The sequence below is a fragment of the Strix uralensis genome, chromosome 15 (assembly GCF_047716275.1).
Source record: "Strix uralensis isolate ZFMK-TIS-50842 chromosome 15, bStrUra1, whole genome shotgun sequence".
NCBI classification, from domain to species: Eukaryota; Metazoa; Chordata; class Aves; order Strigiformes; family Strigidae; genus Strix; species Strix uralensis.
This window is the reverse complement of record NC_133986.1, coordinates 17,716,877-18,293,592: the sequence shown is the minus strand read 5'-3', so window position 1 is coordinate 18,293,592 and position 576,716 is coordinate 17,716,877. Positions and strand designations below refer to the sequence as shown.

At 42.4% G+C, this 576,716-nt stretch overlaps 6 protein-coding genes across 17 annotated transcripts; 4 read left to right on the top strand and 2 right to left on the bottom strand.

Moving 5' to 3' along the window:
• Nucleotides 1-47,619: 47,619 nt before the first annotated feature.
• Nucleotides 47,620-49,167, bottom strand: ASCL2 (achaete-scute family bHLH transcription factor 2). Its single transcript, XM_074884669.1, has 2 exons — nt 48,552-49,167; nt 47,620-48,438 (listed from the first exon to the last, which is right to left on the bottom strand). Exon 1 carries the CDS (start codon nt 49,076-49,078, stop codon nt 48,563-48,565), a length of 516 nt encoding a protein of 171 aa, XP_074740770.1. The 5' UTR covers nt 49,079-49,167; the 3' UTR covers nt 47,620-48,438; nt 48,552-48,562.
• Nucleotides 49,168-57,126: 7,959 nt separating this feature from the next.
• TSPAN32 (tetraspanin 32) lies at nt 57,127-90,663 on the top strand. 2 transcript variants are annotated; one of them, XM_074884691.1, is made up of 8 exons: nt 57,127-57,252; nt 59,284-59,398; nt 60,606-60,703; nt 67,860-67,934; nt 82,170-82,271; nt 83,734-83,826; nt 85,425-85,508; nt 87,750-90,663. In XM_074884691.1, the coding sequence occupies exons 1-8, from the start codon at nt 57,187-57,189 to the stop codon at nt 87,843-87,845; spliced, it is 729 nt and encodes a 242-aa protein (XP_074740792.1). In that variant the 5' UTR covers nt 57,127-57,186; the 3' UTR covers nt 87,846-90,663. The 2 variants fall into 2 exon arrangements, with proteins under 2 accessions (XP_074740792.1, XP_074740791.1); XM_074884690.1 differs by having other exon boundaries at nt 83,647-83,826.
• Nucleotides 90,664-98,280: 7,617 nt separating this feature from the next.
• On the top strand, nt 98,281-135,895 carry CD81 (CD81 molecule). The gene is made up of 8 exons (XM_074884333.1): nt 98,281-98,608; nt 110,168-110,282; nt 123,590-123,687; nt 126,576-126,650; nt 129,379-129,486; nt 130,406-130,507; nt 130,840-130,929; nt 131,631-135,895. Exons 1-8 carry the CDS (start codon nt 98,543-98,545, stop codon nt 131,691-131,693), a joined length of 717 nt encoding a protein of 238 aa, XP_074740434.1. The 5' UTR covers nt 98,281-98,542; the 3' UTR covers nt 131,694-135,895.
• Nucleotides 135,896-141,678: 5,783 nt separating this feature from the next.
• On the top strand, nt 141,679-146,455 carry TSSC4 (tumor suppressing subtransferable candidate 4). Of its 6 annotated transcripts, none has more exons than XM_074884585.1 (4): nt 141,679-141,767; nt 142,307-142,433; nt 143,272-143,344; nt 144,364-146,455. In XM_074884585.1, exon 4 carries the CDS (start codon nt 144,452-144,454, stop codon nt 145,490-145,492), a length of 1,041 nt encoding a protein of 346 aa, XP_074740686.1. In that variant the 5' UTR covers nt 141,679-141,767; nt 142,307-142,433; nt 143,272-143,344; nt 144,364-144,451; the 3' UTR covers nt 145,493-146,455. The 6 variants fall into 6 exon arrangements, with proteins under 6 accessions (XP_074740686.1, XP_074740689.1, XP_074740685.1 ...); XM_074884588.1 differs by having other exon boundaries at nt 142,307-142,457; XM_074884584.1 differs by lacking the exon at nt 143,272-143,344.
• Nucleotides 146,456-148,518: 2,063 nt separating this feature from the next.
• TRPM5 (transient receptor potential cation channel subfamily M member 5) lies at nt 148,519-200,347 on the bottom strand. The gene is made up of 27 exons (XM_074884590.1): nt 200,250-200,347; nt 198,530-198,631; nt 189,149-189,219; nt 187,626-187,797; nt 186,456-186,636; nt 184,743-184,909; nt 181,213-181,393; nt 178,701-178,765; nt 176,682-176,873; nt 175,267-175,369; nt 174,294-174,412; nt 173,323-173,670; nt 170,783-170,914; nt 169,541-169,664; nt 167,365-167,510; nt 166,481-166,593; nt 164,952-165,047; nt 162,308-162,566; nt 160,897-161,015; nt 160,252-160,384; nt 157,643-157,817; nt 155,046-155,214; nt 154,195-154,373; nt 153,340-153,472; nt 151,117-151,189; nt 149,995-150,085; nt 148,519-148,914 (listed from the first exon to the last, which is right to left on the bottom strand). The coding sequence occupies exons 4-27, from the start codon at nt 187,740-187,742 to the stop codon at nt 148,814-148,816; spliced, it is 3,516 nt and encodes a 1,171-aa protein (XP_074740691.1). The 5' UTR covers nt 187,743-187,797; nt 189,149-189,219; nt 198,530-198,631; nt 200,250-200,347; the 3' UTR covers nt 148,519-148,813.
• Nucleotides 200,348-211,268: 10,921 nt separating this feature from the next.
• Nucleotides 211,269-575,129, top strand: KCNQ1 (potassium voltage-gated channel subfamily Q member 1). Of its 6 annotated transcripts, none has more exons than XM_074884926.1 (18): nt 211,269-211,766; nt 262,103-262,193; nt 302,194-302,320; nt 304,055-304,133; nt 305,102-305,198; nt 305,817-305,957; nt 316,070-316,180; nt 318,609-318,704; nt 320,968-321,090; nt 322,072-322,213; nt 323,534-323,560; nt 325,931-325,996; nt 329,234-329,354; nt 461,899-461,974; nt 469,372-469,466; nt 470,113-470,159; nt 470,948-471,009; nt 573,012-575,129. In XM_074884926.1, exons 1-18 carry the CDS (start codon nt 211,369-211,371, stop codon nt 573,210-573,212), a joined length of 2,100 nt encoding a protein of 699 aa, XP_074741027.1. In that variant the 5' UTR covers nt 211,269-211,368; the 3' UTR covers nt 573,213-575,129. The 6 variants fall into 6 exon arrangements, with proteins under 6 accessions (XP_074741027.1, XP_074741026.1, XP_074741028.1 ...); XM_074884925.1 differs by having other exon boundaries at nt 320,968-321,096; XM_074884927.1 differs by lacking the exon at nt 323,534-323,560 and having other exon boundaries at nt 320,968-321,096.
• The last annotated feature ends 1,587 nt before the right edge of the window (nt 575,130-576,716 follow it).

Below are 576,716 nucleotides of genomic sequence, written 5' to 3'. Positions count from 1 at the left end.
CTCCCAGTGCCAGACCCTCCTCACACAGAAGCCCACGGTCTCAGGGACATCATTCAGGGCAGGGGTAAAACAGCTCATGCCAGACTTCAGATGGGCAGAAAACGTGGTCTCCATCTCCATCTTGTGGTACCCCCCAACTTGGGGCACCTGTTTCCACTTCTGGGGTGTCCCCATGGCAATTGAAGCTGCCAGGCAGCAGAGACCCGAGGCTGAAATCCAATACTGCTCACTGTTTTTCTCCTTCAGAATAAAGCTCTGGAGAAAGAGCATGCTCTTTTCTTCCAGCACAACTCAGGGAGCCGGCAGTGGGGTACAGCTGTGCACCAGCTGGGTGCAAGACCTCCTCTCCTGGCACTATTGTCTCTCCTAGAGAGCAGCAGGCAGGCACCAAAGTACAGCCAAAGCAGTGCACCTTAGGCTCAGAGTCATAGCAGTGGCTTGGGTGCAAGGTTGAGACCGGTTATGCTTAGAGAATCTTTCCTAGCTTCTTTCCTAGCTTCTTCTTTTCCCAAATTAACATCTCCCCCTGGTTCAGATCTATTTGAAAGGCGTTCTGTGCAAGCAGCTCTTACAGCATGTCTGGGGCTGGTCAGCTGAGAATGTGTTTTGAACTCCTCTGTCAGGGAAGTCCATGCCCCAAGATGGAAAACACCTTGGGTGTAGTTCCCACTGGTCTCCTTTTGAGCCTTAGTCACCTCTACAGCCCCAAAAAGGACCAAGGGGATTCCTCATGCACAGGAAGAGCTTAAAAGTTAGATTCAAATAGAGGTTAGCCTCCATTTCACAAACGGCCTGTGACACACTGAATGTCCAGATGGTCATGGTGCCCTTGAGAGGGACCTCAGCAGCCTGGAGAAGTGATCAGATGAGAACCTCAGCAAGTGACAGTGCAAAGTCCTGCCCCTGCAGGGGAATAACCCCACACACCAGCACATACTGGGGGCCAACTGGCCGGAAAGCAGCTTTGCATGGAAGGCCCTAGGGGTCCTGGTGGACCTGGCTGGACCCAGACCCATGCAGCTGCTCTGCCTGAGCAGGGGGCTGGACCAGGTGATCTCGAGATCCCTTCCAATCTCAACCACTCTGCCATTGTGGGATCGTCAATGGAGAGAATAGAAAAGTAAAAAAATATTAAAATAGTAGCTCTTGAAAAAGATCTTCTTGAAAAGCCCACCTCAAAAACCTCCAAAATGAAAAAAAAAGAAAGGAAAAAAGAGTCTCCCGCCCTCCAGCTGTTAACTGGACAATGTGCTTTCCAGTTTGCTGGGAAAAATTTTATATAAGGATCACTTCGTCTTCTTGTAAATAATATGTCACCTCGACGCCTTGTTCTGATTGCTATGACACATTGGAGTTGCTCTGGATCAACCGCAGGGCTCCTTGCCTGGTGCCATTGGATCCCTGATGCCTGCGGGGCAGCCATGAGCCGTGGGGACGGAGCCGTGGAGGGGCCAAGCGAGCATGATAATGGGCGACCGGCTGCCGCTTGTGACGTGCCTGGTGGCCTGTCACCTCTGCTGGCGGTGGCAGGAGTGACTCAGTGCTCCAGGCTGGCCCCACGCTGAGTCATGGCCCCCCCGATCCTTCAGCCGTTGCTGGCACAGGTGGACCAGGAGAAACGGTGGCTCACGTGGCTGATGCTATCTCCGGGGAAGGCTCCCCGTCCCCTTCCAGAGCCTCTCCAAAAGATGGCTGGTATTTTTTCATCTCTGCAAGGTGCTTTGGAGATCCTAGAACAGCAATATGCTGCCTTTCTGTTCAAGAGTAGCACGAAAAATCATAGTCATGTCCTTTCTAAGGCTATTCTGCAATTAGGACTCCATGTACTGCTCCCTTCCCTGTCTCCCATAATGGTTGCCTCATCAGGCCTCCAACATCAGTAAGCAAACCAGGTTGTGTTCCCACCAATGCCTCATCAGCTCTCATCATCTCTCCGTTATTGTCCTGTCTCACTGTAGGTGGTAGGATTGACCATGGGTAGATCAGTGTCTGGGCTTCCATTCTCGCTAGCAAGAACTGAAAAGCAGATCCCCTTCTCCCAGAGTCCAGAGCTGTGCAGGACATTAGAAGTGTTTTATTTCTGCCCACAGCCCCATGTGCGTGGCTGAAACAAACTCCATTCTGGTGTTTTCCTGAGAAGTGGTGGCCTGGAGATGTCTGCGAGATGGTCCTGAACCTGAAATCTCCTTCTGAGTGCCAACTTGCCCTAAAATAGGAGCTAAAGTTTGTCTAGAAACCTACTGTGCCTATTTTGTATGTAAAGCAGTTGTAAAGTCATAGCCATCTCCACCCTGCCTTTTGGTCAGTGATATCAAAACCCTGTTAGGTCTCAAAGAACTGTAATCAGAGACGCATCTGGGAAGAAGAGAAATCCAAACCATCCTCTCAGCTCCCTTCTCCACCGTGACTCACTGTACACAGAAGGAACTGTTCATAATGTGCCTGATGTTGCAAGTCTCTCCTTACCCTTCCTCCGGAGCCTTCCCTCTGCCCCAGCGCGGGTTGCTGGTGGTCAGCCAGGGGTTGAACTGGGAGGCAGAAAACCGGAGCTGCTCCCATGGGTCCTCACAGCAGGCAAGCTCTGCGTGGGGAGGGGGGACACACATCAACAGAGGATTGCAAAACCTCAGCAGCTCTCAGGTCTGTTCCTCTCCCCCCTCTCCGCTGACAAACGCTTCTACCAGGAGATGTCTGTAAGGAAGAAGTGGTTTCCTGAAACAAGAGGGGCTTGGAACAGCTCTCCCCTTTCAGTAAACACTCATTTGTTTAATGGGTGGAGATGGGCACGAGGGAGCTTGAAATCTCATTCCCTTGCCAAATTTCCAGGAAGCTGAGTGTGCTGACTCCAGCTGGGCGCACAGCCCCAGCCCGCAGAAGCCTTCTGTCCCTCGTCTGCTCTTGACAGCGTGTTCGCTTGCCCTCTTTCTCCCTTGTTTTTCCTCTTTTTTTCAGACTCTGCTTCGCTTCAGGGTGACTGTCTCTGCAGATGGGTGTCTGCCTCTCCCTCCCCACCTGCATCAGCCCCACCTGCAGCCCTGGGATATGTCACAGCGCAGACAGGGAACAGCCCCGAAGCCAAGAGTGCCCCATGGCGGGGCAGGGCTTGCAGCCTCTCTGCTCCTTCTCTCCACGCTCAAAACCCAGGCCACCCAAAAAGGCTTCAGTTCAGACACCTGTTTGAAATGACTGATCTGGGCCTGATGTTTTGAAAGGTTGGACATTTAGGTAACTTTCAAAAAATTATCTGTCTGCTGTGAAAAATGGGGTCACAGGCTTCACCTGAAGCTGCTTCTAAGAAGCCTTAAACCCCCTGTTCCTCTGAATGTTTTTTTTAAAACCTGCTTTTTCCTTTCTTCCCTGTTAACTGGAGGCATGGGGCAATTTCCCTTCACCACAGTCCTTTTCAGCGTTAAATAGTGACCTCTTGAAGTGGCTTAGGGATGTGCTGGCATTTTGCAGCCTTTTATTAGGCAGCAGTCCTCTTACAGATGCTGAAGAGGTCTTAACCGCTGCGGTTGTCAGGAGGCAGGGAGAGGTGAGGGAAGGGTAATTGAGGGTTTAGACAGCGCTTCGCTCTGCGAGACACTTACCATCAAAATCAGGCAGGTCTATTGATCGGCCTCTCAAGTGGTCTGCCTCTCCTATTAGCCCTTTCCTGGGCGATGCACAGGGTATTGAAGAAGTATAGATTTTTGGTCACACTTTGCAGTGACACCGGAGGCAGCTGGAATTGGGAGGCACAGGAAAATAGGAAGATGTGATCTCTTTATGGGAAAAAGACAGGGTTGCTGCCTCGGTGCAAGGGCAGGTCTTCATGGCACCATCACCTTGTGTGAGGCAGCGCACCCAAGCTGGTCTGGGAGAGTCTCATGGCAAATCCCTTCCAAATAACGTAGTCTTAATTTAAGGTACCCCAAATGACAGGCTGAAAGCTTTTCTGTTTAGGGAGGTGAGGAGTTAAAATACAAAGAAGGGTCAGTTGTGCAGTATAAAAACCATGGAGAACTAGCCCAAAGCAAAGCACGCTTAGTTAAAAAAGAGGACAGCGTCCCCTCTGGTCAGTGCTGTTTGATATCTTAACCAGTGGGCTGTTGGTGGCTGGTAAACTTTGCAGACAGGGAATGAACTGGTGGCGCAGTGAATGCTGAGAGATCTGTAGTTTCCTGTGCAGTGTGTTTTAAGATGGAAAATGGATTAAATGGATGACTCTTGCAAGACAGGGACATCTCTGCATGTCTGAGACTATCGGGAGGGCGTTGGCTGTGATGAACCCCTCACAGGGTGCACTGTGAGGGGCTGAGAGGTGCTGGGGAAGGGGCAGGGGTTGGAAGGTGCCAGCCCAGCAGCGAGGAGACCTTTGCCAAAATCCTCCCGCTCCTGTGGGCTACTTCCCTCGGTGGGTATCCCCAGCCTCCTGCGGGGCCGGGGCTGCTGTGCGAGCCGTCTGTGCTCTGCTTCAGGGGCTCCCCCGCCAGCACCTGGGGCTCACAGGCTTTGCCCAGCTGGAGCTGGACCAAGGCAGGGGAGCGTCTGTGACAGGCGGGAGGGACGTGCCGGGGCACAAAGGGGAGATGTCATCATCTTGTGGCCTCCCCGCCGCACCGCCTGTCGGTGCGCTGCAGTCGCATCCCTCGGGGCTGGCGAACTGTGGCCCCTGTGCCTCAGCGTCCCCACGGCAGAGAGATCCTGCTGCGGCAAGGGCTGCATCCCCCCGGGGAGGGCGAAGCGGGGGGGACCGCAGTTAGGGGACGGGAGGTCCCGGGGGCTTGCCTTGCTCGGCGGGGCCGGGCCGGGGGGTGCCCCGGGACGGAGGGGCCGGGGAGTGCCCCGGGAGTGGGGCGGGAGGTGCCCCTGGGTGAGGGGTGCCTCGGGAGCAGAGCGGAGGGCCCGGGGGGTGCCCCGGGAGCGGAGTGGAGGGGCCGGCGGGGGGTGCCCTGGGACGGGGGGTGCTCCGGGAGCGGAGCGGAGGGGCAGGGGGGTGCCTCTGGGCAGGGGGTGCCCTGGGCGGGGGGTGCCCCGGGAGCGGAGCGGAGGGGCAGGGGGGTGCCTCTGGGCAGGGGGTGCCCTGGGCGGGGGGTGCCCCGGGAGCGGAGCGGAGGGGCCGGGGGGTGCCCCGGGACGGGGGGTACCCCGGGAGCGGAGCGGAGGGGCCGGGGCGTGCCCCAGGATGGGGGGTGCCCCGGGAGCGGAGCGGAGGGGCCGGGGGGTGCCCCGGGACGGGGGGTGCCCCCCTCCCGGGAGCGGAGCGGATGGGCCAAGGGGTGCCCCAGGACGGGGGGTGCCCCCCCCCGGGAGCGGAGCGGGCCGCAGTACGGTGGGAGCGCAGCGGGCGGCGCTGCGGCTCCGCCGGCGGCCCCTGCATCCGCCCCCTCGGCCCCCCCCGCCGCTCGCCCAGGCTTTGGGGAGCTGCAGGCCGGGCTGGGGAGGAGGGAGGGCAGAGGCAGAGGCACTCCCGAGCGGCAGCGGTGCCGCCCTCCCCCGCTCCCAGCCCCGCTAACGGTGGCGGAGGAGGAGCCCCTCCGCTAAAAGCGCGATGGGCCGTGCAGGGGTTAGGGACGGCCCGGTGACACCACCCGGGTGTCCCTGTTTGGGGGCTGCAGCTATTCCTGCTGTCAGTGCACAGCTGCAGAGCCCCTCTCCAGACCCCACCAGCCTCCACCCAAAGCATTTCATGGTTTACTACAAGATATAAAGACAGCCCTTTTCTCCTTTGAATTTACATGCTGCAAATGCCCGAGGGCACCGCTTGCACTTGCAGAATTATTTTTGCAGGGAAAATAACCCAAGGAACGAGTCTGTCAGTTGAAGACTTGAAGAGTGACTGACTTCTGAAGTATAATACAAGTATTGGTAATCCTATGGCAGTCTCCTGAAGTTGACAGTGATCTCCAGTTTGTAACAATTGGCCTTAAAGGCTCTCAGGAATTTTTCTCTGATTTCAGTTTAACCAAAATCCCTACAAAATTCAGCCAGTTCTTCCTCATCTGCCCTCCCCAGGCACCCCATGGCATTGCTGGGCTCCCATTCTTTCTGCTCAGTGGGGACCTGCAGAGAGATGGCTGGCACACAGGTGACAAGTTGTTCAAGAAAGAGGTTGGGCAATGATTTACAGCAGTCCCTCCCCTGGATGCCCAGTGACCCCTCCCTTAGCTCTGAAATGGAAGATGGGCTTTTTGGCACCAAACTGATCCCGTCACAGCAGTCTGGGTCCCTCCCCTCCCTGGGGGTGGGTGGCTTTGAGGGACCCAGCCGTGCCAGTCAGCACTTCAGGCTCTTAGGAGGTGGGCGCCCATGTCAACGTCTCAGACACCCCTTAGGCCCCTCCTGTTGACTGTCACAGCAAAGCCCCCCGAGTAAGGCTGTCGCTACTGCTCTGACACTGGTTTAGCCCTGCCCGATGAGTCCAGCTACCTTACCCTGGACCAGCTGCAGGAGAGCAGTCCTGACCTGGGCACATTCCCGGAGGATACTGTGACAGCCACAAGCCATGCCCAGTGCTACCTCTCCTCTCTTGATGCTCCTGGCCCTTTACAACCCACTCTTCTACCCTCTGAACCCCAAGAAAAAGCAGCCTTTGCCTGGAACATAAAAGTTCCTGGTTTCTGCTCTCTTTAGGGCTATGTGGCCGCAGCAGCTCCCTCTGCCAACGCAGCGGGACTGGCCAGTGCTTTGTAAACACGCCGGGCAGATCCACCCGCCCAAGAGGGCACGTTTTCTGCCAGGACACTGGCAGAGGCACCAGGGCTACTTCTGGCTTCAAAGTTTTGGGGATTTTTTAAAGATGCTTCAAAGTTTCCAGGGCTGTCTTCAGAGTTTGGATTTCAATCCTAGCAGTCAGCTCTAACCATGTGCCCAGTCGGTCCCACGCTGTTGTCACCACTGCAGGATTTGAGCCCTTCTCACTCACCGATGTATTTCTCATGCTCTCCCTGCTACTGCACCACGCACCCCTGTTCCTTGCTGGCTGCAGCATTTCCCAGTCTCAGTCTAAGTGCTTGAAGGATTGTAGGAAACCCTGCCATCATTTTCAGCAGGCAGACAGACGGGCTCGCCGGGCTGTGGCAGCACAGGCTGCTTCTCCGTGTCTCTTTGCATTTCTTCTGCTGGAGCTATGGGGGGAGCGCAGCCCCTTCCCTGAGATGCGACTTGCAGCGAGGTCGGGCAGTAGGGAAGGAGGGGTATGAAGAAAGGGAAAACTATGTCAAGTTTGCTGCGAATGTGATGGTGTCACAATCTTTTCTACCGAGCAGAGGGCCTGCTGGGAAGCATGCAGCTCCCTTGTCACATGCCCAGGAGAGGGGACAAACGGTCACCCATTAGCATCAGCGCTGGCTGATGAATGTGCATCTCCTCACGGAGGGGTGGCTGGGGGTCCCCGCCACACCATCACCCCCCACTCCCCCTGCCCTCAGCATATGCTCCTTTATTTTACCTTCTCTACAGGAGAGCAAAGAGCTCAGGTGCTGAATCAGAAAAGGCTGGGATCCAAAGAGAGCCATTGTCCTCGCTCTGCTCTTGCACACAGAGTATCTCCATCCCAGCGGTGCTTTCTTTGGATGATCAGAACAAGACCAGAATAAACAGGTTTGGAAACTCTCAGGCAAGCATTGACAAGGTCTTCTTATCTGTGACTTGTTCAGGGAAGTGGGAAACAGAATCCGAAAGAAGGAACATGTTCATAAAGCTGTGTTCAACAACTGTGTTTTACCAGATTGGTACCCGTAATCAATCAGAAGCACGAGCAGCACATTTCCAAGTCAGGGAAGATGTACACCACTGGCTATCAAGTCTGCAGGGCAGAGCCTGTCCTATCCCGTGTGTTTAGCCATCGTCTCCTCAAATACATCCCTCGAAGGCAGATTCTAAGTAGTCCCATAATGAAAGTAATAGCATTAATTATTATAATGAAGAGTAAATAGGACCTGTTCACTCTAAAGTCAAAGGGGCAGGCAAAGTTTTCAGATTCACAGAGAAGCATGTGGGGCACAACTAAAAGAAGCGGGAAGGCAGCAGAGGCCGCAGCGATGCTGCACGGTGGGGGAGCACATGGTGGTTTGGGGGTGCAGGCTTGTGTCCCAGCCCTGCCACTGCTCTGAGCAAGGATGCAATCCAGCAACATTTTATGTAGCCAGATGCATGTGCATCTTGCAGAGCTAGAGGCTGGGATCTGCCACAGGGCAAATTCCTGTCCTGTGAGGGAGAACGTTATTAATCTAACTACCAACCCTGCAAACTCATCCTGGATCTCACAGGAGCTTTTTACAGGCAATTGCAGCCTGTAAAAAGGTCTCCCGCAGCACCAGTACACCACCTTTCTCATCACCTTCTGCTGCTGTTTATACCTGAGCAACACGCTCGTCCTCGCCATCTGCCCCTGCTTACAGTAATATAAGCCCACTGGTTGATCCACTTGATGGGTTGAAAGCCAAAGATGTCTTTGCAAGGCTGGGGAGAATTAAACATCATTGCTGCTACAGCCAGTGGACGGGACTTTGACAGGTAGGTGCAGCAAGACCTCTTGTTTCGGAGGTGCCCCTTTGCAGAGACAACTCTGCAGAGGAGAGCTGTAGCTGAAAGAAGGGGAAGGTGAGTTCTTCCAGCATTTAGAAATATCTCTTTGGTAGGCTCTCCCTGGCACTTGCAAATATGCCAGGGCATCTGAGTGCCACTTCTGGAGATTGATCAAGCAGATGCTGTGCGTAAAAGCATCTTCTGGGTTAAAATAGCATCCTGCCACCTTGCCCCTAGGCTTGTTTGGAAGGGCTCATGCTTCCAGGTGATCTGGCAGACCTCTGGCCTTCAAGAATTTCTGCTAGTAACGTACAGTTTACACCAGAGAAAACCCAGCTGAAGGTGCACAGGGATGCCAGGAGCTGGGTACCTCTTCTTGGGGCTTCTGGTAACTGCTGCCTGCCAAACAGAAACTGTGTGTTACAGAATCCATTTTAGCTTTCTCTTCCACATCACCATTTCACCCCTTTGTCCCCCTTCGGAGAGCTGCTGAGAACAGCAAAGATTTGAGTTTTTACTTCCCTTGGCCCTAGATCTGAGCTAAACCAGGAGTCACAAGGGGCTTTCCTGGAGAACTGCCCTTCTTTTCTTCTTCAAATGCTCCCCCTGCTCCCTCACAGGCATCTTGCTGCAAATAAGCTGAAACTGTAGCACCAGCTCCAGCAGTCTCTGAAAGAGAGGCAAAAGGGGGAAGAATCTGTCCTCCAGAAAGGAGAAAAACATCTCAGCATGCCTTTCAGGCTGTAAATGGTTAAGTGTTGAGAGAGCTTGGAAGCAGCTTGCAGACTTGCCTAGAGAGCAGCATAAGCACAGAATACAATTAAAAGAGCAAACCGACAGCTTAGCACTGGAGGGCTTCAGAAGTTAGAAGAAATTATTTTTTAAAAAATAAATATATAGATCCATGAGAAAGTTCCCACAATGTCTGGGAGTGAAAGCCTGATCAGCTTGGAGATGGGGGGGTTCTCAACCACTGTCATCTCCAAACCCCTGTGCCCGCTCTGCCCCTGTTTATCTCACTCCTTGCCACCGGGCACAGCGGCTGCGGTGGGTGGGTGCCCTCCAAAGCACCGTGGGGGACAGGGAACTTGGCGGCTTCTTGGCTGTGCTGAGAAGTGACACCTGGAGACAGAAGGAGAGGAGGAAATGTCAGGGTGTCACCCTCCCGGGGCCTGGGGACCCATCAGCAGGGGGACACGGGCCGCGGGGGGGGCTGAAGCAGGGTGGCTGCTCGCTCTCTGCTTGACCTTTCCACCGCCACGGTCCGAGAGCAGCTGGGGCACTCGGGATGCTCAGCCAGTGTGTGCACAGCATCCTGCACACAGAGGTGGCCGAGCCGAGCCAAGGGACACCCACACACAGCACTGCCCTCCCCCCACACCATCGCTTGGCTAAAAAATGCTGTTTTGTCACTGAGCATAGGAGGGGACCTCCTGGAGTTGTGTCAGAGCTGGAAGGGAGCCCAGCTCCATTGCCAGCCTCTGGGGCTCCTGTCAGGAATCCCTGGGAGTTTCCCACTCTACATCCTGTGCCCTGAGCACCAAACATCCCCGGGACCAGGCACACCAGTGACTTTCCTGATGCCATGCACCTTTGCACTGAAAACCAGTGGAAACATCATGTTCTCTTGTAAAATTGTACGTTAAATCCCACAGGAAGGGTCCTAGCAGTTTTAAGGAAGCAAAATACAGCGTGGGTGCTTCTGGAGTATAACGAGTACTTCTTGCAGCCTGCAAAATGCGTATGCTCAGTGGTTACTCTTGTCCCAAAAATCTGCTTTTCCCCCTCTCCCTTGCTCGCAGGCAGCACAGGCAGTTCCCGAGCCGCTGGCCCTGTGCTAACACCAGCTGGCTGCTTGGACGCTGCTATTCCCGGGGCGTCTCTTAGAGGGTGTTTTGGACCCCAAAAAGGTCCTTCCCATTACAGCAACTTTTAGGTATGTTGCCCAATCTGCAGTTCAGTTAATATCTTGCAAGCAACTTTTCCAAGTTCTCCAAGACTTTTCTCATCTTTTATCAAGAACGTGCTTCTTTCGCAGATTGCTCTGGGGCTGCTGGAGCGGGCGCAGCAATGCACCCTGCAGAGGGGGGCTTTGGCACCCAGCTCTTGCTTACTGGCCCCGCCAGGACAGCTCTGTACTATGGTGGAGGGTCCTGCCCTGAGGCCATGGGGACACCCTGAATTTGGGAGTGCCCCTCCCTGTGCTCCAGCCCCCACAGCAAGGAGGCAAGGGCACAAGCTGAGGGCTCCCCAGGCCGTGGGGCAGCCAAAAAGCAGTTTTCCTTCCTCTCACCCTCCATAAACTGCTGGTTGTGCAAGGAACTCGGAGCATGGTGGGGAAGAGATCTTATGCCCAGGGGCAAGAGCTTTCTTCCCTGCCTCCCAGGGCATGAGCTTTCCCCTCCATCCCATCAAAACCCCTCATCTCACAGCCCCATGGGTTGCCCACAGCCCTCCCACATCAACACATGGCTGGAGTAATAAAACCAAGACCCGCTTGTGCCCATTAGCTTCCAGCATCACTTCCACCGCGGTGGTGGGAATGGCACAGAGACCTGACCGGCAGCATCTCCACAGGCTCTGAGTTTAAGACTATCCATCTTTGGGTATGTTTAGGCTGTTTCAGATGGTGCTCAGCGAGGGGAGCGCAGTTTCCCCTCACAGCCGGTTGGAAGCTGGATGCTCAAGCGTTCCCCAGCCGAGTGCATGAAGCCTGGCCCCAGTCTGGAGGCGGCTGCCCTGGCCAGGGGCTGGGATCAGGGTGAGATAGAGCCTCGCCCGGGGTGATGTGTTTTTGAGCCTCCGCCTGCCAAGGTACAGCGCTTTGCAGAGCTGCCGGTGGAGAGTGGTGGGTGGGGAGAGCGGGTTTGGTTTTCTTCTGAGCCAGCTTGGATTTTGGAAAAGTTGTGCCTGCATTTCAAACCTGAAAGCATCCCCTCCCCTTCTCCAGGGGCCTGGAGTGCCCCTGCGTTAACCTCTCCCGTGCAAGGAACCCCCCCAGGTTTTGAAACTTTAATGTCATAACCTGTTTGTCCTGTTCAAAGCGCAGGGTAGGGCTGGGGAGCTGACAGATCCTGAGCAAACTACGCCTCCAGCTACCTCAAGTCCTCATGGCTCAGCAAGGGAGAAAGAGGAGGAAAAACAACCCTTAGAGCCTCACATTTTTCTGTCTCGGGGGTTTTTTGCCCCCTTTCAAAAATAGCAGCGAACCAGCTTTTGGATGCAGGTCTCAGCTCTGAGAAGACAACCCAGTGGTGTGTTCAGCAGCATGTTCATTGAAGGGTTTGCTCCCAGACCTGAGCCCATGTGTGAGAGCTGCTCACAGCAATCCCCGAGATGAAAAAGCTCCCTCCCTATCTCCAGAATCAGGCTGGCATCTCTTATCCTGACCTGTGTCAGCAACTTCTGCACGCAAAGCTGTGGGGTTGCAAGTGCTCCGGCATACCTGCAGCCTGGCTGCTCGGCACTGGCATGCCTGCCTGGGCAGAGGCACGGGCCAGCAGTTAGGGCTGGATACTGAAAATCCCCTCCTTGCTTCATCGTCCAGCTTTGCATGCCCCTGCCACCACTCATCCTTGGGCAGACCCCACTAAAGAGCTTAAAGAGCGTGAACTTTTGTGCTCGTGCAGGCTGCGATGCCCTCGATGGCAGCGCACCAGGAACATACACATGCTGCGTTGCTTTGCTGGGGGATGCTGAGCTTTGCTGCTCAGCCAAACGTACGCCTGGAAACATGCGATATTTCCCTATACCATGTTTCTACACTCCTTCAATGCAGTATGCTTAGTGAAGGGGTAGGCAGTACCTGGATGTGATGCTGTTGTTATCTAAAAGATGAACAGTCTAAAGAGAGAAAACCACATTTTTCATGTCACCAGCATCGTGTGTCCAGCACGTGTCTTCTCTGGGATTTCTATCATTCCAGATCTCTCAGATGTTTGATGCAACTTACCACTTGAAAAAAGGAGAGGACTTCAAAACTTTCTTAAAAAAAAAGAATTTTCATCTGCTTAAGGCATGACAGAATTGGTCAAGATTACTTTCAAATACTCAAGGTCCTACATATTTGTAATATATTTCTAGAAGTAAGGAATTTATGTTTTGTTCTGTTCTTTCACGATGAAGATAGTGCCAGAGTATTGGTTTGCTCCTGGATGTGATAAAGCCTGTGCCAGGCTCCAAGGCAAGTGCAGTCAGGAGTGGGCCAGCACTGAACCCCTGGACTGTGCCCGGGCTCCCAGACTGCAGGACGCGGTGAGCCCACAGCTGAGGTCGAGTGTAATCCTCTGCCCGTTTGCTGGTCAGGATCCAGCCTGAACCTGGTATGAGTAAGATGTCTGAGCAGTTGGCCAGAAAATATTTTAAAACCCACTTGAAGTGGCAGTGGGCAGTTACATGTTACCACACTTTGTTTTCTTCTGCAAGTCCCTATGACTCCTTTTGGAAAGGTGCTTCTAGCCCGAGTACAGATACGAAAGTCCTTTTGTGCGCACGCAGGCACGTAGAGAGGTGAAGCCGTAGGACCTGGCACCTCCCAGGGAGGTGGCGTGCAAGGCTCGGCGGCTCAACACGTGCCCGAAGCGGTGCCAAGCACCTTCGCCTGTTGGTAGTGGCAAACAGAAAGCTGAGCACCTCGGCCACCCGACAGGAAACATCTGCAATCAGTGAATCATAAAGCAAGCCGGTCGTGTTTTATCCCTTTTCTTTTTTTTTTTTTTTATGACAAAAATAAAACGATAAGTTCACTTTGAAACTCGTTCTTGACTTTAGCGCCTAGGAACTTAAAACAAACTGGTTTATGGCCCCCCCCTCTGATATCTCTGCTTGCAGGTGGCAGAGGCAGGCTCAGCCTGATAAGATTACTTGGGGGGGGGGGGGGGGGGGCAATGTAGTACTAAGAAAATGTGCTCATTAAGCAGGAATCTTAAGAAGTTGGGGATATTTGCCTAATGCCCTCCTCCTCCCCCGCATTGTCTCAGGGGCCAAGCAATGGCCGGTTGCACAGGGAGCAGAGGGGCCAGGGGCAGAGCAGGCACAAGGGGAGCAGGATTCAGCGGGTCCCTTATCATCGGGATTGCAGCCCAGGGTGGATGCAGGTCCCAAAAGCTCTTCAGATCTGGTGAGCCTAAGCGAAGCACCTGCATCAGGCTGGCTTTGGGACTGCGGGTCTGAAGACACCACTGCAGAGTACCTTCAGATTTAGGGTCATCGCTGCTCATGCAGAGCAATAGCTCGCTCTGGGGCTAGTGCATGATAAATGTCTTAGTCATCGGGAGCAAAGATAGGGGAGCAGGCCTGCAACAAGCACAGCTCTGTTCCACCTTTATTTGAAGTCCAGCTGTTAAGCAACCAATTTTTGTTGGCTTTTTTAGTGGCTTAAGTGGTTGCAGTAAGCATGTTTCATTCTTGCCTTTTTCTTTTCAGGAGGGGATAAAACTGTCACCATGAAAGGAAATTAGTTCCTCGAACTCATTTCTCTCTGTTTTCTGCTTTTTAGCCAAGCATTTTTATATGCCTGCATTCAGGACTTCCTTCTTCCTTATTTATTGTTAATTAAAATAATAGTAACTGCCAGTTGCCGGGGTAGAAACAAGAGAGGGGAGGCACAAAAGGACCGCCTGTCAGGGATGGGGTGTCCTCTTCCTCCTTGCTCCGCTCTGTCCCTCCCCTGTGGAACAGGTGAGACAGCCAGGGACCCTGCGGCTTGGGGGCGGCTCCACCTTCTTCAGTGTGGGGTTGGAGTTTTATATGTCATTGGTGACATACAACCCTAAAGAGCATAAATGTGGAAGGTTTCACCTGAGCTAAAAGGATCACAGGGAAAACAGCTCCAGGTCAGAGAGGCCACAGATTTGGGAAACTCAAAGTCCATCATGAAAGAGGATTTCTGGTGTCTACAGGAGTTTATTCATTACTCAGCAGCAGTAACACCACCAAGAAAGAAACACGTGGAATTTTAAAGTGGGACTGCTACAATTTGGTATATTTATAACTTGGTTTGATTATATTTCTATAAACTTCCTTTGGGAACTTACCGAAGGGTAAGGATAGGTCCCAATCTCCATGGCTACACCCCTCTTCATGCAGCGTGTCCTCTCTCCCGGGCAGCCTTCTCTCACCATGTCTTGTCTGTCAGGTCCCTTGCAATTACTTAGGGCAAAAGATACCATGCAAACACGGTACCGAAGCACCCTGCACTATCAGCTCGCGTAACCGCTATATAACAAAGCACAAAGACCGCAGATTACAGCCCGTGACACTGGCCATTGCCCAGCCCTGTGACTTGCCCGGGGAAGCGATACCAGATGTAAACATGAAGGCAGCACGATCTCTTTTGCATGTTAACTGAGCAGCCAGGGCAATCACGGACATGGGCATGCCAGCTCGGTTTCAGCAAGCCTCCTGATTTGCTCCCGTACTGGGAGATGTTTCACCTCTGTGTCCTCCAGACCTGGGTGACTTATCCTCACACCGGCTCAGGTACTTCTTCTCCTTCACCCGCACAATCAAAACTACCAAGATTTTCCCCATCACCAATCTCTCAGTGCAATGCACTGTTCGGTGCTCTGCAAAACTCACCTCCACCCGCAAGACATGGCTCGAGTGGACAGGGAGGACATCTTCACAGACCCCTTGCCAAAAAAAAGAGGGGCACCTCTTTACATGCCATGCTGAGGGTTGCACAGCTGAGTTGCAAGGTGACAAGGCCAAGTGTCATCTAACATGATAAAGCACAACCCCACAAAGATATGAGGCAAGTGAGGAAGGATGTACGGAAACAGAGAGTGCAAGTGAAGGATGGGAAAAGGGAGGGATGGAGGACTGGACTGAGGCGGGCAGGGGAGCACAGGGCAGGGCAGAGTAGGAAGTGCAGGGAGGAATGAATGGTGCAGATCGGCTCCTTCCCTTGCTAGAGCCTCAGTCGCTGCCTCCGCACACGCGGGCTGGTGAGGGAAGTGATGTACCTCCTGTGGTAGCGGAGAGCACTGTGGAAGCAGACCCCTTTTGCTCAAAAGAGCCCAGTGTGCTAGCCATAAACCGGGTATCAGTTAGGCCCTTCTAGCAAACAAACAAAAAACCACCCCAAGTGAAACTCTGACATTCCAGAAATAACAAATCTGCATCTCTCAGTGTCTAAATCACCCAGGCGGGAGCTCAAGCTGGAACACGCTGGCTGGTTTCTGCCCTGTGCCGCGTTTTAGCCAGCTCTCCAAAGCAAACCGAAAGCCCCAGCTCCTCCTCCCAGGGAGCTGAGCAGCCAGCAATAAAGAAAGACGCCCTAAATTACTGTGAGCAGAAGAAGTCTTGCTCAAGGCTGTGCGGTGCCTCGGCAGGGATCCATGTAAAGCAGCCGGCGTGAAAGGACGTGACACAACCTGCCGCAGGAATTGTACTGAAACTCGGAGCGTGTCAGAGCAGGAGAGCATCGGGGCAATGACTGATGAAGATTAGCCTAGATAGCGAGGAGGAATGGTATGTCAAAGAAGGAGGGGGGGAAGCGATATGGCTACGGGGAAGGGAAGGCAGGGTGGAGCCAGCGATTTGGGCTGGTGCCCTGCCAAGGTACATATATGTTAATTGAGCAATCCTGTTCCTCCACTTCCCTGGCAGGTAACAAAAGGCATGCACACCTCTATGGAAAGGGTGGATGAGGAATGCTCCACCGGCAGCGTGGAGCTGGTCCCCAGAAAAGCCCTTGCCAGATGAGAACCCCCACCCTCCAATGGGCCAGGGTTCACTGCAGATGTTGACAAACCATAAGGGAGCTGCCTAGAATAAAATAAAATAAAATAAAATAAAATAAAATAAAATAAAATAAAATAAAATAAAATAAAATAAAATAAAATAAAATAAAATAAAATAAAATAAAATAAAATAAAATAAAATAAAATAAAAGGCCAGTAAGCCAACAGCAGGTGTATAAGAGAAAGGCTCAGAGCCACTCGTGGAGGGATGGAGGTGGAAGGGCCCACAGGGGTTTCTGGATTGCTGAGGGTGAGGGAGCTGGCCAAGCACTCATGCTGCAGCAAGGAGAGGCTGGCCACTGCCTCGGCAAGGGCCACCACTTCACCCATACACCTTTGCACCCACAAGAGCAGAGCTGTGTTGCCACTGTCTCCATCACTGTTGCGCAGCAGGACCCTGCCATCCTCTTCCCGGGTGGCCTTCAGCCCCACAGCTGCTGCCTCCACATACTACCTTTGGCTCTCCAGCCCAACATCTGCACCAAACAATGAATATAATTGTGATTTGGTGGCACAGAAGAGGAACGCAGGAACTTCTGAATAGAAGTTGTGCTCTGCTGCACTGGCAGGCTCGACGCTGCGCTCTGGCATAAGCAGTATTACCCCTTCATCGCAGCGTGGTTCACCAGGCTGCAACTCTCGTCTTCTGTCACATACCTTTCTCTGTAGGTTGGCTGCTGCTGTGTAGGGGTAAAGAAAAGCTGCTTGAATATCCCTAGGAACTAAGGGAGAGGAGAGGAGAGGAGAGGAGAGGAGAGGAGAGGAGAGGAGAGGAGAGGAGAGGAGAGGAGAGGAGAGGAGAGGAGAGGAGAGGAGAGGAGAGGAGAGGAGAGGAGAGGAGAGGAGAGGAGAGGAGAGGAGAGGAGAGGAGAGGAGAGGAGAGGAGAGGAGAGGAGAGGAGAGGAGAGGAGAGGAGAGGAGAGGAGAGGAGAGGAGAGGAGAGGAGAGGAGAGGAGAGGAGAGGAGAGGAGAGGAGAGGAGAATGATCTGAAGTTAGGGTTTTATCAAGACCATCAGAGGCCATTGCAATCATTGATACTCACCCCCTACAAACCACCTGAACAGCCAACCCAGACTCATAAGCCAGTGCATAAGAGAGAGTGAGGGAACCCTTTCTTGACTTCATAACTTCTGTGTCTTCCCACATACTCAAATCTTCTTTTTAAAGTCTTTCTTCCTAATCATCATGGCTTGAGCAGGTCTTTGCATGGCCCCCAAAGGTGCCGAGTGCCTGGCAGGAGGGTTTCAGAGCAGCCCAACACCTCTTTATCACAAAGCTGCAGTACTTGTGCCCTTTGGGCCCCAGGCTGTCCTCCTAGAAGGAGGACGGTGAATGTCCCCAGGGGTGTCTGAGATCTAGGGGTGTCCTTGAAGGGGTCTCACATCCTACAATGGCACATGAGCCATGTTGTCAGTTCTGCTTTAGGGATGTACTGGGTTTTGTTCCTGTTGGTATTGTTAGGTTTGTTTTCTTATAGCAAATCCTGATGGATGCTAGGAAACACTCACCCCTCCGAGCCAGTGAAGAGAACGGTATTAATGTGCTGTGTTGCCTGCCCGCAGACCACACATCACAGCTGATCCTTTCTGATGGAAACCCAGGACTGGGGGCCATGGAGCAACAGGGGCAGGTCCTTCTGCCAGGCAGCAACCCTGCCTGCAGGAGTGGGGCTGGGGCCAGCCAGAGGGTTAGCGAGCACGGGATGGATCCGCGGGGCCACGGCTGCTCTGTCAGGGAACCATGCCACAAAGCACAAATTAATCCCAAGTAGCAGGGGTTTGGGTGGCAGCTCCCTTTCCATCCTCCCAGGGATTTCTGCGGGTGTCTGCAAGCTCTAATCAGCTCTTAAGAGCACTTACCAAAGAGGAAGCACTTGTACCTCTCCAAGTATATATATTCCTGACAAGAGGTGTGCAGGGCTCTGGCAGCCTTGCTGCCTTTCCATGCTGCGAGGAAGCACCAGGATGGCTTTCAAGAAGAGAGGCTGCATCAGGCTCAGTCTCCACTTTGTTGTTTTCCCATGTCTAAGGAGGTCTAAAATACAAATAAGACACCCAGAAATAAGGCATCTGCAGGTTTGCACTGCTCCATTCCTAGAAACAGTGTAAATCACTGGTTTGCTGGTGCCTGGCACAGGGAGGGTGAAGTGTATAACACACTGCTGTAGGGCTGCTCTAGGCCAAGGGATGTCCCGGGCTGGAAGCCCTCTGACTGCCGTGAGAGACCATTATTGTCCCTGGTCCCATCTCTCACCCTGTGTGAGTGTAGGCTACCAACTCACTTGCACCTACAGACTGCCAAAAATGTATCTCTTGGAGGAATGGGGAGATGGAGGTAGCAGCATGAGTTGCACTCAGAATAAGATATAACCAACCTGTATGTTACATTACTGGGTACCAAGCACAGGCTGCACAGGGCCAGTGGCATCTTCTCAGCTAGCCCAAGTCCACCCAGAGCAATGTCAGCCGTGACTCACCTCCAGGACCGCACGCAGGATTCCCACTGTCCTTTCACCGAAGCACTGTGGTCTGTGGCATCCAGGCAATGCAAAATGCACCTTTTGCACATGCATGCAATTCCTGAGGTTGCTGACGGGTCATCCATAGGTTAGAACGTACAGGTGCTGTTGCACATTTCATCAAACAGAGCCTTGTTCCTTTTATGAAACAGCCACCATTAGACACAGCTGACGCCCAGCATTTGCATGGATTTGATTATGTGGCAGAGTAGACTCGAGCTTTTCTGTCGAGAAGCCATAGAGAGAACATCTCATTTGCCTTCTCCTCTCATTCGCTTCCTGCCTTTGTGCAAACTAAGGTTCTGATGGTGCAACGAAAGACCCCCTTGGCAAAGCGTAGCCCAGAAGGATTGCAGACCGTAGGAAATCACAGGTTTCATTCATGCCATTTCCTCACCGCGGTGTGTTGTTCTCAGACTCCCTACTGGGGTGTGCAAGGCAGCCAGCAGCCCAGGCTCGAAGGGTCTCTGCCCAGTCACCAGCATTTCTACATTCTCCTGACCCAAAAGCAACATGGTAGCAATGACTTGCCAAGAAATAATTGCATGAATTTTCATGAGCCCGGTTTTCTTTCCATTCTTGCCCATCTCCACTATTTGACCCTTGGGGAAGAGGCATAAATGAAGATCCCTCAGATCGTTCTGTCATGCTGATGGATCTATTTTGAATGCAGAAGAGAACTGATGGTTTTGCATTAATGGGGTGAAATATGCTCTGTTCCTTGAAGACCGATGCAAGAGCAGAGCCTCTGAGCTTTCTGCTTTCAAAACGCCAAGACAAAGTGGGACTGACCCTCGATGCAAATTATGTGATACTGGTAAAACAGAAACACTTTTACAAGAAAGATTTTAGCTATAAGATGGAGAGAAGCTTGTTTTCTGGGTGGAATGCATGAATATAAGAAACCAAGTGCAGTGCTTGAGCACCATGGCTCTGCTTAGGTCCTCCTTTGGTTTGACACCAGCTCTGCTCTCCCTGCCTGAATCTCTGATTTCCCACACATACATCTTTTCTCTCTGTTTTGTTTCCAGCTGAGATGAACAACAGCAAACGGTCATAAATCAGCAAGATGGGAATGGAGAAGGAGAGAGGACGTGCACACTCGTGGGTGGCGAAACAATATTAGCATGAAGGAAGGTGCAAAAGGCACCACTACCAGGTCTGCAGTGGTGGGACCTGTTCAGGCTTAGAGCGTTGTTTTTAGCATCGGTGACATTATTAGCACCACATGTCCCATAAACAGAGAAACAGAGTGGAGCAAGATGTTAGCAGGTCACCATTAGTGGGGGAAAATGCAGCAAGATGAATTATGATCACCCTCATCCATGGACCGAAACGTGAAAGGCATCCATACAGCAAGTGCAACAGAGGCACAGAAGCAGTGAGAGAGACATTGGATTTCTTATTAAAGTAACACTCAGCAAAACTGTAAAAAGCTGGACTTTGAAGGGTAACTTTAAGTGACACCAGACTTCGGGCAGTTGAAACGTGTATTGTTCAAGCAACATGGGTAGTGTCTGCACAGGGCCCAGTGCTTGCTACACAGCTCTCTTTTGAGATGTGCATATTTTGTGACCGCATTTGAGGCACCTGTTTTTGAAAACATAGCCCCAGGGCTTTATTTTATAGCTGCCTTCAGTGACAAACACTACCTCCAACCAGCTGAAGAATGCAGCTACGAGCGTGGCCAGCTGTGAGCAGAGCAATAGCTCATGAAGTCTTTCATACTTTGCAAACAGAGATCAGCCCTAACATCTCTGCTGGTATAGAAAAAAACCAAGGCAGGGGAAGGTGAAGCCCCAAAGGTTGTGCAGTAAATTGGTGGTGTAGTGTGGCACCTTGGTTGCAGACTTTTGGTACACCAGTGACCTGTGCACAAAAGAGGGCTCAGAAGCCACCCTTAGGGCTGGATTTTTCACTGGGCACCAGTGCAAGTACAGGCATCTTCCTGAAACCTTCCCATTAGGAGGGCTTGAACGCATTTATAACACAGCTCCTCACCGCCGCCGTAGATGAGGTTTCACCCACCAAATTGCACCAGTTTAACCAAGCTGCTGGGGCCTTTCCTTACATGCCTCAACTCAGTGCAAGGAGGGAGCGGGACTGGAGCTGCGCCCAGGCGGGCAGCGCTGCCGCCCTCCAGCCTGCCTGCGCCGGGATGCGCCTGCCTCGCCCTTAGCCCAGCAAGACACGCGTGCAATGGGAAATTGCCTGGCTCTGGGGTTAATTGGAGGGAGATTGTTTTAAAGGACTTCTTAAAATCATAAAACTGAGTCATATAGGAAACTTTATATATATGCACAGACACACAACAAAGCTTTAGAAGCCTTTGGAGCATTCAAAAGAGGTTTAAGGGCTGAAGTTCTGACTTGGGTGCCTAAAGACATAGACAAGTCAGTACCTAAAAATGTAGATTATAATCTAGTAGGTTTCTGAAAAGTTTAGTAGGTGCTCAGCTGCCATACGGGCCTGAATCAGCTAGCAAACCCAGCCCTCGATCAACATTGCTAATACGTACTTAGCCAATATAACACGTCTGAAGAAACATTTTCATCCATGTTACACTCAGTAAAGTGTTATAGCATCAGTATAGCTCCTTTGAAGAGATCCTTTAAGCACACAGGTATCATGGGAAGCAGAAAACATATCTGTTATTGCAAGAAAGATTATTGCAGAAGGAAAAAATGACAGATTCTTGTTAGTGGTCCTCTGCTGTGACAATGAACTGTGGGTGGGGGTGACAAATTTCTCTTCTCTGAATCATTCCTGGGTCAGGTTCTCTGAGATCTCAAATCAGAGAAGCAGAAACTCAGCCCATGGTGAGGTTCCTCCTGTTGCTTTGATTTGCTTCACTCACACAACCTTTCACAATCAGAACTTCAACTCTGGCTCAACAATGCTCCAAAGAGCTGGCCTGGAAGAGCTGCATGCTCTGCTTTGAAGTGTTTCTTGTGAGTTAGCTTTATCCACTTCGGCAGTGGGGATGAAAAGCATGCTTATTCTGGTCTTGATGTAGTCTAAACTGAATAATAATGCCACAGATCAGTTATTATGGTAAATTTGTAAATGCGGTGGAAGGAGGTGTTTTCAATGAGTAGCCTATGGTATTCATATTGTCAATAGAGCTTTCCCATTCTGTTTCCAAAGAAAGCTCTCAAGATGGGTCAAGGTCTGGGCATTTTGGGGGTTCAGCCTTCATCCCTTCTCACAGAGGTTGGCACCAGGCTTGTAACAAACCACATTGCACAGGTGAAACAAATGACAAACGTCTTCGCTGATGATTGATGGGACCATGATGGTCCAGCATCCCTCCAGCAGGACATGACTGAAGGAAGGAAGACTGCTGGGATGGCGGGATGGGGTTTAGCCTTCCCACTACAAAGTGGAGTCCATCATCTGGCTCAGGGGTGACAAGTGGCATGACCCCAAGGGAGAGCTTATGCTACCAGGCACCAGCAGTGCAACCCATCCCATCTGAGATGGAGGGTACCTATGAAGCCTGGAGACACTGCAAAGTCAGGAGGGCGGTGAGGGATGTGGGGACACCAAAGACCACGTCCCCCTTGCCCAGGCCAGTGAGGATGAGTGGCTGGGAGGACCAGTGGTCGAGAGGGCCAGCCAAATAAGTTAAAAACACACTTACTCTCTCTGGTCTGACTCTTGTTTCCTGGAAGAAGTTTTATTGCCACTGAAATGCTTCAAGCTCTGTGAAGCCTTTGCCAGCTGGAATCGTCTCTTTGCACCTGTCTTTTTGTTTACACAAATCCCTTCTCTAATAGAGCTAATCACTCCGCTTTGATAAATCTGCCAGGCCCCCGATACGAGCTCCCTCAGCGTTAAACAAACAGACCATTGTCTCGGCAGGGCCAGCCAGCCTGTTAATGGTTAAACTGGGAGCGGGCAGGATGGGGGGGAAGAGGCATTGGCCACAGGCGGCCTGGTTTTTTTTTTTTTTCCTCTCCCCAAATCTGCAGGTTTCCCCATCCTTTGCAGGGGCTCTCAGGTCTGCATGGGTCCCTGCTGTTATCTGGGGGCCCTGAGCATGGTCTCTGGCTGCTTGGGGATGTGCAATTCATTGGGGAGCATCTAGTGCCAGGTGTGGGGTAGGACAGCCATCTCTGAAAGAGGAGAGATGGGGCAGGGAGAGACCATCTTAGTATGTACAGAGGAGGACATTAGGCAGGAGAGAAAAAATTTAAGGCAGACTGAAGAGCAAGCCAAGAAAGTGAGGTCTAAGAGTGTCCCAAGTAAGGATGGGTGACTATCAAGAGGAGAAAGTTGGAGATAGAATACTGAAAGCTTGTGCATAAAATGACAAAACCTAGTTTTGAAGAAAGGGACAGGAGACATTTGACTTCAGTAGTGCTTTCCTTCAGCAGCTCTCCTCCAGCTTTGGAGACCTGATCAATGCCAGCACCTCGGACTAATGCAACACCAACAGCGCACCATGCTGTGTCCAGCACTCTGCTGCGTCCACATAACTCTAGTTTAAGGTGGGTGATGTCACCACAAATACAATTTTGCTGCAGATTTCCCTTTCCTGACGAAGCTCTACAAGAACTGCTCCACACCACAGGGCCTTGGCTATTCTTTTTTCGGCTTGTGTTGCCAAACCAGACTCCTTGGACAGTTAGCCACCTCCATTGACACCAGCTACCCAGACTCTTCTATGTGCATAAGATGAGCAAATGTAACGGTTTTGATGTGCTGTTTCATGGCAATTGAGCAATGTCTGCAAAATTTGGTCATGTAGTGCAGCTCCAAGGTAGAGCAGCAAACAAGCATTAGCCGCCGGCCGTTCACTGGTATTAGCTGCATCTGTAGGAAGATCTTTGAATGTAACAGCCAGGAAAGCTCTTTAGTGAGTTATAATCAGCCCCATGGTGTTTGGATGAAACCAGTATACCCTTTACACCAGCTAACAAATCCATCAGCACCAGCAGATGATTTCTTGATTGCTTTGCTTGGGCCTGCTGTGTGCCTCGGGCAAGTGTTATTTGTTTAAGCAGGGAAACAGGAGGTGCCCTGGAGGCAGCTCCAGCAGCCACGGTTACACTCCAAGCACTGGACAAGGATTCAGCCTCGAGCCCCATCTGCATTTGCATCGTGTCCAGCCCACTCACATCCCCGCCGACATCACATAACCCTGTGTGCCTTGAAGTCCTTCATGGCTAAAAGGGAAGAAGCAGCTCCCAGATTATTGTTGCTTGGAGATGCTTTGCATAACTGGTGCCCTTAGGGTCTCAACCTAAAATGCATGCACTGGTGTGTCAATGCTTTAGTCCTTGGAGCCACGCTCACAAGAGGCAGAGAGCTCTTCAGCCGAGGTTGGCACAGGTTTCAGGCTGGAAACGGGGGAGGGAAATGGCACTGGAGCTGCCACAGCATCATCCACCCCCGAGCCCCTGCAAGCACTGGTGCTCCTTGCCAGAGGTGCCACGCATTTGAGAGCTGGAGAGTAACTCCCCGCCGGGAGGGGTGAGTTGGCTCGCCAGGAGATTGCCAAACCGTATGATTAGGGACTTGTTCATGCACGGTCTAATCCTTCTCCACTGCTTGTGTGGGTGCAGGAGCCTTTCAGCTCCTTTATACCCACCTCCAGAACAGGACAAAACTTGCGCCTGAGGAACTCGGCGATGCAGGAGAGCCGCGAGGTCAGGAGCCTGGCAGCGCCCGGCAAGGGATTACGCACGGTACACGGAGAGAAAACAATAGCAGGAACCAAGAGTGATACAAGACACTAAGAGGTTTAAACCACCAAGAGCTTTAGAAAGCATGCAGATCCTCATGCATCACCCAGGAACCAGGCAGCAGGGGAAGGCAGAGCGGATGTGGGGCTGGCACCCGGCAGATTTGGGTGCGAGGGCTGGCTTTGTGGCAGCACCCACGGGCTCGCTCGCACGCCCTGCACCCGGCATCACATCCCCTCCTGCCTCCGCCGGCGTGCAGCACCCACCACGATGCCTCCCCGCCTGCTTGGGGCACGGGCACACGGCCGCACACGCGGCAAGAGGAATTTTTTTTTTTTCTTCTCCTTCCCCAAACAATTAAAGTCAATGCAGAGAGGCAGGTGCTCCTGGCGCGATGCCCTCCGTTTTGTTTACAGAACACTCCTTGAAGATTATTTGTGTTGAAATCTTTCGGCTTTTCTGTCTCTCCCTCTTTTTTTTTCCCCTCCCATCTCCCTCCCCCCCATCTTGTAGCATTCTTACAGCCAGTTTTCATGCCCTGCGGGCCCTGGGCGACGAGGCTGGCTGCAGCCTGCGAAGCGGTGGGGAGCCCCAGCAAGGCTCTGCCTCAAGCCTGGGGAGAGCAGAGAGGGGCTCCTCCAGCAGCGTCCCCCCGTTTCTTTGTGGCAGCAGAGGAGCGGAGCGAAGGGGGCCATTGTCCAAGGGCTGCTGCTGACCCTGCCATTTCCATCTGAAAAGCCGCTTTCATGTGAAAGGGGCAGCTCCCCATCCCCTCTGTCCCCTCCGCTTCACCGTGGACCCCCTCCTTGCCTGCCGGACCCCTTCCCTTCTTCTCTCACTCAATGTGCACTCGGGCTGCCTGCCCCCTCCTTGTCCCTCCTGCCCTTCCTCCTCTCCTCTTCCTCCAGCCCCCCTTCCTCTGCACCAGCATCCTCCTCCTCCAGCTCAGGGAGCACCAGCACAGGTTGTCCCGGGTGAAAGAGAGGGGCAGGAGGTGAGAACAAGTGGGGCAGCTCCAACCAAAGCCCTCGGGGGGATGCAAGATGCTCGTCTCTCCCTGGAGCATGAAAAATCCCAGCTGTGGCTCTGCAGAGCTTTTCACTTGCCTTTGTTACCCATCTCGGCCATAGAAATCTTTCAGCAATGTTTATAAAGAGATAGCATGGGGTCAATGAAATAAGCACGGCCTCTTTTCTTCAAATCCTCTTAAAAGCATGCCTTTTTAATGGTAAAATGCATGAAAAATTGGATAGCTGGCTGTATCACCTTCCTGAGAGGTATGTATAGAAAAAACAGGGATTTGCCAAAAACAAAAATATCACCCAAGTTCCTGCATTAAAAGCCTTTATTGCCTTTCAAATCCACTCACTTGAGTGCACATTTCTGCCTAATGCTCCCACCAGGAGCCGGGCAGATGGGGGTGAAGCTTCGGGAGCACCCCTAGCTCCTGTCTGCCCCTGCCTGGTCCTCGCTCTGAGTCCCCCTTGGGGACCACGGAGCCACCTTCACAGGCCTGTGGCATTTCGGAGTGAGTCACCCAGGTGAGACAGACAGATTATAGAGAGCTTTATGGTCGTATTCTCACTGTTTCAAAACAGAAAGCAGCCAAAACAGGTTTGAGGCAGTGTTTGAAGCTTGCAAAAGATTGAGACAAAAGGCAACAGCACACTTGCTTTTTTTTAAAAAAAAAAAAAAAAAAAAAAGGAAAGAAGTTGGTGGCACTGAAATCTGTCGTAAAAATTCCTATCAACTTCACCTCCACTAAAATTTCGCCCCACGTGCTGGGGATGGCTCTGCTCAGCAGCAGCCCGTGCTCCTCCTTGCAGTGCAGAGGGGGGCTTCTGGCAGCTCCTCGTCTGAAGGAGTCAGTCACAAAATGCCAAGCGAGCATCCCTAACACTCCCTCAGAGGGAGAAGGTGACCTTGAATGGCATCTGCATCCACTCAGCTCCTCCTTTCAGCTCCCAAGCAGCGGTCGCCAGGCTGAACTCTTGTTCCACCCAGTCACTGAGTTCTGGTAAACAACAAAGGATGCTCTGGATAAACTGTTGCAGCAGTATAGCTCAGCCAAATATTTCTCTGCCTGTAAAATAAGCAAACAAAAAACTGTTGACTGGTAGCAAAAAATGGCAGATTGCAGAATAAAGTCCCAAGGCATTAAGAAACCACGTGAAGAAACTGCCCAGCACAAAATGAGACATTCAAGCTTTTATGCTTTGCAATGTATGGCCACCACATGAGCAGGACAGCTGGGTGTAGTGGCAGTGGAGAAGAGATTTGCACAGTTTGGCATAATATTTCCAGCTGGGTCTTTAGCAAGACAAATGTTTAAATTTTCATCTTGAAATGACAGGCCCAGTGACTTTCCATCAGTTTGTTATTGTCAGGTTGTTGTCTCTGCTGCTGCTGCTGTTGGTCCTAGCCCAGCACCCAGCATTTCTGCTGGTGAAAATAGGTCTAGCTGTATTGATTTTGGTAGTACTTTGTCTCATTTACCCTGCTGACCTGGGTTTGACATCTCTAGCAAGTTTATCATGGCAGAAATATTCCAACCAGCCAGGCAGTGAGGGCAAATGCCCCACGAGCCCCTGGGCAGCCACCCAGCAAAGAGCTGCCCAGCAAGCTGCAGGTGGCTCCTCCGCTTGGGCAAGGCTCTCGGCTGGGCTTGCAGGCAGGGAAGAAGCTCTCGAGCCACCAGCAGCTCCCTGAAGCCGCGGTTCCTCCCTGCCAACACCAGGCAGCACCTGAACATGAGCTTTCATGGGTCGGATTATTTTCTTTATTTTTAGCTCTAAATTTCATTTCTTAATCACCCCGGAGCATTGTGGCTGTGCCTTTGCAGGGGATTACTGCACGGCTCAGATGCTCACAGTCACCCCCTTCAGCTTGGTGCCTCCGAGCACCCCGCGGCAGAGCGAAGCCCCCAGCAGCAGCATTGCTGCTTGTCGGGTCGCATTGCTCATGCAAAGCGCACCCTGCTTCCCCCCCGCCACCACCAGATTTCCCCCGCCGAGAGCAGCCCTGCTCCAACACACCGCACACAGGCACAGCATCCCTCCTCACGCCGAAGCCCGTGCTGCCTGCCCATCATCTATGTAGCCTCACTCTTGCAATCCTCACTCTCTTTTTGCAGAGCTGGGTTTTGAATCAGGCCAGTTGCAATGCAGAAATACTTCTCGCTGAGCAGATAGGTCCATTTTCAGACCAAGATGCTGGTCCTTGTTGAGGAAGGCAGCTATAACACCTGGAAGAGAGACCAACAAGGCAGGCAGCTGCCATGTCGCAGCTCGCACCTCCTCAGCTGGTCACAGCAGGGGAGAGGAGCAGCAGTGCCAGCCCTGACAGTGCTGCCCACAAAACACACGGAGGGAACCAAACGAGACTCAGCCTCCTCCATAGCCCTGTGTGACAGTGCAAAGGGACAGGGACCGTGCCCACAACACGGGGTCTGCTTCTCTGCCCAGCAATGCCAGGAGAGGTGCATTGCATATATAGCGTGTGCATCCATCTGTTTGCACGTTTGGGTCTCAGGGGTAGGTGTTTTCTGGGAGGAGAAGCTGTCGATGTTGTGAGGTTTTCCAGGGAGCTCCCTCCACCTTTGGCAGGAGCATAGGGCTCCTCCAGGCTGCACCCCACACAGAGGCTTTAACCCTGGGTTGGACAGTTGGGGAGGTCGGATCTACGCTTTTGAGCAGCCGTCCTGCATCTTCTTTGGGCTCCAGGACAGGGCAAGAGAGGTGCCCATTGCAAGGCTCTTCCCAGCCAGGCAAGCAACTGAAGTATTTCAATAGCGGCTTCCTTTTGAAACCAGAAAAAAAGCCAGCAAGCAGTTTCAGCTAATCCCTCGGTGCGTATGTTGTTTGTGTACATGCATGGCTGGCTGGCTCTCCACGTGTGCACAGGGGAATGTTAAACCCCTCCTAAAAAAGAAGAAAGCATGGCAGAAAGCCAATCCCCCAAGGAGCAATGGAAATCAGTGGATGGGTTTTAGCTGTGCGTTTTTTTTACCCAAGCAAGGTGGCTTTGCAAAGGACTTCAACTCATCGTCTGGGCCCAAGACTTCCTTGTAAAAGGCTGTTGGGCTTGTTACAACATATTCCAGGTGTGTAAGTGATGCCCTGCCTTGCGCCTTTCACTGTGAAGAGCCCGGGGCCTCGAAGCGAGAGGGGAGGAGGAGGGAGGGAGAGGTGAGTGTGTTCAAATTAAATGAAGCAGAAAGAGAAAGCTGGAACCCGCAGCGCCTGGGGCACCACTAATTGAACAGGTTGAACCTGATAGCAGTGCAAAGGAGGCAGCAGGAGGGATCTTCCAGCTCCCAGCCAATGGTGTGGAGCCGGGCACAGTTCAAGAAGCCAAGCTCGAAAAGCTCAGGTGGTGGGAGAGGGGGGACAAGGTGAGAAGGTGGCTTATTTGGAGCTGGAGGAGGGAAACTTCAAAAGAAAAAATGAGTTCTTCATTAGCATGACAAAGGGCAGCAAATGAGAGAGAAGGCTTGCTCCTGAGGTCCCTAGCTTTTGCCCAGGACTGGGTGGGTGCTCCCCTTGCTGGGATCTGTCCCACTGGGGACCTGAGGATGCAGGAGGTGTGACGAACAAGCACAGAGCTGCTCAGCAGCCCCGTGCCCAGGGGACCTGGGGGCTCCTCCACGGCCTCCTCCTCCACCGATCCCAGCTAACGCTACACACAGCATCCACTCCCCTTCCTTCCCCAGCAGTGCCCCAGTTACAAGGATGTCATTCAAAAGCCAGGGCACTTGGACAGCTGTATCTCCTTGTCTTAAATGAAGTAAAAACCACAAAAAAAACCAGGAAAATTCCAATTTTCAGGCTTTTTTTTCAAAATAGCCTCACTAGATGGTTACCCGAGGCTTGCCAGCTATTTATCCTGGAGGGACTCAAGGTACAGGCTGATAACATTTTCCTCCCAGCTCTGATTTGAAGAGTCGGCTGAAGGAGGTGGAGGGAACCTGCTGAACAGAGAGGTCCTGGGACAGGAGGGCTCGCCCTGGGAGAGAGGAGGAAGGTGGGGAGCCCCAGGGAGGGCAGTGGCAGCAGGACTTGCAGGTGCCTGCACAGCCCCAGTGCTGAGAGTGGCCAGCGCCCTCCAGGTCCCTCTGCTGTCCTGGGGACACCACAAAGGCTGTTGCCTGCTTTTTAAATAGTGGCAGCTCATTGGGAAGCTGTGAGACAGGGGAGGAGGCAGGCAGAAACGCAGGAGATTTGCAGTTCGACAGAAATTCTCCATCACTGTTCAAAGGTTCCAGGCTTGCCTGCCTTTGCAGCAGTGATGGACGGTGGCTGGAGGAAACACCCCCTGTTTAATTAATGATGCCCAGGAAGTTAGAGAGCAGCAGGAGCTCTGGCCTCTGCCATCTCCCAAGCTCTGGGATTGCTATTGCAACCCCCGGAGTATGCAGGAGACATCACCTCTTGCCATTGCCCAGAGCTACAAGCCACAGACTGTGGGGCTTCACTCGCTCATCCCTGGCTGCCTCCTGCCCTGCAAGGGATCCCCATCGTCCCTCTCTCCTCACCTGCAAGGTGTCACCCTGTCTGCATGGGAACCACTGGTGATGGAGTGCTGCAGAGGACCGTGATGCCCTCCCATCCACGCCCACTTTCTGCTCCTGTCTCAGGACTGTCAGGCAGAGAAAAGGCTCCCTTGGTAGGAGGGAAATGGCTCCCAAACTTTGCAGTGCTTGCAGGTCACACCTCTTTGGTTTTTTCCTTTTTCTTTTTTTTTTTGTTTTTTCCTGCTTCTCCCTCTCTGTGGCCTTTGCATCACAACCCAGTGAAAAAATAGCCTGAGGGGCGAAAACATTGCATTGAGAAGACAAACCCTTTGCTACTAATGACTCTGACAAAAATAGGTGATGTGGTAACTCGCTGTCCTTTCTGGATCTGGTTCCCAGCCACTCCGTGAGCTCTGCGGGTCCCCGCTGGTGGCCCCATGGCAGAAGTGATCCAGCATGGTCTTCAGGACTAGATCCACAACACACATCTGTCCTCCACTGCTCAAAAGAGGGCATTTCAGGTGCATCCCAAGGTGCAAAGAATAGTTTTGTCAGGACCTGGACTGAAAACCTGGGTTGAGCTCATGGTGTTTTCATGTGTAAATTCTTCAGGGCAGGGACTCTGCCCGCCTGGGTGCTTGCTCACCGGACAGCACAGTGACTCCAGCTGCTAATTCAGACCTGTAGGCATTACTGCAATATAAACTGCAAATAGTCATAATAATAATTAATAAACATGCCGAAACAAAAACGTTCTCCTCATTTAATTAACATCAGTCTTCAGCAGCTTTATCTTGGGGTGAGTGGCTACTTTGTTGGTGCTCTGTCTTCACGCTGTGCCTTGCCCTCGGTGGCTGGGGTGGGCAAGTCTTTGCTCTGCAAATGGGAAAGTCTCTTTTTTTGCTCAAGCTCCTACCAAATGACTTTGAACCAGCATCTTGCAGATTGCTTCTGACCTGAGAGAAAGGCTACAGCAAGAGAAATAGCAGCCGGAGAAGCCCAGTAGCTATCTTTATCTTGCTGGGAATAGAGGTTGAGTACACCCAGGGACAAACATTAGACATGCGTTTGTCCCTAAGGAGCACAGCACTGCAGGGGAGGGCACTGCAGGTTCAGGAGCAGGGGGGTTACCTGTGGGCTGCACAGCCTCCCCAGTATAAATCAGGCACTGGCTGGTGACATCTGAAAAAGCATCAGGTATAGCTGGAGAGCCACAAGAATTAGGTGCCGAGCCCTCACCCCTCACCCTGAGGTGACAGCCGGGTTTCTGAGGGGTGCTGAGAAGCACTGGGGTAAAGTCTCCGAAGCAGGAGACGTGCCACCCAGCCTCCCCGTGTAAGCATGTTCCCGACCGGTGTCATGGCACTGGCCACACCGAATGCCAAGCTGAGGCGGCTGGAAGCAGGCGGTGAGCTCCAGCCTTGCTCCTGGCTCCCTCCCACCCCACTTATCGGGGAGGCTGAAGGCTCAGCCCTTGACCCCTCGCAAGCAGATGGGGAGAAAAGACGTCCCTGCGGGCTCCGTGGCCCCGGCGGGAGCAGGGTGGGCGTTCGCCTGCCCAGCGCTCCAATCTCTGCCGCTTTGAAGAAGATCATCTGTAATCTTTACGAGGCCTTGGAGATAGGAGCACTCCGGGTACATGCTAAACCTTGCCGGCCATCTGGTCCCCGCTCCCTCTGCTTTCCCCCAAATCCCTCCCTGCTGACCCAATCCAAGCTGCAGCTGTTGCTGTCGCAGTGAAGATTTATAGGGCCGTACCTGCCGACAGCGAGCCAGGTAAATTCAAGGTCCTGGGCTCCTTCCTAAGGCAATTGGGAAGGAGGTAATGAAGGGGAGGAGAGCGGAGGGACGGCCATGCTGGGAGTGCAGTCAGCATCCACAGCCAAAAGGGTGGCAGGACAAATAGATGAGCAAGACTGGCACGTGTGTGTGTCTCCTGTTTGGCCTCAATCTGTCATTGCTCTGATGCTTTGTGCCTCCAAGAACCAGCCTGCTCTGCTGCAGGGCTTATTGGGGACGTACAGACCAGAGCGGCCATCAGAGCTGGCACCAGGGTCTGGGCAAGTGTGTGATTCCCAGAGTCTTGTTGCTGCCTGTTCAAAAAGGGATGTAAAACATACATAGGGTGCAACATGGAGGGAAAATGGGGAATATAAGGGAAAATAGAGGGCTCTTGACCCCTGAGCTGCCTGGCTGGGTTGGGCTCTTGGTCCAAGCTGGATGCTGTCGTGGCCCCAGAGGCATTTCCCATCAGAGCTCACCTTGGGCAGCACGAAGGGTTTGGGCTTGCCAAAACGGGGCCAGGAGTGGGGTGCTGTGAACCGGCGTGGTGCGGGCAGGCTCCACCAGTCCACCGGCCGAGCCCTCTCCCTCCGTTGAGATGCAGGAGATAGGGCTGTGGCTCGCCCAGCAGCCTGCGTGCACCGGGGATGCAGGCGTACATGCAGGCTCTTGCAGGCTCAGGCTTCCTGATGGGGATCTGCTGTTCTCCTGGTTTTTTAATGAGAACTTCTTGCAATCGCCACTGTAAAACTCAGGGTGGGGAGCTGTTATTTATTAACATCCGTTGTCTCCAGGGAAAGTGAAACAGGGGATCTGCTGGCAAAATCAGCGTCAGATGGGCTGCAGCATGCCGTAGTATGGCAGAGAGAGTCCCACACCTGCACGTGCGTGTACCCACACACGCACACATGCTCATCCTCCGGCTGTCTGGTGTGAGATGCCATCGCCGGTCTGTCTCTGCCACCACGTCCTTGGGTCTTTGCAGGTCCTCGAAGTTCTTTGCAGCAGCCTGCAAAGCGGGAACGATAGCAGAGGTGGAAAAGTCCTTTCTGGTGATTAATACATCATGTGTACAAAGAAGGTCTGTGGTGAACAGAGGCTGGAGCCAGGATTAATTGCATACCTTGAAGTGGAGAGATTTATGTAAGGAAACAGACTTGGCGGGCTGCCCCGCTCCGGGCTGTGTTTACCTGCCTGCACCTCCACACCTGTCGTGCTGCAGCAACAAAATATTATTTAATAACATTTGAAGGGAGATCTTAATAGCTGTGCACCCTCCCCACCTTGCCCCACCTCCCCGGGTGCCGTGGCAAAATCTCGGCTTCACTTTTCCAGCCTTTTCGGTGGGTGAGCCTGCCCACTCCCCCTCAGTGCTCCCCTGCAAGGGGCAGCCCCGTGGCACCCTCCAAGCACCCACAATCTGGGGTGAGGAGGGATGGGGTGGCTGGAGAAGAAGTGCTGGGGGCCAGCCCCTGAACTGGTGCTAACCCAAGTGTCTCCCCAAAAATCCATGAGCAAAGCAAGCTTTCCTGAGCTTGAAAACACCGACGGGACACAAACATTTGCATGCATGCAGGACTGCAAGTATATATCTATCTATATATAAATGAACAACACAGTTCAAAACGTTCATAATGTCCATTCAAATAAGAGACAAATATTTGGTAAAACCCTGTTCAAAAATTCTCAAGCTTGAGGCTGTTTCTTGAAAGGGATTTGGCTATTAATTGCAGTTCGTTTGTTAATTTGCATACTTATCAGCAAGGGACAAGACCAAAAAGGGCCCCGTGGGCCTCTAATGGGAGCACGTGCAGCTTTATTTCTTCCCAACAAAGCCTCTTGGTGATTATAAGCAAATGAGGGAGCGCTAAGGGCTGTTGGAGGAGGGAAAGGAGAAGGGCATCCCACCTGCCGGAGCATGATCTCTCCCACCAGAGCTTCCCTCCTGGGATTACAAGCGCTGGGTTGGTCTCTACTGAAGGTGCTGGCTCTTTCCACACTCCCCTGCTGCCACAGACAGTGTGTGACCCATCGGATGCTCGCCCCAAACCGACAGCCTTGCCTGCCCGAGAAATGCCAATCCCATCAATGAGCCACCACCGTGCAGGCAGGCAGCCGAGCAAACCCTCACCCAGAGGTGTAAACTTTGGCCTTGAACACCTTCAAGTAGAAAATACCCGGCGTTAGCGCAGAGTGCAGCGGCGAAACACCGGGTGTTAAGTGCAGGTGTAGTTCAAACGGTCTCGTCGGCTTTTCCTCCTCAGCCTGCCGCAGCGTGCCAAACCGCAGCGCCTGGGAGCCCCACGCACCCTGCTGAGGATGGGCTGAGCTCAGGGCACCAGCTCCATTGTAACCAGGAACCTGAAACAAATCACATATTTCTCATATAGGTACGGTTTTCATATAGTTACGGTACTTCCATCCCCAGGGCACGCGTGACGTGCTGTACCACATCGGGGCAAGCCGTGCTGGTGTTTGCAAGGACGTTAGTCTGGGTTCATCTGAGCAACCCCCAATACATGCACTTGGCATTGGCAGAAATGGGAGCACCTTCCCTTTCCACCCCCTTCCAGTGGCAGGGATGAACAATGAAGCCATTAAATGACGTTGTAATAAACAAAGAAATCATTGCCATCACTTCTTGAAAGCAAGGACTATATTTCATCCTGTGTTGGTGCAGCACTGGCAGAGCCAGGGCCGCCTAATGCTACCCAGACAGGAGGGAAAACAGGGAGAGGTCAAGTGAAACTCTATCCCCTGCGATAATCACCCCACGGTTTGACACTTTCTCTTCTCCAAGGAAGGCGAGCCAATTCCTGTCAGCACCATCGTTGTCACCAACCCGGACTGTCCCACTCCTGGTTCCCTCCTGCATTATTGAAGAAAAGCACTAGGGTTTGGGGTTTTTTTATCCCTGCAGAACAAACTTCAAAGGAGCGATTGAGACCTCACCATTTCAATATGAAAAGACCAGGAGACCTGCTCTCCAGGGCCCCCCATACATACGCATCGCATCCCGCCTCATTTCACCCAATAATCTCAGCGGGGGGCTCCGGAGGGGGATGCCTGGGGGGGGGGAGCGGGGGGGGGGACAAGGTTCCCCAAGGTTAATCGCAAACTGCCTGCCGCATTCATCGAAGCAGTGCCTGATTGATGGGCACCATTAATCACTGCCCAGAGACGCTGGAGGTAAGGCAGGAGCACCGGGGCGGGGGGGGCTACGGGGACAGGGCAAGGGTGCCAGGATGGGAGCTGTGACACCCAGCCAGCATGGGTTGGGAGACACACAGCTGCCACATCTGCCCTACTACAGAAAATATACATGATAGGGCTTCTTTAAAGGCAGAGAAATGTATCTGTCCCTTCACTCGCTGTGCAATGCAAAGGCAGAAGCAGAGGCACAGAGGAGAAGGTCTCTCCAGCCCTCTGGAATTGCCTGTGACTTTCAGTGGAGGATAAGGATTTGGGATACTGGCAAGGAGGAGGGCTTAGGACAAGGCAGGGGTGGGCTTGTCTCTCAGCCATAAGGCAATTAATAGAGTTTCCATCTTTTTTATGGCCTGAAATCCATCTGAGGTTTTTATAGGAACAATGAAGGCAGTAAAAGCCACCCAAGTGAGGTCAGATGAGGAGCTTGTTTGGGCAAGTGACTCCATTTAGAGACAGGATACCAGCATGTGCATTTTCTATCATTTCTGACAATTTAATATACTTTTTCTTTCATAGTGGTCCTCGCAGATGCTTACACTTCTAGACTACAGGCTGAGGCTTTACCTGTAGTAATGAAACCTGCATCAGTGTTAACTACCTGGGTGCAAATGATAGCAAGGGCTTGCAGCAGGGCTTGATATGCTGCAACGGAACCTGCTGTGTTACAGAAGCAAGCCATGCTTTCCACTGCAGAGGTATGAGCCGTGCTCGGGCATCTCTGCCCAGAGCCTTGGGATGATTTGCTTGGGTTTTCTTGCAATTGCTTCTGACGTGGTCTGCAGAACAACTCCTGTTGCTAAATGGTCTCACATTTCTCAGTCGTCTTCTTCATCCCACCTTCTGATGTCCCTTGTCTTGCCCACGGGTGTTAGTGCCTCAAGAACATGTGCACACACCATTCCTTCTCCTAAGCCTCTTGTCCAAAGCAACAAGAAGGAAAGTGTGGCTTCTAATAGAAATATTCTGCCAGTTCACTTATATAATTGTTTCCCATTAAACAGCTGTGTGACATTTTCAGGTTTTGCTCTTGCAATGTCAAAGGCAGTAGCATCTGAATCCCATATGACTGCTAGGACATGAAAAACATATTACCTAGCTCTTGCTGGATGTATCTAAATACATTTAAAGATGAAGGCTTGATGGCCAGTGGATGAGGCTGTGGGCTTTTTCAGTCTGATCCGTGTTGTAGATCAGGTATGGTGACCACCAGCAATAAAGCAGGGTCCATTTCTGATACTGCCTGAGATAGTACAGACGCGACGCAAAGGCCACTGAAAGCTGGAGTTCGGTGAACTTTGGGCTGTTATTTCAGAGATGACTTCTTGGATGTGGGGGGAAGTGCTTGAGACGCCATGAGCACTCAGGTATATAGGGCAGGAGGCGACTCATCTACCCGTGACCACCTAAAGCTGGCTACAACCGATGCATCTACTCACCACAGACCCACCTACAGCCATCCGGAGGGACAGGCATCACCCAGGGGCAGTTGATCCCATGTCAAATAGTCATCCTTCAGCAAGCAGAATGAATTGCTCTCAGAAAATGCCTCTGTCTTCATGGGCTATTAAGTAGATGACTAGTCAAATGACTAACTTAAAGTAGACACCACACTCCTAGATGGCCAAAGTGAGATATTTGGGCTGGATTTTTATCCTCTCCCATTGCACCCAAGAGCGCCTCTTTCACCAGAGGCTGTTGACTTTCAAATGGAGTTTCTGCAACATCCACTGACAGAGAAGAAATCATCAGAAAATGTGGTTTTCTTTGATTTTATGATATTCTTTCTATGACTAAGGCTGTCAGGCTTGTGGACATGGTTGTTTTTTTAAGTGTATCCATCTCTGATCCACAGATAGGGCTCTGTAATTCAGGAATTATGCTGAATTAACGTACTCTGCATCAGTTATCTCCTCCCAGCAGCACTTCTCCCTTTCTCTTTGCTCCTGGCCATGACTGCATTTAGTTCTTTCACAAAGAGCATCTTTTAGCTTAAGAGATTTCCCCCAGAGAGTTAGTGATCAATAGCTACCTTACTTTAAACCCCTGTTTTAATCTGAATTACATTCCATGTGTAGACCAGCATTAAAAAAAGATAAGAGCTATAAATCCCCATTAAAGTGAGTGCCATCATTGCCCAGCTGCAGTGGGTCTGGGCACTTCCAGCATGGTCCACGGCTCTTGGGGGTCTACAGAAAAATTCAACTTCATTAGGAACCTGTGCTTAGGCTTGCTCACTGGCTTGGACAGTCTGGGTGAATCGACATCTTTTACCATCACCGCCTCACTTTTACTTCTGGATCTTACTCCTGCCTTACGAAATTTGCCTGTTGAACTACATCAACAGGGATGAGGGTGGGATGGGCATCTTGGAGCGGGCGGCTTCTTTGTGTGCAGGAAGGCATGGTCTTTGGGCCTGGAAACATCTCTAAGTCAGGGTTGTTTTGCCATCCTGGGTGCATGTTTCAACGGCAACATTATTGTAAAACAGCTTTGTGTTTACTTTGTGTACAGAAAAGATAAAATCAGCATTTATATGCAAACATGAACCAACAAGGAATTTCAAAATCCTGCCATTTCACTCCTCTGAGAAGGAGAGCCAGGGTTATTGTGTAACCAGAAACATCTGAAAGCTGGGGATTTTCTGTGTCTAAATTCAATTTAGATTTTAAGAGGCTTATTTAGGATCTGACTGTATCACCTTGGGCAGCCAAAATAGGATCTGAAACACATGGAGACAAGGACTTTGGGGTGGAGACTTCTCTGTTTGGACAACCTGGGGCACCGCATGGATCTGAGCTCTCCCTTCACAAATAAAGGCGGTGAAGTAACATGAGCCAGATGCTCAGCCAGAGTGAGCCACCCGAGCCCCCTCTGATGTCCCCATCTGCCCTGGGGGACAGGAGGTGTTCACGTGCCCACCCCAGCCCTGCCTTTCCAGGGCAGCCAGCGTGCACAGCTGGAGCAGAGCTCACCAGAGCTCACCATGGCTCCTTGAATGTCAAGGCCTGAAAGCATCAAACATGCAGAATAAGGGTTTTTACTGAGATTTCATAGCTTGAGTGCTGTATCATGCCTCTGCACATTTGTGATTGCTCAGGGACACATGCCAGGCTGGCGGTGGGGCTGGGAAATATGGAGTTCACAACAGAGAGCTGCTCATGGTTTTCTAAAAGAAAATGCCTAGCGTAAAAACTTCAGGGCACAGGTGTTATCTATCTCTTGGTGATATGGATGTCTGTTAAGTACCCTGGAGAAGAAGGCTGACTCCATTTGACTAGCTTTAGCCCTAGGCACGCAGCAGCCAGTGTGGCCCTGTGCATCTCGCTCCCAGCTACACCATGCCCAGGGCATCACTTCTAAATACCTTCACTGGCTTTAAAATTTATGTGCAAGGAGAGCCCAGCGTGCAGATGCTTGTTTTCAAGGAGAAAAATAACCCCATGGGAAACACTTGTGAACAAGACCACCTTCCTCATCACGGCCAATGCCATGCCACCAGTCCCAGTGGTGGGTTCAGCTTCCCAGATGCATCCCTGCCTGGAAAGCAAGGTGCCCTGAGCTGCCTCGCTGCCTGCCTGCCTGCCTGCCTGCAGGGAAGCAAGGGGCTGGCAGGACAGGGGGGTGTTTCTCAGTTGACCTGAGGAAGAACAAGAGGAGTAGTGGGACTGCTTGTGGCACTCGCTGAAGGGACCCCATTGCACCGCCATCCCCTAATAACTACCCCATGCTCACCTCTGGGCTAGTGGGGGTGCAAAAGGGAGAATCTGACCCAGGGCCAGCACTCGCCTTCCCAGCTTCCACCCTGCTCTCACCCCGGGGGTTTGTTTACCCAGGGGTGCAGGGATAAATGGGGATAGGGAGGTAGAAAAGGTCGCCTGGGTGGTGGCAACAAAAGGGGACATTGTGCCTCCAGGGAGGGGGCGGAAAGGCCCGGGGAGACGGGAGCACTTTGATGCAGTCTGGATGAAAATGGGAAGAGAGGAGGGGCAGCAAACAGAGGGAGGGAACAACACCAAAACCCGAAAGGCAACAAAATGTCTCCCAGCTGGGACATAAGTCAGGACGGTCCCTTTATTTAGATGGATAGAGCCAGACACAATGCAGGGCAGCCAGGGGCCACCCTGCCCCTGTCCCCTCCCACCCCTTTCAAGTCCTTCCTCCCTCCTCCTCCCCTCCCTCCTCAGCTTCTCACTTTCTTTTCCATTTTCTTTCTTTCCTTTGCTCCCCCTGCTCCACCTTCCACTTCCAGCTTTCTCCCATGGTGGAAGCATGAAGAAAGAAAGTGGGGTGATATATGATGCAAAGTTAATTTTAAGTAGAGGTTGGAGAGGGGAAGACCGAAGGCAGCGGTGAAAAAAAATGGGCTCGGAGACCCGATGAGGGAACCACCTCCATACACACGAGCCATGAGGTCTGTGTTTCAGCATGGGTTTTTTGTCTCTGGTGCAAGCTATGGGCTGCAAATCCTATGGCAGGGCTGAATCCTGGGCAGAGTGCTTGAGGCTGTTACGCCACACAGTGCGCTCTGAGATGCTTTAAGAGCATAAAGCTGGAGCATCAAAGCTACCCCCGTGGCTGGAGGAGCTTGGGGACAAACTGTCCCACACACCCGCGCTTCTACAGATGCCCCCAGCTGCTCTGACGGAGTTTTCTGGGGGCAGCTTCTTGCCACAGGGTTGGCTGCAGCCTGGGGCATTGCCCCTCACATGTCCGGGCTCATTTCTGGCCTGAACCTCCTCGATGTTTCTAGCCCCTCCATAAGGAAGGAGGTCCAAAGGCCTACTGCCTCAAGTCAAGACATAAGGCAAGCAAAAAAAACCAAAACCCCACCACACACATTATTTCTTCCAACCTGCCAATTTTCAGCCGGCCACCTGACTTTTTCTATCACAGACTTGCTACCACTTTGTTAAGACAGAGGCAGAGCCCAGGGTGTTTCTGGTAGCTCAGATGTTGTCGCTGTACTTTGACACTATAATTCAGAGGTGCTTCAAAATTTCCAGAAAACTGAAATTTTAAAATAAGTAAGTTGATGCAAAATGGAATCTTTGCTTCAGCAAACAGTCTGTTGTACATTTTCACCGTGCAGAACTTTGGAGATTTCAATAAAATGTTTACCATTTTGGAATTAAAAGTCGTTTCGTTAAACAATTCCTGAAATGGTTTGTAACCCAAATGCTGCACTTCTAAAGTTCTTCTTATTCACCGCATCAGCTTTTTCACTGAAGAATAAAAGCTAGATGGAAAAAAATCTCAATTCAGACAATAAATTATCAGGGGAAAGAAAGAAGCAACAAATTCTCCACTTAGTTTATTTTCAATAAATAACTTAATCAGCTCTGGTAAACTAATAGCTTCCATAATGCTCAGCTCAGAACTTGGCTGGAAGTTCATTACTTGCTTTGTCGCGCACTAACAAGCAATGCTTGCAGTGAATTATTTTGACTCTCCAACAGAAGTCTCAACTCACTTCCCTTATTAAAATAGAAGAATAGAAGTCTAAATGGGCACGAATAAATGAACACAAGAAAGTTACTTTGCATTTAGCTTAACTCTGCCGGCTTGCCACAATTTGCTAGAAAAAAGCTATACAGCTGTTCAGACTGCTTGTGTTCAAGCAGGCATGTGTCGCACCCACTGCCTGGCTACGCAGAAGCTCGCTGTGGCACCAGGGCTAATCCAGCCACATGGCAGGATGAAGTAGCCTACACTGAGCTCCTTCAGGGATGCCTAAGCTGCTCCTTGCTCTCTCTGTACCGAGTGCCCTCCGCAGTGGCTGAGGAGAGCCGCTGCAGGATCTGGTTATTGTACCCTGTACAAGGATGCAGCGATGCGCTGGTGCACTGAGGTGGTGACGATGCTACTTCATCGGGTCAAGGCTGACGGTGGTGAGAAGTTGGGATGGGAAGGCGGCAGCATGATGCGGGTGGCTGTTTTGTTCACTCACAAGGAATGGTCCCCAGTCCTGTCTCCCCAAACACTGCAGAAGCAAACAACTTGCAGGTAGCCTGTCTTGCGTCCTGCCCCAGCCTGTCCCCCCAGCAGCCTGAGAAGCCCTCTTCCTCTGCTCCTGTCTAGCTCTGCTCCTTCCCTGCATGATTTCTGCCACACACACACCAAGTGCAGCCCCTGTCCTATACCCCAGGCCCCACCAAGGGTCCTGTCCATGTAGCTCAGGCCCAACCGGCCATGGGATGTGCGAGATATGGACAGTGCCCTTGCTTTCTCCAGCAGGTTTTACTGCACTGAGGAGGTTGGTTATGATTTCTGAAAGAGTGCTCAGAGGTCCCTTTAACAAGTTCTGTGCCTCTCTTTAAATGGCAAGACTTGCCTGCCGGCAACCATTAGTTCTCTTCAGCATCATAAACAGAGTCAAATTCAGCTTACACCACGTCTGAACTTGGCTTAGGCACTAGTTTTTCTGCCAGTACATCACTGTTTTCAACTCCAGTCAGCACTGGTTTGAAGTTATTACTGTCTGGTGGTTGGGGTTTTTTTGGTGGTGTATGCATCCTAAATGAGCTTTGTGGTCTCCCCACTTCAAAAGCCTCTCTGCTCTCACCCCTCTTTACTGGCTGTCCTCTAGCAAGACCAAAGACCAAAGGGTATAAACTATCTCAGCAGCACCCCAGGTCCATGGAGCATGTGGGGATGCAGCGTGTGGGACAGTCATGCAGGCTGCTGGAGAGGGGGTTTGGGGGGAATCAGGCAAGGAGATGGTGCAGAGCTGTGCCAGGGTGCACCCAGACCTGGTCCCCATCCTTGCTTCCATTCAAATCTGACCCAAATACAGTGTGCGCTGCAAACTTCGAGCTGCTTAAGGCACATTTCACCCCCTCCGTTGCCCAGTTTGCGCTGGTGCCAGGCGTCCCCTGGGCCAGGAGAAGCAGTGGTGGGGCGGGCTGGCTGGCACAGAGCCCCCTCGGCGGGGAATGACATGAGGGTGCTTCACCAAGGGGAGCAGCCGCTTCCACTGACACCGGCTGGCCTCCCTTCGACATCACCAAGCCCATGCCGAAGGCAAGCTGGTGCCAGGGATGTGGGAGCCAGGAGGGATTTGCAGGTACTGTTCTGGTGAGAGGATGATGGTATTTACTAATACTTCTAAACTCGATTTTTATTTACCCAGTGGGTTTCACCTGCTCTTTCTGTGTATGGTTCTGCTAAAGGGACTGTGGCTTCTTTGTGGAGCCTTGAAGGAATTGTGTGTGTGAAAGTGGGAAACAGAGAGAAAGGGAAAGCCTGTTACAGTATTGCAACACTTCCTCCTAGTATTTAATAGCCTGACAAAATCCATCATTTAAAAAAAAAAAAAAATCTTGAAGTGCTTCACTCAAGGGATAGATATTTGCTGTGTTATAAAAGTGTCAACATTTCGCTTACGAATTGGTCATTCTTTTGGCAGTGACTTTAACAGAAAATTCCCCTTGGGGCTATCATGTCTCTCTCTGTTGGTTTTTCTTCCCCTTTAAAAAAACAAAAACAAACAACTTAAAAAGCAAGCACAATTTACTGGGTCTGGTGACTGGATAACTATTGTACTGCAGGCTTTAAGTGGTGGGGCTGAGGCCGGAGATGAAAGGAGATCAAGAAGGGAGAGAACTGAGGCTTCTCCAGCAGCAAGGTGGATGCTCATAGGTCAAAGCTTGAAGCGCTGCCCTGGTCCCTGCAGCCAAACCATTGCCTTACCAGAAGTTTCTCCTTTTCTGCTGTTTATACCTCTGATCTTACTAACATCTAACCCATAAACAGACGCATTTATAGAGTTGGGGGGGAGGGATGTCACAGCCTAATACCTGAAGACATTTCTCTGTGCTTCTTGCTCTGATTTAATGCATTATGCCTTCCACTGCCGACCACTGTCTCCCACTTGCTTCTCCTTTTCATTTCCATGTTCCTCTACATGACTGTTTATTTCTCCTCTATTGTAAAGCAACACTGATAATTTGAGCAGATATTAAACGTCTGTCTGGTCTTGGGTTTTTCCTGCCCATTGTGTGTGGATGCTGGTGTGGGAGCCTACCATCTCGCTGGGGTTTCTCCGAGGATCTCTCTCCTGCCCCACCTGTGTGCAGCACAGCCATGCTAGGACTTCAGTTCAGGATCACTTCAGTTATTCTTTTGCCACCTTGATATGCCCCGGGACAAAAGAGAGGTGACAACAGGAGTGAGGGGGCAGGCAGCACTCTGCAGGAAATGCGGATTTATTCATCCTGGTCTGAAGAATGATCTCTGTCTGATTGTAGGCTCTCAAGAACAGGGGAGAATCTCCATTTAAAATACAGCAGAAACCCCAGTCTCTGATGGTTTTGCCACACTTTCCTTAAGCTAGGGATGCTGATGATCCTCTTCAATTTTCCCCTCTTGATGATGGTGACAGCAGAGGTGCAAAGCAGCCCCTCCTACGGGGAAGTGCCTTAGGATGCCACTTCTCCCATTCTTGCACAGCTTTAGCCTCTTCCTCAGTAGATCTTTATTATGGGAAAAGACAGGATGGAAGAAATATATGGATATAATAAAAAGACTGAGCACTAGTAAGTGTAAAACCTCTCCATGTCCTCAGACTCAGCTACAGGAGCATCCACTCACTTCTCCAAAGAACAAACCCCAGGGATCAGCTTGAGACCTGTGGTGAGGTCCCAGGGGATGCTCTGAAAGCACCTGGCAGGGCTCCTCCGTTCACGTGTGCCAGGGCACGCACAGAGCTCAGAAGGAGACGGGGGTTCATGGTGTCCCCAGGATTTTAAGTCATTTGTTACACTGCCCGATAGCCTCTTAAGGGTGCAACATTAACTTGCGATTACAGCTGGTGCTGCTTCAATATTGTTAGTGCCATAACCCCCCGGTATACCTTTGGCTAACGCTTGGTTGATGGTAGTTTCTGGGAAGAAAACCAAACCCTTGTTGGCCGATGCCCAAACTGGGCAAAGCCCGGCCAGCTCTGCCTGCCGTTGACTGTGCAAGGGGCTGCCTTTCTCTCTTAACTACGCACACACCCAGGCTCCTGGCTCACATCCAATCCAGATAAGAAATGACTGAAAATTGTTACTGTTAGCTGGCTATTCTGTGACCTGCATGAAAAGAGTGAGATGACCCCGGGACTAGTCTTAGCACACAGCCGTCTGCCCACAAACCGTGGCAGGCGAGAAGCCTGGGTGCCCAGACCAAAGGCTGGCAGGACAAGTATTTTCCTGGCGGCTGCTCCCCACAGCCGGGAGGGGTGGCAGAAGCAAGTCGATAGGCAGGAGCTCTCCTCGCTGCCTGCTGTGCTTGGTGTGTAACAAGATCTTTACAAGGTGTTAATGCAAAAGTGAGTTGTTACACACTGAAACCAACCGTTGGCTGTTCTCTGCAGGAGGATCTGTGGTAAAGCTGGTATTTGCTGGTGATATCATGTGGTGGTAGGAATGGGAGAAAGCCTTCTTCCCTTGGACTCTCATCCCTTAATGTGCCCCGGGGCAGCGCTCTCCTGGAGACCCTGCAGTGCTGGGGCTCTGCCGCAGCAGCTTGCCCTGCAAGAAGGCCCAGCAATGCTCTCCTGCCGTGGAGATGCTGCAGGGCACCCCCCTGCCTGCTTCCTAGTGCTTCTCGTGGTGTGCAAGCCTTCAAGCCAGCTGTATAGTCCTTTCCTACAAAATTACTGTTTTAATAACAAGTGGAGAAATTTGGATGGAGTGCAGCCCTAGAGTTGAACCTGAGGTTGCCCATGAGGGGTGACAGCATCGTCTAAACACATGGTTCATTGCAGGGAACTATTTTCACCATGTTCTGGGCTTCATGTGCTTTGCGTTAACAAGAAAAACTTCAGCCTGAGCAACTCAAAATGCCCATGGAACTGTGGTTGAAAATTAGAGTGTTCTTCCAGCCTTGGGAAGGGGACAGCTAATCCTGACACCATCCTGCAACTTGTTTCTGCTCCATTAGACATGTGTGTGACCTGTGAAATGCTGGTCAGGAAAATGGGAACCCATGGGTGTATGTAGATATGAGAGGTCTGCCGAAGTGTGTTTTGTAGTTGCACATTGACAAGCCTGTGGCTCCTGCGCCCTTGGCTTGCTGCTGCCTTTTTTTTTCCCCTTTTGCTTAATTCTCAGAATTCCTCAGTGTATTTGTTCTGCCTGAATCTGACTCTCCTGCAGCCCTGTACCTTAGGGCTGGGTTTGTGTCTTCCTGGGGAGTTGGAGTTTCCATTTTAGGCACTGAATTTGTAGTTATACATCTAAAGAGAAATGATGTGCTCATCGGAGACATTCCCCTCCCTGCCCCAAGTGTTTCGGGTAGCAGTTTGGGCAGGCACCCAGACATCCTGGAAGTCCCCACAGCAGCCCTCAATGGCAGCTGACCCAAACACTGGAAGTCTCACCATCACGTGGAGGCAGCTCCTCCAGGCAGGGGAAGCACCTGGCTGTGAAGGCAGATCTGGGGTTACTCTTGCTGCTTACAGGTGACTCTCACAGTCAGAGGGCTTTCATCTCCAAGTCTTTGCTCCAGCACTATTTTGCATAAATGGAGCAGAAAGGTCTAGGTGTGAGCTTTTAGAGTCAGGAGTCTTCTCAACTTGGTCCAAGCAGTCTTCATGTGGCTGCTGAAGAGAACAGGAGCAAGCTGGGCTGGCTGAAGATACCTACTGTCTCTACAACTTCCCAAGAAACTACCTTGCATCCTCCCTAATGCTTTCTTAAAAAGGCAAAATGATTCACTACCCTTCTCTCTGGTGTAGCCTCTTTAGTAGCTTGGTCTCAGAATCTGCTAGTGACTTGTGGTCACCACAGATGGGGAAAGAAGTCCCTCTGTCCATCTTGTGTTTCTAAAACAGGCATACATCCTCCTCCCTGCACCCTCCTTCCCCTCAAGTGTTTGGAAGACTCATGACCACCTTGTTTTTCCCAAAGTAAATTGTACATTCCTGATTTCCCCCTATTTAGTTTCTGCTGAAACACTGGCTGACAGCATTAAGGTAACTAAGACACTAAGCTATTTTTTTTCCTATTATTAATAGTGCTTAAGTGAAAACGCTTCACAGCTAATTTCTTGCCAATACAGTTACAGTTGATGCTGCTTTAATGTTGCTGCAACAGAATCCTGGGTGATCTGATGAACCTAGTAACGATGCTGGGAGTTACTTGACTGAGAGCCAAATACTGCTTTTGAAAATACGAAAATGATCAGTGCTCCTAAGGAAGGAAAACAAACACCCTGCCAAGCAGTAGTACAACTCCAAACAAATGCATTCTGCCATAATGGGACAGTCGTGCAGCTGAACACAGCAGTCCTGATTTCTAAATTGCTTGGAAAAGATGGCATGCTGTTGTTTTAGGCTGAAAATAAGTATGTGGGAATCTGCATGGGTTTATTCCTGACTGAATTTTTGGAGGTTACCTGTGAGGATGAAGCCCCTAAACCCCCACCAGGGAAAGGTACCATGTCACCCCCCCAGCCCACCACAACCCCCAGGTCAGCTCACAGCTCTTACTCCTACCTGTGGGGCTGTTGAAGAGCCATACAGGGCAAAACCTTTGCAAGCAATTTATTAAGCACTTGAATTCCCAGTGCCTTTCAAAGGGACTGTTTATTAGAGCAACTTTGATTAGGGAATGAAATTGAAGCACAGTAAGTATTGCTCTTCCTTGCAGGCTTCTAAATGCCACTTGCTGTTAGAGCCTGCATTTTCCTATGGGGTTTCTTTTCTCTTCAAATGGAATCATGTTATGTGGAACACTCTTACAGATTTGTATTACAGAGCACCCACTGCAATTACTGACTTTGGGACTGCTGAGCGATGATGCTCGTGAAAACTTCTACCTTCCCAGTACTAATGCAGCGGAAAGATTACACACACAGTCCCTGTAAAGTAGGTCAATTTTAATAACCCTTTCTGCTTTGTGTTCACTCAGCATATTCTATAGGCCAGCCCATTTCGCTCCATTCAACTAGTATCATTCACTAGAGCTCTTGACGGGAAGGAACAGCCCCTGCTGTAGTTTTTCACGCCATCATCACTGCGTTTTGTTTCACAGCAATCTGTTTTACCCCTGGGCTCACCTCCACTGGCACAGGTCTTCAGCACGAGCCCAAAAGTAATGGACTGAAATGGGGCCTGACAATAGTTTCTAAGGAGCAATTCATGTTTGCTTATTGCCTTTAGATAAAGTTTATGTGCGTGCAGCTGAAGTTAAGAGTAGGTCAGAGTGAGACACTTGGTTATGTGTGGGTTTTGATTTACCATGCTGTTCTCAGAGATGCTGCTCCCCTGAATAAAGGCACCCCAACCTAGCTCCTGAGAGTAGCTGCCAGGACAAACTCCAGACACCCACTCCCTCCTTACCTTCCCGTGACTCTCCCACCACGGTAGGTAAGAGCAGCACAGCCTGCAGCACCTTCTGCATGTCCAGGGGAGTTATCAGCACCGAACCTGCCTTGCCTCCTATACCCAGCTGCCGCTCCCCACACGGCATCCCTGCAGTACCTGCACCAAGTGCCGAGTTCCTAAAACTTGAATGAGGGGGGAAAAAAAAAAAAAAAGCAAGCCTGGAGGTTATGCTCTGCTGCTCCTTATTCCCTTCTGCACATGAAACCTGGTGTTGTCCCCCACCCCAGGCACAAGTTACCACGGGCATTTCTGGCAAACACACGCATCTTACAGCCCCGAAGCCATTTATAAATAGATTTTTATTTATAAAGTCAATTTACATAAAATATGATACTCTTTTAAAAACTGCATATGTACAACTTAAGAAATCCTAGCAAGTGCATACAAAAATGCCTTCAATACATTTTTTTTTTAAAAAAAAAAAAACTTCAGTTTTCAGAGAAGTGGACCTTCACACCAGGCAAACTTGGACACCACGTTAAGACACAACATAACTTTACAGTCTTTTACTAAAGTGTTTGGAGAGAAAAAGACACCACTTTTTTTTTAATCTAAACCATGTATGTTCCCAAAACATTCTAGCTGGCAGTGTTCAAGAACAAGGGAATAGGACTTGCTAAAAATAGAACCATCTCCTCACCCCTTTTCTCTAAGGTTTCTTGTACAAAAATAAGTCTTCATACACCAGTGTTCCCATAGGCAGTTCAAGTTACATATAAAATAGAATCTGACATGATAAAAAATTCCCTCCCCCTCCAGAAACAAGGAAGCATCAAGTGGTTTTCTTTTTTTTTTTTTTTTCCCCACCCCTCCAAAGCAACACCAGACAGCAGCCGGGGGGAGCGTGGGGTCGCTCGGGCCTCCTCTCCGTCGGCAGCTCCCGGCGGGCAGGTGGAGCCGCTGCCCCGGAGCCGGTACCGGAGCCCCGCCGGTCATTTACACCATTGCACTTTCCACAGCCCGAAGACGACGGGTGAACCCGGCGAGAAGAGCGGCCAGCGGGGTCCCGCCGGGGTCGGGGCGGGGGGCAGTATTTTGGGGGGTGGGATGCTGGCTGCTGCGGAGAGCGAGGGCGCTGAGGTACTGCGGGCTGAACGGGCTGCGGAGAGATGTGCAGAGAGCCCCGATGGGTGCGTGTCCCGCTCCGCCGGGGGGAGCGGCCCCCCCCTTCCCCTCCGCTCCCCCCCCCGCCCCCTCCGGTCCCCCCCTCACCTCCCGCCGGGTCAGCAGCTCCCCAGCCAGCTGGTGAAGTCCAGCAGCTCCCGCTCCTCGGGGCTGAGCGTCGCGTCGTAGCCGCTCTCCTCGGAAGAGCAGGGCGAGCCGGGCACGGAGGAGGCGAAGGAGGGCGAAGCGGAGGAGTAGCCACCGCCCTCCCCGACGGTCGCCCGCCCGCGGCCGTCGGGGAAGGCGGCGGCGGCGGCGTCGTGCTCGTCGAGGAGCCGCTGCAAGGCGCGGATATACTCGACGGCGGAGCGGAGGGTCTCCACCTTGCTCATCTTCTTGCTGGCGGCGCCGTGCGGGACGTGCTGGCGGAGGGCGGCGAAGCCCAGGTTGACCAGGCGCACGCGGTTCCGCTCCCGCTCGTTCCGACGGGCCACGGCGGCCGCCGCCGCCGCCCCGGGGCCCGGCAGGGCGGGGAAGGCCAGGCGGCGCTTGCAGCGCAGCAGCTCGGGGGAGGCGGGCCGCCGGCGGCCGCGGGGGGCGGCGGGGGGCAGCGGCGGCAGGGCCCCGCCGTTCATCGCCGGGCGGCCACGGCGGCGGCTGGCGGAAGGCGCGCGAAGGGAGTGAGAAATGCGAGGAAGGGGGGGGAAAAGAAAAATAATTACAAGCTAAATTTAAAGGGAAAAAAAAAAAAAAAAAAAAAAAAGAAGAAGAAGAGGGCGGCGGGGGGCGCGCGGGTCCCGGTTCCCGCCGCCGCTCCGCGCCTCTGCGGCGCGCGCCGCCGCCGGCCGGCCCTTATCAACGCGCCGCCGCTCGCGAGCCCCCGCCGGCCGCACGCGCCGCGCACGCCGCGCCACGCGCGCCCCCCCCACCCCCGCCCGCCCCCCCCCGCGCGCGCCCCCGCCCCCCGCGCGCGCCCGGCGCGTGGCGCCGCCAGCCCCGGCAAACCCCCCCACCCCCCCCACCCCCTCACTTCACCCCGCCCGCCGGAACGGGGGTGCGCTCCCGTCCCTCCTTTTGCAACTTTTTTTCCCTTGAATCACCGCTTCTATTTTTATAATTTTAATATTTTAATTTTCATGATCATTCGGGGGCGGGGCTCCCCCTCCCGCCCCGCCCCCCCCCCCCCCCTTCTCCCCGCACACCTGGTACTCCCCCTGCCCCGGTGCGGCGCCAGCGCGGGGTCCTGCCCCTCCAAATCTGCCATTTTTCCCCCCAAAACCGGGCTCCTGATGGTGTCGGGGGAGGGGGCGCCGCGGGGACCCCCCCGCGGGGCGGTGGGTGGACGCGCCACCGCCCCCTCCATCCCCCAGAGGGGTCGGGGCCGTGCGGGCACCCGGTTGCTTTGCAAAGCGAGGGGCTGTGCTGCGTGTGCCAAAAAATAAAAATAACAATAAAAATAATAAAAATTGATGGCAGTTGCGTGACGGCAGTCGCCTCGCACGGGCCGTTCTCTGCGCGCCGGCTTCTGAAACCCTCAAACTCTCCCTAAAGGAGGGTTTCAAGGCTAAAGGCAGGGCGAGGGGAGGAAAAACGCGAAGCCTGGGTGGCTCGGGGGTCGACCCCGGGCTCGCCCCTGCCGGGGCCGGCGGGGCGGGGAGGGCAGAGCAGAGGAGCCGCTTCTCGGTGCCCCCGGGAGCCTGGGGGGAGCAGTGACTGGGGGGGTGTTTGGCTGAATAAACGGGGTGGCTGAGGGGGTGCTACACGCACCCACTGCCCGGGGGCCGCGCCCCGGCTCGGCTTCCGAGATGTGCTGTCCCGGGGGCTTTGGTCCTGCGCAGCCTTTAAAAAAATAACAAACCCAACAAAACTGCGATGCTAAAACAGCCCTGACAGACCTTTGCGCTGGCCCCTGGGCTAGCAGCCCCTCGGCCTGACCGGCTGCAGGAGGTGGAGGATGCTCAGCCAGGTTGAAGCTTTGCAGCAGCTGTTAATTAGAGAAGTGCTAATTGCCCTCTGCAGGGTCTCCCTGCGCCCAGAGGTGTGCAGGTGGGGAGGTTTGAGGCAGTTCGGTTCTGGGGCTTCATGTTTTGGCAGGGAACATATAACGCCTTCTCAGGAAGATGCCCAGAGCGGGTGGCAGGGACGCGCGCGCGCCCTCGGCAGAGCCATCACCGCGCAGACTGTGCCAGCGAGACTCTGCAGCACGATTCGGGGATCAGGGCAAGGATCGGCATCCCCCTGGCTACCCTGAACCGCTCGGGTGCTGCCCTAGGGTGTATTAAACCAAAAATATTCCTACAAAGAGCCATCCGTGCTTTCTAGATGTGACACGGAGGGGGCTCTCTACCTGCGTGGGGTATTTAGGGAGCAGCCAGGCTCCACCATGTTGGAAGAGAAATATTTTTCCCAGGGATCAGTTGCAACAGCAGCAGGTTGAAGGAGCGAGTCCCGCTGCAGCGTCGCAGGCAGCCGGGCTGAAATTCCTGGAAGTGACGGGAAGGAGTCTGTGAGCACTTTGCACTTCTGGTAATCCCACGCAAGCACGCGTCAGGCTTCGCGCCCAAATTCGGTGGCTTTTGAGACGTTCTTGGCCCCCGACGTGGAGGAGAAGCGGCTAGCAGCCGTGCGGCTCCTCGGAAGGGTTTGGCCCAAGAGGAGCAGCTCGTGGCCTGCGGCGCAGGCAGGCGCCTGCTGCCTGGTGGGGGGTTTCCTGGGAAGCACAGGGGAGCTGCTTGCGCCTCGAATTGTGCTTGTGTCACGGGAGGGTTTGCTCAGCTCAAGCCGTGGAACGCTGGCGCGTGTCTTCGGCATCTGCCAAGCTGCCTTGGCTGGCGCAGGGGCTGCCCGTGCCCTCCGCAGCGATAGCGGCTTAGGCAGAAAGGGCGTTACTGCAATGGAGTAATAGTGATGTTCTTTTATTACCTGTCTTTAATTTCTGATGCAAGCCTTTCTCACAGGAAAGAGGAAGCTGCTGGCTTTGAAGCTTTTCAAGAGAAAACCTTCTGTATCGAAGAGCCACGCTCAAGACTAATAACTGGATTTTTATCGTACAAAAATAACTACAGGAAAATTTTTTGTCATTAATAATGCACAGTTCAAACACCAGTAAAACCAGTCTCAAGGGACAGCGTGCGGCCTGCAGCCCCAGCGTTTCCACGCTCAGCTCAGGGACGAACTTGCCTTGTCCAAATCGGCTTCGGGGCTGCTGATCGCGACGCGAGTTCCCAGCCAGATGTGGCTGTTGGACCTGGGCCTGAGCACGGCACAAAGCAACTGCTTACGCTTTCTTAACAACACAGCTGTATTCCTGATAGTCTGAAGGAAGGTAGGCACATCTCCTACTCTGAGAAATGTAATCTTATTTGAAATCTCTTTATGAAGCTAATGACTATGTAAGATCCAGTAGAACAAGACATCATTAAACACTGTCTGTGTTCACAATCAACTTCCTGATCGTAATCTGGGGAGAGAGAGCATCCAGCGATGTGCTACCCATCCCCAGAGGGTGGGGAGAAGAATTTCTCCCCTCCTGGCACAGGTAAGGCAAAAGTGATAAATGCACAGTTGGTGTGGACGCCTCAAAGCCCTGCGTGGCTTCGGCCAGCGAGGTGCGAGGTGGGTGCACTCTGTTCGGAGGGAGGGTGGCTGCGGGGAAGGGCCCCCGAGCCCTGACACCACGTGTTATTTCTTGCATCTGCCAGAGGTGAGAGCAGAACTCTGCTGCCTGACTTGGCACGTGTGTCAGCGGGAACGTGGCAGACGAGGTGCTGGCTCAGTCCCGCCGTGACCCAGGCGTTACGGGCAGCTGACGTGAGCTTTTTAATTTTTTTGGCCAAAACTTTCTGGACCTCAGTGGAAAGCAGTCCCATTGCAATAAGGCTCGAGAGGGTGAATGCCAGAAATAAATGGTGATGGGCAGTCGAGAGCCCCGTTCTCGGTGAGCAGGTGAATCCCCGTTTGCCAGGCTGGGCTCTGCTCGCGCTGGTTTTGCTAGGAGCAGGGCTAGAGTCCTGTCTTCAGGTCTATCACTTGCACAGCTGCCTCCTGGGCAGTTATCGTATGCAATTAGTTACCATGTGGAAAAGAAAAAAAATTTAAGTAGGGAGGTGTGCTTTAGAGCTATGAGTGCAGTTGTTTCACTTTCGGGGGGGAAAGAAGCTTATTTGAGTTCATTCTGAAGGGGACTCCCTGTCTTCAGCTTATGCTCTTTTCAAATGTAATCTTTCTTGCGCTTGATGAACTTTTTTTTAATAACTCTTCTGACATTTTTTTTTGCTCATCTATAATTAATTTCAAAATACCTGGGAATCACTGAAGGATTTCTGAGACACACTTTGGAAATAATAATAAATAAAAAAGTCCTTTGGAGATTTTATGATTTCTCTCCGGTTTTGTTTCTTCCAAGGCAGCCTCTGGCCAGCCTTGTTTCCATTCACAGCGGAGTTGTATGGTGCATCTGAAGCTTGGCAAAGCCCAGCGCCTCCCCCTTTTCTTCTCTCCTTCCCTTCTTGAAAAGAGGCAGCCCCGGGTTTAAAAGTTGATTTTTAGCTTTGATTGTGCGTATGTGCTATATGAATGCTAAGCAGCCTTTACAATGCATCCTTGTGATGCGCCCGGGAAAGCAGACGAGGGCTGTGGGGTCTCTCTGGCTTCCCCTCATTCATACGGCCTCGGTGCGGTTTGATGTGAGCATGTTTTATTTACGAGCAAGCTGCAGGGTGAATATAGCTGTGTTACGGGCTGTAGCTGAGGGACCCAATGGGCTGAGCCAGTGACCCTTGTGAATCTGCCACGTTTGGAGCTCCTTTCCTCCCTGGAGGAGAGTTATTTTCCCTAATGGTGGTGCGGGCTGGTGAAGGAGGAGGCTCCCCAGAGGCGGCAGGGACCCGGCATGGATGTGTCCTGCCTGGACCATGGGTGTAGTTTTGCCTCCTGGGGCGACCTCCTCTCCCCTGCCTCCAGCCCATCCTGTCGCAGGAGCACAAGTAGCAGCACCCCAACCCCGAGGGGGAGGTTTCTCTTACCTGCTGCCCAGCTGGAGTTCAAGCAGCTGGGGCTGGGGTGCTGCTGTTGCATCACTTGTGACTGCACCGATGGGGCAAGAGTCAGAAAAGTGGATGGTGAAAAAGCACGAGCATGAATTCAGGCTCTTCCCCTCCATTTATGTTTAGTCTCCCAAGTTCACCCGGTGCAGCATTAACACATCAGATCCCCCAGCTCTCTTAGGACATCCATCTGACAGTGTGGGCAGCATTTCCCTCCGGCTCGGAAGAGGGTTGGAGGTTTTTAGCTCTGCAAAAAATGTGATCTGGCTTTGTTCCCTTTTTTAAATCAATCCTTTCCTTCTGGACGACGTGGCACGTCCTTCCGACCCCCGTGCAGCTGGGGATGCCAGGGTGTATTTTCACAGCCTAACAGAAGGCTGCAAGCTGCCCCAAGGCTAGAGGAAGAGGGCACCTGGGCTCCCCCGGGTATTTTCAGCCTCGCTACCTTCTTTCCACGCTCCGGCTGATAAGCAGAGATAAGGGACAAAGCCGCAGGTGGGAGCTGTGGTCACCTGTGGTTTTTGCACCACATTTGGGAGCGGTAAGTTGTGCTCTTGCAAAGGGGACCAACTGATAACAGCCGGCAGGCCGGGCAGGAGGCCGAGTCTTGCTGGAAAAGCCACGCTGCCATCCAGTCCTGCCTCTCTGCCTGCTGGGCTGGGGCTGGGGGGACACCCTGCTTCTGGCCAGGGCTCTCTGGGCTGCTGAGGCAGGCGTGTGCCCATGACATGGCACCCAGAGGAATTTTAATCCCAGAGAAAGGGAGGTTTTGTAAAGAGCCCCTTTCAGTGGCCACAGTTACAATGAGTGTGCATGCCCCCCCTGTGCTCACTTTGGTAGAGTGCTGAATGTGCCTCCCTCAATCAGAGCCCAACCTCTTAATGCCCCAGGTCTACTAATGCTCCTACTATCGACTTTCTTTTGGGCAGAGGGAGAAACTTCTTTTGCTCTATTATTTTTTGATGTGAGAAATTCACATATGTTCTGCCCCAAAGAGAAATCTTTCAAGCCATACCTATATGGGATAAAGTGTAAGACAAAGGAAAACAGCAGAAAATGCCTCTACCCCCAAATCCAGCACGGCGCCGGAGCAGGTTACCGAGGGAGCAGGCACGAAGGCAGAGCGCCGAGCGCTGGAGGTGGGAGAAACATCTGAAGCATCAGAGGACATGGGCAAGCTACCCAGGAATAGGCATTTGCAACCAAACCAGAGGAAACATCTGTTAAAACTCAGGTTTTTAAAGTTGCAGATCTGCTTTGAGAGCTTGGTGAGGCACTGAAGGTGCCTGTTTTTATGGCTGGGGACAAAAGCATCTTTTGTGGAGAGACTAGGAGCCCTTCCAAGGGTGTCGGTGATGATTTTGTGACGTCTCAGGTGGTCCGGCAGTGAGGTGCGAGGCTCCTGCACTGACAGAGGAGACCTTTGGGGAACTGGCAAGGGAACCGCCCATCTATTTCCTTCAGAAATCGCCCAGGCCTTCGGGAAAGGCTTCTGCTGGCCTGTGGGGACCTCTAGTGTGAGATCTGGCTTGGCACAGGTCTCGGGTGGTGTGCCTTTAGGGTTGGGAAGGAAACTGGGGTCTGGGGGGAAATGAAGATGGGCTGCATGGGTTTGCTCACTTCCCCGGCTGTGAAACAGGGGATGACCACGGCTGCCCTCGCTCCTAACCCGCCGTCGCTCTTGGTTGGGCTTCTGTACCCAGTGTTAGACCCAGAGCTGGGGTTAGACCCGGAGCTGTGCTTCAAACCTTCTTGCAACCCTTCCAGATTTAACCTGTAACTCTACCTATGGACCAACCCTGCTGCCTCTGTACCCGTGCCCATTTGGTGGTCAGTCCCCTTGAAAATGCGGGTGACAACCCAACCGTCTGCGTCCCATAGCGCCAGAAGGAATGACGGCTGCTATCAGCTCTGCCTTTGGATGCAGCCCTAACTCCACCACAGCTTTTCATAAGGCACCTTCCCCACCTGGCCCATCGTGGGGACCATGTGGATATCACAGAATCACAGAATCATCCAGGCTGGAAAAGCCCTTGAAGATCCTCCAGTCCAACCATGAACCTCACACTGACCGTTCTCAACTCCACCAGATCCCTCAGCGCTGGGTCAACCCGACTCTTCAGCCCCTCCAGGGATGGGGACTCCCCCCCTGCCCTGGGCAGCCCATTCCAATGCCTAACAACCCCTTCTGGAAAGAAGAACTTCCTAGGAGTCAGTCTAAATCCAGCTGCTCACCTTGCAGCTGTACTTCTGTCCCCAGGGGATCTGCACTGCTGTGGATGACGTCTGGTCCCTGCTCCCAGACCTGTGTGGCAGGGCATGAGCTGCCTCCCCAGCCTGTTGCCCTCTCTCTGTAGTGCTCTCCCCACTGGTCCCTGCTCTGCTGCCCATCTGTTGGCCTTTCTCAGGTGGTTTCCAGCTGTTGGCTGGGGTAGGAAGGTCTCTCTGTGCACATGGGTACATCAGTGGCTCCCGCTGGGCATCGGGGACCCCCCACGGCAGGGACCCACGACTCATGGGGAATGTGTTTGGAAACAGCTGCGACAGCTCTCCTTGGTGTCTCAGGAGGTTGCAACCAAGATGTTTTGCAATAAAACTTGCAGAAAAGCTAGTGATGTAGTCAGAAGATCATGACATGCTTTTTCCTGTGCACAGGGCTTTGTGCAACTCACTTTCTCTTGCTTCTCTTTGCTCTACAAAATGCATCTTCCTTGCTTTATTCACTCTCCTCCTCTTTCTTCTTAGTCATTTTCCTGTAGCTACAGTTACTGATGTGGGAGGGTTTTACCTTTTTCCGCCCGTTCTTTGCCACCTGGGGGGAGTGCAACTATTTTCCATTATTCTGTTTTACCTCTTTTCCATCAGTCTAGCTCCGAAACTAAAGTTGATTAAGGCACTCAGTCTCCCTTTGGACTGATCATTCTTGAGGCTTCTTTGGTATTTACTTTTGGGAAACACACATCCAGCAGGCAGCTGGTTTTGAAGACCAGAAGTCACCTGAGTCTTCTGTAGCCGTGGGTCCATGGGGTCTTCAGTGCTAGGAGAGAGGAAAGGACAGAGTCAAAACGTCCATGGACGGTGAGGGTTTCCCAAGCAGGGGTTTATATTTATGTATAGCCATTTTTCTGAATAAAATACTACCAAAGGGATTTTTTTCCCTTTGCCTGCAAATAAGTTTTAATAGAGTCTTGGAAGACTCATGCAGATCTGTTTGGGGGTTTTGATCTCTTCTTTAAACAACAGGTTATTTTTTTCAAAATAACATTTTCCTAAATTTTTTCCCAAGATACTATTTATGAAGATTTAAAGTAGTTAGTGACAGTGTTCATTAAGCAAAACTGCATCCCTGTGAGAGTGAAAAACAGGGTATTTTGATACTGAAACTTGATTGAACAGTTTCAAAAATTTTTTCAAGGAGCTTTGCTCCGAACCCTGTGAAAGGCTGTTTTTCTGTATGCCTTTCCTCCTTTCCCCGCTGGCTGTGTGTTGGAGCCGATGGCAGCCCACCGAGAGCCTGGGCAGAAAACAGCTGCTCTAAACAGGATTTAATAATCAGTCAGGAGGAGGTGCATCAGCACGTGGTGGGGACTACACTTCCCGAGAGGCCCCGCTGTGGCCATGCCTCCCTTTGGTGGAAACCCAGGCTTTATCAAGAGCTGGGGGGACCAACTGCCAGCTCTCTCTGGGGACAAGGAGCCATGGGACCGAGGTGCGGGATGAGGACCACCAAGTGCCAGCTGATGGTGACCAGCCTCTGTGTCATGGTGAGCAGGCAGGTTTGAGGGGATCTCTGCAGAATCGAGGTGAACTGTTGCCTTCCCTGTCCCCGCTCAGAGAGGGTCGGGTTTTCCCACGATCTGTTTTTTGCGGGTGGAGGACAAGCAAAGCCAACTGCCTGAGTTATCGTTGCACGCTGGGCAGTTATCGCTGGCCGCCAGCATCGCCCCCCCCTCTGCTGATAGACTTCTCCTTTCTCAGGGCTGTCACACCACTGCAGCTCTTTCACAACCCAGCAGCCCCCTCGAAGGAGAAAGGAAAGGTCGCTGCCAGCAGAATGGGTGGTTTTCAGCAAAAAGATATTTGCTCCTGTCTCCTCGGAGCAAAAGAGGGAGAATGGATCTTCTGCAGTCACACGTTGCTGGGAGGGTGGTCGGCTGCAGGTGGGATCAGTGAGGATATGAAACTGCAAGGCTTCGCTGGAAGTGTGTGTGAGAGACCTGCGGAACCGCACCGCAAAGTGAAAGCTATTCTAGGGATCCTTTTTATCAGCTTTTGAAGCAAATTCAAGGGGAGCTTCTTGACATTTTCTGTTAAAGCTGATGGGAAATGGTGGAAACCGGGGAATGCTTCTTCTGGGTGTTTTCGAGTTGTATGTGCTTGTTGCCTTTTCACTTCATCAAAACTTGCAAGCTTAAAAAAATAATAATAACCTGTGTTTAGTTCAAAGAGGGTTGATGGCTTGGAAAGAGTGTAATTAAAAGGTAGTACCTTATTTGGGGCCACACATGAAATTTATAGTTTGTCCAAATTTCAACATTTCAAGACTGTTGGCTGTAGTGGCTGTACTCTTCCAAACAACAAGATATGACATTTGGAGGCAGTCAAAGGAGGACTGGTAGCAAGCATGTTTAGAGATGTTAAGGCACAGCTGCTGTGGATGGCTAAAAGCATGTTACTGCTGTTGGGAAGATTTTAGACCGGTGTTTCTCAGAAACAATGATGCACTTAGCATTTTGCTGGGCGTGGGTCAAGATAGGCAGTAATGCACAGCATGCAGGATCAGTAGGTGCCACAAATTAGGTTATTTATGAGGAGAAAATGCTATGGTTTGGATGTATTGAGCATCTGAAACTATAAGTCTCCAGCAAAATGTATTAGAAAATGACATACAGTGGGGATTATGTTGACACCAGACTGTCACATTTGACACAGGGTTAACTCCCTTGTGTTTCTGTACCATAAAGGCAGAAAATGATGAAACCTTATCTTAGGAGCTTGGAGTGGCCTCACATCTTGTATTTCCCAGGTTCATTACACTAGAGCTGGAGCTGTTTTTAACCATCCTGCTGCCGGTGCCTCCGTCCCAGCTCTGCCACTGGCCATGCTGCAAGGAGCCCTGCCCTAGGGCCAGGTGCCACCAGAGATGTTCCCTCTCCGTTGCCTGGACTTGCTCTGGGCAACACAGAGGGTAACGTGCTGGCCGTCACCCCATGCCCTGGGCATACCAACACTCTCAGAGATGGGACAGAAACATGGACGGCCCAGCAGCATGTCTCAGAGACAGAAACCAGCACAGATTACTTAAGAATAGCACAAGACTCAGCTCTTTGCACTCTACAGTAGGAAATACAGCCAACATCAGGCAATGGGACTAGCATGGCAAAGAGCAAAGCAGAGAACATCATCCCTGCCTGAAACCACTGCTGAAGCTAGCAGCCCTCATAACTGCACGTGCGTACTCTGCGGAGCAGGGTGGGACCGCACGGGTGTGCTGCAAGAGCATTGATCCTCTGGGTTTTCTTTACGTGCTGGGAATTTCATCCATGGACACTGGCCAAGAGACTGTGGGCTGCGTGGCGTCGTGTGCACTCATTATGCAAGAGAGAAAAAGAGCTTTAGTATGTTGAAGTGTCTGGGGTTTGTCCTTCTACATGCATTTTGGAGTACACGCAGTGGTCTTTGGATCAGGCTGTCTGCATCTGCGTGGGGCTCAGCAGTATACACCTCTAAGCTTTGTGTGCCCTCAGCAGGAGCTGCTGCCTTGTCAATCCCTTCCTAAAATCCTTCTCTTCCAGCTGCTGGGGTTGTCCATTGCCACACTGAGCACAGTCACTCACTACGGGCTCCATTTCACCCTCATCAGCAACATCTCCCTGGAGAACAACTCCTACAGGGTCATCCACCACGCAGGTACGTCGGGGTTGCACCCCAGTGAGAGCGCAGGAGCTGCAAAATCCCCTAAAGCGATTGAAGGAAATGCTGAGGTATTGCGGGAGGAGGCAGGGGCTGGCTTTTGGAGGATGTATTAGGACTAACACAGTCCCACAGGCACTTTTTTCTGTATCAGCACCGAGGGGTGCTGTGGGGGCACAGGGTGCTCAGGTGCTGCTGCATTCGCTCCTGCCCCGTTATTCACCATCTCCCCGTCCTTCCCCCGTGCCATGCTGAAAGCTCCGGGGGAGCTCAGCCACCGATGGACCTAAAGGTGCAGTGGGGCTGGAAAGGCCCTGGGGGCGTGGGGAGAGGGACTGTTCCAGGAGTTGAAGCAGACCATAGAAAATTGAGGCTGGGAGGAGAAATGCGTGGAAACACCTGTTTTGGGAGGAAATGTGGGGTTTTTCCCCTACACAAGGGAGAAATATAAACTGAATCTCAGATACAAGGCTAAAGCAAAGAGATGAGAACAGCCCAGATACTAAAATACCCTGCTCTCTGCTGAGCTCACATCTGCTGCTTCTTCAGAGCTATACTCTGGGCTTAAACATGCTCATACACTCTTTAGATGCTGGTTCTCAATTTCAGTTTAACAAGGCACGTGTTAAACTATGTTAGTCCAAAGCTAAGGTACAGCCCTCCCCCTTTCCTACAGACACCAGGGGTTAGATAGGCTGGAACTTAACACAGTCTTGCAGGCTCTCCCTTCCCAGCCCCTGGGTCCCTGAGCCCTGTCCCAGGGTACCGGCTGTGACCCAGCCTTAGCCAGGAGGAAACCAGCGGGCGAGTGTTGCACCAGATTAGCCACGCACAACGTCCTGATCGGGCCACAGGACAGCCGCTGTGCATCTGCATCCCCTGTCTGGGGAGATCCTTATCAGAGTGCTGTAATAATTGACAGCTTGCGGTCTGTCGGGTGGACCGACACCCTTTCAGGGTGCTTTGCTCTGCTGGAGCTGTGGGAACCGCTCAGAGGTTTACAGCCCTGCCAGACAAGCAATACACAGATGAGGGGTATTGAATAAATTATAAAACAATTTCAGTTCTGCAACCTGGTCCTCTTGGACCAGCTCCCCAAAATGCACTTTTTGGTCCCTCTCTGGGCGAAAGCATCAGACCAGGCCTCTGTTAGCCCTAAAGTCTTGGTGTCTGACCGCAGCTCCCATGTCTGCCTTCCTTCCAGCTTTCTACTTTGGGATCTGCCTCAGCATGACCCTGATCCTCGCAGCCCTGCTGAGCTCCGCTGCCACGGTGCGGGAGTCGCCGTGCCTCACCGCCGTGGTGCGTATGGGGAGGGACCGGCCAGGAGGGGCTTTCTGTGACCTTGGGCTGGTACCCTTCAAATGTGGTGCTGGGGGGGGCTGGTTTGCCTTGTGCCCGGGAGCATGCACGCCTGGGGAAGGATGTCCTGTTGCTCCACCCTGTGCTGCAAGGGGACATTTTTGTAAAAGGCATGACCTTGCAGAGTTCTTCTAGCCGAGGACTGCATCCTTCTGCGCCTTGTTTCTTTTGCTGAGGTGCTGTGCATGCAGCTTTCAGAGCGGGGTCAAAGGGAGGTGCTTCTCTGTCAAAGTGTTTGCAGTGATGACGATTCCCAGCGTATTTTTTTTCTCTCGCCAAGTCAACATGTGGTTTGTGTGGGAAAACCTTAGCAGTGTGATTTTGAGTCCCACGTTGTTCCTCTGACTTGTGACAGCAAAGTTAGCTCCCCTCCTTCCCCCCTCGCTGCAAACATCCACCACAGTGGTGGGGCGAGGCTTACAAAGCATGGCAGCAGGCATGGGGGCTTTGGGCTGGACCCTCAGTTTCAGCCTCCAGGGAGAAGGTGGAGGGGTACCCCAGGAGCTGAAATGCCACCTCCCCATCATCCACAGTGAAGTGCCTGTTTGGGCCTGGACCATGCCTGCATTAGTAAACTGGCCTGTGAGCTCAGCTCCATTTAAAAGCAGAGCCTGCACACAGGGCTTAGTTTGAACAGAGCAGCTTCCAGCCTTGGGGCTGGAGGGAGGAGCAGAAAAGCACTGCTCCCTGCATGTTTGCCAGTGCTGTGTGAAGGGCAGGAGTTAACAGGTAGGTTGCTGTGCATGAACCTGTGCTTAATATAAAATAATTGCATTGCTGTTATACATAAACTAGCTTTCAAGAGATTTACCTAATCTATGTAATTGGGGAAAACGATGCTGATGGTGGAAATGAGAAGGGGACACCTTTAAAGCTTAGTGCAAAGCAGCTACTGAAGTTAATGTTTTCACCTCCTCAGTATGCAGTCTTCCCCTCTCTGAGATCCTCAAAGGGGCCTGAGTGACACAGTTCCCAGGAATACTGCTAGCAGAGTGTGTCTAATTCCCCTCTCTTTTGCTGACGTACACTTCAGTGTGTGTCTGCAGTTACCACGTCTAAAACAACAGATGGGTGTGTAGAGGCTGGGGGAGATTGTCAAGGCTGCCTGAAAATATAGTTGAACTTCTCTTTAATGTTTATTTGGTTGCCTTACTCTGTGTGCAGTATAGTTTGGGATGTGCCACTAGGTTGTTAAAATTATAGCTGTCTCCTGAAGGAATAGTTGAAGACAAATGTATCGAGTGAATGTTGCTGTCCCTCCTCCACAGCCCACTTGATGCTGCCCTTGCCGTGGGGGTGAGGACCAGCAGGTCCTTTCCTCCAGCCGCCCATTGTCCCCCCCAGCCCAGCCGGTTTGGTGTGACACAGCCAAGCTCTGGCCACCAAAGAAACCCCTGGCTGGCAGAACCCCCAAACTACCTCTGGACTTTTCTCTGTGGCTCCTGGGGCATCCTGTTCACTCTGCTTTAGCATTCACAGTGGGGGCCTCTGGGGGAGGTGGCCACGTTCATTTTGGGTCTTGGATGACGCCGTTTGGTGCAGACACGAGGCCGTGCCTCACGGGAAGGGGGGGACGGGTGCGAGGTGCGTTCCCTGCGGCGGCAGCCATGGGGCATCCCCCTCCGCGCTCACCAGGGGATAACGGGATGCCCCTTGGTTGCCTTGAAGCTCCGTTTCCACCATCTCGGGGCACGGGGAGGGTCCGGCCGGGCGTGTGCGGTGGCAGGGCGGGGTGCAGGCGGAGCAGGGGGGGGCTCGCCACTGGAGGGGGCCGCCGCCCCGACGGGATCTCCGTCCCCAATCCCCATCCCCACCCCGACGGGCTCTCCGATACCCGATCGCCACCCCAACAGACTCCCCATCCCCAATCCCCCATCCCCGCTGGGCTTCCCATCCCTGATTCCCGCCCGGACGGGATCCCCGTCCACGACCCCCGCTCCCCATCCCCACCCCGACGGGCTCCCCAATCCCCACTCCCTGCTCCCCGCCCCAATGGGCTCTCCATCCCCGATCCCTGCCCCACCGGGCTCCCCGATCCCGATCCTTGATCCCCGATCCCCGCCGGGCTCCTCATCCCTGATCCCGATCCCCAGTCCCCGCTGGGGTCCCCCTCCTGCTCCCCGCAGGGCCGTGGCACTCAGCACCGGGAGATGCAGGAAAAGGCCCTGGGTAAGGCAGCGGCTGCTGGAACCACTGCAGGGGTGGCCCCGTGGTCCCAACCCTTCAGAAATGAACTGGAAATACCCAAGAGCTGGTCACCAGCACCTTCTTCTCTGCTCTTCTTTGTTCAAGCAGCTCATCAGCATCTTAAATCACACAGGGCAGCTTTGCTTATTCCTACAAATTGCCCCCCCTCTGTTCTAGCTGTCAGCAAGGGCCAGCCTGCTGCTTGTTTTCCCACCAGTTCCTACCCCCTCCCAAGGCTCGTCTTTAATCTCTGATCTGCAAGCAAGAAATGCAGACAGGAGAGCCAGCCCTGCCGGCTGCGGTGAGGTGTCATCGCAGGCAGGCATGGGGCTCAGCCCCGTGGGGCTCTGAAACTTGGCGGTGTCACCTCCTGCCCTGCTGATCCCTGCGGGGCTGTAGCTCACAGAAGTGATCAGCCTCCCTGCTTGTAGCTTTTTTTCTGCTTGTTAATAGCGAGGATTTTTCACCTTCCCCCTGCTATTGATTTTAAAGGACTTTTCCTCTCCTGCAAATCATGTGTCTTGTTTAGAAGACCATTTAATTCACTCTTTAATCAAAGAGGGAAGACACCGGAGTATTGGTTCCTGACATCTGTGGCTGTAGAGGAAACCAAGCCACGCTCGGGGGATGTCTGCATCGATGTGGCTAATCCACCACAATGCCACTTGGTAAACCAGCTCCCCCGGGGGAATGCTAGCCAGGATGCAGGTGGGCTTAGAGGAGCATTGCCCTGGTCACTGAACTGCTGGGTGGATCCCATCTCCTTCTTGTGCCTCAGTTTCCCTACTGGCCTTTTTTTTCTTTTGTCTATTTAAATTATAAATGCTCACCCTGCTTGGCTCTCTGGAGGTTTGTGTGTATAGAGAAGGGATCTCAGTCTTTGCAGGCCTTACTGGTGCTGTCCTAATAACAGTAATGGGTGTGCAGTGGTTAGAAACCAGAGCAGGTCAAATTGGCTAAAGCACATGTATCTCAGGAGCTCGTCCTGCAGCATCACCAGACCAGCCAGGCTGTGCATCCACTGATGCTCGTGAGGAAGCTGGTTTCTAGAGAGTAACTGAGAACTTAAGGATAAAAAATTATGTTCTAAAATCCTAGACTATCATCTCCAAAGCTCCTCTTAAACAGGGAGAGTGGTGACAGGTTTACTGACTGTCCTCCAGTTCTCGCAAACCCCACTTTTTGGTGATCTGTGGTCCATCATGCCATCAGTCCTGAATGTAAACATGCTGCAGCTCTCAGGCCCATGAAGGCCATGTCACTATGGAAGGGGAGGAGAAGGAAGGAAAACTGCAGTTTTGCTAGTACTGCTTGTACAAAGGAAAGACTCTTTCTCCGATGGGGTTTAAGGCACTATGTGCTGTTATCTGGTCAGATGGAGAGAGGGGAGGAAAAAAAAAACCATGGAGCAACATGCCAACCAGAATATCCCAGCTGAAATTCTTACATCTAAACTTTCCAGCCTAAAAAACACTTGTATAGAGCAAAATTTGTGTTCAGGATGGAGCAGCTGTTCCAAGCACAGATTCCAAACAATTTCTGTGGTAAAAAAGCCTTAGTGAGTGGCTGATATAACCCATTTTTTCAGCGAGAGTGATGTGCCAGTAGGGCCAGCACACAGCACAGGCTGTTTGCTTTACTGTTCCCAGGTGCATCATTGCAGGCAAGTGTGTAAAGGGTCCTTAATAACACTGCAGCACACTTCAGCATCTTGGTTTGTCTCCCGTGCTCTCCCTCGTGGTGCAGCACTTCTGAGCGAGGCATCCGTGTGCAGGGGAGCAGGCGCAGGCAGAGCCGATGTGCTCAGCTGGAGCTGAGGACGGATTCCTTCTTCGGACTGAGATCACTGGCTCGCGTTTGCTATGGGGAAAGGCAAAAATGTTGTGTGCTCTTAGATGAACTGGGTCAGGGAGGGAGGGATGCGACCTGATGGATGCAATCTGAAATAAGCTCCCCCTGCCCTGGCCCTGGGCTGTGAAGTCTGGCAGGGAGCTGGCCCTTGCTGTGGCCACAGCAGCACCAAAAAGCAGCTGGAGCTGAGTAGGGCACAGGTCGGCCCCTTCCCTGGGAGTGCAGGGGTTTGGCAGAGCTACTGAACCCAGTCTGAGCTAAAGGATCCCTCCCTCGTCCGAAGCAGATCCCCTTAACCAAAGGGGAAACTTCAGAAAGGTGAATTAAAAGATACAGCAGCCAACAGACAAGACGCTGTTCCTGCGGATTCTGCCGAGTCTCTTGAAGACAAATTGTTCCTTGCAGCAAGGATGGAAACAAGGTCATTCATAAAAGAGTAATTGATGTCTGGCTGGTGACATCCCTCTGTGGGGCTGATGTGGCTGCCTCCTGCAAGGGCAGCAGGCAGCAGCCTGCGGCCAGCCCCGAGGAGCTCCGAGGGTCTGGGAGATGGTGAACCAGCCTCAACCCTTCCACATTTTGTATGCAAACTATCTGTTGCCTATTTCTTTTTTCCTCCAAATGTCTTCTAATGTAATTAGAAAGTTGCTCTTCCAAAAGCCTTTTGGCTGGGAAGGGAAAAAGCAGCCTATAATTAATTTATAAGATGTTCTCGGAGCCATGTAATTGCTGCGCACCGGCTGGACGCAGGGGGAGCTTCCCAAGGGGCCGTGTCTTGGTATTCCCAGAGAAGCTAGACAGAAATAAAGGGAGAGCTGATGCTGGAGGTGAAGTACTGAGATGTGAGGTGGAGCTGAGAAAGGGAAGATGAGAAGGAGGATTTTAATCTGCTGGGGTTTCTGGCCCCAGAGAGATGTAAGTGCTGGAGCTGGTGGGAGAAGGAAGGGAGAGCACAGGGAGGGGGGGAGAAATCTGGGTGGTCCCACTCACAACACTGTTCTCACTCTCCAGGTTCGTGGTGAGTCCTCTCAATTAATTCCTTACTGGAACAATGTGTGGAAGAGCTTTCACATTGCTGTCAGAGCTATTTTTTTCCTCTGCCATAATTTTCTCTTTTTTTTTCCTGTCTTTGAGCTTGATTTAGGTGAAAATGGACTTTGTTATGCTGTTTGTTTGGGGGGGAAGTTGTTGGAGGAGGTGCGAAATGCAGGGTCTGGTGGTAGTGAGGAGCAATGTGAAATGCCCTTGTAACTTCACCTCCTCCCCCCTCCAATTCGTGCTGTACCTGCAGGGGTTGAACCGCCAACCCCGGCTGGGTTCGTGCTTGGTCATGCCATGCTTTGGTCCATGGCATCTCACCCTGCATGCTCTTCCCCATCTTCTCTACTTGTAACCCCCTTGTCACGTCAGCATTTGATCAGACTTTCATCTCCTTTAGGGTCTTCTGTTATCCCATTTTAGGTCCTGGCAAGGCAGCGAGTGATCTCACCACCTATACGGCCAGGCAGCTGCCAAAAAAATAAAAGGAGAGGCTGGACATACATAATTTAAAGTTTTTCATAAGAACCATAACAGGGTTTTCCCCAGCGTCTGAAGCAGAGCCTGAAACAAGGCAGCCCTGAAAAAGTGGTGAAATGCCAACAGCAGTCCTGTTCCTGGAGCAAAGCCCTTGGGCAGGGCATTGTCCAGCCATGAGCAGAGAAACACAGCAGGCAGCAGATGGACAAGAACCAGCAAAAGGCAGTTTATTGGCATGTTCATGTTCATTTCCAGGATTTGAAGTATCACATTTTCCTTTCTTGCTACATACGGAGGCGTTTGGGGCTTTTTTTTTTTAAAAAAAAACCATACTTTTTAAGCAGAAGGTTTTTTTGTGAAGCAGAATTGGTAGCAGCAACACTCTTCTTCCTCTCCTTAAACTTGGATTTGTTAAACTTTCATGAAAGATTTAATCTTTTTAAAGTGATTTCAGGTATATCATACTATTAAAACACTCATAGAAAAAATTTAGAAACCAAAATAGGCTGCAGTCAGTTGGGTAGTTTTCCCCTGCTACATAACTCCATGTTGGAAGAGGGACAGTTTCACAGAAAAACTTGTAAGGGCAATATTTTTCAACTGGTGATTATTCATCATCTTTTGCCATTCCAAGACTAAGCTGTGGATTCATATTTGATGAGCCCATTTGGCCTTCAGACGCTTTTACAGGCACTTTTTTTCTTCCTTTTTAAATTTTTTTTTTTTTTAATGTGAACAAGATCCTTTGGTCCAGCTGTCACAACAGGCAAGCGCTGTTTACATCAGGATTCTTTTTTTTGGACCAGATTTGTTCAAATAAAGAGACAATGTGTGTAACTTCCAGCTCTGCAAGCCTAGGGAAGAAGACAAAAGTCAAGCTGCCTCCTGCGTCGTTGCCATTATTGTTTAGACACTTCAGGGTCAGTTGCTGGCCTTGATTATATTTCTGTCATCCTTTTGCCTAACTAGGATGATGCTGATTTAAGGAAGGCGGTTTGGCCGTGCAGCTGTCACCTTGCTAAAGGAGTAAAGCTCAGCTCAGTTTCAGGTTGCTTTCTGTCCTGATTACTTGCTTCTTTATGGACTATTTGTGGGGTTTTCCCCTGTTTGCAACCGATAGCTGAGTTCTAAACACAGAGGATTGAATCCCATGAGTAAGGAGATGCTATTCTGGGGCAAAGCACTGCTGCAGAAGAGGAGCATACTGTAAATATAATGGGTTTATCTCTCTTTTTTTTTTTTTTTTTTTTTCCCCCCAAGGGGAGTTTGGACAGGGTAGGTTAACTGCTCTTCAGGAAGCCAGGTGCTTTTTCGGTAAACCTCTTCAGATGGCCACAGTGTAATTAGAGGGTTCTTGATGAAGAATCACATTATTATCCATCTAATTAGTTTTAAGTAACCAGCATTATGAGGGATGTTTAGCTCTAACTTTAACTAAACTTGTTCAAATGAGCATATTAAATACATCCTGACGGTGTTTTCAAATGGATATTTTTCTCCCCATGCTGTAACTGATGGTGTTTTTCCTCTTTATCCTCAGGGATTTTTCTGTTTTGCTCTGGCCTTCTGCGGATTGATCCCAGCTGCCTGCTGGAGATACACACACAGCACGGAGGTAAGCCTTGGCTGCTAGGAAATACCACCAGCATCTCGTCAGATAGAGATATTTTTTGTAGCAACTATTTCTCCCATAAAAGGGACATCTGGTGGCAATTAAGCCGTCCATACTGAAGTCTATCAGATGCATGCTCTGTCGCATCCGTCCTTTGCAAGAACGGAGCCGCCTTCGTCAGCTGCCTCTCCGATGGGGTCATCTGAAGGGAGAAGCCATGGAAACCCCCACGCAGGGCAAACTCTTTGTCCTGAAGGCAAAACAAAATGCTAGTCTCATTTTAAATAGCTTTTGGATCTTTTTGCAAGGGATGTTTTGCTTTGTTTTGGTTTAAATGAGATGTTTGACTTTTGAAAAGTAATTTCCAGCCAGCTCTAATTCCTGCTAACGTCAATTGGGAGCCTCTGTTCCAAGGCGGTGGCAGGTTGTGACTGTTCAGGTTGTCTCTGGCAGTGGCCAGGATAAACACCCAGGAAATGTCTTTATTAACCGCCAGCAGTGGTACAGTAAAAACACTAGAGCGAAAAATGGTGTCTCGGGCTGTCAACTGTCACACTGGACCAGAAAGAGAAGATTGTGTGAGGTTGAATTTGCAAGAAATTTGGGGTTTGAATTGTTAACCCAGAGCTTGCTGGCACTGTGGTAGGTGGATGCTGTTGGAGATGCACGGTGCTGGGGAAGTCGAGCTGAGGCATGCAGCTTTGCTAAGGGACAGCATCACAGTGGGTGCCCTTACCCCGGGGCTGGGATGCCCCTGGCACCAGGGTAGCAGGCTGCTGGGAAAAGCAGAAATTGAACTTAATATTTAGTAGCCTAAAGAAGTTTAGACTTTTTTTTAACCCTTTTCTTATCTGATATAAACTTGGTTTTTGTATATTTATTCCTCTTCCCATTCAGAGGACTTCGTTGTTGCTTGGTCTTAACTCCCCTTCCTGCATCCCTGCACTCAAAAAAAAAGTAAATTAAGAGAAGTAGGAGTGCAAAAAAATCATAACTTCTTTTTTTTGAAAGCAGAACATTGATATTTTAGGCAAGTATCCAAAGTATCTAACAGTAATTCAGATAAGTGTTTGGGCCTTTGATAGATGTTTCATGCAGTGGGTCAATCCCTATCTCCGTTTTGCTCCTCCCCAGCCCCAGGCACATGCCACAGCCTGCAGTGTTCTGGCCATCAGTGAGATGATGAGTGATGTGAAACATCATGCCAGTGGATTAGGGTCATGTTGATGCTGCCAGCTCATCTCTTTAGGGTTACAGATGTTGGGGGGGATTGAAGACCAGTGTGTCAGAAGGCTGGCCATGAGATTTCATTCTGTGCTGGAGGAGCACAACTCCATCAAAACCGCAGAGAGTCAATCCATGCGAGGACTGTGGCAACTGCACTTCCTGGGGACAAGAAGCCCTGTCCCATAGTGGTTCAGTGTCCTATGCAAAAAATTAAAATCCAGTCCTTCTGGAAGCAGAAGTCTAAAGGGCAAAGTCAAGGTTGAGGGGTAAGGTCCTGCTTCTCTAGAAAGTTTGCCCAGAGCTGACCAGTGGCCACAGTAGTTGAAAGTCCTCTGAAATACGCAGATGGCTACGCTGGATCAAACCAAAGGTACCTCCTCTGAGACAGGCACACCCGCTGTTGGCCAAGGCAGGAGCATAAAAACCCAGTGAGCACAAAGCCATGCTTTTTCAGATGCCAACAGCTTGTGGCTCAGGTTCCTGCTGGTGGCACCTGGTGGTGCCTTTGCCTTTAATGCTCTCAGTGGATTTTTCTTCCGTGAATTTGTCCAGCTGCTTTGGAAACGTTAGGGTGAGTACCGATGGCACAGCAGCATCTTTTCTCTCTACACTCACCTGGCTGAAGCGGATTCAGTCAGAGCTGAAACATCCATGAAAAAGTCTTTCCACAACCTCTGTATATATTTTCCCTGGTTTCAGGCTAAAGTATCAACATTTATTATATTCACACTAACAATTTAATATGGAAATAATCTTGTTCTCATGACCAGCACAGAGCACTTTCCTCCTCCTTCTGCAGAAGTTTGTAATGAGAAATTGAAACAAACGCTGTGTTAGTAAAGGAGAAATGGCACCAGAAAGTGTGTCTGGTTGGTCTTGGGAAATTGCATTATCCAAACAGACTATTTAGTTATACTTTTTAATCCACAAGCATGGAATAGGTTGTACAAAGGCTGCAAGAAAACGTTGTATATTGGGTTAATATAGGGATGTGCCATTCAAAAAAATATTTTGCTGAAAATATTTAAAGGAGAATAATTACTTTCTCTGTATATCTTTTAATCACTACATCTGTTTTACTTCAAATTATTTTCCTGGGTTTTTTTGCTTTGAGTGCCCGGCCCATAATTGCACACATGTGTTATGGTTAGCTTTAGTAGTTGGTTCAGTTTCTTTAAGCAAAACAGCTTCCACTAGGCAAAATGAGGTTTTCTTGTAAAATGTTTACTTTCTGGGTAAAGAAAACCAGCAGTGTTTCTGACAACAGAAAAATTAAAATACTATTCGAGATCGTCTTGGGTTTCTCTGCTTCCTAAAATGCAAAGAGAAACAGGGAATGTAAATGAGGAAAGATTTAATTAGGAGTGTCACTTACAAAACATATGGAAATTCAGTTTAGTTTGAAAGGTAACCTGTGTCACCAGTGAGAGCAGTGCACATGTGAGAAAGCAATGCAGATGCGACTGCCCCTCCAGGACAGAAAAACAGGTAGTGCCACCGTACAGAAAACTGAATGGAGCCTCCTGGAGTCTCATTATGGAGCCATTTGTTTGTCTGACTTTCTCAAAGTAAAGAGCAAAATTAAAACAGGTGTCCTCCCCAGCCTACAGCGTGTCAGTACTGTCAGCAATAGTTAATTGGGTTAATACGAGGGGAAAAAATCAAACTCAGCCAAACTGACGGGTGTCTTTTAAGCCTGGTGTGATGTACACAGCTATCAAGAAAGGAAGAGAATTTGGTGATGTAAAACTGAATATGGATGAATATGCCCATCACGTGTGCCTGAATCAGTGCCCCTGAGAGCACTGAGGGCCTACTGCCCCCGCGTTCATTGCTGAAACAAAAATTTGCATTTTCCCCATGCAAAATACGTTGATTTTCCAGTGAAAAGCTAGACAGAAAACCAGCCTGTTCAGTTTGGAAATGCCAGCTGGGAGCTGGTGTCAGCAGATCCCATCCTCTCCCTCCCCATGGGTGAGGTGCTGAACGCAGGCAGCGCTGGGAGCAGAGCCCTCCCCTCCCTCTGCAAGCCAGGGCACGGGAGGTCCCTCCTGCACCAAACCACCGCAGGTGCTCTCAGTGGTTTACTGCTCTCGATCAAAAAAAAAACCCCAAAACACCACCTAAATTTTCTTCATAAAGCAGACCCCTCTTACAGAAAATCATCTGAAATGGAAAAGCCCAATATTCAGCTGAAAAATCATTTTGATGGTTGTTTTCAAGAGGCAGTAGATAGAACTGTTGTTTGAACATGATGAAAGCAAGATGCCCTTTTTGCCTTTGTGACTCTTCCAGAGCTGTGTTTACTTCTTACCAGACAGGGAAAAAAGAAGAGTTATTTGTAAATATTTGATATTACAGACCTGGGCACTGTAAAGAAAATATGAATCTTTTCATTTCCCATTCTTTTCTGGTTTTGTGACCTTCCATAGCTCCCGAATGAATTCTTTCAGACAGATGCCATGTGTTTTAATTTCAAGTTACCTGCATTCCAGATAGTCTTGGTGTCACCATAGTCTTTATTCTTAAAATAACATATACCAGACATGCAGAAATCATGAATCTGAGATTTATTGTGCTTTATCCTAAAAGGTTGATCCTTCTGTGTAGCATCGTAATTATTCCTGCTCTAGGGATGCATCCATGTGGCCAGTGAATGGGTTCTGTGAGGTCCAAGCTTCATCCATCTGTCTGTGTTAAAGTACTTTTAACAAGGAACTAATAACCTACACATTCCCAAAGTATGTTTGTCTGGTAGGTTCTGCAAAGAAAATGGTGCACAAAATGGGAAAGAACAAATAAGTCAGAGTAACATCCAGATCCTCTGCCTGTCTTGCATGCAGCCTTTCTGTTCGGGTCAAACCCCAGTTTACAAAGAAACCCTTTGCCTCTCAGCCAGTGGCACCAAGAGAAAAGGTGCTGCTGTCACTTGGAGAGGTGTCAAAACTTCTCTGGGAGGGTCAGCTGCTCGGAGGAAAATCTGAAATGAAAATATTTGTAATCTGGAGGTTTTTGAAGTACCTTTTCTCCTGTTAGCCGTAGGGCTGAGCTGTTCAGTATTTTCTAGCTCAGATTGTTCCTGAGCCCCATCCTCCCCTGCTGCCCCCAGCACTCCTCATTCACCTCTGTCCCATCAAGCTCTCAAGACCACAGCTCCAGACACACCCCAGCCCAGCCTCCAAGCCCCTACAAAACTCTAATGTGCTTTTCTGTCTGGCCCAAATCACTCAAGTGAGTCGATCCCTTCCCACGTCTGACCTAGTGCAGACGAGGGTCTCTGGAAGGGTGAGGAGCACGCTTGATTGTCCTCCCTATGGACCACCTGGCCAAACTGTGGTCTTGGTGGGAGATGTGGCCTTGTTAGGAAAATGTCACAAACCTGTCTGAGGAACAACAGTGGTGGTGCAATCAAAGCAAACCAGAGACCGACGTACAAGGGCGGGGGCAGAGAGGATGACCTCTGCATGAGCACCTTTGATGGAACAGCTGTGCAACCATGGAAATGATGATGTTTTAGGATGGTTTTTAGCCACATTAGGAAGTCCCGGTTCCTGAAGACAAAGAGCTGAGTCCTGTTTTCCAAAGTTATTTTTACGGCAGCTCCTTTCCCACAAACCGCGGCATGTTTAGGTGAGGTGTCTTAGTCATTCCCAGTGTGGCCCAGTGCAGCTGGGACCTGGCATGCAGAGAAGGACATGGGAGAGACTTATGCCACATCTGGCACAGTTGGTGGGGAAGGCTGCTGCTTCCTCCTCTTCCTCCTCCTCAGCATCCCTTCTCACCCCTTAACTGCTGCTTTTAAAGCCTGCCTGCAGAGGCTGGAGGAAAGGGCAGCCTTGCACCTGCAGTATACAAGACTTCTGGTACCCTTACTAACCAAAACAAAAATAGGTTTGGGGTTTCGTTCTGGGCCCCGCTCCGAAAGAGGCTGGAGGAGTTTCAATGCCGTGTCATCTTCTGCTGTTCCCCTTCTCTGCAGCAGTTTAGAGGATCCTTCCACCAGCCCCACAACACCGGCCCCATAAGCCGGTCAGGACGGCAGAGTGAATCGGTGAAAATAAAATCGCTGCAACATGAAAGGAGTTTTGCAACAGAACAAGCTTTTTAGTTACAGAGATTCATTCACAGGCAAATGTTAGCTTAAAGCCGATTAAATTATGATTTCCCAACTCAGGAAAATTTGAAATTGGTGCAAATAGTTGCCCATAATTCTGGAGTAAAAGCCCCGTTTCCCATGTCCTTTGGATGAAGAGGTCACTTGGATTTGCCCTGGCTGCAGTGATGTGGCAATCTCTTAACTATCAAATGGCTTCTCGGGTTGCTGGGTGATTTCAAAAGGAGGTTTCACCAGTGGTTTTTGGCTCCTCATGTAGAAAGGCGTTAGCCTCTGCATTGCACTGCTTGTACTTGGAGAACAAACCTGAGGATTTAGCTTTTCATGGGTGGGGAACACAAGCCACCTGTGCACACTCCAGTTCTCCTGCAGCCTTGCTCTGCTTGAAACTTTCTTCCGAGGAACCTGCTTGCTCCACCCTCCTCATGCTGGGAAGAGGAACCAGAGTTTTTTCATGCTTTGTTAGTGAGCAAGGTGGTATCTTTTGAGATGGTGATTTTCTAACAGGGCCTGGGATGCAAAGCTGGAATTAACAGTTGCAGCTGTTAAATAACAAACGTTGCTACACCTGTGGCCCATTCTTGAAAAGAGCAGCTTCCCTGCTCCCTCCCTGCACATGGGATCAGCCGTGCTCTTCTGGTCTTCCTCCCAACCAGCACCTTTGCAAAGCACTGCCAGGGTCTCCAGGAGGCAAATCCTGCCTTTGCATGCACAAAGCCAGCACTGCATGTGCTGTCTCTTGTTTCTGCAGGTTTACAAAGAGTGACCCAGCACTTCCCAGGTAATTTCTTAAATGGGGTTGCAGAGGTCCTTCTAGTGGCAAACCACGTCTGTGGTTTTTCCAGGGCGTGTTTATATCTGTCAGTATTGCACTGGTGTGTGTGGGGGCAAACTCTTACAGGGTCTGGTCCATCTCAGCTGAAGGCAGTGCTTAAATGCAGGCTTAAGTCCTGGAGATTTTAATGGGGCTTAAACACAAGCTTCAGGTGTTTTCTGAAACTAGACTCAAAGCATGCCGGTAGTTTCCTTTTGGTCGTTAATTCGTACAAGGAGCGGCTGAGGGAACTGGGGTTGTCTAGTCTGGAGAAGAGGAGGCTGAGGGGAGACCTCATCGCCCTCTACAACTCCCTGAAAGGAGGGTGCAGAGAACTGGGGATGAGCCTCTTTAACCAAGTAATGAGCGATAGGACAAGAGGGAATGGCCTCAAGTTGCGCCAGGGAAGGTTTAGACTAGATGTCAGGAAGTATTTCTTTACAGAACGGGTTATTAGGCAGTGGAATGGGTTGCCCAGGAAGGTGGTGGAGTCCCCATCCCTGGAGGTGTTTAAGAGTAGGGTCGACATAACGCTGAGAGATATGGTGTAGATGGGAACTGGCAGTGTTAGGTTAACGGTTGGACTAGATGATCTTCAAGGTCCTTTCCAACCTGGTTGATTCTGTAATTCAGTGGGGCTGGATCAGGATTGTAGACACTCATCGGAGTCTTTCAAGAGCATTTTCAAAAAGCAGAGATTTGGCTGTGAAAACACTGTGAATAATCTGACATCCTCCTTGCTCTTGCTGCTATTCTGCCAGGCATAATCACTTTAAGGTAAGCACTGAGCTTTTCTCAGTCTCTGAAGTGCACGGGAAAAACAAAAAAGGGGAAAACCCCTCCCCCTTCCTTAGTGTTTTTAAATAGGACTCTTTTCTAGTGTTTATGTTCTCATCACACAATAACAGCCCACTCCCCCCAGCGAGACACTGCTCTCCTTTGTCTGAGGCACCACACAGGCACTCGCACTCATGGGTTTTATAATTTATCGCTGCCCTGACGCTGAACCCACACAGCCTGTTTCTGCTGCTTTCCATGGCAGAGCGTTAGCTGGAGCTCCCGTCTCCAGCAGCATAAGCCGTGGTACCTGAGGCCACTCGGATGGTCGCTGTCACTGTGGCACATCCAGCCTTCACGCGGCTGTAGGCACTCACTGCAGCGAGGCAGCCACTGCCAGCTTGGATATGACAGTGTTGCCCTGGGACTAGCTCTGTTGCTGATACAACTTTTTTTAAGCTAAAACAGTTTTCAGTGCTTTCTGTTGGAAGCAGTCTTTCCTGGCCCTGGTTTCAAGTACTACGGGTGAGAGAGTGGGGATGACTGAGATAATTTGACCATGATGTTGGGAGGCTCATAAATTGCTGGGTTGTGTGTCTTGAATGATGGGAGCATAGAGGGTCAGTGTGGGCCCTTGGCAGCCTGCTGGTTTTGCAGTTCTGTAAAACGGACTGAAATACTTAAAGTTTGTTTAAAAAAAACAGCCAAACAAAAAGAAAACACACAAAAAAAAAAAACCACCATGAGGATTTTGATAGACTGAGACTGGTGTCACTCAGAAGGGGTGCTGCTCCATATCCGGAGAATTCAGGGAAAAAACTTGTTGGTGTTTTATTAACTGCCTGCCTGGGTTTTCTGTGCTTCCTTGTAAAGCATGTAGTGCTCTGCCCCAGTCACAGTGATGCTCCTGGCTGCATCCAGGTAGCACCAAGGTGGCCTTGGGTGTTTATGGCTTGGTGGAGCAGGAGGCTCTGATGTCCTCCTGCCTGCTGGCTGAGCAGGAGGTATAGCACCCATACATCTGGACTCTTGCTGTTGTTTTGGGATGTGGAGATGGGAAATGAGGAGAAGGTGAGCCGTTTAACACATCAGTACTTTCTCATGTTTTAAACGTTTTGGGGAAGGACCTAATGGAAACACTGGGACTGGGAGAGAAACAGCTTTGTAAGGCTTTGCTTTTCCTGAATTTTTGTTTCACAATGTTTTTTGTTCTCTCTCCTTCCGTGTATTCCCTCAGTGACAGACTAAAGCTGGTCAGAGTTTGCCTGGTCCTCTTGCAATACTAAAAATTGGGGGGAAGAGCATATATATTTTTTTAATATAGAGAGAGATATAAAATCTATATATAGATATCAGAGAGAAAAGATGAAAACCATTTAGCTAAAAGCCTCATTTGCATCTTCTCGCACCAGTGGTCTCCAGTGACCACTGGCAGTCAAAGGGGGAGCAGTACCTTCTTACCTTGTGTATTTTTCTGTGGGGGCCTCAAAGGCCACTCTGCTTTGCAGCACTGGCCGGATTTCTTCAGCTGGGATTGATTGGCTTGAGGAAGGCTGGAAAGGAGAGGAGCTGACATGTTCTGAAGGAAATATAAAGCTGCAGCAAGCAGTAATGACTGTTAGATATGGCCACGATGGCCTGGTCAAGCATGGGGCAGGGGGACTGCATCTTACCATGTGCTCAATCCATGCGGTAGAGCTGCTCTGCAGCCTGGCTGAGGAACCCAGAGCAGTTTTCCCTCTGTTTCATTGCAGTTGTATTGTTGCTTTATCCAAACTCAAGCAGTTGCATCTGTCCCTCCCCTTCCCTTTCTGACATGCTGTGAACACATGGATTTCTGCACACCGGGGAGGAAAGGGAAGGTGGAGATAGCAAAATGCAGAAGTGTTTTTCTTACTGGAGCAAGGAAGGATTTCCAGTGAGTTAACCACTTCATTTCAGTTTCACACCTTAACTAACTTGCAGTTTATAGCTAGGCAAGGGACTCTGCAGTAGCCACCACTGAAGGGATGCTAGTGAGTACATCCTTGGAGATGCTGAAAGAACATGAAGTGCTGAGGTTGCAGTTTCTTCGGAGGCTGCCATGCATGTGCTTGGTTTGATGCCTCGAAGGCACGAAGAGCCACAGGAGAGGAAGATCCTCCTTCTGCTTGCTGTGCTTCTCTTCTTCTTCTGCCATGTCAAGAGCATTCCTGTTAAGGAGAAAGGAGAAAGATGGGCTTGTCTTTGAGACAATCCTGACATCTCCTTTCACTATGTTCACCTTGACCTCCAGCTCTGCAGAGGGATTTTTGGCCAATGACTGTTGCAAAGGTGGTTCACTGAGTAAGTGTCAGACTGTTGTTCTTGGTACAAGCCTACATTAGCTTTCCAATGTATGTCTAAGCAACTAGCTCAGGTTGCCCAGGCATGGGTATTTGCTGACAGCGGGAGGGGATTTACTGACTTTTCTGGCTTGCAAAGGCATCAGGAACTGAAGGCTGACCTCCTTGTCTGATCTTTGTTACAAATCCAGTTACAGGTTGTGCTGGTTTTGGCTGGGATGGAGTTAATTTTCCTCCTAGTATCTAGTATGGGGTTGTGGTTTGGATCTGTGCTGAACACAGTGTTGATAACAGAGGGATGTTTTTGTTACCGCTGAGCAGGGCTTACACAGAGCCAAGGCCTTTTCTGCCTCTCCCCCCACCCCCCAGCGAGCAGGCTGGGGGTGCACAAGGACTCGGGAGGGGACACAGCCGGGACAGCTGACCCCAGCTGACCCCAGGGGTATCCCCCACCGCATGGCTCATGCTCAGCACATACAGCTGGGGGAGCAGGAGGAAGGGGGGACGTTCGCAGTGATGGCGTTTGTCTTCCCAAGTCACCGTCACGCGTGATGGAGCCCGGCTGTGCTGGAGATGGCTGAGCACCCGCCTGCCCATGGGGAGTGGGCAAGGAATCCCTTGTTTTGCTTTGCTTGTGCACCCGGCTTTTGCTTTACCTATTAAAGTGGTTTTATCTCAAGCCATGAGTTCTTTCACTTTTACCCTCCTGATTCTCTCTGGGGGGAGTGAGCGAGCAGCTGTGTGGGACTTAGTTGCTGGCTGGGGTTAAACCATGACACAGGTAAAAACTCTCCTTGATAAATAACCTAAGTCAAAAATGTCAATTTTCCTCTTGAAGGAGGTAAGACTGAAATTTGCTTTAGATTCTAATAGCCAAGGGCAAGAACACTAATGGCTTAGAGTAAATGCCTTCCTGCAGTCATAAATCCTGCTTCTTGGGGGATAAAGGACTTAGAGGATGATAAACAATCTCAAAATTCCTTCTTTCTTTTACTTTAAGTGAAAAATGCGACTCTATTGAGTCAGCTGGAGTCAGCCGCATCAATCTCAGCGGTGATTTTCCATTTGTTGCATCCAGCAACCCATTGATAGCATCCCTAAATGAATGTTTCATTGAGGAATGCAGACAGAAATGGGAGGCAGCAATTATTTGACCAATTTAAAGCTGGAACATTTCACTCAGCTTCTTCCAGGAAAAGAATTGCTGTAAGGTGTGTCCTCCATATCACTTAACCTGGAGATTTTTTTTTTAAGCCAAAGCCCAGCTGATGCTTCATCTTCAGCTCTTGGTGTTTTTTTACTGACAAGCATTGCAGGCACCATCTCTTTCCAAGGGACAGCTTCATCCAGAAATACCCCTCCAGCAGTGGGTCATAGCATGTCACTAGGAACAGGAAAATCCATGTGTCTGTAATGATGCATATATGTGGGGGGAGTGTAAGACCTTTCAAAAAGAAGCCCACACTCCCTTTCTCCAGCTGTGTCAGACCATTACGTGCTAACTACTGTCTGAGTTAAGGGATGGGGCACAGCTGTGGTTTTCTTAAAGCATGTTATTAACAGTATCAGCATAACCACTCAAACTCAAAAGGCATCCTGTTGCTTAAACGTGAGAGAAAGCACCCTGATTATTTTAATTTTTTTTCTCCAACACCTGGTGTAAGAAATGGAAAAAGAAAATTATTTTGAGGTGATGGACTCAAAGTTGCCCATCAGTGGAGTGTGCAATGGGAATCTGCTGAGGACAGCAGCTGAGCACAAAGCAGTGCTGCAGTCTAGCTCTTCACTCTCTTATCTCCCAGATCAAAGGAATATATAGGGATGAACTTGTGTCTGCTGGATAAAATACTGTTGCAAATAAGGACAGGTCATGAAACCACCTGGTGACTGTCTCATGCTTTCAGGTTTTATTTTTTACATCATTAGGCATGCATGAGTTAGCATGACATTTTGGGCTGGATAGATGCTGCTCCGTGTGACTGGTGCTTTAGAGCTTGGCTGCAGCTCTGAGTATAAACATAACCCCATCCCAGGCAGAAAAGTTGCAAAGATGATGCTTCGTCAGCGCAACCTTTTGCTCTTGTGTGTCTCCTCTTATTAAACCAGAACCTCTCATATGCTCTGTGTCACCGTCTCCTGCACAGAAGGAAGCAGCCAGCAATAAATAACTGAGATTTAGTACTTCATACCTACCTCTGAAATATTTAAATGAGAGAGCTCTCTGCAGTAATCTTTGAAAACACACCGCCGTGCTGTATGAAGACAGCAATTTTCCCCTCCAAAATCAAATGATTCTAGCAAAAATCAGAAAGATGATGTGGAGGAACTACAGTCAATTCACTCTTTAAAAAATGGTTTTGTAGTTTTATATTCCTTTACTAGGATCTGAATAGTGTATTCAGATAATAGCTGGATATAAATGCGAGATATAATTGCTAGATAGAAATGCTGAGAATGACTAATCAGCAAATTGTACTCGCAGGCTTGCCCAGACACACATTCTAAAGGAAATTATTGCTATAAAACATTTTCCATTTAATCCCTTGTGCTTTCAGCTCTTGGAGGCTGCTTGACAAAATGAAAAAATAAAAAAAACCCAAATCCAATCAGTAAATAACTGAGAAGCAAGCTCAGAAACAGGGTGCAATTGAGGTCTTTAATAGTCATTATGTACCTGGAGATTACCCTCATCATCATCACCGTCACTGTAGTCTGTAGCTGGCTGTGAAATGGTGACTGCTTGTGGTTTCTTCCCTAATTGTTTCCAACAGTTGGAATCATTTTCTGCCATAGCTTTGTTATGGGCACCTTGTTCCTTCAGTTCTTTTCTACCCACTCGTACCCTTCAAACAGCCTTAGTCTCAATGTTTAATGTCATTGCATGGCATGTAAAATAATTAGGAAGTTGCAAAGCTGCACCACTCCGTCAGGCAGGACCCCTGCTGATCAAATTGATCCTCTTGTGGTTTCATGCAGCCGGAGGAGCTCGCTAGTCTGGCAGCTGCTGCAGGCAGCTACGGGCAGCAGCCAGCAGCTGTCAACATCTGGGCAGCTCACTTGCCCTCCTTCCAGGTTGCTTAATGTACCACGACCACCGGGGAAGCTGCTGAGGAGGACATTAGGCTCAGCTGGGCCCTGGGGTTTGTTACCAGCACAGAATACCGATAAGCATGAACTTTCCTGCATAGCGAATTGGTTTTGGTGGTGTGGTCAGAGCTTTGCTGCTAGGGAGCCTGAGATGGTCTTTACAGAAGAAACATCACTGGGCAAAGTCTCATCTTACCTTGGTTTAAGTTGAATACAGTTGTAAAGTAATAATCTCTTGGGTTAAGAAGCTGGCTGCTCTGTTCTTCCTTCCTTCCTCAGCAGCACGAGGTCAAAAGATTATTCTTTTTTCATTATTCCTAATCCAATTCTTCAGTGGAAATGGACCCTCTTTTTATTGAATCCTTTTATTTAATCGCTGCTGCTGGAAAGCTATTTCATTGCCCACAAGAAGCTAGAAAAGCTTGGGTGTCTTCCTTTTTGTTGGGGTTTAAGGTTTGCTCAGAGGAAGGATGGTGCACAAGTCTGCTAGAGATCTTGTCTTACCGATGTGCTCTGATACATGGGGGTGACAAAATGAGCATCCTCCCTCCTCACCTGTGCTCAGCATCACGCACCTTGCTATGGAGGGTTTTTTCCTTGGCCCAGAATATCTGTGCCCCGTCCGTCATCGGACCTCTCTTGTTAAAGATGTGTTGCTCCTGCCTCACCTACTGATTGCTCCGTGGTGGGTGATGGAGCATCCAGGGGTGATGGCAGCTTTGTTGCAGATAAATACAGAGAAACCCCCAAGCCCTTCACTTCTATGCCATGTGGATAGCTGTGGAAAATCTTCAGATGTGAGCCTTTAAACTCTGTTCCTGGCAGCGTGGAGCCAAGTCGGGTACAAGTAATCTTCTCAACCTCCCTCTCTCCCCTCCTGGTTATCAGCCTCCGTTAGTTGCTTGCATTTTGGACAGCCAAGCAGGGTAGAGCAATAATACAATAGTGGCTGTAATCACCTTGAATGACCCTGGTTTCACCCCTGAGCAGACAGCGTTGGGGTTTTCTTCCCCTAGAGTAATTTCCAAGCACAGCCCCTTAAGACTGAGCTGAAAAGCCTCACTGAGAGATGGCTCTGTTCCTGGAGTGCCTGTCCCTCCCCGTGCAGCCGCCTGCTCCGTCTGTCTTACCACTTGATTTTTTTCCCCCAAAAAGCCAAGCGCTGCCTGCAGCCCCACTCAGATGGATGCCGCTGAGGAAGCGAGGGAAAGCGAAAGGAAGAAATAAGGGTTTGACTCCAGACACTGAAGGCAATTGTAATATTTTTTCCTTCAAAACCCAAGCAGGAGTTGGCTGGGATCTGTCAAGCTGTGAGTTCTCACACATTTGGTAAATATTTAGGGTCTGATTCACCACTGAATCACTCTGTTATTTTTTTGGCTCTATTCAGAGGATCTGCTCCATCACTGGGATAACACCAGCCCTCTGAGGTCCTCTTACCTTTGTATTTTAGCATCTCATGGTCATGTGTGCCTGTTCTCACAGTCCCCCATCAGGATGGGGAGATGGTGTCATCCCTGCCTGGCAGAGGGACTCAGAGGCACACTGCTCACAGGCACCTGAGTTCTTCTCTGACACTAAACCCAAAACAGCCCAAAAGCTCCAGCTGTCAGCTGGTGAGACTCCAGTGTGATGTGGAAGGGTCCACACCTAGCAGAAGGTGGTACATATGCACTATTGCAGCCTTTCTTCTGGGACTCACCATGTCATAGGCACCCCTTGGTGCGTGGTGGGTCATACACCAGCTCCTGCTGCTGTGGTAATCACTTAATAGCTGCACTTCTTGTCTTGCTGTACCTGGGAGAGCTTCTAGGGGGACGCCAGAGGAGCATATTTCCCTCCAGAGATGTCTGTGGTTGGTGTTTTGCACGTACAGATTTCTGCTTTCATCGCAGGTGGAAGACAGCATGATGGATGTGTACGATCTTGTGTACGAGGAGGTGAGGAGGAACACCTCCAGCTTCAGGAGGCACGAGCTGACTGCCATCCACGAAGCAGTAAGTTGTCTTTCAGCCTTAGCAGAAAACCTTGCCCTGGGGTATCTCCCCAATGGTTTTGGCAGGCTGAAGCTGATGCCTGTGCTCTGCCTCATGGATGTTGCAATGCCATTTTCCCTCAGAAGCGAGTCCTCCAGTCTGCTGTCAAGTCTGCTCCTGCCTTCCTACTCTTCCTTTTCTAGGTTTGACCAATCAGATTATCAACAGGAGGAAAGGGACACCTACCTGAGCATCACCCTGATGCAAGACCTTCAAAGTTTCTGTGCTGTGGCTGATATATATGTTGTCTGTCTCAGCAGGCCCTCTGCTGTGCTCCTTATCTGTGGTGTGAGAAAATGGGTATACACCTCTCTGGTGCCCCGTGTCAGGTAGAGGGAGGGTAGTTACACGTTTTCCAGCAGAATTATTTAGACTTGGTTGTTTCTGTTTACCCTTGAGCCTATGGCTGAGGAGTACTGGAGGCCACGTGGCCTCTCGCAGTGCTGGAGACTGCTAGCAAGCTCCACAAAACCACCACCCAGCTACTTCTCTGTAGCTCAGTAGGTGGTTAAGGGTGGTTGCCCAGAGCACAGGGAAGACGCTCACTCTCAAAGCCACAGGAGATGAGTGAGGATGTCCCCTGTTGTGAGAAACTCCCGAGTCCCCACTGAGTAAAGGAGATGCCATCTCCTCACGCAGCAGGGCCTGTTTGGGTAGTGAGTTCATGGCACGCAGCAGGGCTGGATGGGAAGGTCAGCTCTGCTCGCCTGTTTCCAGACACCTCCCACGCAACTCCCTTTATCCTTCTGTGTTTTCTTAAATCATGATAACAAGTAGTTTTCCAAAGCCGCTTTCATGCGTGCTTCTCAAAACGCAGAAAAGGACAAATGCTTCTCATTGCAACAATGGTGGTGACCCTCAGAGCCGTGACCACACGTGGTGCTGCTTGTTCTGCAGCGCTGTGGAGCAGCACACCCAGAGCCCAGCTCAGCAAGGAGAACCAGGCACAATACCCAGCTTCCTCAGTTGCTTGTTTTAGCCACTTTAATTGACGGAAAAACAGTCCTTCTATTCCTTTATGTTTTCCTTCTGCTAGAGCTCCAAGCTGGCCAGTTCACCCTGGCTATAGCAAACCAGCTCCACAGTGGGTGTTGCAGGGGACCACCTCAACCCATAACAAGTGCTGGAAACGTGAGTCTGTGCATTCCTGGGTTTTCCAGAGCAGCCACTGTGAGACCTGGTGTGGCTATGGAGGGAGGGCTTGGCCCTAGCCCCGGGCAGCACTCCTGGAGGAGCACGGGCAAGTTTGGGGCCAGACTCATTCCCTTCCTCTGAATTTAAGCAACTCCATTGCTGTGGTTGTCAATTGTATACCGATGTGCTTCGCTCCTCGCAGCCCTGGTTGTATAGCCCTGCCTGGGGTGACAGGGAGGAAGGGTGGCCCATCGCCGCAGCAGCTGGCAGACCTCTCCCTCTCTTCCAGTTCCTGTGCTGTGGGAAGCACTCTCCGTTTGGGGACACGGCCAACATTGAGAGCAAGACATGCCCACCTGGCCCGGCACACGATGCAGGACAGGTAAGGGAAAGGTTTCTTCCACCTCACAGTGGGGTTGTGCCGCTACTCGCTAGCTGTTAAAACCTCACTGGTGTTTAAGTGTTAATGAGACTTGTGGCTTTTTCATGATTTGGGGTTGCTATGGGTTGGGGTTTGTTGTTTTAATAAGGAGTTGTCTCACCGGCTGGAGGAGCCTCGGTGGATCAGCAGGTCTCAGACCTGCAGATGTGGTTTCTTTCGTGACTTTAGAAAGCCTTCAGAGAAAACCTGTTTGCAGCCTGTCGCTTCCCTCCACCTTCCTCTTGCATGTGCAGAGAGCATGAGATATCACAGGCATGTACCTAAGCTCAAAAACCCTGTTGGACTTTTCCATGTGACACTAGTTTCTGAGGCTTAAAAATGTCCCACTAACAGCAAATGTGGAATTTTCTGTACTCCCTTTTCCCCGTGGCATTAAATAGGTATTAAATTGAGAAATGAAGCAGGATGAGGATGCACAGCAGTAGCTTCATCAAGTACACTTCATTCCTCCTCTCTGCAGTATCTCAATGAAGTTGATGGAGAAGCCACCAGTATTAGACTGCCTTTGTGCTGAAGCCACAGCGTAGACTTCATACTTTCTGAGCAAATCTGTTGTATGATTATTTTTCCTCCACTGGAGTAGCCAAATCAGCTGAAGTAGCTAAAGCCACCAGCATCAATATGTATGTTGTCCCGAGGAAAAACAAAACCATGTTGCTACAGCTATACAAAAACATTGTTGTTAGGCGAAGACGTCAAGTGCTAACAGCATGCTGTGATGCACAGTCACGTGTCAGCCCACGGGGCAGCGTTTCAAGGCACTGCTTCTGGGAATGTTGCATCTCGAAGCAGGGTTGGACTTGGCTCAAAGAGCAGGAAGGGAGAGCAGAGCAAAACCAGGCACTGTAGGGGTGACTCTGTTCCCCCCAGCTAATGGTTTGTGATTCCTCTGGTTGTGAGCCCGGGCAGGTGGATGGGAGGATGCATTATGCAACCTGGGGAACCACAGAGTTTGGTAGCTGCACTACATCTGCTCCCGGCTTTGAGCACTCTTACCTCACTCTGCAAATCACTTCATCAAGGGCATGCTCTTGCATTTTTGAAATGGCTGTCTTGGCTAACACCTCCTGGATTTCCATGGGGCCACTGGCATGCTTAAGGCTGATGTATATTAATGCTTGAGACACCTTGCAAAATTCAGCTGTTCATTAGTATCTTTGGGGAATGTATTTAGCATTATGTGCTTTGCTTTTCCATCTTTATTTCCCTCTTTCCAATTTCCAGCGGGTGGAAAGAAAAAAGCTTCTGCATGACCACACTTACCAGTGCTCACACACATCCCCACAGTCCAAAAGTCATCATGCCAAGAAAATCATAGGTGTATTGTAGTAATAGAAAATATACTGCAGGTGTTTGTCTTCCCAAGTTGCAGCAAGCAGCAGAAAAAAGGAGAGCTGCCCATGGAGCAGCCCAGCTGTGCAATGCTGTGTCCCCCCCGTGCCTCTATTTGGGATTATGGTGGCGCTGTGGGGGGATGAAGCCCCCCCACCCTGCCCCAGGCTGCTGCTGTGCTGCAAGGGGTGTCTCTCTCCTCCCAGGACTGCCTGCAAGAGATCCAGGACTTCCTGAAGAAGCACATGGACTTCGTCTCCACGATTCTGGGTGTCACCATCGGCTTCACGGTAGCTATGTTTGTTCCTTTGCATTTTGGCCCCCAGAGGCAGGCTCCAACGGGGGAGGCGTATTCTAAATTAGCCCCCAGAAGCTGGGATTTCAGATGATTCTGGAGACTGGCAGCAGAGAAACAAGTGGTGGTAGAGGAAAATTAAGATGGGAAATTAAGACAGGGCCTGGACCTGTCTTGGCCAGGCTGATGGTCGGAGGGGTTTTCCTGCAGGAATAGGCTCACTGCATGGGTTTTCTGCCCAAACTAGGCACCGCAGCGGGCTGCAGCAGTGTTTACATTTCATCTGCCCAGGCTCGCCTGCGCATCTTCTCCTGCAAGCGAGACGCCTTGTCGCCTGGCGCACGGCTTGCGGATCAATTGGGAAGCCAGCAACAATTGTGGAAAAGGAGATGCAGTAAAAGTTCCATATTTTAGGAAACTTGCTGCCTCTCCTTGCCCAGTGCTCTCTGGCTGCCTTCCAGCTCAGCCTGGGAAGTCGCTTTGTGCGGCCAGAGCTGGAAGGTCTTGAAAGCTACTGAGCACCAGCAGTGAAGCTGGAGAGCTGTGCAGGAAGGGGAAGGAAAGTCTCATGACCCCTAACAAACCTGGTAAGGTGTATGTCGGGCAGTGGTGGGTGAAACGTGGGCTTGTGAGGCACAAGCTGAAAAGGAGAGGGGCAGAGCATGTTGCCTGGGCTCCCGGGTGCCGTCTGTCAAGGAGGATCTTGCAGAGTTAGGGGTAGGATCATCTTCAGAGGATGGCTTGGGTAGAATCGGTCTGTACTGAATTTGTGAGTCTTACTTGGGGAAGAACAAAAGGAAAAATTAAATGTTGTAAGAGGAGTGTGTCCTTCAGTGGTGAGGGGGCTCGGTAGCTGCATGGGGACAGTCCCTTTGGAGCTGGAGAATGCTGCTAATTAAAACAAGGCTGCTCATATGCCCACCCACTGCTTGGCAAAGGTTTATCACTGTAATTACCTCTATGTGAGGGCCCTGCATGTGTGGTGAGGCACGCCAGGAAAGAGTACACGCCAGCAGACTTACTACTTCACCATGAAGGGAGGTTTGGTCTGGTAACATCTCCATGCTGCTCCCCAGCTGGGGCAACCTTTCCTGACTGAATGTGTCTTTGGAGATTTTGTTTTTTATTACTTGTGTCCACCTTGGCACAGTTATGGGTGAGAAGACTCTTCTTCATCTAAACAAAATCCAGAGGAACAAACGCTTTTGTATTTTATACTGCTAGTAGTAAATTTGGAAAACCATCAGGCATTGCTATGTGGCTATAAATGTAAAGCCATGTGTGAATATTTGGTGTCGCTTTCTAATTTTTCTCAGGTATAGGAGGAATTTCACTGCAGCTATATTCAGACAAAAGAGGGAGCGTTTTTATTATATATCTTTTTTTCACAGCTTGATGCTATAGCCAGATAAGGCAGCTATCTTTGAAGTGTGTGTGAGAGGAAATCTCACTGCACGGTTCCCTATTGTGATGGCAGGATGCAAAGGAAATGCACGATGAGGGTTATAGCTGCTCTGATGTCACTGTCCCTCTGCCAACAATGCACACATGTCCCCAGATCAAGCCGCAAGCAAAGGCGCTTGCACGTTAAGGCAGACTTTTAGGAAGAAGCATGTTGTTGCAGCCCTCGTTATCCTTCCCACAGCAGCCTTACCTTTGATATGTTGCCTGTGTAAATCCTGGTGTGTGATATACGAGGCGGAATATCACAATGCAAAGGAAGTATACTGTCCTCTGCATTCCCAGCTGTGCACGTGTGTGGGGTGGGGTTTGGATCTTGTTAGGGCTTTTTGTTTTGTTGGGGTTTTTTACTCCAAACAATGCATGAGGTTTGGTGTTTTTTTTTTTTTTCTTCCCTATGTTATTTTTACAAAAGGCTGTTATGAGAGAGATATGTTTGTTTGCACAGAGGAATGTTTTGTGGCAGGAATTTGAAATTTGAATTTCCTGGTTTCGTCTCATTTCTTGGTATTTTTAGGACTGGGTTTGAGTTGCGCTGTGTTAATTTCAATCAGATGCTTTAACCATGTGTCGGGGGGGGGCGGAATTTTCTCCTATGTTGGAATTGGGGTTCACCATTTTACTGAAAAACAGCTCTCAAGAAAAATGTAACATCCTGATACATAAATTCAGAAGTGCCAAGTGGACTCACAGGCAACGTTTATGATCATGTATCTGCCCAGATGGAGCATCATAATCAGTTCAGCATTTAATTGTTTGTCTCATTTCTTTTTAGGTTTATGGGATGATCCTGACTTCATTCCTCTGGTTCTCCATCCACTTCAGCAACAACCTGGACCGGAAAGGCAAATACATCCTGCGAGAAAGGTAGAATCCCATCACCTGGGCGTCTCTACCAGGTAGACCCAGCTCTTGGTGCAGGAGGATGTCTGCAGTCACCCACAAAATCCCCCGGGAAGGTGTTGAGTGGGGCAGGCGGTGGGACGCGTGTCTCGTGTTTCCCCTTCCTGCACTACGAGCTGTTGTGCGTTTCCAAGCTGGTCAGAGCGGACGATGCTCTGCGGAGGAACGGTCCCACACCTTCACCGAAAACGGACAAGGACTGAGACATGCACCTGGGCTCGGACGTGCAGATCGCCTCGCCGGGGGACACGTGGGCTGTAGCTCTGCAGGCAGGCCACAAACAGAGCCTTATGGCAAAAACAGAGAGAAAAGCCCAGCAAAAATCAAATCACAGCATTAAACCAAACTTCTCTTGCACTGCCGTCCGAGCAGTTCCCTGTGACCCCCAAAGATGCAATGTGTCTAGGAAGATGGCTTTGGATCACAGCCCGGCACTGATCTGGTGCTATCAGCAAATACACGGACACAAAGTGTGTCACTGCTGATGGGAAATGTGCTCTCCTAGCCTGGACACTCCTAATGATTGACTTTGGGCACATGCTGGATCACACTCAAGTGTGTAGGCATCCAACGACCATCTACTGTTTTTTCCCTGTTTTCAAATATTGCCAGATTTACAGCGCTTTTGGTAGAGATCAGGGCAAAACTCAGAAAGCACTAGCTTTGAAACAAATAAGGACATATCCCTCTGTTATTCCTCCTTGCTAATGCAATACACCATTATTTTTTAATCCTGAGGATTTAGTCAACCTCCTAGAGCTTAATGCCACACTGATTTCACAGGGGCTTGTTCAACTTCCAGCCTTAGCCCCGTGTTTATCTAGCTTCACTAACCCACCGTGCTGCTGTGCAATACAAAAGGACTTTGATATTACACATAGATGCATGACTGAAGTTTAAATCTGTAAGAGAACAGGACTGATCTCCAGCCAGGTCAAACAATACAATGTCCAACTCCATGTCCTCTTTACATCACCTTATCAATAATAAACAGAAATTTTAAAAGCATCAATCAGCTGAAGAACTCAGCCCTCAGTCTAGTTCAAACCATAGGTCCCCGGCGTGCCTTGCCCTCATTGCAAGGAGGCAGAGCTGCTCCTGAGCTGAAACCCATCATTGCAATAGATTTAGCACCTGCTGGAAACTACCTGGCTATGTGAAATGTTTGTTGAACCAACAACAGCCTTCACCCCTCTCCTTTGTTGTGGCTTTTAGCCAGGAAAAGCAGTAAGTAGCAATTGTTTATTGAGATAAATGTGGAAACCCCCGTGCTGAAGTTCAGGACAGGTCCTGGCCCTCAGGCAGGGGCTGCTGCATGTACAAGAACAGCAGTACAGCACCTGGTTAGCATTTTAACATGGCTGCAAATATCTTATATTGGAAAGAATTACGTTGAGGGGGGTGGGAAATGTCTATCGCTCTTCATCCCACTCCCTTGGAACCAGCAGAGCTTCACCACTGACTTCACTCGAAGCAGGATCAAGTTCAAACTGCTTCGGAGTGTTACTCAAGCCACCTTCTGGCAGTCACCACCACGCCTCGGTCTAGCAGGGATTTAGTGCTGATATGCACTTGCCAACATACCTGCTTTCTAGAGAAGGATTCATTTACATGCATATGGGTATTCTTAAGTAAATCCCTCTCTGGAGAGAGACAATCTCCCTTGTGATCTCCAGCTGGTATTGTCCAGGCCACTGCTATTGTTATTCCCCAGGCCAGCTGGCAACTCATGTGACTCATGGTTGCTTCAATACAGATGAATTTCTTGCAAAAGGCTGTCGTTCCTTCTCTTTTTCTGCTGTGCATGAGGCTGCCTGCATTGCTCAGGGGTTTGCATCATGGGAGAGCCCTCAAGTAATTCTTTCAGTGCTGGGAAGAGATATTCCCTGGGCAGCTGGTGCTTGCCTGTCCCAGAACCCAAGAGGGAGAGGATGTCAATGGTCCTTTGGAGGAAAAGGAGCTGCTCATCAGACTCATCCTACCCTTGACCAGCTGCTGGGGCAGCAGGCGTGTACCTCACGCAGAGTAACACAAGCAGGGGCAGCAAAAAAAAAGCTTAAGGACACATTTAAGCAATAAAGACTGAAGTATCTGTATGAAAGAAATCTCTGCGGTTTCACTTTTTTAAACTCTAGGTAGTCAGGTCTTGCCCTACTGCTCTGTGTTGGTGGGACAACTGATGAAGTTCTGCCATGCCAAAAAACATGGGAGATTGAGCAAATCAGTGGCACGTATGTTATCAGTGTGGGTTACCTGCTTAAGCTGCATCAACTTGAAAGTCAAGTAGAAAAGATCTCCAGTAAAGCTTCACCACCAGGACTGCTAAAGCTTTAGGTGCTCTTCCTTGCCAGGTCAATTTCTGATGTAAAGGGATTATTAGGGATAGGACTACTATGATAAAGAAACCTGAGAGGCTATTGCATCCCTCTGCCCCAGCTCTCACATCCCTTTAATCACTTATGATGGCTGGAACTTCATCAGAAGCATCAGGTGCCCTTTCAGCACTGGCCATGTAGGTGTGCTCATGCGTAGCTGTGGTTTTCACACCTCTGTACTGGTTTCTGTGGTAGTGGCAGCAGGGATGAGAACATGACCTGCACCAAACCATCTCACGAGAGGATAATGCACCTAGAGAATCATTTCTTCTTCCCAATAAGCAGCAGACTGGAAGCATGCAATTTCTCATCCCAGGAAGCTGGAAGTCCCTTTTCTTCCTCCGATAGTTAATCATGGGGTTTAGGTAATTTTTTTGCTACAAAATACTCCAATAAACTAAAAAAACCAAACCCATTGTTCTGTATGTATGCACTGGCTGTCTCGTGATCTTTGTTCCCATTTCACCTGCTTCTGGAGTTCCCCTGCAAGGAGGAATTATCTCTAATGAGCAGGTGGGAGAGCAGTGCTTGGCTGGACATGCTCTTCTGCCAGAGCTCCTGCTGTCCTGCTGTGGCATCCCACCATTTCCAGCAGCAGGAAAGCAGATACCTTCAACTCCTCGGTTTTTAGAAACCTGTTGCAGAGAAGTGCAGCGTTACCATTTTGTTCACGGTTGCAGAAACGGCAGTGCCCAGGGAAGGCTGGATGGAAACTGCGAGGCAGGCGGCTGTTGAGTGGGTTTTTTTACACCTGTGCCAACGAAAAATCCCTGTCCTGCAGGTGCTTGCACTTGCTAGTCCCTAATTTGCTGCTTGCTATAGGCAAATTACAGCTCTTATGCAACCAGAACCAAACCCCAGGAACCTATTTGTAAGCACTGCCAAGATTTACCCGATGTTGAGAAGATCAGGAGAGAGATTTTGTTGGGATAAGAACATGGAGTTGAGCAGAGGGGATATAAAGCCAACAGCCAGGCTGGGAGACACCTGCAGAGCCAGTGAGCCTTCCCAGGGCTTGCACAAGTGGATGCTGGTTGTTATAAGCATGTCAACACTCAAACTCTGGTAGGAGAGAAATCTCTATTTATGTAGGCATATGCAAGAGGAAAAAAAAAAAAAAAGAGCCCAAAATGCAAAATTAAATATTTAACTGTGAATTGGCTCCAATTAATTGTCAATTATCAATTAGCTCCGCTAAGGTTACCTGGGCAATTGCAGTTTGGCCTCTCTATGGGTATGCATTAGCTTGTGCTCATGAGTTTCCTTTGGTTTTAGACAGACACCCAGCTCTGAGGACATGGGAAGAGGGAGCAACCTAAGGCCAGGCGATTACTTATGGGGCTGGGGAGCATCAGCCCCTGGCAGCAGCAAGAAGCCTTTTGTGCTGCTCTCCATCCTTCGCTGCCCACGCACGGCTCAGGCCTTGCTCATGAACATTAATTTCTCCTGCGGCTTTACGTGGGGCTCACCGCTTGCCTGTGGGTGGCCTGACCACAGCTTGTTCACGAGCCAGGGGAGCTTTCCCACGCCTGCTCCGACAGCTTTTTCAATATACTGCTCAGGCAGGATTGCATGTGAGCAGGGCACAGCTTTGCACAGCAGCAGAGGGCTTCTGCAAATCGAGCTTTTCACTACCCGGAAAAAATCTGAGGAGCTCAGAGAAGTTGTGAAAAGCACAGGTTAAGCAATTTACTGACCCTCTAGAGGGGTTTGGTGGCGAGGAGAGTGGGAATCTTTCAGCCTGCTGGTGTGCTGGCTTGGTTCCAAAATGTTTTGCTGTTTCCTGCCCTATTGACTGTGTGTCTGCTAGTTCCCACTGCCCTCGAATACAACTTCCTCATGCAACAGCCCCTGTGCTGTGCAACTCTGAGTCATACCTGCAGCAAGCTCCTAAAGGAGATGCTGCTGAGCAAGTCCTTCCAAAACCGTCTAAGTTGGCAACTTTGGGTGGACCTTTGCAGCACTGGGGTGGTAGGGAAGCCATCTCCTGCCAAGGTAAAGCTGCATTTCCAAGCTGCAGACATAGGAAATAATTTTTTGAATAAATAGTTCATAGATGTATTTTTTTTAACAAGACGCAGAAGCAATGCGTTTGCAAAAGCAGCTGGCTATAATTCTCTAGAAATGCAGCCAGAGGTGGTAGATGCTCCATGCAGGAGATCTCCACCAGCACCACTGAAGACAGGTAATATCAGAACCTGTTTTGAATACGTGGTCGGATCACACATGCCACACAGCTCTCACATGAGGTGTCTGCAGTTCTCTCTTTTAGTAAAATGCTATACTGGGGTAAGAAGAGATTTTTTTTTTCTTAACTGTGTAGTTCCTCTTCTGGGATGGTGAGCAACTGGCAGCGAGCATCAACCCTGCCTGCTGGGAGATGTAGCACTGGGTGGGATGGTGGAGGAGAGCACAGGAGCGACGAGGGGGAGCCCCAGAGCAGCCTCTGAGGCTGTTTTGGAAAAACACAGGCAGTGCGTATCTTGCAGCTTTGGACCATAGCTGCCAAACCCGTGACCGGTTGCAGGCCCGCTGGCGAGGCTGCTCCCCTCCCTGCCATGCTGGCCCTCTCAACCCCAGCACAAACCCAGTGCTGACTTTAGTCAAACAGTGTTTTGGGGGTCCATCAAACAACTTAATGCCTGGAGTCAATCTGCATATCTACCCCTGCCAGGAGGGCCTTGAGGAAAAAATACCCATCCCTTTATGTGGAAGAGACACAGGGCGGTCGCTCAGCTTGCAAGGAATCGGCACATCTTGGGAGAAATACTTTCAGCTAAGGTGCCCACCCACAGCTAATACCCTCCCGTCCACCAGATGCTGTTCCCTTAGACTGCAGCAAGCGAAAAGGAAAGGTCTTTCCCAGTATTTTTGCCAGGGAGATGCAGATCCCTGCGTCGCTCTCCCTGGAGCCACTGGCAGCGGCTAGCTGGGTTGTTTATGTTCTCCCAAGGCAAAATCCCCCCTCTCTCCCCTCAGCATCACTAAGTGCTATTGTTTAACCCCTGTGTGCACCAGCTTGCTCACGGACGTGCTCGCTTTCTTTTTAGCCCCGTTACATCAGCAATAAGCTATTCCAGTCTTTATTCACCTACTAATGAATTATACATTGATTATACAATAGAAGCTCTCTGCATCGATGGGCTGTGCTCTTGCTCTCCCACATGGCATCTCGCAAAGCTCAGCTAAGCCCAGCTGCAGCTTGGCCCTCTCCGATGCCCGGAGAAAAACGAACGTGCGCTTTTTGGTCTCATGAGCTGCAGAGCCTGAGCTGAGAAGAGGGAGCGTCTGGGCTGGACGAGGAAACCCACTCGGGTTTGCTCTCCCTCTGCCCTAGCTCCGGTGGGATCCGATGCTGTCCTTCCCCACCACCCCCCGCTTCCTCTTTTTCTTTATATAACCTGACCCATCACCATAGATACGTTGACATAAATATTTAAAGATGGCAAAGAGACAGACCACGCAGACGGGAACCATTTGTTGAGTTTATTAGAAACAGAAACTTCAGGCACAGCTACAGGTCTCTGCCTGTCGCATCCCCCAAAAAGGCTGCAAGGCAAACACAACCCCTGGGCTGTCAAGGGGCTTCGGCTGAATTTGCAGAACCGGGCACAGGGATTTTTGGATGAGCAGGCACCAGCCACTCCCTCCGGGGCACAGAAAAGATATTCTGGAGATGTCCCCTTAGATACATGAATGAGATTCTTAATGCTATTTTTTCTACTCAAAATGAAGACGTCAGCTGGCTTTCCAGGGGTACAGGTGGGCCTCTCCCGAGGCGATGGAGCCGCACCTTCCCACTGCCACAGGCCAGTCCGTGCCCTGCAGCTTGCCCTTGCTCAGCCCCTGCCTTGAAAATCAGTATTGCCGGGTGTTGGCTGCCTAGGAAGTTATTCTTATGCACTCTGGGACTATTAGCGTCCCACAGGATGAATTTCTGAACTTCTTTTCATGCATCTCCAAAATGTCCTATTTAAAGATTTTTGGTGATGCTGCTGTTGGTTTGGGGTTTTTTTAACACCACAGGTAAATTGGAAATCCAGGCTATTTTTGTCATATTTTCCACAGAAAATAAGATGTGGTGGTTAAAAGCTAACTAGGACCTCACCTGCAATATGATGTGCATTTTACTCCCATGGTTTGTCCATCATTTTTGTGCCGGTGTGAGGAGGGCAGGGGCATTGCCACACAAGCCCAAGCCATGCGGCTGGGGTACCACCTCAGCAGCCATCCCGTGGTCCCCAGTGGGCGAGGGACTGCCACCTGCTCTCCCAAATCCCCTGGGCACCCTGGGTGCTAGGTGTTTAGAGCCTGCCTAGATGCTAATCATTTCACACCCTGGTCGACAGCTCTCCAGGCACGCGTATGAGGTGGGGAGGGCGCAGATCCATTGCTTTTTATAAAACACAAGGGGTTTTAAGGTGGAGCTGCTGGAAAGCTGGTGGGCATCTCCCAGGAAGAATCAGGCTTGAAGTCCCAGGGACTGGGTTCACCGAGTCCTGCTGGTAGGGGCCTGTCTGCTAAACCCAGGCAGGGAGGGAGCTCAGCCACACCTGCTCTAACAGACCCTTGTGAGTCATACCCGTACAAGTCAGCTACATCAAAACCCACAGGCATGACACTGACTTTTATAAACAGGTTCACAAAAAACCCCCAACAACCCATGCTCAGCAGACAGAGGAAAAACACTGTAAGTGCTTCTCCTCTCTTCTGCTTCACTCTGTCTGCAAACCCAACTGCGAAAGCAAATTCAAAGCGGGGCAGGGAGATTTTTTTAATTTGGAGTTCCAGGGCTTTTCTTTTTCTTTGCTGTTGTAGAGTTTACTTTTTACTTTCAGTGATGCAAGGCTTGGGGGGTAGGCAGCTTCTTCACAGACCCGCCTGCAGCTGGCTGCTCGGGAAACGGCTCTGCATTAGCATGGTGCACTGCTGAGCACTCGAACCCAGCCCGTCCTCCTAAAGAGGGAAGTCATCAGCCCTATTCATAGCGCTTACACTCGATACCGGCATGTGACACCGATACATGAACTGAATTTGTGCAAATTAGTTTTACTTATTTATACCACAGCATTTTATAAAGAGCTGATAAAGCCACTGAGAGTCTTTGAAATGCAGTTCTGGCACTTTACGGACTGTACAGCAAGTAGTACAGAATGACAAATGAATATACAACATCTGAAATCACACATAATTTAGGAAACAGTATATGTTATCTTGACGCTGTGCCATGGTGGTGTTTTTTTACTTTCTGTACATTAAGGTCAAAGTTTTCAAATGTACCCAGTTGAGCTGCTTAAAAAGAGAAAAATCAAAATAAAACTAAACAAAAATTGGATAAAGCTTGAAATCCTTTTCCACTTCCAAGTTTTGGTGAGGACTTCGGTGGTACAGCCAGATGGGTGAACCCAGTTTAGACCCAGTAGGCTTTAGCTTGTAACTGGGAGCTTCTTGATGCAGGAGATGGTGGTGCTGTGCCCCTGCTCCTCCTGCCAGAGCCACGTCTGTACCTGGGCCCTGGGCAGCACGAGCTCCAACACAGCCTGGAGGAAGGTCCCAGAAACCTGACTGTCTCAGGTCCAAACTAAATTGTTTACTAAAACACTTTTTGGAGGGTATGAAAAGGTTTATTTCTCATATTTCATTTTCCTGCACTTCCCAACATAAGAAAAAAAAAAGGCAAAAAGAAAGAAAAGAAAAGCAGCAGTGACAAAAAAAAAAAAAAAAAAGGCAATCCTGAGCTCCCTAGAAGCAGTTTCAATGCCAACTTTGTGTCGGTGGTTGCAGCTGGGGTTGCCTGCTCTCCAGTGCACAAAAGTTGATTTGAGAGTCATTTTCCTTTGTCCCTGGCGGGGTTGCTGCTGCTGAAGGCCTTATCGGTTTGCAGCTGGTTCCTTCCTCTCCCTCGCACAGACTGTCCAAGCAGTGCCTCCAAAAGTTTCTCTGGAAACAGCCACCTAAGTGCACGAGAGGCTCCTTGGTTTGGATAGCCTCCTATCTTCAACCTCCCCTTTTGTTGGGGGGGGAGGAGGGTATTTTTCTTTTAATATTTATAGCTAGAAAGGATGAAGGTGCAGAATAAAAGATGTTGTGGGATGTTATGATGTAGCAAGTGAGCAGCTTCGAGATCCTGCCATTATCCTTTGGATTGATGAGCAGGAGCCACACAGGATTAAAGCTATTGCTGTAACCAGATGGGTCATACTGATAATTTGGGATAGTAGTTACATGCATAAATAACGCCATGAACCTCCAGCTTCGTTGGTAAGGCTGGATCAGTGACTGTGGCTTAGAGACAAAGGGTTTATGCATCCACGGCAAGCCCTCAATCAGGGATGTACTCAGCATAAGTAATTGGGGAATGGGGCCAACTTCTATTCATCCCCGGTCCCCACCACCACGGAGCACCGTGGGCTGTGACTGAGGGGCAAAGAAGGGTTGGATGAACACAAGGGAGCCCTGGACCAACTCATCCCCGAGGACAATGGATGATTTTGGAACAAGCTGACTGATTTTCAGCGTACATTTGTAGGAAATGTGTGCTTAGCTAACAGCACATTCCTGCTTACGGGATGCATGGCAGGGAAGACTCCAAGTGTGAAAAGGTTTGGCTGAGAAGCTGCTCCCTGGAATACTTTCACTAGAGGAAAGTGCCAAGGCAGAAGGAGGGCAGGTTTCCACGTACGACGCTGCAGGCGGGTGCTGAGATCATATCTATCATGGTAAGGTCCTGACCTTTGCTGGAGCTGTTAGCTGCTGCCTTTACCAGAAGTCCTCTTACGCTCTGCCCTGAGAAGAAGTGAATGAGCTTGCTGGAAGCATAAGGTGGGGTGAGAGCAATCTGTATTTCTAGGGATGAGCAAGTGGGCCCAAGGGGGTTTCCACCAAAAGATTGGGAAATGCCATCGTACTTCTGTTGCACAGCTTTAGGGTTTTTTTAACGAAAATTTAACTAAAATTTCTAAGCCGTAATGTGAGGCTTACTTGACCTGCTGACACGTGTGACCCAGATCTCTTTGGTGGGCAGCCCTGAAGCCCCCCAGATGCTCATACGACCCAGTAACTGAGGGAAAACATCCTGATGGTTCTGCTGAACTTGGTGCAATTGCTTGCAGTAATAAAGCCACAAGCTTAGGCAAAAAGTGTCTGGCAGATCAGAGCTTAGGCTAAAATAGGAGGGGGAAACGATTGAGGAAATGCTTCTCAGAATTTCAAACTGCAAGTTTTAATGTAAAAATCCTTTTCTCTTTTTCTTTGGGGGAGGAGGGGGGAACCCTCATGGATGCATCCTAAAACTTCTGTATATAGAAATACAAATTCTGCTGCATCCTGCGCCCGTTCACAGTGGCTTCTCCCTGCACCCCGGGCTGCCTGGTGAGTTTTAGGGGACAGCAGCGAGGTTTAAGGGGTGGTGGTCAGGTTTAGGAGCAGTTGGTGCTACAGCTCCCCAACACCTGACCCTGTGGCTGCCACTTGTGTGTAGGGAACTAGTTGTTGTGAGCTGCCCCTGGTGGGTGGGAAAAACAGGAGAAGAAGGGGAAAATAAACAAACAAAAGAAAACCACCCTGAAAAAGAAAAAGGAAAAAAAGGAATTAAAAAAAAGGAAAAAAAAATTTAAAAAAGGAAGAAAGAAAAAATTAAAAAAAATAGGAAAAAGAAAAAAGGAAGAAAGAAAAAAGGAAAACAGAAAAAAGAAAAAATGGGAAAAGGGGAAAGAGAAAAGAAAAAAGGAAAAAAGAAGAAAGGGGTAAGGTAACAGAAAAAAGATAAAGGGAGAAAAGGAAAAAGGGGGAAGGGAAAAAGATAAAAGGAAGAAAGAAAAAAGGAAAAAGTGGGAGAAGAAGAAAGGGGGAAGAGAAAAGAAAAAAAGAAAAAATAAAAAAGGAGGTAAGATAATAGAAAAAAGATAAAGGGGGAAAAGGAAAAAGGGGGAAGGGAAAAAGATAAAAGGAAGAAAGAAAAAAGGAAAAAGGGGGAGAAAAGAAAAAAGGGGGAAGAGAAAAGAAAAAAGAAAAAAGAAAAAAAAGGGGGGAGATAATAGAAAAAAAAAGAGAAAAAAGGAACGGGAAGGAGAAAAGAAAAAGGAAAAAGGAAAAAAGGAGGGGAAGAAAAAGGAAAAATGAAAGAAACGGGGAAAAAAGCAGGCGGGCGCAGGTGGGGGGGCGGGGTGTGCCGACCCCCTCGCGGGGCGGGCCGGGGGCGGGCGGGCGGCGGGGGGCGGGGCGTGTTTCCTCCGCCCGCGCCACCGCCCCAGCCCGGCCGCAGAGACTGGGGAGAGCCGGCGCCGCTGCCATGGGGGTGGAAGGCTGCACCAAGTGCATCAAATACCTCCTCTTCGTCTTCAACTTCATCTTCTGGGTGAGCCCCGGGCAGCGGGGGGGGGGGGGGGGCTGGGGGCTGCTCAGCCACCCCAGCGCTTGAAATATCGGGGCTCCAATATGGCTCGTCCGCTGCGCCTGGCTTTCACCTCTTCCCCCCCCTCCCCAGCATTCACACTGGCTGCCTTAGGGGTTGCTTTTTGGGGAGGGGAGCTGCTTATCCTTTGCTTTTTTTAATGCATGCATATATATATTTATTTATTTGCACATGTATGTGTGTTTTTTTAATATATAGATAGATATGTATAGAGAGAAATGTTTATCCGCCTCCTTTCCGAGCGGGAGGGCAGGGGGTGCCTTGTCCCTGCGCGGGGGGGCAGAGATGGGGTGGGGGGGCTGCCCCCAAGCCCCCTCTTGCCGTGGGTCTGTGCTGGGGAAAGCGGCGTTTCTCCGCCAGCCGAGGAGCGAGGGATGGAGGGAGGGATGGAGGGAGGGAGGGGGGGAGGGAGGGAGGGATGCTGCCAGGCAGAGGGAGAAGAGGTGCTGGCCCAGCCGTCTGCAGGAGAGGAGCCCGAGAGGAGAGGGTGTCCAAAAAATATGGGTGATGGGGGCTGGTTTTGCTGTCGCTGCCCCGGGAGCTGGCAGGGAGCGCTCGGGGCTCGACGGCTCCGGCGCCGTGTCGGGAGCTGGTCTCGACGCCTGCGTTTGGGTCGAGCCCAAACTGGGGGTCGCTGCCTCCTGGGAAGTTATTTTAGGATGTAAATTTTAGCCAGGCTGGAGAGGTTGCCTTCCCTGAGAAAGTTTCTCATGAAATAATCCCTCCAGACATGTGGCTAATTTAGGAAAAAGCGGCGTATCCTGGTTTTCCTGCAAACGGGATTTGTCCTGGCTAGAAACACCCTCCGGCAGCGAGGGGCTGGTGTGGCAAGAAACGCTCTCCCAGCTCCTGCACCCTGAAATGTGCCCAAGCAGGCTGCTTTTTTTATTCTTTAAATAGGCTACTTTCCATTCCCCAAAATGCTGTTTTTCCCACAAGCAAGCCCAGCCCCACCCCGCTGAGCAAGGCACCACTGGCTGCGTGGTCAGGATGTGCCCCTTGTCCGACCCCCCGCTTTGTTGACAAGGAATTTGGGGTTTCTCTCAATGTTTGCTTACGGTGGTGGGGAGGGGAGCGATGCCTTCCTGAGCAAACCCTGCCCCAGAGCTGCTCGGCCTGGCTGGAGCCTCGCCTGCCGCCTTCTCCCCAGTGAGGGGGGCACGGTGAAGCTTTTGGGGGGGTCCCCACCTCTGGGAGTGGACGGCTTAACCGCTGCGTGGGAGCGAGCGCTGTCAAAGCCGGCCTGATTTCAGGCCTCTTCGCCTTGTTTCTGGGTATACACTGACCAAGGGGGAGATGACGACAGCGGTGTTAATTGATACCTGATGCGTTGCCAGCTGCTAGATGAATGCGGGACAGTCCTGGGTTTGGTGTTGTTTTTTTTTTTTTTAACCTCTTCCTCCACCCTTAAAATGGCAGGACGGAGGCGGGGAGGCTGTTCTCTGAAGTGTTGTTCCTTCCGAGTTACCACGCTTATCCCGGGGCTTTTTCTTCCCTTCTGGTCCCAATTTCCTGCCATTCTTGTCGCTGAAGCCGCCGGGTGTGGATGCGAGGGAGGAAGGGTCTCCTGGGCGGCAGGAAGGATGCTGGGGGCTCTGCACAGCCGCCGCTCCTGAGCTCGCTCACCCCAATCTGCGTTTGCAAAACAGCCTATCTTTTAGAAACGGGCGTTTTGCTTCCAAGAGGAACAGCCAATCTATTTAATTTCCATGTTAGGACTTCTGGTGCCTTGTCCTACCCCTCGGAGGGAGCCTGATGCCCGCTCCCTGCGAGCGCTGGGGGGAGATGCTCCAGCTCCTCCCAAGGAGGGGTGTCTGTGAGCTGGGACCCACCGGCTCCCCAAAACATCTCCCAGTGCTGGGCTCGCCCGCAGCCAGTCCCCTCGGCCCACCTCCTGTGCACATGGGGAGCCTGGGCTTCGTTAGAATTAACGATGCTTTCTGCGAGGCTGGCCAGCTGAAGCATGGTTGAACACCAGGTCTCACGGTTTTTTCAAGCCCTTTTGTGTTGTTTTTCAAACCAGTAGTCGAGGGGAATTTTAGGTTTACCACCAAGCGAACACGGTTAGCAGCCAACCTGGCATCCCCAGCTGGGGAGGGATGCCTCGGTTGCCACTGAAGCATGAAGGTTCTTTTCACGGGGTGACATTTAAAGGCTGGACGTGGTGCTGAGCACCCTTGCTGCAGGGTGGCCTTGTCAGGACCCCAGGGAGGTGTGAGATGGGGCGCTCGCAGCCCTGTGGTCCTGCCAGCTGGTTAGCATGCAAAAGCAGCTGGGCTCCTCACGCTCATTTGCTTCTCATTTGCCTTGTGCCCAGCCGAGGTCAGGCGCTGGGGATGAAAACAAGCAGCAGGCAGAGCCCGAAGTTTGGCATCGTGCTGCACGGGAGCTTGCTCCAGTGCCTGAGAGGAAGAAAGGAAGCAATTCTCAACCTTAATGGTGTTAACAAATAAGAAAGAAACTCTGATAACTTCAAGTAGCCCTGCTGTCCTGCTGGAGTGTAAATAAGCTGACACCCCTCTAGCTTCCTCCACCTTCCTTCCCCTGGCAGCACAGGGGGAGTTTCACAAAGCTCCTGTGTTGAAAAGCAAAAGGAAAAGGCAGCCCTGCTGCCAGCTCCTCGGGGCGCCTCGGCAGCCCTCTCTGTCCAAGATGTTTCAGTTTTATTTTATTTTCTCGGGTTGTTTTTCCTTTGTGCGTGCATTTTTGAGAAGAAGATGCCAGGGTTACATGCTTGGTCCAGGGTGGCTCTCAGGGAGGGAGCAGCGGCTGCTGCACGGACCGTGTGTACAAATGGGTGCCTGTTCCAGGAGAGAAAGGGTCCCCGCGTGTGTCACAGCAGCATCCACCTACTGAAGCGGTGGAGGAAGCCAGGGACAGCACCTGGGGACCTCACCCGGTTAGCAAAACACAGGGCTGGTACGAGAAAAGCTTGTCTGTGCTGCAAACTTGTCCTGCAACCTTGGGGTGGCTGGTGGCAAGGGGATGCTCCGCTTCCCTGCCCTGCGAGAGGGCAGTGGGTAGCAGCACCCGTTACTGGGGGGTTTACTGGTGCAGTGGGCAGTCCCAGCTCACCCCACAGCCCAGAGCGGGGCTGCGCTGGGTGCGTGGTGGTGTGGAACTGCTTCTCCATCCCACTCACAGTAGATGACCGGACTTCAACTGCTCTCCTGAATTATCCAGATGCGATAGCAGGGCTCAGTGCGTGGGGCTGAACTGACCACCATTGCAAAGAGTCCCTGGAGAGGCCAAAGGAAGCCAGAGAGCTATTTTAAAATGTAATTAAAGATAACCAAGGAGAAATTGGCTTGCTCAGAGAAGAATAGCCCAGGTTATTAGCTAATACAGCCTGTGGCAGCCTTCCAGGTCTAGAGCACTGCTGACTGCCCTACCAGAGAGGTGTCTAATTAAAAGGAAGAGCTTGCTCCTAATGCTATTTTCCAGTCACCACATAACTCTTCTCTCTTACTTGTGTTGAGGGGATGTGGTGCAGTTGGGGTGCAAAGGGGAAGAAGGGCAAGAGCAAAGGGAAGGTGGAAGTGAAAGTCTGTCTCGACAGTGGTGATTGGAAGGGCAGAGGTGGAGGGGTTGAGTATTTGCTTGTGCAATGCTGGAAAGTCTGTCGGCTGTCCCTTGGAGTCCAAAAAGCGTGCACAGAGATATTTGGCTTTGGTAATGAGAGGTGATGGTGGAGGGAGGTGGCAGCTCTCTGTGGTGGTGGCCCCACAGTGACAACTCTGCTGAATGCCTTGTGACCCTCTCGATGTGATGATGAGGGTGGCTGGGTACCACTATTCACAGCTTAAACGGAGAATGGAAGAGCCGGTGGTTCATGCGGCACGCAGCTCTGAAGCACAGGTTTGAAATAACTCCCTGGACTCACAAAGCAGCTTGTGTTTTGTTTCGGGTGCAGGCTTGCACTGAGTGCTGCTGAAATGCTGTTAGTGGTAGTGGCTAGCAGGCTGCTCTGCTGCGGAGCGTGAGGCTCTGGTTACTGATCTCCCTGGGAATCGCAGAGCCTTGTGAGCAGCAAGGATGTGACACTGGCCCAGTATCTTCTTCCACCAACTTTGGGTTTGGTGTCCTGGGACAATGTACAGGCAAGCCTATTTCTGTGTGTGTTCCACCCTGCAGCTATTTAATGCCTGTCTTTGAAGGGCAAGGGAGAGGTTTTCTTAGCAGGCTCAGTACTTGGACCCAAGTTTTCCTGCTGATAGCCCTCTGGGCTGTGCTTCTGGACTCTCTGTCAAGTGAACACAGTCCTACCTATCACCTACAAACATTTTCTGAAGTCTCTGCTTGCAGAAGGTTATTTAAGTGGTCTTTCGAAGGGACGGGTGCTCTGCCCTATGGGGGTACCCGATTGCAGTTGATGGGCTGGGCTACAGTTGCAAGGCAGGAGCATCGGCTGGCTGGAGGGAGGATTTCTCCATTTTCCTGAGGTTATTCTATCAACCACTGTAATGCTTATCTCCTGCAAGAGCGTTAACCCATGTATGATGCCTTGAGAAACACTTTGATCCTGTACTGTGCGAGTGCCTTTCACTGTATTATTAAAAAGGGAAAGCGGTTGTATTACCCTTGTAGCTTAATGCTTATGTATGGGGCCAAATTAATTTTAAAGCAATATCTGAAATTATTTTCCTTTCTGCTGATTGAACCCTGCTGGTAGGTGTCAATGTACAGTGATACTTCCATCCGCAGCGGGGATCAGGCTGTGACGGGGGGAGCAGCCTGCAGGCTCCGTGCTCCCGTCAGAGGACCCCGCTCCTGGATTTTGGTGCCGGATTCCCACTCTCCTCCATCCATCAAGCTTTATTTGGCCTCTGGCGCGCTGCTCCTCCAGCAGTGTTCCTCTGGAGCTTGTTTTGAAAAGCTCCGCAGTGTTGTGGGGCTGGTAACTATAGGCACCAGCGGAGAATTTCACCCCGGCCAGCGGCTCTATTAATAGCTGCTGCTGGAAGGTGGCGGCGGCTGCGCTGCTGGGAGCGGAGCAGGGGCTGCAGGCTGCCTCCCGCCGCCTGCCTGCACAGCACCGGGCTCCTCGCAGACGCCCTTTCTGCAATTCCTGGGCAGGCCTTGCCTGCAAACTTTCAGCCTGACCTGTGTCAGCCATCGAGCACAATCGATGCGGAAGGCAGCAGAAAGGCCTCGCCTGCACTTTCCAAGAAGGGCCCTCCCTATCAATCGCTGCGGTTTGCCAGTGCCTGCGCCGAGCTCGGCAGAGAAGCTTTTCCATTGTGAGGCTGTCAAACCGCAACCACATTAGTCTGATTTAAGTCACTTCCCCTGCTTACACCCTCCCGAAAAGCCTTGCAGGGGTCCTGACGTGTTGGTGCTCCAGGGCATCAGTGCGGAGGCAATCTGTAGCGCTTCTCACCTCGAAGTTTTACAGGAATTCTTGGCATGAAGTCCCGTCATCATACCATGATAATATCCCGTCATCATAACATTTGGCCACACCTCGAATACTGGGTTCAGTTTTGGGCCCCTCACTCCAAAAAGGCCATTGAATGACTCGAGCGTGTCCAGAGAAGGGCAACAGAGCTGGTGCAGGGTCTGGAGCACAGGTCTGATGGGGAGCGGCTGAGGGAACTGGGGGGGTTTAGTCTGGAGAAGAGGAGGCTGAGGGGAGACCTCATCGCCCTCTACAACTCCCTGAAAGGAGGGTGCAGAGAGCTGGGGATGAGTCTCTTCAACCAAGTAATGAGCCATAAGACAAGAGGGAATGGCCTCAAGTTGCGCCAGGGAAGGTCTAGACTGGATATTAGGAAGCATTTCTTTCCAGAAGGGGTTGTTGGGTGTTGGAATGAGCTGCCCAGGGAGGTGGTGGAGTCCCCATCCCTGGAGGGGTTTAAGAGTAGGGTCGACATAACACTTAGGGATATGGTGTAGTTGGAAACTGTCAGTGCTAGGTTAACAGTTGGACTAGATGATCTTCAAGGTCCTTTCCAACCGAGATGATTCTGTGATTCTGTGAACATGAAAACTGTCGCAGCATCAAACCAAAGTTCCAGGTTCGTGGGCTGCCGTTCAGCTGCCAGCCCCTTGCTGCACCCCGAGCCCTTTCAGCACTTCTGCAGGACACATCTATTTGCAGTAGAAAAGAAATTCCACTTCTGCTTTCTAGAAAGCGAGGTGCTGCGCTCAGGCAGGCTCGGCACTGCCTGTACACGTGTCTGCCACCAACGGCCACATGCCCGCCTCGGTCCTCAAGGTGGTAGTGCAGAACCTGTAAGAAGGTCCTGGCACGCATCCTGTAAGGGCTGGTATTACCCTTTCAAAGGTAATTTCCATCAAGATATGAATCTCTAGCTCTTTGCTTTTTTCCCTCACTCACGCTAGGTGCGGTGATAAAATGATGTTTCATTATTTACGCTGCACATAACGTATCTGCTGCTCCACCCAGAGACCTACAGATGATGTGGGAGCAAAGCACTGAACCCCAAATTAGCAATTCATTCCTGGCTGCGTGAGGGGCTGCTTGCATGGCAAGATGCTTCAGCCTTGGCAAACCATTTTGTCCTTCTGTGCCCCGGTTCCCTGTGCCTAACAGGAGGGGCATTTGGTTCTACTCCATCCTGGCTGCTTTGCAGGTTGGGCTGGAGAGGAGCTGTGGGGAGCCCTGGCTGGGCTCCCCAGAGTGGGGTCTGGGTGCTGCCCCCACAAAGGGCACCGTTCCCAGGCGGTGCAAGGGAAGCTGCAAGCCTGTGCAGCATGAAAACCTGTTAAAAATCCCTAATCATCTACCTGAATCATAAACCAGCTAAAATCCATTAAGCTTTCTTGGCAGCATCCTGCTTCTTGCTAGTAACTGTGGTATTTCACAGGCGTCGAGGCGCGGGCTCTGCCGGCAGCATTTTTGCAGCAAGGTGGGAGCTTCTCCCGGGCCTGGCGCTCGGGCGGGTTGGGGAGCAGCATCCCGGCAGCGGGACCCGCCGTGGCAGCGGGAAGCGGCGCTGCTAAAAATACAACATTGTGAAACTGCTGGCACCTCCGCTTCCCTCCGCCGCTGGCTTGAGCCGCAGGATGTCTGCTTCACTTTGACATGCCCAGCAAGCTGCCCTATAGCCAGGACTACTTCCTCCTCCTCTTCCTCCTCCCTGCCAGGAAACCTATTTCAGAGAGGGGCAGGGGGAAGGGAGCAGGAGGAAAAGGGTTGGGGGTGGTGGAAGGGACGGGAGGTGATGCACGTCCTGGCGTACGCCGGTGTCTGGGGGGCAGCAGGCGAAGGTGGGGGCAGCTCGGATATGGGGTGTCCTGCATTAAAGGGGGGAACGGGGCCATTCCTTGCCCCTGTAAATTATGGGATTTTCTTACGGAGGGGAGGAGTGACTAAGCCAAGAAAGATGGGCTTGTTCCTGTGCCCCACAGCTGATCCTGGGAAATTTTAGGGTGAGCAGCATATCAGTCGGTGAGGCTCAATCTGGGGGGAGCCCTGCTATGTGCACGGTGGATGGGGCAGCAAACTAGGGCTGCACACCCACCAGCATCATGGTGCTCAGACAGTGATACCCCATCACATCGGGTACTGCCCTATCACCTCTCAGGGGGCTGGGGGGCTGCCTTTTTCCTCCCTGAGGCAGCATCCGAGGGGGGCTTCCCCCCACTGTGCCAAGTGGGAACAGCGTCCCTGTGAAAAGCAAGCCTTGGGCAGGCAGGATCCAGCTGGAAAAGTCTGGCTGTCTGTGGAAGAAGCAATAAATCTCTGGAAGCTGGAAAATAGCGGTAAAGAGGAAACTCCGGAGCCTGCTGCTCCACCTCTGCTGTGCTGACAGGATGCACAGGGTGCGATCCCCCCGTCCTGGGGAGCACTAGTGATGCACCTCTGCAAGTGCTGTCGTGCTGGCAGGGGAACGGCCGGCTTGTGGAAAGCAGATCTGAGAGTGATGCAGTGCTGGCGTTGCTGAAGTTGCAGCTTTTACATGACTGCTTTCATGAAAGCAGTCCCCAAAAATTTAAATGGAGACCTGTGCTGGGCACTCGGGGTATATCTGCAACGAGTGACGGCCCCAGTCTTTGAGATGTGTCCATCTGATGAGCTGGGCAGGCAGAGAGCAAGGGGGTAACCTGCATGAGATGGCAGATACCTACAGCCAGGGATATTTAATACATGCGGATATGCAGCCTAGAGATGAGCATGACACTGCCATCAGTGGTTGGAGCTCTTCTGGCTCTACTGTTGGCAAACAGCAGCGGTTGTAGGACGCGAGGGGAAGAGAATACAGAGTTTATATCTGGAACAAGCTATTGTATTAAAAATGAGATTATCCCAGGCAAGGTACAGTGGAAGTCGGGGTTACTGTTGCGAGCTGACAAGGTTTTCTCTCTCTTGTCTTCTTTCCTTTGGGATGAAAGATGCCTTAATTACATTCTGTGCTTCTTGGTGGTGGAAGGATGTATGGTTTTCATGGAAAAAGTTATTCATTGTAGCCTAAACCCTGTTTTCATTAGTAAGCGAATGTCATTTTCTCCTCAGAAATCCAGCTGCTATTGGATTAAAACTTCCATTCGGAGGTCCTCCGTGCTCTGTTAAAAGAGCAGATGGAGTCAGGCAGCGCGGGAGGGACATGGGGTGTTCCTGGGGTGCATTCAGGATGAAACTGGGACCATCTGGAGATGGTTCAGCTGGCTGCCGTAGGCAGAGCTCACCACTGGGGTGCATTTGATGAGTTGGAGGAGGCTCTATCCCTTCAGCTGATGCTCCCAAATGATTAAGAAAGATCTTGAGGATAGCTTGCAGCCTGCTTTTCGGTTCTGTCGGGTGTTTTAGTGCAAATTTGACTGGAAAGCAGCTGCCGCTCCTTGCACTGGTGTCACCCCAGCCTCGCCGCGGGTGGCAGGGGGTGCTGGGGTGGGTACTGCTGGGCACGGAGGATGGTGTGTGGGGCAGACCCCTCCTTGCAGGGAATAAAACAAACCAAAAAAGACTGCAGCCTTTTCTTCGCCTATCCCAGCCAGCACAGGAACCCAGATCTTCCTTGGGATCTCTTCCACTGAGAGACCTTTACTTTAAGAGTGGCACTGATTAATTTCGGGACATTCTCCTTCTCCTGAGAAGATAAACATGGGTTTCATTAGGCCTTCAGACAATGAACAAGCCATGCCAGGCTGGATTTGGGTAACTTTCTGCAAAGCCACGAGCTGCCTTATTTGGACCTGGATTTGAGCACAGATTGGCTTTTGTGACTTTTCTCCATAGGCAGTGTTCGGAGAACTTTGGGCTCTCCCAAGTGCGAGAGGGATGAGGGGCTGTGCTGGCAGGGAAGTTGCATTAGTTGCTGTGGGAGAAGTGTTAAAAGCTGATTATTCTGGTGGCAAATTGGAGAGAGACTTGTAAAATCTTCCCTCCCTCTCCAGGAAGCTGGTGGGGATTTTCTCCCTCCATTAAGTGGAAAAGCCCTGAGGTCAACTTGCCCTGTGGGTATTGCACAAATTGTGTGGTTTTGCCCCTCTGTAAAAATCTCTTGGCTGGGATTTGCAGAAATGAGCAAGGAGGAAAACCACCAGCCTGACCTCTCAAGGGGCAAAGCCAGACTCTCACCAACAGCCTGTCTTGCAGATCCCGGTCCTCGTGTGTTCGCTGAGGCTCTGCTGCACTTGCACAACTGGAGACTTTGCACTTTTACTGGACAAACTCTCTTTTTTTTAATGTGACCTTCATGGTGCCTCTCATGCCTGTGGCTGACCTGACCCTTTTGAAAAAAATAATGTTTCTGCTTCTGTACTCTTTGGTAGTTATCTTCCCTTTTTCAAGATGAGTGGCTTTGAGGATTTAGGATGCTCAAAATTAAATCAGCATTTGAATAGGTGCTTCCAGCCTTTCATAGAAGTGGTATTGAATTCTTAAGGGTTTTTTTTTTTTTACATGTGTGTTTATTTTTTTCCCCCTTCTCTCTCATGGTTTTAAATGGAAGGCGGGGGGTCATGGAGAACACAGCAAGTCCTGCTGGAAATTCTCCAACTCAAGTTCCTTTCAGTGACACCTTCCCCGCTGCAGTGCCCTCAATGTGTCCCCGTCCTCCACTGCCATTCCCAGCCCCTCCCTGAAAGAGAAAACAGTGAGGAAGTCAGTCATAAAACTTGCCATTATTTGGACATGAATATTCCAGTGGTGAGCTGGGATGATGCTCCATCCACAGAACATCTCCTTCCGTGTTTGAAGCGTGTTTTTATCCTTGCCCTGGGGTCTCTGTCACACGTGTGCACGTGTCTGCACGAAGGCTCTGCTCTTCTGCTGGACAACGGCGCGGGCTAGGCAGCAGTTTCAGCCTCGTTGACTCACAGAGCTGCTCAGCTCTGTTGAGCATCTTCATGGCAGCCTCCAAAAGCGTTTTGGTTGTGCCTTTGCTCTGCTTCAATCCCTGTGTTAGGACATTAAGGAAAGCTGTACGTGCTGCAGGAGCGGGAGAGTGAACCGAGCAGTGGCAGTGATGGCTGCAGGGGTTCCCGTGCTCATGGGACACCTTGCAAGAAGACTAGCTATTAATCAGAGCGATGCTGTGAGGGCAGCTGGTGTGAATCCTTGTCTGTCGCTCCTGATGTGGGACATCCCTGAGACCCACAGGGAGGGGAGTAATGGGATATAACACAAAGATGCTGCTGGAAATGTTACCAGGTCCTACTGACTGTGGTTTGTTAGTCATCTGCATGCTCTTTAAACACTGAGCTTGCTAAATGTCAAGATGTGGACATCATGAAGAGTGTGTTTTGGTGGGGCTGAAGGTGTTTTGGATCCCCTACAAGTGGGTGTGGCAGCAGTTCAAAGCCATGATGTTTCTGCTCTTGTTCTGCATGACTAGCAGTTCTACTGCCTTTTGGGGTTGTGTTGGCTGGACAAGTCTCCCCTGAGGCAGAGCAGCTTTGGGGGTGCAGAAAGCTCTGTCCTGCTAGGTCTGCTCAGACTGGAAGCCTGACCCTGGATGGGAAATAATGTGCATGTGAGGCTGGGGGCAGAGGGAAAAACTGATGGTCTCCCCACTTTCTGAGCTGCAGTCTCCCCATCCTTCCTAGCCAGTTCTCAGCAGATCAAAGAAAACCCAAAACCCTGTTTGTACATCACAGAGAAATGACATGGGGTCATAACAGCCTGTTGGGAAAAGGGAGTAATTGGGGCTGATCTTAACTTCTGTTGAAAAGCTCTCCTAAGAGCCTCGGTCGCACATCTTGTGCTTCTTGTGTAAGGCTGAGCCTTCCATTTTAATAGAGTAATAAAATAACTCTTAGGAAAGAAATCACCTGCAGGAACTGGAAAGGGCTTTGCACATCCCCGGAATGAGGGGTCCCCTCATAAAGCAGGGAAGATCGTGTAGTATGGGGCGCAAAGCCTGTTGAAGGGGTGGGACGATGGTTAGGAAGGATGTTCTTGTATGTGAAAGGAGTAAATCAGAATTTGCAGAAAGATGAAAAGCAAGCCTTCTGCTCCCACCTGAAAACTGCTGCCCTGGGTCTGGCACGGCCGGAGCAGTGGGTAACGCCTGCTTCCCTCTGCTTTCTCCCCAGCTGGCTGGAGGCATCATCCTGGGAGTGGCCCTGTGGCTCCGGCATGACTCGCAGACAACAAATATCCTCTACCTGCAGCTGGGGGACAAGCAGGCCCCCAACACCTTCTATGTCGGTAAGTAGCTCTGGGGATGCTGGCGTCGCTGCGCGGGGGTGTCGCGCCCCACGGTGGGCTGCAGCGTGCCCAAAAGCTGGGCGGAAAGCTCCAGGCGAGCAGCAAGGAGGTCAGACTAAAAATACCTCCCACTCCCCCTGTACTCCCCAGAATATCCCCTGCCGTGCCAATCAAAGCATTCATTAAACGTTGGCTGCGGCCCAGGTGCAGAATCCAAAGTCACGGCAGCTAAAAGTGCAAAAAGACGTGTCGCGGCGTAGCGGGTTTTCTCCAGCGCCGTTCTGCGCTGCGGGCTCCCCCGGAGCACATTTGGGAAGACGGGGGACTTCTGGGAAGCGTGTCTTGTTCCCTAGCCAAAGGGATGTTAAAAGTAGCCGACGGAGCGGCTGGCAGTGGAAAGTGAAGCTCGGCGAGCTCGTGACTCATGTTCTCCAGGAGGGGCAGGTGGAGCCTCTGTGTGTTATGGTTAAGCTTAGCATGATTTTTATTAATTTGACAGCACGCTGGCTTGCTGGAAGATGAAAACCCCTATTTTTTTCCCTATTCTCCAATGATCCCTCGCAGACAAGGGGGAGCAACTTGCAGGAGGGGCTGGCTTGGAGTGCAGGCTGCCAGGGCTGGGGTGAGGACCCGTCTGATCCGATGTCCTCTTCCCACCTGTAGCTGAAATTACCTTCTGGAAAGGGTTTTCCTTTGGTGTTCCCTGCTTGTCCATGGAACAGCATGCCTGAGCCCTCTCCCTGGCTGTGCCTGGTTACAGTAGATGCTCCTGCTGTACATAGTGGTGGGTTTTCCTCTCTTGCCTCATGCCCTGAGCTGTATTTACAGCATTTCCCCTTTGTAGATTTCAATTTTAAAAAGAGAGAATGGAACCCTTAAGAAGTTAAACTCTCCCCTTCCAGGAACCAGCCCAAACATGTCCTTCCTTCTGGGGCCAACAACCGATGTCTCCCAATTAACACATTTCTCCCAAAACCTGGAGGACCTGGAGCACAGGGGCTGAGTGCTCCCCTCCCACTTGCTGGGCATCTTTGGCTCTTCCACCCCTCTTTGTTTTGTCTTTGTCCTCAGCCTTTGCTATTTAGAAGGCGATGGGGAACAGACTGCAGGTCCCACCACTGCGCTGGCTTTCTGACGCCCATGAATGGCCCATGATTTGAGGCTGGCTGTCTTTTTAAAGTTATATTCAGCAACAGATCAGCCTGGATTCCTTCTGGTGGCTGTAATTTCCATGCAGTAATAATGGCAGAGCATTTCTTTCAGCTGCTGCCTCTCCCAGCCAGCCCTCTGGAGTCTGAAGGCTGGGATTTCTTTTTGCTCTTTCTTTTTTTTCCCTTTTTTTCCCCCCCCTACAACTGATACTCCCTCCTTTTTCTCCTCTGGCATCCAACATACACATGCACACAATGTTCCTGCTTCGGGAGCAGGAACCTCTCTGGAGTTGGCCTCCAGAGCTGTTTTTTGTTTTTTTTTTCCCCTTACAAACCACTTTTTGGTGTCTGGCATGGGGCGCTGGTCCTGGGATTTGTCAGGAGGCTTTTAAAAGCTGGCCAGGCTTTGCTGTGGTGCTGCAGGACAGGAGGAAGCAATAAAAGCTGTTGGGGGAGGAAAACTTGCACCGTGGGGTTTGTACTTAGTGAGGACGGGGAGTAGGAAAGCTTTGGTGTCTCTTGGTTTCCCTCCATGTCCTTTCCCCTGCCCCAAAGTTGGAGCTGTTTTGTTAAAGGCTGTTTTCCCAGGGTGTCTGTGTGTTGTGGGAGAGGAAAAATAATTAGCACAGCTGGTCATTGTGTGGGATTTGATAGCAATGGGGAAGTGGAAGGAGGATGTGGGAAGCCAGGCAGCTACCAAGGTACCAGGTGTGATGTTTATCTGCCTCCAGCCTGCTGCAGGAGCAGGAGGTGAGCAGAAGTCCCTGCTGGCAGCTTCCCCTGCAGCCAGACCGGACTGGACCACTGCAGCAGCCACTCCTGTAGCCCCCACGGGCGTGGGCAACTGTTTCCCTGCTCACCTTGCCAGCCCATGAGGAGGAAGCTCCTGGGGTTGGGGTTTCCTGAAAGCAGCGCCCCCCATCCCCATGCCCCTCCCGGCACTTTGGCACTGCATCCAGCGAATCGTCTTGTGGGCTGCCTGGGGAGGTTGTTAAACGAGCTCTTGTTCACAGGCTTTTCCTCAGCACAGCTCGCAAACCATCTGATCCCCTAACCACTTGTTGCAGTCTTGGCTTTTGTGCTTCCATTTTGGCTGTGGACCCAACGCTCCAGCAAATGGCAAGTTAACTGCTTCAGCACTGTAAAGGCCCCCCCCCCGCAGTGATGGGGACAGCTGGAGCACCATACTTTCATGTTTTTGTGACTATAAAGGAAAATACTTGCTCTTCATCTGAGCTAGGCTTATAGTCTAATATGCGTTTATTTGCTTTGTTTGTAGTTGAAAAACTAAAATCCTTCTTGCCTGCTGCCCTTGCATAACACTGCATCTGAAGTGCTCTGTGCGTCTGGAGGCTGAGCAAGGCGTTGGTGGCAGGTCAGAAAACATCCCTCAAGAGAGCTAGAGGCATTGATAACTTGGATGCTAACAACTGGTTAACCACTTCTTAAATGTTTATTGACCCTACACATAAAGTACCATTTTTTAAAAAAAAATCAACCTGTGATTAAATGAGTTATGAGAGCCCCTGGGAAAAGGCTGAGCTGGTCCAGCTCTGCAATACCAGTACAAACTGGAGCAGTCTGATCTCTCCACAATAAGTTGGTGCTGCGGTGTCACTGGTTTTAAGATCCCCTGGGGATCTTGAAGAGGCAAGTGCCACTGGACTTACTGCTTTTGCCCCATCTTGGAGGGGTGATAGTGAAGATGTGATAGGGGAAAGCCCAGTTCCCCATCCTTCAAGGATTTGGTTATGTGATGCCCAGAGACAGCCGCTGCGGGTGAAATGCTTTCAGCAGGGTGGGGACAAAAGCCTTGGCTCTTGTTGGCCTTAAATCCCCGCCCCCTGGATTTCACATTTACCCCCCTTGCTGGGCCACCTGGGTGCTGGGAGCATCGCCAGGCACTTGTCCCTGCTGCCCGCCCTTCCCGTGCTTTCCCCGAAGCTGCCCGGTGAGGAGTGGAATGTGGCAGCTGGATGGTCTCAGCTCCTCTCTCTCCTGCCGGATCCAAAATAGGAAATCTGCCTCTAGCTGCTCACGGCAAGTGACAGGGTGACACGACCCGTGGCTCTAATTAGCTCGGTGCTGGGAGCGGGGCCAGGCACGAGGAAGAGTGCAAAGGCATCCAGAGCTGGGGTGCGGTTTTCCGTGTAGCTTTGAGGATAAGGAGGGGGTTGGGTTTGCTTCTGTTTAGTTTTTTTGTGTCTTATTAGTAAATCCTCTGCTGGGCAGTGTCTCCTCCCCAGAGCACAGCAGCACCGGCGCTCCTTGGGAGGGGTGGAAGGTTTTGGACAGGCATACAGTGGTGGGTGAAACTTGGCCACCGAGCCTGCTGCCACTGCTCCCTTTCCCCGCCGTCCCGCTGGGTATCGCTGCCCCAACAGAAAGGGTTGAGGTTTTTTTTATTTTTTTATTTTTGGATTTTTGCCCTAGCAACCAGGCTGATGAATGTGGATCTAGCTCCCAAGCAGGTCAGGCAGCAAAGCCTGTGGGAGACAAGGCGGGGACAGCAATGGCTTTGGGCTGATTTTAAGGCCGTGAGCGCGCCTGGGCAGCGGCGTGCGGTGGTGGTGCTGGAGGGGAGCCTGGCTAACAGGAGCTCAGGCTTTCTAACAAGGTGAATCACAGACTCCCTTCGCCATCCTGCTCTGTACAAATACAGTCCAGGATGATGATTTCTGCTCTAGAAATGAGTTCAAGATGCTTTTCACACAGGCTGGGCTGGAAGAAATGGGCCAGAATGCACAAGGGTGCTTTGAAGTCTTTCTCACAAACGAGTATGCATCTGAGTCGAACCGCAATTGCATCTGCACGCTTCTCCTTGAAGCCAGCACAACATCCATCGCTGGCTGGCTTTCCTGGGTGTCCTCAGGATTTTTGGAAGTACTGTCATGAAGCTTCGCTGGCCTCAGGGGGTCTGACCCTTGCAGAGAGGAGGGACTGCCAAGAGGCAGTGCATATGTGGGTAGGGCTCGGGACGCCTGCCTGAGCTTCCCCAGGGCCCGCCTGCTGTCCCTAAGGCCTGGGAGGATGCTTCTGCTGCTCTTGCCGTGGGTCCCAGGTGGGGCCGGCAGTGCTGAGCATCCCAGCACATCATCCAAACGGACTCGGGTTGGCTAAGCAGTCGTGGAGGAGCTGTCCCTTCTATCCATAACAGCATCTTGCTTTCTTCATTAGCCTCTTCAGGACTACCTTGGCCAAAAAGCAGTGATTTCCAGGGTTTCAGAGAGGTTTTCATTGCAGAGGGGGTTGCGCTCAGCTCCAGTGTGTTGTTGCAAAGGCTCTGGAAGCCAGAAGTGCTACAGGGAGCGTGGTCCTGCTGTGAGCAGTGGGGTGTTCTTGGTTCCTCTTCGTGCTCCCATCCTTGTCCCCATCCCTCCAGAAATATTAAGCATCTTTTAAAGGTGGTGCCAACTTCTGTATATCGTGGGGTTAGACTCAACAGCAAATCTCTTGCTAAATTTGTTGTGAAAGGGCTAGAGAAGAGCCCAAGAGTTGTGGTCTCTAGGTCCTGTAATAAACACTAGCGAAAAAACACCTTCAGTTTTGGCATGAGGTGCTGCAGCAATCCCCGTGGGTACACACAGCTGGTTCAGCGTGGGGTTCTTCTCTCACCCGTTTCTGCTGTACTTTCTCAAGGCTCTGTGTATCGGTGGTTTGCCAGTGGAGACGTGAGCTGTGGCCAGGCTTGCATGCTTGGGAGTGGAAACCAAGGTTTGCATTTGGCCTTGAACCGCAGTGAGCAAAACAGATTCTTTAAAAAATATTGTATATATGGATTTTTTTTTAAAAAATAGAAGTACCTGCATTTTTCTCTCTTGGAAATAAACTTATTTACAGTTAAGGGCAATTTAATTATTTAGTCCCTTACAGAAAAAAAAAAAAAAAGCTGAGATTTACTAGATTTGCTGGTTCAAGATTTTCTTCTAATCAATGTCAGATCAACTCCTTCAATAATACTAGAATTCTTTTAAAAATAGTAGTTTTGAGGCAAAAGTCAGTACTTCCCTCTAAGTATCTGGCTTACACCATATATCTGACAATACAAACAATCGTTTTTTGTATTCTTATAGAATTAAATTTCTATTAAAAAAGGAACTTGTATTTAGCTGCAATTCGATCTACCTTCATCGTGACCAACTCCTGCAGTTCATTTACTCTGCAGACTAAAATTGATTATGACTTAAGGCCATAAATTGGTACCATCAATTTATTTTGGGTTCAGATCTATCCAACTACAAATAACGTAGCTGTCCTCCTCCTTTGTCCCCTCCCGTTGGCTCTGCCACCAGGGACCTGTGCCAAAGGTGGCTTCTTGCTCTTCAGAGCTGTTTAAACCCGTCGCTTTGACGGTTTTCCTCTGAAAACCTGCCGCGTGCTTAGGCGTGCAAAGCCCACAAGAAATCCTCCAGCGGGATTTGGGCTCTGTCAGTGGGGCAGACCCCAGGGCACATCAAGATGTCCAGAAGCGGTGTAGGCTGGGGCCGCAGAGGCTGGGCTGGCGTGTTCCAGCCTGTCTCTCCTGTGCTGCGCCACCATCATCCATCCCAGTCCTGCAGATGTGCAGCAAACCTCCTCCCAGCTCTCATGGGTGTGCTGATGTTACAAAACTCCAGTCTTCTTCCAGTGTTTTCTGTGTAGGTAGAAGAGAAGAAATCTGATTGTGGCATCTCTGTGGGGAGTCGTTTTGGGTACAGGTGTGTGCACACAAAGATGTTGTTTGGGGCCTTCTCCACCTCCCCTTTGCTTTCCTTACAGAGGTGTGTCCTTTGCTTCCTTCTTGCCTTGTTCTTGCAGACAAGGGCAGCACGTACAGCCTTTCATCTCCCCGTGTGAGCTACGCAGCCCCAGGAGAGCTCTCCGTGCTTTGTGACACTGTTGCTCCATCTGAAAGTCATTAGCAGCCACAGAGCAGCAATGTTTTTCTTGGAAAAGGGGGTGGAGGGGAACAGAGGGGCTTCCCAGTTATCGTCTTCCAGCAAGCCCTCTCTTTTTCCGCCCCCTCTCTCTCACCCCACTTCCAAGAAAGTGCTGTCGGCTCTGCTGGGCCAATTCCACCAGGCACCTGGACAAAAATACCCAGGAGACCCTCCCTTGCTGGCTGGCTGGTGCAGCCACCCCTTTCCTGCTCCTACCCCATCCTGGAGGGACTTTCCACTCCTTGCCTGTATCTTGCCCCCTTGCAAGGAAGTATGTCATGGTCATTTTTTTGGCTAGGGAGAGGGTGTTCTTCCAGGATCGGTGGTGTGGGTAGGACGGAGTCTCCTTCCCACCACCGTCTGCTGGTCCTACCCTTCCCTGCAGCAGGGCGGTGGTGAGCCCCGTGATGTTCAGCATCTCCAGGCCAGGAGCCACAGCTCCCCCGGAGGCTTCCAAAACTCTTGGATGTGAAGAGTCCCCCCACCAGGAGCCTGCCTGCCGGGAGAGTAAACACAAAAATCTCCCTTCCCTCCAGTCTCAGCCCCTTTTTAAAGCACATCCCGCGGGGAGAGCAGGCACGGTTTGGAGAGCTGCCCAGGCTTCCTGGGAAACATGGTGTGATGCTGGGGGGATTCTTTTTTTTTTCCTTTGTTGTCTTTTGGAAACATTGCCATGGTGACCTGGGGGAAAAGACTGGCTTCCATTAACTTAACGAGTTAAAGCTGCTGGGAGAGGATCAAAATGGGGGGGAGAGGTAGGGCACAGCCAGGAATGCCCATGCCTGGAGCTGCACAGCATCTCTGATGGGGATGGTGGGGCAGGGGAGGAGGGCTGGCCAGAGCTGGCCTGCTCTCTGCTTGTTTTAGAGGGACTCTGCTGTGCTTGTTCCTCCTTTTATTTGTTTTTCATCATGTCCCTTTTTAAAGTTTGTTTTTTCTACTTGTTTTTTTACTCCTCAGCAGGGGCAGGACATGGGTTTTACAACCCTGCAGGCACCAGCTATGCTATAATGCCAGAGCAAGACATTGGATACTGCCTTTTTCTCTCCCTTCCCTGCTTCCAGAACTGAGCATCCTACTTCCCACCTGGCCCAGAGGCACAGGGCCCTCCATGGAGGTATCATCTGCGTGAGCTGGGAGCTAAGCTGGCCTCTTGGCTGCCCTTTTTTATTTCCTATCTAGCACCATCCAGAGAGAAGTGCTCAATTACTATCAGTCCCCTGGGTCTGATGTTCGGGGACTTCCTGTGTGGCTAAAAGCTTTAGGAGGGCCCTGCAGCCCAAAGGATCACGTGCCCTAGTTGTAACAGGGAAGGGGGAATGATGTTTGGTCCTTTGCTGCTGTTTTTTCTGATGCATCACATCCTGATGCTCTTGAGCAAAGAGATCGTATCACAGTTGCTGTTCTTCTGCTTTGAATTCAGACAGGCCCTGAATCTCTCTGTAATGAATCAGAGAATCATTCAGGTTGGAAAAGACCCTTGAGATCATCGAGTCCAACCCTCAGCCCTACTCTACAAAGTTCTCCCCTACAGCACGTCCCCCAACGTCTCATCTAAACGACCCTTAAACACATCCAGGGATGGTGACTCCACCCCCTCCCTGGGCAGCATATTCCACTCTCTGACCACTCTTTCTGTCAAAAATTTTTTCCTAATGTCCAGTCTGAACCTCCCCTGTTGCAGTTTAAAGCTGTTCCCTCTTGTTCTGTCACTAATTCCCTGTGAGAAGAGACCAGCACCAACCTCTCTACAATGTCCTTTCAGGTAGTTGTAGAGAGTGATGAGGTCTCCCCTCAGCCTTCTCCTCCTCACACTGAACAGCCCCAGCTCCTTCAATCTCTCCTCACAGGATTTATTCTCCAGGCCCTTCACCAGCTTCGTTGCCCTCCTCTGCACTCGCTCCAGCACCTCAAGATCTCTCTTGTATTGAGGTGCCCAAAACTGGACACAATACTGAAGGTGTGGCATGAAGAGGTGAAGCTAAGACTGGTTGGCCCTTTTTCCTAAAGCTTTCTGTTTTAAGGCTCCATCTCAAAAGGAGATAGAGTACTCCAGGTAATATTGACACCGCTCGTCTCTGCGAGTCCTCCTGTGACTTCCCCAGCTCCAGGATACAGGTCCTGTGGCTCACAGCTTGCTTTCGTGGGTGGCTGGTTATGCGTGGCAGCTGTAGCACTCTTGCTTACTGCTGCCTCAACTGTGCCGTAGGGTTAGAAATCACACTGTAGCGTTGCTCAGGGATGTGGAGGCTGTACCTGTTGCTGCAGCTCTGGCTTTTCCCAGGATTATTTACTGCTGCTGTTGGAGGGAGCAGTATGACTGTAGGCACTGCAGCTTGTGTTTTATACCTCTCTTGTCTTTATTTTTTGTTTATGGCAAGCAGCGTTTCTTGTTTTAAAACCCCTGAGAGAGCTGCAATACAAATGAGCTGGGAAGTGGCATGTGAAAGGCAGATGGAGCCTTGCTGGTGCAGAATTGTGCCAGTTCGGGTGGAGCCCTGGAGCGAATACCCCTTTGGTGAAGAGTTTCTCACCCAGGACAGGCTAACAGGAGTTAATCCCATCTCTGATGCTTACATAGTGAGGAAACTTGTGCTGGGGGCAGTCTCCTCTGACTTTAAGGAGGATGATGTGCCATTCAGGACAGGGATGACAGGTGCCTTGCTCACTGACACGGAGCCCAAAACCACGCTGGCCGTCATCCTCGCTGTCTGCCAGGAATGCAAGCTAAGATGTGTCAGGCTGCTTTCTGGGAAGAGGGCTTGGTCATTCCCAGCTGGGCTGTGATTGCCATGAAATAGCCCCCCAGCTGCCTGGCACCCAGTCTAGAGGCAGAGACCCCCCCACCAGCCCCATGCCTTGAGGGGAAGGATGGGTGTGGGAAAACAAACACCATCCAAAGCGTGTGGTTGAGCGTTTTGGTTGCCTTCATTTTGCAGCTTTCAGCGTGGCATTTCCGTGGAGAAACACCGCTAGCACTCATTGTACAAGACACTATTGTTGCATTAAATATTTTGTTCTTGTTTTTAAATAAACTCTGGAGCAGAGTCCTGCTCTGTTGCCTCCCAGGAGGCTGTAGTGCTCTGGCCCTCAGTAACAAAAGGCAACTCCATAACGGCCATTTGTTTGTGCCTGGGAATGAAGCTGGCCTTTATCCCAAAAGCCTTCCAGGGTTTTTTGTGGTTTTCCGAGTTCAGGCCAGTCATTGCCACCCTCTCCCCCGCCTGGCTGCACGTTCCTGCTGCTCCCACCCCACCAGTCGCGTCCGCTGGGCTCCGGTCAGGAAGCCACACGTGGTGCGTGTCTTCTTCCCTTCCCTCCTTTACCTTTTGCTGTTTGCTTGCTTGGCAGAGGCGCTGGCTCTGACCAGGAGTTGGCAAAGTGCAAGTGGGGAGAGGAGTGGGAAGCGGCGACCTCGCTTGTCTGTCTCAGGTCTGCACATCCTGTCTGGGGTGGGAGTTCAGCAGGTCGGGTTTGGTTTTGTTTTTTTAAAGCTGCACAGATCCCAGCAAGAAGCAAGGACAGGGGCCTCCAGAAGACTTGTATAAAACTGCAAATGTCTCTGTTCCCTATTAGTCTCTTCCACCAGTTGAGGTTCTCGCTGGACTTTTATCTCCTGGTTTTCAGAGCAAAACTTTCCTAGCTGCCAGTGGCTCCTACGTTTTCCTGATGTTGTCAGTATAAGAAAAACTTTTACAGTGAGAACAAACATTCACTGTAACAATCTGTCCAGGGGCATGGTAGAGTCCCCATCACTGGAGGTTTTCAAGGTATAACTGGACAGGGTGCTGGATAGTCTCATCTAGGCTCCCTTTCTCACAGAATGTTGGACCAGATGATCTTTTGAGATCCTTTCCAACCTGGGCTGCTCTATGACTCTGTGATCACCTGGCTATATTTGTTCAGCCTAGAAGTTGCCTTCAGTGTTTATTTTGAACTACTTGAGAGTAAAATCTTCTGTCCATCCGTGGGACTGACCTGGTCATTGAGGTCCCTGCAACATCATGCTTCTTGGTCCCCAGATGTGCTGCCTCTGCCGGGGTGGTTAGCATGACTAGTGACTTCTCAGATGTTGAAATGAGTTGTCCCCAGCCCAGCTTTGTCTTGTCTCTGCCGAGCTAATGAGAGGAGAAGTCAGAAGCTGCTGCACTCAGGGATGAGCAAAGTTGGTTTTCCCAGAGTGATTAGTGATGAAGAGTCTCCAGTGGAACCACCCAAGTAAGATGGAAAAACTTGCCAGTTTGGCTTGAAAACCTAAACCAGCGACATCACTGGTACAGGCTGGAGTGGTGAGGGCTGGTTCTTGGGCATAAGCAGATTCTGGTGACAGTAAGCAGACCTTTTTCTGAGAGACCACTACTGCTATGTTGTTCTTCTTAACAGCAGTTATGTAGTATTTGAGAATCTCCATCAGTCTCTCTGGAGATTGGCAGGCAGCCAGCCAACAGCCTTCATTTTACAGGACACGTTCGTGCCTTCCCATCACCCCCAGCCCCTTCAGGGCCCCTCTGCCCCACTGCTCGCCACGCTGGCTCTCTGCCCGGCTGCTGCTGCTGCCAGGCCACCTCGCCTCATCCCCAGCCATTGGGATAAAAACACCTAATGCTGCTTCAGGCAGGCCCACAAAACTTGAGCTGCTGGCCTGTCCTTTCCAAGAAACTCTCCTGGGATCTTTTTTTTTGCTTGTTTTTCCCTTGTCTTTGCGCCTCCAAGTAAGGAGGTGTCTGCTCCCCACTTGGGGAGCTTCAACAGCCCAGTTGCCTGTTGGTTTTTTGCAGCTGCTGGGTGCTGCTGAAGCCTCTTCAGTACACATCAGGAGGTGCAATTTGCATCTTTTCCCCCTTTTGCTGGCCGCGTTGCCGCGAGGATGTTGGCGTCACCGGCCACAGATGCCGTCAGGTTCTGTGAAGAGGGGCTTCCTGTGGCGGGGTCATCGTGCTCCATTGTGCTGGCGCTTCCCCTGCCGCTGGCTCCCGCCCGCCTGCGGTGACTAAATATAGCGGGGAGGAACGGCGGCCGGAGGGTCCCAGCGCCGGGGCTGCCGGGAGGCCTTTCCCTTGCCACCCCTCGCCGAGTTGGCCCTTGCGTTGGTGCTGGCGTTGGCGTTGTTTGGGTGCTGCTGACTTTTCTTTTAACGAGTGAAGAAACAGGAACGAAAGTTCACCCTTTCCCGAGTTTGACGTATCCGCAAGGGGATTTTAAACAAGTTGAGGCTGTTATTATGTATCTGTTTTTTTTAGAGAATGGTTTCACTTGGCTTAGCTCTGCTCTTAGTGCATGCCCTTTAGACTTCGCACTTTAATTATCAGAAGACTGTTTAAAAGCTACAATGATAAGAAAAACCTTAAATATGAGGGGCACGTAGAGCAGTTTTAATGTTGAGCTCTGTTTATACTTTAGTGCTGTTCCTAAAGGGGAGTTGACAAACTGATTAGTAACTATAAAAACATTTTGGCTCAACGCAAAAGAAAACCTTTCGTTGAGGGGACGTATCTCCCAAGCACTAGGAGGATTCGCTGTACTGCTGTTACCTCTGGAATGACCCATGTATGCTTATTCTCATCCTGATTTTTTCTTTTTACTGTCAGTTAAAAATGGTGACTGCAGTCTTGCCTCATTTCTTTGATTATTTCTTGCGTGTTAAATTTCTTTTGAATGGAAGGTAGAATTCACTTACAAAGCAGTACGACCACAATACTTGAGAATATTAGTCAACCAAAAATGCACTAAATATATGGGACACACCAGAAGAAAGCTGGTTTTGGAAAAGGAAACAAATTTAACTGAGCTGTAGCATTTGGCTGAGTCATCACCAAGGTCTCGCCAGTCTCATGGTCAGTGAGACAATGGTGATTACTGGGAGCAGCAGACCTGAGCCTTGAGCTAAGCTCTTGTTTCCTGGATGAATAAACTTTCATTCATCTGGTTTCTGAGCCCCCCCTAATGCCTAATTTCCAAGCTTTGAACGTGTTATGGAGTAAGTTGACTGTGCCGATTTAATAAGTTGAAGTAAAAAATGTCTTCCTCTCTGTAGAAGAACCTATAACAAACAAAAGCCAGATTATATTAAATGAGATGCTTAAGCAGAGCTTTTCCCTTCATTTTGTGGCTCATCTGTCCTTAAAATGTTAGCCAGATAAATATTTGTATGATGTTTAATATAAATAAACCATATGCCTTATTGTTTATTTTAAAAGATATGCTGAGTAATCGTTTGCATCTCCTCTGCTTTGTGTAGTATGTACAAAGCATACTACAGCTTTGAGGAGAGCATAGAGCCTTTGCCTTGCCTGCTACATCCTCTGCCTATTACTGCTCCAGCTCTCTGCGTTTCCTCTGATTTTGGGGGTGGTGGGGTTTTTAAAGTTTTGGTGCTAGCAGCTTCAAACACTTTGAGATCTGACTCATGTACCTTGTGTTGTTCTGCTACATCTGCCGCCACCTCTACTCATATGTCCTCGGCCTTCACAGAATCACAGAATCATCTCGGTTGGAAAAGACCTTGAAGATCATCCAGTCCAACCATTAACCTAACATTGACAGTTCCCAACTACACCATATCCTTAAGCACTATGTCAACCCAACTCTTAAACACCTCCAGGAATAGAGACTCCACCACCTCCCTGGGCAGCTCATTCCAATGCCTGACAACCCGTTCTGTAAAGAAATGTTTCCTAATATCCAGTCTAAACCTTCCCTGGCACAGCTTGAGGCCATTACCTCTTGTCCTGTTGCTTGCTCCTTGGTTAAAGACACTCATCCCCCCTCTCTGCACCCTCCTCTCAGGTAGTTGTAGAGGGCCATGAGGTCTCCCCTCAGCCTCCTCTTCTCCAGACTAAACCCCCCCAGTTCCCTCAGCTGCTCCCCATCAGACCTGTGCTCCAGACCCTGCACCAGCTTTGTTGCCCTTCTCTGGACACGCCCAAGTCATTCAATGGCCTTTTTGTAGTGAGGGGCCCAAAACTGAACCCAGTCATCAAGGTGCGGCCTCACCAGTGCCAAGTACAGGGGCAAGATCCCTTCCCTGTCCCTGCTGGCCACGCTATTTCTGATACAAGCCAGGATACCGTTGGCCTTCTTGGCCACCTGGGCACACTGCTGGCTCATGTTCAGCCAGCCTTAGCCCTACACACCCATGATCAGCTGCCACAGGGACCTGGCCAGGCCAGGCCAGGCGCTGGGATGCTGCCATACGAAGCTCTGCAGTAACACGCTTGCCTCTCGCTCTCCCTTGCAGGAATCTACATCCTGATCGCCGTCGGAGCTGTCATGATGTTCGTGGGGTTCCTGGGATGCTATGGCGCTATTCAGGAGTCTCAGTGCCTCCTGGGAACGGTAAGAGGTGCAAAGCTTTGGACGTCCCTGCCTGGCGGCAGCCGGCCGTGCCTCTCTTGCTGGAGCCTTTTCTGACGAACGGGGCTGGGAGGACGTGTGAGCACGTAGGTGGGACCTGGCTGAGCTCTGTGGAGGAGCGAGGCCGCGCTGTTTGGCCGCAGGCTCTGCCCAGCCCGCTGGAGCCCTGGCTGAGCTGGCAGGCGTGCCGCCACCTCCCGCTTCTGCCTGGCTGCAGGACAGAGCCTGAAGCCAGCAGCATGGCAGAAGAGGTGCAAACAGCAGGATTTCTCTGTTACGTGTGAACACCCGCCATGCTTTTATCCCCCTCCATGGTCTGGTTGTCTCACCAAGTGCCCACTAAACCCTCTTTCTTACCTGATGTCCCCTACAGCTTTCCCTTTCACCCTGTTTCAAGGCTGCCTGTGGCGATTCCAGTTCTTTTAAGGAATCATCTGCTATTTTTATCTGTTTGGATGAGGAAACAGCAAAGATTTCCCACAATATCTTTGTGAGGATGTCTAGGTACATCCTGGAAAATCAATTACTGAAGTGCTACAGGCGTCCTTGATGTGAGGCAGCAGCTTGGGATTTCTGGCACAGGAGGAGCTTAATTGTATAAACTGTAGCCAACACCAAAAGCCTTTGCCTTGGGGGTAGGGGAGACCCATTGATTTAAAGCACGTTCTCACATGTGATTCAGCTTTAAACTCAATGCAAAAAATAAAAATAAAATAGGAGGGGCAAAACATTAAAAAGAAAAAAATTGGAAGTACTTTCCAGTACTTGGCTTCGTTGGGCTGGAAGATTCTCACTCATGGTGTAGTGACCCCTGGGTGTGGACAGAGGGAAATGGAGCTGCTTTCCCTTGCTCTCACAGATGGCTTCACCTCTAGTTGCTTCTGTTTCCCTGTAAGAAAGGGGTGCTTCTCACCAGCTTTTATCTGTATAAAACATATATATCTGAACGTCAGTGGATGAGAGCTGCTGTGGGAGTTTGCATTATCACTGCTGCCGAGAATAGGAGGAGCCCGCACACAAATCCGACAGGGGTGCTTGTAGCAAGGTCTGGCAGCTTTGGATTATTTTTTTTTTTTTTGTTAATGCAAGTGATTACAGAACCTGAATTACCCCTTACTCCTTCTTGAAGTTGGAAAGAGGATTAGAAGGGCAGATGGTACAAGGTACCTGAGGCCTGACAGGGAAGCCGGCTGCTTCAGCTGAAATTAGCAGCTCTAGCTGCTGTGTGCTGCCTGTGTTTGCTCACACCTTGGCTGCCAAGAGGAGGCTGGAGACGCCTTGTGATGACGCTTTTCCCTGGCCAAGGCTCCCACCATGCTCCAAGGACATTTCCAGGCAGCCTCCTCAGGGTGTTGCTGGGAAGCAGCTGCTCTCCCCTCTCCTGCAGCCAGCTGATGGAGTGACTATTGGCTTATTGCAAAAGGGGAAAGTACCAGGAGCCTCCACGCTATCATAATCCCGTCCAAAGGTGGCATGGAAGCTGAGCAGCAAGACTTGAGGAAAGCAGAAGGGAGCTGCTTGGCATGGAGCGGGTGCTGCTCCCCGGGAAGGGGCTGGGGCACATCCAAACGCCTGGCTGGGAACACCTCCCTGTTCCCGTAGCGTCCAGCTGTATCTCTGGCGTTCTGCCGTCAGCTTGCAGAACTCAGTCTGCAGGAAATTGTACCTCCAAATCTGAGATAAATGAGCCATCCTTCACTGGAGGGTAACCACTGCAAGAGTGAGCCCTAGTGCCTGACCAGAGAATTACAGTGACCTTGTGCCTGAAGGTTAGGGTGACGTGATTCCTTGAGGGCATGTGGGACCCAGTCCCCCAAAGATGTTCCCGGAGAACCAGGGATACATAGGTGTGTGAAAAACAGTTGGTTGTTCTGGGACGGGGCATGGATGTTGGAAGTCCTTTTCTGCTGTCACGTCAATAGTCCTGTTTCCATTTTGTTGATAACTCTGCTCTTGCACGCGAGAGCATCATTCTGGAAACTCCCGTTCCCTCTGTTGTTGAAGAAAATGTCCTGAATGTTGTCTGGAACAGAGACTGCCTAGGATCCAGGGGCTGTTGTCCAGCCATGATTTTATGTCATCCCCTGACTACATTCACCTCTTTGCTTCTTTACTTCCACAGCAAGTCTCCCAGTTTGGGGCTTTTCCCAGGAAGAAGTCGCTGAGGGTGATGTTGTCATGGAGGCCTGTCCATGCCTTCCCACTTGACTCTGATGTATGAGCTTTACAGCTTCCCGTTCCCAGTCTAACAGACTGACCATCACAACGTGTTCCTGGGATCTGAACAAAAAGATGGAGGGAGGCTTTGGGGGGATGGTGGGGAAGAGTGCTGGAACTGCACGAACAGGGTGGGACTGTGGGAAAACATCAGTGTTAGTATTTATGCAAAAAACTGCAGTAGCCTTGCAGGGCTGTGGATGCCAAGAGAGCTGGCCATAAATCACACCCTGACGCCCCGCAGCTCCTCAGCAGCTGAAATGTGCTTTTAACCCTGAACTAGCAATTCCCATCCTCGGAGTATCTGGGGCAGAGCAAGAAGCTTGTCTGGAAGGTGCATGAAGAGGAACAATGTGTCTTGTAGTGCCCAGGGCATACTCATCCCTGCCGGTCCCTGTGTGGGAAAGGCTCTGCTAAACCCCGCTCAGCCATCCCAGGGGAGGTCTGGATGTGGAGTGACATCCGATGGGTTTTAGGAAAATATGTTGGGGCTAAGTGTGTGTATGAGAGAGAAAATGGTTTGAAGTCAGGCAACACCTTGCTCTGATCTCTTCCGTCAGTAGGAGAGCCGCTCCACACCTCTACCCACCTAATTGCTGCTTTTGTCTGTAGCCAAATACATTAAGTGTCCCTCTCTTGATTTGTCTTTGCAGTTCTTCACTTGCTTGGTGATCCTGTTTGCCTGCGAAGTTGCGGCTGGAATTTGGGGATTTGTCAACAAAGACCAAGTAAGACAACTCTTAAACCTTCATTTGTGGAAGTGGGAGGCTGGGACAGAACTGCAGCAGATCCCAGCATGTTTTGCTTGCGAGCTGCTCCCAGACTAAGTCACGGGGGCTTGGATTAGCTGTGTGGCCTGGACAGGTCACCTAACTCCCCTTGGCTGGACTGATGAAGTTTAAATGTGAGCACTTGATAGTAGCAGCTGCCTCTTACGGTATATAGTGCAATGTCTGCAATAAAAATAGCCCCGTCTCATTGGGTCTCCTCCTTGCTCCCAAACAGTCACAGTGTGAGCTGATTCATGTATGAAGTCATGAAGAAAAGCCATCTGCATGGCCGAGGTGCCAAAGGGCAAGGGGCGAGCCCAGCCGCGGGGCCCTGAAGGGAGGGAATACCCTGTGGGGAGAGCCTGCGTCTGTGTTAACGGGATTGCTTCGTGCTGCCTGCTCTTTGCCAGTATCATATAACCCACCTCGGGCTGTTCGTCTGCCAGGACTGAGCTTGCTGCTGATCAATATGCTGTGCACACATAAGGGGCAGAAGTCGTGTCTGTCCCAGGGACCTGCTAGGGACTGCTGGGATGAGGTCCTTTGGCTGGAAGGGGTCAGATAAATGGTAGGACTGAAAATTGCAGCTTTTCACCTTCCCTTTCTGCTCATCTTCCCTTTGCTATGGTCACCTCTGCTCACACACATGCAGAGTTTGGTCTCAAAGAGCAAAGCTATGAGTGTATGGGAACCGTGGCCACGCTGCAGCAAGCAGTGGGCTGAGTGTTGATCACTCAGCCATCAAGGGTTTGGAGGAGAGAAGGGGACTGCTTGTGCTCAAAGCCAACGTTAGACTCTGGCGGAGTAGGAAATGTGTTTACTTTACTAAGAGACGTAAGCCAGCTGTGTAAGTAGGTGGTGGCCTCCTCAGCTTTCACATGCATGTAGGCCACAGATGACCAGCTCAGCCCTGAATGGGAACACCCTTGTAGTCACCCACCAGAGAGAGCATGACTTCACCAGAACAAACTCTTCCGTGGCTAAACATATTATTATACAGGCAGGGTGCTGTTTCCTAGCAACTTTGGTGAGCTAATTAACTTTTGCAGAGGGGCTGTGCCTCCTGTAGATGTTAGTTTGTGAATCCTAGAGTCCAAGATGTGTGACTGAACTGACAGCAAAAAAAGTGAAGCTTGAGTAAGGAGGGACCCCATGGCTGTTGCTTTCTGTGCTGGGGAGAAGGTGCTTGGCCATCAGAGCATAAAGATGAGAAATTTAGGATCTGCCAATACGAGAGCGATGACCTCATCCGCTAAAATTAATTTTGCCGTTTAAAATGAATGGTGGCAGTCTGTTGGCCTCAGCTGCTTTTGCAGCCTTGATGATGAGTAGGCTGTTTGGGAGTCCCAGTTTACAAGGCGGGCGGCTTGCTGCTCCCTGCCTTGGTCAGGAGCCACGCGGGCTGGGATGATCCCAGGCACCAAGAGCTGCTCCCCACGGGGATTCTGATCCCCCGGGGTTTGCAGACCCTTGCAGGGGCAGTCGTCTCCTATCACACAGGCACAGGATGCTCTTCCACAAAACTGGAGGCAGTCTCTCCCTCAGCTTGCCTTCTTGGAGATGCTTTAGTTACAGGATGGGGAGGCGAGAAGTAGGATTTTTTTTTTTTTCCATGTACCAGACTCAAATGGCTTGATCAGAGAACATCGCCCTCCAAAGCAAACTTTTTTGAGCAGTGACAGAAATGTTGGGATAATTGATTGAAATCACACTCCTTCTTGCTGCAGTTTCTTTTTTCGTGTGCTAATCCAGCCTGTGCTGCCAAGAGCAGATGTTCTGAAAAGCTTTTTCCCTTTCATACTTGCTCGTGGGTTTTTTTTGCTTCTCTTGCATGTCTTCCTTTCATCTATCTCTCACAAATTATTGAAGGGTGTTAGATGAGAAGCCACAAGGCCAGCTTCCCTGAAAATGAGGGTTTTTTCATTGTGGAGCAGACCCCCATGGGTGGCTGCAGTTTACCAGCCCAGGTGGCAGGGTTAGAGTACAGATAAGACTTTTCATAGAACCATTTTCAGGATGGGGGTGCCCCTCCAGGTGGGGACCCAGCCAGAGTTTGACATCCACCTAAAAGCACCTCAGCTTCCTGACCCAAACGAGCTGCCTCACTAGGCTTTAGTGTGCAATGTCTCCCTGATTCTTGCCATCTGCTCCAAGCCAGGCAGTGAGCCGAGGTGCCTGTACCTACAGATGGCCTTGCTTGAGCACCCCACCTCCTCCAGACTCCCCCAGCATGTCCTGCCCCTGCAGCCTCGGTGGGAAATGAGTTGCCTGTGTGCTTTGTCTCCATGTGTGGGGTGGTTCAGAACAAGCCGTTTCTGCATTCCTGAGCCCGACAGCAAATCCCCGTGGGTTGAAGGCTATCGCAGATCTTGAGTGCATCCTCCGAGCCCTGGCCATCTCTGCCTGCTACAGAGAGCTGGCGGAGCACTTGGGTAGCTTGGCTGGAACCTGCTGGCTGGTGGATGAAGTTCTTAATATTTGCTATGGCTGGAGGGACTTGAGCCCTATGAAAGCCAGGCCTTTTTTCACACACCTGTGCAAATAAACAGGGTCCAAATCTATTTAAAAACTGCTCATCTACCTGCAAGTGCCATTAGAGGGAACCTGTCCCCTTCAGGCACATCTGCTGGCCGGTTTTCCTCCTTCTCCTCTGGCTGAAAGGGAGTTTTTCCTTTGTCTTTCCTAGATAGCCAAAGATGTGAAGCAGTTCTATGATCAAGCATTTCAACAAGCGCTCATGGCAGATTCGGAGACGAACAACGGGAAAGCTGTAGTGAAGACCTTTCATGAAACGGTAAGACAGCAGCAGTCTCGCTGCACGCTCTGCTTAGGCTACGTGCAGTTGGCCAAAGCACCCGCTGGTGGATAGGATCCTGCGTGCTGCAGACTACACCCCGTTAACTTCTGCATGCGGTTTGTCAGGGGGGAAGTGGTGAGGAGCATAGATTGATCCTCCCCACCGAGGCAGAGGCAATAAGTTGAACTATAAGTCCTCAGGCAGGGACTGAAGGCAACGCTGAATTTTTTCATGTTTAGGAGTGAACTGGATCAAATGTGTTCTCAGCACTGGGATTTTGCTGCCTGCTTTCCAAGTTCTATGTAGAAATCTCCTCCCTATAGGAGTTTAGTGCAGCCAGAGGAAATGAGAATGTGGGAGTTAAGAGAATTAGAAGTGGGGGTCAGGAAAATGAATGGGAAAAGCAGGGTCTAAAGCAGATGGTGCTACATTCAGGTCTTAGCCTTTCAAGTTTGCTGTTGTTACACGCCAAGAAACAGAGTTGTACCCTCTTCAACATTCTGTCCTTCGCACTGTGCTGGGAAATCTGGCCCCAGCTCTAATGAAGTTGCTTTTCATTTACCTCAGCACCCCTGATTAAGTAAAATTCAGTGGAAGAAAAATGTTGCTCTGAGGAACTAATCCTGATACTTCCTCTGCTCGGCAGGAAACAAAATCTCTGGAGAGAGATGGGTTCACTCTCTTCCAGGATACCAGTGCCAGACCTGTCTGGGATTACTGTAGGAAGAAGCTGCATTGCATGGAAAGAAAATTTGAATTTGGAGAGTTACTCCCCTTCCCTTGTTTCCCCCTCCACGATGCCTCCTCGGTCTTGGGTGGCTTCAGGGATGTTTAATGATGGGGAGAGCCTTACATGAGTGTTTGCTGTCTGCTAACACTAGTTTTTTGTTGTTTTTTTTTTCTTCTCTCTGTGTAGCTGGACTGCTGTGGTCCCGATAATGCAATAGGAGCTATCACTCCCCTGTGGAGAGATGACCTCTGCCCAAAGAAGGACACCATCCTGAAAAACCTTATTGAGGTAGGCATGGCTGCTCTTTGCTCAGCGCAGCTCCTGCGAGGAAACTCGGCTGCCAGGGAAATTTGGGGATTTATTGGGAATTAGATATAGGGTGGATATTTCATTTATTTGGGGATGGTGTAAAGGGATGTCGGAGGTTCTCATCAGTTCTTCCATTGCTCTTACTGCTTGAGGGGGCTGGCAGGAGCAGAGGGGTGAAGTCTGGTGGGAAGTCCTAGAGGCGGGACCCAGGAAGGCCAGCAGGACTGGGGGGAAGCAGACCTGCCTTTCTGGGTGTCAGAGGCGGGCGAGGGGAAAGCAGGCTCTCTGACCGGTGTGCTTCTCTGCTTCAGTTCTCGAACTGCCACAAAAAAATCGATGAGCTGTTCTCTGGGAAGCTGTACCTGATCGGTATTGCTGCCATTGTGGTCGCTGTGATCATGGTAAGCGTGACTACACGGTGCCCTGCTCTTGTGGGATGGGGGAAAGCTGCCTCGAGGTGACCTGGTTCTGTTCCAGCTGGGCTGGATCCGTCCCTCTCCTCGGGATGCCCCTGGGGCTCAGCATGCAGTGCCAGTCCCCTGCACCCCAGCTGCTCTGGGATGTGGCGAGACCGAGGGCTTCGCCATCCCCCCAGGGGGTGGGATGTTAGGACAGGTGCCCGGCAAAGCAGGAGCTCCTGCAACCCCAGCCAGAAGAGCAGAGCACCATCGAGCCTCCTCGCTGCCTCCAAAACCGCTCGTTTCTTGGGCCGCCGTGTTTCGTTGCTGGGGTCTGCAGTGGGAAGGGATTTGCTTTCTTTGCCACAGTGGGTTTGCTCCCCACGAGCGGTGGGTGGTGTGGACCAGTAAGCCAGTGCCTGCGCGAAGGCTGGGCGTAGTGCCAGAGGGGTCTTGAAGTGTTTGCTGTGTAGCTGGCAGCCGGGAGGCCTGCAGCATGCACCACTGCTGCCAGCAGGAGAGGGGAGAACATCATCTTACCTCGAATTGGCCAACTCCTAATGAAAACAGCAGTGCAGACACAGCATCTCTGCCCTTATCTCTAGCATGAGAGTGTTTATGTGGAGCGGGGGACCTCGGGATGTGGGGGAGTTCCAGCATCGTGCTGGTCAGTGCCTCACTGGTGCCCCTGTGTCTCCTGACAGATCTTCGAAATGATCCTGAGCATGGTGCTGTGCTGTGGCATAAGGAACAGCTCCGTCTACTGAGCCGTGAGAGCCGGTGAGGGGAAGGGGGGGAGCAGGGCGGACGGCGCTAGAGGGAACCCCAAGTGCCACCAAGTGACCAGGAGACATTTCAACAAAAGACAAAGAAAACTATGTATATAAATACTTCCAATATTACCGTACAGTACTTATCATTTTTATTTTGAAGTACTTTTTTTTTTTAATAAATAAAACTTTCCCGTATCCTTGTGGCTGAGTTAGTTACACATCAGTTTTGTGTGATGGGGAAAGCTGCTGTAGCAGGAGATCGAGTCCTTCCTCCCCCTTCCCCACCCCCGTAACTCAGAAATAACGTTGGTGGAAGATGTACAGAGGAGAAGGCTGAAGCCTGTTAGCAGAAAACTTTGCCTTGGTTTTTACTCTCTTTTTCAACACTGACTTTTTTTATATATGTAATTGGATGCTGAAGCAGGATTTAGCATTTTTGTTCATTTGTACTCATCTTTTCCTACCACCACCCCAACTCCCTGGCGTTCCCAAGCTGTCCGTAGGGAAGCCTGGCTGACTGCCCGAAGCCTGGGAGAGGAGAGGAGAGGAAACGGCCCCCGTCGCCTGGGTGCGATGTGTCCCGCGGGAAACACAGGCACATTGTTCCTCTCTGACCTGTTTGCATCGCTAGGTCAATCTTTAACAGAAGTCATGCTTACATTTTTTTTTATTCTCTGAAGAGTGGGGATGTTTTGGGCTTTTTGAGGGTTTTTTCTTGGGGCTATAACTTTATAAATTCACTCATTTCCATTGATTCGTTACATTAAAGGGTCAGTGGCTGGGGGTTAATTTTAGTCCCAGTTTTTCAAATATAACGAGTTTTAAATTAAGTCACTTTCCTAACCTCCTTCAGTGTTTCTTTATAGACGTATGTTTTTGGGGGAGTCTAGTTCTGTACTAAATTTCCACTGTTAAGCTAATGCTTTCATACAAATGCTATTGGAAACAAGAAGAAAACTTTTAAAAAAAAAAATGTCCTTAACCTTAGAAATCCTGCATTTATGTATTGCAGGATGACACTTGGGGGTTCCCAGCCATACGCATACATGTTTAAAATTTCATCTTTGCATCACTCTCTTGTTCAATGAAATTTTCCTTACTTACAGCATATTGTCACACACTGTAACGTTGCTGGGAAATTGTCATAACCTGATTTTGAAAAAAACCCCAACGTAGTTTATTTTTAAGACCTTCCACTTCCAGTTATATCGACAGCAGGAGATCAGCTTATCAAAGCAAGGGAATTCAGGATTTTAGATCACACCAGTTGAAACACTTTCTTGTGACCTGGTAAGCTTTGATTGCTAATTTGATGTATGTGGCTTTTCTTGTATGCCACTCCGTTACCATGTAGATAGACGGGGAGAGTGACCCAGGAGCTATGTAATAAAATCAGAGTGTCTCTAAAAAGATGATCTATATGTATAGTTCTATAGATATATATTTTTAAGCAAAGCATTTTCCTTAGCCATACAGGCACTTGAGCTAAAAATTATAGTATCTCTCAGCTCTTTGCCACCTTGAAGCAGGTAAGGGGAGGAGTTGAAACTAGTGATCACCTTCCCCACTTCAGGAGTATTTTTGTTTCTTAAAGTATTTCACTTTCCCCCTTCATTGCAACGAAGAGCTTCAGATCAGATAGGGAGGGAGACACGTGATCATTTTAAACTAGCACCTTGTCCACTGCACATGGCTGCTGTGGCCTTTGCCACTACAGGGTGGGAGATTCCTGCACTGGGGCAAACTGATCCATTCGGAAGCTTTTCCTCCCTTCCACTCCCCCCTTTCCTCTTCCTGTCTTTTAGTATATAGGGCCTTTAAAAAGTATATAGGTAAATATATATATATCAAGTTGTGCTGGGTAAGAGGAGGAAGTGCTTCAACAGAACTTTGGATTGAGGGGTTGGACAAGAAAAGATTCAGCCTTAGAAATAGCCTTAAAGCAACACTGCCCTGAATGTCCACGTTGTGCACATGGAGAACGAGGCGAGGTTTTGCTGTAGGTAACCCCTTCCCCTGCTCCCCAGCATAGCTCCTTCAGGTCACCTACTCTGTTGTGTGGCTATATGTATATGCATCAACCAAGCATGTGTGTTTACATATATGTGCATCGGGATTGTTCGCATACAGAATGGATGTGTAACTTGCCGCCTTTTTTGTTGACTGTTGATAAATGTGTATAAATATGCCATTAAGCATTTCAATTCTGTTTTCTTTCCTTATACCGTATTTTTGATATTGTTCAGTATTCAGTTGATGCTGTGTATGTCGCTGGAGCTCTGTTTGAAGACGGACTGGGTCTCAGTGTGGGTCAGGGGTGTCCTTGGACATCATAGCTGTAGGGGTCTGGGTTGTCCCAGGCAGGAGCAATTGGGAGAAAGTGGTAGTTGGAGAGGGAGTCTGAGAGCTGTGGGAGGAAGGAGAGCAGGACGCTTGCTCAGGCCACGTCCCTCACGGGCTGCAATTTGCTCTCTGGCTCATTTCAGAGGTGGCTGGTCACTGTGGGGAGCTCCAGAGGCAGCTCCTTGGGCCACCTCCTGTCCCTGTGGCTGCTGCAGGAGGGGAACAGCCAGTGGCTGGGAGGGTCGTGGGAGGGAGCAGAAGGAATTTTGCAGGGAGAGGGTAATGCTTTCTTTAGAGTTACTAGGTGAGAGTCCCCATGTTCGATGGAATCAGCTGTAGCAGGGAGGGTCCGCCCTGGGAGAGGAGGTACAGAGGAACCATCATGCTTAAGGATGACGAAGTAGCTGAGAAACCCTCACAGAAAAAACTACCCACTTGGGTCTCCTCTAGTCCGGCCTCCTGTGAAGCTGGACCTGAGCTAAAACAACCTAGAGAGGGAGCTGTGAAGGGCTGAGGAGACTCGCCCTGTTGCAAACACTCAGGATCCAAAGGCGACAGGGCTCTCCTGCCAGCTGGTTGGACCCAGAGCTGGCTGAGGTGGAGGGGAAAAACCACTAGGCTGGACCCCTGCCCTGCCTCAGGCCTCTCCTGCATACCTGTGCGTTTGTGTGTGCAGCATGGGGCCTGTCCTGCTCCCCTCCGCACCCCAAAAAACAAACAAAGGTTGAAACTGTGGGCTGTAAACACAAACCCCTCCCTCTCCAGGGAAGCATCCTCCTGGAGCTAGTGACAGCTGAGAAAATGGCTGTGAGCTGAGGCAGGGGGGCAGAGGGAGGCTGGCGGGGAAGAGGGGAGTCAACCGTCCAGATCTAAGTTCTAAGACCACATCGAAAGGTCAAACAGAGCCGCTGACAGCTTAACTGAATGCTCAGGATTTTTTCATATTGTGGAGCATGCCACAAAGCAGTGTGTTTAACTTCTTTCTGCCTTTTTTTTTTAAAGAAATGAAACAAAAATCAATTTAATAAACGTTTCTCATAGTGTGCATAGTGTGATGAACTGCTGCAGTTTTACAACCAGTTAACCTTAACACCAGGATGCTTTGTGAACCAGGCTTCAACAGCATGGGTTCTTCCAGCCTCGGGGAGGGGGCTGGAGGCAGGCTGGGGACGCATCCAGAATGGTGCAGAGGGAAGGCACAAGGTTACTTGCCAGCAGTGGTGGCTGCTGCAGTTGTGCCCCCCCTCAACGGAAGGGGGGCACAGCTGTGAGGGAGCTGATGTGGATTGCAAATTAGGGTGACTGTGCAGAAATTCAGGGGGGCTGCGGTGACAGTACTGCGCACACCCAAAGGGGCTTCTCCTAAAGTGACCGAAAATGCCCCAGAATGCCCTCTGCTGCCATCTGGCCAGGGACTGATCTGATTTTTACGGATGGTCTGGTAATGCCACTGTTGCTGCCATCGCCTGCCCCTCCACACCATCTGGGGACAGCCTGGCTGAGAGTGAGGGGGGAGGCCAAGTGCTGTGATCCCACAACTGCCTGCCTTCCTCTGCCCTGTCTTGGATTTCTCACTGTGTTTGAGGCAGGAATGTCCCACGGCAGCCGCCAGCCATCGCCCGTGCCGGGACGGAGAGGGAGGGAACGCCGGGTGAGGGGGAGCCGTGTTCAGCTGCCGCAAAGAAAGGCAAGCCCTGTTCCCAGCGGCTGTGCCCGTGCTACGAGATCATGCCCATCTGTTGTTCTTTCACTTGTTTACCTGAATGTTAATGGAGTCGGACATAATGACTTCTGGAAAGAAAAAAAAAAGAAGTTATATTTAAAAACAATAAAAAAAAAAGAAACAAAGCAAACCCCCTTGTTAGTGGATTTTTAATGATGTGTTGTCAGATCTTGTTTCTTTCCATCGCATACAGATTTCTGCCACGTCTTCCAAGGGAACAAGCTTGTCTCGTTCTTGTATTCAAACAGAATTCAGGCTGCAAGGAATGCAGTCCTTAGCTGACCCTCTAGGTGGTTTCCCATGAATGTGATGCTCTTTGATTCATGCCTTAAAACATTTGGATTGTGGTGCTGTATTGTTGCTCCAGATGGGGATAAAATTATTCCTGCCTCTGGAGCTAGGATTAAGCTGATGTGAGTCACTCTCAGACTCAGGCTGGTGTTCAACAGCGGGAGAAATGATAGTGGAAACTCACTGGCAAAGCACAGTGTGTATTTGGCATCCAGGGTGTGTGCCTTGGGACCTCGGCCTGGAAGCACAGCCCGGATCTTAAACCCTCCCTGGCTAAATGCAGTCCCCTCTGCGCCTCGGGGCTGAGTATTAACACTGACGAGCTCAGAACAGATGAGTTGTATGTGATGCTGGGAGAGGACTGGGCAAACCAGGCCCCTTTAAGGGGCTGTTAACTGAAGATACAGGTTATTCTTGGAAAACAGCAGTCCTGCTGTGTAGGAGCATGTGAGGCCACATGGATAAACCACTGCGAGGGGAAGGGAGGGGTGGGTGGAACGCTTGCAGCCCGCTTGTTCTCATATTGCACCGACAACCCTGGCTTATGCTTCTCCAAAACGTTTTTCTCCAGAGGCTTGAAGGACTTGGAAAGTCACTGGAGACCTTACTGTGGACTTCTGATGCCTAGGAATATGGCTGTGGAATCTTTTTTTGGTGAAACAAGGATTCACAAAATAAAAATACAAGTGTGAATTTTTCTAAACTAGACCAAGCTGGGATTTTTTCCAGTGGAATTCTTTTCCTCCCCCCTCCCAAACTGTTTTTTTTTAAAAAAAACAAACACTCCAGACTGTTTCTAACAAGAAGTTTTGGAGGTATTTTTTTGCTCTATTTCGTAAGCCTCTTCTGAGCTGTTTGTGTTGTAAGTAGCCACGTGCCTAATTGTTTCCTACTAAGGCTAAGCTGTGACTAACATGTATAAATTGCTTTTGTCCATTCCCTGATAAGAGGTTGTCTAAGCTCTAACCAAGATTTGCAACATTCCCACAGGAGGGAAAAAACCCAGCCAGCTCTCCCATGCAAGAGCTGTTTATGGCAGAGGTTTGTATAGAGGAAAGCACCGGCGCTGCTGGCTCCCAGCCGCAGCCTCCCTCTGCTGCCAGCTCCGCCTGCCAGGCTCACTGATGAAGGATGTGTGAGATAGCGGCTGTGCTCACATTCCTGCTCCCAACCGCTGTTTCCTTTGCTGGACATGGCAGCCTGGCCCTTCCAGTTAGGGGAGAGGAGAGAGATTCGGCTCCAGGGCAAGCTGCTGACAACAGAGGAGACTGTTCTGAAAGAAAAGGTGAATGTTTCAACAGCCTCATTTACTGGCCAGGCCATGGTAGGGCCAGGAAGCTACGGCTGTGCCAGAGAGGAGGCGAGAGTGGAAATACAGCCCCCAGTGAGGGAACATCTGCCATCAGCGGGTGCCGAAGGGGAGAGGGAAACAACTACCTGACCAGCTCTTGGTGAAGTCATAAAGACACAGGCTAGAAACCCCAGATCCCGTACGTACCACGTTTGCGGCTGAACTAGCAGCTCAGTGTTAGTCGGTGTATTTGTGTCTGGCCACTCCTCTCTGTTTCAGCCTGGCGAGCATCAGATCACCTGGCACGGGGCATAACCTCAGCAGGAGGGCACAGAGCTCTGGCTGCTGACGCAGGCAGACTGGCGCTTTCACTGCAGAGCCCAGGGACCTGGAGGAAAGAGAAAACGCCTCCCAGCCACTAAAACTGCTGCGTAACTGAGCCTTTCTCACCGGTTTCGATGACCCAGCTCAAGTGCCAGTGGTTGCAAGTAACATTTCTAATTAGTGTTTAATCACACCTTTTCCTTTCAAAGAAAAAAACAAGGTGTTTCTTGGCCCCTCTTTGCTAGGGCATTCCCTCATGTTAGAAGAGGTGTTGGTGTTAGGCCAGGCGAGACGGGGCATACACAACACCCTGTCTGCCCACTGCGAGTAAACTAGTAAGATTTCATCAGGCAAGGGTTAGTGGTGTTAAACACAAAGCTCTGTGTTGGATACAAAGTTGTGTTGGTTAATGAAGCTCCTACAGGTCATGTTCTAAGAAGAGGTATGGGGACTTTCAGGGTTTTGTGGTTTGGGTTTTTTTTTCCTTAATGGTAACTTCAAGGCCCTCAGCTGGTTCCAATGACCTCTTTCAGCCCTTCACTGCTGCTGTTAGCATCAGGCACACTGGGGTCAATGATAGGAAAGAAAAAAAACAAAGCAAGAATTAGGAGAAGGGCTTTTTTAGTACAAGTATTCTGTAGCTAAATCAAAATGAACAGAGACCCCCTATTGGTTTTGTTTCTTTTTAAAATTTTAATTTCAGAGAGTATTAATTTTGCTCTTAAATGACTTCAGTTCCCTCCCACACCTGCAGTGTCTCTAACAGCAATAACATTACTGTGAAGAATCAAGTTGATAAAGACCTTCATAGCTCGCCTGCTTTAAAACTCACTCCAAAGGAACTAATTTTACGTAGTTACCTTGGGGAAAAAAAGCACCAACATGGGTAAACAGCACTGGAATAAATCAAACCTGCTTGCAGGTGAGCCAGGACCAAATGAAAGTATAAAGTAAAACAGGTAAGAGAAGCTCGGTGTAGAAGAGAGGCAGCGCCAAGCACTGAATCCTGGAAACACCCCACGGGGGATTTCAAGGTCATCTTCAGGTTTTTCTTCCTGCAAATGGGAGAGGGCAACTCAATTTGTTTCCTTCAGCCTGTACCCATTCTGGCTTGGTGTGACTGCCTCCTCCCAGCAGAGAAGGATGTGGCAGGCACTACCGTGGTTTTGCTTTTTGCCTGCAGGAAAATACTCTTTTTCCCTCCCCACCTCCCCTCAGGAGCTCCAGCATCAGCTGCGTGTGGCCATACCAGACTAACTTCCATGCTCCTTCCGGATGCAGGAGATGGTAAAAACGCATCCGAACACTCTGTCTGGCTTGCAGGATCTGGGTGGCTGCTAGGGAATCGCTTTCCTGTAGCCACGTGGAGAGGGGCCAGCAGGCGCAGAAGCCGCAGGAGCCTGCCAGTGAGCAGCAGAAACAGTCACCGGACGGGGGCCAAACGACAGATTTATTTGCAAGAAAGGAGCGTGAGGCGCCCAGCAACGGGGATGAGACTGGTATGCGTTTGCAAACCCTGCCCCCCCCACGTGGGGACGCACTGGCTTCCTGCAGACACATGGGGCCATCTCTGCGAAGCAGCTGGCCCCTCGCAGCCCGGATGCGGCCCGCTCCCTTGGACCACGTTCCGTGCTGCAGCTCAGATCTGCCTTCCAGCCCCCCACTCCTCCTCAAGCCATTTTAGTTCATGCCAGCGAGGGGAAAACGCTTTACCAGCTGTTCGTCTTCAAAGTCTGACTCATTATTTTTATTTCAGCTGTCGCCAAGCAATAGTGAAAATCCCAACACACCAGTACATCCACCGCTGCAAACTGTCTTGTCCTCAGCCACCAGAGAAAAAACAGCTCATCTCCAGTTCTCCGCAGTGTGCGATACATCTTCTGCAAAAGGACAGGAAGGAGGGAAAGGGTACAGTCGGCTTCTGAAGGTGACCTTGGTCATCAGCATACACGGCATCCAGGCAAAAAACCTTGTAGCCTCTGGAAATGGAGGAATGGGGCTTGAGCCTGAGGGTCCCCCCACCTACAGGTGATGGAGGTGGTGCTGCCCAGGCCCTCTTCTGCCCCTCTGAGCCCCCAATCTAGCACTGAATCAGGGTTCAGAGCCGTTGTTTGCACCAGTCTATGGCGTACCCTGCTTGTCTCCAGCCTTACGAAAACTGGACATGTCACCGTTCACTCCACATCCTTTTCTTGCCTGCTCCTTACCGCCCTCAGAGGCTCACTCCTGGTGCGTCCCCGACACCCTGGACAGTGTTACACAGCACTGGTAGCCTTCACCCATGGTTTACTCTTGGCTCCCTTTGCCTGTTTACTCCCCTCCTCCTCATACCCGTTCCTGCTCGCCTACCAGAAGACTCATGTTTTCCTTTCTTCCTCCCTCCAGCTGGGAACCCATTTGAACGCCTGTGACTGTACTGCTATATGTGTATACATTAAAAAACCAGGATCACCAAATGGGGAAACACCTCTAGAGCTGCTGTTTTAAAACTACAGCATGACTCCAGCCAGATGGAAGACATTTTGCACTAACCTCATCATTGCTACCAAATGTATTCCAAACGCAGCCCTTGTTGTATAAATTGCCGTAGTTAGCAACACTCCAGCAGGAGAAAGTATATATTTAAAAACTGACAATGCAAATGAAGTGGCTGCAGTTTATATTATGGGTGACTCACAGTGAGGCCCCGCTTGAAGGGATCCAGCGAAGTCTCCTCGGCCGCGGCCGCAGCCTTACCCCTGGCACACCCATCTGCAAAGCGACCGGTGATGCTGCAGGGTTGGGGTGCTGTGGGGGGAAAATTAAAGTGTCACTAAAATCAGACAAAGTGGGGCTACATGGTAATTTCTTTCTTTTTTTTTTTTTTTGCAGAACAATGGTATAGGTGAGCCTTGTTTATACTCGAGGGCTATAGCAAATCCCTCGGAGCAGGGTGATCCGGGAAAGGCGTGACCTGTAGAAGCTCAGGCCCTTTGCAGGCATTAATTTAATTTAAGGATGAAGTGCCAGGGCCAGGCAAGGCAGTAAGAGCCCGAGCCAGGGAAAGGGGGGAAACCAGCCCTGCAGATTGCTGGGCCACAGGCTGGCACAGCAAAATTTGCCTTTTCTTTTTTCCTTAAGGTAAACAAGCTAAATATTTAAGCCACTTGGGAAATGTATTTCCACTGAAAATTTTAACTTTTTTGCTGAAAGAAGGGGAAAAAAAGTAATCCAGCATCTTCGGCCAACACCAATAAAACATTTTCAGACAGAATTCTGCTTCTTGACACACACACAAAAAATGTTCTTCTGGGACAGAAAATGGAAACTTTTTTTTTTTATGGATTGTGGTTTTATGCCCCAAGTGACTTGGGGTTTTCTGCTTAGAAAATACATAAAAATTAAAGGCAAAAAAAAAAAGAACAAAACAAAAACAGGCTTCCTCTTAAGTTTTTATTGTGGCCAAACCCTGCTTTTCTGATGAGGATAAAAAAGCTCTGCTTGACATGTTTTTTTTCCAGACTGTTCAGGGAGGCAGCGCTGTGCCAGCCCCCTCAGGGCGCCAGGCAGCCCCAGGGGCGGCCGTCGTGCCTCAGCCACCCGCCGGCCGACCCTCCGCGGCCGCCAGCACCACAGGCTCCGCGGTGAGCACCCGCCTCGCCCCGGCGCAGGCGGCAGCGCCAGCGCCTCCTCATCTCCTCAGAGGCTGCAAAATGGCGGCCGAGCGGCCCTTGCGGCGCACCCTGGGAGCTGTAATCCCCCCTCACCGCCGCGGCGGCCAGAGCCCAGCCCCGTTTCGCGTCGGGGCCGTGACACCTTCCCCACGCCCCGGCTCTCAAAATGTCCCCCGCCGGGGGAAGGGCGGACAACTACAGCTCCCAGGACGCGACGGTGAGAGGCGGTGCGGGGAGGGGCAGAGGCCTCCCGCTTCCCGTCGGCCCCCTCGCCGCCCCCCCCCGCGCCGCGTTGCCTGCTGGGAGCTGTAGTCTCGCCGCCGCGCGCCGCTGCCCCCTGGCGGCGGGCGGGGACTCAGTGTCCCAGCGCGCCCCGCGCCGGGGCCGGCGGCGGGAAAGCGGTTGGGCGGCGTGAGGCGACGCTGGGCCCGCGCCGTGTTGGGGTATGGGGCGCTCCCCCCTCTCTTCCTCCTCCTCCTCCTTTTCCGCCTCCTTCCCCGTCGGTTCGCGCTGTGTGCCTGGAGGTGGCGGGGGGCTGGCGGCCTCCCTGCGCGGCGCGGCGGGCTCCAGGCGCGCCTGTGTCGTGAGGAGAAAGGTGTGGGGTAGAGGAGGGCGGCAGCCCCCGGGGCGCAGAGGCCTGCGGGGGGAGGCGGTGGGTATTTGTATCCACCAGGATCCCGGCCCGGGGAGGAGCTGGGCGCCCAGGAAGGGCGGCCGAGGCCGTGGGCTGCTCCCGTGATGCTGGGCAAGGCCGTGGGCCTGTCGGTTCCCCCTCCCCGGGGTGGGGTGCCCACGGGAGGCGTGAGTTGCGGCCCCGGGGCTGTTGCCCTCCCCCGTGGCGTGGCAGCCTGCGTGAGCACCGACCCGAGGGAGTGTGCTGTGGCCGGCACGGCAGCGCTGGCAGGCCGCAGCGCTGTCCCCGCGATGAGAGCGGACTCGCGGCCGTGGGTCGGGGTGACTGGGGTCTCCGTTTACCTCACAGGCTGCACGAAGACCCACAGAGCCTGTTTGAGTGACACCAGGATGGAAGAGTCCAACGGGGACCTTCCCACCCAGAGAGCTGCCATCCTATCCGAGCTGTGCTGTGATCACGTCACCATAACAAACCTGTGAGTCTGGTGTACAGCAAAAGGGTCAGTAAGGGTTTGGCTGCTAGCTGTTAAGGTCAAAACATCTCCTTAGGAGCAAAATTTCTCCTTTCTGTGTAAATTCCCTCAGACAAGAGATACCCTGATTTGCAGCCTGTGATGAACACACACTGCCATCTGAAAACAGCTGTTTTAGTTATGTGCCTTAATGTCTCTTTTGGGTTGTAGTTGTTAGTTTTTTTGTGTTATAGAACTAAACGGAAGAATGTATGATTTTCAGATGATTACTTCCCATTTAGGGGTTGCACTGAGGGCAGTGTTTTTGAAAGCAGCCATCAGATCCCTTTTGTCAAAGACAGACAGATTTACATGGAACATAGCACTTGGTGTGTTGAATTCTTCAGAAGGTTGTCTGTTTTAATGCCTCATGAAGATCTGGCCTGAACTGTGAATATGACCTTTCTTCGAAAACAGAACTCTGGTATCCATGGTCTTAGTCTTTAGCAGCACTTAGTACTTGCAATGGCTAACTATTATTTTTATATTTTCTTAGCTGCATTTAATACAGTTCATTTAGTAATGGTTTACTGCATATGCAAATTACAGTTTTATTTTTTTAAAACCTCTCTTCTACAGAATAAGATTGGCAATGTGAAGGTGGAGACTGAGTAAATATAGTGATGCCTGCTTGATTAGGCTGTGTGTTGTTCTTTTGCCAAAAACCCAGGAATATCTGCAGATTTTTATACCAACATGACTGTGTCAGATTTAGATGGATGATTCAGGGGAAAGGAATTATTTTTAAAGCGCATTTTAAAACTACATTTCCAGTATCTTGATGGAAATGTTTGTTTTCTAGGGTGGAAGTGCTGAGATCTTTGGTGGCTTTAAGTGACCCTCAGGAGGGGAAGCTGACTCAGTCTCAAGAGAAAGTGAGTGACTAACAGACTTTCCATGTCTGTTTACTGCATCATTTCAGAAGAACCTATAATTAGGTAGTTGAGCTTATTCTAATAATATATTAGAACTGCTTGTGTCATTCACGTTTTTGCAGGCTGAACGGAGGTGCGTGTTTGCCGACTCTGTTTCTGATTGCCTGGCAAGCGGTAGTGTGATCATCCACCACCTCAGTTCTGCGAGGGTCCCTTCAAGCAGGTGGCAGGGTGACTCGGGTATTCCAGCCGCTACTGGGAGTCAGGCTTCCAATCACACTGGCCTTTTACCAACTGAAGGGCCAGCTCCTGCAGGCCCTCAGCTGCACCCTCCCCTTGTTTCCGTGCATGCGTGATTAGTTTTCGTAATCCAGTGGGATTGATTTCTTGAGCTGGCTCGTTTTCTGATTCCAGAATCTAGTAATAACACGAGAGCAGGGAAGGAGCGGAGCTTGTACTTTATGTCACTTGAACACAATCCTGAAACTGTAGCCCTGATGCCTTGATCAGTGATAGTGCCCTTTAGAATAGGCAGAACGTTTGACTATTGGGACAGGAGGTCCAGTGGCTAATGCAATAAAGGATCGTAATGGCCACAAGAAAGCGTGAGAGATTAGGATGTGTTTCTGTGGATTTACACAGTGTGATAAATGCAGAGTGTAATTTGGAGAGGTCATTGCTGTCTCTTGGAAGATGTCTAAAACAGACAGGGGGTATTCAGATTTGCTCAAAAACGTTATGCTCATCTTTTAGTAACTGGACCTGCTGTAACCTCTAATGAAATTTGGTCTGCAATGCTATTTTTAATTACCTCATAATCTTGTATTGAGTCTTGTGTCAGTCTTTAATGTGCGTTCATTCCTTAAATAATGTTTTTGTTTCAAGCAAAATTGCTTAGGAACCCCTGAAGCACAGCTGCCTGTTGTATCGGAGTAATAATTATTTTGCACGGCACAGAATGATGGTCTCGTACTTGGTTCTCATTTCACAGTTAATTTTTATGCTGCTCTGTGTTGTAGGCACTGAACTGGCTGAGCATTGGGAACACCGTATTTGCAGCTGTTCCTGGGCCTACATCCAAGACCTCAGTGGAGTGATAGCTCAAAGATGGGAGATCAGGATGCAGGTGAACCCTTCCTGGGGATAGTGGCTGGTGGTGCCACCGACTATGAAGGAGCTCTGCCCTCAGACACAGTGTCGCTCAGCGATTCTGATTCCGATGATTTGGGGTTAGTGGATGAAGCAGAAGTTGATACGATATCTCCTGAGGAGCCGTCTGTAGATGATGGGGATTACAGGTCAGGGGAGACCCCCGACTCTTCAGACAGCAGTCACAGATCTCCCGCCCAGCCGTTCCACCTGAGGGGCATGAGTTCTACATTCTCTCTCCGTAGCCAGAGCATTTTTGATTGCCTGGAAGAGGCGGCCAAGTTGTCTGTGCCCTCGATGCCTGAAGATAATGTTGTTGATGGGAGGTTCAAGCGTCCGTTGCCTCCAACCCCTGTTTCCAGTAACATGGTTGCAGAAAGCCTGGGAAAGCAAGTCAGACCAGTGCAGGCTCCCAAAACCTCCGGGGCAGTGCCTGACTACGTGGCACACCCGGAGCGCTGGACCAAGTACAGCCTCGATGGCGTTTCAGAGTCTAGTGACAAGACTAACAGGGCCGTGGCCATGGAATTTCTAGAGGGTTTGAAGAAAAGAGGGGAGGAACAAAGCTCAGGTACCCAAGGAAGCTACACCCCATACTTCAACCAGGACCCTTCCAGCTGTGGAGCTGGGAGGATTGTCTTCACCAAACCAGTTAAAAGGAGTGTTGATGGACTGGAAAAGAAAACATCAGCAGGGGAGGATGATAAGAAACACAAGAAAACAGATGTGAAAGGAAAATCTCTGAAGAAGACTGATGACTTGAGGGAGGAAGATGAGGTAGAGCTGGGGCACTTAGATAGTGGAAGTGGAAAGGCAACAGAGGAGGAGGAGTGTGTGATGGCGGGGGACCTGAATGTAGGGGGTAAGCTTAGTGCAAGGCCTCGTGGCACAGGTGAAGAGCCATCGGTGGAAACAGTTGGGTTCCATTGCAGTAAGAAGAAGAGTAGGAAAAATTTCCGACCTAAAGTAGACGATGAAGGGGAGGAGGAAGAGTCCTGAAGGATGGAGCACATTGGAGACACCTAAGGACTTGTATTGTCTTTGGATATGTTTGTTCTTTTCTGACTTTTTTTTTTCTGGTCTGGAAACCATGGGATAGCTTTTTGTCTAACAGTTTGCATCATAGCCACCAAGAACATTTTATATGGTTGGAAATTTAGCTGCCTAAAATACACTTCTTGTTTGTGAGAAGTCTGCAAGCACAGGATAGTTGCACCCTATAGATGCAGGAGAGCATGAGGTGTGCTTTGTTTGCCTGGGCTTGCTCTGGAGCTGAAGTAGCCAAACAAAAAGATGTGTTAGCTAAAAGGCTTCAAGGCTTCCTACTAAGCCCCAGGTGTAGAGCTGTTCCGCAATCCTGTGGAATCCTGGAACAAAGATGATGAGCTCGTTATGTAGAGATTTTTAAACAATGAAAATAAAACCTAGTATTCCACTAGATGTGATTTCTCCTGGCCCACTCCCAGGGAACAAAACCTTTTTTTTTTTTTTTTTTTAAAAATTTTAATACATCCTTCCTCATTGCCATTGAGAGTGAAGGCACGACAGTGCGCAGTCATGAGTTTGGCGGGCCCAGGTGGAAACTAGCAAACCCAATATTTTTTTCAGGTTAGCTTAATATTTACCTTATTTAGTGTTACATGGTAAAGATTTTAAAAACCACAGTGTTTCCTGTGGAGAGATACAACTCTGGATACATCCTGGTGAAGACATGCTCAGGATGGCTTCAGCCAAGTCCCGCCCTGTTGTGTAGGTCAGAACTGGCAAGAGCTTCAGTGAAGTTGGGCAGCAGCTTTTCCTCTTGCTGGTGTGCTGCGATGTGATGGTTCTTGGCCTGCGTGTTTGTATGGCCTTTCCTGGTGGCACTGCTGTGTGTGGATTTGGTGGGAATGAGGTATTTATACCCAAACTGGGTACTTTTTTGTTCTTTGGGATTCAATAAACTTTCAGTTGTTGCTTCAATTTCTTCATCTCTTTGAATGATGCTCATTAATGCAGCTGTAGGAGTTTTAACAAATACTCACTTGATTTGAGAATGGTCTTGAAAATTTTCTAGAATGTTACTCTAAGCTTACTATCTTGTAACTTCTCCCTCAAGTCTTATATTTTAGATTCTAAAATTCACATTTTTAACATTTTCAATCATTTTACAATATATAATCACCTCATGGGATGAATCACCTCATACAATAAATCACATTGTAATGAATGTCAAATAATAGTAGTTTTTCACACAGAATGTTAATAAATTTTATAAATAAGATTAAAAGGTGAAATTCTTTGAATGGTTATATGATTTGAAACTCAAATTAGTTCAGGTCAGTTTGGACTGTCATTTTTTTGCCAGTATTCTAACTTAACCAACCCCAATGTTAGTATTTATAACCATGTAGTGAAAGATTCCTTCTTCAGAATTTGTGACTTTTCTTGCTCAAACAGGGATCGGTGAGGAGGTTACTTCCTCTGGGGGGGTGTCAGCATCTTACCAGTAATTGGCTGGTGGGCCCAAATCATTTGGGTCTTTTGTGTTTGAACAGATGTGTGATTGGGCAGCAGAGGCAGAAGACAATGTAAAATGAGTAATATTGCTCCATCTTTTGAAATTCACCTTTTAATTTTAAAAGCAGAATGTATTTTCTCATGTGTACAGTTTGATGCACGTTAATTAATGGGTCATTGCTAAATACATCAGTTGTTGTGGTACATGTGAGTGGGACGTAGCAGCAATTCCAAGTTTTTGGATATTTTGGGTTCCAATGGATAATTAATGTGCTGATCACCATTAAAATAGTAGCTGCTGCCGAGAGGAGGGCACGCTGGTTGTTAAGAGACACGTTATTTCCTAACAAAAAACGTGGCTCAGTACAAACTCACTGGTTTTCTGACTGCTGCTTGCTCAGGGTGAAGAGCAGGTCGGGCAGTACCGAAATCCCAATTAGCAGGGAGCACTGAGGGCGGGGGCACAGCTGAATAAACCCTACAGATCCCTATTTTATGAAGACATCGTAGCAAGATTAATATCTATTAATAAAAGACTCCAGTCAGAAAGGTATTTTTATCAGAACTGAGATTTTTTTTTTTCCTTTCAGCCTCTGGTAACAAAGCCTTTGTGCAACCTACATTTACGTTGCACAGAAGCAGTGTTGTATGCGTGAGGAAATTAAGTTCAGTTGAAGCTTAGCAGTGTAAGAAAGACCACAATCCAGTACTTCCCCCTTCTGCTGCTGTTTATATTATTCCAAAGAAATTTCCCTTTAAAGAATAGTAGTAATATTCATTTTATTGGTGTATCTTTTCATACAAAATTCTAATAAAGCCAGCTAGCTTTTGTATGCTAAAAGTGTGCATGCCAGTTTTAAGTAATGAAAAAAATGACAAACAGCCCAAATTCCTAGTTTGTAGGAGAATTCCTGCTACACATTCTTGCTTTAAAGTCTCTAAGTGATTTTTTTTTCTTTTTCCTGAGCTTTGAGAGAGAAAAGTGAAATGAAGTCAGAAAAGCACTTAGGCGTAGATGCGGCGTTCCACGCGGGGTGATACATAAAGGCAAAGGCTGAGAGCAGTGAGCTGAGAGCTTCTGGCATTGAAACAAAAATCGAGGAGCAGCGGCGGGGGGCCTGGCTGCGGGGGGGCACCTGCTTCGTGTTCAGGAAGTGACCACAAGCCACCGCACCGAGACTGCAGTCCCTGGGGATGAGAGAGGAGCCCTCGCTGAGGAACGCCGGTGAAAGAATACCTGGCGGGAGCCAGCGCGGGAAGAGGACGGTGAGTGCGATCCTTTGAGGGTTGTAAGAGCTCCAGGAACTGTATGGACTGTAATAGTTCAGTGTCCCAGACCCTTTCCTGTGGAAACTATTCCTTGATTTCCTTCCTAAGCAGCTCAGAAATACGAGCTTGCTTTCTTGGCCAAGGCAGCGCCTTGGTGTTTAGTGTGTAAACGATCACCCTTCAACAGGGAGACGCCCTTGAACAGAGAAACGTGGAAGTTAGCAATGATGGTGATGGGATGAGGGAGTGGTGTCTGGAGAACAGAAGACAGATTGTATTTAGAAAATAAGGTGGTAGAATCATCCTGGAGGGGAAAGTTTTTAGCGCTATTTGCAGAATGGAGTTTTGGAGAAAGGAGCAAGTGATACAGGAGCAGGAGGGGAGAAACTCCAAGAAATGGAAGGAGGAAGACCAAGAAATCCTCAGTAGTGTCAAAGGTTGACAGTGCTTGGCGTAAAGGCTTTGAGAACTGGGCCTTAGGCCTTCATAAGATTAGACTTTACAGTACTTCAGTAGGACAAAAGGTTTAATCTGAAGAAATGAGAATAAAACTTAATTATCAATGTATGTGATGTCAGTCTCGGACTGATCTGCACGTTCTTCTCTTTCACTTCTTTCTGGCAAAGGCACTCCTGTGTTGACATTCATCACACCTAATAGGATTGGAAAAGCCATGTACTTGTTTAAAAGCCTCAGGACAAGGGGCACATAATAGTAATTGCTTAAGAAACTTTAAAATCTTGAAAATAATCCACAGTAAAAAGATACTGTAGATTCTACTGTGCGTTTTCTCAGTAAATGATATAAACGGGCTGCTGCTTTATTTTTCAGCTATTTAAGTTTCTGATTTTTATGCAGTTACAGTATTAAAATGTCTGGAGATCATGCTACAGGATGTTTTTTCTTACTGGAATGTTGATAATGAAGCAATTTACATATGTGTTTTATAAGTTTCTAACAGAATTAAGTCAAGTTTGAGGTTAGTTTGAGTCTGAGAGACTGGAGGTTTTGTCATGTCACGACTTGCTGAGTTTCCAGCCACTTCTTTTTTCCCATGTAGTATGTATATGTTCAGTTTATGGGGTTTGGGGGGCTTTTTGTGTAATAGATAGTAATAGGTGGATACTGCAACAGATCATTAAGAAGAACATCCAAAAACTTTATTGTGTTGGACATCCTGTGGTGGCTGAGAAATTGTCTGTTTCTGTCTCTAATGTTTTAAACTCCAAAGAGTGGAGCCCTGGGACACAAGACAAGATTCTTAACTGACAGAAATAGTTGCAGCTCTGAAGGCAAATGAGCTGTGTTGATTAAAACAACGTAGGAGGCTTGCTCAATTTTAATTTTATTTTTAATGATTATTGTTATCCATGTTAAATGTTTTGGTAATACTTTGGTAGTACTGTCTCATTGACTCAGGAAATCCTCAAGACAATTCTGTCAAGAAACCCTGTGGCAAATAGATACTTATTTACATGCTTAAAGTTGGGTGAGATCATTCAAACTCACACTAAGCAACAGTCCTTTCCCCAAAGCTTTTAAATATATTTTGCAAAAGGTGATTTTTTCATTCTGAAGTATGAATATTCTGTTCCTTGTAGCTCTAGGTACCTCCTTATGTGGCTCTTTTCCAATATTTTTTTTTCCTCGCATTTTTTTAAACTAAACTAAAATTAAACTAAAATTGTTCAGCTGTATTAATTAGCTTTTCCATGATTGTTTTCAATACTTACATGTATAGTTTGGAGCTGGTTGGTTGCACAAGAGGTTGGTTTTGGTTAAAACCTCTGCCATTGAGGAGATAACAGCTGTACAGTAGCAAATCTACAAAATAGGTAGTGATTTCTGCATCAGCTAATTTTTGTAGTACTTTATCCATTGTTAAATTTGCAAGAAAGATAATCTAGGCAGCAGGCTGAAGCAGCATCAGAGATACCACTTTTTTTTTTTTTTTTAAGATATAGTTGAACTCTTAGAGGAAGATTTGTATTAAATACCTTCCTTTTTTGTGAGTATATTGCATTATCTCAAGCTGGCACAAACTTATTAAAGCATTTCTTGTGTGTTCCTGTTGGACCTGTATTTGGTGTCAACATTGTTCATTGACATGGTGTCAACATTGTTCATTGAATAGCAGGACTTTATTCAGGAAGCCATAAAATGGATAAGAAAGGGGAGAGAAACTGCAATGGGAGTATTAAGATAAGGAACTTCAGTGCAGCCAAAATTACACTGGAGAGTTCTAGGGACAAAGAAAATAACAGTTGTGCTACATAGCACGTGGTATGCTGAGCGTTTTCAGACTGTTTGAAAAAATGTTTGTTTATATTTCAAGGGTTTGTCAGCAAAAGCTCAAGATAGGGTTTCCTTCTATTATTTGTGTTTCACATTTGTATGTTAGACACTTCCCTTTGAGATGTTGGTATCTGGTATCTGAGAAAATTAGAAAAACTGATGTCCAAAAGGATCTAGAAGTCTGGGTCAGGTCAGACAGAATATGGGTATTTTCACAGTTGACAATTTAAAGAAAAGGTTGGGAGAAGGAAGAGAATGGAGAGGGGAAGAGGAAGCATTTGCTTCCAGAAGCATCCTTAATGAAAGAAATAGACACTTGTCAAGTAGACTAACACAGAGAGCAAAAAATGCTCTATTCCCCTTTCTCCCTTCTGGAGGTCTTTATGTTTCTTTACATATGTTTATCACCACAGAGAAAACGATAAGGAAAGTGAAACTGTACTAGAGATCCATTTCTCTCTCCCTTTATCCCTAAACAGGGTCTGCCAAACCACCATTAAATGAGAGAAACACGGTGAAATCCTAAAGCTGATATAAATGCCTATAAATCTATTACTTACCTGGGCTTCCATAACTTTAAAACGCTTTTCTTGTTCTTTCAATCCACTAAAATATTTAGACAAATTATCGACCCTGTGGAAACAAAGCAGACGTGCTGAGCAAAAAGCAAAGGCCTCAGGAGAAATCCTAAAGCACAAACCCCACGGAATTTACTGGAGCCAGGGCCCTTCGCTGGCAGTTCTGTGCTGCTGAGACATCCCACAGCCCCCTAAAAGTTTTGTCCTTTTGAGGTGTTCCCACGAGTGTTTATTGAACAGAGCAGCACTTCTGGAACACTCGCAGTCACACAGATCACGGCAGCTGTGCAGCTTCTGGTGGGGGGCACTCAGCCCCAGCTGCTGGGGAAGTCAAGGAGAGCAGAAAGGAGCCTTAGGTCCAGCTCTGCCATGTATGTCCCACCTGTACCAAATGGAAACTGATCCTGCTGTGGGAACTGAAGCCACAATATTTTCCATCAACACAGGGGAGATGAGCCATTTAAAATTTATACAAGGTTTAATTTTTGGAAACTGGCTTGACATTCAAATCCCTTTCGCCATGCAGTCCAAAGGGACTGTGTAGAGAACTTCCATACAGCGCCTCCAAATCACTGTCATGTCCACATGCTGCATCCTTCACCTCTTCTCCCAGCAGTTCCTTATTCTTAGCATCTGATTCCCCATAGGCTACTCAAATCCCTCTCTGCTTTGTCCTAACTACTATTTCACAGTTTCCCTCTAACAGGTTATATTCCATTCAGGTTTATGTGAAAAAGCTGCTGCTGGGTGGCTCTCATGCATTTTGGGGTTGGTTCAATGCAAAGTTCAAAGAATCTCTTTCTGCGGGTTTCATAAGATTTCAAATACACACCACTACCACCTAAGAGCAAAGATAAAAAGCCTCGGGTTTAGTGGTGTTCATCTGAACCTCTTCCAGTCTCTTTCTGGCTCTGCTATACCTGACACTGTGAAGCCAGACTGATCCTTAATTTTCCCCTCCAAGCAGTATCTTCATCTACAATGTACCATCTTTAAAGCTTTCTAGCTTTAAGGCTAGAAAGAATATAATTGTGGCCTTTGGAAGCAATTACACACATATTTATTGCTTTGATCTCAACAATTGAGCTCTCATTTCTAGGGTTTGTCAGCGATATGCTTATGAGAATAAAGTTTAAACCAACATAATAATTCTAAATTATTATAAATTGAGAGTCTGTGTAGATTATAATTCTAAATTATTATAAATTGAGAGTCTGTGTAGATTATAATTCTAAATTATTATAAATTGAGAGTCTATGTAGATTAGAGGGAGAAGAGTATTTTCCAAGAACATACTCAAGTATGCTGTTCTGGCCTCCAGCTATTCTATGAGCCAGGCAGATGGAGGTTTGGTTTGAAAGACACCACAGAAAGAAAACAGACAGCACAAGAGCATTTCCACGGAACTTTCTTACGATAACTTTCACACGCATTGCGCCTCTATTTGAAGTCAGTTTTATCATAACAGGAAACAGCTGAAGCAGGTGTTAAAAGCTTCTTTAAAGAATGGTTTGGTGTCTGGCTTTTAGTACTGCCTTAGATGTTACTGTTTTCCCTGCATATAACAACTTTGTGTCTCACTTAAAGGAGTAAACATCTGAATAATGATGTCAGACTTTTTCTTTAGAATACTAAACCAATTTATGTGATATTCCTAGTGGGGAGATATTTTAGAGAAGTATTTAAATGGAGTGTCAGTTAATTAAATACAGTTTTAGAGCCAGTATCATTAACACATTCTTGTGGAAAACTAGTCTCATGCCATAAAGCCATAAATAGTTGTTCTTCTGCACCTGTAGGCTGGGGGTAATCCAAGATATCTTAAACTTCCATTCAAAAGTCTAAGCCATTCAAAAGTCTAATGCAAAAGTCTGTGTTGTATCCCTACAGGGGATGGAAGTACATGCACTGCAGTATAGCAAAGGAACTATTCTTCCATCATTTCTTCATGAATATGATTTTCATTGAACTTGACTGCAGATTTGGCTGGACCTTACAGGTCTGTAATTGTACATACTTCAAGAGTGCCAGAAACTCTTCTAATATTGTAGTGATGCTGGCTTCTCACATTTTTTCATGGACTGTGTATTTCCTAACTGCAGTCTAGTTAGGCTCTTCATATAAGCTTTACAAGCATCTGAACGTTCATCTCATTTAAAGCTGAAGACTTGCAAGGTGCACTTATTGTGGGTCAGAATAACATACTTGTTAGATGTGGCCTTCAGCCTTTCTTCACTGCTTGCTTTTCTTTCTTGTTCAAGGTTTACAAGGTAATTTTCTTTTTGTACCAACTCCCATGTTATGATTTTTTGATCCAGGCCAACTGGAAGATCTCTTTCTGTAGGAAAAAAAAATTAAGAATTATATTTTACTCCCTTTTCTCTTATACTAGTAGTGGAAGGCTGCTATGCTAAAGAAGAATGAAGTCTTGCCATTGCAGGCCCTTTGCCATTGCAGGAGCGTCATGTTATGAAAATGCAGTGTAAAATGAGGAGTAAATAGGCTTATTATCAGACACTATTAAACTAGATGGGCCAAGTTTGCCATCACTAGAGAAAGCCCCCAAATACCTCCTGGAATTAGCTGAACTTCATCTGCCTTTTTAATTATAACTTTTAAGGGACCACCATTTCTCTAAGCGCGCTCACTTTCTGTCCGTGTCTGTACTGGGAAATTCCACTGATCCTAGTAGACTTGGTATATATTTTTAGGGTTGTCCATACTTAATGATTACTAAAATTCAGGAGTGAATTAAATAACTATTCATTAAACCTATCCATTATTACCTCTTCAGAAATCAAATCCCTTTAACCAGTTTTATTTTGATACCTTTGTTGTAATAACTATGGTGCATAAAGAAATGCATTGTGGGAAACTGTTTATAGTAGAGGCTATATTATAAGCCTCAATTTTTCATTTGTACTCTCCTGGAACTCTTTGTTAAAAATAAATAGTGACTCTTATCTTAAGGAAATCTTAATTGCTCTTCTGTTTTGCCTATGCAGCATATCCTAGGTAGTGTCAGGGTCTCCAGTTGCTAGATGTTTGTTAACAACTCACCCAGATGTTCTTTTTTATGTTCCATTTTGTTGAAGATTCTTCTGAGAACCAGAGTGATGTGGTTAATAATGATAAATGGTGGTGCTAAGGCAGGCCGGCCATGATATTCAACAATCAGGTTGTAGCGCTGAATTTTCCAGAAGATGTCTGCATTGCCCTGAACAACTTGAAAAGTGTAACTGTAATTGAGGGGGGGAAAAAAGTATATAACTGTTTTTACCGAAACAAGCGAAAGCTTATTACAAAATTTAGCCCCATATTTACTTTAAAAAAGGAACAGCAAGCTCAGCAAGTAGTGTTAATGTAATCTAAAATTTGTGTAAATTCTTAGATATTAAAATAATTGTAGTTTCAGTTTTCAAATGTTAAAAAATACATTAGATTTTTTTTTTTTTAAAAAAAAGGTAATTCCACTTCACTCAGGCAAGACCAGCGAACATGCCATGTCAGTTCTTCAACCAAATGAATTATTATTAGCTGTGCTGACATCGAGCATTTCCCCTGTGGGCAGATTATCCACTGTTAACTCTGCCAAGTTTACAGCTGCTTTGCACCTGCAAACTTGTGCTGCAGCACAGCCAGGGATCCAGACCCTTTCACGCATGTTTAATCGAATGTTTAGCAGTAAAAAAAGCTGCTTTTCTTCTTGTCTTTAATGTGGCTAGAGTAAGGATGATGAGAACTTAAGAACTGTATGATCACAGAAGTCTACTTATCAATCCCCAAATAATATTAATTTGGAAAATTACTAGTGTATTCCAAAATGAACAGCCAGCAGCAATGTAGTAAATGTGGGCATTCAGTTAAACCTTTGCAGCCTCTGTCTTGATAGTTACTGAAATGGCTCTTACCTGAACATAGCAATCAGGAGATTCATAAGGAGAACATTGGTGACTAGTAGGAAGATGACCAACAGAAGTATGACGAGCCAGTTGGCATAGCTGTTAGGACATGATGGTGGGTTCTCCTGCAGAATCTGCAGTGGATTGAATGTACAGTTCCTGGGATGCATTCGTGATGCTGCAAAGGAAGATAGAGAAATAAAAGAATAGTTTTGACAAATCCTACTGCCACATTTTCTTCTTAGAGTGGAGACAAGAGCTTTGCATTTTGGTGAGCAAAATCTCTGACTCAACAAATGGCAAAAGTTACAAATTGTTCCCAAGGTTTGAAGTAATGCATTTCATAGCTATTTCAATGCAAATAAAAACTGAATTAATATCTCTAAACATGTCTTTTTTTTAAGAACTAGTGACATGGATGGATGTACCTTTAGTGTTAAGATATAAATCAAGGACAATGATGATACTGATTACTAAAATGAGATTTAATCTTGGCTGCGTATAAACAGCAGCATAATTTTGTTCTGAATATTTTACAATCATTAGAAGATTAAACCCAATATTGTGGTAGTATTTTTGTACTGCCCTTGTTGACTACTAGCAGGACCATAAGTACGAGACTCTCTTAACCCTAAAAGGACAGTTCTTTGACTGCTTGAGCTACTGAGCTAATTCTTGCAGTCGAAAGATCATTTATGTGAACTAATATCCAATATCTTAATTTTGTGAAAACGTAATCATGTTGTGTACATGAAGAGACATTGCTTTAATGTGCAAGAGGTTTGCAACCCTAGGACAATGCAGACCTGAGACCTTGGCTGCTCGTTCAGGGGCAACATGGCTGTCACAGCTGGCTTTTTAGTAACGTTCAGCAAAGGGGGGCTGTATTCTTTTTAGCCTAGTTGTGAGGTCCGAAGTCAAACCAACTTTGAGTATTTAGCAGTTGTGTTCCCCCACATACTTGTCTTCGCAGTCTTCATGGTGGTATGCATGTTAGACGAGAAAACTCAGTAAAAGCTGGGAATGGGGTTCCTCATTCTAAATTTAAACTACTTTGTACATCTGAACTTGCAGTCAAGATTAGTAAGAATGGTTCTACTGCATCAAACTAGAGGTCTAGCCTTGTTTCCTGTCTCCAGCTATGAATTAAATCCACAGATTAAGACTAGCATAATGATTATTTACTTTTTTTGTTCTCCATTTTTTCACTAATAATTCTTTCCCCTACTGCCACGGATAACCCCACGATCATAATCCTTAGAGCATGCAGTTGTATCAAAGCTCACCACAGCTGGGACTGCTTTCACCAAGTGCATTACCTTACATTTATCTACACTGAATTTCATTTGATGATTTAGCACTCACGAGGCTCCTCTGCAACTCTTAGGTGTCAGCTTTAGTCTTTACTACCCAGTAATGTAGTTTTGTCAGCAAATTTTGTCCCCCTCATTACCCATCTCCTTTTCTGAATGTTTCATAAAGATGTCAAACAGAGTAAGCCCCAGAGAGCCCCAGAACAAATGACTCCCTTCTGGAAGTTGCCTGTGTAATTAATTCTTTTTTTCTCTGTTTTTCAACCAGTTATTTGTCCAGGTGACGATACCCTTTGGAGAGAAACAAACATTTCTAGGGAATGCTACATCTGACCTATTTCCAAATGAGATTAATCCTATTCCAGAAATATTCGTTTCTCTCCAATTACTTTAATGGAAATAAGAGTGACTGGTTGCGCTGTGCATGCTCACACCATAGGCAATTAAAGTTAAGTACTTTTTTGGCTTTTCTAAGACATATGCCTTTTCTTATTAAGCAGAGTGAACATGAAGGAATGCTTACTGGTTTGCTTCTGTCTACGGGATTTTTTTGTTCCATCTATATTACATCAAGTTTGAATCCTACTTCAATATTACCACTGACATTTAGCACTGTTATTCTGGCTAAATGCTACGGCTTTACTTCAGACTTCTTTGGGAGATGACCTATTCTGTATTTTACCTGCTTACCTATCAAAAATGTTGCCTTTGAACTTTTAGGCCCAAGTATTTCTGTGTCTTGTTATTATTTTTATGTTGTTTTGTTTGAAATGTTGCACATATGCAATTACAAGCTTTATTTGATTTGGGCAGCTTTACCTCCAGAGTCAACAAATGCTCTAGAGGAATATTTATTCTAAAACATAAGTGTTTGCTTATGGGCAGAGCTGTACTGCTTTAACACTGTCACGTTAAAACTACTGCCAAAATGTATGGAGATGCTATTATTTCAGTTTACACAGGGTTATCTGGGTCTAGGTTAAACTGAATGGAAATGGATTGAAGTGAAAGAAGGTATGCCAGCCTTTAAAATTGCAAATCCTTGTGTGAATATTTCAGAGAGCTTGTCTACATAGGGCCAACCCTTATGCTCTACTGTAATTCCACAATGCACATTAGCTCTTTGCAAATAGTAGTAATATCGTAGTAATGTGAAAGCTTTGGTCTGCAGGACAAAGATGAAAACAAACAAACAAACAAACAAACAAACAATACTGGGAAGGAATTCTATGCTCTAATCAGAAGTGTGCATTCAAAAATGGCCAAGTTAGGGGAGGAAAGAAATTTCCTCACTGTCTATTTCGTCCAGTGGAATCTGGCCAAATATCTGAAGGTAGGGACGATAAAGCACCCTTCTGAATATCCATTCCACTCGGCTGTCATCGGGATGAAGTAGAGCTTGAGTTGTCACACCGTAGGCAATGAGCCACACACTCAAGAAAAATAGAAAGAAGAAAACATCCTTCATCTAAAAAAGAGAGAGGGAGGGGAGAAAAGGAGGAGAGGTGACTGTAATAGCATAGTCAAAGAGCGGTAGTCTTTCTACATGAAAACTGCTCAGATAATTCTGTTTCTTTACAAGCTCGTTTAAGTTAAAGGAAGTGGAATAGGATACAGTTCCATGCACAGAATTCCTCTTCTGACCTTGCTGCTGTTATATTGTTCTTGGCCTGTAATGAGCATTTTTCTTTGGTAGTTCATTTAGACAAAGGCATGTTTTAAATCAAAACCTTGCTTTTCAATCATGTAACATTTAAAAATGAAACACATTCTATCTTTTAAGTGAATCTCATGTACCTTCCAAATGCAGATTTTCTGTGAGATCCATCGACTGCTTTACTGTGAATTACAAGATTGCTGCTGCAGCAGTGAATCCTGGTAACAGTCAGTGCTCATTGATGAATACTGAACCACTGATACAGCAGACACTGAAGGCTGCAAGGATCAGGTAGCTTCTGTCTTGGGCTTTCAAGCTAAGTAATGCATCTGAGGGATTGTTTTCAGGACTTCCTGCTTTTAAACATTGTGTTTCTCTACAGAAGCAGAAGTAATCAAATCCTAAAACACTTACTTAAAAAAAAAATCTAATATGTATTTCAAGTGCATTAATTTTTCCCTGGTGGAAGAGGAACACTTCATCCTCTTCCCATCTAATCTGACAGAGTTCATTAGGGACTGTAGATTCATTTCAATTAGATTATTGGATTGTGCAGTTACCCCAAAGCATGGGCATTTCAGACCTCCAGGATGTTACTTGGAGTTCTATTAAGAAACACAGTATCTCAGTCAGGCAAGACATACCTGATGTCTCTCAGACTTTCACCAATCTGTTTTGTTTTCTGGATGATTTAAAATTTAGCAATGCTGCAGGACAGTAATGGTGTTATAGTTAAGAGAGAACGGTGGCAAGTCTAGAAATATTTTTTTCCAACCTGCAGTCCCTCTGTGAACAGGCATTGCTCTGGCATTGAACTGCCATTTTAGCAGCTACCAGACTTGTTTCAACAATTCTGTAGCAAGGTTAAAAAGGAGAAAGACAATAAGAGACCATCTTGAATTGCTTCTCTGTTTAAGTAAGGGAAATGGTCTGGCTTGAACCCACTTGATGAACCTTTCAAGAAGGTATCATTCACCGAAGTAACTTTCACTGTTCCTTCATTTGATGTAGGGTTCAACACTGAACTACCAATGCTAAGGCAATATGTTGGCTTGGATGGGGGGAAGATGAAAGGTCCCATTTTATGGTTTTGTCTAGGCTGCTGTTTATGTTCTTATTTGCATCTTCTTAATCTGTGTGTTATCTCACATGACTTCAGATGCCAACATAGGAGACACATCCCTGTATTTGTTCAAGGCCCTGGTTTAGCTTGGTATGTAGCAAGGAAGGGTTAGGAGTGGAGCTGTAGGTCTGACTTGTTCTCTTACAATAAAAGTCTGCTAATGCTATAAGCTAGATAATGTTCAAGAACAAATATTTATTTGCCATCTACCCTTTTGCTACTCCAGGCAAATGTCATGTTAGAGTTCCAGTTATTGCATTTGTAGACAAATCCAAATAGCTTGGTAGTTATGTTTATTCAATGTATAGGCTTGTTTAGACTTTAGGGCTTTTACTGAGCTCTGCTGTGAGTCACAAATCAAATATTTGTAGATTCTATAATAGCACCTACACTTAGATGAACTCCTATTAATCAGTTACCATGAGCTAATTGGCCTAGAGGATTAACATGCCTAAATAAAATGCTACTTCAACATAGCAATGCATACCCAAGCACAGTAACCGTAGTCCTAATGTCTCATTTCCTGCAGGAGAGTGGTAATAAATAAAAATCTTTTATCAACATCTTCCAACATATGCTCACAGAGTACTAATATGGTTTCATTGTAACTTGGACAAGAACAAGTAAGAATAACTCCTGTGGGAAACTTGAACTGTCCTTTTCCACAGCTTTTTTTTTTCACACTTCTTGCAAATAACATAATCTATGTCCCCAAGCAGAGCAGAGTTGTTCAGTAAATGCCCTGCCCTTCTGTAAATGGCTCATTGTCTGTCTGGGGTCTTTGCTCTGCATGCACACAGCTTATAAAGTGGGAGGAATAGCAGTAAATCAAAGACACTCTATTCTTCATTTACCAGATCTGAGGATAAATGATTAGGTAAGGTACAAGGATAAGTAAATTGGGACCAACTTGTTAAACTACAGAGCTCTTTGGAAGGATCTATTTCAAACTCATTGCATCTAATATTCATGCCAAATAAGTGAATATATGCAAAATGACAAGCCTTAAAAATATAAAAATAAAGATAGATTATAAACTGATTTCCTTTGTAAAGAGAAGATTTCCTACTCTCCATTTTTTTGAAAGCACAAATATTGATCTGAGAGAGTCTGCACACTTACCATCCTTTCCACAATTATGATCTTTGGTCCAAGTTGTTTGTGAATTGCAAAAATATGTATAAGTCTAAGTGTAAACACCATAAAATCAATGGCAAGTATTGTTCGGCCAGCTTGAAAAGTCGAGTTCAGCATCCTGCAGAATACATGAAATGAAATATCAGATCTCAACAAGTACTGCTGAGAAGTATTTTCTCAAATATTACACTCAGTTTCCAGGCATAGCCTAGTTAGAAAAAGGCAAGTGCTTCAGGGCTGTGGTTGCATAAGCCTGTAAGAGGAACATAATGTCTGTACATCAATGAGAAATAGTCAAAAGATGGAGGGACACTGTATTCTCTGTCTTGGGCTTCAATGAGATTTATTTAAAAAAAAAAAAAAAAAGATATTATACATTGAGTAGAGTGATTGCCAAAACAGAGCTTTTATGTTCACGTGTTTGAATATACCAATATGACTTTCTGTGGGCTCTGGAGCAACTCCTATGATTCCACAGAATTTTAGAGGCTTTCATTGCAGAAACACGTCTCAAATCTTGTAAAAGTAAATGTCACACCTGTCCTCATGTGCACATGAGACTCTCCTGTCAGTTGACATACATAGCCCTTGCTACTGAGCCTGACTACATCACATGGAACAGACATATACCTGCAGGTGACCCCAATTATGAAGAGGAATATGGTCACCATATCACATTTATTCCAGTTATCCTCCACATACAGTTTAATTTTTTTCATTAAATTTGTGTCTTCATCTGTATAGAAACTCTGAAAAAGAGAAATAATCATTGGTATCGATCTGTTTGCAGTTTCACTATTTCATTGTGAGTTTTAACATAATACCTGTTTCCTTTGTCTCTTCCATTGCAAAAAGCAAAAAGAAATTCCTTGTGTAATAGGAAAAAATGCTTGAAAACAAGCTCGTTTTACTGCCTTAAAACACAAAAGTTGGATGAAAAAGAAAAAAAATATTTTTGTTCTTGTGATATTAGCCTTAAGAATTTTTGAGGCCTGATTTAAGATTTTGTCAGCATTCAGGCTGTTAAACAATACAAGACCTTCCAGTCAAAGTTCAGTTTCTAGACACTGCTAGCTAAACAGCACGAACAGATTTGGCATCTGTATACTGGAATTGTCAGTGAGTGCACATTTGATTATCTAGGCAAAAGGTTGGGTGTCTTAATTGGGTTTTAGCCTGGCACTCTTCATGTTTTACAGGTTTATAATGAAATGTTCTTTGATCCAAATATTTTCCACGTCCTCCTCTGGTTATGGCCTTGCTGTGTAATTTCAAATAAATTGTAACAAACTGGGACCCCTCACTGTTCCTATTGCTTAAATAATGAACACCTAATTGTTCCTCTAGAGTAAATGTTTATAACTGCTTTTTTGTGTCTAAAGAGGACAGCTTTATGCACCCACAGTTGGCAACACACTAGCACCATTGTTCACACATTATTTCAGTTCTTGAGCTGAGGACATTCCAAAGCCAGTAACTGGGAGAGTAATAGAGAAGAGGGGTTTTTTTTTGTTTTGGGTTTTTTTAGGAAAAGCAAACCAAAAAGATATCTGCTAATGTTTTGAGTTGAGAAGTATATTAGGAAAAACACAAATAATCTGAATTAATTTACTTGTTTTTTTAAACAGTCCCCAGTGGGGAAGAATCTCTTAAAATGATGTAGAGTTGTCTGCTGTGTTTCCAGGTGTAGAATATAACTTCCAACTTACTTTATTTGTGGTGGGAGGACCGAGTTCTGGGGAATGAAATCAGAGAGACACTTTGCAAAGTGAAGGACACCTGAATCTTAGCTGCTTGCTTGACTTAGCTACAGCTGGAGCAGGATGGAAAAACAGAGGTGGAGCTACAGGTTGATATGGTGGAGGAGGAGCTTGCCCTGGGGGAGAGAGAGGTGGAGTGCTCTGGATAAGGTAAGTTCTGTATTGCTATTCTGTGCAAAATGACACTGGAAATCTTTGTACAGTTATACAGGTTGTAAATCTATTCAAAATATTGCTTCAAGTTTTACTGTGTTATTACTAAGACGTTGTAGGTTACTGACCTGTCGGATTTCTTCCAAGACCAAGGTAAAAACCCAGAAGTAAAGTATAATTTCTTTAGCAGATGGACCCTCAGGTGGAGGTGGCTTGAAGTCCAGTAAAAGGACATAAGTAAATAGAAACAAAAAAGCAAAGTACATTATAACATTCCCCATAAATACAGTTACAGGGGCACTCCAGAATTTTCTCCACCGGGTAAACATGAATGCCGCCCACGCTGTGTTTTCAGAAGGGTTCTGCTTTTCCAATTTACCATTTCCTCTGCAAAACAAGAAGAATATAGGCTTGATGACGACTTCATAAAATTAGTTCATGGGAACTCAGTGTTATTCTATATAAAGCTTCTTGTAAGATAGTAACAGGCAGATGCTGGGGGTGGCAGGGAGGAAGGCTATAGAAGTCAGAGCAATCGCATTACCATAGCAGAAATAAGTCAAAAAGAAGGTTTCAAAAAACAAAGTCACATCAGACTTAAATGCATATTCTTGTTATTTCAGTTTTGTTGTGTTAATTTGATTTGTAACTTCATTGTGTTCCTGCATGTAGTACAAACACACAGGGAGAGGGAGAAGTGGGCTAATTGCTTTTCATCCTCCTAAACAAGAGGAAAGAAAAGCAAATGGCCAATGCAGGTTGCGAGTCAGTTCTCAATTATTTTGGCTCTAAAAAACTCTTGTAGTGTTTGCATGCAGAAGTTCTTGTTGCTGCTGTGGCTTTAGGCAATTCCTTTTTTTTTTGACCCAGTCCCTAAAGTGCTGGATCATGCTAAGCATTGTTTTTCTTGACTACCCTTACTGAAGTCTGAGAGAACTAGTGAAGGAATACTTTAGACCTTGACACAACTGTAAGTGCTGGTATCTTGCCCTTTACAACTAAATTAGAATAAATTGCAGAAAAAGTAATATAGATACCTTTTAGTAGAAAAGGTTGACCTCATAAATTATTTATTAAGGTAGTCTTTGACTATTGTGGAATTACACAAGTATTTTGGTAACTGAAGGGAAATTTGACCTGTACATCTACAGTCGTTTTTGCTGTGTTTTGAAACATGAAGTGCTATCTACTGGCAATGGAAATGATCCTGTGCAGAAAATGCGAGTTCCCTGTATTTGATAGCAATCTGGTCTTAGTGTGAGGTTTTGTTTCCACATAAATTGCTCTCCTGTGTAAACTAGGGATGTTATTGGATCTTTAATTTTGCAATTCTGACTCTGAGAGGTGTGATCTGTAACAAGGGATGTGCACACTAGGGTATGTTTTTGATTTCACCTGACAAAAAATAAACAATGACTCTTCACTGTTCTTTAATTTCCCCTGACATTCTTGCTAATTATTAAATACATTTGTTACAAGGAAAAGTTCTTCCTCACGGCCAGTCTTTTCTATGTGCCTGATTCTGTACGACCTCTCATCTTATGACATCATAAGATACGTTCCCATGGTAACAGGCTAATATCATAAACGGATAATTGCAGCTTTACTGTAAGATGCTGAAATAGATCTGGGAGGGAGAGAGCCTCTTTGTTATAATAAATTGCTAAGATAATGGCAATTGGAATGCACAATGTAATGACCAAACAACGCTTCACTCAGGATATGGAAGTGCTTTATGACATTGCTTACAAATAGCTCCCAAGAGGCAGATGCTTTTACACCTGTTTTATAGGTTAGGGAAGGAGAGAGAAGAACTAATGATTTTCTCCAATACACTGGCAGTTAAATGCCAGAGGTAAAAATAGAACCTAATAACTCTGACTTGGTCCAGCACTTCATACTAAGGATGATGCTTCCTCACTACTGTTTTTCATGTATTTCTGAAGTTCTCTTTAAATTATTGAAAACACATGCTTAATACAAGTGGCTATTTAGCACTATTTAGCCATTAAGAGGACTTTGTACTAATCAAAATTGTTCCTGTCCTGACTTAAGCCCTTGTGGCCTCTCAGGTTTTGGTGATGAGTGTGTGGCAAAGGTATAGGGTGGGACACAGAAGTTCTGAATCACAGATCTATGAATGACCACAAGCAACTGACAAAATCATTGTGCTCAGTTACTCATTTGTGTAACACTCCCTCTAACTCATGTCTGTGTTGTACTTTGGGTTCCTCAGGGCCCATCTTTAAAAATATAAATGAGGAACACTGGTATGGTGAGAAGCTGACTTAATATAAAATTCCCAGGTGCTGATTTTTGCAAGTTGCTGCCTTTGTAGGAAAGTATGTAGTGATGCACTCAAATAATGTAAGGTTTTGCTGAGAACCTTCTTTCTGCTCAGCTCAGTAATCTGATAGGGGCTTAGTTCCTAAATCCAGTGTATATCAGCCATCACAAGCTGAAGGGAATCTCAGGAAATGCTTTCTGATTCCCTGGGTGTTAAGCAGATTCCTTGTTCTGTAGCAATTACCTGCTCAGAACAAGTAAAGTTGTGTCTCCTTAAAACAGTGATATATCCCTGTTTATTTTCTATATTCCTTTTAGAAAGCAACAACAGCAGTAATCAGAGGGCACAGCACTTTCTGAGGAGCAATATCTTTCTTGGTCCTTCAACTGCTCCTTAGATCATTAGCTGGTCACTAATCTACAAGAAGTGTCCTGTTCTTTGATTTTTGTCACAAAAGTTATATTAACGGATGGTTTTAAACTTACCGATCTTCTTCCTTGGAAAAAAACAGAGTCCTCTCTGTATCTAAACTGTCCAGCTCTCTAAATGGCTCTGATTCATTCTTTGATTGTTTTTCCTCACTGTAAGGAAATAAACTCATTAGTTGAAAGATGATGGTTAGCAATTTTCCACTACTAAATGGCATTCTTACAGATCCGCTAGCATGGACTTCTCTTGGACTTGCTCCACAGGGAATCTATCAAATGATGCATAATCATTACCTCTGCAAATTCTGTTTATATGTAAGGAGAAGGCTGAAGTCACCCACAAGATTCAGAGAAGTGATAATTGGCATGCTTCACAAAAATGGAGCAGGATGCTCAGTTTCCTCAAATTAATTAGGAGTTGAGCAGAAATAAACCCCTCAGTCAGTCCTAGAAGCCAATACCCCAATGCTCTGTTCCTGGTTACTCTTACTAGCAATTGAGAGAAAATGCCAGAAGCAGTAGGGAACATGGTGTCAACTCTTGCATTTCCAGGGAAAGGAGGCAAAAAATGTCCTCCACAGAACAAATTTGGAAAGGCTCTCTTTGATTATGAATCATAATTTAAACCTTTCCATTAAAACTTTGCCAAAATGTCACATGAGATTACCTGAATTTGTGAATCTGGCAGCCGCTATGACAAGTAGGTCATCTTTAGTGATACTGACAGAAGGAGAGTCTTAAGTCAGCAGTGCCAAACAAGTTTTCCTCTTGCTTTTAAGCAATTTAGCAGTTAAGAAACATACATTTCATAACAGGATGTCATTCCATAATGCCAATTCTGTTGATTTGTGTATGATTCTCACAATATTAGGAGGTTTTCTTAAAGTCTCAGTTCCTGGATTCTTATGGCTGTCTGAGCATCTTGGCTGCTTTTTTTTCTTTTCTTTTCTGTTTGTTTGGTTTGGTGGTGTTTTGTTTTTTTTTTTAAGAAAACCTCAGATTCTAACCATCTTCACTGTGACAAAAAGCTGAAAACTGCAAACTCCAAAGCTATGCCTGCAGAAGACTAACAGAGACCTCATAAGATGTTGAATTTGAAAATCTTAATTGATTTCATGTCAGTCCTGTGTTTTTAAGCTTGACTTACAGTTATCAAGGTTTGTGGCTGATAATGCTGCTTTATGATGGCTATTTTTCTAGATAAGATGCTGAGGTTTGAACCAGGCATCTCCAAATCTAGAAGCAGATGGTGCTACACCTGGAGATATTCTACACATTACTGTGTAGAAACTGGAGCTGACAGAATTCCAACAGGCTTTCCTGTGGACTGTGCAAAATAGAAGTGATCTTTATGAAACCGTGGCATTGATCTTTTAAGTATTAGAATAGGCACTAGCACAGGACACACAAATCACTCAGTCCCATAGAAAACTGATTTGGTTAATAGTGGTGCAGTCCTTCTGTTGACACTCTGAGGCAATATTACTGTTTTTATCATGTAGATGAGAAATTTTGAGTCTGGATATTTTTTATGGCTATTTTTCATCCCTTACTTATCTCTCGCACCCAAATAGTTATGTTTGTACCTGAATGCTATTAAATTTGTGTAGATTAGGAAAGGACACCAGAATCCACAGATTAGCTTCAGGATTTGTGTGCTCGTAGACATGTCTCCCCACCATATTTTTGTCAAGAAGGCCTGAAAGTCAAGAAAATAAGAGGTGGCTTTAACATCACAAAAACATACATGCAGATGAAGTGCACCTATGTTCTGTGGCTTCTAAGGCAGTGAATGCTCCGGAAACCTAAAGAGCAGGCACACCTTCAGAGCAAATAGGTGCTCTGCTCATCCTTCTGCAGATGTTGTTGAGTATGCAAAGAGTTATGAAGAGGACAGTGGAAAGAACAGCAAGTCAAGCGGAATTAAGCAACATCTGTAGTACTAAGAAAGTGCAAGTCAGGCACTGGGAGCTAAAAGCACTATCACTCTTAATTTAGCTTTGCATATATGGAGAGAACTCAGGTTGTGAGGACAAAGCTGAACAGTAATTTGATTTAACTTTTATCAGTGAGCTCTTCCTTGAATCTGAACAAGGAGTTACCTCACATCTTAGAGCAGCTTTGTTATGCCTCAGGCAAAAGTGCTTTCCTGATGCTTCTCTGTGAGCAAGGAAGGAAGAAGAAGCACAGGATGGATTAGGGGCTAAACCTCCTCCTCAGCGCACTGGTCTGCGGCCCAACTGGATGAAAGGGAGGGGAAGGGGGAAACTGTGTTGTTTTGTCAAGGATGCGGTATAACGCCCTCTTCGTATGGTGCTAGGGAGAGGGAAGAGTTCCCTCTGAAGAATGCCTCTTAGGGGAATACATTTCATGGGGTCGTTCAGTTACTGTGTTATCTTCTTTTGTGTCTACCATCATGCTGAAAGGCCCCAGGGCTAGAGGTGGTGAGGGAAGGGTCTGTCAAACTTACCTGGACACCGTCATGTGCAAAGAAAGACTTTGCATCCGCTTCTGTAGCCAGCTGAAGGCAGGTGGTTTTGCTCCAGTACTGGTTTTTCCTCACCAACAGAGCAAATGCTCTCTCCTCGCTGTTGTGGTAGCATTCACTAAACAGTTCTGCCAAATGAAGGAAACGTAGACAAACAGATGTTGTGATTTAAGAGAAAAAAAATTTAAAAATGAATGTAAGGCAAGAGTGATCTGTGTAGGGCACAGCATGGTGGCAGCAAAGCCTGAGCACTGCCAGATGCTCCTTGCTGCACCAGAGACTTCTGCAAGGCTGAAGGAGTTGAAAAGAGCCTAAGAGTGCTAAAAGGAGGTGGGAGGAGAGAAGAATGGTGCTGGACACAAGAATAAATTGCTATGGCTTTATGCATGTGTGTACATGCATTGGGGCAGAGGCCAGATGAAATAGATTTGCCTTGGTGAAAAAAAAAATCACTGTAATTTTAACATTCCCACTATTTGCAGGAAGGTATGGAGTAAATCTCTTGATACCTTCCTCTCTCCTCTTTCTATCTGCATGCTCCTTTCTCAGTCTGGGACCTCTAACAGGTTTGGGTTCTGGGTTTTTTTCTTATTGCTGTTTGATCTGAGGAGAACCTTTTCTTTCTCAGTTCCTCTACAGACAGCATAAGAAACTTCTTGGAAACATGTCAGTATTTGTTATAGTCCCTCATCTGTAGCTGCCTCATGTAGAGCTTTAGACAATATCAAACAAAACTGTATCTCTTGGGTGATCCTCTTACACTTTGAAGGGTGAGTTGTCACGCTGCCCCCACTCTCCTGAATAGACTAAACAAAAGCAGCAGCTCAGCTTTGCCTTGTAGCCAACAAATCCTTGGTTTTAAGACATAGCTATTTCATATAAAATAATATTAGACTTGGTAGTGTGTTGTGTAGTACTTCTGTTTCCAGAAAAGCTGGTCCTGGAGCTCAGAAACTAGGATAAACAGTCAAAAAGTCAAGGTTTTCTCATTAGACAAGATCTGACTTCTTGTGTCTGTTTCATTCTGCTGATTCACTTGGTTATCGCAGTACCTTTCCTAGGTCAGCCTACACCTTGTTACACTGTGAGGGCTGGGGAAAGGATCAAGTTCACTTAAAACAAGCTGATATAGACTTCTTTTGCAGTTGATGCAGTATTTATCTTTCTTAAAGAATGTTCGCTCTACTTAATATTGGCAGTGTTATCTGGGCCAGAAATTAAAATTGAGGATCTGATCTAATACTTACCAAAGCCAAGGAGTAGACTTCTGTGTATTGGATTAGGCCTTGTAATTCCATGACTTAATTACTCGAGCCCTGTGATTATATGAGAACCTGACTTTTATTTTTTTGTAAATAATAATGGTCCTGTGAGAAGAGGGGAAAATGTGATCTGTGTGTAAATAATGTAGCAATGGCTGCATGAGCCTTCAGCTGCTTGATGTGCTAGCTCTAAGAGGAAAGAGCCTGCGTTTCTGTGTGGCATACTTTAAAGCCCTCTGTTCTCAGCAGAGCTACCTTTAGGTACAGATTAGACTGAAGGCAGATCAGCAGAGAAGTTTGTGTGCAGATGTCTGGTTTTAAACCAGGCAAAGGGGAGAGAGCTTGGCACTCCAGCATTGCAGATGCCTGAATTCTTACTGCTGTAGGGAGGGGCGGCTTGTTCGCTGCGAAACCAGTCTGAGCCTCACTGCAGTTTTGCAGTGCAGTTAGCCCTCTTCTGGGTGAGGTAATCTTGAATTATTTTTAGCAGCAGACAAACCTTAAAACTTGTTGCTCTAGTGGCCCTTACAGAGCAAGCTTGATATTGCAGAAAAAACAGGCTGCTGTGAGCCTGGAAGTGTTTTGTTTATTTTGCCCATCGCTGTAACACACCTTGTACTAAGATCAGATACTGAAAATACCAATATGCAGGAGGGCAGTAACTTCTTCCATGCATCCCAGGGGCCAGTCTTGGAACACTCATTTTTCCAAAATGATTGGGTTTTAAGTCCTTCTGTGGTATTTGAATGTTTGGGACTGCCTGTGCTGCAAAGCTGTTAAATTATTCATGACAGTTGACCTTTTACAACTGAAACAGTATTTTTTTCACTTGCTTGCCTTCCAATGGCAGTTACTTCTTAAATTTTTGATGCTGTTAAAAAGGTGCTGTTGCTTACCAACAGCAAGCTGCTCATACTTGGCCTCTTTCATTATACGAGCTACTTCAGTCTCCGTCTCCAGGCGGGACATCTCTTTCAGGATCTTGCAGGCTGCCAGAGCTGAAGCTACACCCTCCTGACCCTGTGGGATTGAAAGAGGTGCTGCTGTTACCATACACTGGAGGGCATTTCTGAACTGGGGAGAGTTCACTAAGGAACACTTCTAACAAAAAAAAATAAAAATAATTCATGCACGTCTCCCCTTCAAAGAATCTTCCCTCAAATAGACTTGGAAGTCCAAAATGTCAATTGAAACTACAGTTTTGGTGATATTTGAGAATTGAAAATCACATATTGATAGTTCTTGTGCCTTATCAGGCTGGAGACTTCTGGGTTTGATTGACCTTAGAGGGGTAACCTGTTTTGGGGTAGCAGTCAAAGACTTAAAGGCGAACAATGCGTTATGGAAATAGAGCAAAACAGTCTCACAGTGCCAAGATACCTCAAACATGGCTGTGCTGAGACCCTGCATAAGGGCGCCTGGGAAAGGAGAGAGCACAGCTGGCAGAGGCACAACAGTGGCATACAGCAGAGAAACATGCCCTCTGGTAAGAGGGCTCCATAGACACAAGGCCCTGCAAGGTGCAGATGTGTCTGCACGCACACACACACACACACCCTGGCTGAAGGGTGCCAGATGCAGCTGTCTGGAAGCTCAGGGATGGAGCCCAATAGCTGTGTCTGGCTCTGTGGAGGGAGGAAAGCTGTGGCACTGCACTCCAGATGCAAGACACAGGGCCTCGGTTGTGGGGGATTGTAAAACAGGAGCCAATTATGCCAGCTTGAAGCTCAGCCTTTGAGAGTGTGATGCTGTTGTCACTTAAGCTGAAGATGCTCGATTGCACCGTCATGCTAGAACCCAAACAATTGACCTATTGTAGAAGGAACAAAACCTGAGACTGAGAGTGGTGATTCATCAGCAGCAAGGAAGAGGAGGGCCAACTCTGCAGCTGAAGTTAATCAGCAGTGTTTGAGGCTGTGCCGATGTACACGGGCTGCTGCTCTGCCCTCCCTCCCTGTCAGGCCCTCTGGCCCTGGCTGGCATGAGCCACATGGAGATGAAAGACCCTATAAATGCCACATCTCGTATTTTAGAAACAAACTTATCTGTCATCTGAGCTGCCAGGCTGAGCAAAAAACATCTCGTATAGTTGAAATATGCTGATATTTCACCTGAAGCAGCTACAGCTCAAAGCTTACCATAGCCCAGAAATAGTTTGCCATCTTGTGCCGGTTTTGAAGTACTGCCCATACAAACAAATCCCTCCAAGGATTTTCACTTTTCTGGTTCATATCCAAGTGCCCAGGTAATCGCTTTGTATTCATTTCATCCTGAAATATGGTTTGTAGAAATTAAAACCTGCTTTGCAGTCTCATTCCATGCAAATGACGTGATCTAAGCTGCTCTTGGCCTTGCTGGCTACTTCATATTCTTTGATTTTTCTTCTTCTTTTCGGTAGGACTGAGAGGTAATTAGTTCATTCTGTACTGAATCAAAGGACCCTTGTGTTCCCAATATAACTCAATATGTGTGAGAACGTTCTGGATGAAACCATGACTCCATTGAAGTCAATGGTAAAGCTCTCATTGACTTTCAGGGTTTCGCTGCTGGTGTGTAATATCATACAAGACAAACCTGTGATTAACTAATCTGAGCTTGCTTTCAGTTATACTGGATTCTGCTCAACTGCTGCAGAGGACATGGTTTCAGAGAAAAGGGAACAAAAGGCATTTTATTTCAACAGAAATAAATCTCGCCAAGGCCCTGTACATGACAAGAATAGAGTACGTCAATACCCTCTTTTTACTCTTTCCTTTGAGAAACCTCTCCCTCATGCAGGGAGTATTTTAAGTAGAACACTGTCTATTCCTTTAGCATTTGATAAAAAACTCTCCAGAGGAAGTATGGCAACTTAGGTCAAGTTGTGAGTTTTAAGTATATTTAAAAACTGCCTTTATATCTCTTGTGTTAATTAGAAGCAGCCAGAGTGGACTTTTTTTCTTTTTTAATAAAACAACTTTTTGTGAGATTATGTTTTTTTAATCGCTTAAATGATGGGATTCTGTTCAAATTTATTTTAATGACATTTTTTGGGGGTGTTGGTGGTTTGGTTTTTTTCCTTCAGTTTGTCATGAGCTATTTAATCACCTGAATTGCATTGAAATCCTTGCAGGAGACACGGATATCCCAAAAGTCTCATCAGTCTTTGTAACCACTAGTTCTTAACTTGAAATAAGGCACACAATTTAGCAGCAGTGACACCGGTATCCCAGTACAGCTCTTTCTGTTGCCAGTGATAATGGGATTGAGCCGCTGGTGGCAGCCACGGGAAGAAGCTTTTAAAGGAACAAAGCTAGCAGGCAGTGTGATCTGGTATGTGAATTGGGCCTTATTTACAGCACTTGGCTTTAGCTCACTTACTGCCAAAGCCCACAAAGGTAAATGAGATTCGGAGGCAAATTTTTGCTTCTGTAAAATTTGTAAGTCGGAGTCTGCTTAATGACTTCACAGGCATTCCCCCAAATTGTCTGTCCTTGTGAACAAAGAAATCCTGACTAGATTCAAACTTAGCTTTTTGTACTGCTAATTCATTTAGCTAGGCTTTATTGGAGCAAAAGTGACTGAAGCTCTTGAGTGAGAATTTTTTTTAGTTGATTTTTTTTTTTTTTTTAGTTTAAACAGTTTTAAGATGAAATTAGAACCTGGCAAATATCAAAAGGTTTAATTGTTTAGTTTGTCTAAAACTCTGATCTTAACAAAATTTCTCTATACCTCTCTGTTTTGAAATCATGTGTCCAAACTATTTCCCATGTTCTTGCAAGAACTTTGGTACTCATGAGTTTCAATGTTAAATATTCTGTCAAAATGCTGATATATCTATTGCATAATTGTGGACAGTGCACCACAGACCCTCCACAGTGGTACCCACCAGATGTTACCCTTGCCATGTGTTGGCCAGGGTGCTTGCCAGGGCCACTTCACACAGTTGTTCTTATTTCTTGCTGTGTGTTATGTCACTCACAAGACTATAATGATCTAAAGGTAGATATCATGTACTGCACATTATTGAATATCCAATCTACTCCTACACACTATAAATCTGGGAATAGTTTTACAGACAAAGATTACCATTTTCAGACCTAGGGTGGAAAATGTCCATCACCTGCTTGTCTTTCTCCTAGAAAATATTGTCTTTCAAGTACTTCTGCTTGAAGTTCTCTATGAGAAATGCAGACTGCTATTTTTGTCTAATTACTCCATAGCAAACGTAAATCTATCTCTTCATATTCCCCATGTATCTTTCATTGAATCTGTTCTTACGCATGTGAGGCTAATAACATCAACAGACTCTTTTCCACGTGCAAGGTGCTAGAACGAGGAATGGTCTGTGGAAGCTGGGCTAGAAGAGTGCGAGGTACAGGGCCCTCTGTGGATCCTGAAACAGGCCATATCTTAGCACTAGTTCAAGGAACAGTAAAACCTTGCATAAAACCCCACATGCGGAGGGGGAGAATCACAACCTTAGAAATTCCTTTCTTTTCCTTTTTAATTTTGAAATTAAAAAGATCAAACCATTTTATCTGTAATAATAATGAGCTGAAAAAAGGAATAAGAAATTGAAGTGACTGTTTCTCTCCTCTTCCCTTCCTTGCCCCACCTCCAACAGCTAGACCAAGTTAAAATTGTTTAAATTCTAAATTGGAGGGGAGAAGGGCTATGATGGAAGGTTGTAACTCACAGATTTCTTCTTCCCTCCATGTCTGAGGTCTTGATAGAAGCCTTTGCATGCATCATGGAGAAAATCCTTGAGGACTCTAGAGACCTCACTGAGAGTGAAGAGTGGGCACATCTCCTTCTCCTGATGCTGTTGACCAGTGGGTCCTGACAAGGTCAGCTTGCTTTCTTCATGTTTCTTCAGTAGAAGTTCATAAAGGAGACATTTCTGAGAAATGGAACAGTAGAGTCTCTGCAGACGACTATATGTCAGGAATTCAGATATGTTAGCCCCATTGTCAATAAATAATTTTACGAATTCTGGTTTGTCATTGACCAGAGCATCCATCATCACTTCCTCCAGGTCACAGGACTAGATTGAAGGGAAAAAGAAAAGAAGTTTTGGAGGCTGATCATAGATGGATGAGATGGGAAGTAAGATTTCATATGAGGACATGCACATTTTATCTTCTGCCAGGTCAACAGTAGGTACAATGAGAGAGAGCTAGAACTCTTTTCATTTCTCTGTGACAAAATGTCTGTGTAAGCATTACTGTTAAAATGTCAGCACAAATAGAATATTGTAGGAGAGGAGTTGTGGTGATGTTAGGCACCCACCGCACTGGGTATTTATACAGCAGTTGGAAACAGGGACATTCTTCCTACCATCTTCTAATGGTAATATCTGCATGCTTCTTTTGCTTTGTAAGCTCAGGTTTGTTTGCTTTGAAGGTTTGTACAGAAGGAGGGAAGATTCTTGCCCCCAAAGAGCTCAAGAAAGAGGCTGTAACCACCAAATTATTCCTCTATCTTTAGCCATTATCATGTAGGGGACCAGAAAGATAAACAGCCTGAGGAAGAATACTACCACTGCCCAATCTCTTAGTGGAGAACACAGGTAGTGTTAAAAACTGAAGCCTTCTCTCAGGATGTTTCAGTGTCCTGTATGCATTGGATTATACACCGATTGTCCTCTAAGGCAATAAAACCTGGTACCTTCCACTCCACGTCACCATTGAATATTTCACTTTTCGCTATGTCCACTCTATTCCAGGCCACTGCCAGCTTCAGTTCATCCAGATACTCCTGAGCCTCCTGACTGTGACTTTTACAGGCTGGCAAAAATAGGAAAGGCAAATAGACTCAGTACTTTACACTTGTTATGTTTAATTCAATATAGTATTAGTAATTTGATTAGCAATATAAGCTCTCTTTCAGCTGTCACAGATCTGTGGGCTGCTTAACCAGGAACTCTTCACAGCATTGTTTTTTTCCTAACTTAAGAAATACTAATATGAAAAAATATTAATTTTTGCTAGCTGAATTCTTTATTAAAGCATTAAGTTTAAAGTGTCTGTAGGATTTTAAGATGGACCCTGGCCTGCAGAACGTGGGGGACAGGACTGGATGTTGTTTTTGTCTTGTTTCATTTAGCACATTAGAAATGTCTTTTTTTTCCTCATGCTAAATTTAAGCTAACACAAACAATTAAGTTAGCACAAACTAAAATGGGTGGCAGAGCAAGTAATGTCTTCCTTCAGAAGATACAGTGAAGATTTCTTATAGGAGAAATGGATTGTTTCTGGAACTAAGGCAGTTCAGGTCTACTTGTGTTTTTTTCTTGGGTTTTGTTTGGTTGGTTTTTTTTTTTTTTAATAGCTTGTAACTGGAATAACTGCTCCAGTGCATTTCAGTTCTTCTATAACCTCTACTACTAAGACAAGCAAGTAGTGAAATAAAGGAATGTTTAAAATAGTACTATACAATAGCATGAGTTTAAAAAGCAAACACTAGTTTAAAGCAAGGTTACAAGAGCTATGGTAATTCTCACAGTTAATTTGTCAAACAAGAACTCTGCATCAGAACTGAAATCTGATCCAATGGCCAACTGAACTGGACAGGAAGGAAATACATTTATGGCATAGAAGTCAAGACAAGCATTACGCTGTGCTGTGTTTATTGTTCTTACCTTTTACTAAAGCTTTTAAAATGACCGTGTCTAGTTCTTCTGAACCATCCTGCTCAAAGTTGTGCAGAGTTAGAAGATGTTGGTGTGAAACAATGTTCCGAATCTATTGGGAGTGGAAACAAAAATCATTTTATGCATTGTCCTACTGCTGTATTTTAATGCCTAAGAGCCCAGTGGAGATCACCCATACACTATTTCCCAAAAACTTATATTCTAATTATAAACTGAAGCTTGGCAAGAAGACAAACATTAGTTTCTCATATATAAATAAGTCCTAAGGCAAGGAGGGACTTACTGCCTTTCTAAAATCACCCAGCAGGACAAGAGGAACAGAACTTAGATATCCTGAGAACGAGAGCAGTGCTTTAATTAAAAGATCCTTCCTTAACTCTCATTCTTATTTGACTCATAGTCATGCTGTGGCCAGCATACCACTAGTTTTGTTTTACCTCTTCCTGCTTTGACATTTAAGTTTTGCTCTCAGAGCTGTTTATTTAAAAGCATAGTCTCTAAATCTTCTTTGAGTAAAAGTTATCAAATATTGATATATACAGTACTCTTCTGCTTCTCTATTTATTGAGTTTTCTTTCTCGCAGCACAGTTGCACTGAGACTTTGTGAGCATCCGGCAATATTGCTTCTAGATGCCCTTCCATCCCCTTGTGTTAGTGATCTGGCAAAGTTCTCTCTAATGGAATTAATATGTGAAATTCTTAAAGCTAAGGATTATGGCAGGGACTGCAAAGAAGTAGTAGTGTGTCAGGTTGAGTGGACTTGATTTATCGCTGAGGCACACAGTGCTCTTCAATCTTTACATAAAGACAATCTCAAAGTGTTTTTTTGTTTCTTAAACACTTCTGCATAGTGGTTTAAGCCCAGCAAGCGTGCCTCAAAACAAAGAGTAAGGAAAATATGTGAATCTGGTTTGTCTTTCTTTTTTAAGAACACACATAACTGACAATAGATAGGAGAATTTCTAAACACCCTTCATTCTTTTTAATTTATTCATGCTTATCCCCAATTAGGTTTCCATTTAACAGCTGTGGATCATGAATTAGGTCTCTTCTGTCACAGCTGCACAAGCTCCACAGCTGTGGAATATAAATAATGCTTCATATCCTCCAGAAGGACTGTGGGGTTCCTGGGTGCTGGCTGTTACTTGAGGAAATAATTGAGGAAGGACAGAGCCCTAAGTGTTCAGCTGAATCACTAAGACAAAGTAGTTTGTATGATCAACTGAGCACTTGATTTTAATGTTAGAGAGGTACTCTATGACACTAGTGTCAGAGCACTGGAGTACCCAAAACTTCTGGGTAGCTTCTTGTCAAACCTGTACTGAATGGACTACCGATGCTAGAAATGGTAGGAGAGAACTTGTGAACATGATGCATGTGATTATCAAACATAAGAGCTCACTGTTGCTGTCCACTGGAGAATGTCCTTCCACAAGAAGCTTTCTGCAGGGAACTTCTCCTTAAATTGCTTTTCAACAGCTTCTGGCATGATAAGCTGTGGGTCATTCATGAATGCAGCTAAGATGTCAGCTGTACCTCCAGACCCTGCTAAGATAAGCCAGGGAGCAGAATTTTCCAAACCGCTGCAAATTCTCTGTAGTTTAAAAAAGTACATTTTTAGAGTTCATATATGGAAAGAAAATCTTATTCAAAAGAAGGATTTCTTGCAAATTAGGTATAAATATGTACCTAAACCAGATTCACTATGGAGTCCATCCAGACTCTGCTAAGCTATCAGGATTTTGCTGGCTCTGTAGCAGGTCATCCATGTATAGACCCCTGACTATACTTCTTTTCATGATGCATCTGCTGAGTAGCTAAGCATCCTGACTCCCCCCCCCCCCCCCCCCCCCGTTTGTGTTTCAGCATAGTCAAGTGCAGGAGGAGCACTATACAGAAATTCTCATCAGGCTCTTCTGGCTGCTAAACCTGGTGATATGTTCTGAAAATCAGGAATTTGCCTGTGGGGGTACAACATTGGGCCACAGGAAAAAAACCACTAAAGCATGGAAACTACAAGAGTTAAAGGCTGATGATTCTCTTGTGCAATTAAAATGAGTCAGGCAGGTTGCTGAGACAGAAAAGCAGAGGCCATGGCATCAAACTGCAACAATGACTATTTGCTGCCAATCTGTTTCTTACTCTGGAGTTATGCAAGAAGCTAATGAGACTCTAAGAATCTAACAACTGATTTTCTTGTTGCATAGGTTGTGGGGGGTTTTTTTAGGTTTTTTTTTAACAACTGTTGTAGCCCTTGGTGTGCGTTATCCAATTTGTATTTAAGAAACTGACATTCTAAAAAAGTGCAATCAGTTATCCGTTCCCAGCACCTGTAAATTTAGGGCAGCTCTAGCCAGTCACCTTTGGTCTCCAAGTCACTTTGTTCTTTAAAACTTTGAAAAGGGTTTATAGGTTGTGCTATGTGATTTTTTTTTTTTTTTTTTAACACCCAAGATACAGAACGCACTGCCGTATTTAGCTTCTAGAAGGAAAGCTCAAGAGGTGACATAGTCCTAGTTTAAACAGCGAGATTTCTAATAGCAGTGTGTGTTTTAGTCCAGCTGACAAAGATACGACAAGATACAGGGACTGGAAACTGAAACTAGAAAACATCACCAGAAATGAGTCGTCATTCTGAAAGAGGTTGCCAGCTTGTGTGGCAGAGTGTCATCACTTGGAAACTTTAAATTATGGTTAAATGTCTCTCTAAAGGTAGAGTATTCCTTTTCACTTGAGATTATATAAAAAAAAAGTGCCACATGGACCTACAGGCTGCTACAAAGTAGCAAAATAAAATAGCCAGTAGAAGTAAAATAGAAATCAAAGAGTATCTCCTAGTTAACAGGTTCTTTAAGTTGTAGAACTACTTGGGAAAAAATGAAAACGGACCCTTCACTGAAGAAGATACATGATTGCTAGCAGACAACTCCCTAGCCTTCTATCCTACAATATATTTTTGCTCAGTGGAACTAGACACTATAGTTTTAAATGGCCTATCTAGCAAACCTGGTCCTGTATTTCCTCTGAGCTCTGTGACAGAGGCAGTTGTCTCACTGCTGCTGGACAGCATTGAATGATGAATCTTTTCTTTGGTATGTGATCTCAAGTAATAGCACAGAATTTCTATTTTGCTAGATCTAGAGCTGGCTTCTGCAGGTTTGTTTTGGTTGTGGATTCCTTCTTCCCACTGTACGAGCTGGCAATGGAAGCTTTCATGATCAGCTGGTGCCTATTCAAAAGGAAGTATTTCTCCCAAACAAATACTGGCAAATTTAATATTAACAGAATTCAGTTCTTAATGGTGTGTATATCTGAATTTTGACTTTGTGAAGTGCTAATACACGTATTTGTCATGCAGCCGAATTTTCCATAAATTACTTAGCACCAGTTGATTCTTCTAAAGTTGCAAACAGCTTCTTACCTCAAGTGTGCCTGGTCCTCCATTTACCAGTAAGCAAAGCACAGGGATCTCAATGCTACCTGTTCCTGTGAAACAGATGGTTTAATTTTTTAAAATTCACAGCTTTCTCAAAACCACTGTGTTTTTGCCAACCCCTTGAAAATACTTCTCCTGTTATGTGCTGTTCTGGTAGGTACCAAAACGTGAGCCTGCAGATGGCAGGCAACTGCAGAAGCAAGGGGCAAAGGAAGAAAATAACCCTGTGGCCTGGCAGATGGGGTCCTAGTCTAAGAGTCAGGACAAAGACACCTTTGCCTCAGATGTCTTGTGTGATCCCTGACAAGCAGTTCGGTCTGTTCTTACCTCAATACACCTCAGCTGCAAAACAGGGATATTGGCACTTCTGTCATAGCATTGTTGACTTTTTTAAGTCATGTATTTACTGCAAGGTGATCAGATAGTGGAGTAAACGAGCTGCACGAGGGTTCAAGACAAGATTGTTAGGTTTTCAGAGAGGCAGCTACCGTTATTTATATTAAGATACAGTTAGAAGTGAACAGCTGTCAGTTTGTCCCAGGTGTTATGCATGTGCCTAGCAGATGTGGCAAGATGTAGTGAAATCCAGGAGAAAAGCCTGATAAAAGGAGGATTTAATATGAAGAGGCTGACTGTGTAGACCAGCTAGGGTGAGATGAGTCAGATATGAGTTGATAGGAACCATATACTCTTTACTCTGCTTAAACAGCTTAAACTTTCATTCAGCACAGTCTAATGTGGTGACTATTAATAACATAATCTTATACATTTAAAAGAAATGCTAATGAAATATTTAACATGTCACGGCAGCAGGGGAAGAAATGATGTAGGCATCCCTGTCCTCAGCCATCCTCCCACAGGGGACGCTTATTTCTAGATGGTTTATACTGTAAATGCTGAACTCTGTAATCCAAAAGTGACTACAGATTGGCCTAAAAGAGCTCAATCAGAGCAGCAGCATCATGAGATGAATGCCTCTTTCACTTGGAAGATAAAAGGCATTTGGTTCAAAGAATTTTTTGATGTTTCCCTTTGTAGATCTCCCAGAGCAGAGATTGCCACTTACTGCTTGTTGGACCTGCTGTGGGATGACTACAGAGATAAGGTAGAACTGAGCTGTAGCCAGGACATGCTTGGCAAGTAACTTCATTTGTTTTAGTGAATGGCATGGCATTGCCATACCTCTATAAGGTGATGTTCTAGTTTGAAGAGTGACCTCTGTGACTACAGGTCCCTCAGGATGTGTTTATGGCTTCAGATATACTTTATTTACTGTAGATTTAGATAAAATTTAGCTGGGCGTGGGGGTGGGCAGGGATTCTGACTTTATGCTGGAAAGGTGGGAAGGCCTTAATTGCAAAGAATATTCAGCATTTCAAAAATTTTCTCTGAATGACTTCTAGATATTTTTTAAAATAGGGAAATTCTGCATGACCTTATTAAAGTGTTTTCCTTCAGTAAAGCCACATAGATTTGCTCAGTTTGAATATAAATGAGCTTAAATGAACGACGCTGGTTTTGTTTATAGAAGATATCACTGAATTCAGTATGTTCCAGTGAAATATTTGTCAAATGAATCAGCATTTTTTTGACAGAAAATTGTTCCACTGAGATTTGTTCAATCAGATCTGTTTTGCAAGCAGAAAGAGGCTGCTTTCTAATTCTCGGCCTCAGCCTACCATTGCAGTCCACCTCTGGTCTTTCCTATCTGAGTCACCAGATAACCATTCTGTGGGTGCGTTCATGCTCTCAGGTACATCTGTGAAACTATACTATGGGCTACGTAATTGAATATTCCACTGATGCATACAAGTGCAAGTAAGTGAGCTCTCCCTTCTGTTTCAGCTGCACTAGCACTGCAGGTATTGCAGAAACAAAGGGAAGGTAAAAGTAATTGTATTAGCAATACAACTGAATTCTTTCCACAAATAGCAGTAGGAGGCCTGCCCAATACTCAGTTCTCATTATAAACAAAGGTCATGTAGATTTAGACGACCATTAGATGCTACGTTGTTTACCCAGGATAAGATTTTTATCCTGAAATAAATATGGCTTAAAATATTTCAGAGGGCTTTGGAACAAGTCTTTTCTTCCAGCGTGGGAGCAATTCAAGACCCTGTGTGCAAGAGGGGATAAAAGTATACAACAATGAACATCCATCTCTTAGAGCCACTGGTTAAGGCACTCAAATCTGGATTTGTTTTCCATTTGTTGTGTTTCAAGGCAATTTGAGCTATGCTTTGAAGATCAGCTTTGAGCTATGTTTAAGGAGATGCGAAAAAGTCAGGATTTTTGGTTGAAAGAGCAGGTTTCTCAACCTCAGAAGTCACCTTAGTTCTGCCTCTTATATAATGACAAATGTGTTTACTTGATCTTGCCTATGTAGATGATTGTCCAGTTTGAGAACTAGATTTGCCTTTGATAAGGCTGGGGCCCAGAAGTGTCACTGTAACATCAGTATTACTCAAGATAGCATGCCTATACAGAGTCACCTTACCACCATATCCAGTACGCTGTTCTGAAATATGCTTTTCCAAGGTGAGACGTAGCTTAGTGGTTCCGTCTGGCTCATCTGGTGTTATGTGATCCACCAAAATAAAATGGGAATGGTTGTGGTCCAGGGAATATGGTGGGCCTTGGATATTATCATCTGATTGGTAGTGTACAAGACTCTCATTCTGGAGAGAGGAGGAAAGATGTTAGTGTTCTCTACAAAACACAGTCCATGTTTTTATGTGCTTCATCTCCATTTTTGTGTTGTCTGCACCATGACATAGCACACCACCTTTGGGACACTTGAATAGACTCTCTTTGAAAAGGGTAGAGAAGGACAACGTGTTCCCCCCACACGGTGCCAGACTTGACAGGACTGAAAGCTGAAGTTCCTGAAGGTTCCCTTCTGGGCTCTGCAAAATATAGTGACATCAGTCATCACCTCTGGAACGTAGGCATTCATTCTGAGGTTTTGGAAATGTTTGTTGGATAAATAGAAAAGGGCCATGAGACCTGATAATTGTGGATGGAGCTGTAATGTCTTGGAGGACTAAAGTCTCAGCCAGTATAAACAGGGGCAAAGCTGTTCATTTCAGTAGCGTTTTGCCCATATTTAGCCCAGTAGATAAGTTAGCCTGCTATATGTCCATATCAATTTAAATGCAGCTTTATTTCATTGACGGGGTTATCTGAGGTCTAATGGTTATTCTCAGTTTGGAAATTGCATTCTAAAAGAGTGAGTGACAGGTAGATTTTAGAAAGTGTGATCTTATTTTGGGTGAGGGACGTTGTATCTTGAAATTATTTATGAATGAATTTTTGCATAAAATCACTATCTGTGTAAAACAGAATCCCCATTATAGTCTTTTGTTCTAAGGATTGTGCTACATATGGTCATCCAGACACACATTTTTTCAAGCTCCCCTTACTTCCTTAATAAATCTTTCTTACTGTTGTACATCCACTTTGATCATTCCTAGCTGTAAATTCCTAGCCAGGCTGTAAATGCCTGTTTATTCTTTTTCATCTTCATAATCACTGTCCTGTTGCAAGTAAACCAGATTAAAACAATTGTTTAAAATCTGCGTTTCCTTCTATCGTGCTTCTCTTCCAACTCCTGCAGCCTTTGAGTTGATGAACAAAACTCAGAGCGTCAGCTTGGCTGTTGGGCCTGTGTATTGCATTTTCCTCCCACTAATTTCGTGGACACAGACAGGTGTTAAAGCCTTTCCAGACACAGCAGTATAACTAGGCAAGTAACCTAGTTGTCATTAAGGTATGGCAGAGAGATTTATGTTCTGGTTTTTAAGAGCCAGATCTTATGTAGAGCCTTTCTTAATCTCAGCTTTTGGCAGTGTGTGCTAAGCAGAGCAGGTGCCCAGTGGAATCCTGGGGGAATTCCAACCCAGGGGTTATCCAGGTTCTTCTCCACAGCTAAGGCTGATGATGGTGAGGCAGTGAACGTCACCAGGAGCTCATTGCAGTACTACTAATGCATAAAAAAAACCTAAAAAACCCAGAGGACAAGCTCCTTCATGCTGCAGGTAGAAGAGTTGAGCACACTGCATAGCATTCCCCTAAGTGGCTTTCTGAAATGAAGCTGCATACAGTCCAACTGGAGAAATCTCCTTCAAAGCAAGGTGAAAAAGGCTATAATCAGGTGCGTTCCTATGGCTTCTTTCCCTGTCAGCCACTCTGGGAGGAGTAGCAACATTAGAGGCTGTTCCAGGAAAAAATGCAGTAAATCTGCACGTCATTCACAAACAGCAAGTGCAACAAATTTCTTTTACCTCCCCTCTATCTGTATCAAGAAAGCTTCTTGACACAATTAAATTGCCTTCCAATTTTGTTTTGACAGAGGGCGTGCCTATCTTCTGCTGCCATGTAACATTAAGCCTGCTCGCCAAGGATCTGGCCTTTGGTTAGGACCCGGAGGCACAACAACGAATTGAAAAAGGCCCGTGGGGATTTTCCTATTTACTCTCTGAAAATGTGGAAGCGATCTTTCAATGTTTAAAGCATACCATTAACACAGAAGAGATGGGAGGGATCCACTGATACTAGGGCTTGTTTTTCTCCTTGCTAATGTGGATTGTTAGCTCTGTTTTATACAACAAGCTGCTTGTGTTAGTGCCAAGTATAAAAGAACTGGGTTTAGATCAACATCCCTGTCTGTAGTTCCTTTGTCCTAAAGTTACTGACTAAAATCCAGAATGTCTTTGGGTGGAAGCAGTGCCAGAAGTCATAGGGTCAGGAACACTCTACACAAAATATTCCTTGACAAAGATTTTGGGTTTTAGTTTAGGGGGAGAAAATGTAATGCATAAAAAGACCAGTGCACTTGTTTTGTAGCTGCTAGTTGGGAAAGATCCAGATGCATTTTGGTCACTTAGCCTGGGAGGGAGGTAAAATAGTTTGCATTTGCCAAAACAACAAAATGCAGTGAACTGAATTCTTTCCCCTGAGATCTTTTCAGACAAGGTCAGCCACACAAATAGGTTCAAGTCTTCCAGCTAAAGAGTCACACCTGGTACACAGGTGGACAGAGCACACACGTAGCTGTCCTCAGCGAAAAGGGGGAATCCCAATGACAATAAATAGCTGATATGGGCTGGCAGTCTCTCAGTTGCTAGCTGGTACTTGCTAGCCTATCTGAGAGAAGAACTAGGTGTGAGTTCGAAGGGCTGTGTTTGTCACTTGTTTCTTAGCTTCTGCAGGGAAGTAAAATAGCACAGGGGAACTGTCATTCACTGTCATTACACACCTACTTTACTGTTATAATATTTTCCTTAGGAAAGACTCTATATCCAGTGACAAGGAAGTCATGCCATAATTTTTTTTTCTCTACCTCCAGGTCAATTAAGCATCAACTTGTCCTGACGTTTTCAAGCAACTGTTCTGTTGGGTGAGGTTTTTTACTTGGTGGTTGGTTTGGGTTGTTTTTTTTTTCCCCCCAAGAACTTTGATTGCTTTGACCTGAATGCCAAAGTCCCCAGAGCTCCCAATAAGTAGTCAAAATGCATGGCCAGCATTTTTGGCCTGGTGTGTTGAGCAAGTTTGCATATTAGACACCAATTCAATGACTACTTAAGAAAACTTGGGCTTGAAATATTTATGGCTCGTGTTCCATACTAGAAAAATATAATTTTTACAGTACTTATGAAATAGCTTGGAGTAAGCGCTTCTGGCAGTAAGCGGACAAGAGAAAAAAAAATATTAAAGGTACTTATGATGCCTAATTTTTTTTTTCCTGACGTTCGTCCTTACTCTGGTCGCTGAGCTGATGTCCAATGCTGTCACCTGCTGGATATTTTCAGAATTGCTGCCAAGTATACTGAGTGCACAGCACACAGAATCGTTAGGGTCTAACAATTCGTCCAGCTCTTTATTTCTGTTTCCCCCCAAACACACTTTAAACCCCACTTTTGTTTTTAAGTTAGATCAACGTTGTTCTGACTACTACTTCCAAACTTTGTAAAGGGGCAGCTTACTTCTGAACGGTCCCGTCTCATGAGTAGAATAAGCAAAAAATACCTTTGTGTTGTCCAGAATTTGTCTGTGCTGAATTTTTCTGAGTGAAGTTATTCCTATGGCAATCACTTTTACTCTGGATGAAGTACTAGCCAGTGCATGATCTCGGACTGCTTGCACTAAGTGTCTTGTTATTCCTACACGTAAAGCACTGGTAAAAATCCAGGCACCTGAAATTATTTTTAAAAAATAGTTAGATAATTTTTTTTATAATTGAACATGTTTGTGTGTCAAGTAACATTGCTTGCACTACTGAATTTAAGGTTTTTTTATATAGATAAACTGTAGACAGGTCTTGATGGACTGTAACTTTTAGAATTAAAATACGTACAAAGTATGTAAGACTTTAATAAGGAAAACAAGAAGAAATTATATGCCCAAGCAAATGTGCTTCATATGTGTGATGCAGCGTTGCCATCTTTACCCTGATGTCAATACACCCATCAAGAATGCTGTGTCTAGTCAGAAGTCACCTACTGCCTAAATATGAGCAGAAACATCCCTATAGCAAGCAGGTCTGATTGTTGCACAAGGAAGAGCAAAGGGATGGGGTGGAGGAAGTTGTTGGCTTGAACTGAGGACTAAACAGTCCCTTGCAATCACCTGGTAGTGGAAGAGCTGGGGCATAACCTGCCTAATCTGGTGTTCTCTTTCTCTTGTTCTCGTGTGTGCTGGAGAGTGAAGTCTTCAGGAGAGCAGGATTTACAGCCGTATTATTATGTTGACAAAGAATGTGGAGAGCCCTAGGTAAACAGCGAACCAACCTTTTTCAAATATGTAACGTAAAGGAACTAGAGATCTTGATGCTGTCCAGTCTTAAGTATAGAAGGCAGCTGGAGCTAGAGAATATCTGTGTGGTCCATAAGTACCAAAAAGAGCTTCAGTACTGGGCTGTTTGATTACGCAAAGCAAAACTGTTACAATCTTGTCTGAACCAGTGAAGCTAAACCAAGAGCTTGCAGTGAAATGCTTACAGGTATTTTCACTTCGTTTTGCAGGTATTTTTATAAAGTTAAGGGGAAAAAAAAAGACATCTTAAATGAAAGCCACTTCCATTCATATTCCCAGACACTGATTGGTTTGGTTTTGTTTTTAAATGCTTTTCACTAATCTTGTCATTCATGTGAACGGGCAGGGAGAAAGCAAGCTGTGACTTATTTTGTGTTATAAATTACCATGGCTTTCTGGTTTAAACTTGAGTCTAGTCATAGTCTAACAAAGTGTGTTCCACTCTTAAATTTGAAGAAAACTATTTTCAAAAAATAAAAACTATTGTAACATGATTTTGACTGGTAGCTAAAAGGTGAGAATGGAGAAAACAAGAATTCTAAGTTTTGACCTAAATTCACTCTTCTTATCAAATTGCTATTCTCTCTTAAGAATTGTTTTTTGCTATGGCATCAAAGAGGAACAGTGTATTTGATCCCATCTCATGCTATCTTTCTAGTGTCATCTCTGAGGGAATAACATCAGGTAAGTTTATACTTCAGGAATGGTTGCCTAAAGTAACTTGGTTTGAAATAACTTATTTTTGCTGTTTCTAATACAGTAACTTTCATTTTCAAAGCTATTTAAATACAGGTTGTAGGCTGCATTCAGCAACGCCTTGAACTTCCAAAAATAATTACGTGAGCAGGCCCACTGACATTAAAAGATCACCGGATGCTAGGTGCCAGCAGGGATATAAATTCCTTCTTTAAAGCCTAAAGCACTAACCTGTGCTTTGAGCTGCCTTTGTAAGTCCTTTTTTTAAGGTGTCCCGTAGCCAAGGCTTCATCTGGAAATTTTCTTCTTCCCCTACTAAAGAGACGACCAAATTGGGAGCAGGTAGCTTCCATTTGTTGAGCATAACTTCGAATATAATTCCAGGATGAACGGTACTTGGGACCTTAATAAACTTCGAAAGACAAACAAAAAAACCACTGAATAATAATGGGACAGTAGGATACAGTAGATACATTATTCATGGTGAACGCAGAGGGAAATTTATCATCAACTTTGGTTACTTAAGAAAAAATTATTTGAGCAAGACCTGACAGAGAACTAAATACTAGGATGAATTTAACAGGCTTCTGTATAACTGCCATCTCCCTAACTGGCTCAGTTCCATGGGTGAATTTTATGTTGCAGACTGACATATTGTGCTCTCCTTTTAATGTTGCTATTCCTCTTGAACTGCCTTCAGTTACACGGCAGTCTGGCAAAGCCAATAAATTTCTTGGGTGTTTCTTGTTTCTGCACTAGCTGAAACATTTACCTGATTTCATGTGTCTGTTTTTAAGGACGTGTTACCTGAATCTATGGCTTCTATCCTGTTCCGTATATATTTTGGCTTTGTGCTTAAGACTTTATGATGAAACAAAATCTTAAGGTGGATTTCTGATCCTAGGAATTCCTTCTGCTCTAGCACTAATGTATGCAAGGGACTAGTGAGGAGGTGGGTCTGTTCATGTACATCCTTCTCTGCATATTAGCAGAATAGAGATAGAGAACTTTAAGGAGAGTCTTGAAATGGCTCAAAAGTATGTTTAAAATGTTGAAATTCATAGTGATTAATTCCTGGTAGAAAGAAGTTAAAAGAGGGAAATGTAAAATGAAGGAAGCTGGGCACATAACTGATTTTTTTTTTTTTTAAAAAGGAAGAAGTGATCAACTGTACTTGTAGCATGTCAGTGCAAGTCAAGTGATTGACTTCTGTGTATTAATAGGCCTTATTTTAAATCATATTCATGCTCAGGAAGGTATGGTCCCTACTTTGAGTACAACGTGGTGCCTTGCACTGTGGCACATTGACCCTCACTATTACAGCCTCTACAATTAATGCTAAGAAGTAACAGCTGAACAACAGCAATGCTGTTAAAGGGTTAGAACTGCTCAGTGCTGTACCTTTCCACGTTTCTTCCCAGAAGCTGTGAAGTCTATTTCTCCTATGCAGTATGGCAGTTCCCTTTTGAAAGCTTCCTCTTTGTCGCTGCTGCAGAGCTTGGTTTCCATTTCCTCCATTGAATTTGTAAGGTGATCACCAGTAGACCAATGTGGTCACTGAGATGACAGAAAACTGGAAAATGAGAAGTTGTTTAAACTGGAGAGGCCACAAAATCCATTAATTTATATCTAGCTGAGTTTTTAGTCAAATATTTTACTCTTTTACTATTAAGTTTATAAGGTTCAGCTAAAATTGGAGGTGTTTGTACCAGATACTGGATGTTATATACAAGAGGAGGCAGATTCCACACCAAAGCTAGGTACCAAAGCTGGTTATAAAAAGGCATGAAGGAGTAAGGTGCTCTTGACTCTCTTTCAGCAGACAGAAAGCTGAGCTGCGAGGTGCAAGATCCTGTAATCTGTCCAAAGTCACACAGGATGTCTCATAGCCCAAAGGTGACCCTAATTCTACAAGAGAGAAAGAGGAGCCTTGGCCACAAACTATTGCAAGCAAGAGTAGAGCTGTGTCAGTGAGTACCTGAGTCATGGTTTCTTGATGTCGTTATGCATCATGTTACTATGACTTATCCAACATGAACACTAAATAACTGAGTGATGACCTTGTATTCATCTGAGGATGCTTTAGGAGAGGTTTACTCTCTGTTTGCTGTAGGAATTGGCTATTTACTCATAAGCCAAAGTATTTAAGGCCAGGCTGTACTCCACAAGAACATACAGTTCAAAAAGACAGGTGGTTTTCTCTGTACATGGCTACAGGAATGACGAGTAATCTGCCCAAGAGCAAAGGTCACATAACAAGAGTTGTTCTTCTACATTATATGAGACACTGAAAAGGTCTGCTTGCTTTTCCTACGTTGTGATTTGAAAAATAGATTTCAACTCGTATGCCTTCTTTTGTTTCTTTTCAGAACAAAAGCAATTAAATAGCTCTCTCCCCTCTGCCTTCATCTGCATATTCAAGTGCATATTCAGTCCTTTAAAAAACCCTTGTGATAGTAAGCCAGCAATGGCAATCAACCCTGCATTAACCTTTATTCCCTAGTCTAAGAGATTTGCTGTGGATTTAAAAGCGGGTCAAACTAGCAGGTCTGTGATGGGTCTCTTGGGATGCTCCAGCAGAGGGAGCAAGCCCTCCGGCTCTTCCTCTGCGCTGGGAAGTCTCTCGGGAGCCTGTTTGGGAGTTGCCCTCTTCTCCGATCTGCCTCTGAAAAGCGGTTACGGACCCTCTCGTGATTTGTTTCTCCCACAGCTATTCCACACCTCTGTACCCAGCCCCCAAACTTCTGTCAGAGATCACAGCTTTAAAGACGCTGTTATTCTTCTCCCTGCCTGCACGCTAGTCAGTTCTGGAGAGAATTAAGTGTTTATTCTGAACACTAGGATATCAGGCTAGTCCAGTTAGGAGTCTTACCTAAAAGAACTTCTTTTGAACCATCAATAATGGTAGTCACAGCAAAGCTCACCTTTTTCTTTGAGTCCGTTTTTCCACTGGAGATATGCAGCTTTATCTCCTAAGAGCATAGAAGACAGTATTCTGGGGGGAAAAAAAAAGTTAACAGAGTCATAATAACACATTTTGACTATTCTAAAGTACAGAAATCATTTCCTGGAACTTGCTGGCAGAACAAAGGATTTTTAATTAGAAAAAAGTATTCAGAACTGAATTTCCAGGGTACATTTAGTCACCATTCATCACTGTCATAGATAGTACGTGTTTATTTGTATTGACAGACAAGCAACGAACTTGAATAGGTAACAATTTATGAAGTAATGTGATGGATAATTTGGCCTCATAGGTAGGCCCCAAGTGATTAATTTTAAGTCTACTTCTAGATCCTAGCTTGCAAAATTTGATCATGTGGTTATCCATGACTTCTCTTTTGGAATAAAGACACTGAGCTGCTGAGATTTATAAGGAATATTCTTGCATTTGGATAATTATTTTTTTCCAGAAATAGCACATTATTTGATTTTCAGTTTAGGAATTCTGGTTCTCAATGGTAGTGAACAACACTGAAGGAGACAGAAATAGATAAGATGCAGAAACAGAAGCTTTGATCACGGCTTTTATAAGACTGGAAAGTAAAGAAGGCAGCTATTAACTGGCACTGCACAGGGCACTACTTTTCTCTATGGTTTTATCAAGCAGGCTCTGAACCATGATATTAGAGACTGAGAGCTTGTTTTGGGGAAGTATTACTTCATCTTTCCGTCCCGTTCTTATACCACTTCTTCAGCGTCCCTGCAGGCCGTCATCTGTGATGGGATACAGAGCTAAATGGAATTTGTTATGATCTTCTACAGCTGTTCTTGCGTTCATATTCCAAGCCAGGAATTCCAGCATCAAGAGCAGAAAAGTGGTGCTGACAGAATGGCAAAACAAGTCCAGAAATTATGCAGGATTCTGAATGTTATCCATGCAAGAATATAGTGTAGCCCTATAAGGATCTGAGAATCTACACTAGATGAGAACCTGGACTGTTATGGAGTGGTATCTCCTAAGTTTCTCCATGCAGCTTTCAGGAGCTTTTACAGACAAAACCAATGAGTAATGCGAAGTAGCTTGCTTTTTCTGTTGTTTTGGTTTTAGTGAGATTTGACACTTGGACATTTTTTCTTGCTTTATTTTCTACCTGTTGTTTGACTTCCAAGGAATAAATACTGTGGCTTTCAGTATGATTGCAGTAATGTATAGGTGCAGATGTTCCATGTCAGTTCAAGGTTCCACCCAGTGGTGCTAACGGAGCAAGGAAATGTTGCTTTGGTATTTAAAGGGGTGGGGAAGAAGATTTAAAAGTCTGCTCTATAGATATGATGCAAGTGGGAAAAAAAAAACAAAACCAGGAGTTCCTTATATTATGAATGTTTCAAAACCACCAGAAAAAAAACGGCTGCATAAGATTTGCAGAGGTGGTTCTTAAGCATAAAGGCTGACCACATTACATGTTTCCTTACCTCCTTCTACAGCTGTCTCAGCTACTGCAGCGTAAGCCCTCCCTGTTAGGGGCAGAATCGCTGCACGGAGCCGTTCACATACCGCGCATCGCCTTGCCACTACCCGGCGCTGCAGCGCAGCGTCACCTCACACCCATCGGTCCGCACGCAGACTGCGGTATGTCCCCAGGATTTGAATACAGATTCAGAAGAGGATGTAGTCAGCTCAACAATCTAGAAGGAAATGACAAAGACTTCTGTTCTTAAAAAGCGCGTGGACATCTCGCCCAATGTCCTCTAACAAGCAAAGTAAGCGTGTATTAACAAACTGTGTAATAGAATTACACTTTTCTGGAGTGCCTTTCTCCTGGGTTTAATTCAGTCTCATTCTGGTTCCAGCTTTCACGCAAGTCTCTAGTGGTTTCAAGGGCTGTTGCTTTGAGACTTCAGGCTGTACTAGATTGCAAGTGTGTCAGGTCACAGTAATTGGGTCAAATCTTTGTGGTCAAAGTCATGACATTCCACTGCAGTCAGCTTAACTACGGTCAGGTTGCATCACTGTAACATCATAGAGTATTGTTTAATTGCAAGGGCCTGGAATAAGTCTGTGCCTTGGGAAAGAACAGGCAGATAGCCTAAAGAGGAGCATGGTCTAAGCACTTTTTGGATGAGAGGAAAGGTAGGGAGGAAAGCAAAAGAAAGACAAAAGGCTATAACACAGCTGGAGGAAAAAACAGTGGGGGATGACCAGTACTTTGCAACTTTCTCCATTTCCATATACTATTTTCAGTTAAGCTTTGTAGAAGATTCCAACTTTCTTTTAATCCCAGTATCTAGAGATTTTCCCCTCCATTATCTGTGAGAGTGCCATTGTATTAAATTTGATGAAAAGATTACTTAAAGGCAAGCAATCAGAAATACTTAAGGGGTGTGGGGGGGAAGCCACAAAAATCTTGTCTGCCCCAGTGTGTGCATTCATATGTTAAATTTTGTGTACATATGTGTGTATATATATATATCAAGCAATCTTACTTTAGTTCTGGTTCAGACTTAAGTACAGATTTTTCTATCTAGGCTGCTGCTACATATTTAAGTTTGTAGGTCAAACTCTGTCCTAGATGTTCCCATTGACTATAAATACAAACGTCTATGGAAAGAATGTACTTCTAATGATTACCAGATTTGAAATATAACCTAGAAAACTATTTCTAACTAGCAAAGCAAGTTAAGACAATTATGAGGAAAAGACAATTGCCAGTTCCACCTACATCTGGAAATGTGAGTCAATGTCATTTACATTAGGGATGGCCTGATTAACTCATTCCAGGTGTCAGCCAGTCTCATGAATCACTATTTCTTTAACCTCATAAACGGGAGCTGTTAGAATCGTACCATTGTACAACCAGTGCTTGTGATGCTGGAGTTTGCAGGTCCTAATGCAGTTTAGTGCATTTTGATTAGTCCTAACTTCTTATTTGGGCTTTCTAGATTTCTGGAATGTAGGAAATTGTCAGGAAGGTATAACTTCAGGGGGACAGTTGTGATGGCTGTAGGGAAACTCCTCAAGGGGAATCTGTGCAGAGATTCTTTCCTGAAGGATTTATCCAGAAAAAGTGATGAGATCAGAACCCCACAGAGAAACATTCTGACCCCTATGTACGGCCCTTTCTGGACCATTCTCCCTCTTGTCTCTGCTTCCTTACCACTCCTCTGCTGCGCCTTCTCTCCCCAGCCTCCTTTTCCCCTAAAACTTCTCTTGCCATTTCCCCCAGCTTTCCACAGGCTCTTTCCAGCTATTGTCACTGTCCTTAGCCCACTGTGAATGTGCAGCTTCCTCCTTGTGCAGTAACAAATGACAGATTCACCTCCAGATGGGTGACAAGAATGTGGGTCTGTTCCATCCTTTCTTTAGATTTTAACCAGGGTTAGGCTGTGTCCAGGGAAGGAAGAGAGGTCAAATTTGAGCCTTTCAAACATATCTTATGAAAATGGGCCCAGTCAGGGGATGGCTTGACCTCAATTGTTGTCTTCATGGGTAATGGTTCGATAAAGAGTAGGCGTATGGTAGTCATTAGCTCTCAGGACTTAGCAGTGTAAGAATTCTCCTTCATACTAGTATGCTGATTGGCAGGCTGGGACACACCCTGACTTTTAATCACTATCAGATTCCTCCACCCACTCAAGGAGTACATTTGAATATGTAGGTGAAATGATTAAATATAGTAATACAGTAGGCCCAGTATTGTTGATGTTAAATCAGTCACAAAGGCCCCCCCTTAGCTTCAGTGGCAGATGGAGCAAATCCATTGGTTTATAAACTTTAAAGGATGCTTTCATGAGGAGCAAAAGACCACCAATTATTGTGCCCTTACTGGTGCAGGGTGAGCTAGCAATCCTAATGAAAAGTGAGCCTTACCCATCGGTCAGAAAAAGAGGGAGCTCAGTGATGACGCAAGTGAATAGTAAGGGGGAAACTGCAACTGAGGCAAATACAATGAACTTCACTCGAGCAGGATCAGCTTCCAACACATGTAATGGGATACCATGGGCTAAAGTGCAGCCCTGCTGGAAAGGATCTGAGGGTTACAGGCAGAGCAAACATCGGTGAGCAATGCTGTGCTGCTCTTGTGAGAGACCAGTGCTGTATAAGACAGCATAAACAGGATTGTCTGCATGAAGTCGCTCAGCTGTTCGTCAGAACAGCTTTAGCTGCAATAGTCTGTTTGGGTTTGGGTGCCAGGTTTCAGCAGAATTACAGACCAGCTGGAGAAGGTTTGAGCAGGAGCAACAACAAGAACAGACAGAGACTTTGCACTAAAAGAGAATGAAAGCTTAAGCAAATTAGAATTGTGTAACCAAAAGCAGAGAAGACTGCAGGAAGGGAAAATGAGAATCTAATAGCCTACCAGTGCACAAGGGTGATAGGAAAGATGTGTTCTTTATATTCGTGGTGAGGACAGCAATTAACGGGCTCAAGGGAAGAATGATAACAAGGCTGCCCAGGGATTCAATAGTAGCCACACTCGGAGAAATACTTCCTTGGAAAGAATGAAACCCTTAAACCACTGGTTAGGGAGCAAGTAAAGCCACCAGGCCGCAGTCCTCCATTGTGATGGAGTCTGTATGTTGTGACCCAAAGAACTTGACCTTAACCTGCCTGTTATCACAACCCTAAGAGATGGGTATGTGTCTGCAGCTCTGATCCTCAAGATACCATATGCTTATGTAACTTTACTAATGGAAATGCTCCTATTGACTTCAGTGCAAGTACTCGCTCAAGGAAAATTGCATCAGTGAGTTTACTGGGCCAGTGCCAGCAACAGTGTAATGGAATTATTTGCTTCCAATAGTAGCCACGTTTTCATTCCTGTCTGGAATTAAAACATAATAAATATGAAGAACAAAGCAGATGCAGGGCATCAGAATAAAGAAAACCAGAGAAGTGAAGGGCAGAGTAAAGGCTGCAAAATTGATACTCAATTTCAGTATGTGGTCCAAAGATGAATTGGATGGACTCTAACTGGTGTGTACATTTAAGTGTGAAGAAATAAAACCAGTATTTTAATCAAGGGTAAATGCAATGGAGAAGGGAAGGTATGAGAAGGCATTAATTAGAATCCAGGAAGGGAAAAATATCTAAATGTGCTGTGGGAATATAAACATATGATGTGAGACAAAAAGAAGTACTTGTTAGGGAAAATATACGTATCTGTGTGAGAGACTGTGTACGCATCTACGTGCCATTATACCTGTTACCTTGCTTATATTTATGTTGCAGCTGTGGAAAATGTTTGTCAGGAATTAGCACATTCAAATTCTGGTAATGATGCCTGAAACGTTTCTGCATTACAGCCTAATGACAAATCTGCTATGATTGCCAAGGAATTGCTAAATAAAGCATAAAGACCTAGGGATGGTGAAATCCACCAGTAGAAATCATGGCCAGCTGTCCTGCATAGGGCTTTGTCATGTCTGTAGCAAATAAATATTTGAGAATTGCATGAATAGAAAAAGGGAATAAAAGAAATGTGACTGTCATGACAAGTGCAGCTTGAACTGTAGTACACTACGCTTCTCTCGGATCAGACAGGAGGGCTCAGAACAGTCATTAACTGCCAGAGGTGAGAGCTGGAGGGATGCAACGAGTACACAGCAAATAACCTATGGGAAGGTTTCTCCACACTTCAACTAGGACAGAGAGAGAGGATAGTTGAGGCTGACAGCAACCTTGAGAATGTGTTCACTAACTGGAGATTTTATGAGCTTGCAGACACAGGGCCAGACAGGGGCAAACATTAATAGAAACAAGGAACTTGAAGCAAAATCATGCAAAGAAGTGAAGCATAGGAGTGGCCTAGTAAAACAGAAGTTTGGGTTAAATTTCCAGTTACGTTTATGTGAATTATGGCCCCACTAGAAGCTTTCAAAAACATCAGTGTTGTCAGTTTACTTTCTAGAACAGCAGTTGTTATAGAATGTTATTTCAAGTAATTCCTCTTTACTGTATCTCTGCATAGTCAATAATCAAAACAGAGGAGGAAAAAAATTTATTTTAAAAACCTGATCAAAACCAGCAGGCTATAAAAAGATGTGTGGGAAGAGAGCCTTGTTACTGATCCAGCATAGACTTTGTTTTAACATTTCTAGGGTATGGCTCTGGAGCCTGATGCCTCCTGTAATTGCCAGGACCCAGGCATGCAAGGCAAATCGAGTATTCGCAGGAGCCTTCCCATTAGTTTCTAGGAGAGGGGATTGTGCTTTGGTTTGGGTAGGGTTAGCACCAAGCCTTTAACAAATGAATGTGCAAAATGCTAATGCAAATATAGGTACTTTGTCTTTTTTGTTTCTGTCTTCATCTGCTTAACACAGTAAAGAACACCAGAGGTTATTTGAATACTGTAATTTTAGTGAGTTTGCAGAAATTTGCATACGGATGTCAGCCAGTGAATTTCATAGAAGTGGATTTATTCTGGGGAGAAAACCTGAGAGGGTGGAGAGGCAATAAAAGGCAAATGTAGACATCAGGGAAGTAAACAATGGAAGGAGCAGATAGAACAGATGAGAGAAAACACAGAGCAACCCTGCTCGATTCAGATAAAGGAACTGGCTGTGCTTACATAGCACATTGTATATGGGGTGTGGGGGGAGGCCAACACTAGCTTCAAATACTCCTGGACCTTCACTGCTCCGTTCCCACAGCATGGCATGCCACTTTGAAGCTGTGCCAACACAACTCTTGTGTGGCCTCCCAGTGAATCAGACTGAGTTCACTTAAAAAGAACTCATTTTTGCCAAGTCATTTTTCAGCAAAATCAGTTCACTAATGTGGTATACAGCATGACACGCAGACTCCTGAAAATAATGTACTGCGAAACCACAGCCATAGTTCATGCTGAAAGAAAATATAAGAACGTGGGAATAGTTCCAATTCAAAACAAGTGCTTCAGGAATGGCAGTGTTCAGAGAAGGCAGACAAAACCATACCTGAAAATATTAGTTGAAGCTGGATTGTACATGGACACTGGCAAATGAGTACTACTGATAGCAGAAGTATTAGAAAATAAAAAGGACCAGCCCTTGGGAACTAGAAAGGCTTGAAATAATCTAGTGCGGTTTTGCTCAGATCAGCTAGTATTTTTCATTCATTAAGATCTTAATAGATCATACTTGTAGAATCTGCAAAAATTCACAAATGTTTCTCTTGATGCCAATAGCTGACTTCACAAAGTTAGCCCCTAGCATTAAGCTAAGTACCGATCTTTACAAATTCTACAAGCTATGCTAAAATAATCTTTACCTCTTTTCACGTTTGTCATGTGTACAATTTTTTTTTTTTCAATTTCATGCCTGTAGACATGCATTCTTTTATAGAAAAGAGCAATTTTTACAGGGGGGGGGGGGGGGGGAAAAACCCTTCCCTGTGTTTCCTTGTGGGACCACTTTCATAATCTATAAAAGCTTGTTCAGTGCTTTAGGCAAATTTTGAAAGCTCAAAGGGGAAGTATATTCAAAACCAATAATCTCTTTTGCATAAACCATATATAAGGTATACTTTGAGAATTCCAGACCTTAGGAAAATAATTTAGTCTGTTTTCTTAAATATAATGAAACTGCAGACACAATTTTGAACTTAGTGCATTGTGCAGGAACGGTAGTGGCAAAATTGTTCATCGACTGCTCTAAGCTTTTCCCTGAATAAGAAATGAATCTCTATTTTTCCATTAACTACAAAACTGAAGTTGCATTTGGATGTGGTTGTGAATGTCAGGAAGCCTCAGGCTTAAGCACCTGAGTTCACTGGGCCGTGTTGCACATTTAGAAATCAGACCCACTGAATGCACAATGATGTATTTTTTAAAATGATTTTTCAGAAATTTGGATCTCTTGCATAAAGCAAGCCCTGCAAACCCTAGATTTTAAATATATGCCTATCACCCACTACAAGGAAGCCTGTCCTTTCTTTTTTTCCTCTGGATAGCATTAATTTTTAACCCACACTTGCAGCAAATCATAGCCAATTTGCTCTTGGGCACTCTTCCTTAGGTTACTTATCAGATGGGTTCTGATCGGATCCAAATGAACGAGGAGATTATAAAAAAACTGCAAGGCACAGAAGAAAGTGTCTGAACGTGGCACATATATGAAAATGGTTGACCTAAGGTTGTTAAGGACTGCTTCAGTGTATAGGAGAAAGAGGGTCCTCTCACTTATGTTTGGGATACTCTGGAACATCTCTGCCTGCAGATGGACAAGCGGCACGTACTGGCATAGGATTCCAAGTCTGTCAAGTTCACTGCGTACTAAAATTCCCAGTTGCTTCCCCATATGCATGTGCTTTCCCTAGGTCTATATCAGTTCTGCTGGCAGGTGTACTCATGGCCAGTTATAAGCAGGAGCTAAATCTTCAAACGTGGTGAATTCTGTGCTTGACGAGGTTAACATGCTGTAAGAGAGAAATAGAATAACAGGTGCTTCCCTTCACTTGATGTTTATACACATTCAAAGTGTTGCCCTGATCAGTTGTTTTCCTGCTTGCAACCTCTGCTTTTTATTGAGAGGAAACTTGGAGGTGGAGGAATGAACAAGAATATTTATAGAAATTCCCTGCCATCTCTAAAGTTATGTTCCATAACTGACCAAACTGATTTGTAAATCATAGGTCAATCTTACTCTTCTCAGATGGCTGTAAGGAAGCTATATGCTAGGGTTAGGGTTGGGGTTAGGGGTTAGGGTTAGGAGAGAACAGTGAACACTTGAAAGAGGAAAACAGAGTCACCCAGTGTACAGTTATGTTAGCGTACATTCATGTCCTAAACTAATGGGGCTGGTAGAAGAATCCCATAGAGTAGAAACCTAGAGTGTGGGAGAGTAGAAGTCACGGGTCCACCTCTGTACTTTGCTGTCTCAGAAAGAGCTGTATAGTAGACAACTTCCTGACTGTAGTAGTTCTGCAGTCTGCTAATATCAGGCCAAAACAGTTGCCAAGGTTCAGCTAGACACAAGAGTCTATGAAGATTCAAAGGGTTATTCCTAGTGCAAGCTAAAAGGTTGTCTAAATAGTGGAGAGTGCAATAGTAGAACATTGCTGACGTCTAATTGCAGAACAGGATAAATACAGTAAGTTGGCTACTATTTATGTAAGAAAACCAAAGCACTGAACACAAAAAACTCTACAGAAAGCAGTCTATAACCTAGACAAAGCACACCAACAAGTAGTTGGTGAAATTCCTGATACAGAAAATGTGGAAGTTTTACATATACTTCATATTCAAAAGGAAGAAAGAGTAGCAATGCCTGTTTTATATCACTGCTGATTACTCACAGATGATGAAGTGGAAAGAAAATGTGAGGTTTTGATTTCCTCTTGGTTGAATCACAAGCATCTCTTAATATACAGATAGTGATCCTACCTGTTGGCTGTCCTTTGCAACAGGTGTGACCATCCATCTGCAGGGCTGAAGCTGTGTTGAGTGGCTACTGTTACCAGTGCTGTCTGCTGCTGCTCCCTCTTCCTATTTGGGAAGAGGAAGATGTTACCAGATTACTTGGCACCCTATGAAAATAAAAGTAAACGTTGCTGGTGTATAATGACACTGATAGCTTTTCTCTGGGATGAAAATAAGCCCTGTGAAACAGGTGGAGATGCAAATAATAAGCATTTCTCTGCGGCAGCAGTGGAGCATAGTTATCAGAAACAACCAGAAGGAATGGACTTCAGCGGTGAATGTATTTTCTAAATTAATTTTTCAAATTATTGCAATAACTTAGATGTTGAGTAACTGTATCAGTAACTAATCCTTCATTCCCTTTGAGAAGAGTCACATGCTTTCCCCAGCTACAGAAATCTTCAACAAATTTCCCAGAGCACATGTCTGCAGTCTAAGTGCTCTCTTAATGATTTAGGTTTCCAAACAAACATTGTCCGCTTATCTTCACTGTAACTTCAAATTTTGGTGCACGCCATGTCAGCCTTAAAAGTGAATTTGTTTAAGGGATTTATTCTGTATTTAGAGTACAAATGTTGTATGTCCATGCTTCCTTAGGTAACTTGCCTGTGGGGCTTTCTTGATATATAACAGACCTCATTTGGTATAAATTATTTCAGCTTAGTTGACTGCTGGGAATCAAAGCTACTTTGAAGAAGCCAAAGATATGCCCAAGCTTTTCAACTTTTTCATGATCACAATAATGTGTTTCTTCAAATATTTTTGTCCTTCACTATCAAAATAAGTGGTATGATTCCTATATGTTTGTACTGGGGCTTTCAGTTTTTTGGCATGTTGATGTATGCCATAAGTATTCAGTGTCCTCAATACAGATTTTGCTATTTTCATAGGCTTTAAATTCACCTTTCTTCTGCAAGCCTGGATTCCTTTGTGCTTTGTTTCTAAAATCTTTAGAAAATGTATCTCTGACATCCCTTTGATTAGAATATAAAATGACATAAAACAGTCAGATATCTAAATTCTATCTATTCAAGAGAACAGCAGATTTTATTTCTCTCATGATGACCTGTATAATTACTGTGGATTGCTTTAAAATTTTCTTTATATGTCCATATGTCACTATTTTTTAACTATCCATGTTTCTGCTAATCCTCATATTTCTATGAATATAATTGTGTTAAATTCCATTGCATCATAGTCATAAAAAGTCCTTTATCTTTGATCTTTGTTACAATGGTGACCGTTGCTTTAAGTATAAAAACCTGAATTAAGCGGGACCTTAATCAAGAAATGTTCTCTGAAAGCTGAACTGGATTGGAATGTATGATGTTGAAGGCACTGGCTATATCTGTCTGTATTTGTCAGAAAGCACTGGGTGCTGAGACTGTGGAAGTCATAGACCAAGTAGAAGTTCTCCTCTGCTTAGCTTAATCTACAATTAAGGAACAACACTGGGTCTGAGGCTAAACTCTTCATGTACCAGGCCCTGAGTAAGACCATCTCAGTCCCTCCTGCACTATTCTTCTGCAAGTGTCTTCTCTGTTGAAATCCTCTATGTTTTTATCTTTCTAACTACTATTTAAACTGCAGTATTCTGTCAGGCAAACCTTTTTTTGTATGTTCTCCCTTCTGCTCAAAGCAGGATGTGTTTATTATTAACCTGTTTCCTAGATAGTTTCATTACCTTTTCTGGAGAGTTGTAGTAAGGCTTGCTGGCCACTCTGGCCAGTCATCACACCCATGCATCTGTCTCCCTTCCTGGTAGCTTTCCAGCCTTCACGTCAATCTGCTAAGAGGGAAATGATCTTCAGTATGAAGATTCATAACTGATGACTATCTTACAGATCACTGAGATTAAAAGTTTTGTAAGCTGCTGAATGCACCTGCTATGCTGCAAATACATGACGCTGTTTATTCAGCTCTTCCCACTGTCTTGCTCACGCTGCCAGTGTATGTGCAATGACTTATTACTTACATTCCTTTGTCTTATAAGGTGAAACTTTTATCTGAATATTCTTTGAGTTGAACTGCGTCTTCTAAGATAACATTTGAGTTGCTGCATCCTCAACAGATTCCCATTTCTGCCCCTTTGATTATTAAACCGAGACATTGATGGGTCATGTTTGTTTTTTTCTTTGGACAGTGGTTGGCCTGTAACTTAAAAGATCAGTGTTCTTGGTGGCAACTAAGTCTGTATCTGTCTGGCTATGTCCGTTTCTGTGTGTGTTCATGTGGTGAAGTTTCACAGCAATGGCAAATGCAAGGAAGAGGAAGAATCTCTGCATGTTTTCAGCAACAGTTAAAACATTCAAGTTTGTGTTTCCATTCAAAACACAATGTCTCGATTTAAAATCCCAATGTTAGTTCTGTCTGCACACCAGAACTTTGTACGGTGTTCCAAAGCACCTTTACCTTTATACTGACTAATCCTGTTTCTCCTCTTCCCCAGCAAATCCAGGTGCTTAACATGCAACCACGTTTATCATCACAGCTACAAAGGAGGACAGTGCTATTATCCCATTTACAAATTAAGAACCTGAGGCACAAATAAGAACAATGACACACCAGAGGTCACACAGGAAGTCTGTGGGAGAACTGGGAGCTGAACTCCGGTCATTCAAGTCTGAGGTTAGAGACTGGAACTTTCCTCTGATGGAGGACTGAAAATACTTTCTTAAATTCAATATGCTTAGAGGAATTTGGTGCTCTCTTTGATAATTTCTTATTATTTATTATGCAAATCTGGGTAATGTATCAAGTTAAAGCGCAGCCTATTTTTGTTTCCTTTTCTTCCTTTTGCATTGACAGCTACCCATCAAACTACTAAGTTTATTAGGGTTTAATTTTCACGTATCATTGCTTGTAATGGTAAATGTCAAATATTATGCTATTGTCTTTCAAGTATTTGCCTAGGTTATTAACAGAATTCAAATCACAGACATGTTTTCAATGGGAAACATAGGCCAAGCTATCAGCCTTTTTCTTAGAAAATACTCTCATGTTCTCTACCCTGTCACCAGCATTTTGGGAGCCCTGAACTACTAGTGCAGGAGAGACCATTGTTTTACAAGTATTGTAAAGAGATTCATCTGCTGTTAAGCAGAATCTACATCATGTAAAAACTGGACAGGAGAGCCCTTTATTTTGAAAAGACCCTGCAAAGACCATGTAAGTCAGTACAGAAAAGACACTGGGGCCAGATCACCAGCTGCATCAAATTACCATATTATGACTCAGTTTATAGCAGACAAGTAAATGAGTTGTATTTTGGGTTTTGTTGCATTAAAAGAAGTCACTGAATCACCCTTCCTTTAGAGTATCAGGTCTCCTGCATTCAAAAATAGGATGATTTCTATAAGCTTTGTCCTATTTCTTCCCTAGCTTAAAATGTAACACTTCAATGAACAATTCTGTTGGTGCCATTTATGTGATTGCAATGAGGCAGTTCGTCCCACTGAGGACCAGTTAGGCTGTGACCAGCTACCTCTGCACTAGTGTCTGAGTAATACTAAATGGCTGCAGATGAAAGTGGGGACAGCGGTACAGTAAGCAGAGCTCCACGGGTGAAAGAGGAAAAAAAGAAAAAGGAGCTAGAAGCTCCTCTGAGCAGTGAAGGGGAGGTCTAGGGAAGTTCCCTTCAGCAACAGTGTTCCTGTACCAGGCACGGGGAGAAAATAACAGCAAGCAGCTGATACTGAGTTTTCAGTCTTTGTAGATGTTTCTGGGATCTTGAGATAAACAGCCCTGGCTCTTATTACAGCAGAATGAGAGGAACTGGGGGAGCAGTGAGAAGCGGTGTTGCTTAAGATGTCATCTCTGTACAACTGTATTTTTAGTATGTCTACACTTCTTGTCATCTGTCAAGGCATTTTAACTAGCATGACAAATTCTAGCCTAGAGCTCACATGGAGATTTGCCTGTTAGTCACGTAGGTATCTCCAGTTGAAAAAACTAGCAACAAATGACTGTCTACTACAAATTTTGTCTTTCCTTAGCCTATAATTTAGAATGACAGTTTGTTGGGTTCTGAAAAACTCTGAATTTTAAATGCAAGCTTACTCCTCAGAGAGTATCTCAAATTCTCTTTAAAAAGATATGTATGCTAAAAAGAGGTTTACATATCAGATTATTCAATCAATTGTCATATCTGAACAAGACAGACTTCTCAAGTAAAACTGTGTCAGAGGACATTCTGATAATAAGTTATTACCTCTCATTGTCTTAACACAGACCTGTAAAAGGAGAAACCAAAACCAACTGTGACTGTGGTTGAATGGCAAAGTTGAGCAGGCTTGCAAGCAGTAACGCATAATTTTCTAACTATGAAACATCTTCCTTAGTCTTAAAGTGCCAATTATTTTCTTTTTCTTGATGTGAAAAATCTTTTTATTTCACTTTCAGTTTATTTAGAAGGAGGAATTATCAATGTTAAAAAAGGAATTTATATCTATTATGAGCAATATCTACCAAAAAAAAGACAAAACACCTGTAGCCTGTTAAGCCAGAACAGATAAACTTGATACTTTAGCCACTAGAGGGACCTCCAGGAATAGAATATACAAAAACATTTGCAAAGGCTATTTTTAAGTATTAGATGTCTTTAAAGAAAAACAAAAGAAGCTCTACAGGTCAATGAATTGTCATTTGTTTATAATGAGCTCTGAAATAATAGGAAATATGAATTAACTAATCTCATAGATTTTGTCAAGAAAAAGCAACAACTTTTCTCCTGGTGGGATGTGAATTTGGAGGGTTGTCCTCATTGAATTAGTGAGATTAGCACATCTGCTTTCAAGAGACTTGTAATTTAGCAGTAAGGTTATGTGTTGCTCTTCTGAGGTGTACAAAGCAAATACAGTTATTCTCTTTTCAGAGTTTCTGAGAAGAATAAGATTTGGATGTGGTACAGACAGTCTGAAATCAATAAGCTTAGTTTCTCACTGAATTAAATTTTAACGGAGCCCTCAACTTATTTCAAATTTTAACAGCAGTTTAATAGCCCGATCAACAAATGTTGGTGCCTCACCATGCATGCAAGTGCTTTCTAAAATGTAGTTATGCTACCACTTGGATCGCTGGATTTGTAATTAGCAATCAATCAGGGAGATGACAAGGGCACTCTAATGTTCCCTTTTATATTTCTGCAGAACTGCGGTGGAGGTTGAGGTGTTCTTCACACACAAAGTTTTGAGGCTCTGCAGAGCACAAATTCTGCAAGCTTTAGCTTTAGCATAGCTACTGTAGAACATGAAATCCTGCTAATATAAGCGACTGTGCTAAGACACTGAAGATGAGGACACAAAGACAAGAATTGCAATTAACCCAATTAGCAAAAGGTCAGAGATGGGACTAGAATTTGACATTAAATCACAATTATGGAACAGGTTAAAAGAAGTTTTTGCAAGACCTTAAATTATGTTGCATTGTTTAGTTTTACCTGTTAGAATGGTACTAGCGAAATGAAAACTCTTATTTTGTGAGCTGAAAGCAACCTGAAATTCCAGTTTGGCAGAGCTGATTGTTGCACAGTCTCCTGTGGTCTATGCACCGAGTTTTATAGTTTCCACTTTGTTTTCATTGGGAGGTTACTTACTGAGAAAAGGTGTAGTGGCGGGGAGGAGACACTGCTAGTACCTTTTCTACTATTCTTTGTTGGTTTTTTGTTTGGGGCATTAGAAAGCTCTTTGATGAATTATTGTGGCAGAAGCAAAAATTTTTCAGAGTTAGCATTATATTCCTTGCATTGCACGTGTGTAACCGCCCACTGAAGTCTTCTAGTGAACTACCTACAATTAAGACACATTCGACCGCAGTTATGCTTAACTGGCAGACTGATGACTCCTGACATCAAAAGTGGGTTGCCAAGTGGGCCCTGCTGAAGAAGAATGATTATCTATCCCATGTCATTCCATACGTGTGAAGTAGGATATTATACATTACAGATTAACACGGTCACAGGCAGGAAGTGTTTCTTGACCAGGAAGAGATTTAGTGATAACTAGTGATTTCTTTCTCAGCTGCTAAGAGTGAAACCCTTCCTGAAATACCAGAACATCCTTTATTAAGCACAGTCCCCTCCATAAGTAACTATGGAGCAAAAATTAGGGGCGGAAATTTCAGAATTTCAAAAGTTCAGTTAATTTATTTGGAACTTATTCAGCAGTGTTATTTGATACTGATTTTAGTCTAACGAAGAGGGGGTTTTGACTAATGCAAGGACGAGAATTTTCTTTTGATGCAAGAAGATGATGTAACAATCTCTTTATTTGAAGAATGCCATTAGTCAGTCTGCCCTCAGATACCTTTGCATGTGGAAGAATACGCACACTGTATCCCGCATGGCATTCTGTGAGTAATCAAATGCCTGTTGAGTCTTACATGCTTCTGAGGTTAAAATATACCACATCTGCCTTAACGATGAAAATGAGTGTTGCAGCATTCTGTCAGCTTCTTCAGTTTTCTCTTTTGTAGTGATACTCAGAAGAATAATTTTTCAATTACGAAAACTGCTGAATGAATAACCACATCAAAGAGCTGGGGAGGATGGGACACCATGAGCAACTGCCGAAACCAACTGGAGAGAATACATATGCATAATCCATATGGGTGCATAAGTGTGTCTGGCAGTCAGAGATCATAACTGAGATCTCCTAAAGGCATCCCCTCTTAGTTTTATCAGGCTTTCAAAAGTTTTAGATTTTTATTTTCCCTGCTGACACTCCATTCAAGATTTGCAAGTAGGTTGGGAGCAGGAAAAAAGTGTTGAGAGGAACGTACAAGATGTGATGCACCAAAGCAGTTCAGCTACATTTCTAACTCCACCTTTTTCTCCTTACTGCCAGTGAGCCCTTCAAGGGCTCTCCCCTTAAGTCCTGCTTCTAAACAAGTAAACATCTAGGACCTGAATTCTTGAGAATCACTTATACCTGGAAGCTTTTGGTCAACCAGCAACAATAGCAAATAGAACAGGCTAACACTGTAGAAAAAAATTATATCTTGATTGACATAAACCAAAATTCTAGTTGGCAGGTACTGGCCTTTCATATAAATGAATGTTCATTAAGAAGAAAAGTTAAGAATCTACCAACTATTGTTGCAGATATACGCTTGCTCAGTCTTACTTGGAAGGGTTTTTACTTTTATTTTTTGGACACTCTTTTTGTTGAAGGCAAAGAATAGAAATATTGTTGGAAATAGCAGGACTAATCCTATGGACAAATAGCAAATTTTTTTTTCCACCTTGCAATATTCAAATTTAAGTTGCAGAGCAGTTAAGCATTTAAACATATGCATAACTTTGAAGACATGAAAACAAAACAAAAAAATGGTTTTTGTGCCATAAGTCTAAATATATGCTCAGAACCTTTCTTGAAACTTTGCTCTAGGACTTAAAACCTGAGCGTTGGTAGACAATAACATTCTTTCCCAGAACAGCACCAATATGCTTAAAAAACCATGAAACAATGTAAAAAGAGATTATAAACACAGACATAACCATGCAGTAAGATAACATTCAAACAGATAACGTTAATCAGGATTGTCAGCTGCTGGACTGGATATCCTCCAAACTCCAGATATCTGGTGCATGCTACTATCTTCTGCAATGTTACTTCTCCCTGCTGACCAGATTCCTAAACTTACTGCATCCACAGTTAAAAATAACCCAACAACAAAGAGGGGGGACAATTAAAAGCCAGTTTAAACTTTCTGAATAGAAAGTTATCTGCTGTTTTCTCTCTGCCCCATTTGTCTTAAAAGCAACTGCCAGAAGAGCAGACTGCATAAACACCTTTTGACAGTGATTAGTCTTTTTATGAAATGATTCATTAATGTGATCTCTGACTTACTATTGATCAACTGCTAACTTCTTAGATTGCTCCTGCTTGGTTAATTTGTTTCAAGAGGAGGAACATGGGTTTTATTTTGGTTTTCCAAGTCCTATTCTGTAGATAGTTAATGTGCCACTGAAGGCAGCATTTCAGAATAGACGAGGCTGTATTGCCCTCTTGAGTGTAGGGTCCGGGACATACTTTGCCCACCAACTAGGCTGCTGTAATCTCTGTAGTTCTTAAGGATGAACATCTCTGTCATTCTGTGCAGCACCTGTCCTAATTACCAGCACGGTACGGTACTGTGGTGCTTTTTGAATGAACGGCCAAGGTGTCACCTTCCCTAGATATTCTTACCCGGGTACTTCTTGATGGTGCTACTGCTTTTGCTGACTCAGAGAAAGCCTAGACAGCAATGGTTAATAGATGCCTGAATTGCAGGTAGAGCAATGACACAGTAACGGTGGATCTTCCTGATCAAGGAAACTGGAATGAATTCACTTGAAGGAAAAAGTGAGCTGAAGTAACCTGAGGATTCTCTCTAGCCATAACAGCTATGGCACCACAAGGCACTAGTGGAGAAGGTCAAAGTTATTGCTGCACATTATAGGAATTTTATCTTAATGGTCAGGCTTCTGGGGCGTACTGTAGTTTCAAATGCTTTACACTCTCTGTATCTGGAGTTTCTATGGGTGTGTTACCTAAGTTGTTTGGCTAGCAATGTCCGTCATCAGGGAAAATCTGCTGGATTTATACATAAGCAGCATGAATGTATTCAAGAGTCTGTAACAAAGATTTTGCTTAAATTTAAAACCTAAAGTTAAACTGGCATAAAAGCACAACAGTTGTATATTAATAGATTGCGATCAATTAAAAAGAATGGTAAATAAGATCACCAAGGTCTCCAATGGAAAATGTGTACAGGTACTCAGAAAACTGTTCTTGACTGCGACTTGATGAATGAATGAAAAGATATATGTCTCCCTGTCTCCCCACTGAAGTGGCTAAACCGTAGTCTTCCCGGGATTTAAAAACCAAAGCAAACTCTTTCTCCTCTTTCCTCTTTCCTTGCCTCTTCTTTGAATCATAAGGCTGAGGTGTACTTGTTCAACATGCTATTGTTGTGTTTTCAAGCTTTTCCTTGCGTCTAAGGTCTAGGTTGTTTTGCAGCTTTTAACAGGAATATTTTTAAAGTAGTGTCATGCCTCTGTGAACTGAATTTTTAAATTGATAGACAATATTTCAAAAGTTATTGGCATACAGTTATTGCTATATGAAAGTATACAAACAATCTAGGACTTTATTCTCAGTTCAGTACTGAGTTGCATTTATCTTCATCACTGGCTGTGTTTCTAAAACGATCTACTGACAATTAAACTGTAGATTCTCCAGGAAATGGAATGCAACAAAATATTTGCTCTAATTCAAGAAAAATAATCCAAAAATTAAGAGAAACCAAGTCTCTCTTTCCTCTCCTTGAAGAAAGTTCTTTAACATGTCCCTTATTATAGCTGGGCAGAAGTGGCATTTAAAAATAAACCAAACAAAAACCATCCCCCAAAGTAATCTAACAGCAAACAAGACTATTTTCAAGGCAGTGGAGAACTGGTGCAACCTGTAATTGTAAGTGTTAAAAGGCTTTCAGAAGACAGGGAACACTCAGATACTTACTGTTTGTTGAGTCTTACCTTCCACAGGGAAGTAATCACGTAAAAGATCAAGGTGTCTCTTTATAACTGGCTGCAGCAATTCCAGCTTGTAAACATTCAGCAGTGATTTAGCAGCCTGATCTTACAGGACACTAGGGCAGGTACAAAGTGAAAATATAGCATGTAATGAGCATGTCTGACAATGCATGCATCATATAGGTCATAATTTGGTACAGGATAACAGAAACACAGCCTCAAGCTGGTACAAACATTTCTGATCTACTACAGCCCAATGGTGGGATTGTCAGAAATGCTTTATTACTCCTGCTCTGATTAAACTACTAGAATTGAGAGCTTTACCATCGCTTCATTGGTGTATTATCATCATACTTTAGAGACTTATGATGTCTCATTTCTAGAGTCAAAATCCTCTTAAAGACACAAAGATTTAAAACAGCACTGGCAAACTGTGAAATAACAAATATCATGGTTGTATTCATTTTGCTACAGTTTTGTAAATGCTCAAAGTAAACTAACTTATTGTTCTAAGAAACAATTCAGTGTAGTGCTTCCACCTTAATATTAAAAACCTATATCCTCTTTATCCAACAGATTTTCCTTCTCTCTTCACTGCCAAAGCCTAGCTACCTGGCTCCATAAACATATTTTAATGCTCATCTGCTCGCTCCTCCCGTTTTTAGCTCTTCCATGTACACACCGTACTCTCTGGATTTTTTTCTCTTCTTCCATTTAACTCTTCTGTTGTTTTGTAAAATGAACATGATTAATATCAAGGCATGGCTACTTATGAAGGGGAAAAACAGGAACTGCCATTACCATGTTAAAGTATTCATCCTGAAAATGTTGCAAATTATAATACAGTTTTGGTAAATTGATATATCTGAAAGATAATTATTCCCTGGATTCTCATCACTAAGTAGTCATCTATTTGACACTTAAATAAGCATGCTCTTGCCTTCACCTGTGCCAGACAGATGTTTTAGCATTCAGTAACATGAACTAGCCAGGAATCACCTAACAAAATGATTTTTACTATATAAAATAAGTGTCATCATCCATCAGTAACACATTGAAAAAGTGGATTTTGATTAATACCTTGACTCCAGGGAAAAGATGTTTAGATATTGCCTAAATACTGATTTTAAATATTTTAAGATTCCTTTATTTGTGATGATTCTTTGAAAGATTTGGCCAAGGTTAGAGGTCCAAACCAAAACCTTATGAAAATATTTCTGACTTTAAGTATATTGGGCTATGGAATATATTTCTGACTTGTTTTGCAATGAGAAAATTATTGAAACAAACTTTGGTTGCTTGGAACAGTTTCTCATTGAACTCCGAGGATCAAATTTATTTCCTAACAATTTTCCTCCCTGCTTAGCTATTTAAGTACATAATACCTCTCTAGCTTTTGTTTTGGAAGGAAACTGTGTAAGTAATACAGAAATCCCATTTTTTTAGGGTTAGATATATTGGGGTTTCTATTCTGTTTTGTTAATTGGTGGATAAATAACATAATGCTATGATATTTTTTTAAAGACTTTGAAGACACTTTTTGAAGAACAACACAATGTACATATGAACATATAGCCTCTTGTTTTGCTGAACTCTGTAAATTGTTTTGCAGCTGGCTCCAGGATATGGTCCTGTATAACCCAGACTGTAAATTGGTCTTTAAAACACTTACATAAAGAAACACATTTCTTTAATATCAAGACTTTATCAGGTTAGTCCTCAGTGAGCCTTCAAGAGTAGCAATGACATTCTTCCATTAGTCATTTTTCTTGCAGGCTTATTCTAAGATAGAACAGTTTCTCAAAATAGAGAAACCTGGCTCTATTTTCACCAGATGCCAGAAATGTTTCCTTTGAAATGCTGTTTTTATTAAGCCAGTTTGTTCTTGCTCTGGTGGAGGCGGGAAAAGCCTGGTCAGTACGTTGTTGGTTGAGAAACAAGTTTTGCAAATTCTCTTTTTAACACTTCTGGCTTTGTATTCCTAAGAAGGAGCCAGATCCTTCACAGGTGTAAATTAGTACTTTGTAAGAGCCTACAAGTCTTGCTTGTTTAAACTAGTGAAGGATCTTGCCCAGTTCCCCTACCACAGTGCAGTCTGACATTTGAATGGAACTGCAATTAGCAGGGTTGTTTTTGTCTAACTTTATTTAGCACCTTATCTTCAACATTCTTGTCCGAGTACCAGTATCAACCATGAACTCAACATAGCTCTTGTTAGTTCTGTTCTATTTTGGGCTAGAAGGAAAAAAACCCAGCACTCTAGATCAAAGAGCACCCTGCTCTTTCCCTCTGGGAATAGAAATTGTTAACTAATTGGTGCGAAAAAAGACATCATTACCATGACAAATAGATGCAAACCACGGTTAAGTCAGTCATAACTTACTCCACAGGAGTTATCCAAGCTCTCAAACACATGCATCCTTCCACAGAGACAAAATGTTTTTGGTGTTGGTTAGAGACCTAAAGATGCACGTCTGCAGAATTGTGTTTATGGCGTTCTACAGTTTGCCCAATTACGCAGCTATTTGCTCCCTCATGTTACAGTAACACCAGAGTCTGCAAGGCCTGGTGGCCAGGCCCTTACTCTCCTTACTCACATTAAGAGCTGCCTCCTGGAGGATCCCAAGACTGGCAGAGCTCTGCTGCTCCCAGGCGCTGAAATTCTGTAAAAACGGACGGAGCAGCAGGCCCCGAAGGCTCTGGAGGTCCTAAATCTGAGGTGTAAGGGCTTGTACCCCAGGAGCTCAAGCCACCGACAGGCCACAGGCCCGGGAAACGCTTCCTGACACACTGTCCCCACAGATGCCGAGTGGGCTGAGAAGGCGGGAAAGCCTGCTGGGCTTCTGGGGAGCTGCGGGCTTCCCCCTGGCCCCCAGCCCTCAGCTCCTGCAGAGGGCTGGGCCTCGCACAGCTCAGAGGCCACCGCCACGTCGGTGACAAGGGGACAGGTGACACAGGTGTAGCGGCCGGCAATGAGGGGATCGGCCCGACACGCAGAGGGGGCCCGGAGGCGGGTGCAGCCCCCGAGGCGCGGGCCGGGGCTGAGGGGCCGTCCCGGCTCCCTCGCTGAGGCCGCCGCGCAGCGCCTCTCGGCGGGCGGCACCGGGACGCCGGGCCGGGCCCGCCCCGACCGCCGCTTCCCCTCACCTTTCCCGGCCAGGAGCCGCCCCCGCGGGGGCCGGGCCAGCGGCGGCGGCGGGAGAGGGCGCCCGGCGCCGGCCCGCAGCTCCCCCGGGCAGCGCAGCTCCGGCACCGCCGCGCCGCCCGGCCTCCCCGAGCTGCCCCAGCCATGTCCTCCAGCTCCCCGCCGGGCGAGCCGAAGAGCCGGAGCCTGGGCCGGCTGTCGCTGCCCAGGAAAGGCAGCATGACGCCCGGCAAGAAGCCCTCGGCGCTGGAGCTGGCCGAGAGCACCCCCAACGCCCACTACGCCCCGCTCTCCGCCGCCCAGGGCGGGCAGCCGCCGGCGGGCACCAGCCCGGAGCCGGAGCGGGAGCGGCCGCTGCGCCTGAGGAGCGAGGTGGTGGTGGTGAACGCCGACTGCCCGCGGCCCCCCGTCAGCCTCGACCCCCGCGTCTCCATCTACAGCCTCCGCAAGCCCCTGCTGAGCCGCAGCAGCGTCCAGGGCAGGGTCTACAACTTCTTGGAGCGGCCCACGGGCTGGAAGTGCTTCGTCTACCACTTCACCGTGTGAGTACCCGCCGCCCCGCTCCCCGCCGGGCCCACCTGCTCCGCGCCGGGCTCCCGTTACGGCCGCTCGTCCCGTCAGCCGAGCCGCGGCTGCCCGGAGCGGGGAAACCGTCTCCCGACGCGGCCATCGGTGCGAGGGGTTCTCAGGGCTCCCCGCCGAGCCTCAAGCGTGAGGCGCCCGCTGCCGCCGCGCCCCCTCCCCGCCGCCCCTCGCAGGGCTCGTCCTGGCCGTGGGGCGGGAGAGCGGCGGCCCCGGGTCCCCTCAGCCGCGGAGCTTCCCAGACCAGCCCTCAGGGCTTGGGCGTCTTGCAGGTTACACTCTTCTGAGGGTTGTATTCCCTCACAGGTGTGAAGCAAAACAAACAAGTCACACTCCGGGGGAAAGTTTCTCTTATTTTAAACAGAAATGCAGTGTTTCAGTTCACGTGTATCTATCAGGTAGAGCAGGAGCTGGCTTCAGGCAATTTTCTTCAGAAAGTTACCTTGGGAGTTGAAATAAATCGTTCACTCTGAGCGTGGAAAAGAAGTTGGTAACAGCGTCGCCCGTTCTTTAGTAATTTTTAATGCAGTGACTCCTGATTTTCCAGCTCACTGCACAGCATCTATTCCTGCCTGCATAGGTGTGTTATCAGCGGTGCAGCCCTGTTGGAGGAGAACCAGAGACAGGTGACGCTCCTTTTCCTTGCCTCTTTTACTGCTCTAACTCTGTGCACTGCCAGGTACGACTGCCGTCGCTGTTATTTTTAGATAGAAAGGACAACGACCACGTTTGGAGGATGTTGAAGCCGCTTAGCTGCAGGCAAATTGAAAACTGCTTTAGGCATAATATTCGCTATGGAGTGCAGCACCCACCCTGAGCCAGCGCGGGGTAGATCTGTGGTGTACAAGGATCTTACCAAATCCTTCCGTGAGAAATGGGTGCTTTTTAATTGAGATGTTGCAGAAGGCTTGCGTGACCCCTGAGCAATTTGCATATGTTAAATGTAGGTAATAGGGTCAGGCAGAATCGTAGTGTCTGCTTATTGTATGTGTGCACAAACACACATGTATGTGTATATATACACTACATATACACACACTTACTACAACAGCTAGAGGTAAAGACATTTTAAAGACACCATAAAGAAAAGACTTCGATAAAAATCAGTTTTTATGATCTAATTATTATATTCTGATTTTAAACTCTAATTCTAAGTAACTACTATTTTAAGTCAATTCAAATGTGGAATAAAAGCACACAATCCTGAGGATTCTGTAGTCTTTAGGTAAGTCAGGTAAGTGGTACCAACTTTATTTTAGTGGAGGGAAAACAGCTGTCATCTGAATGTATTTAATTGGGAGATGACTGTGCAGCTGCTGGGGTAATTGTGGGCTCCATTCTCTTTGGCATTATGATAATACCATTAGATGACAAAACAGCTAATGGCCATAATTATGAAGTGTCTAATAGTTGTGGTTGAACAATGTAAAACACTTTCAGGAATAGGAGTTCCTTTTTTTTTTTTCTCTAAAAAGGAGTTTTAGACAGCTACTTTTTATGACTTCTGACCTCTTTCAGGTGTCTGAAATTATGTACAGAAGGGACAGTAAATTGTGTTCAGAATCTTAACTAATCTTCTCTAAATTGTAACAGTGGGCCTAGGAAAATCTTGGAAAAAAACCTGTTAGATCCCTTTATCTACCTAAGATTCTAGCCTGAATTTTAACCTTTTTTTTTTTGCAAGTATTAGCAGTGTGGATTAATCCTATCTGTGCAAGAATTAAGATTTTGCAATTCTGCTTTAGGAAAGAGATTGTAATATGTACGGGAAGTCATTGCCTGTCTCTCCCCGCAATACACAGTTATCTATGGTGTAAGTTACCGAGTGTTTCCCCTCTTTTCAGAAGAGCTCTTCTGATGCAACGGTGAATGACAGTGGCAGTAAATATTCTCAAGCCTCTTACTAAGCACTGTGCAAATTCCTTCTCTTAAGACTCTAAAGAGACAGAAGAGGGTACTAATGCCCTCATTTGTTTCTTGCAAGGCAATGTGCAACTACCATGTGTGTATTTGTAGGCAGCCTCACTCTGATTTCCACCAGCAGAGGGAATTGGCTCTGTACTGTCCTCAGCCATCCCTGCTTCTCCTTGTTTCTGTGGTAGATAAGCCTGCACTTCTTGTGCCCATTATGTTTTAGGTTACTGATCTTTGGTCCATACCTCTCCAACTCCCTTGCTTTCTGAGCTCCCAGAGCAACTTCCTGGGATGCTTGCTTTCTACTGCATCAAGGAATGCGCTCACTGAGTACAGCCCCTGCCAGCCAGATCCTGAGCATTGGTAAGTAATAATGGTCGCTACAAAGCAGAAGTTTGTTACTAAAATCAACTGAGAAAGCAGACAGCTTGTCCCATCCAGAGAAACTGCTGTGTCTGAGCCCCTGCTCTGGAGGAGGCATGGGACCTGATTTTTGCAGGTGGTTTGCTAGCTTTTTGCAAGCAGTTGGTTACAAATGATGAGTTGCAGAGCAAAAAAGGACTCCGAGTTATAAAACACCCACCCCACTCCCCCCCATGATGCACGCACTTCTCTCTCACTGGAGGAAGTAACCCGTTTATTTTGCTGTCATCGTACAAACAGACGTTCACAGAGAGCTAAGCTGGGTTTTACATTGTGATGTGCAAGGGCCCTGATGGTTGTGTCTCCTGCCAAAATGACTTCAAGAGGCTGATGTCACTTGCCTGTTGCCTCTTTGTGACTCCCTCTGCTGGCTACCTACTGCTTTATGCTGGGGGCTTTCAGCTGCCTGGGAGGTCTCAGTCGCGATCTCGAAGGTTCAGAGGGGAAGGAAAGGGAACAGGAGTGGTGTTAAATCAGGGCATAAAGACCAAAGCTGAGTGGAGGGTCCTGGCCGAGATGTAGCCCAAGGATGGGAGCAATGAGCACTGTGGGCATCTTCATTTTCTGTCTATTGCACTGCTGTACCTTGTGCAGAGTGTGTGGCTGTGTTCTTAATTATACGCTGAAATGATTTAACTTTAGAAACAACTCCTGGAGCAGTCAATGTAACTTGTTCTGGACCTGTATCTAGTTGGTTGTTGAAACACTGTTTATCAAGTGATAAGAGCTACATCTACCGATTGCCTGTCACACCCTTTTCCTGCTCAGGAATCTTAGTGGTATCTAGAATACTAATAGCTAAGAACCAGTAATTCAGAACTGATGTTCCTCAGTTTTGTATTATAATGTTTAGAAAAGGGAAGCTTTAATGCACAGTTTCTATGTTGGTATGTTTGTTTCATATTTAGATTGCTGTATGTTTTGGTGTGCAACAAAGCCCCTTGTGTACCCCTTGATCTAAAGGATGGAATCGGGTTGTCTTGCGCAGCAGTGGAGGTTTGCTGTACTAGATCAGGCCAATGACCTGTTTACTTCTGAATTGTTATTTCTTTCAAAAGGCATCTGAAACACCTGTTTTAATCTTCCAGGATAATTTGATATCACAGCCGCTGATTAAATGAATTGAACTCTGCACAGGTCTTTTCTAAGATTTGTCTTACTTTCTCAGACCAAAGAACAGAAACATCTCAAGTGAGCAGAATAAGACATGAATTATTGTAACTCATTTCTACCAGATTTTTATAGGCTATGGACATAGTCTCTAAGGGGAGGAGGAATGGGGAATTGGCTATTAATTTACTACTCAAAAATACTGCCTAAAAATACTTGTGGAGATGATAGAAACTTTTATTTCAGCTACATGACTTGGTTTGATGTTGTATTAAATTTCATTTAAATATATGAATTGTATAATATATGTCCACTTAATTCTACCAGTGCAAGTAAATTGTGCTCAATAGCTGAAGATTTATATGTGTGGCTTCTGCAGACGCAACTGGTGCTGGCTTGGAAACTTGAATTTTGCAAGCAAGTGTGATGTGGCTGTATGGATGGTAATGTCCTGCCAGAGCCACCAAACCCCCCTTGGCTGTCAGAGGTGAGGCAATGACCGAGTGCCACTGTTCTCAATGACCTTCGGAGCTAGGGCATCTTATCACACTTATCATAGTAGTGCACCTTGGGATAGTGGCTTTGAGAGGTGAAATGTTCTGTAGCCTTAACAAATCAAGTTTTCAGGTTGTGTGAAGAGAGGTGGTGGGACAAAAGAAGCCTAAATTCTGTCCTCACAGTGGCCCGCTGATGTCCTGAGACTCTGTCCCAGTGTTGGAAATGACTGTAAAGAATAAGTGAAGTCTCCAGATATTTTAAAAAATTATTTTAGATTTTAATTGCATGAGGGAAGAGCTTCTTCTTACCCTCTTTAAGTAGTTCAAAATAAAACATCTTAAAATGTGCCTGAAGAAACTTAAGCTGTGAGCTTTCTGGTGATTTCTCTTGTTCTCAGTATGGCAAATAATGACTTCTGGCAATGTACACTGCCTGTTGACTCCTCATGTTCTTTGAAGTGTTGGCCCTTACCAGAGGGAACAATTCGGAAACCGATGGAGCATTGGTCTGTTCCGGTATGGCAGCTCTCCTTTGTTGCCATGCAAGATAATCAGCTTCTATCTTATCTTTGCATGCGTGTACCTGGTTCAATTTACTTTTTGCCTTTGTGTACGTTTGGTTTAATCAGCAATGATTGTCACTGAGTTTGTTCAAATCCCAAGATGTTTACATAAGCTTTGACTGGCTGGTGGTTGAGATTTGGGAGACTGGTCTCTAGAAACAGGCAGACTCTCAGACGTGTGGCTGCATGTGTACGCGTGCAAAGATAAGAAGTAAGGGTAGATAGAATATTCCAGTTGTGTCTGTATCAGGACTTACAGTAATCAATTGTTAAAGGCAATGCAGTGTTTACACAGTGCTGTTTATGTACAATACTGTGAGGAAGAAGCATAACTCCAACTTAAAATCCCATTTTTCTCATGTTTCCAAATGTATTGTAAGCATACTTCCAAACCTACCAGTTCATACTCAGTGTGTAAACTGTTGAGGAGGGGAAAAAAAAATCCATAAAGTAATTAGCTTGTGCATGTGCTCACACATGACTAAGTTTTCTTTCAGGCTCAGTAAACTGAATAAAAAAAGGAGCAAAACATAAAGTACTATGATTTAGGCATGAACACTGGGATGTTTAGAGATTTTTGTGGCTTTTCTAAGTGGAAAGAAAGAAAAATAATTTGATCACAGTCATATTTTTTTCTGCTGCAGTCACTTGCAGGAAGACCCTGGTTTAGCACTTTTTTGTCAAATTGCCCCTCTCATTTTGGCATATTGGAGAGGGAGATTATGCTTCTTGTCATGCAAAGGCTGATGTGAAGTTTGGGTTTTTTTTTTTTTCTATGTGACTTTTGTGTATGAGCTCCAGTTGCTTGCAACTAGCATTTAGTATTTGTATTACTGGAGCCCGGTACTCCCATCCCTTTGTGCTAGATACAGTTGTAATAATAAGAATCTGCTGCTTTGTCACTTTGTGTTTTCAAGAGCATGGTGTGCTACAGCTGTGAAGTGGCTTATATAGATCTTTGATGTTGCAGACATGCTCAAGGACTACAGCAGAGGAAAATGAGGTGCAAACAAGGTGATATTTGTAGCTTTTTTCTCTCTCTCTTTTTCGTTTTCTCCCCCCCACTTCAGCCCTACTCCACATCCCCTAGTGTTTTGATTTGCAGCAGAGTGGATATCTTTGCAGCCTAGCACTGTGTATCTATTAATATGCTTGGTAACAATTTTATCTGAGAGAAAAAGGGATTGGAAAGACAACTTTACATATTGCCTGAGAAGAGGGAAGACCTTTTGCCTGTAGCCGGTCGTACATGTAAGACAGTGTGCTAATGTTTAGGAGTTGCTGTTACGGGGTCAGCCCTGTTTGCTGACCAGCCAGATATTGAAGTTTTGAGTCTTGGCAGATTTTTGGATACAGGTGAGGTGGAGAAGTGACTTAAAGGTTTTGCTGCTCCCTCCTGCCCTGCTGCATGCCACGGTGTAGCCCCTTGGCTACAACGTCGCACGAAGGTGCTTCTTTGGGACTTGTGTGATTGAGATAGTATTTGGGTTGGCCAGCGTACAGCTTTCCACTCTTGCCTTGTGCCATATTCCCAATCTGTAAGTTGACAGTAGTTTCCTTTTTGCTGAGGACTGCCTGGCTGTCTCGTGACTGAGACCAATCCAAGTCTGTGCCAAGAGGACCTCAGGAGTCACAGTGCAATTACAGGTCAGGTGGGGTCCCCATTCCTCTCTCCTGGTGGGACAGTAGAAGTTATCAGGATAAGAAACACAGATACTAATGACTGCATAATGGACTAAAAATAAAAAAAAAAATAAAATCCAAGTTTACTTAGTAATTGATGGTCATCAGAAAGAAAAGCAGTGTCGTAAACCAGATCCCCTCAATGTCAACCACTAGTAGTTCATGCCTGGAAGCCACTTTGACTAAACCACCATCTTTGCATCATTTGTTGCATTAAATCATGGCTGCATAAAAATGATTTTGGAAACGTATTTTGATTGTTGAAGGGGAAGAAGGTGAAAAGGTGAATATCTTCTAACTAAAACACCTTTTGAAGGCCCACAGTATCTCTAGCAGTAATTACAAAAATTCAGTTTCTGTTCTGAAATGCGTAGTGTGATATGGTTGGCTACTTGAAAAAAACTTATTGAGTGTCTTGACCTGTGGTCTGCAGGCAGACACAGAAGCTGCAGGAGGGGAGGGAGTTCTGTGGGGGCAAAAAAGACCTTGTAGTTGTACTGATGTTTAGGTTTTTGAGTAATTGATGGCAGCAGAAGGCTGTAAACTTCTGAACGCTAATGCTCAGTGGAGACAGGTCGCGTGCAGTGGAGAAACAACTCTGTGGAATGCACACAAAGAAGTTATAAATGTATTAAATTTGGTCAGGCTTTTCTAGGGGTAGGCCTTCTCTCTTTTCCTATTGTCCTTCCAGTATAACATTTCAAGTCCTTCTTTGGTGTTTACTTTCCTCCAGGAAAAGAATTATTCTAACTTTAAAAGTTGCGCATGAATGATCTTAAGAAAACCAGTAAGTGCAGTATTCACATTTCTGTATATCTGTCAAATGGTTGGTTGGACAATTCTGGCACACTTTCTTGCCCTGGCTCATCAAGTGCCAGGGAAAAAACATGCAAGGCTGTGTAGATAGGCCTCTTTCAAAACTTTCATTGCAGCTGAATCAAGGCTAGAGTTGAGATTCAATTGCAGTGAACTAATTAGGCTGAGCTCCAAATAAATGCCTGGGCCCTGGATGTATTACAGACAACGGTGCCAACATATGCTGTAGGGAACTATGCACAGGCACAGTGCTTTGCTGACTTTAAACTTGGCAGTAGCTCATTAATTTTGTGTGTTAATAGATTGTTTAATGTGCATTAGTGGCTGAACACAAAAGCTGGGAATACTTGCTCATTCAGTTCCAGATGGAAAATAGTGTCTTGTTGGGGGCAAGGTGTTTTCTGCCTGCCACCAAGAGGTCCAACACAAGTTTCAAATGCGTTGGAAAGTTGCCAGTTGCAAATAAGCCTGATGAGTAGGCTGAGTTACAGAAAAAGAATGTGTAGATTAGTGCATTTTTAGGTAAGGTACTAGCTCTCCTCATACAGTCATGCTTCGTCTGGCACAATGGCCTGTGAGAACCATTATAATACCAGTAATGATAATGGGGGAGCACATGTATTTGCAAGCTTCTGCTATGGTAGAAGCTACTGTATTTTACCTCCTACTAGAAAGATGATACATATGTATAGATATATGTATTTTTAATAACAGAGGGAGTGTTCAGTGCTTTAGTAATCAAACGATATTGATTTTAGTGTATGTTTTTTGAGAGTGATTTTTTTTTTTTTTTTACTAGGAAATTATAAAGCTGCTCTAAATCAAGTAGTTTTCTTTGGCCACCAGTTTGTGCACACCTGGAGGACTAGAAAGGTGCTTGGTGTGAACCTTTCCCTTGTCTGGCATGATCAATTTTTGAGGACACATGGGTTTTCATCTTCCTACTTTCCTTATTTCATGGTTCAGAGTAGTAAAGTAATAGCTGTTTTCTATGTTCAAGGAGCTGTAAGAAATTACAGAGCACAAAGCAGGGCCTGGGTAAGTGTGTAGGTATAGTGGAAGTACTTTTTTAAAAAAAAACCCAACCAAACACCAAACCGTACACAACCCAAAACCAACAACAGCAAAAACCCCACAAAAATAAAAGTACTGTCCCACATTTCTTAAATGGAAGTTTCCTCCCTTAACACCCACACTTTAGTACAGAAAACTTAGAACCTGGAAAAATTACAATAAAATATAGGCAGTCACAAGGGAAGCCAATGATTTCTTAAAGCTTAGGACAACCACTATGACAAAACCAAGTTTTTTCTCTGAACTGCTTTACTGTCAGGACTACCAGTGGTGTAAGTTAATGAACACACATTTTTCTCAAAACTGGCTGAATCCTTTTTGAGTTTAAGAAAAGAATGTGTCTGTGTGGGGGACTTTATTCAAGGAATACATCAAACACTAAAACTATAGCCTTGGAATTTTATCCTTTTAAACTACTGAAAATAGGAAATTATACTGCAGATTGTTAGGTGGCCTTTAGATGTTCCTAGCAATGTGCCTAGAGTAGGTCTTTTTAGTTTTTCTTATATGTTCTTCACAATCAATGTGATGTGTTAATATTTAATGAAAAATGTCAACCAAAGCCAAAATAAACCTAGGACAGGGTTTCTGCATCCTTTTAAGTTTCTTCTGCTGCTGCATATATTGATCCTGATCTTTGAATTTCGTATTAAAGTTTTCAATAGGAACATAAATCTCACACGTTTTGCTAATGCCAATGGACTTATGTCATTTGACAATACAATGTTGTCATATTTGTAATGGAAAACTGGAACATTTTACTCCTAACTATAGAATTCCTTTTCTTTTGTGTGACTCTTTCTGCTGGGGTTATTTGAAAAGTAGATGCTTTGTTATATAACTTGACTAGTGCTTACTTCAAATGAGAAATATACTATTCTTAGTGAACTAAGAACTTGAAATAGTAAAAAAATCTTTATCTTTGTTTATCCTAACAGGTTGTGCTCTTGTTTATCATCTGTTAGCATTACTCTAACACACCCTGGAAAAAATAAAGCATACATTTTCTTTTGCAATAATAGGAAAGTATAATACATTTGTTGAAGTAATCTGATTTGATTCTGAAATGATCATCGTGTGTTTAACTTCAGTATGCTAATAGATACCTGCTTTCCTGTGGGAGCAACTAGTAAGGACAAAGCAGTAAAGACAAAAACTTATACACATCTCTACAATTAGGGCAATTAAAATTACTTGCCAGACATTCATCATAGAATTATAGAATAATAGAATGGTTTGGGTTGGAAGGGTCCTTAAAGTTCACCCAATTCCACCCCCTCTGCCATGGGCAGGGACACCTTCCACTAGCCCAGGTTGCTCAAAGCCCTGTCCAACCTGGCCTTGAACCCTTCCAGGGAGGGGGCAGCCACAGCTTCTCTGGGCAACCTGTGCCAGGGCCTCATCACCCTCACAGGGAAGAATTTCTTCCTTATATCTAATCTAAATCTACCCTCTTTCAATTTAAAACCATTACCTCTCCTCCTATCACTACAAGCCCTTGTAAAAGAGTCCCTCCCCAGCTTTCCTGTAGCCCCTTTAAGTACTGGGAGGCCAGTCTAAGGTCTCCCTGGAGCCTTCTCTTCTCCAGTTGAACACCCCCAACTCTCTCAGCCTGTCCTCACAGGGGAGGTGCTCCAGCCCCCTGATCATCTTCGTGGCCTCCTCTGGACCTGCTCGAGCAGGTCCGTGTCCTTCTGATGTTGGGGGCCCCAGAGCTGGACTCAGCACTGCGGGGGGGGTTTGATGAGAGTGGAGCAGAGGGGGAGAATCCCCTCCCTTGAGGGGCCACCCTTCTCTTGATGCAGCCCAGGACACTGTTGGCTTTCTGGGCTGTGAGCGCACATTGCTGGTTTATAGTCAGTTTTCCATCCCCTAATACCCCCAAGTCCTTCTCCTTGGGGCTGCTCTCAATGCACTCATCCCCCAACCAGTATTTGTGTTTGGGATTGCCCCAACCCACGTGCAGGACCTTGCACTTAGCCTTGTTAAACTCCATGAGGTTTGCACGGTCCCACCTCTCCAGCCTGTCCAGGTCCCTCTGGATGGCACATCCCTTCCTTCCAGTGTGTGACTGCACCACACAGCTTGGTGTTGTCAGTGAACTTGCTGAGGGTGCCTTGATCCCACTGTCCATGTCACCAACAAATATGGTAAACAGTGCTGGTCCCAACTCAGACCCCTGAGGAGCAGCACTCGTCACTGCTCTCCATTTGAACATCGAGACATCGACCGCAACTCTTTGAGTGTGACCATCGAGCCAACTCCTTATCCACTGAGTGGTCCATCTGTCAATCCATGTCTTTCCAATTTAGAGACAAGGATGTCGTGTGGGACAGTGTCAAGTGCTTCGCACAAGTCCAGGTAGATGATATCAGTTGCTCTTCCCTTATCTACCAACACTGTAACCCTATCGTAGAAGGCCACCAAATTCATCAGGGGTGATTTGCCCTTAGTGAAGCCATGTTGGCTGTTGCCAATCACCTCCTTATTTTCCATGTGCCCTAGCATACCTTCCAGAAGGAGCTGCTTCATGATCTCGCTGGGCACAGAGGTGAGATTGACTGGCCTGTAGTTCCCTGGGTCTTCCTTTTTTACCTTTTTAAAAATGGGGGTTATGTTTCCCTTTTTTCCAGTCAGTGAGACCTTCACTGGACTGCCACGACTTCCCAAAGATGATGGATAGTGGCTTAGCCGCTTCATCCACCAGTTCTCTTGGGATCCACCAATGCATCTCATCGGGTCCCATGGACTTGTGCACCTTCAGGTGCCTTAGATGGTCTTGAACCTGATCTTCTCCTACAGTGGGTGGTTCTTCATTCTCCCAGTCCCTGCTTTGCCTTCTGCATCTTGGGTGGTGTGGCTGGAGCTCTTGCCATTGAAGATTGAGGCAAAAAAGTCATTGAGTACCTCAGCCTTCTCCATATCCTGGGTAACCAGGTCTCCCATTTCTTTCCGGAGAGGCCCTGCATTTTCCCTAGTCTTCCTTTTATCACCGACATACCTATAGAAGCTTTTCTTGTTGCCCTCAATGTCCCTGGCCAGATTTAATTCTATCAGGGCCTTCCTGACCTGATCCCTGGCTGCTCGGACTGTTTCTCTGTATCCCTTCCAGGCTGCCTGTCTTTGTTTCTGCCCTCTGTAGGTTTCCTTTTTGTGTCTGAGCTTGTCCAGAAGCTCTTTGTTCATCCATGCAGCCTCCTGGCATTTTTGCCTGACTTCTTCTTTTCTCAGGATGCATTGCACCTGAGCTTAGAGGTAGTGATTGTTCACAGGATGTGTAGAACTCAGTTAAAATTATTTTATTTAAAATAAGTTGGTTTTTTTTCCTGAAAGACTAAACATTTTACAGTGCTAATTCTGTATGAACTTTTACTGTGTCCATATAGCTGTGGTCTCTTGCCTGTAGTAAGTATGTTAAATTACATAATGTGTATACCCAGGTTTTTCACCATCTCACTGGTAGTTTTGTTGTAGATTTCTAAAAAGAAATGGTTCTCCCTCTGTCCCTACTTGCATGTGTTCTAGACTGGGCAAGAACACAGACTTGTCCCCGCTGTTTAGACAAGAGTGGTCACACTTGCAATAAGATGCTCACTGTTGGGAGGAGTCTTGAACTGGCCCAAGAAGGTTGTGCTAGCCTGGATATGTGTCACTCTAGTGCTCAGAAGTCACTAGCCTCCTCTGCAAATGTACTCCCTGAAGTTTGGGGATACATTTAACTTTTTTCAATTTTTAACACTCTATTTTTTATTGCGGTGTTAATATTATATAATCTTATATAGGTTGGATAGGGAAGAAAAATGGGTCACAGTTTGGGAACAGAATGTAAATAATCCATCAGGTTACTTCCCTGGATTATCTCCAAAGACACTAGGTTTAACAGCAGAGTCATGGTACTGGTGGCAAAGATGACAGAACCCTTGCTCATCCCTAGTACAACAAAGGCTGCAGTCTTTGTAGTGAAAGTATCTTCCTTCTAGGAAGTAAGGAATTACCTTTAGAGAATATGTTTGTTTCTGCAGCACCTATCCCCTTCCCAGGGAAACTGCATTGTCTGAAAATGGGCTGGAATTGGCTAGACTCTTCTTTTTCACAGTAACCCTTGAGGGCACCACAGTCCAACTAAGACCTGAAGTAAATGTGCCTCATCCCCTGTAAGGATGTTGACAAGTAGAGCGAAGTAGAATTGATGCAGGAAATAGTTGCTGCTGCTAATCTCATTTTTACACCCTTCAGATGCCTCTGCCCAATTATCTGTGCAGGGCAATGGAGATAGGGGACAGAGACAAAGGGAAAGATCTTCCATCCTGTGGCTTCAAAAAAAGAGAATACCCTGTACTGATCGTGTTAAGAATCAGCAGTGTTTGTATTCTGTAGAACAAAGGCTTTATCTGTCCTTTACAGGCTTTGGCAAATAGTTGTTAATTTTTTTTTCCTAATATTCTTCCTAAGTAGATCTAGTTGAGATTATTTGATTTGTTTGTTTTTCACTCCTGTTTTAGAAGACACTGAAATGTGGTCAAACCTGACAGTGAGTAAAAAAATGTGTATTTCTTTATCTGTAGTGTGAGTAAACTTCATGTGATTGTATGCTGTTATCTTATCCATGACCCAGAAAGTATTGATAATGGATTATCTCAGCACTTCACACAAAATAAACCTGCTTACTTGATGTTTTCTATGTCAACAGATCATCCAGCATCCTAGTGCTAAACAGTCTGAGCTCCCTGCTTCAGCAGTATGTAAAGTATGACTGGCACAGATCTGAGTCTTACATGGTCATGTTGGTTGTATGCCTTGGTATACATTCAGAACAGCTCTTTGTAGCTTTTATTTACTATCATGACGTGATCTTACATGGATAACTATGTATTTGAACCATAAAAATGAGAAAAATGTTAAAGAATGAAGGAGAAAACAAGGCTTTAAGATTCTACAGGTTTTGCAGCAAATACAAGGCTGTAGCTGTACCATGTTAATACCCTTCTTAGGCATGTGAATTGCTTGTTGCACTCTGATTGTCAAACACTAAGGTTATCTCTTGTTTACTTCTGTGGCAGGTTTTTTTTTGTGTGCTTTAATATGAAACATTATGAAATCATCAAGTCTCACTGTAAAGTGAGACCGAGAAATTGAGCAGACGATGAAAATGTGATTTATGGGAAGAGCATAATCTCTAGAAATTTTCAGTGGATAGTATCTGTATGAGTAAAGGGACACTAGCTTTTATCTCATATATAAAATAGTGTAGATAACATTCAAGCAGGTTTGATAGTAGCTGTTAGCCTCTGCTGAGGTGGTCTCCTTTTTCTGAGAAAAGTTTTATATCAAATGCCTTTCTCTTCAAAAAAACAACATTCATTTCAGGAAACCTGCGTGTGGTCGGTGTTTGTCATTATTGAAATAATGCATGCAAAGGCCATGTGATTCTTGAGGGATTTTGCTGGAAACTACCTACAAGTAATCGAACTATTTCTAAGCACTTGTAGGAAATCAGTCTGTTAGGTTATACAATGTATGTTAGCAGTCAACATGGACTGGTCAAAACCCAATGATCTATTTAATTTCGGACTGTGATGGAGTAAAAGGGGTTGTGGCTAGAGGAAAACTAGATGTTGCCATATACATCTTTTATAAGATTCTTGATAATTCCCTTGTTTGATTATGAACATGTTTTGTTGATGAAAACGATATTGTGTGGATAGGTCTTTAAAGCATATTCTGAATTTCTTTTGTTACATGGAAGGGATAGTGGAGCAATGAACTGCATTGCCTGGAAAGGCTGTAGGATCTATCTCTGGAAGGCTTTAAATGCAGGCTAGATGAATATTTATCAGGGTTCATCCAGGTGTAGCTGATCCTTCTGTGGGACAGGTGTCCAGGATTTTGCATTCACACTGTGAAAGGAATATACCCAGTTTCTGGGAGCTGGGCAATTTCTTAACCTTGTGACACTTGAGTTTGCCGTGTGTGTGTAAGGTGGAGGGTTGCTGCTTTTTCTGTCCCCAGCCTTTCTGTTTCTTCCCTTGAAGTACCTTTGCTTCTTTCATGTTAGTTCAGTCCAAAATCCAATATGAGTTTCTTGAGAACAGGTTTGTTAAACATGCTGCGTTCTCTGATGTTGGTGGCATCTCTGCAGGTAATCCTTGGGCCTTTGTGCTACGTGTGATGGCCAGATTCCTTTGATTCTGGGGGCTTTAGCTGCATGGATGCAGGAAGGATCTGTTCTGTTCAGGTGCTGCTTCTACTGATCCTTCCAGTGTGCTTACAGGAAGATGGGAGTCACGTTTTAAGACTCTTCAATGCATTGCTGCTGTGCACTGCTCCTTTTCCATCCACGTTGTTCTGTTCTGCTGTTGAAACTGGCAAAGATCTTTGGGATGAAATATTAGGTGTTGTAAATTGTTAGTTGAATCCACCATATCTGAGTTTACAAGCTGATTCAACAGTGAGTGGGTGATGGAGACCTAGCAGGCTGTGGTGGGTGGGTGGCTCTTCTCACATAGTTAAGTGACAGTTGTATCAGGGTTTCAAAGGAAATGTCCCTTTTCTGTTTACTCTCTTGGGATCATAATCCTTAGCAGTAACAGCCTTGTTGCTGAAGCAAAGATCTTGAGTACTTTGGGTATCTCTTGGGAAGTGGACCTATACCTTGGTCTCACCATGGAGAAGTTTAGAGAGCATCTTGAATGTTAGAGCTCTCCTCCATCTGGTAGCATGCATGAAGCTGGGTCTACATTGTTCACTACTTTTTTTCTGCTTTGTTTTTTCTCCTGTCTGAAAGTAGTTTCCCATCTTTTTGAGAATGCCTATTTTATTATCCTTGATAGCAAATACCAAATGCCTGGATCTTGGACAGAGTTACCAGAAATAATTTGATGCATTTCTGTCATTCTCCAGAGTGCTTCTCCCTCTTTTTCTTTTCTTTTTTTTTTTCTCATGTGTGTGTGTTGTATTTACTCCTTTCTGGTACCCCTCTTTTGTAAGAGATGGACTCACAACTGAGCATGCTGTTGAACAGATTCTCCTATATCTCAGGGTTGGTGGGTTTTGTTGCAAAAAATTTCTAGTTTTGGCATGAAAGGAGGTGTCAACTCATCTAGGACTTAAGAGAGCTAAATGACCTCATCCACAAGTGATGGGTGATAGCCATGTCCTTGAAGATCCATTAGAAGGGCATTCTGTGTCTCTCAGCCTTTCAGTCTCGTTTTACCAGCAGGTGATTTTGTGGACAGTACTTGTTTCCTCATAGCATGTGACTATTTTTGAGGCTCTTTTAGGCTTTCTGTTAGTCCATGAGTCACCTCTACAGTATTAACCATAGCGCTTGTGTCCCTGAAATTCAGCAGGTTAATGGGATCATTAAGACAGGTTACCCAGCATCAAGAGTTGTGTTGTAATAGGTGATGAAGTGACAAAATCGCCCTGTCCCTTGCTCAGTCACTCGGGTTGACTGACAGGACCTTTGACTCACTAGTGGCTGGTCCTTCTCCAGCCGAGGTGTACCTGTGTGCAGGACTTGCTTAACCAGGTACTGCCTGGTTGTCACAGGTATGTGGTGGCATGAGCTTGTATGATGCTCTATGGCAGATAAACTCAGGCCTTCTCAAACAATCCTCAAGGTTGTTTGTGTGAAGCTGAAAAGGATCAAAGAATATAGTAATCTCTCTGCAGGATCTGAGTTAATGCAGTATGTTAAGATCTTTCACAATACTGCAGAAATGGAGTATCCTTCTGTTGTCAAAATTCACCAGAATTCCACATACCTGATTATCTTAATGTCTCCTTTTTTGTGACCTGTCAAACGGTGACCTGGAGCAGTGTCCTTACCTTTAAGTTTTGTGCCGTTGCACCTAGGTTTAGAGCTTGCGTGGTACTTCACTGAGTGGTTCTGGGGTTATTGTTGATGTGAAGGACTCTGAGTTTTGCCTAGGGGTAGGACCCAGTATGTGGAAGTTGCAAGTTGCAAGTCGTTATCAGGAGCCATTTCTAACAATGGGTAGTAAAGGTATCTAGTGTCAGCTGAAGACTGCTGAGATGCTGAAATTCTAGTGTCCACTCTCTTTCCCTCTTTCCCAGAAGAATTTGTTTGCACTGAATTTTGTACTTGATAGGGAGTTGAAAGGAAAGATAAACCTCTCATCAGATATACTTGTGTCCTGAGTAGAGGCAATACCACATGGGCTCACTTGCCAAACACGACAAAGCTGCAGTGTTACTCACTTATGGTGGGGTGCCTGTATATCTACAGTGGTTGGACTGTACATGTAATTTATGTATTTCTAAGAGCTCTGATTACTTCTTAGTAACCTCTTTTCCTTTCTGTGTAAATTCTGGGGGAAAAAAAAAATCCCCAAATGCATGTTCTAAGTATTTTTAAAAATGTTTTGTTCTGATTTTAAAAAAAAATATTAAAAAGTAAGAATATTAATTGGATTTTAACTTTGCAATTCCTCCTCCCCACACTGAAACTTTATAGATATTTTTAACTAGTGCTTGCCTATGTTGAATTGATAATTTTATCAATGAAAACTTAGGATAGCAAAGGCAAAAATGTCATCCAAACACTTACTAAAAGAAAAAAGTCTGTTGCCATGGCTGAATCGAGAAATACTAATGGATTTTTGCTCTGGTTCTTTGTCAGGTAAACTTCTGATGTGCAGTAAGCTACACGATGTTACAGATTGTGTGTTTATATGTGCACCTAGGTGTGCACATGTGTACAGAACTCTCTGTGTTACCAAGCACTTTGCAAAAATCGTTGTAATGGAGATTGAGGCCATCATTCTGTCGTCTTCTACAAATGGGAACTCCAGGCATAAGATTAAACTCAAGTTTTATCCTCTTTGTTAGTTCAACTGATCTCAAATATGTAAACAATTATTTAGTTATACCTCCTGTTTGTTTTTATCAATTGTATCTCCTCTGTTAAAAGTGATATTTTTATGAGCCCCTCATGTTTCAATTGCCACCTGTTTAGAAGAAAAAGAATCAATACAGCTTCATTTAAAATTGTTTATTTAATGATCCAAAATTCAGTAATAGGGAGCTTGATCCAGTCCATCAACTGCCACTAGCTGTGAGGTGTACTGACTGCACCTGGCTTCAGGACAAACGCACTTTCAGAAGGAAGGAAGAAAAGCAGTCTTGCCATGTTAGGAAAGTAACAGCCATGGCTGTTTGGTTTCTTCCACCCCCCGTAACAAATGCAATCTGATGATGCTTCTGTCTGGTTGCTCAAAGGAAGAGCTCTGTGTTCATTGGAACTGCAGTCTCTCACACCCCATCTCTTTGTTAAGCAGACTTCATTCTCATTGTCCTTTGTATATGGTGCCTCTTTTTGCCTGATCCGCCCCCTCCCCCCGCCCCCAGTGCTCAAACCATGTGGTGTGTAGAAGATATTCTGTATTCTGCAGAATTTGAGCCAGCAGTGGCGGTGAAATACCACAGCCATGGGAAAATTGTGCGAGTTTCGGACAGGAACTGAAGGCAGAAATTCAATCAATTGGAGTAAAGTGCCCCATAGGTGGCAAATGATTAACCAGAATAAAATTTGGCTGCACCACTGAGATTAGCACCTACCTTGTAAAATAAAACTAGTATTATAGGGCATGTCTTTTAAAAGGTATTTAGTAATTGAGCTCTGCTTTGAGTAAGTGGTTTTCCTATACAGTTTGGAGACGCCATGGTGGTGAAAGCAGTTTCTTCACTTTTCCCTGTTCTTCCATTTATGTTACAACAAATGTAGGGAAGAATGAAGTGTTCTTTATAGGATACTTGCAGGGAAACTGTCGCTATGCAGTGCGAGGAAGATAAATAACCTGGGAAAGCCAGACAATGTATGCTTTCATTCCCAGAGTGTAAACATGACTTCTTTATATTAATGAGCTGAAATAAGTTTTGAATACATTCAGTGAAATGGAGAAACATAGCCTGGACACTAAGAAATAAGGATTGCCTGTAAATTTACTACTTCTTCACAGTTCCTCTGAGTCAGCTTTACTGGCTGCTTCATACCACTTTGTTTGCAGAAGAGAAGAGGAAGAGACTAGCTCTATCAACACCCCATGGACCTGAATGAAACAATGAGATTTACTGGCTGTAGTTTCTCTCCACTTCATATCTCTAAGAAATTTGATGGTTTTAAAAGATGTCTCCACTCTCCTAGACATAAATGTGGATTATAATTGAGCCGTGACTGCTAGATCAGGCTGGATAAAGCTATGTTAAGCATGAAGGTAGAGGGAACATATATGCAAACCCTGCACTTGTGCCAACTGGCAGGGCGTGAGTTGATTCTGGCCCAAAAGCTAGATAGCCACAACAGTGTAGGATTGTGCCTGCGCTACCAGAGCCTCTGAGAGGCAGGGCTTATCGGCATAGGTAGGTGCTAACAATTCTAGCTGGTGTTGGGACTAAAGTTGGCACTGAGCCTGGCAGAGGTAGTGACCACGCCTAACTGGGTAGGCATTGCCACTCTGTGCTGTAGCATAATCCTCTAGGGCAGGGATCTTCACGCCCTGTATGTCTTTACAGCGTCTAGTACTGTGGCAATATTCGTGGCTCTAAGGTAAAGTGACAATACAAATAGGTGGCCAGTCTGCACTGCTGAGTTCACCCTGCCCTGAGAGTGCACTAGTACCTTAGAGCACTTTGCTTTCAGTACCCCAGAGTATGCGTTAATGCAGTGGCATCAGGGACTGACCAACAGCTGTATCATAGATAATGTTTGATCCTTCTTCCTCCCTGACCCACAAGTTAAAGGGAAGTTGTAGGCTGTTTGTTCTAGCTGTAGTGAATAGCGCAATCTGACTGCTCTCTCCCCTGACATCCAGGTCTAAAGCTGTTATCAGCACTGCTGTGGCTCTGTGAAATCACAGTGGTGTTTGATTTAGGGGGAATTGGCACCTCTCTGACAAGTGCTGGAATGTCCCAGTCTGTCCTTGGGGTGCTGTTGGCATCTTTCACAGCAATAAACTCCCAGTCAACAGTCTTGATCATGGGCAAACACCGGTCAAGTGCACAAAAGCTCTTATCTCCTGTTAGGCCATGCATTCATAAAAAGCAAAGTCATAAAAACCTTCAGTAGCTGGCAATTCCAGAGCTTACTGTTAGACTTGAAAAGAAGTCCCGAAAAACACAGGCTTCTTATCAATTTTAATTGCTGGGCAGTGGAAAGTTGCTGTTTATTTAACGTCATCTGGTATTAGCAACTCTGTTTTACACTGAGTGTTAGAGACATGTTTCTGGCAAGCAATATTGTGCTGAATGTAAAATGAAATCCAATGGAAATACTTGTCTTCAGGAAGAACTTAGGTTGAACAATTGAATTCAACAGGTGAAACATTGCAAATTGAAGTCTTAAGAAAAGATTGATGGGAGGTGCGTAGTGCAGTGTTAAGATGTTAAAGTTTAGACAGTTGGTTTTTTGAACTACAGATGCTGCTTTATTGTAATTACTTTGCATTGCTGCTGATACTAAATTCTGTATTACCTAATCTTTTTAGATTGCATTTTTAAACATTGCATTAATGCTTATGCATTTATGTAAAAACAGAAACTTCAAAGTTAATGTTCACTGCATGGTCCTAGATTCATGCCACACACTTCAAACCAAAGTTCATGCCACCTTTAGGGGACTGGGCCAGAGATAAAGTCACTTTGAATAGCTGCATCAACATCTGTAGATGGTTTTGCCTGTGAGAGATGTCTTTATGTTTTTTTTAAGTCATCTTGCTGGATTTGAGCAGGCATCAAATTCCACATGGGTCTACAACTGGATCAGTAGAAACTGGCAGATGTGCAGGTTTTTGAAATGCCAAGCAAGCATTTTAAATGCAATTAAAAGTGCATTTGAGCTACTTTTAAACAAAATAGTAATAAGAAAACCCCTTGGATTTTAGTTTGAGAATTACTCTGGAATACTAACTTTCAAACAAGAAGCTGATATGAAAAAAATGTGTACTTTATGGCAGCTGCGAAGGAGCAGATTGACAGCAGTTAGTTAGTCAGGAGTAGCTGCGATGGAAGTCACTTCTCTGATCTCAGCTCTACCCCTGAAATAGCAGCTGTGTCCCAGAGTAATCAGTGTGGTATGTAGGTGGGATTTTCACACATGGCTAGGGAAGATATGTTGGAATGTCCCCCGCTGACTTGAAATGCGTTCACTCATTCTGTGTAGCAGCTTTGCACGTCTTTAAATGAGACTTGACCAGAAATAACCAATTCTAGGAGTTCAAGTGTGGCTGCTGCTTGTGTTTAATGCTTCCTCCTTTTCACTGGGATGGTCAAGGAGGCTGGTTGTTTTGATGGGCAATTTGTTTGTGACTGTCAGTTGTCAGAAGACATGTAGACTAATTGGGGAAGGGGAAGAAAATAATGTGTAGAACAGCCCTGTTGGCACCTAAAAGAAGTGATAACAAGGGCATCTTTCTTTTGGTGCCACACGTGTACATGTAGAGAATAGATGCGGTTACCTCTCCTACAAATGTGTATGCCTGTTAACGTGCTGTTCCATGTCTGGTGCTTGAAGTAGCATATAAACATAATTTCTCTATTTCCTTTCTTTGTATGTATATCTGTCTTAATTTGAAATTCTTCTTTTTACTTCAGAATTTTTGTTTCTCCTTTTTTTGTGTGTGTGTATGTGTCTCAAGTTCTTTGGACTCTTGGGAGAGCAGTTGTATATTAGATTAGAAAAAGCAGCAATGAGAAGCTAGAGCAGTTGTTTACGTACTGTGTTAAACTCTGTCCATGCTTAAAGTGGAAGGAAACTGCTTTTCCTTGTGACTGCCAGTTGCCAGGAGTTTAGTGTTGTGTTGTGGTGGGTTTTGTGTGGTGTTTTTTTTTTTTTTCTTCCCTCCTGCATGAGGAATTTCATAGTTGAAACTGCCTTGGCTTATGAAATGCTGAACTATTGATGTCTCTAGTCAGTTTATTGAGAGGAACGCTCCTACTGCAATAATACATAGGCAAGCTATTGCTGGCTGACTACCTGTGTGTGATTAAACAGAAGCAGGAGGTGGAATCAGTCAGTTTTCCAGTGCTCACCAGTTCTAGTCTGTTAGTTCGGAGGACCCTGGCAGCATTACTACGCTGTTGCCTTTGCTTAAATGGGTAGGAGGTGTGTATTTTTTCACTTTTCATCTTGATTTTTCTTCTACTGTTTCCTTGTATATTTGTTAGCTTCTATTTTTCTAATGTGAAGTAGCAAATGTTTACCTTCGAGCAAAATCTGTCTAAGCATTCTCAATTCTAGCCGGGGAATGGATTTGCATTTTTGTTTGGAGCAAGCAGTTCCTGTTACTCATGAAATGGGCGTGGCTTTTTAATAAAGACACCAGATCTCTGCTATGTAATTACCATAAAATAACCAGTACAGCAATTCTGTAGTGTCAACAGCTTGAAAACCAAATCCTTGTGTCGAAATAAACTCTGAAATTCAAACTTTAATGCTTAATACATGCACTGTTTCTAGGTTGGAAAACCTCTCCCTAACCCAGTATGTAATACAAATGCATCTACATACCCAGTCTTGTTAGCCAGGATTTCAAGGAATGGGATTTCATGCTGGGATTTCAAGGAATAGGAGCTCTGCAGAAGGTATGCTACATGTAGCTATGGATATCTGAATGCATATTCTGAAGGTTAATTGGCTGAATGTAGGCACCTTTTGAAAGGCACCAAGTCTTTACCTTCTCAGGCCTGTGCTGATATTAGATGTTCTGTAATCTGTTTTGACCACAGCTGATCTTTTAAGCAACTTTGCTGTCAGGTTGCCTTTTTTTTAAGTGTGTGTGTAGTGTTTCCCACCAAACCACACAGCTTCATGGTAGAGATTGCTAGGTGTTAGGGCAATGCTGGAGTCTTCTGATAGCGTGGGACAGCCTCCGCAATAATTTTTCCTTTTTTGCTAGCCTCAAGCATGGCTATCTTCTCTAAGGCTGGGACACAGCCTGGTCAAAACAGAGTGCAGTGCATGGATTGAAAGGTGCCGTAAGTGACCAGAGGACATTAGTGGCAGATGTTTATGAAAGTGGCCTCACCTGGAGCCAGCCCAGTGACCTGAAGCCTGCATCCTGGGCAATGGGGAGCCTTGCAGCCCAGCCAGCTGGATGGGGGTTTCAGGCTACTGAATAACTCAGACTGAGTTCTGCCAGGCAGTTGTGCATGACAATCTATTTTGCTTTCTGTGTTTTTTTAAAATATTTTTTTTTTCCCCTTTGTGATAACTTGTATCTCAGTTTTAGTTCTCCTGTGTAGGTGGGACTCTTGCTGATTTCAGTGTGATACAGTATTTGAAATGTTGAGTATTTTTTTAAAAAAAGTAATCAAAAACCACTGTATAAGTGTTCATTCAGAGAGTACTCAAATGTACTTTACCCTCTGATGGGATGCACTCTCATTTGTTTTCCATCTTCTTGACCTGTGGGTCTTCCACATGGGCCTGCCAAAGGTGTGTTTCCTATGATTGCGTGATACATACCTTAGGAGAAACAAGGGGAGATAGAAAGCCAAGGAGAAATGCAGAGTGAAGAAGAGGCAGAGGTTTGTCTAATATAGCTAAAGCAGTGAAGTTAAACAGATCAGTTTTTGATGTGGTGGCAAGGTTAACCCAACAGGAAGGTTATTAAGTCTAGATATCCTTGTTTGAAGAGCACTTCAAGCTCTCTCAAACGTTGTTGGCCAGATAACTGTGGTAACACACTGGCGGGATACTTGTTTAATCCTGTTCCTTTACCATCCCAATAGGTTTCCACAGCGTAGAAAGCCTGTTCTAGTGTGTGGCTAGAGGCTGAGGCAGAGGTGTAATAGCTTGGGGAGCCTCCTTGGTGTTTGCTGAATAGAGCTACCACACCTGACGACTGTCTGCATTCTTTTATAATCCTCTAGGTCTTGAGCCATTTAAAAGCTGTGATTTCAGGTGTGTGACAGATGCTTTTATGAATCCACTATTACTATGTGGTTTTCATGCAGCTGGCAGGAGCCGTCTCTCTGGTAGGTCTAAAGTTTCAGTAAAGAAGAGCTCCCAAAAATCAAACTAACCTCTCCTCCAAGAAAAAATATTCCTCCAGGGTTAAACTTAAAGAAGCCTAGAACCCATCATTAATTTTTGCTTATGCATTCTCTCATATCTCTTTTAAAATATCTGTGTCTTGTAGTACTGTGACTGTTTATTTACTTGGTGGTTGGGTATTGTGTATATACTGCTGTTACACTGCTATAAGGTGTCTGCATTGTCTGCGCCAGGCGTATGGCTAACTTCTTGCTGGCTGGCATAGAGTTTTGTTAACTCAAGTTGAATTTAGTGTTGTGAATTTCTGTGCTACCTGGCAAACAGATTTGCATATGCATGCAACTTTCAACTAATTGCAGTGAAACTCTTAATAAGGTTGATCATCATCTTCCCCTCTCTCCCGTTACACGCCTTTGAAAACATCCTAAGCTAAAATACACCTTGTCTTCAATGCCGCACTTTCATTGCTGCTTAGACAACACGGCTCTGCTGGCAATTAGAAGGATCTGTGCACTTAGGAGTTTGGAAAAAATCCATCCTGAATAACTTAAAAATAAACAAACCCAAAATATTGAAGAAAAAACTCAAAACAACAACAAGCCAAACCCATAAAAAACTCATCTTTGTATTCACTGCTCAGCATTACAGGTGATACAGGAAAGTAACTACATTTTATGTATACTAAATATTTATAATATTCTGATATTACCACATACTGATTTTTTTCTTGCCAGGCTGCACTGGGACTCAAATCATTACTGTTGTTGATTTAAATCTTGACAGTTAAGATGTTGAAAGTTACCTGTCATTGCATAATCTTCAGGCTTAATTTATTTTTCTCATCTGTTTGGGGTGGTGGCAAAGAATTATGCTTAAATCTAGTTTCAGGATCTACAATAGCTGAGGTGACAAAGTTGAAGGGATGAAGAAAACTTATATTAAAATAATCTAGGCTGAATACCTGTGGTTTGTATTCTTCAGGTACTTAGAACTAGAACACCCTATTGAGTCTCTTCTAAAGACAGTCTTGCTGGTGGTGAAAACTGAGTCAAAATGCTGGAAAGTATTTTTGGTTTTATTTCTCTAAGGTAACATAAAACCTGCAAAACTAACTTACGTTTGGCCTACATTTTGTTCTCTATTTTCAGTGTCCATTTTTCTTTTTGGGGAGGATACTTTGGAAGAGAAAAGGGAAGGCCAGTAGAAATGCTAGCAGCCCGCGTCTTGTGGTTGGACTGCCAAGAAAAATAGGCTCAGTTCAAGCAATTATGAACTATTTCCTATATTAATGAAACAAGTGACACTTGTAAAAGGAGGATTGAAAAAAAAAAAACCAACCCAAAACTCCCCAAACTGTTTCATTAGATGGCTGAAATTATAAGGTAATAGAAGTATATCTTAAGAACAGATAAATGAGAAATTAATTAGTACTTAATGATTAAAACCCTAATTTGGAGTAAGAAACTTTTTTCTTCACCACTGTCAATTTAACCTCAAAATAAATGCATGTTAATGATTGAAAATTCAGAGGAAAATTGTTCAACAGCATGAATAAAGTGGAAATCTTTCTTAGGTAAGTTGTACCCACTTGTGTTCCTCTCTGAAGAACTTTGAGTATGCATTCAAGTTAAACTATTGTATCTTTCAGCTAACGAACAAAAACCACCAAAAACCCATCCTCAAGAAAAACTATAGAAAGACCTTTTCTAGTTTTTTGGGGTTTCTTTAATATATTTGGGTCAGTTTGAGATGATACCACAGATAATTAGTTCCTCATAGCTTCTTGAAAGAAGCAGGATGTTAAAGGTACTCTTCCCAAGGCTACTTTAATGTTCAAGTCCCTTGTTATGCCTTTTGTTCTGTGATCCCTAGAAGAGGACTTGATGGCATGTAGAAATTCCACCAGTCCCTAGCAAATATTGTGGTGTTGCTTTTTCAGTCCCCTACCTGCATCTTTTTTGCATTTTTGTTTCTTTTCTTAGACTGAGTTCCTCAGAGGAGAGAGTATCTGTCTGTTCTGGGTGTGCTTGTAGGATGTCTAGCTCAGTGGAGTCCCTGTGTTTCCTTATTGTCCTCTGTGGTTGCAGATAATTTATCATAGTTTCTAAGTGTCTTTTCAAATGAAAGCAACAACAAGATGGTGAATTGGAAAAGCAGCTACATGAGAAATTAATAAACTCTCCTTCAAAAAGATTCTGCTTTCTTCTGCTTGGTTTGGCATATCTGTTGTTCAGAATAACCTGTTTATGACACCTTTTGTTTAACAAGTGTTATACAGAAATGACAACCAAGAGTAGCCTTCATTATCCATCTTGTGTTAAACACAATATTCCAGGAACGAGGAAAAAATGCAGTGCAAGCAGATAACAGTCACACATTGAAAGTTTCAGATGTCCTTTTTCTGCTTTTTGCTGCGGTGGCTTCTAGGGGCATTGACTGTTTGCACCTCTGTAGTTCTCTTAAAAAAAATAAATCAGGCAAAAGGTGTCTAAGAACACTTAGAGCTGGCTGCCATTTCTGGCAAAGCAGACTGTATTAATAAGCTTGGCACTCATCTTTTTATGGGTGTATTTTATTGTTTCTACATGTGCATTTGATTACTCAGAAGACCTTTAGTTTCCTGCCCTCTCAAGGTGGAAAACTACAACAGTTATAACCATCAGTGTGATCTGACAGGCAAACAGTGACCTTGAACACGTTGGATTTGCTTCGTTGCCTTATTTGGGAACTGCTGGTAAAAAGCCATTCAGATAAAACTTAAGTTTGAAAGCGGCACCTTAGTAACAGCAGCATAGTGGTCTAGGGGAAACGATGTTACGAGCTGCGCTTTAAATATTTACGGTTAATGAGTTAATGTTACAAATCTTTTGCAGAAGAAACAAAGGCTGTTTGCGTCAAGAGTTTCCATGTTGTGTATTTAAATGGCGTTAGGAAGAACTGGTGTGTGTGAACAATAGCACATGATGATAGGACAGGTTGTTCATTTGGTGTGTGCTCCTCTAAACTGGATTGTTATTGAGTGCTGTCAACGTACCTGGGAGGAACAAATATGAGTGGCATTCTGCAAATGGATGTGCTCTTGCATTACACTGCTCTGTGGGCTGGGAGGGGTTTTTTTATTCCGTTTGACCCCTAAAAGTATGGTGTGCCCTTAGCTATTTGCATCTGCAAACCTAAGAGCCTACTACAGCTGCCAGTATCCAGGGGGGTAATCTATGGTTGCTGGCTTTTTCAGTTTGTGACCATGGTGTATCTCTGTGTACTTGAGCCAGTTCTTCTCTGAGCCACTGTGTGTGTGGTGTCTTTGCAACTGCTTGATTCTGTAAAAGAAGAACTCACTTTGAACTGATGGATTCAGTTGAGCATTTGGTTATCTATTTCACCTCAAATCAAAAGTGCAGTGAAGTTAGTTTACTTTGAGAGACTGAATAAACAGCAGCATATGAAAGAGCCCAAACTAATTATTTTTGATTGACTGAAAGTTCCATCAATTCCCCAGATATACTGGGTATTGTTTCCAGAGATACCAGACAATGAACAGTTGAGGGCAGCCCCTTGGACTATATCTGCATTTTTTTAACCTGAAGACTTTCTAACTCTAAAAATTGCTGTCAGAGAGCTAATTAAAATTCAAACCACACTGCAAACCTCCAAACATACCCGCATTGAACATTCTCTTTCTGAAAATTTCTGCTTCTCTCTTTATTTTTAAAATTACCGAAAGTGGGCCTTGAAAAATATTTTCAATTTGTCACTTTTCCACACTTGCTTGTTCCCTTTGCAGCAATGACAGAGCAGGTGAAAAAGAGGAAAAGAGTGAGTTTAGAAGACTAGAAAATGGGGGAGGGAGAAAAGAAAATTATCACCAATGATTTCCCCCTAAAGTCATGGTAGAGACAGTATTTGATCTCACAGCTTTTTGGAAAATGCCCCGAATCTCTTGGTTAGGATTTGGTCACAGTGTATGGTGGGGCATCTCAAAACAGGGCAGAGAGTCCCTGGAAGCCTACCATTTAAGACCATTTGATAACTTCCGCTGCTGTTTGAGTGTGTGTTTGAATGTACCAGGCTGATCTTCTCTGGAAGAATAACTGGTAGTTAGGAAATTCTTGATGCAATTTTTTTAACCCCTGCATGCTACCTGACAAGTCTGTCTGGTTTACCCTGAAGGCAGTTTGTGAGGCCTGCTGGTGAAACCTGGGTGAAGACTCCCCATTTTCTTAGGTCTGAAGTGAGGTTTAATTTTTAAGCGTACTTTTTTTTTTTCACTTAAACTTCACTGTAGCAGCTGTTATAATGGGTTGCCATCAACAAATGATGCTTTTCTTAAGAAAAATATCAAACCATTTCCTCCAAAATTAATGCTTTTTTTTCTTTTTCTGGTCCCTATGAAGACTGACAAATACTGTTTCACACAGGAAGAACAGGGGAGTGACTATCACTTCCTGCTGTATTTGTGTTGGGCTTCTGGACAAAGGCAGAAGCACCGATGGCTTTATTCTTATACTAAATCTTATGGACTCATTCATGCAAGGATTCCTCTGCTGGTGGAAACAAAAGTCACTTTTCCAACTCCCAAAACCTATGGGAAAAGATAGTTAGGATTTTGTGGGTCTCTACTAGCATCATCAGTCTTGCACCATGAATCCTCTGCATCTTTCATGCTAAAAAAGGTTAGAAATTGCAAAATGCCAGCAGGCTTTTTCCAGGTAGAGAGTCTTCCTGATTGTGTGCTGGCTGATAAGTTACTTGTAGTATTCCTCCAAACTTCTGATTTGAAGGGAGTAGCTGTTAATCTTTCTCCCTGATTTCTGGGTTCATGGAGTTCTGTTGTTCACCATATCACTCCCAGAGATATGAAACAACAGGATTTAATCCTTTTGGAAATAAGTAGATTAAGTGGAATTGGTTGGAGAAGGATGAGAAGGGGGCTGGATGTATTAGCGTGGAAAATTTTTACCTCTCACTTAAATCTGCCTCTCAACTATATCGAACCAGAGAAGGATGTCTGAGTCTATTCTGAGTCAAAGCCCAGGAAACTTGTGAATCTTTTTTACTTGGATTTCTTTAGAAAGTATGCTGTGAACTTTATATCCTGAAGAGTCAATTTCCAGATGGTTTCAGGCAGATGACTCCTGTGATGCAAGGGATTTCCTTTTTCCTGATTGCTCCATTGTTGGCTTCTTGCCCTTGTATCTGTGGCTCAGTGGATATAGCTTTTGAGGGTGAACTTCCAGTAGAGTTGAATGAGAGTGCTTATAGTTTGTGGCAGTCTTAGGTACAACAGGACACTGAAAATAGTGATGTAGGTTGTGACTTTTTCAGCTCTAGCTGTTGCATAGAGAAAAGTCTCTGCTGTATTCTCTTTTGGCTATTTTGAAGATGTGTGCAACATTTACCTTTCTCCAGTTGTCAGGGGACTCTTTAGCCCACTTCTATTACCCTCAGAGCGACAAATCACAGTGACATAGTCCATCTCTCTTGGCACCCTCAGACACAATGTGTCTGGTCCCATGGCCTTGTGCAGACTGAGTTTTGTCAAGCCATCCCTAACTCAATCTTGGTTTGTTCCTGGTAGTTTATCTCCTCTTCGACCCTTGCATCTAAGCAGAGAGGTCAGAGAGACCTTGCTGGTGGAGACTGAGGCAACGAGGGCATTGAGTGCTTTAGCTTCATCTGTCTGCTGCCACTAAATCACCCGCTCCATTCAGCAATAAGCTTGCATTTCCCTTGTTTAGTCTTTTACTGCTAACGTAGCAACAGAAGCTCTGCTGGATGCCCTTGACATTGCATCCAAGTGTCAACTCCAGCCAAGCTTTGGGAGCCTGTGGCACCTGGTGTTCACAAGCTGTCTCCTGTCCAAGTAGTAACTGAGCCTGACCCTGTCTAGTTTCCAAGATGGGTGATATCAAGTGTGTTCAGGGTGGTGTGACAATAGACCACAAGAGATAAAACTAAGAACGTTCTGTGATTTCGGAGGGAAAGATAATCCCTCAGCTTCTGAAGGAAATGTGATATAAAATGTAAGTGTGTGCTTGCATATGGGTATGCTGTGGTTTCTTTCAGGCTCTGTGCAGTTCCAGCAACCAAGCTGTCTTTCACCTTCTAACACTGGAGACATGTAGCTGAGGAAACGTAAATTTTGACTTGGGACACTGATCCCTAAACACTGGTTCATGGAACTGAGACAAGTTGACTTTAACATAATTTGAACTATGATTTTAGAGGTATACAGTAATTTCCTATAAAGCTTAATCTTTGATGGAACAAATGGTATGGTTGAAGTCTTTAATCCTGCTTTCCTTCTATCCTTAAACACACAACAAATCTAAGCCTTAAACTTCATTCTGAGTCAAGACAAGACAGTGGCTAATTATTCTGTACTGGTACTGTGTGCTGTAACAACTTTGAATGCTGTATCATCACACACTGAAATGATTGCACGTCAGCCACTCTCTCCTTCTCTCTATATGATGTGCACAAATACTGGTAAATCTGTCCTTGTACTACTTTGGCTTTGGATTAGAGATGGCTTTATTGCTGACTTGGGGAAAATACCTGAAGTGAAGTCAGTGCTTTAGCTTCTCTCCTTCTTTGTTCCCCTTCTCCCAAAATAAAACCAGAAAACCCAAATCTTCCTGTCATTTACTTGAAGCAAAACACCTTTCATATTTCACGCCTGCCCTTGACTTCTTGTGTACCTGGTACAGCTTTGAAGATTGTGGCACTCTGTACCTCTTTGGGCTTGACCACTGCTCAGATGCTCATTCCTTATTGCGTGGTCCCACAACCTGTTGTGGTGTTAACAAGGCCAGGAAGAAGTACTGGAATATTTGTCCATCATAACACTTGAAAGGTCACATCGGTTTAAAAAAAGCCAATGAAAACCCCAATGGATGTTGGCTGCCTTATCATAGGTAGAAATTAATTTATCCCAATAGAAAATGCTCATGCAAGGACTTGTCTTGCTGCAGAGACTGAGCGGTGCAAAGGGATCTGTGTCTATGCCCACTGCTGTGGTGTGACTTTTCATCTCTGTGTAAGTGGAGATCTCTTCTGCATGTGGAAAATTAAGGCACCCTTGGTATTTGGGAGTTTAATGGAATGGAAAAGGCTTCTTCAGAGAATGGTGTGTTTCAGCCCTTTGCTAGCTAAATCTCAAAATACTTAGTAAGCAAAAATCACCTGGCTTCAGTGCTACACAGTTGTCTTTCCAAATATTAATAAAAACCACTGATTCTTCCCTAAGGCTCGGGCTTGTAACATGGGGTTTTATCTTCAACATGGGTTCTTAAGTCCTTGCATACAACTATGCCTTGAGCATTTTCTGGTATAAGATGCAAGGAGAGATATAGCATTCTGTGGCCCTTTTGGCACACAAAGCTCATCGAAGTTAATATCCTCTCCTATTTGAGTTAATACTCTTATCTTTGACAAGGGTAGCCTTGCTCTGCTTGTAAACATACATGATGCTGCTATAAAGCACTCTTTTAATCAGTTGATTTTGCCCTTTCACTGTTGTCTTAGCATTACCAGTGATCTCTCTCTTTCAATGACTTGTATATAAGCTATATGACTTTGGTTTTTAAGGCCTTTGGCTTATCCACTCTGTATCATTTTCTCAGTGTCATAAGGCCAGTTTAGGGACTCTTAACCAACTTTTGCTTTCTGGTTTCATTCCTTTGAGTGAAATTATCAAGCAAACACTTCTTCCCCATGCTTACAAGCAACTCTCTGTAAGCCTCCTCCAAAAGATAAAAATTTCTTACTATTTAAACACCTCTTCCTAGCTGTCATGATGTAGTTAAGCAGTTTCTGATGGGAGACCACAGACTGTGTTACGTTGTGGGGAGAGTCAGTAGTGTTTATTGTAGGAAAGGAAAATACAGAGATGAATGTTAAAAGTGAGGGTGGAAACCTTTGGTGTGGCCAAAGCAGTTTCAGTCCTTATGTCCCCACATCTTCCATCCCTCCACCCCAGGCAGGATGTCTCCCCTTTGCTGAGGGGGAATGCAGGGGTTGTCCTGCCCTAGAAGACAAGGAGGAGAGGGTGCCAGGGGTGCAGAAGGATTGGGTCGGGGTCTGTCTTGGGGGTGGTCCCAGTTCTTCAGGCTTCCCCCCTTGACATTACTGACCAGCCAAGTGCTCAGTGTTGGGTACGGCAGTGGGTGGGGGGTAGATGGCTGGCACGCTGGGGGCTGTACTGGACTTGTTGGGATGCAGCCGCCTTTGTCCCTGCTGAGCTGGCAAGAAACATCTGCAGTGTCTGTGCCCAGGCTTGGTGGTGGCTGCGCTGGAATTGGCGAATGGCTGGGGGATGCTGACTTCAGTGTAAGCCACAGGGCAAAGACAGGAGGCTGCCCTCTCCCTGCCTGCTGGTTTCTTTGGTGTGAAGCGCTGGCCCAGCCAGCATGTGGAAATCTCACTGTGTGAAACTCAGAAGCCAGGTCCTTGGGGACCTATCTTCAGCTCTGCATTAGACTTGCTATATGACCTTGTACAAGCCACTTAATCTCTCTGCTGTTCATTTTTCTTTGCTAGCAAATGAAGACAATGATTGCTACATAGGTCACTGCAGTGGAAGTTTGCATGCACTTAGGAAATAGCTAGCATCCTTCCCCCCCAGTGTTAACCTGACCAAAGTATGTGCTCTGTGCCTGCAAACCTGCAATATACAGTATGCAGTATGCTTTTGGTAAAGGTCAGTCTGTAAGAGCAAGGGAACTGCCTGAGATAAGGGAGTATACTGGGGTAGAAGTTATGCAGAACTTCAGTTTCTTGGCTTGCACCATATCTTTGAAGTATCAGACTTTAATGTATGACTAGTTGATAGATGGCAAGTAAGAAGATGGTGGAATTTTAGGAAAAAGTAGAGTAAGAGAACTAGACACTACTGAATTTCTTTAAAATACTAAGTAGGGAAGGCGATGGAATGGGAGATTTCTTAATGTAAGTTATTTCACCTAGAACTAAACCTATCTTGTCACAGTATATATTGCAAAGCATGGAAAAGATGGCCATCCTTAATTTATGTTAATTGCTTTGATAGCTCTGAGGTTCTCTATAATCATTAGTGTGCAGATAGAGAGGCGAGCTGTAAATAGCTATGAATAGGTTTTTTCACTTTTTATGAACTACAGGCTGATTATTAAGGTGAAAACAAAATTCTCTTCTAAAAGCCTTCTCATGGTGCAGCAATAATACAAGTGGTGGTGTCTATAACATAAACAGGAATACCAGGCTGAGTAAACATTAAAAACCCCCCCAAACAAACACACACCCCCCCCAGCAAAACAAAAGCACCTTTCCAAGACTTCTAAAAGCTCTTTATGGGTGATGTTTTAGCTGGTTCAGTGCTGCAGTTGCCTCTGCACAGTGTTCTTGTTTACCCTGTGACAGACTTGTCTGCCTAAAGGATCTATAGGTGATGAGCCAGACAATATGTTAGCATCTGCTGCTCTTTATCCCACTGTCATGTAAAAAAAAAAAAAAAAGAAAGAAAAATTGGAACCTTCTCTCTTTTTAATCTTTTGATTTTCTTAGACAGCAAGTTCATTAATCAGCACAGCTGCACTGGGGCGAAGCGTGCCTTCCTGAACACAGAGGAAGGCCAGTTTAGTTTTCAGCTGTGATTAATGAAACAAATTTTCCAAGGGAATAGATTTAAAGAAGACATTTTCATGAGACCTAAAAGTCCCATTTCAGAATGCAGTAATTTTTAACCAGAATGCATTGCTTTTGAGCATGTGCCTTTTAGATGTTCTTGCAGGAGAAACCATTCCTAAGTTTCTTAAAATGGCTTTGACACATCTAACCTTGGAAGTGTGTGAGTAATGACATGTAATGAAATATCTGCAGTACCCTCTTTCTGACCCAATATTACTGGAAAACGACTGCCTAAAATACTTTCTACAATGATTTGAAGTTTTTTAATCACAATGGAAGAAGCTTTTGAAAAGCTGTGCAGCACTGTAACCATGTGATTTTTGTCACGTTGATATTTAATGGCTTATGAAGGGCAGGATCAGGATATCCACTGAAAAACATTTCAATATAAAAGCATTTGTCTCAAAACTTACTGTAGATAATTCTAATTTTTCTCTGAAATGTAAAATTTCCATTTTTGGGGAAAAAAGGGAGGGGAAAAGGCTTTTTAGTTACAATTAATGGCTTGTCTTTCGTTGCCTAAGCCAAAAAGAGGAAGGATGGTAAATAGAAACGATGTGCTTAGAAAATTTAAGTTAAAAAAATACATGTCCATTTAAGCAGTCATAACTTTTGACCAGATTTAGTTTTGTATATGTTTGTTCTTAGAAAATAAATGCATGAATAAAATAAAGCTTTCACTCAGTTTAATAAAACAAGGGTGCCTTCTCAAAAGCATCAGTACCAGCAGACCAAACTGGAGTTGGGACTTCAGCTTGCGCATGCAGTGTGTACAGAAAACTACTGGAAATGTCACTCCTTGTCCATGGCTGATCTGAGAAAACTTGCTGCTGCTTTGGGGCCATCTGCTGGAGTCTTCCCTCAGGAGCCTCTTTTCTCCCATGCCTGGTACTCCAGACAGACTTTGTCTCTTCTCTGAACCTCTTTTTCCCCAACTCTTATGAATGCTCAACTTCTGATGCTATCCATCCTCAAACTGTTCCTGTGCTCCCATCTCTTAATCATGATGGGGAACAGCAACAATTTACCTAACAATTTACCCTTATGTAAAGGAGTCAGTCATGAAAAAAAAAAAATCTCTTTCGAACAGGTGATTTTTATCGGTTAAAAAAGAGCCTGTTTCTGGAAGTCATCTTTACTGTGGGAGTGATAATACTATTTTAACTTCTGCTTAAGTGGCTAAGGTAAATGAGAAACATGTTTCTGTACCGACGAGCAAGGCACAAAAACTTCATGGATCACTTATAAAAGTTCAGGGATAAAGAAGCTTTTTCACTGTTCAGAATAATCGGGGTTTTTTATTAAAGTCTATTGCTGAGGGACTTCATGGCTTCACTGCTCAAACAAATACTTTGTTTACTGATGTGCCCCACATATTTCTTTATCTGCAATGCTAGGTTTTTCTGAGCTCAAATGAAGGTCTGGAGCCAGATTTCTACCTTTTACTATAAAATACTGTTCTCCCATAAATCTGTGTCAGAGATGAACAATGTGAAATTGCCCCGTCCTTCCCAATTAGGAATTCACATCAACAGAATTTGTTAGGATATCTCACAATAGCATGACTTTCTCTTGGTATTTGTTGACTAATGGGGAACAGTATTATAAAAAGAAATCTGGAAATGTGAAGTTCATAAATTATAAATTAGTTGTCCTTAGATTCTTTTTTTGAGACCAGTTGTAATAACTCTCTTTTCTAAAGGTGATTATTTTATGGGGAAGACACCTTGGGCACGGGAAACTGGTATTTATTTATTTGCTTATATTTTTAATGGTTGTGGCCCTTTGAGCAGCAGATATTCAAAATCTGTGTCACCATCTACTGTATTTATTTAAGAAATATTAAGGAAAATACAAATAATATATAAAATTTAAAAGCCAGAGGCTTTCACTGGTATCCAGTTTCTGGCACTCAGTGTTGCTTCATGTGGTAGTCACATGCAGACTCCTAGGGTAGGAATCTGCCCAGGCAATTACTTGGAGAAGAGAAAAATGAGTACATAGACTTAAGAATGCTCCCTTCCACTTTTTTTTTTTTTTTTTTTAATTAAGCATATCCTGTCGGCTGGTCAAGAAATTAATTCTGCTCCATCAGATTATGAAACAAATGTTATGTGCCGTGCACATTAGAGATACTTTGTTATTTTCCCAAATCTGCTGCCAAAGACTTTCCAAGCAGAACAATGCTTTTGTTTGTACTGACGAAGGTGAAACTGCATAGAAAAGTATTCTCCAATGGCACAGGTGCCATTTCAATAAAGTCTCTAATCAAACCATGTCCGTCCTTCAGGCTTACGCCGTACTGCTGACTTCTCTTCTAACGTTGTTTGGCATTACTGGTGTTCCTCAGCCTTCTGCAGCTTTTGAAGTGCTTTGTGTCTAAAACCAATATTAATTATGCAGGTTGGGTTTTGACATGGATAAACAGAAAGAGTAAGCCCTCTCTCTGCAATTGGTCCTTTGGACTTCAAGGAGATGAGGCATGGTACTATTTAAGCTTTAAAAATAAAAAAAAATGTCTTCATGGTCTGGCCTGGATGAAATTCTGAACTCTATAGGACTTAGGCTGTTGTGAAAAAATTCCATTAAAAATGAAGTTGTGCTTCAATCTGGGAAAGGCTGTTGCTAAAATCATTTTGAAATAAGAAGTAAATATTTCATTAAAGCTGCAGTTTGAAAAGAAAAGACATCTATTTTTGCCCTTTGTAGTTTTTTTTCTTTCCCTTGTGACTTTCAAGGTGACTAGTATGTCCTGAATATTATAATTTTAACCTCTTTCTAGTTGTTGTACAATTTATTGATTAGCATGGAATAAGGATCCTGAATCTTCTACTTGACTTTGTAGTTTATTAAGTTCACTAGAAATGGAGTGGTCAAAAGCAATTAGGATATGTAACTGGAACTACATGTTCAAAAGGGCTCAGTGCTTTAAGTTGAAAATCTATTCAAGAGAATCATGGCTGAGGTCCTGGTTGGTGAATGTACATAGAAATCTGATCCGTACATGGAAGAATTTTATGCATTACTTGATGCATGTGAATTGTAATGGCTTAATTATGATGTGCTTCCAGAATTGCATTCAAAACGTTAGACTGCTTCTAATAGCTTCCATTATAACCATACAAATCTTTGTTTGTTAAAAAACAAAACAAAAAGTTCAATGTTCTTGATAGGTGATTCTGTGGTAACGCGTTTTTCTCTTCAGCTTTCATCCCTGCTTTTTTCCCCTCAGTGCATTGCCACCAGAATCCACAGGATGTAGTTCTAAACAATAAATTCCCACGATTGAAAACTAAGCAAGTAGAATTGATACCATGAAGCAAGTGGCTACCAAAGAGTATCTTGAACACTGTGACTGGCAGCCAGCTATGCACATGGCAAGATATGCATCACATAGGTGGGTGAACTTGACCCTGCAGTTCTCTTAGGGTTTTGGATGCTGCTGCAATGTTGTTAATACTTTTAAAAAATGTCTACTAGTTTAGGGCCAAGAATAGTATCTTAAAGCATACTTTTGCCATGAGGTCATATCTTACTCAAATGGATGTTCTTAATATGTTGGCAGATCATATCAATACCTTTTACTGACACTTTCTAAACATACACTTGAAATGACAGCTTAATCTCAAGGGCAGTGAACTTTAACAGAAAATCATCATTTTATATTTCTGGGTGGTTTAGCCATGAAATGGTGACTTTCTAGACAGAGCTCTTGAAGGTCTGCCTCTCAGAAGCTTGCACCCTTGTACTTAGTTTTATGTATTACAAATTTATGGTTATGATTATTATTAATTGCAGAGGACCACATATAAAGCTAAGTACATACTTAGAAATATTGCTTTATAAAGAAATATGCAGGAATTGAAATAATATGCACTATGGTTTAATGCCCTAATACTTCTGGTATTTATAAAGCTTAAATGAGGTAGAATTCTTCTGAGTTCTACATTTGAGTAATTTAATATATTTGACATCTTAATGTTGCAGATGTACTGCATGCTTTCCTCCATGCAATTGAAACAAGTTCATATTTAAACTTCTATGTACGTCAGGTCTTGCAATGTTAACAATTAACTGGAATTTCATTTAAGTCAATGTGCCAAAGAATTCAAATACTTCTTTGCTTTTTTCTGACTTGTATTGCTCTGTCTTCAGAGATACATTCCATGGTGTTGGCAAGCACTTGCTATGTGTAGTTTGAAAGCCTTAGCAAGAACTGTATTAGAAATTATTTTATGTCTGTGTTAACATTGGAATAGTAGACTATGCAGTGGGCTGTCTCCCATGCACTGCACCCTTGCTTCCTCATACGGTCTTGCGATGATATATTGTGAGAAATATTGGAAGATCTTAATAATCCTAAACTTATTTTCATAGCTAAGCTCCCCTGCTGTTTCGAATGAAGATTTATTTTTGAGCTGGAATCTGCCCTGAGTGAAGCCCAAATTCAGCAAGCATTTATCAAGTGCTCAGTGTCCAGTTGAATTCAGATGAGACTAACTACACGTTAAAGGATAGTGTCAAGTCGTAGCCTTAAAATTATATGATTTAGGAACAATTCTTTTTAAGTTCAGGGAGACAGAATAGCATAACAAAGTTCAGAAAGAGTTTCCATCCAAGATTTTTTTTGTGCTGTTCTTTTGATTGTTTTGCAGGTAGTACGATGGCTAGCCCAAGCAGCTGGTCTACATGAGTGTGCAGGCCTTTTCCACTACTGTGGAAGTCGCAGGACTAGCAGCAAAAGTTGGGAATCTGAAGAAAACACATAAAAAATATCCATTAGAATTCTGAGTCTGAGGTCTCATTTACAACTGAAAAATAATATTTATACATATAGCGAGATATTTGCCGGCTCCCTATGGAGATACGTTGGTGTTGTACACCTGACTTTAAAGGGACTGTGCTAGCTTTCCCCTCCTAAGGCTGTGGCCCGTTTTCAGATGTGCCACAGAATGTTACCATCTCTCTGGTCTTCCTTCCATTAATGGATTTTGGTAAATCCTTGCTCCTGAAGTTACCTGACTGAGAATTTAAGGTTTTGCTACAAAATAAATAGGGTTTCTGCAGCATCAAAAGACAGCTCCCAGAAATGTGTAGATGCCTCATGTTTTTTAGAGTGGAAGCATGCGGTTTGGGCAGCTGAAGTTGGCAATGCCATTAGGTATACATGTGCTGATTTATTTTTCTTGTATAGTGTTACAGTAAGTATGCTTCTAATTGGTGCTGGTTGGGGAAAACAGTCTAAATGAATATACTAATATTTATAATATAAAATATGCATTTTATAACTGAACTTTCTGATAATTATAGTGGGCAAGTCTTTTAAAATTCCAACTGTAGAAAAGTTGTGGAAGAGGAAAAGTAAAGCGCATGTCTGGCAGCTTCAGTGGTGAGGCCATTACTGTGAGCACAGTAGGGTTATGTGTCCAGTTAATAGTTGATTTTTTTTTTTTTTTTTTTTAATGTTATGTGGAGCCACTGTATTCCTGAATAGAAGCTGTTCCGGTAAGGTTCAGTGCATTGAGCATCTCACACCTTTTATTACTTCATCTTAACTTCTCTTACAAGGAAGTTCTTTGGTAGTTGAGTGTATAAATTTGAAGTCCTGTTTTGAAACTTAAGTATTTTGGGCACTAAATCACCTTCTAATGTCACGTGGATGAAGGCCTCAGAACTGATTATAATTTTCTCAAACAATTTTCTTTTAATGTTACTTTATTTATTTTGGGACAGATGATTTTTTTTCTTTCTTAATTTTATTGCTTTCCTTTAGTATCCTGAATTTAATCCATTTTTTTTCTGTTCAGTACATTGGCTGGTGGGTATGGCTGGAAAAGACAGATAAACTGAAAGTCAAGTAAGTCTTCCATTTAATGCTTTAGACCTTGTCTAATTTTCTTCCACCTTCATTGGTTCATTTTGAAAGATGCTACTTTTCTCTGTGAATCTGGGTTCACTCATGTACTCAGCTTGCTACTGTACACCACAGCCACTGCCATAGATTGACAAGCAGATGATTGCTATTGGAGGAATGCTACTGATATACTGGAGTATTAAGTTTCTTATAATTTTGTACTGAACTTTAGATTTTTTCATATGCTGATACTGCCAACCTGCTCTTGAATTAGAAATGATTAGTGGTGGCAATTAACAAAAACAGTTGACCCAGGTCATGCCATTTTTGCACTTTCAGGAAAATACTTTTTTCTTTGATACAGCCAAACTTGTTTTGCTTCAGTTTCATCTGTGGGTGATTGTATTATCACTGATTCTTGTATTATCACTCATAAAGTGTATGGTATTAACAAATATGCCAGTGTCTGTGGGGATGTTGTGTAGATTTGCAAGATTATTTTCTGAAAGAATAAAATCAATTTATAGATCAAAGTATTGAATGGTTTTAGTGCAAGTTCAAATGATACAGGAGAATTTTTAGCCCAGTGATAGACAATTGGAATTTCCACGAAAAGCTGAGTGCTGGAATGATGGAAATAATTATCCTCATTCTTTTCAGCCTGGAAGACTGCCTGTTGTGTGATGAGGGCACAAAGCTACAGCTCTTTAAGCATAGCATGGATTGTATTTTGGGAATTTAATCTATTTAGGATTTTTTGAGGAAAAGGAGTATTGAGCATTTCTGTATTTCATGATACATATTTATAGAGATTTTTGTATTTACCGAAAGATTCTGTTGCTGTAAATGTAAAAGCTGCCTGTCACTTCCTAGACTCTTTTCATTCTTTTCCTGCAGGGGCACTTGAAATTTCCATCATGCTTAAAGCAAGCTAAGAAAGTCAAGTTGCCGTAGCTTCCAAGCATTCTGTCTTTCCTTCAGCAAACACTTTCTCCTTCTCGGGAAATGAAAATACGTTTATCTGCTGAATTCATGTGTTTTCACCTTAGGAATGTTAACCTATCATGTAGTTTCTCTTCCTTGTTTCTAAGCTGTGATGGATTAAGGGTGACATGTTTCTCCCCCCAGCGCCGCTAGAAATGTGCAGCAGAGAACTGAATGTGGAAAAGCTCAAAAGAAGGTGGCAATACTGACTTCTGGGAAAGCATCTGTCAGCTGTGCCTTTAGATAATTAAAGCAGAGGATCATAATGGAAACGGTGGTGAGAGTACTTATCCCAGCTTCAGATCTTTCTCACGGTCTTCATCTTACTTGCCAGCACTGATGAAAGTGTCTTTCAGACAGAGTTGTTTCAGGAGAATGGAGCGCAAAAAGGCGTTTGGGGGATCAGGTGAAGGGGGTAGGCCAGAGTTTGCTCAGGTCTGGTATCAGTTTTGTGATAGTTGTAATAAATCAAATTAAGGATGTATCCAGGTCAGTAACTCAAGGTATGATTACTTCTTCCCCCTTTGTATATTTATCTATCTGTGTTTTTTTAAGTCCCTGTCACTGTTTCACTCTCTTCAGAACTACAGATAAAGGATGCTGTCAAAAATGTCAGTGGTGTTTTCGTGTTGTGGAGGGTTTTTAGTGAACTAATAGTGTGGGTGTTCTTTATAGAACATACAGAAACATAAGTCCTGATTTGTACTGCAATAAAATTAGTAAACAAGTTTATGTGCACTAATAAATCAGTTAGTTGTACAGCATTGTGGGATAGTGCCTCACCCCTTAGGTGTTGAGTCAATGTTTCCTTTCTTCCGCCTTGCTTTACTTCTTTGGGGTAGGATAGCAGTCTTACTTGGCTACCTGCAATATCCAGAAGCTGGTTACTAAGCAAGCAATTCTGTGAGCTGAGAAGCTGACCAAGTCTAGTTTTTCTGCAGTATTATAAGATATGCATATGCTTTAGAAGGCTTAATACAGTGTCCTTTGATCTTTAATTGGAGAGGGAAAGTGATTTGTAGCAGTACTGCTGGGATGAAAGTAAACAGGAAAAAACCCCAAACAAACAAGAGGACTAATACATGCAGCTCTTGAAAATGCTCTGTCAGATGAAGCTATTAAAATAGTGTCCAGTCAGCCCAAACAAGGGAAGCCATTGTAAGTAAATATTATCGCTGGTTTCAAGAAATACTGTGTATTTAAGGAAAGTAATTTCAGATTTGTTTTGCTTTTTTAAAAAAAAAAGTACAGTATTTTGTTTAGAAAGATTTATTTAGGTTTGATAAGAGCAAAGCAGAGCAATAGTCTAGGCTTGGCAATTTTTCAGAAGCTGGGTTTTACAAAGTCTGAGAGCTTTTAATATTTGGATACTAAATTATTTTAAACTTTGCTGCCTTGAGTCTTCAGTTACAAGAAAAGTGGAATAATGATGTAGTGAGCCCTCAGACTGACTGTGTAAAACTGCACCTAGAAAACAAGTTTTACTGGTATTGTGGCAGTCAGTCTCTAGAACATACCTCTCTCCTATCTTTTTTCCCCTCGTTAAAATGAAAACTTACCCAGAATTGGCTGATAAAAAGGAAAGTCCTCTATGGCAATAAGAACAAGCCGTTTGCTTTCAGCGATGGTGTGCAACTGATGTATTGTCCTAAGGCCCTGTTTGCAACTCATGTTTGTACTTGGGCAGACCTGAATGTGGAATTGAGAGGATGAGGACAGCACACAGGGCTATGCTGGTTTCCTAATGGTATTTTAGAGTGACAAAAAGGACAAGATATTCCAGGCAAAATAAGCTGTGAAAATTACATTTTCTCTCCTGCTTTGTAGTGTTTCATCAAACCACAAGAATAAGAGAAAGTCTTTCATTGTTTTACAGTGTTATTCATTGTACTTTTCTAGTCTTTGCTAAGCCTGAGGTGCATGTGAAAAGAACTGCAAAAATTCTTTCCATTTGTAGTATTGGGTGACATCCTTACCTCACTGTGCATGTGTGCTTACTCCTTCCATGGCTGTCATGTTGCTATGTTGGGGTTTTGTGTTAATGGTGAGGCACATTGGAAGCTCATTATGAACCATCTGAGGAGCCCTGATGAATCTTCTGCAGTCCAGTGGTTCACATCTCTTGGGTCATGCACTTGTTTTAAATGTAGCGTATACTTTTTCCAGTTTCTTCCCCAGTACCTACCAACATTTTCCTGTTCAACCATGCCTGTTCTTAGAGGAACCAACACCTCATTGCAGAATGCAATACCACTGCTTTTTGTGAGCAGTTAACCTTTACTCTTGAAGCATCTTGACGTCTGGTTTGCATTTCTATTGCAATCATAGCCTTTGCCAAGGTCTGAAAGGCCTTTCCTGCAATAATTGTGGTTCTGTATCCTAAATGACTTTTGATTCATTGTGTGCTTTGTGCTTTGGTATACTGCCCATAATTTAAATTATTTTTACAGACTCTAATCTCCCAGAAGAGCCATGTAAATGTGATAGAAGCCTTGCTTATTTAGCTGTAGAGCTAACCAGTTTTTCTTAGTGTCAAATTATCCTGTATTGTATATGATCTTTCTTGTACAATAAAACTGCTTTCTCCCATGGGAGCTAGAAGACAGTATTTCTTTGACAAGGAGTCAAGGAGCTGGTTAAAAATTATGCCATTGTTTCCTTCAGGAAGCACCAACTATACTTTGCCTTACAGCTGGAACAAATACATATTAACAGGAAGCTCCGTCTGATAGCCCTAAGCTAACACAAACAGAGCATTCGCACTTTGTCTGTTGAAGGCTTTTTGATGGTAAGTGACAACGGAGAATAGTCATCTGTCTACTAGCTTGACCTGTGTAGGACGTAAGAGCGGAAGCGCGTGTTGTACAGGAAACTGTTGTAGCCCGTTCCTGGAGGGAATCATGCTTCTGTGCAGGAATGCAAGTGTACTTCCCCTTCTGCTGGGCATCCTCATGCCGCAGAGAGGCTGGAAGATGGGAAGGGGCTGTACCCCTCCTTCCTTCCCCTGCCTCAAAAACAAAACAGAAGAAGATAAGACAAATCCTTAGAGGAAAACCATGCAAAGAGCCTGCGTGGCCAGAGATTTAAACCTTCACCTTTCTTTTTTTGTTATCAGGACTAAGGAACTTTTTTTTTTTTTTAATTTGTTTCATCTTCATCTATGGTTTGTATAGGTTGCTGGTCTCTTCTAACTCCTTGCTACAGTTTTTATTACTTTTTTCTTCCTACTTTGCCCTATTTAATGGATCTAGACCCAAATTAAAATTTATGTATTTTTGGAAGTTAAACAATTCTCTCCTAAGGAAGTTTGCTGAACTGGTTAGATAGCACAGCTAATGCAGTAGTTATGCAATTTTCACTCAAAGATTAGACAGTTCACAGCCATACTCTGGAAGAAAAATACATGTGTTAATAAAAATTTCAAAGTTGGCCAAAGGTATGGGCAAAGATGAATTGAAGTACAGGGCTCCCTCATTCTAATCATGTACCTTCACCACATTCTCTTAAAAACAAACACATTTTTTTTTAATGGAGGAAGTGAGAGAGGACTTCTGATGTCCACCAGTTGCATAACTGAATGCTCATTTAGCCTTCTATCCTAGACTGGCACCGTGTACCGGTAGTTCATAGTCCTGGGAGCATTAGTGTCTGTCCAGTGTTCAGTTCAGACTTGCTGAAGAGTTCAACATGAGACCTATGCATACAGCATATTTATGTGTGTGAATTTCATTAAGGATGAAAGTTTTCTCTGCATGGTGAAATCCTGTTTCTTTTTCAGAAAACAACCCTGAGTTGAGTTTCTCACTTTTATAAGCACCAGTTGACACTATACCTTGATCCCATAAAATAAATTGCCATCCTGTATTAGCTTCCTGGCAATGCTGTTTATGATCTAGAGTCCTTACCTCTCTCTTAGTGTCTGCTGTCCTCCATTTGACAAGTTCTACCTGTTCTCCTTCTAACTTCCACCTTTTATTAGAATTTTTTTCTCAAGCAATCCCAAAATGCCTTGAATGAAAGAACAGGAAAGACCTGGTGCCTAGCTGCAGTAAGAAATTACTTGATATGGATTATTATGAATGTTTACTTAGTTGCACTGTGAAAATGACTGTGCAGTACTGTGTGAGGTGGTTAGGGATTTATGTTGCCGTGTAGTAATATAAATCTGTTCAGGTTTTTCATCAGGTCCTGATGAAAATTAAGTAAGAAATGATGCCTGGAACAGGACAGAATATGTGACAAAGTAAAAGACTGATTCCCTGTCTTCAGTGGGTGTCTTTCCTGAAGTTTTCTATCTAAATCCTCATTGCAGTAACTCTTTGTTGCCTGGAAAGCTGTGTGAAAATGTCCTTTTATACCATTGACCTTTGTGTTCACAAGCTGAAAAGTAAGTGTCAGTACTGTAAGCCATGGAGATGAAAGATGAAATAATGATGCTGTCATACGTTTTAATGAACTAACATGAACTGGATATGCAGCAGCATTATAGTTTTCAAATTGATGATCAAGATAAGAATCTGCTCATATTTAATCTGCAAACTCATGTCATTCATTCTCAATGTCATCTTTCCAGTTCTTCTAAAGCTGTATGCTTAGAGGAGATTAAACTTTGTATTACTTTGTTTTCCTGTGAAACCTATCACAGTTAAAAGCTAAATGGCAAAAAAGTTATTTACTCTGTAAAAACAAAACCAAAAAACAGGGTTGGTGAGGAAGTTGCATGGTTGATCCTGCATGTGACTGGACAAAGCTGTACATTCAAAGACAGACAATCCAGTTGCCCAAAAGTGAAGTGCAGACAGAGGTTCAAGAAGGAGGCTTAGGTAGAATGTTACCAAAGACATAGAAGGACCCAGAAGACATATTTTTTTATTTACAGACTATTTCTTTTTTAGTTTCAGTCACTTTCTCCAGTAGACAGAGAGGATGAACTACAACTAACCATTGACCTCATGCCAAAAAAAAAAAGAGGACAGATCCAGCAGTTATAAGCTAAAATACTATTCCCTGTATGCAAGGGTACTGATAGTTGAATACCTTCAAGATTGATAGCTGTAGTGAATAAAAGTAGTTTGAAAGTAAAGAGCAGACTTAAGCCAGCTCTTACATGACATTGAATAAGGAAAAACTGGCTGTCTTCCTGGAGGGTTAGAACTCAAGTTAGATTTATATAAATTGAACTGAACTTTGCATCTCCCTTCTCATCTATTAAATGTTTTTGAGGTTTCAGCTTAATTTAGGGCCTAATGCCAACCTTTTCTACGTTCATGGAAAGACTCCCACTGAGTGTAAGAAACACTGCAAGAAGAAATAAAACCTACCCACATTTTAATACAGGTTTCAATGGTGATGGCTGCATGTGCATGAGACTATATTAATCTGGTGAGTAAGTACTTCCAGCTTGTCTCGTGCACCTGTTTTTTTTTTTAAATGTTCCTGGTCATATCACTGGACATATTTTATAAACCTTTATCAGTTCTCCTACCTGTGACATTTACTAAATGAGCATTGTTATCTCTCAGTAAGTGGCTAATTGTTCCTTTGATCATTCCACACATTGCTTCAAGCCACAAAAAAGACATGCTAATGTTCTAAATCCATAGTTAAATGCAGAAAAAAAGTGGCAGTTCAGGGCTGGAGGCTGCAAAGTACTGATAGCTACCTGTAATGTGTCAGGTTTCTGCAGCTGTCACTAAGGTCAGTGAAAAAGCCTAAAGTCTGGAGCTGTTCTGAAAGTTGAAATATATCCTAGAATAGTCAGAAACTATTAAATCCCCTTTTAGCTCTTAATACATTCCCTATATGTTTCCTATATATTGCAAAATATAGGGCATATACTAGCTGGTCATGTTTACTTGTCAGCTGTATGATTCTTTCCTGGAAATGCTCTGACTTCTCAAACCTCTTTGAGACAAAAAAATATGTAAATCATCTGGCTGACTTCGTGGAGTAAGCCAAATTTTATTGATTCTGTCTTTGCCCACATAATGCATCCGTGCACACGCTGTCTCATGTATCTCTATATACACCTGTGCCTATGTATGTGCTTTTCTTTTTAACAAGTAGCATAGCATAGACACACATTTCAAGTCTGTATACAGGCCTGGATGTGCGTGGGCTCAAAGTGTTACTGGAGGGTGCACGCTGACGTTGTTTCATATGTGCTGAGGTAGCTCCACTTCTGGGTATGACTCCACCAGCTATGCAGTGCCTGTAAAATCTGACCTGAAAAAGACAGCCACAGGAACTGGCTTCTAGTAAAACAGTGCTGGCTGGTGAGAGGAAACGAGTTGCCTTGTAATAGTCTACTGAAAATGGAGTCCATGAAAGAAAACATCTGCTGCTTTGTAAGCGTTAGTGTCCATGCTGCTTTAATAGTGGTTTCATGATTTCATATCCAGAAGTACAGAGATGTTCAGATGCTTGTAAAATTCGTGGTGTTTAAAGAAACATAGCACTGTTAGATACAAGTTAACCACAAAGCTAAGTCTTTTTGAGTGCATCTGCTGATGCAGCATCTGTGATTTATCTAGGTGCAGGCAGATGCTGCTTTGTAACCTGGGACAGGCAGTATGAAAGGCTTCACACACTGTCACCTCATCTCTGGTGTTTGCTTGGCCCCACAATCTGAGAGTTAGATCAGAGCTGATGAAAGCCTGAACTCATCACTCTGCTTCCTTACTTGAAGATGATCATATTTACGCATAGAGGGTAAACAAGCAGCGGGTTTCAAGAGATAAAAGATAGGTGGTTTTCAAGAGACTAAGCCTTTTCTGACTGCTAAAGTTAAAGAAATTTCAGTGTTCTGCTGTCTGTCTCTCCTGTAGAGGAAAAAGGTATTATACTGGAGTCATTAGGGCAGATACAATGGTGCGTGTTTGTTCTGCTACCCCATATTCAACTGGGGAAACCAGCACAGGACTGTATGCTTAGCAGAGTGTTCCAGAGTGGCTGATGCTACCGGTTAAACCATTCATCCATCTTAGATCTTTAAGTCCCTGAGTGGTATTGTATGGGAGTGAAGGTAGTTTTAATTTTTTACTCTGAGGCAGAGAAGCAAGGCTGGCTAAGAAACATGCTTTTCCACTTGTTATGTTACAATAAAGCAGCTTAGCTACCACCCAGTGAAGAGAAAAGGACTGTTTGTGAAGTCTAATAAATGTTTTGGGATTGGCATGTACACTGGATAGCCCACATTCAGTTTGCCTAATCTAAATGTCCACCTTTAGAGTCTTCAGCCGCTCAACAATTGAAACAACTAAAAGTTTTGCATGGTAACTTGTTTCATATGGGATATAAATTGCTCCCTGAAGGTGTCCAGTCTTTCCACCAACAACAGAGCTTTGATGTGCAGGTGAGGCTTAGTTTGTCTGAAACAAAGCTCTCGATTCAGCTATCTGGAATTATGTGATTGATTAGGGTAGGGCTGATACATCTGCCCACTAGTAATTTCTCTAATGCTTCTTATTGTAAGGTTGGTTTCAATTGCCCTGTAGTTTGTCTGATATTAGCTGGTTGGATGAACAGCTTACATGCTTGGCATCTGTATCAAGGTGAGTACTTTTTTGGAAAAATGTAGTAATAGTGACCACAGTAAGCCAATATTAAGAGTGATAAGGTTATTTTGGGCATGTGAAGATTGTAACGTTTGCTTTGAAAAAATACACCAATTTGGGGGCTTTGAAATTTTATCTTCTGTTGTCAGGGTTTTGTATCTTTGATTTTCTGGAATCTGAAAATTCACACAAGTTCAGTTACGTTCTAAATACTTGGGGAAAAAAAAAATCACAGCTCTCACATACATAGTGGAAGCTTTCTGAGGCTTCACAGTTATATTTCCCCAGGATGATTTTCACATAGAGCAAATTCAAGTTTGAGGCAGAGTCTGTCCTTGCAACTCTTGTTCCTAACTGTTTTACTCCTGTGGACTTGTCTGCTGTCAACAAGTGAAAGTAGGCAGTAACTGACAATCTGTGCTCCACTTTTGGCTGAAGAGAGGGGAGGTAGCTGTCAAAAAAAGAAAAAAAGTGGCAAACTTTTCCGGTTTTCCTTTTTCCTGGTGCCTCACTCCCTTCTTATGCTTCAGAAGTGGAGGAGGAAGCCACTAGTACTGAAACAAAAACAGGGTAAGAGCTGAGTGTTGGAAGGAAAAAATCAGCAATCTAATGCCAGAGGAGGACCATATGTTTTTTTTTTTTCTCTCTTAATTTTGCACCCTCTGTTCCTTATGTGCAGCTGATCTAGTCTCAGAAGCGAAATAGTGATGCCGGTGTGATAGGGTTAGTAGCTCAGCTGTGCTGCTCCACGGGCAGGGTTGTACTAGGGGGGTGTGGCCATCTGTCTAATGCTGAACAAACAGATGAGAAGCAGCAATATCTGACTGAACATCTTTGTTTTGCTTGGGGTAATGTGTATTTGTGGGTATGAAGGTGTCTCATGCTTCAGCCTGGAAAGAGCACAACAATAAATTTCAAGAGTTTTTCTGGGAGTGAAAAAAAGAAAAAAATTAGCAAGACTGCAATGGATCCATGTGCATGAAACCCCGTAAAAGTAGATAGTAACAAGCAAAGAGGTTTGTCAAACGATTTACCCTAAGTTTATCTTCCTGTCACTTAGGCACACAAACTTTCATCTTTAATCCTTTTTAGGTTCTCTTTGGTTGTATTTGTTTAGGAAAAGTACAGAAATGGGATTATCTTTGTTTTGGTGCCCTCTTGTGGTTTCACATATTGGCCGAGTTACACTTTTAAGAAGCCTGCTACTAATATGGGATATAATAAGTATTGTTACCGCTCAGGGTGTATTCAGACAGCTTACACCATCCCATGCAATTCGTTGTTTGCTTTGAACTGGTATGTTGGACTTTTTATCCAGACACCCTTAGCTACCTCTGTGTTACTGAACCCATTTATGTTCACCCTATCACGCGTATTGGTTTTACGTGATTGTGGGAGTATTGCAGAGAGAAGGGCTGGACACTTGGGGAACATTTATGTTGTGTTTCAAATGACTGGCTCATCTTTAAATTCCCCTGCCTTGTCTGCACACTGTTTAAGAATGACCAAAGTTAGAGATACAAGGTGAAAGGAGATTGGAGATAAATCAGAAACACCCACATATTTATACTTTGGCTAGGAAAAGTATATTCTTGTGTATGTGTGTCAATATGTGATAATCTCTATCCTATTAACATCAGTTCATTATCACTTACTAATTTGATTTTTGTACCTAATTACCTATGAACTTCCTCTCCATGATTTTGTAATGTGTTTACAGTATCACTTGTGTGCGCATTGGACTCACATGCGCTGTATTTTGAAGGGATCGTTGGGCAGCCGAGTTTATAGTGTCAATCTTGACACACTTTTGTTTTTTTGAGTGCTTGGCCTTTCAAAAGATTCACCCAGTGAAGTTCTCACTTATGTGAAAAAAGATAAAGGCTCTGGGTGACTTCAGCTGAGCCATGCCAGTTTGCAGCCACTGATGTCCAGTTTTAATATTTCTCCTCTTGAGTTTAGTTTTATTCATTATGTGAATTGTTTTTTGTTGTTTTTCTGAGGAAAAAACCCAACTGATGAACTGTTTTAGAGATCTGTAAAGAGGGGGATGATTTAGTTACTGGATTTTGCAGCAAATTTCTGTCAAGTGCAAAGGATTGGTGTTGCTTGTCTCAACAGAATTGTGAAAAATAACCCTAACAACTAGGTCTCTGTTTAATAAGTGACTGGTTTAAGTCGTCTTTATTGCTCATGTCATGTTTTAAAAAGAAACACGCAGTTGTTTGGGAATGGGAAGCTGCATGTGCCTAGTGTGTAGTGGGTAGCATCCAGTTTGGGTCTTAAATATTTTGTTTCCCAAATGCATTATGTTCCCTTAAAGCAAGCAGCAGTCCTGTGGGATGGTGAGCACAGCTGAAGCTGCTCAGGGAAGGGTTTGAGGGCAGAGGCTGTGGGGCTGGGCAGCCTTGCTCTCCAGCTGTGGGAAGAGGCCTGCTGAGGACCATGGGTGGTTGAGCTGAGTTTGCTGCAACTCCCTGGCTGGCCCCAATCTTACCTTGGGAACCAGGATCCCCTCCCTAAGGACTCACTTGGGCAGGGAGGACCAGGGAACAAACAAATATTCCCACTTTTTCTCTGATAGTTGCTTTCAAATTTTGTTTTATTTAAAAATGGAGTCAGTGTTTCAGATACCAAATGTCAGATTTTATTTATCTGTGGCCTTTTGGGGTTTGGTTATAAAAGACAGTGTGGGTAGAGCCTGTTAAGCTCTGGCTTAGTTGGGATTTCTTTTTGCAGTTCATTAGAATTGGGAACAGCAAAAAGGCAAATATTTGAAACATGTTGGGGGGGGGGTGTGGGGGGGTGTGTGGTGGTGATTCAGCTGTAGTAGCCCTTACAATGGGAAAGAACAAGGAATGCTGTTTTCCTGAGGGTCTAGGAAACAGCAAGTCTTAAAGGTAGGCTAAAGCTAATGTTATTGCACGGTTTCATTTGATAATGTCCTACCCAAAAGCTGAAGAGAAATAAACTATTCAACATGAAGCAGGATCACTCAAAAGTTACCAGCTGTGTTTTAAGATGATCCAATACCAATGACATTTCGCTGTGTACAGATGATTTGTAACAGCATAATTATCTGTCCTCCGTTTAGGTTCTTAATAGACTACATTACATTTTTTTTTTCTTCTAATTTACAGCTTCCTTATTGTGCTGATATGCCTTATCTTCAGTGTGCTTTCTACAATTGAACAGTATGCAGCCCTTGCTACAGGGACGTTATTTTGGATGGTACGTATGTGGATGTTAATGTGATTGATGCATGTTTGTTCTTAATGTGCAAATTCTGATCTCCTGAGCTAATACCACGTCAAGCAGAATGTTCCTTATGGTTTAATTGACAAAAGGCTTTTCTGGCTTTCCATAATGAGTTTGTAAAGCCACAGAAACACCAAAAGTCGTGGTAGCACAAACCCCAAGTCTTACCCTGTATGGCCTATACAGAGGGCACCTGTGTTGTGTCCAACACACATGGCTGTTTTAATTAAGCTTGAATCCCTCATATTGCTCAGGTTAATCCATTTTTCAGCCATACTGAAGACCAGACACCTGACCATAGGTGGGGAAAAAAGTAAGTGGAAGTCTTTTCTTTTAGTTGATGTCAGATCCAGCTTTCTTTCACAAGTTTAAAACTCTTGTATTTTCATTGACTTTAGAGTTAAGACAACTTGCTCCACCTGTCCTCACACACTTTCCCTTCAGTAGAGTAAACATAGTTTCCTTATGTTTATAGTACACTAGTGCTGCAACAGATATGTATCAAGAAATGTTCCAAGAGTATTACTGTCCCACCAGCTTAGCTTTCATTGAAGAGAGAAGTTTTGGAGAGTCATGATTTTAAACATACCTCAGTGGTGGGGTACCCTCTGCTAAATCATTGATTGCTCTTCATTTGTAAATAAATGACCATTACTTACTTGTGAAAGCACTGTCACTGTATTGAGAAAATGCTGACTAGCAATTTAAAAGTCTGTTCAAAATAGTTCTTGTAGCAGTGTACCGGTAGTATCATTGTTATGCGTGGTATCATTATTAACATGGAAAAGTTCACTTAAAACTCCTGTCAATTGTAATAAACTTTGTCAATATCTATTCAATATGCTAAGGTTTTATACTTAATATAAGTACTGTAAGAAAAAGAATATAGTATATTAAATTTAGTGTCACTCACACTATTTCTATTTAAGGTATCTTCATGTCTGGTATATTATTTTTAACTAACTTGTAAGGTATTTGAACTCCTAGGTGCAACATTATAACTAGTTGCCAGCTAAGAGAGTCTATACATGTATTTCTGCATCCAGTACCTTTTCTGTTTTATGGTTTGGGGTTTTCTTTTTGTACAGATTTAAGTTGTTTGTGTTTTTGGATACTTCTCCCAATTTCTGGGATGCATTTCAGTTGTGATATCTCACTCATCTTTGCAATATATCATAATTTTTTTACATATGTGTGGTTTCAATGAAATAACTTCTAGTGACAACATAACCGGTGACGTTCTGTTTTTTTTCCCCTCCCATGAAATCGTGGAACTCATTTTGTGTGTTCATACTGTGTGCAGCATGTATTGTCTGTATGTGTGTAATACATTCAGTGTAATATGTATGCAGTGCGTTCAGGATTACATACAAAGTAGTGCATCAAATATAAGGCTGAGATAGTGGTGCCAAATGTGCAGTGTCATTCTTTGAAATATTGCCTACTTGAGATTTGTGGACTTCTTGTATTCTGGGGGCAGGAGGCTTTGACCAGGCAGCCATAGGTCTGGAAATGCAAGAAATAACTATATCATGCTGAATGTCTGGGAATGGGTGCTCTGAGTTAGCATGTGGGTGTGCTGAGCTGAACAGCCCCATGGAGCAAGTCTGATTAGGTGAGTTTAGTGCATGGGCACTGTAAATCTGATTCGTCTTGAAAATGAGATGGAATACCAATAAAAGCACATGTGTGTGTTATCTGCAAACTACTGTGGTTACAGAATCCCTTCTACAGCCCACTTGTAGGTTGCGTGGCATTGAAGATGCACGTTGGGAAAAGTACAGAATCTGTTCCTCCTGACCGAAAAACTATTCAAACAAGACCCTTGAAAACACTCACAATTAAGAGCTATACTGCTATATTTCCTCCATGTAGCCAAAGTATTTTGCCCTGATAACTGTGAAAGACCTAAGCACCTACACAACTTCAGTGGATAGTCTTTTTAAAACCAGGGAGACTGGTCACATTAAAGTTACAGGTGGAAGCTGAGTGTGCCCTTTTTCATGAACAAGATTTTAGTGCTTCAATAATATAGTCATACAAGATATTACAATTATATGAAAATAAGAGCTAAAAAGGTTGTTGAGTTTATATGTATATATTTCCTTTTTATTCTGGAGTTACTTGTTTCATAATATCCCTTCCAACTAACAGAGGAGGAAATAGAAGGTATTATCAGTAATTTTAAAGCATTTTAAAATGCTTCTGTTTTTCATAACAATAAGAAAAATGCAAGTTTAACATTGGAAAAATAAACAAGGGAAAGTTCATATGTGTTCCAAGTGGTGTTCCAATTTTAGACAAAAAGCTTACAATTAGCTGTTGAATCTTTCTCTACTTGTCACCACACTTCACAAAGCAAAGAGCCTTGATGAAAGCTATACCTAAATGCAGTTGTAATGGGAGATTAGGAGAGAATTGGCCTTTTGTTAGTTTCCAGAATGCAGTGAAAACTGTTTAAATTTGCATGTGTTTATTTTACTTTTTTTTCACTAGATGGTGCTGTTGGAGGGGGTTTGACTCCAGTTACTCGTTGGCACTTGCCCAGCATGAGCTGGAGTCAGAGCCAAGACTGTGAAAGGATCATCATTTCGAAGGGTATATGTACACTTGGCCCATTTAAAATAGTGGTGCGGGAGAGCTTTTGCCATGACTCATAAAGAGAATGTGGTATATCTGTGTAAAAATTGATTTTGAGACTACAATATTTAAACTATGGAAAGAAGTAATTCAGAGATGTATGTTCCCAGAGAGGCCATATTTTTCTTTTATTTTCATAAGCAAGGATTTTATGGTGCCAGAACACAGCAGAATGCTGTTATCTCAGCATGATCTAAGAAAATCCAAGTGCCTGATCCAAGGGGATTAAATATTCTGCTGAACCAAGGGATATTTAGTGTGCCTGAAAAAGCTATTTTCTGGTAGGAATCTCATTTCAATATTGATTCCAAAAAAAAAAAAAAAAAAAGGAAGGGTATGTTTTTATGATGAAAGTATAAGTTCTTTCCAGCTTTCTGTTTTCTGAGTTCCTTTTCTACTTTAGCATACTTCTTACCAAAGAGATTAAAAAAATTTTAAACATTAAAAATACTATCAATTAAGATAACTACCCAAAACTATTACCTTTTTAACATTTATGTTATTGGCATTGAAATTATTCGAACAGTTAAGAGAAGGTGGCACAGAGTTTAGGCCTATGAGAAATCTAGATTTTATTTCTTTTTTTAATCTTTTGTTTTGAGTATAAGCCTTGGGTTTTGTTTGCTGGAGTGTTTTGTGGGTCTTGTGAGGAAGAAAGAGAAGAATACCTACAGCTTTTGATTCTGAAGATGGTCTTTACAGACAAAAAATGGTTCAAATAGTTCAAAGTGGTCCCAGCATTTTTTTTTCTGATTGTCTTCCTTGGTTAAGAAGGCCAAGACACAGACTTTGGACATGGACATTGGTGTGTTTTCATCCTTTTGAAAAATTAAATGGGATTAATGTCTGTGATAGCTCTACAGACTGATCTAGTCTACAGACTCTCTCTAAAGAACAGCTGTAGCTGAGAAAGTGAAAAAATCTGTCTTTGCAACCTCAGCAATGTCCCCTGGTCTGACCCAGAGGGAGGTCAGCTGGTGTAGAAGACGTGTGGTGGACTCATGCTCTTTACTCCTTTTCCTTTGCTGGACCTGCAGCTAGACCTGTCCAGGGAACTACTCACTGCAGCATTTCCTTTCTGTCAGTCCACCGATAGCTGAAGTTGAGAACCCCAGCTTTCATTTAAAGTCAGCTTCTCTACATTTAGATTGTAGTAAAAAGGCCATATGTGAGTGGTTCAAAGGCTCAGGAAACACAAACAGAAATGAAAATCGCCCTCCCCCCTTTTAGTTGGGTGACAATATAGTTAGTAGCTGGGACAAGGAGCTTCCTCTGAATCTGAATCCAGGTGTCTCTTGCCGTGCTTCAGTCTGGTTCTGATGTGTGTAGCTGAGCTGTGCTGGCAGATAATGTGAGTGTTTCTAATCTGCTTCATTGAAAAATCAGCTGTGTTGGTTTGAAATGCTGCTGGTAGTAACATCTTCACTTGTTCCAGCTGTTCGCAAAGCCATCCCTTGTCAACTCCCCTGGTCTGTATAGGAGAATTATGTGTTTAATGTAAACACGATGTTAAAGGGATTTAATTGGGTTCAGAAGGTTGCATGAACATGCTTTTAATCCAGCTTAAATTCTGCTTTATGTCCATTATGAACAGGTCTGAGGGAGCCAAATCAGATGCTTCTAAAGTGTAAATAAGAATGTCTGTTAGGGACAGCTGAACCAATTTAATGAAATGGGCTTTAAAAAAAAAAAAAAAGACAAACCTGTTGTTATGGTTTGGTGTAGATGAGATCTGAGCTGAGGAGGAATGCCAGGAAGGAAGGAAGAGGTGATATGGAAGGAAAGTATGCCAAGACCAGTAAGGGAAAGAGGAGCTACTTTTTGTTTTCACGTGTGCTAAAAATCGAACACTTGTAGAAGGCAGCTATACTTTCCCCTTAAAATCTGTAGAGGGCAGCATTGGACCACTCTGTGTCTGTCTGGGACGGCTGGATTCAGACCTTGGATGGTGTCCTGAAGTAGGTAAAAATATCTTTTGGAAGAAGGGAACTATTAATAAAGAGATGGTTTTTCACATGGACTTGGGGAATTTTATATGAGTAATCAACAAAAATAATTCTGGGAGAGAGGGGTGGAAGAAAAGGACTGTGTAAATGTTGCTGCCACAGACAACTCTGGCCACTTCGTGGTTGTAGCCACAAAATTCATGCTGTTTGGCCTACCTGATTTCTCATCATGTGGATGGCTAGAAAAAAGTGAGAACAATTAAAGCTTTCAGTGAAATGAATTGGACAGGTATTTACTTGGAGGAGAAAGAAAAAGATACTAAACTTGTTAAGATTTCCAGTATGTTATGTCCTTCCGGGTATGCTCTTGCTATTGTCTTAGATGTTTCCTTTGCAGTGGGGAAAAAAAAAGTTGCTTATTTGGCTAAACTTCTCTAAAATTACCACCAAAAATTTCTTTAAGATGTATGTGATAAAAATCACTGCTTATTCTTATAGAAAAGAAAATTCTTTTTACATGTTTTGCATACATTTCTTCTAGCAGGTTCAAAAGTTCTCGATTTGAATTCTTATTTTAGTCTGCTACGCTGGAATGTGTATTTGGTAAAGATCAGCTTGGATGCAGAAAATTGGTTACTTCCTAAGAACTATGAAAAAAAAATATTAATCCCTCTTCTTGGGTTTCTCTACCTGGAGTTCTGTGGTGGCATACCTGAACACTGCTCTTTAAAATAAAAGTCTGCAACTACATCACCGTGAGCAGAGGAATTGGATTTAACATTGATCCCCACAGTACGTTGGGATGAGATGCTATGAAGCACTAAGCGTTTATTGGAGCTCAAACTCTGAAGACTAAAACAGGCTCTGGGATGAGCGACCTTCCTCCAACTCAGGGTGGAGCTGGTGACAGATTGCAGGCCAGCACAAGCCACTGGTGCTAGACTGGTGCTGGCTGCTCGTTGGCCTACATGGTCTGACGTGGTGATCTCCCTCACTGGCAGCGTGGGGTGTTGGCCAAAGGCTGAGATGAGCACAGTGCCAGGTTGTCCGTTTGCACTGAGCAAGCTTCCCAGCTTTTCAGATATGAACTATAGTAGTGTGACAGTTTTCAGAGAACATTGCTTTTATATTGTATGCAGCATTTTGAAAAATAGCAGGATATGTGCTTCAGAGTTGTTAGTAGTTCACCTGTTCTCAGGAGCTTGTGTTTGCTTTCATAAGTCACATAGTGTTTTGTTTCTTTACTTTTTAGTACTTTTTTAGTTTTTTAGCATTCCAATAAATTCTGTTCAAAGGTGCATCTAAGAAAATCCCATCACTGAAAAAAGAATGTTTCATTCACTTTCATCAGACTATCTACTTAAGGCTTACATTTTGAATAAACTTTTCTGGGGTGTAAATCCACGTCAAACTCGGAGTATTTGCTTGGTATACTCTAAAAGAATCATGATAAACCTATTTTCTGTGAAATGATACACATTTTTCACTATTTAATATTTTAGTAAACAAGCAGGGTAATACAAATTCCATCTTGGAAAAAAATTTAAACCTGTGAAATATTGGTTCATAGTAGAGCCAAGCAGTGAAAAGAAAGATTTTTAAATTTAGGGTTTATCTGGATTAGTGTGTAATGTTTGCAGTGACAGGTGTTTCCTTTATGCTTTGCCCAAATGTCTGGAAAGTAGTTTGTCATTAAGTGCTACATTCAGTGTGTATCTCAATTTCAGTATAACTGGAGGGTCTATGGCTTTGTTAGGTCCTTTTTTTCACATCTGACCTCAGCCAGCTGGAGTCTATTGTTTTAAGCGTAATGTAACAGCTGACATAACATAACGGATATCAAGCTGAAAAACTGAAACAGTGCAGTGAACTGGTGCAGAGAGGGGGGAAAGGGAGAAGTTGGGAAGGAGGGACAGGGGCAAAACTAGCTTCATGATTCAAAGTGGAAGCTTGCTAGCTTGTTTTCCCGGGGGGAATTAGCTAGGAAATAATGGGATGAGTCTGTTGAAGTTCTATTTGCAATTGATTACATATGATAGACTACCGAGCCAGACTTGAGTTTGCCAGCTGTCACTAGCTGGTGGCTCTTGAATGGCTTTAAGTGGCCCTTGGTAGGCAAAACTGGAATAAACTCCGCAGGTGTGGTGTAATTGTAGTGCAGAAGAGCAGTGAGTGGCAATGCCTTAGAAGAAAGGAGGTTCCAGGAGTTAGTAGAGAGAAAATAACTTAAACAAATTGAATGCAGTAAGAATTTTATTTTGCGATGTTGGATTAAGTGGGTTCAATTAACTGACTAACAAGAGCAACTGGACTTCTTCGTGGCTTTCTTTTTCTTGGCAGTTTCTAATGTAAGCTTCTATGAGTTCATTCTTTTAAAAACTTCATTATTTCATTTCTCGACTTCCGTGTTTGATGGTAGGAAAGCGCATCTCGGCATTGAGCGCTGACTGCTCTTGGAAGGGAAAGGAGTAAATGAACATCCTGTTAGAAACTTGCCACGCCATGAAAAAAGTGACAAATATCTAACTTTGTGCACAAAGAAGCAACAAGAAGGTATAGAGATCACCCTGTTATTTCTTCATATGTATTTGTGTATGCTTCTTTACGTATATATATTTCTATATATAGAACATATTTCTATTTTTAGCAATGATTAGAAAAAATACCTCTAGCTGGATTTCATTTGTATTGAGTAGAGCCTCTGGCAACTCCACCCAACTGTAAGTTTATTCCATGGTTTTAGGAGAGGGGGGAAAAAAAGTCAAGACTCTGTATGCTGGCTTTTTTTATGTATATGGGTATAGGCAGCCAAATTAGGTTCTACATTTGTAAGTGAAGTTTTTATGGCAGCAGACTTGCAATTGTGCAGTATGTATAACTTTGTGCATGTGAGTAGTCATCATGACTTCAGCAGAGCTTCCTGTGTGCATAAATATTAACAGGATCAGGGTGTAATAGGAAAGGTTTCTTGAACAGTGTCTGTTTGTACTTAGGGATAACCCAGGAAGCACGAGAGTTTGATTTATGTAGCTACAAGCTGTATTTACCTCATATTTAACGTTTTACATTTATTTTTCTCTAATTTACTTTTATTTTGGTAGTATGAAAAATGTCAGTATGACTGAAACATCAGTTCTGTTGGACTTGTCTTGCACAGAGAGCTTCTAGGATTGTTCCTGTTGTAATATGGGGCCCATTCCTATTTTATCTCAACAATCAGAAAGGTCTTGTGAAAGAGTTTATTAGAGCTGTTGATTCAGTGGCTAGTAATACATAGCATGGGCATTTACAATTTATCTCAGCTTATAAAATAAAGTAATTTTGTTGTAAAGCTTAGAACTTGGTGGTTGTACTGAGCTGCTGGAGAAGTCTTGACAGCCCGGAGAGCTGCTGCGTACTGGATTTTCTGTTCTGCATTCCTGGCATGTCCTGTGCCTTGGCTGCCAACAAGGATGGGTGCCCCTGTGCCCTGGTAGTGACAGCATTAGAGCCTGTGCAACGGAGTAAGCTGTGTGGGTTTCTCTGAGTTGCCTCTAGGGACCAAACGTTGGGACAGATGTCCTAGAACTTCTGCACTGCTCAGCTATCTGAATTGTTCATTGATTTCAGGGACCTGTACCTCAGTGCATTGTTTACATCAGGTATTTCCACCCAACCCATCGAACATGAACATATTTTTAAAATGATGGGGAGTCAAGAATTGTTATTAGCTCTCAGAAACAGCAGGACTTTGAAGAACTAAATAACCAAAATGCATGTTTTCACACCCAGTCTGTGGAAGCAAGCTATGTACTGCCTCACTTTGATGGTTTCCCTTATGCTAATGACGCTGAGGCTGACCCTTTTTTCTTCCAGTATGCTCGTAACATCCTTATTAAGGTACTTTTAAGAAACACTCCTTTTCACTGTTGTTTCTGTCAGCTTGACAGTATGTGTTTACTCGTGGAATGCATGCAAAAGGAGTTGATCTACTCGTCCTTTACCCCTCTGCAGCTGTGCCCCAGATCAAGGTGAGAAAGGATGTTTGCTGTAGAGGTAATCTGACTATTCCGTGGTTCCCTGCAGCAGGGTGGGTACAATGTATTTAGATGTTGTTTTGGCTGCAATGTTGCAGAACAGTTTTAAATCAGAATATGTGCGTATGATGACTGACCTCCGTCTGGCCGACAGGCAGGGAGCTTGACAGCTACCTTCTAGGAGCTGCTCCAAGTCATTGATTTAGTACATGAAACTCGGAATGAGTTACACTTAGTGGCCAGGGCAGGGGAAAAGGGAGGAGAGAAAATTAAATATTTACTAATCTTATTTCTGTAATGCCTTACAAACACGAATGTACTTAACCTTGCAGCATTCTTGGGAGGTGAGTATTAGCAGTTTTATGAGTAAAATCGTGTGACCCATAGCTTTTCCACCCTAACTTGGATTTGTGAGATAAATCCTTCAGAGAACCCAGGCTGCACTTTCAAGAATGGGTTTCAGCCCGCATATACTGGCACTGCCACCTGAAGAAATGGCCCTGCTGCTCCGTTCCTTGTGCCAACACAATCATTTGTGCAGCTATGTTGTAAACTGCCTTGGAGAACCCAGATGGGCTCACACTAACCTTTTTTTTGGCCAGATGAGATTGCTTCTTTTGGCAGCAGTGCTGGCTTAAAGTGTTTATGGAACTGTAGAGTAAGATTTGTTAGCTTTTGATAGTTAAAAGTGTGATGGAAACTTTATCTGCAACACAATTTATAAGCAAACTTGCATGCTATCCTTCTGAGAAAGGATATTATTGTTGTTTACATTACAGCCCATTCAGAGGGCCCTGTCTGTAAGCTCAAGTACAACACCTAGTAGAGCAGGGGCCCACATGCTCTGAAAGATAGATCCTACCCTCATAGACCTTGCAGCCTAAATAGTCGAGGTGGTGAAAAGGTGAGCAGAAGGAAGTGTGAGTAGCCTCTGGCGCAGCCAGGCACTGAAGCAGAGAAAGAACGTAACTTACAGAAGTCCCAGCTTTGTCCTGCTCCGTGCGTTCAGGTTCAGTGATGGGCCTCAGCAATCATAACACTGAAAAGAGAAATATATTTAATTTCTTGTCTCGTTTCTTAGTTTAGAACTTTGAAAGATTTTTTTATATGAAAGCTGAGATTTTGGCCCTTATTTTACATACTTAGCTCTGTTTGTGCCTCTCTTGTATGGCTTTGACTGACTAATGAATTAAGTAGCATTTTATGTTTACTTTGCATCTGGTTTGCTGCAGCACAGCAGGATATCAGCCTGACAGCTGATTGAGACCAACTTGACTGAAATTAAATTTATCCTACAGGTCTAGGCATGCCTACTACAATCCAGAGCCAGTTATTGAGCTCGAATTGGCAGCTAGGCTGTCTCTACAAACAAAAGCTGTTTTGTTCAAACTCGGCTAGAACAGACAGGGTGTAGATAGGGTTGCAGAAGCATGTCTCTCTGCAAAAGATTAAGAAGCAGTCATCTGCTAGCTCCTCGCTGCTGCCCCTCCACAGGTTTTACTCTTCCCAGAATTGGATTGTACTGCATTTGCTTTCATAGTCTGCTGCAGTGTCTAGCTGCCCCAGAAAGCTTTGTTTACCCCCAAAGATGGTTAAAACTAATTTGGTTAGATCGAAGAGGGCTAGGAGCACTTCCACAATGGGTTACCATTGTTCAGCTTTGTGGGAGGTAATCTCCAAGATGAGAGGTGCAGTAATGAGGGGTTGGGTGTGGTAATATCTTCAATCTCGTACTGTCTTTGAAGTGATCATGAGCACGTGGTTACATGCATCAGTATAGCCTAGTCCCATCGGGTATAATTGTACTATTATGTCATCGTTATTATTAATACAATAACAGGCACATTTGGGGTTGAATTACTGCAACTATTTTGATAAAAAGAAAAAAAACTACAACCAAGCCCCAACCCCCCCATATCTCTACACAGAATACCAGTACTAAATGTGTGTGTAGACTAGTCCTGAGATAGCAACTTACCTTATAGATTCCTAGCTTGTGTGTGTGTGTATCTATATGTATATACATAAAAAAAAAAAAAAAGGTAAAAAAACATGCTTGGGTATGAGCAGGATTTTTCAGATATAATGACATGCCTTTTCATACTTGCAATTTAGGATCCAGCTCATTAGTGAAACAGTTAAGTATTTAGCCACTATGAGTCATATGCCCTTTTAAAGCAGAGTTAAAAAGGATGTAAAGAAAAAATTTTTCTCTTACTCCCAATTCTGAACTGAAAGCTTAGTGAGTTGCTATCTCAACCACAAGGAAAAAAAAATGCAAGAAAATTAGGGGCCGTATACTGACTGTATTGAAGTCAAACTTTTGATGGGTATGTGCTTACAAATACATTTGTGATACAGTGGGTAAGGTGGAGGGAATAGAGCTGGGATCGTGTAGACCTTGAAAGCAGAACAAAGTTTGCAGCAGTAATCAAAATGGGTAACTGTTTGTAAGTGGAGACCTATTTTTATATTTTGTTAACAGAACTAGGAAACTCCATGTTTAAACGTTGGAAAAATGCTTTCAAGTAGTGAAGCTATAACATGAAATTTCCTTTTTTTTTTTCCTTAATTGATTATGTCAGGTTAATGGCCAATGAGAGTCAGAGGTGAGAAGCTCAGCCATGCATCAAGTCACACAAAAATGCGCACTGTGGCCATTCTGTCAAATGACAAATCCCAAAACAAACAGGCAGCCTGTCAATCTTTACTTTCTCAAGGTCAACAAACACTGGTTCTGAAACACTAGTGAAGCCATTAAGAGAAAGCTGTTTCAGGAGTTGATTCCACTTTTGGAAAGCATCTGAACTCTTGGTTTCTAAGTGTTCAGACACAAGGGACCATTAGGTTTCATGTCCCAGGCAGCCTCATTTGTTTCATAGCTTATGTGCCAGGATGTTTCTCTCTTTAAAACCAAATCATATCTGCGTAGATATGCAGATGAGCTCTGTGATCTCTATCTAAATTGCTGATTTCTTCTAATTTTGTGTCTTCAATTAGCTTTAATTTGGAAAGAAGAGACTAGTGTTTGTAAATACATAGGGTAAGGCTTTTTCTTTTGGTCCTTCTCTCACTGCAGTGTTGCTGCGCTCTTTGCTAGGGAGAGGGAGTCAATCGATGCTAATTCAGACAAATATCTTCTGGCACTTTAAATCTCCATTAAGTAGAGTCAGGTAACAGGGGCCTAGATTTTAATGTCCTTTTAGTATAAGAACTCCTCAGCGCTATGGTTCTTGAGATTTACTGCAAATGTGTAATTACTGCTACTGGGATCTGGTAGGGTGATCATCTGGGAAGTAGCAGATGAGGAGTGGGAGATTGTGCTGCTATCCCTTTTTGAGCATGGAATGGCATAAAAATGCAGGACAGCATCATGAATAGTCTTAGTGTTAGATGGCCATTTGTCATGAAGAGAATGAAGAGATAACCAGGAGAAATCTCTTCTTTCTGATGACCGTTACCTGACTCTGAGTTGTCTACTCCTTGAAGCAGCTCTCCCTTTCTCCTTGCTCTTAAATTTGGTGTGACATTGACAAAGTTGCTGATAGGCATTTCTTTTTTCTTAATATTTAAAGGAGATGTTGAGCTAGAGCTTTTTCACTTAGAAAAAACGTTGCTTTAGAGAGCTGGAGCAAGATGATGGAGACTGTCAGTGAAATATTTTGTGCAAAGGTGTAAGACTTTGAGGAAGAAATGGTAAGTGGCTTGGATGAGGGATGAAGCACGTGATCAGATACTTCTTGCCATTTCCATTTTTCTCTCACCACTTGGAACGGGGACTTCTTGAGAATTATAATTCCTTAATGAATTGCAGATGTCACTCATCATGGAACTGTATCTTCTGTCATTCTTTCCCTAACTTGAATTTCTAAATCCTTACCAACTGAAGCAGCCTACAAGGCACAGAGAATTCAAACACACAGAAAGCCAATGTCAATTAAAATCCGGGGGGACTTCTGCCCTTTTTGAGTTCCAAGTGACTTGTGTTGCCTTTCTGAATGTACATCTAGGCTTTCATGCACAGTATCACTTTGCTGTCATGTCAGCTTTTAAAAATTAAAATGTCTTTTAATCACTTTTCTATAAATATTAATCCCAGCTTCTATCCCAAGAGGCTTCAGGACCAAAAGAATTGTGAACATTTTAAAAGAAAAATGAAAATTGAATTAATGTGGGGCAATCTTTAAAACTGCTACTGTTTTCCTTGTTTATGCTTAGGCTTGGATGTAAGGCTGAAAACAAACAGTAAAATCTTGGAAAAGATTTTTGTTTCTCTCTTTTAATTTTGTTTTATTTCCCAGTAAGATAGCTTACATGTGCCGTGGGACCAGGAGGAAAAACAATGGCATCTGACTAACCAGCATAGCGGAAGTGATCTACAGAATAAAGAAGGCTTTCTATTTGTAATCTCTTAGGTTTTTATTCATCTCAGTTCATAACACAGGAAATCAATAATTTTCAGTTGCTATGGTGTAGTATTAGGTCAAAATCAAACAGTCCTTTTAACAAATGAGCTTACTGTAATGTTCCTGGCAGTAAGGCTAAAGTTTCAAAGCAATGTGCTTTTTACTTTGATTTATTTATTGTCAGTAGCTTGTCAGGCCTTTGTTTGAATTAGGAGCCATTGTGGGCAGCCAGGAATTGAACTTTATGTAATATAATCTATCTGTCACTTAGTATCAGTTCCCTAATAATGATGCTAACACGTTCAGACTTCAGCATCTGGACCTCACACTTGAGTTTTCAGCCACTAGGTGTAGGGTCTAATGTTTCAGTCCCTCCATGTTGTATTGAGTTTGTGGGGCGAGGTTTTGGTATGGGGGGGGCTGCAGGGGTGGCTTCTGTGAGAAGCTGCTGGGAGCTTCCCCCATGTCCAATGGAGCCAAGGCCAGATGGCTCCAAGTCGGACCCGACGCTGGCCAAGGCCGAGCCCATCAGTGACGGTGGTAGTGCCTCTGGGATAACGTATTTAACAAGGGGAAAAAAGCCCCCCAAAACTGTACAACTTCAGCCGGAGAGAGGAGTGAGACTATGTGAGGTAATTGGTGAATGGCCTCCCTCTGTCCTTATCTCGACCCACGAGCGTTTTGTTATATCTTCGCTCCCCTGTCCAGCTGAGGAGGGGAGTGATGGAGCAGCTTTAGTGGGCACCGGGCATCCAGCCAGGGCCAGCCCACCACACATGTAATTCCTTCCCAGCTATTGCCCATCTGTGTATGGCTGTCCCACTTCCCTGGGGGTCAGTCACCAGTGCTGCCAATGTCACCAGACAAGCCTTTTCCTGAGAGAGAAATTATTTTTAACTGTATCACTTGTTAAACTGTACTAGACTACTAGATTCATTGTCTTCACCTCAAAAGCCAGAAAATCCATAATAAAGCAGAAAGCTGTGGTATTATGCTTGAGCATGTCTTTGGGGTGAATATATAGCATTTTGTTTCATGGGCCAATTCTAAAAGAGTGGTTTTTCAGTCTCCTTTAACATTTTACAGAGTGAAGGTGAATGTTTCCATAGAATGATAAGGTGTGTTTGCAGGAAAGACTAAGAACAAGTGTTAAGTCTACAGCTGGGTTCTCAGCCTCTCTGACAAAGTCAGTTCTTGAAAGAAAAATCTGTAATAGTTAATGTACTAAACACTATTAAAATTTGCCACCTGCCTTCTACCCCCTCTAGTACCTTTAAGGCTGTCAGGCTCTTCTGGGAATGTGCCTGTAGGTATTCCATGCCTTCCTAGCTGGGGAGGACCTTGGAGGAAGGCAGGCAAGCCTGTCCTTGAGCAAGAGAAAAATTCACAAATCTCCACCCTGGGCTTCCTGTGAGCTTCTAAGAACGTGCTTCTGTGACTGCTGCTGCTGTTTCATATGCTACTTGTGGTGCCTGGGAATTGGCTACAAATGAGGGCCCCTTTGTGCTTTGGGCCCAAACATAATATGGAGGCTTAAATATTGAAGAATAAAAGCAGTAGGTGGGCTGGACTGGAGGACATTCTTCCCCAGATCTGTGCTTTGTTCTGTAGGTAGCAAAGTACCTGTTAGCACTAATGACAGAGGTCTGGACTATCAAATAAATAGGGTATCTTTTCTCATATGCTGTCCCTCTGTTTTTTTCCGTGAATTGGCTTCGTGTCTCAGGTTCAGAAGTTGGAAAGCGTGACTAGAGCCAGTGAGGAGGAAGCTCAGCCTGGAGCAGTACCTCTTCTGTCTCTTGAGCAAGTAGCAGGGAGGGAATTAAACCTCCCTCAAAACATCTGGCTGAGCTGAGCTGTGCCAGTAATCCACCCCCAAGGGAATATGACTGACTCCTAGGGTGAGGCCAGATCAAAAGGAAGGTGCAGGGAAACGGAAACAGGGGCGAAAAAGGATGCCAAAATGTTTAAAATATAGCTGCTGCATCTGTCCAGTGGTCTAGCTCCTGTTTGTGGAATAAATTTCATGAAAGATGCACTTATTTATGTTAGCCTGTGATATGTAGGTGTAGACCAACTGGCATGTTTTAAGAGGTTAGGAAAGAAAAGAAAAAAAGACCAAACTATTTTGCTTGCACTTTTTGCTTTAAGGTAATTTAGTCTAAAAATCTTTGAAGTAAAATAAACGTTGTATTTTAAGTAGCTGAAGGCATTTACTATGTTTGCAAAGGCCTTTGCTCTTTGCAGTCTGGTTTGAGGAGATTTGTTTTTGTCTAGAAGAAACAAAAATATTTGCAAGCTTGCTTTTGACTCCTAGATTGCCAGGACTTGTGTGTGAAGTGGAATTCTACAAAACATCATTTTAATAAGAGTGCAAAGGAGAGATACACTGCTGGTGGAGTGATCTAGAACAGCTACATTAAAGTCTGTCTTTCAGTGGCTGCTTTCAGGAAGGATGGGTTGTATTTGTTTTGACTTCCTTCCCTGTTAGTGCTGCTGGCAGGGTTGGCACTAACAGGGGTCTTAATGTAGGTGCTGTTCAGAGAGTTGCCCTTGGGAGCCTAAACAGGTAACTGCAGCTGTGGGTCCGGAACTGTCCCTGAAAGTCTCCTGTGTGTTTGTCAACACCTGAAATTTAGAGCACCTTTCCAAATTTCAAAATGTTCAGTGGCCCTGCGCTGTGAAATCTGTGTTCGTCTGGTGTAATTAATTCAGCTGGCAGGGACAGATTTATTATCAGCAATGGAAACCCTGTGGAACGTGACAAACCTTGAAGTCAAATGAAAAGTGGAATTTTCAGCTGCATTTTGCTTTGATCTTCCCTGCCAGCTGCACCATGAATATATGCACCACCATATATGGGCCAGACCTAAAAATACACTTGTAAGCCCAAAATGTCAATGCGTGCAGCACTGTCGTTAAGATTTCTTAGATACAAAGGTTTCACTTGTAATTTTAAAATGGTGAGCCACAGATGCTTATTCCCTCGTCACACATGGATGGGATTTTAGGTTCAGGTTTGGTAGCTACCTGTTATATTTTTCAGTGCACTTGAAATCAAATTGTGGCCTTTTGTAGAGCTTTGGGATTCAAAGAAGTATCCCTCTGATACAGCGTAGCATTACTGCCAATTCAGAGTAAAGAAATAGGTTTACATCTTTTTTACACAATAAATGTGTAAAAAGGCTGTCCTATAACCTAGTGATTTGGTGTAAATGTTAATCTTTGCCCTTCAGTTTAAGTGCATGTGCACAGACAGACTGCTTATCTATGAATGTGCTTTGTTAAATCACACATGATTCTTATTCTGCAGTCGTTGTGTTAGTGAACCCTACAGTTTAGAAAGAACAGTTAAGAGCAACTGAGAACATTGAGAATAGAAGAATATTATTCTTATGCTAAGCAGTGTGTCAGAATCAATGACCATTATGAAACAAAAAATGATGGCAATGAATTACTGGTGTATTGGGGTTGTGGGGCAAAGTCTTGGTATTGGGGGGGCTGCAGGGGTGGCTTCTGTGAGAAGCTGCTGGGAGCTTTCCCCATGTCCAATGGAGCCAAGGCCAGATGGCTCCAAGTCGGACCCGACGCTGGCCAAGGCCGAGCCCATCAGTGACGGTGGTAGTGCCTCTGGGATAACGTATTTAAGAAGGGGAAAAAAGCCCCCCAAAACTGTACAACTTCAGCCGGAGAGAGGAGTGAGACTATGTGAGAGCAACAGCCCTGCAGACACCAAGGTCCATGCAGGAGGAGGGGGAGGAGGTGCCCAGGGCTGGAGCAGAGATTCCCCTGCAGCCCCTGGTGCAGCCCATGGTGAGTCAGGCTGTGCCCTGCACCCAGGGAGGCCCACGGGGGAGCAGAGACCCACCTGCAGCCCTGGGAGGGCCCCATGCTGGAGCAGGGGGATGTGCCCGAAGGAGCTGTGACCCGGTGGGAAGCCCACGCTGGAGCAGGCTCCTGGCAGAAGCTGTGGCCCCGTGGAAAGAGGAGCCCATGCTGGAGCAGGTTTGCTGTCAGGACTTGTGACCCCACAGGGGACCCACGCTGGAGCAGTTCAGGAGGAGCTACAGCCCGTGGGAAGGACTCAGGTTGGAGAAGTTCATGGAGGACTGTCTCCTGTGGGAGGGACCCCACGCTGGAGCAGGAGAAGAATGTGAGGAGTGCCCCTCCTTCACCGCTCAGAGGGAGGAGGTAGAGAAATTGGGACTAAAGTTAAGCCCAGGAAGAAGGGAGAGTTGGGGGAATGTGTTTCAAGATTTGGTTTTATTTCTCATTACCCTACTTTGATTTGATTGGTAGTACATTAAGTTAATATCCCCAAGTCGAGTCTGTTTTGCCCGTGACGGTAACTGGTGAATGGTCTCCCCCTGTCCTTATCTCGACCCATGAGCCTTTTCTTATATTCTCTCTCCCCTGTCCAGCTGAGGAGGGGAATGATGGAGCAGCTTTGGTGGGCACTGGGCATCCAGCCAGGGCCAGCCCACTGCACTGGTTATGTAATAAAGTCAGAAAACACCTTGAAGTGTGAGAATGTGATTAAACAGATAAACACACCAGGTTAAAAAATAAACAAACAAACCCCTCCCAAAAGACTTGACCTCAAGAAAACAAGCCACACAGTAGTCAATGAAATCTACTCTGTGAAATGCTTAATTTTCTGGTTATCAAAATACTGAAATAAAACTCTGCGATAGCAACAGATGTGCATGAATTTCTCTACTGTCTTCTGAAATATTTATAAGGAAAGCTACTTAAATTCTGCTTTTGCAACTAAATCTTTTGAAAAAGAAAAAACATAGGAAAGGTTTGTGTACATGACAGAATTTTGCTTGCTTATGCTGTTACAGCTTGATTTTGTTCTTTGGATATACAGTTACGTTTAAAAGCTACATTCTTCTGGCATCTGCCCAGGTTATGTTCTTCAGAACTCTAAATTAGAGTATGGGCTAAAATAAGCAGTAGTAGGAATTAAACAAATACGGCACAGTCAAAGCAAACGCTTTGATCAAGTATCGTTGACAAATGTACTGTTATGGAAAGCTTTAAATAATGTGTTTTATTTCTGTCTTCCTGTAGTGCATGGCATTAGATGAATCAAAACAGGTATATTCTGAAAGTTACATATCTATTTGTTATAGAAATTGATATGATTAATCAAGAATTATAGTAGTGCAGTGTGCATGTCTTTTAGTAAGTGCATTTAAAATCACATTTGGCAATAAATACATCATTTAGTTATATAACCAACCATTAGTTTAAGAAAAAAGAGAAATGACGATGATGTGTAACCTCTCGTATGTCTATTGAACATAGCTACTTATTCCTCTTTGGATAGAGATTTCAGCTTTTGATAGTGTTTATACTGTCTCGAGCACCTGTACATTGCAGCCTTCTGGAGGGAAATATTAAAGACTTGGAGCTACAAGAGCCTTGTACTGTGGTTGTTCTCTTGGTGTTGGTGGGATACTGTCATGTTGCTTGCTGCTTCTTTTGCAGTTGTAGGGTCTGCAGTGATTATGATTCAAAACACTGTCCCTTTTTGACAGAGAAAGGCAGAACTTTTGATTTTAAACATGGAGAGGCCTTTGCCATGATATAAATATGTTAAGGAGCTTTCTTGTGCCAAAAACTTAAAGCTATGATCTGCTAGATACAAACCACTTGATAAATTAGCATGAAAAGTGAGATAGCAGTAGCAGCTTTTTCAATATATGTTGCACCACAGAACATAATGCCTAAAAATGAAGAATCTCTCTCCCTGAATTTTTTAGGTGTTCAAAATCTAAGCTACATAAATGTTGAGAAGCAACGGTAAGATGTTGTGTTGCACTGTGATGGCTCTGTCTGACAAAGAAACCTTTGAGCTCTGACATCGTTTCTGTTGAATTTAGTATCAACGGATGCAAAAATTCACCTGCCCAGCCCCCTGGGTGTGAGTTGTTCCCATAAGGGGTGAGAGACAGTCATCTGCAGTGGCTCCTTTGCTCCTGCAGTTTTTCACAGTCCGAATCATTGGTTTAAACTTTTGTTGGTCTCAGATTAACTTAATACAATAGAATGAGAATTTTATGGCCTACTGAAGAGCTGGCATGCACTCACTTCTTTTATCCCTGCTGTTGGATCTGGCAGAAAATCAGCACTTTACCTCACTGTGGTACTGCAAAGCTCTTTTTTGGTTTGGGTGGGTTTTTTATTTGTACTTCATTGCTTTCAGGAACCCAAGTGCTGCTTCTGCATAAGGCTCAAGTATGAACACGCACCATCTAACCTGAGGCTGAGATGTCAAATTTAGACTCCCAGCATGTTTCTTGAGGTGCCCCTCTCCTCCACAGATTTATGGATGGTGGAGTCATGGGCTCTCCAGCTAAGAGCAGAAAGTGAGGTGGGATGAATGCAGGCCCAGTTGCATTTCTGAAATGAAATATAAGCTTCTAAAATCTCGAAAAAGCATGGGTGCATCTTTCTGATGTAGGTGAAGAAGTGTCAGCTGACAGATGTCCTGTCACCATCATCTTTCTGGCACAGTTTATGCTTGAAGAATCCAGCTTTTTTTACAGGTGTGCAAATTTTGTTTCTAGTGCTTACATTGCTTTGAAAGATATGATAGGGGTTAGTAAACCACTGAAACACTTGTGGAGCCTTTGTCTCAGGATATAATGCATATTTATAGTTGTTGTTTAGCTGTATCAACTGACAATGTGCCTTGTGATGCACCCCCTGATTTCAGGGTCCTGTATGTCCTTAGGAGAGCTAATGAGCTTGCTTGTTTTTCTGATTTAAACAAAGTCTTTATGCTTTCAAAGCAAGGAGAAGCAAAAAATTTGATACCTCATTCTCTTTTGCTGGATGCAGTTATATTTTCTTAAAAATACACAGTTCTGTACTGCTGTTGCAGTACAATGTTTGTGTTGTGCACTTTGAAAGAATGGTAGGGATGGTTGTGATATAAAGTCCAAATACCATTTCATCATGTGATTTTTTTTCTAGCAAAATTGTTTTAAAAATAAAACAAAAAGCATCCCTTTACTTCAGTGGAGTATAAGTTCCCTGATCATCTCTGGAAAGACTAGAATTCTTTAGAATTTAAGTGAACTCCCCCGCCAGAGTGGAAGCCAGCTCCATGGTCTTGTTGCAGCAGTGTTGTACCTGGGTATTCTTTGAAAGCATTTATTAGCATGATGCAGACTCACTGCTCTCACTTCTTTATTGCTTTACATTTTATCAGAGCTTAAGTGGTCTTTAGACTCAAGCATCCGTAATCCTTTGCTGTGGCCGGGCTGTAAGAGTAAGTACCTAAATGTAATGAACAAACTTACCATGAAGTGGAAATTGCCAGATACATAAGGTCTAGGGAGGTTGAGTTTAAATGCAGAAAGCAGTAAGATGTAATTGCCTAGAAGATCTGAAAGGAAATCTGATTGCAGTGGTTGATTTAGAGAGAAAACACTGATTTTCACTGAGGTAGTTTATCCAGCTTTTACTTATCCTACATGTCACCATAGAATTGTTGTGGTCTATAACTGCAGCACTGGGGGGAAAAAAAAAATTCTTTGTGGATAATGCCCCATATATAAGCCCCTGTGTGCCTAGAAGTTCTTCATTACAGCCCTGTCACTCTGTGCAAGCCACAGGGTGGCTGTTGAATTGATTGCTCAAACCTGTGAAACGTTCCTCTTACAGTGCCCAGCTCTGGAGACTGTCTCTGCTTCTTGCTATGGAAGTTTTCCTCCCTTGTAATTTTAAATGTGAAAAAACGTCCAGCCCTGTTCTTCAGTATAGTGCAAAGGAAAGTGTTGGTGGAGATCTTGCAGGCAGTGTGAGGCTTTGGGTTTTTTTCCCCCTCAGCTCACTTTGGAGGACTAGCAATGGCTGCCCCCTCATCTATAGCTCCTTTGCTCTCCTAACTCCTTGCTTCACCTTTACCAACAGGTTAATGCCTTTCACCTTCACCCTTGTCTGGTACCTGAGGGGGACTCAAAAAAACCTTGTCCAAATGTCTGGTGATGCTGACTGGCAGGATTGCTGTAAAAGGAAAGCGAGGAGGAGCCTGACTGCTTTCTCTGTGTGCTGCTCCAGGCTGAGCATGCCCTCATTGTTCTTTCTGGATGTGCTGATTCAGCATTGCAATGGTGTGTAATATATACAAAATATGAGTGGCTACATATGTCAGATTAAAAAGTAAACAGGTCAGAGTGTGTCCTCTGATGTGTGTGTATAGCTCACTGACATCAGCAGGAGCTACATACATCTGAAGGCAAATTCAGCCTGTGTGATAAGTGGAAAAAAAGTGAGCCTTAAGCAAAAAGGAGCAGAGGCTGTATATCATACATTTAAGTGAACATCACTTGTAGCTGTCTTAATATATACCCTACTTCCATTGTATATCTAACCTTAGTGATTAGCGCCTGTTAGGTATAAAATGTGGTGACAAGCTGTACCTTTCTGTAGTTCCTTAAAAGTTACAAATAGGCATGACTGAGTAGCTGAAGGACATTGAATTAAACATGCTTGAATTAATAGGGTAATGATTGGTGCTGCTCAGAGCTATAAGGTAAACACTAGCTAGAGCTCTGTGCTATGTGGCAACCAGATCAAGCCATGGGGTTGCTGGAAGTATTCTGAAATGACTCAACTTTGTTGTTAAGTGAGAGAGATAATCCTAAGAAAGCTCTCTGTGTAGGCTCCCTGTGCAGTTAACGTTTTAAACCCCCCTTTGGCTTGTTGTTATGACTTCAAAGATACTCTAAAGCCTTTGTTAAATTGATCATTAACTTTGCAATGTTATAATTAGACATTTGAACTTGGCTGCATTCAAAAAGAAAACACAAGAATGAAAATCCTAACCGGTGTTGTTTCTCTGCAGCTCATCAGCATGGTCAGAGATGGATTAAAGTTCCACAGGAGTTAAAAAGCAATGGGAATTGAAGGCATTAACCAGCCTTGCAGGAAGGATAGGGAGCCATTAATCCACAAAGTTTTTCTTTGAAAGTATGGAGGGAGAATGATGTCAGGAACCTGAAATGGGTTACTGCTGGAGATTTAGATTTAAGCTCATAAAACCATTTAGATGGGAATGTTGGGCTAGAAGCCTGAGTTGGGGAAGCCTTAGGTCTCCAGCCCAGCAATCGAACATGTTGTACCAAGCGGTTGTGTGCTGCCTCCGGCGTGTTAGGAGTCTGTAAAACCAGCGGAGAAAGCCCCGTAAGGAGGCTTTAAACAATAGCAACGAGCCCAGGCGGCGGTGAAGAAGTTTCAGGGTTGGACACTGTCGTTTATGAGTTTATGAGGTCCAGGGCTGGGAGAAGCTCAGCCCTACGTCTCCCACTTTCTTTCCTCAGTCTCTCCTGATGGAGTACAAGTCGAGACAACAGCTGGTAGCTACTACACGCCCGGCTGCATAGTGGATGGGAAAACCCATCTCCATAGTAACAGAGAAGGCATTGCATGTGCTGCTCCTGCTTGATCTGGGGAGTAGCTGGCTGAAGACATCTGGTCAGTGTAGCCAATTCTCAGGGGAAATTAGCTCATTTCATCTGATAGTAACCACAGAAACTTTTGACTTAGTTTAATAGTATGATGCTGAACATGAGATAGAACTGACTGGTTCAGCAGTTTCGAAAGTCAAAGATTATATAACTACTTTTAGATAAATATTTTTTTAAGGAGGGCTATTGCTTGTGCTCATTCCCCTACCTTCTGCTCTTCCCCATGGTGATGTTTCTGTCTAATATGATGGTGATTCTTCAGTGTGGGGTGGGTTTTAGGAGTTTAAAGGCAGTTTTCTCTTTGTAAATATTTATTTCTTTTGCTTACATGAGCTCTTTTTATTATACAGTGAACCCTCTAAGCCTTTCATCTTAGTGGAGCTCAATATAGTGTGAGATACTGTCTGTGTTAACATACTATGGCTTGTACACTAGAAAGTTCACTCCCCACCCCCAAAATCTTGAATCAATTAACTCTTAACTATTTTCAAAAGAAATGGTCTGAACAGCTCATATAGCTACAAATAAACCTCAAAATAACTGGTGAATATGTCTAAAAGTCTTGAGCTATTTAACATCAATGAAATCAATTACAGATCATATTTTTGAGTACAATTTCAGGAAAAATTGATTTTTGCAGAACAAATTCTGGGTACAATATGCAGAGACTATTGAGGATATGGTGGTTGGGCATGCTGTTGGTTTTTTTTTCTGTTTGCCATAAAATTTATCAGCTCATACTATGCTGTGTAACATTCAGAAATTTGGAAGGAATTGAAGAATGGAACCTTTTTTTCAATTTGCATGTGAGGACATCACTATGTATTTTTCATATGCCAGTAAATGAATGTAGTGGACAATAGCTTTTCTGTAAGCATAATGCATGCAGAAAAGTGTCTTATAAGAGGCCCAAGAACAACATCCTAAATGTGTGGGGCCCAAATAAATGCTTGATCGTCCACACACACACCCCCCTCCCCCCTCCTGACACCTACTCCTGGTTGTAAATATTTGCACTCAGTGGGTTGTTGTGACCGTCATGAACTAGAAAATGAAAATGCACGGACAGGCATAAGCCTGAACCGTGTGTCTCCCTTTATGGAAGACCAGTAGAGCTGTCAATCTTTGAGAAGCCCTGCCCATGATTTCTGTTTGAGCATGTGTGGTTGAACAAGAGAAGTGTGTTCAGCTCTGCTGGACAACAGTAATAAATGATTATATGGAGAATAATTGCTGCTAGCTGCCATAGTTCTGAAGAAAGATCAGGGATATCTAAAGGTCTTAACAGAAATCTGAGAAATGCTTATAATAAACGAAGGGGCCTGAGCTTCCTAAAACTAGTCAGACGAGTGCAGCAGATGTTCGAGGGCCCCAGGTGGATTATAAAGATGTTAATAAACCAGATGAGCTGAAATCAGTTAATGAAAGAAGTTTAATCAATCTGAGTTGATTCAAGAAGTGACTACATGATGAATACATGCTCCTCACTGAACGAAGATTCACTGGTTTGCTTTCTCTGCTGAGCTCATGCTCTGATGTATCAATAGTTACATCTCTCTGTGGAGTTACACCATTGAAACTAGATGTCAGATTTTTTCCCCAAATGGTACTCTTTCTACCTCGAAATGGTCACGTAACAATGTGAAGGGTGGTGGGAGAGAGGACATGGAGGAAGTCTTTCTTGTTTTACTCTTAAATTCATATTGAGTTTCATGGCAAGTGAACTGTCTTTGAAACTGAAAAATAAACATCTTGGTTTCATAGTTTTAAAAAATTTCTTTCTGAAAGTGATTTGCATTTAGTCACTTTTTTTTGGTAAACATAGGTTACAGAAATCAATAGGAAAAATTCTACTTAATCATAGAAAAATTATATATATATTATAGAAAAACCTTATGATGACAGGGGGCTTCAGGGGTCTTGAGTTGGACAGTTGTTTGCCTTTCTAGTTTTGCTTGTGTGTTTGTTTGTTTGTTTGTATGAGGCTGAATGACTTTGGTTGAAATTTGCAATGTCTTCCTGAGAAAAATTAGAGAACCCTAATGAGTGTGATTATTAACATGAAATCTTTCCTCTTGGGGTGTAGAGGGGGTATTTCTTTTCTGCTGGGCTCCTTATTTTCACAACACTTGCAGGAAGTTTAAATCTCCTCTGACATGCCTGACCTTCTGATCTGTCCACATCGACTGGTGGATTTGGGAGTTTTGAGAGGGAAACTGGAGGTAGACAAGGTAATCACGTGGACCTCTCTAGGGAGACCAGCCCAAAAATAGAAACCCCTCATAAACCTCTCTTTCAAGTGAGAACTGATAGTAAATTTCCTCTGCTGTTTATACCATTGCTCCAAGCTGAGAATACTTTATTGGATAATTAAAAGCAGTTCTTCTAGGCTGACTCTGAATTTTTTTTGCAGCTTTTAGCTGTCTAAAAGTTAGGTTAGGTAGTATAAGCAAATCACATAGGCTTTCCCTTCACAGAAAAGGATAGGTCCTGCTGAAAGTGTAGTTTATTACATCTTAAGGTGCCTAGGACACTTCAGATGAATTTCCCTTTGTATGTGCCTGTTTCTCACCATTAATTATAGAAAAAGCCATGCATGTTTACCCTATAAACTCAAGTACTTGAGTTTTCATTATCTGTGAAGTCACTTTCTAGCCAGGCAGTTAATATTAACTTAGTTAATCAGTATTAATACTAATCTTCTTTGTATAATTGTTTTGTAGTTATGAACATGCTTGGAATACATCACATCTGGTCATGGAGGTTTTTAAGAGCTTAGCTGGTATTTGGAATATGGTACAATTACATTTCTGATGCCTGGATACATGCTGGCTTTTGTTTGTGTTTTCCTTTCAAGAAGCATAAAGTAGTGATTATATGGCTCAGAATTTAGATATATGTAGGGTAAGGGTGTAATCTTCCCTTTCTTCCCTTTTCAGCAGATAGATTTAACTGTGCTTGTCTGTTACGGATTGCAGCTTGTTTCAAGGGTCATCCCATTGACTTGGATGGGAATATTCAAAAATAAAGTGATATACAGTGGAAGAGGTGTCAGAAATCAGCTCTGTGTGATGTAGCACGGGCAGCTTAGTGTTAAAGCCCCGAACCGAAGTCTAATCCTGTGATCCAGATGAAACAAAATGTCAGAAGTGTTCTTCCTGCCAAAACTCTGAATAGCTTCTTTTATCATCCAGTCCTATGATTGTGTTGGCTCACAGGCAGAGTTGCACAATGTACTAAGCAGTGGTAAGAGGTACAACCTGAGCAAAAGAGAAGCTTCTCAGCTCTCGAAAAGGAATAAATAATTCATTGGGGTTCCTTTGAGCCTGAATTCTGACTGACTTATCTTTGTATTTATTTTAACAGTAAAACAAGTTGAACGTTGAAAAAAAATCCTGCTTTCCTTGCTTTAAAGAGTAGAAAGAACCACATAACATAAAGTTAAAAGGAACTCCTTGAATGTTGTTAAGGATTCCAAAAGTAGTCTTTAATTGCTGCCAAAACTAATGCGGCTGGAATTTCCATGGAAAACATCAGTGCAGTAGTCAGTTAGTATACAAATACCTCCAGTTTGCAATAGATTCTCCACCCCTGCCCCCAAGCTTGTCCACCCTGTTCTCCCTGATAAAAAACCCTATCCGTGTTCAACACTATGCTTAAGATTGCATCAGCCAAACACGACTTCTCATCGCCATACGAGGAAGGAGACATGTGGTGGTAACTCCTTGGTGTTGCCCTGAGAACTGATTGCTTATTCTACAACCACCATTGTTTGCTATCTTTTTAAACATAAAAAATAATCAAATTCGTTGAAGAGATAATTCCCACAGCCTGCAACCGATTCACGAAGTGTTTAAAAAGGAAGGCTTTTGTAGTGTTTTTCAGAGTGATTTAATACCCAAGATGAACACATTTCATGTCTTCATAGCATGAAATATTCATTACTATTACTCAGAAGGTGTGAAACCACATATAGTATTACCAGAGAGTTTCTACCACTTCTTGAGTACCGTAAAGCATGCTGTTTAAATAGGCACAATGTTTCTGGCTTATACAGTATGCCACTTGGGACAAGTAATATGGTTCATGATAACAGAATTCTCTGATGTAACATGCTAGGGGCAGATTTCTAATGAGGAAAGCTTTACTGATGGACTTATTAAAACATGCATTCATGTCATCAGTTTCGGTATCCCAAGTGCAATAGCTTATAAATATTCAAATAGCCAGTTATGGGACACAGCTGTACCATACTTTCATGTTTAGTAGGTTTCTTTGGCCATCCAGCAGATGAGGAAATGCACGTTGTACACAAAGCAGTCCCTTATGTGCTTTTCTAGCATAATGTAATTGTTATTAATTACACCCTGAACAGTACTAGCAATTGACACTTCTGCTCAAAGTTAAATGTGCAATGTGTTATGTGTTCAGGAAAGGGGAAACACAAGGTTGTCATTAAAGCCATTTTTAGCAGAGCTGGAAATGGGACACAGATCCAAGTGTGGCAGACTCACTTGTTTCATCCACTGAGAAGGAACTCACCAAATGGGTGAGTTGGGTTTTGCTGTCTTGCTCCCTTCGGCAGAGGACGACAGGCCTCTGACCCTGGGTTCCATGGTTTAGCCATCTTCACTGATGCTCTAAGAAAACTGGAAAACTATCCAAACTGAACTGCAGTTTAAGTAGCCTTTTCTTCCTGTAAGATATGTAAAGCTGGCTAAAAACTTTGACATTTGGTAATTTCTACAAGTCTTGGCCACTTGAGATACTATTTCTTTTGTAAAACCATTAAAAAAGAATGTAACGCAAATTCTTTATGTGCACTATTCGTGTGTCAGTATTTGGTTGTTGTGCACCAGGACTCCCTTTTTCCCTCCCCCTTAGTCCTAGAAAAGAACTTAGCCTCCTGATTATTTATTTTGCATACTGAGAAAATCTGCTTTAAAAGAACATTTTACAGTTGAAAGAACATTATCACCTCTCAGTAATGACATGATGCAAAAAAGTCACACATTTCAGTTTGTCACAGTGTTGGCTTCCACACTGGGTTAGTAAATATTAAGGTTGAGTAGCTTTAAAGCAAGGAGTCACCTTTCTTTAATGTAACCTCTTGCTTCATTTCTGTTAAGACAACTGATACAAATGTCAGTTCTTACTAGTTCCTCTGCTGCTGAACAAATATCTTTTTGGGTGGGATGAGCATCTTTGGTTCCAGTGGGTAATCTTAGCTCTCTGGTTTGACAGTAAGACCCTTGGTATCCAGACTAGACTTACATTTTTTTTGTTAATATCACATCTAACACAATGGGATCGTGAGAGGCTTAAGCCAGACAAACATACCAAAACCAACTTTTAGTGAGTATCAAGAACTTCAGAGAAGGTGTAAAGAGAAGGCTAAAAAATTGGATGATCTTTTGCCATTTAAAGATGTGCTATAGGAAAAATGTTTGGAAACAGGGCATTTCCAAAGATGTGTTTAGTTTAATTACTAATTTAAGCAACAGTAAATCTCAGATCAAAGAGAAGGGCTTAGAAAATTCAGCTATTCCCAGAAAAAAATCATACTATGAATCACCTGGAAGTACAGCTCACATAAAGAGGGGATAGGCCTCAAGCTTTAGAAAAATGAGTGCAATTGTACTGCATCATATGAAGTCTGGCTCCACTGGTACCAGTTGGATTTTCTGATCTGTTAATGCATTTAAAATGCATAACTAGTGCTTTGGTTGTTCTAATAATGTATATTTTCAAGTGGACTCTAAATCTGTCCTGCATTGCCCAATGTTTCAGCACAGAAGAGGCTCATCTGTCTCTAAACCATGCTCCTTGTGCCCCTTCCTTTAAGTTGCAATTGTTTTTCTCTCTTCAAGTACCACTCCACAGAGGGGATTCTTCTGGTCGGGTGGCTTTTGCTTGCTACATCAGCTGCCTGCTAGCCTATGTACTGTCGCTGAGCCTTTAGTTTATTCTTGACATGTCCTAGGCATTGCTTTTATAAGGTCTCTCCTTTTCCAAAGAGTTTTGGAGTACAGTGTTGCTGAATTCTGCCAAATATCAGTTTGGGTTTTTTTTTTTTTTTTGTTAAATTCATTCCATATAATGCCTATTAGTTTCCTGAGGTATTTGATGTCTTGAAGCTCAGAGCAGCTGCCACTGAGGAGGCCGTGGCTTTTTTAAGAATTTTTTTCTTCCAGCAATGAATAGTGCACTTGTCCTTTATTTGTAAAGGGAGCAGGGGAAAGGTGATAGTGAGTGAAGGGAGTTTCACAGAGCTGGAGTTCTCCTTTCGTAACTTTGAATTCTGCAAAGAGCTGCCTCTGTTGCACCATTTATTTATGTTGGACCCAAAACTGATAGAAACATGAATCCAAGTAAAAATATAAGTCTTTGCACATAACGGTAGCTTGGTTAATGGGGTATGCAACTTCAGAGAGATCTGGCTTATATCTTCATTTTGCAAATGTAGGTTTAGTTTGGTCCGTTTGGAACATTATCAAAGCTCTAGGGAGAGTTTGCACTGAGTTAATCATGTGCTTTGGTTGGTATAAATTAACTTCCCATTTTGGTATGCTATAATCCTGATGCGCTGAATGATAGCCACAACTGTTTAATGCTTGCTGATTGGAACGAGCGCAGGAAATTGGCACGAGGAGGAAACTACTTGCCTTCAGTATGTGAAATGTATTTGCCACTCAGCTGAAAATGCTGACTTTGTTGCCTTCGGTTAGGTTTATTTTGCATGTCAAATAATTCTCCTCTCCTCCTTCACAAATTTTAGAGGCAACTGTAAAATGCTGACTGAATGGGCTGTGTACATATGGCATCTGAGAGGTTTTTATTAGCTTAAACTAGCACATGTGTTTTCCTGTGAGGAGTATTAAGTGCCTGGACTACAGGTTTAGTGTGTGACTGTTTTTGCAGCTGTGTGGAAGAGCATGATGCGTATTCCCTGGAGCAGGCCCGGGAGAGAGCTCAAGTATGTTGAGGCAAAAGCAGGTTGTGTTTATGGGAATGTCAAACAGAAATACGGCACTTGAACTCTTATCAACGCTGAGCCTGATACTGGTAACTGAGCAGCAGTTGCCCAGGTGTGTGAAAGGAATGCCCCACTTCCAACCGCGCGGGATTTTGCTTCTGAACTTGACAGCTCTATCCTGCAATGCTCTCCTGCCAGTCTGGAAAAAATGAAGATGTTATTTTTCCCTTTGTTATCTGGACGTGGTTGAAACCAGAGTTAGACCATTTGAAATTTAGTTCTTGTTATTGAACTACCTGAAAGGAGGTTGCAGAGAGCTGGGGATGAGTCTCTTTAACGAAGTAACAAGCGATAGAACAAGAGGTAGTGGCCTCAAGTTGTGCCAGGGAAGGTTTAGACTAGATATTAGGAAGTATTTCTTTACAGAACGGGTTGTTGGGCGTTGGAATGGGTGGAGTTCAGAACTGTCAATGTTAGGTTAATGGTTGGACTAGGTGATCTTCAGGGTCTTTTCCAACCTATATGATTCTGTGAAGGGCATGGTCATTGCTCTGTCCAGAAATCTTACTTTTGGAGGATGAATGTGAAAACATTCTGCTTCTAGAAAAAGAGGATATCATGAGTATATGTGGAAGTAGAAGTAATGTCCTACTTTTGGTGACCTCTCACTCTTCTGGAAATGTCACTTGCAGAGAACATATCATCCCAGAGAGGGTCCCATAAAGCTGAAAACCACGTAGAGGAGCCGGAAGGGTACAGATGAAAATCCTGAAGCAAGACTGCACACAGTATAATTTTGTACATTTTGTACAATTTTGTACAATTTCTGTACTCCTTCTTGGAGGGAGTGCAGGGCTGGGGGGAGATGTCTTGTCTGCACAAGGGAGATAACAAGTTCAAACTTCATCAGAAAGAGTTCCTCTACCTGCTTTTGCAGGAGCAAGTTGTTGAAATAGCTCATAATAGCTCATGAGATTTAGATGTGAGGGCCTCATGATGTCACTGTGCATATCCAGCTATACTTCCATCCGCAGTGCTACTATCTCATTGTCTTCGAGCATTTTCTAGGAGAGGGTGGTGAGAGTACTGAGTTTCTTGGATTTGGAATGGAGTTGAAGACTGCACGCCGTTTGCTCCAAGCTGCATGAGAAACCTGCAGCTGATAGCAAGTCAAGCTTTGATCTTCCATATCTTTTCAGTCTTCCTGACTCCTGCCTACCCAGGGAATGAAGACAGGCATTGCTACAGCTTGCGGGCATGTTTTCTCTTTGGGTTCTGGATAGTGCCCTTAAGTTGAGAAATCTTTGTAGGTCAGAATGTCTGGGCTGTGGGTAAGGTTGAAATGATGCACGTGCAGTGCTGTCAACTTTAGAGGAGTGAGATACTCAAAGGTCAGGTTTACTGCAGAGTGGGGATGTAGATATCCTTGGTCAATTGGTGACTGTACAGGGGAGAGAAGCAACAAAAAAGGAAAATTAATTTCATTAAAGCTTATTTTCTTTTTGTCCTTGTTTTGCAAGTTTCTAGAGAAAATAAATGTAGTTCCTAAATTTTCTACTTTATAATAAAAAAAATTCCCTTTCATGCCTTAAATCTACATGATTCTGCAGACACACATCTTGTGTTTAAAAACTCTATACATTAAAAAAAGAAAAAAACATGAAAATTTAAATATAAAATGAAACCTGGCTGCAGTTTGTGTAAAATATGACTCTGTTGAAAAACACCATTTTTCAAGAGCAAGTACTGATTTAATGTAAAAGATAATTGAAAACTAGAGGTTTCTAGCTTCCCACCCTTACCAGTCTGTTTCCTCTTTTCTTCTGCCATTTTCTAAGAGAGTAAGAGATGGATAAGGAGGAAAAATGAATATTCAGAGAAGGGTTAAAATTATTTTCTGCTTTTCAAAACCAGTGGTACAGAAATCCTTTTTCATCGATAATCTTTCTGTTTTAAAACTTATTATTGCTTCCTGGCTGCTATCACAGTGTGGCCTCAAACAAAAAAAAAAAAAAAAAAAGGTGCATTAGTATGTCTGAAACTGCTAGATTTCAAGTTGTTTGCTGTTACCAAACTGTACAGCAGGTGACAAGAGCTTGGCCATTACATCTTAAAAATGCCATCTACCATTACCTTCCCTTTTAAGTATACAAAGTGAAGTTATTGCAGGTTAAGCTGGGCAGATAATGGCCAGATTCTTCCTTTGTGTGGCTCTGCTTTCAGGTAAGAGATATTGTGCAATATTTATTTTCTCTCAGAAAGGAATAGTGTTGTAACAGTGATAGTCTAAGGGTATAAGAGAAACATGGTTTGCTGGAAGACACAATAGCTTTTATTGCCCTGTCATTTATAGCTGGAAAAAACCAGGCATACAGTTGATTTATGAGGTCCTCTAAAAAATTCAGTGTTACCTGGGGAGCAAAGGGAAGACCTAAGAACTGCTCGATGTAGGACACAGTGGATATGAAGTAGCTTTTTAAAAAATGAGTGAGGAAGATTAGTTAATAAAAAGCTTGCAACGAGATACTTGACAGGATAAAAATAATCAAATCAGGGAAAGTAACCACTGTGTAAATAGTGTTAATACGAAAAGTTCTCTGTAACATAAAAATATAGACTACTTGGCTTAGACTGATTTTTTTAATAGTCTGTAACAGTTTCTTTCTACTCATCTTAGCATATTGTATGTACTAACGAATGAGTGAGTATCCATCTCTGTGAACTGTGCGTATGTGTGCTTAATCTTAAGTAGGTGCATAGTTCTTTTGAATTCAGTGAGATATGAAATCAAGCATATGCTGCATATGCTGGGTAGAAGCCAGAGCATTTTTTACTTTGAAGGAGACGATCCTGTATGAATTACTTCTAGAGACTTTTATGAAGCCCTGAAGAAGAGGTTCATCTGAAATAAACACAAAGGAAGTGTGGTTTTTTAATCCCACCAGTGTTAGCATGTTGACACTTCATTTCTTTTGCTACATACACAGGGTTTAGAATCTAATTCTTGAGCATACTTTGTGATGGGGGAGAACTCCACATTAAAACAAATATTGTAAACTAAATGTGCAAACCCAGTTTAATTTACTTCCGTAAATTCCTGGTGGATATCATCAGCAACTAAGTTCAAAAGCTAAAGACAGCTGCGTCATGAAGAGACTTGTGCAGGGGTGACGGTGTGGAAAGTTGTTCTAATGCAGCCGTGCTCTGAGACCATGCCTTCACGTGCAGGGTTACACCACTGACATCTGAGGCCTTTTGTAGTTGGTGGAAAAATTTCAACTGCCTGCGTTTGGATTTGGCTGAAACCTCTAGTGAGAAGAGAGCTAAGAAAATCAATTAAAGGCTTTTTAAATGCACCTAAGGGAGTTAGGTGCCGGACTCCTATTGAAATTCAATAGGATTTAGTTGCTTGGAGCCTTTGGAAAATCTCAATCTAAAACTGCAGGCCTGCAGTATTCTTTACTGGTCCCAGTGCTATTGTTCTGTGCTCTCAGCACCGATTAAGAGAAAACAGAAAAGCTTCAGCACAATCAGCTGTTCTAACTGTCTCCTAGTAAGTGTCCCGTTTTTTCAGGACATGAACACTTACGTAAATATTATTTCATCTTAATTAAAAACATTAATAAAGGGACTTTAATGATGTTCAGTAACTTCTTAGGATTAATTATGGGCCTCTGAAGATAGAAATGTGATACTGATATCATGCTTTTTGTTTTCTATTGCCTGTTTAATATTTGGTGCCAAATATGCTAGATAAAGAATTTTAGCAAATGATACCAGCCTTTTTGAAAGAAAGGAACACCAAGTGTTCTGGCCTTAAACATTTTTAAAAAACTTATCATTATTGTTTTTCACTTGAAATGATGCAGTTTACAAGATCTGTGGAAGGGAGGGGTATAAGTAGCGGGGGGGGAATCCTCAATCCTAAATAGCACTTTTGGCGCTTGCTGTTGCTCCGTAAGTGTTTATATGTATGAAAAAACATCTTTTTTTTTTTTTTTTTTTGATCTGTACTTCATCAAGTTGGGATTTTTATGTTATTGGGCTTGGTGTCTTTGTCTGTTTGCCTAGGCCATCTGATTCTGCTGTTCTGTGTATCTTGGAAAACACAGTACAGCTTTCAGGCAAAAATCCTGCCTTTCTCAACAGAACAAAGAGGGGCCTCTCTATACAAAGTGAGTGAGATTAGAAGAAACAGTTGCCTTCACTGCTGTTAATTTGCATACCCTGCTCGGGCCACAGACAAGTGCTGTCTGAAGCATTTTGTGAGCCCTCATGTGTCAGGTGAACAGTGTGCTGTGGACTCCAGCTCTCTCTGAACTAATGTGTAGCCTGGGTGGTTTGGTTTTTGCATCTTACCCTTCTCTGAGTGTAAATATAACCTGTTGCTCTGCATGAGAGACATGTTCCTGATTTTTTTGACCTTTCAATGGCTGTAGAGGGTGTGCTGCATCCCTGCCTGTGAAGATGCTGAGCCTGTTTCTCTGTTGCCCACTCCAGCTCCAACAGCCCTTGGCTGATGGCAAGTGCCCCATTGTCACTTTGCATTAGCATCAGCAGATCTATTGTCCCCTCTCTTGGCTCCTTCAGAGACCTCCTTGTCACAGCTTCTGAACATAACTTCTGGCAGTGTCCTCGCTCCACTGCTGCCTGAGCCTGCAAAGAGGTTACTGTTCCACTTTACTGTTGGCACACTAGTGTTGCCTTGCCTTACAAATAGGTATCGGTGCAAGTAGTGCCACAGGAATCTTATAGCTGGGGTAATGCTGGTTGGCATACAGTCCCTATAGAAGCTATAGGAGAGCTTATTTCCTTGTTTAAAGGAATTCATGGCAACTTTATCATCCTTGAAGCTAGAATCTGAAAGAAGCCAGATTTGAAAGAATCATGAAAATAATGTAGTTGCTCCCTCCAATGAGGATAATGTAACAGAGCTTGTGATATGGCAGAGGTGGGTAGGAGTCGTATTCCCAGTAAAACGTTGGGGTGGCAGGAAATTCTTACAGTAGAAGTGTGTGCTTATGAGGCTTAAAGTCATTCCACTCAAGTGCCTCTAGTTTCCCTGTGCTTGTTACCTCCCTTTCCTCTTAGGGCAGCCACCTCTATGGAAGATGGAATAAACTGTACATTATCTTTGATTTTTGGTCTTTAGTTAGCCCATCAGAATAACATAGTGCTATGCTTTGCCTCCTTGCTCCTAAAACATGTATCTTACCTCTCTTATGTTTATGGAGTTCCCTAAAAAAGTCTAGACTCAGAGTAGAAATGTTCTTGTTCATAATAGGTTTCAGATGACCTCATCTAGTCCTCCCACATCAAATGGCTGCATGAACTTCTGTAATGCTCCATGACCAGTTACAGCTTTGAGGTCTACAGGCAGAGCCGCAGGCAATATATTCTCTATGCAGATGCTTTCTCAGCCTCCAGAAACAATTTCTTTATCTGTTAAGTAGCTGTTGTTATGGTGTCATGATCCATTCTATGTCAGGGTTTTGTTGTGGTTTTCTTTTCCGCAAGCTATTAATCTGTCTAATTGCTTAAAAACATCTCCTTCAGCTAAGTTTAGGGACTCTGTTCTTCCTTTTGGAGTTGCTACTGCACTTTATCTCACAGTGTGGATGTTGGATGCCTCCCAACGTTGGATTGTAGCTATTCCAATCTGTTGGGGGTGGAGTAGTAATGGAAGGGCTTTTCAAGATGCATTTATTAGCAAAATAAATATAGTATTTGCTAATTAGCAAAATAAATATACTAAAGTGCTAATATACTTGTGTGTATTTGTTTTCATAGATCTGACTCTCCAGTCACACAGCTGAAGAAGTCTTGTTCCTCCTTCAATTCAGTCACAGTCCTTTTCATTAGTAACTTTTCCCTGTTGTCTTCTGATGGAAGGAACTTGCTTGTTCTTTTGCCTTATGGCATCCTGAAGTTTGTCAAGGCGATAGTTAAAGTGTCCTTACCAATAGCAGGTCCAGTTCTTTGGTGTAAGTCAAACCTAATACATGGGCTTTTCATTACAGCTGCTCTTTGAGCCCTTCTCTGTGTGGGCTTATTATGAAACTGTGATTAATCCACAGGAACTGTGGAGATATGGGCTGTAATGACAGATAGTATGGGTATGTTTGTCAGGGGACTGTGTTTTTATGGATCCTGCCTAAGTTCCTTCATCAGGTGATGAGAGCTGTACTTTAGCCAGGTGATTAAGTTATGACATATCTGTCTCAGGCTGAGGATTATTTTTATGTTTTGTTGGCTCTTTCATTATACTTCAAACAATTCCCAAAGCTGTCCATGTAGTGCGTGATCAACTCAAAAGGAACTTCTGTTCCCCTTCTAAAACCATGAAGGTGAGTAGTGAGACGCACTGAAAAATCTGTCGTGAGACTTCTGGAATGGATCCCACATGCTGACCCTACTCCTGCACCAATGCACCAGTGAGGACTCAGGCTCCTTTACTGGTCTTTATGAGAAATATTTAATTTCCAGGCATCTGCTGAATGACTGCCTGGAGACCTATTGTAGTTTTGCCAAGCACTGTACCACAGTAGAAATGCCCAAGGCTTGTTACACTAGTTTTGTCTACCTGTTCCTTTTAGTTGAAAGTTGTGAATTTACATGCGAGAAGTTGCTCGTAGCTGGAGAGTTACCGACACCAGTAGAGTTCTTCAAGAAGAGCAATCTACGTGTGTATCTCACAGTCATCTTCTCTACTTTTCATCCAGAGTTGATCTGGTACTTGGCTGTGTTGGGATTATGTGGCTGAGAAGGCATGAAGATGGCGTTAAGCATATGCCTGGGCTGAGCAGGAAGGATGGCAGAAGTGAGGGTACCATGTACAAATCAATAATTAAAAGGAAAAAAAGTCTCTCCTCTTAAGCAAGAGGGCTCCTGGATGCCCACAGTATGAAGCTACATGTTTGTCACATCTCAAGAGGGCTCTTTTTACCATGTCAGTATAAGTTTTTTCTCTCTGTTGTATTTTTGTTTTCACCTCGTAGAAAGGGTTGAGTGGGCCCTTGCACAGTGCGGTTCTTGCATGTCTGTAACTTTAACCAGGAAAACTCCTCCACTGAACTTTAATCCCTACTCCCACTAGTGTTTTGCAGGCAGTTATTTTCTCTATATTTTAATTTCTCTCTTGTGCTGAATGTTGCTTTGTTTCTTCTTTCACTCATTCTTTACATCCTGTCTGTCTGCTCAGCACTTTATCCCTTCATTTTCCTGTATCAGCTTCTCGAAGCCATGTTTCAGTCTAGCTGATTCATTGAGAGAAGTGCAAACTTTCATACAGTGCACTTAAGAGGTAGGTGTTAATCAGGCAATTAGGAGAAAGTGTCGAAGAAACAGTGGACCAAATGAACCTGTAGTGCAACTCAGGTGTGAGGCCAGGGTAACTCCTATTTAATGGAATTAGCCCTAGTTACTACCAGCATAAATGAACTAAGGATCAGGTTGGCCTCCTAGTTAATGTAAAGTTTCATGTTAAGCTGTTAATTGGGAAAATTATGGGCAATAGTTTAGTAGCTCAGGAAGGCATAATTTTCTAATGTAATTTTTCCTTGTCTGCAAGTTTCTGGCTGCTAATACAAGTGTGTACCAACAGACATTCGTCAGCCTCCCCCACCCCCAGGAGACTACTTATTAGACTTATGCATCGCAAGATATTAAAAACACTTTTGTCTGTCACATAGCCACGGGCAGGGGAGGGGGAATTTGCCAGTTGCTAATGGATACCTGGAGTTTTTGTGTATGACCATGAAGAACAGCTTGTGCACTTTCGCCCCCGATGTTCCCTGAATAACTTGGGTCTCATTTAGGTCAATAAGCCTTTATCAAAACGTCAGGAGTGAAAAATGTGTCTTGGTGTAAGCCGACTGGTCGTTCCCTCCAGTCACCGGAGTCTATAGGACAATCAATGTTCTCTAAGCTTGTCTGCATGTCACGCAAAGAGCTGGATGACAGTAACCATTGACTGCGTGTCTGTCGCATTGTCTTTGGGACAGCCCCCATTTGCATACTTGCCGGTGTGCCTGTTAGCCAATGAACCATGCAGGGCCTTTAAAAAACATACGCGCACAACTCCGATGCAAATTTCCTACGCAGAGAATACACGCTTCTTTAAAGCACAATCCAGGCTTTCACTTTCTACCTTCTTGCTATAAAACTGAAACTGTGATCCTGACAAGGCCACGGTGCCTGGTCAGAGTGCTGTTTGTGGTTTCATTGTGCTAAAACATTAACTTTTCTCAAGGTTTTTCTTTGCCTACCAAGCTAATTTTTTTGTTGTTCTTTTGCTCTTGGGGATATCTGAACAGTATTATCTGTGCTATCACATATGATGTGAGGCCATACATCCCTTCCTCAAATGAGTTATTTTGAATGAAGGACAGTTTTTGCTCCCTGTATGGTTGCTATTGTCTTTTGTTGAGGGAGTTTCCTCCGTGGTAGTGATGAAAGGAGATGTAGTAACCTTCTGCATACAGAAGAGTACTTGGATATTAGAGTTTATTGACCATGTCTGTGAAATGAATGCAATCACCTGCTCAGAAAAGGTGGCCTCTGGTGCTTTATTTTGCTGTTACAATTCAACAGCACCTCATGTAAAGCAGGGCTCATAATTTTACCATTCACTGTAGGTTCATAAATGACATTGTCCAATTTCACTTAAAGGCAGAGTTTCATTGTGTTTAAAGCTTCTCTCATAACGCACAGGCTTTCCTTAAAGCGTCTGCCCCAGATGCTGTTTAGATTTATGATGTTCGTTATGACTTTATTTTACTGAAGAATATTCAATAATAGTCCAATTTAAAAAAAAAAAAAAGGTGAAGGGTTCTGGTGGATCCTTTCAGAATGAGGCTGCAGAAGAAAATCTTGGCTGGGTCAAAGGGTCTGAACTTCGTATTTGTTACAACCAATGATCTGGACAGTTTCATTATATCTTGAAAATCCAACAAGTGACTATAAACAATTGTGATAGCTGTTCTGCTCTATCTGACATCTTGCACAGGTTATGAGATTGTCCAAACTAAGAGAAAGGTTCCTGGCTAATGTTCTCCTGCCTTTTCTAGAAGTGTCTCAGAGTCAAACTTCAACGGTGTAGTGCCCCGAGATGAACAGTTTGTTATGCCATCAGGAGACTGGCGTTTCAGAGCCACAAAAAGATTACAGTGAAGTCAACTGATTCGTAAATTTTTCCTGCTCTTTTTACTGTATACAGACCTATTATTTTACTCTGTATTCAGGGCAATGTCCCAAGCATTTTTTAAGCTAATAATATGACTCCTATTCATCTTGACTGGACTAGGGTTGTATCCTGATCATTTCAGTTAATTTAGAAAATAGCCATAGGTACCATCTTGAGTCCTGTTTGCCCATCTGTTATGAAAAACAGCAGTGAACCCTGCAGAAATGTGAGGGGGCTGGATAAAATGTTCCACAGCATGTTGTCTTCCCTGCAGTTCCTCCTTATATTAAATGACACTGTGAAATAAGCAGCTCGTTCTCTTCATCTGCATTATCCTATGTGACTGTGATACCTTAGGACTGGTTTCTCTGCGTTACTCCTTCCATACATCATCGTGATTTGTGTGGTTTCAATTACAAGCCACTGTTACCATTCCATTTAGTAGATTTTGCTAGTGGCTCTGATAGAGAATGTGACCAGTTATTATTCAGGTTGGCCCATGAGGCTGTATTGCAGCTCCCTGATACTCGAGGCAACTCTGCTGAGTATGCCGTGCTCAACCAGTCTGCAGAAAACCAAGATTTTTCTGTGCATTGACTGAGTTCCAAATACAGCATAGCTGTAGCTCTGCCTAATCAACACGAATGTCAGATGGCTTTGACATCTATCACTTTGAAGGCATTTCCAAAGTCATACCTTAGTGTAGGTCTGTGGTTAACACGTAGCTTGCTAGCAGCCGTGCTTCAGGACTAGATCTCTGTCTCTGCTGAGGTCTCTAATTGTTGACAAGAGGCTGGGAAAGGTGGACTTGAGAGTTTTTAGTGCACCTGGAGACTGACATACTGGTAGTGGGTACTAGCAATCTTTCTTCAATCCATGTGAGATTAAAGGAAGCCTGAAAAAGTATAAATAAGTGGGAGGTTAAGCTGATACAGTAAATGGAATGTGAAACACACCTCTTCCCGAAATGAAATACGCTAGCAAAATACTCATCTTCTGAAAACAGACTCTGCTTGTTTTCTTTGGCTCCCGCAGGAAACCTTTTGTTTGAATTAGACCAAGTGAATTGCACAGAATGGTTTTCAGTTTTAGTACGTGTAGACAAGCCAAACTGCATGCAATTAAAGTATTTAAACTTGCTCTTAATCTTTTCTTTCTTTATTCTTAAAAGTTTTTCTATGTTACTTTAGATCATTTTGGTATAGTTGACGTTTTTTTCACCTTCCAAATGTTACATTTTAGCATTTTCTAATACATTCTGAAAAAAGAGGAAAGACATACAGTAGAGAATTAATCTAGTTCCCTGTCTGTTTCTTTCAGGAAATTGTATTAGTGGTATTCTTTGGAACAGAATATGTGGTTCGGTTATGGTCAGCAGGATGCCGCAGTAAATATGTTGGAATATGGGGAAGGCTTCGTTTCGCTAGGAAGCCTATTTCAATCATTGGTGAGTATGCACAGCTTGCAAAGTTGACGTAAACAATGAGTAAAACTTGTCCTTGAAAGTTTTGAGAAGTGGAATTTCTGCAGTAGTTGAAGCCAAGTTAGAGCAAGAGCTCTTGTCATTAGCATTAATGTAGATCTGAATTTCCTTTCAGGAATCCATGGCACTGTCATCTGAGAACAAATGTAGCTTGGTTTGTTTCTCCAGAAGAGCAGAGTGTTTTCTTTTCACAAGTGATCTGAAGCTTTGCCAGAATTAAGTCTTGGCCACAGTCCTGTCTCCTGTGACCTCAGGCTCCCAGACACTGTACAATAGCTACAACTGTATTTTTTTAAAGATACCGAAAGGCCTTTTTTTTAACTCAGCAGCCATTTGAATAATTATGAGTTTATTTTGCACTCTAATTGAGCTACGTACTGCATGGTGGAGCATGATAGATGCACTGTAGTTGCTTTGTGTATCTATTGGATTAAAATTTCAGTGATGCGTTTGGAACTGGGTACCTGACTTCCCTTCCCACTGCAGTTGGCTTCCTACCATGACTTCAGTGTTCTTAGAAATTACATCCATATGTTCCATATATGTCACAAACCATTTTTTTTTTTTAGAAAGCTTGTCATGGCATTTAACAATTTCACTGGAAAAAAAAAAATCCAAAATCAATCTGTATTTTGTTAGCCAATATTGAGAGAACTATGTAAAGACCCTTGCCCTGAAGCACTTAAAATATAAGTGGGATTAAACAAACCAGATTTTGGAAGAGGAGTATTGTTATGGAAGCATAGTAATTCTTGTCCTGTGACACAGTTTTCTCCCTCTACTCGGAAATATTATTTGTTGTTGAGTAGAGGATATAGTTTTTCATAAACTATCTAAATTTTGTTGAATATAAAATACAAAATTTTGTATCTGGGTATTTTTACAATCATAAAATACTTTGGCTTCTCTGTGCATATATATATAAATAACAACTGTATCACAGGTGTGACTGCAGCTATAAACTGGCATTGACTATATCTTTACACTCTGTTCACAATCCATTTCTCTTGAGACCTAGAACACTAGGGGTTCTGAAACATCACCCAATTTATCTCAGCTTGGAAAGCAAAACAAAATTCCACTTTCTCAGATATGTATCAAGAACTATTTAATTCTCCAAAATACAGAGTTCCTTTCCAAAATTAACTAGGCCTGAGGCACAGGGATTTAGAGTACCATCCTAGGATAATGACTAATTTAAAGTAAATTACACTTATACACTAATTCCAATTTTTCTCTCACTTTTAGACCTGGACAGATGAAATAATAGTAAGGCAATTTCCATATATGAACTAAACCCCAAAACCTCTGTCAGTGAATAAAATACTGTCTAAAACAACAGAGAAAATAAGATACACAGAAGTGATAATAGGTAGAAACTGCTGAAATTCCTTATGCGTTACAGCTAATCAGGATTCCAGGGTGCAGAGGCTGCTTTGCAGTAACTCAATATCGCTCGCCATTCATCTAGAATGTGGCCATCCTGGAGCCATCCCAGTAAAACCTTTCTATCATATCACAATTATATTTTCTTTATATGTTACAGTAGAGGTCTTGTGATATACAAACAAAAAATCTTAATTTGGGGTGACTGTTCAAATTGTTAAAGTAATATTGGCATTGGTTCTAGTAACAGTCTTGCAGAAGTATTGGAAGATGCTGCTAACTAATTTTTTTCAATTGACTTTTATTTTCCAGATTTAATTGTAGTCGTTGCTTCCATGATAGTTCTTTGTGTGGGTTCTAAAGGTCAAGTCTTTGCAACCTCAGCTATCAGGTAATTATATGCAATAAAAGAAGATAGTGCTGTCTGAGTAAGGTGGGGTTTTTATTTTCTTTTTTTTACCTCCTGTTTCAGTTCTTGCAGGAGAAAATGAGTCACTGCTCAGAGCCATGTAACAGAGCAGATCACCAATCATGTATGGGTGTGAAACAGTGATCCCATTAAGTGTAGGGGAAATGAAATTTTGTGTGTTGTCTGGTGGTAATGCCTTTATGTCTGGTGAAGACAAAGGTACACATAACTCAGTCCCCTTTGCCCAGCTAGGTGGATTCTACCCAAATCCTGGTTTAGTTTCTAGGCTCAGTTTTATCACATCGCTTTCATGGGTCATGTCTCTGATGTCTTCAAGCTGCTTCTTTGTAAAATGCCTGAGGTTAGTGGTGAATTCCTAATGGACTGAATCCACCTTGTGCTCAGGAGGGTCATGTCACTTGGCTTTCTTAAATGAGAGGGTACACAGCAGAGTACTGTGCTCTGCACACTAGCTGCAGTGATGCTCTAGGATTGCAGTGACTTTCATAAAAAGAATATTTTAAAATATTATTGGACCATCTAGTTCAAATTACCTCTGAAATTCCTAAAGGTGAGGAGGGAATTCAGATCTTTAGTTAGCTGTTTTTCTATGTTGTTTCCCATCCTGGCAAGCAGGTCATGTATGAGTTGATGAATGATTTCTAGAGCATTCACAGTTTGTGTCCAAAATTCCGGAATCCTTGAGTTATCCTTACTAGCCATATGTACAAAGGTCTGTCCTTCTCTTGTGCAATCTCCCCACGCTCTCTTCATAACAAACAAGATGAAAGATGGGTGAATGGAGTGAAAAGAGACAGGCTGCTAAGTCCAACATAAAATACTATGTCTCTCCTGAAACAGTCCCTTGGAAGAGACAGACTTCCCCTCTCCACCTCTATTTCTTCTCTTTTATCTTTAGTCTCCTCATTTATATAAAACTTGTGTTCCAGGGGCATCCGTTTTCTGCAGATTTTACGAATGCTGCATGTTGACCGTCAGGGTGGTACATGGAGGCTGCTGGGATCAGTAGTGTTCATACACAGACAAGTAAGTTTGAGTACTCTGAGGAATGGCATAATAATTGATGCAGAAGTCCTTATATACAGAACAGCGTGTATGCAGACATGCTGATGATGTCAAATATATTTAGTGTGGAGGCAGGCAGTCATTTATTTTAACCAAGTATGGTTCTTCTGCCTTGTTCAAGGGACAGAAAGTTCCTAAAAGATTAAAAATATACACCTCCACTTTGGCAAACTTTTGACTTGTAGTTGGACATAACCAGAGAAAATGAGACTTCTGAAAAGTAGTCTGAATATTTCTAAAAATATGTTTCTAAATTCCAAAGTTGTTTTGAATGTCTGAAAAAAAATTACCCAACTACTTTTTGGTGACCAAAAGGTTAATGAGTCACACTTTCAAGTGAGGAGGTTGTTTTGACTCTGTGTTTGACGTGTGCGTGCTGGGCCAAGTCATCAGCTATGGTGTAAATTCTTTCACCATTGAGCTCAGTGGATTTTTTGTTAATTTGCACAGCTGAGAGTCAGTGTCAATGTTTATTAATTGCTGAAATTACATTCTTCTGTTCCAATTATCTTTTAAAAAACATCAGTGGTAGGTAATTTAAGTGTCTCAATAATGCCGTTATTTTGATTCTCTTTGCAGGAACTGATAACTACACTCTACATTGGATTTCTGGGCCTGATTTTTTCCTCTTATTTTGTGTACCTGGCTGAAAAAGATGCTGTAAATGATTCTGGAGAAACAGAGTTTGGCAGCTATGCAGATGCCCTGTGGTGGGGAGTAGTAAGTATAGCAATTTCACATGTACTAAAAGTAGTTAACACCTTCAGATGTGGAGTAAAGTTCAAGCAAGCATGGAGTAAGAACAGCAGTTTGAAATGACCTCTTACTGCTTCAGTACACTTTCTGGTTTTGTAATTCTGTGGAACTGAGAAAATACTATAGATGATCAGTAGTTTTATTTGGTGTTTATAGTCTTATGTGATCAAATTATGTATACAAGATGTAGAAACATTCTTATTTCTTTATCCTGTCTTCCCTTCTGTTATAGTGATTACTTCTTGCTACCTTTCTCATGGTAGGGTTCACCCTTCTAAGGCAGCAAGAGTCTTGCTACATCAGGGCTACGTTTTGGGGGATTTTTGTGTGTGTGTTTGGGGGTGTTTTTTGGTCCCTTTTTTTTTTTTTTTTAGATAGATACGTATGGTTTGCAATTCAGCCTGGGGCAGTAATTCCCTGTTTATTCAGAACGGACTAATTTCAGAGCAAGGAGCATCTGAAATACTTAAGAAATCCAGGCACAGGACTGTTTTAAAGTGGTTATATTGCTTTGGAACCAACTTGGTATCCTTATGTGGCATTTGTCTGTGCTATGTCAACATACCATCTTGCTCAGAGATTTCTCAGGTTTCCCTAAGGTGCTGCCACTCTTTGGTGTAGATGTGACAAAAATAGAGACACAACTGTCACTATCAACAGCAAGAAAGATGTGCTGTTGATAGTGACAGTTGTGTCTCTATTTTTGTTTATTATGCATACTTACTAGTTTGGCAGCTCTATCCTGGGATTATATTTTAGTAAACGTTTTAATTGTTTCTGCTAGTAACAATTCCCACTTCCTTTTCTTGCATGATATGCAAATATTAGGTTGGCTGCTCTGTTCTGGGATTTTCCGTCCGTAATTGTTTCCCTTTCCTTTTCCTATTACAGTTCAAAGAAAGGTACTTTCTGGAAGCTGTTTTTCCTTATCATTAGCATTCAAGCAATGACTTGTTTTTATCTGCTTTAATTGTATGTAGCTTAATAAAACAAACGATCATCATTAAGTACTACAGATCTTTAAAACGTATAGGCATCGCTAATGATTCCATGCTTGCATTTTCAAAATGTTCTGATCTTTTAGAGTCCTCTCTTTGCTTTTTTAAATCAAAAGGCATTGTTTCTTTTTTCATTAAAAATGAAACTACTGGTAAGTCTTATGTACAAGAACTGTAGGACTAACACCTCTGTTTCACTAATGAAATGTATTTGTTAAGAAATATTTGTAATAAACATCTGTGTGTGTGTGCTTGTATAGTCTTCTCTCTACAAACAGTACCACTTGCTGTTTCAGGAAGGAAAGATCTATCGATGAGCAAGTCTATTGCAGGTCTCCTGGTGCTGAAATGCATATGTAGCCTTTTTTGAATACAACAGGTTTTGTTTAGGTTGCTACTAAGATCTGCTGCAGAATTAGTCTTGCTGTCTGCCGTGTTAAATACAGCCTCTCTTAGGATCAGAAAACTTGCTGCGTAGCACAAGGAAGTGGCTTTCTGGCAAGTAGCCTTTTCAATACTTTCAAGTCATCACGGCATTTTTATTTTCCAGTGCAGCGGTCAGATGACTTGGTAATTAACAGTGGCAGATGTAGCTGCGTTTAAAAACACATGCTGTCATTGGCGTTGGCATTAAAAATTGAGTATGTGACAGACCAGATTGGCTTACTGAAAATACAGGAAAACCTTCCACGGAAGCAATACGATCTGTCAGGATGTTGAAATATTCTCCTTTCAGGGAATTTTTGCTCATTTAATAGGCATACCAGTTATTTTGTCTTTCTAATTGCAATAAACTTATTTAATCAGTAAGTTTAATTATGATAATATTCTTTCTCTGTTATAACGTCTATTACATTGCAGCATGCAACCTGAAATGTGAGACTGCATTCAATGAACCCACAATGTAATTTCTTTAATATTAAAAATAGAATTCAATGTCCTTGTTCTGCTCTAAATGCAGATGCTATACTTCTGCTAACTCCTCAAAGGTTTTAGCAAAGCAAAACTGAAATGGATCCAGGTCCAGCCATTTCTGGTGTTTTGATCCTGTAATATTCTTCTTGCTTTGTACTAGGAAAAAGCCTTGTAAAGTTAGGACAATAACTAGGACGTCATTAAGTATTGGGATGCTTCCTAATGAAGGTCTCAAACTCATACAAAAACCCTCTCAAAATGTTAGGTCTCAAAAGTTTTGGTTATGTTTTAGCCAGAATTTTCAGAATCGCTTGAACACCACAAATACTGGCCACTGAAAACCAGTCTCAGTCTGTTTTGAACTGACACGCAGAAGAGGATAATTCACAGCTCCTGTCTCAAACACCATCTTAGATACGTGATCTGTCTGGCAACATAGCTGATCTCCCTTCTCTGAAAGTGCACTTACCTTAGGTAGTAGAGAATACTTCTAAAAAAAGAGTGCTTGATGACGTTTTCACACCCCCTTTCTCACTCTACAACATCGCCCTTCTTTTCTTATCTCAGCATATGTCTACACTGCTAAACAAGTTCTTTGGGTAGCAGCAATAGAGTATGTAGCACAGCATAAAGTAAACCATATAAAAGGTCGGTGTTGCCACAACTAAACTGCATCTGGGATTGGGTACTTTTATATTACTGTGCTTTGCTGACTATAGACATACCCATAGGGTACATAACTTTTAATTAAATGTTCGTCATTGTCATTGTTGTTATTTATAAATCTATATTGCTTTTCCATTTCCATATGTAAATTGGCCTCCTGGGCTTTATTTGAATTTCCTTGAGAACTCTGGGCTGTAGCTATTTACCATTCCAGTTTATGGGCTTCTTGAAGAAACCTAAGGTTACCTTGTGGCATAAAGATTTGTCTGTATTATTGCTGGGTTTGAATGCAGTGAATGTCGTACAGATAATTCTGTCAGTGGTTGCATATCTGTATGTCTTTCAAAAGACAAGTTTAATATTTGCGAGTAAAATACAAGTAACATGATGCATCTCTCAGCTCCCCAGTGCCAGTATTCAGAATTACTCTGCTTATGTTGTCCTTCATGTCCAGACTAACAGTCTTAAAGACCTAGTATAGATTCTGGACAATAAAAACAAGAATTAAAACCAAAAAAGCTAAAAAAATAAAAAATAAGATCTCACCGAATCTGTCAGAGATGACCACCTTCAGGGAGCATTATTGTCTTACTGTCTCTGTTTCTTTGTTTGGGTTTTGTTCGTATTTGTTGTTTCCCCCCACCCCTCCTTAAATGCAGTCATGCCTCGGGCAGACTGAGGGGAGCTCTCCTTTTGATATCCACCGAGTGATCCACAGTTTCCAACCTTCACATCTGAACAAACATCCTCCAGGAAAACCATTATGCAGATTGTGCTAACTGTCGCTTTGATCACGAACACTATTTGCCACAAACAATTATTGAATATAGCCATGCATGGATATTACACTGTGCCCGTTCCTTTGAGTTGGGTTGAGCAATTGTCTGCAAGTACCAGCTTTAGTTAAGAGTTTCTCATTCCTTCAACTCACCGATATATGCTTTCTCACCAAGGACCAAATTCAACAAAACATTGGTAAGTTTGCTTACTTGTAAGCATACATAAAACCATGTTGCTATTTAGTGAAGCCTATAAGTATGTGCTTAACGTAAACTGAAAATCAAAACTGTGGGAAAGCTATGCTGAAAAGTTGCAGGAAATGCCACTTTAAACTACACGTGCATAGAACTTTTGCTAAATTAGAACAGATCTGATTTAATTTATAAATAGTTGAACATAAATATTGAAAAATTGCTACATAAAAGGGATTTTGTGTTATTCAGAACCCTTTTTTCCCCCCTTCTAAATTAAAAAAGCTGTTGAGGACTGTACACAATGTTAGACAGAAGGCAACACTTCATTTTTATTCTTTTTGTGGTTTACAAGTCAAGAATACCGACTACAGGCCTGTTATATCCTTTTTTTTTGTGTGTGTCTCCCCTAATTTTTAGGATGAGAAGTGTTTGGGTTTTTTGAGAGGGGAGTTGGTTATTTTAAGAATTTTTGGAGTGGGGGTTGGAAGATGTAAGGGTTAGTATTTTTAAATGCTTTTTGCATGCAATCTCTGCATCTTGCAGTTGCCTTCTCATCTCTGAGCTTTAACTCCATGAGCAGTTCCAACTACATTTTGTTCTCATAATGAAGATCTGTGGGGTAGATGTGGAGAAACCTTTTAAAATTCCTACTTAAAAAGTACAGATGTAGATATTCTCTCTGTATCTAGGGAACACTCTCGGGACTTATTTTCTTAATTCCCAAATCTTTAAACCTCTATCAAAAGATAGCAAGGAGCTAGGGAAAAAGTTATGTCTAGAAGAATCCCGAAATTTTCAACAGTTATTTTCCATTGGATGAGAAAAAAAGTATTTCAAAATACAGATCATCTTCTAGGTCAGGATCTAGAGAAAATAATTATAATTAAGCAATTTAGATTTCATTTATATCTCAATAATTAGCACAAATTGTGCCTCTCTTGAATTGGGTCTGTGGGAGGCTAAGACTAACTTCGCTCTGATTTTCCTGTGTCATATGGCTAGAATTATCCTATAGGAAGATGTCTTAAAGCTTTCCTCCTAACATATTTGGCTACCTTGTACATACCTAAGCATTCTTTTTTCCCCTTGTTGTACCTAGATAATGCTGTTTCTTTTCAGTATAATTACTATGTTTTGTGAGGTGTGATATAGTACTAACACTGAATGGAAATGAAATAGCTGCAGGATTTCCACAAACAGAAGCTGTGGTCAAACTATCTGCACATGTTGATAGCTTTCCCCAGCCCTTCCTTCAACATCACACTCAGATATAGGTACTGCTTCAAGTGGCTCCTTTTCTGACATTTTTTTGTACAGAACTGGTCTGTTGAGCAAGGTCTAGATAAGAGAAACTCCTCTACTGTAGATTAAGACCTATATGTGCTTGAGCTGGACATGGGTGAGATCAAGTCCAACCAGCAGAGCTGGCGGTTGACTTGGCCAGCAGACCTCCACCATTCCCCTTCATCTGATCAGTGAGCAGAGAAGGGCTGGCATGCTGCAGCCTCCCAGAGAAGGTGGGGGTTGCTGCACTGTAAAATCTAAACAGCTGACGATGGATGAATTATCAGGCCAGGATACAAAGCTGCTGGATCTCCTATGAATTTTATTGCTTGTGTCCATGTATATGTTCATTACTGAGTTCAAATCTAAAATTATCTGTTCACTTCAAGTAAAAATTATCATAATAATGATTAAATGAAAAAAATGATCAAATAACCATCTTCTTGGGAGGTTTTAAGTCTTTTTGCTGGACTATGTTTCTCTAATTCAATTACTTCTGTATTTTGGTAGGGGTGCTTGTAGGGGGGGAAAAATGCTCAGATGAACCCCAACACTTTGCATATACTAATAATGAACAATTCTCCCTATTTTTATATAAGTTTATGTCCTGTATCCTGTCATCCTTGAGAACTACTACCAGGATAATCCAGGGGCTGAATAGACTATTTTACAAGAACAAGTGAAAACAGCTTTTATTTGTGAGGCTAAACACACTGAGAAAGGGATTCAGCAGCCTTTGGAGCGTGCTGTGATGCAGGTGTGTGTACTGCAGGAGTGAGGCAACAGAAGAGGGGAGGGGGATAAACTGAGACCGTGAAATGGTGGAACAGAAAAACAAGGCTGGAAACCCATCTTTCAGAGATGAAGACAAGAGCCTACAAGAATGTCTGGTACCATGAAAAGCATTAGGTTCTTGAAAAACATCGTAACAGGAACTATGAGGGGAAAGCCAATTCATTTTCAGATGTTGCATTTTCGAGAGCTAGTGAATGAGATGACCTAATGTGGCTGGCTTGAACTAGCCAGAAACTAGAAATAGCAACCAGAAAAGCCCCTCAACCCTTGTATTCTTACTGACTTGGTTAAAGCTGCTGTGGTCCCTTTTTTCATTACACAGAACAGACTTTGCAAATTTAGGTGACCTCAAGACTCCAACTTATTTTTAATCAGTTTAGTTGTTTGGGGTTTTTTTAAGACTAGTTTTCTAGTTTTATCTTTGAGATCTCAGAAGCAGGGATGTTTAGCTTGGGCCACCTTTGATTAGGAGGTTTAGAGTGGCCAGTAATTTGGTCGGAACTAATGGATGGCTGAAAGTGACATCTTGAGGAGGTATTAAATTAAGATCCAAAAGCAATGGCTAGGCAGCACTGAGGATCTGTTATTTGAGAGCCATAACACTGAAGTTAATATATTGTTTGTTGTGTTTGCAATTGGATGTGTAGTTCCATTTCATTTCATATCCTAAGTTATTAGAAGTGTTTCGGTGTCCTTCAGATCTGGTTGTGTCTCAGTTATGTACTTCAACTGCATCGAAAGTGATGGTGTGAGCCTGCAGTGATAACTTGTATGAAAATGACTTTGAAATTTTAAGAAGAAAAAGAATCCAAACATCTCTTTAAAATGTTTGTAATAGTAGTGACTAGGAAGTCCTTTTTTCAGCTTTGGATTACATTTTTAATTCCAATATTTCAAACAATTTGTGTCCTGTAGACCATAGTCTCTTAACTTGTTCATCTGAAGGATATAACTTGAATCTTCTCAGAGTGCTGCAACGAGGTGATTGGGAGCAGAATGGAATTCCTGTTGTGTGAATCTGTTCTTACCTCTAACATCCTTATACGCACAAGGAAGAAAAAGATTGTCATTTGGAAAAGAATTCAAAATATCAGAAGATCACTAGGGTTGGTTTTTTTTAGCTTTACACAGATTGCATACTTCACAGTAAAATAAAAGCGTGAGTGTCTAATCTGTTTGCGCTTGTGTTGCATGGATTTCAGCAACTTGGAAAGATTCTACTTTATATTCAACTTGCCCGAGTGCAGTTGAGTGAATAAGACATCAAGCAGAGAAGGGCTTCTCACGTGTTTGCTACACTTAGGCATACAGGAGAGCATTCAAACCATTTTGCAGTTTACTATATTTCAACTGCAAAGAAGTCAGGGAGCTGGTCGATGTTTGTGGTATATTGCTGATGTTGTTCTTGGGTTCCTTGATTTAATCAGGGTGGGTATTGCGAGTGGTTCAGCAAATTCTGAGTGGTATTCGGTATGCAGAACAACACCTAGTGCGATTGATTTTGAAGTTGCAGTGCTGCAAATGTAGAAACAAGGTAGTTAAGGTATTTCCCTTATTTGCTTTAATGCTTGGCTTTTTTAATCTTTTAGCTTATGTTTGCTCCCTCAGTCCTGTGTTGTCTGCCTTTTTAATACCTCCGAATCATGTGTTCTTGTATTTTGTAGCTGTTTAACTGTCCAAATTTTTACAAGGCACACAGCAAGGATTCCATCAATGGAGCATGGTTATTCACCTGATTTGTTTGCTGGGCTCACTTTAGCCTGATAGCCTTGAATAAAATCCCTTCCCTATTCAGTGCTGATGAACATTACTATTTCTTCTTGCTGGGTGAATATTTGCTTCGTATTTCCTCTTTCATTGATGCATATTTAATAGGAACAAGATTAGTCTTAATACCAAAGCCTGTGGTGATGTACATCAGATCAAAGTTCTGAAATAGTCAATGGATGAATATGATTTTGTTCCTAATTAAAACAATTAGTTTTACATGCTGCTTTTCAATGAAAACTTAATGTGTGAGCTCTTGTATCAATTTAATTTCATTATGCCAACATATTTACTATGCTAGAGTAGAAGTTGAGTCAGTGTTTCCATTATAAGATCTTATTTTACAACTGTAAAATTAGTATTGTACTCTTTAGGGGGTTATAATCTGCCTGTAAAAAATCATTTAGGGCAGAAACTTGGCACGGAGGGTTTCAACAGCATATATCTTGGGGAATAAAGAAAATGTAATTTTGGAATACAATGCATTTGTAGATGGATTAGAGTTATGAGGGCAGAGAAGAATGTTAACTGAAACACACACTTTGATCTGCAACCCAATTTCCAAAATGTTTTTTTTAAAGAACTTCTGAACAAACAGCACAGAAAATACTTTTCTTGTGTCACTGATGCTTCGTATAGACCAATTCAGAAGGGATGGTTGGGAGGGTGGTGGGAAAGGGGAGACAAATACTGCTTAGTTGTGTATGAATTTTTCTTCACTTCAGTCAGCTCAAAAGCACCCATTTCTTTTCACATTTTTAGTTAGTGTGTATATTTCAACATGATGTTAAGATTGAAACACAGAATAGTTGATAAAACTTTTCAATGACAAGTATTTGTAAATATTTTAAAAACTGAGACATAAAACCACTATCTTCTCTCGTAATCTTTTATGTATGAAGGTATTGGAGGCCGTCGCTTTTCCCATAATTATATTTCCTTTTTTATACCATATTTTTTGAACAGGAATTTGTAAGAAGAATTTAGGATTTTTTTTTTTTTTTTAAACTGACCCTCTTGTGTAGGTAAGGAAATAATGTCATCCTTTCAGTTCTGCATAAGACCCTGAATTAAGGTGGTATTTCAACAACAATTTCAAGAATACAGGCAAAGGTACTTTGGTACTTAACTCACTAATTCTTAAAATACTTTTGTAGGATGTGAAACAGTTTTGGAAATAAGTCACATTTTAAAAACTTGTATTAAAAATTAAATGCTAATACTTGAATATTTTGAGTATTGGCAACTTGCAATAAACTTTTAACATCACCACCTCAAGCAGCTAGAGCTGTCCCTTTGTCGTGTGTTTGACAGACACGTAATGATGTTGCTTAGAAGGTGGCCAGTTTGAGTAGGGATGGCTTGCTTCATGTGTTTCTGAGGTACAGCTCAGGTTGGAACTTACATCCCCAGCATTTCCCTCAGGTGTCTCATCTTTTAGTAGAAATGGACAATTATTAAAGTGGCTGACAGCTGTGCTTTTCCTGAAGCGCTTGTCATGACCTTTTATTTCCCCAAACCCAGGTTCTCCATCCTTCACCTCCTTAACAAACATCTTGCCTCTATAAATCTGCCCTTCCCTTCTCCCCTAGAGGTGTGGGCATTGCCTGCGGTTCTGCAGGCGTGGGGTATTATGCATTACAGCAGGCAGGTGAGCCAGGGACAACTGCAGGACGGGGTGGGGATGGCCTGTGTATATTGTTGCCTGGGACTAACACCCTCTGTGTCCTGGGCAGCAGAAGCCTGTACTGTCAGAAGATAATCTGAAGAGCCAGCAGTTGAGGTGTGCTTCAACTGTTTGAGAGCCATATGTGGTTTCACATGCTCTGATTGGGTTAGCTTTCTTCAAAGTCACAGATAAAAATCTCTCTAATTTCCAAATTCAGCAATAGCTTGTGACATAGGTGAATTTAAATTGCTCTCAGATGCCAAATGTATCCTTCTGCTTCAAACAAATCCATTCTTTCCTTGAGCTCATGCAAATAATGACTTATTAAGCCTTGTTATGCTACATCACTGTGGTGGTAATTTTTACTACCCAAACTGAACAGATGTTTCCTGCATGTGTGCATTAAATTATCTGTTCTTGCTCTTGATGTATTATATGAATTAGTGATTCATTAGACTATGTTTTCAGGATCCTTACTGCATGGAAACTTTTCAGCTTCTTTTGCTATTTATACCAATATTATTCTCTAGAATTCTTCATGTCTGACCCCATTCATAGTCCATGGTTACAGTATTTATATGCCCTTTCTATACAACAGCCCTGTAATGCTCTCAGCAACCATGTCCTGCCCATAAAGAAATTCAGCAGTTCAGAACTGTTGTCAGCCTCCCCCTAAGGAAAGTGTATGACACGCGCAGGCAACCCATATCCCAATAACTTCATACGCTGTAAAGTTGCCTCAGCCATGAAGACTTAAATTAATGGTTTTACTTTACAAGATTTTAAACATGTATTTTATTGTAATTCAATTTCCTCTCCCTTTTTCCATCTATTATAGATGGGGAAGCAAACCTGGAGAGTTACCTTCATTAATGTCACACAGACTGTCATGGGGAGAGTTAGGAATGCAACTAATATTTCTTTAAAATAAATAAAAAAGGAAGAAAGAACAACCCCAAACTGCTGCATTAATACTTGCTGTAATGCTCTGTGTGTTTCTCTTCACAGGTGACTGTTACAACTATTGGCTATGGGGATAAAGTGCCTCAGACCTGGATAGGAAAGACCATTGCATCTTGTTTTTCAGTATTTGCAATTTCATTTTTTGCACTACCTGCGGTAGGTTATCTTGTGCTTTTGCTGGCAATTTGGTGTTGACTTATTAGTCGTCAGAGGAAACTTTTGTTATTGATTCTTTAACTTTTCATTTAACCTGATGTTCTGAAAGCTTTGTATTAAACTTTTATATGTGGTTAAAATATACGTAGCTTGTAGAAGCGAAAGAGATTTGGTATATATTTGAGAAAGAGCTGTTTAATTCAAAACACTTTTTCTGTCCATCTCAGAAGTGTAAAGGGAATTATTTCTCATGCTAATTATTTCTGGACTCAGTGACTTACTGATGTTTTGGCTTTTTAAGGCATTCACTCATAGTTTACTCAACTGATTAGGTCCAGGGTGAACTGTAGAGTTTTTGTACATATCATTCTTCTAGCAAAGCTGCCGAAAAAGTGTCACTGGCAGAGAGACAATAAGCAGTCAGGGACACTGATGCAGATCTTTGCCAAATTAGCATCTGTCCATGGCCAAAGTCCCATTTTTAGAAGTGACCTAGGGCTGAGCTTTTAAAGGTGTTATGGCACTTTGTTTGCACTGAAAACAGGTTCCCAAGTACTTTCTAACAAGAAAAAAAGGCACTTGAGTACCAAGGGTAAAATGAAAATCAGTGAAACCTGGACTGTGGTTTGAAAACCCAAAATGTTCAGTGCCAAGGGTGGTTAAGGGTATTTTTTTCACAAGTTTAGCAACACACCTGAATTGTGCTGTTAAAATGTTTGCACAAAGTGAAGTGTGCTGTTAAAATGTTTCTTTTTCAGCAAGTTTTTCAGTTCAGTGACATGAACGGTTTTGTTAGCAGATGTTAGTGTAGTTGTGACAGGGAAGTGGTGGGGTTAAGTACAGGATGGATAAGAATACTTTTAAGCCAGTACTGTCACAAAAATTCTTCACGTCATATAATAACTATTAAAAATCTAGTGGCTTTTTAAAATCAGATGCTTACTGTAAAGGTACACAACCTTTTGCAGAGGAGGGTAATTAAGTGTCGATTTTCAGACTCTCCAACATCAGTTTGCCTTTAAAGCATATACTTCACCCCTCCTTATTCTAATCTCTTTCACACTTATTCCTTTTTTAGAAGAGAGATCTGGTAAATGAAATGATCTATAAGAAAAATGCCAAAAGCTGCTATTTTGACTGAAGAGTTGGTTGTTTTTTTTTCCTCAGACTTGAATGCCAGCAAAGATATTTTATAAATAATTGTGTAGCAGCCGCACATTCACAGCAATGTTTTTATGTTTACCTGTCAGATTTCCCTACCGTTAGTAGAAGGAAAACAACAAACACCCCTTTACCAGTGTGATTTTATTTATTAAATTAAGTTGTTGTGAGTTGGCCCAAGGGGGAAATTTAGGGTTTGAAGCTCTAGCAGTAAATAGTTGATAAGCATAGTAGCTATTGCACGCTGCCTTGTTGCTGTTTTAAATAAGGGGGAGCTGGCTGAGATCAGTCAAAAGTAATTGTTGTGGCTAAACACAACTGGTACAGGTACTGGATGTAGCAATGATCCTTCGTTTCCCAAATAAGTGATGTTTTGCATCATTAGCTCTTTGATCTTTACTGAATGAACATAATAGGAAGGGCCTTTCCTGTTCCTTTCAAAACACTTGCTGATTAATATAGTTCTTAGAGGTTGAGCCAAGATCACTGGCTGCTCTCAGATATTGACTACTATATGTAGAAAATTAATGATGCTTTTGTTGAGTAGATCTAGCCATGTAAGCTCATTCTTATCTGTGTTACTAAAACCTCTGTTAAATATGATTATAGCTATGGAAATGATTATATAAATTACTTGCTCTATACTTAATTTTTGATCCAATAGTTATACTGCATTTGGAGGCTATTTCGGGTTGTACACCATACAGTGCCATTAGTCCATGTCCCTTGTCCTGAGAGCGAATTAGATGGCCTCACTGAAGTCCTGACCATTTTGTAATATTCCTTTTCCTCTTCTTTGTCCTACCCTCCCAGCATGGGTTAACATATGGAAATAGAAATTACCATACTACAGTTAAAGGGTCTTTCTTGTGACGTGAATCATGCCATGCCAAAGCTCTATTGCTCATAAAAATGAAGTTAAGCACATCGGGTTAATATTTCTCCCTATTCTGTCGTTCCCTTTCACAAGCATTTACGAGGCTTTTAGAGGGTATTGAAATATCATTTCTGCTCGTTCTTTAGCCTTTGAGTCCAGCTGACTTAAATAAGCTTTGGATCAGGGCATGATAGCATTCATAGTTTGTTTCAACAAGTAATACTAACTGAGTCTAAAAACTTAACAGTATTAAGTCATTTCCTCTAAATAATTAGCTGGGTTTTATGATGCTAAATAGAAGTTTATTAATACAACATAATTTCGCAAGCTTATGTGTGCTTTTTTCCCCCCTTAAAAAAAATTAGATCTGTGTTTTCTTTCTTCCCACAGGGAATTCTTGGTTCAGGCTTTGCCCTAAAGGTACAACAGAAACAGAGACAGAAACATTTCAACCGTCAGATTCCAGCTGCCGCCTCTCTCATACAGGTACCAAGTTCCTGCATTTTGTGTACTATCGTTTCTTTCCATTTATAGGTTTTTTTCAAAACTGTTGGCAGTATTTCCATGCCTGATTCCCATTAAAAATTGTAGAGGAGCACAGATGGCAGTCTTTTAAATGGTTTTGGAAATCTCACCTTTGATGTAAACTAATGAGCAGAAAAGTTCTCTCCCAAATCAGTGTAAACTGTTTAATTCAGCTGGTTAAAATCAAAACCGAAGGCTATCCTGTACTTATTGAACAATTTACCTGGGGAAAACGTTATGAAATACTATGTTTGCAGTAGTGAAAAACAGGAGGCTCAATGCAAATTGTACTTTTAAAAAATACATTGTTGCTTGTAAAGACAAATGTCAGGTATGCTTCATTCTCCTTGTGACAAATAAATTCTTAAAAATTTCAAATTTAGGAGAATTAAGTCAGAATGTTAAATAGGAAAATCTTATCTGAAATTTTCACCTCCAGGACAGGTGGCTGGAAACCAGTGAGATTCTGCAAAATCAGTCTTTTTGTGTAGGATAGGCCGAAAAATTTTGATCCCCTCTGTTGAAAATACAGTTGCAGTTCAGTGTCAGTAAGGTCAATGAGATTTTATCCTTTACTTCAGTGGAGCCAGCATTTCACTGTGGAGAAGTATTAATATTGTTTGATTCCAGGCTTTTTCAGCTTTTCCTCCCCCCCTCCGTATCTGCATGGAGCTTTAGAAGCACAGGGATCACATTTTAAAAGAAATCTAGATGTACACCTAAACTGTATCATTTTTGCATTCTCCTATGACTTATTTCTCTAGCTTCATGAGTGAATGTGGATTTCCAGGTCAGGCTCTTTATGGAAACAGTAGCTAACTGTAAAGTTTATGCTTGAAACTAAACAGTCCCAGAGTTAATGTGAAAAAGGTTTAAATTTAGGGCTCTGGTTATAGCCAGAGATTAGCCAAAAATCTTCAGACTCGGTGTGTTTCGTTTGGATTGCATGGTCAGAAAAAGGTATGGTTTTGCACAGAATGGATTTTTAGTGTTCCCACTGATTCTTTTGGGAAATCAACCCCAAATTATTGAGAAGTCTGAAACTGCGTGTCCAGAATGTTTTACTTGGCTCCATCTGAAATGTTAAGGAGCAGTGGAGGGATAGACAGTGAGTTGCTGACTACCTGTTCTTAATAGTGGTAATTATGATTTACTAATAGTCTTGGACTTCTAAAGGCCCAATCTAATTTATTTACTCTACAAATAACTTACAAAAACATGATTTTTAAACCAAGAAGTTTATGAAATAAGTAGAAGACAAGACACAGCTGAGATGAGTGATACTTTTTTCTTGTATTCCTTCTTGTTTTCCTCTAGAGGCCAGTTGTTTCTTCCAGTATCCTACTAACCATGGTGGGAATTATATGGTGATTGTCTGATCCTTTACTTTCCAACTGCTGTCTGTTTTTCTCTGTCATTCTGTCTTGCTTTGTTTCTTTCATCTAGTGTTTTCTGGCCTTTCCCACTTCAGATTTTATGTATGTATGTGTGTGTCCTTTTTTCATGTAGTGAGTGAGGATCTGCCTTTTTAATTTGGGGACTAATTATTAATCAACTCTGATGATATATCTACACATTTAAGAGAGAATGCAGTAGTGTTTTATCTCTGGTTGGTCTTGTTTCCTAGCCCTGCTTTTCCTCCTTTTTGTCTTAGAACATAGTACTTTAATCATTGGTGGTTGGCAGGAGGGAGGGTTGGGTTTGGGTTTTGGCTTCTGGCTAACCATTGGTGCCATTCCCTCATGCTCTCAGTCTTATTTCTTTGTATGAATATAGCCCTACTGACCACATCACAGTTGCTTTTTTTTTCTGATAGTACTCTTGTGAGTCAGGGAAGATGATTTTTGTTTTCCGAGTAGGAGCCTGAAGCACAGGATGCAATAGGCAAAATGCTCAAAGTCAGGGAGGGAAACTGGAGCAGAGCAAGAAATTCAACTCCAATCTTTTGAGTCCAGTCTAGAATTGTGTCTTCTTATTTGTTTGTTGCTAATGAGAACAAAAGTTGCACTTGAAAAGACTCATCTTCGTTTCTGGTTTGCCCAGTTCTGGTTTCTGTTTACCAAATAAGGATTCTAAACTATGCTGATTTTGTTTCCAGTGGGGAAATTCAAGAATACTATTAAATAAAGAATGACTAATGTGCTACTTGGAAGTTACTTTGTAGTACAAATAGCTACAAATCTGATTACATTAATTGTTCTGTTGCTTAAAACATTTGTTCTAGACTGCATGGAGATGCTATGCAGCAGAAAACCCAGACTCTTCTACATGGAAAATATACATTCGAAAACCTGCCAGAAATTATCATTTGCTGTCACCCAGTCCAAAACCGAAGAAATCAGTGATGGTACCAGTAATTAGCATTTCCTATTACAGTAATTTAAAATTTTTAAATTAAATTTAATTTGTTTACTCTCTAGACACTATTTGTTGTGTTTGTTTTACAGATTATTACTTGGTTTCAGAGTTTTATTTTCATTTCAGTTTTGAGATTTTCAGTATACAAACATTTTAAACTATAACTTAATTTGCTTCAGTTCCCAAGCTTGACTTTTTTAATAGGTCTAATGGGTTTGGAAAAGAGGAATAATGAGCTAACTCAGGCACATCAACCAGTAGCTTACTGTTGTTGTTTGGAAAACTATAAGCAAAGGAAAAATATAAATTACTATTTTCAAAACTGTAACTTTTAATTGGTTTAAAAAAGAAACAAAACTGCTGCTGCTCTCAGCTGTTAATTTTGTGGTTTTCCAAGCTTCTGTGGTGAAGACATCTTGTGCCTATATGCGGTACTATTTTCATATCAACTGATTCCATAAGTTAAGAATTTTTTTGTTTAAAAAACTTTGTCAGAATCTTTAAATTACATAATACTTCATCCTTGCTATTGTAAGAGTATTGCACAGTAATCTCAAACTGGAAGACAAGGATGTTGTGCAAAAATCTTCCCTAATATCCAAGGTTCATCTGAGTTCAGTAGCAATATATCCATTTGCTTTTTGCTGAATGATTTATTGCATCCGTAAAATGGTAAAGATATTCTAGAATAGTCTGATTTATGTAAACAGTCACAGAGCTAGCAGATTTTTTTACTGCAGGCAAGGGATTTGCTAATGACAATGTGCAGAATTCTAGTGATTAGCCAGTTTTGGTGGGATGGTGGACAGTCTGACTGAGAAACGCAGTGTAGCATCATGAAAATGTAATTGGTCAGGCACTCTTTTGACTGGTTACAGCTCATTGGGGACTGCCTTATTATTGAAGACATTACTGAAGAGACAACTAAACGTGGCTTGGTTTGAGTAATTTAATGTATGTGTATTTTTAGGTTAAAAAGAAGAAATTTAAGTTAGACAAGGACAATGGGCCTTCTTCTCCAGATAGGATGTTAACTGTTCCACACATCACTTACGACCATGTGACGGAGGACAGGAAACCTGATTTCAGTTTTGAACCATATGAAAATTCTGGTAAGAAATTCCATTATGAAATACCAGTAACTGCAATGGCTTCTATTAGTGATTTACACACAGGTCATCTTTAGCATCTGTAGGAGACAGGATGAGGACAGAACAAGCTCTTGTCATTCTAAAGCAAGAATACTTTGCTTTTTGACTTCGGTCTCCGGCTTGTCTGGATGTGATTCAGCCATTCCTTTAATGAGCGTGCTCCACTGCAGACAAACTGAGATTATTTGTCATCTCTGCCTGCCAGAAGAGCTACTGCCTCTGAGGCTGGCACATACATTCCCCAATTCTGCAACTGATTGAAACTGTAGGGATTAGTTCTTTGCTTTTCTATGTGAAATTTACCCAAGATGTGTTACTATTGTGCTTGTACCTCAACCAAAAGCGATTGACATGTCTTGGCTGCACTAAACATAGTCTGCTACATGAAACCATCGTGTGCTCCTGCCATCTGCTCAGTGGAGTAGGCTGTGAATCAAATTTTGAAAGCAGAAGTACTTAAGATAAATGTGGATCCATCTGTATTAACTGTCACTGTACAAAATGGTACAGTATGAGGGAAAAGAAGAAAGGACTTTGATAGTCACCTTATAATTAATAGCTTAGTTATAGTTGCTTTAGCTGTAATGAAGTTCCAAAATAACTCTGAATTTACAATGTGGCTTTTTTACAAATGTACTTTTATTAGAAGGTTTTAATGTGTATTGCTCAAATTTTGGCAGCAAGAATGAGGTTTAATTTTTAAGGTGTGTTTTATTGATTATAGATACCTTAAGTACTTACGTGTTTTTCTCCTCAAAAATTTGGCTGACCTGATTAAATTTAATGACCTTTAAAATAAGATAGCAATGTGGGCTGGCACCAGGCATATTATAATTCAAGCAGAAGGTCTCACCTTCCATGTACTTTTTTGGTATGCTTCTGTCTTGTCTTGTTCTGTAATATCCATGCTTTTCCACTCTTTCTTGGCCTCTGTTAAGGAATGATTGCGAACTGCATCTGGTGGTGGAAATGACAGAGCTGTTAAAAGGTGGAAGAGCACTAAGTTTAGTCTGTGTCTCAGGCTTTGAGTACAGATACCTTTCTTCAAAACAATCCGATGAATGAACTGTACAAATGCTTAGATTTGTAAACTCCCACCTTTTATCACTAAGTTTCTGAGTTGATTAAAGGACAATATGATTTGCAGGCAGCCTACTGCTGCCACTTCAAAAATCAGCTCTATAGCTTTCAATAAAAGGACTTTCTCTAATTTCTTCTGACACTTATCTTTTTTCTTTTTTATCTGTGCTCTGCTCTCTCTAAACTGTTACAAGTATACAGGACAAACAGGAATGTTAAAATTGCTTGGTAAGTTGAGGAAAATAATTCTATCTGTGGCATGCCAGCTTCTGACAATGTAATGTTTGCGGTGCTATTCATGTGTGTCTAGTGCCATATAGTTTCTAAAAAATCTTTTGCAGCCAAGGAGATCTAGACAGACAAAATGTACATTCTCACACTTGTACTCACAGTTGCACCCACAGTTTCAATACAAAGAGAAAAGTGATCACTCATTTATATAAATAGTTGATCTCTGTTGTTTTTATAATTGAGAAAAATTTCTCGTGTCTGTGTAACCAATAGAAAAGGATAATCTACGTATAAATAAACTATAATTCACCCAGTAGTTTAGTTATCTGAACATACAGCTGAGAACTTCTAAACAAATAGATTGGCATGGAAAAAAATTTCCAGATTTGACCTCTAATATTGTGAATTCTGAAGTACATGCATCTGTTCCTGTAAAAATGCTCTGTAGATATTTGTGAACAGATGGGGACCCATAAATTAAATAATTTATTTTACTGTTTGTCTGGATTCTGTGATCACTTAAGCAGCCACGCAGTCCTGTGATGTTTCTAATGTGCTTGCTTAGGCGCTTTCTTAACAATTGAGTGTTCCCCAAAGACTCTAGGATTAGAGGTAGGTCTGGGCAAAAAACCTCTGTTTTAGTGAGAGTGCTGTGAGCCACCTGTAAGTTGTCTGCTCTGCATCCACTAAAGACAATAGAGGCTTCTTTTCAGTGATTGAGTGCAAGGATGCTCAAGCTTGGATTAAATTGTCTGAAAACACAAGATTCAGTTTCTCCTCTGAACCCACATGGAACACAGATGCAAATAAGGTGGTAAAATAGCAGAAAACAAAATGAATCTCCTTGAGTCCCGCTGACCGATCCTTGATTTGGCCGTTTTCCAATTTGTACTTTTCTCCTGAATTCCGAGTAGTGCATCTCCATTGGGGGTGAGCATGGTGGAACAAGTCTGGGAGAGCAGCAAAAGCCATGAAGTCACCCGTTTTACATAAACAAGAAATTCATTCTGGGGAAATATCAGAGGAGCTTTGCCATCCGCCATAGGTTCAGTTTCTATTTCCTAGCCAGGCAGCATGAGCTTGGTGGACCTGAGAGGTTACCTATCACTGTTCTCACAGTGACTGAAGGAAATAGAGGAGAGTGTATTTGTACTTACTGTGAATAAGATTAGCTACACAGAAAACTGAAGCTGCTAAGTCAAAAACTCAGAAACAAGAAATCAGGAAGTACAAGAATAAAGGGTGCTCATTCAGTTTTGATTTGGTATTCAGAAAGCCCCTGATCACATGTCTGTATTCTGCTTTCCCATATTCAGTAAATTTTGGTTCTCTCTTTGGGCTGCCCACTTATATTCAAGTCTTCACACTCCTGGATCCCCCATCTAGCTTCCCTGCCAGTATCCTTGGGCAACCAGAGATTGCCACCTCCTTTTCTGCCCTCCTCCTTTCTGCTGGCATCATCAGTTCAGCAAAGACCCAAGAGCCATGGCTGGAGCATGCCTGGCACTGACAGAACACTTGCAAAATGAGTGTTTTTTCAGGTTTTTTTAACTCCTATTTTGAGGGTTTTCCTCTTTGGGTAAGAGTAAGGCAACACTCCTGAAAAGTATCACTGTGTCCCAGTGTGTGAGTCCGCAGGCATGTCTTAATGAAATAGTTATTAAAAGGTTAATGCTGCTATGCAGAAGAACTAAACATAGCATGAACGTTATGTTTTGCTGAGTCTCTCATCACTGACTCCTCTTGCTTGCCTGAAACTTTTTCCCAAGAAATTCAGCTTAAGGCAGGCACTTAGCTTAAATAGTTGAAGTGGACAGCTTCAAGTGCTATTTATGGGATGTGTCAGGCAGCTTCGAACATGGGTGGCAGTGTGGGTCTGTCCATCTGACAGCACTGCAGTCTGACCAGAGGCTAGCTACACCATGAGCGGTATGAACGAGAGCAAGAGGGGTCTCACCTGTATGAGACTGTACATTTTGGAAAGGGAAACACTTGAGGAAACCCTAAAGTCAGGAAGGAAGGGACTAACATATAGACTACTTCCCTCAAAATGGGACTGGCTTGTAGGGAGAAATATCTTGCAGCAGATTACACTGCCAGGAAGAATGGGTTTGAAGAGGCAATGATGCCTTCCCTCGTGGTGATTTTAATATTCTGCTAACATGTAATGCACACTACAAGAGTTTCATACAAACTGTTTCCACAGTGTTTTTTGTTTTGTTTTTAAACATGTCAGGTACAGCATACTGTATTTTAGATATGTCTGCATCTCCTCAGCTGCCTGTCTTGGAGCCTTCTTTCTTTCCCTCCCTCTCACCCCCCCACCCCCCATCTCTTTATTTTATGTGCATCTTTACTCTGACTCAGATTGTCAGCGCTCCTGGCCATCCTTTTCCACAGACCAGCAGTCTTCCAGCGCTCCTTCCTCTCCAGGTAATGCTCATAATATTTCATTGCTCCATCACCTTTGTTAATTACTAAATCTTTGCAATGCTCTGTCTGGAGTGGCCTGCTGTGGCACAGAAAGTTATAGTGCTGTTTTTTAAAGAAAGCAGAGTCATGTCAGTAGAATTTCGAGTTTGGAAAGCTGTTCAGGTTGTAAATCACAAATATTTAAATAAAAAAGGGAAATTTTCTGCAGAACGGAGGTATTTTCTAAACGCATTAATTAAAATTCAGGTTTTCCATGAAAAATTCTCTAAAGTGTTTTAAATTTTTTGTCTGTGCTTGCAAAAGACAAATTGTAAAATGATTTGTGTCTTACTAGCCAAATACTACCAGAAAAGCATCTGCATACATGTCATATTGTATATAAAAATGTTGTGTTGGTAATATAGAGAACCCATCAGTAATTTCTTGTTATTGTGTTTATAATCCTTGATTGAAAGGTCATAGAATCACAGAATGGTTTGGGTTGGAAGGCACCTTTAAAGGTCATCTAGACCAACCCCCCTGCAGTGAGCAGGGACATCTTCAACTAGATCAGGTTGCTCAGAGCCCCGTCCAGCCTGGCCTTGAATGTTTCCAGATAGTTCAGATTTCTGTTTTAAAGCAGGGATTATTATATTGTAGAGAGTGTATTTTCTGCCCTTTCAAGGTAGTACTCGGCTCAGCATTATCAGTTGGATAGTCACGCCTGTTACCATAGTTGCTGCTGCTACCCATCAAAATTAGAGAAAATAAAGCTCAGGGACCCCTGAATTATAGTAAATGTCCCTTGCTACACCTGTTTCTTGTTTCTTTTCACTCATTGTTATCCATTCAAAATGAGTTTCTAAGGCTTCCTTTTTTTCCCTTTAGCCTACTTATTTAGAGATCTAGCGTCTTTTTTTTAACATACTTTTTTTTTTTAAACACTGCTTTGTGAGAAAGACTCCTCCAAAGTCAAATGGTTATGAATTTATTTTCATAAATAAATATGCTGTGGCAGCATATGGTCCCTGGTGCTGTGCCTGAGCCTTGTTTCAAGGCACTTTGTGGCAGGGAAGTTCTCGTTAATGCCGTGGTCGTTTCCTGGTCCCTCCTCTCTCTGTGCGAGCAGGTTGCACAGTGATGTTTTGGAGTGGTTCCTCCTTCATGTTGGAAGCAGCAACATACATTTAAGAATGAGACCATATAGAGCAGAGGGCTGCACTGGTCACCAGAACAGACTGATCTTGTTTATGATCTTCTTAGAAATTTTTAAAATAAAAAGAGGGAGGGAGAATACAATCTTGGCCTCATATTAAGCAGCTCTTCATCTCTCTATTCTCAGATAACAGCACTTTCAGACAGGCTGAGGTACAGTCTTGACTTCTTTTTTCCTTTTTCATTGTGCCACTCCTTGTCTCCCCTCCCGTGAAACTGAAAAGCAGTAACTGCGAATGATCCAAGAATAGCTGTTTTATGTAAATCCACTTGTGTACTGTGTGTATTAGATCTCTCATAAGCACAGTGAGTGTTCAGCAAACACTTCACATGGTTTTAGGTTCAGCAGTTTATCACTTGGCATCAGGAAAACTAAAAAGTCTGTGAGTCCTCCTTTGCTAGAAACTGGGAAAGTTTCATTTCTATCTTGTAGAAATGAAGACAGTGAAAATTAGTGAAAGCCCAAAGGAGTCTGTTTTAAACACGTGTCTCTGCATATCTGAATCTGGAATTATTTTGCTTGTTTCACAGCCACTATCTTGGATGATGGCTACAGCAAAGTGATTAAATAACATGATATTAAAACTGAAAATAGGAAGCTAATATTTGCTAAAACTTGGTATAGAATTTTCATTTTTAAGCGCTGCAAGTGGCTTCTGCTTTTAATAATTTTATCTCTTTTTTTTCACTGTGATTTCAGAGGTCTTCCTCTCCTATTACAATTCCTGGAGAGCAGACTTTCCCATTGTAATTTTGAATGGCCATGTGCCTGATGGTGTAATAACATTTTCTCTTCTGATTATTTGTGAAAGTTCAAATCCGTTTGTGCCATTTGAAGATATCTACTTACTTGTGTAACATGGTTGCATTTTAAAAAAAAATTGTTTCCTGATATCCCTACTTCTATTCTCATTAAATTCAGCTACATTTAAGTTAGCTATTTCTGCTGTATGCCTTTAGCTTTCATGTTGCATTTTGGCAGGGCATTATTTACTGTTATATTCTAAAGTACATAATACAGTAGAAACTTCATAAATTGCAACATCATAATTATTTTGTTGAATGATCCAGCCAGTTGCACAGATAAAGATTTCTGTGGAGGTTTCACAATATACCTATGATTTCTATGGAATTTTATTACTTGTTTTTATTCTCTATAAAATTAATTTACAGTCATGTATAAATACAATAGTGGTTTTATTTATATGCAAATTTTGTGGCTTCTCTAACAAATGTTAGGACTATGCTGGTAAAAGAGCTTACAGTTATTAATGTTAGAGTCTGGCAGAATTTAGGAGCCTGACTTTAAAAATAAAATCTGTAATACTCTGTGTAATTTCTTGGATGCATGGAAGTGTTGGTATACAAGTAACTTTGCCACTAAATACTTTCAATATCAGAAGTTTTGTGAAATGGCCTTCCTACTAAGGACCTCATCCTGGATAAACTGAACATCTTGCCACCTGTCTCGTGTCTGGGCTCAAAGACGAGGCATCCTCGTGCCTGAGTGTGAGAGGGATTGGGAACCAGTAAACTGTCTCAGAGAGCGCGTGACAGGAGCTGACTGCGCACCAGGAAAACACATAGGCTCCTTTGTCAATCTAGGCCTGGTTTCTTCATCTTAGTCACAGTAATTACACCCCAGAAACTGGTATTATAAACTAAAACATGAAGTAGAGATGATATAAAAAGGAACTAATCTTGTCGTTGAATTGCACCCATGCACTGTTGCTGTAGAGCCGTGGTCCATGGTATGGCTGAGTATTGTACAAGTGTTATAATGCATGAAGCTGCTTGTGGTATAGATACTCTACATTCTAGTGTATAAGGAGTATGAACGGAAAAAAAAAAAGTCGAAATTCTTCGGATAGAAGAGTGAAAGTTTTCATGAACTCTGTGGTATATGCAATTTTTTTGTAGTAACTTCTGTTTTTAATATTCTGTTAAACTGTACAGTATTTCAGAGATCCAAATGAGTGGTAGACCTTTCTTGAAAAAGCTGAATGCTATTGCTTTGACTGTTATCTGCATGTTTCCTCACAGTGAAAAAAAGTCCGACGTTTTTAGATGTGAACACAGGACCCTTCATCAGGACCAACAGCTTTGCCGATGAGCTTGACCTGGAGGGTGAGACACTGTTGACCCCAATAACTCACATCTCACAGTAAGTCAAGGCTGTTGAATTGCGCATTAGTTGACTTAGACAAGAGAAGCCAATTCAGGTGGGAGGAGCTGAAATATGGAGCTGATAGGGCTATCTCAGATATTTGCGTCAAACTCTTTTTTACCTTGAAGTTGGTGTATATTGTTCTGAGTGCCAGTAAATCTTCGTGTTGACCTAAAGAAAAGTTCACTTGGCTGTGACACAAGGCTTTACTTTTTAGCTAATGTCTCTGGGCAGCTGGTGGTTGATAGCCTTAAGATTTTCATGTGGAGACAATGTGTGGGAGTAGTTGCCTGTTGAGAATTATATTAATCCCTCCACCATTTTCCAGTGGAATAGCTGTAAAGTGCAAATCTTTAAATGCTACGTATATGAGATACCAGCCTTTCCATTTCAGCAGCGCCTTCTCTAATGGTCAAATGATGATCTGCAATGGAAGAAAATATCTGTTTTGATCTTTATTACTGCCTTGTGATATATAAAAATTATCTGAAACAGGCCTGTAATTTTTCTGTTTTTTCCTTTTGAAAAGAAGATTTTCCACGTCTTTTATGCTAAAATGTTATCTCCAGGTTCTCAGATTATTCTAAAAAATTGAGAATTGCAAAAGATTTTGATTCAAATGCCTTTAAAAAAAAAATCTGTCATTGTTTAATTCAAACTCCTGACAAATGCTTATTATTTACCATAGTAGATGTGTGACAGTTTGTCCTCCAGGAGAGGAATGAGACATTTTTTTCCCCTCCTATTCGTAGAAATCTGAGGATTTCTGCAGTGAAACCACAGATGAAAATTCTTGGCATACTTGTATTTCTGAGGTACAAACCGTGCAGAAACGCCTGCTGCCAATTTTCAGGCCTTCTTCCTATATAGTATAAATAGCAGAGACACACGAACATACTTTTTATAGACACTTTAGAAGGGCATTTTTTTAAAAAAGTAGGTTTGGTGGGGAGTGTTCCCTGCCCGCAAACTAAAGGACTTGCATTTTCAGCTGAATCACCTAAATGTGTATATATTTGTATGCCAAGGATTTAGGAGACTTGTATTCTGGAAGATTTCTTAGTGGTTCAAGCAGGAGGAGGAAGTCATAAATTTCCTCAAGCCTTAGACAAGAACAACAGAGCAGCAAAACCAGATCTAGAAGTTTCCTTTGCGTAGCTTTTTTTAAACTTTAATTTACCACAACATTGCAAGCTTTCTTTAAGTGAAATAAGCTTTGGTGCTAGGAGTTTTCATTATCCTTTTTGGATCTGGGAATGATTTAGTTATTTCTCATTGTCACCTTCATTGATACATAATAAGGTGCTCCATCAGTTTTAAGTTCAATTTGTGTAGCAGCTGAGGTTTTTTTTTTCCTCTGAACTACTTGGGGGAGACCTTAAGATATAGGTAATGTATATCAGCTGAAGAACCTGACCAAATTAACACCCTAGTCTTTTAGTGACTTAACTCTTTTACTTCATTAATTTTTGGTTTACTTCATTAATTTTTGGCCATAAACATGGCCCCATATATGGCTTGAATTGAGTCTCTGCTGGGGTGGAAGAAAATGGAATGCCTCTTTTAAGACTTTGGTTTTAGATTCAGAAGTGGATAAATAGGATTAAATGCAAAACTGGATAAAGTATTAATTGAAATGTGTCTCTTGGAAGCGTGGGTGCCCAAATGTTGTACAGCATGAGAACTGTTCACTTAGAAGTACATTTACTTTGTATGCAGTTTATTAAAAGGCCTGAAACAATGCCACATCAGCCTATAGATACAAGGGTTTGGCAAAAAGTTAGTGAAAACCCTGTGTTTTGTAATGTCAGTTGGAGTATTGGCATTCAGGTAACAGATATTCGCAAATACTTTGAATGCAGAATATTCTAACATTTGTTTTACTGTTGGGTTGTGCATTCTGCCTGCATTTGAGGCGGTTGAAAAGCGAGCTGCTGTGCTGTGTTTCACTGGGTACTCGTGTTGCTGGGCGCTGAAGACAAATGCTGCTTCTTCATTCTTCATTTCAAAGTCCTAGGGAACAAATATTTATGAGCTGGTTGCCAATGTTAGTAGGACCTGCATATTAGACATGTGGGCATAGAATTAAGGATCAAATTTAGAATTGTGCAATAGGTATATCTCTGTGTGCAAAGGCACGTACTAATTTGCGGTAAAGCGGTTAGTCATTTCAGATACGTGTGTGTTTTTAATTCAGGCTTGAAAGTGATGCTATGCCTGAGAGAATCTAGGATGAATTATTTTGTTCTGATGTCCCCGGTTGTGAAGCATTTTATTTCCTTAAAGCCATCATATATACAGTATGATAGCTTCAGATTTGTTGATAAGGAAATAAGCAGCCATATGCAAGTCTGAACCCAAGTACTTAACAAAAATACAGCACCAGCTATGAAAACAAATTAGTATGGAAAAGTCAAATTAAGTGCAAATATGTCTAGTTTCAGGTCTTAAAAGCAATTCATACTCTATCAGAGGAACAAAAGCATGAAGACAGTTTCAGAAGTGGAAGCGTAATATAAAACATTAGATCTAAGGATGCTTGGATTTGGGATTCATAGAACTATTTCCTGGTCAATTATATATTTATTGCAACATATGAATTAGTTTATCCATAAATCACAGACAGGTGACTCCAAAATAAACATTAATTTTTGAAAGTCATAAATACTTGAGTAAATATTACACAGTTAATTGGAGACATTGCAACTGGAAGGTGACTTTTAGTTGACAGTATGAAAAATATTTCTTTTTGACAGGTAGTGTAAATCTGGCAAAAGTATGGGGTACCTACTGTGTTACTGACAGGCAAACACTTGGCATCGTTGTGGCTTAAAAAAAAAGAATGAAGCTAAGTTTGTTTCCTCACTTGCATTAAGTCATGGAAGGAAAATGCCATCTTTCAGCCCTTATGACAAACAGCTTTAGGCTTCTAGGCCTAAAGACCTTGTTTATGCAAAAATTATTCTCTTTTTATAAATGTAGTTGTATAGTCTCACTGAATTTAATAGGACTGGTTTTGTGTCTAATAATAAAAGTGCAGGTGTGGGTTTTTTGGCATGACACGCTTCTGGCTGTATTTTAAATCTGTTTTGAAATAAATACTGTACTAAATGTAGCCCTATTTCTGTGGAATTAGAAATGGGAAATCTTTCATGTGGAAAGATTACTGTACCACTTAATCATGTGTCACTACCAATTTGAGGAAACAAAAATAATAGAAGCACTTTGAGACCTGATGTTTGAACAGGAAAGTGATTAAAATGTCATAGAAAAAACAGATCTGCAGCAGATGCATGGAGAGATATAGAATAAGATAGCAGTGTGTGGAAGAGTGACGGCACTCTTCCTGCTACGTGAGAAGTCTTATAAGCAGAAGATGCAGATTCAAGCAGAGCAAGCTGCGTAATTAGCTGTTATGGATCTCACCTATAAAATAACTGGAACAGTTTGAAGAATGCGGTACACAGTGTGTTGTTTGAGATAAGACTTGGCTCTTCGGTGGTTTGTTTAATGATTGTTGTGGTCTGTTCAATGATTGTCATGGTCTGTCTGTTGTAAAAGTGAAATAGGAAACTAGGCTGTAGCAATACCTCACCTCTCCTTTGGACTTCTCACTGTTTTCTCTCTAATCAGTGCGTCCGGCATTGTCTCCTGTTCCCTGTTTCACTTCATTGGATCTTCTGTTCTAGTTGTCTTTTAAAGCAGTGGAAAATCAATGCTACTGGTAGCTGAGCCTCAGCTACCAAGACGTTCTTTCGCTGTGTTCGTGTAATTGTTTAATTTCAGCACCTTTTTTAACTTTACATTTGGCATTAGCTGAAGTAGCAAAAGACATTAACTGAGCTTCTAAGCATACGAGTGGGAGAGAGAGGGAGAAGTAGGGGATGGAATTGAGCTGAAAAAGGGAGAGCAGAAAATAATGAAGAACCCTCAGTCTGGTATATCTTTATATAAATATTTCTCACCTCTTTAAAGAAGTTTAAAAAGAGCTCTGCGTTCTCTGTGAATCTTTCAGAAATGCTACCGAATCAAAAACAAGTTCATGTCTGTTATTTCTACAGTTTGCCATTCTGGGGGTTCAGCAGCTCATTACAGTGCTTTGTTTAATCAGTTCTGGTGTATAAATGTTTGGTATTTATGTCTGCTTCTTAACAAGAGTTATTTTTTTAGGGAAATACTATGAATGTATTGTAAATTTACTGCAGAAATTGAAACATAAATCGAAGGTCATCTCTGGATACTGTATTTAAAGTCTTTACATATAAAAAGTAGCTCGTTTTTTCACAAAGTTTAAAGAAACTGGGGAGACCTCTTGAACAACTCATACCTAGTTCTGTCACCTTGAGTATCATACTAAACGAGTACTTGCTGTCATAAGACTGTGTAAACCAATATATTCTCTGACTATGCAAATTGCTGGCAGAATTCTTGATCTTTAAATTGTGGGTATGGTATTACTTCACATACATCTTTCTCTAATTTTTTGGGGAAGAATTACCATGGATCCAGCTGACATCAGGGAATGTATTTCTTGTTGAAAGCAGTTGCTAATGTTGCACAGTTGTGATCCTGTTACTGTCTGTATGGTCAAAGTAACAATAATTCTTGATGTTTTAATGACTCTTCCGCACACGTTCATGTACCTCTTTATTGGGATGATTAAAATATATTTCATTAGTTAAGGATTGGTTTTGTCAGTATACATATAAAATAATTTTTCAATGAAGGTTTTCTTACAACAGCATACTGCTGTGATCTTAGATTTAATATAGTAGGCTTACACTAAAATAAAGCATTAGATTAAAAACAAAAAACACTTTCTTTTTGTTATTAAGTATATTTCTGTCCTGAAAAAATTCTGTGTTGTGACATCAGCTTTATCTTCTCTACTCTCTCTGTCAGTGTCTCAGATGTGGTAGAGGGCCTGTTAGGCACTGTATTAGGAGTAAATGGGAGGCTCCAGTGATGGAGGTGTTTGTAAATATAAACCCTTCTTTGTTAAACAACGTGATAGAATAATTAAGCAAACAAATTTAGTGCTTTTTAATAATTTCCAGATTAAGAGGCAATGATAACAGATGGATCTTTCTGAATGATTGAAATGAATGCTTTTGAACACTTAGAAATATAACTGAAATAATCGAAATAAAGTGTGCTGGTAAACACCAAGTGCAGTGTCCATGGTGCTGCAGTTACCACTAGCTTTCCTTGGAAGTCATATTTGCTTTCTTTTTCTTTTAAGATTTTTTATTAAGTGCTCTGTGTTTTAATTACCAGCATAAAATCTGTTGGCATGAGATATAACCACATTGCCTAGAACAAACAGTGCTGAATGTGTTTTATAACTGTCTCTTTTCTGTTGGATTATCAGTGAGTGGAATCCCTATTTGCTCTGATTTGCTAGCTCATATTGTAAAAGATTCCTGCTTTTATCTTCCTCTTCTATACCAAAATGACCCTCTGAAGTCTGAGCAAATATTTCTTTTTTCACTCTCGAGTGGCCAAATGTAACGGCTGACTTCTGCTGTCACAAGAATTCTCTCTGAACCGCTGCTAACAATATTTAAACCGTGATTTGCATGGGGCCTGTTTTATCATTAATGACAGGGCATGTTAGAAGAATGGCAGTGATAGCAACTGTATGTAAGAACATGCTTGAGTTAAGACCAGAGCTTAATGTTCAAACATCACTGGTCACTGTTATGTGCTGTCATTCCAGTCATTAACTTGCACCAGGAAAGTCTTCAGTACTTGCTGTACGCTGGGCAGCATCCCTTTTTCATTCGGCACATTCCGGTGTGTCGTCAAACTCCCTTACGAATGCTGCTTACAATCTCTGCTGATTTAATAGTTTGCTAAAAAAGGGGAAGGACTGTTTCCTTGAGTTATTCCTTTTGGTGTGGAAAAGTATCATTATATCCTGTGCTTTCGTTATAAATTGACCGTAAACTTGGCCATAGAAGTCAACCCTAGAACACTGGGTGTATCAGGAATCTGATTTTTCTCATCTATTCAGCTGCTTTGAGCCACTTGAGGATATGAAGTGTCCCTAAAGCTGGTTTAACAAACAGTCAGGAAAGTTGCTTTTTCAGAAGGAAACTCCAGAACAGTGGTAAACAAGACACTGTGATGATTTCAGTGTCATCATCCTATTCTGGTTTCTCACTGCAGGTTGCATGGGAGGGAAAAAGAGCTGTGGCAATCCAGTCCTAAACATGGCTAATCCCTTAAGTAAGCAATGATCAACGCAGTATAGTCATCGAAAAGGACTCAGAGTCTCAGATTTGAGTTAAGAAATTATTAGTTTATTAGGTAGTCCTGGTTTTAGGGAGCTGCGAAGCTTGTCTCCAGCTCAAGAGCCAGGCGGTTGTAGTAGAGCAGGACATAAGCAAACTTCTCTCTTGAACACTGAAAGGCAAACGGGTATTTAAGTTCATCATACTTTATAAGAACTGTATTTCTGGCTTATGGCTGTTGATACCGGCTAGAAGCACTGCCAAAATAGCGACAGCATCCCACTGTAGCAATGAGCTAACAGTACAGCGTCGTGCATTTTTGTGTGCAGCTGCACTGATTCAAAATTACTGTAAAATCTTCCCCTGCCCCTGAAGAGTACTGTGGCCACTGTATGCTGAGACAAATGTGATACCGTGTTTCCAGGTGCTATTGCATCTGTCTGTCTGTATATATTTAATCTGTCATCCTGCACCTGGATCGGAAGCTCTTTGAGTTGTTGGATAATATGGAATAGGTGGGATCCCAGCACGTGGACTGTTTCTGTGTTCTGCATCCGATGTCTGCTACCGAGTTGGCTAAAGCTGACTCACTATGTCTTCCATGACACAGTCAGTTGTTTATAATCTTTGTTTTTATAGATGGATTACCTGAGATGTGCTGAACACTTGGGCAGATCTCCACAGTCTTTTATTTCACCCTCAACACTGTAGCAACTGAGCTGCTTCCGACAGTGCAATAAGTAATGTGGCTAACATCTGTCCCATGTGGTTACTTGTTTCTTTTATCTTTAGGGAGAAGTTCTTGTGTACTGTGGTGTGGGTGGTTGCTTTTTTCATAGATTAGATAGAACGTGTAGTTTACATCTATAGATCTGAAGATCAGAAGGGATAATTAGATCATCTCCTTTGATCTTGTAAAAGGCAGGCTGTAGCACTCTGCCGAGTTGAATGCAGCATTGCTGTGCTGCATTCCTAATATTAGCAAAAACACAATGAAAGAATTGTATTTCACAAACTTAGAGAGTGAACAGGTGAAAAATTCAGGCAGCAACCTAGAGGTTGCAATTTCATCTCTCCTTTTATTTTATTTTAACTTTCTATCTATTTATTTATTGGAGAGGGAAGTACTATCATATACTGGTGCTGCTATTTGCCAGAAGGTATTACTGGACAAATATGTTCTGTGTTAGTGGTTACAAGCCTTTATGAACTAATATTGTCATGATCTTTTCTCCCTTACTACAAATTGTTACTGATACATTCAAGTACAGCGTAAAATTACTCTTTGGCTATTTTATGTTACTGACATAGTATAAAAGTAATGTGTTGACTTTTCCTAGTGTACAAACCGTCTAGGCAGAAGCTAAGATAGCTTAGCTATTTCTTTTGTGTTGCAGATGAACGTTGCATTCCTTGGTCTCCAAGTGCTGGTTTACATCTTGATTGATGTTAAGTAATTAAACCAAACTCCAGCTGCTTAGTGATTCAGAAGTACAGGGCTCCTATGCTATAAAAACAACAAGCAACTCCCCACTTACTAACTTTATCATTGTTTACTTTGGGCACCATGCAGAATAATAAGTGCAAAAACTTTTTTTTTTGGGGGGGGGGGGGGGGGCAATGAAAAGCAATAAAAATGTCCCTCTTCTATCTAGCATTTTAAAAAGTTAAATTTATGATCACCTTGAGTTAACTCCAGAATGAAAATTCAAAGCATAAATAAACACTTTCTTTCTGTTACGAGGACGGAGGATGGCTTTACTTTTTCTTTAGATGTGGTAGATATACCAGAAGAAGTTAAAAACTTGAGTAGTTTATAATGTGCACGCTTCTTTTGTTGGGAGTTATTTTATCTGGTAAACAGGATAGAAATTTTGTTTAATGGTTTATTAATTATATGACAAATAATAATTTTCTACTAATGTGGTAACAAACCATTCATTATGAAGCTGTAAAATTTCACACTGTAAATAGCAGTTAAATTAGCATACTTCAGAATCTAAAGGCAGCGTTATGCCCACACATGCTGCAATATACTATGCTAAATCAGTGTACATACCTGTACTTGACATCACAGCTCCCCAGCAGGAGCCCACCTGACACCAGTACAAGGTTGTAGGAATGCCTGTCAAGGTCGATATGTGCCAAGCAAGAGACATAGTTGACTGCTGAGATTTGTTGCATGTGCAGGTACAAAGCAGTAAATGAGCCGTTTTAGCAAAATTCTAATTCTAATCTCGGTCAAAATGTTAGCATTTGTAAACATATTTTTTACTGAAATGATGGCTGTGGATGTGAGTGTAGTTACAGATATCTGTGGCTGTGTTTGGGGCAGAGCTGGAAACCAGCACCACATAACAAGCAAATAGTTTGTCTAATGTATTTTTGACCTAATCATCTAATTCCAGACTCAACTGTCAATCCATGCATGAAATATTATGGTACTAAAAAGTAAAGCACATGTGACTAAAGGGACCTTTGTATTTTAATACTTGGATAACATTTAATTTCTAATAAGGTCTTGTGAGAGCATCTTTTGTAGTAAAGTGCATTACATTGGAAAAATGGAAATCAACAGCTGGTTTAAATACTGCTGAATAGTGCAACAGGACAGCAGTGCTGAAAGAAAATACTGTTTTGTAACAGTATTAACACACAGGGAAACAATTCCAAAAGGTGTAAATGGGTTAGTTTGCCTCCTGTAATACTATAATTGTTCAGGAAATTGCATGCTGTGGGTAAAAATGATCTGAAAATTGCTCAAACATATTATCGATACAAGTTCATTTTACCTATTAACTTAATTCCATAGTGTTTTACAAAGGTAAATGTTGCACTTGCAGGTTTTTTCACAAGTAAATGCTGCTCCCCATATGACCAGGACCCAGTTCAGAATTAATGTAGTAGTTTCCTCTTGCTGTACTTCTCTGGGAATCCTTTTATAGCATTGACACATTAAGGAGTTTCTTCTGCAGCTGCTGTTTCTGATCACTATTGATGATTTTTTTTTTCCAAAGTTAAAAACGTGGTCAAGTATGCTTAACACCCTACTGATGTAGCAAAGCTTACCTCGATGGCAAAATTCCTTGAAACATTTCCCAAATCAAAGGCAGAGCTGTAAAGCAGGGAACTCTACGCATCATCTCGGATGCTGCATGTGTGAAGTGCAGCAGGCCTGGCCTTGGGTGCTTGCCCTGGACAGAGAGCCTGTGGGACGTCAGGGAGCTGGGGACTGAAATTTATTTTCTTCATATGACTCCAAGGACTGAAAATAGCTGTGATTTCACTCAGTGTCTCAGGGACTTTCTGTCATTCCCATGTGTAGAACTATGTTTGTTTTACCCACTGCAGGAAGTTAAACTGGGAAAAGCTAAAGCATTTTGATTGTGTTGCAGACAAAATACCTTAAATACCTTACAGTAGTTGTCAGCCTGTTAGCAGAGTAAAGCGAAGCACCTGACCTGTTGCTCATGGTTGTGTTTTGGTCTGTGTTTTTCTCAGGTTCCTGTATCACACCCATCTCTGTGGTTACTGAGTGCCTCTTGGGATAAAAGTAAATACAGAAGCTAGTCATCGCTATGTCCGGTTACTCCTCTGCGTCTGTTTGTCCCAAGGAATGTGTTTGTGTTCATTTTTCTCTCTTTTTGTCCACATGCGAAACGCATATATATATATATAAAAAATGTCAAAAGGGAAAGGAAATGGGGCAGAAAGTGGTATCTGTTGTTGTCAGTCTGCTGCCTTGTCCTTTTGGTCAGGGGCCTGCCCCACAACCAAGTCCCACCTCCTGTGCAGCCAAGTGTCGTTGGTACGGGAATGTCACTGTTCCTGAAAAGGGGAGTTATTTGGAGTGGTGGGCATCCCAGGGACTTGATCTTTTAGAAATTGGGGCCCGTATGAATTAGAGCCTTGAAAATAAAGGTAGGGGATGTTCAGTGCAACACGATGTCCTGCGGAGAGCCAACGAAGTGAGCAGAGCACAGCAGAAGCAACACTCATTATGTGATTCTTGGTTTACGAGAGGTTGTCATGCTGTGTTTTGTAGGTGCAGTGGTTTTTTGAGGGATGACACTTTCAGGCAGGCCAGATTCATAGTACGGGCTGTGTATGAATGGAAAATACCAGGGGATGCCAAAAATGTTTTATGGTCACTACAAAAGTTTATTTTACATGCAGGAATATGAAGGGCTGTGAACAGAGAGCTGGATCTCCTGAGATACAGCGTTTGGAAATTACTTGTTTGTCTACATCTGGCAGCAAGTTCACTTTGACAAAACCTTTAACATACAGGCAGTGAAACTTATTTGAATCATCCCCATGATTCTTTTTTTTTCCCTATAGCTGCAGCTATTACTCTGAAAAGCAGTTGAATCTTTGTAGCATTTTTTTTTAAAATCAATACCTATTTAGACAGTGACTAGAACTTGAGAACGGATCATAGACACCAAAGTCATACTAGTGCTGCTGAAAATTTGACCCCCGTATGTATGGGATCTGATTTTTAAAAAAAAAAATAAAAGCAAACAAAAAATTGTGAACAGCTTTTTTTTTTTTTTAGGGTATTATGATAGAAATAAGTAATATTTAAAGATTATTTCCTCATCTTTACTTAATGAGAGAACCCTAAAATATCACAACATTCCTTAATATTGTGTAAAGAAAAGTACTAATTGAGTTCTGGGACAACCAGTTTATACTCACGTTTCCCATACAGCCTATGTTAGTGTTTAAAAAACATTCTGCAGTAAGAGTGGGATCCAGAAGTGCTTGAACTGAGCATAAGTCTTATCAAGTTGTAGGTTTGGTATGGTGGACTTCAGAGGCGTTAGGCAGTGGTGAATGTTTTGAAAATCCTCACAACCCATTCTTTTAAAGTTGATTTTAACACAGAACGGAAGCTTGTCTTGGGCTGCCCCACAGGTGGTGGGACATGCAGGGCAGCACCAGAGCGGTGCAAGATGTCCGTTTTTCTTTTGTTAGCAACATGAACTGGCAGCAGTGCTTAGGTGACCATGGTTGGGGTTGAAAAACCAAAAACCAAGCTTTGTATGAAGCATTTGTTGTTCATGTAGGCCTGCAGTCTGGGGTCAGATTCCCTCCGTTGTTGAATGTGAAGTGTTCAAGAGTTTTGTGTTGGGAGCATAGGGAGGTTGCAGAGGTGAAATGCATCCTTTTCTTCTCTGGTCCTACCTAAAGCCCAGGATGCTGAGCTGCCACACGCATGTGCTTTCATTGTATTGGTTTCCAGAAACCCTCCTCTGGATTTCAGGTCCTGCTGTTGTTGGCAGTATGCATACAAACGACAAAAATGGGTCCTGTCTGGAGATGTTATGCTGTACCTGTTCCTTTTGAAAAGGGTCTGAGACAGAAAGCTCTGTGTGAAAGCACTACTCTTATCTTAGCACATTATTGAGGAAAATTTGGCAAACTGGGATTAATAGACTGTGTCATGGGCTGTTGTTCTTCTGTACTCATCTGTGTTCAGAAAAAAATCACACTCTGATACTGAGAAATTCTGGTTCAGCAGCACAAACATTAATTTCTCCTCTTTCTTCTCTTTCCACCCTGTATTCTTAGCTATTTTTCAAGCTGTGCAACATTTAATGGTTCTTGTTATTACCTATTCCATAGAATAAATAAATATGCAGGGGAAATAGGAAGTCAGGTGCATAATTAAACAGATGTTATATAACTTCATCCACATTCCAGCTGTGATAAATACACTAAAAAGTTGAAATGCCAGTCATTATTCTTCTTGTTGTTTAATTGCTTAGTAATTAATGTTTAAATTTTAACTCAAAATGAGAAATTTATTTAGAGGGAAAGATAAAGATTTGCGCATGTGCTTAGTCCTAGAGGGTTTGCACTGTGCTTGCTGGTGTATATGGAGCCTATGCTGAGAACTGTATACGTGGAAAGTACTAGACAAGAAATAGCTGTGTTTGAGTCCTAAAATGGCTGCTGGGATAATAAATAATGGAGGGATGCAACCACAGTGTATTTGTTCTTTAGCGAATTTAGTAAGTGTTCTCAGTCCATCTGCTTTTTATTTTAGAAACCTAGTTCAGTCCTGTCTGTGTAAAATTTTCAGATGCTCATTTGGAATGCATTCATATCCACACCCTTTGTTACACTCTAGAATCTTGATCTTTTACTTTTTTTTTTTTTTTTTTTTCCAAAAAAGGCTATTTGCAGTCTTCCTTTTTTTTCAGGCCACCCACATGGGGGCACCTGCCAGGTCTTCAGGGGTACTTCCTTTACTCTGCAGGACTCTGAGGTTTTCTGTAAGTGTGTGTGCTATGTCTCATCCATTCATCATTATTACATCTTAATGTAGGTCTCAGGTTTGCTAAATTACGTTAAATCACTTCCATATTGAAACACGTGAATAATTTTAAATCAGTGTGTGCTGCAAACAGCAGGATCAGATTATTAGAGCTCTTAATTGTTTCTGTCTTCTTGTCTGAAGGCTTTTGGTCTTTTACTGTAAATTATGAACTGGCAAGTAATGTATACTATAGGCCTTGCAGCATTACCACCAATGGCGTGTTTGAGACACGGTACATCTAGGAACTCCCTTTTTCTGAGACAAGTACGGTTTAAAGGTATGAACTTCTCAAAAAGCAGTTCAATATAGATCATACCTAACGGAGCTGTAATCATTATAGTTTGCAGATCCCCCGAGAGAAGAGTGAATTATTAGAAATATTTGGATGGCAGGAACCTGTCATTTGTTAATGACTTTTTTATGTATGCAAGGTGTCCCTGTGTCAGAAAGAACTGAAAGAGGGGAGAAAGGAAAAAAAAAAAAAAAAAAAAAAAAAGAGAGAAAGGGAGGGAAGGATAAAAGCAAGCCAAGAGCCTGGAGTCTGGGAATATTCACATCTGAATTGCAAGTTTTTGAGTTCAGTTCCTCTCTGATAAAGCAGAGCGTTTGTGTAGAATGCAGAACATATAAAAGATGCAGTAGAGAAATGAGATTGATAGCTATATGAAGTTACATGTGATGGAGAAAACATTGAAAGTGTATGTGACAGTAGTGACACATCTAGTACAGAGACTGAAAAAAAGAGAAATATAAGAGTTTTGATAGTAGGAAAGCAAAATTAGTTGGAAAGCTGTACCTTAATTTCTGTCTTACCTTTGTACTTCCTCTAGTCAGCTCACTGAAAGGCCAGAGCTTTACAAATGCCTAAATGAATTTTTTTTGTGAGAGGGTTGGAGAGGAGGGACAGGTCTTGAAGGTGCTGTGGTGAAGCAGATGGGTTGTGGGAGAAGGAGAGAGGAGGAAAGAGAGTAGCTGAAGGATGTAAGCCTCAATGAACAGGAAGGATAGTCATATCAGCAGTGACAGGAGGAAATGAGCTGAGGATATGGGAGGAAAGTTGGCTGATCTTGGTGATACTGTTGGATGCATTTGTGCTTGGAATGTGATGCCTTAATTCTGTTGGCATTGGTGTAATTTGCAGACCCAGATTATTAACGTTGGCTTGATGGCTTCATATTTTTCAGATATTAAATCTGTGATGCTGCATTCTAGACACCTTAGTTAGTACTTGATAGTCCTTTAGGAGCTGTGTGGATATGGATGTGTGTTCAGAAGAAGCAGCTTCCAGGAAATTAACTTTTCACATTTTCCTCCTACATTTCTATCCAAAAACTTTCAGTATCCTGATACAGAACTGTGAGCTCTGCTGTGAACAATACTGATCTTTTAGAATATGCTGCTTGTTTCCATCAGTTCAACTCAGTTCTTATCTGCTTAGTTCCAATTCTTCACTTTTTCCCCTCAGTGTTTCCCTTTTCCAAGGTTCAGTGGAACACCTTGGCCTGACGTTTCTCTCCCTGTGCCAGTGCTTTGTCCTGCCTCCAGACTTCTATGTAGAGAAGATGTTGGAGTTCTGCAGATAGGAAATGATTTCGTTCTTCCCTGCCGTCACTCCTAACTCATGTGTGTGCTCACACAGGGCATGTGCCAGTCAGACAGAGAGATGGCTGCTTCCTTCGAAGAAAGGAGGGGAGTCCCTGGTGGCTCCACAAACTTTAGAGAGCACCAAAGGAAAACTGAAGGGGAGACCCGTGAGCTGAAGCCACTGCTGAAGGCCTAAGGGCAAGCAGTCTGGTAGTTTGGATAACAATTCATGTAACAGTGCTTTTTGTTTTAGCTTTGTCAAAAACCTATAGATGGGTGAAATGGACAAAAATGAGGCATTTTCTATGGCTGTATTGTGGCCTGAGTTTTTGAGGGGGAAAAATTCTAGTTCGGTCTTCTGACTCACTTTTTATGTTGCTTTTCAAAGATTGTCTTGCTCAGCCAAAAAGCCTCTCATTTATTTATTTATTTGTTTGTTTGTTTATTTAAATTTCCTTTACCCTAGTCATAAAGGCAGGAACCCAGTTCTTCCCTTGGTTCTCGATGGCAAACATCTTATCTTGCTCTGACTGCCTGTTATCTGCCAGTATCATCGACAGGCTCTCATTGACCCTCTTGGCTTTAAAAAAAAGGGGGGGGCAAAAAATAGCATAAAAATCTGCCCACATTTCCTTGATGGCAGTGCTCTCGCATCTGGCCTGAGTCCAGAGCCTTGTTTAGCACTTCTCAGGTGCCACACAGGTTACGGATGCCTCCATAAACCCTACGTACCTATTTTGGCCCCTTATATGCTAAAGGACAGATCATAATATTTCATAACACATTTGAAATAATTTCTAAGTTTCCAAACACCTGCATAGTGTGTGAATATATGTAAATTATGCACAGGAACAAATTCTTGTTAAAAAAGAATTACAGCCTTTATGAGTCCCTCAGAACTTGCAAACTGAATGTGTTCAGCAAAGGTGGTGTTTTGTTTGAGCAAATAATTTCAAATGTAAGCACGTATCCTGTATATGTCTATGTGCCCACTTGAAGCTCTGATGTCCTTTGTGAATTTTCCCCTTGTAGTATAGTATGTGGCACGTGCTGGCACAGGCTTCTGTAATTTAGAGCTACTAGTGAATTACACTGTATGTCTAACTTGGTGCAGTTAGCTAACAATCTTGCTGTATGATTTCATATAATTAATTTGATAATTGACCTATAGGAAAAGTAGGGATTATGTAAAGAAAACAGCCTTTGAAAGGAAAACTGCTTTTTCCTTTCTTTTGTTGTTAATAATCACTCCGTGTATCACTCTGGAAATACGTATTGCTATTTTCCAAATTGCTTTCTGTCATTCATACCTTACATTTTGTTTTGTTATAGTTTCAAGAACTGTAGAGCTCTAGTTTCATACTCAAGAAAGTACTTCAATTCTTTTTTTTTTTTAATATTAAGAAGAGAGAAGTTAGAGATCTTGTGAGAAATCCCACTGCTAAAGGAAGGGGATCTAGTTTGACACAAGGGGGCAGTCATGTTATATATGAAATTATGTCTACTTTTGGGTTATTCAACCATGGGTTAATAGTCAACTGGATGACAAAATTAGTGTTGTAGGGTGTCATGAGTGCAGTCTTATATTTCAGCAGGATTCACTGATGCTCCAAGTAGAATGGTTGCCAGAATTTTAGGAAAGATTTATTTCTAATCTTTTTTTTGAAGGAAAAAAAAAAAGTCTGTGTGTATATCATAAACTGTTTTGTTCTTAAAGGTTAAATATATATTTATATATGTATGTGTGCATATGATAATAAGTGTTAGATGAAATGACTGCAGTACTTTCCACACTTGTCACCTACAGGCATCTCACTCAAGTGTTAATATCGCCTCAAGGCTGGGAAATAAGAGGAAATCTAAATGTAATATATCTTTTAAAAACTCTGGATACAAAGGATTTTAGTTGGAAAGTGGACTTGGTTTAAAGATTGTTGATTCTTCGAGAGGGATTGAGTAGATCTCTCCAAATTTATTTTGGACAGGGAGATAGGACAGCACTCAAGAAGCCTCATTTCCCTCTTCGCATCCCTGCTCATTGCATTCCTGGGAAGGCCAGTTGGGTGATTTTCAGTACAACTAGCGAAGACTCAGTACAGTTGCTGTGTCCAGTGCCTCTTGGGAAGCTTTAACATTTAAAGTTGACAGATAGTGATATTTTTTACCTGGTTTTTACCTGTTTTTTGTTTGAAAGATCCAACTACTCTCAACATGAAAGTGAATCTGCTTGATTTGCCTTGTAGGTGAGGCTGCATGAGCACAGCTCCAGAACTATAGTTTTAAAGTAAAGTGATTTTAATCCTAATCTGTCATGACACATCACGAACAAGTCTTGCAGCGTAGGTCTCAAACATAGCCTTGCATATAAGTTTCAAACATAGGTCCCTGGTGAGAATAGGTCTCAGAGGAGAATGTAGGGAGGAAAAATAGTTAGCAGTTTAGCATGTTATCTAACTCTTAAATTTGGAACCTGTTTCTTATTAAGAGAGATCACATATTTAAAAGCTGGTAGACCAGATCATTAGTTGTTTTATTATTCTGCTGCTGAATAAGGCTACCTATATTCTGTCACTTTAGCATGTCAGAAATCTCCCTGGTTTCTGAAGACTATTGATATAAGGAGGAAAAACCCTTGTAAGATGAGACAAAATGTTATAAATAGTGCTGGAACCACTGAGCCTTCAGCTAGACATAAACAGGGTGTAAGTGACTCACATGGGTGATAATCCTAAAGTTTATGTTGCCATCTCATAGTGTGTCTCGCTTGAGGTCATTATTGCAGAAATGGAAAACTATGGTACTTTGGAAGTTGTGCTTTTTTTTTTAACGGTTTCTTTATCATGGCCTTGTTACATATATTTTTGGGGGCTAAGTATTAGTTTCATCATGTATGGCATAGTTTGTTGTCATGAAAGTAAAAAAAGATTCAGATGATTTCTCCTTCATGAGTTCCCTTACTTTAACCTCCTTAGCCAGGTAAGATCAACAAAAAAAGAAATAACACAGATGCGCATGCACTGCTGCATAAATCATCAGGTTTTCTGCAAGGACGCAAGGCCAATGTGATCCTGTTGTCTGCATGTCACCACTCACCAACCCCCAGACAGCTTTTGAACATGTTGTCCGGTTTTACCTTAATTTCACAGCAGTTAAGTCTAAGTGATACTCAATTTCATAAAATAAGCAATTGTGTTGGAGAGGAGGAAGATGGTTCCTCCGCTGAAGCGAACGGTTTTAGTCTGCAGAGCTTCTTACTGTTAGATGAGGCACAATTGCACAGGGAGCCACGAGAAACCGAGTTTTATATATTCTCCTGTGCACGCAACTCTTTCTTCTTTTAGGGAGAGGATGAGATGACAGCTAAACTTGAAAGTTGGGAAATGCCTGTAACTTAGTGAGTGGGTATACGTGTGCACACCACATGAGCAATGGAATTGTTAGGGAAAATTGCTGCGATAGGGTCTTTTCTCAACTATGTTTACACTTCTTGTAGTAAGCCAGTATCTTTACAGCTGTTAAATGGTTGACACCTGGGGACAACCCCTGTCCCCCCCATAATTTTTCCGTTCTTCTTGACAAGTAGGTTCAGACTGATCTCATACCACGCTTCGATGGATGTTTCAATTCAGGGAATGAATATTTCATTCTCAGTCAAAGCCTAACTAGTGAGATTACGCTAACCTTGAACTAGGTATTTTCACTTCCAGCATCTATCTGCTCCCAGTGTGAAATTGTGTATATTCTAATCCATGTTATAGAGGGAAAAGAAGATCTAATAGCTCTGTTTGGGACAGATGGGGAGAAAGATACTGCAGCAGTTCTTTGACAATATAAGGCTTAGAGTATCAGTCAAAGTAATTCACTTTCCTGACAGCAGTATGTTTTACTTATCTCCATGAAAGGACAAAACAAGTGAGGTGTACATGCCAAAAATATCAATATTCTCTGATAGGACTCAAAGAATTTTCTTTTTCTTGAAATTACATCTCATAAGGACTGTGTAGGAGTCCATCACCGACTTTTCTCCAATACTTATTTCTCTAAGCTCTTGCTTCTTAATCCCATTTTTGATGCATTCATGAGTGGGAAAGTGCTGCTGCATTATGGGCAGGGAACTAAGCTATAGAGTGTGCTAATTATTCTTGGTTAATTCAAAGTAGGTGAATATGTTCTTATGGGCCTTACTATAAGATTTTTAAACTACAGTTTTTTACCAACTGGAAATGAAGTTAAAGGTTTGTTCATCAGCTTGTCATGGGAGTTGGCAAATCCATGGATAAATCAGTGGCTGGATTCCTTTGTCCTTTTGTCCCTTCTTTTCACTGGAAAGACAAAGTATATAATTTCATAATCTGTCTTGTGGATTTAAATGATTTTAAAAAAATACCTTTTTCTCTTGTAAATCTTTGCCATAGGATAAAAGTTGTCAATATCTGAAGGATGAAATTCAAAGTGGTAGCATATATATTTTCGGAAGTTCAGTTTTAACTTTGGGCAGAGGCTCATTTATAATCCCCGTTGGACAATGCGTTTGTTCTCTTCGACAGTTGAATAAGGGGAAAAGACATGTTGAAAAATGTGTTCCTGTCCTCTTTTTCTGTGTGCTTTTCTCTACATCTGTGCTTAGCAGAATCCCTCAGGGTATCCTGGATTGTATTTACCAGGAAGAAAGAATACCTGACTAGACTAGCATTGCTCCTCATGATTATGGTGTCATCAATTAACTTATATGACTCAAAAGTGAAGCTTGCCAGTCATTTTAAAGCTTTGGATAATGAAACTCAGGAAGTTTGTTCCTACGGCAAATTTCTTCAACCTTTGTTTAAAATAGTATAAAATAACTTCCTTTAATTGTGGAAATATACTGTTGGCAAAAGGCAAGGGCAAACTATAACTCTTTAAACATTAGAAAACCTGAGTCCATCATATCTGACAGGTTAGAACTGGTTTCTCTTACATCCAATAGTAGACAAATAGCAATAGTGTAATAATTAAAACTTAATACATGTAGTCATAAGCTATTATAATTAATTGTGACTATTGCAGCTTCTAAGTTTTGCTTTTCTTATCTTTGAGAGTGGGATTTTTTTTTTTTCCCCCTCCTTAAAGAAGGGGAAATGCCTCAGCGCTTTTGAAGGGCTGGTAGGACAGCTTGACAGTTATGTAAGCAGCTGTCTGCAGAAATTCATTAAATGTCTGATTGTTCATAGCCATGTCTGACCCTTGGTGCTCATGCTGAGCTTTCCCCCTGCCAGCTACCTTCTCGTCTCTGGTTGATATTGTGGATATTCATTTACAGGGATGCAGACTTCACCAGTCTTCCTCACAGTAAACTATGCCATGATCCCCTTAACTTTATAGGCAGGGGTTCACGTTTTTATGTGAAATGAAAAAGGAATTTGGTCTTTAAATGGTGTGGCTTCACAGAAGAATGAATGTGGTCTCATATACATACTTGCTTCTTACTACTTTTCTGCTTAATTGTTTGAGGCTCTTCCATTTTCCTAGGTGACCTTCTAAGAGATCCAAAAAGTGGGGGCTTTTTAATGTCCAACTGTACCTGGTACTAATTTTGAAAGTACTGGCGTTTACTGGCCTACTATGCATGCACCCCACCATGTCAATGAGGGAATCATGTGCAATTCTAACATTAAAGGAAAGCATAGATTTTTAGTTTTTCAAGGGGCACTCAACAACTCCTATATTTGGAATTCATGACCTTACATCTTCTGCTTATTCTGTTCAGTGTTATATCACTTCATCCATCTCCTGTATTCAGATTTTTAATTTTTCAACACCATTGTTCCATTTACTTTTCTTATTTAAAGAAATTTCATCAAGGTTTCTAAAACGGATCTCACAGCTCATGTATTTCTTCATTCTACCTACACGATGATGCCATTTATAGCCAAAAGAATCTTAAGATCAGTGTGGGATTCCTTCTAGCTTCTGTCAAGGTTGTGAAAAGTTTGTTTTTGCAGGTTTTTTTCCCCACTTTTTAAAGCTAAGAGGTGGCAGGACTAAATCAGGCCAAGGCTGAAGCCACTAGACTTAGCAGGGTTAGTCAATAACCAGAAGATATGCTTGAGCTGGAAGTTTTGGGAAACATTTTCTTAGACCAAGGTATGGTGGAACTAAAAGGATTGTTCTAAGGTTACAGAAAGCTGTCAGACAGTGCTTTCTGCCTTTTCTGCCCTAGTAGCTGCACTGATAATTTTTTTTATTGCTACAACTAAATATTGTGGCACGTATTTTATCAGACAGTAATTGTGGTATTGACCATCCCACGCTTCCCACAAAATACCAAACACACTCAGCTGAGTTGGTAAATAAGCCAAAGGAAGAATACACAACTTTTGGGGGCAGCTGTCTTGTGAACATGTAGACCCTGATTTAGGTATTTGGTTAAGCATGCACTTTGAGTGCTTTCTGAGTCTTAATAGCTTCAATGGAGGTAACGTTTTGTTTAACATACAGCATGTGCCTGCATGTGTTACTGAATCCAATCCAGCTGAATAAAAGATCAGGGATTAGAACCGAGATTCTCCAATTCTCTTGTTTGGACTGTGTCTGCCAACTATGAGCCAGGTTGAGTAATCATAGCACTGCCAGCCTTGAAAAGGTCATAAATTGTGAGGTAGGCCCTGCTGAATCACAAGACTTAAAGGAAATACTGGCATCTCTTTTTAACCTTTTGTTTTCTTAACACTTAGGCTACACATAGTTTCAAGCCCTTTTGTAAAGCTAGAAATACACTTAAAAAATTGAAGATGTTCCCAGAAATCCTTGAAGTTTCAGTCCTTCACGTTTTCTCTTGAATTATTTCTCTGAATCTCTGTATCACCTCTCTCACACACACATACATCCTATGTCTTTGTTTCCTTTCATCACCCAGAGAGAGGGGACTGGATCAGTTGATGACTTTGAAGAGGGAGGAGGGTTCTGGTGTCCTGGAGGATTCTCATCTATGCACAAAATAGACTAAGGGGTAGTGAAGAAACTGAGGCACAGATTAAAAGGAAACATTTAATATTTCACTAGTTAAAACAACTTTTACTATGATTTTGTGTCTGCTTTGGCTGGTACACTGCTAGAATTTTAAATCTAAAATGTTTGAGAGCTTGACCTGTAAGAAATATGTCAAGAATCAATAGTGCCTAGTATATCTAGGTAAAAGGCTTTCATTTTTACAATGGTGTAGTGGGAATATGCAGCAGAAGTCAAGGAAGAAATCAGCACTTTGGTGCTTTGAGCTGGGGGAAACGAGAGAGCATCTGAGCCGTGTCGAGCAGAGGCCTCAGCCTGGTGTATGTCCAGTGAGGACACTCCACCCTAACGGAACGCTGTGGGGGTGTGTGTGTATAAATGTGTGTGTATGTTCATTTACAAACTCATTAATTCAAGTGAGCACTTCCCTTTTTCTACACCATTTATTCTTCTCTGCTTTTAAGCTGATTTGTGTTCCTTAATTGGTCTTGTACTTTTGGCAGCTGAGGTGCCTTTTGTGCAAGGAAACCTGATTCCATGTTCTGTCTAATCTATGACTTGTTTTGCATGTTGTTAATATTATGAACAGATTCTCTGCAGTGACCTATTCTCACCTCCTCCCCCCAGCATTTTATATCTCTGAGGTTTTCTGCCAATATCCATTTTCTTTAATCAAAGAATTAGCTCAAAGAACTCAGCTGCCAATGCAAGCAATAGGAGATGTATACTTTGTACAGTTGTCATAAATTGTGATTAATTTATTGACAATTACTACTTAAAATCTCTTCAACTGCATGCATTCTCACAAACATGTACATTTTGTCATTGGGATGTATAAAATGCATTTCTGGAAACCGGAGCAAATGTGTTTGTGAACTCAACCCAAAGGTAGGCAGTGGGTAGCTCATTTCCCGCCCAAATCCCGAGGTTTGCTCTGCATTCCACTGCTGTGCCGTGTGTTTGTCGTCCGAGCACAGACACATGTTCAGTCTAGCAGCTCCTCTTTCAGCCAGTGTTTGAGCAGCGGTTAAAAGAAGATGCACTCATGTGGAAAATCCTGGCAGCAGGCACCCTGGATTGTGTTACGGCAGCTGTCCTCAATGGGAAGGCATTGATGTTTACAGTGTGTGTTTTTCCATGGAATTTTGTTTGCCTGCCGTATATATACAACACAGGTTATTCTTCTCTGTGTGTTGTGTTTTTCAGTGCTTTGTATACAAAGTATTTTCTGTGGTAATATTTATATATTAAATGGGAATGCAGATGTAAGGCAGACACTGGCTTGAAAACATTCACAATTAAGAAGTCTGATATGTAGTAATTTAGATAAATCAACATCTTTGAAACAATGAAAAAAGGGGGGGAGAAAAAAACCTTACTGATCTGAAACACGCAAACTTGCTTCAGCATACATATTGAAAAATCTCTGGAAGAATAAGCAATGCTTTCTAAAGAACCTATTTATCAGCACATTAGTTAGTAAATTCTTTTTCAAATATAAGTTATTTTTTTCTTTACATGGAGCCTTGAGGTGGTGTTATAATCTGAATTGCTAATGGTTTAACTGTCCGTAACAATGTTGGATGTCTTGATATATGATGAAAAACCCTTTTTGCATTATTTATCCCAACATATCAATGTAACGTGGTATCACTTTTTCCATAGCTATTTTTAGTGAAGTCGTCATTTTAGCACCTAGGCCATAATTGGCACAAGTATATGATGATGTCACTCCTTCTGCCTCTGTCATACTTCCATTTATTTGGAGGGGAGGAAATTTTTTCTTGTTTTATTTTTCACTTACTGAGGTCACGCCAGTGGAATTCAATGGGCCTTGCATTGTTTTCCAAAGCCATAGTTCAGCAAAACGCTTTGACATGCTTGCTCAAAGTGGATATTAGGCAGCTAATGGCTTTGGGTAGAATTTAAGCACTCTCTTAAGTGCTTTTTGGAGCGTCAAGTGATTTGTATCTTATGGATAAGCTACAAATACAAAATGCATAAGAAAATTTTTTTCCCCTGGGCTCACACCTGTAACAAGTTGGATATGAATTAAGTCAAAAGCCCTTTCCCCATCTGTGCAACCCCTGGATCATTCCGAGATCTGCCTATCCTAACAGCACCATTGTGCAACGCAGAGAGCTGTGAAAAAAGAAGAGAGAGCCTCAAGGCAATCAGACCCTAATCCTTTTGGATACCTTGTGGATAAAAGGAGCAGCATAATGCATGTGTGAAATTGAATGGCCATCCCAAACCTTGTGTATTCTACCTGAATATGTTTCTCTGATCTCAAGAAACATCTCCCTTTGGGTTGGATCACTTGCTGTTTTGCCATTGTGATAGGATGGAGATGGAAAGCTGAAGTCAAGTAGTCTGGCCACTCTTTGGCAATTGCGTGCCCTGAAAAAATTGCAGAACAAAGTTCTAAGTAGCATTTGGATAAACATGTGCAGTACTAGACATGCAGTTGTCTTAGGTTTACAGAAAGAAGTGTGTTTGTGTACAGGTCAGCCAGCCTCCAGAACCTTCTCAGAGATATACAAAATCACACCCCGAGGCTTGCAGTCTGGCATAATTAAGGAACATCAGCAAAAAAACACCCAAACGTAACACACAATTTGTGAAATAGCATGCTTTGACTTTTTAGAAAAAGTCAGTGTTCAGTACTGGGACTTTAGTCCATATGCCGAGGCAGTGCATGGGAACCCATCGCTGTGTTTCACAGTGGGACAGCCTCTACTTGTACCACGAGGAGCTTGAGTTTCCATCATTTCCTAGCTTCTGTCTTCATATGCTGGGAAAAAAGCCCCAACTTTTAATTGTACACAAAACTGCATTTTCAATTAAAAGACTGCGTAGCAATGTGAAGCCTTCACATCTAGTCCAAGCTTTTATCAAAGACACATATGTCAGCGGGAGGCTCTTACTGCAGTGTGTCTGCAACAAAACCCAAAACAGCATGAAAAGTGGAAGGTGTACAGGGCTGCAGTCCAGACAGTCTTCCTTAGGCATCAAAAATATCTTATTTTCACTAGTACCTCACACAGTCAAGCAGTCACGGTTTCAGCCAAGTCTTCCTTCTCTTTGATCTTTATGCTGCCTGCTATTATAAGATACTGAATTATCACCTCTTCCCTCAGGCTGTCTCAGAAGTTTACAGATGCAAACTTTCAAATCAAACAGTTTATGTTGAGCTGGTTTCCCCTTACTCCCTACCGTTGCCAAAGCAAAGTTCACAAAAGAGAAAAACAGTAGTGCAAAACACTTAATAAATTATCACCCATTTCTTTTTAAAATCTTTCCCAAAATAATGTTGTTTACTCTTTAATATGGAGCTATGATGAAAGAAAAATCACTTTGCAGCTTGCATTTTGGGTAGGGCTTTTGTATATTGGCACTGCTATAACCGTAATGATTGTTTCTAAAGAATTCACGATAATTAATTGGTGTGTTTATGTTTTTGTTTCTGTGCATATGTGGCTGTACCTTGTGCCATCAGCTTTGGCTGAAGCACTAACCCAACAATAGGAACTTTGTGTAGGAAAACAGACCTATGTGGAATTGCATATTGACATTTTCACCAAATTACTTCCTTTTTTTTCCTTCTTTCAGTACAATTATTAAAGATGTAACCACAGAGCCGCTTTTACAAAGTGCAGATCCACACTGCTGTCAGTTTTAATTGCATTTCTCGAGCATGTTGTGGCCTTGAAAGTGATTTTACAGTTTGGGAGTTTAGTAGAAAAATGTAAGAACCTTTTAATTTTATTTTCAGGGGGAAAAATTGCCTCCTTTTCCATTCCTTTGTCTGTGATTTGAAGCAAACTAAGGTAATAGCTTGGAAGCTTTTTAATTTCCCAAATGTGTCTTCCATTACCAATGACACTTCTAAACTTTGTTGCTAAACCTTCTAATCTTTAAGGTTCTGTGAGTGTAGGCAACTGTCAAGGAAGCTGCATAATTTGGCAGTGAAGTCATGCCTGATTCACTGACCATTATTTATTATACAATGATTTCTGCAGTTCCTAAAGATGATAATCCTGGTGGTAAATGTTGATGGAAAGTCAGCAGTCTTGGGACAGGAATGAGATGATCAGTGTCACCTACTAGAGTGAAATCTGGTAGAAGGCATTCCATTGAGAAATACTGTACTTAACACAGACTGCCTTTTCAAAAAATTGGCTTAAAGAGCTTTTAAATATTTTTTTACCAATTAATTCTAAAAATAAGTGTGAAATTTGTAATTCCTTTTTGTTTCTTCCCCATTGGTGGATACGTTTTTGACTGTCTTTGTTTCTCCCTCCTCACCTCAGCTTTTCTTACTTAGGTTCATTAATGTAATTTAATTAAAAGATGCTCAGGAAATTCCGAGTGCGTGGTGCAGGTGGCTGGTACGGGCTTCCCACCCTCAGCTTCTCAGTATCTCAGTAGTGTTACATGTGTATTCCTGCCCTTGAACTCTTCTGAGCTGGCAGTCAGTGGCTCTAAGTACAGTCAGTGGCTCCAAATACAGGTGACAACCTGTATTGTGGCTCTGAGAAGATGACAAATGGCAGCTGGAGACTGGTTTGGGAACAACTGCATTTATTTTCATTTGAAACATAATCTGTGCCTCCTCCCCCTCTCCTTGCCCCAGTGTTTTGAATAGAACACTCAGGGAAGGGAAGGAGAAAAGAAAAGTTTGGCTGACACTTGTTTACCTTGGGTTTAGTTCAACAGCATCAGTGGCCTCGCAGCTCGGGCAGCCCTGGAGGTTGGTAGCTCAGTGCTGCAAGGCAGTGATGGGTATTTTGCAGGCTGCACAAAAATGGCCACGGCAGTGCAGGCAACATTTAAATTCATATTCAGTGATAGCATTCCTTTGTTGTGAGATAGGAGGTGGGTAGTTCCTGGCTTCATGGAAGTCAGCAGGGATTTTGCCAGAAATTTGAGCAGACCTTAGATTTTATCCACAGTTTTCAGTGTTTTGTTTTCAGTATTTGTCCCAAACTGTAACCTTATGTGCTGGGGCTGTCTTTAGTAGCTGCTTCGTACAGTGTGTGGATGGCATAATCAAAACTTAGTGCTTGTCTGAGGGCCTTGGACTCTGCTGCAGTAGACATGGTGCTAATCTAAACAGGATCTGTGTGCTTGTGATTACGTTTTTTAAACTGACCTGAAAGCAATGTACTGTGAATTACTTCAGTACCAAAGCTGGAACTGAAGTTGAACGCACCAGAAAACAGCCCAACAGCTGTCATGAGATAATGAATGGTGCTACAAGAAGGGAGAGGGCTGATGAGTGGGGCAGAAGGGCAGGTAAGCATGATGGATGTGTTTCTTAGAAACCAGTCTGCAGAAAGCTGGGTATAAAGATACAGACCAAAATAAAAAGCTTCATATACTCTCCTTAGGGACATTAGAAACATCTAACACATCCAGTTTTCTGAATCAATACTTGGCATGGTGTAATTCCATGCTGGGCAGACACATGCTTTGGAGTGCATAGAAGCATCAGAACAGGGCAGTTCAAAGATAAAAGTCTCTATTCAACAAAGCATGAATAAAGTAAATGAGGAACATATATGAACTAAGAAATGAAGGACAGGTTTTATTCTTAGTAACTCTGCCAGTACCAGTTTGCCACAGCTTATTTCCAATTTACAGCAGTCATAGTTTCATTTGTTCTCATGATACCTAAACAGTATTCTAAGATAATAAAAGATTTAAATTTAGTTTTGGGGGTGGGTTTTTTGGGGTTTTTTTAATTTGGTTTTTTTTTTAAAAAAAAAAGCTTTTTCATAGGAGATACTTGGTAAATGATACATGCCTGCTGAACACAGTTACGTGAAAAGTTTGCGCTGCAGTACTGACCATGCACAGAGTGTTCACTCCAGCTGCTAAGCAGTGAAGAGCTTTCTAGCACTTGAGAATGAAGATGTAAAATTAAACTCTAATTGAAGAAATTTAATATAACCATCCATTTGGAATATGTGCAACAGATAACCCAGATAATGATGAAAAGGAACTTATTTTTAACCTTTTAACTAAAATCTTAACTTAGCAAATGTTAGAGTAAGATTTTAAGAGAAATGTGATTGAAACTTTCCTTAAAAACTATAGAATTAAAGCCTCAGGATAGGAAATTGTGACTGATGCCCGTGGCTAATTTTAAGGATAATACCTGCTTTTACTATCCTTTTATGTTCTGCTAGTGAAAAATATTGTACAGATTACCGAAGCACTTTAAAATCAGAAGGAGCTGACAGCAAAGCCAAAAACTGTCCTGGACTATTTTACTGTTCGCTTTGATGAACAATGTTTGATGCTTACCATTTGTTTTGTAGTAGAATTATATTTTGTGGCCTCAGGCAGAGAACTGTACCTGAACTGTTTTACTGTTTCTTTCCTCTGAGTATGAAAGAATTGTTGAGTCACCTGTGCCTCTTACGGTGCCTGAACTTTTTCTACATCTGCAAGAGCTTTTCAAAGCAGTATCCTCAAGTAAAGTAGGAATGGACTTTATTTTGGAAATCTTATTTCTATGAAAAGGTTTTCTCTGTGGTGTCTTTACATACTTTTTGCTAGTATTTACCACCAGCATGCTTTCTGGGTAAATTTCTCAAGTGGTATGTACATTTTGTTGGACATATAGGTATATGCTTAAGGTTAAGCACATTACAAATCGTATCCTTACTGAGCAAACAACTCACACATCTCCTTAAATCTAAAGTTAGTGGGATTGTTGATATGCTTAGAATTAAGCACATCTTTGAATATTTTTCTGGTTTGAGACTTTAGTCCTTCGAACTAGTATTTTAGTCAGTTCTGCAAGCAGAATGGAAAAAATGATTTGTTTCTGTAAATGTCTTATAACCGTGGTATACCCTTCTGCATGAAGAAGATTGATGAACAGTATGTACCTGGTTTGGTAGAGTTTAAGAATGTTTTTATTGCAAAGGAGAAACCAGGTTGGTTAGGTTTTGTGGTTTTTGTTGTTGTTTTGAAAAGATAAAAATTCAAGTTTAATTCAAATGCTGACTTGAAATCAACCAAAATATGTCTGTGATGCTTGTGAAATAGTTACCTTCTGATGGTTATTCTAAACTAGTGCACTGCTAGTTTGCAGTCTGAGCAGTGCAGAAATAGTGCCCTGACTGTTGAATTGAAGACAAGCAAATCAAAGCCGCTTTTCCTGTCACACATACTTGTGTTAATCCTACTACAAGAGACCAAGCAGAGACACAGTAGGTGTTAAGAATTGTTGAAAAGTTCAAAGTGTGCGTACTCGGTAGGATGCAGTGACTCCAGGGTGCACAGGCTTTGAAAGGGTGATATTGCAGCCTTGCAGAAAGGCTCTGTTCCTTTTGGACTGGCTAAAAGGTACTGTTCTATTTGGTAGGAAGAAGGCTGTGGAAAGCTGCAAGGGAATGACTGGTAGCCAATGTGTGTGGGGGGTCCTGAATACTTTATTATAACATATTCCACTGCAATCACATGATGAACAATTCACACATCACAGAAATCAAAGAAGGAAGAAAACCAGTTAGGTCATCTTGGCTAATACTCTTGCCAATGCAGGACTGTGTTCTCCTGTATTTTCCTCTGGTGTTAGATTGCCCATTTTTATCTGACTCAAGTGATGATGCATTCCCTAAGATACTTTCACAGTCTAATAGATTTTACTGTTAGGAAATTTTCTGTTGCTCTGTAAACTAAATTTAACTTTGTTTAAATTCAGATCATTACTGTGAGACAAATCTCCAGGAACTTAAGCTAAGTAATTCCCATCGCTGTCCTTGGCAGTTTACACCGTTCAGGTACCTGTAAGTCTAATAATTGTGCTATTAAAGAAACAATGCTACTGCAGAAAATTTTTCACTGGGAGAAAAAACAAACAAACCAAAACCCAAAATACCAGTTAAGTGTTCATCAACCTGGTGTTTTTCCATTTTAACTATGTAAAAGTTCGTGATGAAATTCGACCTTGTGTTTATAACAGCACTCATGGCTCAGCTCTGTAGCCTATGCCATCTATTTGGTTTAAAGGTAACAGTGTACACAGTGACAGAGATACAGAAGACATATGAAGCTGCAGGCAGATGTGATTTGGTGGCTTGGTTTGTGGTTTGGTTTTCTGGGTGGTTTTTTTTTTGGATCACACATTGGACTGTTTAGTTTTGACCCAGATGTTAAAAGGAATTGTAGCCCCTTTACAATAGCCTGGTAACCTAAAAGAGCCCTAAAACTGACTTTGACATATTCCCGGTTTAGGAAGATCTACATAGACTCTGTAGCATCTCTGGCCTGTAGGTACAGAAGAAGTGTAGAAACAAGGGGTAAAACAAACAGTTGCTACTGCTATCAACTCAGTGGGAATCCAGCAGATATCCTTGAACCATCAGCCTTGCCGCCTAGCTGTATCTAGGACACAGGGATACAAGGGCAAAGAGACCAAAGTGCAGTTCCCAAACTGTGTTAGGTTCAACCCCTGGCTGCAGGAGAATGTGAAATGATTCTGTGAGGTCTGACAGATCTCAAAGACACAGATCTAAAGCGATAGACACAAGGATAGGATTCACAGTGCTTGGATTAGCCCCCATGAATGAGTCTTATTTGCCTGTGCAAATTGCATGGACAGACGGCTGGCGCTGGCCTGGTGGCTCAGCTTTTGGAGGTACCCTTTTGCACTGTGTGGCATGACTGTGAGCAGATAAAGGTGTCTGCAGTCGTATTTCCTAGCTGCTTTCTAGGAGAACTCCTCCAAAGTTTTAATACTCTTGAAACCACATCTCTGGCTTACTTTGGCTGTGGATAGTCTTTTTTAAATATATCCCTCTATGCCTAATACAGACCCAGCATTGTGCTTCCCTGGTAGAGAAGGGAGAGGTGATTATTGTGGAGTCAGGAAGAGAGAATTAGGGCCTGATAAGAGCCCCAGAGATGGAAGGCCAATTGGTAGTGTGTCCCTACTGCCTCGCCTCTGATTACTGGTTGAAATGGCTCATCTTAATTAGAAGCTTCCTGGCATCTGTGGATAACCTTCAAGGTTGTACTGCCTCATTTCTATTACCTTTGGCTCTTTAGTCTGTTATAAACAATGTGTCTCATTACAAAATGAAAAGCTTTGTCTTCCAAAATTAGACTTATTAAAAGTTTATGCTCCATATTCTGAAGTGTCTTTGGCTGAACCTTTTCCTTTCCTTTTTGCTATGTGTTTATCCAGTACTTCTTGTGGAATCATTGTGCTTGATTTAGATACTTGACTTCGCAAGAGCTGATTTATACACATGCTTTACATACATTATCTTTAGATGGAAAAAAGTCAGCTCAGAAAGCTTCTTGCAACTGATCCGTAAGTAGAACATTGTGGGATTGCTGGAATGTACTACATCTGAGACACTACAGTTGATTGAGGTGCTCGGTTGTTTCTTTGGGAAGAGTAAGGTTGAATCAGCATTGCAATTAAATATAGTCCATAGAGTGAATAGACTGTGGACCTTGTCTTTTCAAGGTGGCATTTGTTATCGTAGTCCCTGAAAGCACTGCTGTAGTTAACCCTTATATTTATAGCCTTGTAGCTTGACCATAGAAATTTGCCCTCAGCAAGAACTTGGCACACAGACTGCTGTTAACACAGGAGTCTAAGTTATGTGTGTATTATCTTCTCCTTTTTAAATCTAATTCATTTTAATTAGAGATGGGCTTGTGCTGCAGAATTTGGATCCAAATCTTAAACTCTCCTCCTCCAGGTTTAAAGGATGTATAGACTTGACACTTTTGTTTAAATTCAGCTGGCAACAGTTAGGCAGTGTGGTAGTGTCAGATCCTTTTACTATTTTCTAACAAAGAACAACATTTCTGTCAGCCGTGTCCTTTCTTCCATTTAGAATGATGTCTTCAGAAATGCTCAATTTAGTTTTGAGTATTGTATTTTGGAAAAAAAATCAAATGGCTTCTAGGTTTTGTTCTGTTTGGAAGAGAATAAAAAGTTGGAAGGCTGATGTCACAACCTGGTTTGACTTCCTGGAAAAACACTAGTCTGTACTGATCATGTTAATAGCTCCCTAACTCCTGGTCTGGGTAATGGCTTTTAGCTCTGGGTATCTCTGGAAGTGAGGTCAGGCTTTGCAGGAAGATTGCAGAGCCATGGTTTGTGTATGCAGGGAGAAGACACGAAAGGGCAAAGCTCAGTTAGAGTTGAAACCAGCCAGTGTTGTGTCAGACAACAAGAAGGGCTTTTTTAGGTACGTTAATAGCAAGAAGAGGTCTAAGGAAAACATTACACCAATACGTGTTGAAGTTGGTCACCTGACTAATAGGGATGAAGAAAAAGCAGAGGCATTCAATATGTTTTTTGCCTCAGTCTTTAATAATACTGATAGACCTTGGGCTGCTCGGTCCCCTGAGTCAGAGGACCACGAGTGTGGGAACAGTGACTTTCCATTTATGGACACTGAAATTGTAAGGGACCAGCTGCATCAGCTGAATGTTCACAATTCCGTGGGGCCTGATGGAATTCATCCCAAAGAACTGAAGGAGCTGGTGGATGTTACGGCAGGACCCCTCTTGATCATCTACCAAAGGTCTTGGGAGTCCGGGGAGGTCCCTGCTGACTAGAAGCCAGCCAGTGGTATTCCAGTTTACATGAAGGGCATGAGGGAAGACCCAGGAAACTGCAGACCTGTTGGAAACTGTTTCCTCTGTTCCTGGAAAAACTATGGAGAAGATAGTACTGTGTTCTGTTGAAAGGCATTTAAAGAATAATGCAATCATGAGTCACAGACAACGTGGGTTCACAAAGGGAAATTCCTGTTTAACTAATTTGATAACCTCCTATGATAAGATCACCCACCTGGTGGAGGAAGAGGAAGCAATGAATGTAGTTCTTCTGGATTTTAGTGAGGCTTTTGATACTGTCCCTCACAGCACCCTTCTGGACAAATTGTCCAACTGTGGGATGAGTGGGTTCACAGTGTGCTGGGTGAAGAACTGACTGAAGGGCAGAGCTCCAAGGGTTGCAGTGAATGGAGCTCCACCTGTCTGGTGACCACCAGCAGCGTTCCTCAGGGCTCAATTCTAGGGCCAGTGCTGTTCAATATATTTATCAGTGATCTGGATGCAGGAGTTGAATGCACCATTAGCACGTTTGCTGATGACACCAACCTGGGGGGTGCTGTTGACTCTCTTGAGGGACAGGAGGCCTTGCAGAGGGTCTAGATAGATTGGAGCATTGGGCAATGGTCAGTGGCATGAAATGTAACAAGTCCAAATGCCAGATTCTGCACTTAGGACAGAGTAACACCGGGCACAGTGTAACTTGGGAGAGGGTGGCTGGAGAGCAGCCCTGCAGGAAGGGATCTGGGGGTGCTGGTCAGCAGCAGGCTCACTGTGAGCCAGCAGTGTGCCCTGGCAGCCAGGAGGGCGAAGCACATCCTGGGGTGCATCCAACACAGCATGACCAGCTGGTCACAAGAGGTGACTGTCCCGCTGTGTTCAGCATGGTGCAGCCTCACTTGAGTACCATGGGCAGTTCTGGGCCCCACAGTTTAAGAAAGATGTGAAGGTCCTTGAATGTCTCCAGAGGAAGCCAGCAAAGCTGGTGACAGGGCTGGAAGGCATGTCCTGCGAGGAGTGGCTGAGGGCTTTGGGGTTGTCTAGCTTGGAGAAAAGGAGGCTGAGGGACAACCTCCTTGCTCTCTGCAGCTTCCTGAGAAGGGGAGGTGGAGAGGGCGGTACTGGGCTCTTCTCCCTGGGAGCCAGTGATAGGACTCATGGGAATCATTCAGAGCTGTGCCAGGGGAGGTTTAGACTGGACATTAGGCAGCATTTCTTTACCAAGGGGATGGTCAATCACTTCAACAGGCTTCCTAGAGAGGTGATTGATGCCCTAAGCCTGTCAGTGTTTGAGGCATTTGGACAATGCCCTCAGTAATTCACCTTAACTTGTAGTCAGCCCTGAAGTGGTCAGGCAGTTGGACTAGATGATCGTTGTAGGTCCCTTCCAACTGAAATAGTCCTATTCTATTCTCTGTTCTATTCTCTATTCTATTCTATCTCAAGTAAATTCCTAGGAACAAACACTTTTCAAGGGCAGAGGAACGATCCAGCAATCCGTGTCTTAGAAAGCTAGTGCTGCAAGCATCCCCATCAGTTGCACATATCCCTCCCAGGTTTCCCCTGGCTGTTCTGAACTCTGAATTCTACTTACATCTGTCAGAGGTGATGTGTCAGTAAAGCAGGGAAATGCAAGTTTAGCAAGTGTATAGGCTCATGCTTCCTTCTTACACAACCAGGATAAAACCTGGGTGAATTATATATCTGAAAACCATTGAGCTCTTCAGAGCAACCCCTCAAGAGTCCTGGGTGTGAGATGGATTTTTTTAAGCCAAACAAGCTTTTCAAGCCTCCTTTGGCCTGAGTGTTGTCTTGCAATGGTGTAATGACCTGCTTGCCTCAAGAGGATATTCCTCATCTAAATCTCTCATATACCTCTTGTCCGTGTGTTTATGCATGGAATTTCCAGGCTGGAATCTCTTTTATCTTCTGACCACAGAATTTCTCCAAGGTAGTGGCACTGTCACAGTAGCAGTCCTCTTGCTATTTTGAGGGGGTCCCTCAGTGCACTGAGGCTGCTCAGCCCCAGCTTTCCAGGTGTTCCTGAATTCCTGATACAGAATAAATGCTCAAGGCAATGTTAATGGTAACAATTGACTTGGATGTTGAAATACAAAAAGGCTTGGATGAAATCAGACTGAATTTGTAAGCAGACACAAATCTGTCTCCCAGTTTATTACAGCATAATCTAAACTTTTTCTAAGTAGTAGCATTAAGTATATATGAAAGTGCGTGACAGACATTTAGCGAAGCATATACTCATGTTTTTAGCAAGGGAGTAAAAGATATGGTCAGAACATGTCTGCCCTGGAATCAGAAATTAGAAATCCTTATTCACGCTCTGTAAATCAGGGCTGACCTTTGTCACCAGCCCTGGTTCTCAGCTGCATTTTCTACATGTGGATGTGCAGAACTAATAAAGAAACAGTGCTTACACTTTTCCACTATTAGTTGAAAGGTGTCAGTCTCTCCTTTTATTCTCAGTTGGTGCATTTAATGAACTTGTGTTGGTTCCAATCATCAGACTTCCAAATACAGAAGTTTTCAAGTATTAGTCTATCTGAGTGTTGTATACAGGGATTGTGAAGCATATGAATCACAGGATGGTTTGGGTTGGAAGGGCCCTTAAAGATCACCCAGTTCCACCCCCCCTGCCATGGGCAGGGACACCTTCCACTAGCCCAGGTTGCTCACAGCCCCGTCCAACCTGGCCTTGAACCCTTCCAGGGAGGGGGCAGCCACAGCTTCTCTGGGCAACCTGTGCCAGTGTCTCACCACCCTCACAGGGAAGAATTTCTTCCTTATATCTAATCTAAAGTTACCCTCTTTCAATTTAAAACATTACCCCTCATCCTGTCCCTACACTCAGGGAGATAGAGTCCCTCCCCAGCTTTCCTGTAGCCCCTTTCAGTACTGGGAGGCTGCTCTAAGGTCTCCCCAGAGCCTTCTCTTCTCCAGCTGAACACCCCCAACTCTCTCAGCCTGTTCTCACAAGGGAGGTGCTCCAGCCCCCTGATCATCTTCGTGGCCTCCTCTGGACCCGCTCGAGCAGGTCCGTGTCCTTCTGATGTTGGTGCCCCCAGAGCTGGAGCCAGCACTGCGGGGGGGGTCTGGTGAGAGCAGAGTAGAGGGGGAGAATCCCCTCCCTCAAGGGGCCACCCTTGTCTTGATGCAGCCCAGGACACGATTGGCTTTCTGGGCTGCAAGCACACGTTGCTGGCTCACAGTCACATTTTCCATCCCCTAATACCCCCAAGTCCTTCTCCTTGGGGCTGCTCTCAATCCACTCCTCGCCCAGCCTGTATTTGTGCTTGGGATTGCCCTGACCCATGTGCTGGAGGGTGTTACATATGTTACCCATATGAGGGGGGTGTTGCAGATAGTCAGTCCTTTCATCCTTCCCTCCCTGTGGGGAGGACCAGGGTAAGGGTAAAACTTTTTTTTTTTTTTTTAATTTAACATGACTTGTAACCATTAAAAAGAAACTAATTTAACTTTCAGGCTTTGGCAAAAGTTTGTATAGCTTCTTATTTCATTCCCTGTGGTTGTTTTTTCTAGGCAGCCAACTCCAGTGGGATGCATAATATTTAGTACTTCAAAAGCGAGTATGAATATTTATCTTCCCATGCCCCACCTCTTCAGGTATCCTCAGCAGAGCATATGCACCTTCTTTATCTTCTTGGTTTGAATCTCCATCCTCTTGAGAGGAACAATTACATGTTTGTCCATATCTACTCCTTCCTTTAATTCTTTTAAAAAATGCTCTAAATGTTAGCTGGGGTGCAGAGATACTTGCTGATAATGTGATTGGAGAACTGCTTGCATCTGGAGCAGCTGACTAGTCATTGGGTGATAGCCTATTGCTAGATACTTTGTTTTGCCTGTATGGTTTTAAAAATAGGGAAGTATTACAGAAAATATAAAAGGTATGTTTTTTTAGAATATTTTAAAAAAATAATTAAAAAAATAATCTGTGAATGGGAAATTGCAGTATTACTTTTCGTATAAAACTTGTTTATTTGTTTAACCAGTAAATCACCTGCTTAGAAAGTGTCTTGGTTTCATCTTAGGACTTTCAGTTGCTGAAGTATTCAAACCCTGTTTCAGGCAATGGCAAAGTAGTCTGTCTGTTGTAGCACTTCACCTACTGCATCCATCAAGGGTCATTACATTTGCTGAACTGACCAGTAAGTAACTGACACAGTTCTGGAGTTCAACACTGCTTATTTCTCATTAAGGCATCATTATCCCATTGTCCTTCCTTCCCTGTGCACTGACTGCACCGAGTCTAGCTGGTTCAGTATTAGAAGATTAATAATCACAGCTGGAACCTGAAAGGGGTTTCTTTGGCATACTAAGCCATTCTAGAAGTGCTTTATCCATGGAATATGGCAGTGGTGGTCTTAGTCAGGAGGCCAATAATAGCGGTTTAAATCTGGCATAAATCAGCGGTGTGCTTATTCACTAAACCCAGACTGACTTCTCATCCTATGCCTTTCCTGTTCTGCATTCATAAATATCTTCATTTTATAGACTCTTCACTCTGTGCACTAAGTCTCCGTACTCATTCCAGATTACTTTGGAACTGGAGATAGTTTAAAGAAAAAACTTTTCACTTAAATAATTTTAGTGATAAGGTCTGTGTTTAATCTCTTATTCCTGCCTTTGCTTCCTGTCCATGCAAATAGTGTTAGGACTTTGTACAAAACAAAAGAGGACAAAAATTACTAATATCCTGTGCATTGAATATATCTTATATCTTTAATTACTGTATAATTGCTCAATTGCTGTATAAAGGGCAGTCTTCCATAGATGTCCAGCCCAGCTTTTAGGTCATGGCAGTTGGTTGCTGTGGTTATGTGACTGGAATGTTGTACATTTATGTGTTTTGGTGTGGCCAAACACTTCAGAGTGGAGAAATCTGAGGAAATTAAGAGACTGCTTTCCCGTGATTCATGTTAAAGAAGAAAAGATTGCAAGTGCATACAGAGTCAAGTGTCTCCTAAATATTTTGGGTTTGTGTTATCATTTTATTGCTGAAGGGTTTTAGATTAATTTTGCAAAATTAAGTGATCACTTTGATATGAGTGGTTACTCTCAAAGTCACATTCCAAACCTGTTCACTCATGCATAGTACAAGCACAGGGTTTCTTGCCATACGTTCTCTTTCATACATACTCAGTCCATTCATACTAGATATAGCAGGGTGATCGGCACATGACATGAGAAAATACTTTAGCTGCATGTGCCTCTTACACTGGGAATACATCCTATGACCAGCAAAATCAGGACTGAACCAGAGGGACTGCTGAGACTGTGCAGGATGGCACCATGGTGATGGAGCTGCAGTTGTTCCCTGTGTGTGAACCTTTCTCAGAGCTGTTTTGTGTTGGCTCTCCAAAGTATGTGATGTATCACAGAATTTTGGATCACATTAAAATTTCAGGGTGTTGTTGTTTGAGCCCAGAGGACAACTGAGCACCACGCAACTGCTCACTCACCCCTTCCCCCCCAGGAATGGGGAGGAGAAAATAAAGCAAAAGGCTCAGGAATCCAGATAAGGACAGGAAGGAATGACTCATCCATTATGGTCATGGGCAAAAGACAAGCTCATTAGGAGAAGAAAAGGAATATTGATTTAATTCAAACACTTAACAACACCACCACCACTTAACAGACAGTAGGATAGTGAGAAGCATTACCACATCTTAAAAACACCTTCCCACCTCCCCTTCTTCCCAGGCTCAGCTTTGCTCCTGATTTCTCTGCCTTCTCCCCGCCCTGAGCAGTGCAGGGGGCAGGGAATGGGGGTCAGTCCCACTGCTCCTTCCTCATCAGGGAGAGGACTCTTTACACTCTTCCCCTGCTCCAGCGTGGGCTCCCTCTCATGGGAGACAGTCCTCCACAAACTTTCTCCGGTGTGAGTCCTTTCCACAGACTGCAGCTCTTCATGAACTGCTCCAGCGTGGGTCCCTCCCGCATATTGCAGTCCTCCCAGCACTGAACTACAGCAGCAGCAACTTCTTCCCACAGAATCCTGGCCTTCTTCGGGTGCAGTCACCTGCTCTGACATGGGGTCCTCCACAGGCTCCTGTTCGACAGCTGCTCCACTGTGGACCCCCATGAGTGCAGGGGGGCGGCCCTGCCATCTCACCATGGGATACAGGGGAGTCTCTGCACCGGCACATCTTCCCTCCTTCCTCCTCTTTTCTCCTACTGACCTCGGTGTTTGCATAGGTGTCATCCTCGCAACTCCAACTCCTCTTCTCAGGTTCCCCTTCTTAAATACATGATCACAGAGGCACAGCCACTGTTCCTAATTGGCTGGGCCTTAGTGTAGAGGTGGGTCTGACTTGGAGCCAGGGGAGCTTCAAGAAGCTTCTCACACGGGGTCACGGCTGTAGCCCCCTCTCCCTGTACCAAAACCCCCCACCACACACAGACTCAACACACAGGGTCAGGAATATGCATCTCTGAAATACAACCTTGTCAGTGTAGTTTAGTGCCATCTGCGGAGCCGTGAAGATTGCCCCATCATTTGTGTGTGTCTTCACTATCATGTATTATCCAGCCGTCTGTGGGTCAATCCAAAGCACTGATTAAACTTTACTTTCAGGTGATAGAAAATTATCAGAAAACATGTGATTGCTAAATTAGGAGAAACTAAACCCTCCTTGTATCATGTTCACAAAATCCAGGCTGATTCATTCAAAGCTGGGGAAATAATCCAGATTTAAATCAATGTGACCAAAAAATGCATTTGGCCCTATGTGTATAGGCACAGATCAACAGAACCAGTAATACTGTGCTTGCAACACACACTTGTAACATAAAATGATCAGTTGTAAAATGTGTTATTTTTGGAACATGAGGTAGATTAAAGTGGTTAATGGCTTATTATTCTAGCTCTTGCTTCAACAATATGACCAAGAAGGTTAATGACATATTGTTTGCACAGTGCTGTACTCTACTCGTGTCCATAGCTAATATGTATTTTCATGAACATCGCAAGCAGCTTTTCTGCTGTGGCTATAAATCACGTTGTTTCCTTGACATTTTCCGTGTTAATAGTTGAAAGGTGTACAAAAATAACAACCAGTTTGTTCATTGGTTTGAGTTTGTGCATGTCTCCATTGAGCCACCAGTTGTGTTTGAATGGTGTCTAGGTAAGGTTACAGAAGGGACCAAAAATTCCTTAAGCTGTGATCTGTGGGCAACTGATGTTGGTTGGCAAAAGAGCAGAAAAGATTTGTCAATGGTTATGTTGGCTCCTGGGTTACAGGATGTGCTCTGTCGACTTCTCCATTTTGGGTGCTCTGCTTGGGCGAGTAAGTACTTGATTTCACTTGCTGGTGAAGTCAGAGCTCTTAGCCAGCTTCTTTTTTGGTGTACTGCTACTGTTTTGGACACAGATGAAGCTTATCCTCTGTGTAACGGGCATAGCTCTCTTAGAGTCAATAGCTGAGTAAATTTAGGTGAAGATCTGTATTGCTGGCTTTCCTGTCAAACCACTGCCTTCTCACTGTGTATTGTGTGCTCTTGTAGGGTGGTAGTGGAACTCCTGTTAAATGTCTAATCATTTAGTTAAAAATTTTTTTTTAAAAAAATCATCTGTAGAAAAACAAGTAGCTAAAAGAACAAGTAGCTAGCTTAGAAAAAGTGTGACCTTCAACTGCTATTTCACATGTTACTGTCACACGAAGGAATTGGAGCATTTTTGGAGGAAGAGGGCAGACAGGAGAAGAGCAGTTCCAGTGCTCACCAAGAAGAGTTATCTGCATGACAAATTAAATGTGGTAGCAATGAGGAGTTTTGGCCAGGTTTAGTAACAAATGCTAGTTTTGGCATGTCCACAATACCACCATGCTGCATAAAGTGCCTGTATGTTTGAATTCTATACATTTCTGTAAAGGTGATAGTTGAATCAGACTGTGTATACTAAATAATGCAAACAGGGTCCCTATGACCAAAGATGACTGGTCTTGAATTTGTAATAGAGGGATAATGTTAAGGGTTTTTTTGTGTTACCTGTTCTTGTCAGTCATCTTTTTTTAACAGAATGCATGGTGCTCTTTTATTTATGTATTTCGTGCTACCCTGACTATAATAGCATGTATTTCTCTTTAGTTTCAAAATATAATATCAAGTGCATTTGGACTTGTGTGCCTTATACATACATAAATATTTATTAACTGAGTTCAGTCTTCCTGCGCACAAAGAATCAACATTTTTGCATTTGTATAGAGGTAATCCAAAAGCTTAAAACTATATGTAGGGTTAGCCAAAAAAGAGGCACCTGGAGCTGTGGTACATGGAATAGTCCAAAACACAAAAATCCCTTTACAGTGTTTTATTTATCTGATCAACAGAGAGCAGTGTGTAGACAGTGTTCAGTGTCTTATCAACTCATTGTGCTTGAATCTCACTGGATAGCAAAAGCTTGTGTTAAAATAGTTGTCTTTTTTTTCCTTTTAAAGACACCTTTCTTTCTTCACCCCCAGCAGGGAAGTAACGCAAATTCATTACTAGCAATGTTGCCTTAAAGCAATATGTACTAAAATAAATATTAAGAGACTAAATTTTAGTAATTATAACATTATTAATAAATCTTGCTCTTAGAACTTCAGTGTAAAGCATCTTCGTTACCGCAGCATCTGTGCTTTTGTCAGAGCGAGCTGTTCACCAGCTCTCTCTAGTATTATTTTTACTTTTCCTAACACTGAGTGAATGTTGACTTTAAATATTACAGAGAAAAGCAAAAAAAACACACTGAAGATGTGTGACTTTGTTTCCACTGTGAAGGACAGCTTATTCTTAGGCTGTACTTTTTATGTAATTCCTCCAAAATGCTGACAGAGATGTTAGCGAATTTTAAAGCCATTGTGAGCCTGAGTTGGCAGTACAGGGCCTTGGGTTTATATAAGGGAAAGAAGTAATCTGTATTGTATGTTCAGTGTAGCTCCTCCAGATTGTAACTACATCTAGTTTGTGGTGGTTTTACTTTTCAGACAGCTGTTCTTGGTGTACAGCCGAACAGTACAATCTCATGTTCATTACCCGTTTGACAGAGGGGACTTGGGTCAAGCATGTTCGCTCCATTCACTCAGAAGTATTTACAGTTTTGACAATAGCTTGTTTTACCATACCGGAATGTCGTCAATATTCTTTTAGCTGTTGTTTTCTTGAGGGGGTTTATTTGTTATTTATTTGGGGACACAAATTCATGATGGTGACTAGCAAACCAGACTTGAATGGAGTGCCTTTTAGCTGTGTTGCAAGGTTCCTCTGTGTTTTAGTGTCTTGTGTATAACCCCTGTTCCCCATTAAGTGAAAACTGCTAAATCATATTGAATTGAAAGGGAGAAATGGTGACAGTGAACCGTTCACCCATGTTCTATCAAGGTGATTTTTCCTTCTTGCTCATTGGCACTGGATGCATATTAAAAATCCTGGAAGAGACTGTGCAGATGAGCTTTTCTCCCAGTGAAAGCCCCTAAAATTAATTACAATTTATTTTGGTCCTAATAGTCATGAATTTGCATTCAAACAAACAGAAATTACCCTCTGCACTGTTATTTTGCAGAAAAGAGATGCCAACTAGACACTACTGGGAATACTTTTATCCCCAAGGTCTATATTAATCCTTTTGTGCTAAAAGACACATTTCTGAAAAATTTATCATAAACCTGCCATGCTGTTGTCTCATTGTTCCTTTCGTGGTGTGAGCAGTTCTGGGACTTCTGCCAGCATTGTTCCTTCCATTTAAATAGGAAATTTGCTACGAAGGGTCTGGTTCTCGGATGAATAGTGCAGTGCTTGTTCATCAACCTGACTTGGGCGATTCATAACCCAAATGGGCGATGCCATGCAAAGTAGGAGTAGCCAGTATTTGGCCTGTCAGGTTTACTGATGTTATATTTGCAAGTATAATTTTAATTGTATGCGTACATAAGAAGGGGGAAGGGCGGATCATTTTAAATAGGAGTCAGATCTTTGAAATACTGTTTGTGTTGCTTAATAAGTTCTACAAATAATTAGGTAAAAACTGAATGAGTCCAAGGCTTCAATTTATAGCTTTTTTTTAATCAGAAAATGTTACAGCATTAGTTCTGCTGTCCTTGTTTCTGAGACCGAATAACTGAGAAATATTTGTACGTACTGGGAGAGGGTCTTGAATCTCTTAAACTGGCAGTGTGTTCTAAATGTGTGTTGAACACCTCCCTCAGAACTGTGTCCATTCTAGAGAGTTTCATCTATGAAACATTTGTTTCAATTGGTAAGCTAAAAATAGTGTTCCTTCAAAGGAATTTGTGTACAGCAGAAAAAAGTCAGTTTGCAGATTTTTTTTTTTCTTAAGTGCTTTGCAATTTTAGTTAGGGTTTTTCTTATATATACAACTAATGGCTTGAATGCATTACTCGTGTCTGTGGTTTCACTTAAAATACAGTTCTGTTTTAGCTCTGAGTATTCTGGAGAATAGCAAGAATAATTTGATAACGCTATTCCCTTATGAAAGCATTTAAAGTATAGTAAGTGTTTCCATTTCAGGCCTGTGGAGTACTGTCTGGTTAAATTATATGGTGGACTTGAATGCATCATTTATGAGCTTCTTGATCCAAAGTTTGACAGCTATTCTAAAATTATACCAAATTTGAGATTATTTTTTAATATGTGCTAGAATCTATCTGCAACATAGCTGATAAGCTATCTTAAGAAATTGTGATAGCTTTTGTATATAAAAATAAATTATTCCGTTCATTACAGTAACCAAGTTAAAATTATATCAATAAGAATGTTTCTAATAGTAACTAAATCTTATACACATCAACATGAAGCTCAACACAAGTAACAGGGAAAATAATAAGAATTCTTTCAACTTTCAGTTCATGGGGTCATTGAAGGTTTTATGATCAAGGTGCAGTTATCACTTTAGAGACCTAGGATATTTCTGGATCAGGCTACTGTATTCCCTAACATCAAAAGCAGGACACAAAAAAGGTGTGTTGGGAGAGGCAGCACTTCTGTTTGAGCAGTAGCTACATGCATGAGGCTCTAAGCCACTGCATTTCTGCCAACTCTCTTGCAGTAGACCTCCCTCCTTAAGCTAGACCTCCTTCCACTGCAGAGCTCCTGTCCTCCTCTGTCTTGTCCTAGAGGATCTACAAGCCCTGAACTGTACCCTTTCCTTTCATCCCTCTTACCACAAAACTATTTATTCTCTCATTCCTCATCAAATCACCCTGGTCTGCCTCATATCTCTGGACTTTTCCTGTCTCTCTGCCCCACGCTTCTCATGAAAGTTGGTTGTTGTTACCATCACCTGTTGTGTTGTCCCTGTAGCACTGACTTCTAGACCCAGCAATCAAAATACCTGTTGCCACTGGCACCGTGTTCCCTCGTCTGCTGGAGTCCACCCCTGTGCTGGCCATCAGTGCAGTTCCCAGAGCTTGCTCTTTATTTCTGACTAGGATTCCAGAAGCCCGGAAAGGAGCTGCCTTTGCTGAAATCTGTGGACATACAGTAGCACTACTCCTGATAGAGGTGGAGGATCTGACTTGGGAAGAGTGGGATCCTTCAGGGAAACTAGAGCATCTTTTACCCTGTGTGGACCTCTTAACAAAAATAATTTCCTCTCAATTTCTCTGTTTCTTATTAGATCCTAATATGGATAATATATATGGGTCGGTTTTTTGTTGAAAGTGGCTGATTTAAAGTTATTGTATAATGAAGAAATATAAAAAGGACATCACTTCACTACCTGTCGAATGATTTGATTTCTAAATGAATATGTATACTGTCAATATTACAAACTCATCCAGGAACGTAAAAGACAAGGGTTGTTTCTTTGCTTCTGTGTTATTGCTGGTGATAAATAAGAAATTATAACTAGGACCTTATTTTGATGCACCACAATACAGTTCCAGACAGCCTGCAATAAAGTGAATATAAGTTATGATCAATAAAACCTATCACAGTAATAATTATTACTGTAAGCTTGTAATATTTGTTAAGTTACAGAATCAGCAGAAGGTCTTATCATCTCTTTAAGGGATATAAGAGTATGGCCCCATTGTAACTGCCCTCTGTGTGTTGGTTTTGGAGTCAGTATTTTGTTCTTGGTTTTGTCCAGCTTTCTTCCAAATTCTTTAATTAGTGGGCATCACTTCCTGGTAAGGCTACAGGAAAAGCTCAGGTCATGCTTAGGCCACTGCCGAATCTATGAGCTAGTGTCCTCCAAGAAAAACATTGTAAATCGTATTTTGAAAAGGAAATGTTATTAGACACACAGTTAATTGAATTGGATTAGCTATGCATCAGCTCTTCAGTCTGAAAGATTCACTTTCCTGCATTTCTTCTGGATAGAGATAAACCAGAGTGGTTGATTGAATTCAGTCTTCCATAAAGAGTGATGTATCTTTGTATCAGCAGTAGCGAGGTAAGACATTGTGTCTGAAACTGGCAATGCTGATTTTGGTAGGCTTACCTGCGTTTTACTTCAGAGGTTATCCGCTTTCATCAGCAATTGTCAAGTTCTTAACACGGCTGGAAGCATAACTGAAATCCCAGTTAGTTGTTGCCCTTAGCATTATTCACCCAGCTGCGTAACTCCCATGGGTGTTGGCAGAAGCTGAAGATACTCCGCTGGATGTAGGCAGCATCTGCAAGTTCGGATACAGCAGCCCTGGTTCAACAAAGCTTAAGGAGATTCTTAAATCCTGATTCAACAAAGCTTAAGGATGTTCTTAAATCATGTTGAAGGAGAGACTGTAGCATTTAAATTAAGTGCAAGCTTAAATACTTTTGTGAAAGTGGAAGGGTCTAGGAAAAATGTATAGTAGGTCAGCTACAGTAGGATGTTACAGGATGCTCTTAAGTACAAGACACTAGTTTCAAGCACTTCCAAGTTGTGCTCATAAGCTAGGAGTTCTGCCATTAGTAAAACAATAAATAATTTTCAAGGGACTGTAAATTGGGTAGGAAGCATTTGATTTATCTTAAGAACAAAATACAATGCAGTAAGTCCTATGCTTAAAAATAAATATTTATGTAGTGTAAATAATTTCTTGACACACAAATCACTTGCTATTGTGTTATGTGTTTCTTTCACTTTATAATTTAGGATAAACCAATTTCCCTGTTAGATATTGTGTATTAGCTATTGGCTTTTTTAATTGTTCTAAAATTTAAGTCACTTTTAATGATCTGCTTAAGATAAACAGCTTGGCCTCTTTGTTATTGTCGTGGTTTAAACCTGCCTGGGAGCCAAACACCACACAGCCGCTTGCTCACCCTTCCCTGCCCAGGGGATGGGGGGGTAAGTTGGAGGGGTAAAGAGACTCATAGGTTGAGATAAAAACAATTTAAGTATTGAAATAAAATAATAGTAATAGTAGAAAATACAAATGAGTAATGCACAATGTGATTGCTCACCACCCACTGACAGATGTCCAGCCCGTTCCCAGCTAGTGATCCCAGAGAAGAGAAGATCCTGAAATCTCAATCCCAGCAGTGAGAGGGCTTCCCAGCCAACCTCCTCTATACACTGAGTGTAACGTTGTAGGATATGGAATAGTCCCTTGGCCAATCTGAGTCCAATACTCTGGCTGTGCTCCCTCCCAGCTTCTTGTGCACCTGCACATGGGCAGGGCACGAGAGGTTGAAAAGTCTTTGATTTCTTAGCACCAACTGAAAATACCAAATCCCATACTGAATCCAGAACACAGCACTATTCTAGCTAGTAAGAAGAAAAATTAGCTCTATCCCAGCAGAAACTAGGACAGTATCCACCCCTTATTCCATATCATTTAGGTTATGGCCAGGTTCCATTTTTGATGTATACACACAGATGTCATTCCCATAGTCTGTGGGCCATCCCTCCAAAATACGTAGTGAGTTCATTTAGTCCATAGCTTTGAGTTCCATCTGTCATGACAGTCTATCAGGGCAGGAGGGATGGTGCAGAGGTGGCTCAGTCGGTAGAGCGGGCGACCTTGGGCGCAGCAGGAGGATGGCGTGCAGTCTCTACTGCGTTTGCAGCTCGTAGCTGACCTATCTGGCGTGGTCCATGTTCACAGTCTGCAAGCTGAAGGCCTCGATCTCGAGGAAGTTGCTGGGCACCAGTTGTTGAAAGTAGTCTTGACTTCTTCAAAGTTCATTTTCCATTAACCTGGGTGATTCTTAATATAATAATATATATGAACCAAAGTGATGATGATATGCAATGACAGCGTTATTTAGCAGTTATGCAGCCAGCCGTATTTCCAGATCAGTAGCACATATTTTGATCATTGAATGATTGTATGAAAACACTTGGAGGGTTTAACATTCTGGGGGATCCCTGTGAAATTAACTACAGAAATTAAAACACATTTTTCTGACACACTGCCTATTCAGAAAGAAAAAGCTTTTAGAGTAAATAAATGTAGATTTGTTTAACCCCTATTTCCCAGCTTCTTGCTAAACAATTCAATAGAAAAAAAGTATTATTTTTATCTTTAAATTTGTTGAAGTCGTCATTCTATTTAGAGTTAGACAAGCCTGAGGGCTAAAGTTACATGAATTTGGTCAAACTGACCCTGAATTCTTGACTGTAAACACCATAAATCTTCCCTGCAATAATTAGTTTCACATTGTAAAGGCCATGCTGTGAAGGGTAATCCCTCATGCAACAAGTTAAGTTTCTAATTTGTTTTCCATAGCACAATGAAATCCAAAAGCTTTCACCATGTTTCTAGTGAGTCATTTATCAGCTTCATAATAAAGCATAGAAGGGACATTGCAGATCATCTGCAACAGAAACTCAAGTTGTGTTATAGCAAGAGTAGGCAACCGTGCCCTAGGGCTACAGTGTTTAGTGTGGTTTTTTGGGGTTTTTTTTTTTTTTGCTTTAATCATTCACCTTGTTTTATAAAATTTTAAACTTAAAAATCTATCCAAAAAGTAATCAAAGTCTGTAAATTGAGCCCAGAGATTGAGTTTCTCTATTAATTTTCACATAGAGAGTATATCAAACAGAGCTCAGTAACATGCCAGCCTTGTACTTCTCCATTGAAATACAACTTTGCAGTGTTGCAGAAGGCTTTACCAATACAGGGAAACATCGACAGCGTGACTCAGCTAGTACAGAGGGTGCTGTCTTTCATTCTATCATGTCATTTTTCAGAATTGGTCTGTTACAGTTTTTCTGAGTCTAGAGTATAGAGTTTTCCATATCTATGCTTTACAGAGTAATAAAATATTTAGCATAATTCCTCTTCAAGTAGGTTTCAGTAATTGGTTTGACAGCAGTAGCATATATCTCTAGAGTAGACATTTGAACTGCAGCTTTTAAATCACTGCTAAACTCAGTAATGTTCTTTATCCCATCTTGATTCCAGTGAGACTGTTTTTAGTTTTTTCCAGTATTTCAGGTTCATCTGGGGTTTGGGTTTTCTTGGGGGGGTGGTGGTGTAAAAAACACTTTTTTGTGTTTTGTTTCTTTTTTAAGAAAGTTGATTTGAGGGGGAAATGTATGAGATATTTTTGACTCAAGTGAGTGTCACTCTAAACATCATTTTGCTTCTATGGTGAAGAAAGTCATTTCAGCCAAGTAGCTAAAAGAAGTCAGCAAAAGACAGCGTTAGTCATGACATACCTTTTTTAGGACAATTTGCTTAGCTCAAAAAATATCTGCCTTTCTGCTTCAGCACATGTGAATCAAGAATTCCACACCCCAGTCCTTTTCTGTCACCCTTGGAGTTTAGCTTGACGTACGACAGCGTGTCAAAAACATGTACAGGAGAATCCTGTGAATGCCAGGAGCACAACTGTGTAGATCATCTTTACAGTGAATGGTGACTTGCTCTATTCTGAGTTTCATTCAGGCACAGGGCTCATCTCTAAACATGCACCTCTGTACCAGATGCTCTGCTAAAAAATATACTGTCCTGACTTAATACGTGTTAGGGATTATTAAAGCACTAAATGGGTTATTAAAGGTTATGCTTCACCTGGTTCCTCCCTTCCCTGCAATTTTCAAAGAAACTGTGTGACTAAAACCTGTATCATGAAACAGTAAAAGGGAAAAAATAAGCAAACAAAAAGAGAAACAGCCAAGTTGGACAAGGTGAAGTATCCAGAGACAGTATACTTGACAAATGCTTTGTGGATTTTAGCGGAGAATCTGGGAGCAGGCTGTTCTCTAGTGTAGCAGACCTTCCTTTGATGGCATTCTAGCTCAAGAGCTTTGTTTCTTGCTCAGGTGGCTTGTCTGAGAAAAGAGATTCTGCCTAACAGTAACCTGATGTCAGTGACCATTATTTTCTTAACAGTTGTCTTTTCAAAATAGATGTAAATCTATAGAAATGGTGCTGTCTGGTGAGGCACAGTGTTGAGGAAGTTGTTGGGCTCATGAGTTGGAGCTGAAGGGGCCATATATTTGTATATTTGTGATACACAGAGGCTGTTGTAGTCTCAGTGGCTACATGGGGGGATGTAGAAGGGCTGGGGTCCAGTGCAAAAGCTCCTTTAGGACTGAACACTGATGATTAGCAGTTTGATTTATGCACCAATTTCAGTGCTTTTGAGAATCAGGACTTAATTAGTAGGACAGCTGCTTAATGACGTTTATCATCAACATTCAGTGTATACTGAATCCAGAGCACATACTCTTGTTGTTTTGCAGGTCTCATCACTGAGCACCGTCCATGTATTATCAGCTTTATCTTGCATTAATATGGTGACTCTAGCAGGAAGAGTTCTTTCAAAAATAACAAAGTGTATCAATAACAAATCCAGACTTAAAATTCAAGATCTTTTAAAGTCCATTTAAGACTTCCCCCAAATTACACTTTCTTACTGCAACTGTTGAACATCTACAAGTCCTGCTGACTTCCACTGGAGGTCTGTAGTAGATCCCAGGTGTCTCCATTTGTGCATCTGCAATTAAGGGCTATAAACCAAAAATTGTGTTAAAATGTTGTGTTCAGTGCTGCAGAGGTAAAGAGGGAATTGAGTTTTCTTGGATTAATATATACCCTTGCCTCAAGGATAAGGCTTTCCCTTCCTCAGTAATTCCCTGCCTCATTCAGTAGATAATACTGAATAAGCCTTGTGAGTTCATGCACGGTCAAGGATTGTTCATCCCTATGTCCTTCCTGCTGCAAGTATTATGTAGGGTGGACCAGTATAGCTGTTAAGTGTTGAACCCCTAATATCTGGGGTAATATGAGCTAAACGATTCTGGTTAACTCACAGCAGGCAGTGCTCTACAGTTATTTGACTATACAGTGATCTTATTTCTAGTGATGTTTATCAGCTTATTGTGAGTATAGGCCCTGCTGAACATTAGGCTGTTTCTTTCAAGCTTCTCTGATGTCTCTACAGTCTTCGTAACAGCATCAGATAGGCTTATTAGCTTAGGTACAGCACTATGACTCTCAACCTTTTACGAGCTGTAACCCACACCGACTTGTCATCTCCCATTCATCCTTGTGTTCCATGAGGACTCAGTGCTCAGGCTGCACCTTCAAATTCCTTCCTCAGTGGTCAGAAAGCCTAGAGATGTTGTCCCTTAGTATCTGTATATATGTTCTTCAGAAGCTTTGAAATTTGGGGATGTATTATTTGAAAAAGTACTGAAATCATTATGAAATATACATTCCATATTGAAAAAGCCCTGAAGAATATAATCCCATTGTCTTAGTCTGAGGTCTAGACTTCTCAGTACGAAGGTCTCTTTAGAAGCTTGGTCAGGACTTTCCAGGAAATAATATTCCTTTTCCTCCTGGCAATGATGATGATCCCCTACTGTTCACAGAATGTCATTTAAATTACTTAGAGGCTTTTGGCTTGCTTGTGGATGACTCTTGATGAAGATTGGCTTCAGCTAGAGATTTGGGAAAATTTTCACAGGAAAGTTCAATCATTAGAACTAGTCAGCAATTTGTTGTGAATTTGTGAGAGGTGAGAGTTGTCAAAAAAGAAATCTGGCTCATCTTCAAAAAAGCTTTTACAACACAGTCTGTTTTGATCTGTGGCTGAACTCAAAAAAATTGAGGAAAAAAAAAAGATCTGAGATAGTTAAAATGTCCCTGTTGACATTTTTTTTAAATAAAAAGATCTTTCATTTTCAGGCAACACTTTGTAATGAAGTACAAGCTAACCTATCTTGGAATTTGAAAACCAACTTTTAAAGTGCTTTGATTGACCAAAACTGGAGCATTGTTACATTTTTATTTGAAAATTCTTTTTTGATTTTTTTTTTTTTCCTTCCCCGGTCTTCCGGGATGGGAACAATTTCTGAAATCATATATGTTTTCACAGAACAAAAAGACTCTCTCTCACTCAGCTCTCGAATCTGTTTGCTAGCTGAGGATCTGCCCCGTACACTTCTGTGAGCCCCTTGAAGTGTTAACCTGATATTCTGTTGAAGTGTGGGTTGGCGGTATCACTTTCAAAGGAAGCAGAGATGTGGGGTCACATTCTGATGTCCATGCTCACGCTGAAGTAGAGCCTTGTGCTGCCTAGAAGTCACGCTGATTTCACAGAAACTATTCCTGAAAGAAAGTCTTCATCAGCATAAAGAGATAGCAAAATTTTTACAAATCCTTACATACAAATGGTACTTACCATATGTTTGGACAAGGTGCAGGAGTAGTCACTGATACTACGCTGCTTTATTTTAAGGATCAAAAGCTGCAAGAAAATGTATTCTCTCTCTCCACTCCCTGCTCAGCTGCACATGCTTTTTTTTTTTTTTTTTTTTTAATGTTGTTACTTTGGTAAGAGAACATATGTTGCATTTGAAAGGTTTAGTTTATGTGGCATTTAACATTATATTGACTTTCAAATCATTGCAAACAGGGGCTTATCTTCTGGCTTCAACGGCAAATACGTATTCTGACACGTTAGCGGATGTTTTAAAAAAATTCTGATTTGCAGGGGATCTGTTTCAGCTGTGTTTTTACTCTAGTCCTTTAGGGAGTAGTCCTCTTCTGAACAGAGGACAGTGGGCCAAGTGAAGGCTTAGAACTGGTAGTTTTGTGTATGTTTTACATGCCACTGACTCACAAAACCTTGCTAAAATTCAGCAGGCTTGTCATTTAAGGAAAGCTGGTATAACTGAACTTGGGAAATTTTACGATAACTTTTTGGATATTGAGCTTTTTATGCATTGATATATTTTGGGTTCTTAAAATCAGATGGACTGTGATTTGCTAAAATCTTGCTCAAAGCCCGTCTTTATAGTATGACTTAGTTCACCTTATGCTATGAATGTAATATTTTTTGGAAGTATAGCTGGAAAAATTGAATATACTGTTGTACGTCAGCTGTTTATAATCAAAGAAATATGTTTAAAAGAGTTCGAGGACCTTTATAAACTATGCATGCATATTACTTTTGGAATTGCTTTATTACATTCAGTTATGGCTGCCATTGCTTTGGGTAACTATTCAAATCCATTGTTATGAATTAATTACAACCATAATATAGCCTTTTGATATGTTTAACTTCATTTACATCAGCTAATCAAAGGCGCATGCATGTTATCCTGCCACAGAACATGGAATAATTAATTTTTAATGTTCTGTTTATTTCTCTAGTGCATTTTTTTTTTCTAAAAATAGAATGCAAACTGTTTAAAAACTGAAGAGATTTGATTGGACATCAAATGTATTTGTGTGCTCTTTGCAGCAAGAACAACTAGTGAAATATTTGAAATAAATTGGCAGGGAAGTGGACTTCTGGTCCATGCACTTTAACTCCCTCGGGAGTGTGCTGTTCATTTGTTAATACACACAACACATCATTTGTATGGGAGATGCCAATTCCTGCTGTGTTTCTCTGTTTTTCTTTCATTTGCATGCAAACATGCAGCACTTGAGTTCTACAAATTTAACTGCTGTGATCCATGGGAAAATTTGCTGCATTTGCATGCATAAATATGCAGGGTTTCTAACAGGAAAAATTCATATTTAAATCTCTCTGTGTGTGTGTACATCTGTATGTACTCAGCTAACGTAAATATGTACATGAAAAAAAAAAAGCCAGGATGGATGTAACATGCATTTCTTGCATATCTGATGCTTAGCTCTGTGCTAAGTGTGCTCTGTGGGGATAGAAAGCTCGTTTGAAAACATTCTCAAACAGTTAACATTGCTGCTGCTATTTTTATCCAAAACTCTACTGCATTTATTTTTTTGGGCTGTTTTTCTAACAGGGCAGTAATCAGTCCCGTGTGGTTTATACAATGAACTGAACTGTACGCACCTCTTGCCCGTTTGTCAGCCAGAAATAGGAGAGCTGTGTTTGTAGGTGTTAGGACTAAACCTGAAGAATATACAGAGAAAATCAACCAGTAGCCATGTTCTTTTAATAATAGCTAGAAAAAGCAACCAAAACTGAAGAGGCTTGCAGAGTGAACTGCTATTAAAAGCACAAATGGATATCAGCTAGCCATGAATGAACTGAGGCTGGAAAAGGGAGAAAAAATCTGCCTACAGGAAAGTGAGGTTCTGGAGTTTCCCTCCAACAGGAATTTGAACAGCAGGAAACAAACTCTTGAATCAATTGATGGAGGGGTTCTGTGATGTGGTTGCTGAAACCATAGAAATGCAGGTGGTCCTTCCCTCTGGTGGGTGCTTTATCAGATTGAGGGACACTGTACCCTGTGTATCACCTATGCTTCCCCAAAAGGTTCAAATGGAAGTAGAAATCAAGATGAGCCTTCCTGTTGGTAACATATGGTGGGATTAGCATTTCTTAAAGTAACAAAGATGGGAACAAAATGTTTAAAGGAATAATTTCTACTCTTTTTAAATGTATGCATCCTTCTTATAGAAGGCTTACCATCCCCTCACCCAATTGCAGGCTTAGCTCCAGCCACCACAGCAGAAAGCTAAAGGTCTGCTCCCATCCTCTGAACATCTCTCTCTGTCCTCACCTTCCTCACCCCACAGTTCTTTTTTAAAATGGCAATTGTTGCTTTCTCTTCCAGTGCAAAGCATACCAAATCCAAAGCCATATCTGATTCCTGCTATTAATCCCGTTGTATTGCTATTAATCCCAGCATTGAGACTGACATAAACTAATGACTACAGAGTAGCTCCAGGCCTATCATATCATTTAAAAATCAAGTCAGGTATGAGACAAATGGATATAAACATAATAGTTTGAGTGTAAGACCCCCAATTTAAGTTTTTATGTCAGAATAGTATTTTAAAGGCATCAAAACTATTTTTTTTAAGTAATTTAATTCCAAAATTTTCTATTCTGGATCACTTTGTGGTGAGTTTTTTCCTAGGTAACTTTTATTTGTTTATATTCTTTCTTTTCTCCAGTTTTATTATTGGGTTATGAAATGGTGGTATTTCTTTGTTCTTAGCTATTTATCCCAAATATTATGTTTTGTCATCTATGCAACAAGTTCAGATGATGTATATAAACAAGTCGGTCAGTTTAAGCTTTAAAAAGGAAAAAGAACAACATATGAAAGCAAAATACATTTCCCTTCAGCAGTGTCCCAGTGAATGCTGGTGTACCACCCAGGCTTAAAGAACTGCCTTGCTTATGAAAGCAAAGGCAACACAGAATCAGACAATGGTTCAATTTCATGCCTCATTTCAGACATCGTTAAACATATTTGGTTTCACCTCATCTTCATCATGATCCCAAAAAGAGACAGGAGCCCTGATTAATGTATATTGCAGCAAAAGAGGAAGAGGGGAAACTTCATAAATAATTTTTTTCCTGATTTCTTTGTCTGCTGTTATGCCACTTTTTATTCCTACTTTTTTTGAGATTATTCTTTCCTTGTGTTTCTTCCTCCATTGCTGCAGAGGACATAATGCAGTTATTAAACCCCTGGCAAAAATCAGCTCAGCTTTGCAAAACTGCCATGGTCGTTTCTTCTACATATTACTGTTCTCAGGAGAATTTCTGCACTGCCTGACCAACACCTTGGTGCTATTCCTCTTTACTGTGTTTTACAAAAGGGTTGAAGACCCCAAACAGAGTAACTGTTGAATTTTGTTTACTTTATTCTCCAGTATAGAAGAAAATATTAGCACCCTGCTTTATGAGCTCTCTTTATTGTTCTTTCCCTGTACGTGTTTATAGCCAGTGGCCAAGGAGATGAAAACCTGTTTATACCACTCTGGTGCTGTTGAACTCAGGGGGAAATGTCTGCTGGCTACACTGGAGGCTGAATTTTCCCTCTGTAGGTATTAGATGTGAGAAAGCCAGGACTTCATTTTCCCCATCATCCTTCCTTTAGGAAGGTTCAGGTACAGCAGGATCCAGGATGAAGCTACTCTGTCACCATATTAGATCCAAATTAGTGATCTATAGGGTATGGTGGCAGGTCTCAGAAGGTGGCTGGCATGATGATAGCAGCTGCTGTAGAGATTTGTGAGCATTTGTGTAGTATTTAGTTGTATGTTAAAATAAAATTGGCAAGATGGAGGAAGGTAACAGAGAATGAAAAAACACCTTTCTGGATCTTGCTCATCAGTGTGGGATGTTGGCGTTATCTGACTGCCAGAAGCATGCTTGCTTTCTGCTAAGCCACTTCCATCGGTGCTTCAGATGTGTTTACGTCCATGAAGCAGAAGGGTTGGGGGCCAGTGGGAGCTCTTATCTGGGTGGGCAGGAAGCCATGTGCTGGGACAGGCAGAGCTTGCAAACAGCTCTCACAGTGTTGCTTGTAGCCCCTCAGCTGCCAAGGGACCCGCGTAGGAAATAAATTGTACCTGAAGGAGTAATAAAATGTTGGTACCAGGTACTGTCTGTGTAAGCTACTCTGAATCATCAAAAAGGCAGTGCTCCAAAGAGTAAGAGAGGCTTTGTAGTTGTTAGAAATGGGCTTCTTAATTGCTGGACATAAAACTTGAGAATTTTGGTTTGACTTCCCCGTAGTTTCGTTCACTCTGATGTTTGTTCCCTTTCCCTTTTCTCTCTCCTGGCTCTGCTCATTTCATGTCTTTCTCCTGCTGAACATTGGCTCCCTTTCCTGCACCTTTATTGGCACACTTTTTATTTCTTGGTCTGTCCCTTTCCCCACGCAGTGACCACGCTCCACGTGCTGGATTAGTGCCTGCTGTGTCCCAGTGCAATCTTGTCCATTGGAACCTCATTCATGTGCATTGCAAATGAAACCTTGGAGGCCAGTGGCGCTGGCACACAGAAGAGTGAAATACTAACCCAGGTGAAGTTTTGACCTTCGTTATTTAAAGGAGGTACTGCTAATTCAGTATCACCTCTACCTGCAGGTTTTTCCAATAAAATGTTTTGATGTGGCTGTTGAATTTTGAAACCTTTGAAGAAATTTTAATTTTAAGCTAGTTACATGATAGCAAGCTGTTGAACTGAACTTAGCTTTTGTTTATGCAAAATCCAGATGAATGAGAGAGACAGGGTCTTCTCTAAGGGACATTGTATCTAATATCAAAAACATAAGCTAACCTTGATGATTTACATAAATGCTACAATATGTGATTTAAATGAAAGTTAGCATTTCATATTTTAAGTGCAACCTCTTGCCTCTATCATGTGGAGATTCGAAGCAAGTCTTGCAAAAATTCCTCAGCTCAGCAAGCTCACTCTTAAGCTAACAGCTAATACAGTGCAGAGATCAAAAGAGCTGGTTCAGTTTTTTTTGGAACCTGCACATTGAGATAAGATCTACATGAGACCAAGCTGAATATTTTTCATGTTACATCTGTGGTTTACCAGAAGTGACAGTATCACATAATTAGTGATGTAACGTTTGAAACATTTAGTAAAGTCACATGTGGATCTAATCTTTATGCCTAGTGGAGATGTTATATATTTGTATAGACTGTAACTTCTTTTCTGTTATGTCTTTATAGCTCATAGTTGATTGGAATGATGTCTATTATACTAACTTTATGCCTAAGGGTAAAACTTCTCGGACGTAAATGAACTAATATCTCTTGAATTCTGGTTGATTTTGCAGCAAAGCTAATATTTGTTACCTGCTAAATCACATACCTAACTCAAGTAGTCCATCTCTTAATCTCTTAAAATTTAAATAGCAATATGTGGTCTTTTATTGGTAATGATTGTTATAAGACATAACAGCTATCATTATGATATAATATTGTGTGATAATTAACTAGCAAAATCTGAAGGCTCATGATTGAAAATGAGCTAATTGCATTTGTAATGGTTTTTCCTTACTTTAGTTTCGTGCTGTAGATACCCTGTGGCACATTCTGAAAGTGCCTGGCTTTGTATTAAGAACAGTAATTTTGTGCAGACCTTTCTGGGTAATTTCCGGGTTTCACTGCATGGCCAGAATGGGTCATGACTCACCAGGAGAGATTCCTCTGTATTGTGATAGAGGAGGGAAGCACCTTCTGCGTGCTGTGGGCGGCTTCCCATGCTTCAGTGCTCACTGGGGCACGATGGGAATAACAAGAGCAGTATTTCTTTATGTATGTTCTTCTGCAAGACACGTCCTTCCTAAGTGGAAAGAGTGCTTCTTTCCTAAACTGTCTCTGGAGCTCCTGACAGTGACAGAGGGCATGATGAGAGTGCCCTCATCTCTGGCACTGCGGAGTGCAGGTGCATTGACTCTTAATTCAGTGTGTGCAACGGACCAGTGACTTGGGTTTGATCTTTTTATTTGTTCAGATTTTTCTTAGATGTTCTCTTTCCACTTCCATATATAGTGGTTGCATGCCTTGCATATATTCTCTCTTCGACAATATCCAGTGGTTTTGTTTCTTCCAGTTAGGATAAGATTTGGTTGGTTGTAATACTACTGCCATTAAGAAACAGTGGCAACTTTCAATTGTCTGTTTGAAGAAGTGGAAGTAATGCATATTTTTTTGGAAAGTGCTTTTGATCTACTGATTGAAAGCTCTGTATTAGAGGTAAGAAACAGCAACATTTACTGTTAGCTATCATCAGTTCTGCCAAACTAACGGACATTTGCCAAGCAGCAACTGCTCACTTGGTACTTTACATGCATCTATCAGCGTGCTTCCTTCCGCGGCAGCATCAGGAACACAGGCCTCTTATTCTGATTCACTGTTTGCTTAACACATTTATCTCTGTGTGTGTTTGTGTGTAAAATCAAAGAAAGGGGTACGCCAAATTCTCCTTCCATTTCTCATTACAATAAACATTTAAACTACTGGAAAAGTATCGAAAGGGTTGGCTGTTTGAAGCTGGCTGTGGTGTGAAACACGTGAACAGCTCTCAAGGTTGGATTTCTGCTGTTTCTTGAGAGAAGGCCACGCTGTGTCTTAGTCAACCATAGTTAGGGGAAATATTTGTTTGACTCTTTTTGTAGGTGTCTGTTGAAAGTGCTGGCAGGTTCCTTGCCCTTATCTTGCTGTATTTTTCCCCCCAAGCAGTGTGGTATACCATGTACAATCAATTCTCAGTCATTCTGGCAATAACTGAACAAATTTTAAGATGTGTTTCATAGTCTTAAGTTGTCATATATATGCAGTAACAAAAGATGACAAAAGACTTAGTTGCTCAACTTTCTCTAATGACTTCTTGTTGCAAATGAGCATTGTCAAAGTGGTTGTAATGTTTACTGCTATAGCACTTTCTTTTCTAATGAATGTTGTGACATTCAGTGGGGACTGCTGTGTAATAGATGTTTGCATGCCCTGGCCCTTAGTTTCTTGCATCAGCTAATGAGAGTATTTTATATGTGCAAGCATCTGAAATTTAACCATAGTCTGTGACTAATACTTAATAATAAGTCTAGATATAATCAGTAAAATATCAGCAGAATTGCGTGCAAGCAAGTTTGGGTTAAATAACCCATTTTATTTTTAATTTATTGTAGTTACATGGCTACAGGCCAGAGCATACACACTCCAAGTTTTGATCCACTGAGATGTACATGATAAAAATTAAAGGATTTTTTTGTAATTCAGAAGTTCAGAAAGACTTTTTTATAAGGGCACTTAACCTATGGAATGATCTCCCCAAAGCGGTCTTTGAAATCATTGTGCTTAGAGGCTTATAAAATTGAACACTATAAAAAGCTCATGGATAATATATGTTGAACGTTGGCTGAGAGATAGACAAAAGAGCTTGAATAATTTCATTTCCCCCCCTATTACTTTTTCAGCAAGTCGCTGCCAGTTTCTGTCTGTGCCTGTGTAAAGGTACCTGGAGTCACTGAATCCTTTACTGCTTGAGAAATTCCAGGTAGTACAAAATGCTAGCAAAGCAGAGACTTCTGGTCTATTGGGGGGGGGAGAAAAGGCATGATTAGATACCTTGTATACTTCTGCAACCTGTGATTTTGGGCTGGCAGGCTCAGAGGAAGAGAGAGAAAGAGCAGACAGAGTCTTAGGCTGATGGAGCAGCTAGAAAGCAAGCATCAGTGTTAGCTGAGGGGGGTTTGTACCGGGATGTATAGCAAGTCATATTTCCATGCTCTTTAATTAAGCAGGGTAACACAGCCTGTTGGTTCTTACTGTGGTTTCCAGCTCTGGTTTTAGTTATCTAGGGCTTTATGATCTTCTCTCCGTGTAAGTAAGCTAACAATAAAATACTTTATTTTGAGCAGCAGCATGGAGCCTAAAACAGGGGCTGAGTTTCAGTCTGCTTTTGCACCTCTAGGACAGGGCAGCAGTGTGAGTGCTCAGTCAAGGACACTGCCAGGGACATTTTTCATTCCCTCACAAGTGCCAAAGTTGGAGTGTTACTAGGCTTGTCACATTCTCTAGCATGCTGAGTTACATGCAAAGAGCAGATATTTCTAAAGTACTGCATTCATGGTTCATTTGGATGAGCAGGCATTTCTAATTTGGCACCAGCCTAATGAAAAGATGCATTCCATTCCAGATTCCAGCAGCTGCAGACTTCATTGACTCCAAAGATAATGCCTTTAGTTTTGGCCGTGGAACTCGAGTGATACTTCAGCTAACTGCTTCAAAATCCAGTGGTTGTTTTACTTAGAGGAAAAATAGTGAAATAAAATAGCTACACTTTGAATTCACCCTTATGTTAGTTTTTGTTTGATTTACTGGTAAATTATACTCTAGCAGATTAAGTAAGAATTTATGGCATGTTTTATATGCAAAAAAACCCAACCCCAACAAACCCAAAGCATGTCTGACAGAAGAGGTAATGCAGAGGGCTCTGATTTAATATATAAATGCTAAGCAGTTTTGCTAGTAGTGGGAGTGAGTTGTGTGCTTTCGTTTCTGCATTTCTTTGGATTCCGAAGGGGAGAATGAAGGGTAGCAGCTGAGGTGGAAACTTAATTTTGTTATATATTGGGAGGTAACTACAGTGAATGATATGCGTAGCCTTGTATGTTTAAGAATAAAGGTAAAATTTGGACCTGGAATTAGATTCGAAGTTAGAAGAAATATTTCATGTATACATTACACTCTGGCATTCCTTCTCTTTCAATGTTCTTTATAAATAATTTACATTGCCTTCTTCCAAACTGATAGATGAAGCCTGTTCCTGAGATAAATGTTCTTTTCCTAATTTAAATACAGGGCAGAGGAGTTCCCACTTGTGACAGTTTGATGCATTTACCTGCTGCTTCTTTTGCTTGCTCTCTTCATTTTGACCTAAAAATCAGTGTTGAACTTGAGTAGATTAAGTTGAGAGATAAATCCATTAGACTTCTGCTGATATCTAAAATTTAATCAATTGACACCTAATTTTTAGAGATATGAACATGGCAATAGGACAGGTTGTCCTTGCCCTGCTAATTTCAGTTTACTGTGCCAGAAAGACCTTTCACACTCATAAGAAAGTCATGCCTGCTCATGAGGCAGGGAAAAGGCAGGGACTTTAAAAAAGGATGAAGAGCAGTATCAACATGACACTATTAACTTCTTCAACCGATTTTTACAGATCTGGCTTTCCTGCACATTTCACTTGAACTTTGAAAGTTGTGTATTTAACAAAATTGTGTTCCTTTCTATGTTTTTGCACTTTTCCACTGACAATAGATGTTTTCAAGTTTTTTAATAATATTTTCTGAGAACAATATTAAAAAGTTTGTCCATTATAGAGGTGAGTGCAATACATTGATAGAGGGGCACGTTGCACAGAGCATTCCTTCCTGAAAGCCTCGGAACAAGCCTTGGTGGTGTTGGAAATGGAAGGAGAAGGGACATGTTTTGGTGGGGTGGAGTGTTGAGAACAGGCTGTACCATCAACTTTTCCATGCAATGAAGTGAGAATGGGTGTTTTTTTCCTGGATGTAGTAGGATGAGAGGTGAGGTAGTAAGCTGCTCTTAGGCTGATGGAGAAGAATCATAAAAGATCAGAGCAAACAATATGAGAAACATCTGGTGTTGCCAACTGTTGCGGTAGGGTGACCTATTTGGGTGTTCAAAGTGTAGAATTTGGAAATATTACCTAGAGCTGCTCACAAGATAAATGAGAGAGGCAGTGATTTCCAACCTGGAGAGTAGTGTCAGGTAATTAAACTTCTCTGTAGATATAAAAATAATCTGACTGCTAAAAGTTGTTTCTTCCTGACACATTTAGGATTCATATATGGCTGGCTCTTAAATCAACTTACTTGGGCTTTTTTAATACCAAGGTATGAATTTGACGGTGAACACACAGGTTTGAGATCCTTACCTGAAAAAATTTGATATGGAGATTTTTTTTCTTTTCTTTTTTAGGATGATAGGTGTTATTTCTTTCAGTTGTATTCCATTTGTACAATTAGCATGTTTTATTTCATGACAAGCCAGACTTCTGTGATAGATGAGCTTTCGCTAGTAGAATGGGCATAGCAAATATAGAAAATTATTTTTTCTGTGTGGTTTTTTTGAGGTTTTGCTTTCAATCCTGCTTTCACTCAAGTTACCAAAATAGGGAGCCTCATTTTTCTTTTTTTTCCCTCAGGCTTAGCAAAGCATCCTTTGGCTTGGGCACTAGTGTGCCACAGTGGCCTGTGAAAGTTTTTAAGTCAAAATTGCCTAACGCTGACTGTTTTTCTGAATACTGCCGTAAGAAAATCTTGGCAGTTTATTCAGATATTATCTCTTGGAATTTACTCAAAGCCCAAGTTGAGGAGGTAGTTCTGATTTATAATTACGAGGCGGATAATCTAAATTCATCTCTGTTTTTATAGGCATCCATTCAGAGTAAGCACTCTGGACTGGAAAAAAACCCAACAAATCATAAATGTAAAATCCAGACCCAGATCTCAGAAGTGGAGAGCTATAAATGTACTTTCTAAAACGCAGAAATGGCAGTTCTACTGAAAACCATGTTGAGCATCTCTGGTAGAGAATAGATTTCATTAAACTGCAAAAGATTTTGTTAGTTTTTTGGTTAAAAAAAGCCTCGTAAACCATTAAGCTGCATCCTTTTTGGATTCAGTGGCAATAATGACTGAGTAAAAGATCTGGTATATGAGGTGTTTTATACTAAGCATGGATCTAACAGCATTTTGAAATTAGCAGTGCGTTAATGGAACTTTGTACTGCAGAAGTCTATTTTAAATGAATACCTAGACTGAATAAGTAAATATAGGCTTGCATTTTGTAGAAATCCCCCCAGTTAATCCTTTATCTTCTGTTTGCTCAGCTTTTAGAAAGCTTGTATTAAGTCACAGTGATAGCTAGAAAAAATGACTACTATACTTGTTGCTTGACACTTTCTTTATGTGATTCCTCCTAAAATCGTGCTTATAATGCCATCACATTTTCCCCAATATCTTCTTGTGTAAGCTTAGTTAACCTTTTGGAAACGCCAACACTGTTTACAGATTTCATAACGAAACGTTGCACATGTGGCTTTTATAAAATTTTTACACTCATTTTTTAGTATTAGGATAATGCTAGGGTAAAAAGTTAAACACTGATATTCCAGTTCCCCAGGGGAGTGTTCACTGCTTTTTATCTCGTCTCTATTACTGAATTCTTTTGTGATCTGAACTCTTTTAAATATAAAACACTCCCATTTTCTGGAGGTGGAATGTGAGATCTAAAGATCTGAATTTGAAAAAGGTTGACATTAATAGTTGCGGCTGAAATCAGTGGAGGCTGTACTTGACTCTATCAACTGTCATGTGATGCTAACTGCAATTAATTCTTCAATTTCACGACCCAAAATGCAGATATACTGTAAGGAAATACTGAAAAAGACGCTGCAAAGCCATGCAAGGGACTCAGCATAGATGTTCAGTGGGCCCTGGTGCTGGCTCCAGTAAAATCAGCAGTTGTCCTCGGGTTGATCAGGTCATGGAAACTGAGAAGTACCTTCGTTTTGAAAAATCCAACTTTTACACATGTAAAGTTAGTTGATGTTTTTGGCCATAATCATACTGCCTTTCTAGTTTTGATCTGCAAAGTGAGAGTGTTGTCATACCAGTCAGCTGCCAGGAGTGTTCTGAAGCTAAATGTATTGATATTTTAAAAGTATTTATATTCACTCACGGAAAGGACCTTGAGGTAATTAATCATTCTGTATTCATCATAAGGGTTGGAGAGTGTGAGGCAAATAAAGAAGAGGTCTCACAATTCATGAGTAGGAGAAAACAAAATGCTTATAGAATGAGTGGTCCCCTCTGTGAACTCGGGTTTCCAGGGCCGTTGCACAAAAGCTGTGAGTGAACATTTAGTTAAAAGTCTGGATGGTAATGCTAAAGGAAAGAGGACTAGTGCTATGTGCTTTTCAGCTTCTGAGTGCACGTCTTGGCTATAAGAGATTAATAACCCTCTATGCATATACTTTTCTAGCACTTTTTTCACTGTGTAGTAAACCTCAGTAAAAAAACAGTAGTTATTTTCAATTTCAGATAAAAAATTATAACAATGACATTGTTAGGTTTCTTCTGTTAACTATTCCCTTCTGAGACTCTCTCTGATTAAAGTATATTTAAGGCAAGCCATGGGCACATGTTAATTCTCAGCTGTAAGCACATGCTTTTACACAAAATTAGTATAAAGTTACAAAAATTTTTAGGAATGTACATTTGTTTTAGTTAATACAAAGCAATGATCCAGTTAGATGAGACACTAGCACTGTCATACTGGTTTTATTACATAGGGCATTATAGGTGAATGTAAAAGATGTAATTTTGTAGTTCACATCTTCACATGGTCATGGAAAATGTCACTAAAAATGCCGGCTGGAGTCAAGCACAGTTTGCAGGAGTTTCAGGGGTGCTCTGAAGTGCATCTGCTTTACCTCTAATATTCCAGCAAGAGGTCTTTCCTCACCACAGGCTTCCAGCAACACGCAGCTGGGTTGTGGTTTTGTGATATGGTCTACTGGGTGCTGTAGGACTATCAAAATCCATTTTCACTTCTTACCACTTTGGATTTGAACTTTGGATTCCAGAGGTAAAAGCCTAGAGGTCACTAACGCAGTAGTCCAGCCAGGCCAAACATGTTACTATTAAGTCCAATAATTACAGGTATTTGTGAAAATTTTTCAGTAATAAATACATTCTTTGACATATTTATGCCTTGCTGAAAATGTGATTTTTAGCATGTGCTGTGATTGATTACACGGTAGTGAGTCTCTTACAAGATGAACAAATTCTTTATTTTATTACCTGAAACAAAACAGAATGTCTCTCCAAATGTTAATTCAGCAGTTGGTCATATTAGTTCCATCTCAGGAAAACCAAATCCCAATTACTTTCAGTTGTCCCTAGTACCTCATAAAGAGCTGGCTTTTTTGTGCACGGTCAGTTTGCAAGAATAAATGCCATCCTTAAAGATTTGTTTGTTCAGAAAACAAAATATGCCAAAGCATTTACTTAATCTCAAAAAGAATTGTAGTTGAGTGACTATATAATTGTACTTGTTCAGCTCTCATTTAACAATGAACATTGAATTTAGAAAGATTTTTTTTTTTTTCCTTGAACTGAAAGCAACAGAAGCAGCAGCACTACGTATACTAGAAAGTGCCTTGTGTTAATTGTGATACCAGAGATAACGTGGTTGGGGATAACTGAGCTGATCTTCAGTTTTTGCAAGTACTTGTCTACACATGGAATTATTTAGAAACAGCAATTCTTGAATAACTCCATGTGCTGACATTCTTGTTTCTGTTTAGCTTAACGCACTCTGATGGGCTAAATTAAACAGAAATAAGGCAACCTTATTCTGGAATAAGTGTGTCTACACATGGAGTTATTCAGGAATAGCTGTTCTTGAGCAGTCATTACTAAATAATTCCATGTGTAGACAGTCCTTTAATCTAGCAAGTTCTTAAGTCATTTCTGAAAACATGACTTAGTTTCCTGTGTTATTAAGGGACAAACTAAATATTTTTGTCAGAAGTATTATTTTGGAAAAAATCATTTAAGTCTCAGCTGGTCTTGGAAGTTGTAAGCTAGATAAGGGGTATCTTTTTTTTTTTTTTTCCAGGTAATATGCAAAACAAGAAAAATGTACAGCAGAATAGCAATTCTCAATACAACTCCTCAAATGGAGAGACTAGTCTGAACAGTTCTAGAGTATCTTTAGTAAGAAAGTGGCTTGAGAGAGGTGATTATTGGGGTTTTTTTTTTGCCTATCACTTCTGCATCTGATTGTATTTAAAAGTTAAGACAAGAAATTTTAAGTTTCATCAGTGACAGAATAATATTGTAAATGATATTGTTTGCCTTACAGTTAAAACTTGGTTTTTATAATGAGGGGATTTTTTCTCTGTATTAAGTAGGTACATGGAAATTCATTACAATCAGGAGTTTCAGGACAGTGAAACTCAGCGCTTACATTCTACTTAACTACAAACTGTGTCTTAATGCATTTATCCAATTCACTTGTATAAGTTACCAGTGGAAATCGGCATAACTCGTAGCAGCTTGGCTATTTGAAGAGGTGTGTTATTGCCTTGAAAACGGCTTATAAGAAGATTCAGAATTCAAAACACATGTTTTGAGAAACCATCAGATAATCTGTTCTTATTAGAAATGAATGAGCCTCAATAACAAAATGTTTAGAATTTCTCTATAAAGACATTTTCTGTAAAGAATGAAAGGTGCGCTATAGTAATTGGTAAGAAGTTCAGACTGTGTTAAGGTTTAGTAAACAATAGCACATTCTGGGTCAGTGTTATTTTTTATTCACAAATATAAATATACAGCATGGTATACTATTGTTAATTCAGAGCAGTGAAACAAATATGCACGATTCGGATGGCAGAGGGATGCTTAAACAAGCCCCAAATGTGTATGGCACATGAGTACTCATATAGGCCTAGTATTGCATTAATAGTGATGGTGCTGGTGGGACAAGCTGTCGCTTCCTGTAGTGAATTTTCTTACGATGTAAGTAAACAAAAGATGCATGCTCTATTTTTTGGTTTCTTTCTCTGGCATACAAATCGCCTATTTTCTGTGTGCACACAAAAATGTAGATTTTGCTGCGTTGTTTTCTCCCACTCACATGAATCACATTCTTAACTAGAGGCAGCCAAACTAGCCTTCAATGTAAGTCTTTCTCCTAAATACCAACATTCAAAAATTATCCTGCCATGAGCTCATAGCTGACTTAATTAAAACAGGGCTAATGTGGAGCAGAATTGTACCTGATTCGCCTGTCAGTATCTAATTCTTTTCTCTCTTTATCATAATGGAGCTGGCTAAGAAGAATTTGACCGCAGTTTTTTTCCCATAAACTCAAGTGAACTTCAGCAAGATCAAGACATACAGGCAGTATTATTGCAAAGTCATAAATGGGATTTCTGTAGATTCTCCGAATAGTTTTTTGCAGACTACCAATAGACTCCTTACTAGGCTGAGGTAATTCAACGTAGGAGACTTGATGAATAAACAGTAAGGCTGTTGCTGTGCTAATGTTTAGGCACTGTTCTTCTATATGTTACTGTATAACCACGAATTCTCAAATCAGCAGTGGGAAGGGACTTCCAAAAAATCACATGCTACTTCTCATGGGACACTGAGTGGGTACAACGTTAGGCCGCAGTACCTCTGATACCCAGCTCTTGTTCAACAGCCTTTGAGTTGTTTAAAATCATGGTAAGTTTATTTCCCCACATGAAGGAGCCTGCAAATCTCATAAAACTGGAATTTTGGTTCCAGAGCCAACAGGCTTCTGTTAGGAGTCTCTCAGTTATACCTCTGTCAAATGTGTATTGATCACAGCTGTCCTACTGCAGGCTGGTTTTTGGGTGTTGCCAGACAGACTCATCAATAGACCTACACTTGGTAGGTCTATTGATCAGGTTGCTTCCAGTCTCTGTGAAAGAACAAGTCAGTGAAAGAACAAGTGAGGAAAATGAAAGAAAAAATTCTCTGTTTTTACAGTGAGAAGGCAGTGCTACCTTTCTACCTTCTAGGGAAAGATGCTTCTCTGCTTGGGGAACTGCTTTGTATCCTTTCTTTTTGTCATGGTGCTTCCTGAGAGGCAGACCTCAGAGCTTTCACCCTTTTTCAAGCTAGAGATGTTAAGATCTGCAATTAAATGTCTGTTTAGATTTGGGCTGTATCCTTTTCTGTTTGTGCACAGGTCTCATAAAATGTCCACGCAGCTCTTCCAGACCCAGTGGAAGACATCTACCAAGTGCCCTTATAATAAACAGGATTACATGTGATTTAGTGTAGTCCATGAGGGAAAAATGTCTGTTACACCCCACGTCAGGATTTTGTTGGAGGTAATCTCATGCTTTCACATACTCATTTTCAATCCAGAGATGTTCAAAATGCTGTTTTGCATTAGCCCAGATACCAGTACTGGTTTAGAGGCATTCAACCTGAAAATTTGCCGCAGCATCCCTTTTCTGCCTCAGGTGAACCAGCAAATTGTGGTTCAGTGTTTGCTTTGGGGTTGCACAGGTTTTTCGATTTAATACTGTGCTCTGGGGCCCCTTTGGGTGAGGTAGTGTTCTGGTCCATCTGTAGCTGCCATTCTGTTGGAGTAATGTGCTGTTTCTCTGAAACCTTAGAGAAGAAAGGGACCAAGAATTGGTGAAAAGTTTCTTGTGGGTTCATGCTTCCTGCTTAGTTCTCTCTGTCAAAGTCAGTGCTACATTTGCTAGATTATTTTTTCTTAATGTGAAGTGGGGAACAATCCCACCTACATTCCAGGGTTTTTTTTCAGTTGGGAAAGCTTGTTAAAAAGAAACTGAAGTATATAGGTGTATGTGCAGATATACGTGCATTTTGTTAGCATGTCAGACTGACCCAACCTTTCTGTGTAAACAGGGTTAATGAACCTTGCAAGGCGCAGGATTAACAAAAAGAAAAAGGAACTCAGGAGTAGTGAAAATGACCTCAACAATAACTGGGGAAATGGTTTGCTCTCCAAGTATGTCCATTTGGCAGCACTTGTGGGCAAGCAACATGATGTTTCCTCTCTTTTTTTTCTTCATTTCATTCCTTGTCCCATTCTTTTCACTCTGCCAGCTATTCAAGAAATGGACTTTATTCATCTGCACAAAAGGCACAGTTTACAGATGCCTCCTGGTCCTTTAAGGTTATTCATTCCAGAGCAATGCAAAACTAAAAGACACGTTGCAAGTTTAGTATCTTGGGGTCATCTGTGAATGTATATGGTGACTATAGCTAGAATGGGTGAAAACAGGTTAAGACCACTACTGCTGTTAAATGATTTTTTTCTTGCATAGATCTTGTGGGCAATCAGTGTGACAAGTTGCAGTATGAGCATACAAAAAGCGAGACTGTAATCTTTAATAATAATGGAAATACACGTCTGTGAATTGTGGTGCTGTGAGTTTACATATTATACAAAAATTAAAGCGCATTGCTATTTTAAAAAGAACACTATTATCCTATCCCTACCCCTTTTCTCCCTGCCCCCTATGTTTTACATTTTCTTTCCTCTAAAAGAAACCCTTTCTGATTAAGGATCATGTTGAAAACTCAGCAGTTTTTAATCCAGCTCTCTGCAGGCTGCAGTTCATGCTTCATTTAACTGATCGGTTCCACTGCTACATTACTAGACAAAATCACCAGTTTGAAGAGAGAAGCAATTATAGTAAGTCATAAAAATGGAAGACCCCACATTTTAAGAAACGAAATCCAGTTTAAAAACTCTCCAGTTCTCATACAGATGATTTGGAGGGTGTTTTTATACATGACCAAATGAAGAGCACACTTTTCAGTGTTTTGCTACACTTTGTATAATGAATCCTGATCAAAACATGAAGTACGTGCTTAGCTGTTCAGCAGAGACTGTTAAAAAGATTATTCTGCGTGCTTTGAAATAACAGTATGGATACATGTGAAAAAGTTTCAGCAGAGTAATGCGTAAATGCTGGTGTGAACTACGAGTGTCAGACTTGAACAGTAATTGTTAATGTGAATCTTGAGGTTAGCATAAACAGGGCTTCAAATCAGCAAAACTGGTGCTTGTTATTTTGTGGGGTTGCTGGAATATAACTGCAAACAGATGCGTTGTCAAGGACAACACGTAACACGCTGAGAGGAGATGCTGTCGGAAAACAAATTTCATGTCCTGCTAGCAAAAACTGAAAGGTGTGGAGCCCTAAATACTCCCATGAACTACTGCATAGGATTTGTTTAACCTGTTGGTTTTATCATGCCATAACCCTGGAGGAGTCCTTGCTGGTTTGTATTCTTGACCTGAATCCTCACAGGTTCGATCCAGTTGCAACATGTGCTTTGAAGGATCAGAAAGCAGCATCTCCATCTTTAAAGAAATGTTGCCTAAGTGACAGACCCGTTTGACTGCCTGTCCTCTCTGTGTCTGGATGTATATAGGAATGCACATGCATTTGTGTAAAAACCATGGTAAGCTTTTATTTACACTGTGTAATAATTTTTTTTTACTTTTTGCTTTATTCATACTGTTTTTCGTATGAACAGTTGTGATGACAAGTTCCTATTAGCTCTTCCTTTAGCACAATACTGTTCAAATGTGAAACAACACTTGCCAGTGCAAGTTTTCTCCATTCTCCCCTCAGTCACATTTTTCTGTGCTGTTTCAATTTCTGTTCTTCATCAATCCTTCTAAGACTACTGACAAGACTCTTGGACTAGAGCACCTTATTACAGCTGAAAGTATAGCAATTCAGGATGTCTTTTGCAACAGACACCTCAAGTTTGGACGTTTGAAATATTGGGCATTTCTTATTAAAATATAAATCCACTGTATATTTGCTCAGCGTTTAAACGTTTATGCTCCTCTTTTGAATAAGGAAGATACTATTCTCTTGCTAGAACTTACCTTGATACCGTAGATATTTAGGGCATTGTGCAATGGTTTAGTTACATGAATCCAGTAGTTGCTAATCACATGGAAAAATCCACATCAACCATTTTCACAGTTGTTATTTGCAGATGCTATGGTGCTGGGCACGCTACAAAAACAGGAGCATGATAGAAGTTGGGAAGTTGATCAGATAGCCCTGCCTCTGAAGGCTTTTCATGGTGTCAGATTATATTCTTCAGCATGTCAGCCCCATGAGAATCTATTGTGACAATGCAAAAAATCTAGCTGTTTTGAGAAGTTTACTTGGTGCCCTACAGGTGAAAAATACGTTACACTATTAGAGGCATTTATGGCAAATATTCCTAAAACAATGTGACAAGTCATGGGGCTTTACAGCCTGGGACCAGCAACACAAGATCATGTGTTCTGTGATCATTTGTCTTGTGAGAACAGATTCATTTATGTGAGCTTTACCTGCCTAGATGAAGCAAATTGACTCCCAAGTTATACCACTTTATAAGGCATATCCATTTCTTACAGGGGCAAAGATATATATATATATATATTTATTACTTTTGTACTGAACTGATGCTCAAGTGAGCAGATTGCTTTTTTTTTTCCCCCCCAAATAATCCCACAGTAACAAAATAATATAAGACGACAGGCCATATGACTTAGCTGTATGTTAGTCATTAGAACAAAAGACCTAAGGATGAGATGTTTTCAGGAAGACAGAAATTGGGCACACACTTAAAGAAAATTCTCTTCAGTAAGCAGCACACGATATGCAGAATAAGGTTGAGTAATTTGTCTGAGTTCTTCTTAAATGGTTTGAAAAATAAAAGCTTTCTCTCTTCTTGGTAAGAACGCACTAACTGAAGCTGAATGGGATGTACTGATGTATTGAATGCGTGTTGCTACAGGTAGTGTTTCAGGCTCAGTGACTTGGAGATCTCTGAAAGCACAAGGATTTGTTTGGATGTTTTTATGTTTTCACACTGTAGGTAGGTGATAGCATGACACAGTTGATTGGGCAGATTCTGCGTTAGCATATAGCATTTCCTTTAATAGTAGCACTACAGTCAAGGAGAGATTACTACTAAATCCAGGAAATATCATTTGGCCATCTAACTAATCCCCATATTTCTGGAGTCAGAGGGAGAAAATACTATGGGTTTGGTTTTGTTTTCATTTGGGGTTTTTTTATTATTTATAAAAAGATACCTTAGGTTAATCCATTTTGAATGTCAAGAGGATAAATCTGACAGGAGTCAGAAGAGCTCCAGTGGGACTAGCACTACAAGTTACAAAACAGCTAACATCATCCAAGACTAATTTCTTTCCCCTGTTTGTCCTACTGTGGAGGGAGAGTTAAAAGGCAATTCTTGGGGAGTTGAAAGGCTCCATAATAGGGCTCCTCTCTCTAAGGGAGTAAAACTGCTTTGTGGCCTTTGTCTTCAGGCTGCTAATAAACCATCCCATGCTGTGAAGCTTTGAGTTCACTCTTAATTCAACTTCAGTTCAGCTTCCATCAGCTTTGGTTTCCCTGTCTTTGTGAGTTGTTTTTTTCTTAAATACATGGTGTATCTAACTCGCATTTGAGCTTTTTCATTCATTGACTGAGTTTATTAAATGTATCAGCTTCGTAACACCCTGCTTGGAAATTTTTGTCAAAGCATAGGAATCACCAGAAGCATTTTAGTAGCTGTTTTGATGGTTACTGCTGTCTTTCTGTCTGTCTCTCTGAGTCCACATCTCTCTCCCTCTTAAAGCATCTTACATTTACCCATATGAATCTGTGTCAGATCTTCTGGGCTGTTCACGAGGACACATTTTTCTGTGTAGCTGGGGTTTGGCTGATGTGACTCCTTCCCCCCCAGTCCCCAATTATGTGACTGATCATTTATTAACGTGTTTGTCTGCCTGTTGTTTCTGCCCCTGCTTTTCCAGATGAGACCAAAATATAGTACCTGGACTTGTAAATGCCAAGTAATTTGCACTTGGCAAATTACAGATTTGGGAAGAGATGGTATGGGGGGGGGATGTTCAGTTAATTTTGCGATCCATGAGGTCTGACACGGGGAGCAGCTGCAATGGGCCAGTTGCAGCCCTGCCAGCCCAGCAAGGTGCTGTTTACTGCCTTTGTACCTAGGCAGAGCTTAGAGAATGATGGGGGGAAGAGGGGGGATCGCCCGCCTTCTGGTGGGAAACAATCACATGCCTGTGATGGTGGCCAGGGCTTGGTCCATGTGGGCAGCTCTGTTTCAGGGCTCAGTAATAGAGGTGGTGTTGTCTGTGCCCTCTGCTGCTTAACCCTTAAACTGCCACTCTCGTAGGATGGCCAGCACGGAGTGATCTGGGAGCAGCAGACGCACACAGTCAGGGCACCTTGACTTCAGAACAGCTGTCCTGGTAAATACTGGTACGACTGTGTCTAGAGCCAGAAGGAACTCTTAAAATAAAATTAAAAAGGACAAAACAAAGGTTCCAGAAAACTTACTTTGTTTGGAGTTTTACTCTAAACACTCACCTAATCGTTTAAATGTCCCTGCAAGTTACATCCTTTTCAAGTGAGCTTAGTTGCAGTTTCTTTTAGAAGTCATTTGAAATGAGGTGGTGGTGCTGCAATTCTCACTGAGCGTTGGTTGCATTTGTGCAGGCGCCTTTCCAGCGTTAACAACACAGGAAAGTAGGTGAGGGTAGTATGGGGTAGCGTGTTACTTAGAGAACAAGGGAAAGGTCTCATGTAGGAGCAGGTTAGGCTGGATGAAGTATGAAGTACCATCTATTTAGTAGTGAGCTGGAGAAAAATCCTGTTATTAAAAGGTTGGGTATTCTTCACTAAAATGACAGAAAATTGGTAATTGGTCTCAAATATCTAGTTTGTGACCTTCTAAGAAGTTTGCAGGGAGGGCAGGGAAGCTGGATAGTCCAGGGGTTTCAATCTAATTGGTCTTCTCATTTACTTTTCAAGAAATAGACCTATTTTCTCTGTCTTGGGTTTGATGGGTGTATGAACCTATAAGCACTCTGTGGGTTTCTGTTTTCATATCATATGTGATCAGCTCTTGCCAAGTAAAAAAGCTGTGAGTCTGATGGATATCTGCTACTGTCTTCTCAAAATTAGAAGAAATCAAAACAGCATGAAAATTAAGCATACAGTTGGAAGTCAGAAGTTATGTGTCTTTATGAAAGTATGAAAAGCAGGTTATTTCTTCTCATTAACTTTAAGGTAAGTGAACTAGTCTTATGCTAGGTATTGGAGAACTTAGTCACACAAATTTAGCTTTGTTTCTGACTGAGTACTGCTTTCCAATCTATAGCTACGCAGATGTGGGACCAGCACACACATTTACCTCGAAGGATGAACGCTTTGCTGTGTCATAGATATGTTAGGAATTGTTATTTCCAGAGTGTTGTGTGTATGGTCTGCAGAATGGTTTGGGTTTTTTTGGTTCTTGGTTTGCAGCTTAATTCTTATCCAAAACTTAACAAATCAAAATGCACTTCAGTTCCATTTCAGGAGGTGAGATTCAGGTAAAATTTGTTGTGCTGCTAATGGATGGAAAAAAAGCCAAGTACTCCGAAAAGTGGAGGCCCAAATGAGAAGGAGTAGTAGAGAATTCAGGGGTTGGGAAAAGGAGGTAAGACAAAAAAGGTAGATCAAGGGAGGGAAAAATGGAAAGGAAAAAAGAGGGCACACAACGTAACAGATGGAAGATTAGATTGAGAGTCCTTCATGCTTAGAAAGAATTGAGATGCAGAAAGGGAAATAACATTAAAAAAAACTACAGAAGGAGTCGTATGAAAAAAGCACGTAGCCTGAAACTAAATACTGTACTTTTATGTCAATTTGAGAGATTTTTTTGAAAATGGTAGCATAAAAAGTGTAATTCTGTGCAATATCAGAATTTTTTTTAAAATTTATTTCTGCGTTGTGAAAAACCTGAGCTTCTTTATTACTGACTGATATTTCTAAAAGATTTTTTTCCTGCAAACCCTAGTTAATAAAACCTAAGAGTAGTTTGAGGGAGAGGAAATACTGTATTTTAAAATGTTACTATCTGCCACATTCCTACCACCACTCTTTGTTTTTAGGACTGAAAATCAAACTGACCTTCGCCAGCTACTCTAATGCAGCTGAGAACACATGTTGAGAGGGCAAAGGCTTGCACACGTAAATGTGATTTTGTACCCTTAGTTCATGCCAAAAGAAAGTACAATTATTCTCTACTCAAAAGTCTCAGTGGGAACCCTGGCCATTGTCAGATGGGTGCTTTGTGCACATCTGCTGCATTGCCCAATGCTTGACTTGACTGCTCACCCTTTCATTGAGGATAAACAAGGAAATAGAAACTCCTGCTTGTGTAACTAAAAGGATATGAAAGGGTATGTCCTCATTCGAAGCATTCTAGCAAAGAGTAGCCTGGCTTGGAACAAACACAGAGGAACAAAATATATCCGTATTTTACCGGCTCAGACTGCTACTTCACGCATATAGCTGTGGTACCATGGATAAATAATTATTCTTAACACTTTTTAAAATGTGTATATCCAAGCTCTGAAGTATACAAGTAGATCTCTAAACAAACATGTCAAGTGTGATTAGTGTTTTGTGCAAACGGACTGTCATACACTCCTTTCTGTCCGTATCTGTCTCCTATTTAAGTTGCATTCAATAAGAAAGTGTCAAATATCAGAAAAGCAATTTTCCAAGTTTCAGTTTATTCATGCAAAATGGGGAATAACCAACACATTTAAAAGCACTTAGGATTTCTTGTTCTTAAGAGAACTTACTTTTTTTCTCCCAGAAATTGGCATTCCAGTAGATGCAAGTGATGTTACTTAGATATCTATCTGTTCTGTGACTGTATTCCTGGAGTAATATTTCTGACCAGAATTGTTTGTTACATAATTGTTTTGACCCAAGAATAACTGTAGATGTAAAATTGGTGTAATTGTTTATGCCTTCAAAACAGTGCTCACGGAAAAAGGACAAAACTAACTTGAGTAAAAAAAAAAAAAATCCAAGACCAGAGAGTAGCAGAACGTTTCAGTAAGGTTGACAAATGATGTTCTGACAGGCTCGTGCAATCATTCCAATGTGGTTTAAAGTTGTAGGAGCCTGCAGCAAGCCTGCAAGCTGACAGCCTCTCACCTTCACAGTTTTAAATGCAAACCTTCTTTTCTGATCAGACATCTTGGATAGTCTACGCACACCTCAACAAAGCCCCTGGAACAGAGGGAAGTTTATATGCTACATAAAATAAACCATCATGCAGGAGAAAACTTACAGAGCACCTTCAGAAAAATTTCTCAGTTTCTTAACTAGACAAAAGGGAGGTCAGTGCACAAGTAGGAACCGAGGGCACCTCAAACAAACCTCGGTTAGGACTTTGCAAGATGAAAGGTAAGCAGATACCCTGCCAATAGCTTGTGTAAGAAAGGGGCAGGCCTGTGTATGACACATGCTGTCAGCAGGCTCCCTTTGTATTTTTGAGTGCTGCTACACCCTTTCACTTAAACCCCCCTACTTGCCCTCAGGATAGCTCCCACCACCCTCTGACATGGTCATTCCTTACCTAGAGCATCCTTTTGCCCACTGTTTCAAGAGATCCCCCATTCTTGGCAGCCAGTGTCCTGCAATCATTTCCCAAAGAGGAGAAACTGAGAAGCATTCAGTCACACTAAAGTGCATGGGCTTTGACCCTTTCATGTGATTATACTGATGCTAATGAGTGACTTAGCATTGTGCATAAAGCATGTATGCTTTGTGAATAAAGCATGCGTGCTGTTTTCCCTTAAGAATGAACTTTGTTCCGTATTTTTCATACCCTGCTACTTTAATTCCTTCAAAAGGAAGGAAGGCATCGTACTCCCACTGCTGCCAGCTGCCAGCATCGTTCAGCTTCCTTCTGGGGTCAGGCTCTTTGCCCCTGCTGCTATACACAGAGAGGCCTCTATGACAGTCCATTTGCACACAACACTAATGCCTCCCAATTTAGGCAAGTGGCAAGCCCATCTACTTCTATAAACTCAAGACTTGGTACTTTAAGAACTATATTTAACAATGTCCCTGCAGAAAATAGCAAGGAATATAGAGTTATAGCAAGCTGCTCTTTGTATGCAGGGATTAACCTTTCAGACACTGGCAAAATACTTTCAAAACAGATACCTCATTTTAACAAATAGCTTTCTGTGAGCTGCAGCCAATCATCCTCATGGAAATCTCTTCAGATTTTTAAAAGCAAGACTCAAATCAGGTTTTACACTTTAGAGAATTTAATAGCAGTCTTAGTAGCTTTGTAGAAGGTGACTACTGGGAGAGATTCAAGTGTCAACACCTACTACCATTTTAGGTGACCTAACATCTTGTCTGATCTACAACTACCTCTCCAGAAGGGCATGGGTCTGATGTCATATCTGCCAACCCCATGCAGGTGTCTTGGATACTATAGAAGTGCCTAAAATAGCACTACATGCCTCTGGGCTTGCATCTAAATCCCATGCTGCTTAAGCTCCTGCTCCGATGTGTAGGAAAAGGCACTATGCTACTTCATGTCTCATTATTGGGTGAAGCATTAAGTGAAATTTTGACAGCTTACAACCTTTTAAATGTCAGAGGTGGTTTTCAACAGACGCAGAGCTAAATGCTGTGTCCGGTATTTCAGCTTAAAAGTATCACCTTAAATCACTCCTTTGGTCAATGTGTTCCTTCCGTAGGGTTTTAATCCTGTTAGCCTTCCTTGCTTCAGCAGCAGGTACTGTGTCAATCAGCAAGTGTTCTCAAATGTTCGGAATATCTTCATATGCATGTATAAATGCAGATAGGGTTTATAAAATATTTTTTTATGGTGGTTTTGTAGTAACAAAAATGATCCTTGCTGTGAGAGGCTGCAGTCTGTACGACTACTTGATGCATCACCCAGCTATGGACCGCCTGTAGCATCCAGTGCGTGGCTGGAACTCGGGAACTGCCGTGTGCTGAGTTCAGACAATGAGACAACAGCTAAATAGTTGCTGCTTTACCTGACTGTGACCAACTTGATCTGGATTGATCCCAAAACTATTGGCATTGTTTCTTTTATCTTTCTTCTGAGATAAGTCTGCTCACTTGGCAATTCCAAAAATAGAAACTCATTCAGTGATCAAGTTGTGCCTCTAATAGCTTGTTTCTCACAATTTAGAGAAGCCTGATAAGAATGAGAGAAAAGTAGCTGATTAGCTCAAATCATGTTTCTTCATGGCACAAAGTGTCAAGCATGATTGCGTGCAAGGTGTGTCTTAATGGATTCACTGTTGTGCAGTTTTGAACTCCTCTAGTGGCAACATATGTTAGTTGCTGTGAACCTTCAGAGCAAAATATTTCTCAGCTGTTGGGGAGGAATGAAAACAAACATAAAGACCTCATTGCCATCATGGGAACTGGATGATACAATGTCTTTTGAATGAGGTTCTTTACTTAAAATCTTGCTGGATTTAGTGGCTGGCTGAGGCAAATATTTCCATACAAATACAGTGGTAAAAAACCCAAGGATCCTCAGCCCAGACTCTGACTTTTAGTCCAGACTTTTATGCTCAGTTTTATGTGGATAACAGGTAGTAGATAAGAAAAAGATTTTGAGGTTTGAGAATGAGGGCTCAAAAAAGAAAAACAGCGTAGTAAGTTCTTGGCAGGGCAGTGTAGCGTATGTGTAAGGATATGAAGAAGCCAGTGAGAAAGCATCAGAGCTCCAAGTGCCCTTATTCACTGTCTCAACTACATGAGGCGCATGGTGGTTTTGTTTTGTTATAAATATTGGCTTGGGTTAGCTAACGGAGGCAACTGATACTTTTTCCTGAAGACTGGATTCATTTTCAGTTTTGTTTGACACATTTGGACTAATCAACCCCAATGACATCATGGACATCAAATTGCGTTGGCCTACATCCTAAAAATGATCCTGTTGGAAACTTCCAGCTAAATATTCATCAGTGGAAAATGCAGTCGCGGCAAAAGCAAAACTTCATGTGAGATCGTGATAAAGTTAAGGGTTTTTCTGTCAGAAAACTTACAATATTCTATATGAGATGTCTCCCATCCTACCCGAGAGCCTTTTAGATTGGATAGTTTGTTACTTATTTTGTACAGTGTTTTGCTGACCCACAGCATTCAGTTCCCTCCTCATCCTTAGAAGGAGGAGAAAACCAAGATTTTGACATCATCGGAGACTATTGGATTTGCATGTCAGTATTACAGTCCTTCTCATGAAAGAGGGAGTTTGCCATGCCTTGTTTTATGGATTCTCAAAAGAATGCTGGACAACTTTTAGTGGAAAGGCTGCTATCACCTCACTCAGTTTTCTAAGGCACAAAAGAAAAATTAGCAAGAAACTGATGGAGTTGGGGCTGGAGGCTCTCTTGTGAACAGTGAATGTGGGAAGGAGAGGACTTTTTTTTGTTTTCTCTTTTAAATTTAGAGAGCTTTAAAAGTTTAAAGTGACTTCTGAAGAAATAGTTATGTCCTGTTGAGCTGTTACTTCTGTTAGCCAAAATCAAATGCAGGAGCTGCCAAAACCAGAAGTGTGACGGTGTGTTCTTAACAGGTTCCTTTCTTTTACAGAATACTCCATTTCCACGCCTTATTTTTCCTTAACATAGCAACAGCTCGTCTTTAAGATTTGTCTAACAGAGCTTACCTCCTATTGGTTATAGGCCATAGCTTTATATTGTTTTCATGAATGAATACCACTGTCAACAGAACAGAATTATTGTTGGTCACTGTGTCTTTTGTTTGTTGCACTGTCTATTTGATGCTCATTTATGTAATTTTTTTTTCTAAGCAGCTCACCCTTATTTGCACTTTGCATCTCGCCCTCTTTTTTCTTTTTACATTGTGATCAGTGTACTATGTATAGCACATCCAAAAATGACACTCATTTTTCATGCCCACAGTACAGCATATGTGGTCAGGTTGATAAACTGAAAAAAGCTGAATCCCAAAACCATCCTTTGGAAAGAAAACTAACTGGGAGGGGTACAGTCCTAGTCAGCCCACTCCTCTGTGGAGTCTGTTCAACGACTGCAAGACAAGGATTTGGTTGTTGAGTAGTAGCACAAAACCGTTAAATAAACTTGTCTTTCAGTTGCATAAAAATGTCCATCCCTAAGCATACAGGACATATTGCAGAAATGGAGTACTATATGAACTGTGTTCTAATGGGAAGTTTGTTCTTCCGTGGCTTAAACCTAGGTCTTCAAGAATTTCTCAAATTATTTTATTTCCGTGGGAAAGTATGGGGAACTGCAAACAATTTTACATTCTGTTGCTACAGGTGGATGGACTAAATAGCTATTGAAGGGATTTTGCTAGTGTTACCTCAGGAAAAGGTATTTCTGAAAGAAAGCTAATTAAGTTTTTGTGCAGTTGGCCTCCAGCTACCCTTGAGCACAAAAAAATAACATGACATTGTGAGGGGCTGTTACCTGAGGGTTACTGATGTAGACAAACTTTTCAAGAAGAAAACTCAGCGAAATCAAGATATCTGGATTTTATTGCGATAAAATGGAACTATCTTCATGGTCTTGCATCAGTTTGAAGTATGTTCTTGGAATGATGTTAGGGACTAGTTAGTTATATTCTCCTCTTTTCATGCTGGATTGGAGTGCTAAAGCATGCAGAAGTTGGCTTGAGAGGAGGAAGCTGTGCTGGTGCTCTCTTAGGGTTAGTCCCTGGCTTATGCCTGGGAGCCAGGCAGGCTGGTGGGAAGGCAGCCTTTTGTGCCATGTCCTGCTGTGACCCGTGTCCTTCAAAGTGTGCTGAGGACAGGCCAGGGCAGTTGGTATCTTTTATATGAGGTGAGACACTTTTAACACAGTGGAGGGCAGAGCTGGGCTGCTCGCTAATACATGTCAGCTGCCCGTAGCCCCAACGACAGTACTGAAGCCAGCATTAATGGGAAATATCCCTTTACCTGCTGGAAAACACATCATTTTGTCTGGTTGAGATGAATAAAAGTAGCAGGAAGATTCACTAGTTTGGGTATTCTACCTCTTCAAACTGATGCAAGCCTTACTAATACAGAGTTATTCCTTCTTACTTATTTTGTATTGCATAGATGTAAAAAAAAGCTCCTCAATGAAGAATAATGAAAAGACAGAGGAACAGAATTATTACTTATAAAAATAACTCTTTGGAAGTACTTGGCATTGACCTTCATGTGATCCTATTCAGGTCTACAGAAAAAACTGTAGATGGAAGCAGTATTACACCAATGTTCCCTTAATGGAAAAATCAAAGTGCAGCAACAGTTACAACATAATTGCTTTTTTTACAATTTACAATTACAACAAGAATTTTTGAGTGGCAGTTACAAAAACTGTAAGTTAAATGTGATGTGTTTGAATTACCAATTTTTGCATTGTGTAGAAGAGGTTGACTTGTACTTTTAGAGGGATAGAAGAATATAGCATCTGAGAAGAGTGTTGAGCTGACATGGAAACAGATATCAATAAAAAGAGCTTGGAATTACAGAATCAGTATTTTTAAAAACCCAAGGAGCATAAATGCTTATGCTTTAAGGAATACTAATTAGCAGACGACTGTTGAGCCTTGGAGTATACAAGTTCTTGGGAAATGTTTTGTCAAAACTGCCTCGAAATTGGATGTCTTTCTTTGAAGCATCTGGCCCTGCCTACCCTGCAGACTAGTTTGATCCAGAATCACATTCCTCTTTCTGAAAGTAAAAGCCTGTTCATTGCTAACAACAAGATGAAAACATATTTACAAATATAGTAAAATGAAATAACTTGGTATATTGATAAAATAATATTGTTAGTTGCTGATACTGTTAATCAGAGCAATTCTAAAAATCTGACTTTATAGAAATGGGATTATGGTTCCATATAACAGATGTGAAGAGCAGAACCAAAGATACTTTGTCTAATGTAGCCTTTTAGTTGCTGGGATTTTTTTTTTTGCACATTTGCTTCAATCTTCCTAGACCTTTTCAGATAGCTTTATGTAACATTTAATCACTAAAATAAGATTCATTGAATAAGGATATAGTTGCTGATATTTAAATCTAATCTGTTATTACACCGAAACTTTTCTGAAGTCAGCGTTTGAACTCTCAAGAAGTGTTTGTTTGATCTTGGAGAAGATATCCCAGTGATTAATGTTAACGATAAGGTGTTGATTGGGGCTTGGGAGAACCTATTCATAGAAACAATAGACTATTATACTCTACTTTAACTACCATATAACAATATTTAAGCTTTACTCCATAGAAACAATAGTCTTATTTATACATCCCTGTCTGCCTCTAAAGCAGCATTACAGTTTCTGGCTTCCTATTAGGTTGAAAGCGCCCATTAACATTTTCAGCGCTTGAAGAGTTCAGTTCTATACCAAGGTGCAGAAAAAAGCAAGTGGAATTTTTCAGCCTGGCTGTCATCTGAATCTTACAGTAAAAAAGCTGAGCCCTGGAACTGCTAGCTGTATTTCGCAATTCATCTGAGCGTTGTACTAAGATTTGATAGGCTAAACACATCACAGGCTAAACGCTCCTTCTTTTTGGGCCAGACTGCACAAACCCTCTTTCAGCATTTCATACTGTTGCCAAGGATAAAAGCACCAGGTGCACCAGCTTTCTTACCAATACCAAAGTCATCCAAGAAGATCAAATTTACTAGACTCCAAAATAACTAGAATATCTGCTCTTCTTAAAGGCGAAGATTTGGTCCCAGAAGCCTAACAGTCAGAAGTTTTGAATAGTAACTTCATGTTATTGTTGTTACGCTATTTTACATTGTTGAAGTTGAGCTGTGCGCTGAAGAGCTTGCAGGTTATGGGAATACTTAGACACTGAATGTATGAAGTGAGCAGAGCACAGATTTATTGTCTTCATGCTTCTTCTATTTAAGAATAAAAAAGCAAGCCGGAAACCCTTCCTTCCCCAGCTAGCATGTCAATCGTTATAATTTAGCAAAACTGATTTTCAAGAAGTGAAAATGTAATCTACTCGTAGAGTTGGGGAGAAAGATGAAATTACCACAGGGATGATGCAGAACCTACACCTGAAACTCTGTTACCTCGGATCTTGGCATTTAGTTCTGGAAAGAGAGATCTTTCTACTTGAACTAAAGTGGTGTCCATTTGCTTGTGCATAACAAATTATTAATACTCATTTTAAGCCAAACCCAAACCTACTACTTTTTGCTTTGTTAACACACTTGTGTAAGCTGATACATAAACAAAATATTAGCGGTGATAGTGTCATTTCATTAGTAATGAATTTTTGCACGCTCAGATCACCTGGCACTATATTAAAATTAGACATGAGTACACAATTATGTCTTTAAATAGCCCCGCGCTTAGTCCTGCGTTGATCTCGTCTTTGCACAGAGGTACACCCTTGGAGAGAGGGAAGATGATTCTTCATGCCGTGTAAAAAATACACATAAAAACTAAATGGTGTGAGTGATTTAGACTACAGTAATAATTTGAATTATGTAATTTCAGTGTTTTTCATCTGATACTAGTCACTTTAAAATGACAATAATACGGTGCACCAACCACAATAGTTTTCTTTTTCTTTTCATGCAACACACGTACCAAGCTCTAGAGGGTTCATCAGGGACCACTTTCTGTACAGTGGAAGTTGAGCTACATCCAGCTCATTTTTAAAGTAAACCTTGGTTCTAAATAGCCTTTTTCTGTTTATTAGTACGGCTTATCTTTTAAAACAGACTCTGCAGAGAGAAGGAAGGAAATTATCCTTATGAACTGGAAGAAGGCTTTAGTTTGGAGAAGATGCACAAGAGATTCTATTAGCTATCAAGGCCTGTGATTTTGGTTGCTACCAAGGCTTATGGAGGTCACTGAGCTCAAGGAACATGAAAATTAGGGTCTAGCATAAATACTAACCTGTTTGAAGGATGAGAGGAGGCTTTCAGTATAGCATGAAGGACTGAAACTCAGACCTAGGATCGGAATGACAGACTGTAGCAAACTGCAGGCACTGTGGAAGCAGAGAAAGACCATATAACCACAGACCTACTGAAGGTGGATGGGGAAACAAGGGATAGGCATTGTCATGACAGTGGGACGGGAAAGCTGCAAATCCAGGCAAATTGTATGTATTTTCTTCTTTGAAGCAATTGATTGGGTTTTTGAGGGGAAAAACCTAGTATGAATGGAGACGAGAGAAAATAACAAAGACAACAGACTTGTGTTTGCTCAAGTGTAGATTGTGTTTTGAGCAGCTTTGCATCATGATTTGTGGGTGTGGGGTGAGAGGGAGGACTACCAAGAAAGGGCATTGTTACAGTGGAATCTAACTCGAAAGAAGAGGATTGTTTTCTGTATGCCAAAAAATGGCAGCTGGACAAAAAAGAATAGAAAATGTAAATAAGGGCGGACCTTTATGTATGTATATATTTGAATTTATTAGCTGCCAACGTTGTCAAACAGGAATGGAATTTGATGCTTTATATTCCTAGTTATATGTATTTCACTCCTACTGGAATTCCTCTGAAAGATGGTTTGTTTGAATGTTGGCCTGGTTTAATGTTTGTTTGTTTTCAGAAAGCAGAGCATACATTCAAAGAAGACAAGATATTTCTTCTAGAAGAGAGAGTAAACATCCTAACAGTATCCCTAACCAATGTTACCTTAATGAATGCTAGAGCCTCATGGAGACTCCAGTCTGTCAGGTCAAATTGTTTAAATGTACATTTTGGAAATAACATAGATTTTTACATTTAGGTAAGAGATCAAAATCCTGTCCTACTACCACAACTTTACAGAAAGCAGTAGTTGATGCTATTTCTTTCCATGTGCAGCTGGATCACCTTGGATCTGTTTAATAAGAACGCTGTTAAATCCATACTTCTGAAGTCTCAGTCAGGCTTTATAAAGTCATGATATGAAGGCTGCCCTTCATGGCTTTACTTGGTACATCTTTCTCCTTCCACTGCGAAACTCTCCTTTGGGAGTTGAGGAGGTTAGGATGCCTTTCTGCAGATCTCAATTCCTGCAAAGACGTGTCATGCTATAACTCACACAGAGGAGCTTTCACAACCAGGAACACACTGTGGAACATGTTCAAAGTTGCATGGAGTTCCACCTAATACCACCTTAAATATTTTCTGAGTCATTTTATGTATTCTTCATCCAGGAGTACATTTTATTGTACTCTTACCCTTTACACTTCTTTCTCGCTTCTATACTTTCCTGCATTTAAAAAAGTGATTAATTAGTGGATGGTTTTGGATGCAGTAATTCCGCATCTAAAGATTCTCTTCTCAAAGGTTTTTTTGACCAAAGAACTGCACTGCAATCAAACTGATTCTTTGCACATTGCAGTATTTTATAACAATGTGGAATTATCTCCTTAAATCCACTCAGATGTCCTGCATTCAGGTTTCACTGAACTCAGGTTGTCCCTTGCATATCTGATCTATCATTACTTGGGCACCTGTAAGACAGATCGCATCCACTGCCCCATTTTATTTTATTTTAGGTTGTTTGCTTGTATTAGAACGGATAGATGAGATACTTAGGGCCATTGTATGTTGGCTTTTGGGGGCTGGGGTACGCAAATCTTTTTTTGACTTTTAACACGTGCTTCCTGTTGGTCATTTTTGCTGTGTATGATCCATCACCGTCTTTTTCTTAGAACATATTTCAAAGGTGTTGGAGTGATGTGCTCATTTCCTGTCTTTTTAAGTTCAGGCACATTCTTTTTTATCTTGGGAACTTCATTTAGTAACCGAGGGTCTCTTAAGATCCCACAATGAAAAGCTCCACCACATTTTCTTGCTAAAGAGGTGGTGTGGGGATGACATCATTCATCTGTGCTAGACACTGACTCACAGGCATTTGACCCGAGGGTGGAACCCAGTAACAGGGGTTAACATGAAGTCATCTGTGGTTGCACAATGCATTTCACAGTTGTTCTCCCTCTCCTTTTTTAAGCCATCTAAATAATTGCAGAGTGCACAACGTAATGAAGTACAGCAATAAGGGCAAACATTGCTTTTGGGGCTCCTCCAGGGCGCTTTGTAGACCACAGTGAAAAAGAGTAGGACAAATTTTGTGATAGAGTATCGGATTTTGCATTTGGATGTAAAACATAGCTTTGTCCACTAGCCAGAGAATGGAAAATAAATTTGTCTTAAAACTGTATAGCATACAACCTGTTGCATTAATTTTCACTGTGAAATACTAGACCTGTTTTTAGATTTGTAGGATGGTATCATATTTTTAATACGATACCTTGGAGACACTGCTGACTTATTAGGATCTAAGCCATGTTTTGATTTGTTCTTTGTTTTTTTCCCTGACCTTTTTTCGCTATGTTTTCAGTTTGTCCACAGTTGCTGTTTTAGAATTTTTTGCTTCATGTTCTGGCACAGGGTCTGGTCTCATTCTTGTGAAATACAGCCTGAGCATGCACTTAGGGATGAAAGTCACCGGTGATGTAACTTGAAAGAATATCTGTAATATTAAGAGCTTTAGAAAGAGAATTACCTGTTGGGGTCTCCAGTTTCTTACACTGTTTGAAACTTGGCAGAATTTGTCATGCAATAATATTTTGGGACATTAGAAAACCTAAGGCTTTCCCTTGTTAAATCAATGGACCAGCGATTACTTTCTGCTTTTATTAACACTGAGCAGGAGCATGACCGTTCCTCCTCGGGGACCACAGGAAAACACGCCCGTTCTGTCCAGCAGACGTTGGGACTGTTTCACTAGATTAGCTGGGGCGTGTGGCTGCTCCTTCCCACCTGCAACTACCTCAGGGAGCCCGGCTGACCTGCCTGGAGGTAACGCCAGCAGGAGGATGATTGCTCAGGACTGACTGTTTCCAGCATCTCCCTTTTAGTTAGCTAGACCTGATTTGATGTAGGGTCTTTTTATCCTCTTATGAGAAATATGCTTTCCACTGCTTCAAAAGCAGTGGAGAGTGTTAAACACACAGTTTATTTTTGTCTACTGGTGAGTGCTGTGTAAGTATTATAATCAAAAGAGAAACAGTTGGAACAAAACACAAACTTCCAGCATTAGATTCTGGAAATCTTCTGAGTCTTGTAAGCAACTTTACATTTGAGTATAACATGGTTTAATATAACACTTTAAATACTTTTCTAGATGGTATATAATTATTTACCTAGCACTTTCCATTTCAAGTCTCTGAAATTTAGCTTATAAATAGGCAAGACAAGTGGGAATTTACGTTTGGTAATTTGCAGATTCTATTACAGAACATCTTGTAAGAATGAATGAATTATTAAAGTTAGGGTTGTTACTGAGGAAGAGTGATAACATATGTCTAATTCTGAAAAATACTCTTTTTCTGAAAACGATCTAATGGTTTACAGGGAACAAGGCTAGAGTGTCCTGTCCCCGTCCCCCCCCCCCCCCCCCCCGCTGAATTTTAAGAGACTTGTAGATCGCTGCTGTGTCCTATTTTTAATTAGAAAATATGTTAAGTATTTCACGTCATACCTCATATGGGCAGATATATTTTATTAAACTTCTGGAGAAAATTAACAACATAGGGCTTGCTTAAGAAAGTTCTCCCTGTGTAAATGCAGTGTAGCCTGCTTGTCTCCACTCAGCTGATTCAGCAAAAGTTGAAGCATGTACTTGCTTTTGTATACACGTTTGGCCTTTAAGAGGTTTCTTAATTGAGGGCCTTTGTCCTTGATGGCTGATTTCTGGTTGAGTAAAGGACAGAAAATCTGGTTCTTGAAAAAGATATGAATAGGTGGAACGTGCTTCTGCTGCCTAACTTCTTACTGAAGGCTGATGTGAAGTCTTAGAGTTTGTTAGACAGGTGCCCACTTCAGTGGTACATAAACATTTTTCTGTAAAATTAACAGAAGTGTTATTTGGAACAGAACAGTGTAAAATCTCTTTGGCTCTTAGAGGTGATCTAAACTTGAAAATATAACTTGGAAAAAATATTTTGAGTATTGAACTTCATCATAAAGTAAGGAGAAAGTAGTCTCTTTTTTCAACAGGCATTGTTGAGTTCTGATGCAAATTCCATGCAAATTACTGACCTTGGAAACACCACGGGGGCAATCTTTACGTAGGCATGAACAATTTCTGCAATGTACTAAGGCATAAGTAGTCTTGGTTTTGACAGCAGACATACAAGAGTTTTTTCAGGTTACATGTTTCTGGAGCAAATGCATTTATTAAAGTCATTGCACAAAAATCTGCTTTACAGTTATTCTTCACTAACCTTTTCCCAGGAGATTGTCTATCATTATTCCAAGGTACTTGGTTATTTTCTGAATTAACTTTTGTCTGTGCACTAGAGGATGCAACTTCTGTATGATTTGGTTAAGGTGGCTTGAGCTGGATCTTTGAAAGTAACAGAGGTGTGTGTTCAGTGATCGCATGAAATGAGAAATATCTGTACCTATAGGCATGCAGACAACTTCTAAACATTCTTTGCCCTTCACCACCTTAGATGATGTACTTAGCATCCTGCTTTTTGTCATAAAAATACGCATTTAGAAATGAGTATAATTAATCAAATTGTTATTCAAACTATTCCATTTTAAAGCACGTATGCACTGTGATTTTTTTTTTTACTCTCATGCACACACACACCCCACCAATGTTATGATTTAAGTATATTCATAGACATTCTTTTTGTTGATTAAATTGCTTATCTCTACTGATCTAGTGAAAAGTGGAAACATTTGCTTTTGGAATTATAGTCACACTTACCTACACGGTCTTCTCTCAAGGAAGCACAGTGACAAGCTGGCCTTTATTTGTAGCAGATGGTAAATTTGCTGGGTTTCACTAGGGGGGGGAAAAAGGGGGGGGGGGGGGGGGGGAGGGGAGGAAATACACTGAATAAAAAAATACATATTTTTTCAGATTGAGGAACTGGACACCTTGTCATCTGCAAAGCACTTTTTTTTTCCCTCCAACAAGAAAACATCCAACAGAATAAGGACAGAAATTTTGTTTGCATTTCTTTGCTTCTGTGTGAAGAAAACACAAATTGTAGTCCGTATCCTCCAAACATTTTGGGTTTGGTTTGGTGTTGTTTTTCAGATTTCATCTTGGAATTCTGTATTATTAAACTATAAGTTTATAAAGGAGAGTCTGTCAGAGTCTTAACTGCAGTGGTGCTCCTAGTGCTACTGCAATTTTATATGTGTTTCATTATATGTTGTACATAATTTCAATATATGATGTACACATTCCTGAACATTAAGTATATCCTATGAAATAATGGCACCTCATAAAAAGGGATCATTTTCATACTAATGATATACTTAAGCTGTTCAGAAACTAACTGAACTCGCAACTTATTTCCTGAGGCAGGATTTGGGGATATATTTAATTTAAATGGGGCAGCCATAGTGAGTTATGAATTGTGAAATGACCGCTATGTTTACCGCTTAAGAGGTGCAAAATTGTTAATTGATACATGAAGTCTCCCTTACCAAGTAAATTCTCACAGGGTGCATGCCTGTATTCTCAACAGTTAGATCCAAAAAATGATCTGCACATGTTTAGAAACTTTGTAACATTGTCTGCTGAAAACTTTGCTCAGCTGTTTAAGAAGAAAGTAAGGCAGGTTCTTCCATTTTAAGTGGCTCAGATTCACTCATCATTGAAAACTTCTTTACCTCCTTGCCTTTCCTTCCAATAATGGAAATAGGAGAAGGGGAAGAATTCCTACCAAAAGTTAAAGATCACAAAAGGCTGGAGATGCATCCTCTCTACTGCTCCACAGCCATGTGTCATTTGTTGCTTGCTCTTCTTTTTCCTCCCACCCTGTGTTTGTACTGTTAAGGTGTCTTTAGACACTGCACGTAGAAATTTTAAATTTAGGAAACAGTGTCTCAAAACAAACAAAAGAAGGAGGCTTCTGTTACCATTGACCAGCTCTGTTATCACACATGCAGGTTTCAGAGCCTTTAACTTCTATATTCTGTCTGGGACAGAAAATTAAATCTCAGCTTCTGCTCAGGCCTTCCAGTTTTTATGATTTTATTGAAATTTTTCACAACTTTTGATTCTTTTTTGTTGTTGTTTTCCCTAGAGACCTAATTCTGAAACCGGGGGTCACTAGGAATATCTTAGTGTTTGTTTCATAAAAAACTTTTCACTACAAATAGCTTGGAGGAAGGTCAGAAAATAAGTGCAAGTTGCCAGGTTTCCTCTCTCACATCACTGTCAAAACTGCGGCTTAAAAAAAAAACCTGCAAGTGTCATCACACTTAGGGAAAGGATAAAAATGAGGATTTCTTCTTCTGAGAGTTTTCCCTCAATTTTGACTTACTGAATCTGCAGTGACTGGAGGTAAAAGAGCTTGATGTGAGACCAAATTATTTGTTTGCCCTTTTCCATGCACTTGAAGCATTGTTTTTTTCATAACTGCCATGTAATTTATGGGACTGTGGAAGAGAGTAAGATAATCCTTTTCTCTGAGATAGTGTATCTTGAAGAACTTGTGTCTTTATGTGAAAGAATAATGGCCAAGAAATGAGACTTACGTTGTTGCACCCTTGAGCTAATATAATGAAATTTGAAATAAATGACAGTGAAATAATGTTAAATCAAGGAAATTCTCAGTGACAGTTAAACCTAAGCCATTAGTCATGTGTGCTCTAGTGATTGTTTTAAATATCATTTACATTCATCAGAGTATGAATTTCCTGGGGGGGTTTTGTTGTGGTTTGGTTTTTTTGAATCAATACTCTGTGAATTGGTACTCTTCACGAAGATGCAGTTCTTGTACTCCACTTCCAAGTGACTGAGGTGTATGTGTGGTTGATATATACCTTATATTTTTAAGAGGGTAATATCTCTTCTGCTCTGCCATCCACGTGTTTAAGGGTTCCAAGATAAGGCAAGAAGTGAGTTCTCTTGTGCTCTGCAGGATTCCTAGCTGCTTTAAATGACAGTTTTAAATTGGTGCCTCTGCTTTCATTTTACTGTGTTCCTTTCCATCATCCATTTCAGCAGTGAAACTTGACTTGGTGTGTATTGCAGTCTAATAATGACTTGCCTTAGGAGCTGTCTGGCCTTCTGCCATGAGCAATCAAAGTGTCATTACTCGATCGTAATATGTAAGTTGCCATATCTCATTGCAGCGATAAGGAAATTTCAGAGGGTGAGGAAGGAGGAGGAATAGGAACATACAGTGAGAGAGAAGATGCGCCCTGGAAGAGAAGTAACTGTATTGGTTTAGGAATTAGGCATATGTTCTTCACATTGGACAAAAATAGTTCATAATAGTTTGGAAAGTTTAACATGTTTAATTTATCAAGTTGAGTTGAGATAGTTAAGATAAGAAAGGAGGCTTTTGTTTTCAGAAGTGCTACGTGCTCCTCACAGCCCAAACCTTTGAGCAGAGCCAGTATTAGGAGGATGGTCCAGCCCCAGGTAATGGATTGCCATACTGACTGGTCACTGCCTCCTGTAGCCTGAGTGCTACAGTCAGAGAACAAAAGTGAAGACTGAACTGTCGTGCAGAGTCACTCGAAAGCTGATTGCATCTGAGAAATACCAGAGAAAACTTAGGAACCTGGCTTGCTTAAGTGGTTTTGTAAATCCTATCTGGCTGTCTAATTCTGCATCCATAAGCATGCAATTACTCTTATTTTTAATGTAGCTGTCAGACTACCAATTTATTTCACAGACCATCACACAACATGTCTGTTTCACACTTTAAGAAGAAATATATGGGTAAGTAGATCTCTGTAACTCATGCAAACATTGTTTTTATCTTTTGCTTAAGTAGAAGGGCTTCACACAGCAGTAGATGAGGATACAAGGCCAGAAGGATAGAATAAGATTTCTCAGAAACTCACATTAACTAACATCATGCGCATTGAGTTAATGGAATCTTGTCGTCACCTGTAAAATTTCTGTCAGCAAACATCTGGGTTAGATTGAACTTCCCAATAAACTGTGTTAAAATTGACAGAGCACAAAAGGGTTTGTATGTGAAACACTGAGACGAGAGCTCTAAGAATCGTGGTGTTCTCCAGACTGTCATCTCAAAGAATTAAAATATCCTCAAGAGGGAGATGGGCTCTTTCTGTAGAACTGGACTTGACTTTGGCAATTCTGTGTGTTTAAAAAAAAAATAATTCTAAATAAAATCAAATCACTGCAAAAATGTCAAAGCCTTGACTTTGGCACAAGATAAGGGAATGGAATTTTGTCTTTATTTTCCATGAGCATCTACATCACGCTGAATATAGCATGCTGAATCCATGCAGAGTGGTGTCAGTGTGAATGTAGGCCTAGATTAAAAAGCAGTTAATCTGCTTGGTCTTTTTCCATGCTATAAACTTGTTGCTGGCGTACAAGTTGTGAATGGATTGTTGGTCCTGGCTCTCACTTAGGTAGAACAATGGTATTGCAGTTAAGTGATGTCAGGGCACAGACCTATAGACAAATTACAAGGGGTTATTTTTCACAAGGAACAATTGCCCTGCTCTATTGTATTTTGTTGATTTTTATGGCCATAAATAAGACAGGAAATTCCGTTAAAATGTAAGAAAAAGCATTTTCACTTGTGAGGATGCTCAAACACTGGCGGAGGTTGCTCAGGCTGGTTATGGAGTCTCCCTCCTTGGAGATATTGAAAACCTGACTAGACATGACCCTGAGCAACCTGCTTCAGTGAACCCTGCTTTAAGCAGCTAAGGGTGGACCAGAAAATCTCCACAGGTCCCTTCCAACCTCAGCTATTCTGTGATTCCATGAAAAAGTATACTTCAGACTTCATTTCTCAAGCATTTTCTTTTAGCACTTTTATATACCATGAAGTTAGTTGAGGATCTTCACTGTTAAACCTCTGCTGTTTCTGTATCGCTGGTTTTGTGATGTTGTCTTCCTAGTGATTAAGTAGTTGTGTGTCTGCCTCCCATCACTGCTGTCATGGAGACAGAGGACTGGCTTACTGGGATTGGGAACAGCACTGGGGTTTAGGGGGAGGGCACAGTCTCTGGAGAGGACTGGGTAGTGACACTGGAGTGGCACTGAAACATCAAGAGGATGTGAGGTGTTAATCCAGTACTATGGCCAAAATTACTTGTGAAATGGAAACATTCAAATTCCATTGAAGTAAAATTCAGTATTTAAACATGAGTGATGTTTTGCTCAGGAAAATGCTTTTTATCAGCAAAGAAGGGACATAATAGAGAGTGAATGAGGTGTGAGGTCTTGTGCGCTTTTCTGATAAAAATCGATACATTCGTTAGCCTTTAAAATAAGCTTCTGGTTATTGTTTGTTGCATTTGCCCTACTTCAGGTAATGATATGCTCTACGTTAATTTTTGAAAAGTCTAAAGTGTTTACATGAGATGTGCTGTTTGTTGATAAAGGAAGGAAGTAAAAGGTTTTGGTGCTTTGGGGGTGCATAATCCTGATACGGTGCAAACCTGATTTCCAGCCTTATTTTGCTGAAACGAACAAGCCTGTCCTTTTGGCAGCAATGCTGCTTTGTCTGAAGGCATGAATCCATTTTTTCCTTCAAATTTGACTGTTCTGACAGGTGTATTACAAGGGCTGTACACGTTAACCTCTGCTACTTTGGGGGTGTTATATTAATTTTCAAAATCATGTGTTTCAAAATTATTAATTTCCTCCTTTTAAACACGTTCAGTTATCTTGTTCCACCTTGCTATGTTTCAGTTTTACCTAATTTTCCTGCCGTAGCATTTCTGAGTGTCTGACTCTCAGTTTCTCCACTGTGCATTCACTTTACTCCTGCAGTGGTGGTCCCTGTCTCTTATCCCGCAGAGATGAGAGGATGTGGGAATTAATTCCTCACTGCCCACCACAGTCATCTGGAAGTCTTTGTCCTTGCCAACAGAATTTTCTAAAAATACCTTTCTTTACATTGAATCCTTGTCTTTCCAGCTAGTTTTCTCCCTCAGTTTTGACTACTAATGGATTTCATTTCTGTAAATCATCTTGTCTCATTGATCCTCTATTGAAAAGTTTTGCATACTGGGGGTGCAGACCTGATGCCTCCTGCTCCCTCTGGGCAGGCTGGGGAATAGTTTATGTAGAATATCGACCCAATAGGGTCTGCCACTTGTTAATGAATGCAGAAATTTTCTCTTCTTTGCACCCAGTAAGCCAGAGATAATTATCCCTCCTTATTTCAGTCATTTCCAGTTTACCACATTTGAAAAACAGGTATCTTAACAGTGAGTTTGAAAAAAACATTTCTAACACTTTTAAAACTGTTACTTCAGTAAAAGAGAACCAAGCAGGTGGGTAGCAATTGCGACTATCAATGTTGCTTTCTTTAAAATGCTTTTAGTCAAATGAGATGTGAACAGCTTCTGTCTCTCCATTCCCTCCAGAGCAGGAACAGTCTTTTCCAGCTTTATTGTATGTGAGGCAGGGGTCCCGAATGGGAGCGGTGTCCTTGCAGAACGGTGTGACTGCTTGGAGACCAAACCTTCAGAGCCTGCTGGGAAAACCCCAAAAAAAGAAAACCAAATCCAGGTAGTGTGCCAGCTGGAAAAGGACTTAGAATAGAACAGAGCATGGCCACTGAGGGTGAAGCAGGAAAATCAGCCGTAGCAGCTCCTGCACAAGCTGTCAAGCTGAGGCTTTTGCCACCTGTATTTTGTAGTGTTTGGGAGATGGGGGGCTGCGGTTCTCAGAGATGATGGCTGGGGCCAGGCTGGTTTCTCCAGCCCCGCTATTTATCTATGTATTTACTTTAACATGCCAGTATTTAAAACTCAGTGTAGTTGGTTTTTATTTTGCAAATACCAGGCCAGGAAGACCAGAAATTAAAGCAACAGCAGCTGTCTGTTGTAGGACCAGGAGATATAAACATGCCTGCATACAGAGCCCTGCAAGCCGCTTTTGCCCTCCTCCCCCACACATACTTTTTTTCAGCTCATTGAATGTCATTTGTGCCTGTACATGGAACAGGTGTCTCTTGTGAACTCCTTAAATAAACCGAATTTTAAAAAAAGATACTGATGTCAGTTTACACAGGTGCAGACATCATTCAGGAGAATGCTATTTGCACACAAACACACTACTGTTTACTGTCTGCGCTGCAATCAGAGCAGTGCCAGAAGGGCACTGAAGCAAGATGGAGCACGGTTTGCTTTGCTGCTGCTGCTGTCGATTGATGTGAACTTTCATAAAGTTCCGTCTCGGTGGGCAGCGAGTCCTTTTTACTCCTTGAAGCATTAAAAAGTGCTCTTTCAAAGAGTGACTCAGAGGAAAGCAGAAGCCGTTACTAATCATGATATGTGAAATGGAATAGAAAATGTGTCTGTGTGACTCTTCTTGGTTTTGCTTGGTAGCTTAGCAGGAACTTTGTATTTCATTTTGTTTGTTTTTTTTTTCTCCCCGCCCTGTATTACAGCTTATCCAGGGCAGCCCATGCCAGGAACGATTCAGTGAACTTGCAGCATCTGTCAATGTGTGACAATGCCCACGGGTTATCTTTGAGACAGCTCTACCAATGCTGAAAAAACCACCTATTGCAGATGGCCCATGAGCAAAGGAGCACCGAGGTGCGTTATCATCCCACCTTCTCAGCCCCCTTGAGCTGATCAGAAACTTGTCCAGTCCCCAGAATAGCCATGAGCGCAGCACGTGCATTAAAACAGGGCGAGCAAGTAGGAGCAAAGCTGGCTGTATATAAATCACACTCTGGGCTATCACAGTGTAAGATATCTTTATTAATTCAGCTTCAGAGAATTTAATTTTCATCAGATTCCCCAGCAGTGCTTATGGGCTGCATAGCTGCCCGAAGCCCACAGCGGCTGAAGCTGCAGGATCCCCACCCACCCTGGTATCTTTGCAGTACCAGACCAGTCTGCCACATGCTGTCTGTGGTATGTATGCAAGGAAAAAGAACTGAATGTGTCCAAGATATCTTGTTCATCACATACTTAAATAAGAGCAACAGTAGGATTCCCAGCATGAACCTTTTCTTTTGTATATATATATTTCAACTTCTGAGTGAAGGACGTCCACAGAAATGACAGACGTTTCTCTGGCAAGAAAGCCCACAAGCTCTTAATATCAGCTAGTGCCCATTAATTAGGCTTTCTGACAAAAGGCATGCTTGCCACACCCTTTTACATGCATTGGCCTGTGTAATTTTTTCCCTAAGTAGAGCTTTTAGGTATATTTCTTCCATTGAAAATAGTGCATTAAAAAAAAAAAAAAAAAAACCTCAAACTTTTACAAAAGCAAATTAAGAACAGATGTAGCTAAGCAATACTTTTTAACCCAGGAGTAATAAATGTTTGGAATGGACTGCTGTGAAGGTTATTAAGACTAAAACACTGGGGTCATTCAAATAAGAGTTGAGAGCATCCAAGGGGATGGAATTGGAGTAGAAAAGAAGTGGATAACTGAACATTATCCACTGTGTTCTTGATGATGCATAACACCCTGTGCACTTGTTTTATGTTGTATGACCTGAAAATCTATCTGCATTGGTTAAACATATACGAAGGATTATGCCTTGGTAAAAGCTATGGAAAGTTGATTATAATAACAAATGCCAACAAGCTAGTCTCTGGACTACATCACTTGGGAAAAGTTGCCTCAGAAGAAGAGCTGTTTGACTGTATTCCTTCTCTGATCTCATGGAGGACATAGATGTGACAGCTTGAAATGTTTAAAAACATTTAAATTTTATACTGACTGTGGTTACTGTGGAGAGATTTAATACACTGTGAGGAACATTGAATTTTGAGGAAAAAGTAATATTCTAAGTGTGGTTTAAGTCCGTATTGAACAGATCATCGTAAAGATAGGAAGTAGAGACTTGTGATGTTCACAAACGATGAAAATAAACATCAAGAAAAGCACTGCACTCTGTGCTTGTATCTGGTATCCCAGGATTATTATCAGACGTTTGTCTAATCAAACAGCTGGGCAAGCCACTGCGTATGAACGCTGCAGCAGGCTGACACGGTTACACCTACGTCTCTCTTGACTTTGCCAAGTCTACGCCTGTAACTTCATTGTAATTTTTTTTTTTCTTCTTGGTCAGTTCCATCAAGCAGGTGGGTGTTTAGTATTATTTCTATAGATAGTACATTTATTTGTATGTATAGAACTTCAGAGAGACCCATTTCAAAACACTAGTGCTTAGCAGATTGATGTCATATATATCGTGACATGTGCTGGTTCTCCTTCCTAAATGCACAAAAAATGGTTGGCTATGAAGTGGCATCCACAAATCTGAAGCTGGAAACAAAAGCTTGGATTTCATCTTTTCTGGGCATGTGGCATGTTGCAAGATGTGTTTTAATCTGGTAGATAAGTAATACAGCTTAGTGTTCAGATTCATGTCTAGAGTTATTGCCTATGACTTTATAAACAGAGAGAGAATGACAAAATGAGGAACACAGTGGCTTTAACTTAGTAAATCCTCAGGATGTTTTCAAATTTTTTTTAGAGGGCTTAATTTTATACTGTGAAAGACAGAAAAAACTGGAGACAAACAATTTACCTGTTGTACTGACTTCTCAAAAGTAACAAAATTTACTAATTACTTGTCCAGGGCTTTCAGTTATCCAGCTTATAAATAGCATTCTGAGCATTAATTAAGCCTCATGGCACTGTGAATCCGATGTCTCCTTTTATCCCCATTTTAAAGACAGTGAGGCACTGAGAACCCAGACATGATCTGCTCTCCTCTTCTCTAATTGTCCTCCTAGCTGGGCCTACATACAGTAGAAGAAATTAAGCAAATATTTCTTTGAGCCTGAACAGTGGTCACTTGAGAACATGACATTTGCTTCCTAAGTTGTGCGCTATTCTGTATGTGCGTGTTGAGAGTACCTGACATGGATCTAAATACTTACGATGCTTAGAAACACTAAACAGCTTTTCCACTGCAAACATCATTTATCAAAGCTGTAATAAGGGCAACTTGCACAAATGACTTGAATACAATGGAAAGTCTGTAAGCTTCCACCGCCTCGGTGAAGTTGTTTCTAAAGTTGTTATAAAACAAAGGGTAGCTTTCCCTTTTATTGTCTTGCAAGGATCTCGTTGACTACTACAGACCTGAACTTTAACCTTGTAGGCTATTGTTCTTACCAAATTATAAAATATTTATGAGTGGCTAAAAGACACAGCTTTTTTTGTTTTCTTATAAGATTCTCACAGCAGAGTGAAGTGATCAAATTTTTATCCTAAATCATGAGGGTTTATGACGTGAGGCGTTCTGCAGCTAATGGTTGCACTTGTAAAAATAACAAAGGAAAAGCAGTAAAGAACAAGGTTTGCAAATCACACGAGGCCTCATCAAGCAGTGAGTATCTTTGGAGGTGACTTTTAGTAATGAGAGAAGTCAGAGTGCCTTGACAACTGGCTGCCTTTGTGTTCCTGTTACAGGACAGTCCGATGCCCGTATATTAGACAGACCTTTGTTAGCCCAGCTCTCTCAAACGTACCTTCCCCTTGTGCCTCAGCCCTGGTAAAAACAAAGGCTATGTGACATGACCTCTTTTCCTGTGCACATTTTAGCCTGGAGCCATTGGTCCAGCCTGTCTTAACTGATGACAGTCTTCCAGGTGCTGTTCTGATCTTAATCTTCTGGCTGAACCATAGGCCTAACATGGTAAGCTATAAATCTCCCTAGGTCACCGAGAAGTCTGCTGGTGTCATTTCTAATTGACCTCAGGGAAAAGAGACCAGCTTAGTTCATAATTTCCTAGGTTTACAGATTCACAGGCTGGCATTTCCAAAGCAGTGCTCGTGACTTTTCAGTAATAAATTACACTGAAAAGCCTACAGCTACAATAATTTATGATCTTTCTGCTGCTCTTATAACACATGCTAATTGGAGGAAAAAATTATTTATAGAAAATTTTCAGTGGAGTATTGGGAGAAAAAAATTGCATTGGAAAGCCAATGTTTTCTACTGAGTAAATTCTTTTGTGTAAACATATTTAGAATTTTCTCCGCAGTAGTAAAAAGAAATAGACTGTGGTATTGGAGGAAAAAGCCAGCAGTTGCAGAATGGTACACTTTGCAGTATATTTCATGGCGCAAATTGCTGAATAGCACTGTGTTTTGATGCTGTGGGTTGAGCTGTGGGGCTGGATCTTTGGTTGCACAGATCTGCCCAGCTCTAACAGTTCTTGTAAGCAGTGGTAGAGCTACCTCAGCTAAGAGGTTGCTCTCTAGGTGTAATAATGTGAAAGGATACAAGGAAATACTTAAACATCCAAAAGAAAAGAAGTTCTTGGTCAGTTTTACATGAACTGGCCTTTTGACAGAATAAGAAAACATTTTGCTCAATCCGTTACCATCCTTGAAATATAATCAGGAGTTAGGAACTGATTCAAAGCTCATTGAAAGATTCCCGATGACCTCGCTGTCAGCAAAACAAAGAGTTGTTTAATTGCTAAATATTATTTTAGTTGTATCGCTCAGAATGAGAATGCAATTAATCTCAATTAAGGTGGAGTCTATTAGCACAAATTTGCTATTAAAATCCTTTAATACACGTCTTCCCTTCTGTTTCTTGTACCAACATTTTGAATATGCATGCATTTAAAATTAGTTAAATGTTATTTTGATGTGGAATAACCCAATGTTGTACTCCTTTAAATCTGAACAACAATTTCATACTTAGTCACAATTCCTTGAATTCCTGGAAAAATTTCAAAAGTATTAGCTCTGATTCCTATCAAACTAGATTTTCAGCTAACACTGCATAATGAACATCTTTCTTTTTGCCCATTTTCCAGTGGTATTCTGGGTTCAGTTACTGCTTCAGAGCTAATCCACAATTACATTATTTTATAATCTTTCCCAAATCCTTTGGAAACTTTTCCAGAAGGCTTCTTGGGAAAGCTGTGCTGTGTAGACATTTCAAAAGCGAAACAAAAGAATTTTCTACCCATTTTTGAAGAATGAAATACTATGCATAAACATGGCACTTTTACCTATTAAGTAAGAGTGAAGCAATTTGGAAAGCTGCCTTTTAACTGTTCTGGTTTTCAATATCAGCTTTATGATATCTTTAAAAAGTAATTTAGCACCTTTCAAAAATACAGCACTAATTTCCTGATAGACAAATGAACTTTACTATTAGGTTTGTTTTGGGAAGAATGATTCATTTATTCAGTTCACTGCTACTGACTGGTTTTAATTTGTTATTGATTCCTTATGGATTGTCCAAGTCACAAGCTATTTCTTAAGAGTTGTGCCACTATTTAACTTGGCATTTCTGACCCAAGCTTAGCTCATACACGAAGCTGTGGATCTAAGACACTTATATTAATCAGCATTCAGTCTAGTCTCATACTTGTGGATTACATTTATATTCCAACAATGTTACGGGAATGGTCTAAGCAAAGCAAAAAAATAAACACACTGAGCCAGGGAAAAATAAATTTCATCTGTGAGCCATCTTTCTGCTCTGTATGGTCACCTTTCTTTTAACCAGTTAATTCTGTAACAAGCTTGTTTCAGAGAAACGTGCATGAGGACAAGTTATGATGACCCCTGGGGCAGGGAGCGTGGTGTGGCAGAACACATACATGAGAATGTGGATCCATGTCACGCTCTGAAGTAAACATCTGGTTCCTTCCCAATTCTGCTCAGAGGGTTGTTGTAACCTCTCCATGCAATTTGATTTTTTTCAGAGTTAATTTCCTATAGTAATTGCTGCAAATACCTTCTTAATGTTAATACACTTAGAGTATGCTTTTATCTGAAAGACACAGAAGTTTATCCTACGGAGTTTTATAGCCCATGTGAAACCCTTGGTTATATCTACCCAAACTGTTTTCCTATTATGTTCTCTGACACCTGGATGTTGAATATTAATTAGCAATACAGGAAGTAATTAGGAAGATTGTAGCCAGTCACTTGCCATAACTGTCCCTTAATTTAAAATTTAGTAAGGCGATTTAGCAAATTAACATCATGAAAAGAAAATGTGGTCCAGTCACATGCAGAAACACTAGTAGAGGTTGAGAAATAATATGGACCTTAACTAGCACAATCAACAGTTAACTCCAAATATATAACAAGGAAAAGGCTCTAGGAGTCAAGTTACTTACGGCTGTTTTCCAGCTAAGAAGGCTGTTCCTCATTCCTTGATGTTTGATGATTCTCATACATGTGTATGTAGGAATGACCCACACATCCTTACCACCACCAACTCCAGCGCTCCCTCTCCAATAACTTATGCTTCTGGTTCTTCTGAATTTAGACCATTTCAAAGGTATTAAGACACCAGAGTAAGTGTATATTTAGTTGGATTACCAAAAATAGTCAATCTGTTTAGGTACTTGGCTTGCTTAGAAACAGGTAATTGTAGGCAGCTTTGTCCCCTACCCCCCACAAGCTGGAATCTACCTCCTGGAGACTGACATGCCATGAATCCCAGGAGCCTCGTCTGACAGTGCAGCTTAAGTGGTTTGCTGTGGCTAAATCCAGTTAGAAAGAAAAAGGTGCGTTCTCATGAAAAGCAGAGGTGAGCGTTGGGTTAAATCACCGATGCTGCTATTTAGTGCTGTCAGGGAATGCTTCAAGAAGGACCTGAGTTCCCATGTAATTCTGGTGACAAGATCATTTTCCTACGGTTAAAAAGGGAGAGAGTTGCTGGTAACCTCCTCATTGTGTCTTACTTTTCACCCAAACCCACTTCAGTTGTGTGGGTTGAATTCAGGCTACAGACCTCGAAGCTTTGCATCATCGCTCTTAACGTGCTTGACTGTGCAGATGAGAACACCTATGCTGGCATATGAGCGCATGCATGGCTGTGCAGATGAGAACACCTGTGCTGGCATATGAGCACATGCATGGCTGTGCAGATGAGAACACCTATGCTGGCATATGAGCGCATGCATGGCTGTGCAGATGAGAACACCTGTGCTGGCATATGAGCACATGCATGGCTGTGCAGATGAGAACACCTATGCTGGCATATGAGCACATGCATGCACGGCCAGCTGGAGGTCTGACCCCTCCTCTTGCAAGATTTAAGGACTGAGATGAAAATTCCCTCTAAGGAGTAAAGGTAATGACATTTTGATCCCTTGAGAAATGCTGTTGTAACCCTGCCTAGATTCTCACACTGTTTGGATTTTATTTTTAGCTCTGGCATTCTTGAAGATTAATAAGCATAATGTTGCTGAAATTATTCTGCCAGTGTAATGTTACCTGAACAGAGTGTTACGTAGTTGAGTAATGAAGCTGAAATGATGGCTTAGGGAGAAGCACGTGCTACAAATTGCACAATGCTTTAGAAAAAGGCCTATTTCGGTTTTGTTCTGCCAGTGGGCTTTTGATTTGTTGCTGTTTCAAAACACTTGCTAGCTAGTGAACCACAGATAAGTGCATAACAAAAATTGCACGGAGTGTTTCTGAGCAGTGGGACAGAACAGGGAAGTACAATAGAGAGGTAAATTACGAATGCACTTCTCAGTTCATTACCAGACCTACCTCTGTAGCACAAAAGCAGAAAAATACTGTTTATCTCAAGTTCAGAACACTGAATTCTAATTTTTATGAGGGCTTTTAGTGAGTAAGTATATCAACCTGCAGTAATTCCATTGAAGCTACTGGAGTCACTTTAAAAGAAAACTTCAAACTCTAATGTCTACTGCAGAAACTGGTGAACATCCATTCATCACAGGGTTTTTTTAATATCTAATAATGTGTGCCAAAAAAAAAGGAAAAATATCTTTGTGCACGCATTGACTAATTTGGTGAAATTTTATATTTATTCCTATCTACTGTTTTGTATGATATAAAAATGGTCTCAATTTTCCACTGCCTTTATTCTTAATAAGTCATGTGAGATTTTTCATTACTGTAGTGCATAGGTACACCTGAAAAAAAAAAAAAAAAAAGAAAATCTAGTTGTGTAAAACTGAACCTGCCAATTATTTCTGAGAAACTTAACACAAGAGACTTGTTTGTAAATGTTATGAATGGTACTCAATGAAAACTTTGTTTGATTTCAGTTATGTTTAGTATAATTTGTTCTGCTCTAGGGCATCCTGCGAATAGGAGATTGTACGCAAATGAATACTGAGTGAAGCAAAGATCATTAAGAGAGGAACTGGGGGGGAACCACACATGCTGGACACAATTATGTGTGTGTGTTATATTATGCTATCTTGGACACATCAGCACTGACTGCTTTGTTCCTTAGAATGACCTTTGATCAAGAGAGACTGCATGTGTCTTTGGTCATTCCCACATCCTAGGCTACTGTAGATGAAGGGAATTTCTGTGGTGTCTTAACTATAATCTCACTGGGAGCTGCCTCATTGTGTGCAAACACTCTGGTAGATGTCTGCCTTGTTGGGAGTTTACAATTGGAGGAAAGGATGGTGGCATTACCTCAAGCATACTAGGCATTGTGCCAGTGTAACTGAGCAGATGGTGACCTGTGGGTCATGGGACTATATTTCTGAGATAGATGGGAAAGGAAATTCTACAGTTTGCAGACCAGATGGAGAGTTCTCACAGAGCTAGCTACAAGGAGTGTATCTACACATGTGTGTGTGTAACAGAATGTCGAATCAGAGTAAAATAGCAAGTGGATATTATTAAATGTAGGAAGAAAAACTTACCAATGGCTTTCACGCAAGAGGACGTCACGTAATAAAGGTATTTTACGTGGCTGTTAAATGCAGCATTCACAAGTTTCCTGCTAGTTTCCATACTTCACTCTTTCATCACGTAGCATTTGAATCACTTCTGTATAAAATATCTGTAATTAAAAAGCCCTATTGTTCTCATTCCAAAAAGATAAGTGGTTTACTTTCTCTCTAGTATTCATTTTATCCAGATTTTTCAAGTAGGGTTTATTTCCAGATAATTTTTTTTTTTTTTTTTACAAAGAGGGTACCAGGTGCAAAGTTTCTTTACCTAAAATGATATTCTCTGTCTGCCAGACTTGCCTCCTTTCTCCCATTATTATTTCTTGAAGGCTTTTGGGGGCTTCTAGTTGTGTCACTTGTAGGACGCTTGCAAAGCAAAGCAGATATTTCTCAAGCTCTGGCTGCCAAACGTCAATATTTGTGTAGTTTTAATCTGCAGGTTACTTGGACTTTGAAAAAATTACTGCTCTATTGTTCTGAAAATACAAAAAGTATTTGATCTGTGGAAGTATATACTTCACTAGAAGGACTACTAAGAGCCTGACAGATTTTGTGTGTCGTGAAATAATATATGCAACACTAAAACAAGGAAGAGAGGGGTTTCTTTTTCTAAGAAGCTTCCTTTGATTCTCTTTTAATGAATCCATGTGCCAGTACATAATCCATAAGCCATTCCAGGAAGGAAAATTCAGTTGTAGGGTCTCTTTCTCAGGATGGCAATTGAATATAAATCAATGAAAAGAACCTCCTCCTGGTTTCTCTGCAATGATTGTGGCTACAGGAAGGGGCAGTTATTGTGCATTGTTCGGAGTAAAAAAAATGAAATCTTGAGCTCTTTTTGCTTTGTGATTTGTTTTCCACCTTGAATTTAACTTTTAAATAAAACAGTTCAAGAGGAGCCCATGCAACCCTTTAAAGAATGAAGAGCATAAAAGTAATAAATATCTTCAGATACATAAACTATCGGATAGGCCATAAAGGTCTGGTTGCTGTTATATTTCATCCTCAATCTAAACAAATGAGGTAAGTGCAGATAGTATTAACTGTGCTTTCAAGTCAGTAAAAAGTATATACAATAAAGGAACTGCAAGAACAGTGTTTGCAATGGGAACTAATGAAAGATATTGTCTAGAGAATTTCATGTTTCCTTTGGTTTCCATGAAGGGCAGTATTCACTCAGAACTGGATATACTAACATCTTTTATTTGAAGAACTCAACAATAATTTTTCATCATTGTTTTCATTTTTCTCCTGAATTTTTATGGTATTTAACCCTGTCCCTCAAAGTTAGCTCAGTGCCCTTTAAACTCAATACAGGGGTTAAAAGCTTTATGGGCAGTTGTAGAACTGGAGTCATCTCCATTCAATTTTGTTTGTACTGAGCAAAGTTGGGAAAAGGAAGAGGGAAATTTAGTTTTGTTCTTCCCATGTGAGTGCTTTAAATACCCAGCAAGCAGTAGGAGTCGATACTGCCTTTTCAAAGCCAAGGTCTGGGCAAGGTTTCATCAGTAGCCTTTGGAGAAGTCTGCCTGAGAATCTGTAGATGCCTACCTGTGGGACAATATCAGGACATACTGGCACATTCCATGTGGCAGACTTTTAGGCGTGTAGGTGATGTTTATGGGCAGAAACTTTGGTATCTAAGTGGTTACATTCCTCTGAGGTAAGAAAACATGTCACTATTTGAGATCAAGATGCTTAAAGAGGTGTTAGGTACCTGTCTCTTTGTGCCTGTGTCTCTAATCCCAAGGCCCCAAGTAGTGAAGCACATGCCTAACTTTTAAGCAGGAGTGATCTCATTAATTTAAATGGGGCTACTGGTGTACTTCGAAGTTAGACATATGTTAAAATGCTTGGTTGAACTGGGGCCCAGATTTCTACTTTTATGGAAAACTCACATGTGCAAACTGTAATAGCATAATTAATCTCTTTTCATGAAGTGTTGGTTTTAATAATTTTATTTAGGGCTTATTGTGCATCATGCTTTTCTTCTTCAAGGCCTTTTACAGACATCAGTGCAGGGATTTAAATTGGGTGTATGATTGTGGGAATTGTGCAGTCTTATGTCTGACTTTGCAATTCCATACCTCCATGTTCTTGGCAGGAGGCTCTTGCCATGCAGCTGGGCTGGCTGAACCAGGCACTTTGGCTCTGTCACCACTTAGCACCTTGGCAAATTATCTCCCAGGTGGAATTCTGGAGGCAGTGAGTGGTTTCTAAAGCCTCTTCCAGATCCAGATTTTCAAGCTAATGACTTCATTCACCACTGAGTAAAGCAGAGGTGGTGATGTAGGCTGCATTTGGCATGCTTGGCTCTTATCCCTTCCTTCTTTTCACCACAAGCTACTCAGAAGTGGGAGAAGGACCAGAAATGTACATGGGCCAAAGTTACATTTAAGATACAGCCATAATTCTTGTTGGCTTCAGAAACACTTGACGTATGTGATCAGATCTCAGTGCTGCCTGTATACTAACTCATCAGAGCCTTTATGTCAAAGTGTAAGATCTCAGCATCTGATGATGGAGGGCTAATTCCAAGCATTCTCTTGCTTCTGAGGCGTGAGAAACATTTAGGGTACAGTGATACTGACTGTTGATTTAATTCACAATGCTGCCATGCAGAGTATTTTACTGTACAGAAGGCCTGGATTGCAGAGATCCTTCAAGGGCTGGAGGAAGCCCAGTTGTTCTGCAGTTTGGTTCGCTTGCCTGCTGGGAGTGAACTTTCTCATTCTTCCACATATATGATGAGGTCCGACCTTGCTATTGGTGTGACCTTGGTTTTCTCTCTGTAAATCTCAGTAGAAGCAGCTAGGTTGGAGAGTCTAGCATTTTTTTATTTTATTTTTTTTTTCCAGGAAGAAAAATTCCTTAAAAGATTTTTGTTTTACACAGTGTTTTCACCAAAAGGGCTCCTCCTACTGTTGCAATTTCCTTTTCAAAGGCACGTGCTCAAGTTATTTACTTCTGTCCCTTTCAGAGTAAAAATCGACATCAGTTCATGTAGCCAGAGAGAAATTACTGTCTTTTCCCATTTTCCTTTTCCCGACAGGAAAGAGATAAGTTGTGTTTTACAGAAAAGGAACCCTTTCTATGTGGGTGACTTTTTAAAATGCTTGGGTGGATTGCTGTCTGTGACACTGGCCTCCTTACTGAGTTGTGGTTCTGTTGGAAGATACAGAACTCAGCTGAAATATGGAGGAAGCACTCTTTTCTGCCCAGCAGTCTCCATAGGTGACGACACTGCCCAGTCCTGCTTTTTCTCTTCACCTTTCCTGGAGGTAAATAAGATGTTTAACTGGTGCCGTGATCAAGTGAACACATTTCAAACCCATGAAATTAATCAAAATATCATATGAGGGAAGGGGGTAATTAGAGTGCTGCACTTTCAAACAGGCTGATCCTGTAAAAAGATGAACTCCAGGTTATAGAAGGTCTTGGGTTGAATGGTGTGCTAGCGTTCATCGCTAATGTGTGTGCCGCTGCGCTGTGCTTAAGGGATATACGTGGGAACTCCTGAAAGATCCTCTTCACATAACTAATAAGCCACTATAAATTCTTTAAAGGATCACACCCTTTAAATAAAAGTATTGCCTCATTAGGAATATCAGAAAATAGAGAGTCTGAACAGAGATGAAAATGGAGCTTGTGACTTAACAGTTGAAATGCAAATCTAATTAGTCTGGTATTTTAAAGTATTAACAGGGAGCCATAAAAAAGATGGATTGGAATGAAGAAATTTGTTGTAAAGAAAATACCGGATAGTGACAAAAGCCCAATTTATTAACACTCCATGATGTGTTAATGAAACAATGAAAAGGGCATTAATTACTTTACTAGTACTTATTTTGCACCGTTGCCCAACGTAATTGGTTTATTGACCTCTCTTTAATCCTGAATAGTTCTAAAAAATTAATTTCAGTGGTGAAAATTTAAGATCTGTGAAGGAATGTAGGCCTATTTGTTCTGTCCTATCTTACCTTGAGTATAAATGATACATTGCTTCAAACATATCTGACTATATGTGGAGGGTAGGATATCTGTATGTTCTCTGTGTCCTAGATCTGTGTATGCAGGCACTAGTTTTCAATCAGTGCCAGATATATCTATTTTTTTAAAGAAGAGGCTATAATAAGATGTATTTGGTACGCTCTTCTATTCTCAGTTTAATTCCAAGTATTAAATTAAATGTCACCAAGAAATGGATGTATGGAAGTGACTGGAATAACTTCAGATTCAAATTTGGGATGTGCAAAACTAATGTAGGGTTTTTTTTTTTCTTCTGGGAAAATTTTAGCAGGTGTAAGATTTTTAGAATGCTTCTGCGTTTGAGGAAGAGCTGAACAAACTATTTCCGCTTATTTACACTGATAAATTGTATCAGCCTTGAAGCACTGAGGTGTTTCACAAAGCTGACCTTGAGGGACCACTCACCCAGATATTACATAGCCAGATGGGTATTTCTGAGCGACTAGGTTGTGTGATTGCTGTAGTATTCTGTTTTCCTATTGTTTATCTGTGTATTGCTTAGCAATTTGAAGAAGGATTTTTTTATTTTACTAAGTTTACCATAAGAATCTTGTTTGTTTCTTGAGCAAGCACGTGGACTTTAATGACTGTATCTTTGGGATATCAGTCTTCATATGCCCCCAAAAGATAGATGATGAATGGCAAACAGGTGATTTTGGCTTCCGTTTTGTTTGGAATACATTAAGGACAGAAAAGTTAATCTAAGTGGCTGAAACTTCTGTGGAAATCAATGTAATTACAGTAGACAAGTGGTCAAAGAATGCCCTGTTAATATGTCTGAGTAGGAAGGCAGTTGTTATGATGCAGTGTAACGCTGCTGTATGCAAGGTTATAGTTTGATCTAGAAAGTCAGTAAAATTCAGTATACTGACACCTTCAGCTACAGAAAAAGCAGCAATATTACCATTTTTGAATATTGTTTTTTCTGGAATATTTTGCACTGAAAATAGGACGCTTTATTCAGGCTGTTTTAAACTTGTTTCCTCAAAGAAATGAACGATATAACCAAGTCTCTATCAAGTAAGTCTATTCATGTGCTCGAATATCTTCCTGAATGGTTTTCCCTTGACTCCCACAGCTCTTAGTTGTCTTTCTCTGCTCCCTCGTTTCTCGCCCCATTTCCCCGCCTTTTGTTCCTGTGGCTGGGCATTGGGCTCCCGCCCCACCTGCGGATGGGACAGCATCATCTCCTTCCCTCTCTCCTTCCAGTATAACCTCCAGTATAACTTCCTTCAATAACCATTCTTACTCTACCTTCATCGGGAGACTCCTGCCTTCAGGCATGTGTTTACTTTTTCTGGCTTACAGTATCCATATAAAAGAGCGATGGAACTTTATCATGACAAGTATGAACAGTCCTCACTCTGTCAAGGTTTATAACGTTCAGCTGGTTAGAAGATCTGCCTAAATTTAATGTGTAATCCATAAGTGTTCAAATACATTCAGTTAAAAGATGAGGTTGACTAGACTGCAAAATCTCAAATGCTGCTAGGTTTGGAGAACCTTGTCATATATGTTTTACTTCATTTACTTTAGTTGTTTAGAGAAAAGTATCAGAAGGTACTTAGTGCTTCAGGTCTCTCAGGGTGTATTTGCTGACCAGGATCCTGTCTGCATTAGTTGAATATCTTAATGAGGTACTTTGTTATAAATCTGTAGTACATAAAGTATATAATCTTGTAATGGGAAAGAATTAAGTCTACTTAAATATTTGAAAAGTTACAAGAGAAAAAATTGTTTTCTTGCATTATTTGGTGAGATGAGTGGCAGAAACTGCCTGTTTATATTTGCTTGGGGTTTTGTTACTCAGTCATTTAAATATTAAATTGACATTTAACATTAAATTGAAACTGTGATCAGTCTTTCTTAACTCCTGGGGGGGAAGGTTAAAACTTTCAAAGCTAGAGTAACATTTTTTGAATGTGTGAGCTTTAGTTCTTCATGATAGTAGCTGTTAACTCCATATGCCTTCTCTCTGGCTTCTGTCATGCAGGGAGCTTTAGAAAGAGACAATCAATTTTGTTTTCTATTTAACCCGAACACTGGGCAGACTATTTAGCTGTGATCTTCATGTATCCTTTCCTAAAGGATAGAGAAGACTTTATGAAGAAATGCTGTTCTTCATGTAAGTAAATTGGTGTCATGTTTCGGAGTAGCTAAGCACTAAATTTTCCTAGTGAGTATTCCTCCAGAAACATTCACACACTGCATTTTATTGTCAACAGGAGGTAAGCTATTCTTGAACAGTATTAAAAATAAAAAGTGGTTTCAGGTTGGGTTTTTGGGGGTGGGGCAGGAAGTGTAAGTAATAGTGTTAGATGCAGAATTTCCACCCTGTGTGTAAGGGATGCAGTGAATTAAGGTTTTTTTGATATGCCTAACTCTTCAAACTGGCACTACAGCATCAGAACATGACTGGTGTTCCTACAGCCTGCTGTATTCCTCCCCCAGATCCCTGGTGAAAGCAGTGCGTGTTACTGCATTAATGGTTTTTTCGTTTGGGTTTTTTTTTTTTCATGTTTAGCTCAGCTGGTTGTTGGAGGCAGCCTTTTCTGTGCAGAAATTTTTAGAGCATAATAAAGCTTTTATTCGTAAGGAGGGAACCTGATGTTTACTTTTTTTGGCAGAATTCACCACTAACCAGTAAATCTAAAGTAAAAGCAGACGCGTACAGATATTGAAGTGCCTCCTATACCCACTATGTCTGGGTGCCTGGGGAGATTGGTTGTATCATGAGTGAAGGTAGTTGGCTTCAATTTGGACTGAGTTGCTCAGAAGTAGAAGTCGCTCCCGTGTGATGCTGACAAGGGATCTATGTGATGTTAGTGCCATTTGCAAGGTGACGGGTGCTCTTACTTAACTAGCTCACGGGTGCATACGCACCCCTGCACCAACCACTTGACAGAGAAGCTGAGGCCAAAATACACAGAGAAACTGGCCTAATTTTCCCTTAAAATGTGTTTCTCAGAAACAATAAGAGGACAAAGAAAGAATTAATTAAGTAAACAGTAGAATTCCTGTTCTCACTATGCAAAAGAAGCACTTTCTTTAGTGCTGTGAATCAACACCCGTTTCAAAAAACATCACCACTGAAGAACGGAAGAATACCCAGTGGACTTCAAAGCAGAGATACACCTAACTCTAAATAAATAAATAGAACCAGTTCATGGCCATAGGAATGTTTGAAATCTTGACTTGAACTTTGCAGATCTCAGTATCTAAGTAAGACCCAGAATTTTGAAGTGTTTGCAATCCAGACACTTGTTCTACTGTTAATTTTTACATATGCAATTTTGGGCTTATTGGTATAAATTCAGAGGATAATGTGGTCTTCTTTAGTTCAAAGCCTTTTTACCATTTAGAAATCTGGTTAAGAAAAATGTCTTACCATGCACATCTTATTATCCAAAGAGAAATTTCTCTCTGTGATATTCTTCAGCATTTTGTCTTCTCTGTTCGCTCACAAAATTAGCATCTCCGAGTCTACTGATTTCTGCTCCCTGCCCTGCCTGGGTACTGACACCCTTCTGCTGTCCTGGCTCTGAAAACATTCCACAGTACTTCAGACCAAAATAATATAATACTTTTATATTAGTGAGTACATGACAGCACATCCCCACCTCACTTGGAACCATTGGTTTCATAACGTCTTTTAAAGAGATTCAAAGACCCAACAAAGTGAAGAATTTTCTCTCCATTAATGAGTTTAGTGGTGGCTAAGCTTGTTATGAAGACTTTTAGATGATTTTGTAAATAGTAAGGCTTTAAAAGGAAAATGTCTACAAAGCTGTTCTAGATTCCATCCAACAAAGAGACTGTATCGTTCGTTTCAAAATGTTAATGTTTTTTGTCTCTTCGCCTTCATTTTGATCAAGCAATCCCATATAAGTCATCTTAGTGCAGCCATTATTTATAGCTAATAATCTCCTTTAGCTGCCAAACCGAAACTAGATCTCCTTCACTCTTGAGCTGAAAGCGCTTTTCTTTCTACAATGTGCTGGAAATGTGCCAATTTACCAGTTCCATTAACTTAATGAGGTCTGACAGCCTGCAGCAAATTTTCTCATAATCTCTCTTGGACTTAAATTTGGTGCTGCACAAACAAGGAGTACGACCAAGTAGTTGCTTTTTAACTCTATATATTCTAAGCAAAATTCCTTACACATCTTAAATACAAAGCAGGCTTGGGTCTTTCTTTTTTTGTGGGCAGTTTTTTAATCATGCAGCAATTATTAAATTTACCGATTAATTTACTTTTTAATCTTAACAATCATCTGAATGCTGTATTTGTGTTAAACATCAGTATTAAAACTTCAAGTGATTTAAGTGCAAGTGATTTCAAGTGTAAGTACTGTTGGTGGTGGGAGAAAGATGGTATTTATTTATTTTTATAATACACCTGAATAGTTATATGAGCTGTGAGGTTATGTCATGATTTTCACAGACTAATAAATAATCACTCTTATAAGGTCAACAGTAGTTTTAATGCAAGGTTAATCCTTAGCTTCTGTTTCCTAATACTTCCAATGATTACTGTTCACTAAAGGCTGTAGTATGTTACTAAATTCACAAGAAACAGAATTACTTGGCAAATTAAGCTGGATAAAAAGTAAAATCTTGCTTTCTCCTCCTTGAATTCTACCTTCCTACCAGTGACATCGATGTGCTGAAGGCAAAGCTGAAAAAACAGTATTATTACCCATTGCAAGAATAGTGGCTTGTTGTTGGTATTTTTTTAGTACATCAGATTTCCATAAATCTGGTAAACCACTTTAAATTTAAAAGCATGGCACTGTAATAGAAAATTGCTAGTGACGTGCTGCACTTTGAAAATGAGCTTGTAACAAAGGTTTGATCTGAATTTAAAATTGCCAGGGGTATTTCCCTTCGCTGTATTCATGCTTCTGCTGTGAAGTTTTTACTCACACCAGCATTTCCCAAGAAGCTGTAAATTTTGTCTTGAAGTGCTTTGGACATTACAAGACCTCAGTACGTGGAGTAGGTTTATCAGAGGAATCTTAAATTTGAAAATAGGTGACAAAGCGCCTCAAATATAAATATGCCATCTCACACTGGCTCTCTATCTGGAGAGTCTCCTTGCGTGGGCTTTGTGTATTTTGTATTTTATCACTATATTTGTAAGTATTAACTTCACTATATAAATATTACCTGGCTGAATATTTGTACAGTCCACAGTCTTTCGGTTGACATCAAGTTCTGCAAAATTAATGTGTTAGTCCTCTGTTTAATCTGTTTTTTTTCCTAAAACAGTCTTTCAGCGAGTGGTTTCCAGTTTAGAAGAGGGAAAAACACCTTAGGCCTCACCTTTACAAAATTTGACAGGGGTGCTTCACGTCGTATGAGGTACTGCTCAGTGCACTCAGTGGAAGCGTTCATATATTCATAGCAACGTGGAACTGCAACTGCAAGATTTTTTAGTTAAATGAGAATGTCTTCTGTTTCTGACTCCTGGAGAGAGTCTTTCTGATATAAACGCATCCATTTTTTGTGGATGCAGACTCCATGGGAAACTTGAATGACTGTTGATATTTAGGTAACAAAGCAGTCCAAATGAGTTGAAGTTAAAAATTCAACATACATATACAACATTGTATGGAATGAGTATTAACATCTTGCTCTTCATACTGGGAGCCATGTTTTAAAGGAGAGAGAAGGGAAGTCACCTGTATGCAACCCCTCAGCTTTAATCCTGCTTTTCCTCAGCCAGTGCTAAATGCATAGCTAAAAGATCGTCTGGGACATGTTTTTCTATCCTTAACGTGGGTCAACTCCCATGACTTTTTATGACCAGTCTCATCATGTCTATTTTGGGTCATTTTATCAGTTCAAGTCCCAGCTCCTCAAGACAATTGATTTGTGATTTCCCATGAACAAGTAGTTGAAAGAAAACATTGAGTTTCCCCTAATGCTTTAAATGCTGGAAACGCTTCCCTTTCCCTTTTTTCTTTATTTCTTTAAGAGGAAATAAATCACATAGTTTGGAGCCCCATGCATGTTTGATTCCAACATGCTGACAGTATGGTTATTTACAAAAGTTTTTAATTTTATGTTCCTCAGTCTTCCCAGCATTTTTTTTTTTCCTCTCAGACAAGATCTTTCTTGACTCCCTGACCATGCTTGGTTGAGCTTATCGTCAGAGTTAAACACTATTGTATGTTTTGTTGCTGTTGTGATGCCTCACGCTTCCTTAAGCAAGTGCATTGCACAGTCTGGGGAAGAGGAGATTTTAGGGGTGTGGAGGGAGGTGGAGGGGCTTTGCGTCCTTCTGAACATTCTGGCAGCAAGGCTGGCTGTTTCTTGCTATATTTCGAAAAATATTCTGTCAAATTCTTGTATTAACTCAGCTTTGTGTTGTATTAACTCAGCTGAATACAAGTTGCCTGAAGTGACTGCAGATAACATGAAATATTAAAAGAATGAAAACATTCTTCTGGACACGTATCCTTGAGGCAGGCAGGTACTGTTAAGTCTTCATGAACATCAACATAGCAAGAGCATGTGGCCTAACAGTGTTTAATGTCACCTATGTATCAGTCAATTCTGCTTTGGACTAATGAATTTAGACTATACCATTCATTTATTTTTAACATCAGCACGTGTAGTTCCTGCCAATGACCCTGTTTTTATAAAACCAGTCATTTTTAGAAAATGCATTGATTTCTTGCATGGAACAACAAATTTAAAGGAAAAGCTGTATAATTGCAAAGCTTAGTTAAGAAAACTACATTAAATACAAAAAGTGAGCAATGGAAGTGAAATGTGAATAGAGGGGTTAGGTGGAGAGAAAATCGGCGGCTATAGAGAAATCTGAACTCTCTGTTTTAATACAGATTTTGCATTCTTGTTTTGTCACTGCGCTATAAATGGACACACAAATGTCGCCATTCACTGGCACAGGAAAAGGTAGGAGAGCTGGAACTGAGAAAAGTTGTTGTACAGGCAGGTTTGAGAGCAGATGAAGTGGTGCACTTGGCTGTTGCGCTTTGGCCCTAACCATAAACCAGGGCTTTCTTCCTGTGCAGACCACTGCTTGTTCTTTGTGCCTTTATAAGCAGAGATGCCTGAATATATTACAGCTGAATATTGATATATATCTGATCATAAATTGGGAAATTACCTGTTTTATGTTTGTGCGTGTACAATGTTTTCATTGCACTTTAATTCATTGTGCTTGTAGGAAATGTTGGGCTAGAAAAATGTTAGTTCACCAGTATATACCTCCCTCTTTTTTCCCCTCATGTTCTCATCCTTGACTGGTATTTCAAAAAAAAGCAAGGTATTTAAATAATTTCATGGGACTTTGCACCAGGCTTCCTATATAACCTTGGGCAAGTTACTTAATATACCACATTTTGACAGGGGTCTTGGGAAAGGTAGTTATGTGAAGCAAGAAAGTATTTAATTATGTTTTCTCAACTGAGAGATCTCCATAATAAATCTACCAAACAAGTGAGGCACAGCAACTTCTAAGTGTTTTTTAATGGGATGAAATTATCCTCACCAGCAGATCTGAGTATTTCTAAGAAACTGCACTTTGACTTTTTAGAGACAACCTCAGCAGATGTTCAGGCAGCTATCCAGGTATCTAAAGATAATAGAAGGAATTCCAACCCACTGACGTCAATAGCAAAACTTTTATTAGCTTCGGCAGGCCAAGGTTTTACCCTGTCACAAATCAGTGCTAACCCTTGTGAAGGAACAGCTCTCTGCAAATGGAGGAAGATGAGAAATAGTTTTAGAGCACATCCTCTTCTGACCTCTTTGCCTTTGGTGCGAATGAACGCTTAACTTCAGGATGTGTGAGAAAAAGCATAAATGCTGTTCTTGACATTCCCTTGGTTTTCACTAGCAGGTGATTACACATTTGATACTTCCTGAACACTGACCTGAGCACTGGCAATGCCAGCATCTATGTTGTCATTTTTCCTGTTTAAAGATAGATACCACCATGCTGGATATCTTTCCTGAGCTTCCAAGAACTATTCAATCTTCTCTAAGCACATTTTTTTAATAAAAAGTTCATTACTATCGTCAATTGTTTGAAGTCTTGAGAAAAGAGAGTATATTCTTGTTGAATTCAGAAAAAAACTATGTGCTTTCAGGTCAAAAGTTCTCATGTTCAGTCCTCATTGCCAGTTATCTACTTAGGTGAGAGTACATTACAGAAATGAAACAATTATATGTTATTATATAATCCACATGTTTTATTTAAGGTTGTCTTAGTAACCGAGTAACATGTATTAGTTACACATAATAGGGCAGATTTTTTATTCCAGTGGATTCATACCAGTTATTTTTGCTATCTCACTTAAATTCTCTGAACTGCCACTGACTGAACAGGGTACTTAGACTTCTGTCTTTTGGGCCTTTGAGTTACATGTATATCTGCTTTCTTTTAAGTGCAAAGCACCTTGAAGCTTACGCATTGGTCCTGCATATAAAATCCTTGCAAGAATCAACAAACTTGAAAGGGCCTGACCTCTTTTACAGGATACAGCATTTCCTCCATTTTGTATTCCACTTCTTTTTTCCTTCAAAGCAACTGCTTTAATATTCTGCTTACCTGAAAAAAAAAAAAAAAAAAAAGTGAACTAAACCTGTAGTTCAGTAGAAGCACTCAACAGTAATCAAGCAAAAAAATATATATATATTTATATAGATACACAGGGGAAGAAAATGAAGCTGTTTTTCTGTTAAAACTGTAAGGATTGTGCTACTGCTACTGCTAAATCATTCTGTGGTGCACTGTTTAACATGAAAGGAAGTGAGATTCAATTTTTTATCTAGAAGTTCATGTTTATGAAATTCAAAATAATAAAAAACTATCTTTTGAAAACCAGATAGGGGGTTTTTTAGCCTTATTAGGTATACTTATTTCGTAAGAAGTCACTATGGCAAAGGACTGTCCAGATACAATTTGGACATAGTGTAATTTTGATGCAGCTATAATTACTTAAGAAATGCCCTTTACTGTAATTGAAGATGAACTTTTACAGTGCCTTGCTTTAATAATTTCAAGTAATAGGATAAAAACAAGCTTTGGAACAGCACTTTGTACTACAAAACGCTGTCTTTAACACGTTAGCACTTAAAATTTTATCTGAATGTGAATCTGAAGCTGCAAGTATTGTTTAAGGACCCTGCAGTTGCCGTTCAGTAATATACATCGTAACAGCATTCACTTCAGCCCAGATTCAGAAAACATTCTAATACAAAAAATTATTTCTGATTTTATTTGGCCTTTATTTTAGGCCTGACTGCAACCAAATAATTGAGCTTGATATTAATGTGTCCTTGGGAAGCAGCAGCGAGAGGTGTCAGTACAGGTTGCTGTGTAGGATAAAACATTTCAGGACATTCTATAGCACTGGAGAGAAAAGGAACTACATGAAAAAAAAACAGTACAAATTCAATTTAGTCACCTAATTATACAAATACAAATAATTTTTTTGTTGTTCCTCCATTTTATCTGGTTTATGTATATGTACACACAACCAACATGTAAATGCTGTTCAAAAGAGAACAATATTTAAACTTAGAAAACAGAGAGGAAAGTATACTTAGGTATATTTAGACTTGAACTTAAACCTAAGAAGAGGCCATCTGGTTACAGGACAAACAATACTAATTTGATAATCCATCCTAGAGAGCAATGTCATCTTAGTCTTCTCAATAAAATTAGTAGTGGATAAACATTCAGAGATTTGAGTAAAGATTGCCTCATACAGAGTCTCTCAGACTCATCCGAATCTCGTGAGTTTTCAAACTGGGTCATGAAGGTCTTGTGGGAAAAGAGTTTGAGCTGATTTTTTGTTTGTTTGTTTTTTCCTGCTTCCAATTCAGACTGGAAATTCTGTGAAAATGTTCTTTATTGTGGCATTTCATCATGGTGCTTTAGGTCTTGGCTTGCAAACAGAAAAAATAGTATGAAGAAAAGATATTTAAGCCTTTTAAAATGTGAAAAGTCCGAGAGTTTTCCAAAGACCAAGCCATTTGTTTCTGGTTTGGTCTGAGATTAAGTGAAATGATTTCTGATTCAATTAAAGACCAGACTTTTATAGGTATAAGGCAACTCTGAGACAGATGGGTAATCAGTAGGATTTGCCTAAGTGTTTTGTAGTTAGTTGTCTGTGGGCATCTTTAGGAATTTATTTAGTATGTTAAAAAAAAATCCAGTGTTACTAAGAAGTCCTAGAGGCTGAAATTCTCAGTTACTTGCAAAAAGCACATTTGCCTTGCGTGTTAAGCCCTGCTGTTCTTAAGAGATGTGGCTTTTCATAGGTCTCACCCTGGTGCTGCTACGGGGACAAGCATGCCCACAGGACGAGCAGCAGCCACAGCTCCACAGAGCTGCTCGCCAAGAGCCATCAGGCCTGGCCTCTGAAACGCACAACGGAGGCCCTGTGCCGTGCACGCTGTCATCAGGCGTTTTCTGCCCACGAGGAGCTGGCTGTGCCTGGCTCTGCCTTTTTGCGTAAGCCAGCAAACACACACAGATTTTTAACAGCTTCCCGTTACGGTACTCCGGGGTGGAGTCTCTCCGCCTGTAGTCACCTACTCCATTACCCAAACTTGTTTGCAATTTGTCTGGTTTTGGTTGAATTTTAAGCAAGATTTGTTTTTCCTTGCATTCTGACCAGGCTGTGGGTTCGTATTTAAAACAGCATTAATGATGTGACATTAACTCTTATGATAACCTGGTAGCTGTTTACTGTAGGATATTTAATAGGATTTTTAAATGGAATTCAAGATACATGAATTGTTCATCAGCAAATCTCCAGGAAAATCAATACAAACTCAGAAGTGCTGGGAGAAAAGGCAACTTTGATTTTCTTCTAATGCTTGTTCTTTCTTCTCTATTCTAAAAGCCTTGCAAGTCTTGAGTAATAAAAATATGTAGGGGAAAAGAAAGGGGGGGAGGAATATCCCATGGACTTGCACTTTTAAATGTGGAGAAGCCTAGATCGTTGTAATTGCCCGTTTGCACAAATACCTGTAGTGTTATTCAGGCTCTCATTAAGGTCTCAGTAGATTAATCCAGTGAGAATATGCTTTCATAAACTGCAAGGAGAGGAAAAGAATATGAATTAAAAGGCATATGAGGGAGAAGAGCAAGTATCACCTCAGAGCCTGGCTTAGCTGAAACTGCACCATCCACGAGCAGAATACACTTGGCTTGCTTCCTCTTTCCGTAGAAGCCAGGGAGGAAAGCAGTGTTAAACCTGCACAGAAGGCCCTTCAATGGACTTGGTAAGGCCAGGCCTACTTCGGCATCATTTCAAAATTCCTAATTGTCTTTCAGTCCCCAAAGTGACCTGGGTTGTAATAATAAAGACTGAAATTAAAGACTGGAATAATGTAAACTGTCAAGTCAACTCTCTACTCTTTGAGGATAGCATTGTACCTTAGTACCTTCAGTGCCGATAAAAACTCTGTGACGCCCTAGAATACAATTTAAACTAATTTTGTTTCAGCGTTCTTGCATACAGTTAGCCTACTCCCCTCTCTGCTCTTGGTCTGTGCAGAACTCATGGATATAAGGCATATACAAGGTGTAAAAGTAGCTGGTAGAAAAGTACCACTGATGTTCAATGCACTTTTTCATATTTCGCATTTCCCCACTTTCTCAGAAGATTTTTAGTGAGGAATCACTGCTGATGTCTATTGAAAGTCTCCTCATTAATCATGATTTTGACTTCCCATCACCTTAAAATACCTTCTTGATTCTGCTGTTTTCAAAATCAAACTATTCTCCAGTCTTTGTCTGCGATTTGCATTAACTTACTTGCCTGGATTAAATAAATGCTTTCATATGTATATATTACTATGTATATTAGCTTATATAAATGGATATTTTAATGAAGTAATCATTCAAAACTGGAAATAACGTATGGTCTTGTACAACCAGTGTATCTACACAGTGCTTACTAGGAAGTGCTAATGTGTTTTGGCAAGTCCTTTTTACTCCAAAAACACCTGGTCTCACAAAACTTTGAATGAGCATGTTTTTGCTTGGTTTTAGGGCATCCCTATCATTGGTTTAACACAGAAAGCACAATTGCAAGACTAATAACTACACTGAAAGCCTAATTTTGCCATGTTGCTATTTAGCATTTGTGCTAATCAAAATATGAGGAGTATATTCTCTGAATTGTGTCCCATTGTGAAGAGATGCTATGCAGCCAGAGAGTAAGGAGAAATAGAAAAAAGTTGTCCTGCAGTATTATTTGGAAGGAGGGAAATGGGGAAACGCGTTTGCATGATTATTGGGCAATGGCATGCAGTGAAGATGCCCCTGAGGTTTGATAGCTAGGATCACAGTAGGCTATGAAGGACTGTGAAAATGAGGGTAACTTACGACTGATAAAACAGAGAGGAGGAACCACGGGATAGATGCAGAAAACCTAAGGGTAAAAGGGAGAAAAAGGTAATTGGGAAGTGTAGGAAAGTCAGATGACTAAAGTGAAGGAAGGCAGCTAGAGAAGAGAGCTGGCTCACAGTGGTATGGAAAGGAGAGCCTGAGGCAGTGCTCTTTTAAATAAGACTTTCAGGATTGCCTCTCTAATTAAATAAGTGGAGCTCTGATTTGAACCAGCTGAGGGTTTGGTTAACTGCTTCTGATTCTACCTCTTTTGCAGGTACACTTGAGAGTGGGTGTTTCTGGGGGATCTTGCATAAAAAAAAAAAAAAAAAAAAAAGGAAATTATCACAGTAGTCTTAATGCCAAGCAAGATATCTCTCTGCTTTCCTAAGTAATGTTTCCTCTGTGTTTTGTGGTATGACCTGAGGTGGGAATTCCCTGATTCTGGGACAGGTGTAACACAAATGGTACCCTCCTTGATTCCACTACTAGTGTGTTCCCTGAAATTACTGTCCATCCTGGACTGTAATCACTCTTCTGGATGTTGGTAGCTTAGTTTTCATTTCCATTTAACTGTGCTGATACTGCCAAGAGAAACACATGGTCATGTTAGTTCTTTGAGTACTGGATTCCTTGACTGTATTGATAGCACTGAAAAAAATATTTCTAGAATAAATAGAGCCCACCTAAAACTGTCCAGGATCAAGAGACTCATATCTGCTACGCTGAGTGTAGTTGAGCTCATGTTCAACACTTACCGAGAAAATGTTGCTTTGCAGAAATGTGTTGCAAAACTGTAAAGTTACGAATTAGGCTGATATTTTTAAGAAAGTACTCGACTGTAAATCATTCTGTAAACATCTTCACGTATTTACGCAATGAGATAGGAATATTAAGCAGAACATTTTTTTCTATGTAACAGAACTTAAGTTGAAAGGTACAACAGGCTTGTTAACAGTTTCTGAATTGAGAGGGAGAAAGTAATTAAAACACATGCTGTTTTCCATATCTAACTTACTAGAGAGTAATTCCAGGCCAAAAAATACGTTGTTGAGCTGTGCCTGTGCTTTGAAGCCACAGAAAGAAATGGAGTTCACATACCAGAGTAGTTAGTCCCAGCCAGTTTCTGTCTCCAGCATATCAGCTCATAAAATTTCCCCTGTCTTTTTGCAATCACAGTAACACAGCATATTCTTTAACTATTAGATTGAACAGGAGAACTCATATGTTTCAGGTCAGATTTTCCACACAAAAGATAGAACCTAGTTAGTAAGTGTGTATCTAGAATTCTTCTCAATATATAATCTACATTTTGCTATCTTCAATTTTTTCTTGTATGTACAAATTTTTCAAGTTTCTACTGATCCCTCGACATGCTAAGCAAGTGCGTAAGTTTAGGCATGTGTTCTCCCCTTGACTTCAATAAGTCTACTCATGCACCTGCTTTGGTGAGATGGGGACTTCAAAGCAACTGGATACATTAAGGCAGGGACTTTTGCGCAGGATGTGCATTGAAGGATTTATCTAGCTAGTAATTTTGAACACATAATTCTGTAGATGTGATACAGCCCGTATTTTTAGTGGTTTTCAAGCTGCAAAGTGCCTCTTCCTTCATACTCATACAATTTGTACATCTGGTTACGTATGGAATAGGTCAGATTGTCAGTTATTTAGGTACCTCATGAGATTTGTCAGAACTGTGTATCCCATGCTAATTAGATGGGCTGATAGACATCTTTGGACGTCCCAGTGGGGACATCCATAGGTGTTTGTATGCAAATATCATCTTGGATTCACAAGAGACAAAGATGAGATCTGGATCTGAGCATCTGCAGGACTAAAGTGAAGCACGGGAGGTTGTATTTGAAATTGGACTGTGGCTTTAAACAGCTGTAGTTATGACAGGATGAAGGTGAAGCAGATGAGGGTCTAATCTTAAATTTTCCACCAAGTATGAGTTTGTGAAAAAAATCAGTCTTCGGTTTGAAATTATTTCCAAAAAAAAAGTTGTGGTGACTATTATGGTTCTTGAGATTTACTAACACACGATTTGACATATCAAATGTTGATCATAAGAGAGGGTTGTGCTAATAACATAAACTCTCTCTTACACTCTGTGTTTTCCCCAAATCTTTCCTTGCAAGTACAATTACATAAAACAGTTTTAGCAAGCTGTTTCAAAAGTGCTCATATTTTGTTAGGTTGTCTCTCTGATTTCACAGAATTTTGTAAATTTAGCACAAAATTTTAGCCATGTGTATATTTTGGATGCTCCCACAACATGCCCAGTAGCTAAGAGTAAACTCATTTTCATGCTGTGTTCTTCTAATTTTGTTGGGTAGCTATTTCTTTGCTTGAAAAAGGCTTAGGTCTCCATCATTGCCACTTTAGAGACATTTTTCCTATGAATTGCAACCTTTTCAGTGAAGTACAGAAACATCCTAGCTTTTCATCAGGAGACATGGACAAAAGTACCACTTCACTGAACTGCAGCCAATAAACGGACAGAGGTTGGATTACCACGGGCAAATACTGTGTGTGCAGATGAGTGATCTTGCAGTAAGCTTAAAATTCTTTCCTCTTCTCCTCTCAACTGTCCTGGGTTGGTTGGTTTAGGGTTTGCTCTAAAATATTACATTGGTGTAGAGATTTAACATGATGTACCATCATACTTTATCTCAATCCGAGCCCGTTTCTGTTTTTAATCAAACCGTTGTGTCACATACATGAGTGAATTTCTGGAAGTATTGGAACTCTGACCCTGACAAGGTATAGACTAATGCCTCTGGCAATGCTGATATTCCAGTCCATTCTTTTACACTGTGGCTTTTTATTTAAAAACAAACAAACAAAAAAGGCTGTGTCTTAGGATTCAAGTTTGAAAAGGCTTGATGGGTTTGGGGTTTTTTTTGTCCAGTGAGCCATGAGAGAGGTTAAAATGATAGAGCCGTAGTTAGGGATCTTAAAAGACAATAAATAAATGCTCTTTATATCCTCTTAATGCTCTTACATATTTCTGAAGAGAAATTACCACTAATGTGTTAGTATTCGTTCTCCTATTGCCTGATTAAGGAGTTTATAACCTTACGGTGAGATGACAGGCTGCTAGTTACTTCTTTCTCAGTGAAATATAGCCTGATATTCAAAACCAGAGGCCTGTGTTTGCCAGGTCTTGCTCTATAAGAGAGATCCTAATCTCAGCAAGATAAACTGCTTAAATAAAAGTTGATGAAAGAACAGTCCGAATAGTGGATTATGCACTAACAGTTTTACAGTGCTTTGCTTTAGGACAATTCTGTGCTTGTGTCCTTAGGGAAGTCAGTCGAAGAGCTGAAGTTTTTGGTTTACAGAATTGTATTCATCTTGATTTTTACCAAGTTAATTTCTGTTCAGTACTTGTATATTCATTTTCGTTTTGTACTGGGAAGAAATTATGGGGAAAGGGTTAAGAGCATGCTTGCTCTTCATCTGTTTTAAATCCATAAATGTGAGCCCCTGTGCTGTTTCCAGGTTTCAGATTACGCTCTGTGATTTATAGGAAAAGGCTGTTCTCCACAAGTTGAAATCCCATGTGTTTCCCCACCATTGTAAAATAACAAATCCTTGAGAATGCTTCCAGTTGCAAAAATTGCAGTTTTGAACTACATTTGTAACTGCTTTTTTTCCTGAAATGATGGCATTGACATGGGAAGCGATGTCCCCTTGTCCTAGTGCTGTCTGTTCAAGGTTTGCCATGCTTTTCATTGCAGCTTACACAAACTATAGCAACACCCTTACGTTTATCATCTTCTATCACTTTATTTTTGGAGGATACACCCACTAAAAAGTGCAGCTGTGAGCAGACACTTATATCATTCTGCATAAGTTACATCCAGAGCCCCTACAGAGATGGCACGGTGACCTAACAGTCCATCAGCTTCCAGTCCCTTCTAGTGTCTCATGGTGTAAATCAGCACAGAGTTTGGCCTCGTGTTTTTCAGTTGATTTCTGTGGCAGTGATGGGATTTTTTGGATACAGTATGATTTGAGAATATAGTGCTTAGAAACAGCTTCACAGCAGCAACTTCCATCTTCTCTTTTTCTTTATTAAATGGCAGGAGAATTTGCCAGTCATCTCTGTAGTAGAAAACAACATGGAAAATGTTAGGGTTTCTGAAATAGTATTATCACTGATTTTGGTAATGTAAATATTGCTATTCAGGTCAATGGCCTTTTTCTTTCAGATACTTTTTCCCCCTGTAATTCCTGTCTCTGCAACAGGAGAGCTGCTTTATTTTGTCAGTCACAACTGTGTAATGACTTTCATTTGTGTTGAACAGCTGAGATCGTCTCTCAATTTACCTGCATCACCTTGGTAAAATAGCCTGAACTTGTGAGGGTGTATGAGTGAACCTAACCTCTCGCCTATGATTGGTTTTACAAAGAAAAAACAACTTTTTCTCTATTCACCACTATTTAAAAATACACATATTACGGAGATGTGGGAAAAAAATGGAGGAGGTTCTGTCTACAGTCGTTGTGTGAGGTTAAATATGTAGCAATGCAGTATTGTTTTGACCTTCCATGGATCTCCTATGAACTGTGTCAGTAGTTGACCAATAAAAGCTTATTTCTTTTGTCTCAAAAGGTTAAATGGGATGTTATTAGTAGTATTACGTGATGAGTCTTAATTAAGATGTGGGCTACAGCATATATTAAATTAGCAAGTTAAACTACTATGTAGAGTGGAAACAAATAATCGAGAATTCTTAACGAGTTGAAGATAATTTTGATGCTTTTATGTCTCATACTCAGCATTAAATATTTTTATGTACAAGTTGTATCTGATGTGTATTGTGGCCAATGCAATTTAAGCCAAATATTTCTATTTTGCAGTGAGTTTGCAGTGGTCTTGTAACTCCCTATGACAAATACAACAAAGAGCTACCGCGTAGTGTTAACAACTTCTTGAGCATAATGAAGTAGTGTAACATCAGCTGGTTTAATATTCAAAGGTTATTGTAAGTTTAATAGGCCAGCAGTAAAGAGGCAAGTAACCATAGGCAATATGGTTATTTCTTCCTAGTATCACTGATGTAGCCCTGCATTTCCTTGTATAATTCAGAGCCATGAATGACAAGCTATACAAAAAATATTTTTTTAGTCTGAAAAGATTGCTCTTAACCAGATGCTGCAAAATAATAATATCCATGGCTTTCTGTGTGCACTGAACTACAGCTCTGTTGTGTTCTGTCTTCAGCTTTAGAAAAGTTTAATATGTCAGGCTATGTCTGTAAGACAGTGCCATACATTATTATTTACTTATCTGTGATCTCATTTGTGTCTAGTTACTTTCAAATTGCTTGGCCTTGAAACCATGTAAAAAAGCAACTGCTTTCTGACTCAACAAGATTCAGAGAGTGAAGAGCTGAAGAAAGCTTCACTGGGGTTTGATATGGGTATCAATATCAATTGGTATTTGATAATGATATCACCAAAGTTGGGGAACAATAGCCAGTTCTGACAAAATGGGAGCTGTTTTTTATATTTTTCCTGTTTTCTCTACAGGGTATTTCAGTCCCTTCCAAAAATAATTTTGTCTTCCTTTTTTTCCCCGCCCCCCCCATGTCCTGTGTGCAACTCTTCATACCTTGATAACAGACATCCGTAAAAATAGAATTGTGAAAATATACAGCAAAGGTGATTTAGGATGTACAAGAAATCTCATGCACTTGCCTGATTTAAGCACAAACTTTTATAGTAAGGGTTATGTTCTTAGCTAGCATCATTGTGGGCAGACCACAAAGGAAATCTCTGACTCTGCATCTGTTTGTCCCAGCATGCCATTAGTTCTGAAAGTGTATGCACGATCTTTATTATAGCTACAGCAATTTGTCTGGGTTCTAGACAATACTATGTGTTGGACTGTTTCCCCCAAGAGATGTTGAACAAATTTGAGCGTTGAACTCCAAAATCCTATGCTGTTTAGCTCTTGTGGATCGCCTTCTGCTTAGTTGGAAACCAGGTTTTTTTTTCATTTGTCAAGATATGCTGAGGAATAGAAGGACAACTGGGAATGGAGTAGAGAGTCAGCATGCTTGAAAACTTTGCTTTTAATGGTGCGTTTTCTGCCTTATCCTGTGTCTGCTCTCTCAGTATCACATAAATGTTTTGCAGAAAGCTGTTCTTGAAAATTCAGTTGTAAAATGACCCACCTTGAGTTACAGCAATATAGTTGTCGTGCAGCCGTATAGATATTAGAGTTTGTACTTCCCGTGAGTCGTGCAGCCAAGCCCCTTGTGAGACTAGTGTTCCCTATCAGAAAAACAGCTTCCAAAAACTTCTGCGCTTTGTGCCACCTCTTGCTGATCCACCATGGCAGTCGTTATTTTTACCTGTGCTAACTGAAGGTCAGGAGAGCAATGGTTCTTCCCCTTCTCTGGCCTGCATTTAAATATTCATTTCAGATCACCTTGATAGGAGCATGTTTTAAAGGGCCAGACTGATGAGCTGTATTTCCCAGAGTTGCTCTGAGTCTCAAATTGCTGTTAGTGCCTGAAACGAGTCAAGTCACTTGAGCTTGTTTTCCCCTTTCCATACAAACCCCAGCTGCCCTTGGACACCTCTCCCAGCACACCTGTGCAGAGCTCAGGACTCTTTCTGAACTGCCAACTGCGGCCGATGAGGATTGCCCGTGGCTGCGTGACGGCTCCCAGCGCAGGAGCAAAGCCCCGGAGCTGTGCTGACGCCGGCGTGTGTGCCTGTCTCCAGCCGTACATCCACCAGTGTCACACCTCTGCTGAGGGCTGGAGAGATCCCATCACGCTCCGAGCTGGGATTGCTGAACTACCCACCCCTTGGGGAGGCTGCAGCTCTCCGACAGCTTCCCCCAGTTACATACCATGCTCCAATGGCATGACTATGAAAAACCTGCCCGATTTTTTTCCCTTTTAAAACATTTCTTATAATAGTAGAGTATTTTTATTATTAACTGAAGATATTAAAACATCAAAATCCTCCAAAGGCAATGTTATTTTTTAAACTTGTTCTTTTTTGCATGTCTCTTAAAAATCCACAAACCAAGCTCAATCAGACTATCTGTAGAGAAAAGAGGATTGCTATAACTACGTGAAAGGATTTCTGAGTTAAGCCTATGACTTTTGAGAAGAGAGACATGAAAGCTGCTGTAAAATAAAATACAAATCCATTAAAAGATGACTGTGGATTTAAAATTACATACTTTAAATTAAAAAAAGGCCAGCCACAGATAGTTGGGAGAATACATAGTGGAGGGAGGAGCTTACAAATGTTAATTCAGCTTAAACTAATTCCCCTGGGGCTATCTTCACATTCAGTAAATAATAACCAAGATGTTTACTGGCTGAAGGGTTCACCAAAAGAGTGAATTGGACATTACTCTTACAGAGTATTCTTGCAGAGCATTTTTTAAGTTTATAATCACTAATACTCATGGGAGGTCAGCCCCTGCATTCCCCTAGGTAGGGAACAGAAATTACATTGAGACACATGCATTTAAATCAAAGCAGCTCATGTTTTTTAAAATTAAACACTCGAAATGTGCTATTCAACAGAAATTATTAATCAAATGTCTTCATAGAGATCGTTTGCTGCTGGCATTGAATTATTCAGTGCTTAGATGAACAAATGCATTTGATGAAATCTTACCTGTTCATGACCAGTTTGCAAGCGTGAATAAGAGTTCAGTACACAGAGATCTTTTGTAACCAGACTACTTGTTCATCAATAATTACTAAAAATGCCTTTAACTTCTAATTCCAAAGAAGTTTTTTAAATCTAGCTTACCTGCTATTTGTGATTCTCCTTATTCTACGTGTATCTATTATTTCTGTATTCCTATTGCATTTAAACCTGTGAAGACCCTAGAAGTGAGGACTGGGGGATAGCTGAATTAGTTTCATTTGTCTTGTCACTAGTTACTCTCATCAATGGATGGGAAGTGCAGAGGGCAAGGTCTAGTAAAGAATGTTTGTCCATTAAGAATGTTATGGGAGCCTTTATGTAAATACTAAGCTTGGCTGAAGCCCATTTAATAAAACTTCAGTTTTGTAACTGGTTTGCTCTTCAAGTGTCGTCATACTTTTCTAACACTTCTGGGCAGCTTTTACTGGTTTGTCCTTAAGATGGTTTTTGTGAGTCATTTATGGGCCAGGGTATATTTTGTGACCCCCTGATAAACGTATCATAATGATGGCAAACAACAGTTGCCAAGCTCTAGCAACACATTAAAGGAAAAGCTGGGTAGTCCACATTATTTGAAATAATCAGTGATTCCAATTTTGTTCCTGGGTACAGAGATCAAGCATTTCCTATTACAAAATACACAGCAATGCAACCTAATCCCTTCCAATTTATCACATCTAAAATGTTGCCCATTATCAACTGTAATGGACAGGGAATGACAGAATGTGTGAAAAGACGAGAATAACCTTGAGCCACAGCAAATTCTATACCAAAAGCGCCTGCAGGACTAATGATGAAAGATTTCATTAGACTTAAATGCACTAATGAAATGGCTTAATGTAGTTACTCTGAGTCTCGTCCACCAGATTCTGTGACAAGGAACGCTTTTCAGTGCCTGGATGGAAAAAACATTTCAGTTCACATGCACAACATATTATTAAAATCTGATGTGTTAAAGATAAAGTTCAAGTCTAAATAATGATTAGTGCCAAAAATTTCAGACTTCTTTCTTAATATTTTAGCTCTGTCCTAAGTCAGAAATTTAAGATGACTGCAGAGAATTTAAATATGTTTGAAAACTGAGCTTGACTTCAAATCAGTGTTAGGTTTACTGAGAAATGGGCATTTTGTAAAAGATATTATAGATCTGTGGGTCTCTCCTACTGAGTTTTCATTCTTGTTAAACTCATTCTGAATAGACAGCACTGACCTTTTAACTCCGATAATATCAGCGTCCATGTACGTTGGGAGGTCTGTGCCAGATAATAAAATGTTCTATAAATGAACAAAAAGGCAAGTGTTATAAATAGGAAATTAGCACCACCTTTCCTCTGTCTTGTTGCTTTAATATTTCTGTTAACACTAAACCAATATGTAGAACACCTTCCTGAGATGAAAAGGGGAACAAAGTTCTAACGGCATTATTAAGGATTTCATAACAAATTCAGCAGCTTTGTAAGGACAATAAATATTTCTATCTAATTACTAATTAGTTTTCCTTTCTTGTTCTTTAATGGAAGAACTGTATTTCAGAATAGGTACTAATCTTGTAAAACTTCATTTTAAAAAAAAAGGTTTTCTTTTTCTTGAAACTTAAACCAACCAAACCAAACAACTGCTTACTTCCTTTTTTGTAAAGCCACCTGTTTTTTTAACCAAAAATCTTAGCCTTGTTCCCAGAAACCATTCTTCTGGAGTGGCCCTGCAGGTCAGGGGTGCTGGCTGAAGCCGGTGACACTCACTGTCGCTGTCGGTGAGTATAGGACTGAGGAATGAGCCACACCTTGGAAAACCTATTGAGATTTTGGCTGGCTGTGTTGTGAAAAGTGAATAATACTGCAGTCAAATGTACAGATTGCTCCATTACAATAGTTTGGGGCATTTATAAATGTATAACAACTTTCCAACCAAATGAGAACATCTGTAAAATTACCTGAAGTTCTTCAGCATGCTGGTTTTCCAAATTAAGTGAAATATCAGACCAGATTTGGGTTGGACTAATGAAGAGATCCAGTTTCTTCCAAATGACTTGTTGTAGGTTAAGTATCCTAACAAAAAGGAGGCAGGAAAAACTAATGATTTCTAGACATTTTATTCTGTCAGATTTTCTTTTGTAATGTGGGTGTTCAATCCATTGTATGTTGTTGCCCAGAGTTTTTTTATCCTCATTTCTTACACTTTGAGGAGTGCCTGCATCCACAACAGGTTACTTTTTCAGTGCACAAATAAAGCAGACCTGGTTTATACCTACAGATAATGAAGGTTTGTATGAATCTATTGACCCTATTACCACCTGGATGGTTTTCTGTTATTGATCATAGAATCACAGAATGGTTTGGGCTGGAAGGGCCCTTAAAGATCACCCAGTTCCACCCACCCTGCCATGGGCAGGGACACCTTCCACTAGCCCAGGTTGCTCACAGCCCCGTCCAACCTGGCCTTGAACCCTTCCAGGGAGGGGGCAGCCACAGCTTCTCTGGGCAACCTGTGCCAGGGCCTCACCACCCTCACAGTAAGAATTTCTTCCTTATATCTAATCTAAATCTACCCTGTTTTCAATTTAAAACCATTACCCCTTGTCCTGTCCCTACACTCAGGGAGATAGAGTCCCTCCCCAGCTTTCCTGTAGCCCCTTTCAGTACTGGGAGGCTGCTCTAAGGTCTCCCCAGAGCCTTCTCTTCTCCAGTTGAACACCCCCAACTCTCTCAGCCTGTCCTCACAGGGGAGGTGCTCCAGCACCCCGATCATCTTCGTGGCCTCCTCTGGACCCGCTCGAGCAGGTCCGTGTCCTTCTGATGTTGGGGGCCCCCAGAGCTGGACCCAGCACTGCAGGGGGGGTCTGGTGAGAGTGGAGCAGAGGGGGAGAATCCTCTCCCTCGAGGGGCCACACTTCTCTTGATGCAGCCCAGGACACTGTTGGCTTTCTGGGCTGCAAGTGCACGTTGCTGGCTCACAGTCAGTTTTCCATCCTCCAACACACCCAAGTCCTTCTCCTCAGGGCTGCTTTCAATCCACTCATCCCCCAGCCTGTATTTGTGCTTGGGATTGCCCCAACCCATGTGCAGGACCTTGCACTTGGCCTTGTTGAACTTCATGAGATTGGCACGGTCCCACCTTTCCAGCCTGTCCAGGTCCCTCTGGATGACACATCCCTTCCCTCCAGCATGTGACTGCACCACACAGCTTGGCGTGGTCAGCAAATTCGCTGAGGGTGCCTCGATCCCACTGTCCATGTCGTCAACAAAGATGTTAAACAGCGCTGGTCCCAACTCCGATGCTTGAGGAACAGCACTTGTCACTGCTCTCCGCTTGATGAGTTGTTACATCCTTCTTCCTTCTGGATCATTCCTGTGGGCTCTGACAATGTTACGGCTTCATAGACAGCTTCGGGACCTAATTCTATGAGTTTCAGTCCATGGGAAATGTCATGTAGTATGTGCCATGTTCAAGGTGATCTTGATGTCCTGTTTATATTGAGAAAGAAAATTACTGTAGCCAGTGGAAGCTATTGGCAATTTTTCTTTGGAAAGGCACAGGCTGAGATGTTGTCTAGTATCAGAAACAGTAATATTTAGCTTGATTTTATGGGCATGCAAACTGCTTCAGTTTATTCTTGAAGGCAATATGCTGATGGTTATTTGGGTGATTGGCAAGTCCCTTTGGATGTCCATTATTATGAGATTAATAGGTATGATGTGCGTAAGGCTCAAAGCCTGATGAACGCTTAGAAGAGGAAAACAGCTTCGTTAACAAAAGGGCAAAACCTTTGTCTGCTGACTCGGTTGCTAACGCGCTTATCAAACAAGCTTTCTCCTGAAGTTAGGCAAAACCAAATGTGTAAAAATGAGGGATTTCAGTTGCAAGAGAGCTTAGCTTAGCTACACTGAAGCAGGCGGGCTCTCCGGAGTATCCCAGCGGTCCCCGAACGCCCTGTCCGTAGGGGCTGCGGGAGTGCGACTGCCGCCGGCGGCTCGCTCTGCACGGCAGTGCTTCGCCAAAGGGCACCTCCTGCTCGCTGCGGGGGTGCAGGCACAGCCAGGCTGTGTTGCTGCTGTCTGTAAGCACTCTCAGATGATGTCATTTCCCACCACGCTCCTAAAAAAAATACCCAGTATTCACGAAACTCTTGCTCTGAGGACGGTAATGTATTGGGTGGCTATCTGGCATCTAAATATGCTGTGTGTCCCCTGAGGTTGCAGACAGACATTCTGTAACCAGAATTCAGAGATGTCACAAGTGGCTGAACAAACAAATATCGCCAGTTAATGGTTAAACTCTCAATTTACTAAAGCATTTGTTACCGGTTTGCAAAAGAGATCAAACAACTGTGAATCATAACCTTGGCTACTAATTAAATCCTTTATTCCCTTCCCTCATCGCAGAAGCATTTAATCTTGGGGAATCAGGACAGCCTGTTGTGCAGAATTAGATTCTACAGCATAAGCAGAAACAAGCTTACTGTAGGGCTTCCTGCTGGAGCTGGAAATGGGAAGGAATAAAATGAGAATATTAGCTTTCCCTCCTGGCATAGAAGTTCATGTTAGCACTGAACAGTGATTGCTGTAAAATAGCTGCATTGGAAAATCATTTTGGTGGTATAGTTTTGTGTGTCACTGAATGGCAAATATCACTTTTATTATCCATCTGCCTTGCTTACAGATGAGACTTGTCATCTAGACAGAGAATGAGGGATTTGGTGTGCTTTACTGGTGACCGTCTGTCCCAAAGAAAAATATTTTACTCAGAAATAATGGACTGTGAAGAACACTCTAGAGGAAATGAGGCATAAACCAAAATACTACAAGCAGTTTTATTGCGATTAAAATTTATTTCTCTTTGTCATAAGATGTTTTTGTGTGCATTTATATATAGGATGTATAGGTCCGTGCCAGTTACCCTTTCACACCTTTGATATTTAATAGCAAATTAAGCAGCACTTATCTTTTTGGCACCCATCTGTGTGAAGCAGTACTTAAAAACCCAAACCACTTTATTTCCTTCAGTTTTTGGGGAAGTTGTCCTTGTCCCTAGCAGCAGAGGGATGTACCAAGGGCTCACAGAACAGGGATACCATGAACTAGCATAGGCTAACTCCATTCACCGGGACTCGATCCAAACAGGCACCATCCCAGTTAGGGGGAGCAAATTTCCATTTTTATAACATGAACCACGATCTTGCAGTCAGATCTGCAAGAGCAGAGACCTGGAGAGAGAGTCTGAGACATCTCAGTAAGGTGTTAAGAGGGAAGGGCCTCCCTGTACAGATCCAACTGCAGATTCACGGATTGGTGCATAATTATTGACACACAGTCACTTTATATAAATGCACTTACAGTCTTAGCAATGTCTAGACCTGTGGTGAAAAGGTGTACGTTATTAGTTTAAAATCAACTGTATTTTACACTGTATCCGGAGAAAGTAATCTTTTCTGTCATTGCTAAGTCTGAACAATTTTTGTAACAGAAAGAAACCACCTGAGAGGCAGTAGCTACAAGTAGGAAATGAGAGCTTTTTTTGGTTCTGTTTTTGGCTTTGCAGAAAGCTATTTTCTCACTAAAAAGTGGGAGTTTTCAGAAAGGGAACTCCCCAGCTACACTTGCCATGCTGTTCAGGGGACAGATATCCCCCGTTTGTACATGCAAAACTTCTGTTTGCTGGGAGAAATTTGTTCTGAGGAAATATGTGAATACGCACTAAAATTTCAGGTTATATTTAACTGAAGAGACTTGGGTGATACCATGCTATGTCATACCAAAGACCCAAACCTGTACAAAACTTAAATATGACTTTTCCATCCCATAGGGAGTATGAATGCTGTCAGGTTCAGTCCAGACAGAAAGCACTGACTAGTGATGTCTCAGTATGTCTGTCTGTCAGTATTGCTAATAATAATTTTATAAAGATAAAACATTTGGAGTATCTAACTCTGCTTTAACTGCTGCTTCCCCAAAGCCATCACTAGAAGTCTGTTTGAGATGAGAGTTAGAAATACTAGATGTTCATGCGTTTAAAAAGGAACTAAAGATTGTGCAATGATGTCATTCAAGCGCATCTTGACAAGAGTAATAGAATGAGCAAGTAGAATAAATCATTGGCACAGCTTAAATGTTTGATTTGATATTTTAATGTTAAGAAAAAAAGACATAATTTTTGTAAGCTTTGGAAAATGTAAAAGATCTATTGGCTCTTAATGAACTGTTTAAAAAATAATGTCAGATACTATGAAAATCTGTTACTTTAGAGTACAAAGAGCAAATGATTCTTTTTTAATTCTGTTTTCCGTTCATATGCATGTACATGAAGAGGGAGATATATTTGTTTGAAGACCTTCCAGATTATTTTATCTTTATAGATATACTTACAGTTCGGTTTTGGGGATACACGAGTATGTAGATGTTGCATCCAGCTACCACAAGGTTATTTGGATTGTTCAGCAGGCAACAACTCAAATCTTTAAAGTTTTTTTTTTTAATATGTTTTGAAAAACAAATTAATGTAAATGAAGTAACATATTATACAGGACTTAAGTGGGAGAAAAAAAAAGTCCACAAACACCCCCAAAAACCCCACAGGCTGGATTTCTAGAGTGACTGTGTATAAAAGCTGTGCATGGCTGAATATGCAGAAACTTGCTAGCGAGTTTTTTTGTGGAAATGAAACTGGGAAGGATGGCTGGAGGTTTGCTTAGACATAGGAGGAGGTTATGTGGACACCTCTTTTTACTGCGAAATGTACGCAGAGCTAGCATAGGTCAGATAAAACCCTGGATTTTTATAGCCTTCTTGAAAGGTGGGGAAGGTCAACATAGTAGTGTGTTGTGCTCCCAGACTGAATCGCAACTACTTACATTACACATTCACGTGTTAGTGAAGCATTGACTGCAGACTGTTATATTTATTGTCTGGATGGAGATGCTCTTTCACCCCACTCATCTTCCTCGTTTTTCCCACAGGCTGCGAGAACACCACCGCGCCGCAATTAAGGTGATTCGTAGGATGCAGTATTTTGTGGCAAAGAAAAAGTTTCAGGTGAGTTGTGAATAGAAAGCTCCTTTTCTAAATAAACCCTTTTATTCTCCTGATTCATTGTTTCTTTTAGAAACTTAAATGAATTGTGTTAGTCTCTCTTCAGTAATGGTGAGCTACACCCACTATTCTCTCCCCCCTTCAATAGGGTGGTTGTTTAACAGCAGGCTAGTCAACTGTGGATGCACTGGAAATGGGCTAAACTCCTGAAATGCAGTCTGAATTAAAATGTTATTTTCTGCTAATGGACTTGACCCTTAACCCTGTGTTATCGCTGTCTCTTTCTTGCAGTGCAAACATTCTCATATGTCTCCATTAATTCTGAGCTGTATGTTACCGTCGTGCCGAGTCAGTAGGATTAGAGATTAAAATACTACCTCAGCCTTGTTTCTGTCTCTTATTCAATGATAATGAAGTCCTGATAAGAAACCAGGGTGGAAATTTGTTAGTGTATTGGAAGGTTTCTCCTTCCTTTTCCCTTCTCCCCTCTGCATAGGTAGGAGACCTCCTTCCCAGTTCGTGAGCTATCGGTTCTCTTTACTCCTCTAGCCCTCACTGACATACATTTCCTGTGTGCTACTTCACTTGCTGTGATATTGAGATACTGTAAATATTTAACATTAGCTAATTAACCTTGTTGCCTGGTCTGAATAAAAAAATTCTGACGGCAAAATTTTTAAGACTGTGGTTTCTAAATCAGTTTCATTAATCCAGTAAAAACATGTGTCAACAGCCTTCAGCTTGATTTAAACCAGGTGACTATATATATTCAAAAAATATGTTACTTAAAATTAATTAATAAGGGACAATCTCTGGAAAACAGGCTTCACAACTGAAAATGCACAGAGAGGGGCTTAACTGCCCACATCTATTTTCATATACAACCTCACCAGAACTGCTTACAATAGACTGAAGAGCTTTCCTGCCTTTAATCTAGACCCCCCCATAAAGGGAGGGTGTCCTTTTTCCTTCAGATTTGAAGGGTGAAAAGTTTAGGGTCAAAAAGATGATGATGCAATGATGGCCACCAACAGTCCAGGAGATCATTGTTTCTGTAAGGCGATGCTTGCTGCAATTTCAAAACCATGATTCTGACTTTGTCTCTGAAATTTAGAAGCACTGCCTGAATTCTTTAGCAATTTCTATTTTGATATTTTTAGTTTTACTAAAATTCATGAGCTAATTTATGGTTAACGTTGCCTGAGCTTTTCAGAAATTGGTTTCAGTTAGGTATAATGTATTCAGACTGTCACCATTCAGGCTGAAATCTCCCCTGTCCAGCATTTTCTTGGAAAAGAGTGCTTTCAGAAAGTTTCTGCTAGCACATTTCACCTGTTATTTTTACTAGACTAAAATTAGAAAGGCACAGTGTCTGGACTGCTTGAAAATAATTTTTATAGTCATTTTGTTGAGACTCTCCTTAACACTTGCTGGGCAGCACTTGTAACTTGGCAAGGGATGTGGCCCATTCCAGTGATGTGCCCACTGCTGTTCTGTGAAAAACTGCCTAAATGTGGCCAGTTCCATTAAATTTTAATTTATTCTCATTCTAAAATCTGATTGTGATCCTTTGCTCCATGGTAATTACTGAATCATTGCTCTCATAAATTTAGATCATAAAATATTTGCCATGGAATTAACTAAACTGCTTAGAAACAAGAAATCTACACATTATATATCTACCTCCCAAGTGGTATTTGTCAAAAACAGATTTTGAAAATGCCTGAACACTGTGTGCAACATTATCCACCTGGCAAATACACGAAACTCCCCTGCGGCAGATGATTTGATAGAAGCTGAAAAGCATTTGACTGAATAGAATGGGACTATTCAGTTCATACTTAAACTTGTTTGTACTCAGTATCCCGGTTGCTAATCTGACTTCTCAGTTGTACTCTCACTTTCACATCTGCAAAAGACCTGGTCTTGGCCATCTACAAAATCCCTTAACAAGGTTGTCTCTCATCCTTCTTTAGTAGTCTTTCTTCTTCCTGAGCTATCAATATTAGCTGTTACTAAAGAACTAAAAATGTCAATTAGGCTGAGGTGAAACGTATCTCAAGTCACTTCTGCGTACAAGTGATATGTTGCTGTTTCTGTCAGAAGCAGAATCTCCCAATAGGAATGTATTGGGGATATCTGATACTTCTCCATAATTTCTGAATACAAGGTTATGACCAAGTTTAAAAATTTGGAGAGCACTAAAGGTACAGTTTTCAAAAGCACCTAAGTAACTTAATGCACAAAGTCACCTTGAAATTCAAGCCACAAGGTGCTTTTGAAAATCTCTCCTGTAATTAAGAGATAACCACTATCATTATTCTTTCCTCAAAAGTATGTTGTCAATCTGCTTTGTTCTATTGTATGCACCTAAAATAGTCATAAGAAATTAAAAAGTTTAAACATGTGCCAAGTAATGACTATACAGTTTCTAACAACCAGTCCAATGCAATATCTGAAATTAACGTAAAGCAGAAGATGCATTTTAAAAATGTATCTTTCAGCATTTAAGAGATCTGCATAGCTCTTTTCTGGTAGATACTTGCCTTTTAAGATTTTTGTGTTTATGTGAAATGTATCTTCCAAAAAGAAAATTTAAATTTTTTTTTTTTTCTATAACTATTGAAAAAACCCCAAATTTCATTTGAAGGCCATTGGACTATGAGTCATGCTTCAAATTAGATGGAACATAAGTAATTGCAAGGTCAACACTTAAAAGGAGTATTTTTTAGAGATTCCTCAAGCTTTTGAGGAGGGGAAGCATAGGAAGAAGGAGAGGAAGAGGAAGATTTTGCAAAATAGGTCCCAGCATGAACCCAGCATGGTTCTTAAACTATACCAGCTGTTTGCAGGATACACCTGTATGCCTAAATTTGCCTAGATATGTTTTTTTAAGAGCTCAATTAATAACAGGGGGTGATGGCACCACAAAGACAAAAGTCAGTTAGAAAGCAGAGCTTTCCTGTTTAAAAAAATTAAAGAAAATAAATAAAGAGAAGCTAAACAGGGATACAAAGAAATTTTAAAGGACTTGAAAAGCAATTCTTTGTGAAACGTCACACTTGGACATCATTTCCTCTTTAAAAGAAGGGGAGAAATTTATGTTCTATTTTCAAGTCCAGGTTTGAATATAGTCCGTATGATCATGTCCATGTAAGAACCCAGCATAATATTATAAAGAATTAATACCTTTTTTATGGATGTGTTTATGCTCTTGTAAAGTCTGTAGGACTGTTCCAAATGGTGTAGGAAAGATCATATTTGACTAGTAGTCAATGCAAGTCCTGTGCGCCAGTTAAGGTGAATGGCTCATGGTTAAGGAAGGATTCTGTAGATTATAGGGAAAACTACTTAGAAATTAATGGTTTTCTAGGCTTTTTTCACCCCACCTACCAAAAACTAATTTCATGTATTAGTTATAAATCAGATGTCTTTGGCATAGTCTAACCTTACAACTGCATTTCAGAAAGGAAATTACCATGTTTGGTTATTCCATTAGCTGAATTCATGAGTAAATAACCTTTGTCTTCCAATTAAGAAAGTTTCTAAATGTCTTAAGACTTACACACATGGATACAACTGTGATATCCATCACAGATCCAGAGACCAGGGATTTGATCTGATTTCCCATTGTCACTTTGAAATCTTTTAATTCTCTTTCCATGTCAATTCTTCCTGTTGAGTAAATCAGGTCCCTTCTAAAATATGTTTTTAACTTGTGCTATGTTTTTCACCATGGCAAATATTCTATACATAGCGTAAACTAAAAATACAGGTTGCAGTTCCACTGATGACGTAACTGTTGCCTGGTTTGTTACAATTTCACTGGCAAATCTTGCATTTATAGTCTTGTAATTCATCATCTCTATGTAACTCATTTGTCATGGTATGAATCATGAATTGTGTGTGTAATCTTTTCTAATCTCCATACTGGTGTGTACCAAACAATGTAGTTCAGAGTGTTCTGTGCTACAAAAGATGTTCTACCCATTTTATTTGACTGTTACTTGGTTACATTTCCCAGAATTTCCCCTTGCACAGATTCCCCTCTCCCTTTCCCGGGTCTGCCTCCCTGCACATGCAGTTGCTAGGGAACAGCAATGGCCAGTGGTGCACATTTAATATTTGGCATTGGCTTTTGTGCCTTTTTCAAACTTTCATATATGATGGGGGAAATTTTAACTCATTTAAGGAGATTTTTGCCATGAATATTGGTTAATTAGCCAAGGGATGAAATTAAAGAAGAGAAGTAGGTAAGAAGAGCTTTGGGGCTGGCTTCTACTTTTGTTTCTTCGATACTCATCCATTGCCTGCTGCGGGTTTTTTCCTTTTACAAATCTAGCATGTTGTCAACATCAAGAGTATTTTCTCTTAAAAGATCAGCTTTCAGTATGAAGTAACTACAGAAAACTCAGCATTGACTATTAAATACCTTATCCTACTCAGAAATTAAGCTTCATTCATAAATTCTATTTCCTCCATGTTTTCAGTTCTTGTTTTAAAGAGAAAGAAGGAGCCCAGTAAATGAAAAACAGGCACGGTCATACCTACTCTTTCTACTGTCAGACACCTGCATCAAAGTACAAGGATGGCAGGAGAAAGCTTTGCATCTTTGTTCTTACTGAACAACTTTTCTGAACCTGGAGTTTTCAAGCTGATCTTGCAGATTTCTCTCTTGCGTATTTACAGTACAAAAATAATCCAAGAATCCATTTTTTTTATATCATCATGTTTACAGTACTAGTCCATGGAAAGACTTATGGGCTCATGCCATTGTTGAATCATATTTCTTTCTTTGTGGATGTTACTTATGATTTATATGTGTGTAAGCAGTCGGGGTTCTTGGGAATTCTTCTGTGTGCTCTTTGGTTAGATTGAAGCAATTTCCATTCCTGTTTAGCCTTCCATTAGAGAGTATCTTACATTCACCCAGGGTTTGCAGTTGGCTTTGGGGAATCTGGCAGACTGAAATATTATTTGTTTGATGAAGTGGTATTACTAATGATTATTAAAGTAATGATTCCTGAAATGTGGGAGCTGTCTCCCAGGCAGGTGCAGACTGCATGAAGGTGCCACAGCCTGGTTTTTATACTGTATCCGGTTTTCCTTTGGTTTAAAAAAGAAGGTATTTGTATCGTGGGATTGAGAAAAACCTGCAGCATGTGAAATAAGGTTAAGCAGTGCAGAGACATTTCCTGCTTTTGAGGTACAGATGACAAAATATTTCTGATATCTCAAATGGGATACAAATTCTGGTATGTTAGAAGCTACCACTGTAAACTCTTTTCCTTGTTCTCAAAAGATGCAAGAAAGGAAAAGTTGTAACTCAGTGTTACCAATGATTTTACCAAACTTTGAAAATTATCTAGAGTATCTATAACGAATGAGTCAAATGTGGAATCATAGAATGGTTTGGGTTGGAAGAGACCTTTAAAGGTCATCTAGTCCAACCCCCCTGCCGTGAGCAGGGACATCTTCAACTAGAACAAGTTGCTCAAAGCCCCGTCCAACCTGGCCTTGAATGTTACCAGGAATGAGGCATCTGCAACCTCTCTGGACAACCTGTTCCAGTGTTTCACCACCCTCATCATAAAACAGTTGTTCCTTATATCTGTCTGAATCTACCCTCCTTTAGTTTAAAAGTGTGGGAGTGCCAGCTCTGCGCAGCTGTGGGAGATTCAATATGTTAAGAGTCAAATCATGTGTTACTGGTAAATAATTAAGAGGCAAGTGGGCATTGGCCTGTCAGCCCTGCACAGCTGTGGGAGATTCAATACTTAAGAGCCAAATCGACATCAGCAAAGGAGCTTGGTTTGGGGAGCTCAGTGAAGGTGGAAAGCTCTGCTTGAGAGAACTCTGCTTGGTGAGCCAGGCAGGCGCTCTGTCCTGTGCTGGCTTGGAGAAGCAGCAAGGCTTGGAGGAGAAGCAGGCCTTGGAAGAAGGATAAGTCAGCTTGATGAAAGTATGGAACTGTTTTTGGGAGAGAGGGTTGATGGCTGTCTAGTTGCTGATTTGCTTATCATGAAGTAAGAGCTAAGGTAGCGAGAGCATAAGTATGAACCATTGTAATAATAAAGGACTCTCCTTCTGCACTTCAATGGAGAGTCTGTGCCTCAATTGCCACGTAAAACCATTACTCCCTGTCTTATTGCAACAAGCCCTACTAAAAAGTCTGTCCCCATCTTCCTTATAAACCTGCTTATGCATTGAAACGCTGCTCTAAGGTCTCTCCAGAGCCTTCTCTTCTCCAGTTGAACACCCCCAACTCTCTCAGCCTGTCCTCACAGGGGAGCTGCTCCAGCCCCTGATCATCTTTGTGGCCTCCTCTGGACCCACTCGAGCAGGTCCGTGTCCTTCTGATGTTGGTGCCCCCGGAGCTGGACCCAGCACTGCAGGCGGGGTCTGGTGAGAGCAGAGTAGAGGGGGAGAATCCCCTCCCTGGACCTGCTTGGCTTATCATTTATTGTTACTGTATTGTTTGAGTGATTTGATTAGCATCTTTAAGAAAAAGTTTTTTACAAAATGGTAAATTCAGGTGTTTCTGTTCAGTCTAATGTGTGAAGTTTACACCCTACTCTTCTCCTCTACTGCTTCTTCTTTTCTGTTGTGTTAGAGCTTCTGTATCTCTGGCACTGATTGGACTCTGGTTTCTAGATGTAGGATTAAGATATTTTTAATTTGTGACTGCGCTTCGACAAGTTTATTCACTTGCTTTCCAGTTAGTCTTGGTCTTTATTGGTTAAAATTATGGTCTTTATCTTTAATACTACACAAAAGTGTTTATATTACTAATAGGTCAGATCAAGGCTTTCCCATGTATGAAGTGCAAATTACAGACACAGGGCTTTCTCCCTCATCATTCCTTGCACCAATATTTTCCCAGTTTTTCCCAGTAGATTTGAAAGCTCAGCCAGTCTTTCTGGAAGACAAGATCAGTCATGCACCTTCAGCCAGGACTCTGCTTTAACCTTCCCATGGGAAGAGCTGAACTGAGAACTCCAGCTGTCCTGCTGCTGACTAAGAATGAGGGATTGCCTGTGTGAAAGACCTCTTTACTGTCTGGTGGCTGAGGAGTATGAACCTTGTTTCCAGAAGAAACTCAAGTGATCACAAACTTCTGAGCAAAGTGCCAGATATTTTTTGGCCTCAAGTTTGGTGGATAATCTCTTGAAAGGCAGGTAGACCTGCAGTAACAAAAAGGTGGATGAAATCAGAACTGTCATAATTATTCCACAAAAAATGCATGATTATGGCAACAATCAAAATATCTCAAATGTTTAAACAGTGTTAAAAGGGGTTAAAAGAACTTACTGTTCACTCTTGAAAAAAATCTACGTTACTGTAGACCATTCTTACGTCCTTGTGGCTTAAAGGCATGTTTTCTGCTTTTTATTTCACAGCAAGCTAGAAAACCCTATGATGTCCGAGATGTTATTGAGCAATATTCACAGGGCCACCTCAACCTGATGGTGCGAATCAAGGAGTTACAGAGGAGGTATGTCAATAAAGTTGTGTCCATATCTTTAAACACCAGCACAGGGATGTTTGTAAACGTTTGTCAGTGATTGGGCCTGGGGATGAAAAACTGACAGGGTCACAGGTGCTGTATTGGTAGGACTGTGCAAAGTTAGGGAATATAAAATGGCATTCAAGTAAAGCTTTCTTTTCGGGAAGAGGAAGGAAAAGGCAAAGAGCTTAAAATCCGATGATCAACTTTGACTATACACTGTAATCCCTATATGTTAGGGGCTGTATTATGCATATAGTGTGAAATACTGTCACCTGCTCTGGTAGAATTGCACTTAGGAGCAAACTAAGAGATGACAGATAGATACAACAAGCTGCGGAAGAACAAGGAAAAGAGGAAACAATGTTGTTCACATGGAAAAGTGATGGGCACAGTAAAACTTTACAGTCGTTGAAGAAGCTAAAGACCAATCCAAGTCTAATCCCATTTTGTTATTATTTTTTATCTTCAAGCTGTTCTTAGCCCAAAACAACAGCTTCACTTACAGTAGAAACCAGAACTATTTGAACTTCACTTTGCTTGTTTGTGAAGAGTTCTCCTTGTTCCAGCTAGAGAAAGTGAAGATGCTGGTTCAGGCTGATAAAAACTAAAAATTATTCTTTTTGTTTTATAGGTTGGACCAATCCATAGGGAAGCCATCTCTTTTTATTTCTGTCTCAGGTAAGTTAAACTGATGAAGATATAATTAATGGAGAATACTTGTTAAAATACTTTTTATTTTGTTGCCAAACTTCTAAACAGTGCCAACCAGTGTGGTCTGGAGTTTAGGTATCCACAATAATATTTAGTCATGAACACCTTTAAAATAGGGTTGTTCTTATTTAGATATTTAAAACACCTACTTTCACTGAAGTTTTCAAAATGTTGGCTCTCATCTCTCTGAGACTAACCATATTTTCTTTAAAATGGTGTGCTGTGATTACAGAGTTTCTATGAAATCAGTAATATTCACATAAAGCTTTGATATCTTTGAAAAGAGAATGGAAAAGGAGCACAAAGTACTAAGTTTGTTTGCAACCAGTTTGGCTAATGAAAACTCTCCATTAATGTAATTTTCAAACTCATTTCTTTATAGTTTATAGGGGGAAAAATAGATAAAATGTTATCAAATGCATTGTTCAAGTTGGCTGTAGAGTCTTTTGCATAGCGGCAGATTGTTTTTAATGGCAATTAAAACATTAACTAAGTTGGGAACAGCTTTGTTCTCCCAGGTTAAAGTATAAAACTGAGGTTGAAAGTGCCTTAAACTTAAGGGCTATTAAAAGCCATGGCGTGGGCTACTGCTATAAAAAGGAACAAAAAGCTGCTTTTAAGGAATAAAACTACCAGCTTGGCAAAGGTGTTCAGTTACACTGCGTTGGTGGGCTAGTTAAACACACCCTGTTGTGGCTTGCTGCTATTTTGTTATACCACCATATATTAATTTGAAAATGTTTCTTGTTCCACAGAAAAAAACAAAGATCGAGGGAATAACACGATTGGTGCCAGGCTGAACAGAGTGGAGGACAAGGTAAGCCTCAGTTAGACTGGCAGTGAATGAGGACATGGTCTGTGATCGAACAGTGCTTGTTTCATAGGATGTGGGGAAAAATTCAGCTTAAAATAGAGTTAAATGCCTGGCTTTTCCTGGTGATGAAGCGTAATTTTTGTGGTAATTGCATTTTCGGTTCGTTCTTGTCATTTTAACAGAATAAGAAAAAAACCAAACTTTAATTGATTTCAGTCTCTTTGGGACTCGCTTGGGTTTTTGATTTTTAATTGTATATATTACACATGTCTCAATGCTCTACTTCCTTCCTCCACAATAGATAAAAGACTCTGTTCCTTTAATACCTCAGTGTGTTACGGTCCCTAAGATTTCCCTTTGATCGTTGCTCTGTTGTTTATATAACTCCACCTACAATTCCTTAGAGAGGGCGATAGCAAACCTTGTTCTGTCCTGGTTTTCATTCCTTATGACAAATGGAGTTTCTCCTTCCAAGTGATGTGAAGTCAGAAAAAAATCAGACTTGTTCTATAATCACAAATTAACAATTAAGTGCTTTGTGACCCTTTATTTCAATGCTGGCTGTGCTTGAAAATCAGGTGACAGGTAGAGGCTATATCCTTGTTGAAAAACATAGGTTTGCTCATATTAAGGAAAGAAAGAGTTAAGAGAAATGCTTTGGATCCTTTACTGATCTCTTACAGTGGTTTGATGAGGGGGTGAAAGAATTTCTTTACCTGAGTATTATTTCACTCATGTATCTGAACTGTTCATTCGATATTAAGGAATGAAAGTTTTTCTTGGGGGAAAAGAGCTTTCAGAGTGTTTCTTCCATAACTGGAAGTATGTTATAACCTAATGAAGGATTTGTTCTGAAGAAATATCCAGTGAATAGTCTGGAAAGCCAAGAGAGGTGTGAGCAACGCATCCCAAAGGATACAAACAGAGCACCCTGGTCTGTACTGATTCACTTGTGACATAGCCAATCTTTACACATTTCTCCTGAAATACTCAAACTTGAATGATAGTACTCAGAACTGTACTTCAATCTACTGGAAATAAATGGCCTTTTAAAGGGAACAGGTGTTTTTTGGGTTTTCGGTGACCAACAGAAAGGGTGAAGTAGAAGACAGGAAGGTACAGTGCATTTTGCACAAAGAAGAATCACTGTGCAGTGCTCGTTCAGATCTGTGGTTGGCAAGTGTTTTTACACATGGAAGCCCTTTCCAGAAATTCTGGATTACATTTATTTATTTTCTCTTCAGTAAGGTCAACTAAAAGTGTGGAACACTAAAAAATGTCTTGTGACTTATGACAAAGAGCAATGACTTTTCAGTTTGGACAAATAATTCTCAAATGACAGCTAAAATAGCTTCTCAGGGCTATTTGTAAAATCTCCAACGAGCCTGGGAAAGCTTTGGTGTTGTACTGGCTCAGAGATAAGCTGTTTTGGGGTTATTGATTACTCTTTTTACATCCTTACAAATAAGTACACCGTGAATTTAGAGTGACTGTTGGTTTATGTCTTGTAATGGGACTGTAAAACACTCCCTGTTTAATTTTAGTATAGCTGGGTTAAAATTTAGCCTTGTTTTAAGTAACAGACCCTTCTTTCTTTGCAGTTGCATGAGGTCATCTGTGGTTTCAGAGTTGTATGTTATCTGCCCTATACAGCTAGTCCTATCTGCAGGAATTTTATCTGAAAGTAGCTGAAAGGCTAAAAATAGAGAATTTCGGTTGGACTCGGCAAACAGTGGTATACATGACAACACACTGGCAACACTGAAATCACATTTTTGCTGCAGCTGCAGATGGTGACCAAAGCTAGTTTTTTAGTGTTTTTGCTTTCAGAGACTGGCCTTTGCTTTCCTGTAAAGTACGTGGTATGCTTTCAGCATACAGTTAAATCCTTCCTGAGCTGAGCACTACATAAAGGATATCTGTATCAGTTTGTTTGTAAGGTGACTATATATCTTAAACAGTTACATGCCATTTGGTTTGTGAATTAGTTTTGAATCTTGGACTTCTGAAGGAGAGGTTTTCAGTGCTGCAGGCTAGTGTTAGCATCTAACCACCTTTTGTGCATTCGAAAAATCTCCCTTAAGTCATTTTAAAATGAGACATAGCCTTCTGAAATTATTTGGATGCTCCTGCTACAGCAAGAAGTTACATGGTACTTCCCACACCCCAGGAATAAGCTGAGTTCTTCTAATAGATCTTTCTTAATGATTGTCAGTATGCTCCTTGCAGCAGAAGGCTGGTGTACGGTTGTCAGAAAAACTGTGTTAAAGCAGAAAGAGAAGAAACCCTGAACTTTCTTTTTTTTTTTTTTAAACTTTTGGGTGCTTCTGCTTATGGGTGTCTGCTGTCAGCACAGGATCTGCTACTTGCACATCACAGAGGCAGAATCCAATTTTATGTGTGTTCCTATAGGCTTTTGTAAAGGTAGATTTTAACTCTAAGTGTTTACAAATAAAGATAATTCTGTCTTCAGGAGTATTTGATTTCTGGGACATCATGTCACTCTTGCAAAGCTCTTGTACTTGTGGCCCAAGTAAACATCTTCTAGAGATGTATGGCCGGTAGTACAGAGGGGATGGCATGTGAGAGGGACATGTTAAAAATAAAATGCTTAGAGTCAAACAGCAGTGTATTGTCAGGAATTATGATACTTTATGGCATAAATCTGAATTTCCAAGTATTGAAATCAGCAAAAAAAATCGTGTTTTCTTCTTTTAAATTTAAGAACATATTCATTTGAGGCGGAGGGTCCTGTAGAGTCTGTTCATCTTGTGCACTGAGTGAAACTTTGACCTTGTAATATATACAGTTAGTGATAACGTAAAGATTGTTTCCTAATATGCAAAAGCCAAGGGGATGAATCATGCTTGCAGGAACCTTCCCGCAGATTCCTTCCCGTAGACTTTTGTAATTTTGGCAAGCAACTGAAAAGATGGTTTTATAAATGTAAGTAGAAACTGCACAACCCAATAGGTCTTTGTGAAAAGAAATCACAATCCAACATGTAATCACAGCACACTTTGACTTTGCCATTGTTCTCTGTTGCTTATAAAGCTGAGGGTAGCAAATGCTCTGTCCTTCTGAAGGTGCGTTGCCGTGGCTGAGGGCAGGCAGCGGCAGCACCCGCCATGTCCACCCCGGCTCCGTCGGGACACCGGCCAGCAGCGGTCCAGAAGGCACGTCACTGCAGCGGTGCTGTGCCCAGGCTGAGCTCGCAAACCCCGCTGAGTAGCAATGGTCCAAGTGTGTGCATGGAGATACACCCCCTTGGAGAATGGTGTTGAGCCAGATTACAGCAGCAAATCAATTTATTTGCGGTGACCAGCCTTCTCTTTTTATCCTGAAACATCTGTGCATGACTGTTCAGCCTACCCTCAAGAAACCTGGCCACTGCTGGCTTGGTACCAAACTCAAAATCAAACCCGGTTTTCCCAGATAGGTGCAGCTGTGTGTGCGCAGCGCCATTAATCCGCATGCAGAGAGCGCTACGTGCCACTGCTTTCATTCTGGGGGTGCCCAGAGCTGGGGCCAGGAACAAGCCCACAGTGCACTCAAGCACTTGCATGTGCTACATCTCCTCTTTTCATTTCACCGCTTTAATTTTAGTTTGGCTATAAATGACCATAATGCTAACTTTTTAGAATAAATGAATCTGTTCTTTTTTTAACCTTTTGTCGACCATTAATTTAGATGTAACAGGCGCAGCTTGCACTTTTCAGATAATCAGCTGGCCTTGTTGCTTGGCTGCCCTAAGATAATTCAGTGTTAAATATGAGCACTGCACAAAATCACCTAGAATATACAGTGAGGGCTAAAACTGGCAGTCCCTGGACTCTCAACAGGCTGTTGTGGCTACAGACCAGACTGCCCCAGATGTCAGTAGGTCCTGCCTACGGACATCCCAGAGTAGGATAACAGAACCCAGGCTTACAAAAAGTTTTAAAAACCGTTCTGAGCAGTAGACATTATGCTGTATTCTCTGTTAAATTGTTTTAAAAATAGGACTTAACTTTCTGCAATGATTTGGACGCTTCAAAAATTGCCTTTTAAGAATAGTTATAGCAATCCAAAGCAGTTTTCTGGATGTCCCTTCTATATCCTCAGAATTATTCCTGTATCTGACAGTAAGTACAGTGTTAGTATCAGTATTGCCAAGGTCACAACTAAAATCTTACAATAGTCTTTTTCAGTTATATGGAACATCAGGAGTAATGCTACCTACTACTAAAATTGTAGAGATTTAAACGGAGATTTCTGTTTATACAGAAGTATGTAGTAGTGAGGCATGTGATATGACACCTTTTAATGTGAATCCAACAATTCTGCAAGGCAATATTCATTCCAAGCATAGGCACATTTTGCATACTTACAGCTGAAAATGTAAACTCTTGTATTCTGACTAGTACTAACCCAAAGAGCAACAGGCAGAACTTCAAACATGCAGTGCAGCACTGAACAGAGAATCATTTCACGTTTTCAGATTTACTTTAAAAGCAGATAGCACCACCTTTTAAATGAAATAAAAACAAATCTATCGTGTGAAAGCATCTACCTAAAATAGATGAGGCTGTGCTGCTTGGGTTGCCTACTGAAAATCTGAACTGATCTTCGAAACCAAAACTGAAAGGAAGTTCCCTTTGCACAGCTCGTTTGAGTTCTGGTTATGGTGATTTGGTTTTCTGTCTTTCATCTACAGTGTCTTTGATTGTTGAATGTATAGATCCCATGTTCAGTAAAATTACACGGATATGATAAATACTTGATAAGTTTTTCACTGTGAGTGCCGAGTATGGGACTTTTAAAGAGAAATAAGTGCAAAGGCTTTATCTGAGGTGGCTTTCAAAAAGTGGTGGAGACCTGTATGTTACAACATTTATATATGTGGTATGACATTTTCTTCTGGCTAAATAATTTTCTGTAATTGTTTCACCAGAGCACTGATTGTATCCATACGTGTATTAGGAACCCTGTTAAACACGGTCCAGATGAACAGAATGACCATTGATAAGTCTAGGTGCAGTTTCTGATTTTACTCTTGCTCTTTCCTGCTCTTGCTTTCTAATCAACTAATAGTTCCCCGTTGCAAAAAGTGTCATATCTAACTTACTTCTCTTGTTGATTTGCTCAGAAATGTATGAACTTGAGTTATATATATTGCAGAGGAATGTCACTGTAAGGTTAATAAATTTGCTATTTTATTGTATCAGAAGGTAAATTGTAATCATGTCACTTGTAATAACGAACTCCCAGCCCATCCAACACAGAAAGGTTTAGGACATGCTCCAGACCCCGTTAAAGCTGGTAGGAGTCTTTCCTTTGACCTGGCAGACTGTGAAGCAGGCCTTTTCATCAAAACATAAGGTAGCCTCGACAAGCCAACATTTCAGCCTTCCTTCATCAGGGTAGGCAGAAGCATTGACATTTATCAAACTTGTATGCCTTTGAGAGGATTTTTTCTTTTGGTTGTTTCGATACAGTTTTGTTCAGTAACACAGATGTGTTACATGACAGCATTTCTGTCATAAATGGAAGTATAGCTCTGTACATCCATGTGTCTCGTTATTGGACGCTCCATGTTTACCATTTAACATTTCACTTGGAAAAGTATTATCTCATCTACCTCTTCCTAGGTTCACAAATACCAGGTTTCATGCTGACAGCTTGTTCACCTAAAAGATTTCTTCCTGTGTGGCCAGTCTTCCAATTTTGTGTGAAATATCTGCATTATCTGTCATACGATCAAACTTTGGTGGGTTTTTTGTCTGTTTTTAATGGCATTCTGTGCCTGTGGGAACAGTTACTGTGCTTCCTGGTGTAACATAGCGATTGGGGCAAACTCAAAGGCCTTGACCAGTGATGGCCTTCTTGCACATCAGTATGCAATGGACAGGGACATTTGGCTTTATTTTTAATTGAATAATAATGCTGAAAAATTGATAGTAAAAGACTGACAAAAAACCATCTGACTCTCTGGTCAGTGCTGGAAAGCACGGTTAGAGCCATGAGTCATCAGTTGGAAGAGATGGCTTCGGAAAGTGTCTGGCACAGTAATATTCAGCACTTTGCAGGCTGAACATGCACTAGGCAGCTCAGGTATTAATATTGGCAGCTTCTGCAATAGCTGTGTGAGGATTTGCCTTCCTGATACCTAGAAACAGAACTAAAAAACTGTGGGTTTGGATGGAAATTTTAAGAGATATGGGAAATCAATAAAAATCAAAGAACCACCGCCAAGCAGTTACTCGTCTTGTATGTAGTTCTTGCAATAATGCAGAAGTAATAACCTGGGGGATGTGGAGGAATATTAAGAGGCATATGGAAGATTAAGTATCCCTATTAATTTAATCCTTAGTCTTTTTCCAGATGCTGAAGTACAAGCATACGGAAGCAATTTCGGTGCTGAACTTTGTGATGGAGGATGCCCGTTTTCTATAAATTGGACTACAACTAAGCACATCCTTCATCAATCTAGGTCATTAGGCAGCTTTACAATTTTAATAGCTTTTCTCTCACCAATCTGATAATATTTCGGTGGGTAAACAATGAAAAAGTGCAGCTTTTCATTTCCAGTGTCCCATGCTTCCCATCTCCCCGGCTACAGTAAAATACAATTATCAGGTATACATGGTAAAATTGAAAACAAAAAATAATTACTTGTAGGATTCACTGCTGCCAGAAGCTTTGGTAGCCAGAATAGAAGCAAACTGAGAGAGAGATCAGGCAAAGTCATGGAGAAGGGTTCACTTGAGGATTATTAAACAGGATGTCTCTATGTAAACTCCAGTTTAGCAAGTACTTTAATCAGTAGTCAACGATGAGTTGGTTAAAAAAAGGAGAAATATAATTTTATGTATATGTACTTTCTTACAGTCTTTTTTAAGACTCTGCTACAAGCCTTGCACCAGAAACAAGATAACTGGGGCAGATAAACTTTGGTCTTGTTCCACATAGCCCTTTTTATGCTAGGCTGTTACACACAGCTGCTTGCTACTGGATTTGGTCACCCATACAGCCCCAAGCAGCTGAACGTTGCCATACAGTGTCTTAGACCTGATCTGTTTATGAAGGCCATGTGAGCAGACACCCAGGCGTCTTTAGAGGACATTCATGAGGGGTTTTGCAGCACCATACCTTGAAGACTTTGGAATAGCCTTCACTTCCATCCAGTTGTTAGCACTAATTTTATCTGTTTGAAGCTCATTAGATCCTACGGCAGCACAAATGAAAAACAATCAATTTTTGCATTAATTTTGAAATTGTTTAATATACAGAGTGTTAAGTACTATCTATAAGTACTATCTGTAGTATATTACCTAGGTGCAGTAGCTTAGATATGGTTACAGACCTGGCCCACAGAGTGTGTTACAAGCCATTGTGATGTTTTGTGGTCTGTTTCTGAAGTGTCAGCTCTTGGATCAGAGGAAATGTGATTATATCAAAAAAACCAAATCTAGCATGGTATATAAATAGCCACAGATGGTGAGGATACTGCAGCTCATTAGCTTACTTGCAGGAAATGAGAGTATACACTTCCTCAACACTGTAAAATAAAGTTAAGCAAGACAAAATATTATCTTTATTCTAAAGAAGAGTGACTGAAGATAGTTCAAGCTAGCACACAGTTGCTGTGCTAGTATTCAAAAGCAAGGACCAGAGCTTAATATATATGATATATACTTCTCTAAAAGTAAAAAGGTAAAAGTGAAATACTGCTAAAGAGAAGACTTCCTGTTTAAGTGAGTTTCTATAGATTTTACCCCAAATTTCCAGTATGTCTGGATGCAGACAGTAGTTGGGAAGCATGATGCTGAAGGCACAGTGTAAACCCTTACAAATACAAAGTGTTATATAGAATTTTTTTTAATATCTCATTGATTTCTTTCCTATTTGGGATCTGATTAATGACTTGATTTCTTAACACCAGCAACAGCTGCATGCTTGCTATCTGCATAGCTGTCTATTTGCTTATTAAAAGCAGAAATCGTGGAAGAATTTTAGGTAACACGCAGTATATCCTATTAAATCTAGGAATTTGGGGGGGGAAATGGAGGAATGAAATAAGTAGTTACCAGTTGATAGTCTTTTCAACAATCTTCAGATTAGTTGCTTATCTGGCAATCAGCTGTTTGTGTTTATATTTGAGTAGGTATGCAAGTGGATGTAAGGTCTGCAAATTGAGATGACTCAATATTTTATTAAACCACATAAAGCCTGCTTTGTCTGGCAGTCAAAGATAAACCCAAGCACAATTTGAAACGTGGCCTCCATCATTCTTGTGCATAGACTGTTTACGTTTGATGTGGAATGGAAATGCATGGTGAATATGCCGAGAGAGAATGTGGAACAGTTGTATGGACTAAATACCCTGTAGAGCAGATCAGAGAAAAAGAATTTAAGTGAACAACACGTGTGCACAGCGTGCTACACAGAAGACTGTTATTTGTCTTTCTAATAGGTTAAAGGAAAAGAAATGACCGTAAGATCATCTCTGCATTTCGTTTTGTGTGTGTGTGTTGCAGATGAGCAACCAAAAAACATTCTAACATAAATGGCAAATTTTGGTTTTGTTACTCTAGGACGGACCTTTACTGAAGTTAGATGCATCAAAGTTGAAATTGTTCCTTGTCAAAGATTTGTTTTTAGAGTGATCTCACTGGAATTAAAATATTTTATTTCCATTTGCAGTTGAGTATCAGGGAGGAAAAGTGCTTGGAATTGAAAGGACTCTATTCAGGCTGCAGTCTTTCCAGGTTGGAATCTATTCAGCTCTTGGAAAAGATTCAGAGTAAAGGAAGGTATACTCCCTGTCTTACACAAAGTCCATACCTTCTGTCACCCTATCTGCTCTCCCTGCTCTCCCCAAAACTTGCAAAACAGAAATGATCCAGTGCTGCTTAGATTGCAGGAAAAGAAATAGGAGAAGGAGCCTTTGCTGTCTGACTCCTGCTTAGGGCTATGGGAGTCAGAGGGAAGATAAGAAGTCACTAAAAGTAGAATATGAACACCTGGTTCAAAATACCCTCCTAGAGCTCCGGAAACCAAGATGGCAAATATAGTTTCCTCCAATCCTTCTCTGTTCCTGCATCCTGCCCGCTGGGGTTGTGACAAAAGCATGATTCATCTTTCAATAAGACAATCAAGATTTGCATTACTTCTGTAAAATTCTAGAACAAACATGATTACAACAACTTTTTACATGTCTTTAAAGTATCCCAGTGTTTCAGCAGTTAGCACGGGGCTGTGAACCCGTGTCACAGGTTCCCCTTCTACCCGAAGTAACTGATGCTACACATGGTAGCTCCAGCGCTCCGCCAGCAGCCCAGCCTGGCAGAGTGTGGTTGCCCTTGTATGCCATGGGCGGGATACTCTGATGCACTGCCTCCCTTTAGGATAGACCTTCATTGTGGCAGCTTCGTAAACGTGTTTGTCATAGCACAAGAGCTCCTGCTCTGACAGATTAAACACACAAAAGAGAGAAAGGAAGGGAAAAAAACCCCATTGTTTCCCTCTTTTACAGCTAAGGTACAGGAAGTGACTTGCCCAAGGTACCACAGTGGCAGCTGTGGCACCGCCAGGAATTGAAGTTAAGCCGTGTCTGGGACTTGACCACAAATCAGCATTCCTTTTTGTTACTGTGTTTAAAAGCCCCTCTAGTTTTGAATAGTTATATTGGCCAGTGCAGTGTTCAACATAATCATAGCCCATTAATACTAAAACCATCCAGTACTTGAGAACAGCATATATAAACATATAAACCACCCCAACCCAGCCAATATAAATGTACTGGGACTATTTTAGACAGTAGATTTTAAATCATCTAGAAATTAATCTAACAACATCATTTTGTAGCCCAGGAGCCTAGGGATGGAGAGGACTGAACGTATTTACATGACACAAAAACTGTCCTATGTATAGATAATTATGCATGTAATATTTAAAGCTTATCAAATGATATTAAATGCTATATTCGCACAGTCAAGCAGAGAGGAATATTCAAGTGAGTTCAAATATTCATCTAAGTTTCTATTTTAAAAGTCTTGGATCCAGCGATGCTCGCTATTGACCCTTCTGTGACATCTGTTAATCTTGGGTTTATTTCAATTTCTTTCTCTCTCTTTTTTTAAACAGATGACTCCACTTAAATCAACGCTTGGTTTCCATTAGACAGATAGAAGGTGATTCACTTAGTAACATGTGCATCTTTATCTAGTTAAGTCCTAATAGCCTTAATATATCAAGGAAGCTGGTGTGATTAACAGCACTAAAGGCTTTGTCAGACACTTCACCTAATAAATACTGCCCTTTGTCCAGCCATAGAAAAAGAGTGAATAAATGCATTGTGTTTCCAAACTGAAAATGTGTACAGCCTTATAAATATTCTAAAATTATCCCTATAAAAAAATATATGTTGACAATAGAAGTTACATTTACATACATGTCTGTGTTTGCACATGTCTACCAATCCAAGTGTGGGTTGGCTCCTTGCCCTGCCTGGGCTGTCCTTTTTCTGTTTTATCATTTCATGATGGAGCCACCATTCGTGTGTGATTTTCTTCCTGTTCACTTGAGCTCTGTGCAGATTATTTGACAGTTCTTTGTCTCTGGTTGTCATAGCTTATCTGTCCCAGGGTAGTTTGCTATGTGAATATTAGTTGTGCCACTCTAGATAATGTTGGCAAAAAGACATCTGACTTGGCTTGATTATTATATATGATAATCCTGCCAAATGAGGCAGTCAAAACAAAAACCCCCGAGAGTAAAATATATTCAAAATGTCAGCTTGAATGGAGGTGGGGTCCTTGCTTCATCACAGCTGAAGTTTTCTGGAAACTTTCCAGTTGTGCCACCAGTGTCTGTGACTGCATGCTGCAGCCGTCAGGGTACTGAAGGAAGCCTTTATTCCGCTACTCCCAAGTTTCTAGAGAGTTTCAACCAGAGGAGTTTTACAGGAGAACACCTTAAAAAGGAAATAGGCAGGGATAATTTTTGCTACTTCTCAAAAAGAAACTGACTGAGCCATAATCATGGATCCTCTACCTCTGTGTTTGCTTCATGTTACGTAAGGGAGTTTTGGACAAGCTTTAAGGTCGGATAATCAGTCCCACAGTGATGTTGCCATAAACTCTCAGCAGAATTTTGCTAGCAGAAGTGACTGGGGAGGAAAGGTGCAAAGGAGCAGTGGTTTCTGCTACAGCACAAACTTCATACTCTTCCATCTAACACAATGCACTGCAGGCCCACGGGCCCAGGGATCCATCTCACAGCACTCAGGTGGCACTGCCTCCCATGCATGGCTTATTAGCTTGGGCATGATGCTTTGCAAAGGTCCAGCTGTTTCTGGTTTTGGCACAGGCAGCACTGGTTCAGCTATTTTTGCAGCACACTCTTGATTGTAGCTGACTTGACACGACGCTCACAATGAATGGGTCATTCATAGGCTGCTCCAAGATAGTGGTTGACAAAGCTGGTTTTGAATCTGAGCCCTTGAATCTCTGTGCAGAGGAATTTCTGAATCTCATGGCAGCTAGAAAAAAGGGCAGTGGAAAGTCATTTCCTTTGCATGGAGAAAGGGGAGGAGGAGGAGGATCAGTTAATGGCGCTTCTCTGATTTTGATGACTACAGGATTGGCATCTTTGCTTTCCACTGCTGGTGCAAAGGCTGCGAGATGAGAGGAGGAAAGCAGCAGCCTTTACAACTTTGTTTCTGTTGTATGACATATCTGAAGGTGTAATTAAATTAGGGCACAAGCAAATTCATTAAATACATCAGTGATGTCTACATTTATATTATTATTCAAAGAGCTGCATGTTAGAGGATTGTGAATTATACTGTGAAACAAAGCTCTAGAAACAATTGACCTTAATTTTTCCACACTGAAGTTCCCCATCTGTACACTCCCCACACCCTTCCTGAGAGAGGTCTGTGAAGAGCTGTGAAGCAAATAAGTGTTAAACTGATAAGCGCAGCAGAAAAACTTAAAGAAAAATTAATTGTTCTGTCTTTAGAGGCAGAGAGATGCACTCAGGGAGTTGAAGTCTTTGGATCTAGGGCCTCTTTGCAGTGCAGAAGCATTATAATGTAATGAAATTAGTCCAGCCCCCACTTGATAATAATTTAAGTTTTCTCTCCAGCTGCCCTGTATTTCTCCACAGCTTGGACTTGTATCATAGCCTTGAATAAGCATCTTCACCCCGCTCAGCTTCTGCTCCTGAGTAAAGCCTGGGGTGCTCATCTGGGCTGTAAGATCTCTGAGCTCCAGCCTTGTTGCGTGGGACTTTTCTGTTTCCAAGTGGTGCTGGAATTTGGATATTATCAATGCCAAACAGTAAAACAGTATTCTAGCCCAGATTAGTGTATTATAGATGCTTAAGCTTTTAAACATGAAATAAAAACAATGTAAATACAACAGTAACAAATCAAAACATAGGTATTTTCTATACTAGATAAATAACTAGTAGATAGTTAGTGGTACTTTAGTAAAGAACTTTAGAAATTGGCATAGAAAAATGTGGATTCATCCATTTTTCTAGTACGATTGTAGTGAGAGGAAAAAAAAAGGAAACCAGTTACCAAGTTGAATTATTAGAGGTAAATTGGATTAAATGTAAGTCCAGAAAAATGCAATTGCTACATATATAGTACTATTTCAAAAATGTTGTGTGATGTTTTGATCACTGTTACTTCTGGAGGAAGCTATTGCTAACTTTGGAAAAGGCAGGCAGGATAAATTTAAACTGAGATTCCTTCTGGTACAAAACTCTTACAAGTCTGTTATTAATTCACAATAAAAGTGAGTATTTTGAGTGGTTTAGATGACTTCCTTAACAACATATAAGTATTTCTTCAGAGTAAATTGATATCTGCAGAGTAGGGTACATGGTGATCACACTCTGAAGTGTGATTTTTTTAGGCCACAGGTGGAAAAATGTAGGAACACTACCAACATTTTAGCCAGCAAAACATCCAGGAAGCCCTTGGAAGACACATCAGTTTAAGAGACAGCTCGATACCTTTTTTAAATGATCTAAGAAAGCTAATGGAAATCGAAGGTGGTATGAAGGTAGGGGCAGAGATTGATTTAATTAGAGGTTTAATTAAGGATGAAATTGTATTAGCTAAGCTGAGCTGGCAATTATCGGGCAATAACTCATGGAACAGGGATCTTCTCTCCTTCCTCTATTGTTTCTGTATCGTCCTCTCACCACTGAATAGCTCTCCCTCGCACGAGGCTGAGGGAGCTGGGGCCAGAGCGTGGCTCCTTGCTGTGCTGGTGAGGACTAGCATTGAATCCTGTGACATCTGTGAGCTTGCAGCAGCTTGAACCTTGCTTCTAACCTGGATCCCAGAGCAGCTGGAGGGCATTGTAAAAAAAAATAAAAAAAAAATTAAGTGTCAACAAATAAAAATTCCTTTCCCGTTTCAAAAAAAATGGTCTGGTAAAGTGTCAGAGCGCATCCAAAAGCTCCTTCGGAGTTGTCCTGATTCTCAGCAGAAGATAGAAGGTAATGTTGGAAGCATGCAAGCTCTCTGGCAGGACGATGTGTGTGCTCGTACGTACAGGCTCCCGTTTACCTCTAGCATGCCTTGAGCTCAGAGAATTGTAAGCTTTTCTGACCCCTGTTTTAAACCCAAAAGAAGCAGAAGTCCTTTTACAATGCAAAACCCCATTTTCTTCTGCTTTACCATAGCAACTCCCCCTCTCCATTGAAACTACGAAGTTTGCACTCCATAGTAAATAATAATGAAGATTATTGTAAAAGACTCAGGTTATTTCCGCCCTCCTCCTAAGCATTCTTTCATATCATCATAGGTTTGTTTTGTACTGAAATGAAGCTGTGAGATACACACACTGAACAGAAATCAAAGTTGTGCTTTCATCGCAGTCCTGAAGCTAATCGGTTGGCTTGCTGCTGCAGGCATCTGCAGGCACCTTGTACTATAGTACAGTAGTGTTATGCCTTTGGAGGCCCAGCCATTTTAAATCATAATAGTGACACAGTGTGCATGCTTTCTTTCAAAGAGCCTGGGCAAGCCACGCTGTGTTGATTTTCTTGGCACACTGTGTACCTATAATTTTGTCTTATATTTTGTAATGTAGGTGTCTGGGCATAGAATCAAAAAGCTCCGCTGAATATATGAGAATTTTTTTTAAAAAGAAAAGCCCAACAACAAACACATTCTTTGCTTTTAGATTGATAATATTCCTTTAACAGCTATAGATGTTTAAGAACAAAAAGTTACTGGGGAAAAAAAAGGAAAAAGAAACATGATGATTGTGGGGGATGTTTTGAGGCTTTTTTGGCAAGACTGTCCAGGTGTTTTGTTAGTGAATTTTTCTACCATGATTTTGGTCCTCTGCTAGTATGCTTACAGTGACTGGGTTACGCAGGACAGCTAGAATAAGTAATAATATTTAATGAAAAACCTGACCTGACTCTAGAAGAATCGCCTAATGGAGGCAGTTTATTCTGTGTCGATTTCCATCGTTCGTGCTGTGGAAGGAAGCAAAGTCACAATAGGAGGATCTAGTTCTGTTGCTCGCCGTTTCATCTCCCAGTAGCCTGGTTTTCAGAGCTGGCAGCAGCCGCTGTGGGTGCTCAGCATCACTTTAAAAATCAGCCCCTACCTCTCCTCTGGAAATGGCTATAGTGCCACCTTGCCTGCAACCGGCTGGAGAGACACCTGCTTCACAAGGAGGACACTGAGCATCAGAAGAGCTAAACCCTCTCTTGCTAATCTCTATGAAAACAGAAAGAGTTCAACAAGGTTCTCAAACAATCTGTAATTTGGCATAGTGTTGTAATTAGCCTTATGATGATAGCATGAAATGGATAAGCATGGATAGCTGTATCAGGGCCCATTCAAGTGCAAACAGGAGACCTGAGTTCAACTGGAAGGTAACTAAAAGAGACCTTTCTGTTCCTGTTTTCTATTGATTGTACAAAATTGGTAAATGCTACCTGTGCTACTAGGGATGAGGCTGAAGAAGAGTATCTCCTGCTAATACACTTTGCTTTTCCTATATAGGTACAGGAAAATGCCCAAGCCTGAATATAAAGAAAAAAAGCAGGTGAGGGGGAGTTGACTAATGAGTTTTTACTTGCATATTTTTGCTAGAGATCCATCAGTGTAGTACTGGAGTATTACAAATGAGAACTTCTTGTGCATGCATTGTTTGGTCACCCTTAGCTATTTCCTATTCATCGATAATCAACTACTCTAAAACACCATAATGGAAGAGGCTGCTGTGATCAAAAGTTTCCAAATTTTCTCAGTGAGTTTTTATACTCCACTGTGAGAAGAGGGTTTTTCCCCACAGTGGGGAACAGTTCATTGCATCCGTTTTTTTCTCATCTTCCTTTTCACCTCAGATTTGTCCATTCCCTATGACTGCTGATGGTGATGCTTTCCCTAAGCGTTCAGATTTGACTGTTTCTGTCGAAGACTTTCTTATTTACCAGAGGCAAGAAGAAGAGGATAGCTTGATTTTGGTTCATGGTAGTCTGTAGACCTAAAGCCCTTCCAAAAGTGTGTTCTGTTTCCAGACAAGAGGATTTGATTTCAGAAAATTAGTCTCCGTAGCTAGTTGTAGGGAGGCAGATTGGTTAAAGTTTACAACCTCTTTTTGTTTGGCCTCTGGAACAGTGCCACAGAGTCTCAAGTTTCCTGTATAAAGGGAGATCTGTATTTGGTCAGAAGGTAACCAGGCAAGGTACATGAAGGCTGCAGGGTGAATGGCTCTTTCAACAATGAAATCAGTTTGGGGTCTTTAAGATCCCAGCAGTGCCTTGTCTCAAGACAGTATTGAGCAGACGAAATTCCTGAAAACTTCAGGGGGGCAAAATAAACACGCTTGAACAAACCAAAACTTCAGAAAATACTAAACAGGAAGAAATTTCCTGCAAACCTGATGATCCTTATGAAGTTCCTTGGCTCTCGGGGAAGCAGGAGAGATGAGGGCTACCCACATCTTCATTTCCTTCTCAGCGAGTTCTGCGTGCTTTGGTTGTTCACATGCATACACATGGGGAATGTGTATCTCGTGGAAAATACCTTGATGCACTATTGTTCCAGGAGTAAATGCACCAATGCACCTTAAATCTGAGGATTAAGGATCTTAAGTAGTTATTCCTGCAAAGAGGATTCACCTTGCTCCCATCTTCTGAAACTGAAGGTGTCACTCTACAATTACTAAATCACATTTATATGTTACTCCAGGGTACAGAAGCTTTGCCTCAGGGAGAATAAAAGACAGGAAGAAAAGAGACATGCTCTTAGAAATATTGCATTCAAATAACGACTTATAGTTGCATTGGGAGATATGCAATAGTGAAACTCTGTGTTTTTGTAATCTTGTTTTCCTGTTTTCATCAAATTAGTGAGGTAATGCATCTCCTGCTTTGCTCATTTATCTGTTGGTGCATTGTGGCTTTTCAGTAACTTTCCAGTTGCATGCTATTTGATGCTTTCCTTGCAGTAATTTGCAGAATAAATTGCATCACAAAGAAAACAAAATGCTAGGAATCTGATTTTGGCGATCTTTCCACATGGTTTGGAGAAGTTTGCAAATTGTCTCGATGTGTGTATGCTCACCCTTGAATATCAGCAAGCTAACTCTGCTGGCACCGTTGTCTAAACTTTGCCCTTTACAATATGCATCTTTAAAATATTAGAAAGCTTGATGTCTCACTGTGGCTGAGCACCTTCATCTCTTCCACTATGAGTTGCTACTCAGAAAACATCACCAAATTAATGATGGTTTATTCAGCAAACTCATGAAAGCCCCAATATTTTTGGAGTATTTGTGGGACCTTGGTTTTGGTAAAACCATGAGGCTGGGGCCTGAATTAATTTCATGCAATTTTAGACATGTGAAACTGTAGCACTAACATCCCTTTCCAGGCAGCTGAGAGAGACTTTATCCTCAAGACGGGTTCTGCAGGGTAGGTGGGGGAACCCAAGGCTGCTGCAATGCGCAGTGCTAGGCTGCAGTTGCCCCGTGATTCTGTGAAGATTAGAACCCACGTGTCTTTGCAAGGTCCTGGCAATCTCTTGCTTTTGTTCGTATGACAAGTTGGTCCATTCTGAGCTGGATTTTTGCAGGGATATCCATAGATTGTAGGTCCTGCAAAGAAAGCTTTCCAGCAGTAAGCATTTCTTGTGCTCTTTTTCTCTCTCAATTCCTGATTTTCTTAAAGTATATCTGATACAAAGGTGTTCGAATATTTGTCTTTTTGCTGGATAAGTGCTAGCCATCAGGGAGAGAGTGTTGTGTTTTTCCTGATAGTGACTGGTGCCTGTTTTGTTCTGGTTTTTATGGAATACTAATTATTCTTTGTTCTCTGCTTAAGCTAAGCAAGAAATAGGTATAAAGTCTACTTCACTAAGTGTGTGAGGTGATGCCAAGCAGTGTCAAATAGTCCTCTTCTGGCAACAATGGGCTGTTGTTCAGTATCCTCACACAGGTTAACCGCAGAGTTGCTCCTGAGAATCCTTCTGATTTATGATGACATTGCTGGCAACAACCGAAAGCTCTCTAGCAGTGCTTTCCACAGTGCTGTGTCAGCAGTTTCTTATATATACACACACACACGCTCTTAATATACATATTTATAGCAGAGAATTCTGACCCAATTCTAATATTCATCCTGTTTTTCTTTGCACTTAAGTGATGTTTATTCAGCAATAATGTATCTACCTCCATCTCTAGTTGCAAGTTTAGTGTCCGTACCAATTACAAAACTGTGCTTGTCAGAACAGCCCTGGGAAATTAATTATATTGATCTTGTGTTGCATATGCCTTGCTAGGAGGAATTCCTTGGGAGGGGAAGAGGCAAGTAATTTGGTTTCTGGGATGATACCACTTGTCGCAATAAAGCACATAAAATGTTATCAGACGGGCAGCTCTGAATTCACATACACAAGAATTACAATACAATTAAAAATTTATTTTGTCATCAGAACAGTGTTTCTGCTATGTTTGAAAGATAAGTCCTTTCCAAATTAAAAAAAAAAAAAAAAGCCTTTCATCTACATATAACAGAATTTGCATTAAAATATTTGTATCCTGTAGTATCATTCTTGATACCCTCTTTCTACCTTTCCCTCCATCCCCCAGGAATTAAAGAAGCTCATCTTTGCCTTGGCTTGTGTATAGTTTGTGCTCCATCTATTTCTTATTCCTGGTCTCTTGTTGGACAAAAATCCACATAAAAACTACACAAATGTGGAACTCTCATGAGACTTGTATCTTCAACCTCTAGCTGAAGGTTTGGGGGTTTGGGGGTTTTTCTGACTAATTTTGGTAGGTCCTCCAGTCTTTTTTTTTTGTCTAGACCAAGACCAAACTACAGTGTTGTCTGTTCTGAGGCAGTAGCATCATGTAATCCTAGTCCCTGAGCTACAGACGTTGTGCCAATATTGAGCTACAGACTGTAATATAACAATTTCTAGAAGGCAGCCTGTGGGCTGTCTGCTCAGGTCCAGTCAAGATCTGGACAGTCACATAGTTCAGGCTTTTAGTCCTTTCTTCCATCTTGTGAATGCATAAATAAAAAGAAGTCAAAGTACATAAACCACTTTATTATTATTATTATTATCTTGGTATTTTATTGTTTCTTGTAAGCTGTCGGTGCAGAGTCATAAGGTTAATGATAAAAGGTGGCCAACAGCAGGAACACATGCACATGATGACAAGTGGGACAGAGGGCATTGGTAAGGTATTCCTGCTCTTGACAGAGAAGTATGGGGATACCCAGACTACACCATGTTTAGGTCCAAATTCTTCCTTCGGGTGCAAGTCCCACAGCATACCACATGCAGGCACCACAAACCTGACTTTTTCTTCTGTTATGTCACTTTCTGCTATGATGTTGTCCAGCACCTCAATAGACTTTTCAAGGAAATAATTTAATACAGCCTATTGAAGAAACATTTCCTTCTTAATTTTGCAAAGGGGATTACGGTTAATATCTAGAAGTGCCTAGATTTAGGGTTTTCTGTTTCTCCGAAAGAAAATTCTTTTGCTGGATAAGAAAAGCCCTCTAATAGATTGATTATCATTCTGCCTCTCTGTTTGGATAGGGGGTTATTTTGAATAACTTGCTTGACACAGTAGCATTTGGAAAAAGAGCTACTGAGTTCTCATGTTGTGGAAGTAGTCTTGGTCACAAATACATTAAATGCAACTTAATAGCTTCAGTAATGAGAATACAGTAACGTTCTTACATAGGTCTGTGATGTACCTCGCTTAGAATACAGCAGGAGCAGATGTAAGCTGTAGGGACTATAGGGAATGAGGAGAATTTCTGCAATAAAGGTTGTGTTAAGAACTGGACCATCTCATTTACAGAATCAATATATTTGCAAGATAATATGGCTATGCATATCCCTAAATGTGGTAAAGAAAACTAAACAAAAAAGGAAAACAAAATTAAAGAGGCATCGACAATTTTTGCAGTGGATAAAGCAGGATATGACAAGTAACATGTTCTTTCTAAGTCCCGGCTGTTTAATTCCCTGAATGCTGTCCATCCTGGGTGCTAGTGAGACAGAGAAAGCATGTGGAAAAAAAATAAAACACAAGCATGCAGTGAAATTGTTACTTATTAAGTTTCAAGAAATTTGACAGAATGAAGGAGAAGGTTCATCAAACACAACCATATGGTTTTGTGATGTCTCATCAACTGGGCTGGAGACTCCTCTACCAAACACACATACTTCTATTGCCTACATGAATAAAGCAGCTTAATAAACCATATTCGTTTACTCTCCACTCCACAGACCAGCCGCAGGGCCGGACACACAACGCACTTGTTTGCTGTTCCTTGCTGTTCTCAGGGACTGGTGAGCCTTGGTAACTCTGGTTTCCATTCAAGGCTCCAACAGGCCGTGGCATTTTGATGGATGCAGACTTTTCTTCCTATTTTCTGCCAGATCTTATGTCTTCTACTGTGTACTCCTCAATGATTTTTTTTTTTCTTCTGAGGCCTGGAAGTTGATTTCCTTTACTGTCTCCAGCCTTCACTCATGTTTATCATCTCATTTCCCCACTGTTCCCAGGCTCACCTATGCCATAACTTTTTTCCAGGTGCTTCCCATTCCATCCTTATATGTGTTTTTTCTCTTGTTTGCATTCATATCTGAGTTTTTTTTCTGTGTTGTCTTGGCTCAGACAGGATTAACTGGCAATGCTAGGAAAGTCTCTTGCACTGAGTTGTAGTGATCTCAGTCTTGGCATAACCCACACCAGACCTGAGTATCAGGCGAAGTGGAAGTCCTGGGGTTTTGCTGCTCGGGAACATGGGCTAACAAACTGCTACGGGATATTTGCTGCTGGCATCTCTGTACTGGGAAGGTAAAACCTGCTATTTTCCAGACAGTAATACTGTGTTTTTCACATGATTAGCAAGAAAGCACATCCTTTGTCCAAAATACTGTCTTATCAGAATTAAGGTTTCTGCTTCAGAAGATGGAGTGCCAGAGCTTTCCTAAAAAGTCTTCTCTTTTTTATAACATAAATTCATTTTTCCTTGACATCACCCTTAGAAAAGGCAATTAATTTGTCTGAAATTTCCCAAAGACTTTGAGGCAGATATTCAACATTAAAAAAATCAGGCCCAAGGGTTGTACTTTGGCAGATTTACTGAATAGTTATCATCTAACAGGAAGCATGGGATAGACTATACAACTGCTAACATATTAGTTACAACTGTTCTTATTACCTGAGTGAACATATGACCCATTTTACAATTCTAAATATACATTTTGATGATGATGATAAAACCTTTTACAACTGAGCATGTGTCAAGTGCTAACTGAACGAAGAAATGCGATGCCCTCTTAAGGATTTGATTTTACGACTGTAGACAGTGAGTTTTCTTGTCAGTGTTCTAAAGCCTGTAATAACTCCTTCTGCCAAAAAACCAGCATTGGTGATCCAGTATTATTTGTCAGTGAGCAAGCAATTTGCTGCACTGGGTAAATAGGGCTATAATTCTAGGAAAGCTCAAAAATTAGGAAGATTTAGTGAAATTAAAAAATAGTTCTGTGTTAAAAGTGTGCATGTGCATGCATATACATGTCTACCTAAGTGTTAATTTGGGTTTTGTAGAGATTTTGAAACTGTAGGATAAATAAATAACCAAATATCTATAGCTGCAGGTACCTTGAATCTGTCAGGGTCCTCTTGGAATGTGTCAGGCAGCACATCTTTGTCGTAAGCGCAGCAGACTATACGCAGGGTGACTCCAGCTCCCTGTGCCTCCTTGTAAGCAGCCAGATAGCATCTTCAAAGGAGGGTGAGCTGAAGTGGAATTAAAAAGCAAAGGGGAAGCCAGGAGATAAAGGAGATAAAGGCAAACTTGCACTACTGTTGTGGGTACCTTTACAACAGTTCATCTGAGTAAAATTGCCAGGCTCTTTCCTCGGTGTTAAATTAATGACGATGTTGCAATACACCAGCGCTCAGCCATTTCATAGATTGTTTTCACTCTACCTTCCTGTGTGTAAGTCTCATTAATGTCAATAGGGCTACAAGCATGCTAGAGAAAAGGGCAGTAAGTTTCTAGAGCTGGCCCTGAAAAGCACCAGGAACTGACCAGCAATAGCTGTATTTAACCGTTAATCTAAGGGAGAGATGCTCTTCTTTCCATACTTCCCTGAAACGGAAAAATAAAATGCACATGAACGACAAAACAGAGGTAAACAGTAGTAGATATTAGGATAACACAGAATTGCTTGGCGTTTGCTTGTGAGTCTGGCCAAACCACAAGTGAACAATTACACACTGGTTTAATTACGCTGCTTTAACCCACCGGACTCTGCTGACCTTCCCTGTAGCAGGTTGTGTTCTCCAGAAGGGCTACCTTAAGTTGCAGCACATTTCAAGGTTATTTGCTCGTTGCAAAAACACTTTGTTTGAAAAAGACTATTCCCAAATTTTATGTTGCACACTTGGCTTTAATTCATCAAGGTACTTAAGTACATGCCATGTATAAATGATTACTGTCCACTTCAGTTGAAAGTACTGTTGCTTCAGATTTATATTCTGCTTAAGTAGCTGGTTGAACAAAGGTCCTCATTTGTAGTTAGGTTTCTTTTTTTTCCCCCCTAACTTTAAAAGCAACTGTGACTTTACTGTTTTTAAGAAGCTTCCAGCTTTGACAAGGAGAGTTGAATCACGACAGCCATGGCCTTTTGTCTCTGTATGTATAAATCCTGCTTAGTGTGTGAAAGCAGAGGACTCCAACCACATGCCCTAAAATCCACGTATGGCTAGAAATTTTTAACTTCCTTATCTCTGGGGATAAGGACTAGACAATTTGCCAGGACAAAAACTTCAGATTCCTAAAGATCAGAACACTGCGGTGAAATCAGGGCTAAACAACTTCAGAAGCTCGCTTTATGTGCCAATAAGTTACATATTATAGTGCTGACTGCTGAAAAGCAGCAGAGTCCCATGTGTCCCATTCATTTATGCAGGACTCATGAGATTTTCTTCCTGCCCTTTACTCCTTTTCACCAGTCAGCACTGTTGTATAGTATTTAGGAAGTCACTGATAAATCTCACATGGCAGTAAAGATTAGTGGAAACAGGGTATGATTAGAGCTGGAAGTGCTTTTGAGACATCTGCAAGGTAGGTCCATGTATAATTTCTCTCTTATTTTATGCAACGAAAAAGTCTTATCACATCTTAGTCATAGGAACAGATCCTTCATAGTGAAAATAACTGTGAAGTCTGCTTAGAAAGAAATTGGTTACAAAAATAAGAGAGTTGCTGCTTCTTGGGTGTGCAAAGAGGATTAATGAGTTTGAGGCATCAGGAAAGCCCAGAAGACATGCATGGGAGCTCCTTTCCCATGGTATTTTTCACAGTAAATCAACTCAGAGCCAAATGTAGGCATCTCCTGGTGTGTCACAGGCAGCAAACCTTGAGATTAGCTGGATGTTTCCCAGCAGCCTGCTAGGTGCCTATGGCTGCTGGGATGCAGCACCCACTCCTCTCAGCGCTGCTATGTTTGGCTGGTTAAAACAGCTCAAAACATGGCCTGTGGCATCCCCAGTCTGAGTCACTTGTCTCTCACCACACGTTTCATAGGGAGCCTAAATACCGAGCTCAAATCGCAGACTACCTATGTAAGGGCTGCGGGTTCTGACACTAGGTTTGGCAAGGCTCAAGCCTACCTTCAGACCTAGTCTTTGTTATATGGGTGCATCAAATCCCTGTCTATGTAATAAGCGATGGGATATTTTCTTCCTTCTGCTTATTGCTTTCTTTGTTTATTTTAGACAAAAAGTTCTTTGCAGGTGGCTCAACAACATTCAGGTCATGGATGACAACACTCTTTGTTCTGCTGCCAGTGTAGCTGATGATACATATAAACACATCACAGAACAGGTAGTTAGGCATTGGAATGGGCTGCCCAGGGAGGTGGTGGAGTCCCCATCCCTGGAGGGGTTTAAGAATAGGGTTGACATAGCACTGAGGGATCTGGTGTAGTTGGGATCTGTCAGTGTTGGGTTAACGCTTGGACTAGATGATCTTCAAGGTCCTTTCCAGCTGAGATGATTCTGTGTGAATACTAGAAGAGAGAGGCCAAAAACCTAAATAAGTGGTTTCCATATTCCTACCATTTAGTGAGCTGAATCTGCTGGCGGCCTTGTGCAGAGGTCTGAGAAAAAGTGCAAGGCATAGAGCGTGGCTTTGGGAAGCATCCCCAAAGCACAGGTTAAAGGGGATGTGCCCAAAGGAGAGGAGGAGAACCCAGGCTGACTGAGATGCTGGGGAAGGAGCTGAAATGGGAGAAGGTATCGACACTGCAGGGAAGCTCGCAAAGTCCAGGGAAGACTTAATGTCATAGTATTATTTTTTTTTCAAATGCATTAATCAACACATTTGAACTGAAGTTTCATATTCTCCAAAATATGCCCATTTTGGGCATTTGGTGGTTTTGTTTCTGTTTTCCTGTCTCACTTCATTCTTGCTGCCTGCTGGTCTCTGAATTAAATGTCACCTGCTTAAAGAGAAACCTGGGTCATGGTGCACCCATCAGAGTCACCACAACTGTATGAAATTTGTGGAACTGTTGTAGAATTAAGTTGTTTGGTTAAATGCAATCAGTGTAACTTTACAGAAATTATGGAGAAAAAAAAACCCGTAAGTGAAATCGTTGTGAACTTTACATTTGAACCACAAAATTCATTATTTTATAATGAATTCACTATTTTACTGAAAATATGAGGTTCCTTCAGCAGCTTCTTCAAAAAGATACACGCCACAAAGCCTTGGAAGACTAAAAAATAAGAACAATAATAATTACTGATATGAAGCAGGAAATTCTGCATTTAATGTGATTATATCAATAGCTGCTGCTTCTTCCTAAGCCAAACATGACATCTCTTTCCATTGTTTTCCAATGAAAGCACTCATCTGTGTGCTTGTACATAATCTGGCACTTCTCCCGGCTGTTCTCTGGATAATGTCTTGGGGTTTTTTTCTAAACAGAGTAATTACTTGTCCATCAAGAATAGTTTGTTAAATAAATACTGAGGAGGAGCTATGACACTTGAGTATTTTCCACTGAATATTGTTACATGTACGTTTTCATAGCACAAGGTCTGATCTTTTATAGATGACTTACAGCTGAAAGAGAAAAATGCGAGACAGTACAACTAATTTACTAACTGCTGACAAAGTCTCCAGGTATGCAGGGAATGGGAGTTGCTTCAGGAAGGGAGAATTTCCATTTTTACAGGGTGGCTCCAAGGGCAGTGCTTCTGCCGTCTTCCCCTCCCTGCAGTCACTTTGATTTAAAGGAACTGAAGTATAGCCATGATTGCTTTGAGCCCCACTTCAGTTCACATCAAAGTGGGTGGAAAAACTGCCAATTAACTTTAAGGTTGTAGGATCATGACCTCACGTCTAAGATCAGAAATAGGATCACAAGTAGCAAGTTAGACAATGTTACACTTCAGGACAGTAGCACCTATAGAGGCAGTAAATTTCAGTGACCTGTATTCTGCTCTGAGGAGAACTGAACACTGATTATAAATGCGTATGTAATTATGCTTGGGAGAAATCTCATTACTTTTTTCATAATTTTAAATTATTTTTACATTTGCTTTCAAAAGCTATTTGAGAATTTTGTGCAAGAAAGTTTCAGTATGGTACATTCCCTTTATCAGGAAAAAACTATTTTTGTAAAAGTACGTTTTGCAATGTATATTTTACAAAATTATTATTTTGTGAGAGTACATTTTGGCTGAAGTGCTTAAGTTTCATTTGAGGAATCAGTCTAAAGTTCTGATGACCAGGCAACGCCGCCTGCTGCTTAAGTGCTATTTAAAACGTCTCCAGAGGTTGGCTAAGCTTGTACTGGCACGTGCAGGTGAGCTACTGCATCATCTAATTGCAGTTTGGAAGACACATCTTCATTCTCCCACCTCATCCCGTTCCCTGCTGGACTACAACCCTATAAAGTTCTGTGCTTCGGGACTTCTGGGGTGTGGGGCTGGTTGGTGGGGTGCATTAAGAGGAACGTCTTTCAGCGAAAGAGCCGGTCTGTCTGGAAGGGTGGCAGGGGTCGACCGCCTGAACTGCTTCTGCCATGGGACAGCTCTGCTGCTCCAGGTGCATGTCATGTAAAGTCCTGCCAGTCTCAGAAATAGTATTTTGGCAATGTCTGTTTTACTCATTCAAAAAGGAGTTTGTATTCATGTACTGTGGCACTCTGTGTTTTGTACTGAGGTATACTCTGACCATAAGATAAAAGCATTGATAGTCTTCTTACCTCTGGGAATCGTCTTGAGTGAACTCATGGGCGTTTTTGTGCAAGCCTGAGAGCTGCAAGAGTTAGCAGCTTCAAAGTCTTATGCTGCTGTCTTGACTACAAGCTGCTTTTACTAGAGAAGGTGCAACACCACTTGAAAAGTATTGGTTTCTTTAGTGATGTGCAGCGCTAACATCAAAAAGTCCCTCACTTGGGCTTGATGTGCTTTTCATTAAATCTTCTTGAGGGTCAAATGGTGCCAGAGTGGGTCCCAGACGCACAGAGCAGAGAACAGAGGAACTCTATCAAGTTTACATGACACAGAAACACTTTCTGCATATGGCTTTGCACAGAATACTCACTTTGAAATGTTTTTCCTCACATAAAAATCACTGGGTTTTTTTTCAAAGTGCAATGACTTCTAAGGAGCTGTGTGATTTATTGTTTGTCCTGTACTTTTCCTTTGCTTTATAGAATATTTAATTAGCAAAGGTCCTTCTGTTACTGTGCCTTTTGAAACAAGTTCAGGATCCCTCTGACAGCTGCCATTTTTTATACCCTGATACCATTACCTGCAGCAAATCTCCACTGCTCGAGCTTGCTTTTCTCTGATCATACTCAGTCACGGAAGGTGATGGAGTCTCCCAGCCTATTCTTTGCCTTGTCTGCTTTTTTTTTTTTGAGGAAGCCAGATGGTGCATGCCACATGTAATTTGTGTCAAAACTAGTTAATACTGAACTGCCGCAGCATTTTTTTTGTATATGGTGGATCTGATCTCATAACAGTTGATGTATTTCACAGCTGTTTTGGTTAAAGGACAGTAAGTGCGCTCTGAGCAAAAGAAGCAGGTACTCAGTCACAGAGACTCAATACAGTAAGACAGCTCTATCTTATGCTATCACTATACAAACGGTGTTTACCTCAGTATGGTTAACATCAATTTATTTCTGTAATACCAACGTGGATTGTTTTCCTGAGGGGATGCTACTTCTCTCCCCCTCTGGCACCTCAGTAGATGTTTAGTATCTGCATTGTCATCTGGTTAGCAACAGCACAGGCATAAAAGAGATTTGTTTCCATCAAACAAAATCTATGAAATTAAGCTCTGTTTTCATGAAGTCTATTATTTGGGTCCATAGCATGATGATGACAACTAATTCCAGTGCAGCTGAAAAGATAACTTTAAAAGACAATGAACCCCAACAAAGGCAAAAGCTTGTGTGGAGTACGTGGTTGGCTTCGTGGCAGAAGCTGCGTAAAGGAACAGTATATTCATACATGACGGCATCCTTTTCAGAGGGAAAAGGCAGGAAGATTAAATAGAGTGGATGTTATAACGTGTTTAATGTACTAAAGTAGGCTCCTCGCCTCAGTAGCAAATACTTTGATGAGAAGAATTTGAGATAATTTCAGATGATAGAAGGTGAAATGTTCATGGCAGAGACTACAAAGCAGCAACGTTTCTTTTGCAGGTGCTTGAGCATCAGTGTTTATTATTCATATATCACAGGAAAATCCATTTTGGTAACGTAAATAACTGATTGTATGTTCACAAAAGCAACGTAATGTTACAAAATCAAGATGTCGATGGTAGCATTGCTCTGCGGTACATCTGACATATATTCCAGTCTGAATGGAGGTATTGACATTTTTTCATTTCAGTCTTATCCATACTCTATTAGATGAACCGTATTAGAATTTTTTGTGCAAAGTTACATCATCTCAATTATATTAAAGGTTAAGAGCCTGTAGAGTTATATTGGGCTGCTGTATATTTAAAACATTATTCGACCAGTATCTGTGTTATAGGTGAATATAGTACATTAATTGCTCTTGCAAGATGCCAATGATTTCTTGTCTCTGATTATGGAAGAAGTGCTTTTTTTCCCTGCCTAATCTGTTTCCAGAAAAAAAACAGTCCAGTTATATCTGTTCTGTGCAGCTGGTCACAGAAGTTGTGATGGGACTAAAAAACCCCACACATGTCAACCAATGTGATAGCCCTGTTTCACTGGTGGAATAGACTCTGGTATCGTTTGGGAGGTGATGGCAGGCTGCTGCCATCCTTCTAAAACTTATTATTTAAAAAGGTCTGTTACCGGCCTAAAAGAGGAAAAAAAATCACAGTATTTATTGCTCACTACTGTTTATAAAAATAGGACCTTGAACAGTCAGTGTGTGTTTGAACTTTGATTTGCAGAAATTTCCTGGCAGTTTTGTTCAACCAAAGAACTATTTAAGCTGGATGTATGATGCCTTCTGGATTCGGCTGTGATACCATGAAATATCAGGAGTCACTACATAAATGATTCAAAGTGAAATGAAGTAAATGAACAAAACACCAGAGTAGACTTTAATGTCTATGTAAAACTTATTGGAGGCGGGCAGTTACATCTAACATGGGTACCTTTTGCAGATAGCTATGTTTATCTGCATATATTTTTATAAAGTAGATATATATAAATCATATATACACATGTATATATTTATTTCAAGAATTGAATTGAGAACATTTGTGAGGGATGAAATTAGATCTTGCTTCCAAAAAATCCGTTTTTAAATCTTACAGCTTTGTTATGGTAGTATGTTTTATGTTACATGAATTATGTCCTTTAATGTGAATATCTGGAAGATACATTCACCATCGGATTTAACTTGCATTTTGGAATGTCCACAGAAAAAGGATCAGCGGAGCAGTAATAAAAACCAGGCATTTAGTAAATTTTTTTCTGACACATCTGTGAGCAGTAAAGAGACACAGGGTTTTACCAGCCCTGAACATTCAATCATAAGTGAAACTTTACAACTGCAGTAACAACAGCACTGTGAAAACATTCACTGAACTGCCACAAACTCTCTACTTACTACTGAAATCCTTAGATAAATATTGAATGAAATTTCTTATTGCAAGGCATGGCAAAGGAAAACAAACACACTTTCATATCCACTTTTTTCGCCTCAGAGGTACATCAGGTGACACGGAGGCATGCTAATTGAAGTTGATTTTTAAAGGCTTGATTTCCAGCCTCTGAGTTGCTACAGGTGCATCTCTCTTGTGGTTAATGGGAATGAAGGACTGAGGTCATCAACATAGCAAAAGAAAACATCATGAATATACAAAATCTGTATATGTGGCCACATACGGCTTCTGTATTTTTCTCTTTAGCTTAGCATCTCACAAACAGTGACAAGTTAATTTAAAGACTGGGGTCTGGTTTGTGTTGTGACAGTATTAGAAAAGGATGTTTAAGAGAGGCATTAAAAGATGCAGACATTCCCTTAGTTTGTAAAGCTTCAGTTCTGCGTGCCTAAATGGAGCTTTCACTTCATGGTGTGAGGAATGCTGTATTATTTATCTTTGGGTGGATTTTATTTTCTGTTTGGGTGGTTTTTTTCTGTTTAATCACATTCTCTGAAAATATTTTTGGTATTTCAGAATTGCAGTAAATTTTTATCTGACATGGGATGAAAATAACATTACAAAAAAGAAAACTCTGTATTGCAATATCAATATGAAAAGATCTCCTGGGTTTTTGGGTGTGTTAATACTAGCTGAACCTGCAGAATCGAATCCGGAGTGACTCTGCCTGTGGAATGGTTTCTGTGTTCTTCTGCCTTTGTCCTTGGGAAAGCCAAAGTATAAGAAAATTACCAGAATGTTGATTCTGTGCCCAGAACGCTTAAATTCACTTAATGCCAGGAAAATCAAATATGTGCATCAGCAGTTGGTCAGATGGTAAAACAGTTAGCTGTTTTTACCAGTGAGATGTGCCGCAGAGAGTGCATTTTATGCAGATCTTTGGACAATATCCATTCACATACAGTGTGTGACGTCTGGGGTGGAGGGTTTTTTAACACAGGTACTATGAGGCTGGAAGCCCAAGGTCATACAATGGCAAAAAAATATGTCAGGTCAGAAATAAAAAGGCAATAAAGGTCCTTTCAGTACCTAAAGGGGGCCTACAAGAAAACTGAAGAGGGACTTTTTACAAGGGCATGGGGTAATGGCTTTAAACTGAAAGAGGGAAGATTTGGATTAGATAGAAGGAAGAAATTCTTCCCTGTGAGGGTGGTGAGACACTGGCACAGGTTGCCCAGAGAAGCTGTGGCTGCCCCCTCCCTGGAAGGGCTCAAGGCCAGGTTGGACGGGGCTTTGGGCAACCTGGGCTAGTGGAAGGTGTCCCTGTCCATTCTGTGATTCTCATCTTCAAGGTCCTTTCCAACCTAGGCGATTCTGTGATTATGGCTCAGATCTCCAAACAAGTCAAAGGGGCTTCTTAATGGCCCCCTGAAAGTGGGAGCATGTAGGAGGGTTGGGGTTCTGAGCATCACCTCACAGGCTCTGATGGGTATCTTCATTTTGCATAGGAAGTGCCACCTCTAAGTTCAGAATGAAGCACTGGCCTCCACAAAATTCAACCTCCCCTAGCACTCGTCAGAAAGCCTCTGGCACGCGTCCACGTTGGGCAAGCCTGGGCATGTTGCAGAAGAGAAAGCGTTGCTCATTCAGGTGGGCCCCAGCAAACTGATCACTGACTGCAGTGATCATACTTGTCCCCGTGGCAATATCATGGAGCTCACACGGCACGTCAGGTCAGCCTGCTGCTTGCTTTCTGGAGTGATGCTGCTTGTAGCAAGGACTAGAAGTGACTAGAAGTAGGAATGCTAGAAGCCATGTCAGCCTGCTTTCTGAGGGAGGAGTATCTCAACGTGAGGTCCTTAAGTATCTCTGGGTCGTTTTGAAGCTCCTGCCTTAGGACATCAAAGTTGTATACCTTGACAGTCAGCATTGTTTACTTCAGGAGTAGACAAGTAATGTGTATGCTAGAAACTGAGTTAAACTGACACTTTTTCTGCCTTTAGCAGCAAGTGTTGCAAAGTGGGCCCGAAACTCTACGCGTGCCTGAGAGCTGCCATATGTATGTGGACAATGCATTCACAAAAATGCACACATCCACAGGAGTGGGCTCAGTATTTATTATCATAGCAGGGGTAAAGACAGAAGGTGGTACCGGTTGAGTCCAAACCAGATGCTGCTAAATGAATGAGCAAGACCCAGTGACCAGGCAGGGGTGGTTGTGCTCTTCTCACCCAAGGGTATGCTTTGGTTCTTTCATTTCTGTACTCTGTCCTCCAACCTAGTCCCTGGTTTTCATACTCTTACTTTTCCTTAGCAAACGTGATTTTTCACAGCTCTGGAATAAGTGAATTATACAGCCGGTAGTTTCTTTGGCATCCTCCCTCTCTGCAGCATACAGTCACCAGCCCCTAGATCGGGTTCTGAGTGTAGGGTTCCCTGCCTCCTGGGTTGTTCCTGCTCATCCTGCACTCAAAGGATATAGCAGTCAATCGAGTAAAATTATAATGATTTGAAAAGGAATTTTGCATTAACGTTAAGGAAAAATGAAGACCCTGAAGTGAGGTTATGTTTCGTTTAGTTTGGATGAAGACAGCAACTCTATGATGTATTTTTGTTAACATTTCCATATTAAGTCTGTTGGAGTATCAGGCTAATTTTGAAGATTTGTAAGCAATTATGTGGCGATGATAGCGTAAGGAAAATGTGTGATTATACTTCTCTGGTCAATAAAGGGAGGGGATGCACTTTTCTGTTTGGTTTCCAGGTGGATCAGGGAGAAATAATTGCTGTGTTGCTCAAATTAGAAATCAGAACGGTTGTTTTGGTTTGTTTAACCTCAGCTACGCCCAGCATGTCCTCACAGTCACCTCCCCGCCTGCTTATGAATAATAGCTCATCAAAGAGCCAACTGACCGCTATTTTATTCTGAATTCTTAAATATAGTGCACAATGAGTAACATCAAAGCGACCACTCAAGAAACCAAGGCTAGCCCCACCAACCACATGAAGAGGTTGTGTTTCTGTTAAATCTAGCTACAGGTAATGATGCTGAGTTTGCTCCAGTGAGGATCCTTCAGCTCACAACTTCTCTGACCAGAATAATCTTTAGTTCTGAAAGATTTTTAATTTACCTGAGTGATCCTTGCATATTACTGAAGAAAGTCATTTTTATTCACTGATATCCTAGCTTGAATCAGTTTTTTAAATGGAAAAAAAGGTGCATTATTCTGTACTTTTAGCAATCTTGTTTTCTCTTAAAGAAAAGCCCTGCTGTGCACCATGCCAAGCGTGTCTTTAAGGGTCTTCAGATTCTACTGAAATCAGAAGGAACAAGGGGAGTTAGTCCTGTCATTAACTTGGGATTGTCAATAGTAGTGTAGGTTTTCAGAGCAGATGCACAGCACCAAAGTCCTAGGCAAATGTTGGTTTTGTCAGCAGGCAGCTGCGGTGCCACCTTCCCACCCCAAGGCTTGCTTGAACCCCACAGGGCATCAGACTGGGTGACGTCCATGAGGTGGTATTCCAGCACTGGCTTTGTGGGGGAGTCTCTCGGAGAATAACCTCCCTTTTTTTTCAGTTTACCTGTCTGTGCAACCAAGACAATGATACTTCCCTTGCTTCCAAAAGCACATTTTTATCTACAAGTGGAAAGAGCTACCAAAAAAAAAGCTAAATACCTGCTGCTGTTCATTCTTTTTAAGCTAGCTCTAAAACTACGCCACTACATTCATCAGCAGTTCTGAGCTTTTGAAGGCAAGGCCGTTTTACGTTATTGTAATAGTGAAGAGTGGTTTTGTAGTGTGTGAATGACTTTTAGTTTTTGATTAAGAGTAGATGGGTGCTGACATCTGTTAGTGTTTACTGAGAACATAAAAATGAAAGAGACTAAATATTTTGTAGCACTGCACCTACATTTGGCGATAGCAAGCCAAAAAGAAACTTCCCAGCTGGTGTGTAATGCTCATCGAGTCCAGGCTGGTTTTAGACTTCTCTGGAGATCTGGCAGTTGGAGCTCTAGGAATATTCAGAGATACCCACTATGTGTTCTCCAAAAATTTTTAGATAAACAGGTACATATTGTAGAAGTTTGGCAAAAAGCAATACAGTGGCAGTACAAAAAAACTGCTTTAGGCTATGTGGATTTTCTAATGCACAAGAACCATGCTTTAGAAACTTGGGCTTCAGTAATGCATGACAAAGCCATTGTCAGCCCGAGCTGATCAGACGTCACTGGCAAAATTCCTGTTTAATTCTACTAAGAAAAATAGATCTCAGAGCTGAACACATAAAAATTCAGGCTTACTTTGGAAAAGCACTATAAAAAGTACTTAATATAAAGTACTATGTATTTACTGATCTATCACTGTTTCTCTTTCAAATCTCTGCCTTCCTGTTTCTTCCACGCTTCGGTGTCCCCAGGAACGAGAAAAATCATAAAACCAACTCAAAAATATGTTAAAGCTGCACCTTTTTCTCCTGGCATGGTCATTTCTAGACTCCCTTGCCAATGCAGTTTGCTATTTGATTTGGACGTTTCTCCATGACCTAGATTTTCTGGTTCGGCAAACACTAAAAAGGAGGGAAAACCCATCAAAATATAAAGATACACCAGGTTTACCCACTCGTCTTGGGAATGTTCTTCCAGGCCAGATGGTAGCTTGGGAGAGGAAGGGCTCCAAGGAGAAGGCCCAGACCCAGTGGTCCTCCAGCCTCTGGTGTGGACATGGAAACTAAACCCTTGTATAACAAGTTTTGCTACTTTTCTGAAATTTTGAATTTAAAAGGGGATTTTTATAGAAGGGAACTTTCTCACTCTTTACCTGCAATTCCTTCCAGCTTCCCTTAGCAAAGGTTTAAGGTAGGATGGAGTGCCAGAAGACTGTGACAGACACCAAACCAGTGCTTTTAAGTATATAAAGGAAAAATTAAAGGCACCTGGCTTGAATGGAGAGGAGTGGGGGAAAAAAGAGAGGTGGTAGATTTACAGAGTAAATGCAGCCCTACAGAAGTGACCTAAATATAGAAGAGCATTTCATATTGCCTTTTTATAAACCTTGTGAAGTTTTGAAGGTACTGAAATACTGAAGTGTTTATTTTTTTTAAACTTCTGTTTGCTCGAGTTCAGCCCATCCTTTTCTGCATGCTGAGTCTGCGCAGAGAAGAGCTGCCACCTTGGAGAGGGTGCTTGGCCAAGCCAGCCCCTGCCCCGTAACTGTGAGCTGTCATTCCACCCAGGGGCCGTAATCGCAGGAAATAAAATCAACAGGAACGTTACACGAGTGTGTGTACATACCAGTCCTCCAAGTGACTTATTTATAGTCTGAGCCTTAATGTCTGTTCATTAAAATCTCACAGAAGTCGTTGTCCCCCCGCCCTTCAAGCTATAAAAGTCTACTTAATACACTCTTTCTCAGAAATCAGCAGCTCTCCAGACCCTGTTACACTATGCAAGTTATGACAAGAACTCAGCCTCACGCTCCCGTAGCTTGAGCTTTGGCATTATTAGTTTCCCCAACATCACTGCTGGGGATCGGGGCGCAGCTCGGGGGCATTGTTTGTTTTCCATGTAAGAAAATACAGTAGCATTTCATAAAACAGATCGAGCCAGGGCGGCCCAGGGACGGGTTATTGGCCGAGCTGCGCAGCGCAGGCTGGAGCATCGTTAGCCAAAGCACATAATACATCACTGTCCTCTTTCACAGCCAGTGAAACTTGAGGAGCAAAAGGGAAAGGATTTTAAAACGCTATACTTGATTTTTGGTAGCTCTGGTCTAAAGAAAGTAAAATGTCTGGGTTTTGAAAGGACTGGGAAGATAAAGAGGCAAAAATGGCTCTTGATTCAGATTTTAAATTATTCAAGCAAGTAGCTCTTGTTCTTGTCGGACACGTACTGAGAGGTACTTAGGTACCTAAATGCTGTTGAAGTCAGTGGGAGTGGAACACTTAAATACCTTTCAGAGGTTAGTGTTAGAGTTCAAGGATTTCAGAGACATTCACCTCACCTTGATGGAGCAAATCTTGTGGAAGCTTTTGTCTTGAGGACAGATGTAGTGATGTGCCTCTCTGCTCCTTCCGTTACCCCACTCCACACCTGTACCTGGCACCTGCCAAAGCTGCACAGGCAGCAAGTTGGGAAGGGACACTGGGCTGGTGCTCCCTCTTGGGATCCCAAACTGGGATGTTCCCTCAGGAATTTGCAGCCAGGAAATGTAACACCATGAAACACCATCACCTGCTACTTTGCCTTTCCTTGAAAGAGCAGCATATACAAATTTTTTTTTTTTTTTATGTGAAAGCAGGCCAAAATGTTACTATATGCACAACAAAAACCTCAGTTTATGTATAGGGAGGATTTTTACTTGACTCTCAGTTTATTAATAAAATCATTCTCATTTTTTTGGTAACACTGACAGGTCGTACATTTCAAGTGGGACAAAAATATCTGTAATGTTGTCTAGGTGGCTCCCTTTTATGTTAGTTGCAATCCATACTCAAGCATCCTTCCAAGATTTTTCAAGCTTCTAAATGCCTACAAGAGTTGCTATTAGTTTAGCACAGTGCTCTGCCAGCCATCTGTTGTGGTTTATATCATTAAATATCAGTAGGGGCTATGTATTACAGAATAGGGAGAAAAGCTCTGACATAGTAAAACACATCTCCCAGAGGAAATGATGGAGAGCCAGAGGCTACATCTTTTTGGACATTTAAAACAGTTCAGACTGAAGTGTAGGAGCTTGTACCACAGGGCATTTTTGCAATCCTGTCTATGAAACCACAAAGGTCTAAAGTCTTCCCAGTTCTTGGGGGGCAGAAATCAGGATAATGTCTGTAGACCTTTAAGAGTAAGCTACCTCTTTGTGACTTTAGAGCACAATAATTTCCCATAATAAATTTACATTGCAAATGAAATTACTTGAAATATGTGTCTCCAGGAGAAGTAGAAGGAATATACCTTATAGGTATTTGCATTTCAATAGCACCTGAAATATGTGTTGCAGGTCTTCTGTTTGCATCTGGCTCTCTTGGATAATCAGAAGCCCAATGCCCAGAGGAATTGCTTTTGAAGGGAATAGTTCACGGCTGGGTCATGAGATTCTAACAGTTTCACAGGGACTGACTGATGGAAGAATTGCAGTCAGTTTGGGCTTGTGGAGTAGCACTGCATGTTTATGTCTCTGAATGGTCTGTTCTTTTCTGTTTTACCCCAAGGAAATACATCCTGATGGTTTTCTCTTAAACAGCATTAGCATCTGACTTTGCAAATACCACTTTATTTCTTCCACTACAGTGCATATGCATGCTTTAGTGGGGTCTGTCCAGTCTTCCCAACTTCCTCAGCTGGAACAGGCAGAGCAGGTAAGGGACAATTAACAGCCAAGTACAGTACAAAACACCTTTAGCAATTTGCAGTTACCCACAGTATCCACCAGGCCAGACTTCTGCATTCAGCTGTGACAGTGTCCTGCAGGAACAAAGGAATAGCCTAGTATGCAGAAAAGGATGGTTAAGGTGATAGCCTTGGAAATTATACTTCTGCAATTCACTGCAGTTCCTAAAGATGTGTTGAGACAAAGAACTGTGGATTGCCAGCGGGCATGTTCGTACACAAAGATAAAGAGAATTTTGTTCAGACATGCCTAAGCTCCTTCTGATAACGACATATTTAAATCTAGTGAGTGTGCTCTATGCCCGTATCACACATGGTATTTCATATTGAGAAACATTGTTGATATGATTTTTTTTTAAAAAAAAAAGTGACCAGAAACAAGTGGGAGTCCAGTCCTTCAGTCCCAATCCTTCTTGTCTCATCACAAATCACGTCATGGCTTGTTTTTTGTGAAGGCAGTGTTTCTGAAAGTAATAGCTAAAAATGTCAATTTCATTTACTAATACCTGGCCAAAGTATATATAAATCTTTTAACACCAAGTATTTAAAAATATTAGCCTTCTATTTGATTTTTAGCAACTGACATTTAATTATTAGATGCACAGTGTGCTCAGAAACACTATATAGTACCTATTTCTAAGACTTTCTTCAACATAGCAGGACAAACGTTACAGTGCACAGATTAACTCAGAAAATGCTGCGCTTCATCGCTCGGTGTCATCCATTACTACTTATTATCTGTCTTTATTTTGTTCCTGTACTTGGTTGCTTCACAGATTCCTTTACTTTGTCCTCATTAGTGCCCACAAACACATCCTTCGTGAACGTCGCCAGTGTTCTTTGTTATCAAACACAGATGTGAAGAAACCACTGAGATTTTCTTGATTCTTTTTCAGTCATTGGAAATTTCTTTGTTGTTCTCTTTGGTCCCAGTCCAACACCGTAGGAGTTGGCAATTGTCTTTCCACCAACTTCATTGGGATTTGGATCTTGTCTTTAATATTTCCACTAAATTCATTTTATTTTCAATCTTCAAGCATGTCTCAAAGTTATTTTATTTTAAAGTTCGTTATGATTTGCTGTTTGACCTTCATGGATTTTATATATTTTTGAACACCGTCTTTATATTCCATCAATTACTTCTTGTAAAATTCAAACCTTGTTGCAGTCCTTTGCCCATGCGCTCGCTCTCTGCTCTCTCACTCTTTTTCAGAACTGTTTTCACTCAGCTAACAATAAACTACTTATCATCAGTCCTTATGGGGGTTTAGTTTTAGGTTTCACTCTCCAGAAGGATATATGTTCCTCCCAAGCCAGCTCCGCCACCTCTTTCAACTTCAGCAAAACTTGTCTACTGCACCTCTTTGCCAGTAAACATTGCAATTTCTTTCGTTAAAATAGATTTAATTTAATCAGATCATGCCATGTATTCACAATAATTTCAGACAGTGAACCTGAGAGCCTTATTAAATATTGGTCTTGTTTTCCACACCTTGCTTGATCATCACCTCATTTATTGGTTGTAACACTGCAGCGCAGGAAGGGCTGCATCCAAGATCTGCACTTGGTTGTGTTGGACTGATGCACACACACACAGGGAAGGAGCAGCCCGAACCAGACAGGACAGAGACAGTGAGAGAGCTAAAGTAAAGCTCCCTTTCAGACATCTGAAGTGACTGGATAGCAGTTCAAAATAAAATCTTTACCAGTCCACCTTCCTTTTCCAGGTTAAAGTGTGTGTGTGGGGGGGGGGGTCCTCCCCATGTGTGTGTTTGGGGTTTTGGTTGTTTTTTCTAAAATAAGAGGCTTTGGCTTTCTTTTCTAGTATTGCAAAACTGAATTTAACCTTTCAAATCTCAAGCCTAAAGGCTGCTATCACTTACCACCTCTCAGTGCTAGCATGTAGCTTTTGCTGATTGAATATGCGTTCAAGCTTCTGAACTAGACTCCTAGCAATATAAAAATCACCTTTCTTCATGTACCACTATGGTGTTAGGAGAGATCAGTCATACTGGTGCCTTTGCAAATGTCCCTCCTAAATCCTTCTGCCACCATTATCCTCTAATTTTCACATCTGCAGTTTTTCTGCTGTCTTAGCAATTTTATTTGACTCAAGACTAGTTAATGGTTATTAAAGCAGGACCTAATCAACCCAGTTAATTTCAGTAAAACTGTTCTTCCAAGGTCCTCCTTTCAGCAACTTTAACAAACCTACTTGTTGGTTTGTTACTGTTTTCAACTAATTTCAACTATTTTTTTTTAGCTAAATTTTTTGCTAAATAATTGAAAAGAAATCTGATAGTTCAGAACCTCAGTAAAGGGAAATACACCCAGGTTATATAGATACACTTCTGCGTTGTTCAAAAGCCAGACATCAGCAGTGCCCAAGAGCAGATGCAGAGCAAGAGTGGAGGGACAGATGCAGCCTCTGATGGTAACAGCAGGGAAAGGTTATTGCCCTACCTGACTCATGTCAAATAATGTCATTCATTCATGTTAGGAGGGATTGGCAAATGCATTACTTTGTTGGGTTTGGATGGATTTTTTTGTTTGGTTTGTTTTGAAGGACCTGGAAAGGAGCTGGGATGTTACACAGGAACTGAAAGTACAGGCAGTGCCAGTACCATGGCAGGGTGTAGAAAAATGGGAGGCAAAGTCTGGTGTGAGATAGCTAGGATCTGCCTAAGAACTTGCACCTAGAGGAGAAATGACTGCCAGCAGCTTGGTGTCAGAGGAGAAAAAAAACTGGCCTTGTTCCCAATTCCAGTGGATACAGCACAAAAACTACCATGATGGTTTGCAGTTGTTTGTACTGCTAATGCTGTCCTTAGTAAGAGGAAAAGCTGTGGCAAAGGAAGTATCCACTCACTCTTCCATCCCGTGGTTAGGATGAATCAGCGAAGCCCTAAGGGGGGATTTGAGTGCCGTTACCCAGGCTTTCTCTGCCCTGCGTAGAAACAGCAAATTATTTCATTCTCCAGTGCTTTCGGCCCTGCATCTTCCTTGAGCAGAAAATTAATACAAAAATGGAAAGTAGTTTGCCATTAACATGGCAGTGATTATCTGAGAGCCAGACTCGGCATCCATTGAAGTCAAAGGAAAAAAAAAAATTCCATCTACTTCCAAGGGCTTTGGCTCAAGGCCTAGGAGAACCTCTTCAAATTTCTGAGGATTGCTAGGCTACTGAAAAATAATGTTCGTACAGTGCTTCAGTGTACATATGTTGCTTTGATTATTTCATGAATATCACGTGCTTTGATGTTGGAGGCTACATAAAGACCGCCAGAAAAGATCTGTTAACTAATGACTGTGTTTATGCTGTAGTAGGCAAATGCTGAAACTGAATTTGGCCTTTTTCCCCTGGGACCGAATCCAAATAAATGTCATGAAGTAACTGCACAAACAGCACTCACTGGAAAAAAAAGGTCTTTGTTTCACTAATAAGCTCTTTTAAGGAACAATGGATACAGTTTCTCAGTTTTCTTTACATCTGACAAAATAAAGCAGGCAAGAATTCTATTTTAAGGCCGTTTGAATGAAAGCAATGAAAATTGGTTTGCTTAACAAAGGTAACTTGACTAACTGTTTGTTGTGGTTAGGAAGATGTGAGAACCCCTATGAATGTTTCTGGATTCCTGAGACAAATTCGTGGCTGAGGAGTTTTGCTTGTCTGGTGAGGGCAGTTGGCTTCCAGCACAGGGTTTATGTGGGGCAGATTTCACAGACCAAAATACACCCAAGAGTCGCAAAGTAGTTGGAGGATGCTGATGTTCAGGAATCTACAAGAATGTATCTTTTGGAGAGGAGTTACACTGTCATTTAGTTTGATTTGATGCTTGTTGAATGACAGGTTGGGTAGCTGTTTTCTGTGATTCCTGAGTAGCTTTCAGTGTCTGTACTTTCAGGACAAATGCTCTTTTAGCTCAATGTCTTGGAGCCAGGTTCCTCCTGAACTCAGGCTAACCTACATGCATTACATACTGGAGGGACTGCTAGTTTCCGAGACATGGACAGACTTCTCCAAATCCAGCCATGTCACCAGAAGTTACTGCCTTTAGCTACTCACTGCTCCTCCCCTGTCAAAGGCTGCTGCCCTCTCCATCTACTCACACAGCAAGTTGTGTAGGAGCTCCCTCATTTGTTTTAAGCAAAATCAACTCCATTTGTTTTGCTAGTCGTTGGTCTGCACCAAGATAACAGGCTCAGCCTGAAGCTGGGCCTTGTAGGAAGTGTTCATACAAACTGTTCAATGAGCACATCAGTGGGGGTGATCCTTAATGAGGAGAGCAGGGAATGGTGCTGAGCAGCTGAGAGTAGTAACCTCTTCCAACTCACAGCAGGGTCCCAAAGAGGACATCTGTTCATGGCTTCTGTCTACAGCTCCTTTGTAGGTCTGACCAAAATGCTTCTGGCAAAAAAGCAATTCCTACTAGGGAGGAAAAAAAAAAAAAAAAAAAAAAAGAGTGGTTTAAACATTTTTCTGCAGGGAAATGTTAATTTGAAAGAAATTCCAACAAAAAGTTAAATGGTGCCTCTAGTGAAGGAAGTGAGGGTTTTCTACGGAGTTCAGTGGAGTCGGGATTTCACACAAAAATACGTTTCAGGATTTCTCACAGAAAACTGCTTCTGAATTGCAGATTTCAATTAGCAGATTCACATTTTTTTCATGAAAAAAAACTGGTTTCTCCACCACGTCTAACAGCTACCACTGTACTGCTATAAAAAAACCAGGAGCACGTTTTGCTCCCACTCACCCCTGTAAAGAGTTCAACACCAAATTGTCCCTGTAGGATTTGACCCTAGCTATTTAAATGGTAAACTACCTCAAAATGGATGGGCCCGACTGTAGCCACCAGTCCCAGCCTGCAATCTGTAGCAGTGGAAAACCTCATTTCCACACGACTCACCTGCTGTAAAGTGCAGAGAACAAGATGTTTACTGCCTGTTTTCTGTGGCATGGGAGACCGACCCTTGCCATCAACTCAGAGGCACTCAGTTTGCTGCCCACTGCTTTCACTCCGGCTAGCACTTAGTGCTTCAGAGCACTACAGCCCTGGCATGGATTCACAAATGCGTTACCTAAATGCTTTATATTTCTTAAAATGACTGCATTACAGTGGGGCAGAATTTATATTTTGCTGTTTGTGTTCAGATCAGAGTATTGTCATTTCTGATTTCTTTGTCCTGTGAATATGTATTAAACAAAACGACTTGTAGCATACTCATAGTTTGACATTAAATTTGAATAAATACCTCTCAGCAGATATTCTATGCTAAATAATTTGTTGATCTGTTGATGTAAGACTTTTACCAAGGAAGTTTCAAACAATATGGAGTAGATCCCCCCCGGAACTGTAGAACTTATCCACAATTACCCCTGTGTGTTGCTTAAAAAACATTTTCAGAGCAAATTGCGTATTGCATATTTAGAGTACAGCATTTCTTATTCAAACAGGTGAAAACCTTATTGAAGGCATAAATCCTTGGTGTTTAATCTTTCTAGAGAAATGCAGTAGTGTTTGTGGAGGGAGGAAATTATGAAAAAATCAGTAACTACTGAAAAAATGCAGAATATCTCAATATTGCCATTTATATATACAGTCAGAAGCTGTTTGCTTAATAGTAAAGAATACAAGGAACTGACCTTTATGTCCTCCCCCACAGATTTCAGTAAATAGTAGTCTCAGAGTGAAATTGTCTTCAGTGTTAACTGTGAAACCATGCTATGATGCCATAGTCATAAAGATGCTTCCAACTTCAGTATAGCACTGCAGAATAAGCAAGAAATATCTTATAAATAGGGCCTGTTAAAAGAGGAAGGAGCATAATTTAGGGATTGGTATATAAATAAGTTGTAACTCTTTTTCTGAATCTATATTGCTTTTCCTAAATGTACTAAAACTGTAAAGTAATATCAGTGGAAAATTGTAGCAGAATGATTTGTTTTCATAGTTCATTTATAGTTAATTTCCTGTACTAGTAGTACAGGGAAAATGATTTAGCAGCAAGTCTAGTGTGAATTCCTTACAAGAAACCAAAAGATAAATAGCTTACTCCCTACTGCCTTAAAGGTTTGAGAGTGTGGATAAACTGAATTAATAAAATCTTAGGAGTCTTTGTGTGCTCCAGTATGGAAAGCATGAAAAGTATTCCTCCACTGTGCAGTTTATTTTCTGTACATGTTCTCCAAGAAGGCAGCCTAGAGATAATACAGGACAAGTTACCTTCAGCTTTGAAAATCGCAATCTGCTTTCAAATTCTCTCCAGGCCCAGCAGCAGAAGGCTGTGGGCTTCCTACCACTGCCTGGGGGAAAAACTGAAGGTGCCCCTGCACAGCGAAGACATTTGGCAATCAGATGAATGCAGGAAGGGCTATTTGCTGTGCTCTTTCCTTTCCTACAGAAGTACATGGTGTTGTCCTCCATAGACATGAGCTCTGCTGTGCTAACTCATCCTCCTAATTTCTTCTATGGGATAGAAGGATATTTGTTTGGGGGTCCCTCATGTATCTGAGTGCTTGACTGCTGTTACACGAAGATAGTGCTGGGCTTTCTTTGCCCGTCTCTCAGCTGTTGCTCAGCACTAGTGTGCTGGCAGTATCCATTTGAGGGAAGGAAGAGAAGCAGGAAGGGGATGGACTTCTCAGCAGAACTTGGCAGGATTTTTATTTTGGTGTAATTTGACCCTTGCTCAAAAGAAACATGTTAAAATACATATATAGGTATAGTAGGGTATATATAAATACTCTACTAAAATATATATAGGTAGAGTGTAATAGATCCAACATATCCCACTCTTTTCTCACTGGCAGACTAATTAGACTAGCAAGTACATATTAATGTTCATGGTTGCTCCCCACTCTTCCTGCCCTCCAGCTGTCTGAATAATAATTTGCATTTCCTCCCAAACCTCTTCTAATAAAAGATCTAAACCTCACTGGTTCTGAGCTACTTTTACTAGAGAGGACTGGATTGAACCTGCTGACCAGCTGCTGTTATAGCTTTGAAAATCAAATAAATTCATCTCCCACTCATTTGCTTTCATCAGTTACATGTGAGGTACAGTACAAATGGGATGGTCTCAATTATGAAGATCAGAGGAGTTACACAGTTAAGCCTGCTCCTCTACTTCATTGATATCAAAAAATAAAATACATGTTATGCTTTCTTAACTAGTTCACAAAGATTTTCTATACTGGAATACATAAATGTGAGTTTAAATACTCAAAACATGAAGCAAGCAAATGCATCACTGTGATAAGCTACTAAAACTTTGTTGTTCATTTTGCAGAGGATAACCTTGGTTCTTCTCTATTGGGTATTAAACCAGAGGCTCATTATTGACTAACAAAATGCAGTTGAAGCTATTGATAAACCAAGATGTGAACTGATAACAGAACCCTTGCCATTTGGGTCCGTTCAGCTTTGTCCACCTGCAAAAGAAGGATGCCTTAATACTGAAGTACATTAAGGGATGTTATTTGTTTTCTTGCTGAGGTGGATATTGACCATCAATCTAAGACAGGAGTTCAGTACTTGCCATCTGATTACAAAGTTGTTATGGAAGGAAAAGGCTGACTGTTGAGTTAAGCTAAGTGACAATTAACTGTGTTTTCAGACATGGCAATTTGAGTTATTAGCATCCAGGTTCATTGTGTAACTGTTAAGGAGATGTTGGCTTCACTCTGGAAGGTGCTGAGAGCTTTAGCTGAGCAGCTGACAGTTTTCATAGTACTACATTTGTACTTCTGTAGCACTTCTGGAAAAACTGCCCTTGAATGGAATAGGATCGGGTACAGGTTCGGGTGTTGTTCATGTTCTTCACAGGCAGAGATGTGTGAGAAGGTCAGTGAGACTCAGTGTGTGGCTGGATGGGAACAGAAGTTAAGTGGGGAACTTGCTTGTGTACCTGCTTTGATGAACTGATGTCGGAGTATTTAGTGTCTTCAGCCATATGTAAGGTCTTATTAAAATTACGCAAGTAGTTAAGACTGTGAGGATGAAGAAGTTTGTAGTGAATGTGCAAATAATAAACACTGGCTGCTTCCTCGTACAAAAACAGATGGCACTAATATCTGTAAGTTAATTGAAATAAATTACTGATGACTTAGTAGTGAAGGTCAAGGAAACAGGCAGGTTTGGATTATCCAGCAGCTGGAGAAGGTTATCTTATTTGCACTGTTTCTACACATAACTGTAAAATGACTACTGCTGAAGTCCATAACAGCCCTGTTTATTTATTTTAGGAGTGTAAAACTGATATTTATATTGTAGTAGGAAACAATATTTTAATGACTTCCCAGCCAGAGAATAGTGTAAGAGCACATACAGGAGCCACCACTCACAGGGATGAGAGTGACCTGTTTGAAATGCTGTGCATGGATTGCCAGAGGGGTTTGACAAGATCCCTGCAGAAAGACTCTTAAATCATCTCAGAATGGTCTCATGGATCACCCACAGATTTGAAAGATGGGAAGCAACGGCTGTGAGTAAATGGCTAGGGAGATAGTGGTGTATTCCCACGGGGGTCTGGCCTGAAGCTTGAGCTGTTCAATGTATTCATAAATGCTCTGCACAACAGTGAGCTGATCGTACTTGTTAGTGATCCAAGATTATTCCAGCTAACGGCATTTAAAACTAATTGTGTGGAGTTGCATGATACTGAGTGACTGGCAGATGAAATTCGGTGTAGTTAAATACAAATCAGTGTATACAGAGAGAAACATTCTTGCTATAGACAAGGCTTGCTCTGAATTAGCTGTTACCACTCAGGGAAGAGATGAGGAGTCCCTGTAGATGAAAACTTCCATTCACTCCCCAGATGCAAAGCAGAGACGTGGCACAAGGGCACAAGCCCTGCTTTATCAAGTGTTTGAGTATCTGCTCTGCAGACAGATCAGGGCTCTGAGCTGCGGTGCCTGTACTGGCAGGGAAATAAAGGTCCCTGGAGTGGTACAGTTCTCCCTTCTGCCTACTTTGCTGTAAGACCAACAACTTCACCTAGAGGGGGCAGTTAGGGGTAGTATCTTCTTGTATCACCATAGCAAGACTTGTCAGCAACCTCTGTCCAAAAGCATTTTGATGAGATGTAGGATTTGCAGTGCTTGAGTCCATTTAGGTAATGGTACGTGGGCTCCTGAGCACGTCTTGTTATTTTAGATTATACATTTTTATATAGTTAACTTTCAGATACCAGTTGTATTTTAAGATATACGTTAGTTGACAAATACATTTTACATGTGCACCACATACCTTTCCATTATTTGTGTATTAAACAGACGATGGTGGACTAAAGTGTCGCAAGAGATGCTCTTACTGAGCCAGGGCCCAGAGCAGCAAGCCTAGATCCTGCAGTGTATCCAGCACTATCCCTTGTCTCATGCTGGAACACCTCTTACTTAAATATTTCTATTTAAATCTGATTTTTTGTGTAGCTGTAACCAAGAGCCCCTGGTGTCCTACCTGCTTTTTTGTGTAATACCATTCTACCAGCTAAATACTCCCCTTGCAACCCCACCTAGCTCTGCTCTCACTTTCTCTCCTTGCTTGTTCTTTTCTAAGCATCAGTTTAGCCCTCTGGCAACGCTAAGTTTGGTAAGAATTGAAATGGTCCTTGTGTGTATGTGCATGTGGGTACATGTAGGTGTGGAGGGGAAAGGGGGCACGAGTTTATTCTCTTAACAGAAGCAGCATTTGGACATTCCTGGGGGTTTTCTTCAGGCATGCAGGACATGATCAGGTCCATAGCTAGTAGCTACTGGAGTTTATAACATTGCTGGTGTGTTTATAGTATAGTGTGGAAGGTGCTATATAAATATCAATTACTCTGTTAGTATAGTAATTAGTTTTTATACCCAACATTCATTTTATGCTCTTCATAAGAAAATGCAAGCAATGCAGACTACCTTAACCTTCAAACATCTAAATGTGGTTCATTCCAAGGGTTAACTGTACTTGTAGTTTACTGTATTAGTCCCAGTTGTATTTGACATAAAAATGTTTTTATAGCACAACCAAATACCAGCATATTTGCGGTTGCAGTCAGATGTTTTTAACTATATTGGATATAACCCACAATGGTTTCAGAAGATATTTCCATTGTTTTAGCCAGATTTAGTGAGGCTGGATTAAGCTATGGCACACCAAGCCCAGTGGTGTTTACATATGTAAGTATCAGTCTTAAAGGGCAAAGAATATGATGTTCCATAAACCTTTATACAGAAATAAATACCTCGCAGCAAAAATGTTTTTCCAAGATCAGTTACTATTTCAACTATAATGACCTGCTTGGAGAAGGTCAGGGGCCAAATTCTTCTCTCATTTACACTGGCGTAAATCCACAGTAACGTAAGTGTAGGATTTGGGCTCAGGAGTGTAATACTTCGGAGTTAATTTTCCCCTGACCCACAACATTTTAATGCAATCTGTTCTGTTTGAGCTGTTAATTTAGCAAACTATTCCATGGATAAGATCCTGATAAACTACGTAACACGAGAAATTAATTCAGTTGGAGCTTCTGGGCAGAATGTAGTCCTGGGCAGCGCTTGTTTTAATTATCTCTTTCTAAAACCAAAACTGTGCCATGTTGCTCTGCCAAAAGGCTTGTTCAGGTTGGAGATGTTACTGTTTAAACTGAATATATATATATGTCAGTAATGTATCAAAGTTCTGATCCAACTTTACAAGTGTACCAGGCCCCAGAAATCCTTAACCCCTAACTGCCAGTGCAAATGCAAACACCCTTCTGTCTCTGTCCATCTTCTGAATGGGTTGAACCAAAGCTCCAGTTCATGTATGTTCCTAATTTTTACAGTTCAGTTCCAGTTTTAAACTTTATGGACTCTTCCCATGTCATCTTTAACTTTTGATTGCATTTAGTATTTGTGATCTTTACTGCTAGCAGTGACCAGCTCACTAATGAAAGATGATTTAGTACCAATTTAAACATCAAAAACTATTGTCATAGATATTATGTAAATATGAAGGATAATTTTTTAAAACTGCAAACCTGACTTCTGCATGTGCAGTGCAAATCTGGTGTGTGTACACAAGGCAATCCACACTGCTCTTGAAAAAAAAAAAGAAAAAAAATCTTTTTTTGCTTAAAATAGTAAGTTGTTTAGCATAGCTGAACTCAAAACCTGATTAACAGATCCTGTGTTATCAGCATCCCTTGTAGCAACCGGCTACCTGGGACTCTGGACCCCACACAAATTTATATAGGCCAGGCGACACATACACAGAAAATGAAGGGCCAAAATATTCCAAGGAGCCTATAAACTCCTCGGCATATCTTCTAACCATGGCTCTTTTGCAACTCCATCCCATAGCCATTAATATGACACTGCTCAGGAACCTGAGTTGGGAACCTCCTTCCAGATTTCAGATGTTTCGAGCTTCTAGTAACACACATCTGTAACTCTTGTGTAGCCCAGCCATCTCCTAACATTTCACCTCTCAGGTGCCAGCACTTACATCGTGAACACGAAGGCAGCCAACTGATCATTTGAAGTGCAAAATCATGTTAAGCTATTATCTCACCTCGAAGATTTTCACACTGTGCATTTATATGAACTCATATTGTTATCCTGGGCAGTGGGGAAGATGATAGTCAGAAGGGCAAGTTTTGCCAGTGTTTGACATGGAGTAATACAGATCTGGTTGAATTTCCCTGCTCAACCATGCAGTGTGTTAGTAGATAGCTTCTATATTAAAACCTGATGTGGTTTTGGATATGCATTGGATTAGTTTCTCTCAAATAACTGTTCCTGTCTAATTTGAACATTACACAAATACAGTAACAAGTGAGAGGACTTTTATTGTAGTTTTAATTCAACACAGAGCACAATATATATAACCATTGAAAACAGAACCACAACTTGACAGGCTCAGATCTGGCTCTCCCCTAATCCTGCGGGCTCTGTGCAAAACCCTAATGGAAAAATACCCAGGAAAGGATGGGATGAGATGAAATCAAACTCTCTACAGTTCTTTGGAGATGCTGCTGTGTTTGGAGAGGACCTTGGGTGAAGGGAGTACCTAGTCAAAAGCTTGTCCCTGAGACTCTTTAGGGAAATGGGACTTTTGCTGTTAGTATCCAAAGCTCCATGTTGAAAGCTGCCTTCTTTTCACAGCTTCCCACCTCCCATCCTGGAAGCAGTACTTATTTCAGAGCCCTGCTGCTGTTTCATGTTCATGTAACTGTGCAAAAGGAAGGGGACTCTGAAAGTTTATGGTGGTGTTTGCTACGCTAAGCACCAGATGGATTTCTATCCAGATGTTCTAACAGCTGCTGAAAAGGCACAATGTAGAAAATTATTACTTCCCAGTTACACATGGTGTTCCTACATGTAGAAAAGACACGGAAAGGCACTGGTAGAGTTAGGTAAAAGGAAGCACATGCTTTACTTGCCTCATTTCTCACCTACCGTGAGAAACTTGGGGCTTTTTTTCTTGTTCTTCTTCTGGCCACTGTGGATTACAGAGTTCTCTATTTCTTGTTTTCCGATCCCCTATTCTCAAGCCCAGGTTTGAGCTCAGACATGGCAGGTTTTAACTCAGGCATGGCAGGGAACGCTGCATGTGGAACCAGCTTCTGCATTTCCTTCAGACTCGTTTCCATGTGCTGTTTTGCAAAATGTGCCAGTCACACTTTCATGCCTTTGATTTCTGTTACTCCCACTTTGTGAAAAACTGCAAAGCACAGATCAGGAGATCCAAATGTAAGTCAATTAAGTTGATGAAAAAAATTCCTCTAACTTCAGTTAGACCAGAATTTTTTTACCCCTTTCGCAAAAGAAATGATGGCAAGATCATGCAAGTGTTAGCATCTACCACCAAAGGCCCAATGCTACAAAGCACTTGGCAGTGACATATTCCCAAAGAGAGCTGCAAGGGGTCTCCTGGTCCCCACCCAGCTGAGCCCATGTACCATCCCTCACTGTTGCCTTCCATGGGAAATGTTCTGGTTTCATGCATGTGCATCTGAGGAGAGAATCTAATGATTCCCATCTCAAAAAAATACAGCCAGCTGGCCCGTTCCAAAGTTGGCTGTCTAAGATGGCATCCTTGCATGCATCCCAGCATGCTGAGCAGCACTAGCAATTTTCCTCTCTAGTCAGAGAGATTGCTCACAGAATAAGGTGCTTGAGGTAGAATTAAAAGCTCTGGGAGAGGCTACTTTACCATGGTATGGGCTAGAGAAAGTTGATACTGGAGGTGTCTCCTTTCTGGAAAGGAAAATATTTAAGGAATGTGTTTTTAGCTGCTAACTAGATGCAAGCTGTATGTGGAATGGGCATGAGAATAGAACTTGGTTACATTTTGCAGTGTGTGTTTTTGAAGCAGATCCTTGTAATCAAATAGGTTCAGATATATAGTATTTTCTTTTTCCTTTTGCGGGGGGGGGCAGGAGGAGTAGTTTCTCTTTTCTCTAGGATCCAGTCAGCATCAGGACCCCATTGTATTAGGAGTTACTTAAAGGTGCAGAAGGCAGCTATCCTGCCTGAAGAAGCTCAAAGCCCATGGCACACAGAAAGCTGTTGTACGTGTAAGAGAAAAAGTCTGCTCTGTCAGCACGATGGCCTTTTGCTTTCAGAGTAAGCACTTGTGTTTTGGAAGTAGTCTGAACAAATAAGCAATTACTACTGGTTTTAACCAAATATTCAGCTACAAACACACCACTAGGTTAAAATCTCTGTGTATATTTTGTATTTTTAATTTTTCCCCCTCAAAATAAGTAAGAATTAGCAACTGTACTTAAAATGTATTCTGTTCAATGTGTGCTGTAATTACTGTTGTTTCCCATCACATCAGGTTTTTTTTAAAAAACCCCAACCATTCCAGTGAGAATTCAGTCTCTTTAGCAGTTGATGTATTTCTCTCTTGCTCCATTAGGAAGCTGATCCAGCTTCAGTTTCTGAATGTCCTAGTAGTGTCAGTGCACATGTCCTCTGTCAAGTTCAATTAAGAATAGCTCAGATAGTAGTTGAGTATTTTTCCATAGCAAATCATAACTTCTTCACCTTCTCAAAACTTCTGCAGATGTTTCTATGACAGAGTATCAGTCTGCATTTGGGCATCATTCCCTCATTAATGTAAAATAGTGTGACTGTGTCTTCTTTTACATGAGCAGCTTTGTTCCGTTTGCTATTATTCGAGGTTCATTTTAGAGTGTGCATACGCTCAGATTTCCCATCTCGCAGCACAGCTGGCTATACCCAAGAGTGTGCAGTCTTGAGTTTACAGCTAACACTGCTGAGGGGGATAGTGCACAGATGAGGGAAAAGGAAGGGATGCAGTAGTAATCTTTATAATGTGACGATCATGGATTTATTTTATTTAGACATATATCTCGGTAGCTTGGTCAGAGTAATAAGGGAAGGGTATTGCTGTGTTGCAGTTAAGGGGTAATTACGCTGTTTCCAGTGTGTAATTACAACTTATTTAGGAACTGCCAGACCTAACCAATTTGCTTACTGAGACGCCTTTGGCAGAAGTGGTCACACATGTATTGTCAGGTATATTAACTTCTGCTTGTACAATGTAATTATTCTGGGCTCTGTACTCTATTTTCTGGTTATAGGTGTTAATAAGTATCGATGTGAAAAAGCAAAACTTCACTGTACCTGAGCTGAGTTCAGGCTCAGCTCTGTGCAGGAGGACGTTAACAGCTGGCAAATGATAATATGTCTCCTGGATTCTTCCATCATAGAAATTACCCCGCATCGTGTTTGGCACGATGTGCTTCCTGCTGTGCACTGCTACCGCATGCCTTCTGCTTTTGGGAAGGGATGCCCAAGCCCTGCTTGACTGGGGGCTGCTACAGATCCCTAGGCACCAGCTCCTGGGGGATCCTGCTGTTTCCAGCCTAATGAGTCTGATCCAAGTAGGCAGGATATAGAAGCAGACAAAGCCTTTTACAGAAAGACTAATGGTAAAATGTTGATTTTAGGGAACAACCAAAATGACATGCGGGGCCTGATCTTCAAATCTGTGGAAACCTGTGGAAGCCTTTTACTTTCATGCACAGAAAAGACCTATGCAATGTGTAGTTCTCTCAGATTTAAAAAAAAAAAAGACAAACCCCAAAACCCTGTCTGCACGTTCTGGCAACAGTCCATTTACAAGGCCTTTGACCATTTAGTCCCAGTTAAGACCTCTTTGAAATCACTGTCTAATTTCCCATTGCCTGGATTTTCTCTGAGTCCCCAATCTCAGCCGTTGATGGAAGATATGGTAAATAATGCTGGTCACTTGAAAAACATAGATTAATTGTATGAAAACATCATACAGCTTGAGATTGTGTTTGGTGTTATTTACTGATACAGGACAGCATTACCGGTGGAATTTGTACATCCTATACTCTAGCATACTCATTCATTTGGCACTCCTTAATGGAAAACATGGAGCAATTATATGCAGACAATGCTGTAATGGAAAATAATTGAAGACAGCCACAGTTTGGGTTTTTGTTTTGTTTTTTTTTTAAACAATGCATGCCAGGTCCTGCATGCAAGCATCCTTTTTTTTTCCCCCCAGCATAAATGCAGCCAACACTTGAACCGCATACGAAACCACAGTTCTGGGGCTCTAACTTCACAGCCAGCTAGAAATGACCAAAACAACATCTGCTACAGTTAGAATTTGAAAGTACTTTTTCACTTTGTTGAGTTGCTTTCTCTGCTCAAATCACCCTCAGTAGTTAATGTTTTGTAACTGTTTTATTTGAGTAAATGGAAAACTTGATCGTTTTCTGAATTTCAGCAAAGGATCTGTGTGAAAATCCATCATGCAAAAATGGATAAAGTATATGTGTGTGTAAATCTGTGTGTATGTAGAATCTGAAGCATTTCTTGTTATGTCTTCCACAGTGCTGTAACAGTTCAAGCAAGCTCCTTTTAAGTCAGCATGCATTTAAAGTTCCCTTCTTTTTATGGTTTTAAACATCGGTGTTTACCTCTGCATAAGTGAAGCTGTCAACACAGTGCTTCTAATATTAATGTGACATATATGCCTATTCTTGTTGCTCTTGTTATTATTAATAGTAACCATAATATTTGAATTATGGTAGTACCTCAAGGCCCAGCCCTCTTAAAAAGTTTTTACAAAAAAGAGTAAAGAGAGGGTCCTGTCCCAGACAAAAGATCAGCTGGTAAGCAGGCATGGACAGGAGGAACAGTGAGCTCAGGAGAGAGCTGAACTGAAGGTGATGATGCCACAGGTGTCAGAAGAATCAGAAGTAATAAGGTTTGATTGATTTGGAGAGACAAATGCATGTGAATTCTCTTGCACATGTTATAGCAATGTGGCTGAACTGCTGGTGCTTGTATTGACCTCAGCTCAGTATCTCAGGCTTTTCAGTCAGGGCCAAGAAGAATTTAAGTAGATCAGCAGCTTGTAGGAGTCTTGTACATCCTCTTCTTGACTGGCAGTGGGAGCAGAGAGGATGAGTCTTAACTCTTTATATATTGGCTTAACAAGGAGTTACACTGATCCCCTGCTAAAGATCAGATCTTGTATGCCTTACTGCAGTAACTGATACTGGATTGTTAGTAATCCCCCTACGAGTACAGAGGACAAGTGCACTCTTCGCAGCCAGAGCCTGCTGCAGTGTTGCTGCTGACATTGCAGCTCCTTCCCGGCTCCAGCCCTGGGGTCCCCACTCCCTGCAGCACCCAGCAACCTACCCTTGCATGGGACTTCCCTCCACTCCCTTGGAAAGATTGTGTTTCGAGGGCTTATTCAAAGAAGCTCCTTGCAGGTCAGGTTTGGGTTTACCAACCTGAAATCAAAAAGGACTGGTTTAATGGATCAGCTTCAGGCTTGAAGCATGCAGTGTTGAATTCAAATCAGATGTAACTGGGGATATACTATATGCAAGTAAATCTGTGTGAGTGACTAAGTGTTGATTTGTACATCAGAGGCAGAAAACAAGGAAATGCAACCAGCATAAAGACATAAGATGAAACAGCCCCGTCTGACTCTATTTCTGGATATACTGGGCCTTAGCCAATGTGACTACAAAACATGTTCTTGGACATCACTTTGCTTGCTTTTACAAGACACATTTGCAGTGTCTTCCCAGTAAACTTGGTCCACAGAAGCCCGGAAACCATGAGGCTGACATAAAAAGTGAGCAAAACGTGGCTTCTTATGTGTTTTACTAATCACATTTCCTAATCGCGTAAATACACATGTTACAGTGGAACAGAAATGAACTCATGGATCAGCAGTGGTACATGACGCTTAGTGGTGCTCTTTAGCATCAGAGAAGCGAAGGTTTGAGTGGAGAGATGTTCTTTATGAGGATCTTTTTTTCTAGGAGTTGGTTCACATGACTACAAAGCTAGAAAGACTCCATCTTCTAAAGAGTTGGTGGATATAAACAAGTAGATTCTTCGAAAGCAAAAATGGGGATTTTCTTAACATATTTATTTCAAGAGTGGCAAATTGTTACACATGTGAAGTAGTTTATTTTATACTGGAATTTATATTGTGTAATGTTTTTACTCAGTTTATGCAGACAACTCTCTTGGACATTTTGCAAACTGTGCTGATACTGGTAGCCTTGTTCACAGAAGAAAAGCATTCACGTTTGTGTACATCAGCCTCTCCTCTTGTATCTTAGCCATCCAGGAAAGCACTCGGTCATCTTGCAGGGTCTTGTGTGGTGACTTTCATGCTCATGTTGTTATGAGAAGGTTAAGACCTGTTCTTCTTCCAGGTACGAAAAATACAGATTTGTATCAGAACCAGAGCAGTCAAAGACCTCTTCTGGTATAAAGAAGGGCCTTAGTAGAAGTAGTCGTTGGTGTAGTTTTTCTACCTGTTTTCCATAGCTTAAAGCTGTATGTTCCCATGAACTACTCTAGGAAGTAGCTTCAGCATTGTAAACTGTTGCATGAAGAGTAAAACATCCATTAAGTTATGGCTATGGGAATGGAGTGACAGAGTAGAAAGCAAAGAGCAGAAGACAGAGCTGAGACATACTAGATTTTCTTTCTTGTACTAAGTCGTTCGTTGTGGTGTTGGAAAAGTTGTCACATTGGAAAAATTTCTGTGTCTTTTTCCTTATTGATAAAATAGGAGTAGTTCCATTGGTGAGCTCAGAAATTGTGGAAAAGGTACAATATGAAAGACTTTGATGGGAAGTGCTGTGTGATCACTATGCCTTACTGCTGCTGATCCTTTTCTTTAAGCATGTAAAGAATACTCATGTGGACATGTTTGAATTATTTGACCATGATTGATAGTATTATTCAACAAATCTATCTGCTCTTCATTGTCATGAGATTATATGAATTGTGAGCAAGCAGGCATTAAGAAAGCCTCAAGTACTCGCATTGCTGTGTATTGGTGGAAATGAAGGCAGGAAATCCAACCTCTTACAGTGACAGATTAATAAATTACAGTATAATTCTGAGCTGGTGAATTTATGGATTGTTTCTTTCTCTTCAGAAGCTGAGTTGCACCCAACTATTGAAGGGAAAAATGCAGCTTTGTCATGCCTGTCTAACTGGCACAGATCCAACGTGCTAATGATGCAGTTTCAAATTCTGCATAAGCCAAAGATGCAAACAAGAAAAGATGGGTTATGGTAGAAGGTTTTGGAAGTAGTTGTATGTGGAAACTGATCACAGTTTGCAGCTGACTCAGAAGTGCTATGTCCATCTGTCCTCCTCACCGGAGTGATAATGGAAGCAATTAGTGAGTTGCCAACATGGCAAGTAACAGCCTCCCTGGTGGCATTGGCTTTGATTGATTTTATGCAGCAGTGAGAGGCTCCATGTTTCATGCCCAGAGACTCCATATCCAGGATCAGAGGTTATGGGGATGGGAGGGCAGAAGCAGTATGATGTCTTCATTACTGAAAGGAAAAAAGCCAAATATGCTGAACACCAGTGCTGCTCCCCCAACTGCCATTGGCATCAGCTCCTGAGACAGAGGGTTGCCAAGTCTCTTGGCCACTATCTGCTGTTCTGGCAATTGGAGCCATCACGAAAGAGGGGAAAAAAAAAAAAGATTAAAGGAATAATAGGAGTGACGAAGTAAGGCAATTTTAGTGTCTGGTTCTCCAGCTATTATCAACTCACTGTGAACAGCAATGACTTCAGCACTCTGACAGGATTATTTATGGATTAGTCTCTTACAAGATAGCTTGGGAGTACATCGGTTGCCATTAAACAAATATACATATGGATATTTGTATGTATATATAGCCAAATTACCTGGGGGGTGCGTGGGATTTCCCGAATATATAGAATAGGAAATCTCTCTGCAGTTATCATGAGATTATAGCTGTATACAACAACGTCTCCGTGATGTCTAGGTGTACCTCTGTGCTCATTAGGGTGAAGCTAGCATCTTTCTTCAGTTTTCTCTGCTAGTTCTTTCCACAGTACAAGGCAATGGCTCTAACCTACAGCTGCCTAAAGATTTTTTTTCTCTGTCTTTCCCCTACCTTGTTATTCAGCCCTTCTCAAGGTTCTTGAGGACATATATGTGATGGGTGAAACCTGCAGGAACTGGTGTTTTGAGAGCCTGACTTACATCTGTGATATCCATTTCCCTTCCTCCAAGAAACAACTTGAATCCTGAATCTGCCCAACCGCTGAAAAAAGACCCTACTCTCACTCCCTAAAAATAAGGCGTTAACACTTCTGAAGGTCTCTTTAGCAGTGTAATAAGCTTGGTACATTTCAGGCCTGGAAATTATTTGCAGAATTTTTATGGGAAGCCAAATACATCAATAAATACATTGGAAATACCTACTGGGACGGCAGATTGTAGGGAAACTAGAGCGCTGAGCTTCAGAATTACAAAAATATTTTGAACAGAGCAAATGATGAATGGGATGCCCTGTTACGCAGTTCAAGCTAAAGCATACATTTATATGAGCTCATTTAATATGTTATCATTTAATACAATATGGTGAAAATAACCAAGTAAATAATTTTGCTTTATATAAGTGAAAGTGCTCTGTGTTCTTTTCACAATCATGTTACCAGAGCACATTATACGTTGTTGATATAAATGACTAAAGGAAAAAAAATCTTGAAGAGAATCACGTGCTAAAGTTATCTTTCTAAATTTTCTACATTATTTTAATTTAAAAGGAAAGTACTTTTTATTTTTCCTGTTAACATTTTCCCCTTACTAAAAAGAAACTAAAATGAGATTATTTCTCTCTCTTTCCCCTCCAGCCCCGCCTCCTTTCTTTATTCCCTCACCTTCCTTCTGATGTAAAGGAAAATGTAGTGGAGAATAAACAGCGCTCTCACTTTTTTAGGGCCCCCCCTTCAAAAAGTCAGCCTTATCTGGTTGCACTTTCTTTGGCTTCATGCTGAAAAGTGAGCGTGTGTTCTTTCAGCACCCGACACGGGCCAGGGAAAGGGCTGGTTTTTCTGGAAGGGTTTTCTTCCTGACTTGCCTGTAGCAGGATCCAGCCGCTGTCCCCAGGGAGCCTTGTGTGAGGGGACCTGGGGGACAGACTGTGTCCTCCGGGACACGCGTTAGGCTGAGCTCACCCAGACCCTTGGGACTGATGGGCGGCCAAGAGTGGGGCTTGAGCCAGGCAGCTCCTCAGGGATATCTCTAAGCACTGCAGGACCTTTCCCATCTCCTCTGTGAGTGGAGCGATATGGTGTGTTTAAACATCTGAAGTGCCCTGTGTCATAATGAAAGCAGAAGCGTCCAGACAAAATGGAGTTGGTTTTGTGGCTGGTGCTGTTTTCAAATTAGAAAAACAGTCAAAGGCTGTCGGATAAGATGTGCATGTCAAAAGGCAATAAAGAAAACAACTGGTCTTAAAAGCTAATCGCCATGCACCATTGTGATTGGGACCGAAAAATGTTAGCTAATATTTTAAATGTGAGTGAAGGGTCAACAGATGAACCGTATTGTAAACATACATGTCAGCAGGAGAGCAGGGTTGAAGATAAAATTAGAACCATGTGCTTCTCCATTTCTCATAAGGCACAGAGGTCATGACCCCAACGGCTTAAAAGTCCCTCAACAGGGAAAAATATAATAATGTCATATGTCACGCAGGGAGATGCTGTGCTTATTAATTTTGTAAGGTACGTACAATTGCTAAGAATAATGTTTTGTACTGTGAAGGAGAGAGTCTCTTTTAAGAACATCTGTTTTTTATCAAATAAAACTACTCTTGAATCAGGTCTTAACACAATACATGGAAATACAGTTAGAACTTACAATGAACTGTAACTAATCCCACAAACTGAAGAATCAGCACAAATCACTAAATATGATATTTAGAGAAAATGAATACAGTCATCTGATAAACTTTGGAACTGCCTCGTTACTGCTATTTATTCAGTCATTAAAGAGCTGTACCCAAGTTAGCATCTACTCCATATCCACCCTAATACCTGAGGAAGCTACAGGCTTTTTCTTTCCTTTTTCTTTCCCCATTAATAAATTCTAAACATTTCTTTCCATGGTGCAATTACATGGTCATTGTGCTGGTTTTTAAGTTAGAAAGGGGGGCACAGAGGAAGGTCTGACCACTGCACCCAACCCAATCCCCCTCAACTAAAGAGCAGGATGTTGAGCACCAGGTGGTACTTTGAAGGAGAAGGCACCGTTGTATATATGGCGGCTCCATGGATGGTTTAGTGGTGGCAACGGCAGCGTGCTGTTACAGAGAGGTAAACCCTCATATCGCCTACCCAGAGCTTCACCAAGTTCTCATGCCCAAGAAACGTATATGTACACTGCAGAAATCATTCAGGAGTGATACTTTCCTGGAATACCAGACATTAATGGGTCTTCTCTCGTAAAATAAAAAAAAAGAAAAGGTGTTTTTTCACATTTACTATGCATCTGCTCTTATACAACAGTGTCCTCTAGAGGAATGAATATGGGATGGAGAGTAAAAGGTCTGGAGTTCTGATCTTCGCTTTGGGTGATTTTTCATGTCTTGGTAGGAAAATGTCTCTGTTGCTTTCTCCTAACACTAAAATGAAATGTACCTCTTTCAAAGCATATCTCTGAATATAAACTAGCTGCAGCTTTTCTGGTTCTTCGAAGATCCAGAAGGTGTATTTTTGTAGTAGAGGCACATCACAAAATGCCAGGGTCCTCCTGGTCTTTCCATTCCTCAGGGTACTGCAGTTCCAAACTCATTGTCTTCTCTTCCCAAGCCAGACTTCTCTTCCCCTTTTCTACTTCCTACCACTTGTATTTCTTGCCTGCCAGAGAGCTGTCTGTTTTATCTCCCTTTATGTGCATTTCAAAGCTGAGGCCCTGAAATGTCTGGGATGAAAACTGCCCTCAGAGGGGCCAAAGTGAGGAAGGAACTGAATGTTCTACTTAATTCAGATGAATCCATGCTAAACCTGTTTTCAGCTGTTTTCTCAAATGCAATTATTGAATGCCAAAAAGACTTGTGTGTTGACTTTTTTCCAATCCCTGTGTTCATGGATATGCAGGTCTTTTATAAGAGTTTGTAATGGTATTCAGGAACATTGGGCTGGAAAGAACCACCTTCTGCCTTTAAGGCTAACCTCCCACAGTTGCAACCATGAGAGAGATGCCCCGTTCAGGAGTGCACAGACCTTCCGTTCCTGCAATCATAGCAGGCAAAATACTTCTTATTAGCCTTTAAAAATACCGAGTTATAGTGGAAGGTCAAAAGCCATGCTATAATGTGCCATAGGAACATAGCAGGAGAGATCAAGGGCATTGCAAAACAAGATTGTGTGCGAAATACAACTCCCAGGTGACAAAAAAGCTGACTAATAACCTTTGCTTCTGAGGAAGGAGGGAAACCCCGTAGGGTACCTGCCAGTGTGACCTGAAGGAAAAAAATCTGTGCTGTTTCGTGAGTGTCAGTGGGACGTGCCAACTAGACACTGAAGGGAATGTAATGGTATGAACCATGAGTGTGTCTGCATCTCTTACTGCCAGTCTCCAAGTGTTCAGCGGTGGGAGGGAAATATCAGAAACAAGGGCAGGAGGGTGAATATTTCTTGGCCACCACAAGGTGAGAGCTTGAAGTTAATTTGGTATAAATACACTACAGAGATACACTCCCCTTTCAAACTCCCTTGTATGTACCAATACACTGGATACCTGCAGATGTGCATCAGAAACATATTTTCTGGGATTTTTCTCTATAAATTAGTCCCTTCCGTAATCCCCTCAAAATCTATCTGAAAGCCACTTAGTCACCACGAGCCACATGTGGAAGCAGCTTACAGAATTTCACTCTTCAGACAGCTAAAAACCTTCTTCTAGCTTTAACTACACTTATTCATGAACAGTTTATTGCAATTTGATCTTATGCTCTACAGACATAGTTATATAGGGCCATGATATCTTTTCTCTGCCTTTGTTTTATGAGGCTGAACAAGCCAACTTCTCCTATTTTCCTATCGGAGGATGTGTTCTCTCTCCTTTAATAATCTCTGTAATCCTTCTTTGAAACATGATTTCTTCTAAAATGTTGTGATCGTCCTTAAGATATTTAGAAAAAGGGTATCTGGGAAAGTTGAGACCATGAATGTTCGGTAGGTTGTGTGTGTGCATGTGTTAAAACATGTAAATGATGAACTCTCATGTATATGTACATGTGTATTTTAAAATTACAGTATCAAGGTTCAGGATCTTGCCAAGCTGTTACCCTGGCACTTGGGCTGGACAGATCTCTTGGAGTCCCCATTTTCTCAGTTTAAGTAACAAGATGGAAGATGCAGCACGAAGTCAATCAAAGCAGATCTAAATACAATAAACAATAACCACCTCCTCTTCTCTTCTGAGAATTGTGTAACCTGACCTGGTTATGTATTTAGAAAGTTGGTATGTGCCCCTACACGTATGGCTTCCAGCTTAAAGAAACCCTAGAACCAGGCATGTTGTTATCATGTCACTTTTCATGCTCCAGTCATCCTAAGGGATTTCATAAATCATAAGGATCTTAGTAATATTTTAAACATTGTCAAAAGCACTAAACTCTCTCTGTCATGCCATTCTAATTTTAATTTTCCTTATTTAAGCCTCTTATAAATGCATACGGCTTAAATGCTCATATAGCTGTCAGTACTTTCCCCTGGTTTCATTACCTGCAAATTCTTGATAGAAAGCTGTGCACTGAAACTACTGTGTTGTGGAAGACTTAAAATGGTATTTTGGATGACTTCTCCTGGGTCACCTTGTTAAGGCAGACAGCACTTACTTAAGTTACCAGTCCTGTATTTTAGTGAACATCACCATATTCTGTTCTCTATGCACTTAAAGGCTATCCAAAATCTGGGCCTGATTCTACAGTCACATCTGCACGAGCCTAGATGTACACATATGCAGAGCATCATTAACTCTAGCAGTGCTTTGAGCAACCAACAGTTCTATAATCTTGATTAAATTTAATAACCAAAAGAAGAGGCTAACCACGAATCAGTGACGGTGAAATATAAACCTTGCCCACCCCACAGAAATAAGAGGGCTCTGTGTTCTCATACCCTGCCCCAATCATACTTAGATCTGTTTGAAAGCCAAACCAAATTGTAAATGAATCCAAAACCAAACCACAAATTGGCTTCTGGCACTTTAGATGCTTTTATTTAGGTGCCACCCAGTTACGGAGGCTCCACAAAACCAAACTGGTGTTATTATCATCATTTATTCTACTTCTAAGACTGCTTCTGGCACCATCTAGGGCAATTTGAAGCATAATTAACAGAGTGAAAGGCAAGGAAATTTTGTTTGAAAATGATCTATTGTTGTGATCCCATAGCTTCTCTTTCCTGAATAGCGCATCAAACTTTTTCATTAGAAAACCATTTCTTCTTCTTCTGACTCTCTTTAGGTTTTTTCCTTAGACGTCAGTCTGCAAAATTTTCTTATGTTCAACCTCATCCACATAAGCTTTGATAATGAAATTTGGGGAGAATAAGAAAATGTATTTTTGTTTTCAGAAAAATGAGTATGTCCTCATAGTTTTTTGGATGGCTGTCACAAAAATGGCTCTGCTTTGAAAGTCCAGGTTTGTGTCTTTCACTGCTGGGTTTAAGATGCTCCAGTTAAAGAACTACCAAAAGCCAGATTCTTGTAGATGCTAGAAAGTTGTGTTGGTGAATGTTCATGTAATGGGGAAGGGAAAGGATGAGCACTGCAAGCTTCCTGGGCGTGCAGTTCCAGATGAGGTGTAAAGGTTTGGATTGTTGCTGCTGGGAGCCGTGATGTTTTAACTTGGGCGTTGACTCCCTGTTGCCTCCCTCTGAGCTCCAGGTCTGTAGGAACCACTGCCTTAGCTGAGGCAATTCATTATTGCTAGCAGCTTATCCCTGCTCCCATTGGGCTTTGGACAACATGCTTCACTCCTAAACTGGAAAAGGCTATGCCCACAGCCTCCAAAGGTTGTTGACTTTTGGCCTGTTGACTGTGATATGGCATGGTATGGCAGTGCAGCTGGAATGGAGACAGAGCAATGATAAGTGAGATTCTGATTTCATCAGAGTCAACAGCAGAACCTTATTCACTGCAGAGGGGCAAAGGTTTCAACCCAGAGGGAGGATGATTCATCTTGACTCTTTGGGTATTTTACTCTAAGTGTTGACCTCTGATCTGTAAGTCTAGACTCAATGGTCAGGGGAGGGAAAAAGGCATATCTAGGGCATGATGCATCTCATCCTAAAATAGACATTTAAAGTAAATTGCATGGAGTACAACTGATCTGCCCATTTCTGTCAGCTGACTATAAAAAGCATCAGTATGACTAGCTCTAAAACACACATCTACGTTGATACCTACAGAAAGATCATCTGCTGGAGAGGACTCAAATGACATGAAAAAAAGTCCCACCATGGTGTATAGGTAGAAAGACACCCTATCAGTGTTGTTACGTTATGCACTACAGTACATATAGCGATACTCAGCAGCATTCCTCCATGTGAGACTCAGGAGTGACTCAGGGATCAGGATTGTTTGTTCATGGTTCCTAACCCCTCCATTTGCACACTCCCCTGTGCCTGTGAGGGGGAGGAGATGGGAAGGAGGAAGGCGTGTTGAATTGGTCTTTGTGCTTCTTCCTTTGTTTCTAGCTGTTTGTTTTCATTTAACACTTATTTTTGTGCTTCCCCATTTTCAAATGATTGTAATTTAATATTGCACCTTCCACTAAAGAGGGCTATTCCCTCACTCAATTCAAAATAAATGAATGACAAAGAATCAATAATCTATATGTAATGTGCAGGAGAGCTGTAAAGTTGTACTGGAATATCTATTTGGACGTTCACTTTCAGCAGTTTTTAAGCAATTGCTTTTAGGTGCCGTCATTTTACAGTGATGTGCTTTTGTACAAGATCTCATGGCTCATGATAATAGTGTTGTTCACATTTCTCATTTTGTTTTGCTCAACTTTTTAGAAACTTTATTTTTTCCGTGTGTGAGATGAAAAGTTGATACTAGTTTACCATCCCCAAGGCTTTAGAAGAGATCAGGGTATTTCAGTGATGTGATGCCTGTGGATGCAGAGAGACACTTTGCTGTTACCTGGTTGTCCCCAGTTTTTGAGACTTTCTGGTTCAGGAGAAGTGCTTGTCACAGCACCATCAGGTGCCCTTCAAGTTCTACCTCTGATTTCTCTCATGTTTCTTCATGTGAGGCATCTCCATTAAAAAAAAAAATAAACTTTTAGTTCTGAGATCTCTTATGGCATGATGGAGGAAGATGCCTTGTTCTGTCTGCTCTTCATGGCATCATTTGGGGGGATATTGCCAGATTCAGCATACTTAAAGCCTGTTCACAGCAGTTGTGCTGCTAGAATTTGCTCTGCAAAAGCAAGCTGACATAAAATAATTTTTTTAAGTAAACAAAGGAGCGATTTAATTTTTACCATGCATATGAAAGTATAGTTTGCAACAGAATTTTTGCTTGCTCTGTGCATTTTCAAAAGCTCAAGGCTGCTGTATTTCTAGTACACTGCACCCAGGCTTCGTTGCTGGTAAGTACAGAGATTATTTTCTGGGTTTCATTTTCAAACCATAGTGAAACCGAAAAAGCAATGAGGGCTGGATATGAGTGCAAATTATGAAGACCAGAAAATACTCCCAGCAGACAGATCTCTCTATGGCAGAACTGATGGTTCACAGCACTTGGTAGATACTTAGTACTACTACAAAACAAACACTGGGATTAATCATAAGAAAAGTCCGCAGGTTGAAAACCTTGAATGAGCAACTGTAAAAGGGTTTTCAGAACCGCTTCAGTCTGTTGATGTATCTCGCCATAAAATCTTTCCATATTCATATTTGTTTTTTGGCTGAAGAAGTTAAACAGTGGTCTGGCTGCTAGTACAAAGTGTTCTGTCTCCCTTCCCCTCCTGCCTTCCTGTATTGCCATGGCTCCAAAGTGAGGGAGGAGTCCGGAGACTGAGCAGAATCAAATGCAGGTGGGGATTATGTGCTAACCAGCCAAGACAAACAGCCCTCATGCTGTCTTCTATCTTTTTTTCTTTTTTTTTTTTTCTTCCTTCCCCTGAACTGTCCTACATTTGAGACTATCAGCCTGTTTGTAGCTGCTGATGCATGCAGCGGTACCGATTGCTGCAGCATTGCATCTGCCTGCCGCAGGCAGACACGCACTCTTGTTTCTTTTATATTCCCTTCTCCCCCCAACCCCCAACCTTTTTCCCCCAACGGTTCAGTTTTAAAAGGAAAAAAAAAAAAAAAAGAAAAAAAAAATTAATGCAGTGAATAATAGATCTGTGCAAAAAGCCCAGTAACAAAGCCAGGAGAAACTTGGCCAGCTTTCAGCTTTGTTACAGTCTCAAAGCTCAGTCCAGGTGTGTGGAAAATTTTGCGACTGTTCTCCAGACTGCTCAGCAAAACTGGGCCTTCTTGCTCTCAGACTGGAGCTGATTTCTGGTTTCACATGGCAACATGAGGAAAATCCAGCTCCCACGTGGTTTGTGGGTCAAAACCGCAAGCTGAAACCGAGGGACACCTAACCCTCAGCCCACAAACCCAACCAAAGCAAAAGATTTACACAAAGGCTGTGTCCCACAGTGCTGAATTTGACAGATCACTAATAGTTTTCCCTTTAAGCCTCAATTTTTGATTATAAAAATCTGACTATTAAATTTTTTGCCAGAAAATTATACTGAAATTTTGCACCTGAGATACAGTCAATGTGTCTTACCTCATCCAAAGACATACAGTGGAAAAGTTATACTGTAGTAGGAGAAACTAAAACTAATCTCATCTTCTGTAGGCTAATTTGTTCCTTTAGGCAACATTTTGCCGCCTGATCTTTCTTTTGGGTGCAGCTCTGCCCCTGCAAAGTCTGCCTCTCCAATTATTGAGTATAACCACACACTGCAGAAAGTAGTTTCCTTGGGTGCCAACAAGAGTGGACGCAGAAGCACAGCTCCTGGAGTGGTATGTGTGCATGTACCAACCCTGCAGTCATTTCTTATATGCTATAACATAAATGTCAGCTAGTCCCCTGGGTGTTCTCAAGGTGACTGCTGTTGGAGAAACTTGCCATGCTTTAGCACGAAGGATGGTTGTTCTTTACTCCTTTGTTGCCTTCTTAAATTTGAAATGCAAGTCATAAATTCTGAAAATATAAAATCCATACTGGCAGCTTCCTTGTTTCAGTGGCACAGGACGGAAATAGAGTTGCTCAGACGTGGGCTATGAGTGGTCCCTCCCATCTAACATCCTGCCCACCCATCCTCTCCCTGCTCCCACTCAGAGGAGCTCTGCACAGCTCCCTGCCAGCTCACCATGGTATCTCATTCACTCCCCAAACAAGATTACATGAAGCTGAGGATCACCTTAGAGAAACAGAAGGCATTATCAGGTTGTGTTTTTTTTCCTCTGCTCCTCGAAAAGCCTCACAGGCTTCCTTGTCATCAGCTAGGAAAAAAAGCCGCCTGCCATTGTTACGTATTCATTGAGAGGTGATAGAGGATTTAACTTCTGTGGGTGCAGAGGAAAGCTTCTGCCAGCACTGAATCAACACCCAGCTCCCGTGTCAGCAAGAAACCACTCCCCAAAGCCAGCACCCGCAATCTGCTCAACATTTCTTGCTCAACTCGGATCCCAGCTGCCTTTAGGGTTGCAGGCAATTACGGAATATGGTAGTTCCTCCCCTTTTTCTCTTAGCTGCATAGCGATTTATAGATCAAAATCTGTATCTTTAATGTTTCGGTCCGTGAAATACTGCTCAATGCACAACCAGTCATTTTCTGCGTTACTAGAGGTATCCAGGTGCTTTAAAAGTGCATCCCAAGTGGAGCACAGGGTGAACACCCACCCTGAAAGGGCAGCAGTTGCACTACATGTGTGGCAGTGTCCTCACACAAAGAGAAGGGTCTTCCTGCCTTCTAGCCAAGAGCCAAAGCCAGTCCTTTTTGATCCTTCTGCTTCAGGAATGTCTAGTGATAGCCTAATAGGCTGCAAGGATTGCAACACTAACTAGCAAAGAGTGGAAGAAAAAAAATACTGTTAACCGAGTGAGCCAAAGATTCTTCTGTAAGATCTTGCTGTTGCTTTCGCCACGCTCAGTGGCACGTTAGGATGGGCAGTCAAGTGTATGGTGACATGGAGACATAAACTTCCCAACGAGAGCTGCTACCAGTACCCATCACTGTTTACTCCAATAATTTTTAAGGATGGTTATCAAGACTTTTTAAGTGCTTTCTTTTTTTTTTGCTTATCATATCCTGGGTTAATACAGTTGTTCTAAATGTTGTTTAACTTTGTTCTGCTTGCCCAGTTTGGGAGAATTTAACTTGTCAGACTTTATTATAGTGAAGATCCTCTTTCTTGCTTCACAATTTAGTGCAGTAGGATTGCAAAAGCTCTAGGGGAAACAAGCGATGAAAACACTCCTAAGGATATTATGAATTTGAATTTTGTTTGCTTTTTGTTTTTAACAAAACCTAATGTCAATTTGAATGCTAAATTACTTGATATTGTTTGGTTTTAAAAAATCAATGGTAATACTGCAGTGTAGGTCTCACTGGCTGCCTTAGCTCAGAGCAGGAATGCACTTTCAAAGCAATCATCTGACAATCCCCATTTATTATGGTTTTGTTTTTGTTGAGAGCAGTCTCAGAACATGAGCCAGTTATGAATGAAATCAAACTGCACATATACTCCAGGAGTACACTTAGCACACTCCCAGCCCAGGGACATTCCCTCTGCGGGTCAGGACCAGAACTAGTTGGGAGCAACCCCACCTTCAGCAGCGTGCGGAGGTGATGCTGGCTCTGCCACACCAGCCGCTCTGCCGCAGAGATCTCCCTCGCCTGCACTGACTCGCTTGCTGGTGCAGAGACAGCTGCTCGTTCCCAAACTCAGAAAACTCTCTTCCCTTATCTTTTATTCTGCACCAACTGGGAATGACCAGTCTGAAGGGTAGGAGGGAGAGGGTGCACCTATCCATGACTTGTTTTGTGATTATGCTTTAATTAGTAGTTATTCTTAGCTAACAAAGATAACTCTGTGATTAGACCCCTTGGACTCAGCTGGCCTAGATTCAGCTTCTAATCTTATATATATATATTCCTGCATTATTTTAGGCAAAGCTATGCAGTCATACAGCCTGGACTCATTCCATACAAGTTTACGCTCCTGTCACCTAAAGTACTGTAGAAATAGGGACAGCCAGAGTGTGTCACATTGGCCACACTGGGAATCTAAACCAATTCCACTTCTGACATAAAGCACTTCTGAGTAGGATGAGTCCAGGCCTTAGTGTCATCATGCCTCAGGTCCCTATTTATCATGAGACATGAGAGGAGATGTATTGATCAGAAGGGAAACCCACCTAGCTGACTGTCCTGCCTGCAGCAGCGAACAGCATGGAAGAGCAAACCTACAGTGAAACATTTGAACTACATTTCATTAGAGCACATGGAATTTTTCATGAGATTATGGGAAAGCAGTTGTTAATTGGCCTCTACTAAAATTCTTGTGAAAAATCGTTACTTTTGTCAGCCTGGGTAGAACACATGTATCAGGGAATACAGTGGACACCATTGCAGTTCAGTAGTTGTGGCGTCCCGTCAGATTACAGTTTGGTTATTCCACATGAAAAATAATGCCTTCATTGTAAGACAGTTCTTTTAACCTTTGAAAGATGGAAACTTTACGCACACGCTCCTGCATCTGCTGAGTATTTTTATGAACACATGATACAAAAGGGCTTAAAATGCACTTGGCCTCTCTAGTGAACCTGGTATAAGAGCAGAACACCAGAGGGAAAAGGGTGCCTCAGCCTTTGGCCAACTGAATTTATATGGAATTTGGGGTCTACTGGAAGCACACGTTTTCTCTAGTCCTCAGTGTCAGTGTATTTTAATGTAACTTTCTGCATAAAGCCTCTCTGATGTGAAAATCCCCCTTTGCACAACACTTTGTTACTGCACACCCCGTGTCCTGGGATCGATTGTGTCCTTGGGGAGTACAGCAATGATGATGCCCGTCTTTGCTGTGCTGGTGAACTTCTCCTGGTATCTTTGTAGGAAAAAATACACAGGGTAGTTACGGAGTGGTGAGTTGCGTTAAAGTTCTTGGAGGCTCAGCAAGTGATTTAATGGTCACAGCTGTTTGTTTGCAGAGGGGGTTTGGACAAGTAAAAATATACTGACCTGCGATCTGAGACCTACTCCTAGCTCTGCAAGCTCTTCCTATGTGACCCTGGGCAAATCACTTCTCTGCTTTTCCTCCCTTCTTTATCTGTCTTGTCTATTTAGTCTCTCAGGAAGCTCTTAAGAGCAGAGACTGTATCTTATTCTCTGTTTGTACAGTGCCTAACATAACAGGGCCCCAGGCTTCCTGAAGTCCCAAAGATGCTGTTGCAATACAAGTCGTAAATGTTAAAGAGGTGTAAGAATCTGGCCCAGCTCACCACCATCACCATCTGTTTTTCTATGACAAATTAGTAGTATGAAAGCACGCAGCTGAGTGATTAGAGCTGTGACCGTTCGCTAGACTCCCTAGGTTCTGCTCCTGGGTTTGGCACCGCCACGCTTTGTAACAAGAGCTGTTTAAAAATTTTCCAGCAACATGCTGTTGGGTTTTCTTCCTTAGAGAGTGTCAAATTAGTAAAAACTGAAAATAAGGAGGGAAGAAAAAAAAAATCAAGAGCATGCCAGTTTCAACAAAGCTTTAATGGGAAGATGATTCAGGGGCCCAGGTTGGAATTCTTAGAAAACCAGAAAGCAAGCGACCTCCTCTTCTCGCCTATTCTAGAGGAGCCAGTAGTGTTCACGTGCACTGGAGGAGGCTATGACTGAAATCTTTGCTCCAGCAAAAGTTTTGCATGAAGAGGAGGTTGTGGGATTTGGTAGTGTCATGGCAGCTGGGGCCATCACCTGGAGTGTGAAAGGATGGTTCTTGGTTTGAATGGCCCAGAGCACTGATGTGGGCCTGGCTTTCCTCCCTTCCTGATAACTTCCTCACCACAAGACTCTGCTGTCCCAGGGAGGAAGAAGTTGAGACTGTCTCTGTGACTTTACAGTCACAGGTTTGCAAGGTTTTGAGGTTGTCCTCAGTGGAAAAGGAAAAATAAAAAATATTTTGTTTTGAACAGATAGGGAGGCCATTTTCTACCCAGCTCCTTGTGAAAGCAGCTTCATTTCGTCTTGTCTCCATGTGTCCTCTAGTAAGTGGGTACACTGGTGCTTTTAAATAACTTCTGTAATGCACTTTGTGATGTTTGACCACCATTATCACTTCTCCTTTGGGGATGATACTTGTCATGGAAGAAAAATTAGCTCCATCCCAGCTGAAACCAGGACAGTACTTCATCTGATCCACCTAGAAGTGTGGAAAGGCAGCTTTAAATAGGTAGTCTGTACCCTGGTGCTTGGGCATTGCACGGAGCAGCCTTCAAGCAGTTGTCATCTAACCTCAGCTGCAGCATCAGCTAAGGAACTTTTTGCTCCACAAATAAGCACTAGCTTTTTGGTCGTGCTTCCTCCACACCTTCACACCATCCCTATAGTGATATAACCAGCCGTGCCAACTTTTTCCACCACCCAGGACTCTCCTGGAGAAAGGGAATCCTCTGGCTGGGCAGGGAATGCAAGCAGCAAGCAAGTATGCACCACTGCTCCAGGATTTAACTCTGTCAAGATGAAATAGTCTTAAATCTTAGTAATTTGATTAATTCTTTGCACTGGAAATTTTAAAATATACCCTGCTTTAAGTCAGAGTGTTCTTGGCTTTCTTTTAGTAATTCCCCGTTATTTGTTGGATATCATGTCATCCAAAGGGCTTAAACAAATAGATCATAGAGAGTCTACATTTAGCCATAAAACTACCATGTTTGAGCTTCTGTCTAACATACTAGATGAGGCAATGACTGGTGATGATGCTTGTTGTGTTAATCAAGCCATTGAATTACTAAATTATTTCAATGTTTTTATTCTACTTTTCTTGGAAGAGGCTCCTTGACAAGCAGGTGTTTCTTTCCAAGATCGTAATCAGTGCAGAAACATAGGGTAGCTTGGAGCTGTCACATTTCCACCAAAAGTATTTCATTACTATTATGTTTATGTCTATGTCCAGTTAATGAGATTTCTATAGATCATGAGACCCACTTAGTATGTCCTTAACCCCATAATGCTAGGAAATGGTACCCTCGACTGTCAGACTGATTTCCCTCGTGAGGGTTATAATGTTAAAATTTCCTTTCCAAAAGTAAGAGCCGAATGTTGCCACATGGAACTGCCATCGGTTGCTTGAATGAGTCAGTGCCGTGAATTTTATGACAACTGGAATGACTACTGTGGTTGAAATGAAACTTTTCGACTTCAGGTGTTGCAATCACAAAGGGGGCTAGTGTCTGAAGTGAAGTGGAGCATGCCGGTGCAGAAGTGAGCTCATTTCCTAGCTCGGATCTGTCTTTTCTTCAAAAGCAGAATGAAGGGGGCTTTGCATCTGTTCCTCCTTGCCTAGAGGAAAACACGCTTATTAACTCTTTGACAAAAGACTTGGAAACCTTGAGCTCCAATGATGCCCAAGTCACTTTAGCCACTGAATCTTGCAAGATGCAGTTTAATAAAACCTGCCACTACTGCGAAGATCTGCAGGGAGAGAGAAGAAGAAAATTTATTCGTGGGAGAAATATAGCTCCCTTTATTTGCATTATTATCAAACTGAGATATTTCAGGATGACGCAAAGATGGGAGAGTGGTTTGTTTTGGTTTTTAGTTTGATTTTTATCTCTCCAGGCTCAGGCAATTTTATGAGCCTGTAGCTGTAACTCCAGGAAGAAACAGGTGAAATGAAAAGCAACTTGTCAAGTAATGTAAAGTTAACAGAGCACTGTTTTTCCAGCCCCAAAGCAGGAATCTTGAGAGACAGCTAAACTGGAAAGAAATTCTCTAAAATAAGTTACAGTGCCTGTCTGTTGTCGTATAATTGACTGTTGTTATATATTCATATGAGGTGTAGGAAAGCATTTGGTATGTTTTTGCCAATAAAAGAATTAATGATGTAGATGCCCATTTTCCAGTAATTAATTCCAACTACTTCTGCCCTGGTATGTTTATAAGGTTTAGCTGAACTTCCAAGCAAGGAGGAGAAGTTTAGCACAAAACGTGACTGAAGGAAAGTCAGTTTTATCCAAGGGTTTGCTTTGGCTGTTGGTTTGTGACATCTAACATGATGGGTTTGGTAGTGGTTTTGTTACATGAAGATGATTCAGTACTGAGATGGGCTATTTGACATCAGAAACTCAACTCACTTGTACTGACTGATCAGTTGCCAAATCCAGCTTTCTGCAGAATCCAAAAATCAAAGGAAGCATGAAAAGGGAACCCAATTTTTAAAAATCCCTGTAAATACATAACCTTGAGACTTTTCCACAATAAGTAGACACAAACTTTAAGAGCCCACTCTTAAAATTGTATTTCTTCATGTACTTCAGGCCATTTTGTGTCCCTTCCCCTCTCTCACCCCCCAGTCTCTCTCATAGTCTAACATTCAAGGTGTCTACAATGCCAAAAACAAGTCTATTGTTGGTTTGTGCATGTCATAGCTCTTAATCTGAGGGCCATGAACTCAGCAAGTGTTTCTCTTCTAACATAAGAGGATGGAAAGAGGTAAGAACTTGTATCGTCTCTGAAGTGAGCTTTGTGGAGCCATGCCAGTGTTCTGCTAAACAGAGGTCTGCATTGCAAAAATGTATTCCTGCAGGTAATTTTGTGATTAGGGGGAAGACCAGAGATTGATGGATTATGGGTCTGACTCAAAATTCATTGAAGTCAAAGAAGAGATCTTCAATGATTTTAATAAATGCTATTTTAAAAGTATGAATTGGTGATAAGCCAATACTTGGGTTTGAACTCTCTCAGAATTTAGGAAACGGTTGAGATACAATGTAATTAAGAGCTATGAGTGAAGTTTGACTCTAGAGCCCTAACTTCAAGAAATTTCTGTGTTGCTCAACTCCGGAATTTGCTTTAGAGTCTCTGATGTAAAAATGATGCCCAGGTCACTTTAGGCACTGAATCTTGCAAGATGCAGTTTAATAAAACCTGCCACTACTGCAAAGATCTGCAGGGAGAGAGAAGAAGAAAATTTATTCGTGGGAGAAATATATCTCCCTTTATTTGCATTTTTATCAAACTGAGATATTTCAGGATGACGCAAAGATGGGAGAGTGGTTTGGATGAGGTTTTACAGTGCTAAGTCCTAATTTTACAGTAGGAATTTAAAGGATGCATCACAATTAATTTCTTTCAGGTGAAAAAGGGATAGGAACACCAATTGTCTATAGGTTGAATTTCTCAGTTAACATGGTATATAATTTATGCGAATTGTCCATATGAATTGCCAACTCTTGTTACATAAGGCACATAAAATTAGTATATCTTATGCAAACTATGGTATGTTTCCCACTGGTGGTCTCACCGTGTAAGTAGTCATGCAGAGTTTCAAAGCTTCATCTACCGTTCTAGTGCTAATTTTTCATGTGAGCAATAGTAGCTGATGTGACTGAAAATGCAATCTTGTAAAAGTAACAGAGGTTAGTCTCCATTTTAAAACAAGTTCCGCCCATCAAGAAGTTGCACAGGTTTTATTATAAGTGATACTATTCACTTCTTTTTTCATGTAATTTGGGTTTATTGATGACACAGCTTTACGCTCTTGAAAGTTGAATAGGTTGTTCTCCAATTTGTCTTGGCAAATCATTCACTTTTCTTTATACACCTTTGCCAGTAATCTAGACCGCTCATATAAGCATTGTTCCAGAGGTGCTGAGTTGTGTTATATCCAGAATAAATTCATACTGTACCGAGTAGAAGCCACCACATTTTTATTTGATGGATGAATCTTTCAGTGTCCTCAGCAGTGTGAAGAGAAAATAATTTCCCAACAGCATGGACTATGCAACATTTGAAAGTGTAGATTTGCTAATATATGTTAAACATACATAATACTTACTAGTGTATATAAAATGAAGATACGCAAGATCTCTGTGGAAGTTTTTGTTAAGCTTTTTGAGTATGTTGAACAACAAGTGCTTATTAGAAATGAAAAGGAAGGCTTTATGCTAGTTTGTAAAATTTGGTTGGATGAAGTTTGTTCTACGTTTCAGAAGCACCATGTTTGGGATTTTTAATAGCCGTGCAGCTGTCTCAAGTAATTGGTTTTGATTATTGGGGTTTTCTAAGTATGAAAACTATAAATTTTGTAATTTTTGAATGTAAAATAGATATTTCTTAAAACATACACTTGTATGCTGACACAAATATTTGTTAAAACGTGCCTTTAAAGGCTAACACTAACTCACTGTCATGCATTAAATCCAGTCTTTCTTATGGAATATGCTGTACTGAGACACAAGTACAGATTATTCCAAAGCCTGTACTTAACCTGACACAAAGCACAAACCGTGAAGAAGATGGTGACATTTTATTCAGTGCTCCAAATCTTTTTCAACTGAGCTTCCAAGTTGCTAGACAGCACCTATGCCATTTCCTATTAAAATCCAATTCACCATGAGGAATCCGTGGGTGATTCTTTCATGCTTTCATCTGTCTTTGTCATAGCTATCACAAACTGGATAAACTAAAGACGATGAAAATTTTATTTTTCTTCCTACTTCTTCTTGTCAGTGCTAACATAAATCAACTTCACTGTAAGAAAAAAAAACAAAACATAAGAAAAGTAAATACAGCTGTAATTGTAAACATTTGTAACATGAGTTATGGACATGGGATGCCAGAATTTGTAATCTTTAAGGAGTATATTTTTATAGTACAGAACTTAATACTGCAAAACTGAGCAACAGCATAGAAACTCATGCGACTTTTCTTCAATGATGTTAAAAGCATACTCAACCTATCCCTTTTCAAGCCAGACAGAGTAACTTTTAAAAAACTTGATACGTTTTTAAAAATGTTTTGATTTTGTTGATTTGTGAGGACATAGGTATTTACCTGCTGCAAGCTGCTGAAAATCCAGCCTAAAATCTCTAGCATTTTGTTTTCAGTTGGATCACACCATATTCATTTTTGTTGTTAATTAATATTAAGACTTGTTTAGGCTGTTGCCATAGAAATTTCAGTTATTACAACATTATTTTATCTGATGTTAAAAGAAACAATTTCACCCTGTCTTAATTCATGAAAGTATCTGTTGCTGTTTCCAAGTCCACAGCTTTGATGTTTCATTCTTCTCTTTTCATCCTTCAAACTCCTTCACCATCATACTGAGTATATGGCACTTACATTCATTTTCAAGACTTTTCGTGATCTCTGTCCTTTCTGTCTGTCACCTTGCCTTTGCATCATTGCTCACACCAGCTTGCATCACCAACTTCCTAGATCATTAGAGCAGACCATTTGTACTTCATCTCATATATATATCTCTCTGCTCAGAGTCAGTCTCCATAAATACTTTAAAGGTATTCTGCTTTTTCAGATCTTTCTGTAAAACTGGTGCCAGTATAAACTGCCTGTTGTGCTGCCTATGATGTCCTTGTTGTCCCCCATCTATTTGTTGCACTGTATGACACTTGGACTAGAAGACATAGGAAACAGGAACTGTCTTTCCCCTTGTTCTCTTTCCTTTTTTAATATGGAGTCTACCCCACCTGAAGCACTGATCTGACTAGTCTTTGCTGGAACTATGATAATAAATACATAATACAGATTATCTTAATGGTTGTTACTGTTCATGCAGGTGGTATAAGTGTGTAAAAGACTCCTGCAGTGTACATTCACACTGCATTTCTGCACAGCACTTTTTCTGTGGCTTCTTAAGCTTCTTCAGGTTTACTCTTGTTGCAAACAGGCCCACTAACTCCCAAGGAAGATTGGGGGTCATTGCATTCATAGGAAACAAAGTTCAAAAGAGGGCTAGGTTAGACATTGACACATAGATTTCATACTTGTGAAATTAACTTTTAAGAAAAGATTTGAAATGGAAAATGTTTGTCACTGCAAGCATCTTGTAATTATTCACTTATGATTGAGAAGGGATTTTCCTCTGTGTCTTTTAACTAAGATGAAAGTAAATCTACCTTTGGTTTGAGCTATCATGTAGAACCAGAACAATTTCTGAACTTGCCTTTCTGTCCTTTAGAAATTATATACACTGTCGTATGGGCCTGTTACCTTGCTTAAGGTATGTAGTCACTGCAATGTTTTCTGCCAACATGGTGGTTTCAGATAATTTTCGTTTTCTTTTCCAAGTATTTTAAGGACACAATTCAATTGCCACTGACTTCATTGGAAGCTGGATCAGACCCTATAAAACGGTCCATTAAGGGTTCTTTGATAAAAGGAAAAATAAATTTACTGTCAGGCAAGTTGAAGATGTAAGTGGAAGGGACAGCTGGCTCAGGCTTGTAGGAGGTTATTGCCTTCTGTATGATTTCAGGAAAAGATTAGCTGGAGGCTATTACTTATCTGAATAACTCCCTTCATGAAGTCTAGCCATTAGCTATGTGAGCAGGGAACTTACAGTGTTATTTCCCACTGTTGTAATTAGTTAATGCAAAAATTTACACTAAGCACTAGTTTACAAAGTGGCTTGTTCGTGACACGTAAGTATGTCGAAGGCGGTATTTGGTGTGAAATACATGAGCGTTGTTTGGGGTAGTATACAGTATATAAGCCTCAGGACTCAGCCCCTATATCAGTCACTTCTCTGCTTCTGGAGTAACAGCATTTTCTGACGCTCTTGTTCTATGCCATGATTAAACAGGAATCTGTTTACTGAAGGATTTCTACAGCTGTAAAACTAAGCAGAACACATGTCCAGAGAAGTGAACAGCACGTCATAAATAAAGAACAGTTTATTCGCAGTCTCTTCAGCAGCTGATGAACCTATCAGGCACAGGAGGGCTTTCAGAACAGGAAACTTCTGTGAAGGACAGAAGCTAGTTTGGGATCAGTGATTTGTCATTGCATGTTGTGTGAAAACAGCAGTGTGCTGACATATCTGCAGAGCTCGGTATATGAAGCTGTTGTACAATTTGCCCCAGAAAACTAAGTATAAAAAAATATTGATCTCTAGTTGAGTTCTGCTGGCCTCTGAATCGCATCTAGGTAAGAGAGAAGTCTGCTGGCCCAAACGATGTCCAGGAGGGAGGTCTGGTCTGAAGCCAGGACCCTGGGTTGCGTGTGGAAACAAAAGCAATGTTCCCTGCCCTCAGGAAATGTTTGTCAGCTGCATGCTAACTGACCTGCTCATTGGATCAGCGTAAGGGGATGGGGACATTATTCGTCTCCCTTGTCCTTTACAGAAGTTGTGAGGAGGAAGCTGGTATCAGCAGCAGTACAAACTTAGGCATTCCTCTGGCTCTGTCAGTGCCAAAGATTCATGTTATCATCGCCGTCTGTGTTTGTGGAGAAAGATCTGTGTGAATCAGATGTCCAAAAAAAACCCCTGAAGTTGTTTGTGGCTATGCCTTAAGGCCATGAAAATTTTTCTAGGTTTTTGGTGGGTTTTTTCTGAGTTGGGAGAGGGAAAAAAAAAAAAAGGCACATTAAAATGGTTAGTAATTTTGAAGAAAAATAAAGTAAAACCTTTCAAAAGGAATGTGTGAGTTTCTAGATGTCCCCAGACTATCGAGACATACTTTGTAAAGGAAGAATGTATCAAGTTTCTTCATGATGTGGTAGATAAGTTCATCTACATGAGCCCCTATCTCAGCCTGCCTATTTTTCCTTAAGTTACTAATCCATAAAAGTGACTGATTAATTCGATTAGGACTGGTGAGAGAAGTAGCCTTTAGACATATTTTCCTCCCTACCACAGGAGGAAAGCTGAAGACTACCTCATACCTGGTTTTAACCATGTAGAAAGGCAAAACTCTGTCCTTGAGGTAGAGAGGAGGGAAAGTCTAAACATTTTACTTTTCAAAGTTACTACAAGCAAGTTTGACTGTGCTCGTGATAAAGTCCAGTCAATTCAAGCCTCTCCTGTGTATTTTAGCAGAGTCCATCAATCCAGAACTATGTGTCCAAGGTTCAGCTGAACATAAGCTCTGCTGCTGACACCTGAGCCAGGGAAAACTGCACTGAGACTCCAAACTCCTGTACATGTTAAGGCTCATCGGGGAAGAAAACTTGAGTCAATACTGCCTAGCCTTGGGTTCAGACAAGCACTCCAAAGGTAAAAAGTGCTGTTAGGAAACAAGCTATCCTGCCTTTCTGAGGGGCATTACTCACCTGGACCAGAGAGACAGAGTAACACACATGCTGTGACTTTTCATTTTAAACAGTGAGACAGTCCAGCCTGACAGAGGCTTTGTGAAATGATGATGCTTGTTGCATAAACAGCTTATTATTGGCTGCACAACTACTTAATCTAGAAAATACCCTTTTCCCAAGGTGACTGTAGTTTTTCCTCTGATTGTTCATTCCCATTTGTTTCTTCTGGTATGTTCTTAAAGAGAACAGAAACCTGGTCTAACAAATTAGCCTAGCATAGCAGGATCCAGATTAGTGGCATGGGTACCTTGGAATTTAGGTATGTATTCTTTTCTCTGAAAAATGGCTGAAGTAGTGTATGAACAAATTCAGGGCTTGTTATAAAAGGATTAGGTCCAGCTCTTTTCTAGAACAAACTTGAACAAAGACCAATCTATTTTGTTCATCTTTCATAAAAAGATTAAGCAGACTGATTTATTATGTATTACAGTAGTCACACAGTAGAAAATTCTTTCCAAAGCAAAGGCACTTTTTTTATTCAATTAAAAAAAAAAAAGACATTTGTAAACAGGAATGGACAGGAACTGCTACGTTCCAAGGCTGATCCAGTGTGAACACGTTACTCTTCATTTTGAAGGTGGTTGGCAACTTTTTGGCAGGAATATTATTTATTTAATTAATTAGCGTGGAAAGAACCATTTGGCTTGTCCTTGCAATCAAGAGCTTTTGTCTGTTGGATGCTCCATCGCTTCTTACATACCATTTTTGCAACCTACTCCCTTTTCACTTATGCATGATGCTTTTCCTTCAATTTTGTGAACCAAGTTGAATCAGCAGCAAGCTCACTCTCTCAGATGCTCCAGCAGATCCCATGGTTTTATTGCTAAGCCATTAAGAGATTTTTTTTTTTTCAATTAAAACTTCTCTAGGCTGATTTTTGGCCAGCAGCAGCTTACCCAGCTCATAAGTTTCAGACTCTGGATGGAAGAGAACCTCCAAATAAGCACTGGCCCTCCCCCCTGGAAGCCCCACAGTCCATCCATTTTGAACACAACAGCCTGGTCAGCAGAGATTGTCAGATATACTGGGACACTCCACCAGTTCAATGTGGAGACAGAAGCCCTTTTGGGAAGTACCTGGTGGTGGTGTAGGGGAGAATTATAGCAACAAGATTTTTGTCAAACGTTAGAAAATCTAAATAAAATGTGCATAGTAAATGTGTTCATCTCCACTGAGGTATGGGAGGGTCTTTTCTTCAAGAGTTATCTCATTCCTAATGGGCATCAGGAGCAGAGAAGAGTGCTCAGAGGGTAGGCACAGCAAGCAGAAGGAAATCATTATGTTGTTTTTTTTCTTATCAGTTCTGCAACTTAAAACTACCCTGAAGAGACATGTTTCAACAGAGCTCTTCACACTGCCAAACAAAAGAGCTTTTCTCTCTTCCTTCCCCCCTCACCCTCCCCCCAGTTTGGATGTATGGCTGGAGAAAAATGATTGCAGGCATTGTCTGGCAACAACAACCGCAGAGTCTCTTCTGGAAACATGTTGGGTCAGGTTCATGAGCGCACACAGAAAGAAAGAGAGAAGGGGGGGGGGAAGAAAGCTCCCTGGCCAGATAAATAACTCACTTTTGGAAGATGCTTCACCAGTGTTCCTGCTGTTATATAACAGCCTCAGCCAAGATCCAGCTATTTCATATTTGCTTAAGCAAGAGAGTCATACAGGGAAAACATTACTGTGCTATGTTAGTTGTTCAGTCATTGGTACTGCAAGAGGTGATATGCTAATAAAAGTATGCAGTAACAAGCATTTAAAATGTGATGTCTTATTAGTTTTGCAGTAAATACAGGGAAGATACTAACAACTCATTTCTGCTCTTAATTTAATTCATGTTGTGAACATGAAAATGAGGACAGAATTCATTTCTCAGTGGCTGGATCCTCTCACTGACCCTATGCTTGTTTGCATTTAAACAAAAGAAACTAAATTTCTGCCCATGCATTGCTGGAAAGAAAATGTCTATAGTTTTGTCTGGGTATCATGACAAAGGGGTTTAATGGAACTTAAAGAAGTAATTTGAGTATAAAATGGGGAGCTGATTAGAGCAGTAAAATAATCAAATGTTAAAAGGAGCAAATACAGTGTAACGGCTAAAAGCCCAGGAGTGGGAATCAGGCCAGCTGGGGTTCTGCTTCCATTCAAGCATGCTGCGCAACTCTGAGTAAGTCAATAAACCTTGCAGTGCTTCAGTTCGACCATCTGTAGAATGGGAATAATAAAAATATTATTCCCTGTCTCCCCAAACTGTGGTGAGCCATTGAGATGAGTATTGAGTCAGAGTGCTGTGAGTTGAGAAAAGACAGATTTAAACTTTCCCAAAGTTCAGAAGTTTGCTTCCAGTTCATTTCTATTTGGGAGGTTCAACTCCACCTTTGCAATTGTAAATCTGTTCTCCTCCCACCTCTATAGCTGGTAGGCATCTGTTGGCCTCATGTGAACACGCAGCAGTTGAGACACGTTGATGTCCACGACTGTGTCGTTATGAGTCAAAGGAGTATGTTGCACTTTGGGAACTGTGGCAACGGGGAAGAGCGTGCACAGTTGAGAGTGAAAAATTGACGTGAAAGTAGCTAAATTCTTTACATACTTCAGAGCGATCTCTCTAAAAAAATCCATTCAAGATCCTACTAACCCAAATCTCATGAGCCCACGCTGTATATTTTTAATTGTGACAGCATCTTTCTTCATCGGGTTGTTCTGCAGCTCTCAGGAGTGTGCTCCAGAGCCCAGGCATTACCAAGACGTACCTTTGTGCTTACCTCTCTCCACCCTGAGAAATACTGTTGAAGCAGATGAGGAATATTCTCAGTGCACATAGTTGTTCACATCCATAAGTCTTGGTTGGGGCTTAAGCATGCGCAATAAAGGGACAGTTGGGACGCATGAAATACTGTACAGTTTAGCCTTGCTAAATTATCTTTGAATTGTTTCTAGCTATAAATTGTTTTTCCTGTTAATTTTAATCTCTGATTCTGGGTTGTAGTTAGAAACAGAAGTGCTGAAATACAAATCCAGGCTTCCTGGTGTATTTAGCTCAACATTGGAGTCTCCAGGGGTTGAGATAAGTTCCAGAGATGATTCCAACAGTTTGTTTGCTCACTGAAAGTAATTTCCAGTTCTCCGAGTAGTTCAGAAGGTGAAACAATCAATTAAATACACTCATGTGCATGTACACATGCAGAGAGTATCCCCGAGGTGGTTAATGGGGCAGAATCTTTAAAAGGCACCAGGAGCCCAGTTCAGTAAAGCTGCAAAGACCGCAGCAGTTTGGACATCCAGTCTCTTCATAGGCTACAACTGAAATTTCTCACATCTTTTGTATGTTACATGCAAGCCAAAAAGAAAGCAAAAGAGCAGCACAATTATTTTGTCAGAGTAAAACGTACATTTTCTCAGAATATAAATTCTTTCGTTTTGCACTCAAAAGTAATTGTAAAAAGAAATATACACATGCAAAATGTTTTACTTTTTCCTGCTTTTGGTTAGCAGTGAGATTTTTTTCACACAGCCCTCACTAAAAGTCTGCCGTATGGGAAGGACTTACAGTGTGTTGTAAACAGCAGGTTCAAATCAAGGCTAAACCAGTCCTCTCGGTCCAGCCAAAGCCACAGGGTGCTCAAAACTCCAATCTATTGCAGTACTGGAAACAAACTACCGTGCAGTAAATTGTAAATTTTTTCATGTTGCTGCTCTTATATGAATTCATTTTCTTTCAGCTACAAAATAGGGTGAAAAATCTGAGACAAAACAAAAGAAGGAAGAAAAAAATCTTTTCAGTTACAGAATGACCCTTTTCATGGTCTTAAGTTCACAATGCTGAAAAATAGTAAATTTAAAGAAATCTTAAACAAACTACTAATTTGAGAAGATTGTTTCTTTACATGCCCTGAAATTATTTACTTCTTGACATTTATTTTATTTTACATTAGGCAAGATGGCAGCTTGAGCCCTGAAAATCATCTTGTTTTAGCCACCTCAAAGCAATTTTAAAGTTCTGAAGTGACTTTTAAAAGATCTGTCTTTTCTGGTTGAATGCTATGAGATTTAATCCTGGTCTGTACATGCCTGTTCTGTAACACTCAGTAAAATCTTTGGGAATTCTCCACGTAGTAAGTTTCCCATGAAGTTCTGAAAGCAGAGTTTTGCCTTTCTTATCTCATTGTCAAATGATTAAATATCTTTTTTTTAAATAAATAAATAAATTTAAAGCAGTAGGACTTTATCGCTCGGTCATCTGCTTGCCACTGAATTTAGGAAATATTAAGGCTCACGGTTTACTCGAAGACGTTATCTTTTCTGCTTTAGATTGACAAGACTTAACTATCATCTGATTGACTGTTTGTTTTCCAGTGTATGCCTTGGTCACTGACAGAGCTCCATGCATCCTGTGTATTACAGTGGCAGGACTCCAAGGCAGTATTTGGCTATCAGTTTATTCACTAGATTTTTCATTCAAAATCCCTCTTGAGCTTTTCAGTATGGCTCAAATAAATTATTAGTTGGCTTAGAGTGCTGGCTGTAAATGTTTGGGCCTTTATTTGTGCATTAAAAAAGGCCTGGGAACTGTTTCAGGGAAAGTATTATTAACAAATTCTATGTGATAAAAATCTACTATTTGTTTTGGTTTTCAACCAGGATTTTTTATTTTGGGGGAAAGGCAGGGAGGAGGTTGGTGGCAAGGAGAACCATTCATATCAGAAACAATGTCATAATTACACAGAGAGCCTGTCTAGAAAACAGGATTTTAAAAATTGTATAGAAACCTCTATAGCCAAAGAGAGAAATCCCTATGGATGGCAGAGGAGGGTCTCCAGCAGCTGAGTTGGTACAAGGGTCCTATCAGAAGCAGAGGTAAAGGTTTCGTTAAGAAAGCATTTCAGACAGGCAGCAGGCACACCCTGATTTCCAGGAAATAAGTGTTATCCTTATTAATGCCTTGAATACAAATCAAGGTGCAAGCATTCCTGGGAAGTGGACAGAACATGCTGGAGTCATGACAGAACATGCAAGGTTCTTCAAAGGCCAGTGCCCGCCGTGTTTTCCAGAATTGCCCTGTGCAACTGGGTTTTCCACACAGCAGTCCTCAGCATCTTCCTTTTCTGTGTTACATTCCCTCTGCGCAGTGTTTCTGGTGGTCTGTTAGTCTCATCAGGTGTGGTGGTGAGTCTCTGTTGGTATTGCCACTTGCATCATGGAGCTCAGTGTTACCCCGTGCAGCTTACAGATCTCACTGCTTTTCTTCTTGAGACATATTCTTGGTAAACCCGAGTTTGATACAGTCCTCAAGAGACAACTGGGACTGAGATTTTTGACCCATGTCTCATAAAACCACATGACCAGCTCTTACTGTTTTCTTTCCCCTCTGTATTTTCCTTGGTAATCAGATCAATGTGTACAAGACTGGCTTGACAAATTGGGCTATAGGATCAAGATGGTTTCTTGTATCACCGAAACTGAACAACACCAGAGTTTAATGGAAAATTTTCACCTCTAATAATTGGATGGATTTATATTTTCCATCCATTTCCACAACTAAAAGTCTTGGAGAGAATTTTTTATCAAAACTTGAAAAAGTAGACTAGCGTTGACACAAATTGACCGTTCAGATTGAAGCACCTCCAGGGCCAGCCCTGACCTAAATGCTCCTGGGGCTAATCCTAAAGTAAATATGTTGTTGATAAAAAGTAATTATTCTCGACTGTGCTTCTGCTTCTTTTAAAGTCAATGGCAAAGGTCTCACTGGCTTTTAGAGGACACCCATCCTATCGTATTTTCACACAGTGATCCCAAAACACAGTCTGCTTTGGAAGGCTCCCAGGCAGGACTTGCTACCTGCTCACGTTGGGCAAAGCTGGAGATGGAAAGGTGCACTTCAGCTGTCCAAGGACCATACAGAGGTTTTCGGTAGTCCTGCTGCTTTGCAGCGTTAGCAGTTGCAGTACTGTATAGAGAAAAACAATTTGCCTCTCCAGGGACTTCTGCTGGAAAGAGCTAGTTAGAGCCACTTACAAAAACAGGAAATTCTGCAGTTTTGTAAATGATTTTAAAACTGATAGCCCTCATGACAGGCAGTTCTTCAGAGGTTTGCTCCAAGGCGCTTCCCCAATGAGCAGCACTTGTGTTAACATCTCGGGAGGGCAAGCTAGTGGCAAGTAAGGACTGAGAAATGGTCAGGTTTTGTCAGGGAGAGGGAATGATTTTCAAAAAGTAGGAAGTTCTAACTGCCTTATTTTAGATAGAGCTAGCAAAAATTAGCCTTTTGGGAAAAAATAGAACTCCCATTAGAAATCTCTGTGTTGTCACATGTGAACAAGGCTACTTGGAAAACACTTTCAGTCAAACCTTCTCGTAATCATTGATTTAGACTGTTTCATTGTGATCACCATTTTAATCCAAGGACACTGAAATGCTGCACTTAGTCTGTTTTGTTGTCTTTTTATTCCTTTTAGGCCCTTTGGGATAGTGATAGGTTTTTTTACTATTTTAATGAAATGTTTCAGTACTATCAACATTCATTATGAAGCTAAATCCATTTATGTGTTTCCAAATTAAAAGAGTTTGCAATTTCCACTCCTTGAAATATCTCAATATTTTGAGAGGTCAAAAAAATTGTGATATGCCATAATTTCCCATGCAACAGAAACTGTTTACTGACCAAGGCAAGTAATGACAGTCCTCTCTTCTGTAAATTAAGCAAAAGTGTGGTATTGAAGCCAAGTAATGAAGCATAGTTTGTCTGCCATGTAAATGTATTTTGGGATTTATTATGTGTACTCACCTGCTTGTTCCTGGGTATTGGGAGTGCTTTGGAGCCTTACCAAAACTTTATAAGACATTTCCCACTATAAGACATTGTTTTAGCTGTGTGCAACTTTAACCATCTGACCTGAAGTTTTCCATTTTGGACATCTCAGACTAAAATTTTTGGGAATGTTTCAGCTGAAAAGCTTCAGCCATTCCAAGAAGAAAGTTAGGAAGAGACACATAATTTTTGCCCATATTACTGTGATTATTTTTAAATCCTGTAAGTGTTTTGAGGTGCTCTCCTACATTCATACTTTGGAATGAAGACTTGAAATTTCTCTGGAAGTTGTCCTAGTTTCAGGTATATTTATTTTAAAAACCCAAATAAACCAACTAACAACAAAACAAAACCTTGACTTTTTATTAGGTGAAAGTAAGTCTCTAAAATCACACATTCTTAGGGTAGAGGGGGGAGTGAAGGGAGAGGTGCTGATCTCCTCTCTCTGGTGACCAGTGATAGGACACGAGGAAATGGAATGAAGCTGTGTCAGGGGAAGCTCAGGCTGGACATTAGGAAAAGGCTCTTCACTGAGAGGGTGGTTAGTCCCTGGCACAGGCTCCCCCGGGGGGTGGTCACGGCACCAACCCTGTCAGAGTTCAAGGACTGTCTGGATGATGCTTTTAGTCATATGGTTTAGTTTTAAGTAGCCCTGCAAGGAGCTACCTGGACTCAATGATCCTTATATGTCCCTTCCAACCTGAGATATTATATGATTCTATGATTCTATATAACAATTTAAAAAAATAAGTAAAGCTACTTGATTTTCAGAAGGAAACTACTTCTGAAGTAGAAAACTACTTGGATTTTTTTCTGAAGACAAAAGTCTTCTGAAGACAAAGTAATATAATAGTTCTTTACTAAAACATGTATAACTACTCTTTTTTTCCTTTTCTTTTTTTTAAATAAAATGTGTGAACTGCAGGTCAGATGTTTAGAGAAACCCATTAAGTGATTATTTACTTTTTTCCTGAAGCACAGCACAGTTTGTTGTTTCTGTGGCTGCTTGCACAGAGGACTCTGCAGAGAAATAGCAGAATCCAGACTTCCTTTACCAAATAGAAAATCCAAATATGGGACTTTATTTCCTAAGTTTGATTTTTCTAAAGCTTCAAGAAGCAAAGCCACAAGTAACTATTGCTATGTGAACATATGTATTCTTGCAAGATGTTAGAGGCATGTTGTTCCCTCCTGTGCTTAGGCCCTGTATGACCAAAGGCTGAATGTGGCTCTGATGTCTCAGCTTATAAATACAGATTTGAGTACAATCTTGTATCTAGTAAGCATAGGGTTAAAGAAGGAAGACGAAGTTGATTTGAACTTGAAAATTTTGGTTCAATTCCTAGCTTTTGCCCCAGATATTTTTTCTGTGAGTGCAGGCAAGACATTTAATCCCTCCGTATCTCAGTTCCATATGTATAAAACAGGAATGAAAATACGATCTTTGTCCCACCCCTTTTTTTATCTCATCTATTTAGATCATGCATTTTTCAAGGCAAGGGCTGTTTCTCTGAGTGTGTGTGTGTGTGGACAACTCGTAGCCCATCAGGGCTCTGATCTCAGATGAGGCCCCTAAGTGCTATTAGTGTGTAGTAGTAATAATAATAGTAATAATAGCAATAATAAGAAGAACAACAGATGGAGTTCAAATTGTGACAGATAGCTCTAAGCCATTACACATTCAGGAGTATGAAATACAGTCGAGCCCAAGACAGCTATTTTCATCAGAGACAAAAGTTAACAGTTTGGCAGGGCGACTGAATTTAGCGTTATGTAAGCTGGGCTTTGCAACTTCAAACCCTGGTTTTATTTATGGGGGGGTTTTTTTCCATCTCCATAAAGTTTGGTCTGCCACTGGCACTGTTTTAGAGCTGGCTCATTGTGGGATCTACCCTGCTGCAAACAACAGTTGGAAATCTGAAAAGGTTTCTTTAATTAACTGAAAACCAGAGTCCATAGTCTGCTTGATATGAAAAATAGACCAAATTATAGTGGTATTCATAGCCTGCTGGAATGGTTGGTTGTTTTGGAAAAAAAATGTTTTTAAAGGAGGCTTGCCAAGAAACTGTTCTCTCAGGAAATGATAAATGGCAGTTTGGAGACTTGAGTGGCCTGTACTGTATGTATGTGTCTTGGTAACTGCTGACTCAATCGTGTGTGCTCCTGATGGCTCCCACATTCGCAGCACAGGGAATTTACAGTCCTGATTCACAAACTCATTACTGTCCTGGAGTTCGGGACTTTTGCGCATGGCCTTGGGGTTGTTTTATCTGAAAACAATGCAAACACATTTCTTTAAATTACACTTCAGATAACCTTTTGGTTATTGTTACTTTTACAGTGTATGCTAAAAACCTTGCAATTTCTTTTCCAAAACTATAGTTTCTCTGAATATACCCTGACAGGTTTGGTGTTTTCTATTTGGTTTGGGTGTGTTTTTTTTTTCTTTTATAGTATGTTTTATATGAAGTTGTGAAGTTTTAGGAAATTTAAATAACAGAAGAATGAAGACGTGGCTAGAATTTGCATGACAGGATTGGTTTTTAACAAAGTAAAAGAAAACACTGTCTCTGTGCACTGAAGAAAGATTTGCTTTAAACAAAGCACCATTTAGTCATATGAGTCTTTTGCAGTGATATGTGCTATTTACTGTATACTGTTACTATAGGGGATATGTGTGTGCAAGTGAACAAGCCTTTGAGTGTACTTTTATGAGTGCTAACAGTGATCCATGTTTTCAGGTCATTTATATTACCTTAATCCTATTGACATCAATAAGTTTACTCTTCATTTACTCTGGGGTGAAAAAGAAGCAATTGGAACTATTATATATTTTAGGAGACGTTGCAAAATATTTTCCATTCCTGAGTCACGGTGGAGGGAGAGAGAGAGGTTCATGGCGTACACAGAGCTCAAGGGATTGTTTTTTTTCTGATGTTGCCTAATGAATCTCACTGAAAAGGGTTACATAAATGGTAGAAAAACTTTGCATCTACATGTCCATGAAAATTTATACTGTGTGCTTGTAAACTACAAGATGAAGTGTGGATTAAAGAGCTCGGAGATAGTTTGATAGAAAATTAATTGATTCATTGCCTTTAGCTTGAATGTTAGAGATCCTAGGCACCTTATGGAGAATTTGTGTATTTGGTCATTTGCATCCAAGAAAACCCTTTTAGCATTCACATAGGAGGTATTTGTGAAAATGCTGAACGCTTCAAAGATCCTTTCTCTCCCCTTGCTCCATTATTTTTCTGCCCTTACTCCTGTTCTTTGCTGGTTCTGAACTAATGCTTCTCCTGCTCCCCTTTTACTTCCCCTGTGGCATGGCACTGCGTCGTGGAGTGGCTGTAAACAGCTGGGCGGAGAACCCTGCCCATGCCATCAGTGCTTCTTGCCTTTGGTAGGAACGGTGTTACTTTTATATTGAGGACAACATGATGCTTTGGAGTGTATTGAAGGAAGCACCTACCTAAAGTAACTTTCCACTCTGTGAGAAATTTGCTGATGGGTTTTACGTGCAGTCTGACAGATTAGGAGAAGAGGAATGTGAAATGCAGGTACCTCGGCCCCTCTGACCAGTTATAGATGCTGGTTTTCAGATTATAGACCATTGATTCTTCAAGTTTTGCATACTGAGCTAAGGGAGTTACCAGCACTGATTAGCATCAGTGTGAGCAGGGACTGTCTGGGGAGAACTGCAGATAACTTCCACTGGGGAACTACATCAGTGAAAAAAATGTATGCTGACCTTGGTATTTGAGTTCCAGCATAATTTTAGGTACGTAAATAGCACGATGAATCACAAAGAGAATAAAATTAATTATTTGTCATTTCTTAGATGCTTACAAGTTTTGCTGGGTCAGGTATTGGTATACAGTAGAGATGGAAAAAAATGTCATTTACATGAAAGTCAGAAGAACATACGCTTAAATCTTAAAATAATGCTAAACTTCAGATTTCAACAACAGTATCTGATTACTCTCTTAATCTTCTCTATTCGTTCAAATGTTCCGGAGTGTCTTCCTGTGCCCAGCAATGATGTATTAGAGTCTTTCACCCTTAGAGACTTCAGAGTGTGAGTATATTCCAGAGTTGCCTAGTTTTGCAGCATCAGAATGACTGCTCTAGAAATATAATGATGTCTGTCTCCTGGGGTGGCTGATTTAAAACCTTTGGCATGAGCAATGACCCCTGAGTGAGTGAAGGGCGTAATTAGTACAGGTGTTCACTGTACTAACAAAAGCATTTTTAGGTTCTGGGACTGTCTGCAAAGATTTAGTTCATGTCGTTTTCTACACATGGCAAACTTCTTTGTCCAGCAGGGATATACAAGCCCTAAATTAACTGTAGAGTTATAAATAGACCATAGTTACAATGTGTAAGGAGAGAAACCTCACTTTGGCTTCTTGTATTGTGCAATCACTGTTACAGAAAGTTATAGACTATGTGTTTCACGGGTGGATCTTCCCAAATACATGGACCTTCCTCACTGAAAAGCTCACTGAGAGTCAAGAGCACTCAGAGAGTAAGGGAAGTGTTGAGCACCTTACAGCACTGCGTTGAAAACAGATTTGACAAAGTTTGACCTGTGTGAAATATTCATATAGAAAAGTTTCCCTGGAAAGTGACACATTCCTATGTGTCAGTTGTATGTGGAGAAATGCTGTGATTTAAACAAGCTTCTTTAGCCAGAGGCTTATTTTGCTATTGTACTAGATGCAATGTTGTGCTGCAGCAGGGGAGGAGAAAAAAAAAAAGACAAAGAATCAAGATAAAGTGATATTTGTGATGATGTGTCTGTATGTCTGCACATCATCTGCAGACTGTGGATTTATTAGTTTTTCAGTCAGTAAAAGTGTTCTATAAATAATGCATATCAGAGCTGGTCACACATGGTCTTCTCCCTTGCACATGTACACTGCAAGTACTGTCTGAGCCAGAGAGGAATAAGTGCAACCAGACCTTCTCTTTAAATCAGCTTTTAAAAGTCAGTGTCAGACACTTGCATTGTCACGACAATCCATGTCCCATCTAGAAAGATGCATCGGTGTGGTTATTGCGGGGGTTTCAGGCAGTGTGGGTGCTGTTCCTGACTCAGCCATCATTTTCTGCAGGACTTGAGATGAATCATTTCACCTTCTGTTGTTTCCATTTCCTCAGCCATGAGTACTGGGGATCATAAAGCATTTTGAGGCTTGGAGGTCAGAAATTAAAAGAGAAGCGCTTGGTATTTTTATCATTTTTATTATTCCCACTGTTGTTCGGCATCTATCTTAAAACTTCGATATAATTTCAGAAGATCATTTATTGATTTGAAAAGACTGTTGCTTGAATATATAAATCAACAATGCAGGTACTATAAAGTAAAAAGGAGCAACTTACACCTGAAAGGGACTGTGATGCTTGAGACTGAATTAAACTCCTTTCACATTTCAGAGCAGATGTGTCACAGATTAGCTGAATCACATAAACCCACCCATGAAAGTGTCCTAATTAATTCAGAATGATGTTAGCATTTTAATCTGTAAGGTCCTTCGTAGGTGCTATCTGACAACCTTTTTTCAAAGCTTGCATGAATAGGGGTGAATGAATTTCTCCAGATTAGCTGATTACTCTCTCTGTTGGATGGGGGGGAAGATACTACTTAGCAAAAGAGATTAGCAGAAGAAAGAAAATAAATAACTTCACAGTAACCTCTTTCACTCTTTCAAGGAAAATATGCAAAGGGAAAATAAGAAATGCTTGCAGGTAAACCAGTTTGTGTGGTGATACTCAGATCTTCCAAGTAAAGCACAGTCTGGCTTCTATGAACACAAATGATCAATCTCCAGGAGGAGCAGGCTGCAGCTTGCTTCAGGAAGGAGGGTGCTGATTCTCTGGTGTTCCCTTCCCAGAATGCCACTGTCAATGAAGTTCTTCCTGACTGATGCCTAAGACAAGCTTGGTCCTTGTGTGGAGGACCATTCTTTAGATGACAATCAAAGTGATGTCTCTCATCCTTTAGCAGTCTTTGTCTGTCTTAGTGTTGGGTAGCTTCTTTCTGCCACCATGATGTTCTCCTATGCTTTTGTCATATCGCTGCTCTTTGCTCCTACCTAAGTGCTGTGGACTGTTACCATGTGCTGTGAAACAGATGCTGCTTCCCATCACAGAGAAGCTACATTTTATTATTGATTTAACAGGGGCTAGTGCAGCCCTTAATAGCAGGGGCCAAAGGGGAGAGATCCAGCTACATATTCATGCTCCTCCTTTGTGCAATTTATAACAGTTCTGCTCAGAGGTGGGATTGGAGAAGGGAAATGTCACAAAGCTTTATGTGCATGACTGTCACCACCTCTGCCTGAAGGATCTTCCAGTATTTCATCATGTCTAGATTATATGTATTGTTTATCTTGTGTAGAAGCCTCCTCTATCATAGGATAAAATTACAAAGTCCAAATCCTTTTTGTTTCGAACAGTAATGATCATGATTATCTTAAGAATGAACAATCCAGGCTACTGCTTATGAACCAGAAGAATAGCAAGAGGTGGATGCACATCTAACATCTGGAGCTGGGCAGATCATTTAGTCTTCAAGCCTGTCATGATGATTAATCAGCTAGGAAAGACTGTGAGCCTTTTTCTTCCACCACTGAGCAGTTTCTTACACCACCGAGCAGTTGCTTACACTGCCAATAGATCCACTTTTTGAGTCATGATGTATCAGTCCAAATAAATGCCCAGCCTGGCTATATTCCTAGAAGAAGTTATTGACAAAGAAAAGCACTAAGGATTTTTTGTTATCTTTGTCATCCATTAAATTTTTCAAACACGTTATTTTATCAGAAACATTTGTTTACTTTTGAAGTCATTATAGCTTAAAATGGTATGGAGAAGAGCCTTGATATTTTAACTGACTCAAAACCAGAGGGAAACCTGCAATGGAACCATTTTGGAAAGTTAGCCCATGCAAAACTTGTTACTGGCAGCAGCCAATCTGTCTCCTAGTTTTCAAACCCCCAAAGTGTTAGGAAATTGGCTTAAAGCCATAGGGTTGTATTTCAGAAAAAAAAAAAAAAAAAAAAAAAAAAAAAGGAAACAGTTATCAGAGTCTTTAAAAATCTAGTTTCTGAGACCTTGATGTACATGGACCTGTTTTCAAGATTTCCTCTGCAATAATGCTGGTTAGAAACTAACTCTGGAAATTGAAGCTGGTATTCTTACAGAGCTGGTTGGCTTCAGAACTTGGGATTTAAAGAAAAATGTCTAAAACTACAAAATGCATAGGAAGATAATCACTTCATTTCCCCCAAATTCAACTGGCAGATCTGTTGAACTCCTGCAGGCATGGTAATGACTTTGTATGACCCATGAAATTTGACTGAAAACCCTTCTTCATTAGCAGTTGGTTGCCTTTGTTGTAGTTTTGCTCCTGGTATCCATAAGATCTACTAGTTTGCCTTTATGAATAATACCATGACAGCCAACAAGCAGTTTCTTTTCCTTTTAAACATGGGTTTCCACTGGTAAATATATTACGTTCTAGTTCTCTCATTGGTTATTTGTTGGTTTGTGGCTGATTGTATCTGCCTCCCCTTTTTGAAGCAGTCAGTAAACTAATGAAATGCTGTTTTGGAGTGTCCAAGGCAACTTGATTTTAGAGGGTGCTGAGCACTTGCATCTTCTCTGGATTTCAGTGGTTTTGCTGGGTGCTTACATTTCTACAAAATGAAAGCATTTTTATTTTTAGAGTATTCTGAAGGAGATATTTCCAAGAATATGATTTCAGCAGAATCAAATGGCGGCTGGAAAGGCTGGGGGAGTAGAGTGGGCTCGCAGACTTTTTATCACCAATAAATTTCACCTCTGATCTCTGTGCAGCCCCTGGGAATGAAAAGTGCCTTTGGAATTGTGTGTGGTTTTCTTTCGTTCCACTGAGCTTTCCCACTGAAATTTTCTGTCTTGAATCTGTGTCTTTGTAAAGCTTAATGCAATGGCAAAAGAAGAGGCCGCCTCCTTTCTGAGGAGCAGACTCAAGCATACAAGAATACAGCCCTGATTTTGTGTGTTCAGAATGGGTGCAAACTTGCCACCTTATTTATCACCAGGATTTCTAACCTTCAAATGCTATGGCCCATAAATGACTTCTCCATAATAATATTTATCAACGTATTTCTGGTCTAATTATTCATGCTGAGCTTGTTCTCTAAAAATTTCTCTTGAAAGAATCTTTTTAAAGATTTTTCTTTTGAAAACAAATTCATGACCACATCAAACAGAGATTCATGTTGCCATTGGTTTAATTACCAGCAGCCCTCAGGGAATCTCAAAACTCACTGTTGTTATAATTGCTTCTCTCCCTTTCTCTCCCCCCTCCTTTTCTCCTTCCATTTTTGATTGCTGCAGAAGTCATCGTGTGGTTATTAATTTTTTAAGCTCATTTTAGGTACAAAGGAGTTTATGTCTTTTTTTGCCCATATAGTAACTATCAAATCATAAATAATGAGTAGATTATGGATGCTAAAAAAGGAACTGGCCAAAAATCTTTTTTTTTTTTTTTTTTTTTCTTGAAAAAACAGTTGAAGTCGTATTGGTTTTTAACATTTTAAGCAAAAAGCAGATAGTGGTGCCCTTCCCTACTCATGCCATGCCATAAGATCAGATCCATAACCTGTGGGTGTGTCTCCCTTTCTATTCCAACCAGTGCACCTAGTGTGGCTTTATTCCCTTTGAAAAGCAGTATGGATGCCTCATTGGGGTGAAGTGGGAAACATAACATAAGCAATGCTGACCTAACTCAATGTGATACATGGCATATTTGCTTTAAAAAGAGCAGCAGTCTCAAATCTGTTTTGAATTAGAAAAAGTGTTTGAGAGAAAGAAAGGAAAAAGGGAACTGTTTCGTAGCAGGCATCTGAAAAATAACAGTTTGGAGGAAGGAGGAAAAATTTTCAGGCAAAACCTAACAGTTAAAGCTGAAAAATGTATTTCTAACACTGGGGATTATGAGTGTATATCTTATTCTTTGGGGTTTTTTTTAATAAAATCTTGGCAACTTAAGTGCATACTATGATGATCCAGAACAAGAACAGCTACTCAACAGTGAAATTATCAGCAGTACTCCAGCAAGAGGTTATTAGTCATAGTCCCAGTATCATACAAGAGCCAGAGCCAAGGATTCAAGAAGCAAAACATTCCCCTTTGGAGAGAGGTCAAGATTAGTCACTTTTGTTTTCTATAATTGGTAAGGGTGGTAGGGGGGGTTGGTTTGGGGTTTATTTTGTTGGGGAGAAGACTTTGGGACATATTTTAATGCTAGTCGGGTCTTTTACTTTTTTTTTTTAACCCTGAAGTGTTGTAAACATGCCACTGTTCCACACTGGAAATGGGAATCTACAGCTAGGAGAAAGCTGTTGTCTGATAGCCAAACTTCTGACAACAAAAATATGGAGTGATATTCAGAGGCTGCACTGCCGTGATTAAACCAGCAGAAAGAGTCCTCGCGAGGCTAGTACCACAGGGAGTTTTCTTCACATCTGTGGAACTGAAGCATCTGAAATATAAGTGCCTGTTAGCTAAACAGTCTTTCTTTCCTCTGTAGGTAGGTACCAGGGTGCTCAACCAGAAGGACCCAATGCAGGAATGTTTTGCTGAAAAAGAATGTGACTGAGAATGAGAAAGCCATCAGTTTTCCAACCTTCTGTCTCATTAAAAAACAGAAAAGTGCTTTGAAGGTTTTTTTTGAGATCTGAAGATCTGCCCAGGACAGGGGAAAAGAATGTTAAGGTTTTGTTAGAGCTCCTCCTTCCAAGTTGAAGTTAAAGATGTTTAGCATATCTGAAGGCGGGCCGTTAACTTTACTGCTTCAGTTTTCCCCACGTTGTGCTAGCAGTAACAGTACATATCTACTGCAGTGTCTTACTGTATAGGTACACAAAGGTTCACACAGTGCTTTGGGTATAAGATGTGCTAATGACCACCATTTATTCTATAACTATATCCAAACTATTGCATAAAGATAAGGGCCTTTTTTTCATGTTTTTTTGGTCAATACTTCCCTTATATGTCTTGTTATCTCAAGCCTGTTTGACATCCTCCATAAGACTGGGTTTCAATTTAAGCATAATTTGGGAAGCTGCTTATGATGATGGTGCTAGATGGATGTCCAGTGATATTTGTGGATACATAAACATCTCATATTTTTGGTATCACTGATTCACTTGTAAGGAAAGAATCCTCTCTTCTTGCCAACTTGTGTCTTATTTTTAAGTGAAGATGGAAGACAGTTATGTCTGGTCAAAAAGGTATTATTTCCTGAAGTTGGGGCTATAGTAAATGAAGATAAGAAAATTCTTGAAAAATCCAGAGTATTCAGTTAATAAGATAGGGGGATTTTATCTTCTTTAGTAGCTTCTGGTAGAAGTTATATTTAGAGACAAGACCCTACACTTTATTTCCCTGGCTTCATGCAAGGAGAGAAAAACATTCCAAGCTCATCTACTGATACTCTGTTAGTTTAGAGGAAAGGGTTAAAAAAATAAGTATCTGACCTTTGTAATATTTTAGAGAAAAAAATGCTGTATCCTGAGGCAGTGCTGGGCCAAAGACTGTAGATTTTGGACACTGTCCTAACTTGAAAATTTCCATGTGTTTTAAGTCTTGTCTCATTTATCTACAACAAGAGTCAACCACAGATTTTAATTGCTTGGCTATAGCCCTCTGGATGCCAGATAGATCTGCAAGCATTGCGCACGTCCGGGCATACACTCAGTACTGCGAGGCCAGCAGGACTGGCCTGGGAGCTTGGAGAGCCATGAGCAAGCAGAGGGGCTTCGCAGCCCAAATCCGCACCTAGAGCTAAAGAAAGATTCTCAGGAAGAGTTGATTTCCAACGCTTTGGGTGTTTTAAATAAACCAAATATTTTTGCAAGAAGTTGTTAATAGCAGCAACAAAAGCGCTGAACCGAGGCCACTTCTCAAATAGCAGCCATGTCTAGTCTCTGCTTCTTACCATCCCCTCCAGCCACATCCATCATGGTCCTCATTTCTGTCTTGACTAGCAGCATTTTAGGTCACCCCTTTCCAACTTTTTTTACCCTCAGGCCTTTCTGAATCCTCTCCACTTCTAAAATAAGCACGGCCTCAAAAGCTTTCCACCTTTTGAGGTCCTGCACTCAGTAACAGTCCATGGCCAAGTGTATTTCACTCTCCCATAACTTAATTCTCCTATTTGCCAGTGTCCTACCAACACTGTTAGAAGGAGCGGTATATATTCATCTTACCTTGCTTCCTTTAGTCAAGCAGCAAGTTAAAGCCAGATAATTTTATGAAAGTGACATGTAAAAACTAAATCAACTTGTGTGTTTGTAACTTCTGATTTCTGTTTATTTCTCATAATTTTTAAGATCTTAAAGGAATTGCTTGCTTATATAAGCACAGCATCTTGACACTTGTTTGTTTGTAGGTCTCATTTAATACTTCTCTCGTACCTAAAGTTATGCCTGCTGCTGATGTGCAGCATTTATTCGTGTAAGGATTACGTACATGAGTTGTGTGTAAGTGGCTGGAAATAGGGATAGCTGTCAAGGTTTTATTGTGTAACATCATCTTCAGCTACTGCTGTGTCTGAAGGTTGTATCTTCATTTTCATTTGGGGAAATATGGCAGTATCATAACAGGCAGTTATCAAAACATGGTGCCAATATTCTGTGTTTGGTAACATATATGCTGTATTTTATACTATATTATTCATTTAATCACATATTACTGAAGTGGCTTTTTTCATAGCAATTTTCCAGTTTCTGACCTATCAGAATATGTCTCTTACTATTGTTGGTTTCAAATAGAATTCAAGGGAGACGTCTAATCTGAAAAATTACATTATGGTTGTAATCTACACTCTTCTAGGAATCATGAGAATCCACATGAAAGAAATGGAGCTGAGTGTATAGTTAACCCAAGATGTCATATTTCTAGAAACTTTGAGGAAGCTTTTAGAAAAAGATGTTTTTCTTAGGGGAAGAGAACATTTGGAAAGGAGAAATAATTCTCTGCAGTGCACTTGTTTATCAACATTGCTTTCACAATTCTAGTGGAAAGAAATAATGCATACATCAACCCTGTCTTTCTCCCATGTCCTATAGCTTGAGCATCTGGTACCCTAGAGCTTGTGCTGCACAATCAGGACAAAATTCTTCAAACAAAAATTACTTTAAAGTGCCACAAGTGTTATAATCAGTAATCAAATGGCCACATGCTGGTGTTAGCAGTTTGTTTTACTTCCCAACATAATTAAGGAAAATGTGTGACAAAACTGAGTTTCTATACAGTGCATTAGGAGTTTACTATGCCAAGTCAAGCCCTTTTTAATAGCAGTTCACTGTTATCAAGGTAACTTCTGGGTAATCAGAGCCAGCAACTGAATTATAAATCCTGGTTGTTTCTGAGCTCTAACCCTGACTCAGCAACTCAGAAGTTTCTTCCCATTCCTAGGTCATCGCCTTCTGTTGAAAGCACAAGCGGCACACCCTGATTAATGGTGAATTATCAGCAGCCATTTAAGGGTTACTACTACAAAAAATAAGGGGTTTTTTTACACTTTTGAGAAGTGTAGGAGAAGCAGTTTACTATAAAAATACAGAGTAAGATGAGACCAACAACAGTCTCAGTTTACTGAAAAAACAGAACAATTTTTAGTATCTCAAAACAAAGAAGAGATTGGCACTGGTAGCTTTATGTAAGAGAGCTGATTCTAGGACACACTGTGTAGCAAGTGCCTTTCTTTCCAAAGAAGCTTTTTGTCTTAAAGTTATCCATTTTATTTCTCAGTTAAGACAGTGGTTACAGTGTTCATATAACATTTTCATTGACTGGAAAGTGACTTGTCACATGCAACTACCAAAACCTGTTAATTTTGTTCCTCAGAAGCTCAGCTTTTATATTTTTCTAACAATGGGTAATCTTGTAGTACAGGAGAGTGTTTTCTCACTGGCTCTACTTCCTCTGTCCTTCCCCCAGACACCACACACATACTCCCTTCTTTGGCCAACACTCAAGAGAAAGTACAGACTGTCTGGAGAACAAATCTTCCTTCACGCAGATTACATTCCCCTATAAACACCTAGCGACGGGTATATAACCTCCAGTGAGACTGCTGCCTAACCTCTGGCAACAAAATAAACAAATCGAAGCCAGAAGCTCTGATAAGGGGATTCTCAAGAATCTGAAATCTTGGGTACTGTAAATGGAAGGAAGACTCTTCCCGTGATTTTTGAAGAATCATGTGCCTGAAGAAAGAAACTTTCTTTAATAATACTGAAATTGTTGGTCTCTCCTGATACTAGTATAGAGAAATATTTAAAATAAATCCTCTATGAAGATTCCCATACCTATCCTTGAGCTTCTCTAGAAAGCCACTCCTAACACTGTATTTGTTCCTGTACACAGGGCTCTCAAAACTAAAGCATTAACTTTTAGAAATACTGAGATACCAAAATGTGTAGTGACTTAGCAAGAAGAGGAGCCAGGGAAGCTGCACTTTGAAGCTTCCTCGGATATTCTCAAGAACTTAAATATGATGGATCCCACCAAAGAAAAACGTGATTTATAACCACACCTTCACTTGCAGAATACACTCGTCGTTTTCTTAAGTACCGCTTGATACTGATACCTTTCTTCATATTGTTGCCATTAACAGGTATCGTAAGTTCTGGAATGTTTTTTGCCTGTTACCTTTTCGTCAACCGAGTCATTAGTGTGCCTGACGATGATTTTGTTAAAAGGACATTTTGTGTGTTTTCCTGAAATATAAAGCTAGCTTATTACTGAGTATAGTATTGAATAGTGAACACATTAGGGATTCTATACAACAACACTTAAAAGCATGCACAGATGAAGAAAGCATCATTTTCTTTCCCTGAAACAGCTTTAATCAACAGCATTAATCAACCTTGATCCCTCCAGATCATGGAGCAGCACTTGGCACAACATTACAGTAATTTGTGGTCTTTGTGGCCTAAATTATGTCAAACTCCAAATTTTGTCCTTCAGCTTCCCCACTACCCTGAATATCCATGGCTGAAAATACTGTTCCCCTCAGCTCCATAATTCCATCTGTCCTTGCCCCTTCCCGGTAAAGCCCTGTAATTAGTTTGGGGAGTGTGTCTCCAGAGTGCTGCTCTTTAGTTCTTCATTATAGGGGTGCGTAAAGAAGACTCTCCTCTAGATGTCCTTGGAGCCACTCAGGCTTCTTTGGATTTTTTATTAAAAAAAAAAAAAAAAAAACAAGGAAAGAAATTCATTGTTACGTTTTATGTTCTGAATCGTACCATGAATTTCTTATGAATGCTTAAAATTACAGGGCATTTAAGATTAATATAAAGTGAAGATCTGTGGTATTTTAATAGATAAATTGCTCATTATTCTGTTCTCTCATCACAAGAACAGTCTCTCTCTTGTTCACTAGCACCTCCTGGAATGCCTTTAATACCTTTATAAAATTTGGCATGTCACTATATCCAGTTGTAGAGGATTGCTGCTCCTGAAAACATGACCTCAGAGAGGACTTTCTGGTTCATAGGAACTACGTCATCACCATTAGTCTATTGAGTGGGGGGTCAGAGTAGTCATGTGCCTCTGTGACTTTGTAGGGAGAGCAAAACTCTGTCGTGTAACATAGCTACATTTCTCCATGATGTGCCATTTAAGATTTGTGCTCTAATCTTTCAGCCTTTGTGAAGAACTATTTGGGTTGGGTTCTTTTCTCAGTGCACTGCATGGATGGGATTGTTTTATTCATTTTTAAGAACTAGGTTCAAAACTTGTTTAAATCTGCTTCTCTCCATCTGTGCTTAATCTATGATCCTTGGATCTTTTTTAAAAAAAAAAAACTTATCTCGGAGGATGGAAAAATCTTGGTTTTATACAGTATTTCATTAAGAGTTAGAAATAACTGTGGTGTGTAATTTCTGAAGAGTTTCAAACACTGCTTCCTCTCCCCAACAACTATAAAATGCAAAGGAAATTATTTGCATATAAAGAATTTGATCATCCAAACATCATGCTTCTAATGAAACATAAATCAGCTAGAAAGAGCTTACTTAGTTTTTCCTAAAAGAAACAAATCAGTCTGAGTTATTTTTCTGTGTAATTAACACTGTTTGCTGTTTTAAGTAGAGGGATCAGAGTTGTCCAAAGCAGTTAAGATTATAGCAACATCAGCAGTTTTTCTGTTTGCTTGACTTTTATTCATTCTGGCATCATAGCTAATTTCTAATCAAGTAAATGTGTTTGAAAATACGATTCAGGGGAGATGATACACTCTGCCATGCTAAGTACATAAAGCTACTTTAATAAAAAGGGTATTGCACATGATGACATTTTTCTAGTGGGTATAATTATCTCTGCAGCAAACAAGTGAATGATGTGTTTCAGGATGTGTTTGGATGAGGACAGGCAGACTGGGCATGCTAATAAGCAAGGCCATTCACCATCAAGCCTCTTATTCTTGTACATCAGAGGCCTGTGATGACAGTAGAAGTTGCCTTCTGGTAGCTTTCACTTCTCTCTAAAATGTCTCATACTTTAAGCAGACACCCCTTTGGCAGAACCGAGGATGGGGGCCCATCGTCCCATTGCCATCTCAATGTCATCTTTTCTGATCCAGCCCCAAGAAGCATGAGCAGAGCAGTGTACAGAAATCCAGACTGCTCCTTCTCTGGTAATATCCAAAGAATACGTTACTATTTGGGATTGATGATTCAGTCCAAAATCGATCCAGAGCCCGCTGAAGTCACTGGAAGTCTGTGATTGCCAAAAACTACCACTGACTTCAGCATGTCTTGGAGCAAGCCCTTCACGGGCGCTGAACTCCCTGGGAAATGGCTTGCTTTATTGGAAAGCAAAACTGATTAAACAACAATTAAACACAAGCAGTTATCTGGACCTCCCTCCGCAAAAGCTTTGTGGCTTTAGAGCCCTATCCCTATAAGCAGGAACATGGAAGACGAAGGCCTTTACTTTTTATCTCATATGGCTCAGCTCAATAGCAATTAGCTTCTGCCTCTGCTTCTGTGGGCCTCCTGCACTCCACAGCTGCAGCAGCCAAACCTTGTTCCCTAGGAAAAATTAGACAATTATCTCTGGGAATTTATTTCCCAGCAAGATTATTCACATGTCACTTCTCTCCAGTACTTCATCACCAAGATGCACAGCTGTTGAAGGAGTATCCAGATCTCAGTCCAATCTACTGTCATGTTCAATAGCTCATCACTGCAAGAGTTTCATAAATGTACATTTTCCAGATATATCTTCAGTCTGTGTTTCCTCTGGTAATCCCTGCTTGGAATCACAAATTAAGAAATAGATATCTATAAAAATCCCCTAGTTAGTTTAGAATAATTAGCAAAAAGACATTTCTTGTTAGAGGAAAAGTTGTCCTTTGGACTCTGAAGATAGCTGTTTGTCTGCAGTCTTCCACTACGGACCTTCCAGCGCAGCTGTCTCAGAAAGCAAGTGATACCTGAGCAGTGGGGGCTGTAGGAATGAGGTATTTTTGCAGGCTTCACTAGCACTGATTTGTACTGTCACGCTTGGAGCATCATGAGTTTGCCATCTACAATGGGCACCATTTGGGCAAAGCATGCTTTTTTTTTAAGGGAGTGAACAAATAGTGATGAAATGAAAACCTGATGATCTGCTCAATTTTCCATCTGTATTTCCTTCTAGAAATCTTGAACTTATATGTTCTTCAGCTTCCTCATTTGAAGAATCTCATCTTTCAACAGCCATTTCCATCCAGAATTACTAGTGTTTCATGTACCATCTAGGGTGCTTTGCCTAATGTTTTCAAAACCAGCTGCAAAGTATAAATCTCTGGCACCTCATATTTTTAAATCACTGTATCTGCTTCCCTACCAGTTGTACAAAGTGTTTGGAAAAAAAAAAAAAAAAAGGCATTTTCTCTAAGGTGGAAAAACATTTTAGTCTCTGCTGAAATCCTCCAGGTTTGTTGATGTTCTGCTCAGCCTTACTGTCTTTTACTATCCTGTGTGATACTTGGATGATAGCCAGACACATATAAATTGCTCCCACTCATGCTCTCTCTGGCGGTTTAATGTGCCTTTCACTACTTTCTAGCAGATATTTTAAGCAGCAATTTATTCCTATCACATTTTTTCTGCTTACTTTCTTTTCCCTTTTTAAAATGTATTACATCTTTTTGCCTAGAATTTACTTAGTGTTTTAGGATCCCTGTGGATCGATGGGTCAGAGACTACAATGGCAAAATCGAGGCTTTCTCGTTATGCTTGTAGAAGGCAGTAGGAAGCCAGAAGGCAGACTCTTACTCCCCAGTTTCAATGCTTGCCATGCCAAGGGGCAGAGAGCGTGCAGGACTTTGAAGCTGGAAGTCCCCATCTTCCCCTTGGGACATCTCGCTCAGTACACTGGAGCCAGCGCGGAGAGGAGGCTTCCCATGCCAGATAAAAGGGGTGATAAAGGTTACTTCTTGACTGGAAGATGCAAGAAACCTGAGACTGAATCTGTGGTGCTCCTAGAAACATTTCATTCTTGATTTTCCTCTGAGTACCAAAAATGTACACAGAATAGAGTCTAAATTTTGGATAAATCCATAACCTAGGTTCTATTCAGTATCCTGATTTTTCATTATATTTTCTCCTAAAGATTAGAGCAGAAAAGGCAAAAAAGAAGCACTAAGTAATTTAAGGAGTTTCTGTCTATAGGCAGAAGAAAATGAGCATTATGGATTCAGGCTGAACCTTCCCTTGCAGCCCCCCAGTTGAAAAATCAGCTTTCACCGGACTTAGAAGAGTCTCTGGCTTGCTGTGAATCATGTCATTCAAACAGCAGTCCTAGTGAAGGCTGTGTCACCGGGGGAATGAGAGCATAAAACCAAATCATGCCTCACTCCCAGCCCTGGCCACAGAGCCCAGCTGCTATATACTCACAGCAGCAAAAATATCTGTGGGCATTTTGTGGCCTGAGCTGGTAATTGGGCCCAAATGTAACAAAAAGCATCAGTCAGTCCTATCTTAGAGTTGATTAGATCACTGCAAGTAGAGCATATTGATATTATTAAGGCATGTAAGCATGTTAGAAGTTTATCGTGTTTTCAGAAAAAAATATGGACACAATAATAACAAAAAAACCACAGAAACTCAGTTCTGGGACTTCTTTCTCTATCCCAGCACATGTCTTCAAAAGCCCATTTGTCATGTGTTCATCCAGGTATAAAATGAGTGTCAAAGCACATACCAGAGGTGAGCATTAACAGGCCTGTCCTCATCCAACTCTGACTTATTGCATTAAATTTCTAATGCTCTGTTTGATGAGCTGTGAATCTGTGGTGTCTTCATAGAGGTTCTTATGATCCTAATTAAGAAAACTGTCATTTTAATATTGCGTTTGTATCACATGGTTTGTTGCAATTTTCTCACCTGCTGCTACTAAACAAACCTTCCCTTTGATTTGTAGGTTACACAAATGGACCAGAAACTGAACCTCATTACAGATATGCTGCATCATCTGGTTTCCCATCAGCAGGGAGATCAAGGGAACAACAGATCATCTCAGAGAGGCAACAGTGTCAATTCGGATCTTTTCCTCCCTAATAACACCCTGCCGACCTACGAGCAACTGACAGTACCAAGAAGAAACGAAGACGATATATCCTGATTTGGTATAAGTCTGGGTTGGGTTCTTCCCACCTTTATCCTTTAAATGGGACTGAATGTTGAGAACCTGGAAGGAATTAAGTTCATCAGCTATCCAAGAAAACACACAACAACTGTATCTATACCACTGGTCTCAAATACACTCTTCTAAAGCCCCTCACAACAGCCAAAGGATTGCCAGGCTGTCTTCTACCAGGCAAAACTTACTGAAGCTCCATGTTGATTTTGTTCATGAACAAATGATCACAACCCATTATTTCTCAGAAAGACCAAAATCATGTAAAGAGAGGCAAAACGTCAAGGATTTAGAGCTCCTTTAATAATAATAATAGTAATAATAATATTCTAATAATACTTGAACTTAGATGGAAAAAGTGCATTCTGTTTATGAATCTGCAGATAGCAATATATTTCTACTACTAAGGTTTTTAAAACAAACTGGGATAACTTATGTTGTTTTTATTGTATAAACATACACTAACATTCTAGAGAAAGGCAAACCACATACTGAATGATTTTCTCTTTCTGTTTTATTTTAACTTTGCTACATAGTTATCAGATAATGACCAGATTTTTTAAACCTGTTTTTCTTCAGGGAGGAACTACTCCTTAATCTGGAACAATACTATTTATAGTGGAAAGTGCTATAGATTTTTTAAGATATCAGTTTTTCATGGGAGACAATAAAGTATTACATAGAAAAAATGATTCTGCTTTCTAGAAAATTGTTGCCAAAGAATTTATGTATAAATAGAAAACACCGTGGTCTGAATGTACTTGTCCTGAAATAGCTTTTTAAAAAGAAGGCCCACTACTTCTTAAACCTACTGGTTTTTAGCTTACAGTTGCCAAAAATAGTACAGAAGGCTGACGTGACTGAACTTGCTGGTCAAGTGCTTGAGCTGGCCACTTACTGAGCATCCATAATCCTTGCAGGAATCGAGGCCCCAGTTCAGGAAAGCATCTCTTAGCCAGACAGCACCTATGACAATTGGAATAGTTTCCTGAATAACGTCTTGAGAAATTCTACTCCCTACAAGAGTCATTTGGTACTGAAAAGTGCTAGCTCTGATTTAGAGGACCGAGGGCCTCAGCTACAACCCAGGGAGCTGAACCGCATTACCCCACATGGTAGGTGCAATAAAGCCAGCAGTGTTTGGCTCAGTGTGATTTTTCACACACACACACACACACACACCGTGAGCAGGATTTGGGCTTTGATTACTAAGGTTGAAATTCCGCCCTTGTGGATAGTCAGCACCTGTACCAGTCAGCCCTGCTTTGAATGTGGAACATTTTTAAAGCTGACAGAGTGTCAGGAAAAGCTATTTAGCCCAATGTGGTGGTGGTGGTGGTAGCCCATACCGCTGGCAAAGGAGGGAGATGTAGACAGATTTATCAGCTCTTGCATTTTGAGCATCATACACATCCAGTGCACCCTATTCCCCTCACTGCAAAGCCTGTACCCCACGGTGGTCTCTCTCCCTCTCCTGGAAAACTGATGCCCTAAAGCCTCATAATTTTGCACAGCAGTTAACCACTCTTTAAAATCTTTGAGCAGTCTGAAATACTGATGTGTAATGAACTGGGATTGCAGGGAACCTTCTTATAGTGCTGCTCATATTCCAGGCTTTCTTTTCAACATTTCATCTCTTTCACTTGGACTGCAGAGAAAAGTATACTGTATCTAACTTTACAGATTATCTTACAGTTATCCAGCCTTGCTGCTGTACAGTAGATAAATGTTAAGGGTGTAGAAATTTAATTTACAGGCACAAACAGGAATTGTATCTGGGCATTATGTTTTATAGAAATCAAATTATTGTCATGATTTTGAACATTTTTTAAATGAGATTCACTATGTAATTTCAGGTTATCAATCAGCCTGTTAATTTCCTAATAAAATACAGGACAAGAATGCTATGTCTTTTGGTTATTCTAAAATCTAGCCACTTGATACACACAGGAAAGCTGTTGTCTTGGCTTTTCTTTTTCCTCTTAGCCCACTGTGCAGTGTACGGATGCCTGATTTGCAATGTAGGACTAGAAACCTTCTGCTGATTCTTTACTAGAGAAATAAAAGAAAAACAGGACTTAATCAGCTGGGGTGGCTTTGGGGAGAAAGGTGTGTCTTGTAGCCCTTGCTGAAAGCAGCCAAGTCTATGCATTTCTAGGGGCATTGTTAACCAGAAAATGCTTCCATTCTTACCTATTTGTTCCTAAGACCATGCCTACATTTTCTGTTTGGCAGCTAATGTCAGATAACAGTCTGGCATAGCAAACATTTCATGTGAAAGGTAATTTCCCTTTCTTGATGTGTCAGCTGGTCTATATCCATCCAAAAATCACTGTTACCAGAATCCTGGGAATAAGCAGGTTATACAGATTCTCAAGGCTGGTGGCAAGTTGTGGCAAGGTCAGTGATTCCTCACCTGGGTCCAGCTGATCCATTCAGAAAGAGCACCAGCTCTGAGACCTGCTACTTCAAATCTGATAATTCACCTCACCGTAAGAAAAAGATGATCTGTTTTCCCAGTTGAAGGGGGATGTCATAAAATAAGCCATGCAAGTTTGCCATGCAGCTGCCTGGAGCTAGCCATCCCCAAGTGCTCACCGGAGACAGGTCTGACCTCTCTACTTGGAGAACCAGACTGGATTTATCTTGCCTGCTGGGGCTTCATAACTCGATGACTTCTCCTGGAAGTAGGTACCTTGGCATCTTTCTTTCACAGAGCATTGTAGAACAGCAGCAGCAGGGAAGGTGAGCTGAACAGTTCAACAACTGGACCATCCTGCAATAACCAGCATGTGGTGAGTATGTGTTTCTGCTGAAACCTTATCTGCTGGTGTCTGCTGGTCATCCAAACTGTCCAGAGTGGGGTTTTTTAAGTGGGTAGGAAATGTTTGTAAATAGCTTGAAGGGAAGCAAAGGAAACTGTAAGGTAGGCAAAGTCTTGACTTTATAATTTTCAACCCCGTTTTTGTAAACTGTGTAAAAGGTATCTGAGGCTGCAGAAAGGAGTCTCTTGGAGCAGCTCAATAGCAGTTTGCATTTCAAGACTAGTGTAAGCTAGGCCTGGACTCCCATCCCTGCCTGAAAAAATAACGGTCAGCTAAAAGAAGTCATCTAGAAAAATGTGAGCTGGCTCAGCTTCCCCAGCCTACCAGGGTCTGGGTGCTATACCAGATACAAAAGGTAGAAAGGCAGTGAATAGGAGAGGAGGAGAAACCTGGGGCTGCCCAGCTGAAGGTGGTGATGAAAGCTCACCCTGTCTCAGTCTGCAGCAGAGGCAGATGACCGGGCAAGTTTGCAAAAAAAAAAAAAAAAAGATTAATGGGAGGAAGGGTGGAATGTGTGCAAGGGAGGAGGTTTAGGAGATGAGCAAAAGCGTGGGCTCCTGGTTAGGGGCCTGTGTTGGGATTCAAGAGACAGAAGCACTGTGCCTGGCATCAGCATTAATCTACAGTGTCACCTCAGGGCGAGTCGAGTCTTTTCACCTGTTTG

Coding starts and splice junctions, on each gene's coding strand:
- TSPAN32 (XM_074884690.1), top strand. CDS start 57,187: ATGGGACCGAGGTGCGGGATGAGGACCACCAAGTGCCAGCTGATGGTG. Junction 57,253..59,283: donor TGACCAGCCTCTGTGTCATG/GTGAGCAGGCAG, acceptor CTTCTCTTCCAG/CTGCTGGGGTTGTCCATTGC. Junction 82,272..83,646: donor TGACTGCCATCCACGAAGCA/GTAAGTTGTCTT, acceptor CGCTCCTCGCAG/CCCTGGTTGTATAGCCCTGC.
- ASCL2 (XM_074884669.1), bottom strand. CDS start 49,078: ATGAACGGCGGGGCCCTGCCGCCGCTGCCCCCCGCCGCCCCCCGCGGC.
- TRPM5 (XM_074884590.1), bottom strand. CDS start 187,742: ATGGAGGAAATGGAAACCAAGCTCTGCAGCAGCGACAAAGAGGAAGCT. Junction 170,915..173,322: donor ATGGAGGGAAGAAGAAATCT/GTGAGTTACAAC, acceptor ACCATATTTCAG/GATGAAATGAATACAAAGCG. Junction 161,016..162,307: donor TCTTGGAAGAAATCCGACAG/GTCAGTAACCTA, acceptor TCTCTTTTTCAG/AGTTTCTATACAGATGAAGA.
- KCNQ1 (XM_074884925.1), top strand. CDS start 211,369: ATGTCCTCCAGCTCCCCGCCGGGCGAGCCGAAGAGCCGGAGCCTGGGC. Junction 211,767..262,102: donor TTCGTCTACCACTTCACCGT/GTGAGTACCCGC, acceptor TCTAATTTACAG/CTTCCTTATTGTGCTGATAT. Junction 329,355..461,898: donor CCAATAACTCACATCTCACA/GTAAGTCAAGGC, acceptor TTTTTCCCACAG/GCTGCGAGAACACCACCGCG.
- CD81 (XM_074884333.1), top strand. CDS start 98,543: ATGGGGGTGGAAGGCTGCACCAAGTGCATCAAATACCTCCTCTTCGTC. Junction 126,651..129,378: donor GATTTGTCAACAAAGACCAA/GTAAGACAACTC, acceptor TGTCTTTCCTAG/ATAGCCAAAGATGTGAAGCA. Junction 130,930..131,630: donor TTGTGGTCGCTGTGATCATG/GTAAGCGTGACT, acceptor GTCTCCTGACAG/ATCTTCGAAATGATCCTGAG.
- TSSC4 (XM_074884584.1), top strand. CDS start 144,452: ATGGGAGATCAGGATGCAGGTGAACCCTTCCTGGGGATAGTGGCTGGT.